General features: G+C 43.3%; 3 protein-coding genes across 5 annotated transcripts; 2 read left to right on the forward strand and 1 right to left on the reverse strand.

Moving 5' to 3' along the window:
* Window positions 1–63,266: 63,266 nt before the first annotated feature.
* Window positions 63,267–455,005, reverse strand: VPS13C (vacuolar protein sorting 13 homolog C). Of its 3 annotated transcripts, XM_077264165.1 has the most exons (85): window positions 454,785–455,005; window positions 403,600–403,643; window positions 390,691–390,733; window positions 384,278–384,373; window positions 360,335–360,436; window positions 360,180–360,236; window positions 343,460–343,522; window positions 341,817–341,926; window positions 341,410–341,469; window positions 340,119–340,178; window positions 337,224–337,304; window positions 333,066–333,123; window positions 327,475–327,602; window positions 327,221–327,327; window positions 323,572–323,743; window positions 315,471–315,533; window positions 314,896–315,037; window positions 314,157–314,251; window positions 313,280–313,422; window positions 311,655–311,847; window positions 310,811–310,925; window positions 308,180–308,316; window positions 306,538–306,664; window positions 304,830–304,947; window positions 303,920–304,055; window positions 297,311–297,404; window positions 294,534–294,694; window positions 294,252–294,408; window positions 293,201–293,280; window positions 292,919–292,978; window positions 290,599–290,749; window positions 275,984–276,100; window positions 268,988–269,091; window positions 264,948–265,115; window positions 249,301–249,605; window positions 247,747–247,894; window positions 246,461–246,569; window positions 243,251–243,378; window positions 242,970–243,126; window positions 242,795–242,874; window positions 241,714–241,773; window positions 239,026–239,185; window positions 234,781–234,894; window positions 233,066–233,169; window positions 231,052–231,219; window positions 229,844–230,148; window positions 228,962–229,109; window positions 218,670–218,817; window positions 216,733–216,851; window positions 216,015–216,184; window positions 213,734–213,978; window positions 188,628–188,857; window positions 187,431–187,523; window positions 185,108–185,473; window positions 183,119–183,208; window positions 182,871–183,026; window positions 182,520–182,784; window positions 182,274–182,434; window positions 167,367–167,488; window positions 164,395–164,692; window positions 163,520–163,909; window positions 158,320–158,424; window positions 157,956–158,120; window positions 156,593–156,721; window positions 147,308–147,441; window positions 146,568–146,694; window positions 145,374–145,609; window positions 143,756–143,897; window positions 141,961–142,095; window positions 137,771–137,852; window positions 128,587–128,656; window positions 128,348–128,459; window positions 123,402–123,515; window positions 122,350–122,489; window positions 114,543–114,624; window positions 113,839–113,952; window positions 113,622–113,697; window positions 113,143–113,306; window positions 111,355–111,400; window positions 109,549–109,672; window positions 105,016–105,130; window positions 95,542–95,633; window positions 80,055–80,178; window positions 69,484–69,573; window positions 63,267–63,784 (listed from the first exon to the last, which is right to left on the reverse strand). In XM_077264165.1, exons 1-85 carry the CDS (start codon window positions 454,879–454,881, stop codon window positions 63,686–63,688), a joined length of 11,295 nt encoding a protein of 3,764 aa, XP_077120280.1. In that variant the 5' UTR covers window positions 454,882–455,005; the 3' UTR covers window positions 63,267–63,685. The 3 variants fall into 3 exon arrangements, with proteins under 3 accessions (XP_077120280.1, XP_077120281.1, XP_077120282.1); XM_077264166.1 differs by lacking the exons at window positions 343,460–343,522; window positions 360,180–360,236 and having other exon boundaries at window positions 454,785–454,997; XM_077264167.1 differs by lacking the exons at window positions 63,267–63,784; window positions 69,484–69,573; window positions 80,055–80,178; window positions 95,542–95,633 and adding an exon at window positions 100,446–103,048.
* On the forward strand, window positions 86,406–87,697 carry C5H5orf15 (chromosome 5 C5orf15 homolog). The gene is given in 6 exon segments (XM_077260989.1): window positions 86,406–86,795; window positions 86,798–86,863; window positions 86,866–86,967; window positions 86,999–87,238; window positions 87,279–87,512; window positions 87,515–87,697. Coding segments are annotated over 6 exon segments (966 nt in total). The 5' UTR covers window positions 86,406–86,536; the 3' UTR covers window positions 87,580–87,697.
* Window positions 455,006–552,902: 97,897 nt separating the features above from the next.
* On the forward strand, window positions 552,903–559,167 carry LOC143773590 (C2 calcium-dependent domain-containing protein 4C-like). Its single transcript, XM_077260990.1, has 2 exons — window positions 552,903–552,945; window positions 557,931–559,167. Exon 2 carries the CDS (start codon window positions 557,998–558,000, stop codon window positions 559,165–559,167), a length of 1,170 nt encoding a protein of 389 aa, XP_077117105.1. The 5' UTR covers window positions 552,903–552,945; window positions 557,931–557,997.
* The last annotated feature ends 17,549 nt before the right edge of the window (window positions 559,168–576,716 follow it).

Raw genomic sequence — 576,716 nt, forward strand, 5'->3', positions numbered from 1 at the left:
AGTAAGGCAGTCTAGACTAAATAGATCTAATGCCGTTATCCCCTCCCCCTTTCCAAGACCTCCCAGTCTGCTGGATACAGGGGTCACATAGTTTTTTAGGGCATGAGTCAGGTAAGGGAACCCCGCAGATGGCACCTTCCCTATGTTTCGCTTTACTGATGCTCTTCTTCCCCTATAACAAAACATGCGAAGGGAGACCAGTCACTGGGTGAATTTTCTCAAAGATCACTTACCAGTAGTTGCCCAAAATCAGAGAGATACTGGAGTACGAGGAGGATCCTTTCTGGCTGATGCTCCAGACCCCTGTCTGGAGGAGCTTTTGCGGCCAGATCCATCGCTCCTTTTATCGTGTCCTTATCCTTGGGCTTCTGTGATACCTCTTCCAGCAGCAGAGGCTGCTGATCGAGATCAGACTCCATCCTTAGTAACTGGAGGCCAGAAGCAAGGAAACACAGTTGGAGCGCCATTATATAGCCCCTCATCCGGTCAGCAGTTCTGCTCAGCACTCCTTCCGGTATATTACCCACCCCTCCCCAGTTGCAGGAGACCACCCCAGGGCTTGAGCGTGAGCGGCGTGCCATTCTCCGGTGGGCGCCGCCATCTTGGAGTTACTGCGCATGCGCAGAACCCCCGCGACCCAAAAGTAACCACCGGCTCCACCTACAGACGTCACCCCGGCCCGCAGCACTTTCCTGTCAGCACTGCGAGCAACGTGGGACGCCGATGGAGCCAGCTACATCCCCGGGTGGCGCCACCATGATGCCGCCGCCCCAACAGAGCCCCGCACGGCACTCGCATGAGGAAGGGGGACCGGAAATACTTACCTCGTGCTGGCCCCGGAGACAGGACACCGCTGGTGACTGCTCCCTGCTGAATATGCCACCGCCGTGCAGCCCTGCCAGGACCACCGTGAGCACTTCAGGAACTCCGCACCGGCCGAGGTAGGAGACCCCCCCGCTACCTGAACCGGCAGGCCGGCCTGGGATTTCTAAGGTTTTTCTGTAGGATCCAGTCCCTTTAGGAACAGGAAACCAACTGATATGTGGGAGAGGTGCTGCCCTTTTGTATCTGTAGGTTTCCTGTTCCTAATGGGCGGATCCTCTCTCTCTCGTGGTACCGTCATGGGAGTCCGAATAAAAATGCCGTTGCAATATCTGCAGCTTTTTTATTCTTTCATTGCTTTCTACAGGTGAAAACACACTGAAAGAAGTGACATGCTACAGATTTAAAAAGCGCTACAGTTCTGAAATCCAGTCAGAAAAACAAGCACCTGCAGGAGATTTCGGAAATCTCCTATGTTTTGCTGGCACTTTGAAAAGCAGCTTTTCGCCATGTTCATATGCAGAATTTTTGCAGCTTTTTCTTCTGCAAATACGAAGTTTACAGCATTTTACAGCACAAGCAAAAACTGAGATTTTCAGAAATCTCCTGCGCACCCTTTTATTTTCTCCTGACTGAATTTCACAACTGCAGCCTTTTTTTTAAATCTGCAGCGTGTTGCTTTCAGCAATTTTTTTCACCCGTAGAAAGCAATGAAAAAGTTTACAAAATGCTGCAAATGTTGCAACGTTGTTTTTCACTGCGTTTTTGGTGAATAACTAACTTTATTAAACATGTACTGTAGACAAAATGCATACTGTAAAAAACAGCCAGCAAAAGCTCTAAGGGTATGTGCCCACAATCAGTAAACGCTGCGGGTCGGCTGCTGTGTACTTGTACGGCGTCCAACACGCAGCGGCCAGATGTTACAGTTTAGTGGATGGGATTTCAAGAAATTCCATCTCTACTATGCGTGCACTGACACCCGCACCTCACCTGCAGAGACGGACATGGGGCGCGTCTGTCCAGACCCCAGCATGTCAATTTATATGGCGTAGACACTCAGTCTCCACAAGAGAAATCTCACCCGAGCAATGTATAGGACGCGGTGATTCCACACGGTTCAATGAACACACGCGGAATCACCTGTGTTCAAAACATGGCAGCACTTTGGACACAGCACATGTCCACTGCGTCCAAAGGGCTACCATTTCCGGATTCTCTGCACATACCCTAAAAAATGGGTGCTTTGAAAGCAGTACTTTTACTGCCAAGAGAGCAGGTTTTGGCTGCAAAAAAATGCACCAAAAACTCTGATTCCTATGCACACCTGTACTATATATGTGTATGGTTTACCCTTATTATTTCACCTGGGAATTCATTTATTTCTATATAATAAATGCCCTGATACAGCAGACAATATTCCTGTCTTGTGTCATCCAGACAGTAGTGAAAGCAGGTCGCCCTGTCAGATTACAAGCAGTGATTTAGTGACTGTGGTCAGAGCCTATGCTGATGGCTGCTGTATGTGACTGTGAAACCTGATCCTACAGCGATTCAGCACAGAGCTCCAGAACCACAGTGAGTAAATCATTGCACTGAGGGGATCTCAAGGGGGGTTTGGGAGAGGCGCTCTGGGACTACAGAGCAATGCACTGCATTATTCACTGCTGAACACCCTCTGGGCACTTCATACAGGGGCAGCAGACGCAGGGGGCCCCCTTTGTAGGTGGGGGCCCCAGGCGTCTGCCTGGTCTGCCTGTGTCAAACGCCGGCCCTGGGTCCCAGCTACAACTATCTACTGTTCAGAAAAGACTGCCCAGAAGTGGTCTTCATGTAATAATTGCAGGCCAAAACACATGAAAACAAGGTCAAGTGACTTGCACAAAAACATAGAAAATGAAGTGAAAACAAAAATGGCAGCAGATGCTGTGGCCTAATGAGTCAAAATTTGAAATATTTGACTGTAACAGAAGGCAGTCTTTTTGCAAAGGACTCAAGAGTGGAACAATAATGACTGCAGTCAACATTGAAACATACTAGAGGTTTCTTCTACGTTTTGGGCTGGGTTTTTTTAGCAAACGGTGTAGGGAATTTGGTCAGGATTAATGGTGCATAGGCAGATACCTATCCATCATCATACACTACTATCAGGGAGGCATCCGATTGGCTCTAAATATATTTTGCAGCAAGAACTCGACCACAAACATACAGCCAATATTATTAAGAACTATCATTAGCATAAAAGAGAAAGGGGAGCCTTGGATGTAATTATATGGCCCCATATTGTTGAGTTTGTTTGGCATCACGTCAAGAGACAAAAGGATTTGCGCAAGCCTATATCCACAGATGATCTGTAGTTGGTTCTCCAAAATGTTTCGAATAACCTTCCTGCTGGGTTCCTTCAAAAACTGAGTGCAAGAGTAATTATAAGAATTGATGTGGGTTTGAAGGTAAAGGTTGGTCACGCTAAATATTGATTTGATTTAGAATTAATTATTTGCTAATTACTAAAAATACATTAAAAAATACTTCTCTTATTGAAATTATTCATATCTTACAGCATTTTCTCCACACCTGTCTAAAATTTTTTGTATAGGACTGTACACACCTGTTTTAATGCAAACAGACATGGAAAAGCCAAGATATTGTGCACAGTAGGAGTGTGGAGTTTATTGAAGGAAATGTGTAAGTAGTGGGCAGGCCTAAGCTTTGCCTTCCATCTGCTAAAGAGCCAATAATCACCCAACAGATTTAATCTTATCAGCAGAGTCAGGATAAGGGATTGTAGAGATGGTGTTATCTCACTGAGCAAGCTCTCTTGCCTAAGGGTACCGTTACACTAAACGATTTACCAACGATCACGACCAGCGATACGACCTGGCCATGATCGTTGGTAAGTCGTTGTGTGGTCGCTGGGGAGCTGTCACACAGACAGCTCTCCAGCGACCAACGATGCCGAGGTCCCTGGGTAACCAGGGTAAACATCGGGTTACTAAGTGCAGGGCCGAGCTTAGTAACCCGATGTTTACCCTGGTTACCATTGTAAATGTAAAAAAAAAACACTACATACTCACCTTCTGATGTCTGTCACGTCCCTCGCCATCAGCTTCCCGCACTGACTGTGTCAGTGCCGGCCGTAAAGCACAGCACAGCGGTGATGTCACCGCTGTGCTCTGCTTTTACTTTACGGCCAGCACTCAGTCAGTGCGGGAAGCTGACGGCGAGGGACGTGACAGACATCAGAAGGTGAGTATGTAGTGGTTTTTTTTACATTTACAATGGTAACCAGGGTAAACATCGGGTTACTATGCCCGGCCCTGCGCTTAGTAACCCGATGTTTACCCTGGTTACAAGCGAATACATCGCTGGATCGGTGTCACACACTCCGATCCAGCGATGACAGCGGGTGATCCAGCGACGAAATAAAGTTTCAAACGATCTGCTACGACGTACGATTCTCAGCGGGGTCCCTGATCGCTGCTGCGTGTCGTATGTATATCGCTGGAACGTCACGGATCGTGCCGTCGTAGCGACCAAAGTGCCACTGTGAGACGGTACCCTAACTTCCTTGCATTTTGCTCTGGATAGAAGATTTCAGTTACCCAACTCTCTGAGTTTTGCTATATAAAAGTCCATTTGAATCTCATATTGTCCATTAAATAAATAAAAAGTTGCTTAGAAAAGACTGCTTACTATGAGAGAGCTTTTAATTTATGGACATCTGCATGATTTCCTAACAGGATAAGAGCTCAATCAGAAGTAATTTTTGTACATACGAGTTCCACATCTGTCTTTTACAGGAAGAACTCATACCTAGTATTGCTAACTAGGGTTGAGCGACTTTTGCTTTTTTAGGATCGGGTCGGGTTTCATGAAACCCGACTTTGCTGAAAGTCGGCGATTTTTGAAAATGTCCGAACCGTTTCGCTCAACCCTATTGCTAACATGTCAGTGTAGATTTGGGGGCACACCGGAGCAGAGAAATATCCAAATTTGATCTGGGTCATGTACAGGTGAAACCAGAAGTTTACATACACTGTATATAAAGACACATGCATGTTTTTCTCAATAGTGGACATGAAATCAGAAAAAAACCTTTCCCGTTTTAGGTCAATTGGGATTACCATAATTATTAATATTTGCCAAATGCCAGAATAATGAGAGAGAATGTTTAAGGCACTTTTACTTACTGCAAAGAAAAAAAGTTTACATACATTTCATTATCAATGTTTGGGATATCCTTCCACAAGCTTCTCACAATAGTTGGTCGGAATTTGAGCCCATTCTTCCTGACAAAAATGATGTAACTGATCCAGGTTTGTAGGTCGCCTTGCTCGCACCTGCCTTTTCAGCTTTGCCCATAAATTTTTAATTTTATTAAGATCAGGGCTTTGTGATGGCCACTATAAAACATTGAATGTGTTATCATTAAGCCACTTTGTTATCATTTTGGCAGTATACTTCGAGTCATTGTCCATTTGGAAGACCCTTTTCCCCTAAAGCTAACTTCCTGGCTGATGTCTTGAGATGTTGCTTCAGTATTGCCACAATCCTCTTTTCTCATGATGCCATCTATTTTGTGAAGTGCACCAGTCCCTCCTGCAGCAAAACAACCCCACATCAGGATGCTGCCCCCCCCCCCCCCCCCGTGTTTCACAGTTGGGATGATGTTCTTAGGCTTACAAGCTTATCCATTTTTCCTTCAAATGTAACAATGGTCATTATGCCCAAAAAAGTTCAATTTTAGTTTAATTAGACCACAGGACATATCTCCAAAAATTAAGGTCTGTGTTCCATGTGCATTTGCAAACATTAATCTGGCTTCTTCCTGGCAGAGTGGCCTTTCAGCCCATGATGATACAGTACTCGTTTCACTGTGGATATTGACACAACCAGTACAAGCTTCCGCCATCATCTTCACAAGGTCTTTTGCTTTTGTCCTTGGGTTGATATGCACATGTCAGACCAAAGCAGGTCCATCTCTGAGACACAGAACCGGTCTCCTTTCTGAGCAGTATGATGGCTGGACATTCCCATCTTGTTTGTACTAGTGCATAATTGTTTGTAAAGATGAACGAGGCACCTTCAGGTATCTTGAAATTGTACCCAAGGATGAGCCAGACTTGGGCAAGTCCACAATTTTCTTCCTGATATCTTGGCTTTCCCATGACACTACACAAAGAAGCAGTGTGTTTCAGGTGTGCATTAAAATACATCCACAGCGGTTTCTCTAATGTTGCTAAAAACAAAACAAAACCTATCAGAAGCTTCCAAACACATGACATTATCATATGGTAAGTCCAGAATTGTTTAAAAGTATAGTAATCTTAGTGTATATGATCTTTTGACTTTGCAGCAATAAAAATGCCTTAAAACATTCTCTCTCATTATTCTGGCATTTGGCAAATAATAATTATGGCAATCCTAATTGACCTAAAACAGGAAAGGTTTATTCTGATTTCATGTCAAATATTGAGAAAAATATGCATATGAGTCTTTTTATATAGTGCATGTAAACTTCTGTTTTCAACTGTATCTAACTCACAAATGCAAGTATACAGGGTCCATGAAAAAATATCAGACTGCACTTGGATGCTATACTTGTGCTGTCCATTTTTTGACTGACTGATAGAACATTATTGAAAAACCATTTTTTTTTTATTTGCATAAAAACTGATAAAAGACATTGCAAATTTTGGCACACTGACCACATGCTGATGGCAAGCTCATAAATAATCAATAACACTGATGATAATTAATCTTTTGTTTGTTTTTCAGTTGAGACAAATCACTCACATCTAAGGCTAGTTTCACGGCAGCCTTCTTCCTGTGTTATTTTCACGCTGCGCCAAACGCAACATGTTGCATTTTGCTGCGGTCGGCGCAGCGTGAAAGCGACGCATGCGGAGGCATCCGCATACATCCGCATGGCCTGCGTACCCAATGTTAAAGATAGGGTACGCAGGATGCATGCAGCCGTAGGCGGAGCTGAATGAAGAGGCGCGGCAATGGGTGAAGCTTCACGGAGGAAGTCCACAGCCTTGCCGAACACTAGTGAGAAACTAGCCTTAATGAGGCTAATACCTGTAATTTAGATGTCAATTAAGGGAAATGGAAGGGGACAGGGAGGTTGATTCTGCTTGCACTTGTGTTAGTTTTTTACCATAACGCTGACATTACGATTTGCTGGTCAGAATTGCACAGCATGTTGCTCTACAAAAAAAGAAGAATACCTGATTAGCCTTTTGGAATCAATCATGTAAAAAAAATCACAATAATTCATGATGGATCAGGATTGATCAGTTAAAGAAAATGTATAATCAGAAAATGGCCTATTGTTTGTTTAACCCCTTCACCCCCGGAGCTTTTTCCGTTTTTCCGTTTTCGTTTTTCGTTCCCCTCCTTCCCAGAGCCATAACTTTTTTATTTTTCCGTCAATTTGGCCACGTGAGGGCTTATTTTTTGCGGGACGAGTTGTACTTTTGAACGACATCATTGGTTTTAGCATGTCGTGTACTAGAAAACGGGAAAAAAATTCCAAGTGCAGTGAAATTGCAAAAAAAGTGCAATCCCACACTTGTTTTTTGCTTGCCTATTTTTCTAGGTTCACTAAATGCTAAAACTGACCTGCCATTATGATTCTCCAGGTCACTACGAGTTCATAGACACCTAACATGACTAGGTTATTTTTCACCTAAGTGGTGAAAAAAAATTCCAAACTTTGCAAAAAACAAAACAAAACAAAATTGCGCCATTTTCCGATACTCGTAGCGTCTCCATTTTTCGTGATCTGGGGTCAGGTGAGGGCTTATTTTTTGCGTGTCGAGCTGGCGTTTTTAATGATAGCATTTTGGTGTAGATACGTTCTTTTGATCGCCCGTTATTGCATTTTAATGCAATGTCGTGGCGACCAAAAAAACGTAAATCTGGCGTTTCGAATTTTTTTCTCATTACGCCATTTAGTGATCAGGTTAATGCTTTTTTTTATTTGATAGATCGGGCGATTCTGAACGCGGCGATACCAAATATGTGTAGTTTTGTTTTTTTTTTTATTGATTTATTTTGATTGGGGCGAAAGGGGGGTGATTTAAACTTTTATGTTTTTTTTATTTTTTTCTCATTTTTAAAAACTTTTTTTTTTTACTTTTGCCATGCTTCTATAGCCTCCATGGGAGGCTAGAAGCAGGCACAGCCCGATCGGCTCTGCTACATAACAGCGATCATCAGATCGCTGTTATGTAGCTAAAATGCAGGTGTGCTGTGAGCGCCGACCACAGGGGGGCGCTCACAGCCACCGGCAATCAGTAACCATAGAGGTCTCAAGGACCTCTATGGTTACAATGGAGGAGCATCGCCGACCCCCGATCATGTGACAGGGGTCGGCGATGCGCTCATATCCGGCCGCACGGCCGGATGCGGTAGTTAAATGCCGCTGTCTGCGTTTGACAGCGGCATTTAACTAGTTAATAGCGGCGGGTGATCGCGATTTCACCCGCCGCTATTGCGCGCACATGTCAGCTGTAAAAAACAGCTGACATGTCGCGACTTTGATGTGCGCTCACCGCCGGAGCGCACATCAAAGCGGGGGTCCCGACATGTGACGTACTATTCCGTCACATGTCGGGAAGGGGTTAAATTAAGTTTTGTGCTAAATAAAAAAAATACCTTACAAATTTTGTACTTCAATTTTCATTCAGGTTATTTTATTTTTTTTCATAGAATAGTTTTCAGTAGTCTCATTATCATTACAGTCAGGATACAATTAACAAGTAATACCTCTATTAAAATTTTTTTGGGAAATGGGGGTGCATCTTATGGTCAGAATATACTTACAAATGCCATGGCAGCGATCCGAGATCTGAATCTGAGCATGCACCGCCCCTGGAGGCCATTTTCGCAGAGGCCACCGCATCGCAGCACTGGATCTGTGGGGGCCTCCGGGCCTTCACGAAATGCCTGCGGAGCCCTGCCGCCTCACAGAGCACCACCACTGCCACCCCACAGAGGAGCACCACAGAGCAGCACCATCACCACACCAGCCTGGGATGGGATATCCTGGATGCCACAGCTCCAGTCTGGACCACCAAACAACCCCTGTGACCACTTCTCCAAGTGTGCCGATTCCCCCCCCCGGTAAGCTGAATTCGGACTGTAAGACGGATCCCTATTTGACACTTTTTTCCCCATTTTCCTTCTGAAAATTTGGGGTGCATCTTATGGTCCGATGCATCTTATAGTCCGCAAAATATGGTAAGTCTAGAATAGCCCCAGTATCCAATGTGGAAATTACAAGATTTCAATATTTTGCTTTGATACATTTGATTGCAAAATGGAAAAAATACATTTAACATTTAAATACTGATTCAAACAGTACATCAACAGGAAACACTGACCAAACACTGTTGACACACAAATAAAAACATTGATGGCACTAATGCTGTTTTTTTTTGCATATGTGAAAAGCACTGAAGTCAGAATGAAAGTATCAAACCTCTGTGAAATGAGAGTCTTTGCTGGCATTGTGAAGTCACACGATCCCTCTCAGACAGTGAATAGCTCTTAAAAGGTATCATTTGATGCAATCTGCGACTTCAGTTTCTGGAGAAATGTTTAAAGCAAGTTGCTTAAAGCAAGTCATAGCTGCTGAGTGGTTCACTGTAAATATTTGATACTCATTTTGCTCTGAATATTTAGTTGTTTAATCATTTGTTGTTTTTTTTTAATCTCAATAAGTAACCTGTATAAACAGCATATCCCTCGATATACAGTGGCATGTAAAAATTTGGGCACCCCTGGTCAAAATTAGTGTTACTGTGAACAGTTGAGCAAGCTGAAGATGAAATTATCTCTAAAAGAGCTAAAGCTAAAGATGACACATTTTCCTTTGTATTTTAAGCAAAAAAATAAATAAAATAAATATATATATATATATACATGGACAAGGCAAGAGAACCTGGATCTGATGAAATACTATAACAGCAGACCAAATGACAGAGGATAAATGAAGTGTATGAGGAAACTATGGATGGATACAAGACTTATGTCCACTGACTGAGAAACAACTAGTCACCCAATGTTTCAATGTCATAAAGAGAAAGCTATTATCACCACTTGAGATGGATCAAATGCACTGCTGATCCACCTCTTATGAAGACCAGGAAGAACAACATGTGCAGCCCCCTGAAAATCCTGATCCAATCTTGCAACTAGAGAGCACTGCAGCTGATCTGAAACAGAAGATATTCTTAGATAAACTAAATACCATCAATACCAGAGCTTGACTGCCATAGCTCAGCAAAGAAACACTACCAGACAGTATGCTAGAAGATGCCAATAGAGAACTTGCATCAATACCTACCACTACCATAACTCAAACTAACTGATCCATGCTACTGCCTCAGCACTCATGGAAATGCTTGGCTATACAACCAGCAAGAACAACAGAAGTACGTGCCTCCCTTGGAAAAGAAGACTGGAGACAAAGATCAAGGTGACACGAAGGTTAGTCAGCCAACTAACAGAAATATAGAAGGATGTAAAGATCAATAACAAGACCAAGCTGGACAAGTACAAAGGCCTGACCTCAACTGAAGCCCTAGAGACTGCTAAACAAAGGCTCACAGATACAAGACTAGGGAGATACACTAGAGAAGCTGAGGCAAGAAGATAAATGCCCTGTTCTCCAAATAACTATACAAGGTGTACTCCCAAATACAGAGTAATAGCACAAAGGCAGCAACTCCACTAATAGCAGAGTCTGAACAATACTGGAGGAACAAATGGGAGAAGAAAAAAACAACACCAGTGCAGTGTGAAAGCAAGATCTGAGAATTAAACACAGCAACCACCTAGAGCAAGAACCAGTCACCATTACAGAAGCAGACACCCAACAGCGGGTCAAGAACATGAAGAGCTGGACAGCACCTGGCCCAGACATGGTCCACACCCACTGGCTAAATAAATTAACAGCGGTACATGAACGCATTGCAAAGCAGATTAACCAACTGCTAGAAGCAGGCCACCAACCAGCTTGGCTAACACAAGGAAGAACAGTGCTGATCATGAAGGATCCTCAGTGAGGATTCCTCACAAAAGGAACAGTTCCATCCAACTACCGCCCAATAACCTGCCTTACAACAACATGGAAACTCCTGTCAGGCATTATAGCCACCAAGCTACATAACCATATTAACCAGAACATGAATCTAGCTCAGAAAGGCATTGGGACCAACACCAGAGGCTCTAAGCACCAGCTCCTAGTAGATAGAGCAGTCGCTCAAGACTCAAGATCCAGACAGACCAATCTGAGCACAGCCTGGATTGACTACAGGAAAGTCTATGACTCAATGCCACACGCATGGATCTGTGAATGCTTGGCTCTCTACAATGTCAACATGAAGTTAAGAACCTTCGTCAGAGACTCAATGGGAAGTCAACTCAAGACAACTAGCACAAGTGACCATCAAATGCGGCATATACCAAGGTGATGCACTGTCCCCATTGCTGTTCTGCATAGGCTTCAACCCCCTCAGTCAGATAATTACAGAGTCTGGCTATGGATACAAGTTCAAGTGTCGAAGCAGCACCAGCTACCTCCTCTACATGGATGACATCAAGCTGTATGCAAAAAACAAATGAGACATTAATTCACTGATCCACATGACAAGGATCTACAGCGAAGACATCGGGATGTCTTTCGGACTTGAGAAGTGCTGCCGGTTGGTAATATACAGAGGCAAGGTAGTCAAGACTGATGGAGAGGAATTATCCGGCAGGGCACATAGCAGATGTACATGCAGCGCCCCAGAGTCCTGGTCGTTGCAGTACTGTGGCTCCGCCACTATGGGGAGCCATGGTGCGTCCGATGGCACTGAAGGGGTTCATCTGATCAGGTATCACAGACACCAACACATTTCACAGCTGGGCCTCCGGGGGGAGCTAAGGGTTCTATTCATTAGGCCACTCCCCACCATAGTGGGTAAACTGGGGGTCAGGCAGGAAGTTAGATCAGAAAGCTGACTGGATTGGACGAAGCAACACCTGGTGGCAGAGGGTGTTGTGGAGGAAGAGACAGTAGGGTCTCTGTCAGGGGTGGGATCCTGACAGAGGCTTGGCAACTTGAAGGAACGTAACGGGTCCGCGCCAGCTCCGGGAAGCGGCGGGGCCCAAGAAAGGACTCGAAGCGAGATAGATTGTGCTGAGTGAGAAACGAGATCAAGCAATAGGAGAATACCAGTAGGGGTCATGCTGTAAGACCGGAGCAACACCCTACTGAGGCGCATTACCGGTGGCCGGAACGCCGAGGGAGTATTATAACAATCAGCTTCAAGCAATACTCTAAACAGCGGCAGGACAGTCAGTTTAAGGCGGGCTGTCTAACACATATCACCTATGAAGTCTTGGGGGGCAACCTGTGGAGAGGGGCGACTCTAGGGTCCCGGAAGAGCTCCGAGCCTACCCGTCAAACGGGTGCCGTCCCAACCAGAATATCAGGGAGGGACGGAGGATTAGAAGAACATCATTTAATCGAGTTGTGAGGGAACTTAAGAAACAGACACGACGGTTGTGGGGACTTTCCGTAAGCACAGCAGGGAAGGACCGCAACACATAGCGCTAGAAGGAAGGCACCGATTTCCACCTGAGAGGAGAACTCTGGAGGTGCCATTGGACCGGCCGGACTTGCGCAGCCTGGTGAACCGTATTCCGGACTGAGGACCCAGAGATCTTCAGTAAAGAGGTAAAGAGACTGCAAGCTGGTGTCCTCGTTATTTACTGCACCGCACCACCACCACAGCCTCACTACTACCGTCATCCACATCTACCATTCACTGTGCGCCCCACGGCAGGGTCACGGACCGGGGCCTAGCCGCCGTGACAACCCCAGAGCAGAGACTCACCCAGGCCCGGTACCGGGTACCCCTCGGCCCTGCGGCGGTGGGGGCGCTACAAACTTGGCGTCACGAACAGGATCTACAGGTCCTTCTCAAAAAATTAGCATATAGTGTTAAATTTCATTATTTACCATAATGTAATGATTACAATTAAACTTTCATATATTATAGATTCATTATCCACCAACTGAAATTTGTCAGGTCTTTTATTGTTTTAATACTGATGATTTTGGCATACAACTCCTGATAACCCAAAAAACCTGTCTCAATAAATTAGCATATTTCACCCATCCAATCAAATAAAAGTGTTTTTTAATAACAAACAAAAAAAACAATCAAATAATAATGTTCAGTTATGCACTCAATACTTGGTCGGGAATCCTTTGGCAGAAATGACTGCTTCAATGCGGCGTGGCATGGAGGCAATCAGCCTGTGACACTGCTGAGATGTTATGGAGGCCCAGGATGCTTCAATAGCGGCCTTAAGCTCATCCAGAGTGTTGGGTCTTGCGTCTCTCAACTTTCTCTTCACAATATCCCACAGATTCTCTATGGGGTTCAGGTCAGGAGAGTTGGCAGGCCAATTGAGCACAGTAATACCATGGTCAGTAAACCATTTACCAGTGGTTTTGGCACTGTGAGCAGGTGCCAGGTCGTGCTGAAAAATGAAATCTTCATCTCCATAAAGCATTGACCCTGCCCTTGATGAAACACAGTGGACCAACACCAGCAGCTGACATGGCACCCCACACCATCACTGACTGTGGGTACTTGACACTGGACTTCAGGCATTTTGGCATTTCCTTCTCCCCAGTCTTCCTCCAGACTCTGGCACCTTGATTTCCGAATGACATGCAAAATTTGCTTTCATCAGAAAAAAGTACTTGGGACCACTTAGCAACAGTCCAGTGCTGCTTCTCTGTAGCCCAGGTCAGGCGCTTCTGCCGCTGTTTATGGTTCAAAAGTGGCTTTACCTGGGGAATGCGGCACCTGTAGCCCATTTCCTGCACACGCCTGTGCACGGTGGCTCTGGATGTTTCCACACCAGACTCAGTCCACTGCTTCCTCAGGTTCCCCAAGGTCTGGAATCGGTCCTTCTCCACAATCTTCCTCAGGGTCCGGTCACCTCTTCTCGTTGTACAGCGTTTTCTGCCACATTGTTTCCTTCCAACAGACTTACCATTGAGGTGCCTTGATACAGCACTCTGGGAACAGCCTATTTGTTGAGAAATTTCTTTCTGGGTCTTACCCTCTTGCTTGAGGGTGTCAATGATGGCCTTCTTGACATCTGTCAGGTCGCTAGTCTTACCCATGATGGGGGTTTTGAGTAATGAACCAGGCAGGGAGTTTTTAAAAGCCTCAGGTATCTTTTGCATGTGTTTAGAGTTAATTAGTTGATTCAGAAGATTAGGGTAATAGGTCGTTTAGAGAACCTTTTCTTGATATGCTAATTTATTGAGACAGGTTTTTTGGGTTATCAGGAGTTGTAGGCCAAAATCATCAGTATTAAAACAATAAAAGACCTGACAAATTTCAGTTGGTGGATAATGAATCTATAATATATGAAAGTTTAATTGTAATCATTACATTATGGTAAATAATGAAATTTAACACTATATGCTAATTTTTTGAGAAGGACCTGTACTTAAGCCTGAAGAATCAGGTCATGTGTGCCTTGGAACTGTGATTTATCGTGCTTTGACTGTGCTTTATTACAAAGACTGTGTGCTGCGCCACTTGCCGCTAAAAGTTCGCCCCAAAAACCGCCGCCATTGCAGCGTCACAGGGAACGCAGAGGAAGAAGAGGGGCGTGCCATGGGAGGAGACTACCAAAGCGGCGCCAGAAGTAGCGACCGCCCCCTCCGACTCCTGCTGCGAGAGAACGACCTGCCCAGCAGCGGAGGAGAACCGCCCCCTGATCTGCAACGGCGGGAACGAGGTGAAGGAGGAGCCACAGCGAGCGGAGCCGCGTTCGGGGACCGTATTGGAGGAGCCGCGGTCCGAGCAGCAGCCGACTCCAGTGTTCTTGTCAGTGGACCGGATCGACATCGGTGGAACCACATCAGGCGCAGGTACGGCAGACATCCCTGCCTCCACGCTCGATCCCGCTCCCGCGACCGATCCTCCCCGCAGCAGTAATCCTTCGTTCACCATCGAGCGGGTGGTCCTCGGCCCCAGTACGATGGGGAAGTTGTTGCCGCCACTACCAACCAGGTGGGGGGAGCCCATAGATATGGGCCCGGACGGAGTGATGTTCCGGTGGGACACCCCCTGGGTTGAGCAGGATGGGGTCCCGGTGGATGGTCTCACCATCGCGATACTTACCTGGGACCAGTACAATCAATGCGTGCTCCAGCACTGGAAACAGAGAGATGAGGTTGAACAACGGGAGACGCAACGCAGGAAGTTTGTGCATGATGGGAAGGACATGGTGAGGCGAGGGACGGTGTCAGCCTTCCACCCAAGGAAAGGATGGGGCTCTATACAGGAACCGGGTCTAACGACTGACGTTTTCGTTGCTGGTTATGACGTGGAAACTCCCTGTTGTGACAGAGATGGCGAACCCTTACGAGAGGGGGATCAGGTGATGTACATCCGCCGCCGGAACGCACAGGGATGGCGTGCCCGGAATGTTCAGCGATGTGAGCCTAAAAACGTGTCGCCCGCTGCTTCAATCTCGACCGAATCGGATCGGCCCAATCTGGTGACCGTCACCACTGTACGCATAGCAGCGACCCCTGAACTTGCTAGCAGGGTCAGTCTACAAATCCAGACACCAGGTGACCTGGCAGTCCCTGCGGGGCCTGCCGCCGGTATCCGTGCCACAGCCGGCGGGGGCCCGGAGCCCAAGCCACCTGAGCAAGAGTAAACCTCGATACCATGAATCTGTAAATAGTTACTGTTTCCTGTTTGGCTAAACCCGCTCAGGGTAAGCTCTTAAAGGGATCCCTTTGTTGACCCGGGATCCCTATTGTTTTGTTTTCTTGTTTGTCTTCCAAGTTTTTGCACAAAGTTTACAGAACTGCTGAAATCATGAACAGTGCATGATCCGAACTTCTTGTACATAGTTTGCACCTTATTAAAGGCGCTCCCTACTGGTTTTACTTAAAGGACTCTTTGCGAAGATACCGCACTGGAACCTTTGCTGAGTATGGACTGGTAGCTTGAGAAGATACGCTACCTCACAGAGACTTGGTCCCCTCTTAAAGGGGATGTTCATTTGCCGCATTTTGATGGTAATATTGCTTAAGACAAGTAGCAATAATGTTGATGAGAGAAAAGTGATGATAATGTTTGTACGAGAAAGTTATATGTGTTTAATTAGTTAAATGTGAAGAAATACTGATGATGTGCTCTGAGAAGTAAAAGGTGAAAGAAAGAAGAAGGATGCAGTGGACCCGTAGAGATAGATGTGGTGTCCAGCATGCATGAAAGGAAGAAAGATAATGAGAAGGCTTAATGTGCGATAGAAAATGTTTTGATAATGCTGATAGAAAGTTAGGATAGAAGGTAAACCCTGAGTCCTCATAGGAGTCATGTAGAGATGACTTAGTGCTCTTAAACTGAAAGTAATGTTATGTTCTATACTGTGTATAGTAGTTGAAAAGGCAGTAGGCCCTGGCTGAACGGGGCGGTCCTGTAATAGAAAGGAGAGGCAGTAGGTCTGGTGCCGATAGGACAGGCGGTCCTGCAGATTTAAAGAAGGAGAATGAGAAAGTTAAAGTGCCTTATAATGTGATTATAGGAAGGTCTTTAGTGGATTTAGAGTGTGAGTCCTTAAAGGCAATGTTAAATTATTGTTCAACAATTTTGCACTTAGTAGAATACCCGGTTGGGTAACAGGAGTTATTTATAGCCTGTAATTTATAATGTTAACCATGTTTGTAACGTTCAAGTGTCCTCACCTCCCATAAAGGGAAGCCTGTTCAAGTATACTTATTGTTATTGCACTCAACAAAACTGTATGTCTTTTTGCTAACTTGTATTGTTGTTTTCTTCCCAGTCCCGGAGTACTGTGTTTAACCAGGGGGGAGTGCAGCGCCCCAGAGTCCTGGTCGTTGCAGTACTGTGGCTCCGCCACTATGGGGAGCCATGGTGCATCCGATGGCACTGAAGGGGTTCATCTGATCAGGTATCACAGACACCAACACATTTCACAGCTGGGCCTCCGGGGGGAGCTAAGGGTTCTATTCATTAGGCCACTCCCCACCATAGTGGGTAAACTGGGGGTCAGGCAGGAAGTTAGATCAGAAAGCTGACTGGATTGGACGAAGCAACACCTGGTGGCAGAGGGTGTTGTGGAGGAAGAGACAGTAGGGTCTCTGTCAGGGGTGGGATCCTGACAGAGGCTTGGCAACTTGAAGGAACGTAACGGGTCCGCGCCAGCTCCGGGAAGCGGCGGGGCCCAAGAAAGGACTCGAAGCGAGATAGATTGTGCTGAGTGAGAAACGAGATCAAGCAATAGGAGAATACCAGTAGGGGTCATGCTGTAAGACCGGAGCAACACCCTACTGAGGCGCATTACCGGTGGCCGGAACGCCGAGGGAGTATTATAACAATCAGCTTCAAGCAATACTCTAAACAGCGGCAGGACAGTCAGTTTAAGGCGGGCTGTCTAACACATATCACCTATGAAGTCTTGGGGGGCAACCTGTGGAGAGGGGCGACTCTAGGGTCCCGGAAGAGCTCCGAGCCTACCCGTCAAACGGGTGCCGTCCCAACCAGAATATCAGGGAGGGACGGAGGATTAGAAGAACATCATTTAATCGAGTTGTGAGGGAACTTAAGAAACAGACACGACGGTTGTGGGGACTTTCCGTAAGCACAGCAGGGAAGGACCGCAACACATAGCGCTAGAAGGAAGGCACCGATTTCCACCTGAGAGGAGAACTCTGGAGGTGCCATTGGACCGGCCGGACTTGCGCAGCCTGGTGAACCGTATTCCGGACTGAGGACCCAGAGATCTTCAGTAAAGAGGTAAAGAGACTGCAAGCTGGTGTCCTCGTTATTTACTGCACCGCACCACCACCACAGCCTCACTACTACCGTCATCCACATCTACCATTCACTGTGCGCCCCACGGCAGGGTCACGGACCGGGGCCTAGCCGCCGTGACAACCCCAGAGCAGAGACTCACCCAGGCCCGGTACCGGGTACCCCTCGGCCCTGCGGCGGTGGGGGCGCTACATACAGACATGCTAAAAGCAGCTCAGCATCCCACAGGGATACGGTAACCATGATCAGGAGGAAAGGAAAGCAGCAACATCTAAATACCATCAAAGGGTAAAACAGGTCCTGAAGAGCCAGCTAAATGGGAAGAATAAAATCTGTGCTATCAATACGTATTGACCAAGATTATTGTACCTGTTTTTATTATGTATACCCCTCCTCACATGTAAAGCGCCATGGAATAAAATAATAAATAATAATAATAATATGCCCTGCCAGTTATCAGATACCCTGCTGGCATAGTGTGAGAGCAAAAAGAAGAGATGGAAGCTGCAGATGTGAAGACACGAAAGCTCCTCACAATGCATAGAGATTTCCACCCTAAGTCTAACACCCAAAGATTGTATACCAACAAAAAGGAGGGTAGACGAGGCTTGATAAGCATCCATGCCACCATCACACATGAAACAAGGAGTATCCAGGAATACATCAGAAAAATGGCACCAAAAGATGAGATGCTGAGAGAAAGCCTAAGGCAGCAACAACAACAGATCTGGAAGGAAGAACAGGAACATGAAGCGCCATGGCAAGACAGGTCGCTGCATGGGATGTACCATCGACAGATAACAGAGGTGGCCGACATGGAGAAATTCTACCAATGGCTGGAGAAATCAGGACTATGAGACAGCACAGAGGCACTAATCATAGAGGAACAAAAGCAAGCAGTAAGTACCAGATCCATAGAAGCAGGAATCTACCACAAGTAACAAGACCCAAGGTGCAGACTATGCAAAGAAACCTCAGAAACCGTCCAACACATAGTGGCAAGATGCAAAATGCAAGCAGAGACAGTGTATACCAAATGCCACAACCAAGTAGTGGGAATTGTATACAGGAACATATGCGCAGCACATGGGCTAAGTACCCCTAAGTCTTGGTGGGAGACCCCAGAAAAAGTGAAGAATGAAAGGGCTAAAATCCTATGGAACTTCAAGATCCAGATGGATAAGCAGGTGCTGGCTAACCAACCAGACATCATGATAGTAGACAAGGATCAGAAGACAGCAATGATAATAGATGTGGCAGTGCCAAGTGAGAGCAACATCAGAAAGAAGGAATATGAGAAGCTGAAGGAATACCAGGGCCTCAAAGGAGAACTGGAGAAGATGTGGAAGGTGAAGGCAAAAGTGATTCCAGTGGTGATAGGAGCACTTGGAACAGTGATCCCCAAGTTGGGAAAATGGCTACAACAGATCCCAGGAGCAAAATCTGAACTCTGTCCAGAAAAGCGCAATGCTGGGAACAATTAAGATCCTGCACAGAACCCTCAAACTCGCAGGCCTCTGGTAGAGGTTCTGAGAATAAGAAAGGACAAAAAAAAAAAAAAGACCACCCCCATTGGGGGGTGAGAAGGAAGGTTTATATATACAGTGGGTACGGAAAGTATTCAGACCCCTTTACATTTTTCACATTTTGTTTCGTTGCAGCCATTTTGTAAATTCAAAAAAGTTCATTTTGACTGAACCCCCCCCCAGAAATGTAGTTATTTTTGCAAATTTATTACAAAATCAAAACTGAAATATCACATGGTCATAAGTATTCAGACCCTTTGCTCAGTATTGAGTAGAAGCACCCATTTGAGTTAGTACAGCCACGAGTCTTCTTGGGAATAATGCAACAAGTTTTTCACACCTGGATTTGGGGATCCTCTGCCATTCTTCCTTCCAGATCCTCTCCAGTTCCGTCAGGTTGGATGGTGAATGTTGGTGGACAGCCATTTTCAGGTCTCTCCAGAGATGCTCAATTGGGTTTAGGTCAGGGCTCTGGCTGGGCCAGTTAAGAATGGTCAGCGTTGTTCTGAAGCTACTCCTTTGTTACTTTAGCTGTGTGCTTAGGGTCATTGTCTTGATGGAAGGTGAGCCGGAGGTCCAGAGCACTCTGGAAGAGGTGTTCATCCAGGATATCTCTGTACTTGGAAGCATTCATGTTTCCTTCAATAAAAACAATACAAAATTCCCCATGTGTGAAAAGGGAAAAAAAAGGCATACAAAGAAAATAAAATGTACAATACTTTATTATAGCAAACAATTAAAAGTGGTATAACCACGAAATCTATCAGAATACAGGGTGAATCTCAATTTAAAAAAAAAAAAAACAGCTACAGGGCAGTTGGAATGTAATAGACATGAATATAAAATTGATATGGCCTTATATTCCCATAATTAACAAATATGGATGTATACAATTGTATCAAAAATTAAAGTGCAAAGAGTGCCAAAAGGCCACAATTATATGAAAAATGTAGAAAATATCAAAGGGCCATAATCATCTACAAAAATATATATAGAGAGTTTACAATAAAGAGCAAAAAGTGCTGAAGACATACGGCCATATGAAGGCCTGGTAGTCACCATATGTAAACCCATATATAAATACTATTGGGATCCAGCCCTAATATATCATGCAATGTCTATATCAATGTCATGCAGGCACATGTATACCACCTTAGTAAGGTAACGTATACAACAAGTAAGTATAGAAAAGAACAAGTGAACAAATAAACAAATGAAACTTACATTAGTGGCAAAAAGCTGTGTACCACGCCCGTGCCGCAACCCCGACAGCGCCGTTTCGCCTACCAGGCTTCTTCCATATGGCGCAAGTGTGCTATGCCTGTATTGAATTTCTTTTATGTGGTATTAATCAAACCACCCACTCCCATCAGCTGCTAACAGCATCCGTGTCCCGGATCTTTAACGGCGCATGCGTTGCCAAACTAGCCGTTCATGAATGAAAAGTGACTTCCGGTCCTCCGCATTTGGAATGCAAGCGTGGAACGCTCGCGTAACCTAGTGAGCGGGGCCGGAAGTCACAGACAGACTGCAGACAAGGCATGCGCACTAATACCAAGGAACAAGGATGATATCGCCCACATCGTGGAGCGGAGTTTAGAAGGGGCGTGTTTGAACCGGCCAAGGATTAAATAGAATTTTTTTTTTTTTTTTTAAAGACTTTAGTTATATTACATAAAATGTGAAATGTAAATTAATTAGCCCTTGAAGTGATTATCTATCCATAATATGACAAGAAATAACCATAACAGATGGATTGTGAATTAAAAATGATTAACCAAAATAAGTGACCAATCTATATATATGGAAGCGGACATAATGACAATAAATAACATTAAGCAAAAATTATCGTGAATCAATAAGGTCATGTAAATAATAAATATATATATATATATATATATATATATATATATATATATATATATATATATATATATATATATGTGAAAATAATAATACATTATGAAAAATTATAATGAATAAATATCCATGGCCATATAAATGACCAATATCTATAAAAGTGAAAATAATAATAAATTACAAATAATGCATTATGCAAAATTTATCATAAATAAATACCCATGGCCGTAATAGGTGCACAAATTAGTTCAAACACATAATGAAAGCAGGACTGATGAAAAGGCAAACAATTAAACAAAAAAAATACATAAAATGAAAACCTAAATGAATAATATATAATGTACAATATTCCAATTCATGTACAATATTCCAATATATGTACAATATTCCAATTCATTTTTTTTTATAGTAGATTCTTGAATGAGATCATGACCAGACAGATTCATATTGTTGAACTGTTCCAAAGGTTCCACGATACAATAAATATTAAAAACAATTTCCATGACAAGCTGATTTCTGAAAAATCAATCATAATAAAATTAAGATGAAAGAGACAAACACACTAAAAACTGCACTAAAATCAGTATAGAATTGGAAAACTAACCAAAAAAAGGTGGTGGTGGTGGTGGTGGTGGCAAGAGGGAAGGGAAGATGGGAAGGGGAAAGAAAAAGAAGAAAACTAGAGGCTACATGGGTCTACACCAAAATCACAAGGAGTGCTTATAAAAAAGAACTAAACCCCATAGTTTCATTAAGCCCTTGTGGTGCAAGGGTACCACCAAGTTGGTATATCCATCTGCTTTCTTTCTGTGCTCAGACTCTCCCCAAGTTACCACCCCTATTATTCAATATAACTTGGTCAATTGCTTGAATTTTAAGACCACACGGATTGGAATTGTGGTACAATTTAAAATGCTTAGGTAGGGTTTTTAACGTATTTATATCCTCCACTGTAACGGCCTTTTCAATATCAAGGACATGCTCCCTGGTATGTATCTTTAATTCAAGTGTTGTGAGTCCAATGTACACCTTCTTACAGGGGCATTGTGCATGATACACTGCTCCTTTCGAGGAGCAAGTAAGATTTTTCCATATTGAATATGTTCTAGTGCCATCATGATTTACAAAAGTGTGACTTTTAATATGGTTTTTACATGCTTTGCAATTTTTGCATGGAAAAAATCCATTTCTACCAGATGATGATACATTGGAAACTGACTCTGTACCTGAATAACGACTATGAACCAGAATGTCCTTTAAGTTACGCGCTCTTTTTGGTACCATAGCTGGATAACTGGGCAAAATCTTCTTTAACACAGGATCACTTAACAAGGTGTTCCAGTGCTTATGGAGAATTGATGTTAATTCAGGCCACTGCTTGTTGTAATTAGTGATAAATCTCACCTGATTAATGTTGTTTTATTTTTTTAGATGATATTCCTCTACCATGTAGAAGTTCCTCTCTCAAAACTTTAGATGCTCTACTGTACCCTCTTTTATTTTGCTTATTACTATAACCTCGATAATGGAAACGACACACCAGGTCCATGGACTGAGCCTGATAATTACTTTCCATAGCTCAAATTTTCTTGACCCTCAAGAATTGCCTTACTGGGACTCCATCAATTGTTGGCTTAAAATGAGCAGATGAGGCATGGAGGAGAGTATTGGTAGCGGTAGGTTTCCTGATAGCATCAGTAATGATTTTATCGGTGGATGGCACCAAAATTTTAAGATCCAAAAAATCCAAAGATCTACCGCATTTGTAAGTAAGGTTAATATTATAACCATTCTCATTTATCCTTTCCATTAAAGATGTCAACTGATCATTGCTGCCTTCGAAAATGAAAAGAATGTCATCGATATATCGACTCCATCCTTATATCAATTCCGCTTCTGCTGTATGATCATTTTGAAAGATTTCTCTTTCCCAATAACCCATAAACAGGTTTGTATAAGATGGGGCGCAAGTTGCGCCCATCGCAGTTCCCTGCTGCTGAAGAAAAATGTTTTTACTGAAAATAAACACATTGTGTTCCAAAACGAATTTTAATAAGACAAGAATTAACTCCACTAGTGGTTTATCCAGATTACTTCCATTTAAATAATGAGAGACTGCACGAAGACGATCACTATGTTTGATCGAAGAATAGAGGGCCTCTACGTCAGTAGTCACCAATATTGCATTGTCATCCAATTGTATTGAATCTAGTCTTTGTAGAACAGCTGTTGTGTTTTTGATATATGAAGGAAGTGCCAAAACTAAAGGCTGTAGGTAAAAATCCATGACGGTGCATACTGTTTCACATAAACTCTCTTTGCCTGAAACTATTGGCTTTCCTGGAGGATCATCCGGACCCTTGTGCAGTTTCGGCAAACGATAGAAAGTGGACATTTTGGGCTGCAACTTCACAATAAAATCAAGCAATTTTTTTTGGTATGATCCCTTTTTCATACGCTTCTTCCAAAATCCTAATCAGCTCCTGCTGATATTGTGTTAACGGATTGAATGTCATTTTTTTATAGCATGATTTTACAGATATTTTATTGGCTTGTTTTTCATACATATAGGTATGCCAGATAACGGTGTTATACGGAGGACAGGAAGTGACTTTTCATTCATGAGCGGCTAGTTTGGCAACGCATGCGCCATTAAAGATCCGGGACACGGATGCTGTTAGCAGCTGATGGGAGTGGGTGGTTTGATTAATACCACATAAAAGAAATTCAATACAGGCATAGCACACTTGCCCCCATATGGAAGAAGCCTGGTAGGCGAAACGGGGCTGTCGGGGTGGTACACAGCTTTTTGGCACTAATGTAAGTTTCATTTGTTTATTTGTATACTTACTTGTTGTATACATTACCTTACTAAGGTGGTATATATGACATTGATATAGACATAGCATGATATATTAGGGCTGGATCCCAATAGTATTTATATATAGGTTTACTTATGGTGACTACCAGGCCTTCATATGGCCGTATGTCTTTAGCACTTTTTGCTCTTTATTGTAAACTCTCTCTCTATTTTTTTGTAGATGATTGTGGCCCTTTGATATTTCCTGCATTTTTCATATAACTGCGGCCTATTGGCACTCTGTGCACTTTAACAAATATGGATGTATACAATTGTACCAAAAATTAAAGAAGTTGTCCACTACTATAACTTTTTTTTTAATAAATCTTGCTATTATGTGCCACTGAAAACATCTACTGTGTTTATTTTAGCAATATTACCTTTTATCATGCTGTAGCAGCACATCTTTAGTGCTGGATCCAGCTCTCATGGGGTTAATCGACAACTTCCTTTCTCCTGACTTATTGTGCTCTAATACTACAAGTTCCATGATGCATTGCACTCGCCTGTAACTCTACACCTGGCACACCCACTCCAAAACACACCCCAACCCCTCCCTCCTCTCCCCCCTCTATCTTCAAAAAGATTTGTGATGTCATTTCTGTCCAACCTCCTCTTTTACATTTGTCCAACCCACAATCCATTACACACAGATAGATGGATAGATAGATGGATAGATAGATAGATACAGAGATATATCTATATATCTATGTCTATTTCCATAGATATGTCCATATCCATGTTTCTAAACCCCTTCACCCCTGGAGCTTTCTTGTTTTCGTTTATCGCTCCCCTCCTTTCCAGAGCCATAATTTTTCTGTCAATATGGCCATGTGAGGGCTTATTTTTTGCGGGACAAGTTCTACTTTTGAACGACACCATTGGTTTTACCATGTCGTGTAACAGAAAATGTGAAAAAAATTCAAAGTGCGATGAAATTGCAAAAAAAGTGCAATCCCACACTTGTTTTTTGCTTGGCTTTTTTGCTAGGTTCACTAAATGCTAAGGCTGTGTGCACACGTTGCGGATTTGATTGCAGATCCGCAGCGTTTTTTTGCCACACAGAATTGCATCAAATCCGCAGTGTAGTGCACAACCAATGTAAGTCTATGGGAGCCGCAGACTTGTGCACATGCTGCGGAAAAAGCCGCACCAAAACACAGCTTTTTTTTCCCGCAGCATGTCACTTCTTTTGTGCGGAACTGCAGCGTTTCTGCACCCTTAGACTTTCATTGAGTCGGGCACATCCGCAGCAAAACCGCAGATGTAAAAAAGATCTGCAGTTTTGCAGCGGATGTGGGTCGGAGAAACGCTGCAGTTCGGGATGAGGGAAGTGTGTGGGCAGAATGTGGGCGGTGACTGTGTGCGTGTATGTGTGTGCTGGGTCTGCAGGCTGTTCGTGTGTGTGCGGGACTGTTCGGGTGTGTGCTGGGCTTTTCGGGTGGGTGCCTGGCTGTTCGGGTGCGTGTGGGACTGTTCGGGTGTTTGCGGGGCTGTGCGGGGGGTCTTTTGGGGTGTGTGTGCAGGCATCATCCGATGGGACTACAAGTACGCAGCAACCAAACTGCAGCTAATTCGGATGTAATCTGGACAGTGGACACACACCCTACACTATCCATACATCTATCAATAGATATATCTATCCAGATATATCTATAGATAGATATATGAATAGATAGATGCATGCATCTATAGATCTATCTATACGTAGATCTGTCTATCCATTTCATCTATCATCTATCTGTCTATCTGTGTGTGTAATGGAGTGTGGGTTGGACAAATGTAAAAGAGGAGGTTGGACAATAATGACATCACAAATCTTTTTTTTTGTTCAATAATACATCTTTATTTAGCTTTCAAAAACGCACCAAAAACCATAAAAACCGCACAAAAGCAAATTAAAAAATGCATAAAAACTGCGCAAAAAACGCACCAAAAACTGCATCAAAACCGCACCAAAACTGCAAAACTGCACCAGATTTTGATGCAGTTTTTGGTGCAGTTTTGATGCTGTTTTTGGTGTGGTTTTTGTGCGGTTTTGATGCAGTTTTTGGATATAAATAAATTGAAAATGTGCATGATTTGAATGGAAACCTGCATGAAAAAACAGATTAGGAGGCCGGATTCATCATTTCACATCTCAGTTTCATACGTTTTTCGCCGGATCCATCGCTGTGGGTTTTTTCGCCGGACAGAAAAACCGTTCCTCTGTATGTGTTTTCCGTCCGGCGGAAACAGCTTTTTTGACGGATCCGGCAAAAAACGGATGAAACGTGTGGCCATCAGGCGCAATCCGGCGCTAATACAACTCTTTGAGAAGAAAACGGATCCGGCGGAAAAAAAGGATCCGTTTTTTTCAAAACTCGCCGGATTGTGCCTGACGGCAAAAACCTGATGTGTGAAAGCAGCCAGATATATGGATAGATACATCTATGTATCTATAGATATATCTATCTATAAATATAATAACAAAAAAGGAACAGCACAAATCCTTTACTTATCTTCGGGTGCAAAGCCCTCAGACAGCCCGTCCACTGGTTGTCTCTAGTCCATATATTTCAAAAAAACAGGCAGCACTCCATTTTCTTTGTGGTGATATGCAGGATTTATTCAGACCCACATGTCTGTGCGACGTTTCGGCTCTAAATGAGCCTTTCTCAAGCCTTGAGAAAGGCTCATTTAGAGCCGAAACGTCGCACAGACATGTGGGTCTGAATAAATCCTGCATATCACCACAAAGAATATGGAGTGCTGCCTGTTTTTTTTAAATATATCTATAAATATATCTATAGATAGATATATCCATAGATATATAATAGAAAGGCCGATGTTTCTAAGGCTAATTTCACACTTGCAATTTTAGCAATCCATCGCAATCTGTCTTTTTGGGAAAAAAATGGATCCTGCAAATGTGCTCGTAGGATGCGTTTTTTACCCATAAACTTGTATTAATGACGGATCGCGACAGATGGCCACACGTCGCGTCCGTCGTGCAACGGATCCGTCGTGTTTTGGCGGACCGTTGGCACGAAAAAACGTTCAAGTGAACTTTTTTTGTCTGTCACGTCCGCCATTTTCAACCGCGCATGCGCGGCCAAAACTCCACCCCCTCCTCCCCAGACTTCAGAATGGGCAGCAGATGCGTTGAAAAACTGCATCTGCTGCCCATGTTGTGCACAAATTTCACAACATGCGTCGGTACGTAGGCCCGACACATAGCGACGGACCCGTACCGACGCAAGTGTGAAAGAGGCCTCAATGAGCGTTTTAATTTAATTAAAAAAAACTGAAAAAAACAGCGTGGGCTCCAGCGCAATTTTCTGCACCAGAGGGGGAAAGCCGACGGCCGGGGGCCAATATTTGTAGCCTGCTATGAATATCAGCCCGCAGCTGTCTGCGTAGCCTTTACTGGCTATTAAAATAGGGGGACCCCCCCAAAAAAAATGACGTGGGGTCCCCCTATATTTTATAGCCAGAAAGGCTATGCAGACAGCTGCGGGCTGATATTCATAGCCTAGAGAGGGGCCATGGATATTGGCCCCCCCGGCTACAAATGCCAGTCCGCAGCCGCCCCAGAAGTGGTGCATCTGTAAGATAAGCCAATTCCAGCACTTAGCCCCTCTCTTCCCACTCCCATGTAGCGGTGGGATATGGGGTAATAAGGGGTTAATGTCACCTTGCTATTGTAAGGTGACATTAAGCTGGGTTAATAACGGAGAGGTGTCAATAAGACGCCTATCCGTTATTAATTCAATACTAAAAATGGGTTAATAAAACACACACACATTAGGAAAAAAGTATTTTAATATTCTTCATTTAACCATACTTACCATACTTCAGCGCCTGCAAAAAAAGTAAAATAATAAACCGTATACTACCTGTCCGCCATAGTCCAATTAATAACGAGTGTCCCACAATGATCTCCCCTATAGAACAGTGACATCGGGTGATGTCACCGCTCTTTAGGACCCTCAGTGACACACTGACAGGAGACAATGGCTCCTGCAGTGCATCACTGAGGTTACTATAGTTCAAAGTCTCACTTTATGGCAATTGCTGGGTGGGAAAATTTCTCACACAGCAATGCCATAAGTGAGACTAGGGACTATTTTTTCACAGGGGCGTAGGAATACATTGTGAGGAATACATTGTGGAAGGATACCTTCCATCATTGTATTCCTGGAGCCCCTGGAGAGCGGTCGCATCAGCTGATGCTCCTGCTCTCCACGGGAGATCGTAGAGGGACACTCGTTTTAATTGGATTTCTGCGGATCAGGGAGTATAGTGTTTGTTTATTATTTTAATATTTTTTACAGATGACACTGGCTTCGGGGAACAAGGTGACAAGTGATGGTGAGTATGTACTCTATGTTATATGTACTGTATGTCTATATGTATGTTGTATGTATGTACTGTATGTATGTACTGTATGTGGCATATTGCATGTCACATATTGCATGTTGTCGCATGTTGCATGTCATCACATGTTGCATGTCATTGCATGTCGTCGCATGTTGCCGCATGTCAAATGTTGCATGTTGTCGCATGCTGCATATCGTCGCATAGTGCATGTCATCGCATGGTGCATGTTGCATGTCGTCGCATGGTGCATGTCGTCGCATGTTGTCACGTCGCATGTCATTGCATGGTGCATGTCGTCGCATGTTGCATGTCGTATGTTGTATGTCGCAGCATGTTGCATGTCGACGCATGGTGCATGTTGCATGTCACATGTTGCATGTCGTCACATGGTGCATGTCGTCGCATGTCATCGCATGTTGCATGTCGTCGCATGATGTTTGTCGTCGCATGGTGCATGTCGTCGCATGTTGTCACATGCCATCGCATGGTGCATGTCGTCGCATGGTGCATGTCTTCGCATGTTGTATGTCGCATGCTGCATGTAATCGCATGTCACATGCTGCATGTCATCGCATGTTGCATGTCGTTGTATGTTGTCACATGTCATCACATGGTGCATGTCACATGTTGCATGTCGTCGCATGTCATCACATGTCGCATGTCGTCGCATGTTGTCACATGTCGTCGCATGTTATCACATGTTGCATGATGTCACATGTTGCATGATGTCACATGTTACATGGTGTGTGTTGTATGTCTGTATGAACTGTATATGTGTATTTTTTTTTTTTTTACATTCAACACATTAGCCGAATGATGGGACTACTACTGTCCCATCATTGGCTAATGTGTCACTCACTGTCACTGTAGTAGGCAGAGCCCGATGGGACTTGTCGTCCCATCGGACGATGCCTGCACACAGAGACACACAGCAATGACCCCCCCCACAGCATACCCCAGCACCGCCCGCACATCCCGGCGCCGGCACGCAGACCCCCGTGCTCGCACATCACATTGTGATCGTACGTACACATCCCTGCCTAGCCATGCCCGCACCCAGCACAGCCCCGCCTGCCCCCAGCACAGCCCCGCAGGCAGCCCCACCCACAGCCCAGTCACTCTTGATGAGTGACTGCTGACTGTGAGGCTAGGTCACGCCTGCTGGTGACGTCACATCAATTTCCAGAGTCTGGAAATTGACGTGACATCGGCGGAAATAAGCGGCGGCTGCAGCCTGGGGTTCACGTGACCCGGACTCAGCCGCCGGAATAGCGCCGCTCACAGGCGAAAACGGCAACGGAAGGTATTTGCACAATTCATTAGGGGCCCCGGGGGGATACATTGGTTGGTTAATTGAAAGTAGTGGACAACCCCTTTAATTATGGGAATATAAGGCCATATCAATTTTATATTCATGTCTATTATATTCCAACTGCCCTGTAGCTATTTTGTTTTTGAGATTCACCCTGTATTCTGATAGATTTCGTGGTTATACCACTTTTAATTGTTTTTTATAATAAAGTATTGTACATTTTATTTTCTTTGTATGCCTTTTTTTTCGCTTTTCACACATGGGGAATTTTGTATTGTTTTCATGATTTATGAGGCTCTAACCCCTTCACCCCGAAGCCTGTTTTCACCTAAGTGACAGGGCCAATTTTTACAATTCTGACCACTGTCACTTTATGAGGTCATAACTCTGAAACGCTTCAACGGATCCTGGTGATTCTGACAATGTTTTCTCGTGACATATTGTACTTTATGATAGTGGTAAAACTTCTTCGATATGACTTGCATTTATTTGTGAAAAAAACAGAAATTTCTCGAAAATTATGAAAATTTAGCAATTTTCAAATTTTTCGGTTTTATGCCCTTAAATTAGAGAGTTATATCACATAATATAGTTAATAAACAACATTTCCCACATGTCTGCTTTACATCAGCACAATTTTGGAAACAATTTTTTTGTTAGGGAGTTATAAGGGTTAAAAGTTGACCAGCGATTTCTCATTTTTGCAACAAAATTTGCAAAACCATTTTTTTTTACGGACCACCTCACACTTGAAGTGACTTTGAGGGGTCTATATGACAGAAAATACCCAAAAGTGACACCATTCTAAAAACTGCACCCCTCAAGGTACTCAAAACCACATTCAAAAATTTTATTAACCCTTCAGGTGCTTCACAGGAATTTTTGGAATGTTTAAAAAAAATTGAACATTTAACTTTTTTTTTCACAAAATTTTTACTTCAGATCCAATTTGTTTTATCTTACCAAGGGTAACAGGAGAAATTGGACCACAAAAGTCGTTTTACAATTTGTCCTGAGTACGCCAATACCCCACATGTTGGGGTAAACCAATGTTTGGGCACATGGCAGAGCTCGGAAGGGAAGGAGCGCCATTTGACTTTTCAATTGAAGATTTGCTGGAATTGAGATCGGAACCCATGTCGCGATTGGAGAGCCCCTGACGTGCCTAAACAGTGGAAACCCCCACAAGTGACACCATTTTGGAAAGTAGACCCCCTAAGGAACTTACAGTTAGGTCCATATATATTTGGACAGAGACAACATTTTTCTAATTTTGGTTATAGACATTACTACAATGAATTTTAAACAAAGCAATTCAGATGCAGTTGAAGTTCAGACTTTCAGCTTTCATTTGAGGGTATCCACATTATAATTGGATGAAGGGTTTAGGAGTTTCAGCTCCTTAACATGTGCCACCCTGTTTTTAAAGGGACCAAAAGTAGTTGGACAAATTCAATAATTTTAAATAAAATGTTCATTTTTAGTACTTGGTTGAAAACCCTTTGTTGTTAATGACTGCCTGAAGTCTTGAACTCATGGACATCACCAGACGCTGTGTTTCCTCCTTTTTGATGCTCTGCCATGCCTTCACTGAGGTGGTTTTCAGTTGCTGTTTGTTTGTGGGCCTTTCTGTCTGAAGTTTAGTCTTTAACAAGTGATTTGCATGCTCAATTGGGTTGAGATCAGGTGACTGACTTGGCCATTCAAGAATATTCCACTTCTTTGCTTTAATAAACTCCTGGGTCGCTTTGGCTTCATGTTTTGGGTCACTGTCCATCTGTAGTATGAAACGACGACCAATCAGTTTGGCTGCATTTGGCTGGATCTGGGCACCCAGTATGGCTCTGAATACCTCAGAATTCATTCGACTGCTTCTGTCCTGTGTCACATCATCAATAAACACTAGTGACCCAGTGCCACTGGCAGCCATGCATGCCCAAGCCATCACACTGCCTCCGCCGTGTTTTATAGATGATGTGGTATGCTTTGGATCATGAGCTGTACCACGCCTTCGCCATACTTTTCTCTTTCCATCATTCTGGTAGAGGTTGATATTGGTTTCATCTGTCCAAAGAATGTTCTTCCAGAACTGTGCTGGCTTTTTTAGATGTTTTTTAGCAAAGTCTAGTCTAGCCTTTTTATTCTTGATGCTTATGAGTGGCTTGCACCGTGCAGTGAACCCTCTGTATTTACTTTCATGCAGTCTTCTCTTTATGGCAGATTTGGATATTGATTCGCTGACCTCCTGGATAGTGTTGTTCACTTGGTTGGCTGTTGTGAAGGGGTTTCTCTTCATCATGGAGATTATTCTGCGATCATCCACCACTGTTGTCTTCCATGGGCGCCCAGGTCTTTTTGCATTGATGAGTTCACCAGTACTTTCTTTCTTTCTCAGGATGTAACAAACTGTAGATTTTGCCACTCCTAATATTGTAGCAATTTCTCGGATGTTTTTTTCTGCTTTCGCAGCTTAGGGATGTCTTGTTTCACCTGCATGGAGAGCTCCTTTGACCACATGTTTACTTTACAGCAAAACCTTCCAAATGGAAGCACCACACCTCAAATCAACTCCAAGCCTTTTATCTGCTTAATTGAGAATGACATAACGAAGGGATTGCCCACACCGGTCCATGAAATAGCCTTGGAGTCAATTGTCCAATTACTTTTGGTCCCTTTAAAAACAGGGTGGCATAAGTTAAGGAGCTGAAACTCCAAAACCCTTCATCCAATTTTAATGTGGATACCCTCAAATTAAAGCTGAAAGTCTGAACTTCAACTGCATCTGAATTGTTTTGTTTAAAATTCATTGTGGTAATGTCTGTAACCAAAATTAGAAAAATGTTGTCTTTGTCCAAATATATATGGACCTAACTGTATCTAGATGTGTGGTGAGCACTTTGAACCTCCAAGTGCTTCACAGAAGTTTATAATGTAGAGCCGTAAAAAAAATTTCATATTAATTTTCACAAAAAATGATCTTTTCGCCCCAAATTTTTTATTTTCCCAAGGGTAACAGGATAAATTGGACCCCAAAAGTTGTTGTGCAATTTGTCCTGAGTACGCTGATACTTCATATATGGGGATAAACCACTGTTTGAGCGCATGGCAGAGCTCGGAAGGGAAGGAGTGCCATTTGACTTTTCAATGCAAAATTGGCTGGAATTGAGATCGGAACCCATGTCGCGTTTGGAGAACCCCTGACGTGCCTAAACAGTAGAAACCCCCCACAAGTGACCCCATTTTGGAAAGAAGAACCCCTAAGGAACTTATCTAGATGTGTGGTGAGCACTTTTAACCCCCAATTGTTTCACTAAAGTTTAGAATGTAGTGCCGTGAAAATTAAAAATCATTTTTTCTTTCCACAAAATTATGTTTTAGCCCGCAATTTTTTTTTTCCCAAGGGTAACAGGAGAAATTGGACCACAAAAGTTATTGTCCAATTTGTCCTGAGTACGCTGATACCCCACACATGGGGGGAAACCACTGTTTGGGCGCACGGCAGAGCTCGGAAGGGAAGGAGCGCCGTTTGAAATGCAGACTTAGATGGATTGGTCTGCAGGCGTCATGTTGCATTTGCAGAGTCCCTGATGTACCTAAACAGTAGAAACCCCCCACACGTGACCCCATATTGGAAACTAGACCCCCCAAGGAACTTATCTAGATGTGTTGTGAGAACTTTGAACCAACAAGTGTTTCACTACAGTTTATAACGCAGAGCCGTGAAAATAAAAAATATTTTTTTTCCACGAAAATGATATTTTAGCCCCCACATTTTTATTTTCCCAAGGGTAACAGGAGAAATCGGACCACAAAAGTTGTTGTCCAATTTGTGCTGAGTACGCTGATACCCCGTATATGGGGGGGAACCACTGTTTGGGTGCACGGCAGAGCTCGGAAGGGAAGGAGCACTGTTTTACTTCAAAGCAGAATTGGCTGGAATGGAGATCGGACGCCATGTCGCGTTTGGAGAGCCCCTGATGTGCCTAAACAGTGGAAACCCCCCAATTCTAACTGAAACCCTAACCCCAACCCTAACCCCAGCCCTAACCCTAACCCCAACCCTAGCCCTAACCCTAATGGGAAAATGGAAATAAATACATTTTTTTTAAATTTTATTATTTTTACCTAACTAAGGTGGTGATGAAGGGGGGTTTGATTTACTTTTATAGCATTTTTTTTGGCGGATTTTTATGATTGGCAGCTGTCACACACTAAAAGATGCTTTTTATTGGAAAAAAGTTTTTGCATCACCACATTTTGAGAGCTATAATTTATCCATATTTTTGCCCACAGAGTCATGTGAGATCTTGTTTTTTTGCGGGACGAGTTGACGTTTTTATTGGTACCATTTTCGGGCTCATGACATTTTTTGATCGCTTTTTATTCGGATTTTTGGGAGGCGGAATGAACAAAAACCAGCAATTCCTGAAACTCTTTTAGGGGGGGCATTTATAGCGTTCCACGTGTGGTAAAATTGATAAAGCAGCTTTATTCTTCAGGTCAGTACGATTACAGCGATACCTCATTTATATATTTTTTTATGTTTTGGCCCTTTTACACAATAAAAACTATTTTATATAAAAAAATAATTGTTTTTGCATCGCTTTATTCTGAGAGCTATAACTTTTTTATTTTTCTGCTGATGATGCTGTATGGCTACGTTCACACTAGCGTTGTGCGCCGCTGCGTCGGCGATGCAACGCACAACGCACGCAAAAACGCGGCAAAACGCACGCAAAAACGCTGCGTTTTGCGACGCATGCGTCGGTTTTTGCCGAAAATCGGACGCAAGAAAAATGCAACTTGTTGCGTTTTCTTGGTCCGACGCTTGCGGCAAAAAAGACGCATGTGTGGCACAACGCAACAAAAAAAAACGCATGCGTCCCCCATGTTAAGTATAGGGGGCGCATGACGCATGCGTCGCCGACGCAAACCCGACGCACATTAGCTTAACGCTAATGTGAACGTAGCCTTAGACGGCTTTTTTTTGCGGGACAAGATGATGTTTTCAGTGGTACCATGGTTATTTATATTCGTCTTTTTGATCGCGTGTTATTCCACTTTTTGTTCGCCTGTATGATAATAAAGCGTTGTTTTTTGCCTTGGTTTTTTTTTTTTTTGCAGTGTTCACTGAAGGGGTTAACTAGTGGGATAGTTTTATAGAGCGGGTCGTTACGGACGCGGCGATACCAAATATGTGTACTTTTATTGTTTTTTTTAATTTACATAAATAAATGGATTTACTGGGAAATGTTTTTTTTCCCTTTATTTGGGGATTTTTTTTTATACATTCTATTTTTTTTTTTTTTACTTTCTACTATTGTCCCAGGGTGGGACATCACTGTATTAGATCAGATCGTTGATCTGACAGTGTGCATAGCACTTTGTCAGATCAACGATCTGACAGGCAAGTTTAGGAGGCTTTCCGGCACCTGCTCTCAGCAGGCGCCGGCTAGCCAGGTCATTTCATGACCCGGAAGGAGTCCTGCGGCCATCTTGGATCCGGGGACTCCTTCCGGATCACCGGAGCAACGCAATCTCATCGCGTTGCTCCGGTGGGAGAGCGCAGGGAGCCCCCGTCCCTGCGCGATCCCCCTCTATGCCGCTGTCACTACTGACAGCGGCATCAGAGGGGTTAAATGCCCGCGATCGGCGCTAGCGCCGATCGTGGGCATTGCTGTGGGGTGTCAGCTGTCATATACAGCTGACACCCGCACCCGATCACCGCGGCGCTCAGCGTGAGACCGCGGTGATCGGTGCGCCGTACTAGTACTGCTGCTGGCACAAATGCAGTGCCGGCAGCGCAGTACTAGTACGGCGCATGTCGCGAAGGGGTTAATACCCGATTAAGGATATTTTTTATATAGGTTTCCTTCAATGACAACCAGTCATCCTGTCCCCGCAGCTGAAAAACACCCCATAGCATGATGCTGCCACCACGTTTCACTGTTGGGATTGTATTGGGCAGGTGATGAGCAGTGACTGGTTTTATTCACACATACAGCTTAGAATTATCAACAACAGGGCTGGCGTTAGTGGCAGGCAGACAAGGCAGCCGCCTAGGGCCGCCGCTCCTCCAGGGGCCCCCAACCAGTGGCTGCTATGAGGCCCCTGAGTAAGAGGCCTGGAGCCGCCCCCTCCCCGCATTCAACTTATCGGCATCATGGATGCCGATAAAGTTGAAAGCAGTGATGGAGGAAAGTGTCATGTGACACTCGCTGTCCCATCACTCGTCCTCTACCTCAGCGTGTTACAGCAGTGGAGCTGATGAGACGCACTGTAGAAGTCAGAGCAGCTGGGGAACAAGGAGAGGTAAGTACTGTGTGTATTTGTCCGCATTATAGTGTGTGTGTGTGGGTACTGAACTATACTGTGTGTAGGGGCTGCACTATACTGTGTTTGTGGGGGGCTGCATTATACTGTGTGTAGGGCTGTATACTGAGGGTGCTGCATTATACTCTTAGGGAGCTGTATTATACTGTTTGCGGGGACTGCACTATACTATACTGTGTGTGTGGGGGGCTGCATTATACTGTGTGTGTGGGGCTGCACTATATTGTGTGTAGGGCTGCATTATACTCTGAGGGGGCTGCATAAAGGCCCGACTGGTGGAGGGCTGCAGTGATTGTGGAACTTTCTCCCATCTCCCTACTGCATCTCTGGAGCTCAGCCACAGTGATCTTGGGGTTCTTCTTTACCTCTCTCACCAAGGCTCTTCTCCCACGATTACTCAGTTTAGCTGGACGGCCGAGTCTAAGAAGACTTCTGGCAGTCCCAAACTTCTTCCATTTAAAGATTATGGAGGCCACTGTGCTCTTATGAACCTTGAGTACTGCAGAAATTCTGTTGTAACCTTGACCAGATCTATGCCTTGCCACAATTCTGTATCTGAGCTCCTTGGCCAGTTCCTTTGACCTCATGATTCTCATTTGGTCTGACATGCACTGTGAGGTCATATATAGACAGGTGTGTGCCTTTCCAATATGATATTTCAGTTTCTCTTTTTTTTTAATAAATTTGCAAAAATATCTACATTTGTTTTTTCAGTCAAGATGGGGTGCAGAGTGTACATTATTGTGAAAACAACCTTTGAATTTACCAAACGGCTGCAATGAAACAGAGTGAAAAATGTAAAGGGGTATGAATATTTCCCGAACCCACTGTATAATTAAATATATACAGTACAGACCAAAAGTTTGGACACACCTTCTCATATAAAGATTTTTCTGTATTTTCATGACTATGAAAATTGTACATTCACACTGAAGGCATCAAAACTATGAATTAACACATGTGGAATTATATACTTAAAAAAGTGTGAAACAACTGAAAATATGTCTTATATTCTAGGTTCTTCAAAGTAGCCACTTTTTGCTTTGATGACTGCTTTGCACACTCTTGGCATTCTCTTGATGAGCTTCAAGAGGTAGTCACCGTGAATGGTTTTCACTTCACAGGTGTTCCCTGTCAGGTTTAATAAGTGGGATTTCTTGCCTTATAAATGGGGTTGGGAACATCAGTTGTGTTGTGCAGAAGTCTGGTGGATACACAGCTGATAGTCCTACTGAATAGACTATTAGAATTTATGTTATGGCAAGAAAAAAGCAGCTAAGTAAAGAAAAATGGGTGGCCATCATTAATGTAAGAAATGATTGTCAGTCAGTCTGAAAAATTGGGAAAACTTTGAAAGTGTCCCCAAATGCAGTGGCAAAAACCATCAAGCGCTACAAAGAAACTGGCTCACATGAGGACTGCCCCAGGAAAGGAAGACCAAGAGTAACCTCTGCTTCTGAGGATAAGTTTATCGGAGTCACCAGCCTCAGAAATCGCAGGTCAACAGCAGCTCAGATTAGAGACCAGGTCAATGCCACACAGAGTTCTAGCAGCAGACACATCTCTACAACAACTGTTAAGAGGAGACTTTGTGCAGCAGGCCTTCATGGTAAAATAGCTGCTAGGAAACCACTGCTAAGGACAGGCAACAAGCAGAAGAGACTTGTTTGGGCTAAAGAACACAAGGAATGGACATTAGACCAGTGGAAATCTGTGCTTTGGTCTGATGAGTCCAAATTTGAGATCTTTGGTTCCAACCACCGTGTCTTTGTGCGACGCAGAAAAGGTGAACGGATGGACTCTACATGCCTGGTTCCCACCGTGAAGCATGGAGGAGGAGGTGTGAAGGTGTTTTGCTGGTGACACTGTTGGGGATTTATTCAAAACTAGCTGTACTACCCGGCTTCGCCCGGGTTAATGACTGCTGTTAGCAAAATAGAATGTGTTAACAAAAATTTATTCTGCACACAAAAACCACAAAACAAATAGATAGAAATGTAATTATTAAAAGGCAAAAACTAAGCTAATAGAAGAATTTCACAACATATATTAGCTTTGTTATACTGAGAATGTCTTTGTTGCCTATATTAAACAATCAGAGCTCAGGTTAATTAACTGTAGCAAAATAGAAGCTGAGCTGTGATTGGTTGCTATTGGCAGCCTGATAAATCCCCAGCCAACAGGAAGCCCTCCCCCCTGGCAGTATATATTAGCTCACACATACACATAATAGACAGGTCATGTGACTGACAGCTGCCGTATTTCCTATATGGTACATTTGTTGCTCTTGTAGTTTGTCTGCTTATTAATCAGATTTTTATTTTTGAAGGACAATACCAGACTTGTGTGTGTTTTAGGGCGAGTTTCATGTGTCAAGTTGTGTGTGTTGAGTTGCGTGTGGCGACATGCATGTAGCGACTTTTGTGAGATGAGTTTTGTGTGGCGACATGCGTGTAGCAACATTTTGTGTGTCGAGTTGCATGTGACAGGTTAGTGTAGCAAGTTGTGTGCAGCAAGATTTGTGCATGGCGAGTTTTGCGCGTGGCGAGTTTTATGTGTGGTGCGTTTTGAGTATGTGCAAGTTTTGTGTGAGGCAACTTTTGCATGTGGTGCAACTTTTGTACATGTGGCAATTTTTCTGTGTGTGCAAGTTTTGCATCAGGTGAGTTTTCCATGAGGTGAGTTTTGCACGTGTGGCGAGTTTTGCGTGAGCCTAGTTTTGCATATGGCGAGTTTTGCATGTAGCGAGTTTTGCGCGTTGCGAGTTTTGAGTGGTGACTTTTGTGTTTCGACTTTTATGTGGCGAGGTTGGTGTGTGTGTGGTGAAATGTGTGCTGAGGGTGGTATATGTGTTCAAGCACGTGGTAGTGTGTGGCGCATTTTGTGTTTGTGTTCATATCCCCGTGTGTGGTGAGTATCCCATGTCGGGGCCCCACCTTAGCAACTGTACGGTATATACTCTTTGGCGCCATCGCTCTCATTCTTTAAGTCCTCATTGTTCACATCTGGCAGCTGTCAATTTTCCTCCAACACTTTTCCCTTCACTTTTTCCCCATTATGTAGATAGGGGCAAAATTGTTTGGTGAATTGGAACGCGCGGGGTTAAAATTTCACCTCACAACATAGCCTATGACGCTCTCGGGGTCCAGACGTGTGACTGTGCAAAATTTTGTGGCTGTAGCTGCGACGGTGCAGATGCCAATCCCGGACATACACACATACATACATACATACATACACACATTCAGCTTTATATATTAGATATACCTGTATGTAATCTCCTGTATATAGTATATACCTGTGTCATCTCACCTATATATAGTATATATCTGTGTGTCATCTCCTCCTGTATATAGTATATACCTGTATGTCATCACCTGCTATACATAGCATATACCTGTATGTCATCTCCTCCTGTATATACTATATACCTGTAGGTAATCTGCTCCTGTATATAGTATATACCTGTGTGTCATCTCCTCCTGTATGTAGTATGTACCTGTATGTCATCTCCTCCTCTATATAGTATATACCTGTGTGTCATCTCTCTTGTATATAGTATATATCTGTGTGTCATCTCCTCCTGTATATAGTATATACCTGTGTGTCATCTCCCCTGTAAATAGTATATACCTGTGTGTCATCTCCTCCTGTATATAGTATATATCTGTATGTCATCTCCTCCTGTATTAGCCCTCGTTCACACGTTATTTGGTCAGTATTTTTACCTCAGTATTTGTAAGCTAAAATGGCAGCCTGATAAATCCCCAGCCAACAGTAAGCCCTCCCCCTGGCAGTATATATTAGCTCACACATACACATAATAGACAGGTCATGTGACTGACAGCTGCCGGATTCCTATATGGTACATTTGTTGCTCTTGTAGTTTGTCTGCTTATTAATCAGATTTTTATTTTTGAAGGATAATACCAGACTTGTGTGTGTTTTAGGGCGAGTTTCGTGTGTCAAGTTGTGTGTTGAGTTTTGTGTGGCGACATGCATGTAGCAACTTTTTGTGTGTCGAGTTGCATGTGACAGGTTAGTGTGGCAAGTTGTGTGCAGCAAGTTTTGCGCATGGCGAGTTTTGCGCGTGGCGAGTTTTATGTGTGGTGCCTTTTGAGTATGTGCAGGTTTTGTGTGAGGCAACTTTTGCATGTGTTGCAACTTTTGTGCATGTGGCAATTTTTCTGCGTGTGGCAATTTTTCTGCGTGTGCAAGTTTTGCGTGTGGCGAGTTTTCCATGAGGTGAGTTTTGCACGTGTGACGAGTTTTGCATGTGGAGAGTTTTGCGCGTGGCGAGTTTTGAGCGGCGACTTTTGTGTTTCTACTTTTATGTGGCGAGGTTGGTGTATGTGTGGTGAAATGTGCGCTGAGGGTGGTATATGTGTTCGAGCACGTGGTAGTGTGTGGCGCATTTTGTGTGTGTGTTCATATCCCCGTGGTGGTGTGGTGATTATCCCATGTTGGGGCCCCACCTTAGCAACTGTACAGTATATACTCTTTGGAACCATCGCTGTCATTCTTTAAGTCCCCCTTGTTCACATCTGGCAGCTGTTAATTTGCCTCCAACACTTTTCCTTTCATTTTTCCCCATTATGTAGAAAGGGGCAAAATTGTTTGGTGAATTGGAAAGCGCGGGGTTAAAATTTCACCTCACAACATAGCCTATGACACTCTCGGGGTCCAGACGTGTGACTGTGCAAAATTTTGTGCCTGTAGCTGCGACGCCTCCAACACTTTTCCTTTCACTTTTTCCCCATTATGTAGATAGGGGCAAAATTGTTTGGTGAATTGGAAAGCGCGGGGTTAAAATTTCACCTCACAACATAGCCTATGACGCTCTCGGGGTCCAGACGTGTGACTGTGCAAAATTTTGTGCCTGTAGCTGCGACGGTTCAGATGCCAATCCCGGACATACATACATTCATACATACACACACACATACACACATTCAGCTTTATATATTAGATACCTGTGTGTCATCTCACCTATATATAGTATATATCTGTGTGTCATCTCCTCCTGTATATAGTATATACCTGTATGTCATCACCTGCTATACATAGCATATACCTGTATGTCATCTCCTCCTGTATATACTATATACCTGTAGGTAATCTGCTCCTGTATATAGTATATACCTGTGTGTCATCTCCTCCTGTATATAGTATATACCTGTGTGTCATCTCTCTTGTATATAGTATATATCTGTGTGTCATCTCCTCCTGTATATAGTATATACCTGTGTGTCATCTCCCCTGTAAATAGTATATACCTGTGTGTCATCTCCTCCTGTATATAGTATATATCTGTATGTCATCTCCTCCTGTATTAGCCCTCGTTCACACGTTATTTGGTCAGTATTTTTACCTCAGTATTTGTAAGCTAAAATGGCAGCCTGATAAATCCCCAGCCAACAGTAAGCCCTCCCCCTGGCAGTATATATTAGCTCACACATACACATAATAGACAGGTCATGTGACTGACAGCTGCCGGATTCCTATATGGTACATTTGTTGCTCTTGTAGTTTGTCTGCTTATTAATCAGATTTTTATTTTTGAAGGATAATACCAGACTTGTGTGTGTTTTAGGGCGAGTTTCGTGTGTCAAGTTGTGTGTTGAGTTTTGTGTGGCGACATGCATGTAGCAACTTTTTGTGTGTCGAGTTGCATGTGACAGGTTAGTGTGGCAAGTTGTGTGCAGCAAGTTTTGCGCATGGCGAGTTTTGCGCGTGGCGAGTTTTATGTGTGGTGCCTTTTGAGTATGTGCAGGTTTTGTGTGAGGCAACTTTTGCATGTGTTGCAACTTTTGTGCATGTGGCAATTTTTCTGCGTGTGGCAATTTTTCTGCGTGTGCAAGTTTTGCGTGTGGCGAGTTTTCCATGAGGTGAGTTTTGCACGTGTGACGAGTTTTGCATGTGGAGAGTTTTGCGCGTGGCGAGTTTTGAGCGGCGACTTTTGTGTTTCTACTTTTATGTGGCGAGGTTGGTGTATGTGTGGTGAAATGTGCGCTGAGGGTGGTATATGTGTTCGAGCACGTGGTAGTGTGTGGCGCATTTTGTGTGTGTGTTCATATCCCCGTGGTGGTGTGGTGATTATCCCATGTTGGGGCCCCACCTTAGCAACTGTACAGTATATACTCTTTGGAACCATCGCTGTCATTCTTTAAGTCCCCCTTGTTCACATCTGGCAGCTGTTAATTTGCCTCCAACACTTTTCCTTTCATTTTTCCCCATTATGTAGAAAGGGGCAAAATTGTTTGGTGAATTGGAAAGCGCGGGGTTAAAATTTCACCTCACAACATAGCCTATGACACTCTCGGGGTCCAGACGTGTGACTGTGCAAAATTTTGTGCCTGTAGCTGCGACGCCTCCAACACTTTTCCTTTCACTTTTTCCCCATTATGTAGATAGGGGCAAAATTGTTTGGTGAATTGGAAAGCGCGGGGTTAAAATTTCACCTCACAACATAGCCTATGACGCTCTCGGGGTCCAGACGTGTGACTGTGCAAAATTTTGTGCCTGTAGCTGCGACGGTTCAGATGCCAATCCCGGACATACATACATTCATACATACACACACACATACACACATTCAGCTTTATATATTAGATACCTGTGTGTCATCTCACCTATATATAGTATATATCTGTGTGTCATCTCCTCCTGTATATAGTATATACCTGTATGTCATCACCTGCTATACATAGCATATACCTGTATGTCATCTCCTCCTGTATATACTATATACCTGTAGGTAATCTGCTCCTGTATATAGTATATACCTGTGTGTCATCTCCTCCTGTATATAGTATATACCTGTATGTCATCTCCTCCTGTATGTAGTATGTACCTGTATGTCATCTCCTCCTCTATATAGTATTTACCTGTGTGTCATCTCTCCTGTATAGTATATATCTGTGTGTCATCTCCTCTTGTATATAGTATATATCTGTATGTCATCTCCTCCTGTATTAGCCCTCGTTCACACGTTATTTGGTCAGTATTTTTACCTCAGTATTTGTAAGCTAAAATGGCAGCCTGATAAATCCCCAGCCAACAGTAAGCCCTCCCCCTGGCAGTATATATTAGCTCACACATACACATAATAGACAGGTCATGTGACTGACAGCTGCCGGATTCCTATATGGTACATTTGTTGCTCTTGTAGTTTGTCTGCTTATTAATTAGATTTTTATTTTTGAAGGATAATACCAGACTTGTGTGTGTTTTAGGGCGAGTTTCGTGTGTCAAGTTGTGTGTGTTGAGTTGCGTGTGGCGACATGCATGTAGCGACTTTTGTGAGATGAGTTTTGTGTGGCGACATGCGTGTAGCAACTTTTTGTGTGTTGAGTTGCATGTGACAGGTTAGTGTAGCAAGTTGTGTGCAGCAAGTTTTGCGCATGGTGAGTTTTGCGCGTGGCGAGTTTTATGTGTGGTGCCTTTTGAGTATGTGCAAGTTTTGTGTGAGGCAACTTTTGCATGTGTTGCAACTTTTGTGCATGTGGCAATTTTTCTGCGTGTGGCAATTTTTCTGCGTGTGCAAGTTTTGCGTGTGGCGAGTTTTCCATGAGGTGAGTTTTGCACGTGTGGCGAGTTTTGCATGTGGAGAGTTTTGCGCGTGGCGACTTTTGTGTTTCTACTTTTATGTGGCGAGGTTGGTGTATGTGTGGTGAAATGTGCGCTGGGGGTGGTATATGTGTTCGAGCACGTGGTAGTGTGTGGCGCATTTTGTGTGTGTGTTCATATCCCCGTGGTGGTGTGATTATCCCATGTTGGGGCCCCACCTTAGCAACTGTACAGTATATACTCTTTGGCGCCATCGTTGTCATTCTTTAAGTCCCCCTTGTCCACATCTGGCAGCTGTTAATTTGCCTCCAACACTTTTCCTTTCATTTTTCCCCATTATGTAGATAGGGGCAAAATTGTTTGGTGAATTGGAAAGCGCGGGGTTAAAATTTTACCTCACAACATAGCCTATGACGCTCTCGGGGTCCAGACGTGTGACTGTGCAAAATTTTGTGCCTGTAGCTGCGACGGTTCAGATGCCAATCCCGGACATACATACATACATACATACATACACATACACACATTCAGCTTTATATATTAGATTGAAGGCATACTGAACCAGCATGGCTACCACAGCATCTTGCAGCGGCATGCTATTCCATCCGGTTTGCATTTAGTTGGACCATAATTTTTCAACAGGACAATGACCCCAAACACACCTACAGGCTGTGTAAGGGCTATATGACCAAGAAGGAGAGGGATGGGGTGCTACACCAGATGACCTGGCCTCCACAGTCACCAGACCTGAACCCAATCGAGATGGTTTGGGGTGAGCTGGACCGCAGAGTGAAGGCAAAAGGGCCGTCAAGTGCAGGGCCGGACTGGCCATAGGGCATTTCTGGCAAATGCCAGAAGGGCCGGTCCTTGTAATGGGCCGCTAGACATATCGCCCCCTCCGCATTGCTAGTGGGCGTTCCAGAGCTCACTTCAGCAGCCAGCACGCCAGGCGGCATTTGCTTCCCTTGCACACTGATCGCACCGTATTAGAAAGGAGGAAGTGGGCGGTCTGATGTCCTGATCAGTAGCGCTGCAGCGAGGTAACATAGAAACAGGATGAGGGGCCGCGCTGTGCTGTGCTGCTCCGGCCATGCCTCCCGCTGCAGCCTGTGATCAGGACATCAGACCACCCACCTGTCTAGTGAGGCGATAGGGCATGAGGGGGAGCAGACATTTTTCTATGCACTGATTTATTTATTTTTTGCTGTGCCGGGTTCAGCCATTCAAAAAAGGGGTGTGCCTGCTGGAGAAGAACACTGGCCAATGAGCATCAGATTGATAGAAGAGCTGATTGGCCAGTGCTCCTGTCCTCCTGCACTGGGCGCCTCTGCGGGAGAAAGCCTGCACTCAAGCTGCAAGGGTGTGTGTGTGTGTGTGTGTGTGTGTGTGTGTGTGTGTGTGTGTGTGTGTGTGTGTGTGTGTGTGTGTGTGTGTGTGTGTGTGTGTGTGTGTGTGTGTGTGTGTGTGTGTGTGTGTGTGTGTGTGTTGCTCCCAGCGACAGATAGAGAAGCTGCTCAGTTCCCCACCCCACCGTCACATCTTCTGCTGTTCTGGTCCACAGCCCCGACAGAAGAAGAGAGCGGGGGAGGTGCTGAGAAAGTGCTTGCTGTGAGCAGAAGGAGCTGCACATGTATAGTGGCCTCTCCTGCAGCACACAGTGTGTGTGTGTTATCTGTAGTGTGTATGTGTCACATGTGTGTATGTTACATGTGCGTGAGGTATCTGTAGTGTGTGTTACGTGTGTGAGGTATCTGTAGTGTGTTACATGTGTGTGCGGTATCTGTGGTGTGTATGTGTTACATGTGTGTGAGGTAACTAGTGTGTTACATGTGTGTGAGGTATCTGTAGTGTGTATGTGTTACGTGTGTGAGGTATCTGTAGTGTATATGTGTTACGTGTGTGAGGTATCTGTAGTGTGTATGTGTTACGTGTGTGTGAGGTATCTGTAGTGTATATGTGTTACGTGTGTGAGGTATCTGTAGTGTATATGTGTTACGTGTGTGAGGTATCTGTAGTGTGTATGTGTTACGTGTGTGAGGTATCTGTAGTGTATATGTGTTACGTGTGTGAGGTATCTGTAGTGTATATGTGTTACGTGTGTGAGGTATCTGTAGTGTATATGTGTTACGTGTGTGAGGTATCTGTAGTGTGTATGTGTTACGTGTGTGAGGTATCTGTAGTGTGTATGTGTTACGTGTGTGAGGTATCTGTAGTGTATATGTGTTACGTGTGTGAGGTATCTGTAGTGTATATGTGTTACGTGTGTGAGGTATCTGTAGTGTGTATGTGTTACGTGTGTGAGGTATCTGTAGTGTATATGTGTTACGTGTGTGAGGTATCTGTAGTGTATATGTGTTACGTGTGTGAGGTATCTGTAGTGTATATGTGTTACGTGTGTGAGGTATCTGTAGTGTATATGTGTTACGTGTGTGAGGTATCTGTAGTGTGTATGTGTTACGTGTGTGTGAGGTATCTGTAGTGTGTATGTGTTACGTGTGTGAGGTATCTGTAGTGTGTATGTGTTACGTGTGTGAGGTATCTGTAGTGTATATGTGTTACGTGTGTGAGGTATCTGTAGTGTATATGTGTTACGTGTGTGAGGTATCTGTAGTGTGTATGTGTTACGTGTGTGAGGTATCTGTAGTGTATATGTGTTACGTGTGTGAGGTATCTGTAGTGTATATGTGTTACGTGTGTGAGGTATCTGTAGTGTGTATGTGTTACGTGTGTGAGGTATCTGTAGTGTGTATGTGTTACGTGTGTGAGGTATCTGTAGTGTATATGTGTTACGTGTGTGAGGTATCTGTAGTGTGTATGTGTTACGTGTGTGAGGTATCTGTAGTGTATATGTGTTACGTGTGTGAGGTATCTGTAGTGTATATGTGTTACGTGTGTGAGGTATCTGTAGTGTATATGTGTTACGTGTGTGAGGTATCTGTAGTGTGTATGTGTTACGTGTGTGAGGTATCTGTAGTGTATATGTGTTACGTGTGTGAGGTATCTGTAGTGTATATGTGTTACGTGTGTGAGGTATCTGTAGTGTATATGTGTTACGTGTGTGAGGTATCTGTAGTGTGTATGTGTTACGTGTGTGAGGTATCTGTAGTGTATATGTGTTACGTGTGTGAGGTATCTGTAGTGTATATGTGTTACGTGTGTGAGGTATCTGTAGTGTATATGTGTTACGTGTGTGAGGTATCTGTAGTGTATATGTGTTACGTGTGTGAGGTATCTGTAGTGTGGATGTGTTACGTGTGTGTGAGGTATCTGTAGTGTGTATGTGTTACGTGTGTGAGGTATCTGTAGTGTGTATGTGTTACGTGTGTGAGGTATCTGTAGTGTGTATGTGTTACGTGTGTGAGGTATCTGTAGTGTATATGTGTTACGTGTGTGAGGTATCTGTAGTGTGTATGTGTTACATGTGTGTGAGGTATCTGTAGTGTGTATGTGTTACGTGTGTGAGGTATCTGTAGTGTATATTTGTTACGTGTGTGAGGTATCTGTAGTGTATATTTGTTACGTGTGTGAGGTATCTGTAGTGTATATGTGTTACGTGTGTGAGGTATCTGTAGTGTGTATGTGTTACGTGTGTGAGGTATCTGTAGTGTATATTTGTTATGTGTGTGAGGTATCTGTAGTGTATATGTGTTACGTGTGTGAGGTATCTGTAGTGTATATTTGTTACGTGTGTGAGGTATCTGTAGTGTATATGTGTTACGTGTGTGAGGTATCTGTAGTGTGTATGTGTTACGTGTGTGAGGTATCTGTAGTGTATATTTGTTATGTGTGTGAGGTATCTGTAGTGTATATTTGTTATGTGTGTGAGGTATCTGTAGTGTATATGTGTTACGTGTGTGAGGTATCTGTAGTGTATATGTGTTACATGTGTGAGGTATCTGTAGTGTGTATGTGTTACGTGTGTGAGGTATCTGTAGTGTGTATGTGTTACGTGTGTGAGGTATCTGTAGTGTATATGTGTTGGTATCTGTAGTGTATATGTGTTACGTGTGTGAGGTATCTGTAGTGTGTATGTGTTACGTGTGTGAGGTATCTGTAGTGTGTATGTGTTACATGTGTGTGAGGTATCTGTAGTGTGTATGTGTTACATGTGTGTGAGGTATCTGTAGTGTGTGTTACATGTGTGATCAGTGCTGTATTTTTTAGCATATTCTGCAGTGTGATAATAGTCTGCAGGCCATCTACATTGAACTGATGTCTATTCCCCCTATGGCCACTGCAGAGTACATATGTAAAGTGGTATAACACATTTGATTGATTTAACAAATAAAGCAAAAAAGCCATCACAACCTGTCAGTGCTTTACGATTTGATTCTACGACACTCGTATGTGGGCTGGTGAATTTTTATTTGTGCCAGGGCTGCTTTTTGGTCCCAGTCCGGCCCTGGTCAAGTGCAAAGCAGCTCTGGGAACTCCTTCAAGATTGTTGGAACACCATTCCCAGTGACTACCTCTTGAAGCTCATCAAGAGAATGCCAAGAGTGTGCAAAGCAGTCATCAAAGCAAAAGGTGGCTACTTTGAAGAACCTAGAATATAAGACATATTTTCAGTTGTTTCATACTTTTTTGTTTAGTATATAATTCCACATGTGTTAATTCATAGTTTTGATGCCTTCAGTGTGAATGTACAATTTTCATAGTCATGAAAATACAGAAAAATCTTTAAATGAGAAGATACGTCCAAACTTTTGGTCTGTACTGTATATTATATATATATATATATATATATATATATATATATATATATATATATATAATCACAGCTTGTAAACGCTTTTTGTAGCCAGCCAACAGTCTTTCAATTCTTGTTTGAGCGATTTTCATACATTAATCCCCCCTGGAGGTATTTTAGTTTTTGCGTTTTCGTTTCTTGCTCCCCTTCTTCCCAGAGCCATAATTTTTTTATTTTTTGGTCAAAATGGCCATGTAAGGGCTTGTTTTTTGCTGGACGAGTTGTACTTTTGAACATCATTGGTTTTAAAATATCATGTACTGGAAACGGGAAACATTCCAAGTGCGGTGAAATTGCAAAAAAAGGGCAATCCCACAGTTGTTTTTTCTTTACCATGTTCACTAAATGCTAAAACTGACCTGCCTGCTATTATCATTCTCCAGGTTATTACGAGTTCATAGACATCAAACATGTCTAAGTTCTTTATTATCTAAGTGGTGAAAAAAATTCCAGTTTGTTAAAAAAAAAAAGTTGCGCCATTTTACGATACCGTAGCATCTTCATTTTTCATGATCTTATTTTTTGTGCGTGGAGCTGACGTTTTTAAAACCATTTTGGTGCAGATATGATCTTTTGATCACCCATTATTGCATCTTAATGCAATGTTGCAGCGACCCCCCAAAAATAATTCTGCCATTTTGACTTTTTTTCTTGTTACGCCATTTAGCGATCGGGTTAATTTTTTTTTATATTGATAGATCGGGCGATTCTGAACCTGGCAATACCAATATGTGTATGTCTGATTTTTTTTTATTGTTTTATTATGAATGAGGTGAATGGGGGGGGTGATTTGAACTTTTATACATTTTTTGTTTTCTTACTTTTTGTATGCTTCATTAGTCTCCATGTGAGACTAGAAGATGCAGTTGTCTGATTGGCTCTGCGACATACAGGCGATGATCAGATCGCCTGTATGTAGCAGAATTGCCCACTTGCTATGAGTGCAGACCACTGGGTGGCGCTCATAGCAATCTGGTAGTGACAACCATAGAGGTCTGTTAGGGTCACCGATGGGCGGGATTTCCAGTGCACTTGCCGGAAAGCTCGTGTTAAATGCTGCTGTCAGAGATTGACAGCGGCATTTAACGGGATAACAGCTGCAGGTGGATTGCGATTCTACCTGTGGCTGTTAGAGGCACATGTCAGCATTCAAAACAGTTGACATGTGCCGGGAAAGATGTGGGCTGAGCGCCGGAGCCCACACTAAAGGGAGGAATTCCAGCACACCCGATGTCGGAAAGGGGTTAAAACGGACGAGCTGAATCCTTCTAACTCAGGCCCACACATTTGTATCTCATGAACGTACAACTCTCGGTATGTCCTTAACAATGGTAAGGAGATGCTGGGAGTTGTAGTTATCAGTCTTTAGGAGACTGCGGACCATATAGGAACCACAGTACTGATGAGAATTAGTCAGTATCAACATGTAAACATTTACATCCAGGTACCTTATAGGTGACCTCTTTTCTGATTGAGTCTTTTCTTTCTTTTTGTCTCCATCTTGATCAGATGCCATCAGGGCCGGACTGGGACCAAAAAGCAGCCCTGGCACAAATAAAAATTCACCAGCCCACATACGAGTGTCGTAGAATCAAATCGTAAAGCACTGACAGGTTGTGATGGCTTTTTTGCTTTATTTGTTAAATCAATCAAATGTGTTATACCACTTTACATATGTAACCTGCAGTGGCCATAGGGGGAATAGACATGAATTCAACACAGATGGCCTGCAGACTATTATCACACTGCAGAATATGCTAAAAAATACAGCACTGATCACACACATAACACACACTACAGTTACCTCACACACATGTAACACATACACACTACAGATACCTCACACACAAGTAACACACTACAGATACCTCCCACACGTGTAACACACACTACAGATACCTCACACACGTAACACATACACACTACAGATACCTCACACACATGTAACACATACACACTACAGATACCTCACACACGTAACACATATACACTACAGATACCAACACATATACACTACAGATACCTCACACACGTAACACATACACACTACAGATACCTCACACACGTAACACATACACACTACAGATACCTCACACATGTAACACATATACACTACAGATACCTCACACACGTAACACATATACACTACAGATACCTCACACACATAACAAATATACACTACAGATACCTCACACACATAACAAATATACACTACAGATACCTCACACACGTAACACATACACACTACAGATACCTCACACACGTAACACATACACACTACAGATACCTCACACACGTAACACATATACACTACAGATACCTCACACACGTAACAAATATACACTACAGATACCTCACACACATAACACATATACACTACAGATACCTCACACACGTAACACATACACACTACAGATACCTCACACACGTAACACATATACACTACAGATAGCTCACACACGTAACACATATACACTACAGATACCTCACACACGTAACAAATATACACTACAGATACCTCACACACGTAACAAATATACACTACAGATACCTCACACACGTAACACATACACACTACAGATACCTCACACACGTAACACATATACACTACAGATAGCTCACACACGTAACACATATACACTACAGATACCTCACACACGTAACACATACACACTACAGATACCTCACACACGTAACACATACACACTACAGATACCTCACACACGTAACACATATACACTACAGATACCTCACACACGTAACACATATACACTACAGATACCTCACACACGTAACACATACACACTACAGATACCTCACACACGTAACACATACACACTACAGATACCTCACACACGTAACACATATACACTACAGATACCTCACACACGTAACACATATACACTAGATACCTCACACACGTAACACATATACACTACAGATACCTCACACACATGTAACACATACACACTACAGATACCTCACACACATAACAAATATACACTACAGATACCTCACACACGTAACACATACACACTACAGATGCCTCACACACGTAACACATATACACTACAGATACCTCACACACGTAACAAATATACACTACAGATACCTCACACACGTAACAAATATACACTACAGATACCTCACACACGTAACACATACACACTACAGATACCTCACACACGTAACACATACACACTACAGATACCTCACACACGTAACACATATACACTACAGATACCTCACACACGTAACACATACACACTACAGATACCTCACACACGTAACACATATACACTACAGATACCTCACACACGTAACACATATACACTACAGATACCTCACACACGTAACACATACACACTACAGATACCTCACACACGTAACACATACACACTACAGATACCTCACACACGTAACACATATACACTACAGATACCTCACACACGTAACACATATACACTACAGATACCTCACACACGTAACACATATACACTACAGATACCTCACACACGTAACACATACACACTACAGATACCTCACACACGTAACACATACACACTACAGATACCTCACACACGTAACACATACACACTACAGATACCTCACACACATGTAACACACTAGTTACCTCACACACATGTAACACATACACACCACAGATACCGCACACACATGTAACACACTACAGATACCTCACACACGTAACACACACTACAGATACCTCACGCACATGTAACATACACACATGTGACACATACACACTACAGATAACACACACACAGTGTGCTGCAGGAGAGGCCACTATACATGTGCAGCTCCTTCTGCTCACAGCAAGCACTTTCTCAGCACCTCCCCCGCTCTCTTCTTCTGTCGGGGCTGTGGACCAGAACAGCAGAAGATGTGACGGTGGGGTGGGGAACTGAGCAGCTTCTCTATCTGTCCCTGGGAGCAACACACGCACGCACGCACGCACGCACGCACGCACGCACGCACACACACACACACACACACACACACACACACACACACACACACACACACACACACACATATTCCTGACCTTGCAGCTTGAGTGCAGGCTTTCTCCCGCAGAGGCGCCCAGTGCAGGAGGACAGGAGCACTGGCCAATCAGCTCTTCTATCAATCTGATGCTCATTGGCCAGTGTTCTTCTCCAGCAGGCACACCCCTTTTTTGAATGGCTGAACCCGGCGCAGCAAAAAATAAATAAATCAGTGCATAGAAAAATGTCTGCTCCCCCTCATGCCCTATCGCCTCACTAGACAGGTGGGTGGTCTGATGTCCTGATCACAGGCTGCAGCGGGAGGCATGGCCGGAGCAGCACAGCACAGCGCGGCCCCTCATCCTGTTTCTATGTTACCTCGCTGCAGCGCTACTGATCAGGACATCAGACCGCCCACTTCCTCCTTTCTAATACGGTGCGATCAGTGTGCAAGGGAAGCAAATGCCGCCTGGCGTGCTGGCTGCTGAAGTGAGCTCTGGAACGCCCACTAGCAATGCGGAGGGGGCGATATGTCTAGCGGCCCATTACAAGGACCGGCCCTTCTGGCATTTGCCAGAAATGCCCTATGGCCAGTCCGGCCCTGGATGCCATGATGACTTGTCACATCCACAGCTCGTCTCTGCATACTTCTCTCTTCTCTGGTCTTCTGCAGCATATCCCAACACGATGCCCCTTAAAAATAACAGTGTCTTTAAAACGCCCTCTGCATAAAAATATCTGTCCATATTATGACCTAAATAAGCATCCTAAAGAATATGGCCTCCACACTGTCTGCCTTAGTGAGCTACATTCACCACACTGTCTGCCATTATTAGCTATAGCCGCCACATCCTCTGCCCTTATGAACCACAGCCTATACCATGGCGGGGGAGGGATCTGTTGCTGTCACATTTGTAGGGGTAACGTCCCACAATTCTGTAATAATGTCCCCCATCCTAGGCCCGTTTCAGGTATACAGTTTTGCTCAAAAGTTTACATAGCCCGGCAGAATTTTTGCTTTTTTGGCCTTTTTTCAGAGAATATGAATGATAACACCAAAACTTTTTCTCCACTCATGGTTAGTGGTTGGGTGAAGCCATTTATTGTCAAACTACGGTGTTTTCTCTTTTGAAATCAACTGTATGGCCCACCATTCTGGTACATATGCCCACTATTCTAGTATAGATGGCTCCCCATTGTGGTATAAATCACATAATGTTAGAGTTGGAAGGGACCTCAAGGGTCATCGTGTCCAACTCCCTGCTCAATGCAGGATTTACTAAACCATCTCAGACAGATGTTTGTCCAGCCTCTGTTTGAAGACTTCCATTGTAGGAGAACTCACCACCTCTCGTGGCAGCCTGTTCCATTCATTAATCACCCTCACTGTCAAAAAGTTTTTTCTAATATCTTATCTGTATCTTCCCCCTTTCAGTCTCATTCCATTGATTCTGGCCGAGGATAAGGACGAACCCTGTACACTGTGATCTCCCTTCAGATACTTGTAGACAGCTATTAAGTCTCCTCTTAGCCTTTAACCATTCCTTGTAGGACATACTTTTCAGTCCGCTCACCATCCCAGTAGCTCTTCTCTGAAATTGCTCCAGTTTTTCAATGTCCTCCATCCTGGAATATATGGCCCCACCCATCCAGGTATATATGGCTCACCCATCCTGGTATATATTGTACCCCCACTCTGGTATACATCATCCCCCATCCTGGTATAGATGGCTCCCTATCCTGGTATATATGTCCCACCATTCTGGTATATATGGCCCACCATCGTGGTATATATAAAGCCCCCATTCTGGTATAGACAGTCCTCCATTCTGGTATATATGTATCACCATTCTGGTATATATGGCTAGGGACGGGACAAAGTATTTTGGTGTCCTAGGCAGATGAAGCCCCCCCACCCCCAAAAAAAGGAATGGCTCAGAGACTAAGGCACCAGGACCCTTTCACATCCCACCTTCCCCTACTATGGGTTAGGTAGCAAACTCCGATGACCACTTCCATTAGTATTGATACCTTTTTCGCAAAAAAATGTTAATCAATTATTATTATTATTAGACACAATCAATTATTTTTTGAGGACCATTTACACAATACAGGAAGAAATATAGCGATATTCATCCCTAACTTTGTAGATTTTAAATATAGGACTCAAGGATAGTTATGTAAACTAATAAAGCGTAATTATAATTGGGGCCGTTTGCTTTCAATTAAGGTATCCAGAATTTGGCAAATACCCTAAGGGTACGTTCACACAGGACTTTTTTGCTGCTTTTTTTTATGCTAATTTAGGTGCGTTTTTGGTGCGTTTTTTGGGTACGTTCACACAGGACTTTTTTGCTGCAGATTTTTGCTGCTTTTTTTATGCCAATTTTCAGCTGCTAGGACACCTCACAATGGCTCTTCACACCTCACAATGGCTCTTCACACCTCACTACCAGGAACTCCCTCACAATAGATCACAATCAGGACACCTCACAATGGCTCTTCACACCTCACAATGGCTCACAATGGCTCTTCACACCTCACTAACCACACCCCTAAGCTCTTGGCTGTGAGATCCCTTCCTGCTGGCCATGATTTTCTGCACAAAAAACGCAGCAAATAATGCTACATGCGTTTTTTCAGCGTTTTTGCAGCGTTTTTTTCATCACCCATTCAACTCAATGGGTGAAAAAACGCTGCAAAAACGCAGCAAAAACGCTGAAAGAAGTGACATGCCCTATGTCCAAAAAAAGCAGCAAAGCAGAAAATACTGATCAAACAAAAAACCAACGTGTGTGCATGAGATTTCTGAAATCTCATAGGCTTTACTGGTACTGTAAAAAGCAGCTGAAAATTAGCATAAAAAAAAGCAGCAAAAAAGTCCTGTGTGAACGTACCCTAATGGAAAATAAACAGATCCCATTATAAATAAAGGGATAAGTCTGATGGTTTTTGTCTCAGTCATGGATACAAATACAGCTTGCACAAAACCGATGGTGGTTCATGTAATGTATTCTGGTTCTGGTGACATTCATGTAGTGATGTTAATTCTGGTGCTGTATTAATGTAGATTCTGGTGATATTCACCATGTTCCAAATTATTATGCAAATTATATTTTTCTCGGATTTTCCTAAATGGTTGGTGCAAATGACAGTCAGGCTAAAAAAAGTCATCACCCGTTAAGAGTATACATCGAATTTTATTGAAGAAACCTCCCAATGATAACCGTATAATCTCCAAAATGAATAAAAACTCAAAATGCGCTGTTCCAAATTATTAGGCACAGCAACATTTCTAAACATTTGATATGTTTTAAAGAACTGAAAATGCTCATTTGTTGAATTTGCTGCATTAGGAGGTCACATTCACTGAACAAAAAAGCTATTAACTCCAAAACATCCGAACAGGCCAAGTTACATGTTACCATAGGAACCCTTTTTTGATACCACCTTCACAATTCTTGCATCCATTGAACTTGTCAGTTTTTGGAGAGTTTCTGCTTGTATTTCTGTGCATGAAGTCAGAATAGCCTCCCAGAGTTGCTGTTTTGATGTGGACTGCCTCCCACCGTCATAGATCTTTTGCTTGATGATACTCCAAAGGTTCTCTACAGCAGGGGTCCCCAACTCCAGTCCTCAAGGCCCACCAACAGGTCATGTTTTCAGGATTTCCTTAGTCTTGCCCAGGTGATAATTGCATCACCTGTGCAATACAAAGGAAATCCTGAAAACATGATCTGTTGGTGGGCCTTGAGGACTGGAGTTGGGGAACACTGCTCTACAGGGTTGAGGTCATGGGAAGATGGTGGCCACATCATGAGTTTATCTCCTTTTATGCCCATAGCAGCCAATGACTCAGAGGTTTTCTTTGCAGCATGAGATGGTGCATTGTCATGCATGAAGATGACTTTGCTCCTGAAGGCACGTTTATGCTTTTTATACCATGGAGGAAAGTTGTCAGTCAGAAACTCTATATACTTTGCAGAGGTCATTTTCACCCCTTCAGGAACCTTAAAGGGCCCTACCAGCTGTTTCTCCATGATTCCTGCCAAAAACATGACTCCTCCACCTCCTTGCTGACGTTGCAGCTTTGTTGGGACATTGTGGCCATCCACCAACAATCCATCTGGACCATCCAGGGTTGCTCGATAATCATCAGTAAACAAGACTGTTTGAAAATTAGTCTTCATGTATGTCTGGGCCCACTACAACCTTTTCTGCTTGTGAACACTGTTTAGGGGTGGCCGAATAGTAGGTTTATGAACCAAAGTAAGCCTTAGAAGGATGCTACACCTTGAGGTTCGAGGGACTCCAGAGGCACCAGCAGCTTCAAATATCTGTTTGCTGGTTTGTAATGGATTTTTAGCAGCTGCTCTCTTAGGGTACCGTTACACAAAACGATTTACCAACGATCACGACCAGCGATACGACCTGGCCGTGATCGTTGGTAAGTCGTTGTGTGGTCGCTGGAGAGCTGTCACACAGACAGCTCTCCAGCGACCAACGATGCTGAAGTCCCCGGGTAACAGGGTAAACATCGGGTTACTAAGCGCAGGGCCGCGCTTAGTAACCCGATGTTTACCTTGGTTACCAGTGTAAATGTAAAAAACCCCAAACACTACATACTTACATTGCCGTGTCTGTCGTGTCCCTCGCCTTCAGCTTCCCTGCACTGTGTAAGCGCCGGCCCTAAAGCACAGCGGTGACGTCACCGCTGTGCTTTGCTTTATGGCTGGCACTGACACATTCAGTGCAGGAAGCTCTGAGCAGCAGCGCGGACGCCGGGGGACGTGACAGGGTGAGTATGTAGTGGTTTTTTTTTACTTTTACAATGGTAACCAGGGTAACTATCGGGTTACTAAGCGCGGCACTGCGCTTAGTAACCTGATATTTACCCTGGTTACCATTGTAAAACATTGCTGGCATAGTTGCTTTTGCTGTCAAACACACCGATACACGCCGATCTGACGACCAAATAAAGTTCTGGACTTTCAGCAACGACCAGCGATATCACAGCGGGATCCTGATCGCTGCTGCGTGTCAAACACAACGATATCGCTATCCAGGACGCTGCAACGTCACGGATCGTTGTCGTTCTCGTTGCAAAGTCGTTTAGTGTGAAGGTACCTTAAGAATTTGCTGTTTTTATTCATCCCAATTGTTTTTTTAGCTTGTTTTATGAATAGCTAGTGCTAAATTTGTGGATTTGTCATAGAAGGTTTTGTTAGAAAATGAAATGGCGAGGAGAATATTTGACTTGTCCAATGCCCTTCATGTTGAGCAAGTGCAAAATATCCTGTTTGATGATGAGACAGACCCCTTACAGCTAGAAGATTTAGAAGAAGAAAGTGACATTGATTCAGAAGATGATATGGAAGAATGTCCAGATGTGTCTGATACAGATCAAGATGGAGAGAGTGAGGAGGATGCTCAAGACATACAAACATATTACTTTTTTGGTTATTAAACATATTTTTTTCCACCTGATTATGTGTATTCTCATTTATTACATTCCTATTAAGGTAACTGATCACTTTTAGAGCATTGAAATTTTAAAAAAAGTAAAATATAGACAATTTTCTAGCCTGCGCCGGACAGGCGCAATGCCCCTAAACTCGTTATGAAACATATTGCCCCTGACGGAGGGTTAAAGGGAACCTGTCAGCATGGATGGTACACAGTAACCTACTGACAGCATCAGGTCGGTGCCGTTATACTGATTAAAATGATACCTTGGTTGTTGAAATCCATCTTGTGGTTGTTATTTAATCTGTATTTTGAGTTTTAAGTTAATGATATGCTCGTGCTTTGGGGCAGGCCTGTGGGGGAGTCTTCATGTGGTGCTCTGCTTGTGTATTCATATGTATGGCTTCTGACAGGTCACTGATCCCTCAGTGACCTGCCCACTTGTTTACATAATGAATATAATAGATTACATTTTACAGTCCCTTTATTTTCATCTCCATTTTGTCTAGATGCTACTATGACTTTTTATATGTACAAATGTCCTCTGCAGAACTCCCTCTTCTCTGGTCATTTGCAGCACATCCCGACACAGTGCCCTTAAAAAGCGAGCGTTATTAAAATGCCCTCTGCATAAAAGTATATTTTCATATTATGACCCTAAATAAACCTCCATATGGTCTACCATTCTCAGCTATAACAGCCACACCATCCGCCCTTATGAACCACAGTCTATACCATAGGAGTCCCTGCTCTTATTTTCCATTACACTTTCTATATCTCCACACTCTCCCCCTGTCATGCTAACCCCTCTCCAAATTGTCCCTCCATTTAATGCTGTCCCCTATTCATATCCATTCTGTGCCCCCTCTTCACACTATGCCCTCATACTGAGGACCATGCTGCCCTCTTCAAACTGTAACCACTCCTCAAACTGTCTCCCTACACAGTATGATTGTTACCAAAGCTGCCCACTTGGTATGATATCCACACGCTGCCAATATAGTGTGGTCACCACCACAGCCCCCCATGTATAGTATGATGTCCATGACAGACCCCCCTAAATAGTATGATGTCCAAAACTGCCCCCATCTATACTATGATGATCCCCACAACACCCCATACAGTATTATGGCCCACAAACCTCCCCTTGAGAAAGCAAGGCTGACAGCGGCGAAAACGTGCGTTGGGGTGCGTCCAGTGAGTATCCACGCACACGGTAAGAGATTTTCTTTTCCTTTCCCTACCCTCTCCCCTCTATGCCCACCATGTCGGGCACATCTAACTGATATAATGCCTTAGAGAACTGGTGGACATGTATGGGAATTTCCCAGGTGGCAATTTGTGAACATTACTTACGAAAGGGCCTTGATTTATTTAAAAGAGGGATTCATCCTTTTTTTTTTTCTTGTGGATATTCAGGGAAGGGATTATTTTCATCTATTGTCCTCACCCATTACCTATATAATGGTCATGCTACAAAGTAAATGGTGTGCTGAGTGCTTTAATCTTTCTGGTGTTTTTTCTATAACATCTATTTATACTGTCTGTGTCTTTTTAAGCATTTTTTGTATTGTGATTAAATAAAGCTTTTCTATCTTTTATCAAAACTCCTAGCCTTCTCCAGTGTTTATGTAGTGCTTGCTATGGAGGCATACATAGTGACCTAGTATTGTGTATGGGTCACACTATGAGTCTGGAAATTGGGATATTAATATTGAATATAATAGATTACATCTTACAGTCGTCTCTATTTTCATCTCCATCTTGTCTAGATGCCACTATGACTTTTATATGTACAACTGTCCTCTGCAGAACTCCCTCTTCTCCGGTCATTTGCAGCACATCCTGACACAGTGCCCTTAAAAAGTGAGTGTTATTAAAATGCCCTCTGCATAAAAGTATATTTTCATATTATGACCCTAAATAAACCTCCAAACGGTCTACCATTCTCAGCTATAACAACCACACCATCCGCCCTTATGAACCACAGTCTATACCATAGGAGTCCCTGCTCTTATTTTCCATTACACTTTCTATATCTCCACACTCTCCCCCTGCCAAGCTAACCCCTCTCCAAATTGTCCCTCCATTTAATGCTGTACCCTATTCATATCCATTCTGTGCCCCCTCTTCACACTATGCCCTCATACTGAGCACCATGCTGCCCTCTTCAAACTGTAACCACTCCTCACACTGTCTCCCTACACACTATGATGGTCACCACAGCTGCCCATTTGGTATGATATCCACAACCCGCCAATATATAGTGTGGTCCCCACCACAGCCCACCATGTATAGTATGATGTCCATCACAGACCCCCTAAATAGTATGATGTCCAAAACTGCCCCCATCTATACTATGATGATCCCCACAACGCCCCATACAGTATTATGGCCCACAAACAACACATCAAACAGTATTATATTCAGCACTGCCCCCTATCCAGTATGGTCACCACAGCTCCTCATATACTTTGCTATCCCCCATCACATCCCCTCACTTCATGGGCACTGCACAGCCCTTCATTTCATGGCCCCCTGCAATGCACCTCATGTTATGCCCAGCTGCACCACCCCTCAGTTTATTCCCTTCATCTGCACAGCACCTAAGTTTATTCCCCCATCTGCACAGTTCCTCAGTTTATTCCCCCCTTTTGCACAGCCCATCAGTTTATTCTTCCATCTGCTCAGCACAACAGCTTATTCACCCCATCTGCACAGCTAATCAGTTTATTGCTTCACATCTGCATAGCCCATCAGTTTATTCCCCCATCTGCCTAGCCCCTTTATTCACCCCCAGTTGCTCATATACTTTGCTATCCCCCATCACAGCCCCTCATTTCATGGCCCAAATGCACATCCCCTCACTTCATGGGCACTGCACAGCCCTTCATTTCATGGCCCCCTGCAATGCACCTCATGTTATGCCCAGCTGCACCACCCCTCAGTTTATTCCCTTCATCTGCACAGCACCTAAGTTTATTCCCCCATCTGCACAGTCCCTCAGTTTATTCCCCCCTTTTGCACAGCCCATCAGTTTATTCTCCCATCTGCTCAGCACAACAGCTTATTCACCCCATCTGCACAGCTAATCAGTTTATTGCTTCACATCTGCATAGCCCATCAGTTTATTCCCCCATCTGCCTAGCCCGTTTATTCACCCCCAGTTGCTCAGCCCCTCATTTTATCCCCTTCAGCACAGCCAGTCAGCGTATTCCCCCATCTGCACAGCTCATTTATCCACCCTCATCTGCACAACCCCTCATTTTATCCCCCTCTACACAGCCAGTCAGCTTATTCCCCCATCAGCACAGCCCATCAGTTCTTTCTCCCATCTGCACAGCCCCTCATTTTATTTCCCCATCTGCACAGCCCCTCATTTTATCCACCCCTCAGCTTATTTCCCTCATCTGAACAACCCATCAGTAAATTCCCCCATCTGCACAGTTCATTTATTCACCCCCATCTACACAGTCCCTCATTTTATCTCCCTCTGCACAGCCAGTCAGCTTATTCCCCCATCTGCACAGCCCGTCAGTTCTTTCCCCCTCATTTTATTTCCCCATCTGCACAACTCCTCATTTTATTTCCCCCATATGCACAGCCCCTCAGATTATTTCCCCATCTGCACAGCCCGTCCGTTTATTCGCCTCATCTGCATCACCCCTCATTTCATTTCCCCATCTGCACAACCCCTAATTTAATTTATCTGCGCAGCCCCTCGTTTTATCTCCCCCTTTGCAAAGCCCCTCAGCTTATTCATCGCCTACACAACCCATCAGTTTACTCCCCCCCTCAGCACAGCCCCTCATCTCATTTTATTCCCATTTGCAAAACCACTCCCCTCCTTTTAATTCCTCTTCATCTGCAGAGCCCCTCATTTTATCTCCCCAATCAGCACAGCCCCTCTCCTTATTTTATTCCTCCACCCATCAGCACAGCCCCTCCCCTCATTTTATACCCCATTATCTGCACAGCCAGCCCTTCATTTTGTGCCTCCCTGCATAGTATTTAAATGGATAAAAAAAAAAAGCTAATACTCACATAATACCTGCTCCCGTCCTGCTCCTTTTCTGTTAAATGCAGCAGTGGACTCTGAACGGCGCAATGACATCACTCTATTGCGCCATCCAACGTCCCCTGCGTGCTCCTTCTCCAACAAGGAGCAGGCCGGAAGTGGCCTGTGCCTTGCTGGAGAGCCTGGAGGAGCAGGGGAGATTACAGCTCCTTTATACCTGTCCCAGGCGGCGCACACAACAATTCTATTATGCAAATACAATTGAGTACAGGGAGGGAACGAAGGCCAGGGCACAGGAGAGAGAGGTAAGAGGTGTCAGTGACCGACATCGCTCACTTCCGTGCTTTCGCCCCGGCCATCACTGTGCTGAATGTGTGTGGCTGCAGGAAGATGTCGGACGACCGCAGACATTCAACCTCGGGTAGGAAGGAGGAGGCGTCCTAGGCAAAGGTCTACCCTGTCTACCGCTCATCCTGGCCCTGTATGTGTCGTATATATTTGGTTAATCTGCTAAAGAGAAGGTAAGGTGTAGTGGCACTTTCATGTGACTTTTCAGAATAAGCTTTGGTGTGTGTATAGATGAGGAATAACAATACATCTAGTCTTATATAACTTGTGTCCTGCATTTTTTAGCAGCTTTTGAATCTACACTAGAAGTTTCAGAAGTTTCTCTGTTTCTTTTTGTACTTGTCTCCCTCAATTGATGTTCCCTTCCCCTACATAAACTTTTAGATTCAGCAGGTGTGATTTGACACCTCATGTAAGACCGATTTCAAAAGTTTTAGAGAGTGAATTATTAGTGCAGGTATTATCTGCCAATGAGATAAATACAGTTTATCATCTATGCCTGTATTTTTGATTTATGGAGGTAAAAATAATAAAGTGTGGTTACTATATTAACACTTGCTGGGAAAAGAAGTTTTTGTGCACAGTATATTCTAAAATGTATCTTTTCAGTTCAGGAAGTGACTGTAAGGGAATGTGTACATGATCTGTAATGCTGCGGGTTTGATGCCGCACACTTATGCAGCGTCAAACCTGCAGCGGCCAGATGTTACAGCATAGTGGATGGGATTTCTAGAAATCCCAAGTCCACTATGCACCCAGAAACTCCCGCGGCTCACCCGCGGAGACGGCCAGGCAACGCTGCTCTCCAGACCGCAGCATGTCAATTTCTCTTTCAGAGACGCTAGTCTCCGCAAGAGAAATTTCACCAACAGAATGTATTGAATGTGGTGAATCTGTACGGTTCAGTGAACACATGCAGATTCACCTGCGTTCAACAAACGCAACACTTCGTACGCGGCAAACATACGCTGTGTCCAAAGTGCTGCTACTGCCAAATCGTGAGCATCTGGCCTAAATCTGATGTCTCCAAATAATTGCAACCCAGTAGTGATCCAGCTCATTCTCAAGATCTCTGAGAATAACAGTTGCCAAGACCTCCACTTATCTGACTTCTTTGAGTAAATTTAGCAACCAAATCATGACAGTCTTTAAACAAAATAAGGAGCAGTTTTAATATTGGTGTTAATGCTAAAAGTAAATTCATGAGAAACAATATAAATTTTTCCATATTTAATTAAACAAATGTATTTTTATATAAAGAGCAATAAAGGCAGTGGTTTGTTTCTTACAACAATGACCAGGATCAATATAAATCACTACAAAAACTGAAGTGCAATATTGGAAGCTTAGCTTTCCATATGGACATGATATTGATCTTTACCAGTACAAAGGTGGTTTTTGTTGACTTCTTAAAGACACAAACAACCAAGACTTTTCACCCGTAACATCAAACTAGAGAGAAAGATCATAGAAAAATATGTGCAGCAACCGGAAAATAGTGCAAAAAATGTTTACATGAATGGTGTAGAAATAGTAACAGATTGTATACAAAAAGCACAAAAGCATTTAGCTGCTATACTTCGTGATGAACCTCTCCGATTTCTGTCTCACCAAGGTTTGTTGTTGGCGAGTTGCCCGAGCCTCATCAAGGGCTTTCAGAACCTCCTTAGAAAAAAAAGCAAAGGAACAGTTAGAAATATAGGCTTAAACCTCAGTTGTTACCAATTTGCAGTTCTATATTGTTCTTTATGCAATTTATAGAAGACCTCTCTGTTCTGCTGTCTTTTCTATTTATCTATTTTAATAAGAACGTGTATTCCCCATTAAAGGGGATGTGTCCCCTTTCAAAGAATAGCAAGGTAAAACAAAAAATCTATATAAAATAAAGCAAAATCGAAAATAAATTGAGCATTCAAATCACCCTCCCGGGGTGTACTGTTGCTTTTGATCACTGCTCTGATCTTATTTGATCGGCTGTATCAGTCACAGGCAGCAATGCCACCAATCACTGAGCTCAGAAATTTGTGCAGTCTAAAAATAGTTGGTTTTTTTTGCCTATTGAGCATTCATTTTGAAAGAGGACAACTCCCTTAAATAACTATGCTGGAGCGCCACTTCTCAGAATTATGAATGATGCCGAATGATCAGCTTTTCCTACTGGAAATTTAGAAATAAATTTACAGCTAATTGTTACCATATTCTTTGTGAAAAAGAGTATTTTTCTACAGAAACTGATAGAGGCAGCACCTGTTTGGACAGTACCAGAGTGGAGGCACTCACATCCCCAACTGGTAACAGCCACTGGTGGATTTATTCTCAAATTTCTAGGATGAAATAGAGCAACAAAAAATGCTGACTATTTAAATTGAAGCTGTGATGTCCAGAAATGCCATTAAGGGATCATACTCACTTGTGCGAGACTCGAACAAGTCTCCCACGGCAATACCCGGCACTGCACCTGGCACAGAGGAGCGGAGCGTGCGGCTGCATGTATTCCTATACGGCCACACGCTCCGATCTGAGTGCCAGCAGCATCAATGGGTATTGCCGTGCGAGACTCCTCCGAGTCTCGCGCAAGTGAGTATGAGCCCTGAGCTGTAGATACGGTTAATCTGCAGGTAAAAAAGTGTTAAAATCATGCCTGTCTGCCTTGAGTAGTGGCTACAGGAAAGGAAAGGTGCTGCCAGCAGCAGCTCACTTCCAGTCATAGGGGTGCAGCAGGGTGCGATTAGTCACCTCCCACTATATTGTGAGAGCACCAAAACTTACTGCCTCTGTAGTGAGCAGTGTCTTCAGCCTTCAGCACCTCCTTATGTCTGGAAGAGAGCTGCTGCAGGGGGGGAAGAGAGTTAATTTTGTCCCTATATTGGCGCAAGGGCAAGGAGGCATGATTTAAATGCTTTTCACCTGTAGATTAACCTTATATCTGCAAGTAAATGGCATTTCAAGAAATGACAGGTTCCGGTTACATGAGTTGACAGATCCTCTTTATGATGCAGCTTTGTTTTATTTGCCAACGCGAAAAGTGGATACAAGAAAAGAAAACATGTAAAAAAAAGTCTCAAATTTCTCTCTTTTGAATCCACTATTGATCGTGGTTATAAAACTGCTATTGCTAATCTAGCCTTTAGCAAGTGTTGAATGTTATCTAATAATATGTTAATAAAATAATAATATAAAAAAAATGTATTGCATGTTTAAGGGCAAACCAGTGAATAAGTGTGGGTAAAATAATCAAGTTCTAGAATTTAACTAAACTGCAGATGTAACAAGATTTTAAACCACCACTGTTTTTTTTTTTTTTATTTTACCGCTGTAGTGGTGGAACCTCAATCTTATACTCACTTCCACAGTCTGCATGTGTTATCGGAACTGCTCGTCGGTCTCCAGCAATTTGTGACCTGACTGATCTCTCAAGTGTTTCCTAGGCGATCCAAAGTCACTACTCAATGTACTGTATTTTTGGACTATAAGATGCATTTTTTAACAAGAAAAACTCTTGTTAATAAGTGTTTGCTTCTTATAGTCCGGAGGCAGCTTCCTGTGATGGAGGAAAATGCTGACACCGCATCCTTCCCGATCGCAGAGAGAGCTGCTGTCTCTCCTCCTGTCTTATACTGATCTATGTGATCAGTGCAGAGCAGGAGAGAAATGTACAGGGACCTGAATGGAGGCTGCAGTAACTGAGCAGCTGCAGGACCTTCTGCAGCAGTAATTAAGGACCTTTCAGGGACTGATCACATGATTTGAAAGGTATTTGAGTTAAAGGAGTATTCTCATCTCCAAGATACTATCCCAATATGTTGTAGGTGCAATAATAATAATATTAGCAAATATTTCCAATTAGAAACGTAGTATAGTTTTTCTCATTCGATATGCCTCTTTCCTCATGTGCAGGCATTTCGGGACCTTAGGTATCCATGGTTATGACCACTGATGTAGTGATAGTTCGTTAGTTGGTAATGGTTGTAACCATCGATACCTATCGCCCTACAATGCCTGCACATGGAGATGAGAATACCTCTTTGATCAAGTTGCAGGTCCTGCAAATGCACAGCTCATGCAGCCTCCATACAGGTCCTGATCAGAAACTGCAACATGTCGTAATATATTGTACATGTCCCTCCCTCCCCCTCTTCCTTCTTTTCCCCCCCCCCTTCCCCCCCCTTCCCCCTTCCCCTCCTCCTCCCCCCTCCCCCCTCCTTCCCTTCCCCTCCCCCCTCCCCCTTTTCCTTTGCCTCCAATTTCTTCTCTTTCCTTCCCCTCCTCCTTCCACCCCTCCCCTTCTCTCCTTTTTGTTACACGCTGCCAATGAGCACTTTATTTCACTTTATAATTTATGAATATATTCTATTAATATTCCTTTTATTTGGTCCGATGCACAAGGCAGTGTTCATCTGTTAGTCTCACACAGTGTTCCTACCTATTATACAACATATGATGTTAGAGTGTCATATATATATATGAATTATTATTTTTTATTTATTATTATTTTTATTTAGAGATTTTGGAATAGTGCTGGTATGTCACTTTCCAGCACTTATTGGGTTTTCAGGACACAATAATTGGTTGTATGGATGTGGGCGATATACATTGATTTATGAGATTTTTATTTGGATCCCTGTTCATCCAGCCCCTTTTTGGTGCATAATTCTATGTACATACCTGCACATTATGGAGCACATTTTCCTTTTTCCCCTTTTTTTTTTTTTTTTTTTTGGCCTGCATTGGTGTGTTAGACTTTTATATATACCAATGAATTTTATTTATTGCATTCATCTTCACTTATGTTCATCCAGAACTTCCTGGTGCACATTGCTTTTGCACAATTGTATATTTTTTGGTTCTTTTGCTTTGGATTCATGGATATCCAGAGTGCTACGTATTATTGAAGGTCAATTACTTCCCTCCTTCCTCCCTTTCCCTTTTCCTTAAGTCATTTCAATACTATTAGATGGTCCTTGTAATATGAGTAATATGTACTCAATAGTTATGCCATATTGTCTCGGACCTCTTAGGTCACCTATCAAGCTATTTTTCTTTCCTTTTTTCTTGTTTTCTAATTTTCTGTTTATACCGGAATTGACATGCCCATTAACTGTTTTTACCATTTACCCACATCGGTATGCTGGAGCTGTGCGCACGCGCACTCAGCGATTCGTCGTCCCGGCTCTCTGTGTCTCTGTGGCCTTGGCAACGCCAGTGACTTAGTTCCTGTGCGTCCGACCACGTGATACAGTGGGCGGGGACTCCCGGATCTGCTTGATGGCGCCTGCGCCGCCATAACTTCAGCGTCTGACGTCGGATTGTATTAGAATATATAAATGCCCTGATATCCATGAATTGCCACCCCCTGACGAAGGATTCTAAATCCGAAACGTACGTTGGGGTGCGCATTGTTTGGAGGTTGGTGACGCCACATAAAGGTACAGGAACTCCCATATAATTTTGGACTATTTCTTGCACGTAGCACTTTTGTTCTATTTTTGCTTTTTGCACATTGCACTCAGCACCGGTGCACTTGCTTTTAAACCCATACATTGCCCTGTTGGGTTTTCATATTTTTATATTTTTAATTCTCACGTTATGATTTTATAAACTTTTTTCACTTGTGAGACACTAGTATAGTCCTATAGGGAGCCCTGAGATTAACCCTTCCTGATGTGGTGCACCATTTGCCTATCTAGGCTTTTACATATTGGTGATTAAGTGTGTATTTATGTCACCTTATATTGTTTTTATATTTTTTCCAACATGTGCACATGAAATATGTTATTACCAGCTCAAATAAAGTAATTTTAATAAACTATATCCGTGTCACTATTTCTTTGGTAATTGATCCTAGTCTCTGGTGGTTGGCTCTTGTTAATAAGTGTTTGCTTCTTATAGTCCGGAGGCAGCTTCCTGTGATGGAGGAAAATGCTGACACCGCATCCTTCCCGATCGCAGAGAGAGCTGCTGTCTCTCCTCCTGTCTTATACTGATCTATGTGATCAGTGCAGAGCAGGAGAGAAATGTACAGGGACCTGAATGGAGGCTGCAGTAACTGAGCAGCTGCAGGACCTTCTGCAGCAGTAATTAAGGACCTTTCAGGGACTGATCACATGATTTGAAAGGTATTTGAGTTAAAGGAGTATTCTCATCTCCAAGATACTATCCCAATATGTTGTAGGTGCAATAATAATAATATTAGCAAATATTTCCAATTAGAAACGTAGTATAGTTTTTCTCATTCGATATGCCTCTTTCCTCATGTGCAGGCATTTCGGGACCTTAGGTATCCATGGTTATGACCACTGATGTAGTGATAGTTCGTTAGTTGGTAATGGTTGTAACCATCGATACCTATCGCCCTACAATGCCTGCACATGGAGATGAGAATACCTCTTTGATCAAGTTGCAGGTCCTGCAAATGCACAGCTCATGCAGCCTCCATACAGGTCCTGATCAGAAACTGCAACATGTCGTAATATATTGTACATGTGTGAGTGCACATGTAGCAGAGCTGTGTAAGTATATATGGCATGAAGTGTACATGTAGCAGAGCTGTGTACATCTATATGGGCGAGTAACAGTGCTGTGAATGTCTATAAGTGCATGTAACAGAGCTGTGTGTCTATATGGGCATGTAGTAGAGCTGTGTATGTCCATATGTGCATGCAACACAGCTGTGTATGTATGTACTGTATATGTGTGTGTCTATATGTGCATGTAGCCGAGCTGTGTGAATAACACTGCAGAAAGACACTAACAATAGATTTATTACCTACCTATACTACAGTAGTACATTAAAATTAATCATAAATGATCCCTCCACTATACACTGCCAGGGAAGTTTTAACTATTAGGATTTTTTTTTTCCTATTTTCTGCTAAACTTGGGGTAAGCATTATGCCAAGTTGCATCTTAGTCCGAAAAATACATTAAGTCTATAAAAGCCAGAGCAAAGCTTACGTACACAATTTAAGAACTTGTGACAGAAAGCTCTGATGTCCAGTCAGAAGTTGCTGTCACATGATGGTTGCATGGCACTGGAGTAGTGTAGAGAGGAACTAAAAACGGCAGCCAGTGAGTATAATACTACAGTCAGGGAACTTAGATTAGTGGCACCACTCCAGTGCTGAAATAAAACAAAACACTGGAGCAGTGCTTTAATGAAGAAAGTCATACGCTGTACACTGAAATTGTCAGGAAAGTAAATAGAACTAAAAGCTTGTAACAAGTAAAGTGTGTCGGAGGAGAAGTCGGAGTAGGAGTCGGAGAGGAAGGAGAAGAAAGAGAAGGAGATGAAGAAGAAGAATGAGAAGTAGTTTTTGGCAATACCGATATCAATATTCTAAAGAAATGTTAGACAGATATATTACCTGAGCAGCAAAATTGCTTTGGAGAATAACGCTTTTCCTAATTTCAGGACTTCCATTTTCTTTCTTCTGAAAGACTATAAGACCATGGTCCTGCAGAAGAAAATACAGCAATAAATTGCCCATTTGTGAAGATGCTACACAGTGAAATGGGTACTTTTTATTATTCTATTATTAAAGTGTTTTTCAGCTACATGTAAATACAGTGTAATCAATATTGTTGAATATTTTTGCAGAATTGCAGCAGACCTCAGCCTGTGTACTGCAAAGCTGAAATCCAAAAGGAATTCTGCAAAAAGGATTTGACATGCTGCGGACTTGAAAACCTGTATTGCACATTAAATTACATGAGGATAATTTCTCCAGCTTTTACTTGACTGTTGTTAAATCTCATGAACATTACTGGTATTGCATTAGCCTTAATCACATATCCATGTTTAAACATGTATGTGAAAAAATGGTACTGGTCAGGGCCGGCTCCAGGTGTTTGAGGGCCCCGGGCAAAAGAGTCTCAGTGGGCCCCCCCCCCTTTAACACATCCACGATTCATGATGCCCAGATACAGCAGAGAAATATAGGTATAGTACAATGCCAGTGTTCACTTCTTACATGAGTGATAGCTATTGTAAATTCTGCAGTGTATATATACAGGACAGGAGGAGTGGTACTGTGCAGTGTATATATACAGGACAGGAGGAGTGGTACTGTGCAGTGTATATATGCAGGACAGGAGGAGTGGTACTGTGCAGTGTATATATACAGGACAGGAGGAGTGGTACTGTGCAGTGTATATATGCAGGACAGGAGGAGTGGTACTGTGCAGTGTATATATACAGGACAGGAGGAGTGGTACTGTGCAGTGTATATATGCAGGACAGGAGGAGTGGTACTGTGCAGTGTATATATACAGGACAGGAGGAGTGGTACTGTGCAGTGTATATATACAGGAGGAGTGGTACTGTGCAGTGTATATATACAGGACAGGAGGAGTGGTACTGTACAGTGTATATATACAGGACAGGAGGAGTGGTACTGTGCAGTGTATATATACAGGACAGGAGGAGTGGTACTGTGCAGCGTATATATACAGGACAGGAGGAGTGGTACTGTGCAGTGTATATATACAGGACAGGAGGAGTGGTACTGTACAGTGTATATATACAGGACAGGAGGAGTGGTACTGTGCAGTGTATATATACAGGAGAGGGGGAGTGATACTGTGCAGTGTGTATATACAGGAGGAGTGGTACTGTACAGTGTATATATACAGGACAGGAGGAGTGGTACTGTGCAGTGTATATATGCAGGACAGGAGGAGTGGTACTGTGCAGTGTATATATACAGGACAGGAGGAGTGGTACTGTGCAGTGTATATATGCAGGACAGGAGGAGTGGTACTGTGCAGTGTATATATACAGGACAGGAGGAGTGGTACTGTGCAGTGTATATATACAGGAGGAGTGGTACTGTGCAGTGTATATATACAGGACAGGAGGAGTGGTACTGTACAGTGTATATATACAGGACAGGAGGAGTGGTACTGTGCAGTGTATATATACAGGACAGGAGGAGTGGTACTGTGCAGTGTATATATACAGGACAGGAGGAGTGGTACTGTGCAGTGTATATATACAGGACAGGAGGAGTGGTACTGTGCAGTGTATATATACAGGAGGAGTGGTACTGTGCAGTGTATATATACAGGACAGGAGGAGTGGTACTGTACAGTGTATATATACAGGACAGGAGGAGTGGTACTGTGCAGTGTATATATACAGGAGAGGGGGAGTGATACTGTGCAGTGTGTATATACAGGAGGAGTGGTACTGTACAGTGTATATATACAGGAGAGGGGGAGTGATACTGTGCAGTGTGTATATACAGGAGGAGTGGTACTGTGCAGTGTATATATACAGGAGAGGGGGAGTGATACTGTGCAGTGTATATATACAGGACAGGAGGAGTGGTACTGTGCATTGTATATATACAGGACAGGAGGAGTGGTACTGTGCAGTCTATATATACAGGACAGGAGGAGTGGTACTGTGCAGTGTATATATACAGGAGGAGTGGTACTGTGCAGTGTATATATACAGGACAGGAGGAGTGGTACTGTACAGTGTATATATACAGGACAGGAGGAGTGGTACTGTGCAGTGTATATATACAGGAGAGGGGGAGTGATACTGTGCAGTGTATATATACAGGACAGGAGGAGTGGTACTGTGCAGTGTATATATACAGGGGAGAGGGGGAGTGATACTGTGCAGTGTGTATATACAGGAGAGGGGGAGTGATACTGTACAGTGTGTATATACAGGAGGAGTGGTACTGTACAGTGTATATATACAGGACAGGAGGAGTGGTACTGTACAGTGTATATATACAGGACAGGAGGAGTGGTACTGTGCAGTGTATATATACAGGAGAGGGGGAGTGATACTGTGCAGTGTGTATATACAGGAGGAGTGGTACTGTACAGTGTATATATACAGGACAGGAGGAGTGGTACTGTACAGTGTATATATACAGGACAGGAGGAGTGGTACTGTACAGTGTATATATACAGGACAGGAGGAGTGGTACTGTGCAGTGTATATATACAGGACAGGAGGAGTGGTACTGTACAGTGTATATATACAGGACAGGAGGAGTGGTACTGTGCAGTGTATATATACAGGAGAGGGGGAGTGGTACTGTGCAGTGTATATATACAGGACAGGAGGAGTGGTGCTGTGCGGTGTATATACACAGGACAGGAGGAGTGGTACTGTGCAGTGTATATATACAGGAGAGGGGGAGTGATACTGTGCAGTGTATATACACAGGACAGGAGGAGTGGTACTGTGCAGTGTATATATACAGGAGAGTGGGAGTGGTACTGTGCAGTGTATATATACAGGAGAGTGGGAGTGGTACTGTGCAGTGTATATATACAAAACAGGAGGAGTGGTACTGTGCAGTGTATATACACAGGACAGGAGGAGTGGTACTGTGCAGTGCATATATACAGGGGGAGTGGTACTGTGCAGTGTATATATACAGGGGGAGTGTTAATGTGCAGTGTATATATACAGGAGGAGTGGTACTGTGCAGTGTATATATACAGGGGAAGTGGTACTGTGCAGTGTATATATACAGGACAGGAGGAGTGGTACTGTGCTGTGTATATATACAGGACAGGAGGAGTGGTACTGTGCAGTGTATATATACAGGAGAGGGGGAGTGATACTGTGCAGTGTGTATATACAGGGGGAGTGGTACTGTGCAGTGTATATATACAGGACAGGAGGAGTGGTACTGTGCAGTGTATATACACAGGACAGGAGGAGTGGTACTGTGCAGTGTATATACACAGGACAGGAGGAGTGGTACTGTGCAGTGCATATATACAGGAGAGGGGGAGTGATACTGTGCAGTGTGTATATACAAGAGGAGTGGTACTGTGCAGTGTATATATACAGGACAGGAGGAGTGGTACTGTACAGTGTATATATACAGGACAGGAGGAGTGGTACTGTGCAGTGTATATATACAGGAGAGGGGGAGTGGTACTGTGCAGTGTATATATACAGGACAGGAGGAGTGGTGCTGTGCGGTGTATATACACAGGACAGGAGGAGTGGTACTGTGCAGTGTATATATACAGGAGAGGGGGAGTGATACTGTGCAGTGTATATACACAGGACAGGAGGAGTGGTACTGTGCAGTGTATATATACAGGAGAGTGGGAGTGGTACTGTGCAGTGTATATATACAGGAGAGTGGGAGTGGTACTGTGCAGTGTATATATACAAAACAGGAGGAGTGGTACTGTGCAGTGTATATACACAGGACAGGAGGAGTGGTACTGTGCAGTGCATATATACAGGGGGAGTGGTACTGTGCAGTGTATATATACAGGGGGAGTGTTAATGTGCAGTGTATATATACAGGAGGAGTGGTACTGTGCAGTGTATATATACAGGGGAAGTGGTACTGTGCAGTGTATATATACAGGACAGGAGGAGTGGTACTGTGCTGTGTATATATACAGGACAGGAGGAGTGGTACTGTGCAGTGTATATATACAGGAGAGGGGGAGTGATACTGTGCAGTGTGTATATACAGGGGGAGTGGTACTGTGCAGTGTATATATACAGGACAGGAGGAGTGGTACTGTGCAGTGTATATACACAGGACAGGAGGAGTGGTACTGTGCAGTGTATATACACAGGACAGGAGGAGTGGTACTGTGCAGTGCATATATACAGGAGAGGGGGAGTGATACTGTGCAGTGTGTATATACAGGGGGAGTGGTACTGTGCAGTGTATATATACAGGACAGGAGGAGTGGTACTGTGCAGTGTATATACACAGGACAGGAGGAGTGGTACTGTGCAGTGTATATATACAGGAGAGGGGGAGTGATACTGTGCAGTGTGTATATACAGGGGGAGTGGTACTGTGTAGTGTATATACACAGGACAGGAGGAGTGGTACTGTGCAGTGCATATATACAGGGGGAGTGGTACTGTGCAGTGTATATATACAGGACAGGAGGAGTGGTACTGTGCAGTGTATATACACAGGACAGGAGGAGTGGTACTGTGCAGTGTATATACACAGGACAGGAGGAGTGGTACTGTGCAGTGCATATATACAGGGGGAGTGGTACTGTGCAGTGTATATATACAGGACAGGAGGAGTGGTACTGTGCAGTGTATATATACAGGACAGGAGGAGTGGTACTGTGCAGTGTATATATACAGGGGGAGTGTTAATGTGCAGTGTATATATACAGGAGGAGTGGTACTGTGCAGTGTATATATACAGGGGAAGTGGTACTGTGCAGTGTATATATACAGGACAGGAGGAGTGGTACTGTGCTGTGTATATATACAGGACAGGAGGAGTGGTACTGTGCAGTGTATATACACAGGACAGGAGGAGTGGTACTGTGCAGTGCATATATACAGGACAGGAGGAGTGGTACTGTGCAGTGCATATATACAGGTGGAGTGGTACTGTGCAGTGTATATATACAGGACAGGAGGAGCGGTACTGTGCAGTGTATATATACACGGGGAGTGGTACTGTGCAGTGTATATATACAGGGGGAGTGTTAATGTGCAGTGTATATATACAGGAGGAGTGGTACTGTGCAGTGTATATATACAGGAGGAGTGGTACTGTGCAGTGTATATATACAGGAGGAGTGGTACTGTGCAGTGTATATATACAGGGGAAGTGGTACTGTGCAGTGTATATATACAGGACAGGAGGAGTGGTACTGTGCTGTGTATATATACAGGACAGGAGGAGTGGTACTGTGCAGTGTATATATACAGGACAGGAGGAGTGGTACTGTGCAGCGTATATATACAGGACAGGAGGAGTGGTACTGTGCAGTGTATATATACAGGACAGGAGGAGTGGTACTGTGCAGTGTATATATACAGGACAGGAGGGGTGGTACTGTGCAGTGTATATATACAGGACAGGAGGAGTGGTACTGTGCAGTGTATATATACAGGACAGGAGGAGAGGTACTGTGCAGTGTATATATACAGGACAGGAGGAGTGGTACTGTGCAGTGTATATATACAGGACAGGATGAGTGGTACTGTGCAGTGTATATATACAGGAAAGGAGGAGTGGTACTGTGCAGTGTATATACACAGGACAGGAGGAGTGGTACTGTGCAGTGCATATATACAGGGGGAGTGGTACTGTGCAGTGTATATATACAGGAGAGGGGGAGTGATACTGTGCAGTGTGTATATACAGGAGGAGTGGTACTGTGCAGTGTATATATACAGGACAGGAGGAGTGGTGCTGTGCGGTGTATATACACAGGACAGGAGGAGTGGTACTGTGCAGTGTATATACACAGGACAGGAGGAGTGGTACTGTGCAGTGCATATATACAGGGGGAGTGGTACTGTGCAGTGAATATATACAGGACAGGAGGAGTGGTACTGTGCAGTGTATATATACAGGACAGGAGGAGTGGTACTGTGCAGTGTATATATACACGGGGAGTGGTACTGTGCAGTGTATATATACAGGGGGAGTGTTAATGTGCAGTGTATATATACAGGAGGAGTGGTACTGTGCAGTGTATATATACAGGGGAAGTGGTACTGTGCAGTGTATATATACAGGACAGGAGGAGTGGTACTGTGCTGTGTATATATACAGGACAGGAGGAGTGGTACTGTGCGGTGTATATATACAGGACAGGAGGAGTGGTACTGTGCAGTGTATATACACAGGACAGGAGGAGTGGTACTGTGCAGTGCATATATACAGGACAGGAGGAGTGGTACTGTGCAGTGCATATATACAGGGGGAGTGGTACTGTGCAGTGTATATATACAGGACAGGAGGAGCGGTACTGTGCAGTGTATATATACACGGGGAGTGGTACTGTGCAGTGTATATATACAGGGGGAGTGTTAATGTGCAGTGTATATATACAGGAGGAGTGGTACTGTGCAGTGTATATATACAGGAGGAGTGGTACTGTGCAGTGTATATATACAGGAGGAGTGGTACTGTGCAGTGTATATATACAGGGGAAGTGGTACTGTGCAGTGTATATATACAGGACAGGAGGAGTGGTACTGTGCTGTGTATATATACAGGACAGGAGGAGTGGTACTGTGCAGTGTATATATACAGGACAGGAGGAGTGGTACTGTGCAGTGTATATATACAGGACAGGAGGAGTGGTACTGTGCAGTGTATATATACAGGACAGGAGGAGTGGTACTGTGCAGTGTATATATACAGGACAGGAGGAGTGGTACTGTGCAGTGTATATATACAGGACAGGAGGAGTGGTACTGTGCAGTGTATATATACAGGACAGGAGGAGTGGTACCGTGCAGTGTATATATACAGGACAGGAGGAGAGGTACTGTGCAGTGTATATATACAGGACAGGAGGAGTGGTACTGTGCAGTGTATATATACAGGACAGGATGAGTGGTACTGTGCAGTGTATATATACAGGACAGGAGGAGTGGTACTGTGCAGTGTATATACACAGGACAGGAGGAGTGGTACTGTGCAGTGCATATATACAGGGGGAGTGGTACTGTGCAGTGTATACATACAGGAGAGGGGGAGTGATACTGTGCAGTGTGTATATACAGGAGGAGTGGTACTGTGCAGTGTATATATACAGGACAGGAGTGGTGCTGTGCGGTGTATATACACAGGACAGGAGGAGTGGTACTGTGCAGTGTATATATACAGGAGAGGGGGAGTGATACTGTGCAGTGTATATACACAGGACAGGAGGAGTGGTACTGTGCAGTGTATATATACAGGAGAGTGGGAGTGGTACTGTGCAGTGTATATATACAGGAGAGTGGGAGTGGTACTGTGCAGTGTATATATACAGGACAGGAGGAGTGGTACTGTGCAGTGTATATACACAGGACAGGAGGAGTGGTACTGTGCAGTGCATATATACAGGGGGAGTGGTACTGTGCAGTGTATATATACAGGGGGAGTGTTAATGTGCAGTGTATATATACAGGAGGAGTGGTACTGTGCAGTGTATATATACAGGGGAAGTGGTACTGTGCAGTGTATATATACAGGACAGGAGGAGTGGTACTGTGCTGTGTATATATACAGGACAGGAGGAGTGGTACTGTGCAGTGTATATATACAGGAGAGGGGGAGTGATACTGTGCAGTGTGTATATACAGGGGGAGTGGTACTGTGCAGTGTATATATACAGGACAGGAGGAGTGGTACTGTGCAGTGTATATACACAGGACAGGAGGAGTGGTACTGTGCAGTGTATATACACAGGACAGGAGGAGTGGTACTGTGCAGTGCATATATACAGGAGAGGGGGAGTGATACTGTGCAGTGTGTATATACAGGGGGAGTGGTACTGTGCAGTGTATATATACAGGACAGGAGGAGTGGTACTGTGCAGTGTATATACACAGGACAGGAGGAGTGGTACTGTGCAGTGTATATATACAGGAGAGGGGGAGTGATACTGTGCAGTGTGTATATACAGGGGGAGTGGTACTGTGCAGTGTATATATACAGGACAGGAGGAGTGGTACTGTGCAGTGTATATACACAGGACAGGAGGAGTGGTACTGTGCAGTGTATATACACAGGACAGGTGGAGTGGTACTGTGCAGTGCATATATACAGGGGGAGTGGTACTGTGCAGTGTATATATACAGGACAGGAGGAGTGGTACTGTGCAGTGTATATATACAGGACAGGAGGAGTGGTACTGTGCAGTGTATATATACACGGGGAGTGGTACTGTGCAGTGTATATATACAGGGGGAGTGTTAATGTGCAGTGTATATATACAGGAGGAGTGGTACTGTGCAGTGTATATATACAGGGGAAGTGGTACTGTGCAGTGTATATATACAGGACAGGAGGAGTGGTACTGTGCAGTGTATATACACAGGACAGGAGGAGTGGTACTGTGCAGTGTATATACACAGGACAGGAGGAGTGGTACTGTGCAGTGCATATATACAGGGGGAGTGGTACTGTGCAGTGTATATATACAGGACAGGATGAGTGGTACTGTGCAGTGTATATATACAGGACAGGAGGAGTGGTACTGTGCAGTGCATATATACAGGGGGAGTGGTACTGTGCAGTGTATATATACAGGACAGGAGGAGCGGTACTGTGCAGTGTATATATACACGGGGAGTGGTACTGTGCAGTGTATATATACACAAGGGGAGTGTTAATGTGCAGTGTATATATACAGGAGGAGTGGTACTGTGCAGTGTATATATACAGGAGGAGTGGTACTGTGCAGTGTATATATACAGGAGGAGTGGTACTGTGCAGTGTATATATACAGGGGAAATGGTACTGTGCAGTGTATATATACAGGGGAAGTGGTACTGTGCAGTGTATATATACAGGACAGGAGGAGTGGTACTGTGCTGTGTATATATGCAGGACAGGAGGAGTGGTACTGTGCAGTGTATATATACAGGACAGGAGGAGTGGTACTGTGCTGTGTATATATACAGGACAGGAGGAGTGGTACTGTGCAGTGTATATATACAGGACAGGAGGAGTGGTACTGTGCAGTGTATATATACAGGACAGGAGGAGTGGTACTGTGCAGTGTATATATACATGGGGAGTGGTACTGTGCAGTGTATATATACAGGGGGAGTGTTAATGTGCAGTGTATATATACAGGAGGAGTGGTACTGTGCAGTGTATATATACAGGAGGAGTGGTACTGTGCAGTGTATATATACAGGGGGAGTGGTACTGTGCAGTGTATATATACAGGGGGAGTGGTACTGTGCAGTGTGTATATACAGGGGAAGTGGTACTGTGCAATGTATATATACAGGGGGAGTGGTATTGTACAGTGTATATACTTCAGCAGCCTCCCAGCCCAGGCCCCCAGCACCTGTCCTGTATATATATTATATATACTGTATCTATACAGGCTGTATAGATACAGTATATACAGGACAGGTGCTGGGGGCCTGGGCGGCTGCTGAATTATATAATATACTTCAGCAGCTCAGCTGCAGCCGCCCAGCCCATGGCCGCCCCAGTTCACCCTGTCAGAATAAAGCGATATCATTGCACTCACTCAGGCATGGGTAGGAGCTCCTCCGGAATCTGCCTGATAAGTTCAGCAGTGCAGACAGGGGCGGGAGAGCAGAGCAGGAGAACGTGCTCTCTCTGCCCACAAACAATGTCACGCTGGCTGTGTTCTTAACCCCCTATGTGCCTGCCTGCACTGACTGAGAAGATGCTTGTGCCAGCTCCCACTGCCCGCACTTGTAAGACCGCCGTGCCCGCAAATTGAAAGGGTAAGTAAGTGGCAGGAAAAACAGCGGGCAAGCGGCCAGATGGATGGATCTATTACAGCGTGAGTGGGCCCCCCCATCTCGCCAGGGCCCCGACACTTGCCCGGGTGCGCTGGGTGCTGACGCCGGCCCTGGTACCGGTGACATTAGTATTTGGATCAGTGTCTTTTACCATCAGTGTGACATCAGTGTTTTTCACAAAAGAATAAATAAAAAACATAGCTTCTCCTATACTTTGCAATGTTAAACACAGATGGCACAAGGATGACCATTCCTGTGCTGTTTTTTACAGACCCCTAGATTTGTATTAGCACTCTTCATACGCGATACCAGAGAAAAAAAAAAGGGAAAAAAGTGTCTCATATGAGTTTGGCACGGACACATGTGTATGATAATAATTATTTAAAAACAAAAAAGAACACGGACATGTGAATAGCACCATAGATTATAATGGTTATGTGTTCTATCCGTTAAAAAAAACGGGTAGAACACGTATGAGCAACACAGCTGTCTGAATGAGGCCTAATGCTGTGAATTTCTTGCTAAAAAATTGTCATGAAAAATCTGCAGGTAATATGCCACGTGCGCATTCAAACTAAAGAACCAAGAATATTTCCAGCAACTGGAAAGATTTTAAAGCTAAAAGCTTTAAACTATGGCTTGGCTAGATTTTGTCAAACAATTTAGGTTTTAATCAAATTAGCTTGTTTTCAAGGCAAAAAAGAAATAATTTTCACAAACCTTTACAAACAGAGTCAGTGTATTCTCCTCCACGGTCGGTGGTTGCATAAAATCATCAAAGCAGTAATCCCAATCTATACTTCTATGTCCCAAAATCTCCACTTCCTTCACACTCATAATTCTCCTGTTTGTGAAAATAGAACCATGAAAAGTAAAATGTCACACAGTTTTGGTAGAAGTGATCATATGTTACACAAGTCCTTCTCTATCTTAGCTTAGTTTAATTTTTTACTGAGTTCAAAAGACAAATGAAAGATATATTTTTGGCCTGGACCTCTCCACTGTTGGCTCTCCCCCGTAAAACGGGCACCCCTTTTTACTGACGCCATACGCAGAAACCCTGGCCTCTTTCTGCTGGGCAGGTATTTGCGTCATTAGGTTGCAACGAAATAAGAAGTGCACCACAACCTTAAGGTGTGCACTCGAGCCTGGAAATCCTAGCGTAGTGTGAAGATGCCCAAAGCTTCAGGGTACATAGAACAGTATGAGGGACAGTGAGTAGCGGAGGTGAGCGGTGAGATATTTTTTTCTTCATCTTACATTCATTATGCTCTGGGGTCTTTCCAAACCCCAGAGCATAATATGAGACATTTAATTAGCAAATAATACATTCTCTGCAAATCAAATTTTCTTGAAGAATCTGCGCGATTTGGTGAAGAATATGGTCAGATCCAGTCATCTCCATTGGTTTCTCGTGGCAATCACAGTAAATGTCCTCTGTGGTTATGGAATGCCATTGTGTTTTCTAGAGGCTCCTGGTGCAGTAGGAAGTCTGTAGTCTGTGGCTGCCACACTAGAGCCTAGTGTATCACCTCCTCACCTCCTACTTGCTGGAATCCCTGGTTCTGGTGACTGAATGCATTTGTCATGCCACAGTGATGATGTCAAATATTCTCATGTTCATAGGACACTACCATAACTCTATTATTACTAGAGATGAGTGAATATTTCAATGCTCGGTTTACGATAGCCGAATTTGCAATATTCGCTGATTAATTCGTCGAATATTCGCCGAACGCCATTCATGTCAATGGGAGGCAAAAGCCAACGCATGTACAACACCTTATAACGGCCCCAAATGCTGCCAAAACGCATCAAATGAGGGACAGACACCAGGAAAATGGCCTCAATTCACCCACAGTACTAATTGTAGCTTGGCACTGCAGCAATCAGCCAGGCATGAGGTATCGGGGCTGGGACAGCATTTACAGCTTTCAATTGAACATCACAGTAAGTCGAAGTGGGTGAGGGATCGGTGTAGGTCTCCTGTGCTGGAAGCCATGACACACATGCAACAGCTCAACCTGCTTTCATACTCAACCACACTCAGGTGGCACAAATATCATATAAATTTCATAGACTACTATTGTCAGAAAAATCTAAAGAAAAAAAAAAAGTGGAGGCCTGACGGTCTTGGTGGCCTACTGCTACAAGCAAGATGCATGAAGGAGACCCAACCAGTAGTCTACACATTTAAAAAAATTAGTGGCAGACCCCAACAAAGTGGCATTAATTGTAATAGACTAGTATAGCGGGGCCCGACCCCTCTTCCACTACAGCCAACCCAGCAGATGGAGACTAACTGGCAAGGTGGTGGAATCACTGTTCCATATCCCTCTGAAAGCCTGGAAGGGGTGTAACTAGGTGGCCTACCAAATCCCTACTCGGACAAGTGGAAGCAGGTGAAAACTGTGACCAGGTGCTACTCCATGGCTAACCTACAGAAGGTGGCAGCTGACCCCCTACGGCGTGTAAGCTGCTATGGCCCGAAGGAGGGATGAAAAATGCCGGCAGGCTTTGTTGGGACTCTGGAATCACGGGTGCAGATGGGGCTGGCTGAGGAACAGAAAAGCACTGGCAGGTGTGGGCTGGACCGGGTGTTAGACAGAAGGGAACTGGCAGGTGCGATCTGGACCGGTTGATGGACAGAAAAGCTCAGACAGGTACGAGCAGACGGGCACAGACAGGCACGAGCAGATGGGTACACGGTAGACAAGCAGACAGGTGGACCTGGGGAAGCTGACAACTAGCAAGCATGCAAGGCAAACTAACAACGTAGTTCAGGCACCTCCATTGGAGGAGAAGCTTTAAATAGAAGGTGTTGCCAAGCTATAGGCTGGGAATACCTTAGGTTGATGCGGACGGTCCCTTTAAGAGGGAGGAAGCACACGTGTGCACCCTCTAGGCATAGTTCCTGGTCCTATAACTGAGCCTTGGTGGACACCAACACATAGGGAGCGAGATGAGGAGGTGGTGTGTGAGGGGGACACACTGAATGTACTGTCTGTTAGGTATGAGGAGTTCCAAGAAAGGGCCAAGTGTGTAATGTCAACATATCAGAAAGTATGCAGTAAGAGGGAATGGTCCACTGTGTCAAAGGCAGATTTCATGTCCAGGAGAAGGAGGAGGACAAACTTGTGTCGCTTTCGTTTGGCAGTTAGTAGTTCGTTGGTGACTTTAGTCAGGGCATTTTGAGTGGAATGGTGCAGTCTGAAGACAGATTGTAAGCGGTCAAAGATGGAGCAAGAGAAGAGGTGGGAGGACAGTTCAAAATGGACGTATTGTACTAGTAGTTTGGAGGCATAGGGGAGAAATGATATGGAGCGATAGCTAGACACAGGATGGGTAAAGGGTGGGCTATTTGAGGATGGGTGTGATTGAGGTATGTTTCAATCTGGATGGAAGGCACCAGTTGTTAGTGACAGGTTGAAGAGGTGGGTTAGGCTTGTGATGAAGACTGGTAAAGTCTTCTGCTGAGATGAGAGGAAGGTGGAGCTGGTGGATGCAAGAGAGAATTGAAAGTACTGAATAGTGGCCTTTGCTCCTCTTCCTCCACCTTAACATCGCACACAGTACAGTCCTCAGGGGTGGCACCCCAATTACCCTCCCCCCCACATCACACCTCTCCAAGCACCCAACTGACTGTTGGGAAACACAGATGGCGGAGTCAGCAGATCTCTTCACACATTATATGCCATGGGCATTGGAAGGGTACTCTAAAGATTCACAGAGTCAAGAGGAGGAAATCATCTGCACCGATGGCCAAATTGTTTCTCAGTTTGATCCATCGCTGGATGAAGTTGGGTCCGAGCATGAACAAAACCTTCGTCAACAGACGTTAACCCCAGTGGGTGAAGGTGATCCAGTCATGACAAGACTCAGATATTTGAGGTGCCAGCAGACTTGACTGTGCTGTCAAGGCAGGAAGAGGAGGGTGACTCTCAGGGCGAGGAGTGGGAGAACATAGAGGATGATGATGATGAGGCAGTAGATCAAACTTGGTGTAAACCCAGAGGCATTCAGCCGAGTAGTTCAGCAGAGGAGGAGGAAAACAAGGCGGTTATGTAGACAGAGTTATGCAACCATAACAACCAATGCATCCTGATCCCCAACTCTGGCAGTGGACAGCAGCATTCGCGGTTCTGCAGTTGCTTATCTTGGGGCTTTTTTTCAGCCTGGCAAAAATCTAAAAAAATTACGTTAGCTGTCAACTTTTTTTCAAAATAGACCTAGTAGAGTAAAAAAAAAAGAAAAAAATTTAGTACTACATGCATGAACTGGCACATGCGCGATCAACATGCGTTAATCTGGGAATGTCACTAAGCTAAAATGCAGACTAGCGGGCCTTGCCAACAACTGTCCACCCCATCAACCGCATCTTCTGATTCTTCCTCCTCCCTCAGGGTGGCAAGTGCTGTCACACAGGTCTCCGACCAAAGAACCTCCACTTGTTTAACCCCTATAGTTTGGGTGACTGAGAGCCTGTCAGCTGATACGGAATTGGACATGCCTGCTGTTTTTGACTGATCTTACATACCAAGCACACCCCATCTTTCTCAATCCACCGTAACATCTCCACCTGCACCTCTCTCACAGTCCAGTAGCTTGTCGTATTCACCCTACTTCACCGTGTCAGCACAGCAGCAAACCCTCTTTTGTGCAGTTAGCTCACGTAAAAGATTCTTTCCTCCTACACATGGCAAAGCTAACAGATTGAACTTCATCATCTTCAATCTACTAATAATAACACTTATTTATATATCACAAACACATTCCACATAGCTTTATAAAAGTCACCAGTTCATATAAAACAGTCAAAAGTTACCCAGTTTAAGATAATCAAACAATTAAAGCAAAATTAATGACCACCCTGCTCTTCAGAGCTTACAATCTACAATGAAGTAGGGGTTACATAAATTACAGGTGTTTATTTACAATGATGGTACAACCATCCTTTTGGGTACGGGTGAGTTTGATGGCGAATTGTGTTCAGAGACGAAGAGAATAAGATATATATATATATATATAGATATATATATATATATATATATACATACACCGGTATATATATATATATATATATATATATATATATATATATTTATATATATATAGTTATGATTCCAAATAGTGCTGACTACTAGGTTGCCAGTGTGTTCTAGTCACAATACAAAAGTAAGTTTTGCCAGTTGATTCCCCCCCTGGAAAGGGACACGCCCATGCTGCAGTATCAAAACATGCTGGAAGACAGTGTTGACAGTGGTTTCCCCAACACAGCAGTGAGGCACACAGTTTGCATCACAGTGATAGCCTTCCAATCACAGAAACGTTCAGTTGTCAACACAACAACATTAACAGCCTTGCGCATTTTGTATGTTCTACCCATGTTTGCGAGGTTTTACTTCCAGTAATTATTTTTCTACCCACGTTACAAAGACATAGAGATAGTAAATTTAGATTGTGAGTCCCAATGGTGACAGTGCCAGTAATGTCTGTAAAGCAAACGTTGAATTATTGGCGCTATATAAGTGATAAAACCCTCCAAAAAATTGAAAGTGATACTCAGCCACACTCAGGTGGCACACATCAGTCTCGTAGAATACTATTGTCAGAAAAATGTAAGGATAGTAACACGGGTAGTTGACTCAAAGACAGTGGAGGACTGCCGGTATCGGAGGCCTACTGCTACAGGCAACACACATGAAAGAGACCCAACGCGGAATCTACACATTTAGAAAAATATATTTCCACACACCAACAAAGTGACATCAATTTCACCACAGTAAAAATAGTCTAATAGGGACCAACAGGTCTTCCACAGGTATTATAATAGAGACCCACAGGTCTTCCACTACACCATCTACACTGTTCACATTTCCACAAATTAGTGTTAACATCTCCAGCAGCAGCAGCAGACACATAAGCCCCACTAAAGATATTAGAGACTGCAATTACGCAGGAACAATACAGCACACTAAAAACTACAGCATCCAGAAGTTGTCAGTTGTCTTTGAATAGGACTTAACGTTAGAGGTTCACTAGTGCTTTCAGAAACATGAACACCTACCCCGCATACACCTCGAACACCAAGCTTAATCCTCCTTCCACCACGACCTTGTTTTTTCCCAGTCATGTTGCTCAGACAGTGTGCTAGGAGAACACTATTAGCAACTAAAAACAGATTTTTTACTCTGCACAAAGCTGAATTTCAGCGGCACAAAATTAGAAAGTGAAATATGGCGTGATGAATCACGTTACTTGTTTCAGTGTGGATGAGGCTTGTATAAGAAAAGAAGATTTGCTCAAAAAAAATTCAAAATTAGATGTCCCCCTACTGTATGACATTAACAGATTTTTTTGTTGTTGATGAGGCCTGTATGATATTGACTACATGTTCCACACAATTTGTACGTGAGATGTCCCCTACTGTATTACAATAGTAACAATAATTTTTTGGGGGTCTGTTGATGAGGCCTGTATAACTTAGACTAGATGCTCAAAATAATTTCAAACTGAGATCTCCCCTTCTGAATCACGTTATTAACGTAAAAAATATATATTTTTAGTGAGGATGAGACCTGTATAATCTAGAAGATTGTCCATGGTATTGGAATGCCCTCTTTCCTACAGTTGCTGCTGGTAAGATGCAGGCAAATATGGCCGACGTGTCGTTACATGAACTGATCCGGAAAAGGGCCATGACGACAGCGTAAATGGGATTGGACAACAGGATCATTAACAGGGTGGCTATTGGAGGCATGAGATCCAGGAACGATTACTCATTTACCCAAACACCAATTACCAGAGAGCGTTTGATGCTCGTCCGAAGATAGGTGTAACAGATGATCGTCTCAAGCTAGGCATAAAAGATGCCCATGAGAAATTGGATGACAAAGTTGCACATAATCTAGAAGATAGGCTAAAAACAATTTCAAACTCAGACCTCGGATGCGTAATCACATTTGTAAAAAAAAAAATGAAATAATTTTTATGTACAACAGCTCTGCACACAGAACAATTTCAACACCACTAAATGAAAAGGTTGGATATAGCGGGCTGTACCACGTTTATCGACAGAAAAAAAATATTTTAATATGCGTGAGGTCTGCAGACTGCTTCATATCACCGCCATAAAATCACAATGTGTGATAAGGGCGGGCTGTATCACATTTTGCAACAGAAAAAAATTATAATTTTTTTTAATGCACGTTAGGTCTGCAGACAGGTTCATATCATCGCCACAAAATGACAACGTGGCATATGGCTTTACACATAGAGAGGCTGCGGTCGGTGATGTTATACATCCTGGTATCTTCCAACACAGCCCTTCCTCATTCATCATGGCCACCAGTAAGACATCGCGGAGTCTCGGGAGCTCATGGCTGCTGCTTGTCTTAGCGCTCCTGCTTGCCGACGGTTCAGTCACTGCGGACACCGAAGAAAAGGAAGCCCGTAAAACGACAACACACACTCTCTGAGCACATTGAGCGACACATCTAGCAGCAGTGCCTCCATTAACATTACAAGTTTGACTTACCTAAAAATGACAGTAAAAATCAAGCCATTAATGCCACCACTACTGTTGCTGCTGCTTCTAAGGGTGCTAAGACTATTGCCACTAAAACGACTCCTGGTCAGAAGGTTTCACCGACATTCGCACAGAGTGCAGCACCATCGGCAGAGAACAGCACGACAGGCTGTGGGCAAGGGCTCTGTTACTTCTGCCCTCGTCACTAAGCTTCTTAAACTTAAAGCAACTGCTGAAGTGGATCCAACTGAAAGCACGTCCATAGAAGAAAACTTAATAGTTGACAGCAAAAACAATGTCATTACCACCCTGCCATCTGCCAATGAATCAGAGGACGAGGAGTATGTAGACACGGACTATGAGGGAACAGATAAGGGTAATTGGGGTTTGGAAAGCGATGAGGTAAATTATACCAGGCAAGAATAATCAAGATCCCGCAGACATAGATTATTAAGAAAATTCGAATCACAACGAGATAAAACCCAACGATGGTTCAGACCCTGATTTAGATAGTCACTTCTTCGTGCACTTGGTTGTAATAGCATCATTAATCGCTATAGTTTACATTGCCTATCATAACAAATGAAGGATATCTCTTTTCATCCAGAGAAGATGGCGTGAAGGTCTTTGCTCAAAGAATACTCGTTACGCTGACTTGATCAGAATGTGAGCGAAGCAATGCCTTCCCTAAGAAACTCTAAAACTTATGTATTTTGAAGGACTTCAAGCATTATTGTGCCTTTCTGGACCTATTTTTAGGCTCTTTTGCCATAAATCTTTTACTTGATTATATAATTCAGATTAAAGATTATTATTATTTTTTTAAATTATGATAACATATAATTATGATTATAACATGGGCAGCAAGGTGGATCAGTGGATAGCACTGCAGCCTTGCAGCGCTGGAGTCCTGGGTTCAAATTCCATCAAGGACAACATATGCAAGGAGTTTGTATGTTCTCCGCATGTTTGCGTGGGTTTCCTCTGGGTACTCCGGTTTCCTCCCACATTTCAAAGACATACTGATAGGGAATTTAGATTCTGAGCCCCATCTGTGACAGCTATGATAATGTGTGCAAACTGTAAAGCGCTGCGGAATAGGTTAGAGCTATATAAAAATAAAGATTATTATTATATGGTGGGCTGTATCACATTCAGCAACAGAAAAAAAAGTTATTTTTTTATGCGTGGTAGGTCAGCAGACAGGTTCATATCACCACAGCACTAAATGACAAGGTGGGATACCTTAGTAGGCTTAGTAGGCTGTTTCACATTTAGCTAGTGAAAAAAATATTATTTAGAACGCTATACTCATGCATGGAGAACAATGGAAGCAGTGCACAACACACTTGTAGGACATATGCCCTGCTGGCTTTGTCTGTGAACCTCAGTAATGGCAAAAAAACAGCTGGAAGGTAAATTTAACAGCCACACTGGACACTAACTAGCTAGCTACACTATCTGACTGATATACAACCGCCTAGCTAACTAGCTAAAATCTTGCTGCTAACAGTGCCAGCATCAGGAGCAGCCTCTCTGCGCTGTTACAGTGTTAAAAAAAAAATGTCTGCTCTTTATATGGAGAGGGACATGTGATTTCAGCACCAAGGACACAAGCCGTTTTGTCAGGACATTGTGGATGTTTCCTGTGTAGCATGGCTAAAGGGTGTGTAGTCGATGGGAGGTATGTGCCACATAAGTGCCTTGTTGCTGTAATGTAGCCGAGTATTTCTTGATTGTATATTACCATGTATATATGTGTGTTCAGGACCTGTGGTGATGTCAGGCCACATGGCTAATCATGTGATGGGTTACTGGGTGTGGTTAGCTTTATATAAGACAGGCTGATCCTTAACACAGGGGGATATGTGTGGAGCTGCTAGCCTCCAGTGTGTTAGGCTCCAGCACGGAGCCTGAAGGAACGGACAGTTGTTTTTCTCTTTTGCCTTAGATTAAGGCTATTTGTTTTTCCTGTTTATGCTAAACTGGTTTATGAAGCAATAAACCCTTGAACTTTTGTTGGAACCTGCCTCCTAAGTGTCAGCCGTCGCACCTGAGTGAGTGAAATCCCTACAATTGGTGGAGAATGCGGGCAGCGTTCCCAGCGGAGACGAAAAGTCTGTTATTGAATGTCCTGGGTCAAGTCTGTTGTAAGCCAGCCGGGGAAAATGGAGGAACTGCTGAAACACTTGGTCCAGTCGCAGAGCCAGCAGGAGCAACGGCAGCAAGAGACCAACAGGCTGTTGATGCAGCAGATACAACAGAGCCAGCAGCAGATACAACAGAGCCAGCAGGAGCAACGGTAGCAGATGCAGCTTCTGGCAACCGCCATCCAGGGCAAGTCGAGTGCCCCAACCCCAGGTTTGGCTGATGACACCCACGTCCGGAAGACGGTAAGACGCGCATTGCAGAAAATGACCCCCGGGGATGATGTTGAGGCCTTCCTGACGGTGTTTGAGAGGGTCGCTGAGAGGGAAAAACTCCCGCCAGAGCAGTGGGCAGAGGTACTGGCCCCATACCTGACGGGAGAACCCCAGAAGGCGTACTATGATTTGACCTTGCAGGATGCCAAAGAGTATCACAAGTTGAAAGTCGAGATTCTCGCACGTTTGGGGGTGACACTGACTGTCAGGGCACAGCGAGTTCACAGCTGGGCCTATCACCGGGACAAACCGCCTCGCTCTCAAATGTTTGATCTGTTGCACCTGGTCCAGAAATGGCTGCAGCCAGAGTCATGTACACCTGCACAGATGGTGGAACGGGTAATGATGGATCGGTTTGTGCATTCCCTCCCGAGGTCCATACAGACTTGGGTTGCCCAGGGTGATCCCCAGAATGCCGACGAACTGATCGGACTGGTCGAGAGATACCAAGGGATGGAAGGCTCCTTTGGGAGGCAGCCCGTGCCGTACTGGGGGTCCCAGAAAGCTGCTGAGTCCCAAAAAGGGGTGGCGCGTCCAAGGTCACAAAGGGCGGGGGAGGTGGTGCCCAAGGTCCCTACGGGTGATATTATTTGCTGGAAGTGCCACGGGCCAGGACATATAGCTGCCCGTTGTTCCCAGACCACTGAGCAGATGGACTGCAGCATGGGACGCCGTTGTTCATACTATGCGTATCCTGCCTGCAGTGTGAACTCTCCACCCAATGAGGGACCTCAAGCGTGTCCCGTAAAGGTGAACGGTCGAGCAGCAACGGCGCTGTTAGACTCAGGGAGCTTAGTGACCCTGGTGAGGGCCACTTTCCCTCTCCACCTGCTCCCGGGAAAGAAGGTCGGCGTGCGGTGCATACATGGTGATGCCAAGGACTACCCTTTGGCCAGGGTGGACATTGAAACAGCATGTGGCACTGAGTCCCACATAGTCGGCGTCGTGCAGGACTTGTTGCACCCTATAATTATTGGCCGGGATTTCTGTCTGTTTTGGGATTTGTGGGGAAAAGGTTCTGAGCTCCCTAGCAAGAGTAGGGAACCAGTGAACCCTGGAAGGGTGTCACCACACCCAGAGACAGACAGGTTTCCTTTTTGTGTGCTGGTTGGGGATGAGGAGGAAGTGTCCCCTGCATCTGACACTATGGAGTTAGAGGTAACCGGTGAAAATTTTGGGACTGCCCAACATAGGGATCCCACTCTGAGGGAAGCCTTTAATAATGTCACAGTTATTGATGGGGTGGTACAGGAGCCGGGGGCAGACACAAGGTTTCCCCATTTTCTGATGAGTGGGGAGTTGTTGTACCGGGTCACGAAAATAAGGAAGGAGTTGGTAGAGCAGTTGGTAGTGCCGGGTTCATATAGACGGAAGGTGTTGGACATGGCCCATTCACACATCTTGGGTGGACACCTAGGGGTGGAAAAAACGCAGGAACGGGTTGTGCAGAGATTCTATTGGCCTGGGTGTCACCGAGAAATAGTGAACTATTGCAGGTCCTGCCCTACTTGTCAGCTAACTGCTCCCACTCCTCATTTCCGGAACCCCCTTGTGCCACTGCCCATTATTGAGGTACCGTTCGAGAGAATTGCCATGGACTTGGTTGGTCCCTTAGTTAAATCAGCCCGGGGCCATCAGTATATATTAGTCATCCTGGACTATGCCACACGCTATCCTGAGGCAATTCCCTTGAGAAATTCTTCCTCGAAGAGTATAGCCCGCGAGTTGGTCCATGTCTTTTCCCGGACAGGTCTGCCGAAGGAGATCCTGACTGACCAGGGCACACCTTTCATGAGCAAGGTGATGAGGGAGTTATGCAAAGCCCTGAAAATCTCCCAGTTGAGGACCTCGGTGTACCATCCCCAGTCAGATGGTCTTGTTGAGAGATTTAACAAGACATTGAAGAGCATGCTGAGAAAAGCTATAGAGAAAGACGGTAGAGACTGGGATTGTCTCTTACCCTATCTGATGTTTTCCATTCGTGAAGTTCCACAGGCCTCCACAGGGTTCTCACCGTTTGAGCTTCTATATGGCCGACATCCGCGAGGACTCCTGGATGTAGCCAAGGAAGCCTGGGAAGCTGAAGCCACGCCCCACAGAAGCGTTATTGAGCATGTGGCCCTGATGCAGCAGAGGATTGCAAAGGTGATGCCTATCGTGAAAGAACACCTCCTCCAGGCACAAGAAGCTCAGGCCAGAATCTACAACCGGTCTGCAAGAGTGAGGCAGTTCAATCCGGGAGACCGAGTTCTTGTGTTAGTTCCGACGGTGGAAAGCAAGTTCTTGGCCAAATGGCAAGGGCCATATGAGGTTGTCGAGAAACTTGGTGAAGTAAATTATAAAATTCACCAACCAGGAAGACGGAAACCATTCCAAGTGTACCATGTCAACCTCATCAAGCCGTGGCAAGATAGAGAGCCGACAGTAACTCCATCGTTGTTAAGCAACCCAGAAGGTGAGGTTGGAGCGGTTACTATAGCAGAGACGCTATCGAAGACCCAGAAACAACAGTGCCGGGAGTTACTCCAGAAAAACAGGGACCTGTTTTCAGAGTTGCCAGGACAGATGAAGGTCATAGCGCACGAGGTCCTAACAGAGCCACATGTGCGGGTGAACGTGAAGCCCTATCGTATTCCTGAGGCTCGTCGAGAAGTTATCTCCAAGGAAGTGGAGCGTATGTTGAAGCTTGGAGTCATTGAGGAATCCAAGAGCGGTTGGTCGAGCCCAATTGTCCTGGTCCCAAAACCTGATGGAGTGGAGGTTTTGCAACAACTATCAGAAGTTGAATGAGGTCTCCAAGTTTGACGCTTATCCCATGCCCCGCGTTGATGAGCTCATCGAAAGGCTTGGGCCCGCCAGGTACATAACCACCTTGGATTTCACGAAGGGGTATTGGCAGATCCCCATGGCACAGGAAGCCAAGGAGAAGACGGCGTTTTCTACACCAGATGGATGTTTCCAGTATGTCCGGATGCCGTTTGGCCTACAGGGAGCTCCGGCGACCTTCCAGAGGGCTATGGATAGAATCCTTGACCCCCATAAGGCATACGCTGCTGCGTACCTGGATGATATCGTCATCTTTAGCCCGGACTGGGAGAGTCATCTGGAAAAGGTCCAAGCGGTGTTTGATGCTATAAGAGAGGCCGGATTTACAATAAGCCCGAGGAAGTGTGCCTTGGGTAAAGAAGAAGCTAAGTACCTTGGATACATAGTGGGTCGTGGAGAAATAAAACCCCAAATCAGTAAAGTGGAGGCAATTCAAACATGGCCAAAACCAGTTTCCAAGAAGCAAGTTAAAGCCTTCCTGGGAATCGTGGGATATTACAGGAGGTTCATCCCAAACTTCGCCACGATGGCTGCGCCTCTGACTGACCTGCTAAAAGGGACAAAATCAGTAATGGTTAAGTGGTCCGAAGAAACAGAGTCAGCCTTCCAAGAAATGAAAGAGGCTTTGTGTAAGCAACCCGTTCTGATGGCCCCAAACTTCAAAAAAGAGTTTATTCTTCAGACAGATGCCTCAGATGTCGGGGTGGGAGCAGTCCTTTCCCAAGAGCTACATGGGGAGGAGCATCCTGTCCTCTATCTGAGTAGGAAGTTGTCCTCGTCTGAAAAGAACTACTCAGTCGTTGAGAAGGAGTGCTTGGCCATAAAGTGGGCGGTGGATACGTTACGGTACTATCTGCTGGGTCGTAAATTCAGACTGATATCTGACCATGCCCCACTAAAATGGATGAGGGAAACAAGGGGTAGAAATGCTAGGGTCACCCGTTGGTTCTTAGCCCTGCAGGACTTCAGTTTCCATGTGGAACATAGGGCCGGAAAGCTGCATGGTAATGCGGATGCCCTATCAAGAATCCCTTGTTTAGTGGGAAAAAGTGCCAAGCCCCACGGCTTTAGGCAGAGGGGGGAGGTATGTAGCATGGCTAAAGGGTGTGTAGTCGATGGGAGGTATGTGCCACATAAGTGCCTTGTTGCTGTAATGTAGCCCGGAGTATTTCTTGATTGTATATTACCATGTATATATGTGTGTTCAGGACCTGTGGTGATGTCAGACCACATGGCTAATCATGTGATGGGTTACTGGGTGTGGTTAGCTTTATATAAGACAGGCTGATCCTTAACACAGGGGGATATGTGTGGAGCTGCTAGCCTCCAGTGTGTTAGGCTCCAGCACGGAGCCTGAAGGAACGGACAGTTGTTTTTCTCTTTTGCCTGAGTTTAAGGCTATTTGTTTTTCCTGTTTATGCTAAACTGGTTTATGAAGCAATAAACCCTTGAACTTTTGTTGGAACCTGCCTCCTAAGTGTCAGCCGTCGCACCTGAGTGAGTGAAATCCCTACACTGCGTCCTGATTGGCTAGCCGCAATGTTCACATGTTAGGAAAAATAAATACATTACTGTTTACAAGAACGCTGAGCTCTGCAAACCCCCTCCCCCTCATCAAACACATGCCAAACATTCATGATACACCACCATTGTCGTAGCTAAACTACTGAAAATACTTTTGTGGCAACGCAAATATTTTCCCGCACTCTTTACCAAATGTTACCGATTTTTTCCGATTTTATAAAAATTTGCTTGCGTTTTCAATCACGAATCTGAATGTGCCATATTCGTGTTGAATTTATATTTGGCGATCATATTCTAAACAAATTCGCTCATCACTAATTATTACCACAAAATCTAAATCTTTAGTATTTGCATGCAGTTTAGCAATGGCTGCACTCTACTATCATCTCTATATGGTGCTTTGAGGCCTTCACGACATGCGCTGTACTAGTACGGTGCATGTCGTGTCTCCCCCTTTGATGTGGGCTCCGGCGCTGAGCCCACATCAAAGTTGTGACATGTCAGCTGTTTTGTACAGCTGACATGTGCACGCAACAGCGGCAGGTGGAATCGCGATCCACCTGCCGCTATTAACTAGTTAAATGCCACTGTCAAACGCTGACAGCGGCATTTAACTACCGCTTCCAGCCATCGGGCCAGAAATGAGCGCATCGCCGACCCCCGTCATGTGATCGGGGGTCAGCGAAGCGTCGACATGACAAACTGAGGTCTCCTTGAGACCTCTATGGTTGTTGATGCAGACTTGCTGTGAGCGCCACCCTGTGGCCTGCGCTCATAGCAAGTCTGTAATTCAGTGGCATAGGAGCGATCTGATGATCGCTCCTATGTAGCAGAGCCGATCCAGTTGTGCCAGCTTCTAGCCTCCCATGGAGGCTATTGAAGCATGGCAAAAGTTAAAAATTAAAGAAAAAAAAATATGAAAAAAATAAAAAAAAATATAAAAGTTTAAATCACCCCCCTTTCGCCCCATTCAAAATAAAACAATAAAAGAAAAATCAAACATACACATATTTGGTAACGCCGCGTTCAGAATCGCCCGATCTACCAATAAAAAAAAAGGATTAACCTGATAGCTAAACGGCGTAGTGAGGAAAAAATTCAAAAAACCAGAATTACTTTTTTTGGTCGCCGCGACATTGCATTAAAATGCAATAACGGGCGATCAAAAGAACGTATCTGCACCAAAGTGATATCATTAAAAACATCAGCTCGGCACGCAAAAAATAAGCTCTCACCCGACCAGAGATCCCCAAAAATGGAAAGGCTACGGGTATCGGAAAATGGCGCAATTTCATTTTTTTTTTTTTTTTAGCAAAGGTTGGAATTTTTTTTTCACCACTTAGATAAAAAATAACCTAGACATGTTTGGTGTCTATGAACTCGTAATGACCTGGAAAATCATAATGGCAGGTCAGTTTTAGTATTTGGTGAACCTACATAAAAAAATCAAGTGTGGGATTGCACTTTTCTTTGCAATTTCACCACACTTGGAATTTTTTTTCCATTTTCTAGTACAAGACATGGTAAAACCAACGGTGTCGTTCAAAAGTACAACTCGTCCCGCAAAAAATCAGCCCTCACATGGAAATATTGACGGAAAAATAAAAAAGTTATGGCTCTGGGAAGGAGGGGAGCGAAAAACAAAAATGCAAAAAGGGCTGCGTCTTGAAGGGGTTAAAGCTGCAATTGATGAAAATGTATTTAAGAGCTAACAAAGCAATCCATTTGTTGTGCATTATCTGAGGGTAGCACAAGTTTGGGGCACAAAAAAATTACTGAACATATTGAGTCAAGAAAACAGGTTTTCATTTTGTCCAGCGGTATGCTTTCACCAGTTCTTACTCCCTCCATGCTAAGCAGTGGAAGACTATCCTATTTGATTTAAGAATGATAACAGAACACAAACCTGTTGGTGACCACAAGGTTGACTTTCTTACTTTTACTTAAGCTGCAGCAGTATCTGTAGATTTCGCCATCCATTTTTTTTATATTTGAATTCTACAATACAGAAAACAACAATATCAGTTACACTTGCTGATTTTACCAGGAATAGTATAATATTCAAAACATATCGCTGGTGCAATTTGAAAATTTTACTTTAAATATTTTTATTGGGTTTTAACAACATTAATATGAAAACAGAACATTCCAATTACATTCAATAATAATAATAAAAAAAAGTTGATGGTTGTTACTATTAAGTTATCGTTAAACATTAGGCTGTAAGTATAATCAGCTTGATGAGGTATTATATAAAATCTTACATGAACCAAATAATTATGTGTGTGCTAGAGCGATGTGAAGAAGAATGGAGGGTGGAAAGAGCAAGAATTGGAAGAAAAACAATTTGTGATTTTAAGGCAAAAGAACACTAAACATATAGAGAGTAAAAAGTGCTCTATAATTCTAGCCACATACCTGGAATAAGCATCCAATATGCAATAAAATCTGTGTCCACATAGGACAGCGATGCTAAAATACTGCTGTTTCTATGCTAATTTAAGTAAGATAAATATTAAAAAACTTCAATACCATAGATTCAATTTTGCGATCCATTAAAGCGGAAATGTTGCCAGATTTCAGACTTTTGAGATCTGATAAGGATACTGTATATATTTTAAACATTTATGTCACACAAGACGTATAATACTTTATAAAATTTAACTTAATCTCCGTACACCTAACCTCATTTATAATGCCTCAGTGTCCATCCTCCCTGTTGAGATCACACAAGGCTCAGTACAATCTGTAGCAGACAGTCTAAGTGGGAGGAGAATAAGTATACTTGGACTTGAGAGTTTTTATCCTAAAGCGGAGCTCATAAAATTCTAATTTTATTTTCAGGATTATACATGTCTGAACTTGAACCAACTTTTATATGTGTTTATTCTGGTTTATCTATTTGGTCCTTATTGGACTTCTTGCTATAATTTTTTGTTTTACGCACCCATTTCTTCTGCATATACTGTACATGGAGTATTCTCATTTAGTGTGTTCATGCAGTTACTAGGAATTAGCTATTGTTAATTTTGAATATTCCTTACTTTTAATAAAAAGTATTCTAAAACAATATTTACATTTAAAATGTATTTTTCTATACTAGTGATGTAACAGTTTGCTGGAAAAGATGGATACTTGTATATAGTAGATAAATCCATAAAATATTGCAAACAACCAAAACACTGCTAAAAATGTTAAGAGAAAGACTCTTACCCCACAAACCAATGATACAATTGCTCAGCCCTTTAAAACATAAGCTAGTCGGTCCCTTTATGACCAACAGCACTGGCCCTACTATGAGAAATCACATTTTGAAGTTCTGTCTAGAAGCGCATTGGGGCATAATGGTTTACTTCTAGTTTCTCAGCCTCATGCTGTATTTCCCACATAGCAGCAGGTCAGTGAGCATTTACCATGGCAAACTACCTGTTGATCAGCCAGGGCAGGGTGTAGCTAGGTAGGAAATACAGCTTGATGTTGAGAAACTAAAAGTGCATCATCACGCCCCAATGCACTTACAGATATAACTTCAAAATGACATTTCTCCCTGCCGAAGCAGCACTTTAGAGTTACAAAAGGGATCAACTGGCATACCTTTTAAAGAGCTACATAGCCATATAAATTATTTAAGTAACCTGTTTTTCTGGACCTGAAACTCTGCATACTGGTCATGCAGGATGTACTAAACATTTTTGTCTAATAAAATGAACAATAAAAAGTAAAAGTTTAGAAATTTTGTTTATTGCGAGACACACAAGACAAATTTCTTATTTCAATATTACCATAAACACAAAGTATTACAATACACAGATACATAAAAAGTTACATTGTTACTTATAATATACTCACAACAGAAGTCAACTTGCATTTATAAGTTTATGACCATTTAAAAAGATTAATGGTAATATGGTCCTTTATTTCCCTGTATTTATCCATAAATGAGTTTCTAAGCAAGTTAACAAATGTGAAGAATGAATATTTTCAATAAGGCTACCCTCCCAAAAAAAATTACATTTCAGTAATCAATAAGGAAAATGTGATTATACAGAGACTGTCAGCAGATTCACACTGTCCAAAAAAGGGGCAGCATGAAATATCGGCAATCTTGCTCATTACTATCAACTAGGTTCATTTTATAGTAAACTGGATAAGGAGTCAAGTGTCTGCTGAGTAACTATCTGACTTCCCGCTGCCTAGCTTCATGGGCAGTTCTCTTGATTTTTGCTTATAGAGACCTGTTAATCAAGCAAAGTGGGGCAATGAGAAGTTGACGAAAAGTGACCTACCAGTATTTTTTTTTTTTTTAAGCGCCACAGCTGTCCAGAGTAAAATATAGTTCACTATACTGTGCTTAATGTTGCCCGGTAATGTTGCCAAGTTCTCTTTATTTACATAGAGCAATTGCATTGTAAGGAGTTATTTTCTTTTATTCTCGAAAACGACACTTCTTAACGATCATAGAGACAGTTTTTAATATCAATATACTATTAATTAGGCTGATTATTGTGCTTCAGTGCAGAAACGGCAGTAGTAAAGTCTAATATATTATTTATTAGGGTGCACTATAATGTACTATATAGAGGTTACAAAGGCAAATGTGGTCAAGGCCTTATATATTGTACATCTAGAAACCTGTACATTGAAAAGGGTGGTCTTGTCTAGGAAAAAAAAAGGCAGTCAGTCATGGAAGATCTTAAAATAAAAAGGGAATGCATAGTAACCTTCCAGCATCTTTATCACCTCCACTTCCAGGATTGCTTTCCTCATCCTGACGGGGTACCTCAGGAGTGCCAGGTGATTGTGAAATGGTGCCCAAATGATGGAACTCTCAGAGCTTGATGACCCTGGAAAGGCCACAATTCCGCATGTGCTAGTCCCTGGGGTGGGGGTATGGTGTTACAATGGCGACGCCAAGAACTATTTCATGACCCAGGTGGACATTCGCACAGACTGAGGTTCTGTGCCATATGAAGTGGGAGTGGTCAAGGACTGGTTGCATGCTATGGTACTGGTGAGCTGAAGCTGTAGCACCCAGCAGTCCGGTATGCTGCCAGGAGTTGGCTGTGGTGACAAGGTCACATGATGTGCGGAGATGTACACAAGTACAGCCGGCACTTAGACCCCTACTGCCCCTGCTGCCGGGAGCAAATGCACGGTTCAAAAAGTTCATTTCCTCCCGGCAGCGGGGGACTAAGTGCTAGCACCAGGCTGGTTCAGAAAACAATTAACCCCATATCTGCAGGTTAGTAGTGTTTTTTTTTTTTTCAGGTGATAGGTTCCCTTTAATGAGAATCTGTCAGTAGAATTTCATACCCCAAACTATGAAAGAGCTACATGTTCAAATGAAAAGACAAGTCCAGCAATACCTTTACATTAATCAGTCCCTTCCTTCTTTACAGAGAAATCAGTGTTTGAATTGATTTAAAAATGAGTCTGTAGATCTGAAGCCTCTGTCACACCAGCTGAAATCACTGCACAGAGCCAGCTCCTCACATTTAACTGACTACCTAAAACACTGACTTCAGGCAAAGAAGGTGTCGGTCAAGCAAGAGGCGGCAACGCTGAACAGGTAATATAGCTGTGGTGGATGTACTTATTCATATATATATAGACCTGTTGACATAGTAGGTGGTCTTTTCATGATTTATTATGTGCCCATTATAACTGTAATGATCTCTATGCATGCCTTAGTCGTATATATTGCAGCTTTTTGTATTCCTGGCACTTTGCCCATAGCCAATATGGCCACCGGCATCTGTGCGCTGTTCAGTTGTGTCCTGCTTCTTCTTCCGGTGCCGCCCACCGTCTGACGTGTTGGTCACATGAGGCCCGCGTCGGCGGCCGGGTTTGCGCTGGTGTGGGGGCGGAGCACCTCTTCTGACCGGCGCACATTTCCGGATGGGTGAGTTATAAGTAGCCACCATCGCTCATCACTATAAGCCCCCTGAGGAAGGAAGGAGACTTCCGAAACACGCATCGGGGAGGGCGGGAGATTGCGGGTGTTCCTGCTGCATACCACTAGGTATAGTACTCCTAGGATGACATTGATTCATGAACTATTGTTAGTACTATCTGGGTATCTATAGCCTATATTATCACATAGCTGTGGATATCATGCTGTCTCTTACCGCCTTATTTCTATGCGGCACTGCTCGTCACCTTTTAGCCATGTTTGTTGTCAATTGATCCTCTTTGTACTAATAAATTTATTTTTGCAATACTTTTGTTCTATTGTTTTGGACTTTTGTTCCAAACAAGCTTTTGTTTGTGTGGTTTCTAATATAGTTGGCATGACAGAAGCTCTCATTTGAATATTAATACAAATGCTGATTTCTCAGGAATGGACTGGTCATGTAAATGCATTGCTGGACTTGTCTTTCAAAGAGCTACATATACTTATAAATTATTTGGAGAGCTAAATCCTGCTGGCACATTCCCTTTAAATGCTGCAATGACGCACTTTACAATAAATTTGAACACTGCGGTCAATCAATGGCCTTTTCAGTGTATGGCATGGGACCTTTGAAGTCAATAATTAACTGCAGTGGTCACGTATGCAATAACGCATGTCATCACTACAGCCAAGTACAAATTGGTGGGAAGCACTAGAGCGACCGTGCTAGGGTGAAAGAGGACTAGTGTAAATATATGTGCAGCAGCAGTTTAATATACCGTATGCATATTAGCTTAGGCTCACAGCTGTTTAGTCCATAGACTCATAGCATTGCCTAGAGATGATGCAATTTTATGTGCCTCCCTGCCAAGTGCAGGAGTAGGCATGTGCTAAGTTATTCCATCAATCTAGAGTCCATGCACAGAATAATGCACAGACTTTCCTAACGCTTATCCTAAGAAGATAGGTTTAAATGATGACTTACAAAAGTATATCTAACCATGCACTAATAGGTTTCTACATGTTAGAAACATCATTTTGACGGTAACATTGTTATAACTTGATCTATTGGTGTTGAAGGTTTGGGAAGGAGGTAGTAAAACCATGCAGAATATGCAAGTTTCCCCTCTCTTGGAAATGGACAGTAGTATATAATTTGGTGGACGTGCAAGAGGGAATCAAGTAATAAGTTAAATAATGTCAATAATCCACAACACAAAATTACGTTGTACGGTGCTTCTGTAAACCGATTCTTCACATAGAGGAACAACATACATGTATTTGAGCAAGGTATTTTTTACATTAGACATTGGCTATTAGGAGAAAATATTACTTTTTTTTTTTTTTAGGAACAAACTCCCCTACGTTTGTCACATACAACAACACCACATCAACTACTACTCAATACTAAAGTTTTATCGGAAAGTGCCACCTCCTCCTATTTTGTACCACATACACCATTACTTGGTGCAATCGCAAATCATGCTTTTTTGTTTTATTTTATAGTAGAATGCCAAGGTTTAAAGGGAATGTTTGACAAAGGATGATCAATTTTTTTTTTATATATAAAGCAAGCATGATGATAGCAATGGGTCTAGCCTATGAATTCACAATACACTATTTCATGTTAACCTTTCTGATATCTATGTAATAGGCCAGATTTTCCACAGTAGGCACCATTAATAATTGTTAGCCTCTGCTCTAGATCCCATCCATTACCCTACAAAGACATATACAGTGACATGTAAACGTTTGGGCACCCCTGGTAAAAAATTACTGTTATTGTGAACAGTTAAGCAAGTTGAAGATTAAATGATATCTAAAAAGGTCTAAAGTTAAAGTTGACATATTTCTTTTTGTATTTTAGGCACATAAATATATATATTTTTTTAATTTTAAAAAATTACAAAAAGGAATATTGGTCTAAGTTTGGGCACCCTGCATGGTTCGAATCCAGTAGAACCCCCTTTTGCATGTATCACAGCTTGTAAACGCTTTTTGCAGCCAGACAAGTCTTTCAATACTTGTTTGAGCAATTTTCAGCCATTCCTCCTTGGAAAATTCTTCCCGTACACCAACTGCTCAGGACCACTTATTATCCATGGTGGGAATCATAAACTTTTAGAATATTTCCAGTGTTTCATTTACTCGGACACCTCAGGAGCAGTTGGTGTATTGAAGAAGGTCAGCTGTTTGACCGAAACGTTTACCAGTGACTGCTAATAAAATTCATCCATTTCACAAGTTGAGTGCCAAAAATGTACTTTACTATGAACTCGTAATGAACTGGAGAATCATCATGGCAAGTCAGTTTTAGCATTTAGTGAACCTAGTAAAAGCGCCAGACAAAAAACAAGTGTGGGATTGCACTTTTTTGCAATTTCACCGCACTTGGAATTTTTTTCCCGTTTTCTAGTACACAACATGGTAAAACCAATAATGTCGTTCAAATGAGGTCGTTCAAAAGTACAACTCGTCCCGCAAAAAACAAGCCCCGCAAAAAACGGCCATATTGACAGAAAAATAAAAAACATGGCTCTGAGAAGGAGGGGAGAGAAAAACGAAAACGCAAAAACGAAAAAGCTCCGGGGGTTGAGAGGTTAATACACAAAGAAAAATGGGTCCTATTTAACTTTAGGCCTTTTAGAGATCATTTCATTGTCAACTTGCTTAACTGTTCACAATAACAGCAATTTTGACCAGGAGTGCCCAAACTTATACATGCCAATGTATACACATGTTGTCTTTATAAGACAAACCCCTGTAATGATGATTATTTACCTAGAGTATTCAGGAGCTGTAACAGGTAACAAAAAAGCTAAATAGTAGTGATGAGCGAGTATGCTCGGATAAGGTGTTATCTGAGCATGCAAGAGTGCTAATAGAGTTTCTTCGATATGATCTAATACTATTTTCGAGTCCCAGCTGTTCTACAGTCACAACACATGCAGGGATTGCCTGTTTTTTAGGCCCCCTGCATGTGTTGCGGCTGTTGAACGGCCACAAGGCATGCAGGCAAAGGGACTCGAAAATAGTATTAGAGCATGACGAAGATACTCTAATAGCAGTTGAGCATGCTCTGATAGCACCTCATCCGAGCACGCTCGCTCATCACTACTAAATAGGTATACAAGTTGATATCAATGATAGCAAGAATCAAAAAGTAGACGGGTCAAATCAATACAAAAATAATCAAAAAGGCACATAATACGACAAGTCTATGCCAACCTAAAGTTGTTCATATCAAAATGGCACAGGTAATATGCAACTGTCCACAAAGTGCACCCATCTTGGGTTATTCTGTACATGCCACACGCAAATGATAAGATTCATCAGTCTTGAAATGGACTTAATATGTTAGTAATATAAATGTGCAAGCTGATGGAGGTAATGAAGTTTGAGAAAAGGAGGAGTCTCGGTCCTTGGCCTGAAATGTACCCTAACTGTGAACTTATTCAATTATGACGTTCAGAATGAAGATAAGAAAAATATATTTTACTCTCCTTCATTCCAATTCTTGCTGCATGGAAAGGGGGAAAAAGAAAGAACATAGAAAAGAAAGTTAGAAAATCTATTATTCATTCACTGGAGGACATTATACACCTTCAAAAGTAGAAGTAGAGACTGATACTAGCAGTAGTGCACTTTAGGTGGAATAGAACATGGATGATTTGAGTATGCAAGGCAGCACAGTTTTATGGCCTAAACATAACTTCATTTTTTTACCCTTACATATCCACAGAAAAGATTACATAGGTAAGATCTATCACATCAGAAATGTGCTGGAATGACAAGATTATATTCACTTAGCAAAAAAAATAAAAAATACTGAACCCAAGTTTAAATAAAATAAAGTTTTAAAATAAAATAAAAATAAAGTTTATTAATGAATTACAGATAAAACATACAGCCACACACACTTCTACATGCATATGTTTGTACCCATAATGTAAGCACCTAATATGTCTGTGAATTAACACAATTTAAAAGGACCACTCCCAGAAACGCTTATGGTATTACCAACATGTCTGATATGTAGGGGTACCCCCTCGCTCTCTGGGGGGGGGGGGGGGGGGGGGCATGGGAATTATTATATGCTGCTGCATATCAGAGACAAATTGAGAGTTGGCTATACATGTCTATGTGTTTACTGGAGTCACACTGCTGTTTTTCTTTCAGTTAGACAGAGAGCACAAGAGACCGCAAATCGAAGAAACAAACAAAAAAAAACACCAACTAAACAACGAAAAACTGGGGCTATGCGTGAATGCGCATCAGTGATTTTATCCTGAGGTCTGTAAGGAATGATTGCAGCATGCACTATTCTGGATCGTTTTATGGACAATAAACGCGCATGGAACAGAAGGTGGCTCCCACACCCACCGGTGATGGGGGCCGCACCGATTTGCCAATATGACTGTCCTAATAATTATAGTAGCTGTCTGAACATGACCTTACTTTAGTGTTTCCATAAATTCTACAGACAAAAAGCAGAGCTGCATAGATGGACATTTACGTCTTCACTTACACATTTCTGTTGCTTCCCATAAAAGACCACCATTCTGTCAGACAGTTTTGGCATACACCATCTATATGGAATCAGCACTTAATTTAAAGGGAACCTATCCCCTCCAAAAACATAATTTACCTGCAAATATAGTGGCAATCTGCAGATAAATTATGTCTGGTAGGGTTACTTATTTCTACAAGGGGAAAATGAACTTACATTCCTCCTGTAGCCATTCACCTCCAGTCACAGGGGCGGTACAGGGGGTGGTTATGGTCACTGCTCACTACAGAATGAGCACTTTGTTACCACTCCCCTGCACAAAGATTGACAGCTTGCTCTGCATACACATGATGTGGAGCAGTCTGTCTGTCCATGAGTACGGGAGTGACTACATATATAGCAAATCGAGAGGCACAACCTACATATTAACTTTAGGGGAATCATGCTAACTGCTCCAATGACTGGAACAGAGCAGCTGCAGGGAGAATATACCTTAATTTCCTCCCTGTAGCAGGTCTTCTAGTAAGCCCGCTAGACATGATTTAAATGTGATGTACATTGCAGATTACCACTATATTTGCAGGTAAATAGCATTTTTTGAAAGTGACAGGCACCCTTTAAACAAAACAAATAAGTTAACTTCGGTTTTGCTCAATAGTTGGTAGCCATAATTGAAATGAAAATTAAGTTGGGCTCAGTGAAGAGTCCTGAAAAATGAATATGAATCCTGCTTAGGAAGAGTATGGGGAGCTGAATAACCAGCCCTAAGCTGTAGAACCATTAGAATGGTGGCAAACACAACTCTGCATGACAGGGTGGATACTGATTTCAGTGAATATCCACTGCAAACACTGTATTGTATGCTGTGTAATTCTCAGAACTTTCCCCATGTAGGGAAATCCTTGTGTAGGATCTACTTCTACTACATAAACATGGGTCTATTGATGATAAAGCCGCAGAGCTCCACAAAGACTTACTTCAAACAAGCTCAATCCCTGAGCTTCATTTTCATTGTAAGGCCTAATTATCCCGTCGTCATGAATAAAACGAGGAGGGCGAAGTGGAGAAACATCTTCTGTAGATTCTGCCACTCTGGAGGAATGATAAAAACAATTGTTTAAGTCTTAGAGATAAGAATTCTTTGGCATATAAGTTCAGTATGTGTAATCATACATATAAATATTTTTTTTTTTATAATAGATCCAGAAGTTTGTAGCACTTACTATAATTTTTTTTAGAAGTATTAGGCTAAGTTCACATTAGCGTTCAGGGTCTTTGCGGAGGGCTGCGCACATCCTCTGCTAAGCCCCGCCTACTTCCGCATACTTCTGCATGTGTCCTGCGTACCCATCTTTAACATTGGGTACGCAGGACATGCGGATGTATGCAGATGCGTTGTTTTGACGCGCCGGCCGACCACACGGGAACACAACAAGTGGTGTTTTGTGCGGACGGGTCAAAATGAAGTAGGCGGGGCTTACCGGAGGACGTACGCAGCCCTCCGCAAAGCCCCCGAAAGCAAATGTGAACACGGCCTAAGGGGAAGCATATGGGACAAGGTTACATGCGGTCGCTTATGTTTGTTCTTAACATATGTGACAGCTAAGTAAACATTACCCTTCAGGGCATCTTTGTATTCGAACTGAGAAGAAGTCATAATCTTGTGCGTTATACGTTAGGAGTAAACATTCTGTATATACACACCAAATGCACCTTTAAATTGCAATAATAATAAAAAAAATCCCCAGTTTAGTCTTACTGACACAACACACCCCTAGGGGCCCCACACGTGCGGCGATTAGACAAGGTGTGTTTAGAAGTAGCTTGTTCTCCATAAAATGTATATTGTTTAACACAATATATGTTACACATAATACATAGCAATCTTACGACCAATGTAATAACTACAGTAGATGTAAGGGTTGCAGTCACATCCAACCCTTGGAGCCTAAGGGGCTCAAACAGTCCTTTTTGCCCATATGAGAAAACCAATTCTATCACAGACCCATGATAGTTGGGTGTACTGTTGGAGATTTTGCATTGGGGACCGGGGGCTTCAAGTTACGTCACTGCTTATGACTAAAACAAACGTTATTGGATTTATACTTTACTCTAGGAGAGATTTATTGATGCATCCGTTTGTAATTCATCATTGCTCATTAGCCAACACCATATTCTCCAAAAGCTGCACTTCTTGGTAGTGCAGTGTCACACGACTGTATAAGGAGGATCGCAACACGATGCCTGGACTGGCCGTTGGCTCTCCCTACAGGCACATGACAACATGTATTTCTATGCAGCTTTCTCGCTTGGGTCAGAAAAGCCAACTGCCAGTCCGAGAATTGTGTTGTGATCCGCGTCCAAGTTATACAGTTGTGTGACTCTCCCCTTAGTGTGTACATTGCATGTTACCCAATAAATGGAGTACTTGAGTAGGTCAGATTCATTAAACCTTCTTCTATTTTGTTATTTACTTACAAAGGAATTGCATCAAACTAAAATGTGTATTAAGTGTCAAATACCGTTATCCAATATTAACGGGAAGCTATCTATGTATATGACCTTATATTTAAACCAGGTTGTGTTAAATGTATATTCCTTATCTTATCAAATATTTTTTTTCCCATATCACAATTTTCCTAAAATACAAAAAAAACATTGAAATTTCCTGTTTCATAAAATTCAGATGCACATTAACAGCAATGAACAGACTCGGACCCTATCTTTTGTATTGAAGCACCTAATGGGCGTGTACAAAGGTTATTGTGCCGGGAAGAGGAGCAGGTCAGCTATGACATCACCTTCTGTAATTGGAGGATCCTGTGTTATCAGCTGTGTATAGAGGGATTATTTGTCATAGTAATCCTATTTTTCATAAGGAAACTCCTGTAAACTCTTCCTGGATGGATGGGAATTAAGATGCTAAAGAAGTCACTATGGACAGTGTGAAAATTGCTAAATTACTAATTTTGTGGTTTAACAACATAAAAAAAAAAAAAAAAAAAAAAAGAAACCCATTACCAAAACTTAAAAAAATAACAAACTACTCCCTTTTTGACCTAACACACAGCATGTCATTCAATGTATTTAATTCTTTAACATAAACACAAAAGTTGTTGTAGCACATTTCTCCAATTCGTACCATACGAAATATTGCAAAACTAGTTACAGCATGGCCATTACATATGAAGGATCTGCTCAGAAGAGCTTACAATCTGAAGGAGAATAGTAAAGAGGAAACAGAAGCATCAGTCTGTGCAAGTACCAGGTAAGGCGAAGACTTGTTAGATTGAATAGAAGATAGCAAGATCGCCAGTCACATGTCCCTTAGAATTATTTTTATTTTCCTCAACCATGTAAACAATATGAAGCAGGAATCAAGTTCAAAAGGATGCTAAAGTCCAAAAGAAGAAATGCAGCTCCAGAAGAATCCAGAAGAAATGTCACAAGGGAAAAAAAGAAAGATGATAAGCAACAGGAGCTGGAGCAAAAGACTTTAGGTCTAGAAAACAGTCAGAGAAAACATTATACACAAGTGAGATAGGGAGTCATCTGCATGTCAAAGAGAAAAGAAGGCAAGCAGAGAAAAGGCGCTGCCCAGGAGAAGATGCTTTCTTATTGAGGAAGGAGCTCAGCATCAAGTATGGAGTAGGGACAGCACATGGAGAAAACTTCAAGTCACCAGCAGCAGACCGGGAGTGATATGATTAATAAAGCAGGATTGTTGCATCACTTTGCGCAACACAACTTTGCAATTGAAAAGATAAGCTGCATTCACTTTGAGAATAATATGCCATAGAAAAAAATAAAGTTTAAATTTACTTTTAGATATTTCATATGTAAGAATTAGTCACATGCACATAGAGAATGAGTTAATGGGGTATTCTCCAGTTTAGGGGATAACGTCCCAATCACTGGGGGTCGAACCACTGCCATGTGCACCGCCGCTCCATTCATTCTTCTGGGAGAGGAAAAGACCAATCAGTTGCAGGGCTCGGCCATCAGAAATGAATAGGACAGGGGTGCGCATGATCGACCAATGCCCCATTCATATCGAGCTCTTTAGAGTTCAGGTTCTCGGGACCCATGAAAGTCCCAGTGGCCGCATCCCCATCAATCAGGGAGTTATCCCTATCTTTTGGATAGGGGAGGACTTCCAAACTTCAGAATACCCCTTTAAAGGTGACTAATACCTATATGATATCTTAAAAGATAAAAAGCCTAAAATCTGCAGAAACTATGGAAACCCTAGCAAAGAGACAAAGCCAGAAGATGTTTATTGAGATGCATAGGCCTTGCAAAGGCATTCGGAATAGCCAGCAAAAAGAAAGAGGTAGTGGTGAAGGTACAGCAATGAGTGAACCAAGATCATGATGCCAGGCAAGGAAAAAAGAAATGTTTGTTGGACTGTGATGATTTCCTAAGTGAATAGCTATGCTGTTCTTAGGTCTTTTGGCATTTACATAATATTATATTTTTATACGAACATATATTTTGCAACCTTTTGTTTGTACTTAACTTTAAAACACATTCATGAAAAGAGATTTAATAATGCCAACATAATGGCATAGAACATTGTCAGACATATTGAGGAAAGGCATATCTAAAGAACATGCGACACCCTAAATGAGGCAGAATTGGAAATGTGATTTGTACATAAGGTATCATCAATGAGCAGTAATTACAAGGGGGATAAAACCAGCGTTACGTCAGACTGTGTGAAAAATCTTTTGTCAGTTAAATCATGTTGATTGAATTTCGCTATGAATTACATTTACGCTTTGTCTGCGTCAAGAACTTGTGGTCTGAGCATAGTGTTTCTTGTATCGAGTAATTAAATATTAAACTATGTTGCATTGCATGTATATCCTGCTTCAACGGAGAAATCTAGGGGAACAGAAATTGGTAAGCTTCCTTAATGAATTCCTCGTATAAGTGTGTGAGACAGAAATGAGAATCTATATACCCATCTTTAGTATACAGCAGCTTCAATAGTCAGAGCTTACAAGCGTTGGTGAATGAATGGCCTTTATTGTCCGATAAGTCTGAGTTTATATGAATTGAAAGTGACAAAAGTGTTAAAGGTGGAAAGACATCACAGAGAGGTGGGAATCAGATATAACATGCCTTTAGCATCCATTTGAATAAATTTATGACAACAGTGTTATTCTTTATAATGAACAGCTGTAGTGATCACCTTTGCTATATAGATCTTGGGAAAGGGTCATGCAAAAGATGAACTTAGAAATGTACAAGTCAAATCGGACAGCATAGATACGCATGCCAAGCAGGTGTTAATAAAGTGCAGAATTTGTACAACAGTACAGACTTTTGTTTCTCACCAGTCTCACGAGAGATGCGGTATATTATAATCCAATATTATTTTCATGCTAGTCATAAAAAAGTGCAAATAGTCATTTAAATGCATTGACAACTACTGGAGGGGTGGAATTCGCTATCAGTGATGTGCTTGCTTCCCCGCAGAATCCATTGCCTCAGGACTTTCATACCTCTGTATTCCCTGGAAGGTGCTGCTTGCCATGTCAATAATTCCACCTGTCGGTCTTGCCACAACACCTACAAGTCCTTTTCCTATTCCTTTGAAGAACCCAGCAGCTCCTTCTCTCTTAGCTCCTACACAAGAAAGGATGTAATCAAAACATTGACTTTAATTACTGACATCAATGCTGTACAGATTTCAGCTCTAGAAAATAGAAATTGTTGATAATGAAGTCTGCATTCTTTCTTGAGAGGAAGTCACAAATCAATCAATAGATTAGGATGAAAAAGTTCCAAATTGCTTGATGTCAAAACATTCCTTACATGCAGGGAGCATATAGCAAGCATTCCAGAATTCCACAACGAGTAAATGACGGCGAACACAATCTGCTTAGTATATATGTCAGTCTCTCCCACAGTCTGTGAACTTTCCACCTCGTTCTGTCAAGCCTTTATGATTCTAGAATATTCTCCTACATAAATACATGTGTGTGTGTGTTTACAGTTTTGTGAATATAAAGGTCAGAATTATACGCAGATTTTCACCCTAAATTCTTTTCACCACCAAAACTTCCTAAGCTTAATTTAAGCAAGCGTTCTTAGAGAACCTGGTCCAGTACAGATCCTCTGACATCATAGAGGTTTATGGACATTGAGGCACTAAACAATCGTGTGTACAGGTCTTTGGTTCTGATGTGGATTTGGTGACTTCTAGGATAGTGTAAGGCTGTGTGCACACGTTCCCGATTTTTCGCGTTTTTTCACTATAAAAACGCGATAAAACCTCGAAAAAAACGCTCACATTAAGCATCCTATTAAAAGAATGCAATCCGCATTTTGTATGCAGATGCTGCGTTATTTTCCTGAGCGGAAACGCATTCCGGAAAAAAATGTAGCATGTTCATTAATTTGTAGAATCGCGGGGACTCCGCACACATAGGAATACATTGATCCGCTTACTTCCCGCATGGGGCTATGCCCACCATGCGGGAAGTAAGCGGATCATGTGCGGATGGTACCCAGGGTGGAGGAGAGGAGACTCTCCTCCACGGACTGGGCACCTAATTGTTAAAAAAAAAAAGAATTAAAATAAAAAATAGTGACATACTTACCTTCTGATGGCCCCCGGAGTCCTCCCGCCTCTCAGCGGTGCATGCTTCGGCTTCCGTTCCCAGGGATGCTGTGTGCTTAGGACCTGGGATGACGTCGCGGTCACGTGACCCCAGGTCCTTCGCACACAGAATCCCAGCCGCCGCGTGCACCGCTGAGGAGATCGGGTGACATCGGAAGGTGAGAATAACCATTTTTAAAAAAATGTTAAATTATTTTTAACATTAGATCTTTATACTATTGATGCTGCATAGCCAGCATCAATAGTAAAAAGTTGGTCACACTTGTCAAACACTATGTTTGACAAGTGTGACCAAACTGTCAATCAGTTTTCCAAGCGATGCTACAGATCGCTTGGAAAATGCTAGCATTCTGCAAGCTAATTACGCTTGCAAAGCGCTAGTGTTTAGCCGGAATACGCATGCCAATTCCGTATGCGATATACCCACGGCAGGAGTTGCGGAATTTCTGCGGAAATATCCGCGGCAATTCCGCAACGTGTGCACTTAGCCTAACAGGAACTCAACCTTTCTACTATTGAAAAATGTTTACTGGTGTTGTGCACAAAGTACAACACCATAAGTTGAGCAGTTGTGATCATATTTTCTTTTTGCTTTTATCTGTGCTACCACATCAAGAACACTCTGCTTTATATATTACAATATTTAAATATAAGTGCTATAACTAAGTAAATGTTGGGTACCTACCTTCTACCGGCTTTGTAATTATTCCAGTCACTCCTCCCACTACACCCTAAAAGACAGAGATTTCATTGCATGGAGCAACAAATATAGTGTCTGCTCAGATCAAGCATTTTTTTGTCACTATGTAAACAAGACAGTAAATAGGTCACTGCCAAAAAAGCTACTTCCCCCAAAATTACCAACACAATTCAGATACTCCACCAGAACTTCAGACACATTCTCTAAACAAGAGAAAGTCGCATGTTTCCCTTGCTATTGCTCTGAAAGTTGTTCACTATGTTCACGTCAGATGCATCTGAGACCAAAAGATCTTCATGAGTCAATAACAAATTTTCTTTATTTTTTTAAGGAAAAAAAAAAAAGAAATAAGTCATACTAGAATTTAAGTGTTCATCTTAGAATGCTAAGGCCCCGATTAATCACTGCCTTTTCGCCCGTTTTTGTGTAGTTGTGTGTGTTTTGTGCCTTTTTTCTTTCTTTGCACCCAATTCATTATCCTAGTTGTGCCTTTATTTTATATGTGCTCACCCATTTTGATTTTTTAGTTTTCCACTTTGTGTAGAAAAATATTTAGAATTGAGAGTCTTCAGTGGTTGATACGTTTTAATGGCTAACTGAAAAGATGGTAACTAATTGCAAGCTTTTGAGACTACTCAGGTCCCTTCATCAGGCATACCAAGGCATATATCTTTCCTATACCACTTTGTGTACAGAGTCTAGGAATTTCAGAGGTTTTCTTCTGCCGATTTTTAAAAAGTCACAAAATTTGGCGTAACATCAACCCTCCCTGGTGTATTCTTGAGTATGCCAAATCATTGTGCAATTTTAGCGACTTTTGGGGTAAAAGTCGAAAAAACAGGTCAAGACAGGAAAAATGTACTGTAATTTTTTTACTTTTCCCCAAATTCATGAATCGCATGCACCATTTTGATTAATTTGGCACAAAAAGCAGCAGCTAATAGTAGGACATAAAGGAAAGTGACTTAAAAAACACAAATGTTAAAGCGGGACAAAAAAGATCTACCATGTAATAGTTTGTTTTCCCTTTAGACACAGCCCGCTTAATGCATTATACAGTCGTCAATTATTTTAAAAGACTAGCACAGTATTTCTCAATTCCAGTCCTCAAGACCAGAGATGAGCGAATATCTTCGGTTCCCTCCATAGTCGGCAAGCTATAGTGCTCACCGAATAAGCTGAAATCGGGAACCTGGCTAACTGGAGAGCTCCCGATAACCAGCTGTTCCGAGCCGCATCTGCATGTGTGACAGGCACAACACACGCATGGAGAGCCCAACAAACAGGCTAACCATGCATATGTGTTGTGCCTGTCACACAGCCGCGACACATGCAGCTGCGGCTCGGAACAGCTGATTACCGGAGTGCTCCAGTTAGCCGGGTTCCAGATGCAGCTTATTCGGTAAGTGCTATAGCTTGCCGAATAAGCAGGGAGCCGATGATATTCGCTCATCTCTACTCAAGACGCACCAACAGGTCAGGTTTTCAGTATTTCCTTAGTATTGCAGAGGGGATGGAATTAATGCTTGAGCAGGTGATGAAATTATCACCTGGGCAATACTATGGACATCCTGAAAACTTGATCTGTTGGTGGGTCTTGAGGACTGGAGTTGAGAAACACTGGACTAGCATATGTTATTACAATTTTACTTCAGCAAAAAGTATGGCCAAATTTGGCTAGCCCCAGAGTGTATGAAAAATTTCAGACCTGTGACAATCCACCAAAAGCTGAGACAGCTTCTATTTAACATTTCTTTACCCTATGATACTTACCCGCAATAATCCTTTTCCTCCTTTGGCTAGACTGTCTCCAAAATCCTTTGGCTGTCGGCCCATTTCTTCTCTCCTCTTCTGCTGATATTCTTTATCCATGGTGATAGCAGCCAATCCCTTCCCCACAGACCCAGTGATACGTGAAACCACTCCGGCTGCTCCCCCTGTATTTGCAAGATTGGTGTTTGGTTAAGGAAGTGGAATGCTAGTAAAGAATCCCCAATAAATAATGTAAAAAATAATCCATTTGAAAAGCAATCCCAACTACAATACATACATGCATTCCTAAATACATACAGTTGCAAGGAGTAGTCAATATAAATGGGATTTTGTGATTCATTTGGAGAAACTGTTTCTTAGATTGGCGATATGTTTGGAGGTATTACATTTTAGTTATGTTTAAAAGGTATTTGCAAACCACAGAAAGTTTGTAAATTAACAAGCCGTACTTCCAAACTAAACCACACAGGATAACTCACCAACTGTATGCCCAAGTAGGCTCTTCACACCAATTACAAAGCCTTCTGCAAACTCCTCAGGTCCCTGCACAGCCCCCTTCAGAAAGTAAAATTACATTCAGTGCTAAAAATGGCTGAATAATATACTTAGAGTTCATTTGGATCATTTTAAAGTAAACCACATAAATAATTTGTCAAATGAAAATACAGATTTCTTTTTAAAACTCAAAGAACTCACTTGGAAGGGTTCATAGAAGAAAGCCTCTACTCCTTCTGATAGTCCTCTTATTAGGCCAAAGGGGTTTCCTAAAACGTCCAAGCCCAAGACAAGGACGTAAAGCTGCTTCAGGAACTGCAGAACAAATACCAAAAAAACCTAAATTCGCTGTTAAGATATGTGCAAGTGAGACCAAAATAAACATAAACTAAAAATTAAACTTCCAACCCACGGCCAAGATCTTTCTCATATTTAAACTGTACTCAGACATACGCTTACCTTGAACAACCAGATAAATTCCCCAGCTTTTTAGAGTAACCCATTACATTTCATAACTTTTTAAATAATCTTGTCATTCTATCTTAGAGCCCAATTTCTTCATTAAAAAATATCCCACACCCTCGATCCACGATACATACCGGAATATTCACAGATACTGGCAGGTGACTGTTACTCAACTTTATGTGTAGCACCCTGTCTTTTACAAAGGATGAATAGGACATGGAACAAAACAAGCACTTTTTAATTTTTATGTCAACCCTATTTCCTCATGGAATATAAGCACCCACTCCTACTGTTTACCTTTATTTCGTTTGTTCTATACAAATATCAGTTTGCTTATCCATGTACCATTTTAAATGTAAATGCTGTGGAATATGCTGGCCATACATAATTAAGAATAACCTGTAACGTGTACATGAGTCTTCATAATATGAATATCTCACCTGCTCACTGTAGTGTCTGATAACGAGTTTCATAAGCTGATCTCGCTTGTAGAACTTATATCTTACTTCAAAACAAGCCAGTCTGTGGACAAAAAGGAGGTTGTCACACACTGAATATCCAAGTCATTAGTCTAGAATACTTGAAGGCTAAAATGTTAAGATTTACACATAAATAAAGTAACACATACCTTGCGAAAGTATTCAACTCCCTGGAACTTTTCAACCTTCTCCCACATATCATGCTTCAAACAAAGATGCTAAATGTAAATTTTTGGTGAAGAATCAACAACAAGTGGAACATAATTGTGAAGTTGAACGAAATTTATTGATTATTTTAAATTTTTCTGGAAATTCAAAAACTGAAAAGTGGGGCATGCAATATTATTCGGCCCCTTTACTTTCAGTGCAGCAAACTCACTCCAGAAGTTCATTGTGGATCTCTGAATGATCCAATGTTGTCCTAAATGCCTAATGATGATACATATAATCCACCTGTGTGTATTCAAGTCTCCGTATAAACGCACCTGCTCTGTGATAGTCTCAGGGTTCTGTTTGAAGCACAGAGAGCATCATGAAGACCAAGGAACACAACAGGCAGGTCCATGATACTGTTGTGGAGAAGTTTAAAGCCGGATTTGGATGCAAAATGATTTCCAAAACTTTAAACAACCCAAGGAGCACTGTGCAAGCGATCATATTGAAATGGAAGGAGTATCATACCACTGCAAATCTATTAAGACCCAGTCGTCCCTGTAAACTTTCATCTCAATTGAGAAGACTGATCAGAGATGCAGCCAAGAGGCCCATGATCACTCTGGATGAACTGAAGAGATCTACAGCTGAGGTGGGACAGTCTGTCCATAGGACAACAATCAGTCGGACACTGCACAAATCTAGCCTTTATGGAAAAGTGGCAAGAAGACAGCCATTTCTCAAAGATATCCATAAAAAGTGTTGTTTAAAATTTGCAACAAGCCACCTGGGCGACACCCCAAACCTGTGGAAGAAGGTGCTCTGGTCAGATGAAACCAAAATCGAAATTTTTGGCAACAATGCAAAACGATATGTTTGGTGTAAAGGCAACACAGCTCATCACCCTGAACACACCATCCCCACTGTCAAACATGGTGATGGCAGCATCATGGTTTGGGCCTGCTTTTCTTCAGCAGGGACAGAGAGGATGGTTAAAATTGATGGGAAGATGGATGGAGCCAAATACAGGACCATTCTTTAAGAAAACCTGTTGGAGTCTGCAAAAGACCTGAGACTGGGACGGAGATTTGTCTTCCAACAAGACAATGATCCCAAACAAAGCAAAATCTACTATGGATTATGGAACGTATCCAGGTGTTAGAATGGCCAAGTCAAAGTCCAGACCTCAATCCAATCGAGAATCTGTGGAAAGAGCTGAAAACTGCTGTTCACAAACGATCTCCATCAAACCTCACTGAGCTCGAGCTGTTTGCCAAGGAAGAATGGACAAGAATTTCAGTCTCTTGGTGTACAAACCTGATAGAGAGCTACCCCAAGCAACTAGCAGCTGTAGTAGCAGCAAAAGGTGGTGCAACAAAGAATTAAGTTAAAGGGGCCGAATAATATTGCACGCCCCACTTTTCAGTTTTTGAATTTCCACAAAAATTTAAAATAACCAATACATTTCGTTCAACTTCACAATTGTGTTCCACTTGTTGTTGATTCTTCACCAAAAATTTACATTTGGTATCTTTATGTTTGAAGCATGATATGTGGGAAAAGGTTGAAAAGTTCCAGGGAGCTGAATACTTTCGCAAGGCACTGTAAAAATAACAAACCTTGTAATATAGATTAGAGAAATCCGCTTCTTTCTTCTCCTGGACTGATCTGTCACTCTCAATTCATGGGTATAATCTTTATTCAGTGAAGACAGATTTTCCTGTTACTGAGATAGTAGATGACAGTTGGTGCTTTTAAAAGTCTATAGAACGGAGGAAGAGGGAGAAACTGGAGGCAGACGCAGAAGTTCTACTGCAAGTTCTCCTGAAATGACAATTACAGTTTTCCATAGAATTCTACGTGCACCAACCTACCTCAGTAGTGAGAATGTCTGTATTTACTGTAGAGAGATTTTACTCATGAATTGATGTGAATTCTTTTCTGCCCAATGATGACAAAAGTGATGCCTTTTTATTGGCTAACCAGAAAATAAAATGTTTGCAAGCTTTCAGAACACAAAGGCTCCTTCTTCAGGAACACTACAGTAGGACATTTGTTCAGGGGGTGGGAGGTGTGATGCCGCCTACAGATAAGCCAAGGAAATCAAATTAGGCATTTTCTTACAAATCCTGCCTGAAGGAGCCTTTTCTGGTTAGCCAATAAAGGTATCACTCCGAGAATACCTTTGTCATCATTGGGCAGAAAAGTATTCACATCTATTTTTCAAGCTAACACGGTACCACAATATAATTTGTTATTGTATATCATACTCATGAATTGAGAATTCTGAGAATGATCAATCCAGAAGATGAGAGAAGAGTATTTCTCTAATAAAATATTTTACAAAGATGCTTATTTTCTTATGTACTATTGATTTATGAAACAAAAAAATAATAAAATGACGGTTACTACTCCCATTCGCTATTGGTAACATCATCTATGTGTACATATTTTTGTTCTTATTATGTATAGTGTCATGGTCTTCCCCATTCCCTCTTGTATCTCTGCCAACAGGTTTTAGAATGATTTGAAATGATGGTCAATTCACTAACTTTAAGGAGGGTTAGTCTTGGGCCTGTTACTCAGCACGACGACATTATAAGTAAAACTTCATACGCTTCACACTACTTTATCAGAGATGATGGTTAAAATTTTAACTTTAACTGTTAAGGGTCTCAATTCAAACATTAACATGTGAAGTCCTCAACGAACTACGCACACACCGTACAGACATACGGTAGTTTTTCTACAGGAAACTCACTTAAACCTGTACGGGAACTGCAATTTTGCTAAACATTTATACCCAACGATATATTTCGCATCCCCCATCCTAGGAAAAAAAGCAGGAGTAGTGTTTATGATCTCTGGGACATGTTCAAATTTTATCAGCAATTACTGACCCCAAGGATAGATATATTATACTTTAAGGGACATACAGAGATGTCCCAATTATACTATGCAATGTATATGTGCGTAATATCTCACAGCTTCCATTCCTAAATGAGGTGTTCTTAAAATTCTCATGCCTTTCTCCATCTGCTTGGATAATTGCAGAAACTGTACTGTTATGGATAAGACTATAATTTTAAGAAAACAATATGCAAGACCTTTTGTGTATTAATCACCCTACAGAAAAAAAAAACTTTCCTTTTTTCTCTCCCCCACATAGAACACACACCAAGATTGATTATTTCTTTGGAAATTTTCAAAAAACAAAAGACTTTGATATGGGTGTGACTTAATGGTCGGACCATGTACCCGTGACACTTGCCCTTAATCAAACATCAACTCAGACAAAAACAGGTCATTGGAGGATTAATGAAACCCTCCTCAAAAAGGTAATTTATAAAGACGAGCTGGAAAAAGGAATAGCTGACTACTGTGAGATTAACAGGGACTCCATTCCTAAATTTTCCGCTTTGACTGCAGCTAACGGTTCTATACATAAAGCATATGCCTTGACCCATTCATGGAGTGATGGTGAGGAATAGGGAATGTAAATGATCCCTATTTGCAGATTATGTTTTATTGTCATTATCACAATTCGTTATTACCCTCCCCAATTTACATACGCTATTGGGTCATTTGGGCAACTATCAGGCTACAAAGTAAATAACAGCAAAACCGAGGCCCTTCCTCTCAATATCCCAGCTAGCTCGTTAGGCCCAATAAAAGAAAATTACAGCTATAGGTGGAAAGATGACTCTTCAACATACCTGAGGATATGATTTACAACCAGATACAAACCTATATACCAACATAATTATCCTCATATATTCACTGAATTTAAACGATTACTTGTTATGTCAATGGCCTTTCGAAATCGTGGTTCAGAAGAATCTCAGCGGTAAAAATGACCCTACTCCAGAAGGTTCTCTACTTGTTTGAACCCCCCCAATGAGTGTCCCTTATAAATCCTTCAATTCATTTGGGGCCACAAAAGGCACAGGATTAAAAATCAAATTGTACTTGCGAGTAAATTAAGGGATGGACTGGGGGTTCCTGATGTTGTTAAGTACTATTGGGGAATTCACTTACGTCATATCCCAGCACGGTCTAACCTCAGAACATTTTCTAGGTGGATGGAGGTCGAGAAGCTTTACTTAGCTCCAATACTTCCTAACTCTTAGCTCTGGGGGACCTCTTGTAATGAACTAGATTTTCCTATGCTGGGCCCAATAGTCTTTACCAAGACAGCATGGGACTTGTGTTATAATAAATTCTCACTTATTTCCGAGCACTCTCCTCTGACCTCATTCTTGTTTAATCCTGGGTTGCATGATAGTCTGATTAATAACCAGGCTAAACCATGGTTTAATAAACAACTTTTTTGCTTCGTGGATATAGTTGATAAACATTCCAGTATTCTATTACCTTTCAATAGCTTATGCGCTCATTATAATCTACCTTCCAATCTCACTATCGATATTTGCAAATCAGACACTTTATGCACTCCCTTTTTTCAACTCTCAGGGTATCTCTGTGTCAACCAATGGTCTGATTTTTGCACATCCAGATGACCACTAGAATTTTTCTTACATGAAGAGATGGGAACAATTTTTAGAGGAATATCTTTCTCCCTGTGACTGGCAACAGATATGGAGAAATGCAGCCAAGACATCTACATGTTATATTTTCAGGGAAAACCAATATAAGCTACTTATGTTTTAGTATCATACTCCCTCTCACACAAATTTAATCCCACCATCCCTAGCTGCTGTTGGAGGTGTGGAACATCAGATCAATCCCATATGTTCGGAAGATTCCCAACTCTACAAGGGAACTGGGAAATATCAAGTCCCTTATTTTTAAAGACACTGGCCTGTGGATCCCTTTAGATCCAAAATTTCATCTACTTAATATCCCACCTTTTCAACTGGGCAGTAAAATTAAGCAACTTCTACTGCACATGGCGACAGCTGCTGTGTATCTGATAGCCTGCAAGTGGAAGTCTACTCAATCCCCTCCAATTAATGAACTTCAACTACGAATACAAGATGTTAGAGGTATGGAATACCTTACGGCTTTGCTAAATAACACAATGGAACGTTATGGGGTGGTGTGGACTTTATGGGTCACACAATGGGTTCAAGGAGACCATTAAAGATTGTAGTTGCAAAAGGTGATACAGGTTAGCTAACGGGAAGTAGTTTTTTTTTTACCCACCCATCCTTATTTGTCAATGCCCTGTCAGGTCTTTTAACCTGTGTTTATGCAGTGTTTTAAAACAAAGACTTCAAGTGTAGATTGCATTTCTTTTGGATGATAATTATCTTGGTTGATAGAAGTGGTATATATTGTTACTGTTTTATTCTAAGTGCTTTTGGATTGTGTGTTTTTTTGCATGTCACATTATAGGAAATTTTATACATGTATATATATTATATAAAACGGTAATTTTTTAAATTGCTTTTATTTCTATGTATACCACTTGCTAACATATGAGAATAAGGAAAAGTGAATATAGTCACTTTAAGAGCACGTAAAAAACACATGAATCTCCAGCTGTTTATAGTGTAGTATTATGATATTAGTGTAGTAATTATAGCTGTGCTTGCGCACACATTTAAATGAAAATAATCAGGCTTTATGTGGGACTTCTATAAGACTCTAGTACTATAATACTATTGATCTTAACATGGATGAGAAAGTGAAACAAAAAAAAATCATTTTGGAATTTGTGTGTATTATTTAAAAAAAAAAAAAAAAAAAAAATCAAGTTTATTGCAAAGGCTAAAAACCCCATCAGTATAATGGAACTGAGAAGAATATCCATAAAAACTATTAAGAAAGGAAAAAAACTAAATTATATCAAAGTTTTGCAGCATTGACCCTGCTTTGTCTGGAGTAATAAGTGTTTAATTGAATGGCTGGAGCGCCACCTAGTGCCATAAGTCTATTTAACAGTTGCTCACTATGTTTACTATTCCTGATGAAGCCGTGTATAATGCTGCACAACTCGCAGTTCGGCTTCATTGCTCTTTTTGTGATGGATTTATGGTTGTTGTGCAGAGTTCTCATACTTTCATGGCATCAGAGTTCTCAACATTACTCATCGTTAAAAAAAAAAAATCAAACAGACGTATTTAGCCTTTCTGTTCTACTAACGTCTATTCTTTGTCAAGACATGGGGAAGAATACCTTTATTACAAAAATAGAACAGTTTATAAAGGCACAGGTTTTTGTATATTTATGTGCTTTCACATATACAGATCACCTGTACTTCTGTGTTATTTTTTACCTCTCACATGTATAATACTAGGTCTGCAGCAGAGGTGAACTCAGACAGAAGAGGGCCCCTGTGCAAGAAGAGTATAAGGGTCTTTTACCGTTTAATAGCTCATCATAATGCACCCCTTTTTGTTAATAGCTCATCATAATGCACCTCTTTTTGTTAATAGCTCATCATAATGCACCCCTTTTTGTTAATAGCTCATCATAATGCACCGCTTTTTGTTAATAGCTCATCATAATGCATCGCTTTTTGTTAATAGCTCATCATAATGCACCCTTTTTGTTAATAGCTCATTATAGTGCACCGCTTTTTGTTAATAGCTCATCATAATGCACCCCTTTTTGTTAATAGCTCATTATAGTGCACCGCTTTTTGTTAATAGCTCATCATAATGCACCACTTTTTGTTAATAGCTCATCATAATGCACCCTTTTTGTTAATAGCTCATCATAATGCACCGCTTTTTGTTAATAGCTCATCATAGTGCACAGCTTTTTGTTAAAAGCTTGTCATAATGCACCTTTTTGTTAATAGCTTGTCATAACGCACCCCTTTTTGTTAATAGCTCTTCATAATGCACCTCTTTTTGTTTATAGCTCATCATAATGCACCTCTTTTTGTTAATATTTCAACATAATGCATTTCTTTTTGTTAATAGTTCATAATGATGCACCCCTTTATGTGTCTTTGCTGTGGAATTAGAAGTGGGCCGCAATACCCTTTGCTCCCCTGTGTGGGTACAAGCTGCACCAATAATGCTGTTGAGCAACCAGATTTCAAACGTTTTCAAGAATAAGAGGACAAAAAACAATATATTGTTTCTTTTTCTTGTATGTGATAATGCATTCCCACCAGTGAAAAAAAAAAAAAGGAGAAGCCAGCACTGCTTATGGTCAGAACGCAATACAAATGGTGCACATGCACCTACTGAATTCTAACTGTAGTTCAAATATGAGACATTTAGCAAATAATTGATCAATTCTTTGAGCTACCCCGCCACTTCACGGCAATCTCATAATGGGGCAGTCCTACTCTACGTATTTTATTAACATTGTGCCATTACGGCCTCCTAGATGTATAAAGAGTATAAAAAGAAAGACACCATTACTTTACTATGACATGCAAACTGTACCTGGAGCATTTTCAGAATCACTCCCTTGGTGCCAGGAAGGACAAGCGTAGGTGAAGGCCGATCAGGTCCTGTGCGGACATATCAGATCTGGCTTCCACACCTCCAAACCAGCACCAAAGTTAAAGGGTGAGACAGGCTGGGACACAGCTGCAAAATTAACTAGAGCTTAATAGATGCTTACTATTTCAACCAATGATAATATGTACCCCTCCATCAGATTATAATTAAAAAAATAAAAGGAAATTTACTTGAAAACGAGATCATCCACATCAGTAAGTGTAGCTCCAATGCTCTTTAAAAGGAGGTTGATAGAACTGATGGCAACAATTTCATTATCCTCTTTGTTTGACTGTTCCCCTCCGGATCCCAAAGACAGACTCAAATGTAACTACAAACAAAAGCAAGAGTTGTATATAGCAAATAAATCATTAGAAGCGTAATAAGCAGTCATGCGCATATAAATGAATAACATCACTTATGCCCATTATATAACCTGCATTGTGCATTTGTAAACCGTTTTTCATCTCTAGTTTTCAATTCTTCGTATTAGTAAAAAAAGAGACCAGCTGCTATGATATCTCAGATACACAGTACAAAAAACAGAGAGAGAGTCCTGATCTTTTTCTCTAGAAGATGTTCAGAAGCAGCAACACCATGGAAGACATTATCCAACAGTACTGAGCTGTGTGGCTGTGAATACAGCACTAGGGTGAAATACATTTTCAGAAAACTGCAGCACAAACTGCAGGTGTTTCCAAGGTTTCTCATTGTACGGAGTACTTTTTCTGTAGAGAATAAGAAGTTGTGTGACACCTCACTGTGCCAGCAGTCCATATTGACAGATTTCAGCTGTTCTTTTCAAAAAGGATGGAGAGTTTAGGAGGCAGAGGGGTGAGGAAGAGGTAGCTGAGTCAAGAAAGAAGCTTATTTCTCTGATAAGGCACATTGCAAAGTTTATTATATTCACTTGTACTGATTTATGCAGCTTATTGAATACACAATTACAACCAAGTTAAAAATACGTCATTAAAAGTATCATCTTCCATTCAGTTGCCACAGAGAAAAGCAATCAGCTTTGATCTTAAACCCTGATTTTTGAATAAATCATTGCACAATTAGGCAGTATTGGGTGAAAACCTCTGTGGAATCTAATCAGAAATCATTTGGTTGTCACCCATCTTTCTAAATAACTGCTGATAACAAGAAATACTCGAAAACAAGAGAAACAGAAAAGCTTTATTTTGAAAGAAAATTTTTGCATCAACAACCTTGAAAGAAATGCTAATATTCACAGGCCTACCTTCACAGGAGATATGTGGAAGTGTTCAAAGAAGCTTGGGGTGCTAATATCGGTCATGGAAGATTCCATCAGCTCTGTGTTTAAGGCATCTACATCTTTCTGAATGAGCTTTGTCTGCATTTTAACAAGAGAAAACGCATAAAGACTTATGATCATTACATATTAAGCAATTTCCATGTATCAAGGAAAATCACTAATAATTGCACATAACTGCAGTTAAATCTAAAATTATATTAGAAATAAATTATATTTAAAAAAAAAAAGCATGGCTTAGTGCTGCAGCCTCCTCTTTGGAAAGCAAAGGCTGAAATTCAGAGCTAAAATCCACAACATAAATTGACGTACAGTTTAAATTGAGTATTTTCCCTCCACAAAGTAGATGAGAAATGCAAAATCTCATCTACAATCCTAATAATGTAATATATAGCAAATGTTCCTAAATGAAGATCTACTACCTGACAGCAGAAGCAAGCAGGAGTTTAAGACATGTCTGGTAGTATCATGGCGCTCCCTGCTCGTTTTACTAGGGCTTCCCTTCCTGCATATAATGACTCCAGGGAGCCAGAATCTCTAAGCAACAAAAAAAGGTAGACCAATGTATACCTGCCTGGTAGATGGTAAAAGACACGCTTACCATACCCTGGGAGCATGAGGCCCTATGAATGCAGAATGGAAATACTAACAGCTTTCTGAAAGAAGTTATATCTCCACTCAATGACAAGGTAAAAAAAAAGTTATGGTTTTCAATCACATTGCAAAATTAAAAAGCATCAAACAAAGCAAAACCGTTTTAAATGCAGTAAAAATAAATGATATTGTGATTACTTACACCAGAGGTCCCAAACACATGGCACCTGGGCTGCATGTGGCACCTTGGGCTACTTCATGTGGCCAGCAGGAACCAGACCTCCCTGTGATGATGGGGCCTGGTCCAGGCGGCCGCTGATGTTTGTGCTACTTTTCAGTTGAACGTGCGTAAATGAGCACACATTCAGTTGAGATGTACTGCGGCACAGAGACTAGCTATCTGCGCTTCAATACCAGTCACCGGCCAATTAAAGACTGGCAACTGATGTCAGCATTTCGGCACGGGAAGGAGGACACTGCCATGTGCTGCCCCAGCTGTGAAGGAGAAGAGGACGGTCTTCGCAGAGGGAGCGAGGTCAGTTGAGAGGGATCATGTCATACATATACACACATATCCACATACAGTAGCTTGCAAACGTATTCACCCCCTTGGCATGTCTTGTGTTTTGCTACTTCACAAACTGGAATTTCACTTTTTTTTTTTTTTTTTTGAGGGTTTGCATCAGTTCATGTAAAGAACATGCCCACGACTGTGAACATTTGGCTTTATTTTTAATTTTGAAGCAAACAACAGATAGGACAAAATAACTGAAAATTTCAGTGTGCATAACTATTCACCCCCCTAAAGTCAGTACTTTGTAGAGCCTCCTTTTGCAGCAATTACAGCTGCAAGTCGCTTTGGATAGGTTTCTATGAGCTTTCCCCATCTTGCCACTGGAATTTTTGACCATTCAAGGTAAAACCGCTCCAGATCCTTCAAGTTAGATAGATTCCTCTGGTGAACAGCAATCTTCAAAATTCTGACCACAGATTCTCAATTCGATTAAGGTCTGGGCTTTGACTAGGTCACTCGAAAGCATTTAGATATTTCCTCTTAAACCATTCGAGTGTTGCTTAAGCAGTATGCTTTGGGCCATTGTCTTGCTGAAAAGTGAGCCTCTGTCCCAGTATCATATCACTGACAGACTACAAAAGGTTTTGCTTAAGAATATCCCTGTATTTCGCACCATCCATCTTCCCCTTGATCATTTTCCCTGTACCTGCTGCCGAAAAACATCCCGACAGCATGATGCAGCCATCACATTTTTCTGTGGGGATGGTGTTCTTGGGGTGATGAGCTGTGTTGGCTTGGCACCAGACATGGACTTTTCATTGTGGCAAAAAAGTTCAATTTTGGTCTCATCTAACCTCAACACCTTCCTCCATACATTTGGGGAGTGCCCCACAGGTCTTTCGGCAAACACAAAACGAGCCTTACAATTTGTGCGTTTTTTTCTGCCCACTCTTCCATAAAGTCCACCTCTATGGAGTGTATGGCTTATTGTAGTCATATGGACAGATACCTCAGTCTCTACTTGGGAACTCTGCAGCACCTTCACAGTTACCTTTGGTCTATGTGCTGCCACTCTGATTAATGCGCTCCTTGCCCGCTAAGAGCTTTGGTGGGTGGCCCTCTCTTGGAATGTTTGTTATAGAATCATAGAATGTTAGATTTGGAAGGGACCTCAAGGGTCAGTGTCTAATCCCCTGCTCAATGCAGGATTCACTAAACCATCTCAGACAGATGTCTGCCCAGCCTCTGTTTGAAGACTTCCATTGAAGCAGAACTCACCACCTCTTGTGGCAGCCTGTTCCACTCGTTGATCACCCTCACTGTCAAAAAGTTTTTTCTAATATCTAATCTGTATCTTCTCATTTTAAGTTTCATTCCATTGCTTCTCGTGTTTCCAGGTGCAAATAAGGATAATGATCCCTTTACACTGTGAGATCCCTTCAGATATTTGTAAACAGCTATTAAATCTCCTCTTAGCCTTCTTTTTTGCAAGCTAAACATTCCGAGATCCTTTAACCATTACTCGTAAGACATACCCTATTTTTCGGACTATAAGACGCACCTAGGTTTTAGAGGCGGAAATTAGGAAAAAAACTGTAGCCAAAAATTTGGTCAATTCTGTACTTAATATCCCCTATCCTGTTATATATGGTCCCCTCGTCCCCATCCTGATACACATGGCCCCTTCATCCCTACCCTGGTATGCATGGATCCTTCATCCCTATCCTGGTATGCATGGCCCCCTCATCCCTATCCTGGTGTGTATGGCCCCCTCATCCCTATCCTGGCAGGAATGAACGCCCTCATCCCTATCCTAGTATGCATGGTCCCATCCTTATTCTGGTATTCAGGGCCCACATCTTGTCCTACTGTGCATGGCCCCATTCCTATCTTGGTATGCAGGGCCCCCATTTCCTCCTAGTATGCATGACCCCAATCTCCCCCTAGTATGCATGGTCCCATCCCTATTTTGGTATGATTGGCCCCCATCCCGGTCCTGGTATGGATGGCCCCACCCTTATAATTGATCCCATCAGAAAACAATTAAAAAAACCCCAAAACATCACACTTAGATTCCCAGCACTCCCTTGCAGCATCTTGTTCCGATGCCAGCAGCTGCTTTATGCTTGTAAGCAACGCATGACAGGGATATCATGCACTGCTCACAGAGCACAGCTGCCAAAATACTCACTGCTCCCTACGCTGGGACTGTGAGCGCAGAGAGTATTCATTGCTCTTCAGTAAATGAAGAGAAATGAATATTCACCTCTCACTTATAAAAGGTGTTCAAAGTGCTGTCCATTGTGTTGGATTGTCAATGCAACCCTCTTCTCCCACTCTCGACAAACTGATAGCAACATCGCAGAAGAAATGTTAGTCTAATGGGGTCAGATTCCTTGTAGGAATGCTCGGACCTGACACCCATAATGTGGTGGTGCACCATCTTGCTGGAAAAACTCAGGGAACGTGCCATCTTAAGTGCATAAAGAGGGCAACACATCATGATGGTCGTCGTGGGCCAGTTGAATGGCCACCAAGGTCTCCCGATCTGACCCCCTTAGACTTTTATTTTTGGGGTCATCTGAAGGCAAATGTCTATGCTGTGAAGATACAAGATGTGCAGCATCTGAAACAACGGATACTGGAAGCCTGTGGTTGCTTTTCTTCTGCGGTGTTGCTATCAGTGTGTCAACAGTGGGAGAAGAGGGTTGCATTGATAATCCAACACAATGGGCAGCACTTTGAACACATTTTATAAGTGGTCATAAACTTGTAAATAACTCATGAAAGAATAAAGATACGTTAAAACCAAGCACACCATTGTTTTTCTTGTGAAATTCTCAATAAGTTTGATGTGTCACATGACCCTCTTCCCATTGGAAAAAATAAAGTTGGATCCAAAATGGCCAACTTCAAAATGGCCGCCATGGTCACCACCAATCTTGAAAAGTTTCTCCCCTCCCATATACTAATGTGCCACAAACAGGAAGTTGATATCACCAACCATTCCCATTTTATTTAGGTAAATCCATATAAATAGCCCACTGCGTATCTACATATATAATCGCCAGTTGGGACTTCTGGCCGCTGTCCCCGAATTCCATACACGTCTCCGCATGCGCGGGAATAGCGGTGACATGTATGTCACTTGCGCAGGTGTAGTTCGTGGCCGCAAGCATGCGCAGTAACAGCCACAACTGCGCGCTCTAATACACAGATGTTAATTTCACCGCACTCCCGATGCGATATCATCGGGCCTAATTCTAATATGTGTGTGTGTGTGTGTGTGTGTGTGTTTGTGTGAGAAGAGTGACATTGGGACCAGGATGGGGTCATTACTGCAAAACAGGGATCAGGATGGGTCAGTACTGCAAGGTGAGAACCAAGATGATGACATTACTATAAGATGTTGGTCAGAATTACTATATGGTACGAATTGTAAAACAATATTACTATATGTGATTAATTGAGGGCCACAAAAAGAAAACTGTAAAAATAAAAATAAAGTATGAAAAAATATTTTGGCACTAAAAATACTGTTTTATGTATAAACTAAAGAATATAAAAAAGTGCACATTTGTTATCACCGCATCCGTAATGTCCCATGCTATAAAACTGTACCTTAACCCATAAGATGAATGCCATTTAAAAGAATAAAATAAATATGCCAAAAATGTTAAAAAAAATGATCAAAAGGTATACAGAAAAAAAATATATGGTATCACCAAAAATGTATGCAAAGCATGTGCCTCTTCAAAATTGTTTTTTTTCCATGTGCGGCCTGAGTTTACGAACCCTGACTTACCCGTTGTTTCTCAACTTCTGGAAGGCTGGAAGGAGTGAACAACCCCATGATTGCTGCTAGAAAGCCTTGGTCAATCTTCAGAGCCATACACTGGATGAGGACCATGAAGTACCTTTACAGAAACATATCAACATGAACAAGAAAGCTGAAAATCGATTTGTAACAAAATAATTTGCAATGAAAAACAAGTTTCTGTTGTAAACCCACGTCACACTATTTTTCCCAGGTTATGTACTTACTTAAACTGCATGACACTACTAAATTCATTAAATCTTGTTATGATGCTGACATCAATAAATGGCTTTGGTTCTGCCAAGACAAAAAAGAATTTGAAGAAATTGGATCCTTGAAGAACACATCCATAAATGACTGATTTTAATCAGTTCCCTGCATATTAATGGACAATACAATACAAGACAAAATGCCTACTTCAGCCTAAAAAAATAACAAAATCTAACAATTCTGATAGTTAAGGCCTCTATACATGTTTCTAACAATTCTGATAGTAAAGGCCTCTATACATGTTAGACTAATGTCGGCCGAACCCACCAATATTGATGGAGTGGGCCATCAGCTTAACGTACAGTGGGCATGGAAAGTAATCAGACCCCTTTAAATTATTCACTCTGTTACATTGCAGCCATTTGGTAAATTCAAAGAAGTTCATTTTTTTCTCATTAATGAACATTCTGCACACCATCTTGACTAAAAAAAACAGAAATGTAGAATAATATTTATTAAAAAAAGAAAAACTGAAATATCACATGGTCATAAGAATTCAGCCCTTCCTAGACCAGGCCATCCAGCCAAACTGAGCAATTGTGGGAGAACAGCCTTGGTGAGAGAGGTACAGAAGATCAAGCCAAGATAACTGTGGCTGAGCTCCAGAGATGCACTAGGGAGATGGGATAAAGTTCCACAAAATCAACTATCACTGCAGCCCTCCACCAGTCAGGCCTTTATGGCCCGACGGAAGCCTCTCCTCAAGACTAGTGATGAGCGAATATACTCATAGGGAATCCCCACATGTAATCAAGCTGGCTTAGGCTACGTTCACATTTGCGTTGCGTCGGGCGCAGCCGCGGTGACGCATGCGTCATGTGCCCCTATATTTAACATGGGGGGCGCATGGACATGCGTTGTCTAGCATTTTGTGACGCAAGCATCATTTTTGGCGCAACTGTCAGGGCGCAGACAACGCTGCATGATGCAGTTTTTTGGCGTCAAAAAAATGAACGCATGCGTCACAAAACGCTGCGTTGTGCATGCGTTGTGCATGCGTTGTGCGTTGCGTCGCCGACGCTGCGCACAACAACGCAAATGTGAACGTAGCCTAACAGATGTAAATCATTCAGCTGCGGCAAAGAAAACTAAATCTCAGAGCTCTAAAAAATACTCGGAGGACACCTGAGCGTGCTCGGGAAATCTCGAGTAACGAGTATATTCGCTCATCACTACTCATGACATATGAAAGCCCGCATAGAGTTTGCTAAAAAAAAATAAAAACACATGAAGGACTCCAAGACTATGAGAAAAGGAGATTTTTGTGTACTCACCGTAAAATCTCTTTCTCTTAGCCTCTAATTGGGGGACAAAGGACCATGGGTGTTATGCTGCTGTCCACTAGGAGGCGACACTATGCATAATCTGAAAAAGATTAACTGTGGCTCCTCCTGTGCAGTATACACCCCTGGACGGCATCAGCCTTCTCCAGTTTTGTGCAAAAGCAGTAGGAGGAACGTAACATGAATAACATAATTATGCCTGTAAGAAGGCAACTATGTAACATGAATAACATAATTATGCCTGTAAGAAGGCAACTATGTACGAGCTCAAGAAAACAATATGAGAACTCAACAGGTACAACGGCCCGGAAAGGGCAACAGGGTGGGAGCTGTGTCCCCCAATTATAGGCTAAGAGAAAGAGATTTTACGGTGAGTACACAAAAATCGCCTTTACTCTGTCGCCTCATTGGGGGACACAGGACCATGGGACGTCCTAAAGCAGTCCCTGGGTGGGAAGCAATGGCCGAATATTGTGCAGACAGGCCCCTATACTTAGGGCACCGCCGCCTGCAGGACACATCTACCCAGGCTCGCGTCCGCTGAGGACTGGGTATGAACCCTGTAGTGTTTAGTAAACATGTGTAAGCTAGTCCAAGTGGCCGCCTTACACACTTGTTGTGCCGAATGGCCCAGGAGGCCCCTACCGCCCGTGTAGAGTGTGCCGTAATACCAGCTGGAAGAGGAGAATTCTTAAGGCGGTAGGCCTCTTGTATGGTGGATTTGATCCACCTGGCAAGGGTAGCTTTGGAAGCTGGCAGACCCTTGTGGCCGCCTTCCGGAAGGAGGAAAAGAGAATCAGACCTCCGGAAGGACGCAGTCCTAGACACGTATATACGCAATGCCCTGACAAGGTCAAGCGTATGCAGAGCCTTCTCCACTCTATGAACCGGAACCGGACAAAGGGATGGTAGTGAAATTTCCTCATTGAGGTGGAAGTCGGACACAACCTTCGGAAGGAAGGATGGGACTGTACGAAGAACTACCTTGTCCTGGTGAAAAGCCAGGAAGGGCCGTCTGCGGGAGAGTGCTGTCAGTTCAGACACCCTGCGTAGCGAGGTGATTGCCACCAGGAAAACCACCTTCTGGAAAAGAAGATGGAGCGGGACCTCCTTAAGGGGTTCGAAGGGTGGTTCCTGCAATGCTGTCAGGACCAGGTTGAGGTCCCACGTTTCTAGTGGTCATCTGTAGGGGGGAACCAATCGGGAAACCCCCTGAAGGAAAGTCCTTACTTGCGGCTTGGTAGCAATGCGCCTTTGAAAAAGCACTGAGAGGGCTGACGCCTGGCTCTTAAGCGAGCCCAATGACAGCCTGGCCTCCAGACCCAATTGGAGAAAACCAAGTACTTTGGGTAGGGAATAAGGGAGTGGAATCTGGTCACGAGATTCGCACCAGGTAAAGAAAGCTTTCCAGGTACGGTAATAAATCTTGGCAGAGGCTGGTTTCCGTGCTCTGATCATGGTTCCAATGACGTCCGTCGAGAGCCCTGCCTGGGTTAGAACCCAGGTCTCAAGGGCCACGCCGTCAAATTGAGAGCCCCTGAGTTCTGGTGGTAGAACGGGCCTTGTGATAGAAGATCGTGGCGGTCGGGGAGACGCCAGGGGGCGTCTGCTGTGAGTTGTACGATGTCGGCGTACCATGTGCGTCTGGGCCAGTCCGGTGCAATTAGGATGGTTGGAACTCCCTCTTGTTTGATCTTCCTCACCACTCTGGATATCAGGGGGAGAGGTGGAAAAATATACAGAAGCTGGAACTGGGTCCAGTCCTGAACCAGAGCGTCTGCTCCGAGCGACCGCGGATCGTGTGTTCTGGCCATGAAGTTGGAGACCTTGGCATTGAAGTGGGATGCCATTAGGTCCACATCCGGGGTCCCCCAGCGGAGACAGATCTGTTGAAAAATTTCGGGATGGAGAGATCACTCTCCCGAGTCTATTCCTTGTCGGCTGAGGAAGTCTGCTTCCCAGTTGTCCACACCCGGAATGTGGACCGCCGAAAGAACCGACCCTGTGTCCTCCGCCCAGCGGAGGATGTGTGACACGTCTCACATCGCCTGGGTACTGCGGGTCCCCCCTTGGTGATTCACATATGCCACAGCCGTGGCATTGTCCGACTGTATTCTGATGTGAGAGGCTGCCAGTAAGTGATGGAAGGCCCTCAATGCCAGAAGGATGGCACGAATTTCCAGGATGTTGATGGGCATGGTCGCTTCCACTGTGGACCACTTGCCCTGTGCCCTGTGGTGTAGGTGCACCGCCATCAGGCTCGCGTCGGTGGTCAGAACCTTCCATTGACCTGTGAGAAAGGATTTTCCCTTTGCTAGCGAGGTTGGCTTGAGCCACCAGTGCAGGGACCTCCTGGTTGACGACGTTAGCTGGAACTCCCTGTCGAGAGAAAAGGGATTCCTGTCCCAGGACTTGAGAATGGCTAGTTGGAGAGGTCTGAGGTGAAACTGGGCAAATGGGACAGCTTCTATTGCTGCTGCCATCTTGCCGAGGACTCTCATGGCAAACCGGAGAGATCGAGGGGGTTTGCGGAGGAGGGTGCGAACTGCTAGTCGGAGAGCCAGTGCCTTGTCCTTGGGAAGGAGCACTAGACCCCTGGAGGTGTTGAATAACATTCCCAGGAAGGTCAGGGACTGACTCGGGGTTGGTGATGACTTTTGTAGGTTGATTAACCAGCCCATGCGACTGAGAGTATCGGTTGTGATTGAGACGCTGAGCTCGCAGTCCTTGAAGGTGGGAGCCTTGATGAGTAGATCGTCCAGGTATGGAACGACTACTATGCCTCTGGAGTGCAGGACGTCCATGGTGGCTGCCATGACCTTGGTGAACACTCTGGGAGCCGTGGCGAGTCCGAAAGGGAGAGCCACGAATTGGTAGTGGTCCTGGCCTATTGCGAACCTGAGAAACCTCTGATGGGCCGGTGCAATGGGTATATGCAGGTATGCGTCTCGTATGTCTATGGAGGCGAGATATTCTCCCTTCTCCATGGACGCAATGATGGACCGAAGGGACTCCATGCGGAAATGACGGACCCGTACATTTTTGTTGAGCTGTTTTAGGTCTAGTATGGGCCGTACGCTGCCTCCTTTCTTGGGAACTACGAACAGATTGGAGTAGAACCCTCGGAAACGGTCGGTCGTGGGTACCGGTACTATGACTCCTGCTTGAAAAAGCGAGGAGACCGCTTGGTGGTAGGCACGAGCCTTGGCTGGCGGTTTTGGGGGGACAGAGAGGAAGAATCGGTCTGGTGGGTTGGAGGTGAAGTCTATTTTGTATCCGGAAGACACTAGTTCCATGACCCACCTGTCTTCTGTAATAGGCAGCCAGACTTGATGAAAGAGCAAAAGTCGGCCACCTACTGGTGTGGTGTCTTCCGGAGTCTGTGAGTCATGATGAGGAGAAAGTCTGAGATTTTCCTCCTCTGGGCTTAGGCTGGCCTGCTTTTGACTGCCAGGTCTTATCCGACCTTTGCGTCGATCGTGAGTTGTCCCTGCGTGGGGAACGGTTACGATTTTGTACTGGACGTGAGACGGACCAGCCGGAGGAATTCCGAAAGGATCGGAATCGAGTTTGGTTACGCTTCTTGTAAGTGCGTTTAGGTTTCAGTTGGGGAAGAGAAGTACTCTTACCCCCGGTGGCGTTGGATATCATAGTGTCCAACTGTTCACCGAAAAGTCTCCCACTGAGGTAGGGGAGGTGCGTGAGGGACTTCTTTGAGGCTGCGTCTGCTTTCCATTCCCGCAGCCTGAGGATACGCCGAATCGTGATGGCATTTGATGCTATCCCCGCTACTCCCCTTGCTGAATCCAGAGCTGCTTGGAGCATGTAATCTGCTACAACTGCTATTTGAACCGCTTGGTCCGACAGCTCAGGAGCGGATGCTTGGAGAGCTTGTAAATTCTTTGCCCAGGCCAGAATGGCCTTGGCAGCCCAAACTGAGGCGAACGCGGGAGCCAGGGATGCCCCTGCTGCCTCGAAAATTGAACGAACCATGCGTTCTACCTGCCGGTCTGCTGCGTCCCTGAGGGTTGAGCTATCTGGCAGTGAAAGGAGGGTCTGTGCTGCTAGCCTAGAGACTGGGGGGTCCACTTCAGGTGGATCTGTCCATTCCTTGGTGTCCTTCTGTGGGAAGGGGTACCTCGCCTCCAGATATTTGCGATTAGCAAATTTTTTCTCAGGCTGTGAGAGCTGCTTTTTAAGGATCGCCTTAAACTCTGGGTGGTTAGAGAAAACCTTAGGCGGCTTCAGAGGTCCTTCAAAGGAAATCTTATGTTCTGGGGCCTCTGGTGGCGGATCAGAAATGTCCAGCACCCGATGGATGGATGAAATTATGTCCTCAACTAGCGCTGTATTGCTAGGAGGGATTGGGATCAGGGACCCCTCCGTTTCTCTGTCTGAGTCAGAGTCGCAGATGCCTTCCGAATCCTGTGTATCACTGAGGCGTCCCCTGCTGAGTGGGCTGGGGAGGAGGCCTTCTCTGGTCGGGGATTGCGGAGATCTGCATTGTCTGTCCCTGGAATGGGACGGTCTAGATGACCTGGAGCTACGGTGTCTCTCCCTAGAGGGGGATGACCGTGTGCTATGGGATGACGCAGATGGACTTGATCTATGGGTCCACTTGCGTCCTGACCTAGACGTGGATGTGCCAGGGTCATCTTGTTCCTGAGTCAAGCTCTCCCTTTGCTGGGTAACGGTCATAGCCGGGGCATGACCCTGCAGAGCCTGAAGCAATGTGGAGGTTAGGTTATCTATAGACTGCGTCATAGATTGCGATATCTGAGTAGCCCATTCCGGCGTGGCATTAGACACCAAGGCATTGGCAGGGCCTTCTTGGGGCTCTGACACATTAGTTTGTATACAGTTCTGACAATGCGGGTACGTGCTACTATTGGGGAGAGTGGTCCCGCAGGCTGTGCAGAATGCATAATAGCAGTTCTGCCTGGTTCTCTTGGACCTTGAGCCCAGCATAGTGCACAGAGTGCAGAAGAGCCTTATAGGTAATATGGATTCACAGCTGAGTAAAAAACCCAGCTGTGATCTTACCCCACCAGTGTGCCCCTAGGTACAGCGCCGAAGATCCACAGTCCTGTGCCCCCCGGAGACTGGCTGCCTGGTCCTGGTCTTGCAGACCGGGAGATGCAGGGTTAATCTGCAGCCGAAAATGGCTGCTGAGACAGAGGAAAGGAGGAGAAGGGGGGGGAAGAGCTGGAAAAAGGTGGCAAGGCTGTGTAAAAACGCGCCCTTTCTGTCTCGATCCACCCCCTTTATGACACTGTAGAGTGTCATATTTGTCATCCGGGGGGCGGGCCGTGGGGCGGAGAGGAGGCGGCAGCTTCAGCTAGGCCGAAGCCGGGGCCTAAATTAGATGCCTGAGGCCCAGAAGGGCTCCAGGCCGGCGCGAAAGTCCGGGAGTGGGTCGGATCTGAACCAGACCCCTCCGGATTTAAAGGCAGGATGGCGGTGGGGCTATAAGCGGAAGGGAGGAGCCCGGTAGGGGTCTCCCTGAGGCAGTATAGAGCTGGTGCTGTCGCAGAGACAGGGGCGCAGGGAGCCCTGTGTCTGTCTGTGCCATGCCTGCCTGCACTCCCCCCGGCCCCAACAGGAGCCCGCAGCTGGGCTGGGGTCCCTGGATGAAGGCGCAGTGTGCTGGCCCATTGCTGGGAGCTGTAGAATGCTGCCTGTACAGGCCCTACCTGAGGTGTCTCAACCTAATACCCCCAGAAGGGGATAGGGAGGGTGCTGTTGTCACCTTCAGGGGCCTTTATCCTCGCCTCGACCTCAACCCAGAAACCAAAAGGAATTGGGGAATGAGGGGGGGGGGGGGGTCTAGATTTCGAACCAGCACCCGAGGGACTGGGGAAGGAGCAACATGGGGAATGCCATCTCTACTTCAACTGGGCATCCCATAACAGGGGGCCGAGGAAGGAGCCATGCCGGGAGTCTCACAGGAGACCCTCTTTTCTTCATCTGTAATCCCGTCGGAAAAAACGGAGTAAAAATCTTGTAGGTGTGCCTCCTATGCGACACTAAGCAAAAACTGGAGAAGGCTGATGCCGTCCAGGGGTGTATACTGCACAGGAGGAGCCACAGTTAATCTTTTTCAGATTATGCATAGTGTCGCCTCCTAGTGGACAGCAGCATAACACCCATGGTCCTGTGTCCCCCAATGAGGCGACAGAGTAATAAGATTCTCTGGTCTGATGAGACAAAGATTGACTTTTTTGGTGCTAATTCTAAGCGGTATGTGCGGAGAAAACCAGGCACTGCTCATCACCTGCCCAATACAATCTCAACAGTGAAACATGGTGGCGGCAGCATCATGCTATGGGGGTGTTTTTCACCTGCAGGGACAGGACGACTGGTTGCCATTGAAGGAAACATGAATGCGGCCAAGTACAGAGATATCCTGGATGAAAAACACTTCCAGAGTGCTCTTGACCTCAGACTTGGCCAAAGGTTCACCTTCCAACAAGACCATGACCCTGAGCACACAGCTAAAATAACAAAGGAATGGCTTCGGAACAACTCTGTGACCATTCTTGACTGGCCCAGCCAGAGCCCTGACCTAAACACAATTGAGCATCTCTGGAGAGACCTGAAAATGGCTGTCCACCAATGTTCACCATCCAACCTGACGGAACTGGAGAGGATCTGCAAGGAAGAATGGCAGAGGATCCCCAAATCCAGGTGTGAAAAACTTGTTGCATCATTCCCAAGAAAACTCATGGCTGTACTAGCTCAAAAGGGTGCTTCTACTCAATACTGAGCAAAGGGTCTGTATACTTATGACCATGTGATATTTCAGTTTTGCTTTTTTAATAAATTTGCAAAAATGTCTACATTTCTGGTTTTTTTTAGTCAAGATGGGGTGCAGAGTGTATATTAATGAGAAAAAAATAACTTTATTGAATTTACCAAATGGCTGCAATGAAACAGAGTGAAAAATGTAAAGGGGTCTGAATACTTTCCGTTCCCGCTGTATATGGAGGCACCGGCCTACTGATGGTTGGGAGAAAGGTCGATCGTCTATGTCCAATTTTACACTACCAATCGTATTGTTCTCTCTGAGATTAGCGGCCAGTTGACGTGTCAGTCGGCGGCTTTCTCATAGAGCACAGGATCGTTCAGCCGAACAAACGCTCCAGTGTATGAGTCAGCAGAGATGGTGGTCCGCTGAACCATCATTTGGCTGACAACCATCTAAGTATATGGCCATCTTCAGAGTTTTCATCGTCCAAGCAGACAGTGCACTACATATACTATTGATCTACAATATATGCTTTTTGTATATTTTTGACCTATACAATAAATAATTAATAATAGTTACATACTTTTAGTTCGTTTTGTACTGTTTAAGATTATGGTAAACAGTTATGCACAAATTAATAAAATACAACAAAAAAAAAATTAAAAAATTATGTCTTAGGCCAAGTTCACACATCTCGAATTAGTTGCGGATTCCGCAACGTCAATCTGCAGCAATTCACAGTATAACATAAGTAAATTGGTTTCTACAAAATTCAGGTCACTTGTTTCGGAAATAAAAAAGAGCAAAAATGAAAGCATGAGACGGATTTCAAAACTATATCATGCTCGTTGTTATGTGGATTTTCATTGCGGTTTTCATCCTATTCAATGCTTAGTATATGGAGTAGGGTGAAATCCGCAGTCAAATCCGCAAGTATCAGATATGGATTCCGTCTGTGGATTCAATGCAGAAAACGTGCTGATTTGTAACCAAATTAGAGGTGGAAATTTTCCGCAATGTGTGAACATAGCCTTACTGTATTGTGAAGGTGACATGCTGGTGCAGGTAAAGACAGTGAAGAACTCAGCATCAGAAAATAATGATTTTTACCAGAGTCTAAAGCAATGGATTTCGGAGGTGCAACTGGATGGAAGACGGCAGGAAACATCGAACCAGGAAGCTGGTTATCCACCTGCCAAGGAAAACAACATAATCCACTAAATCTCTGAGGAAGTACTAAACATGACTGCAGGGAAAGCTCATCCATATCACATTATTACTTTGGGGTCATGTTATATAGTCATTTGACTAAATTGTCCATAGGTTATTATATGCACCGAAGCAGCACAGATGGGTGTACAGACCCAAATACATCACATGAAGGAGAGACGTCATATGGATAAGCTTTGCTCATGACTTTATTCTTTACATACTGTAAGGGTTTTCTTTATTTTGGAATCAATGAAAAATATTTTAGAATAAAGTGTGTTAAAAAGGTTATTCCATCAAAACAAACCTGGTGGAGCAGCTGAGGCTCTTCTTCATAACTAAAACTTGGTTTACACCAGCCAACCGTCAGAGTTAAATTATCTCCAATTGGTGATCGCTCCTTAGATGTACGCAGAACGATCAGGCAAAGACTGTTCTGTGCTAACCGGCTGCTACTGTTTTCAGCTTACACAAGACAATGTATTGCCGAGAACAATGATCTTTTTAGTTAGCCAAAAGATCATTTCACCTGACTAACAAGCGTTTTGCTCTTTGTTGAGCGATTGGTATCCTGTTTACACTTTATGATCATCAGGAAAAGAACGTTCCTAATCAGTCACTCTTGTCCCCAATAATCATATGAAAGCATCTTACGAGTGGAGCCTTCTATAAAGGACTCGATTCCACCATGAGATATCCTGACACCTTAAGGGTATGTGCACACGTCCGGATTTCTTGCAGAAATTTCCTGAAGAAAACCGGAAATTTTCTGCAAGAAATCCGCATTTTTTTTTTTTTGCGTTTTTTTCGCGTTTTTTTTAGCATTCTGCAAGCGTAATTAGCTTGCAGAATGCTAAAGTTTTCCAAGCGATCTGTAGCATCGCTTGGAAAACTGACTGACAAGTTGGTCACACTTGTCAAACATACTGTTTGACAAGTGTGACCAACTTGTTACTATAGATGCTGCTTATGCAGCATCTATAGTAAAAGATAGAATGTTTAAAAATAATAAAAAAAATAAAAAATGGTTATACTCACCCAGACGATCTCCTCAGCGGCGTCCGTTCCTATAGATGCCGGTGTGGTTCAGGACCTGTGATGACGTCGCGGCTTGTGATTGGTCGCGTGAGTCACATGAGCGGTCACGCGACCAATCACAAGACAGTGACGTCATCACAGGTCCTGAACCACACCATCTATAGGAACCGAAGAGAGAGCATGCACCGGAGAGGCGGGAACACTTCAGGGGCCATCAGAGGGTGAGTATAGGACTATTTTTTATTTTAATTCTTTTTTTTTTACCAATTATATGGTGCCCAGTCCGTGGAGGAGAGTCTCCTCTCCTCCACCCTGGATACCAACCGCACATAATCTGCTTACTTCCTGCATGGTGTGCACAGCCCCGTGCGGGAAGTAAGCAGATCAATGCACTCCTAGGTGTGCGGAATCCCCGCAATTCCGCATTTTTAATGAACATGTTGCTTTTTTTTCCGCGATGTGATTTTTTCGCGGAAAAAAATCGCAACATTTGCACAAAAAATGCAGAATACCCTGTAAATAATAGGAGGCATATGTAAGCGTTTTTTTTCGCGTTTTTATCACGTTTTTATAGCGAAAAAAAACGCGAAAAATCCTGAACGTGTGCACATGGCCTAAAAGTACGGTAATCTGTCGTCAGGTTTTTGCTATGTAACCTGAGACAACAATAATGAAGTAGCACAAACAATGATTACAATGTGTCACTTAAGGTACCGTCTCACAGTTGCACTTTTGTCGCTACGACGGTACGATCCGTGACGTTCCAGCGATATCCATACGATATCGCGGTGTCTGACACGCAGCAGCGATCAGGGACCCTGCTGAGAATCGTACGTCATAGCAGATCATTTGGAACTTTCTTTCGTCGCTGGATCTCCCGCTGTCATCGCTGGATCGTTGTGTGTGACAGCGATCCAGCGATGCGTTCGCTTGTAACCAGGGTAAACATCGGGTTACTTAGCGCAGGGCCGCGCTTAGTAACCCGATGTTTACCGTGGTTACCAGCGTAAAAGTAAAAAAAAATAAACAGTACATACTCACATTCCGGTGTCTGTCCCCCGGCGTTCTGCTTCTCTGCATGGTGAGTGCCGGCCAGCCGGAAAGCGAGCACAGCGGTGACGTCACCGCTGTGCTTTCCGGCTGGCGCAGACACAGTGCAGAGAAGCAGAACGCCGGGGGACAGACACCGGAATGTGAGTATGTACTGTTTGTTTTTTTTTACTTTTACGCTGGTAACCACGGTAAACATCGGGTTACTAAGTGCGGCCCTGCGCTTAGTAACCCGATGTTTACCCTGGTTACCCGGGGCCTTCGGCATCGTTGGTCGCTGGAGAGCGGTCGGTGTGACAGCTCCCCAGCGACCACACAACCACTTACCAACGATCACGGCCAGGTCGTATCGCTGGTCGTGATCGTTGGTAAATCGTTATGTGAGACGGTACCCTTACTGGGCTATGTTTTGCTGTTTCAATACAATCAGTGCTTTATCAGCAGGAGATTATAGCTACAAGACTACTGGCCACATGCATCGTGGTCCAACCATGCCCCCAGCACTGATTAGCAGCTCTCTGTTACTACACAATGTACACAGAAAGCTGTGGTGTGGACGGGATTATACACAGCTCAACAACTGCTAGATCTGCAGCAGAGAAAACTGATTATATCATATTTGCTGCACACATCACTGGGATCAGGCTCTCCGCCCCTATGTCATGCTGCTGACATAGTCCCTTTAATAGCAAAGTGTGACTGATGATCTGTAAAATATTGGTGGTACAAGGATAATTACTCTGGTTACACAGGAGAGCTAACAGTTCCAGATAATTCAGTTGATTGATTGATGAAATAGATTCTTTTACTTGAACATTATAGTAGGTTTTACTTTCTTTTTCGCTGCATAGAGCTGTGGCAAAAATTAAGAGACCACCACATTAAAACCCTGTCATAGGCAGCCCAATCTCCAGACCTGAACCCCAGTGAAAACCTCTGGAATGTAATCAAGAGGTTGATGGATAGTCACAAGCCATCAAAGAAGAACTGCTTACATTTTTGCGCCAGAAGCAGTGTGAAAGACTGGTGGAAAGCATGCCAAGACGCATGAAAGTTGTGATTAAAAATCATGGTTATTCCACAAAATATTGATTTCTGAACTCTTCCTGAGTAAAAATATTAGTATTGCGGTTTCCAAATGATTATGAACTTGTTTTCTTTGCATTATTTGAGGTCTGAAAGCACTACCTTTTTTTTTTTTAATTTTGACCATTTCACCTTTTCTGACAAAAAATACAAAATGTATTGCTTGGAAATTCGTAGACATGTTGTCAGAAGTTAATAAAATAAAAGAACAATTTACATTTTACTCAAAAATATACCTATAAAAAGAAAAATCAGACACACTGAAAATTTTGCAGTGGTGTCTTAAAAAGTACTGCTCTGGCAAAAATTAAGTACTATTCAACAATAGTCATTTGACTGTTTACTACTGATGCCCTTGTATGTATCAGATGATAGCAGCTGCAAATCTCCTAAGAAAAATACAGAGAAAAGTTTTTAAAAATAGAAAAAAATAAAATAAAACAATTTCAACTAATCCTTTTTAGTCCCATAAAAAAAGAAATAAATACACACATATGTGGCATTGTTGCGTTCGAAAAAATCCTATCTATGAAAACATAAAATAAATTTATCCAATTGGCAAACAGCGTAATGAACTTTCTGATTTTATTCACCATTTAAATAAAAGAAAAAAACAACATACATGTTTGGTATCTGTCAGCTTTACATGTTAAAAACAAAAAAAACCAAAAAAAACAAATTGTGGAATGGCTCCTGGAAGAAGGGAAGTTAAAAAAGAAAACTTAAAAATTAAAAAAATGTTCAAGGGTTAAACCATTCAAACCAAAATTGATTGCAATCAAGCAAAATAACTGAGCAGGCTTGTGTGTCACCAGATATTAAAGATTACTTGTAGAAAATATTTCATATACAAGTAACTGTTTGCAAAAAGTGAAATACAGTATTTTAATCCATTTTGTGTATAAACTTGACTTCACCTGTAGCCAGTATAATTGAGCCCGTAAGCTTCTTTGATGTGGAGACTGTTTCAGTTCTATATGGATACCAGAGAGGAAGCTTCTTCTGATTTTGCATTTAACTGGTGAGCGCATTTCCATACAACTGAAGCTGACCTACATGTGATTAAGATACAGATTAAAGACAATGGGCTTTAAAGGGAAATGATGGTCAGAGAAACTACCTATTGTGTAAATAAGGATTTGGTGTTACATATATTTTTAAAACATTTTTGGCCTCTTCTTGATGGAGCCTAATTTTTTTTTTCTCTAGCAAAATGGCACCGGCGGCGACACCTGCGCAGTAGCATCTATCGGAGCAAGATAGATGCTACGGCGCAGGTGCTATTTTGATTAAGAATTTTTTTTTTTTAAAGGGAACCTGTCACCCCAAAATCGAAGGTGAGCTAAGCCCACCAGCATCAGGGGCTTATCTACAGCATTCTGTAATGCTGTAGATAAGCCCCCGATGTATCCTGAAAGATGAGAAAAAGAGGTTAGATTATACTCACCCAGGGGCGGGAGGTTCGATCTGATGGGCGTCGCGGTCCAGGCCGGGGCCTCCCATCTTCATAGGATGAACTCCTCTTCTTCACACTGCGGCTCCGGCACAGGCGTACTTTGTCTGCCCTGTTGAGGGCAAAGTACTGCAGTGCGCAGGCGCTGGGCCTCTCTGACCTTCCCCAGCGCCTGCGCACTGCAGTACTTTGCTCTGCCCTCAACAGGGCAGACAAAGTACACCTGCGCCAGAGCCGCAGCGTGAAGACAAGAAGAGGACGTAATCGTAAGAAGATGGGAGGCCCCAAACCGGTCCACGGCGCCCATTGGACCAGAACCAAACCAGGACCGCCCCTGGGTGCCGATAATCTAACCTCTTTTTCTTATCTTTCAGGATACATCGGGGGCTTATCTACAGCATTACAGAATGCTGTAGATAAGCCCTGATGCCGGTGGGCTTAGCTCGCCTTCGATTTTGGGGGTGACAGGTTCCCTTTAACTATATTTCTAAATAACATGAAAACTGCCATATTAGCCCCTGTATCATGCTACAGCACAGGTGCCGCCACCTGAATGAAAAATGTGATTTTTTTTTTTTTCACACAATAATTCTATGCAGTAGGTAAAATAGGGGGAGGTCAGGGAGGGATCAGTGACCTGTCATAAACCCATACAGATGAATATACAAGCAGAGAACAAAGCCCTCCACGCCCCACAGGCCGCCCCGAAGCACGAGAATCTCATTAACTGAAAACTACAAATATAGATTAAACAACAACAACCACAAGACGGATTTCACCAAGCAAGGTATCATTTTAATCAATATAACAGCGCCAACCTGACACTGTCTGTAGGTTACTGTGTACAATCCTGCTGACAGGTTCAATGTAATAATAAAAAAAAACAGTAAACGTGCCATTTTTACACAGGCTACTTTAGACACTTCCTGTCTTTTCAGGAAGAGTTTACAAACTGAACATACCAGCAGAGGCGGGATTACAATGACAGGCAACACCTCTATACATGACCGATAACCCAGGACCACTCATTCAAGTAGGCAACAATAGGCAGTAAGTTGGGGAAAAAAATTGCATAATTTTTTTTTTTTTATTACTCTTTTTTTTTTTTTTTTTTAAATACAGATCGTGACAAGAAAAAAAAAAACACATTGCTAAAATTTTTCCGAAAATACATTTAAAATCAAATGTAATTAATAGGTCATATTCTGATGATAGCTCAACTTCAGTAACATCAGACCACACAAGTAACCCATACAAACCTCAAAATTGCCATCTAATTTTGTCCATCTGCATTGTTCCCCAGCGAGATATTTCTCATAGGCTTGTTCTAGTTGAAGAATCTGTTTCTGGTTAAAGGGCTTCCACTTCCGTTTTGGCATTAGCTCCCAGATAACTCCTGAGCTGCAAGCAAAAATCAACCAGTTATACGTGTATGTAGCAATTTCAAAGGCACTTTCAAGCAATACCTTCAAATGCCCAGTGCGTTCCTCCTTCAATGAGAAATCAGAGTTTGAATTCATATGAAAGCGAATTTGAAGATCTATTTCCGATCTGAAGTCTCTGCCAGTTCAGCTCCTTTCCCCACCCAGCACCACCTCTGACTTGACTAACGACTCCTTTGCCTATAGTCACACAGCATAGAGCCTGTCAGTCAGGAGGCAATGTTGGGTGAGCAATATAGCTGGAGTGACAGAGGTTTCAAATTATATCAATTCAAAAACTGATTTCTCAGTAACAGAGGAGCAGACTGGCCATGTAAAGCTATTATTGGACTTGTCTTTGAAAGAGATACACATGCATATAAATAGCTTGGAGGCTGAAGTCCTGCTGACACACTCCCTGTAAAGGTACCTTCACACTAAACGATATCGCTAGCGATCCGTGACGTTGCAGCGTCCTGGATAGCGATATCGTTTAGTTTGACACGCAGCAGCGATCAGGATCCTGCTGTGATATCGCTGGTCGTTGAACAAAGTTCAGAACTTGATTTGGTCGTCAGACCGGCGTGTATCGTCGTGTTTGACACCAAAAGCAAAGATACCAGCGATGTTTTACACTGGTAACCAGGGTAAATATCGGGTTACTAAGCGCAGGGCCGCGCTTAGTAACCCGATGTTTACCCTGGTTACCAGTGTAAAATGTAAAAAAACCAAACAGTACATACTCACCTTCGCGTCCCCCGGCGTCCGCTTCCCACACTGACTGAGCGCCGTAAAGTGAAAGTTAAAGTACAGCACAGCGGTGACGTCACCGCTCTGCTGTTAGGGCCGGCGCTCAGTCAGTGCAGGAAGCGGACGCCGGGGGACGCGAATGTAAGTATGTAGTGTTTGTTTTTTTTACATTTTACGCTGGTAACCAGGGTAAACATCGGGTTACTAAGCGCGGCCCTGCCCTTAGTAACCCGATGTTTACCCTGGTTACCCAGGGACCTCGGCATCGTTGGTCGCTGGAGAGCGGTCTGTGTGACAGCTCTCCAGCGATCAAACAGCGACGCTGCAGCGATCGGCATCCTTGTCGCTATCGCTACAGCGTCGCTTAATGTGAAGGTACCTTAAGAATTTGTATGAGGTGACTTGCATGAAACATCCCCTAGAAACAGAACACTTAATGATGCAATATTTCAAAAAGCAAGTCTCCTACACCACCAATTTCATTCTAGCAATGTAAATCTAGAACCTTCTTCTTCGTGTTTGTCTTGGCAAGAGATTTACTTTAATAAACCGAACAGTATGAACACCCTAATAGACCTGAGAGAAGAGCAAAGGCAACAAGGAAAATGTTTGCCTTTAGATTTGGGGAAAAAAGCTGGTAATACAAATTGCTTACAATGTTCCAAGCTATAACTGCGATTAGATGAAAAGTCTATTTAACACTTACCTTGTGATTCCTATGTAAGAAATCTCTTGTTTGGTCTCGTTGTTAATTAGAGAAAGCCCCAAACTGTGAATGGATATATTTATTTCCTGATCGGGTTGCTCCATTTCTTCAGCTTGGCGTGCCTTTGTCACCAAAGCCACATCTTCAGTGAAAAGTAAGACTCTCTGACGCCCATCCAGGAATGACACCCAGTGAATCTGAATTTCATGATTGTAAGCAAACTGTCCACTTTCATCCTGGAAAAAAAATTGATTAAGTAATTCAGTGTGAAAATAATTTATTTAGGTGAGAAAATCTGATAACTTTTTTTTTCTGACAAACAATATATAGAACTACTACAAATAGATTTCTTATTATCTGTATATATCAGACGGATTCTAAAAATAGCTGTTGATACTTGCAAATCTAAGCAAAAGTCATAAAGCAATTCATTATTTCACACAGGATTTCTTGGGGGAAGGGGCTCCTTCCCTATCCCTCACACTAGGGGGTGCCCTAGTCTATTCCTGTTCCCCGGATTACCCTGGAAGGTGGAGACACAGGGTCACATACCTTGCTATGCTCCTGACTTATCCTTACCAGTGTGAAGGTAAAGTAAATAGGATTATACTAGACTGACAATGAAAGATAAACAGGGATAAATGAAAACAATCATACAAAATACAGTCACCAAACAGTGGAAGAGGGGAGGGTAAGGTAGGTGAAATCAAATAGGAGATGATGAAGATGAACACGCAAACAAACTCCACGCAGAAATCTCCAGGGCAACTCTCCAAACTCCAAATATAAACACCGAATAACTCCTCCAACTCCAAACCAGGCAGAATGAACTATCACTGGCAATTCCAAATTCCAGTGGCAAGCATATATGCCAGAGGGGAGTGTCCAATACAGAACAGCTGAGACAATCCATGATGGAGAGCTCAAGGAGATGAACTGTACTGATAAACCTAACAATACCAGAGCAAAGAAATCCTGCAGTTTAATATGATGGTGACAAAGTTCTAACCGTTGCAGGAGTCCAGGTAACCAGACGCTGCAATCTCCTGGCCCCTCTCTCTCGTGCGATCCCCATAACAAATACAAAGTAAAACGGTGGCAGGCATCCTATAAAAATATCTTTTAGTCTTGTAAAAATCCATATATAAAAGGGCATTGATGCAAGAAAGAGGAAAACGGAGACAAACAATTTACCTTTAACAGGTCAAGCTCCCCCTTGTTCTGGCTATATGTCCACATCAGTTTTTTGGTTCCTGTTGGATCAGCCCAGGCAAACAGTTTTGTTTCTCCAGGCATAAGCACTGTCTCCTCTTCAATGCCACTGTAAGGTATTCAGTATTTTAACATGTAGTTTAATTCTGCTTCTTTATTACTTTAGCCAAAAAAAACGTAAAATTAGACGTGAATGATGCAAGAAAAACTTTATGGGTGTATTGATATGAACCATTTTTTTGTGCCTTTTTTTCCCAAATGTAAACAATTCTGCACATTGGGCTCACTTCATGGAAGCTTTTATGTCAGTATTCTTGTGTAAAAAACTTTGAAAAGTCACAACATTTTGGCAAAACTCAAGGCTGCGCTCATATTTTGTGACTTTTGCCATTCTCAAACAATTTTCACCCAGCCTCAACAAAGTGGGTGGAAAGCTAGTAAGGGGGAGGCATGATTAGCGGTGGTGTTCTGTACACCACAAATCTTATTTCAGCAGGGACATGAGTAGGATTTGTGGCGAGGGGCATACCACTCATCTTCCGCTCCAGATTTATGATGAAGCTAAGGACTCTTCACGAATCAGAAGTATCTGACTATAGAACTTTTCCTCATCAAGACCAGCATGAACAATGCAGGTCTTGATAAATCGGGCCCTGTGTGTAACCCCCACTAGACAAAAGCTACATAATGAATCAACACAGCATGTCATTTTCTTGTCCTACCTTTGACTATACGTCAATTTAGATCGAGGTGTATGATTCATGATCAATGCAGGAGCAGCTCCTTCATAGTAATCTGAAAATTTAATTACTATTGAGTGATCTGAGATACTGACATCCACCAGGAGCCCGGTACTCTGGAAATACAACAACAGATGATAGTTAAATGGAGCCCGTGGACACAGAATGACTGTTCAAACCAAATACAGGCTCTCGGTACACTCTTGGCCTGGCCGAACGGTTCACTGTCAGCCCCATCTACTCGTCTTATCATTATTTCCACCAGCCCCTCTATTTTTTATGAAATCTCTGGCTTTATAGATCCATGAAGGGTGTACTAAGCACCTGCACTTGGTTTGAACAGTCGTTCTGTGCTGACAGATTCCCTATAATGATATATATTCAAATATACACTGCTCAAAAACATAAAGGGAACACTAAAATCTCACATCTTAAATATCACTGAATGAAATATTCCAGTTGTAAATCTTCATTCATTGCATAGTGTAATGTGTTGAGAACAATAAAACCTAAAAATGATCAACGTAAATCACAACTAATATTTCATGGAGGTCAGGAGTTGGAATGATGCTCAAAAGCAAAGTGGAAAATGAAGTTACAGGCTGATCCAACTTCAGTGGAAATGCCTCAAGACAAGGAAATGATGCTGCTCAGTAGTGTGTGTGCGGCCTCCACGTGCCTGTATGACCTCCCTACAAAGCCTGGGCATGCTCCTGATGAGACGGTGGATGGTCTCCTGAGGGATCTCCTCCCAGACCTGGGCTAAAGCATCCGCCAACTCCTGGACAGTCTGTGGAGCAACATGACGTTGGTGGATGGTGCGAGACATGATGTCCCAGATGTGTTCAATTGGATTCAGGTCTGGGGAACGGGCGGGCCAGTCCATAGCTTCAATGCCTTCATCTTGCAGGAACTGCTGACACACTCCAGCCACATGAGGTGTGGCATTGTCCTGCATTAGGAGGAACCCAGGGCTAACCGCACCAGTATATGGTATCACAAGGGGTCTGAGGATCTCATCTCGGTACCTAAAGGCAGTCAAGCTACCACTGGAGAGCACATGAAGGGCTGTGCAGCCCTCCAAAGAAATGCCACCCCACACCATTACTGACTCACTGCCAGACCGGTCATAATGAAGGATGTTGCAGGCAGCAGATCGCTCTCCACGGCGTCTCCAGACTCTGTCACGTCTGTCACATTTGCTCAGTGTGAACCTGCTTTCATCTGTGAAGAGCACAGGGCGCCAGTGGCGAATTTGCCAATACTTGTGTTCTGTGGCAAATGCCAAGCTTCATGCACGGTGTTGGGCTGTGAAGACAACCCCCATCTGTGGACGGCAGGCACTCAGAATATCCTCATGGAGTCGGTTTCTAACCGTTTGTGCATACACATGCACATTTTTGGCCTGCTGGAGGTCATTTTGCAGGGTTCTGGCAGTGCTCCTCCTGTTTCTCCTTGCACAAAGACTGAGGTAGCGGTCCTGCTGCTGGGCTGTTGCCCTCCTACGGCCCCATCCACGTCTCCTGGTGTACTGGCCTGTCTCCTGGTAGTGCCTCCAGCCTCTGGACACTACGTTGACAGACATAGCAAACCTTCTTGCCACAGCTCGCATTGATGTGCCATCCTGGATGAGCTGCACTACCTGAGCCACTTCTGTAGGTTGTAGAGTCTGTCTCATGCTATCACGAGTGTGAAAGCACAACCAACATTCAAAAGTGACCAAAACATCAGCCAGAAAGCATTGGTACTGAGATGTGGTCTGTGGTCCCCACCTGCAGAACCACTCCTTTGAGTGTGTCTTGATAATTGCAAATAATTTCCATCTGTTGTTTATTCCATTTGCACAACAGCATGTGAAATTGATTGTCAAACAGTGTTGCTTCCTAAGTGGACAGTTTGATTTCACAGAAGTTTGATTTACTTGGAGTTATATTCTGTTTAAGTGTTCCCTTTATTTTTTTGAGCAGTGTACATGAACATAGCCACACAAAAGAAAAAAATGCATGCACAAAAGGGTACATTGATAGCTAAAGTTTCCAATTAGATGCATAACAGTACGTTTTAGAAGTATTACCGTAATCTCTACTAATAATAAATGGCTTAAACTTAAAACAGAAATCTAAAAAATGCCAATTTAATTAAAACATTTTTTAAAGTGGTTCTCAGACTAAAAGCGAATTTCATACATATCTAATTATTTAATAATCAAACTATTTTTCTAAGTTACATCAATTAAAAAATCCGTACCATTCCCTCTCTAACTTCCAGTCTTTGGTTTCTTTTCTTACTTTCTGTGGCAATTCTTTTTGAGTCTCCCAGCATGCACTGAGTATTTTCAAACAGATCACCATCAAGAGGCTGAGGTTGCGATTGCTCCCACTGCTTCTTTTTCCACCCTGAATTGAAGGTTCATCAGGTAGCGGGCACTGCTGTCACATACCACAGGTCCTTTCACCGCTATTCCCTGATGACTTTTTGTTTCAGTAGCTAGTGAGGAAGAAGTGATTGCAACTTCTATCACGCAACCACACCACTTTACATCTTCAGTCCACACTGCCTTGTTCACTGAAAAAAGATGTAATCAGGGGACAGTAATAGAAGCAGGGTGAGTGACAGTACCCTGCTTCTATCACCGCTCCATGATGACATTTCATTTCAGTGAACAAGGCTGCGGGAACAGAAGCAGTGTGGTAGTGGAGGCTGAAGATGCAGGGCAGCGGGGAAAGAAGTGTGGCAGCGTTATAAAACCTTCGCCACAATTGAAATCATCAGGGTATGGCAGTGAAAGAAGCTAGGATAAGTGACAGCAGCAACGACCCCTGATGACCTTTCATTTCATTACATCAAAGGAAGCAGTGGAAGGAACAGTAGCCCTAGCCCCCTGATGATTATTCATTTAAGAATTCCCAATGCATGCTGGGAGACTCTGAAGAATAGTCATCAGAAGAAAAAACAAAACAGAAATGAAGTTAGACTAGAAATGGAAAGGTAGGGATTTTTTTTTAATTGAGCACATTAGAAAAGTAGCTAGATGATAAAATTAAATAGCTAGAAATGTAGTATGAAATTCACTCATCGTTTCAGACAACCCCTTTAAATCAGAGCATTTTAGTCACAACATTTTGGCACCAGAAGAAATTATCCTTGATTCAAATTGTAGATTTTCAGTTCAACTTTATACCTTTTTGCATAAAAGAATAAAAAAAAAAATGCCACAACGATCACTGGAATAGCTTTAAACTGACAAAACTAATTTTCAATATAAATTTATAGAAAATCAAATAATAAAAATCAGGCACTTCTTTAAAATTGTGGCTCAAACATAAACAGTCGCACTCAAAAAAGTATCTTCAGAGTGTTATTAGCCAAACAAGTGGGGTTTTTTTATTTTGAAGAACACCAACAATTAAATTGTTGGTGTTCTTCAAAATAAAAAAAAACACTTGTTTGGCTAATAACACTCTGAAGATACTTTTTTGAGTGCGACTGTTTATGTTTGAGACTATACTTTGGAGGATTCCTCCACGTTCAGTCTGCACCATTACCAGCGAGAGTGCACGCCTTGTTCCTTACTACTTTAAAATTGTGGCTCAGCAGAAAAAAAAATGAAATGAAAAAGGCCTGGACAAAAAACAATGGAGCCTTTAACTTAATATTTTGTTGCACAACCAGTTATAAAACAGTCACTGCTAACAAACTATTTTTGGAAATCTCAATGACACTTCTACACCAGTCCACGGGTATTTTATCCCCCTCCTTGTGTGCAAACTGCTCCAGCTGTCTAAAGGTACCGTCACACTAAGCAACGTCGCCAGCGATCTGTGACGTTGCAGCGTCCTAGGGAGCGATATCGCTGTATTTGACACGCAGCAGCGATCAGAATCCCGCTGTGAAATTGCTGGTCGCTGCTAGAAGGTCTGCACATTATTTGGTCGCTAGGTCGCCGTGTATCGCCGTGTTTGACAGCAAAAGCAAGGATACCAGCGATATTTTACACTGGTAACCAGGGTAAACATCGGGTTACTAAGCGCAGGGCCGCGCTTAGTAACCCGATGTTTACCCTGGTTACCAGCGTAAAAGTTAAAAAAACAAACAGTACATACTCACCAGCGCGTCCCCCAGCCTCTGCTTCCTGACACTGACTGAGCGCCGGCCCTAAACTGAAAGTGAAAGTACAGCGGTGACGTCACCGCTGTGCTGTTAGGGCCGGAGCTCAGTCAGAGCAGGAAGCGGACGGCAGGGGGACGCGCAGGTGAGCATGTACTGTTTGTTTTTTTAACTTTTACGCTGGTAACCAGGGTAAACATCGGGTTACTAAGCGCGGCCCTGCGCTTAGCAACCCGATGTGTACCCTGGTTACCCGGGGACCTCGGCATCGTTGGTCGCTGGAGAGCTGTCTGTGTGACAGCTCTCCAGCGACCAAACAGCGACGCTGCAGCGATCGGCATCGCTGTCGCTATCGCTGCAGCGTCGCTTAATGTGACGGTACCTTAAGGTTTGAAGCGTGCCTTCCACAGACTGCAGGTTTCAGCTCCTTCCACATATGTTCAATAGGATTTAGATCAGGACTGATAGAAGGCCACTTTAGAATAAATGCTTTGCTCTTAGCCATTCTTGGTGTTTTGAGATAGTATCCTGTTGAACCCATGACCTGCAACTCAGATCAACCTTTCTGATATTGGGCAGAACATTTTGCTCTAGAATTCCTCGAAAGTCTTGAGATTTCATTGTACCCGGCACAGATTTAAGACCCTGTGCCAGATGCAGCAAAGCAGCCCAAAAACAACACCAAGTCTCTTCCATGTATCACAGTAGGTACAATGTTCTTTTCTTTGTACGGTTCATTTTTGCGTCTGTGAACATAGAGCTGATGTGACTTAACAAAAAGCTCTAGTTTTGTCTCTGTCCTAAGGACAATCTCTTACAATCTTTTTAGCTTGTCAATATGTAAATTCCAGTCTTGTTTTTTTATGATTTGCTTACATGAAGTCTACTTTGGCCAAGACAGCAACACATTGTGCGATCTGACACTGGTGCACATTGAATTTAGAGTTCATCTCTAACATTTTAGGAAGTTGTTACAGGCTCTTTGGTTAGCATTTACATTATCAGTCTCTTCAATGTGGTATCAATTTTCCTCTTGTGGCCACCTCCAGGGAAGTTAACTAAAGTTCCATAGACCTTAAACTTCTAAACAGTATGTGCAACTGTGGTAACAGGAACATCAGAGATTATCTTATAGCCTTTATGTTTAACATGTTTGTCTCTAATTTTCTTTCCAATTCCCTGAGACAACTCTATCTTTAGCTTCTTTTGGTCCATGTTCAGTATGGTACACACTATGATAAACCGCACAGTGGCTAATTTTCACCCTTTAAATAGGCAGACTGACTGATTACCAGTTTGTAGACACCTGTGATGCCAATTACAAGAGACACCTTCGTTTAACATGTCCCTATAGTCAAATTATTTTAAATTGTTTCTAGAGGTACCATAATTTTGTCCAGCCATTGTCATTAGTTTTTTTTTTTACTTTTGCTTCTATTTAACCACAATTAAAAAATAATGTCTGATTTTCATTAGTTAATATCCAATAAATTTAAATTGAAAATTACTATGGTCAGTTTCAAGTTATTTCAGTGACCATTGTGGGTTTCATTACTTCAACCCCTTTATGACCTTGTGATTTTTAGTTTTTGCGCTTTCCTCTCCTCCTCCTTATTCCAAGAGTCGTAACGCTATTAGTTTTCCAGTTTTCCATCCACATAGCCATATGAGGGCTCGATTAGCACGGCACGAGTGGTACTTTTGAATGACTCCATTAATTTTATCATATAATGTACTGGAAAGAGGGGAAAAAATTAAAAAGTGTATTGAAATTGCAAAAAAAAGTGCAATTCTACAATTGTTTTTAGGGGATTTTTATTCACCATTATTTATTAATCATTTAAACCACCGGATGGTCTGCCCCTCAAAAACACCCACATAAAACTAACGTTGGGGTGCTTGAACATACACAAGGACACGTTCTTTACATGGATACTGCACATTTTACTTGCTATTCATGCATGATCGTTTATCTTTCAACCCGTCTGATCCTCACTTTATGACTTCACACAGTGCAGCTTATTCTGAACCAGTAAACCTTGATTGATTGACATATAGATATTATGAGGTATTGTCACTTCTTATGAGGGGACCATCCAGTGATTTAAATAATTTTATATACATATGTTTGTATGATACCTTTGACCATTGTCATGTTTTTACATTTTGCTGCCTGGATACTTGTCCTATAATTATATATATCCTACTGTCCTTGATGTAGTCCTCTTTTTTGGTATCTTAATCTTCTACCAGTCACTAATCTATCTACCATTTTTGAGATTTGCTATACATTAATAAACTACATATTTTTTAATTATTGGGCTCACTAAAAACTTTTTCTTCATTGTTGCTCTTTTGGAAGATTGCCAAATATTCTATTGGATCAAAATATTTTTTTTTCCCAGCACTGTAGGATTAATCTCCCAATTACTATACATCATTTTGGGTTTATGGTATTTTGTCTATATATACACAGTATACACACTGCTCAAAAAAATAAAGGACCACTACCTCCCTCCTTTGTGCAAGTAGGAACAGGAGGAGCAGTGCCAGAGCGCTGCAAAATGACCTTCATCAGGCCCCTAACATCCATATGTCTGCTCAAACTGTCAGAAGCAGACTCCATGAGGGTGGTATGAGGGCCTGACGTCCACAAGTGGGTGTTGTGCTTACAGCCCAACACCATGCAGGGCGACTGGAATTTGCCAGAGAACACCAAGATTGGCAGAGTCGACATTAGCGCCCTGTGCTCTTTACGGATGAGAGCAGGTTCACACGGAGCACATGTGGCAGATGTGACAAAGTGTGGAGACTCTGTGGAGAAGGTTCTGCTGCCTGCAACATCCTCCAGCATGACCGGTTTAGCAGTGGGTCAGTAATGGTGTGGGGAGGCACTTCTTTGGAGGGCTGCACAGCCCTCCATGTGCTAGGCAGAGGTACCCCAACTGCCATTAGGTAGCGGGATGAGATCCTCAGACCCATTGTGAAACCATATGCAGGTGTACTGGGCCCTGGGTTCCTTCTGATGCATGACTATGCTAGGCCTTATGTCGCTGAAGTGAGTCAGCAGTTCCTGCATGATGAAGGCATTGGTGCTATGGACTGGTCTGCCAGTTCCCCAGACCTGTATCCATATCTGGGACCTGTATCCATATCTGGGACATCATGTCTTGTTCCATCCACCCACACCACGTTGCACCACAGACTGTCCAGGAGTTGACAATTGGTTTAATCCAGGACTGGGAGAAGATCCTCAGGAGAACATCCGCCGCCTCATAAGGACCATGCGCAGGTGTTTTAGGGAGGTCATAGAGGCATGTGGAGGCTACACACACTACTGAACATCCCTTCCTTGTCTTGAGGCATTTCCTCTTAAGTTGGATCAGCCTGCAATTTGATTTTCCACTTTGATTTTCAGTATCATTACAAACACAGACCTCCGTGGGATATTAATTTTGATTTACATTGATCATTTTTATGTTTTGTTGTTCTCAAAGCATGCCACTATGTAGTGAATAGGATTTGCAACTAGAATATTTAATTCAGTGATATCTAGGATGTTGTATATTATTGTTCCCTTTATGTTTTTGAATAGTGTATATATACATATACACACACAGTCATGGACGAAAGTATTGGCACCCTTGAAATGATCTTTTTGCTACCTCACAACCTGGAATTTCAGAACATGCCTACAACTGTGAAAATTTGGTTTTCTTTTTATTGTGAAGGAAAAAACAAAATAAAAAAATATTACTATAAAGTAATATTTAAGTGCATAACTATTCACCACCCTAAAGTCAGTACTTTGTAGAGCCTCCTTTTGTAGCAATTACAGCTGCAAGTCACTTTGGATAAATCTCTATGAGCTTTCCACATATTGCCACTGGGAATTTTGCCCATTCCTCAAGGCAAAACTGTTCCAGCTCCTTCAAGTTAGATGGTTTCCTCTGGTGAACAGAAACCTTCCAGTCTGAAATCTTCACGTTTGGGCTTTGACTAGGTCACTTCAAAACATTTACAGGTTTCCCCTTAAACCACGCGAGTGTTGCTTTAGCAGTATGCTTTGGGCTATTGCCTTGTTGGAAGGTGAACCTGCATCTCAGTATCAAATCACTAAAAGATGGAAACAGGCTTGGCTGAAGAAAGAATATCCCTGTATTTCGCACCATCCATCTTGCCCTCGACTCCGATCATGTTCCCTGACCTTGTTACAGAAAAACCCCACAGCATGATGCTGCCACCATGTTTCACTGTGGGGATGGTGTTATTGTGGAGGTGAATATTGCAAGTTCCTGGTACCTGAGCAACAAGAGGTGAGTATGTCTTTTTTTTTTTTTTTTTTTTTAAATCGCAGCAACAGCAAATGGGGGCAAATATCTCTATGGAGCATCTTATGGGGCCATAATCACCATTTGTGCAGCATTGTATGGGGCAAATATCTCTATGGAGCATCTTATGGGGCCATAATCAACATTTGTGCAGCATTATATGGGGCAAATATCTATGGAGCATCTTATGGGGCCCTTATTAACCTTTGTGCAGCATTATATGGGGCATATTTTCATATGGAGCATCTTATGGGGCCCATCATAAACTTTATGGAGCATTATATGGGGCGTATTTTGTATGGAGCATCCTATAGGGCCAATCATGAATCCTGATTCAATATGGATATTCAAAAACACTTAACCTACTGATGTCTCAATTATTATTACTTTTATTGGTATCTATTTTTATTTTTGAAATTTACCAGTAGCTGCTGCATTTTCCACCCTAGGCTTATACTCGTGTCATTAAGTTTTCCCAGTTTTTTGTGGCAAAGTTAGGGGTCTCGGCTTATACTCGGGTTGGCTTATACTCGAGTATACACGGTATGTGGTAAAATGAATAGTGTAATTCAATTGTTCACCTCCTCCCGCAAAAAAACAAGCCCTCATATGTCTATGTGGTCAGAAAGATAAGAGTGATGGCTCAGAAAGAAGGGGAGGGAAAAAACAAAACCACAAAAATGGAAATTGGCCCCATTTGAAGGGATTTACAGAGTGGAGGTTGTGATAGCTGAAAAAGGTTTCACAACACCATATTAAAATCCATAAATGTGTAAGGAGTAATCACTGTACTTAAACCTGTATATGCGTTTCTCCATACTCAACTTACCATGCTGTCAATAACCAATAAAGTGCCATTATCCTGTTTATTGAAAAAAAAGGGTTTGGATGTTCCTGCACAGCCGATAATGCGGACACACAGCTTCCCAGAGACATTTTCTGGCCAGAATGGAGCACACTGCAGTAAACATGAAACACGAGCATAAAAAGAAATCATTATCCAATGTAATTATTAGTTACTTAGCAATATCATCATATCATCACATCATATATCATATCCTCCGGTCTCCCATTTTTTTTTACTCATTAACCATAGCATATGACAAAAATAAATCATACATAAGTACGGTATTCAACTGCAAATCATTTCTTTTCCATCTTTTAAACACATCTTTTAATAAAAACAAACACATGGCATCATAGGCTATGTGCACACTTCGCGGTTTTTACCGCGGATCTGCGGCGATTTTGATGCTGCGGGTCCGCAGCAGTTTCCATAGCGTTTACATTAACATGTAAACCCTATGGAAACCGCAAACCGCAGTGCACATGCTGCGGGAAAAAACGCGCAGAAACGCAGCGGTTTACAACCCGCAGCATGTCACTTCTTTGTGCAGAATCGCTGTGATTCTGCACACATAGGAAAGCATTGATCCGCTTACTTCCCGCATGGGGCTGTGCCCACGTTGCGGGAAGTAAGCGGATAATGCGCGGTTGCTACCCGGGGTGACTCTCCTCCAGGCCCTGGGAAGCATAAATAGTGTAAAATAGTGTAAAAAAAAAAGAATTAAAATAAAAAATGATGCTATACTCACCTCTCAGCGCTGCACGCGGCCGTCCCCGGTCTCAGTTGCTGTGCGAACAGGACCTGCGGTGACGTCACGGTCACATGACCGTGATGACGCCGCGGTCACATGACCGTGACGTCACGAAGGTCCTTCTCGGCACAGCATCTTTGGAACCAGACCGCCGAGTGCAGCGCCGAGGAGATCGCGACGTCAGAGGGTGAGTATAACCAATTTTTATTATTTTTAACATTACTATTGATGCTGCATATTGCTGCATATGCAGCATCAATAGTATAGGCGGAAACCCGCAGCGGAAACCGCAGAACAAACCGCGATAAATCTGCAGGGATAACCGCAGCGGGTTTGCCCTGCAGATTTATCAAATCCGCTGCGGGAGAACCCGCAGAGGTCACACGCAAAGTGTGCACATAGCCTAAAGGAGTATTGTTAAACATGTACACTGCAGGTGCCTGATGACAATTATTATGTAGAACCAAGTTAAAATAATTCTTGTGCTTAGTGGTGAATAATTGTTTCTGAGCAGACTAGAGAACTACATGCTAATAAGTAAACACATTTTATGGATGGGCTCAAAATGGTAGATTTGTGAAATAACCATGATACCTCAGATGACGCAACGTAATGCCACTTCATATCTGGCAAAGACCCGTCTGCTTCAATTTCTCCCACCTCAAGCTCCAGTCCACACTTGTTGACAAGGGTATAGAATGGGGTCAAGGTAACAATCCTTGTAAGATTAAAACTGCTCATTTTAATGTTTGCTCCAACCTTAATAGGGAACAAAAGAAAAAGAAATGTGACAATAGAAATGTATAACAATCATTACTTTCTTATTATGGCCAGAGTGCACCAAAGAAAAAAAATCAGATCATCAATAACAAAGCTCTTGATATCAACTTTGCAAAACTAAACTTGATGGAAATTGTAGGTCAAGAGAACGCTTTCTTCTACTCCTATGCAAACTTACCAAATATTCCATTTTACCGGCAGGACACTTCACACAACCATAACTTCCAACTGTATCCAGGGAAAATCCAGATGACCATGAACTTGTGGAAATACACAGCTGGATCTACAACATGGAAGAAAATACATTTCAAGTTTTCAAAATGAATGAATATCGTGATACTTTAAATAATATTTACTGGTGGTAATATTGTCACTTTGCCATTGGTGAAACACACTAGTGTAAGAAGAGTCACTTTGCAAACATGTCCACTAAATAAAAAGAAAAAAAAAAAAACCACAGAGGACCATTCACCAGTTTTAGTATGTTAAATTGGCCATATCACGGAATAGTGGCTGCAGAGATGAGTAAAAAAATGTTTAAATTTCTCCTCTCCTTGGCAGAGATATTAGCTTGTAAAGTTTAGATTCTAATTTACATTATTAGAATTTATATATAGCGGGGCTTGTATATGCACATAGAAAAATTTGCTGCAAATTAGGATCTAAAACCATACAGATCAGAAGGAGACAAATAAATTGGCACTCATACGCAGAGTTTGGTGACATTTGTGTAAGCGCTTGGGTGCTTACAGCACCTGCAGGACCTGCGTGACATCTTCAGTCACGTGATGCTCACAGTCATGTGACGCTCACAGTCATGTGATGATGCTGCGGCCAAGTACTGGAGGAAAGCGGGACCAAATCCTATGTGTTTCGGAAAGCTATCAGTTTCCATCTTCAGGGATGGTCCTTACTGCATATTGGTTAGTTTATATACCCACGGGGGTGTCAATTATTCAAATGCAAAGAGTTTAATTTCATTATTAAGGCCTCTTGGTTTCAATGTGTCAAGCTGGAAGATTCACCTGCTTTCAGCCCTTGACATTTCCTTCATAAGATCGCCTTTGCGCCAATGTTGCTTAATGCCTATTATATCGATACCATTTTGTGAGCCCCCATGTACTGTTGCAAAATATCTTGAAAGGGGGTGATCAAACTTTTTTTGCAATATTAGGCAAGTGTTTGTCATTTCTTTTGTTCATGGGGGGTTTAGTTCTTCCCACGTACAGCTAATTGCAGGGGCATTTAATAGCATAAATGACCCCTTGGGACGAGCAAGTGATAAATCCCAGACTTTATCACTTGCACGTCCCAAGTGGTCATTTATGCTATCAAGTGACATGGGAATATAATCTGACTGATATGCAGTAAGGACCAACCCTGAAGAAGAAAACCGATAGATTTCCGAAACGCGTAGGCTTGGTCCCACTTGCCTACCGTACTTGGCCGCATCATCACATGACTGCGAGCGTCGCATGACTGAAGACATCACGCAGGTCCTTTAAGCACCCAAGTGCTTATACGAGTGCCGCCAGACTCTTATATTTAATTTAAGTTGATGAGGCATTGTTTTTATTATGTGTGTTTGATTTTATGTGTTTTGTACATTAATAAAGTTATAACATTTTATCCAAAAAAAAGTTGACACTTCCTTGATTCAGTATGCAGTTTAATAACTGCCCTTTGGATCATTATGTTTAATATTTGAATGGAGTGTTGCCCATCCCTTAGCTTACGGTGATGGGCTTGGGTTATATGCTTACATTCTGCATATGAGTGCCTGTCACCGGCCGAGACAGTGCTCCAACTTTAAAAAAGCCTTACAGCCAAATACATGGCTGTCTGCAGTAGCAATTATTGGACTTGGCTAATCTTGCTTGAAACAAGCCAACAGGAACCAAGTACTCCAAAATAGCACGGACCTCCACACAGTATCCTCAGGTAAATCCCCGCTTGTCCACATTCCAACCTAGAGTGATCTGTAAGTATCTATCAACCTACTTTAGGTTATTACTAGTGACACCTGTGGTATATTAACATTTTAACCTTTCCCTAGCTTTCTTTGCCATTGTATTTATATCACTGCATATCAGTGTGGGAGGAGGGCGAGAGATGACAGCACTGTGAGATGAGATCTAGAAGGGTTTGTAATGATACATAACACTGCTCAGTTGTATCTCTACACATTAGCTGCAGAGAACAGAGAGGAGATGGGTGTATTCTTTTTTACCCTGCATGACCCTACCTTCTTATGATTAGTCAACCTCATGCAGGTGAAGAGGTACATGTCCCCCAGAGACAAGTCTCTGGTAACACCCAGTTTAACTTAAAATAAATTATAACCAAAACTTTACACGCCGATATCTCTGCAACGGTGATGAGAAATTGAAAAATAAAAGTTACACTTTACGCAACTCTACAGTCACTATTCCATGATTTGACCAGTTTAACATGCTAAAATCTGTGAAAAATTTTCTTTATAAGTAAGGAAACAATTACTAAAAAAGTGTTCAACATGGCATATAGCTTACAGTATCAGGTTGTCATCAGTACGGAGAGTGAAAGACTGGCTGACTAGCTAATGTCGTCTACTAAAAGCCTGCCCGATCTAAGGATATACACTACTCACAAACAGTTAGGGATATTTGGCTTTTGGGTGAAATTCATGGAAAACAAAAAAAAAGTTCATGCTACAGTGATATTTTATCATGAAAGTAGGGAATTTAGGGAATTTATGTAGAAGCATGCAATGGTGATTTCCCCATCTCAAACAATTTATTGAAACAATAGCCAACTACAGTGGTGGGTTTACCCCAACAAAAAATGTAAATGTCTCAATAACTTATGTGGCCTTGAGCATCAATTACAGCTTGACAACTACATTTCATGCTGTACACAACACAAGTTATCTGCTGAGGTATGACATCCCACTCTTGTAGAAGGTTGACCCTCAGGTCAGTGAGGTTCTGAGGTATAGAGTTATGAAAATCTACTACGCAACTCAGTTGATACCATTGATTTGCTATTGGATTCAGGTCTGGAGAAAGTGCAGGCTACTCCATTTGAAGTACCGCAGTCTCCAGCAGCCGTTCAAAATGATGTGACTTCGAAGAACTGGAGCATTGTCGTCCAACATGATGAAATTAGGCCTGTGTTGTTCATACAGAGGCACAGTAACTGGATCAATGAGGTTATTCAAGTAATAGGGGCTTGTCACTGTAGGGCAGTTCTGTATTGACTAGACACACATGCCCACACTATCACTACCAAAAGCTTGTCTGGTGACCAAAGTGGCTGATGCCTAATGCTCTCCTAGACATCTCCAACTTTGTTAGCGGCTATCATTTCTGCTCAGCGTGAATTGATTTTCATCAGTGAACAGCACTGAAGCCCACTGGTACCTCGTCCAACATAGATGCTCCCTGGCCCATGCAAGACGATAACGCTTGTGCCTGGTGGTGTAGTCAGGTACCCTTGCAGGTAGTCTAGCACGCAGACCACACTGATGTAAACCGTTTTGAATGTTCTGAAGTGACACTTGGATGCCTCTCACCTTCCGTAAATGTTCCTGGAGTTGTGTGGCATTCATCATCCTATTCCTAATGACATTGTTCACAATGAAGCGGTCATCAGTGGACGATGTGGTCAGTCTCTTTGCAGCTCTGTTGCAAACTGCTGATGACACTGTGACACTCAGCTCAGTGGCCACTTCTGTCTGAGAACATCCTGCTTCAAGCCTCACAATGGTGAGATAATGCTATCAGTTGTTGTCTTGGTCTCAATGTCAAAATGTGACCAGCATGATGATGAGGACTGTTTAATACCCATTCTAATTGAATCACGAAATTAGTTGGGCAATTCATGAATCAAGCTCCTTGCTACAGAATAGCAAGTTGATCAAAAAGTGCTGAAACACTGAACAGTTGGACATGTGCATTCAAAAGTTAATTCACATGAAAAGGTTAGTACATTTTAGGTTCATCCTGAATTTACACCCGATAGCCAAATATCACTAACTTTTTGTGAGTGGTGTTCATTGGTTCTGACAGAGAAAGGGCTGGCTCAGCTATTAAAATTAGTCAGTCAAGCAAACCTCTTAAAGGGAATCTATGTCTAGGTATTGTGAGGCAGTGACAGGTGTTACCCTACATGCGAGGGTTGCTATGTGTCCCGCAGGATGCGCATAGATGCGTATTAAGACCGCTGGAGTGCATTGCAGTCACAGGCATAGCTGTGATTGCAGTGCAAAATAAAAATAAGTTTGGTTTTGGGCAAGCTATTTGTCCAAGGCAGATTTAAGAAAACCCGGCATGGGCTTTTACTTTTAGAGCAAACTACAGGATGGTAGTGGGGCAGTTCGCATCCTCCATTCCGGGTCTTACAAGTGGTCCATTGCCACAGATTACATTTAAAAACCATGCAGCAAAGGGTTGGATGTGTCAATGCTTGTTTTGCAAGCAGCGGAGCAGGTGGCATTGCAACAGCCGGCTTGAGCGAGGTAACAAAGAGTCAAGAGAAGCGAATGCCTGGCACCCCTCAGCGTGACACGGTGGTGCAGTCGCCCACGGCAACAGGTCTCTGTTACGGTTTGTTTTGACACCTCGGCTGCGATCCGGAGGATACCGTGTGCTTTTTGTTTTGTGTGAGTTTTTGGACATTAAATACATTTGCTTTGAACTTTCCTGGGTCACTGCCTTATTACTGCACGGTGTGGACACCGCTGCACTACAGTATTTACTATCTCATTTCAGAGTAGCATGTTTGGGCAGAGACCCAGATTTCAGAGATTTACCAGATACCGGGTTGCTTGATGTAGTTTAGATAAAATCATTGTTTTATCTGCTGCAGATCTAGCAGTTCTGAATGTGGAGCTGTGAAACCCTGCCCACATCAATGGTAGATATCATTTTGCGTATACAGTGCATAGGCAGAAAGCTGTCACGCAATGTTAGAGGCGAGGTTATACAGAGCTCATAAATATGAAAGAATAATGACAGCAGGTTTACTAATCCTCTACTGATAATCATCTGCAGACAAAACAGTGATTTTTTTCAAAACTACAATAAGCAGCCCAGTAAGTGGCACAGGTAACCCCTTAACCCCTTGAGCTTTTTTCGGCTTTGCGTTTTCGTTTTTCATTCCCCTCCTTCCCAGAACCATTACATTTTTATTTTTTGGTCAATATGGTCATGCGAAGGCTTATTTTTTGCGGGACTAGTTGTACTTTTGAACGACACCTTCTTGGTATAACCTGGCATTTTTACATGGGTGTGTGAACTTTTTATACCCACGATAAAACACAATAAGAACACATCTAAAAAGTAATTTTTATTTTAAAGTGAACACCATTGAATGTAAAAAGAAGTAAATTATAGTACCTTGTTTTTGCTGAAGATGTTCTTCTTCTTGAAAGAGAAAAGTATCACATCTCTGTAGTCTGATGGGTGTTTGACATGAATTTCTTCTGCACGGTACTGCAAGATGCGCGATGTCTTGTTAATAATCCAATATGGGCTAAAAACAGAGAGCACCATGCGGTTTCCAATGCGTTTAACGTGCACAGATAGATCTACCGACATAACTTCAGAAGTGTCAGCCGTGAAACATATAGGGAAAAATTCAGGAAGACCATCATGGACCCTGAAGTGGCCACTCCAGTTTCTGCCCTGATATTTCACTAGGGTAAGCTCCATGATTTCACCACTGATGCGAGAATTCAGGACATCACAAGAGCTTCCTTCTGGCAACAAGCGGGTTTCTGCTGTCCCCTGAAAAGTGTAAAACTAGATGAATTAAAAGATTTAAAATATTTTAAGACCAGGACAGAGTAAGATTGCAGAGTAAGACAATCTTATTACAGCAGAGAAAGAACGAACTGTCACTATGGAGAACTCTTACCCATGGTTCATTATTGCATTATTGTATAGAAATAGTGAATAGTACCATTGTATGTGTTTAAATGTTTTTTTTTCATGCTTTTTTGGGCTCTCTCTTTACGATTCCCAATCCTTAAAAAGGTGGTTTATATCTTTTATACCCACTTAATAATCCAATACCAATCAGGTCCAATTAATTGAATACATTCAATATATTTTACAGTATATGTGACTATTGGGTACCGATATATTTTGTGGCTATTTAAAAACAGAAGTGATACAGTAGGTGTTTAGCATAAATTAACTTGGTATTGTGGAACGTCGTACCTCTGTACTTGCTGTTACCACATGGCATTAAGTAATTATGAGAATGTTACCTCAAGCAGGTATCGCAGTGCATAGGGTAGAAGGTTCCTAATGGTCAATGAAGGGTAAAGATGAATAATGTAAGCTGGATCCCAGTCCTTTTCTCCATGGCTGGTGATAAAGTTGATTTCGTCAGGTACTGCAGTGCAATTCACTATTAGAGGCAGAAAGTTGGTCTCTGTGGATGGACACTGAAGTGTGCACTGAACCTCACTGCTCCTGTGCAGCATTTCCTTCCACATAATGTAGGTTGTAGACTCGCTAAACTGCCCAGCAAGGACACCCGCTGGCTTCAAGAACAGTTGGCACCTTGGAATATAATTAAATCCCCCAAAAAACAAACAGAAAATGATAATCAAAGCATGAAAGACTTGAGCAGGAGTCAATTACATATTTTTAGATCAGTGAGTTATTTTTTTATTACCTGTGGTTTACTTAGGCTAGTTTCACAATAGCATTTTGAGGAGCTGCGGACTTCCTCCCTGAATCCGCCTACTTCTGCATGCGGCCTGCATACCTATCTTTTACATTAGGTACACAGGTCGTGCGGCTGTATGCGGATGCTTCCGCATGCGTCGTTTTGACGATGCTGGGAAAAAAAATTTGCTACCAGCTACGTCCTACGCTGGTCGCCGCATCGTCAAAACGACGCATGCGGAAGCATCCGCATACAGCCGCACGACCTGTGTACCTAATGTTAAAGATAGGTACGCAGGCTGCATGCAGAAGTAGGTGGAGCTAGCAGCGGAGGTGCGGCCAAGGGCGGGGCTTCACGGAGGAAGTCAGCAGCCCTCCGCAGCTCCTCGAAATGCTGGTGTGAAACCGGCCTTATTTTTGGAAAATTGTTCCCAAAAAACTTGCTGTCATGTTGTGGTCAAACCACATACTAAACGCTATATGTGATATTATGTCCTTATCACTAGACATGTCACCAGCCAAACCTGGTCAAGACACCAAAGTGGTCTAGGACTACTTTTTGGCTCAGAAGTTGCATGGCTGAAGCTGTGTTACAACATGGAGCCATTATATTTTACATACAGCAAAGCACCCACTCATGCATGTGATACAAGTTCAAGTTCACCAGGACATTAAGTAAGGACAGTCCTCAAACCCACCTCTATAATGACCATGTGCTTTAATAGGGCGTTTGGACAGCGGTTTTCTAGATGAAACAACCACTCTAAATTTCTCTGGTGAATAAATTACAAATAAAAGGCGCAGTCTGAGTCATCAACTCCAAATAGACTATGTTACATGTCTAGATTAAATATTTTTTATTAACAACTTGCGACTTGCAACTGTTAAGGTTGTTCAGCACGTCGAAAGGTTAAAATCTCCAAGGGCGTGTAACCATAACAAAGGGAGTGTAATATGCTAGAAATGTGTCAGTTTGTCTCCTCATGTGGGATCTTTTTTTGCTTTTTTTTTAATATATAAATTTCTAAATAAAGTCTTGGATATTTTAAGAAGAGGACGTGCCGTACACCTTTTGTTTTCTCTTATCGCTGATAATCACACAAGCGGGATCTTGACCCTATGGTTGGAGGACTGAAAAAGCGTATCATATCTGAACGTAGTGAACACACTTTTCCCACTGCTGCCCAATCCCTTATTAATAGCTCCATATCAGAACAGTGACATATTTGCATAGAGTACTCAGTGGCCTAAAGAAGGGTAAAATACAGCAGAAGAGACATTCGGAGAAAGGAACATTTCACCAAACCTGACACACCACTGTGCTTTGCTCGTCTCTCTAGCACACCCAGTACTCTCTGCAACGTAATGTCTGAGGAAGGTGATATAAATTGACAGAAATGTTACATTGTCTTAGGACTGCTTACTAGTGATGAGCAAGAGTGCTCAGATAAGAAGTTAATCAAATATTTTCGGTGTGCTCGAAAAAAAATTAATGAGTCGCCGACAGCTGTTTGACAGCCGCATGCAGGGATAACCTAACAAACCGTAATCCCTGCGTATGTTGAGGCTGTCGAACAGCTGTGAGACATACAGGCGCGGGGACGCGAGCTTTTTTTTGAGCACGCTGATGACCATTTATTAGGCACAACCGTGCTCGGATAACACCTTATCTGAGCACACTTGCTCATCATTAGTGCTTACCAATTAAAGGGTTGATTATATTTCACAAAATGTTATATAGAGTGCCAAGTTCTCCTCTTTGTGCAAAATGGGGTACTATCCTGTTTGAGCACCCTACCTCTGGATAGGATTACAGTGCTTTTTTCACATCTGGACATCAAAGGAACAGGGGTGGTCCAAAAGGTAAGTATACAGTCTCAGGCTATGTTCACATGTTGCATTTTTGCTACTTTTTTACATGCAAATTTTAAGCTATGTTTTGCAGTACCAGTAAATGCTATGAGTTTTTTTTCCCATGGCTGAATTGGAAAACTGCAGCAAGTCACTTCTTTCAGTATTTTTGCAGCATTTTTTTCACCCACAGAAAGAAATTAGTGTAAAAACGCAGCAAAAAATGGAGGCATCAAGTTTCGCTGCGTTTTTGGTGCAAAAACCTAAGGATGCTGCTTCCGTTTTCTTTTAGGGCTCTAAACTTTATCAGGATGCACAAGAGACAATAAAAATGCAGCAAATACGCAGCAGACACACAGCAAAACTGCTTTTTGTAAGCAGCTTCTTTACAGCCAAGAGAGCAGATTTTGCTGCAGAACAAAAAAACGCAGGAAAAATCTGAACATAGCCATATTTTCATTTTATGCAGCACAGCGGTGCTATTAATAATGGGTTGTCCAATAGTGAACAGCTGCTTTAACGTATATGTTTTAGAACATATACTATTCCATAAAACTGGTGCATTTTTTGCATGCCAAGTTCAGGTTTACAAATCTGAAGATAATATAGTCTTGTATCAGTGGTTACATGTACTTTGGCTAGCACTCCATCAATATACAGATGGGGTGCCCACTCCATTGCTACTTTTAGGAAATATACTTAATCTAAACTATACCTGTAAGAATGCAGAGGAACATGGAACTCTTCATCTGGTTTACAAACTCCAATAGACTCGAGCAACTTGGCATTCGCCACAAATTTATAGACAATAAATGGAACCGAGAAATGGTTCTTGATCTGTAAAGAGAAAGCTAAACTGTAATGATCAAAACAAGAAGGCCAAATAAGGAGTGGCTTTGTTTAAATCAGTCTTCTGTAGAAATACTTCTTGCGATGTGCTGTAAATAAAGTAATGCGCACATTACTTTTATGCTTTATGTCTCTGCAAAGAAGCAGAGGGAGAGGAGAAGGTAGAATTTACAAGGGTAGCTAAAGAGGTACTGGGTAGAAAAACTTCCGCTTCTTCCTTCTGCTATTATCTTATCACCTCTTCCCAGCCTGGAGATTTTCCATGTTTTGCACTTTTGGTTTTTCCTTCTTTTGTTCCAAGAGCCATAACAATTTTAATAACTCAATCGACATAGCTGTACGAGGATTTTTTTTAAAAAAAATACTATTAATTTTACCATACAATGTGCTGGAAACAGGGAACAATGCAAGCAGAGTACACTAAGATGGACACTAAGCACTTACTGGTTCTCTAGGAGCCAGCATGAGGGTGTATACTGCAGAGGAGGAGCTAACCTTCTTTATATTAAATTAGTGTCAGCCTCCTAGTGGCAGCAGCATACACCCACGGTCTGTGTCCCCCAATGAGGCGAAGAAGAAATATACAATTTTAGAATTATTTTTTTGTGTTCTGAATTAACGCCATTAATTTTATAGAAAAAATTACCAGGTAATACAATTTCATAGGACAACACAATTATGGCAATACCAAACTTCTGTACTGGTCAGAAAATAGTCATTAAAAAATGTGGTTAGTGTCGCCATTTTTACAGATCGGTCAGTGTGGCAAGCTAATATTTATTGATACTATTATGGGTTAGATATGATGTTTTGGCGTAATTGTGGTGACAAAAAAAAAACTGCAATTCTGGTGATTTGATTTTTGCAGTTTTTACAGTACAGGTTAATTAAATTTTTGATCTTGATAGATCAGACTTTTACAATTGAGGTAATAATTTTTTTTTTTTTAACGGAAGAAAAAATGGAGTGATTCCCCAGCTGTTATATATTTCTTTAATATTTTTAGAAACTATTTTTGCAGTTCTTTTAGAGAGCTTGAATCTGCAAACATTTGATTGCTTGTGATATACACCTATTTGATGCCATAATCTAAGCTATTTTCTAATATACAGTGTGGAAAATAAGTATTTGATATACTGCTGATTTTGCAAGTTTTCCCACCTACAAAGAATGGAGAGGTCTGTAATTTTTATTGCAAATACACTTCAACTGTGAGAGACAGAATCTAAAAATTAAAAAAACAGAAAATCACATTGTATGATTGTCACATGATTAAATTGCATTTTATTGCATGCAGTAAGTATTTGATACAATAGAAAAAACTTAATATTTGGTCCAGAAACCTTTGTTTACAATTAGAGACGTTTCCTGTAGTTCTTGACCAAGTTTGCACACACTGCAGCAGGGATTTTGGCCCACTCAACCATACAGATCTTCTCCAGCAATTTAAGGTTTCAGGGCTGTCTTTGAGCAACATTGAGTTTCAGCTCCCTCCAAAGACTTTTTTTAATTGGGTTCAGGTCTGGAGACTGGCTTGGCCACATTGAAATGCTTCTTACGGAGCAACTCCTTAGTTGCCCTGGCTGTGCGTTTTGAGTCATTGTCATGCTGGAAGATCCAGCCACAACCCATCTTCAATGCTCTTACTGAGGGAAGGTTGTTGGCCAAAATCTACATGACCCCATCCATCCTCCCTTCAATACTGTGCAGTCGTCCTGTCCCTGTTTCATTAAAGCACCCCAAAAGTATGATGCTTCCCCCCTCGCCATGCTTCACGGTTGGGACGGTGTTGTTGGAGTACCCATCCTTCTTCCTCCAAACATGGCGAGTGGAGTGGATAGCAAAAAGTTCTATTTTGGTCTCATCTGACCAGATGACCTTCTCCCATGGCTCCCTCTGGATCATCCAGATGGTCACTGGTGAACTTCAAACAGGCTTGGACATGGGCTGGCGTGAGCAGGGGGACCTTGCATGCCCTGCAGGATTTTAATTAGTGATGGTGTAGTGTGTTATCAACGGTAATGTTTGAGACTGTGGTCCCAGCTCTCTTCAGTTCATTGACCATGACCAGTTCTGGCGAGATTACTAACCTTTCACAGAATTATCCTTACCCCACGAGATCTTGCATGTAGCCCCAGACTGAGGAAGATTGAGATTGTGTTTCTTCCATTTTCTAATAGTGCCAACAGTTGATGCCTTCTCACCAACTATTTGCCTATTGTCCTGTAACTCAACCCAGCCTTGTGCAGGTCTACAATTTTGTCCCCGGCGTCCTTAGACAGCTCTTTGGTCTTGGCCATGGTGGAGAGGTTGGAGTGTGATTGAGTGTGTGGACAGGCGTCTTTTATACAGGTAATGAGTTCAAACAGGTGCAATTAATACAGGTAATGAGTCCAGAGTAGGAGGACTTCTCAGGGTATGTGCACATGTCAGGATTTCTTGCAGAAATTTTCCTGACAAAATCCGAACATTTCTGCCAGAAATCCGCATGCGGTTTTTTTTTGCGTTTTTTACGCTTTTTTTGTGCGTTTTTTTGTGTGTGGATTTTATGCAGATTTTTTGCGTTTTTTTCCTGACACTCCAATTTAATGGGAAACCCACAAAAATAATGAACATGTTGCTTTTTCCAGAATGCGTTTTTTTTGCGGAAAAAAACGCAACATGTGCACAAAAATGCGGAATGCATTCTAAATGATAGGATGCATAATGTATGTGTTTTTTATGCAGAATTATAGCGTTTTTATAGGGGAAATCCGCAAAAAAAACCGCAAGAATTCCTGAAGAAATCCTGACGAGTGCACATACCCTTAAAGAAAAACTAACAGGTCCGTGAGAGCCAAAATTCTTGCTTGTTGATGGGAGAGCAAATACTTATTTCATGCGATAAAATTCAAATTAATTATGTAAAAATCATACAAATGTTCTGTTTTTTTTTATTTTTACATTCTGTCTCTCAAAGTTGATGTATACCAAAGATTAAAATTACAGACTTCTCCATTCTTTGTAGGTGGTAAAACTTGCAAAATTGGCAGTGTATCAAATTATTATTATTATTATTTATTTATATAGCACCATTAATTCCATGGTGCTGTACATGAGAAAGGGGATACATACAGGGTTATAGATATAATTTACAGTAAACAGGTTTACAGTGACACACTGGTACAGAGGGGAGAGGACCCTGTCCTTGAGGACTTACATTCTATGTAAGCCCTTATTTTCGCTAGTGTACTTGCTTTAAAAATTCCCTATACTGTTAGGCTAAGTTCACACTAGGCATTTTTGCAGAGTTTTTTTAATGCAAATTTTCAGCTGCATTTAACAGTACCAGCAAATTGCATGAAATTTCAGAAATCTCATGCACACAGCTTTTCTTTTTTTTTTTTGTCAGCAGAACTTTGTGCTTCGCATGTTTTTTTCCACAATGGAGCATGTCACTACTTTCAGAGTTTTTCACCATTTAAATTAATGGGTGATGAGAAAACACTGAAAAAAAGCACCAATGCAAAGGTATCAGGTTTTGCTGTGTTTTTTGAGCCAAAACATGATTCTATTTTTTTTTCAACACTAAACTTTATCAGCATGCACCAGAGACAAATCCAGCAAGCCAAAACCGCAGCAAAAAAACTCAAGGAAAACTAAGGCAAACATGCTTTTTCTGCAGCTTCTTTCCTGCCAAGAGATCAGGTTTTACGGCAATAAACAAAAAAAAAAAACGCTGAAAAGAAAACAGATAGTGTGAACTTACTCTTAGTCTATTTTTATTTTTACTTCCTGTCTGATGACTATTCGTTTGAGAGCCCACAGTACATCCTGGGATAATCAATTGAAGAGTCATCAATGCAATGATCAATCTCACAGTCTCCTCACTGAAACAAAGCGTTATCAGTGACCCTCGTTTCAGGGGTGGGGCTTGTCCCTGAGCTGTGTGATGTGCATAGTGACAGCGCGCGCTCCCTGTTGTTCTTCTTAGCGCTAGCTTTATTTATTTATTTTTTTTAGACCTTTCAGAGGCTGTTGTGGGATATATTAAGCATCCTCTCTGGACACAGAGGAGTCATGAGACACTCTGCTGCTCTGACTGGGTCAGCTGGAACACCCACCAGGGCTGTGGGGTACTCGATACCATGGCCCTGGGCGTCCATGTTAAAGGAAAGGTCTTTAAAGGGGTTGTGGAAATAAGGAATGTTCGTGACGCCACCTGTGGTATTCAGTCAGTGGGGACTGACGCTGCTTTAAGGGGTCCTCTGGGGTGATGTTATGGCAGCTAGATGGTATAACTTCCCACAGGTGAAGTGTATCCCCAGGGCTCCCGATGAATAGATGGAGGATGGTGAGTGGTGCAGTAAAGAACGAAGGACGCAGTTGTGCAGTCTTTTACCTGGTTAACTGATGGTAGCAGGTAGCCACAAGTCCAGGGCACAAGATCACAGGTACAGGCAGGGGCCGGCCGGCTTGGAAGCGAGTTCAGAGTCCAGCTTTATCAGGTAGAGTTAAAAGCCTTCCTTCTAGCGCTGTGTTATAGTCCCTTACTGCCTATGGCTTTGTAGCAAGGTCTTCACAGTTATCTCTGTCCTTTGTTGAAGTGGGACACAAATCCGTATGACAGGTGACTTGAGCCTTTTTACAGGGTCTGTATCATGACCCGGGCTTATGTGTCACTGTGTCTCCTGAGTGTTAGGGTATGTCTCCACGTTCAGGATTGCATCAGGATTTGGTCAGGATTTTCCATCAGTATTTGTAAGCCAAAACCAGGAGTGGAACAATCAGAGGAAAAGTATAATAGAAGCATATGCACCACTTCTGCATTTATCACCCACTCCTGGTTTTGGCTTACAAATACTGATGGAAAATCCTGACCAAATCCTGATGCAATCCTGAACGTGGAGACATACCCTTAAGGTACCGTCACATTTAGCGACGCTGCAGCGATCTAGACAACGATGCCGATCGCTGCAGCGTCGCTGGAGAGCTGTCACACAGACAGCTCTCCAGCGACCAACGATGCCGAAGTCCCCGGGTAACCAGGGTAAACATCGGGTTACTAAGCGCAGGGCCGCGTTTAGTAACCCGATGTTTACCCTGGTTACCAGTGTAAATGTAAAAAAAACCCAAACACTACATACTTACATTCCGATGTCTGTCGCGTCCCCCGGCATTCTGCTTCTCTGCACTGTAAGCGCCGGCCGTAAAGCAGAGCGGTGACGTCACCGCTGTGCCCTGCTTTACGGCCAGCCGGCGCTGACACAGTGCAGGGAAGCAGAACGCCGGGGGACGCGACAGACATCAGAAGGTGAGTATGTAGTGGTTTTTTTTTTTTACATTTACACTGGTAACCAGGGTAAATATCGGGTTACTAAGCACGGCCCTGCGCTTAGTAACCCGATGTTTACCCTGGTTACCAGTGAAGACATCGCTGGATCGGTGTCACACACACCGATCCAGCGATGTCAGTGGGTGATCCAGCGACGAAATAAGGTGCTGGCCTTCTAGTTCCAACCAACGATGTCACAGCAGGATCCTGATCGTTGCTGCGTGTCAAACACAACGATATCGCTATCCAGGACGCTGCAACGTCACGGATCGCTAGCGATATCGTTGTTAAGTTGTTCAGTGTGAAGGTAACTTTAGGGCGAACAGGATGTATAATCCAGCTGTCCTGCCGGTTTCTGCTATGTGTCTTAGAGTCCCACAAAAGCCTAGGTCTTCCGGCTACCGGTGTCTGCACTATGCCAGGGAGACAGTCTGTTCGCATAGGGCACCGCCATCATGCCCAGCATGCCTCCAATGATGTCACTGGCACAGCTGTCACCAGCATCTCTCAGAGCAGAGGGCGGCGCGGCAGTCCGAGACATGCTCAGCATCTCTGTCTCTACAGGCCGCGCCGGCACGTACATCAGAGCCCCCTGTGAACCCGTAGACTGCGCTTCCAGGACCCTGAAGGCTGGCGCCACAGGCATGCTGCCTGCTTTTGTGAACACCAGGACAGGGCTGAGTAATCTTTTCCTTTCATCTTAACCACAAGGTTCCCATCAAGGACAGGAAACCAACTGATGTGGGGGAGAGGTGCTGTCTTTTTATATCAGTAGGTTACCTGTCCTTTGTGGGCCGATCCTTCTCTCAGACGTGCAGTCATGGGTGAAGGGAAAAAATAGACTAAACTGTTAAGATAGTGTAGTTAGGGAATGTTAAGAAATTTTTAAAGCAAGTACCGCATATAGTCGAGTATAAGCCGAGATTTTCAGCCCATTTTTTTAGGCTAACAGTGCCCCTCTCGGCTTATACTCGAGTCATTGTCAAAGGGGTCGGCGGGGGAGCGGCAGCTGTCACATCATACTCACCTCCTCCCAGCGCAGTCTCTAAGTCCCTGCTTCTCAGTCTCCGGTGCCTGCAGCTATTCCTGTGTTCAGCGGGCACGTGGTACCGCTCATTAAAGTAATGAATATGGACGCGTTTCCACTCCCATAGGCGAGGAGCGCATATTCATTAGTTTAATGAGTGGTACCATGTGACCGCTGAACACAGGAACAAGCCGCCGGCGCACACCGGAGAAGTAGGGACTTTCAGACCACGCCAGGAGGGGGTGAGTATGACGGGGGAGGGTGAGCTATGCGATATTCACCTGTCCCCGTTCCACCGCCGGGCTGTGTCTTCCGTGTCCTCTGGCTTTGACGTTCAGGCAGAGGGCACGATGAAGTGGTTAGTGCATGCCCTCTGCCTGAACAGTCACTGCAGAGACCTGGAAGACACAGCGGCGCGTGGCGGTGGAACGGGGACAGGTGAATATCACAAGTGCCGGGGGACCTGAGCCAGCGGTGACTCCTGCACTTGGTGCCCAGCGACGAGCGGTGAGAATGTCATTTTTTTAAATCGAAGAAGCAGCATATGGGGCATATTATTCTATCAACTTATGGGGCCATTATTAACCTTTGTGCAGCATTATATGGGGCATATTATTCAATGGAGCATCTTATGGGGCCATCATTAACCCTTTATGCAGCATTTTATGGGGAATATTTTAATATGGAGCATATTATGGGGCCCATCATGAACTTTATGGAGCATTATATGGTGCGTATTTTGTATGGAGCATCTTCTATGGCCCATCATGAACTGTATGGAGCATTATATGGGGCTCCTGATTGAATATGGATATTTAAAAACACTTAACCTACTAATGCCTCAATTAATTTTACTTTTATTGGTATCTTTTTTTTTTTTTAATTTTCCAGTAGCTACTGCATTTCCCACCCTAGGCTTATACTTGAGTCATTAAGTTTTACCAGTTTTATGTGTCAAAATTAGGGGTCTCGGCTTATACTCGGGTCAGCTTATACTCGAGTATATACGGTATATTCGAAAATAGTTGGATTATTGTTGTGAATTCTGCTCTTGGGTTCCCTCCGGTGGTTGTTGGTAGTAATGCAGTTGTCCCTGGGTTGCAATCCTGGGCAGGTGTCCCTGCTGATTGCAGCTCTGACTGGGATATTTAGGTGTGCAGGTTTTATTAGCCCTTGCCAGTTGTCCATTGTTCTTGGAGGTTTTGCATCTCTGTCTGGTTCCTCCTGCCAAATCAGCAAAGATAAGTGTCTGGTTTTGTTTCTTCAGCACACATGCTGTGTGCTTTACAATTCAGTACTATTCAATGTTTTTTCTTGTCCAGCTTAGACTGTGTTTGGATATATCAGTCTAGTTGGATTCTCAGGAGATGCAGATATACATTCCATGTCTTTAGTTAGATGGTGGAATTTTTGTATTATCTGCTGTGGATATTTTTAGGGTTTTAATACTGACCGCTTAGAATTCTGTCCTATCCTTTCCTATTTAGCTAGCGTGGCCTCTTTTGCTAAATCCTGATTTCTGCCTGCGTGTGTCTTTCCTCTATTACTCACAGTCAATATTTGTGGGGGGCTGCCTATCCTTTGGGGTTCTGCTCTGAGGCAAGATAGAATTCCCATTTCCATCTATAGGGGTATTTAGTCCTCCGGCTGTGTCGAGGTGTCTAGGATGTGTTAGGTACACCCCACGGCTACTTCTAGTTGCGGTGACAGTTTAGGGTTTGCGGTCAGTACAGGTTCCACCTACTCCTGAGAAAGTCTCATGCGGCTCCAAGGTCACCGGATCATAACAGATTATGGCATCAAATAGATACGGCTTTAGATAAAATTTACTTACGCCTTTGGACTACCAATAATACATTTATCACAAAACAATGAAAGGCAAAAATTATTTATATCAGTAATACCCCACATTAATGTATATAGTGAAACATTGTCACTAAGATCGAAGGGGTATGTTTTCTCCTTCTGGAGGGTGACATGCCAGGTCTGGCACGCTAGTATGAGGAGACAAACGCCTTGCAGGCTTCTCTGGGAAATTAAATATGCAAATTGTCTCATCAGAGAAAAAGAGGACTTGAACGCTAGTGCCACTAATTGGCAGTGGCAATGTTACAAGTCAATATTGACCCTTCAACGAGCCTTGCAATATGACTGATAATGATAAAAGCCAAATCAGAATCTCAATTTGCAGACATGATGCAATTTCCAGACAGAGAAGCGTACAAGGCATTTAAGTTCCCTCATACTGGTGTGCCAGATCTAGCATGTCATTCTCCATAAAGAAAAAACTTACCCCTTAGATCCCAGTCTTAGCCTCTCAACCAGCCAAATAACATCTCATACTTTGCACTGACGAGGGGCAATGCCCGAAACACTGCGTTTGCAAACAGATTCTGATTTGCCTTTTATCCTAAGTCATATTGCATGGTTCACTAAAGGGTTGTAGGATTGCTACTACCATTAAGTGTCACTAGAATTCAAGTCCTCATCCTCTCTGAAGAGAATTTGCATATCGGCACTAAGAACACAGTTCACTATATAGTACTAGCACAATAGCACGATAGAACTTTTAGATTAATACATAGAGCTCTTAAATTAACAACAGAAAGGATAAAGCCTAAATAGGCAGTCAAACATACAATTGCAGGGTAACTTGGGTTGCAGTTGAAAATAATCCATATGAAGAATCTACAGTATAAACTGTTCACATGTCAATTTTTTTTTTTTTTTTAGTAAGTAATGTGCATCTCAGGCTCTGCTTGCATCACACTTTCAGCCACAAAGAGTAATTTTAATGCAGTTTTACAAAATGTTGTTTTGCTGCTAAGCTGCATAAAGGCACTCAATAGTGTAAATATGTTTTCTCCACAATGTGCAAGATACCTACGTTCAGAAAATATATGGGTATTTAATTGATTTATTAACTTGGGTTTAAGACTCTATTCACATTGGTCTATTAATAGGAGCAGAACAAGGAAATTATTGACAGTGGCGGACACTTTACAAGCTGAACACTAGTCGCGCACAATGTACTACATGAACTATAATGGGGTAAGTCGAGTTTTCATCATGGTGGCGTGCATCAAATAATTAATATTATTTTGCCATTGCATAGCCTCTGAAAACTTTTTATTTAGCTGGCTGTGGGCAGCTTCTTACAAAGCTTTGCTAAACGCAGCCAGCAAATTCATCAGAATTTATGCCACAAAAGTGATGCCAATTATGATAGAAATGTGCTCCAAATGTGCTTCGACCTGGCATGGTTCATTTAGAAACAAAGTGATTCATATGGCATTTTGGGGTATTTAGCCGTTTTGGATCAAAATGTTGAGAGGTATACAATTATAAACCTGTAAACAGGAAAGATGTCTTCCCCATAGATGACAGATCGAAACAAAAACAATTTGATCATAGAAGGTAGTCAATGTAAGCTAGAAATAATAAAAAAACTATTCTGAAATGTCGTAGAAAACTAACTGCAAAATCCATAAGTACATCTCTGGAGATGGGACATACCTCCCTCACATTGAGCATATGAGATTAATTAATTTCAACTGGTGAAGCGAGAAAGAGGTGACACTTCAATCTCTACTGAAGTAAGACGTCTGCTTTAGGCCATGTGCACACGTTCAGGATTTTTCGCGTTTTTTTTGCTATAAAAACGTGATAAAAACGCGAAAAAAACGCTAACATATGCCTCCTATTATTTACAGGGTATTCCGCATTTTTTGTGCAAATGTTGCATTTTTTTCCGCGAAAAAATCGCATCGCGGAAAAAAAAGCAACATGTTCATTAAAAATGCGGAATTGCGGGGATTCCGCACACCTAGGAGTGCATTGATCTGCTTACTTCCCGCACAGGGCTATGCCCACCATGCGGGAAGTAAGCAGATTATGTGCGGTTGGTACCCAGGGTGGAGGAGAGGAGACTCTCCTCCACGGACTGGGCACCATATAATTGGTAAAAAAAAAAGAATTAAAATAAAAAATAGTGATATACTCACCCTCTGATGGCCCCCGAAGTGTTCCCGCCTCTCCGGTGCATGCTTTCTCTTCCGTTCCTATAGATGCCGGTGTGGTTCAGGACCTGTGATGACGTCGCTGTCTTGTGATTGGTCGCGTGACCGCTCATGTGACTCACGCAACCAATCACAAGCCGCGACGTCATCGAAGGTCCTGAACCACACCGGCATCTATAGGAACGGACGCCGCTGAGATCGGCTGTCTGCAGAGGGTGAGTATAACCATTTTTTTTTTTTTTTTTAAACATTCTATCTTTTACTATAGATGCTGCATAAGCAGCATCTATAGTAAAAAGTTGGTCACACTTGTCAAACAGTATGTTTGACAAGTGTGACCAACTTGTCAGTCAGTTTTCCAAGCGATGCTACATATCGCTTGGAAAACTTTAGCATTCTGCAAGCTAATTACGCTTGCAGAATGCTATAAAAACCGTGAAAAAAACGCAAAAAAAACGCAAAAAAAAAATAAATGCGGATTTCTTGCAGAAAATTTCCGGTTTTCTTCAGGGAATTTCTGCAAGAAATCCGGACGTGTGCACATACCCTTAAACAGTTAATTACAACAAGGGATCTGATGAGAATCAGCCAACAAGTCTAGGATTTGTATACTCCGAGGAGAAGAAGAAAAAGGGCTTTCTCTGTTCAAAGGAATTATCTAACACACTCTGAAGCCAGTGGTCAGGTGTCGAATATTGGGGCTTTCATCTATCAGATATTTATGGGAGATATATTTCCAGCGTTGTAGTGAAGGGACAAATGCATTCACTCACATCACCGTAAGGCCTGCCGAACATCTCCAACTAAATATCAAGCCAGATGGAAGATGCTATCCTTGCCATGTTCCATCTCTATAGAAAGGTAAAATCGTGATAGGAATCACAATCACACTATCTCCAGCCTGGGACCAGCAGGGGCAAAAGATATCCTGGAAGTTGTGGATGTCATAAACTTCTAAAATGCAGTGCCTTGCGAAAGTATTTGGCTCCCTGGAACTTTTCAACCTTTTCCCACATATCATGCTTTAAACATAAAGATACCTAATGTAAATTTTTGGTGAAGAATCAACAACAAGTGGAACACAATTGTGAAGTTGAATGAAAATTATTGGTTATTTTAAATTTTTGTGGAAATTCAAAAATTGAAAAGTGGGGCGTGCAATATTATTCGTCCCCTTTAACTTAATACTTTGTTGCGCCACCTTTTGCTGCGATTACAGCTGCAAGTCGCTTGGGGTATGTCTCTATCAGTTTTGTACATTGAAAGACTGAAATTCTTGCCCATTCTTCCTTGGCAAACAGCTCAAGCTCTGTGAGGTTTGATGGAGATCGTTTGTGAAAAGCAGTTTTCAGCTCTTTCCACAGATTCTCGATTGGATTGAGGTCTGGACTTTGACTTGGCCATTCTAACACCTGGATATGTTTATTTGTGAACCATTCCATTGTAGATTTTGCTTTATGTTTGGGATCATTGTCTTGTTGGAAGACAAATCTCCATCCCAGTCTCAGGTCTTTTGCAGACTCCAACAGGTTTTCTTTAAGAATGGTCCTGTATTTGGCTCCATCCATCTTCCCATCAATTTTAACCATCTTCCCTGTCCCTGCTGAAGAAAAGCAGGCCCAAACCATGATGCTGCCACCACCATGTTTGACAGTGGGGATGGTGTGTTCAGGGTGATGAGCTGTGCTGCCTTTACGCCAAACATATCGTTTGGCATTGCTGCCAAAAAGTTCTATTTTTGTTTCATATGACCACAGCACCTTTTTCCACATGTTTGGTGTGTCTCCCAGGTGGCTTGTTGCAAACTTTAAACAACTCTTTTTATGGATATCTTTGAGAAATGGCTATCTTCTTGCCACTCTTCCTTAAAGGCCAGATTTGTGCAGTGTACGACTGATTGTTGTCCTATGGACAGACTGTCCCACCTCAGCTGTAGATCTCTGTAGTTCATCCAGAGTGATCATGGGACTCTTGGCTGCATCTCTGATCAGTCTTCTTCTTGTTTGAGTTGAAAGTTTACAGGGACGGCCGGGTCTTGGTAGATTTGCAGTGGTATGATACTCCTTCTGAGTCGCCTGCCCGGAGCGTGGGGTACTTGGTAGCGGGTGCGGTACTTAAAGGGACGTGTCACGGCCACGACCTGGTCTGTGGTCCTGAGTGCCCATGTTAAAGGGAAGGTCTTTAAAGGGGTTTTGAAATAAAGAAAGTTCGCGACATAATCTGTGGTATTCAGTCAGAGGTGGCCGAGGCTGCTTAAAGGGGTCCTCTAGGGTGATGTTATGGCAGCCAGATGGTATAACTTCCCACAGGTGAAGTAGGGTCCCCAGGGCTCCCGGTGAATAGATGGAAGATGGTGAGTGGTGCAGTAAAGAACAAAGGACACAGTTGTGCAGTCTTTTTACCAGGTTTACTGATGGTAGCAGGCAGCCACAGTCCAGGGCACAAGATCACAGGTACAGGCAGGGTCTGGCTGGCATGGAAGCGAGTTCAGAGTCCAGCTTTACCAGGTGGAGTTAAAAGCCTTCCTTCTAGCGCTGTTTTGTTATAGTCCCTTACTGCCTATGGCTTTGTAGCAAGGTCCTCTCAGTTCTCTCTGTCCTTTGTTGAAGTAGGACACAAACCCATATGACAGGTGGCTCGAGCCTTTTTTTACAGGATCTCTAACTTAACCCGGGCTCTATGTGTCACCGTGTCTCCTGGGTGTTAGGGAGGACAGGCTACGTGTAGTCAAGCCGTCCTACCGGTTTCTGCTGTGCCTCCTAGAGTATGACACAACCTGGGTCTTCCGGTATCTGCGCTCTATCAGGGATCTAGCCCAGTCGCAGCTATTTTCCATTGTTGTCAACTCTCCTGTGCTTCGCACTCCGGCACGTTCCCTAAAAGCTGTTTTTCATTCTGTATTTTGCTATCTAGGAGCTGCAGCACTTCAGGCGGTACAGCCCCTCACTCGTCCTTCTGCCTCAGACTGCTCCAGTCTGCTGTCTGGCACCAACTTTCTAAATCTTACTAACTGACTAGCAACTAACTTCTCCTCCTGACCAGAGAGAGCAGCTCCCCTGAAGTCGGGTGTAGAGCTCCCCCTTCTGACCTGGAGTCAGAACGGTGTTGTAAGTGCTAATTACCTGTTAAGAGGAATCTTCCATCGCTTCCAAGCGTGACATCACTCTACCCATGAGGAAAGCAAGGCCGCTGTGACAATCAGGACCCTGGGGCATCACACTTCCAATTTCAATATGATCGCTTGCACAGTGCTCCTTGGTATGTTTAATGTTTTGGAAATCATTTTGTATCCAAATCCGGCTTTAAACTTCTTCACAACAGTATCACTGACGAGCCTGTTGTGTTCCTTGGTCTTCATGATGCTCTCTGTGCTTCAAACACAACCCTGAGACTATCACAGAGCAGGTGCATTTATACGGAGACTTGATTACACACAGGTGGATTATATTTATCATCATTAGGCATTTAGGACAACATTGGATCATTCAGAGAACCACAATGAGCTTCTGGAGTGAGTTTGCTGCACTGAAAGTAAAGGGGCCGAATAATATTGCACGCCCCACTTTTCAGTTTTTGAATTTCCCCAAAATTTTTTAACTGCGTTCAACTTCACAATTGTGTTCCACTTGTTGTTGATTCTTCACCAAAAAGTTACATTTGGTATTTTTATGTTTGAAGCATGATATGTGGGAAAAGGTTGAAAAGTTCCAGGGAGCCAAATACTTTCCCAAGGCACTGTATGTAGCACATCCAATGACAAGCCCCCCATATGAGCTCACCAAGGGGAGGTATGTGGATGTAACCTTGATCTAATAAAAAAAAAACTTAGTTTGGGTTTTTGAACATGTCCGTCCTGGATAGTACAGCTTGCTGTGGTTCTGCCCATTTCCTGTAAGGAGTACCTACTTCCGCAAAGCTCAAAGTCATTTTCGTGACACAAGTCTAGCACTTTTTCTTTGGTTATGCCTTTTATATGTAATTGTATATACCGTATTGTTTTGTTCCCATTTTATAACATCTTTTTATATTATTTATAAACACTGCATACTTTTGCGCATTAAGCTATACGCTACCTGTAACGGGTGTCCAATAGGCATGTATAAATGATTGGTAGTAGGAGCTAGTAGTTCCTTTTGTTATTGTGGAGATGGCAGTGACTGTATATATATATATTCCATGTCATGGAATGCCACAGTAACCAGCCTAGTAAGTAAAACAGCTTCAGCCCCATCCATAGACTGTCAGTCAATTGGGTCCTGAGGATTGGAGGATGTGAAGTTGCGTCCCCTGACAAATTGGTGGCAGCGGTAGAATCTGCGTGATTCCACCTGCGGTCATCCCCGACATAAAATATAATAGGAAAATACAAAATTGAAATCAGCAAAATACATGCTAAGAAGGCCTGTTACCAACCTGAAGCGGAGATCTAACAAAAAGAACTTTGTTCCCCTCACTGGCATCTATCTGTACAACAATGGAGACATAATTCTCTTGCAAGGGACTGCGCACATTATAAAGTCGTCTCGTTGGTTTAGTAACTGGGATATTTGATACCCCGGTGTATCCATGTGGAACTGTACAAAAACAAAAAAGCATTAGATAAAATAAAAGATTATTGAAACAATATTCTCCCACCCCAGACGTGGTAGAAAACACTACCTATGTCAAGTGTAAAAAAGCCGCTTTCCTGACGATGCAGTGCTGATAATCTTCCACGGTTAAGAGGCTCTATGGATGAAAATTCAAGCTCCAAAAACTGCCCTTCATTGACATTATGTATGCGCTCATTAGCTGAAGATCCAAACAGCCGGAGATTTGTACCATGCTGAAGTATAATAGGGACACCAAGTGCATTTTTGACTATTAAAGGGGCCCGGTCCTTTAAAGAATAGTCAAAAGCAGAAGCAGTACCTTCAGAAAAAGCCTCAGTGGGAAAAAAAAAACAGCTATTTTAGAAACATGGAAATTTGTTTATCACACTTAAAGATATTTGATAACCACATTAAATACCTTTGACAGATTGCTGAAGACTCCCAGAGTACATTTGGAGACGGTAATGTTCATGGTGTCCTTAGAAGTAATGTTAATGGCAGACTGAGGCTCTGGGACCACTATAAAGTCATCACCAGGAAGAAGACCTTTTTCCTGAACTGGGTTGTTCTTCATCTTACCATAGAGGAACAGAATACGTAACCACCATAAGTGGAAATCATCAAGTAGACGTAAAGGAAAACACCAGAAAGTCTACAGTATCCTACCTCAAGCTTTAGATTCCATCGGCGTTTTCCATTGTCCACGCGCTCAATAAGAGGTTCCCAGACAGTAAAGATTTCATTATAATAATGGACCTTTACAAATGGAAGACAGGAAAAATTAAATAGTACATTTTTTTTGGAAAATGTACATTTAACAAAAGTTGCATCAATCAATAGTATAGGTAAATATAAGAAACTTTGTAAAACAGCTTATCAGAGAAAGCAGCTTCCTTCCCAAGTTATCAGATATTTTTTAATTTCCAGCCTGCTTCCTGAATTTGTCATCCACTCTGAAAAAGCAACTCAACTCATCCACTCTTGCTCAGACAAGATAGACTGTCAATTCATTGTGGTATCACGCAACAGCCCAGTGCACTCTATGGAGAGGAGAGGGAGAAGAGAGCAGAGCACAGAGAGAGAAACCAGGCAAAGGAAGACACAGAAGGATCGTGGTGAGCCTAACAAATCTTTTTCACAGCACAGCTTGATTCACATCGTAACATCTCACTACTGCAGTATATTGTCCTCCCCTCTCCTGCTGCTTCTTTCAGTGTACTAAAAAAAAAGAAAAGAAGGAATCCTTCTCTGTATTCTGTACTGTCTATGAGAGGGTCTCTTCCCACTGTCTCACTGTCAACTGCAAATTAATGGGGTTGCCTTGGCACAAACTATGTAGTCCCTATGTAACTGCAGACCACTGAATCGTGACAGAGTGCGGTGCACACACTCTCACAGTTCCACAGTATTCCTGGTGTAAGTGAACGGTCACGTAACCGCTTGTATTTGACTGGCATACTTCTATGACGAATAGACTCATGTAGCTTCTCTCATTTCATTTCTATTGAGAGTGCTGGATACATCAAGTTACCACAAGTATCCAATCGTGACAGCGCTTCACCTACACACTGTTATAATTCGGTAGTATGCAGTTGCAAAGTGACTGTACACTTTCTTCAAAACAATTGAAGAGATAAAGCCTGGAGAGAAGAAAACTGGTGAAAAATAAAAGTTGAAAAAAAGGCACAAAGTGTGTTAATCCTCATGTACACATACCGAACAATTACCCTTTAAATACAGAAGCATCTTTTATATTATCTCAGAAATTTCAATATATTGCTCAATTTCATAAGACACTGCTTTCAGTTTCAAAATATTTAGAGAAATTCCTTGGACAAATGTAAAAATTTGATTGGACTAGAGCAGAAATGAGCAAGCTGTTCTGGGCCGGCATCCAGTTGGTTCCTTTTTGGCGGTCTTCACTTTTGCGCCTCTGAAGCACACCAGGTCACGTGACACTAAGATGTCACATCATGATGCATGTCATCAAGTGGCATGAGCCCTAGTGACTAAGCCTTAAGAGATGTCACATACCATAGTAAGCACAGACCATAAGTAACGAGGCACCCAGAATACCCAGACTGAGGATGTTGGCTGCAAAACTGATAACTACCACAGTGAAGTAGGTTTTTTTATTTTTTTTTAACTCAAATAAATTTTTATTTAGGGTCACATGGCAATTAATTTGTTACATTCTTATATTTCAATACAGAGTTTTTCACAGTGAAGTAGGTTGAGCACTGGACCAGAAAAGTCTGCTCACCTCTACTCCAGACAAGTCTAATCTTAATTTTCAGATTTGTCCAAGGAATTTCTTTAAATGCTTGAAACAAAAAGTTGAGTCTTAAGACAGAAAATAGAAATTTAGACCAGAACAGTGCAAATCTTTTTGTGCAATTCTAGACTGTAGTAGTAACGTGCTTGGTCACAATGCTTTAGAAAAAGTGAGTCAAGCACTCCATAAGATTCTGAGTCCATGAAAAATCAGGAACCAAACTGACTACTCGGAAGCACAGCTGAAATTCTCTCTAGCACATGTTGAAATTCATCATTTCAGCTCTGACTAACAAACCATATAGTAATTCTTTAAGAACAGCAATAACCGAATAAGTATATCTGCTTTCTCTTCTGACATTTTTATTCTCATGAGAGTACCTCAAGTGTAGTGTCAGCAGTCACATTCATGAAAGATGTCCAATTTTTCACAGCTCCTGTAAATGTAGACTCCACTAACAGCATTGGCACTGTGCGGTGTCCTAGACCACACTCTAGTGTGACTTGCACGGTTTTAACTTTTAACTCGAAGTTCTCTTCCTTCAGGGCGCACTTGGGGTTCTGAAAGCATTCTGTCGCCTCATCGGCAGAATCCACTCCTAGGAACCAGCTATTGCAGCTGTTTGTGGTTCTGGTGTCCCATATGTTCCTGTGTTCAACCAATTGCCTCTTCTCTTCAGTGTCTTTGGGCTTTGGTTTCAGGGCAGCCAAAATGGTCATCACGGTGTTTAATATAATTGGAGAAATCTGAAGGAAAAAAAACCCAGTTGATTATAAAATACACAATTGTACCATATATAAAAAGGAACAGAGATACAGCCCCAGCAACAGAGAAGAATACCTGTTGTAACAAAATAATAAAGAACCATAACTCAAGTAAGAGTTTGCGTAAGTAAACACGCACTAGAGTCTGTGCTATAGGGATTTTATAATTTTTAATCCATTTCACAAAAGAAAGTAATATGAGTGTTTTAATGGATTACTGTATTCATCTGTGAACTCTATAACCATGTATGTGCAGAAAAGGTCAAAAAGACCTACAATGGTAACTGATACACTGTAATTAGTGATGAGCGAGAATGCTCGTTACTCGAGATTTCCCGAGCATGCTCAGGTGGTCTCCAAGTATTTCGGTGTGCTCGGAGATTTAGTTTATGTCGACACAGCTGCATGATTTGCGGCTACTAGACAGCTTGAAAAAGTGTGGATTCCCCAACAGGCAATCTCCACATATACTCAAGCTGTCTAGCAGCTGCAAATCATGCAGCTGCATCAACAAACTAAATCTCCAAGCACGCCGAAATATTCAGAGACCACCCGAGCATGATCAGGAAATCTCGAGTAAGGAGTATACTCACTCATCACTAACTGTAATCTCTATCCTCCATTGTGTGTTCATTGACTCATGACGCTATATATTTATTACATGTCATATGTTTGCCAACATAAGAAGTGGTGTGCTTATTCTGCACCTAATAATGTGATTCTGTATCTGGGATTGGAAGATTTTGGGAGAGAGGGTGAATATGGAAGAATTGTAATTTATGTACATTTGAAAATGTTAATAAAAATTATTTTAAAAATTCGGCAGCTGATTTTATTTGCTGTGATATAAAAAACAAAACAAAACACAATTTTCTTCTCATTGATCACTTCTACTGATCACTGTCCCCTGTAAGGTCCTCGTACCGCCATTGCACCCTGAAATCCTGAGCATTTTCAAGCTAGGATGAGACTTCTGTCCATGATTAGGCTCAAGGCTCAAGAAGTTACTGCCAATGGGGATGTCTCAGGCCTACTAGAGGACAGCTCAGAGGGTGTGACATAAGGTCGCGATGCATGTCCTGGGTCTTGCCATGGCCGGAAGACCTTGCCTAAGGTACATGTCGTAAGGTCATGATGCAAGTCCTGGCCCAGCAAGAGAAGGCCAGGGTTTCAGAGTGTGGTTGCAGTAAAAAAAAGAGCAGACGACTGTATGGGAAGATTGAATAATGGAAGCAGCTGTAGAGGTGAGGTATTTGTTCTTGTTTAACCTTTTGACACCCTGTAGATTCAGTTGGCCACTATTTTACTAAATTTCTAGAGAGAACAGATTTTTGTAAATTTCACTTAGAATTCAATCCCACTTAAATAAATATGTCCAATTCTAGTGGCCACAAATAAGTGCAGCTCTCTCCTTAAGTTTTTGTACTTTGATAAGACTACAACATATGGATTTAGAGTTCTACTGTAGTGATGTTGCTGTCTCTTAGCTGTCGGAGAAAAGGACATGCCAAAACTTTGAACTCTTTTACCACGGCGTTTAACTTCTTTTCAGAGTTTACATCTCTCTCAACACTGTTCCTCTCTGCATAGGTTTGGGAAGATGTGAAATGCTCAGCTGTTTCTATAGCTCCCAGAGTCTGCAAGCTCATCTCTTCTTATATGGAAGTGCTGAATAGAAGACCCATATTGCGCCAAAAGGTGAAAGTCCTAAGAGCCCCAAAAGCTGAACCCCCAACTAGCAGAAATTTATCGCATATAACGAAGATTTTATTGTGGCCTATGAGCGTTGTACATTTCGACAATTCATCCCCTTGACAATAAAAGGTTAAGCACCTTATGTGGTGTTGCTGGTGAGAACTTATCAGAATTAACCACTTGCAATGGTACTTTGTTTATATAGAACATATAAAAGTTGTAAATTAGCAACACTGAAATGTACCTTTATGATAACTTCTTCCACATTCAGGCTGCCATTCTGGCTTCCGGTAATGGATGATGTATTTTCCAAATGCAGGGAACAGGGCTGTATTATCTATGTACAATACACACTTAATGTTAGTTATAGATGAAAAGTGAAAACTAGACAATTTATTGGATTTCAACGCTAAGTGCCATTCATGTCTCTGGCATCTTCTCATATGCAATTGTTACATCAACTATAACTATGCCCATGATCTAACAAAGGGATATTCCACAAATAAAATGCAGAATATGGTGAGTTGTGGGGTCACACCTTCATAATGACCATCAGAGCAAGACAATCATAATTCCTAATTACGTTAAAGGGAACCGGTCACCCCCAAAATGAAAGTTGAGCTAAGCCCACTGGCATCAGGGGCTTATCTACAGCATTCTGTAATGCTATAGATAAGCCCCCGATGTAACCTGAAAGATGAGAAAAAGAGGTTAGATTATACTCACCTAGGGGCGGTCCCGCTGTGGAGGTCGTCGCGGTCCGGGACCTCCCATCTTCTTACGATTACGTCCTCTTCTTGTCTTCACGCTGCAGCTCTGGCACAGGCGTACTTTGTCTGCCCTGTTGAGGGCAGAGCAAAGTACTGCAGTGCGCAGGCGCCAGGAAAGGTCAGAGAGGCCCGGCGTCTGCGCAAAGTACGCCTGCGCCGGAGCCGCAGCGTGAAGACAAGAAGAGAACTTCATCCTATGAAGATGGGAGGCCCCGGACCGGACCGCAGAGGGAACGCCCCTGGGTGAGTATACTATAACCTCTTTCTCATCTTTCAGGATTCATCGCGGGCTTATCTACATCTGATGTCGGTGGGCTTAGCTCAACTTCCATTTTTGGGGTGACAGGTTCCCTTTAAGTAGCAGATTTATGTTTTAACTAGGTCTATGATACCAAAACAATTTATCTTACAGTTTAGGCTATTTGGTGTACTGTCATATATTCCTAACAATAATGGCATTTATACTGATGGAATATTGCTATAGAAACACAAGGATTGGTCAGAATAATCATTTTTGTTTGGTCTACAAGGACCAGGAGCCACTAGCAATCAATGTTACTTATTTGGAACAGAAATAAATCATAATATGACTTATGCAGAGAAGGGAGAAGCAGGCTGCATTAAGCATTGGCACTTTAATAAAATTACAAAATATGGATTTAGAGTTATACCGTAGTGATGTTGCTGCCTCTTAGCTGTCGGAGAAAAGGACAAGCTAAAACTTTGAATTCTTTTACAACGGCATTCAATTTCTTTTCAGTGTTTACATCAGAAAGAGTAAATTTGCCTTGAAAAGACAAGGCTAAGGCAGGGGCATCTGCTTTTGCAAGACTTGCTACAAACACTATCTCAGGATCCAAGATTAATGCCATCAAACTCATTTTCTTCAATGTTGCAGGTGCTAAAAGAGGAAGGAAAAAAAATATAATAGAGAATATGGAAGAATATAACAACACTATTTTTAATCAAATTAAGAAAGCATTAAATGTTAACAATGAGAGGTTAAATATATCTATGATATTATACATTATCAAATAGGCTTTGGGCTCTTAACCCCTTAGTGACAGAGCCAATTTGGTACTTAATGACCAGGCCAATTTTTACAATTCTGACCATTGTCACTTTATGTGGTTATAACTCTGGAACGCTTCAACGTATGCCACGGATTCTGAGATTTCCCACTGATTCTGAGAACTATTTTTTCCTGACATACTGTACTTCATGTTAATGGTAAAATTTCTTCGATATAACTTGTGTTGATATTTGAAAAAAAAAAAAAAGGAAATTTGGAAACATTTTGAAAATTTTGCAATTTTCAAACTTTTAATTTTTGTACACTTAAATTAGAGTGGCGTCACACAAAATAGTTACTAAATAACATTTCCCACATGTCTACATTAGAACAGCACAATTTTGGAAACAATTTTTTTTTGTTAGGACGTTATAAGGGTTGAAAGTTGACCAACGATTTCTCACTTTTCCAACAAAATTTACAAAACCATTTTTTTTTTAGGGACCACCTCACATTTGAAGTGAGTTTGAGGGGTCAATAAAACAGAAAATACCCAAAAGTGGCACCATTCTAAAAACTGTACCCCTCTAGATGCGCAAAACCACATTCAAGAAGTCTAGTAACCCTTCAGGTGCTTCACGAGAACTAAAGGAAGGAAAAAAATGAACATTTTACTTTTTTCAAGAAAAATTTACTTTGAAACCAATTTATTTTTTACCACAAGGGTATCAAGTGAAAATGGGCCACAACATTTGTTGTGCAATTTCTCCTGAGTACGCTGATACTCCATATGTGGGGAAAAGCCAAAGTTTGGGTGCATGGTATGGCTCAGAAGGAAGGGAGCACCATTTGACTTTTGAATGCAAAATTGGCTGGAATCAATGGTGGCGCCATGTCGCGTTTGGAGACCTCCTGATGTACCTAAACAGTGGAACCCCCTCAATTCTAACTCCAACCCCCACTGTAAGCCCAACCCACTGTAAGCCCAACCCACTTTAGCCCAAATCTAACCCTAATGGAAAATTGGAAATGCGCATGAGCATGCCATTTTCTCCTGGACACCGGCGGCCTGGGTGACTAAACGGGGGGAGGCAAGGACTTTGGAGGTTCAGAGTGATCAATGATTTATGTTATTTCAGTGGAAAATTCAGAATATACTGTTTCAGAAAAAGTTCATATATGAGTTTTTAGAATTATAACAGAATATTATAATGTTTCATATCATTTCTCAAAAACCTTACGTGATAGAAAAAATCTGAAGTCATTTCTGAAATCAGCATGAAAAAAATTTATCAGGGACATTCAAAATTGTCCGAGGGACAAAACCTTTGTAACACAGTGCAACATAAATCGTTGATCTACACATATGCAAGCACTTATTATTGAACTTATCATTATTATTATTGAATTGCGCGCAGGCGCAGTGAATCATTCGGCTGACCGTGTAGGCAGCATACCACATCTCCTGGGTAGGGGAAGACTCAAAGGACAATACTGACATTACAGCACAAGGTCACCGAGGATTCATTTTGTCAGGTAAAATATGTTTTTTTGTGTTACTCACCGTAAAATCCTTTTCTCCGAGAAGCTCATTGGGGGACACAGGAATGTGGGTGTATGCTACTGCCGCCAGGAGGCTGACACTAAGTAACCATAAAAAAAAAAGGTTAGCTGCTCCACCGTATATACCCTGACACTGGCCGCAGGCGAACCCAGTTTGGTGCAAAAACAGTAGGAGAACAAAAAGTAAATCAGCTTTAACGCAGGACCAACATGTCCAGAAACAACCGACTGATAAATGCAAAAAAAAAAAAAAGAAACAAATCAAAAAGGAGCCATCAGGCTAACAGGGTGGGAGCGGTGTCCCTCAATGAGCATCTCGGAGAAAAGGATTTTACGGTAACACAATAATACACATTTCTCATTCGTCTCATTGGGGGACACAGGACTGTGGGACGTCTCAAAGCAGTCTCTGGGTGGGAAACTGACTTAACGGTATAAGCCCTAGGCACTTACCGCCAATAGGTGCGCTACCACTGCCTGAAGAATCCTTCTACCCAGACTTGCATCTGCCGAAGCCCGAGTATGGATACTATAGTGTTTGGAAAAAGTGTGTAGACTGGACCAGGTCGCCGCTTTGAAAAGCTGTTTTGCCAATGCCTGGTGTCCAAGTGCCAAGGAAGCACCCACTGCCCAGGTGGAGTGTGCCCTGATCCCAGCCAGAACTGCGCCTCTGATGTGGTAGGAATCCTGTATAGTCAATCGTATCCACCTGGCTATGGTCAATCATGAGGCAGCGAGTCCCTTCCTGCGACCCTCGGGGAGGACGAACAGCGTGTCTGTCTGCCGAAAAGATGTCGTCCGTGACACATACCTCCTGAGCGCTCTCACTAGATCCAGCATATGGAGAGCTTTTTCCACACGGTGCTTTGGAGCTGGACAAAATGAGGGCAGGACAATGTCCTCATTAATGTGGAACGAGGAAACCACCTTTGGCAAAAAAAGAGGGTGTTGGCCTGAGCACCACCTTATCCTGATGGAACAGTAAAAACAGAGAGCGGCAGGATAGAGCCGCCAGCTCCGAGACCTGCCTAAAGGATGTTTGGCCACCAAAAAAACAACCTTCCAGGAAAGGTATGTCAAGGAGACGTCCTGAAGAGGCTCAAAAGGAGATTCCTGCAGAACCCCTAGGACCAGGTTAAGGTCCCAAGCGTCCAGGGGGGCCTTGTAAGGCAGTACCATGTGAGCAACGCCTTGTATGAAAGACTTCACCTGTAAATTGGTAGCTATCTTGCGCTGAAAAAGGACAGACAAGGCTGATATCTGTCTTTTGAGGGTACTTGGTGCTAGACCCGAATCCAGGCCGGCTTGGAGGAACGCTAAAATGTTGGGGATAGAGAAATGAAGCGGGGAAACACCGCACTCTCTTCTGCACTATGCAAAGAAGACCTTCCAGGTGTGATGGAAGATACGCGTTGAGGCGGGCTTCCGGGCGCTACTCATAGTAGCAGCCACCTTCTGGTTAAACCCGACCTGGGTTAGAATCCAAGATTCAATGTCCAGGCCATTAAACACAGGGCCCCCAAGTTCTGGTGGTAGATCGGGCCCTGGGAGAGAGGGTCCGGGCGCCCTGGGAGCTGCCAGGGAGCCTCGGCGAGCAGCTGCACTAGATCTGCATACCATGACCGACGAGGCCAATCTGGGGCAACCAGAATTGCTGGGACCCCCTCTGTCTTGATTTTCCTGATTACCTTCGGGAGCAGTGCCAGTGGGGGAAACAGATGGGGGGATGGGATGGTGAAAACTGGTTCTAGGGTAGAACCAACACGTCCACAGCAATTGCCTGTGGATCCACGATAAACCTGGGTACTTTGGCGTTTATCCCGGAGGCCATCAAGTCCACGTTCGGAGTTCCCCAGCATTGGCAAATCTGCCGGAAAACGTTGGGATGGAGCGACCACTCCCCAGACGCAAGACCTTGACGGCTGAGAAAATCGGATGCCCAGTTCTCTTCGCCCGGAATGTGGACTGCCGAGATAACAGAGTGGTTTTTCTCAGCCCAGCAGAGGACATGTTTTACCTCGTGCATGGCCACCCTGCTGCGGGTAACCCCTTGATGATTTATGTATGCCACATTGTGGCATTGTCTGATTGAATCCGGACAGGGCGGCCTGCCAGAAGATAATGAAAATGCTTCAGAGGCAGCCGAATAGCCCGAATCTCCAGAAGGTTGATCGGGAGGGTTGACTCGCACGAAGACCAGCGTCCCTGGGCTGTGTGGTGGCGAAACACTGCTCCCCATCCAAGAAGACTGGTGTCAATCGTGACCACCAGCCAATAGACTGGGGGAAAAGGCTTCCCCCGTCAAAGAGAGGAACTCTGTTCACCATGTAAGCGCCTGTCTGACCTGAGCGGACAGAAGGCACATGTGGTTCTTGTCCCAAGAACATGGGTGAGAGCATGGGTTCTTGTCCCAAGCTGCCAAAAGGGCATGCTGGAGGGGGCGAAGATGGAGTTGCGCAAATGGAACTGCCTCTATTGCTGCCACCATCCTTCCTAAGACTCTCATATAAAACTGGATGGAATGAGAGAGCGGCTGGTGAAGGAGCCGCACTTCCTGCCGGAGAGCCAGGACCTTGTCTTGGGGGAGGACTGTCAACCCTCGGGAGGTGTCGAAGATCATCCCCAGAAAGGTGATCTTCTTAGATGGAACAAGGGATGACTTTCTTAAGTTTACCAGCCACCCTAGGCGAAAAAGAGTATCCAGCGAGATGCTGACACTTTCCTCGCAGGGGAGAAGACGGACCCTTGACCAGGAGGTCATCTAAATAAGGCAAGACGACTATGCCCCGGGAATGCAAAATGGACACAACGGCTGCCATGACCTTTGTGAACACCCTGGGGGAGGTGGGCAGCCCGAAAGGTACGGCTGTGAATTGAGAATGTAGGATGCTTATGGCAAAACGTAGATATCTTTGATGCGGGGGGGGGAATATGGGGATGTGAAGATAGCTTCAATAGACATTCGAGATGCCTAAGTATTCTCCCTTTTCCATGGCAGCAATGAATGAGCGGAGACACTCCAATTGGAAGTGACAAATGCTGACAAACCTGTTCAGACGTTTCAGGTCCAGAATGGGCCTTACAGCTCCGTCCTTTTTGGGAACTATGAACAGGTTTGAATAGAAACCCTGAAATTTCTCGTCCTCCGGTACAGGGATGATAACTCCGCTGTGCCGAAGAGACTCGACAGCCTTGAATAAGGCCCGTACACGGGATTCCAATCTGGGAAGACGAGAGAAAACAAATCGACTCAGGGGGCGGCTGACAAATTCTATCTTGTACCCCGAGGACACCAGCTCTCTTACCCAGCTGTCGTGAACGACAGCGAGCCAGAACTGGTGAAACCAGTGTAGGCGGCCGCCTACTTTGCTGGTGTCGACCGGAGCCTGCCTCCAGTCATTTGGCTGAAAATCTGTAAGACCTAGATCCCCCTTGACTTTGGCTGGTGGGATCACGTTTTTCCCAATGGGTTGGCTTTGTAAGAGATCTGACGATCTCTATTCTGATTAGATCGACCTGAGCCGACGGGGTTTGCCACTACGGTCCCCCCAGGGTTACAAAAGGACTTAAACCGTTCCATTAAGATGGCGATGAAATGGCTGCTTAATCCACTGCTGCAGGAGAAAGTTGCTTTTCCCTCCTGTGGTGTCAGAAATGAGCTGATCCAATTTTTCACCGAATAATCAGCCGCACTGATAGGGCAGAGCAGTAAGGGACTTTTTTGAGGTTGAGTCTGCCTGCCATATCCTCAACCATAATGCCCTTCTAATGGAAATTGCGTTTGCGGCAGCCAGTGCCGCGCAGTTCGCAGCATCCAAAGATGCATTAATCAGATAGACTCCCAACAGAGCGATCTGATTCGAGATCTCCACCACCTCTGATTCTAAACAGGATATAATGGCCTTAGCTACCCAAGACGCAGCAAAGGAGGGCGAGAGGGCTGAGCCTGAGGCCTCAAACACTGAGCGAGCCAGGTTCTCTGAGTCGATCAGTTGGATCCCTAATAGAAGAACCATTAGGAAGGGATAACAATGTTTTAGAAGCCAAACGCGATACGGGTGGATTTAAAGAAGGGGATTCTGCCCACTTTTTATAGAGTTCAGGGGCGAAAGGATATCTTGCATTCAGAGCCTTTTGCCCTAAGAAACGCCTGTCCGGCCGCTCCCTGTGACGTTGCACTAACTCCTCAATCTCTGGGTGAGTGCAAAATACTCTATGAGGCCCTTTGATCCATTTAAAAGACACCTTATGACCGGAGGCCAAAGTGGATTCATCATCTATCCCCAGGGTTTAGTTGACGGCCTCAATGAGACTGTCCACTGTCTCCTGGTAATTAGGCACCTCTAAATTGAGGGGCCCTTCGGAATAGTAATCGGAGCTTTGTTCGCTAACCTCCGCTGGTGAGGTAGAGCGAGAGACGGAACTCATGGATGCAGAGGCACCGGACTGACCGGGCGATGCTGTGTGGGGTCGTTTGCCCCGTGTCTGCCTGGTGAGAGAGCGGCCCCTGCAGGCCGGAGGCTCCTGTGAGACGAAGGACCCCTCCAAGACAGGCGAACCACTGCCCCTATCGGGGACCTGAAGGGACTCAACTGCTCTCATTAGTGACGCCATAGACTGCGACAGAGACAAGGCCCATTCCGGGGGACCTGACACACTGGGTTCAGTCACAGGGGAGGGCTCCTGGGCGCGTTCGTAATCGTAGGCTTCACAGAGACGATTACTCTAGGCATGCGGAAAAGAGGACCGACAGGCAACACATGAGGAATATAATACCGTATGAGTCTTGGTCCTTCTAGAAATGCTGGACCTGCCGATATGATCTGAGGCAGGAGAATTTGGTTAAGGTGCAGGAGTAGAGAGTGGAGCTGCCAGGCTGGGGGGGATTAGCACTTACCCCAGTCCTAAGTCCTCGGCCGTTCTGTGGAACACGTAAGAGGGCGCACCAGGAGACTTCAGCAATGTCTCCTATCTTCAAAAAGAAAGCGTGCACAGTTGGTGGGAAGTCCCAACAGAAATAGTTGCTTCTGTGGGCGGAACCTTGGACCCAGGCAGACCTCAGCGTCGGCCTGAGGGCGCTGGGAGTGGGACCGGAAGAAAAAAATGTCTTCCGGAGGTGGGATTTCCTTCCCCAGCCTGGCGCCGGCGAAAGCCGGGAGCTAAATTTTGGGCGCCCGCCATGGGGCCTACAGGGGGAGGATGCACACATGGTAGCGCTCCCGCCAGGAACGTGGTCAACCGGAAGGCCCAACCTGGGCCAGAAACAAGGAATCCAACACCAGATGGGGAGGCCAGAGATCGTCCAGGTAAACGCTGCAGCAGAAGCCCTCCCAGACCCCTACTCCTGAAAAAGATCAGCAGATGGAGCGCTTCAGCTGTGCCCAGTTTCAAGTTAGGGGGGGGGCTGCGTAAAGGATGGTGTAGGCACCCTAACTCCATCTTCCCTACAGGGGGTGAGGAGAGGGACCGTCCGCCTCCTTGCATCACCGCAGTCCTTAGCATTGGTGATGCAGTGCGGGCCGCACAGACTGTCGTATGCCTCTGTACAGCCTAGGGTTTCTAAACCTTAGGGTGGTCAGATTTATAAACACGGTCTTCAATTATTATATAAGAATATATCCTCAAATTGCGTAGAAAATAACACCTCCCCCAAAAAGAATGTAATTTAGGGAAAAAGAGGGTCCATTCAAAAAACTAAAATAATCAATATTTATTCAAATTATTAAAACAGATTAAAAATTCAAGCAGAACTAACATATTTTGGCACACACCAATCAAAAAAAGATATATATTATATAATCAATTCAAGTATTGTATATAATCAATCCAAGTGGACTTTGACTCATAAGGTTTAATGAGATATATCACTCAAAAAGTCCTCTTTTATGGCTGCCAGGATACCGCCCACCATTACCATATTAAATGCACGTGCAAAACAATAATAGGGCTTTCCTATTCCTGACCTTACATAATGCCAGAGATTTTTCCCTCAACAGATAGAACAAAAGTGATCCATATAATGCTTGTAAATACTCACATAGAGTGCCTGAGAGCCAAAGAAATAAAGATGTAAAGATGTAAGTGCCACCACCCCGACGACGCCGTTTCGCCAAATGCTTCTTCAAAAAGGGGGCGATAGTTTTGGACGGAACTGCCTTCATTTTATAGGTAAGTGCAGAGCGCTCATTGGTAGTCAGTGTTTATTCGGCGCATGTCAATTACATGCTGCACGCCCCATTATAAGTGACTTCCGATCAGACCGCGCTGGAGCGCAGAGTGGGACGCAAGCGGACCTTACTGCGCAGGGCCGGAAGTCAGAGCGGCTGCTGAATAGACATGTGCACCTTCTGACCAACAATGGGTGAGTATATGCCGGAGCGTGGTGTGCCGGAGGCGTGGCTATCTGTCAAAGGTGCCAGGAGAAATATCATTAAAACTACGATCACCAGTAAAGTGACACAGTGCACAAAAACAATTAAATAGACATACGTGAGTATATACCGGAGTGTAATGTGCCACGAGACGTGGCTATCTATCAAAGGTGCCAGGAAAAATATCATTTATCTACGATCACCTGTAAAGTGACACAATGCATGAAAACAATTGAATAGACATACGTGACTGCTAATATAAGACATAAAGAGAGGAGATATATATCACCGCTAAAATTTTTTATATAAGAACGTGACTGTTTGCCGATAAAAACTCCACGTGCTCGCCCGTTGTTGGTTTGGGGAGATCGTACCACTTCAAAAGGGTCCGTCGCCCCTGACTCATCTTCATGGCAAAAAAAAAAAAAAAGGTCCGGGAAGAAACCAGAGATGTGCCTCCGAAGGACACAAAGCATGAACCGGGTTCGCCTGCGGTCAGTGTCAGGGTGTATACGGCGGAGGAGGAGCTAACCTTTTTTTATGTTTACTTAGTGTCAGCCTCCTGGTGGCAGTAGCATACACCCACAGTCCTGTGTCCCCCAATGAGACGAAGGAGAAATATTTAACTGTCTGTTTTTAAACAATATTTTGATATTGTTGTTGATGGCAGCTTGCTATGAGCGTCACCCTGTAATCGGCGCTCATAGGAAGCCGGTAATTCTGCTGCATAGAGGTGATCTGAGCATCACCTCTATACAGCAGAGGCGATCGCGCTGTGGCAGCTTCTAGCCTCCTATGGAGACTATTGAAGCATGCCAAAAGTAAAGAAAAAAGTGTTTAAAATTGCGCAATTTATTTTTTTCTCTTTTTTTGGAATTTTTTTTCACCGCTTAGATAAAAGACAAACTAGACATGTTTATTGTCTATGAACTCAATGATCTGGAGAATCATAATGGCAGGTCAGTTTTAGCATGTAGGGAACATAGCAAAAAAGCCAAACAAAAAACAATGGTGGGATTGCACTTTTTTTTAAAATTTCACCGCACTTGGAATTTTTTTGCCGTTTTCGAGTACATGACATGGTAAAACCAATGGTGTCGTTCAAAAGTACAACTCGCCCCGCAAAAAGTAAGCCCTCACGCCCATATTGACAGAAAAATTATGGCTCTGGAAAGAAGGGGAGCGAAAAACCGAAAAAAAGCTCCGGTCATGAATGGGTTAAAAACCTTTCGTGATACAGACTTTTGGAGCACATATTCATGTTCTGTATAACAAAATCTATAAGATACAATAAAATGTTCTCAGGGAACAAGAACTTCCCTGAATTTTTTTGCACAGTGCAGTGGAAAATTCAGAATATACTGTTTCAGAAAAAGTTCATTTATGAGTTTTTAGAATTAGAACAGAATATTATAATGTTTCGTATCATTTCTCGAAAACCTTACGTGATAGATTTTTTTCATGCTGATTTCAGAAATGAAATCCTATCAGGGACACTCAAAATTGTCCGAGGGACAAAACCTTTGCAACATAGTGTTACCTCTTCGAGTTATAAACTCTGGGCCCCACCACTGGGAGTCCTCTCCAGTGACCAGTCTCTAGAAACGCATTCGGTCTCTCAGTCACTTCTGCTGCAAATCTCGCTATCTCTTCTTTTCGGTCTCTACTCACTTCGGGACACCCAAGAATGCAGCACTGCTCACATCAGACCTTAGGTCCTTTCTCCATGTACTCCAAGCAATTGCTGAGTTCTGGACAGCAACTCTCTTTGTTCCTTCAGGTATCCTTTTCCCACTCTCTGGGCTTGTCCCAGACAGTAACTCTCACTGTCCCTGTCAACTACCTGTTGCTGGGCAGAGTACAGCCTTATCACCAACACATACAACCATCATAAACACATATATCACAATTCACATTACACGTTATAACAATATACTTGTTTCTCAAGGGGGAACGTGGCTAATATGTTCATCTCCTTACATACTTAAAATAAAAAGTTAATTCAGATTTACATTCACAATCCTAGTGGTGCTAGTCAACAGACGCATTCCGAAAAGCCACAAATAGCTCCTAGAATGTAGAGTGACATTTTCTCTAAATTAGATTACTATTCAGTGAATGGGGAAAAGCTGATGCTTTCCAGGATACAAGTTTCAATTAACCTATGCACAGACATTTAGCCAGAAGGGAATGGTTGGAGATTTCTGCTCTAAAATTTGCAGAATTGTGAATAGAGCTCAGAGACGTATTCCAATTTATAATAACTAGTTTTACCAGACGTTAAATCACCATATCTTAACTTAAAGGGAAGCTGCCAGCAATTCTGCTCTCAATCCCTACATCCTGAAAACTGCTAACTACGCTTCATAAGTAGAAGCTTAATCATCTGCATATCTCCGCATGGCACATGGGCTGGATTTGGAAAACACTATACATCTAGAAACGTCAATCATGAACAGTGCAGAGGGTTTACATCCAAGAGTCCAAGACACTCCCTTGAGTAATTAACACACCGTGAATGCGACTTTAGATTAGAATACAAGTCATTAAAATCTAATTTTCTCTATTATGCATTCACTTTGGGTGAATGGGTCAAAACTGGCGACATGTTCCCATTAACCATTTCAGGTTGTAGGGAATACATTGTACATTTATAGGTCAGGAGTGTGCGATATTTGCAGAACAATACATAGTCAAGCAGCAGAACGAAAAGTTTTACCTTCTGGTGTTTAAGACATTGGTGATTTCATGGGAGTTATATATGATCCAACCTATATTTTGTTACCCAATTTCCAACCAAAGAGGACATCTGTCCTCTGAACGCATTTAGGGCAGAGGTGTTTTTTTTTTTTTTTTTAGATGCAGTTATACTTGTATTGTCTGCACCTAACAGTCAAGAATCAGTGGTGTAAACTATTATTATGACTCTAATGACAAAGCTAAGTAATGCTGTGATATTTTTGTAGAGAGACACTTAAACGGAAGCACATTGCAAAAGGACGGGATAAACACAAATGCTTGTCACTGCTTCACTTCCAGCCTACTAAAACCAAAGCCAAGATCACCGTCACCTCTAATTGTTAATTACTAGTTGTACACGGTGTTCTCTTCAGTATCACCCACGGTTGGGGAAAGGCAGATCACATGAGCCAAGATCTATTTTTGCAATTTGGCTTGTGTATTGGTAATTTCCCGTCAGTCAGGCATTATTTGCACCAATGCATGATTGAATAAGGAAACATTTTCATTTCTAGGCAACAACACCCTCTAACCACAAACAATCCATATATTTGATTTAATTCTATAACAAACTAGAAAGCTTACAATATTTATAAATGATACGTCAGCTACAGATCTGCTGATACTTATGTATACAATATACAGAACTGTAGTGCATTTCGACATGTGGCATGTGTGGATGTTCATCAATAAGGGAGATGTACAATAATGTACGCAAGACGAGGCGGATTACAGCACTCCTTTATATTATGCCATGAACTAACAACAGACTCTGTATGCTTCACAAAATAGTTCCTTCAATGGATTAACTTGTATGTTAAAGTACATTGAAAGGTAAGTCTGTGTTACCCTAGACCCAATGTGGCTTCTCTGCCTCAGGTAGTGTTTGCCATGTCTTTGTTGGGGTATTCACATGGAGTTTATACTTTTCACAGACAGCACACTGCAGTGTCATTGCCTCAGGGATAGGACCATGCAATTGTACTTGCAATAGCACATTGTGAAACACTGGCCTAGTGTGGCTTAACTGGTGTCCTCTTCCTCATAGAAATGTGGGGTTTCCAATTATAGTAGAGGCTGAAGATTGAAAACAATGTGGGCTGATTCTACAGGTCCACTCTGTCTAACCCTTAACCCTAGAACGCATACCCATAGAAATCTACACATTCACGCACCTGGGGCCTTTTAGGCCTGTTTACAATTATCATGGAATAACTCAAATAAAAATACTTTTCAAAAATTATTTTACAATTGCAAGGTAAGGATGCATTCCAACTAGCGCTGGGTTCCGCCAGGAGGGGATCCGTAATGGATCTGACCTCCTGGTGACCCCAGCTAAGGCTGGCGGAATCCTGGAGTTACCAGGAGGTCAGATCCATTATGGATCCCCTTCTGGCGAACCCCAGCGCTACTGGGAACACAGCCTAAGATGTGTATATATCAAAACATAATTAAGTGCATAAAACAACAAAAAAGTAAGTAAACGGGCACGCCAAATATAGGCATTCTATATGCAATTTTTTTATGAAAACATTTTTTGGTTGTAGCAAACTTGGTGCAGGAATATTTATTTGTAACTTTACATATTCCCCCGACAATTCTCGCATATTATTTTTTCGGCTGAATGTTCCTTGCATACATTTTGTCCGCAAGTAGAACAGAAACGCTCCGATTTTCTTTCCTTCTTTGCTGGACAAATATAGCAGCGCTTTCTTTTTTTTTCTCTTTGCTCTGGATGTTCCAGAAACATCGGATCATTGCCTCCGTAATTTGCCTTGATAAGCAAATCTGTTTATCACATGTAAACCTAGTACAGGCCTAAAAGGCCCCAGGTGCGTGAATATGGGGAAGTCCGAAAAAAAAGGTTGTTATACCGAAATGTCTGTAACATAAAAATATATGAATAACTGGAAATGACTAACACCTATATACCTGAGGATTACCTAGATTTTCAAAATTCTAACTAAAGTACTTTTACAGAAAATAGAAAACAAGTAACCTGGCCGGCCTGCGAGGCCCCAGGTATGCGTTCTAGGGTTTTAAAGTCATTTCAGGTAACTGATGAGAAAATATTTGTGTGTACATGCTGAATAATAGTATTTCTGGGCATTATACTGTATCATGTCTCCTGAAATGTTGACCATTTTTACCCCTTATATGACTAATTTTAGTTCTCTCTGAGCTAGAGGGTGGAGACCGGATGTTATGTCTTCCATACATAACACACAGACATTGAAGTGAACCTGTCAACAGGATTTTGTAACCACAGACACTGTCAGGTTGGCAATGTTAAACTGATTAAAATGATACCTCGGATGAAGAAATCAGTCTTGTGGTTCTTGTGTAAAGTTTTCAGTTAATGAGATGCTCGTGCTTCGGGGCAGGACTGTAGGCAGAATCTTTTCTTCCTGCTCTAAGCCAGAGAAACCAAAGAGACCTGCCCACAGGCAGACCCAAAGCTCAAACATGTTCCTCATCAGAGAGACTGTTTGCGCTTCAGGGTGGCCTGTGGGCAGGTCTTTCCTTGGTTTCTATGGATTAGAGCAGGAAGATAAGACTCTGCTCACAGTCCCGCCTTGGAGCACAGGCATCTCATTAGCTGAAAACTTCTAACACTGATTACACAAGAACCACAAGACAGATTTCTTCACCCCAGGTATCATTTTAATCAGTTTAACACTGCCAACCTGACAATGTCTGTAGGTTACATAGCAAAATCCTGCTGACAGGTTCACTTTAAGGATTCCAGCTCTTATTTCTATGTAGCAAATATTCAGAAACAGCAGCACGGAAGACATTATACAGTAGTTCTGAGCTGTGTGACTAAATCCAAATGTAAAATGAATTCACTAAAAGCTGCAGCTCAATCTGCCTGGTCTCTTATTGTGCTGAGTGCTACCCACACCGCCTCCCTTGTTCAAAAATGTCAATATGCTTTATAACATGACACCTGAGTGTGATAGCCATCTTTGACTAACATAGATATGAGTTGCTTTTTAGAGTTTATGGCGAGTTTAGCAGGCCTAGGAAGAAGTGGCTTATAACCAGAGAAAGAAGCAGATTTCTTTGCTATTTCAAGTTGCTTATATCTGCTTATACTATTGACTAAGGCCAAGTTCACATTAGTGTTTGAGTCCGAAGTGTGGTGCTGCGGAGGTTCTTTCCTTAAGCTCCGCTTACTTCTGCATGCATCCTGCGTACCTATCTTTAACACTGGCTGCGCAGGGACATGCGTTGTATGCGGATGCGTTCGTCGTTTTGACGTGCCCGCGGAACACAACATGTAGCATTTTCTTGCGTTTGGCGGGCACGTCAAAACGACGAACGTAAAGATAGGTACGCAGGACGCATGAGGAAGTAGGTGGAGCTTAAGGAAAGAAGTCCACAGCACCACACTGCGGACTCAAATGCTAATGTGAGCTTAGCCTTATGTAACCTTTGTTGAAACAACAGTGACCATTTAAAAGGGACTGTCATTTCAGGCATGCTGCCCAAATCACGAGCAGCATGAATCAGAGCCTGGATGAACAATTGCAGGAGAATCTTAGAAATATATACTTGGCTAAAGTCTTGTGGTTTGGGCAGCATGAATCAATCAAAAGACAGGTTCTCTCTATTAGGTAATGTGCCAGGAGCGACTGAGGTTCACTTTTTATGAGTTGTCTTTTCTAGAAGGCTAGCATTTTTAGTGCTCAAACCTTAATCATTTTCTGTATTGTTGAGCCACAAATTTACTCCTCTAATAAATCAACACATATATTGAGTAAATAAATTAAGAAAATAAACAAGAGGCAGAAGAGACCCTTGCAGCCATGGTTAACAGAAGAGACTCTAAAGATAAACAAAGATATATGAATAGCAAGGGCAAAAGTTAACAAGCAGGACATAGACATCAGTAAAAGACTAAAAAGAACCATTCGAGCAGACAAAGAACTTTATTACCAAAAGATATGTACAGAGATAGAAAGAGAACATCTGACGGGCAAGACCAGGAAGACAAACCTAAAGATGAAAGAGATACTTAGAAAGTTTCAGTGAAGAGTGGGAATGTTGAAAGATGCCAACAATAACAAACTACCGTATATACTCAAGTATTAGCCGACCCGAGTATAAGCCGAGACCCCTAACTTTGCCACAAAAAACTGGGATAACTTAATGACTCGAGTATAAGCCTAGGGTGGAAAATGCAGCAGCTACCAGTAAATGTCAAAAATAAAAATAGATACCAATAAAAGTAAAATTAATTGAGACATCAGTAGGTTAAGTGTTTTTGAATATCCATATTGAATCAGGAGCCCCATATAATGCTCCATACAGTTCATGATGGGCCCCATAAGATGCTCCATACAAAATACGCCCCATATAATGCTCCATAGTTTATGATGGGCCCCATAAGCTGCTCCATATTAAAATATGCCCCATATAATGCTGCACAAATGTTGATTATGACCCCATAAGATGCTCCATAGAGACATTTGCCCCATACAGCGCTGCACAAATGTTGATTATGGCCCCATAAGATGCTCCATACAGACATTTGCCCCATATAATGCTGCACAAATGCTGATTATGGCCCCATAAGATGCTCCATAGACACATTTGCCCCGTATAATGGTCCACAAATGCGGATTATGGCCCCATAAGATGCTCCATAGAGATATTTGCCCCATATAATGCTGCACAAATGCTGATTATGGCCCCATAAGATGCTCCATAGAGATATTTGCCCCATATAATGCTGCACAAATGCCGATTATGGCACCATAAGATGCTCCATACAGACATTTGCCCCATATAATGCTACATAAATGCGGATTATGGCCCCATAAGATGCTCCATAGAGATATTTACCCCTAACTTTGCCACAAAAAACTGGGATAACTTAATGACTCGAGTATAAGCCTAGGGTGGAAAATGCAGCAGCTACCGGTAAAGGTCAAAAATAAAAATAGATACCAATAAAAGTAAACTTAATTGAGACATCAGTAGGGTAAGTGTTTTTGAATATCCATATTGAATCAGGAGCCTCATCTAATGCTCCATTAAGTTCATGATGGGCCCCATAAGATGCTCCATACAAAATACTCTGCATATAATGCTCCATAAAATGTATGATGGGCCCCATAAGATGCTCCATATAATGCTGCACAAAGGTTAATAATGGCCCCATAAGATGCTCCATAGACACATTAGCCCCATACAGTGCTGCATAAAGGTTAATAAGGGCCCCATAAGATGCTCCATAGAGATATTTGCCCAATATAATGCTGCACAAATGCTGATTATGGCCCCATAAGATGCTCCATAGAGATATATGCCCCATATAATGCTGAAGAAATGCTGATTATGGCCCCATAAGATGCTCCATAGAGATATTTGCCCCATATAATGCTGCACAAATGCTTATTATGGCCCCATAAGATGCTCCATAGACATAATTGCCCCATATAATGCTGCACAAATGCTGATTATGGCCCCATAAGATGCTCCATAGCATTTGTGCAGCATTATATGGGGCAAATATCTCTATGGAGCATCTTATGGGGCCATAATCGGCATTTGTGTAGCATTATATGGGGCAAATATCTCTGATTATGGCCCCATAAGATGCTTCATAGAGATATATGCTGTGTTTAAAAAAAAAAAAAAAATATGACATACTCACCTCTTGTCGCTCAGGCCCCTGGTGTAATGTGCTGCTGCAGTGCAGTATAGTGCAACCTCCACCAGGGGGTGCTGGTTAAGGAAAAGAGGTTGTACACACAGCGCAGCAATACTGAACAACACCACAGGTGTCACAGGCAATGAAAGAGAAGTCAGACAAGCCAAGGTCATACACAGAGAGATAAGCGCAGTACACAGGGGAAGTCAGAAGAATGGTCGGGGACAAACAAGAAGTCAGAGCCTACCGGGAACGTGGTAACCAAAATGTGAGACGTAAGACGAAGTCGGGATACAAGCCAGAGGTCAGAACAAGTCATAAACGGGTACAGGCAGTCAGAGGCAAAAAAGGAACACTAGTACAAGTGAACAGGTCAGGTGTTCAAGCCGTGCAGCATGAACTATAGCTGACACTGGCCCACAGGCTGCAGAGGACTTAAATAGCTCAGCCAGCTTCAAAGTGAGGCAGAGGGGATTAACTCCCACATGACCAGTCCAGAGACAAGACAGCTGAACATAAACTCATAACTGGATCATGACACCTGGCACTTGCAATATTCACCTCTCCTCATTCCACCGCCAGGCTCCGTCTTCAGCGTCCTCAGAACGGACGTTCAGGCCGAGGGCGCACACTAACCAAGTCATTGCGCCCTCTGACCTGAACGTCACAGCAGAGGACGCAGAAGACGGTGCCCGGCGGTGGAACGAGGAGAGGTGAATATCGCGCAATGCTGCTCACCCTCCCCCGTTATACTCACCTGCTCACGGCGCAGTCCCTGGCAGCTTCCCTGATGGTCTTCTCCGGGCGCTGACAGCTTCTTCCAGCATTGAGCGGTCACCGGTACCGCTCATTACAGTAATGAATATACGGCTCCACCCCTATGGGAGTGGAGTCGCATCTATATTCATTACTGTAATGAGCAGAACCATGTGACCGCTCCAAGTGAGTATGTCACAGCCGCCGCTCCCCCTCCCCCGCCGACCCCCCTGGGACAATGACGAGTATAAGCCGAGAGGGGCACTTTCAGCCTAAAAAAAGTGGGCTGAAAATCTCGGCTTATACTCGAGTATATACGGTAACTGAGCCAGAACAGATTAAAAAAAAAATGGAGAGAGTACATGGAACACCTCTACAACAAAGACGGTGATAAGGGAAGAAACGGAACCTGGAAATGACAGAAAGCCTAACATCCTGAAAGACAGTGATATTTGAAATAAAGCTTCTGTCAAACAACAAAGTGCCTGTATATGATGGATGGATATTTCAATAGAGCTAATAAAGTTTTTTGAAGCAGCAGCTGATGTCATCACACGCCTGTGTCAACAGATAAGGACAAGTAGTAAATGGCCCAAAGACAGGACAAGAACATTGTTTATTGGACTACTGCTCTCATACGCCATTCCAGCCGAATACTACTAGAGATACTACAAATACAACTACAGCCTTACTTTGACAAAGAACTGCAAGAGGAACAAGAAGGATTCAGAAAAGTCAGAGGAACAAGAGATGTGATTGGAAACATTACATGGATAATGAATAAGGTCAAAAACTGCAGCAAAGAGATCTATTTTTGCTTCATTCATGACAGCAAAGGCTTCGAATGTTTTGATCATCATAAACTTTGGAATACCACTAAGGATATGAGTGTGCTGTACCATCTGATCAGCCTCATCAGTACCCTTAACATCGACCAAGAAGCAACAGCCCAAACACCACACGGCATTGTTCAAAGTAGAGCGAGAAGTCAGACAAAGCTGCATCCTGTCACCATTTCTCTTCAGAATATAGTTATTAAGGTTGAAGGAAGACTTTAAGTCCATCTAGTTCAACCCATAGCCTAACCTAACATGCCCTAACATGTTAATCCAGAGGAAGGCAAAAAAAACCCATGTGGCAAAGAGTAAGCTCCACATTGGGGAAACAAATTCCTTCCCGACTCCACATACGGCAATTAGACTAGTTCCCTGGATCAACGCCCTATCAAGGAATCTAGTGTATATACCCTGTAACATTATACTTCTCCAGAAAGTTATCCAGTCCCCTCTTAAATTTAAGTAATGAATCACTCATTACAACATCATACGGCAGAGAGTTCCATAGTCTCACTGCTCTTACAGTAAAGAACCCGCGTCTGTTATTATGCTTAAACCTTTTTTCCTCCAGACGTAGAGCATGCCCCCTTGTCCCTGTCTCAGGTCTATGATTAAAAAGATCATCCGAAAGGTCTTTGTACTGTCCCCTCATATATTTATACATTAAAATAAGATCACCCCTTAGTCTTCGTTTTTCCAAACTAAACAGCCCCAAGTGTAATAACCTATCTTGGTATTGCAGACCCCCCAGTCCTCTAATAACCTTGGTCGCTCTTCTCTGCACCCCCTCTAGTTCAGCTATGTCTTTCTTATACACCGGAGACCAGAACTGTGCACAGTATTCTAAGTGTGGTCGAACTAGTGACTTGTATAGAGTTAAATCTATGTTCTCCTCATGAGCATCTATGCCTCTTTTAATACATCCCATTATTTTATTTGCCTTTGTAGCAGCTGCCCGACACTGGCCAATGAATAGGAGTTTGTCATCCACCCATACACCCAGGTCTTTTTCATTGACGGTTTTGCCCAGAGTTTTAGAATTAAGCACATAGTTATACATCTTATTACTTCTACCCAAGTGCATGACCTTACATTTATCCCCATTAAAGCTCATGTGCCAGTTATCAGCCCAAGCTTCTAGTTTACATAAATCATCCTGTAATATAAAATTGTCCTCCCCTGTATTGATTACCCTGCAGAGTTTAGTGTCATCTGCAAATATTGAAATTCTACTCTGAATGCCCCCTACAAGGTCATTAATAAATATGTTAAAAAGAAGAGGGCCCAATACTGACCCCTGTGGTACCCCACTGCTAACCGCGACCCAGTCCGAGTGTGCTCCATTAATAACCACCCTTAGTTTCCTATCCTGGAGCCAGCTCTCAACCCACTTACACATATTTTCCCCTATCCCCATTATTCTCATTTTATGTATCAACCTTTTGTGTGGCACCGTATCAAAAGCTTTTGAAAAGTCCATATACACTACGTCCACTGGGTTCCCTTGGTCCAGTCCGGAACTTACCTCTTCATAGAAGCTGATCCAATTAGTCTGACATGAATGGTCCCTAGTAAACCTGTGCTGATACTGGGTCATGAGGTTATTCCTCTTCAGATACTCCAGTATAGCATCTCTTAGAAAACCCTCCAGGATTTTACCCACAGTAGAGGTTAAGCTTACTGGCCTATAATTACAGAGTTCAGTTTTTGTCCCCTTTTTGAATATTGGCACCACATTTGCTATACGCCAGTCCTGTGGTACAGACCCTGTTATTATGGACTATTTAAAGATTAAAAATAACGGTCTATCAATGACTGTACTTAGTTCCTGCAGTACTCGGGGGTGTATCCCATCCGGGCCTGGAGATTTGTAAATTTTAGTGATTTTTAGACGCCGCCGTACTTCCTGCTGCGTTAAGCAGGTGACACTTAATGGGGAATTTTTGTTATAACTGATCATATTGTCTGCCATCGGATTTTCTTTTGTAAATACTGATGAAAAAAAGTAATTTAGCATATTGGCTTTTTCCTCATCCTCATCCACCATTTCACCCAGACTATTTTTAAGGGGGCCAACACTCTCACTTTTTAGTTTCTTACTATTTATGCAGTTAAAGAATATTTTGGGATTATTTTTACTTTTTTTGAAGCTGTTTTCAGGAAGGCTGGACATGCCCAAAAAGACGGAGGAATCAAAAGTGCTGGACAAATCATCAACAATCTTAAATATGCAGATAATACAACTGATAGCATCAATCGTAGATGGAATGAAGGACTTATTACAGAGAGTCATTATGGAAAGCTTGAACATGGGACTGCTACTCAACACAAAGAAGACAAGGATAATGACTAATGCCAGGTAGGACACATTTGAAATGGATAGCTACAAACTGGAAGTTGCAAAAGATTTTAACCTACTTGGATCAATGATCACTTAAGATGCAGAGACGACACTGGAAGTCAATAGAAGAATAGCTATGGGCATTTCAATAATTAAGTCAATAGAAAAGGACTTCAACTCAAGAAACATTTCACTGACGACGAAGACATGTCTCGAACATAGTGTATATTGTATATGGAGGTAGCTGCTCCTATTCATACTAGCTTGGATGTGCCAGCCAGTCTTTTGTTATTTGTATGTTATCTCTCTGATCGAGCACTCGACCCTTCAACGTTTGGTGATTTTAATTAAAGCAGGTTCCTACCTACCCATAAATGCAGGCATTACTGAGAGCGGTGTCTACATACACCCAGGAGTTCAGACATCAGCCTTAGAGAGGTATTCACACTGACAGAGACCCATCAGTTTTTGAGACCACCTTGATGTTGGTTGATGGGGAGGCATGACTTGACCAAATTATGTGCAAAGCGTCTCATTTTTTTCTAAAAGACTGCATATATTAATTTTGTCAATTATGCAGATTGCCTCACACATAAAAAAAGTGTTACGCATATCCTTCAGCGTAAATTACACCAACTGTGCTCATGAAGATCTAAACTAGGTTAGAATAGAACATAAAACTAAAAACACACAATTTACTTTTATGAAGCTTGTGAAATTTTTTTAAGAGACAAAGCTTAGAAGACATTTAAGTGACATTAATCTGACCTCCTTTATTAGTATGTGCTTTGTTCTACTGTATGTTGTGAAATCAGGATGGAAAAAGGTAACTAGGCTTCACAAAACTATGAAAGAGTAGGGTGTTCTGTTCCATAGAAAATCTAATTAAATCTGTCGCAGAGCTTGACATCAGGAGGTTTATTACAGGAACGAATCTGGGTCAATAATTACTGCTTACTATTCTGACAGACTAGTGTCACATGAGGAGGAATTAAGAGGGAATATAAGCTTTTCTCTAAGCAAATAGCAGATTAATATGAGTCATACAATGAGAAACATCTGCTCCATACTGTAAAGTCAAAACCCATCCTAACATGTCCAATGCTTCAGACTCCCAAAACTAGCTTCCACGTCTCCATAGACAATGTACTTTGTCTAGAAGTGCCACTAATGGTAAATACAGCTGCCAATCTATGTCTTCCAGTTGATATGTTCCATTCTAAAGTTACAATGTAGTGGGCTACTATTCATATCTGTCACAATGGAATCAGTATGAATGATAACTTTTAATGTGAATATGTTTCCTTTTTATTACAAAATAAAATAGTGAAGCAGATTATTCTAGCTCATCTGCCAGAGGTAGTGGAAGCCAAGTGGAATAGCACCTTTAATGTTAGTGCGCACAGATATTAAATGATTGGGAGCGGATTCCTGGCTACCAGGTAATAGAAGTAATGCATATATATTTATAGCAAAAGTGTCACTGAAGTGGTTAGCTTCAATGATTAACAGACCAGAGAAGCAGGCTCCAGCACAGTAGTGCGGAGATATATATATATTTTTTAATAATAAGGCTTCTTGGGTCTGGGCTTTTAGGAGCAGTCAGAAGAGATGGCCGCGACTGACTGCTCCAAGATCTCCACACTGGGAGTTGAAAGGCCTTAAGGCAGGTCATCTACATCAGTCTGGGTTTTGTGTGGACAGTTGGAAAGCAATTTTGTGCTGGTCAGTTCTAATCAGAGTCTGACTAAGCCCAATGATATCTGAACGGCGGAGCTATTTTGCTGTATTGACTATTTTTGCTTAGTTTCCGCTTTATGCCGAAAGGCTGTACATTTGTTTATGGTGCAGACATAGAAAAAGATTAGCAATACTAAGTAATCCAAAAGGAACAAGTCATGGTGGTGCTTTTTTATCCTGACTGCCATATCCCCTGATGAGTCCTGGAGGGATGAAATGCGTTGGGAGGCGGTCCCTATGTGAATTGGCTTGATATGTTCATCTTTGATAAGGATATGTTGGTCAATGCTGACCACTCCATGTGATGGTTTAATAACAGATGCCTGAGGTCCCATTATCTACTTGAACTGGGTGAAATTGTTCCAAATCTATTTAATCTCTACTCTTATTTGTAAAAGTGGCTACGAGTCATCTGTTATGACATATGTTTGTATTCTTATTGCCCCATTTTTGTCTGTGTGACTATATTGCCTTCGTTACTGGTGTTGGTTGCATAGAAAAGACATTTGGACCCCCAATTGTATAATTTGTGTGTGTGTGTGTGGGGGGGGGGGGGGGGGTTGTCATTGGAGGGTTCCTATCTTCCTGTTTGTTGTGTTCATGTTTTAAATTTTATAGTTAAAATGTTAAGTTTTAATAATCTTTTTGGTGCTATAATTTGCAGACTTAGGAACATCTACCAGTTTTGATATGTTCCAAAATCTCCTGTGAAGTCTATGCCCCCCCAGCCCCTCATGTAATTTATATGACCCCAGAATCTCCTGTGATGCATATACAGTATTGTCAGTATTTCCTGTTATGTATGTACAGCAGTCCCATCGTCTCCTATGTGGTGTATAAACAGCTGTCTCAGCATCTCCTATATGATGTATATACAGTAGTTCCAGCGTCTTTTATGGTGATGTATATGATTTATAAAACTTACTATAACAAAAAGTTGACTGCTGGCCGAGGCAAAAATGGAAAAGCAGCTGTGAGAAGCAACATAATCAGTATTACTTAACATCACAGCTGCACCAAAGAGAAGCAGCTCCAGCCGTCACATTAAGGGTGAGTTACCATAATTAAATGTTTGACTAAATATACCGGGGAAATTTTCAAGGTGATAATTTTTGTGTGGCCTCCGAATGATGGCAGATATTCTCAAATGGCTCCGGCTGGAAAAAGTTCCCCCACCCCCGATCGAGATGATCCACAAGAGGCATGGGAGAAGGTCATGTGGTTAGAAGAGACCAAAATAGAACTTTTTGGTATCAACTCCACTTGCCGTGTTTGGTGGAAGAACAAGGATCTATACAACTCCAAGAGAAAAGTGCCAACCATGAAGCGTGGCGGGGGAAACATCATACTTTGGGGGTGCTTTTCTGCAAAGGGGACATGATGACTGCACCATATTGAAGAGAGGATAGATGGGTCATGTATCGTGAGCTTTTTTCCAACTACCTACTTCTCTCAGCAAGAGTATTGAAGGTGGCTCGTGCCTGGGTTTTCCAGCATGACAATGACCCAAAACAAACAACTAAAGACTGGCTCCGTAAGAAGCATTTCAAGGTCCTGGAGTGGCATAGACCGTCTCCAGACCTGAGCCCAATACAAAATCTTTGGAGGGAGCTGAAACTCAGTGTTGCCCAAGGACAGTCCTGAAACCTGAAAGATCTGGAGGAGAATTGTATGGAAAAGTGGGCCAAAATTCCTGCTGCAGTGTGTACAAACTTGGTTTCAATACCAAATATGAAGTTCTGCTTTTCTACAGTATCAAACTCTTATTTCATGCAATAAAATGCAAATAAATTATGTAAAAAATCATAAAATGTGATTTTCTGGATTTTTTTTTTAAAGATTCTGTCTCTCACAGTTGAAGTGTACCTACGATAAAAATTACAAACCTCTCCATTCTTGTGGGAAAACTGGCAAAATCTGCAGTGTATCAAATACTTATTTTCCCCTGCATGACAGCATGCCAGTGAGAATGTGCTTATATACTGATGATAAAGTTTACATAGCTACAAGTATGCCATTTGTACTATAATGTGGTTTTATTTATTTTGATACAATGCACCATTGTACAGATACTACTATAGGGTCTGGTGTACTTTATTTGTAACATTATAGGGCTAGTATATTTTGCCGTTATTACGTTGATGGCATCCATTTATGAGCATTTCAGTGGTTTGCTGTGTTTCGACATTCCTACATAGTGCGCACTATTGTGTTTTTTCTGATGTGTTTTTCAATTATATTGCGAGTAAAGTCAAATGAGTGTTAACAGTAGTATATATATTTACCTATTCCCTTCTGGAAAACTTCCTTCATGATGTCAAAAGGATAGCAACATGGAAGATTTTTCTCCTACATATATTTTTATGCAAACTAAAAAACATTAATGTCAAGTTTAGTGATAATAGCTCAAGCCCTTTAAGAGAAAGATGCTGAATTTAGGCGGTCTGCTGACTAGCCATTTGTCAACCAGCACAACAAATTAATTTTCATTTATGCCACTTAAGTGCCATACACTATGCCAAGAGTGTTTTTGAGCCCCTGGCTGAAGAAACATTACTGGGGAAGGCGGCCGGAATCTGTAAAATTATTAACAAAGACCATTATAAGTTAATCTGTACTAATCATAGTACGATACTGTTTTTCTAACTCAGAGCTAAAAACATGGAACAAATTCTCAGAGTACAGCCTCCTTTCTAAGAGGATAGTCACTAATGAGCATTGTTGCATGTTTAGAAAAGAAAAAAAAATACAGCATACCTCCTCTGTCTGCTTTTGTCTTGGTCGGAGTGGACGGCCTGGAATGGATTTGCAGAGGTTTTTCTGTGGCCGGACTCTGAGGCATGGCCTGTATAAAGAAGTCAGCTACAGTCATTAGGAATTCCACACTAGCGCACACATAGAGTTTCTCCAAGATGGCCGTGATGGAACGATCTTGTCCTATTTGCTTGTAGCTTATATCAATCATACTGCGCGTGCAAGAGGCATCTTTCTGGTCAATCATTCTGTTAAAGAGTAAATGATAGATCAGTCATGCTGATGGTTAATATGCATTTTGAGAATCACGAGCAGCTTTTATTTTAAGTAAATTCACAGCAATAATGCAGAAGATAAGTAAAGGGTAAATGAAAATAATGCTAAATTTAAATTATTATTCTTGTGGCCACATTAGACTTCATAAAAGATCTATCTTGGCCATGTAAACACACATTCTTAAGGTCCTTATCCACATCAGAAATAAAGGTTGGTCAAACAGGAATATTTTGACCAAAACTAATGATTGTCTGCTGCCTTGGTAAAACAAATGAATTTTCATTTTGAGGCATACCCTATAAACAAATGTTTGCTATCCATGAAAAGACCAATCAGGCATGTTAAACTTTTTCAGCTGATCTGCATCATCCGCCAAAAAATACGATACCGCAGTATGAGATTTATGTTTATGCGCCAGCGACTGGCTGATTCGGCCCATATTTGAATCACATACAGCTCTGGCAAAAATTAAGAGACCATTGCTAAATTTTCAGTTTATCTGTTTTTTCTCTTTATAGGTATATTTTTGAGTAAAATGTAAACTGTTCTTTTATTCTATAAACTACTGACAACATGTCTCCGAAGTTCCAAGCAATACATTTTGTATTTGTTTTCTGAAAATGAGAAATGGTCAAAATAAGAAAAAAATACGTTGCTTGCAGACTCAAATAATGCAAAAAAAAACAAACAAGTTCAAGAAACAACAATACTAATGTTTTAAGTCAAGAACAGTTCAGAAATCAATATTTTGTGGAATAACCATGATTTTTAATCACAGCTTTAATTCGTCTTGGCATGCTTCCCACCAGTCTTTCACACTGCGTTTGGGTGACCTTATGCCACTCCTGGTACAAAAATGTAAGCAGGTCTTCTTTGTTTGATGGCTTGTGACTATCCATCTTCCTGTTGATTACATTCCAGAGGTTTTCATTGGGGCTCAGGTCTGGAGATTGGGCTGGCCATGACAGGGATTTGATGTGGTGGTCCTTCATCCACACCTTGAGGTCTGCAAGCAATGTATTTTATTTCTTATTTTGACCATTTCTCAGTTTCAGAAAACAAAAATTATTGCTTGTAACTTCGGAGACATGTTGTCAGTAGTTTAAAAAATAAAAGAACTATTTACATTTTACGCAAAAATATACCTATAAAGAGAAAAACAGACAAACTAAAAATTTTGCAGTGGTCTCAATTATTGCCAGAGCTGTATATCAGGGCATTTAAAACCCATTTGACGAAAAGCAGCGTCATTGTTTAGGGGACAAGAAAGGTACAAAAGATAACATAAAAGAGAAAGTGACGAGTCTCTTGAACAGACAGACCTGGACCTCGACTACTGTAACCTCCTGCTCTGTGGCCTCCCCTCTAACACTCTCGCACCCCTCCAATCTATTCTAAACTCAGCTGCCCGACTAATCCACCCGTCCCCCCGCTATTCCCCGGCCTCTCCCCTCTGTGAATCCCTTCACTGGCTCCCCATTACCCAGAGACTCCAGTACAAAAGCCTAACCATGACATACAAGGCCATCCACAACCTGTCTCCTCCATACATCTGTGACCTCGTCTCCTGGTACTTACCCACACGCAACCTCCGATCCTCACAAGACCTCCTTCTCTACTCCCCTCTTATCTCCTCTTCCCACAATCGTATACAAGATTTCTCTCGCGCATCCCCCCTACTCTGGAACTCTCTACCACAACATATCAGACTCTCGCCTACCATCGAAACCTTCAAAAAGAACCTGAAGACCTACCTCTTCCGACAAGCCTACAGCCTGCAGTAACCACCGATCGATCAAACCGCTGCACGACCAGCTCTACCCTCACCTACTGTATCCTCACCCATCCCTTGTAGATTGTGAGCCCTCGCGGCAGGGTCCTCTCTCCTCCTGTACCAGTTGTGACTTGTATTGTTCAAGATTATTGTACTTGTTTTTATTATGCATACCCCTCCTCACATGTAAAGCGCCATGGAATAAATGGCGCTATAATAATTAATAATAATAACCTGGATGTGGCTCTGGTTACTCCTTCCCTAAGATCATCAAGAGTGCACGATTTAAGTTGAAATGAAAAGTCCATTGAGCTATCGGCACTCATCTTTCCTGAAGATGACAGAAGATGAAGCCTCAGTTCTCCCAGGCGTAAGTTTTCATTATGCAGCCAGTCAGAAGCCACCTAATAAAAAAAACAATACATCATCATCCACGAAACAATTAGATTAAAGGGGTTTTCCCAAGAACAAAGTTCATTTTAATAAATAGATCTTGGAATAATAGTAAATACCGCAATTAGATGTGTTCAAAACAAAGCTCCTGTGCTGAGATAATCTTATAAATGTGCAACGGCATAGAATAAATGAAGAACGGCACTCACCACATACTTAGATTTAAAAGCCCTTTAATGCAAGACACAGGACATCAAAACGGTGCGCAAGGGGTATGAGAGAGAGAAATGGACACTGCATAGATGTCTTGTAGCTTGGAGTAAAAGACTTGTAAGTCTCAGGATGTGGTGAGTGCCGCTCTTCATGTATTCTATGCTGATGAAGAGACCTGAGTAGTCTCGAAAGCTTGCAATTTGTTACCATCTTTTCAGTTAGCCATTAAAAGGTATCAATCACTGAGGACTCAATTCTATATATTTTTCCATCAATAAAATGAAAACCATTGTTATGAGCATAGATATAGTTGACAGAAGTACTGCAGTAAAAGAGACGGACCCACCTTACTACTATCATTATTGTAGAGCACAATGGAGAGAGATTCAAAGTTGAAGCCAAACTTCAGCGTTACAGCTACTGTCTCATCAACAGAATCCTGGTTAGATTCGGGATGTGTTTTTTCTGCACAAAAGTACAACGCAATTACATTTTATTGGGCAGTGAGAACAAATACTGCCGAATAATAAGCGATTAAAAAAAAGGAATTTAAAGCCTGATCTGTAGTTATAATGTTTCATTCAAATACTTTTTGTGCACATTCAAGTAAATATCCAACATATCACATTACTTTTTCAGTGTCTTGTGTTTCAAGTAAATGTGGTTCGGAGTGAAAATGTCGAATAAAGTTTTGCAGGTGTATAATTTCGAAAGACTACATTATAAAGAAGGCAACACATCCAGTAACAATTTAAGAATGGTGGATGCCAGATACTACAGAAACAAAATATCTGGGAAAACTTAATGACTCGAGTATAAGCCCAGGGTGGAAAATGCAGCAGCTACCGGTAAATGTCAAAAATACAAATATATACCAATAAAAGTAAAATTAATTGAGACATCAGTAGGTTAAGTGTTTTTGAATATCCATATTTAATCAGGAGCCCCATATAATGCTCCATACAGTTCATGATGGGCCCCATAAGATGCTCCATACAAACTACGCCCCGTATAAGGCTCAACACAGTTTATGATGGGCCCCATAAGATGCTCCATATTAAAATATGCCCCATATAATGCCGCACAAATGTTGATTATGACCCCATAAGATGCTCCATAGAGACATTTGCCCCATATAATACTGCACAAATGCGGATTATGGCACCATAAGATGCTCCATACAGACATTTGCCCCATATAATGCTGCACAAATGCTGATTATGGCCCCATAAGATGCTCCATAGAGATATTTTCCCCATATAATGTTGTACATGGCCCCATAAGATGCTCCATAGACACATTTGCCTCGTATAATGCTCCACAAATGCTGATTATGGCCCCATAAGATGCTCCATAGAGATATTTGCCCCATATAATGTTGTACATGGCCCCATAAGATGCTCCATAGAAATATTTGTCCCGTATAATGTTGCACAAATGCTGATTATGGCCCCATAAGATGTTCCATACAGATATTTGCCCCATGTAATGCTCCACAAATGCTGATTATGGCCCCATAAGATGCTCCATAGAGATATTTGCCCCATATAATGCTGCACATGGCCCCATAAGATGCTCCATAGACACATTTGCCCCATATGCTGTTGCTGCGATTAAAAAAAAAAAAAATCAAAAAAAAAAATCACATACTCACCTCTCTTCGCTCAGGCCCCCGGCACTTGCTATAGTCACCTGTCCCCCGTTCCACCACTGGGTGCTGCTGTGTCTTCCGTGTCCTCTGCACTGACTGTTCAGGCAGAGGTCGGCGTGCACACTAATCGCGTCATCACGCCCTCTGACCTGAGCGTCACTGCAGAGGACGCGGAATACGGTGCGGCGCCGACGGTGGAAAGGGGGACAGGTGAATATCGCTCACTGCCCCCCGTCATACCAACCTGCTCCTGGCGCGGTCCCTGCACGTCCCTGGTTCTCTGGGCGCCGGCAGCTTCTTCCTGTATTTAGCGGTCACATGGTACCGCTCATTACTGTAATGAATATGCGGGCTCCACCCCTATGGGAGTGGAGTCGAGTCCATATTCATTACTGTAATGAGCGGTACCATGTGACTGCTCAATGCTGGAAGAAGCTGTCAGCGCCCAGGGACGTGCAGGGACGGCGCCAGGAGCAGGTGAGTATGACTAGACAGCTGCCGCTCCCCCTCCCCTGCCGACCCCTGGGAATGACTCGAGTATAAGCCGAGAGGGGCAATTTTAGCCTAAAAAAATGGGCTGAAATTCTAGGCTTATACTCGAGTATATACGGTACCCTTTTTTTTTACTGTACCTGTTTGTTGAGAAGACATACTCGTCTCTCTTATAACTCTCTTAACTGCTTCCGATGTTGGGGGTGCACTTGGAAGTGATGGAGTTTCAGCAAGATTCTCAAAAAGAACACCCATTAAGATAGTGAGATCATCTTGACTCAAGGCAATCTAAAAAGTAATTGTGCATGATTATTAAATACACTCACAAACACAATGATGATCTGCTGAACATCAATTTTACTTTTCTCAATATGACTGATTATAGGGTGCATATACACGTTTTTTCAGACAGAATCCATCTGGAACCCGCCTGAAAAAGCACAGCAAAAAATGATCGTAGCTCACAACAATGTGAAAACAATATTGTTCTGCACAACATACTCATTCTTTTAACCACTTTAAAGTTCAGAAACCGCGGAGCTATTAAAAAAAGTTACATGTTTATTTTCTGGGCAGCTTCACCACATTATATATATTAAATATACATACACACACACACGTGTATATATATATATATATATATATATATATATATATATATATATATATATATATATATATATATATACACCGTATATACTCGAGTATAAGCCGACCCGAGTATAAGCCGACCCCCCTAATTTTGCCACAAAAAACTGGGAAAACTTATTGACTCGAGTGTAAGCCTAGGGGAGAAAATGCAGCAGCTACCGGTAAGTGTCAAAAGTAATAATAGATACCAATAAAAGTAAAATTAATTGAGACATCAGTAGGTTAAGTGTCTTTGAATAACCATATTGAATCAGGAGCCCCATATAATGCTCCATACGGTTCATTATGGCCCCATAAGATGTTCCATATTAAAATATGCCCCATATAATCCTGCATAAAGGTTATAAAAGGCCCCATAAGATGCTCCATAGACACATTTGCCCAATATAATGCTGCAGAAATGCTGATTATGGCCCCATAAGATGCTCTATAAAGATATTTGCCCCTTATAGTGCTGCACAAACGTTATGGCCCTATAAGATGCTCCATACAGACACTTGCCCCATATGCCGTAGTGCCCTACAAACGTTAATTATGGCCCCATACAGACACTTGCCCCATATAGTGCTGCACAAACATTATGCCCCTATATAGTGCTGCAGAAACGTTATGGCCCCATATAGTGCTGCAGAAACGTTATGGCCCCATATAGTGCTGCAGAAACGTTATGGCCCCATATAGTGCTGCAGGAATGTTATGGCCCCATATAGTGCTGCAGAAACGTTATGGCCCCATATAGTGCTGCAGGAATGTTATGGCCCCATATAGTGCTGCAGGAATGTTATGGCCCCATATAGTGCTGCAGGAACGTTATGGCCCCATATAGTGCTGCAGAAACGTTATGGCCCCATATAGTGCTGCAGAAACGTTATAGCCCCATATAGTGCTGCAGAAACGTTATGGCCCCATATAGTGCTGCAGAAACATTATGGCCCCATATAGTGCTGCAGGAATGTTATGGCCCCATATAGTGCTGCAGAAACATTATGGCCCCATATAGTGCTGCAGGAATGTTATGGCCCCATATAGTGCTGCAGAAACGTTATGGCCCCATATAGTGCTGCAGGAATGTTATGGCCCCATATAGTGGTGCAGGAATGTTATGGCCCCATATAGTGCTGCAGGAACGTTATGGCCCCATATAGTGGTGCAGGAATGTTATGGCCCCATATAGTGCTGCAGGAACGTTATGGCCCCATATAGTGCTGCAGGAATGTTATGGCCCCATATAGTGCTGCAGGAACGTTATGGCCCCATATAGTGCTGCAGGAACGTTATGGCCCCCATATAGTGCTGCAGGAACGTTATGGCCCCATAGATGCTCCATACACTTGCCCCATTTGCTGCGATAAAAAAAATAAATCACATACTCACCTCTCCGTCGCTCAGGCCCCGGGCACTTTCAATAGTCACCTCTCCTCGTTCCGGGCGCCGATCTGTCTCCAGCACTGACGTTCAGCAGAGGGCGCGCACTGACCACGTCACCGCGCCCTCTGACCTCAGCGTCACTGCTGGAGACAGATCGGCGCCCGGAACGAGGAGCAGGTGACTATCGCGCAGCGCTGCGCTCCCCTCCCCGTATACTCACCTGGTCCTGCCGCTGTGTAGATCCTGCTTCTCCGACGCCGCAGCGCTTCATCCTGTACTCAGCGGTCACATGGTCCCGCTGATTACAGTAATGAATAGGCGGCTCCACCCCTATGGGAGGTGGAGCTGAATATTCATTTACTGCAATGAGCGGGACCATGTGACCGCTGGGTACAGAAAGAAGCTGAAGCTGCCGGCGCTGGGGAAGCAGGGACCGCGCCTGGACTAGGTGAGTATTTTTAGACAGCCCCCGCTCCCCCTCCTCTGCCGACCCCCGGTATGACTCGAGTATAAGCCGAGAGGGGCAATTTCAGCCCAAAAAAGTGGGCTGAAAATCTCGGCTTATACTCGAGTATATACGGTATATATATATATATATATATATATATATATATATATATATATATATATATATATATATATATATATATATATATATATATATATATATATATATATATATACATACACACACACGTATATACTCGAGTATAATCCGAGACCCCTAATTTTGCCACAAAAAACTTTATTTTCACTATAGAAACAGGAGAAAATGGACACCCAAAGTTTGTTGTGCAATTGAGAACGCAGATACCCCATATGTGTGTGAAAAGTACTGTTTGGGCGCACAGAAGGCTCAGGGCTTTTGAACGCAAAATTGGATGGAATCATTAGCGAATGCCACGTAGTGCTTGGAGAGCCCATGATGTGCATAAACAGTAGAACTGTACGAATGTATCTAGATGTGTGGTGAGCATCATGAACCCACAGGTGATTCACAGAAGCTTGTAACATTAATAACATTGATTGAATTGTGTGTGCTGGTGTCATGTCATGTTTGGAGAGACCCTGATGTGCCTAAACGGTGAAAAGTGACTACATTTTGGAAACTAGACCTCTCCAGGAATTTATGTACATGTGTGGTGAGCACCTTGAACCCTCAGGTGCTTCACAGAATTTTTCAACGTTTATCTGTGAAAATGAAAAAAAAATTGTTTCTACAAAACTGTTGTTTTAGTCCCAGTTTTCTTATTTTCACAAGGATAGCAGGACAACGATACCCCATATGTGGTCCAAAACTAATTTTGAGGCACAGTGCAAAGCTCAGAAGAGACACCATACTGGAATTCACATTTTGTTGGAATGGTTTGAGGGTGCCATATCACATTGGTAGAGCCCCTGAGGTGCAATAACAGCGGAAACCCCCATATATGATCTCATTTTACAAACTACACTTCCCAATTACGGTAATTAATCTAGGTGTGCAGTGATCATATTGACACCACATGTGGCTTACATATTTTTTATACTATTGGGTGGTGAAGAAAGAATAATTTAAACATTTATAACAAAATAATTAAACATTTTTACCACCAAATGTTGTTTTAACCCATGTTTTTAATTTTTATAAGGGCTAATAGGAAAAATGGACCTCAGTTTGTTGTAAAAATTTCTATTCAGAGCCCCAATACACTACATGTAAACAGGAAGTACTTTTCAGGCACAGTGCAAAGCTCACAAGGGAAGGAGAACTATATTATAGTGCAGATTTTATAGTTTTGGTTTGTAGGTGTCATGACCCACTGGGAGAGCCCCTGAGGTGCCAGAACAGCAGAACTTTTCATAAGTGACCCATTTAACAAAATGTACCTCTTGGTGAATTTATCTAGGGTTGCAGTGACCATATTGGCACCACAGGTGCGTCACAGAATCTTATACCATTGGGCAGTGAAGAAAAAATAAAGTACCGTTGATTTTTACCATTACAATTTTGTTTTAGCCTCAAGTTTTTAATTTGTTTAAGGACAAATAGGTAAAATGGAACCAAAACTGTCCCACAATTTCTGCTGAATATAGAAATACCCCATATGTGGTTGTGCAGACTCTGGAGGGACGGAGCCCTTTTGCCTAATGGAGTGCAGATTTTCCTAGAATAGTTTGTGGACTCCATATACAGAGCCCTAAGTGTTAGAAGAGCAGAATCCCCCCCTCAAGTGACCCCATTTTGGAAATTATACCCCTTTATCAACAGGTGTAGCGACGATTTTAACTCCATGGGTGTTTTCCAGAAACAAGCAGTAATGGATGTTACTGAGTAAATTGCAAACTGCCATTGTAGTGCCCAGTAAGTTGTAGTGCCCAGCTCGTGCTTCTGAAGACATGCACCCATAATTAGGCGGGCTCTGTGAACTCTACAGACATGCAAAACCTGTGGATGCTTAGTGTGGTTTAGGCACACTGGGCTGAGAAGAGAGGGGGCATTTGGATTTGCTGGATTTCTTTTGGGATGCGAGGAACCATAGAGCTTTACCAGAGCCTTTGTGCTACCAGTAATATGGAAGCCCCCTATATTTCCATTGACAGGTGACGGACCTGGAGTGGGGACTTGCTATTTTTGTGGATAGAGTGGAAGCTTTTATTGAGAACATTTTACGTAACGTGTGGGATCACATTTATCTGGTACTCTACACTGAGCACTTTGGGATTCCATGTAAATCTCAGAGTGACGCGGATTGAGATTAAACCCCTGATGGATCCATTTACTATAATGAGGTAGCAGAGTTACTCTGGACTCAGTCTGGCCTCTGCTCAGCAGTGTCCTTTTCAGAAGTGTACAAAACTGTGACAGGCCACACTTTATGCACACCTAAAAAGACTGACAACGCCAGATCACAGGCCAGACAGTGTCCACAGTGATTTCATATGCCTCATATAGGGAATCTTCTTCCAGGGGTTTCATCTGAATCACATATTTCAGAGATTAACAAGGAAACCCCGGTTTAAGCGCTCAGCCTAGAGAGGATAAATGTGAGTTGAGCTTTACTATGATCGTTGGGAGGCAAAATGGCCAAAACAGCAGGTGAAGAACTGGTTTTATTTACTTTTTATGCAGTTCCCCATGCAGTATAAGTGATTAGACAACTTTATTCTTCAGGTCAATGTAATTACAGCAATACCAGATCTACTTTTTTTTATGTTTGTTTGTTTTTAATGCAAAAACCCATAGCCATATTTTGAAAGCTATAATTTCTCCATATTTCGGGAGACAGTCATGTGAGGTCTTGTTTTTTGCGGTACGAGTTTCTATTGGTATGGTTTTCAGTTACAACATTTTTTGATCGCTTTCTATTCTGAATTTTGGGAGGCAGAATAAAAAAAAATCAGCAATACAAGAAAGTTTTTTTGGGGGGATTTTTTAAGCCATCTCGCATGTGGTAAAATTGATAAATCCGCTTTATTCTTCGGGTCAGTATGATTAAAGCAATGCTACAATTATAGTTTGCATTATGTTTTGTCAGTTTTACACAGTAAAAACTTTTATAGACAAAATAATTATTTTTGCATTGCTGTATTCTGAGAACTTTTTCATTTATCCATTGTATGGCAGCTTGTTTTATTGCGGGACAAGATTATATTTTTATTTACTTTAGTCTTTTGCGTTTTATTCCACTTTCTGTTCAGCGGTATGATGAAAAAGTATTGCTTTTGCCCTGTTTTTTATGGAGTTCACTGCAGGGGTTAACTAATTGGACAGTTTTATGGGGCGGGTCATCACGGACGCAGGGATAACAAAGGTATATTTTTGTTTGTTTTTGTTTTTTTTTTACATAAAATTACATGGTACTGGCAAAAATGTCTATTTTCTGATTTTTTTTATTTTTAATTTTTTAAATATTTTAATTTTTTTTTTCTTTGTACCTTTGTCACCATGGTAATGATCGGCCCCCCTGCGATGACATTGCTGCCTTCTAAATGCTGCGATCGCTATTAATCACAGCATTTAGGGAACTAAAGTGGTGGAAGTGGTGTAGGCACCGCTCCTGGCAGTAAGTGCCGGGTGTCAGCAAGGATATCAGCTGATCACCTGGCAGCAAACGCACGCGCACAGCTTCGTTGTGCCTAAAATGGCCTGGATGTACTCAGTATGTCCAAGGTCGGTAAGTACCAGCCGATCATGACGTACTGAATACGTCCAAGGTCAGGAAGCCATTAAAGGGGGTGTCCGGCCTTAGGCTACAAGCCTGCAGTCATTCTGTGACTGCAAAATTGTGAATCACCACATCGCATGCATTGCGCACTGTCAGGATTCGTTAGCGCTGGCACCAATAGTGGCGCGCGTGTAACCGCAAGTATGTGATTTGCATACATGGGGTCAAGTGCTGACTAGACTGTGTCCGGCCTAGCGCAATACACTTGCATGGAGCACGGCTGTGCCACAGTCTAGTAGGAAGGTGTTGGGAAATATGCAAATTGCATACTTTCTGTCATATGACCGACCACTCCTGGCACAGGCACTAGAGAATCCTCATAGCAGGCAGTGAATGTGATGTGAAGATTTACAAGTCTGCAGTGACAGAGTGACTGCAGACTTGTAGCCCAAGACCAGACAACCCCTCTAAGTATCTAGAAATCCTAGAAAAAAAAAAATCATACTTTCCAGTAAGCTGAAGTTTTGGGCAGCATTGGATCAACAGCGAAGTGATCCCAAACATGCCTCAAACACCAAAACTTGGTTTCAGAAAAAGCCCTAAAAGATTCTGTCGCCCTAGTTAAAGTCAATTGAACATTTTTGTCGGCATTTGAGGAATGAGGTTGCAACATGTAACCCCATTAATACCTGTAGACCATTTCCCATAAGGAATGAGTTAAGATTCCTCAGGAACCTCAACCACAAGTTAGTATCATAATCAAAACTTGCTCTTTAGTGAATACATCAAGGGAACCTGTCATTAAAATCATGTTACCATATTAGCAAAGGTGTTGGCCATTCGTCTTTCAAAAGTCGTGGAATCTCTAATACACTCAGATCAGACGGGATTCATGCCTCGTAAGTCAACGGCCCTAAATGTTAGAAGACTATATCTCAATATGCAAGTGGGGGCAGACAATGTGGGGAGGAGGGCAGTTCTGTCCCTTGATGCCGCTAAGGTATTTGACAGCGTGGAATGGAAATACCTGTTTGCTACGCTTCAGTGCATGGGTTTTGGTCCAGGCTTTATTGGTTGGATTAAGCTTTTGTACTCAGAACCGTCAGCAAGAATACGAGCGAATGGACTGTTATCTGAGCCCTTAAATCTGTATAGGGGTACGAGGCAGGGTTGTCCTCTGTCTCCGCTGCTTTTCACCCTGGCGGTGGAGCCTTTGGCTTCGAGGATAAGACTTAGCCCAGAAATTGAGGGGTTTAGATACGGGACATTAGAGGAGAAAGTGTCTCTCTACGCCGATGACATTCTCCTGTTTTTGGCTGACTCTGATGAATCGCTCAATGGAGTAATGTCACTTTTTGCTGCGTTTGGGGCTATATCGGGTCTGGCCATAAATTGGGAAAAGTCTGCTATTTTACCATTAGACCCAACTGTGGTTAGAGCTCCACAGGTGCCAGTAGTGTCATGTTTTAAATACCTGGGTATCAATGTATCAAATAACATATTAGATTATGAATGCTTAAATATTTCCCCACTTGTGGCTAGGATTAAACAGAAGATTAAGGCCTGGACTAAGTTACATTTGTCAATAGTTGGGAGAGTGAACCTGTTGAAAAATGGTGATTATGCCTCAGCTTTTATATGTTCTTCATAACTCCCCAATTTGGCTTCCCCAAAATAGGTTCTTTAAAATTAATGCACTGTTTAGGGAACTTATATGGTTGAAAAAGGGTGCAGAATTAAGTTAGAGCACTTACAAAGGAGTAAGGAGGAGGGAGGGTTGGCATTGCCTAACCCTTGGCTAGATTTTTTTATCTTCCCAGTGTCAACATCTGGCAAGTAGAATGGAGGACACATCTGTGGAAATAGGGGGAGGTCGAGGGATTCTTCAGTTTCTGGGGGGTCGGGGTCCCCTATTGTCTAAGTTAGAGGTGAATAAATTTAAACCATAATGCTTATGGTCAAAGTGTGGGGTAAAATTAAAAGTTTAAGGGGAATTACTGAGTTCACGAGGTATACCCCTATATGGGATAATCCATATCTGCCGCAATTGAGGACATTGAAGGGGTTTGCGCAATGGCGACGAGTGGGTATTTGGTGGCTCTCACAGCTGATAGATGGGGGTGTCTTTAAATCATTTGAGTACTTACGAAAGGAGTTCTCACTTCAGCATTCTATATTTTATCAGTATTTACAAGTAAGACACGCTTATATAATGCAGACTCATATACACCCTATTATTATACATCATGATACTGTTATTAATAGCCTCGGTTTACAGGCATCTACAAGGGGACTAATTTCATTCGTGTACGGGGAGCTCCTTTCGAGGGTGCTATTAGGTCACCCGATGACTGCATTAGCGAAATGGGAACATCAAGTGGGGGGGATTTCGGTAGATCAATGGGAGTCAATAATGCAAATGATCCCTAAGTTGTCCCTCAGTGAGCCTAACCGTCTGTCTCAACTATATATCCTTTATAGGGTTTATAGGACTCCTAAGTGGCTGTTTGATTTAGGTCTAAGGCGAAATTCAAAATGTCCCAAGTGTACGGTCGATAATGCAGATATCCTATATATGTTCTGGATGTGTCCCTGTATACAAATATTCTGGATTATGGTTCTCAACTTAATATGTATTGCCACAGAGCAGGATATTCCCAGAGATCCTATTGTCTGTGTGCTTGGATATGTTGAGGAGGCGGGAGGAGATGATTATTCACAAATAGCTGTTGCCAGAATGCTTTTTACTGCTAGAAAATTAATAGCATATCACTGGATCTCAGATACAGTTACCACGAGGAAAGAATATGTAAATAAGCTAAACCTCATACTATGCAGAGAGAAGGCCATTTATCTTAAACGGGGTAGACCGGCAGTGTTTGAGAAAATTTGGGCAGGATGGTTGAATGTTCCGGGCTTACTGTCTGTAAGTTTATTCTCGTGATACGATGTTTATATCACCCTGAAAGTGATTTAGTTGTACTCCATGACTGGTGCCTTGGGATATGTGCCTTATCTATGTCTGTATTTTTCTTGTGATATATTTTATCATTGGACTACGGTTGGGTAGGGGGGGGGGGGGGGGAGCGGTTGGGAATGGGGAAAAGATTGTGGGGTATTTTGGACAAAATTCTGTTATGTTCTGAAAACTTTAATAAAACATATCTGATTAAAAAAAAAATAAATCATGTTACCTAACTAAGGGCAGCATAAATCAGACACTGGCTGCACAATTATAGACTGGTACACTCTAATCTAAACTGCTGCAGCGTTTTGTTGAAAACATAAATAAATTGCATTTTACGGCATACAGGATCCTATAAGCACATCCAAACAGATCTCTGATTCCTTGCCTGCACCACACTTACAGAAACTACACAAGATGGAAGAGACTGGTCCCGGCATATACTACAAAATAAACATCTTTGTTTCTAAACATTCACAATGTAGATCACCATGAAATAGATATAGCATTTATTATACTCACATAGAAAACTTAAAAAAACGGCATTCATGAACTCAATAGAATGAAAAACACACGGCATGCCAGCACTTGATTTTATGAATGCTGTATTTTTCTATAGGAGTTTAATAAATATTTTTTCTTGGATAAGTGTACCTGGCTGGGCACCCCTATGTCCAGTCGTATTTCAATGTGAGCAACAGTTGTAAAGTGCAATTTTTTTGTCTTTCTGGGAGGGAAAGGATTTGGGCTGCCTTTTGGAACTATGCCTTGCATCAATATGTTCGATTCTATTGATTGGGTAGTGCTATACGCTACTTTATATCTTTATTTAAAATAAAAATTAAGAGGCAGCTGGGGAATATCTGGAGAGATCTGACAAGTCCGGTGACGTCCCCTGTTGTCTTCTCTGCACCTCAGTGTGACATGTTCCTTTCCATGTACAGACATGGAAGAGGTACAAACATGGAAGAGACTTGTCAATCAACAGGAACGTCCATTGATAATCCATCTGGGGTCAGAATTGGACTAGTCAAGTCTCTCACTATAGACCACAACCAGCTTGTACAAATGAGTATTCGGAAGTGGCTGCAGTAGTTGCATTTTACCGTATATCGAATTTGGCAAAATCACTTGTTACAGTAGTTGTGTTGAGCGATTTCATTTTTTCTTTTTTATTGCAAACAGCAGAAAGTTTGTAAATTTTGCTTACAAACCAAAAATAGAAACGGGGGTTAAATAATTTTAATGGCAAATATGTATGAACACAACACATTCTGGAATAAAATGAGCACCACTATACCTGCATGGGTTTCAAGTCCCCATCAATCTGCATGGCTGGCATCTGAGAATACCAAGATGACGACAGATTTCTCTGTACAGAGACAAGCAGATTAACAGGCTGCAAAAGCTCAAGTTCTGGTTGGAGAGATCCATTTTGAATGATTGTCCTGCAATAAAGAATTTAGGTTACGATTTTAGTAATCTCTTCTGTTACAAAGTTGTCACCAAATGATCAAAAACAACTTTATAGAAACAAATGAGCAAAAAAAAATATTTCATATTTCTGCAGCTTTGTTTTTTCCGTTTCTTTTAAGAGCCATAACTTTATGATCCACATTGTGCGGTCTATAATGACCTGGCACCATAATTCTTCAGGTCAATGCGTTATTGTAATAACATTTTATATTTAACCATTTTACTGGATTAAATAAAATCCGAATTCGGTTAAATTAAAATTGGATGCTTGTTTTTTTTTCGATGACAAGCTGTAATTTTTGATCATAGCAATTTGGGTTACATATGATGTTTCAATCACATTTCACTGAATTTGAGTTTGGTGCAGCAACTAAAAAAAAGGCAACTTTTTCACTGCAGTGGTTTTTCACTCTTTGCTGTTTAGATCCAGCAGCTGATTCAAATGCCAAAAGCTGTAAAGGTGTCATACTGTCCCTGATCTTTTATTAAGATCTAGAGGTCAGATCATTAATATAATAGTGGACAACCCCTTTAAGCGAACACAATGAGAGTGCATGTGATAATAAAGAATACTGAATGATAAATGAGAAATTTTAGAAATTGGTAACCTCCCTTTCTCATTTGCAAAACTTAAATGGTTTTACAGTTTAATATATTAATGAATGACAATAAATGCATCAGATATGGACAGATAGGGCATACAGACCTCGATAACTTCAGTTCTGTTAGATGAATGTCCATTTTATCGATCACTGGAGGTAGAGGAGAACTGACTTCAGGAACTAAAGAAAACTTGTTCTGGACTCTTATAAAGCCTAAATCAGCAACCACAACATTGGTGGAGATAGAAGACTGAGGTATGTAGATAACAGGAGCTTTGAGATTTATGTCCATAGAGAGACGAAATGATTTCTGGGCAAGGTCCTTCATGCTTAATGTCCCTTTTTCCGCAGCCTGAGCAGTAGCGGAGGTCAATGCTTCTTTAGCTGTTTGGAAAGTGTTCATAAAATTCTAAAAAAAAAAAAAAAAAAAAAAAAAAAAAAAGAGTAGACAGCAAAGTAACAAGAAAATCATTAGCAGAACTGAAAACTTACTCTACTAAAGCTAGCTATAAAGAGGGTAGGTCACAACACTTGAGGTTTAAAAAACCACATATGGTAACTTAATTCATATAATTATGGAATTCAAATAATGATTATTAGGCTGTGTGCACACGTTATTCGCTATAAAAAACGAAAAAAACGCATACATTATGCATCCCATCATTTAGAATGCATTTCGCAATTACTGTGCACATGATGCGTTCTTTTCGGCGAAAAAACGCATCGCGGTAAAAAAACGCAGCATGTTCATTAATTTTGCGGATTTTTTGCGGATTTCCCACTATATTTTTGCATTGGGAACCTCCGGAAAAATCCACAAAAAAAACCGCACCAAAAACGCATGCGGATTTCTTGCAGAAAATGTCCAGTTTTGCTCAGGAAATCTCTGCAAGAAATCCTGAACGTGTGCACATAGCCTTGGTATTGGTATGAAATCTGCACATAATGTAAGTTAGTTCTACATTCCACTTTTGGCATATATGGGAAGACTGAACCATGGATGGCATCATAAAATGATTTTCCACAATATATTACATTAAAACCGTATCTTTGGGGCTATCACAGTTTAGTAAAACAAATAAGTGAAAACATCTATTGGAGTCATCCTACATGGGCTGAGACGCAGCACTAGACACATCGCCAGGGGCTTCATTAGAGGGGGCTGTGGCGTTACAGCGACTGCAGCTACATAAATACTGGTGGAGCCTCCAGAGGTGTATAGGCCATCTGTACAATTTCCCACAAAACTCATTTAAACTACCACAATGTCAACCACCACAGTACGTAGCAGTAATCATAAAACTTCACTCACCAAGAGAGACATGAGAAATTTATGAAGGTACACAATGTGGATACAGCCGACTCGGAGCAAAATTTCACCATCTACGGCAGACATATTTGTGTACGAAGCACCTTCGGTTGCATCTGGATATAAAGTCATCTGCAAGTTGAAGACTTCTTCTCCCAAGATGTAGACTGTCTAAATAAATACAAAGAAAATGTGGTAAAGTAATACAAAAATAATTAGCAAAAATTTTTTACTATTGCATCTACTTCATGTATATTAGTATTGCATAAACAACTTAACTTTAATAACATTAAAGGGGGTTGTCTAGGCTTAAGACAAAAAATTGCTGGCAATTTTTGCCTGCAGACTGCCTGGATCTTGACAGTGTGTCGTGTGCGCACTGTAACAAATCCTCAGTATTATCTAAGCATGCTGGCAGTCACATGTCTGTATAATTTGCCCTACTGTTACCAGCTGACTAGACATGTTCGGCTTCTCTCAATAAAAGTGAATTGAGAGAAGAACGTGTGTAGTCCACATGTGACCGCAAGTATGCAAATCGCATAAATGTCATAACATGTCCATCTGCTCGCTATGGAAATACATGGGAATCTTGACAGCATGCGCACTGTACACTGTCACGATTTGCAGTCTGCATTCACACACAGAGTGTCAGCAGACTTTTGTCCCAAGTTTGAACAACACCTTTATGAAGTATACTATTGGAATTCTTTCATTTTACTTTTTTAATTTTCTTATCTGTGGTTCTAAAGATTGAGGTCATCTTGTAGGAAGCCGTTCTAAATTTTTTTGCATAGGGTAGCTCAGTTTCCCATGTACTGCTATCTATGCCCATGCGCCAGCCAGTGAACTAGGAAGTCAAACTTCAAACACAATGGAGCAGCAGGAAGGAAGCAACAGAGGCAAAAAAAAAGCCGATTCCTTTCTCAACCATAACTTTTCTTTAGTCATCTTGAGTAAAGGATGAGCGCATTTCTTTGGCTCCCTCCTTATTAGGCAAGCTATAGTGCTTACCGAATAAGCTCCAGAGGAAACCTGGATCGCTCTTGCTGGTCAGCTGTTCCGAGCCACAGCTGCATGTTTCACGGGTGTGTGACAGTCACAACACATGCATGGAGAGCCCAACAAACAGGCTAACCATGAACGTGTTGTGACAGCCGCGACACATGCAGATGCGGCGCCGGACAGTTGATCAGCAAGAGCGATCGAGGTATCCTGGTTCCCTCTGCTGTTTATTCGGTATGTGCTATAGCTTGCCGAATAAGAAGGGGGACAAACAAATTCGCTCATCTATAGTCTTGAGATCTGAAAGGCTATGTACACCTTTGTACAGAACCTTTTTTATTGTTTATTTACTTCCTAAATGCAGTTATCAACATTCTAAATAGTTTAAATTTGTCTTTAACTAGCTTAGAGCTCAGCAAAAACATTACAAATAGAGATGACAGCAGGAACGGGAAGGGGAGTTCTATACAGATCTCAACAATGTGAAAAAGAGAGAAGTATGTCAAGGAAGGAAAAGAAAACAAGTTATAGATAGAGATGAAAGCATAAAAAATATGTGAAAGATAGAAGCTGTGCCAATCTCATATCCAGCCTATATTACTGGGAAAGACGCTTTTGCAAGAGAAGAATCTAACTTTGGATCAGACAGCAAAATGTATTGTTATTGAAATTTTATTGCCTAAATGTAAGCACTAACACATGTAAAACTATTTTCCCATATCAAAAGTGTCCTTGGCCTTTAAGGATAAAGCAAGAATGTACAATAATTTTCATGCATTACATATGGAGTGTTCCATAGGTCTGCTTTAGAAATCACATTTTGTATTGCTCAGAATCTTGCCTCAATAATGAAAGCCTTTTGCCGATAGTTTCAGCAAAATATTTTTGAATTTTTGGATGCTACTAACATAATTGCAGCATTTTCTTTATTATAGTTATTTTTATTGTGTATTTTACAAGGGTTTACAGTAGGAGTAAGCAAAAAAAAAAACCCAAAAACTTTATCTTTTACCTTTTGATGAATGGTTTTAGGATCCACATTAATGACAACAATTTCACGCAGACGAGCAAACAGATCTTTTTTCTGGGCCTGTGTTGTAAACGAGGCAACCATACCTAAAGGCAGGAAATAAACATATTCAGCATATCCTAAGTCAACAGGCTCAATTTCTTTTGTGCTCAGTTAATATAACAGAACGATTAGGAAAATGCTGTTTAACACAGCCAACAAAAGTATAAAAGTTAGTAAAGAAGGCATACGAGTACAATGAACACATTTCGGGAATGCTTTATCAACACTAAAGTATTTCTGAGGAGGATCACAAAATTAATTGTGTAGAATTGCAACAGTGCAACGAAAAAAAAAGACATTGATCCAGTCATCTGATAATTAAAAGAAAGCAGTCATAGACAATCAGTATTGCATTTAATATTGGTTTCCATCTAGAGATGAGCAGATATTGTGAAAATAAAAATTTGCCTGAATTTTCTCCAAAAATATATTTTGTGGTGAATAAATTTACACAAATCTCAAGTCTGCTCCACCGTGAACTGTTGATCTGTGATGGCCCAAAGTACAGACCATCGTTGTACAAGGTGTTCTGCCCATTAGGACAAAAGATGAGGTTAAAAGGCTGTCTTTAATAAGCAGTAATAGTCTATTAATGATGTCTAATGTGGCAATAGCACCATCTGGTCACGTTTAATTCTATTACAAGTTGTTTTTCTATAAAGCTGCCAATTGCATTGTGGAAAAAAACAAGGCATTTTGGGTAAGACAGTCCTGGTGAAGCAGTCATACTGTAAGGCTGCTTTCACACTAGCGTCGGCACGGGACCGTCGCTATGCGTCGGCCCCATGTGCCGACGCGCGTTGTGAAAATAATGCCAGACGTGGGCAGCGGAAGCAGTCTTACGACGCTTCCGCTGCCCCATTGTCAGGTTCGGGGAGGAGGGGGCGTAGTTTTGGCCGCGCACGCGCGGTCGAAAATGGTGGACACGACGCGCAAAAAAAGTTACATGTAACTTTTTTTGTGCCACCGGTCCGCCAAAACACAACGTAACCATCGCACGACGGTTGCGACGTGTGGCCATACGTCGCAATGCGTCGCTAATGTTAGTCTATGGGGAAAAAACGCATCCTGCAGACAACTTTGCAGGATGGGTTTTTTCTCCTAAACGACGCATTGCGACGTATTCAAAAAGACGCTAGTGTGAAAGTAGCCTTAGAAGCAGTCTAGCATAACAGTTTTGTAAACATTTCTCCTGCATTATGTTACTAAAACTTAATTTTTCGGGACAAAGTATATCTGGTAAGGGAACTCTTTGTTCTGTGGTATTGTGCATTCAGAACTGTTGTTAAATTAGATGGTGATTGTTAGTAGGTCATGTGTTCACATGTACAAGCTCCATCTTGCTGTGGTTTCACTGGTAATTGCAAATGTCATAGGTATCTGATATTCTAAGCTTAATACTTATACCTGCTATTTGGATTCTTTTAGTTTTATCACATACATTTCGAATCATATACATCAACTTGTTGACCAGTAAACAAGTTAGACTATAGAGAACTGTCTGCTTATTTTGGAAGATAGATGTTTATGCTGTATGTCAGACTGCACACCATGAAAATGTGCAAGACGATAGAACACAAGGTGTTATAATCCGTAAGATGTCATAACTGCATGGCATTATGAAGACACCGGTATGTAAACACAAAATGACGTACCTTGTATTTTAACATCAGCAATATTGCACGACTCATCACAAATAAAAATATTAAAGGCATTTAAAGTAGCGGAAAGCTTCAAGTCAATGATGTCCTTTTCATATGCACGTGAAACTGTTGAAACAAAGGTAAAAATGTTCTTTCCAAAAGGGTAAAAACATGTTTAAAACACATAGTGCTTTACTATGTATCTAAGCAACAAGCCATAAATACTGCAAGTAACAAAAGGACATTGGAAATTAAAATTTAATATTTTTTTCTTGTGCTTTATTGTTTGCATTCTAAACAAGTTCACAAGTCAAAATGAAAAATATGTATGCAAAGATGAGGCATCCAGTTTGTAAAAAAGTGAAAGAGATACTTTATTCAACCATACAGCTACGTTTCAGCTCTCTCCAAGGGGCCTTTTCAACCTTTTACCTAAGCGCCAGTTGCTATGGTTTGACACAGATGGCGTCTATGCAATTTAGCTGGCACTCCACAAATGTGGAGAGACTTCTGATCCTAAACCTTCTCAAGACACAGGAATCCCAGAAATAATCTACCTACAGTGTGTCCGTAAAGTCATGGTGCACTTTTGACCAGTCACTGGAAAGCAACAAAAAACGATAAAAAGGTGAAATCTGCTCCAACTAAAAGAAAAACTCTCCCAGTTTCATACCTATTCAGTGCAGTTCGATGTGGGCTCCATTTTTTGCCCTACACACATCCAAGCGATAGTGAAGTTCTTGCCACACACGGGTAAGGACTAGTGATGAGCGAATATACTCGTTGCACGGGTGGTCTCCGAGTATTTGTGACTGCTCAGAGATTTAGTTTTTGTTGACTCAGCTGAATGATTTATGGCTGCTAGCCAGCCTGAATACATGTGGGGGTTGCCTGGTTGCTAGGGAATCCCCACATGTAATCAAGCTGTCTAGAAGCCGTAAACCATGCCGATGAGGCAAGGAAAACTAAATCTCCGAGCAGTCACAAATACTCGGAGACCACCTGAGCGTGCTCGGGAAAACCTGAGTAACGAGTACACTCACTCATCACTAGTAAGTACAATAGGTGTAACACAGTGAATAATGTCGTTGAAACATTCAATGTACACACGTTGCTTCACATAAACCCAAAAGTAAAAGCCTAAGGGCGTCAGATCCAGGGATCGTGGAGGCCATGGCTTGACAGAACCCCTGCCTATCCACCTCCGGGGGAATGTTCTATCCAGAATCTCACAAACAATGGTGGCGTAGTGTGGAGGAGAGCCGTCCTGTTGAAAGATGACACCTTCTGGAAATTGTGGCACTGCATACAATTCCAACATGTCAAGATACGTGTTTGCCGTCACAGACCGCTCTGCGAAAAAAATGGGCCTATCACCTTATCATGCATCAGGCCACACCACACGTTCACTTTAGGGGTGTTACATTCGTACTCAACGTAGGCATGAGGATGTTCAGCAGCCCATATTCAGACGTTATGGCGATGAACATGTCCACAGATATGGAAGGTCGCCTCATCGCTAAACACAATCTTCTGCAAAAATCTTGCATCATTGTCGATCTCATGAAGCATATCTGTAGCAAACTCGCATCGTTTGGGTCTATCTGCCAGTTTGATAGCGTGCAACAGCCACAATTTGTACCCCGTAAAACAGCGATGTTTCTTTAGCACCTTATGAACAGTAGTCTTGCTTAGGTGTAATTGTCAAGCGCACGCATGCACAGATTTTTTAGGGCTCCTTAGGTAGCTATCCCGTATAGCCTCTACAGACTAATCACTGACTGATGGCCTACCAGAACGGGGTTTCTCCACCAAACTGCCGGTTTCCTTTAACTGCTTATCCCACCGAGTAATATTATTCCTATGTGGTGGCGCTTTGTTATAAACGTGCCGATATTCACGTAGCACTTTGGTCACGGATTCAAATTTAGCGAGCCACAGAACACACTGAACTTTCCTCTGTACCGTTCACATCTCGACTGGCATGGAAAACCAAACAGCTGGCATAAGCTTGTGGTTGCATGATGTCACAGACCTGGCAGTGTATTAATCAGAGTTCAGTTTATCAGGGGTTAATCTGACTGGGGGCTCAGCAACAGCTTAAACGAGTTTGTGCTGTTTGATAGGTTCTTGTTATCTCTCCTCATGAACAGGTCTGATATGATTGAGCCAGAGAAAGGGCGCCAAAATGTAAACTATAAATAGATACTGTGACTGGTTAAAAGTGCACCATGACTTTACAGACACACTGAATATATAATTTTGCATTAAATAGAGCACCTTTCAACATCATTTGCATGTAGAACTGGTCAGATCATATTACAGTGACTTCAGAGCTGAGTAAAATCTAGTTTTTATTTTTTGACTTTTCATCTCCATTGCATTGCTTGTAAAGTTTAGCTTATAATTTATTTAAAGTAGCAATTTTCAAAAGTGAGATCTGACCAACACTACTGTATATGCATTTTATGTGTAACCCCCTTTCCTTTCCATTGCTTTTTTCACTATTCATTGACCATTTCGATTTTCATCTTCTCTGAGTATCCATTCTCAATATCAATTGTTTCTACTATCTAATACAGTATTGTGCTTAACACCTATCAGTGTGGTCTCATGGCTAAACAATTTGTTGTCTAATGTGTCTGACATTAAATCTTTACTAATTGTTTTTAATTATGTGATGATATTTATTTTACTCTGCACAAATTTTGTATAAGTATTTTTAAATTTACCGTATATACTCGAGTATAAGTCAACCTGAGTATAAGCCGAGGCACCAAATTTTGCCACGAAAAACTGGGTAAACTTATTGACTCGAGTATAAGCCAGGTATGCATTGTCCCCTAATCTCTATCCTGGTATGCATGGCTCCCCATCCAGTCCTTGAATGCATTGCTCCCCTGTCCCTGTCCTTGTATGCATGGCTCCCCCGTCCCTGTATGCATGGCTCCCCCTTTCCTGTCTTTGTATGCATGGCTTCCCAGTCGCTGTTCTTGTATGCATGGCTCCTTATCCCCTATCCTTCTATGCATGGTTCCTATTAAAAAAAAAACAAAAACAAACCAACAACCTACTTACCTCCCTATGTACCCTCGCTGCATCTCGTTCCGGCGCCAGCAGCTCTTCCTGCCGAGCGATCACGTGGTCCACTCATTAAGGTAATGAATATTCACTCCACGCCTATGGGAGTGGAGAGGCGTGAATATTCATTTCTCTTTAGCAGTGGGTAGAGTTACAGCCGCCGGCTCCTGCATCTGTGACCCACTGCTCCGCCGCTCCCCGACCGTTTTTCTGGGACAATGACTCGTGTATAAGTCGAGGGGGGGCGTTTTCAACACAAAAAAATGTGCTGAAAAGCTTGGCCTATGCACGAGTATATACGTTAATAGCGAATATAACTTTCAATATTCATTCTTAGGTTAGGTATAAAGAGGCATTACCAGAAACTTTACACTGGGGATGAGTAATTCTTCCCCGACATGAAGGACACAAGATATAAACAAGAAGCGATATTCAAGTGGTAGAAAACATACCTCCACACTAGGTTACAGAAGGCTTTCTCATGGGTTAGACATTAAATGACACACTGCATGCTCCCCTCAGTGGTCTCACTGCAAAGTTGTGTGTCAGTGTCAGGAGTAGAAATTACTAAAACCTTTCAGCTTCCATCACAGTCAGTGTGGGAGGAAGGACAGTACAGCAGAGCTGACAGTATTGTGAGAGAACTACAGAGGTGTTTGTAATGAGACAAAGTTTAGCTCTGTTGTACCCCCTCTAACTGCCATGAGAGGAAAGCTGAAAAGAGTAGGCAATCACACTCACCTCTGCTCTACTCAGCTCTGCTCTACACCTCTGAACACTGCAGAGCTGTGTGTGATTATTGTGAGGAGAGTAGACTGTTAATATATGTCAGAAATTGTGTTCCAAGCTATAGTGGGGTCGTGTTTATTTCCCCCTATGTGTTGCTGCCTGTTTAAGGCTGGTCAACCTCATGCAGAGGAAGAAGAACATACCACAGAGAAGAATCTCCGGTAACGTACCAGTGGACATAAAAATTCTAACCTAAACTTTACAAGTTAATATTTTCCTCAACTGAGATGGCAGCTCTGAAGCCATTATTCTATGATGTGGCCAGTTTAGCATGCTGAAACTGGTGAAAAGTCCTTTATAAGGGGTGAACAGTACATGGAAAAAGAGTGATAGGATGTGATGACTGCATTTTATTACCGTTTCTGCATCTCATTGACCAATACTTACTAGTGCTTGGTTTAGTGACCACATTTTTCTCTCCAAGTTTTGATTCTTTTACTCTCTCTGGCACTTTGACCTCAGCAGATGGGACAGCAGCAGGCAGAAAATTCATTAAGGACAGCAATGCTTGAGTGTGGAGGATCAAGTCAAGTGATGTCATGGAAAACTTGCAAAAGGAAGCAATGTGTGATTTTTATTTAAATAGCTGTCAGATGACACTGCTATACAAAGAATAATAAGAAATACTACAAAATTGAACGGTCTGCTTACATAAAATAGACGGACTTTACCGAAACGGCTCAGAGAAAGGTTTTTCATTATCTCAAACATGTGATTCTTGAGAAAAGCTCCCTTCAGTTTGTGCTCTCTTGTTGATAATGGTAAGTCACAAGGACTGTTTTTTTCTTAAAAGCCACATTTTAGGCAAGCAGTCATTGATATGAATCTCAACAAAAATAGGACACGCTACAGAACTCATTTGCTGTATTTCTTTCATATAGTTTTTTATCTTCTAGCTTTTTCCAATAGCTACACAGAACAGATCGTGAAACTTAACCATTGTTTTAGTCTCTTTTTATTGGAATGTTTTTAATCAAGCAGTTGTCAACTTCAATGAACTAAAGTAATAACTGTAACATGATCTTCATTGGCTGTCATTAATTTATCAGGTGAATGTTGGGTTTAAAGCCCATGTCCGCTTTAGAAACTGAGAATCTAACAAAACTCCTAGACCTATGCACATTGCTACTTTATAACAAACACATTTCATTCTCCAGAAATCCATCAAACCAGCTGCTTTCACACTAGCGTCGGTACGGGTCCGTCGCAGTGCGTCGGGCCGACGTACCGACGCATGCTGTGAAAGAAATGCCCGACGTGGGCAGTGGAAGCAGTCTTACGACGCTTCCGCTGCCCCATTGCAAGGTCCGGGGAGGAGGGGGCGGAGTTTCGGCAGCGCATGCGAAAATGGCGGACTCGACGCACAAAAAAACGTTACATGTAACTTTTTTTGTGGCGGCGGTCCGCCATAACACGACGCAACCGTCACATGACGGTTGCAACGTGTGGCAATACGTCGCAATGCGTCGGTAATGTAAATCTATGGGGAAAAAACGCATCCTGCAGACAACTTTGCAGGATGCGTTTTTTCTCCTGAACGACGCATTGCAATGTATTCCAAACGACGCTAGTGTGAAAGTAGCCTAACAGACTAAGACTTGGAGAGATCTCCCATAAATGTACATGGTTTTATGGCTGTTAGGAGAATAAATTGTGGGATCTAGACTGACAGGATAATATGATTTGGAGAAGGAGGCATCCCACAGGAAAATGACAAATTATACTACCTTGCATGTTGTATCTGATGAATAAGGCATCATACACATGAATAAGATGTTAGACACCCAAACAAGAAGAACAAGGAGTTCCGGTGTCTCCATTCTGTAGTACCATAGGCATGTTTTATTCCATTATATGGAGCTTCTGGTAGAATATTACTCGGGTAGTCTTCTATAAATGCTTAACATCAAATATAGCACAGCTCAAGTAACACTTTGGTACATTTGTACCTTCTTGCAGGAGAGCCCCAACAGCCTTACAAAGTGGCAGAATACAGTCATTACAACTTTTTGTACGGAGAAATAATATGGTATATTTTGTCAAAGAAATTAAAGGTGTTGTCCACTTTCAAACAATCTCAGATTAATCAATTCAGGCACCTAATTAAAATAAGAACAGAGTATATGAACCTTCTTCAGTGACCTCATTCCAGCAATGTCGGCACTGATGTTCCCGGCCGTAACATGACTTGGTTGAGTCACGGGCAAGCTACAGCCAATGAGCAAAAACTCGTCAGCTGTTTTTACTATTTCATAGGAGAAAATGTCTGCTCTAACGGAATATTGGTGATCTGCAGCCACACAGTGGCTGCTGATTGGCTGCATCTGGCACGTGACACAAGTCACATCAAAGCCAGAAACAGTGCCAATGCTGTAGGATGTAATAATACACACCACTTATTTTAATTAATGGTGTTGAATTAAGCTGGGGTTTTCTAGTAGTGGACAACCCCTTTAAAAAGAGTACCCATCAGCTTTTCAGTGTTTTTTTTTTTTTTATAGAACAACAATTTTGGAGCATCTTATGGTAGATCTCTGTGTGTTTTTTCTGTTATCCCTCCTTGAAATTTATGAATAAATTGATGATTGGATATTAGTAGCAATGCGTATATACTGTGCAATCAGAGCTGATAGCCCTACGCCATGTAGAGAAACTCCGCTTTCTCAAAGTAAATGGTAGTACCAACATTTCATGCAGAGGGAGACAACACACATTAATAAGAAAAGATTATTCACTAATGTTGTTACACTGGGAATGATAATATTTACTAAAAAAATATAGCGGAGAATGGTCCAATTTAAGCCTTTTTACAATAAAATCTAATCTAATAAAAAAAGGCACATTTTTATGTCATTATCTGACCCTTTAGTTGCAGATCACTCACTAAACTGTCACCACCATAAGATGTTAAAAAAATCCTACATACGGGTAATGTTTTTGGTTGCATACAGAAGAAATAAAAACTCCATAATGTAATACATAATGTCATAAATATACATTCCAAAATAATAAAAAAGCACATTCAGCTATTGTGCAATTCTTATCAACTGAAAATAAAAATGTTAATATACTCACACTCAAACTCTGCAAAGTACTGCTGTGAACAGTTCTAAAATTGGGCCCACTGCCGTCAGCCTAACATTAAGAAAAATTACAGTTTAATGAAAGCATTAGCTAGCTAAAATGCTGCCTTGTGACCTAAAAGAAAATCACAGGCAAAGCGACACCAGCTCCTGTAATGTACCCCAAATCAAACTGTTTATGCCATATAGATCACAGCCACTTCTAATCTAACATATGAGATTACCTGACACTGCATTTATGATCCGATACAACTGCACTATTTTTTTTATTGGCATATTTATTAAAGGGTTGGTCCACTGCCTGGAAAACATCATCTTTTTTTTTTTAACATAAAGCAGCCATCTTAGTAAGAAAAAAAACAAACAAAAAAACACAACATATACTCACCTTCTGCAAGAAAGCCACTTAAGTGATGTCGGTGCTGGATCTCCCGGGGCTCGTATTATATTATTAAACCCCAATCACCCCAGCCAATAATGAATGGCCACTCATTCCCAAGGATGAACCTTGGTTAAGCAGGAGTAGTGAGAGCGGAGCAGCCAAATTGTGGCTTCTGATTAGTGGCAGAGCTCACATGGCAAAGTAATGTCCCGCAAGACTTTATGACGCCAATGTAACTGGAATGGCGCTGTTGCATGAATGTGTTATAAATATCTATTATTTTTGTTTTACAAGGGGGACTGCATTATTTAAAAAGGGGGAGTGCAGATAGTGGACAACCCCATGAAAGCCCAAGTACTGAACTGATACTGCAGAGGATGGAAATGAAAAAGCTCAATTCATATCCTTACTGCCCACAAACCTAATTAGTGATGTACAGTGTGTATGGATGACTATTCTCTGTGCTATATAACTAGAGATTACGCCTGTACACAAGACGGCAATATAACTACAACCCTTTTACCACTCTATGAATGCCTCATAAAAAACGGAACCTTTGTACAATTTAGACAATAATCAGATATTGTTTCCATGTAGCTGTAGGATAGCTTAAAAATTTCACATGATCCCAAAACATTTGAGATTAAACTGTTCATGATCCATCTTAGTATTAGAAAAGTCACCTACAAACCTTTACATACTCCATCTTTAGGAGATGCTTATTGGTGTCATCAGAAGAGTTAACAAGAAGCAGGGGACCTCCTGTTGGACCTACGTGAGCAAAGAACATGAATTAAATATGAAAGGAAAGAACAGATATTTTGATATATGGTCAGAACTCGGATATTTGTTAAGCATAGTCTCACCGGGGAACTCTGTACACGTCATGCTGATTTTCTGCAAATATAGAGCTGCTGTCATTTCATGGTTTCCCACCCGTGTTACTGCCCCAAGTTGTGAAGCCTGAATTACATGTAGAGGTGGAGCGTTTCCACGAACCTGCTTCATTAGTTGAACCACAACCTGGGCAAAAACAAAACTGGTCATACTAGAGAAAAATGCTTTACAACAGGTAAATGTAAGAAGACACAAGCAGGGCTGACAATTCTCGACCATGAAGTACAAAACCTGGAGGGGAGAACATTACCTTTTTAATTTCAAAATTAATCAGAAGACTCAGCTCAGAGGTCGACTGTACGGTTTCCGTGTCAGAGATTTTAGCAAGGTCTTTATTAGTGGATACTGTGTGGAGTACACTTTTAGATTTAACAATTTCTGTCACACAAAAAAAGGTTTAGTTAATCCATCAGCCTAAATAAACATTATTGATAATTCCTATACCTTGAATTCTAAAGACTTTGGTACTATGAACCCCCCAAAAAATTACATGGATAAAAAATCTAGTGAGGCCATTAATAATAATAATAATAATAATAATAATAATAATTTTTATTTATATAGCACCAACATATTCCGCAGCACTTTACAATTAAGCGGGGACATGTACAAACAATAAATTCGGTACGAGTTAAAACAATTTAAACAGTGACATTAGGGGTGAGGTCCCTGCTCGCAAGCTTACAATCTACAAGGAAATGGGGGGGACACAATAGGTGAAAAGTGCTTGTTATTTCAGGTCTGGCAATTATAATACATAGGGATTTTCATACAAAGCTGCATGATCCGGTCATCAGCCCGTGTGTTCAAGTGCAATAGTCAAGTATCAAGTGCAGTTATCATGTGCATGGAGGGTGTGGAGACAGATGAATAGTAGGGTGCAGATTCAGAGTAATATTTGGAGGAAGGGAACAGGGCAAAGTTAGTTTACTGAGTAGTTGATGTGGTAGGCTTGTTTGAAGAGATGGGTTTTCAAAGCGCGCTTGAATACGTCGGGGCTAGGTATCAGTCTGTCTGGGGAAGTGCATTCCAGAGAGCTGGTGCAGCACGAGAGAAGTCTTGGAGACAGAGGTGTGAGGTTCGGATTACAGGGGATGTTAGTCTTAAGTCGTTTGTAGAACGGAGGGCACGTGTAGGGCGATAGACAGAGATGAGAGAGGAGATATAAGGCTGTGCAGAACTGTGGAGAGCTTTGTGGGTGAGAGAGATGAGTTTATACTGGACCCTGTAGCGAACGGGTAGCCAGTGTAATGACTGGCACAAGATGGAGGCATCGGTGAAGCGGCTGGACAGAAATAGGACTCTGGCTGCAGCATTCAAGATGGATTGGAGAGGAGAAAGTTTGGTAAGAGGGAGACCGATTAGAAGAGAGTTGCAGTAGTCCAGACGAGAATGAATAAGAGCGACAGTAAGAGTCTTTAGAATTGAGAGTCCTCAGTGGTTGATACCTTTTAATGGCTAACTGAAAAGGTATCAACCACTGAGGACTCTCAATTCTAAATATTTTTCTATCTACTGGCTAACACGGTACCAAGATATATTTCTTTCCTATAGTAAGAGTCTTAGCAGTTTCAACGGTGAGAAAAGGTCGGATTCTGGAGATGTTTTTAAGATGCAGGTGACAAGAGCGAGTGAGTGATCGGATATAGGGAGTGAAGGAAAGTTCGGTGTCGAATATGACCCCAAGACAGCGGGCATGCTGCTTTGGAGTTATGGTTGAATCCTCCAGGGTTATTTCGATGTTGGGTAGAGTGAGGTTAGTAGAAGGGAAAAACACAAGAAGTTCCGTTTTGGAGAGATTTAGTTTCAGGTAGAGGGAGGACATGAGGTTAGAGATAGCAGACAGACAATCCTTGGTATTTTGAGAATTAGGGTAGTGGTGATGTCGGGGGAAGAAGTGTATAATTGGCTGTCATCAGCATAGAGATGATACTGGAACCCAAATCTGCTGATTGTCCAATAGGGGCCGTGTAAAGAGAGAAGAGGAGGGGGCTTAGGACTGAGCCTTGCGGAACCCCGATAGTAAGGGGACGAGGAGAGGAAGAGGAGCCGGCAAAAGATACAGTGAAGGAGCGGTCAGAGAGGTAGGAGGAGAAGGCTGTGTCCTTGAGGCCTATAGAGCGGAGCATAGCGAGGAGGAGCTGGTGATCCACAGTGTCAAATGCGGCAGAAAGATCCAGGAGAATCAGCAGAGAGCAATGACCTTTGGATTTAGCTGTTATTAGATAATTAGAGACTTTAGTGAGGGCAGTTTCAGTGGAGTGTAAAGAGCGGAAACCAGATTGTAAGGGGTCAAGTAGAGAGTTATCCGAGAGATAGCGGATTAGACGGGAGTGGACCAAGCTTTCCATGAGATTAGAGATGAAGGAAAGGTTAGAGACAGATCTGTAGTTAGCAGTGCAGTTCTGGTCCAGGTATGGCTTTTTAAGTAAAGGGGTTATGATGGCATGTTTAAATGAGGAGGGAAAGATACCTGAAGAAAGAGAGAGGTTAAATATTTTAGTCAGGTGAGTGGTGACCACTGGTGAGAGAGACTGCAGGATATGTGAAAGAATGGGGTCACTGTTGCACGTTGTAGGCCGAGCAGAAGCGAGGAGCTTGGAAACTTCTTCTTCTGAAACAGGCTCAAAGATGTCTAGTGAGCTTGAGGTGCGGCAGGGAAGGGGATCCAGGCACTGAGGAGATTGAGCTGAGATATCCTTATGGATGTGGTTGATTTTTTCTAAGAAATAAGTGGCCAGATCCTCACCGCTGAGGTTGGTGATGGGGGCCTGTACTTTAGGTTTCTGGAGGGAGTTTAAGGTTTCAAAAAGTCGTTTTGGGTTGTTGGATAGAGAGGTGATGAGGGTGGTGAAGTAGGATTGTTTGGCCAGATAAAGGGCAGAGTTATAGGTTTGGAGCATGAACTTATAGTGGATGAAGTCTTCTGCTAAGAGAGATTTTCTCCACTGCCGCTCTGCACACCTTGAGCAACGCTGAAGAAAGCGTGTTTGCATTGTGTGCCAGGGCTGCCGTTGCCTGTGTCGGGTCTTTCTGCGTGTAGAAGGTGCTGCTTCATCTAGGACATTCTTCTAGGGCTGCTGGGTATTAATGGTACGTGTATTCTGATAAGTGTGGTAAGTGGGGGTGTCCCGGGTGAGGAGACAATTCTTGACAGAGAAGGAAAGAAGGTTGTGGTCCGAGAGCGGGAGAGGGGAGTTAGTAAAGTCGTGCAGCGAGCTGGCACAGGAGAAAGCCAGGTCCAGAGTATTTCCGTACTCGTGCGTAGGAGAATTAGTAAACCATTAATCATGGTTTATTTCTAATGATTATTCAGCCGAAGGAACCCAAGTTAGCGGCAGGTCACTACAGCTTATGCATCAACATAAAAAGTGTATTCCTAACTTTGTAAAGACCATCCTTCCCACATTATCTATATTCAGATGTACGAACATGAGTTTGTGGACTCAGACATACATACCAGTCTGTCCGGAGATTTGCCTTGAATCTGCATTTTCTTCTTTACCTTCACCAAGATTTTCCACCAACACACTGAAGATTACATTTAAATCTTCCTGACTCAACCAGAGCTATGAAAAAAACAAACAAGAAGCAACTATTAAACTGGTCAATATAGATTACTTTATCAGTTGTCCCTTCCTACATATATATGTATATGTGATGTAGAAGTGTACAGTGTCCCTCCCTCGCAATACAATATTTTCAAGCTGAAAAAGTTCTTCAAAGGTAACCAGGCCATACAGAATTTCCAAATAGCAGGGCAGTGCAAGGTGCGTAATTGCCCATGTTGTAGGTAGCAGGCAGCATGGAAGGCATACAATAATGTTAGGCTACGTTCACATTTGCGTTGCGTCAGGCGCAGGTTCGGCGACGCATAGCGGCGCATGCGCCCCTATATTTAACATGGGGGCGCATGGACATGCGTTGTCTAGCGTTTTGTGACGCATGCGTCATTTTTGGCGCAAGCGTCAGGGCGCACAGGACGCTGCATGTTGCATTTTTTTGCGCCGAAAATCATGCCAAAATTGGACGCATGCGTCACAAAAAGCTGCGTTTTGCATGCACTGTGCGTTGTGTCGCCGACGCTGCGCCGCACAACGCAAATGTGAACGTAGCCTTATGCTGCACCTGTCCATTCAAGTCACCTGGGTGGATGGCTGTACACCCAATCATGTCCATGATTAACCTGATTAGTGTCCTGCTTAGACTGTGAATGCGTGATTTTGAGAGCTGTATTATTAAAGTTCAAACAATGATTTCCTACCTAGTAAAGATTCTATGCAAGACATGACCGTACTACATATACTGCTACCCTGGACGCCAAGAGGGCGGCTACGTTTTACCTCTACAGTGTGTTTACTGTGGGGAACCCTAGGGAATCTCCTACCCTCAACAGTGACTGACTTGCCACCTTCCTGCATCACATCCAGACATTTATACATATTTTGTTTCTAATTTTTTTCCCTGGATAACAGAGATATAATCTCAAGTTACAGCATTTGTATATTACAATAGTTTTCATGCCACAAATATATATTTTAACAATATGGGACCATTGTAAACAGATTAAAAAAAGGCACATTGTTTAAAAAATAATAGAAGTACTATCGCAGAACAAAAGGGATCAAGTTTCTTAGTTTCTAATGCATACTTCAATTAAGGTAAGGCACCAAACCACAGAACACATTTCACCTCTCTTTTCCAGGTAATCCAATCCCCCAAACTGCAAAATCTGTAATTACTTACTTCCATAGAGTTTAGATGACCATTCACTTCCAAAATGGGAATTTCATGGTACCAGGTGGCTGCAAGGTTGCGATTTACGGACAAAGATAGATTGATAGGTTGTAGGATCTGTTCGTCCGACTGTGCTGAACTTGTGTGCAAGACTTCCCTACAAAGAAAAAATGTATCACAATTCTATGTGACCATGCGTTCAAATAACATGCATTATATAACTGTTTGTAAAGCAACTATTTAGATTTACACAGAAAATATAGTGTCACATGCATCGTTATTTTAGTGTGTCAAATCAACATCACATAATGGACCCCAGAATTATTACTGCGACTGCTACTACCATGGTCCATTAGACACCAATTATGTAAAAGGGAAACCATGATGTAAAAGCCAACAGTGTATCCATCACACATTATACTGATGTGAGTAGGCACTGTGTAGTAAAACGAATGCCCCCTGAGTCATGGGATGGCGCTGCATTAAAACAGAAGACGCGTTGCCTGGTTTCAACAGAAATTATAGTTGATTTCTATGGGTCCCGCGGTGGGAACACCTTGGCTGAGCCTTAAAGCCAGGTATTCAAATTTGCTTTCCTCCAGAAGGAGAAAACTCTCTCTCCAGCTGCCATGTATAGGTCGCTATCCTGTAAATCAATGTCTGACCCACAAAAAGGCCTTAAGAACATTAGCCAAGGCCACACCAAAGTCTCAACGAAAGAAGCAGACACAGGCTAATCTGCATGCCTTTTTTCCAGCAAGTATTGTCTGTAAACCTCCCGATGACATCAGAATAAAAGAGAAACAGTACACTTCCACTCCCTCTTGAAAGCTGTGTGAATGGCCTGTGATCCACCCCAAAAAAATATCTCAGATTTCTACTGCTGAGCAACAATGGCTCAGAAACTGCTGTTTACAGTTCGGTGTTGCTGCCTTTTGGAGGATAATCTGGTTTGGCTAAAATCCCAACTTGTGTTTAAAGACTAGGTTGGACATCTCTCCTCTTAAGTCAGTTTTCTTCCTTCTGGAGAAAAGATAAATTGTTTATCTTGACTAGAATAATTCAGCTCTCACAAAAAGGAGCAACTTTTTTTTTCACCGTTAGCATTCACTTGTAAAGATTTTGTACTTCCTATTTGACCTATCTGGTAATAGATAAAGAAAAAGCAGTATATAGCTTTTAAAGGAACCTGAAGGCATACCTCTTCCGACAAGCTTACAACCTGCAGTAACCACCTATCCACCATACCACTGAACGACCAGCTCTGCCCTCACCTACTGTATCCTCACCCATCCCGTGTGGATTGTGAGCCCTCGCGGGCAGGGTCCTCTCTCCTCCTGTACCAGTCGTGACTTTTATTGGTTAAGATTACTGTACTTGTTTTTATTATGTATACCTCTTTTTGCATGTAAAGCGCCATGGAATAAATGGCGCTATAGTAAATAATAATATTTCTGCTCCTGCCCACTTCTGGATTTGGCTACAATAATTTGAATGTAATAACTGCAGCAAAATGGAAGCATTGTTTGGAGCTCTGTACCTTACACAGAGATGAACACTTACCGTGATAACTTGAATTGGGTGAGATTAATAGTCATGTGGTCTATAATAGGGGGAATTTGGTGGCCTTCGGAAGACACCAGACTAAATGTATTATTTATTTTCAGCAGCCCCAGATCCGCCACTATGGCATTATTTGATACAGAAGATTGAGGGATTACTATCACCGGAGCTTTGAGATGAATATCCATCAATAGCCGAAAACTCCTCTCGGCCAATCCTTTCACGCTGGTGGCTGCTCGCTGTGCTGCCTGGGCTGTGGCTGCACTCACTTTTTCTTTGGCAATCTGAAAGTTGTTTAGGAAGTTCTATACAAAAAAAAAAAAAAAAAAAGTAACAACAATTTAGTAGGAATAAGCCAAACAAAGACCAACACCACCAGGGATACTACTTGTCATAAATAAAAGCCATGACGACCTGAATGTACGGTAAAAATATTAATGGCGTTCAAAAAGGAGTACGTGACGTTGTAAATCCAACCACTGATTCATACGTTTGCCTAAATGTCAATGGTCAGGTACACCGTCTGTCTGAGAGTCGCTAGACTATTTAATACAAGGTAATGACAAACAAATGGCAATTTCTCAGTGAATAAACATTCGTAATATCCGTGAGGACGTGGTAAAGAGGCAAACGTGTGCTGAACACATGGCCCATAATTAATTCACTGGCCAACAGTGAAAATGTTTCTGAAATGAAAATAGCTGGTTTGTAATAATTTTAGCATCCTAAAAACGAATATGTTACTTAAAAATCATTATTAGCTCTTGTTGCTGAGATACAGGTCATTTAAGATTATTATGCAGGAAAATAGGGAAATTTTGAATTTTCAACAAATGTGTATTGGTAAACCTGATTACAGACCTGTTGAACCAATGTCAGCCATTTTATAAATTGTGTCTGCATAGTTTGTACTAATTGAAGTCTCTTTCTCTTGTTGCAGTAATTTTGTGGAGAGAATTTACACTTTGAAAATGCCTCGTAAATGTGCAAATATTGTTAACAATTTTTGTTACGTGTGTGGTTATGTGACATTTGCCAACCAAAGAAGACCAATTACTCCACTTGTGAAGACTGCTTACCATCATTACTTTGCTTATACGTGGCACTTAAATACGTGGCACTTATACGTGGCACTTAAATACGTGGCACTTATATACGTGGCATTTTGAGACCTATAATTTTTCCACATTTTGGTCCACAGAGTCATGTGAGGTCTTGTTTTTTGCGGGACGAGTTGACGTTTTTATTGGTAACATTTTCGGACACGTGACCATTTTTTATCACTTTTTATTCCGTTTTTTGTGAGGCAGAATAACCAAAAACCAGCTATTCATGAATTTCTTTATACCGTTCTGCGTTTGGTAAAATTGATAAAGCAGTTTTATTCGTCGGGTCAGTACGATTACAGCGATACCTCATTTATATCATTTTTTAATGTTTTGGCGCTTTTATACGATAAAAACTATTTTATAGAAAAAATAATTATTTTGGCATCGCTTTATTCTGAGGACTATAACTTTTTTATTTTTTTGCTGATGATGCTGTATGGCGGCTTGTTTTTTGCGGGACAAGATGACGTTTTCAGCGGTACCATGGTTATTTATATCCATCTTTTTGATCGCGTGTTATTCCACTTTTTGTTCGGCGGTATGGTAATAAAGCGTTGTTTTTTGCCTCGTTTTTTTTTTTTTTTTCTTACGGTGTTTACTGAAGGGGTTAACTAGTGGGACAGTTTTATAGGTTGGGTCGTTACGGACGCGGCGATACTAAATATGTGTACTGTACTGTGCAATTTATACTCTTGTAATGAATTCTTCTCGCTACCTACAGCACATACTTCCATGGCGTGTATCTAAAAAACGAGAGCTAATTAAACAATTCTGTGGGTATATTTGAGTTTCTCGACCCAAAATTAGTAATATTTGCCTATTTTCATCAAAGAAACATAAAAAAAGTTGTTTTTTGTTGGCCTGTGATTAGTGTTTGCTGAGAGCAGGCAACACAACCCCAATCCGGAAGTTCGGTAAATTCCAGGCACATGATCAATGCATGTGCTACATTGCGTTCAGCACTCATCTCAATACAATATAATTATACCAATTTCTGTCTGATAGCGGAGCACACTTTTTACATTAATAGCTGAAAAAACACAAAAATGCTTTATGTACAGACTGTGGAGTGTTTGGATAGACAGCTTCCTATTCTGTACTACGTCTGCACAAATACAAACCCAAATCCGCATCTTTCCATTCAGTTTAAAATAAATATTTTATCTCACAGTTTTAGGCAATGACGAGGACAGGATGAGTCATGCGTTATTCCTCTGAAAAGGTGATATAGTGTCAACGGAAATTACTCTCTGAACAAACGAAGCAATGTCACACATGCATTTCATGTCACTTTCATAATAACCATTAATGTGGATATTGTGCAAAACCATATTACTGGCCTTACAAAAGATAACTTATGCCGCAACTGTTCGAGAACCAATGAGGAGAAAAATTTTTTTTTTAATGACTTTTGTTTAATAAAATGACACTTTCTCACCTGGATCACAATTTTGACCAATTTATTGGAGCAAAGTAAGCCAATTAATAAATTGTATAAACTATAATGGATGGTACATGCAGATGACATAGTACTCTTTGTGGGAAGTGTAGTAATTTATTAACCCAATAATGGCAAATAGAGCAAAAGTTCAGTCAATGGTCAGGCTTGAAAATGAACAGGAAAAAATCATTGTTAATGCAGTTAAAAGCGCTGTCCCCTCTTAAGAAGCAATTAGAATCCAGAAGTTACTGGTTGTAGAGAAGTTCAGTGAGTGTAGGGGTCAGCGCTAGACCCAAGGTTTACATAACACAATATGAATCCAAATCTGGATAGATTCAGATCCAAAATAAATATTAGGTATAGATTATCTTTATGGGTAATAGGCAGATGGAATTTCATCAAAATGAACCTAATGTCTCAATTGCTGTACTGGTTACATATTTCCCTACTGGATTCCACCTTCTATTTTCCGCAAAATACAAAGTGTGTTTAGGAACTAATCTGGAGCAAGTGGCATGCAAGAATGAAATTGGTGACACTTCCGAGAGATAAAACAGCAGGAGGACTGGCAAGTATGAGACGGGGGAAAAACTATTGTGAATTTCAGGGTGGACTAAATTTACCCCAATTTGGCATAATCCCCAATTGTTGGCGTTCTGTTGGCTTTGGGGGCTGAGAGATAGTAGTGAAGCTGATAAATCATCTGCTAAAAGATGGGTTTTTTAAAAGCCTTAATAAACTCCAGCAGTTCAACTTTCCTCATCATTTCTTTTTCAAATACATATATAACTAAGGCACGCATATCGGACCAACGATGGATTTACAAAATCACTATCTCAGATACGACTGCTTCGGCAAAACACGTGGATTAATATCTACTAGACATCAACAGCTAGTGTGGCCTCGCACACATGACGGCACTTTGAAAGTTAAAGGTGTACTCCCATCTCAAAGATCCCATCCATGTATGTAGTAGGTGTAATAATAACAACAAAAAATAATAATATTAGCAAATTCTTCCTATTAGAAAAGTAGTATAGTTCTTCTGATTCGCTATGTCGATTTCCCCAGACAGGGCATTGGAGTAGCTTCGGTATCCATGGTTAATATCTTACTGATACTATATCAGTGGCTTTAACTATGGATATGTAAGGAGAAGAACAGGACCAGGCGTACCTTTTCCATTATGGATTCAGAACTGTCAGGGCTGTCACCCAAGTTGCACGGGGGGAAGCTTAAAACCCCAGACTGACCTTTGCACTCAGTGATAGGTGGCGCGGCTATACAAAAGAGACTGCAGAGCGCGGGAAGCAGGGCAGACTTGGGGGGAATGCGCAGGAGGACATAGTCAGGGCTTCGACCAGTGTGCAACGGGACAGATCAGGCCCAAGTCTGAAGGACCTCAGATCCTCAACCAGAGACTGCCAACAAAGACCAGCTAAGTCTAGGCTGACACCGGAGACCGTGAGTGACAAAGTCCCATCAGGACTTAGACATGCGCGTGCGGAGACAAGCACGCCGGGTGACCCGCTGTGGACTGTATCCTGATACACCCGCTTCCATCTGCCGAGTAACATCCTACTCTGGCAGTGCTAAAGACTGTGACAGTACCTCTACTTTGTCTTCTGGACCCAGAACCCCCGTCAGAACGAGGATTCACCGCCGCCTGGACCCCCGTCAGGACAACAAGGATTCACTGCCACTGCCAGGAACCGGACCGCCATCTTCCTCTTTACTGAACTTCCCCTTTAAATTGCCCACACCTGTTTTATTCCAAGTTAACATTAAAAGTATGTGCACACGTTCAGGTTTTTTCGCGTTTTTTTCGGGATAAAAACGCTATAAAAACTCATTAAAAAATGCATACATTATGCATCCTATAATTCAGAATGCATTCTGCATGTTTTGTGCACATGGTGCGTTTTTTTCCGCAAAAAAAAACACATCGCGGTAAAAAAAAGCAGCATGTTCATTAATTTTGCGTTTTTCCCGCTATTATATGCATTGGGAAAAAATGCGGTAAAAACGCACAAAAAATGCATCAAAAACGCGGTAAAAACGCATGCGGATTTCTGGCAGAAATGTCCGGTTTTTGTCAGGAACATTTCTGCCAGAAATCCTGACGTGTGCACATAGCCTTACTGCTTAAATCAATTTAACTCCTTTTCTCCCTGCGTGGAGTATCCACTGTTAAATAAATCCCATGTTAACCCTTGCTCTGCCTCCAGTCTATTACTGTATCCAGCAACCCGCTCACAGATACATAACCTACTGCAGTGGCCTGCATTGAGAAAGCGACAGAGCAAATCAGAAGAACTATACTAGATTTCTAATATGAGGAATTTGCTAATATTATCATTACACCTACTACATACTGGGATATGATTTTGGAGGTGGGAATACTCCTTTAAAGCTAAGTGGGAAGCTGAAATGCGCCCACCTACTCAAGAACAATGGAGGGAGGTGTTGGAGCGTATTTCCAGGTTGTCCCCGTGCCAATCACATGGGTTTTCACAGGTCTAGCTTATTCATAAAATGCATAGAATACAGAGATTCCTTGATAGAATGGGGATACACTTGCGTGCAGAATGCCTTAGGTGTGGAACGGACGAAGCACATGTTTTAGGAGTGTAATCAGACAGGACCATTTGGAAATTTGCTCTTTCCCTAATAAAAGGATATTAAGTGTGCAACTTCAGGTTGACCCTTGGATATGTGTATTTGGTTTTTGTGGGATTGGGTTGATCTTCAATCTCTGACAGTTATAGGTATTGTCTAGTATTTATATCACGAAAGCAAATTTATTGCGCTTCATTGATTAAATGTAAGCCCCCCCGCTCAGACAGCGGAAATATAGCGGGGGTCCCATGTCCTCATAGGCCTGGCAAGTTGTTTTATGCTAGGGGTCAAATTAAGGTCAAGGTTTTTTCCTCCATGTAAAAGCAGCCAGATTTGGGTTCTGACTGGCTTTCTTGCCCGTGATTGATTGGTTGTCAATCAGTTGCCGGGCAGATTTGGTTATGTATTCATGTTAAAGCAGTCAGATCTGGTTCTGACTGGCTTGTTTGCCCGCCTAAAATTTTGATGATTGATTGGTTGTCAATCAGTTGCTGGGCAGATTTAGTTGTTATATATACTGGGGCACCGGCGTCGGATACTCAGTTCGCCGGTGCTTGAAGAAAAGAAGATACCTCAGCAAGAGATGGAGAAGCTCCTGCAGGAACTCCTATCAAGAGCTGGCGAGGAAGACGGGGAGGATTGGCTGAGGAGCTGCTTAGCTATAAAACCTCCTTTAGCAGCTTCCGAAGCCATTGCCCCTCCTCCGGTTCCAGTACCTGCGACGCCAGAGGCAAGACATGAAGCTGGAGCCCCGGCACCTGAGAGATCTCCAGCGAGGACCAGGAGGCAGAGCGCAGCTTTCTCACCTGCTCCGTCTCCTGCGGCATCCGGGCTCGGTACGTCAGCGTCAAGCAGGAAGTCACGCCGCAGCTGCGCGTCGAAGTCTCGCAGCCCTCCGCGGGATTTCGGAAATCATCAGCTGGGAGCGCCGTCCACGTCATCAGGAGCGGCCGGAAGAGCCAGAAAGGGCACCGGCCGTAAAAGCGCTGCGGTGCCCCTCTCCACTGGCACCCGGTCGGCTCTTGCATCTGCTGCACGGGGCTCAAGGTCCGCTCCGCCCCCCTTGTCGTCGGATGAAGAGGAGGTTCGTGTCCCAGGATCTGCCAGGCAGCCGCGCTCGCCCCATTCTGTGGGCTGGAGCGCAGGCTGTGAAGGAGGAAGAAGACCGGACAACCAAGCTGCGAGGGGTGAGACTTCTAATATCCCAATGTCTGTCCTTCAGAATCAGTTAAGAGACTTAATTAAATCTGTAGTAGCCGAGGCATTGTGCGAGGCTAGTAATGTATCTCGGGCAGCAGCTTCTCCTGCTCCTTTCTGCTCAGAAGCTCCTGCCCTTAGTATTCCTCCTTTGAATCCTTTCAAGGAGGCTTTAACATGCGAGCTTTCCCCACTGGGATTCCATTTGAGCCCCTCAGTTAAGGAGCTCATCTGGAATAATCAATTTGTGGATTTATTTTCATTATTGCCAAGTAGGGATCATCCCCCTAAGTTAGAGAAGAAAGATGACAAAACTGATCATGATGACCCTAAACGTAATATTAGGTCTTTTAATAACTGGGTCCAAGCGTTTGCCATATATGCTTCTGTGTTGGGAGAGAAATCGCCTAATCTTTGTAGCCGTCTCTTCCAACACGTTGACATCATATTAGAAGCTTATAATAACTTTGGTGGCTCTGCTTGGCTCAGTTATGATGAGGCCTTTAGACATAAACTATCAGTGCACCCTGAACTAAAATGGGGCTCTAAAGACATTGGGTTATGGATCAATCTCATGCTTCCTATGAGGAATGCTGTTGCTAGGCAGCCTTCTTCTTCTGTCACCAAAAAAGGCGTTTGTTTTGCTTATAATGATTCTTCCTGTAAGTGGAACAATAATTGCCGTTTTCGACATGAATGCTCGTTTTGTGGGAATTCCCACCCCATGTCCAAATGCTTTAAGAAGCAGGCTGCCCAGCAATCCTCTAAAGAATCAATTTCAAAGGGCCCCATCGCCAGTGAGGCTGGAAAACATGGTTCACTGGCTAAGCAAATACCCAGACAGGGAGATCAGTAGCTTACTGTTTAACGGGTTTTCTTTAGGTTTTCATGTTCCACAATTCAAAGGTTCAGGTTGTTTTTTAGTTAAAAATCTTTCTTCCGTTAATGACTTCCCTGATGTTGCTAGGGAAAATTTTTTTTCTGAATTAGAATTAGGCAGAGTTGCCGGCCCCTTTTTATCCCCTCCGTATTCAAATTTTCGTTTATCCCCTTTGGGTATTGTTCCCAAAAAGGATCCAGGTTCTTTCCGAATGATTCATCATCTATCTTATCCAGTGGGCCAATCCCTGAATGACGAGGTAGACAAAACGATGTGTTCTGTTACCTATTCCTCATTTGATGGCGCATTGGATATGCTTAGAAAATTCGGTCCTAATGCCCTCTTGTCCAAATCAGACATTAAATCTGCCTTCAGACTTCTCCCTGTTCATCCGGATGGGTTCAATTCACTGGGCTTCCATTTTGATAACTGTTTCTTTTTTGACAAATGCCTTCCCATGGGTTTTTCATTATCCTGCTTTTATTTTGAAAATTTTTCACGTTTTTTGCATTGGGTTTTGGAGTCTAGTGGTTGTAATGCGGGTATTTTGCATTACTTAGATGATTTCCTTTTTGTTGGCCCAGCCCATTCTTCGGCTTGTGAAAATACTCTTTCTAGGTTTCTTGAATTGTGTTCATTTTTTGGAATCCCAATTGCCCATGAGAAAACTGTACCCCCTTCTTGTCTCATTGAGTTTTTGGGCATCATGATAGATTCAGTCAGAATGGAAACCGTCCTGCCTCAAGAGAAAATTGAGAGACTTCGTAGTTCTCTTGAAAATTTACTGGCAAGGGACAAAATCACTCTTAAGGAACTTCAGTCCCTGCTTGGGCTATTGAATTTTTCCTTAAGGGTCATTCCGATCGGAAGGGTTTTTTCCAGGTCGCTTTATGAAGCTATTAAAGGGCATTCTTCTCCCAATTCTCATATCAGATTGTGTTCTGATATGAAAGAGGACGCAAGAATCTGGCTAGCATTTCTAGCAGGTTTTAATGGGAGATCTATTATTCAATCCCCTTTTGTATCTTCAGATTCTATCCCCCTTGCCTTTTCTGCAGACGCCACTCTAGGGGTGGCTTGCTTGTTTCAATCTCACTGGATTTCCCAGAATTGGCCTGACAATTGGGTTTTTAAGGAATTAAACAAAAATCCTCTTATTATTGAACTGGTTTCAATCCTTCTGTGTATTTGCTTATGGGGTCGTGGTTTACAAAATTCCAGGGTTCTATTACATTCCATGAATCAAGCAGTAGTTTTTTCAATCAATACACTGTCATCCAGGAATGTTGTTGCATCAAAGATTCTGAGAAAATTGGTATTGGAGTGTTTAAAGTGCAATATTTGGTTAAAAGCAGTTTCAGGCATTGGTAAAGCTAGTCAGTTAACTGATTTTATTTTGCAGCGTCAGTGGTTTGATTTTTATTTACAGGTTCCATTGGCAGACAAAGAGGCGTACGATTGCCCTCTTTCATTGCAGGACATGATTCCGATATGATTCCCTATTTTATTCAGAATTCCTTATCTAACAGATCATGGGCTGATTATTCAGCCGCATGGAAGAAATGGGTTAATTTTTCTGCTCTTTTTGGCTTTGATGCCTCTGCTCCCGACCCGAATTCGGCTTTAAAATTTGCTGAGTCCATGGTCCAGCAGGGATTATCTTACTCCGCAGTAGCCAAATGCTTTGCGGGAGTCTCTTTCTTTTTAAAATTGCATGGCGGGACTGCATTGACGGATTTTTTCTCAGTAAAGCAATTTTTGAAAGGGCTGAAAAGGGAAAGGTTTTTTCCGGATTCAAGGTGTCCTATTTCTATTTCTTTATTGACTGACATTTGTTCTGCCCTTTTACATGTTTGTAAGAACTTTGAAGAAGCGCTTTTGTTTAATTCCATATTTTCTATCTCCTTTTTTGGGGCCCTAAGGGTCGGTGAGGTAGTATCAGCCAAAAAATCGGTTTCATCCCCGCTCTTGCTTTCGGACGTCAAAATTTTCGATTCGTTTCTTCTCCTGTTTATCAGGAAGTCTAAGACGGATCAACTCGGGAGAGGAGCGGAGCTAAGATTGAATTCCTTTCCTGATTCTAGAATTTGTCCTGTATCCATTCTGTCCAAATGGATTATGTTTAGGCCCCCGGCGGAAGGGTCTCTGTTTATTCATAAGGATTCTTCCCCGGTAACGGTTTTCCAATTTAGTTTTATTTTAAAGCAGTGTTTGGCATTTTTAGGTAAAAGTCATCTCAAAATTACTTCCCATTCCTTCAGAATTGGTGCGGCTACTGAAGCATCAAGGGCTGGCCTATCTGACGATAAAATCAAGAGAATGGGTAGATGGGAATCAAAAAGATTCAGAATTTATGTTCGGCCTGATTTATATCCCGATTAATTTTATTTCTCTTGTATTCTACAGTTATTTGGATCGTTGGGCATTCATTTGTCTTCTGGGCCCGGAAGAGGGCCAGCCTGCGATCATATTCTGAGAATTTGTCGTTCCATTCATCTAAAGTTCAAGTTTTTTGGCACGGCATTCGCGGCCTGAATTGGCCTTCTTTAGTTTCTGAGGTAAAGAGTTGTCGGGAGAGGCTCCCTCATCCGGATCTAATTATAGTTCATCTCGCTGGAAATGATTTAGGAAGAATCAATACTTTGAACCTTCTGGCTGCTATTCGGTCAGATCTTACTTATTTAAGACAGATTTTTCCAATCTCGGGTATTGTTTTTTCGGAAATCATTCCCAGACGTGCTTGGCAATATACTCAGCTTTCATTCTTGGATAAGATCCGGAAGAGGGTTAATTTCTCCATGAAGAAGTTCCTACCTCTTATTTCTGGTTTTTCTTTTAGACATACAGACTTAGAAGGTTTTTTGCCAGGGATGTTCAGAAATGATTTGGTTCATTTGTCGGATATCGGACTTGATTTATTTAATCTTAACATGGGCAATATAATCGAAAAATGGCTGTGTGGTTTGGGGGGGGCCTCGGCTCTTTGATCCTTGGCCTCTTGGGGTAAAAAATCACCCAACCTTGGGTGGATTTGGTTTATGGAAGTTGATGGAATTTTGGAATTATAAACTTATGGTTATTATTCATTGGTTATTTAGTTAAATTTTATGGAATTTGTAACTCAAAATAAAACCTCACGGCCATTTATTCCAAACTTTATAAGTGTCTTGTGTTTTTATTATATTATAATTATAGGCCTTATGGGGACATGTAAGCCCCCCCGCTCAGACAGCGGAAATATAGCGGGGGTCCCATGTCCTCATAGGCCTGGCAAGTTGTTTTATGCTAGGGGTCAAATTAAGGTCAAGGTTTTTTCCTCCATGTAAAAGCAGCCAGATTTGGGTTCTGACTGGCTTTCTTGCCCGTGATTGATTGGTTGTCAATCAGTTGCCGGGCAGATTTGGTTATGTATTCATGTTAAAGCAGTCAGATCTGGTTCTGACTGGCTTGTTTGCCCGCCTAAAATTTTGATGATTGATTGGTTGTCAATCAGTTGCTGGGCAGATTTAGTTGTTATATATACTGGGGCACCGGCGTCGGATACTCAGTTCGCCGGTGCTTGAAGAAAAGAAGATCCCGCCCTCCCTCCCTTTATATTGTCATTTTCTCCTGTCGTTTGGTTTTATTTGTGGGTAAAAAATCACCCAACCTTGGGTGGATTTGGTTTATGGAAGTTGATGGAATTTTGGAATTATAAACTTATGGTTATTATTCATTGGTTATTTAGTTAAATTTTATGGAATTTGTAACTCAAAATAAAACCTCACGGCCATTTATTCCAAACTTTATAAAAGTGTCTTGTGTTTTTATTATATTATAATTATAGGCCTTATGGGGACATGCCCATTGCACAACTCTGGAGAACTGAGAAATAAAATGAACAATATTATTTGTTTGGAAAAAAAATTAATGCAGTGAAGAAATATAAAAATATTTGGTGACCATGGCTTAATGTTCCAGGAATTTTGTTGAGAGAAAAGGATATTTCAGCCATTAGTAATTTGGAAGTGAGATTTGATTGTTATAGCCCCTAGGTTCTGAATACTTAAGTTAAATAAAGCATTTCTGGATATTTGCAGCTTAATACTACGTGTCCTGTTAACTTTATTGGGATAGTATACATCTTAAAATAAACACTATCACTCCTTGGAAAAGGAGTTCAGAATGACTATATATTTTTTTCTCGAGTGTTGTGGGGTCGGAGATTATTCTAGTAATAAGTAGAATGTGATTAAAAAAACAAACAAAGGCCAAACAACACTTGTCTAACTGTTAAGATAGTCATTGTAATTCTGCTAGTGCATAATTTGGAATTCCAATGACATGTCAGAATGTTAAACTGCCTTTTTGTTGTTTTCAAGAAAAAAAATGATTTGATTAAAAAAAAAAACCCAAAAAAGCTATCAAAAGGCACAATGTGCAAATTGCCTCTTCAGAGAAAAGGAAGACTTGAACTCTATAGCGCCACCTGTTGGAAGTAGCGATCCTACAAGTCACAATCAACCCTTTAACGAGACTTCGGAAAAGAGCCAAATCAGTATCTCAATTCGCAGACACGGTGTTTCGGGCTGTTGGCCCTCGTCAGTGCGAAGCATGAGAACTGATTTGGCTGGATGAGAAGCTCTGGACTGGGGTCTAAGGTTTCTCCTTGTGGAGAGTGACATACCAGCTCTAGCCAGCGCTGGTATGTCACTCTCCACAAGGAGAAACCTTACTCCTTAGACCAAAAGGCACAAAACACTTACGGAACATTTTTTACGCTGTGTAACCTATAGGCCACAATACATATTGCGGATCATATGATGCATATGAAGACTTTCTAAGGCCTCTTTCACACTTCCGTTTTTTTTGCCATCAGTCGCAATCCGTCCTTTTGTTAAAAAAATGGATCCTGCAAAATTGCCCGCAGGATGCGTTTTGTTTGCCATAGACTTTTATTGACAACGGATTACGAAGGATGGCCACACGTCGCGTCCGTCGTGCAACGGATGCGACGTGTCTTTGAGGTCCCTCGTGACGAAAAAACTTCAAGGGAACGTTTTTTCGTCCGTCGGATCCGCCATTTCCGACCGTGCATGTGCGGCCGGAACGCCGCCCCCTCCTCCCCGGACTTCAGAATGGGCAGCGGATGCCTCGGAAAACTGCATCCGCTGCCCACGTTGTGCACAATTTTGCACAACGTCCGCCGATACGTTGGGCCGACGGTTTGCGACTGCCCCGTACCGACGGAAATGTGAAAGAGGCATTATACATGATATCGGAGGAGCTAAAGATCAGGCTGTTGAAATTTCAACGACCAATCCATTCGTTTTCAGGTGAGATATGCCACTACAGACAGATCTCATGTACAGCACCACGGAATTAATGGTGCTATATAAATAATAATTATCCTTCATGCAATACCATAAGGGAGGCATCAGACTTGCTCCAAATTTATTCTGAAGCAGGACAACAACCTCAAACATATAGTTAATGTCATTAAGAACTATTTTCAGTGTAAAGAAGAACAAGGAGCCCTGGAAGAGATTATATAGCCCCCACTAAGCCCTGATTTCAACAACATTTTATTACCTAATCAAAAATTATCAGATGCAGGAGAGAACATTGCATTTTAAAGATAGGTCTTACACATGACCAGTCAATGCAGTCATTATATTAACTTTATCTCTCGTTTTCATTTCAGTTGATCAAGTGTCAACTGGTGCTAATTTACAGGCGGTGTTATCACAAGGTAACGTTTTGAGATTAAAAAAATATCTGCTCCTATCTTTACTCAACAGCAGCCACCTTTATATAACAGGATCATTCCAGGAGGATGATAAGTTGAGTAAGTGACAAGAGGGAAAGGCATTTTATAGCACATGAAAAGAAAATTACCAACATGTGCTAAAGGAGATATACGGTAATCAAAATAAGCAACTAATTTTTTAAAAGGCTCAAAAGCATAGGGAAAGCTGGAAAAAAATAAACAAGACTTAATGGAAAGCATACTAATCAAACCTAAATGTAAAATGTATTAAATAAAAGTAACCGTGTAGGAGGCAATGTCAAAGACAATCAGCAAGGAGACATTCTGACTTCTATTTCCTTAGATTGAATCATTTCCTGCCAAGTTAAGCAAGTATTACTCTATAAATTGTGTAGGTGCTCGTATCAAATATTTAACAAAAGCCGAACAAAGACTGTTATACTGATTAGTTGTAGCTTGTAGTTGGTACGTCCAAGATACCTAAAACCACAAAACAAGTAAATGTAGAGCCTTAAAGGGGTGTGCTCATCCTCTTTATTGAAGAGCGCGCTCCTCTGAATCCCACTTCCTTCTTGGCGGAAAAGAATTGTATAGGAAAGCTGCGCTTCTGAAGATTGACAGTCCGGACCAGCAACATGGTCTCATTAATGGTCTGTACACTCTCCAATAATGCTACAAGCAGAGGCAGCTAGCTAGCTATAAAGCAAGGAGCTTGCAAGCCCTCACCAATTGGATAGGAAATCGGTCACCTCCGATATATTTCAGAGGCTGAATTAAACATAAGAAACAAAAACTACACTATAGAATTAAACATCCCTCCAATTATGAGAACATAAAGGATTTTTAATAGGTAAATTTCAAGGTTTATTTTATAAACACTTTTCAATTTTACCCATTCAATAATGTGAGACAACCCTTTTGAGGGGTCTATATAGAGAAAACAACAGGGCTCACCACCTTCTTTGTATATCAGCTGGATGCGAGATGGATGAATGAACTGCCCTGGGTGACAGGAATTTCGCTGGTGTGCTCAGCAGTGGCAGACACTTTTAAAGGGTTGTCTCTTGTAAAGATATACAAGGGCTTGTAGAAATTATGTTTTCAATTTTTTTTTTTTTAAGGTTTCTTCCTGCTCTTGATTCCAACAGACCGCAAAAGAGACCATTATAGTTTGCCAAGAGTCTTATCTAACATTCCTAAGCTGAATGTTATAACTGGCTTGTAATATTCCTATAAATCAAGGTGGCACAACATGGACGTGAATGAACACAAACAACGATCTGTTAGGATGGTGTAGCACTGTACAATGTGTTATTTAAGCAGCTCTATTAGCAAAATGGCAGAAATGTTCATGTTAGAGAAGGGATGAAATGGCACCTGGGGAAGAAGCAAAGGAAAGCATACCTTGGTACAGATAAGAAAGTTTACCTCTAGGCAGGTAAATAATGATACGTTGAGGGGGAAAAATATGCCAATGAGAAGTTAAAAGATTATTAACGAGGGAAAGGAAGTTATACCCTGGAGAATTAAGGCGGGAGAGATGATACTAAAATACCCTACATGGAAGGGTGAAGTTAAAACTGCAAAAATCATCTGAAAAGGACATATGGTTAGATTCAAATACATAGTCTAGTATTTGCGGGATACCGCAACAGTGTGAAGCCAGAAGACCGCAGAGTCTGATCGCTCCTACTCCCTCACTGAGAAGAAGCACTTCATCATTTTAAATGTGTTTATTTCTTGTGGCAGAACAAGGGGTAATCGGCCATGTTGGAAATCCCTGTGCTCACAGCTGAGCTCGGTTAGCCACTCCTTTCCCCTTTATAATCTGGGCTCTGTTACAAATCCTTGTCAGAGCTAGCATTTGCTGCATGTCTAATGGTGTGAGAGGAGTACATATGAGAAGGAGAGTTGAAGGAGTTATTAGTGACTGTTGCTTGGTTTGTATGCGTTGTAATTCCTTATACTTCTCTGTTTTGGTTTATTATTATGTTGCCTTGTTTGTCGGGTTGGTGTACAGTAGCGCCCCTCTTCCCTGGGTGGGGGAAGACAACAGATGGAGGGCAAACTCAGGAAATAAGGCAAGGGCGGAGGCAGCTCCGCTATCTGAAGTATCCTGGGGAGTAGGGCGAGCTAAGGCACCCCCTAGCGTTAGAGACAGGGAAGGAGCCCCTGGTCTCGGGTCACCCAACAGCTGTTTCGTGAGAATGCATTTGCAATCTTCGCAACACAGGCAAGTGTGAAAAGGAAGTCAGTGTGGTTAGATGACAGAGCGTTACAATTTATGCTTTACCAATAGAACCTCTTAAAATGGTTTGGCAATTATTTTTTATTCGTGTTAAGGTTAATAGGGTTACTTTTCTTATATTAAAGTAGGCTCATGGAATTCTTAAAACAAACAAACAAAAAAAAAAACAATTATTTAGTGGACCCTCAGCATACCCCGCTGCACTTTCAGCTCAGATGGAAGAAGGCTGTGGTCGATCAGTGGCCCTCCATCAGAAAAGGAAGCCAGGAGACTAGTAAGGCATACAAGCAGGGTAGCGAGGGTCCAACAAACAAATAAGTGGGGGTAGGGGGTGTAGGTTTAGTTTTAAACCCCTCATTGACTCTTGTACTCTTTAGGTGAAACTTATCTATTGTGCTTCTCACCACAAGTGACGTAAGGAATTTGTTCAGGAAAACTATTCTAATGCAGCCAACTCTCAGGGACACCTTCCCATCCACCTTGGACACATCTTTGTAGGAATCTCCTTGTGTAGCATCTGGGTAGAGTGTCATATTAAAGTTGAAAACTTCATCTTCCATGATGCATACAGCCTAAAAAGAAGAATACCAAGACAATCCTTATTTCATTATGAAAAACTATAGGTGAAGCTAACAATCGCAAGATCAGTGCACGCAAGTACAGTAACCAAATAATATAACTATGCAATAAATATGCAATAAATCAAACTACCGTGTTCAACAATCTCATCAAAGTTAACTTTTAAGGTCTCATTGCCTAATACTTCCTTTACAAGATCTTTTACGGTTTGATAAATAGCTGTTTACATTATTTCCGATTATAGGCTCGTGCAACCAGGCTGATGAAACGCTCATTCATTGGATATTTGGATTATTTATAGGGACTTTAAATTATTAGTTTTCATCTGCACATCTTCCTGTGCAAAGAGAACATATGCTGCAGACAGTACATATTGTCCTGTCATCATATGGTTTGTAGCAGCCTGTGAGAAAGGTATTTTAAATGAGCGACAATGAACTTGTTAAAGTCAACTGGCGTTCATCGGCAAAAATATGATGATATAAACAAGCAATCAGTCAAGAAATTTTTTGCAGGATTCCAGTTAAGCTTGTAAAAATCCTGCATAGTGCATAGAGGGTCTATTCTCCTTCTCATCTACTATATAATTGTCTAAGGGTCACTTCCGTCTGTCTGTCTGTCCTTCTGTCTGTCTGTCACGGATATTCATTGGTCGCGGCCTCTGTCTGTCATGGAAATCCAAGTCGCTGATTGGTCGCGGCAAAACACCCACGATCATTGCCATGACCAATCAGCGATGGGCACAGTCCGGCGGCAACATGGCCGCTCCTTCCTCCCCGCAGTCAGTGCCCGCTCCATACTCCCCCTCCAGTCAGCGCTCACACAGGGTTAATGCCAGCGTTAATGGACCGCGGTGTAACGCACTCCATTAACGCAGCTATTAACCCTGTGTGACCAACTTTTTACTATTGATGCGGCCTATGCAAAAAAAAAAGGTTATTCTCACCCTCGGACATGGTGTCCTCGGCAGTGCAAGCGGCAGGTTCCGGTGCCAAGGATGCAATGCGAGAAGGACCTGCCATGACGTCACGGTCATGTGACCGCGACGTCATCACAGGTCTTGCGCACCTGCGCGAGAAGGACCTGCCATGACATCACGGTCCTGCGCGCCTGCTGCCTGGGCAATATACTACGTGGCTGGGCAATATACTACGTGGCTGGGCAATATACTACATGACTGGGCAATATACTGCGTGGCTGGGCAATATACTGCGTGGCTGGGCAATATACTACGTGGCTGGGCAATATACTACGTGGCTGGGCAATATACTACGTGGCTGGGCAATATACTACGAGGACATGCATATTCTAGAATACCCGATGCGTTAGAATCGGGCCACCATCTAGTTATGGGATAATTTTAGTATAATTATACATGGTTTATGTTTATGTGTAGAAATATACCCTTGAAAAAGGCCAAAAAGGGCTGAAACCTTGCTTCGCAAGGCTGGAATTGGACAGGTTAATCTTTGCGAAGAACGTATTAATCAAGCCACATACAAGGTTATCCTGTAAAAACAGTTGATTCTTTCTGCTCAGGCAATGTTCCCCAATTTTTCCAGCAGGATAATGCGCCATGCCACACAGCTAGGTCAATCAAGGTGTGGATGAAGGACCACCACATCAATTCCCTGTCATGGCCAGCCCAATCTCCAGACCTGAACCCCGGAGACATATTGTGAGTAGTTTATAGAATAAAAGAACAATTTACATTTTACTCAAATAATACCTATAAAGAAAAAAATCAGACAAACTGAAAATTTTGCAATGGTCTCTTAATTTTTGCCAGAGCTGTGTATCAGAATAATATATCTAGCTCGAGGGCCAAAGATGCGGATTAAAGCACCACTCCAGTGATTTTTGGGGGTTTGTTTTCACCGCTGGAGTGGTGCTTTAAATGTATGGCTGCTGCCTCTGTTCTTATACTCACCTACACCTTTTCCAGACGCCTCTCCAATCCCGCCCGTCATCTTGTGCCCATAACCTAAGACTGTCCGGAGGTCAGAAATTAAGTCACAAGAGCTCAATGTAAGTTTATGGAAGCCAGAACGAAGCTCTCAGAGATGTAATGAAAAATGACCTCGGGCGACCTCCATGAAACACTGGAGCTGGGGGCAGGTCACTTTCTCCAGAGACCAACGCTGGAAAAGGATGAAGCTGGTGGCAGGAGAGTAAAAGATAGGGGGCAGGGGAATTACATTTGAAACACCACTCCAGCGGTGCAATAAAAAAAAAAAGCTGGAATGATGCTTTAACCCCTTTCTGACCTCGGACAGGATAGTACGTCCAAGGTCAGATCCCCTGCTTTGATGTGGGCTCCGGCGGTGAGCCCACATCAAAGCCGCGACATGTCAGCTGTTTTGAACAGCTGACATGTGCGCGCAATAGCGGCGAGTGGAATCGCGATCCACCCGCCACTATTAACTAGTTAAATGCTGCTGTCTACCGCTTCCGGCCATCCGGCCGGAAATGCGCGCATCGCCGACCCCATCACATGATAGGGGGTCAGCGATGCGCAGGCATAGTAACCAGAGGTCTCCTTGAGACCTCTATGGTTGCTGATGCCGGCTTGCTGTGAGCGCCACCCTGTGGTCGGCATTCATAGCAAGCCTGTAATTCAGCTACATAGGAGCGATCTGATGATCGCTGCTATGTAGCAGAGTCGATCAGGCTATGCCAGCTTCTAGCCTCCCATGGAGGCTATTGAAGCATGGCAAAAGTAAAAAAAAAAAAAGTTTAAAAAAAATGAAAAAAAAAATTAAAAGTTTAAATCACCCCCCTTTTGCCCCATTCAAAATAAAACAAAAATAAAATCAAATATACACATATTTGGTATCGCCGCGTTCAGAATTGCCTGATCTATCAATAAAAAAAAAGGATTAACCTGATCGCTAAACGTCATAGCAAGAAAAAAATTTGAAACGCCCGAATTACATTTTTTTGGTCACCGCAACATTGCAATAAAATGCAATAATGGGCGATCAAAAGAACATATCTGCACCAAAATGGTATCACTAAAAAAAGTCAGCTCGCAACGCCAAAAATAAGCCCTCACCCGACCCCAGATCATGAAAAATGGAGATGCTACGGGTATCGGAAAATGGCGCATTTTTTTTTTTTTAAAAGCAAAGTTTGGAACTTGTTTTCACCACTTAGACAAAACGTAACCTAGACATGTTTGGTGTCTATGAACTTGTAATGACCTGGAGAATCATAATAGCAGGTCAGTTTTAGCATTTAGTGAACCTACCAAAAAAGCCAAACAAAAAACACGCATGGGATTGCACTTTTTTGCAATTTCACCGCACTCTGAATTTTTTTCCCATTTTCTAGTACACAACATGGTAAAACCAATGGTATCGTTCAAAAGTGCAACTCGTCCTGCAAAAAATAAGCCCTCACATGGCCATATTGACGGAAAAATAAAAAAAAGTTATGGCTCTGGGAAGAAGGGGAGCGAAAAACGAATACAGAAAAAAAGCAAATCCCAAGGTCATGAAGGGGTTAAATGATCTTTTGTACTACTGCATAAGGAGTAAGGCAGGTAAGATTTCAGCTCCAGACAGTTACCTTACAACCATCTACTGGACAGTAAGGATAAAGGGTTGTGGGGGATGAGGGTTTGGGATACAAATGGGAAGATATACTGTAAATAAATATTTCTCGGTTTTTATAAGAAGAAATAGGGCAAAAAATTGATTAAAAAAATGGAGAGGTTTAGGAAAATAATTGCTCGGATATGTATATACTAGTTTTTGTTCTCAATAACAAGTCAAAAGTAGTAAATTGAATGAAGACGAGATCATTGAACTTGGGTGTGACATAAACAGAAGCATTAGATGCACCTTTCCAATAATATATTCACCTTTTTATGAATGGTTTTTGGATTTACGTCATTGACAACAATATCCTTCAACCTGGCAAACACTTCTATCTGGCTGGATTCCAGGAAAATAGAGGAGTCTAGGCCTGGAAAGAGAAGAAATATCCAATTAAAAAATAATGCCAAGCTAACAACTAGAGTTATAAATGGCAGCACTGATCCACAGGATTACATGATGGGAATAACACTCGGCACACACAACATTAGCTGCAGAAAACTAATAAAGGACTTTAATGAGAAGGTAGAAGGCTGTAACTTTAGGTTTTCTGTGACTCACCTATTGCTACTTATGAGCCGACAATAATATTAAGCTAATCGCATGACAGCATTCAGCCTAGTCAAGTGAAGGTGACATACTTTATCTGTAATTAAAAAGCTGCCTTGAAGGAGTAAATCTCCTATGTATGATTTTACTGGGATTTCATGCAAACCCACATAAAAGTGGCAGAGCTCACTCTCTTCTCACAACTGAAGTTCTTCATCCCAATACAAATTAGGATATTTCTACTTTTTTCTGCAACTGAATTATTTTTATATAGGGCTGTCTACGCTGCTTTGATGAAAATACAAAAGTCTCAATTAATTAATCGAACAGAAAAAAAACAAAAACGATTCCATCACTTCACTCATGGAAGCTGTAAATTATACAGCATTTACAGGTATCAGTAGAACAGTGGACACTGCAAGAGACATAATTAATAAAAAACAGTAAAAACCATACGGGTTACAGAAGAAGACAAATAGCAGAAGTGTTCATAAAAGCTAGGGCCATGTTCACACGTTGCGGATTTTACCGCGGATCCGCAGCGTTTTTGACGCTCCGGATTTGAAGCAGTTTTCCATGCGGTTTACAGTACCATGTAAACCTATGGAAAACCCAATCCACTGTGCACATGCTGCGGAAAAAAACGTGCAGAAACGGAGTGTTGTTTTTTCCGCAGCATGTCAATTCTTTGTGCGGATCTGCAGCGTTTCTGCACCCATTGACTTGCATTGTGTCGGGCACATCCGTAGCAAAACTGCAGATGTAAAAAAGATCTGCGGTTTAGCTGCGGGTGAAACGCTGTAGATCGGGAGGAGGCAAGAGTGTGGGCGGAGACTGTGCGTGTCTGTGTGTGCGGGCGGGGTCTGCGTGTGTGTGTGGGTCTGCGGGCAGTCGGGGGTCAGCTGATGCGACCGCTCTCCAGGGGCTCCAGGAATACAATGACGGAAGGTATCCTTTCGCAATGTATTCCTCCGCCACTGTAAAAAATAGTCCCTAGTCTCACTTGTGGCACTGCTGTATGGTAAAATTCCCATGCAGCTTTGCCGTAAAGTGAGACCCTGAACTAAGGTAACCTCAGTGTTGCACTGCAGGAGCCATTGTCTCCTGTCAGTGTGTCACTGAAGGTCTATAGAGCAGTGACATCACCCGATGTCACTGTTCTATAGGGGAGATCGTCGTGGGACACTCGTTATTAATTGGACTGCGTCGGACAGGGAGTATAAGGTTAATTATTTTTAATTTTTTTGAAGGCGATCGAGTATGGTAAGTATGGTTAAATTAAGAATATTAAAATACTTTTTTCTGGCAGTGTCTTTTTTTTGTTTAACTCTACTATAGTACTATTCACTACTATAGGATTAATAATGGATAGGTGTCTTATTGATGCCTCTCCATTATTAACCGGGCTTAATGTCACCTTACATTAGCAAGGTGACATTAACCCCTTATTACCCCATATCCCACTGCTACAGGGGAGTGGGAAGAGAGGGGCTAAGTGCCGTAATTGGCGCATCTTACAGATGCGCCATTTCTGGGGCAGCTGCAGGCTGGTATTTGTAGCCGTAGGCTATGAATATCAGCCCGCAGCTGTCTGCTACTGCTTTCTGGCCATAAAATATAGAGGGACCCCACGTCATTTTTTTTTTTTTTTTTTTTGGGGGGGGGGGGGGGTGTTTGTCCACCCTATTTTAATAGCCTGGGAGGGGCCATGGGTATTAATCCGTTCCCAGGCTACAAATATTGGCCCCCGGCCGTCGGCTTTCCCCCTCTGGACCAGAAAATTGCACGGGAGCCCACGCCATTTTTTCCGCTTTTTTAAATTAACCATTCATTAATAAACATAGGCCCTGCTATTATACAGTATATCAATAGATGGATAACTATGGCTATATCTACCTATACATATATTTATAGATACATAGATATATCTATCCATATATCTGGCTACTTTCACACATCTGGTTTTTGTCGAGTTTTGAAAACAATGGATCCGTTTTTTTTTCTCATAGTTGTATTAGCGCCAGATTGCGCCTGATAGCCACACGTTTCATCCGTTTTTTCCTGGATCCGTCAGAAAAGCTGTTTCCGGCGGACGGAGAAAACATACAGAACAACGGTTTTTCTGTCTGGCGAAAAACGTATGAAACCGAGATGTGAAATGATGAATCCGGCCTCCGAATCCGGTTTTTCATGCATGTTTCCATTGAAATCATGCACCTGTTCCATTTTTTTGAGAGCGAGAGAACGGATCAGTTTACCACTATTTGCAACGGATCCGTTTTTCAAAAATTTGCCGGATCCTGCCTGATGGAAAAAAAACTGATGTGTGAAAGTAGCCTAACTATCCATATATCTATCTATATCTATCCATAGATATATCTATCTATCTATCTATCTATCTATCTATCTATTTATCCTATATCTATCTATGTATCTCATATCTATCTATCTATCTATCTATCTATCTATCTATCTATCTATCTATCTATCTATCTATCTATGTGTGTAATGGAGTGTGGGTTGGACAAATGTAAAAGAGGAGGTTGGACAAGACATGACATCACAAATCTTTTTTTGTTCAATTAATACATCTTTATTTAGCTTTCAAAAACGCATACAAAAACCACGCAAAAAAACGCACCTGCGTTTTCAGCCAAGAGCTGCGGATTTAGTGCTGGAAAATCAGCAGGCAAATCTGCAACGTGTGCACATACCCTTACAGTGCTCTTCAGCACAAGATGTGCAAATTAGACAAATGAACAGCCCTGTGCACAGACATTAAAGGGAACCTGTCAGCAGGTTTCTGTTATGTAATTTGAGAGTACCATCATGTAGGGGCAGAGAGTTTGATTCCAATGATGTGTCACTTACAAGACTGTGTTTTGCTGTTTCATTACAATAAGTGTTTTATCTGCAGAAGATCATTACAGGACAAAACTCCAGTAACCTCCTAGTCCAACAATGCCTGCACCACTATTAGCAGCTCTCAGTTTACGCACACAAAAAGCTGCCAATTAATGGTGTGGGTGGGGTTACACATGATTAACATTCTTATCTCACCCAGATCTGAGAAAACAGTGATTTTATCATACCTGCAACACCCAGTAAACTAAGTGACACATCACTGGAATCAGGGTCTCTGTCCCTACATCATGTGGCTGTCAGATTACATTGTAAAAACCTGCTGACTGATTTCCTTTAACCACCCATCTGTGGGATTCATGACAGTGTCAGTCCGAAACATCAAAATAAATGTGACAGAATCAAAGAAGTATTAAAATATAATATTTAATTCCAGCTCGTTAAAGACATCCATAGATATAAGGTAGGGAAAAGACATGTTCTGTAACGTGCCTTGGGTTTTAATATCTCTTTAAAATCAGTATATGCATAACTTGTGAATGTTTTAACTAGATAACTTTTAATTCTATGTTTCAATGTTTCATTGGGGTGCTGGATCTTACCTGGGACCTGACCCAGAGTTCACGGACATCATGCTCCACTCCCTACCTTGAGGATACATGTCTTGATGAACACTACCCAAGACCCACTGGGCGTTAAGCCGATTTCTCCCCACAGTATAATTTTTGGCTATTAGTGTCAATGTGAACTTTTTTTTTTTTTAATTTACAATACATTCATAGGTCAAAAAATAGAAAACAAAACAAAGAAATAAGGAAGCATGGAGAAAATGAAAAGAGATTTATAACGTTTTATCTGAAAGCTATACATATAACATATTCATAAAAAATATAGAGAATCCAGAGTTTTTTACGTATAAAAAGTATATATTTTTTATTTCATATAATTTAATAAGTTTTTTCCATTATAACAAGTATAAAGACAATCTGTCAATATGGACAACAAGATGATCCAAATCAGGTGAAAAAACGCTGTAAATAACGCTATAACCCAGGACTGACTATGTGCTGAATTTCTAATTATCGTTATTGGCTGCCCAATATAATGCACATGAATACAATTATAAATGTGAATGTCAACAACCACTTTATATAATTATTTATTGCGCAATTGCGCTTCTGTAAATCACATAAAACTATGGGTGTCACATTAAACTTCCAATGAGCATGTACAGGTCCTTCTCAAAAAATTAGCATATAGTGTTAAATTTCATTATTTACCATAAAGTAATGATTACAATTAAACTTTCATATATTATAGATTCATTATCCACCAACTGAAATTTGTCAGGTCTTTTATTGTTTTAATCCTGATGATTTTGGCATACAACTCCTGATAAACCAAAAAACCTGTCTCAATAAATTAGCATATTTCACCCGTCCAATCAAATAAAAGTGTTTTTTAATAACAAACCAAAAAACAACAAATAATAATGTTCAGTTATGCACTCAATACTTGGTCGGGAATCCTTTGGCAGAAATGACTGCTTCAATGCGGCGTGGCATGGAGGCAATCAGCCTGTGACACTGCTGAGATGTTATGGAGGCCCAGGATGCTTCAATAGCGGCCTTAAGCTCATCCAGAGTGTTGGGTCTTGTGTCTCTCAACTTTCTCTTCACAATATCCCACAGATTCTCTATGGAGTTCAGGTCAGGAGAGTTGGCAGGCCAATTGAGCACAGTAATACCATGGTCAGTAAACCATTTACCAGTGGTTTTGGCACTGTGAGCAGGTGCCAGGTCGTGCTGAAAAATGAAATCTTCATCTCCATAAAGCATTTCAGCCGATGGAAGCATGAAGTGCTCCAAAATCTCCTGATAGCTAGCTGCATTGACCCTGCCCTTGATGAAACACAGTGGACCAACACAAGCAGCTGACATGGCACCCCACACCATCACTGACTGTGGGTACTTGACACTGGACTTCAGGCATTTTGGCATTTCCTTCTCCCCAGTCTTCCTCCAGACTCTGGCACCTTGATTTCCGAATGACATGCAAAATTTGCTTTCATCAGAAAAAAGTACTTGGGACCACTTAGCAACAGTCCAGTGCTGCTTCTCTGTAGCCCAGGTCAGGCGCTTCTGCCGCTGTTTATGGTTCAAAAGTGGCTTTACCTGGGGAATGCGGCACCTGTAGCCCATTTCCTGCACACACCTGTGCACGGTGGCTCTGGATGTTTCCACACCAGACTCAGTCCACTGCTTCCTCAGGTTCCCTAAGGTCTGGAATCGGTCCTTCTCCACAATCTTCCTCAGGGTCCGGTCACCTCTTCTCGTTGTACAGCGTTTTCTGCCACATTTTTTCCTTCCAACAGACTTACCATTGAGGTGCCTTGATACAGCACTCTGGGAACAGCCTATTTGTTGAGAAATTTCTTTCTGGGTCTTACCCTCTTGCTTGAGGGTGTCAATGATGGCCTTCTTGACATCTGTCAGGTCGCTAGTCTTACCCATGATGGGGGTTTTGAGTAATGAACCAGGCAGGGAGTTTTTAAAAGCCTCAGGTATCTTTTGCATGTGTTTAGAGTTAATTAGTTGATTCAGAAGATTAGGGTAATAGGTCGTTTAGAGAACCTTTTCTTGATATGCTAATTTATTGAGACAGGTTTTTTGGGTTATCAGGAGTTGTATGCCAAAATCATCAGTATTAAAACAATAAAAGACCTGACAAATTTCAGTTGGTGGATAATGAATCTATAATATATGAAAGTTTAATTGTAATCATTACATTATGGTAAATAATGAAATTTAACACTATATGCTAATTTTTTGAGAAGGACCTGTATAAAGTAATCCTAAATGGGCTCAGATGAAAAATAAAGATGCTGACTCCTAATATAAATGAATATAGGTAGCGCTGTTGCGCAAATACAACGAGCTCATAGGTGTCACACCATATTAGAAAAAAGACTGCACATAAAACATGTTACAAATTGTAAAGGTTATTTACCCATGTTGAATAGATGTCAGTCCTAGGAGCGTTTGCTATCCCGACGCGCATTTCGCGAGAAAAGACTCTCGCTTCCTCAAGGGGGCGTCTCCTTGAGGAAGCGAGAGTCTTTTCTCGCGAAACGCGCGTCGGGATAGCAAACGCTCCTAGGACTGACATCTATTCAACATGGGTAAATAACCTTTACAATTTGTAACATGTTTTATGTGCAGTCTTTTTTCTAATATGGTGTGACACCTATGAGCTCGTTGTATTTGCGCAACAGCGCTACCTATATTCATTTATATTAGGAGTCAGCATCTTTATTTTTCATCTGAGCCCATTTAGGATTACTTTATACATGCTCATTGGAAGTTTAATGTGACACCCATAGTTTTATGTGATTTACAGAAGCGCAATTGCGCAATAAATAATTATATAAAGTGGTTGTTGACATTCACATTTATAATTGTATTCATGTGCATTATATTGGGCAGCCAATAACGATAATTAGAAATTCAGCACATAGTCAGTCCTGGGTTATAGCGTTATTTACAGCGTTTTTTCACCTGATTTGGATCATCTTGTTGTCCATATTGACAGATTGTCTTTATACTTGTTATAATGGAAAAAACTTATTAAATTATATGAAATAAAAAATATATACTTTTTATACGTAAAAAACTCTGGATTCTCTATATTTTTTTATGATTAAGTTGAGTTTAGTATATTTACCTATAGGTGTACTGCTGGTGTTTCTACATATAACATATTGTAAGAAAAGAAATGTATACTTTCTTCTCAGAGAATCTTTTTTTTCCCAAGCTGCTACTATGCTGCTCATACAAGGATTGCCAACATACCTAAAATTTTGATTTCAGCAATATGTCGGTTCTCGTCCCACATATTCACACTGAAAGAATCCAGCTTAGCAAACAGTTTGAAGGCGATGAAGTCCTTGTCTTTGGAGGCTTTTGTTGCTTGAGGAAAAAAATAAAATAATCATATGAAAAACATAATTTATTTCTAATAACCTGCGTCAAGCATTTTTCCATGCACTTATTAAGAAGAAGATTCATTTTTTTATTTGCCCAGCAAAATACATTAGGAATTTAAAATATTAATCTGAAAGACTAAAACGCATAAAACCGACTTCTCACATTGATTATCTAGATTCTAGAACATATGATGAAGCTGAAAACTAATGAACCCAGCATTCAGGGTTTCTCACTCATCCACTGGAAGATGCTGATGGACTTGTGAGATCACAAGCTTGCTCCTTTAGCAGAAATTTTGGGGACAGGGAAGCTGTGCAGTCTATGAGGAAGCTTGAATTAACAAGTGCAGAAGGAGAACCTCTAATATTTGACATATTTTCTGGACTTTTTCTGGAGAGAAAAATTATTGCAAAAAAAAAAAAAACAGTTTGGAGGCAGCTTCCTCTAATCAAGCAGAACGCTGACACCTCATCCTGATCACTGAGAAAGCTGCGCTCCATTCCAGCAAACAGCCTGAGAAGTCTGATCCATGCAGGGGGAGAAGCCAACATGACCTGCACATCACTGCTGGCTGCCCGGCCAGAGGAGGTGAAGGACCTTTAGGCTATGTTCACATGTTGCTGTTTTTATGCAAATTTTCAGCTGCGTTTCACAGTACCAGCAAAGTCTACGAGTTTTCAGAAATCTCATGCACAGATCTTTGTTTCCTTGTCAAAGAGCTGCGTTTCTGCAAAATGCAGCATGTCACTTTTTTCAGTGTTTTAGCAGCGTTGGGGTATGTGTCCACTTTCAGGATTGCATCAGGATTTGGTCAGGATTTTTCATCAGTATTTGTAAGCCAAAACCAGGAGTGGGTGATAAATGCAGAAGTGGAGCATATGTTTCTATTATACTTTTCCTCTAATTGTTCCACTCCTGGTTTTGGCTTACAAATACTGATGAAAAATCCTGACCAAATCCTGATGCAATCCTGAACGTGTGCACATACCCTTTCTCACCCGCTGAAAGAAATGATTAGTGCAAAAAAAGCAAAACAACAGGTACCAGTATTCAGTTTCACTGCGTTTTTGGTGCGAAAACCTGATTAAGTTGAATCAAATCATTTTTTTATGCACTAAACTTTATCAGCATGCACATATTTTTCCGTCTGTAGAGCCATGGAGGGCTTGTTTTTTGCCGGACAAGTTGTACTTTTGAACAACACAGTTTGTTTTATCTTATAGTGTACTGGAAAAGGAGAAAAAAAAATTCAAATACGATGAAATTGCCATAAAAAAAAAATGCAATTCCACAATTGTTTTTGGGAGTTGTTTTTTTTACCATGTTCACCAAATACTAAAACTGACCTGCCATTATGATTCTCCAGGTCATTACGAGTTTGCAGGTATCGAACATGTCTAGGTTCTTTTTTATTTAAGTGGTGATAAAAAAAAATCTAAAGTTTGTTAAAAAAAAATAATTAAAAAAAATTAGGTAATTTTTCGAGAACCATAGCGTCTCCATTTTTCGTGATCTGGGGCTGGGTGGGGGTTTATTTCTTGTGCACCGAGCCAACACTTTTATGAATACCATTTTTGTGTAGATAAGATGATTTGATCGCCCGTTATTGCATTTTAATGCAACATTGCGATGAACAAAAAAACCTAATTCTGTTTTTTTTCCTTTTTTTCTCGCTATGCCGTTCACCGATCTGATTTTTTTTATATATTGGTAGATCAAGCGATTCTGAACGTGGCAACACCAAATATGTGTATTTTTAATTTTTTGTAATTGTTGTATTTTGAATGGGGCAGATGGTGAGCGATTATACATTTTTTTAAAAAGTGCAGAGAGAGTATATAATGTCTGCGCTGTGTATAATATATACCGTATTCTGCAGAGAAACACTAACAATAGATCTATTACCTCTCAATTCTACTTTAGTGCATTAAAATTAGTGCTATTAATCCCTCCACATATTTGCACAGCCACAGAAGTTTTAATTAGTAGGAAAATATATTTTTTCAATGTTCTTCGGTGCTGCACCATAGAATAAAGTGTCTCTCAATCTAAAAAATACAGAGTGTGCGTGTGTGTGTGTGTGTGTGTGTGTGTGTGTGTGTTTCTGCTCCTACAGAGGGGAGAATAAGTATTTGATACACTGTCGATTTTGTAAGTTTTCTGTAATTTTTATCGTAGGTACACTACAACTGTCAGAGGCAGAATCAGTCAGAAATTAAAAAAAACAGAATCACATTGTATGATTTTTACATAATTAATTTGCATTTTATTGTATGAAATAAGTATTTATTTGATACAATAGAAAAACAGAACTTAATATTTGGTACAGAAACCTTTGTTTGCAATTACAGAGGTCAGACGTTTCCTGTAGTTTTTACCAAGTTTGCAGACACTGCAGCAGGGATTTTGGCCCACTCCTCCATACAGATCTTATCCAGATATTTCAGATTTCAGGTGTGTCGCAGGGCAACATTGAGTTTCAGCTCCATCCAAAGATATTCTATCGGGTTCAGGTCTGGTTTGGAGACTGGCTAGGCCACTTCAGGACCCTGAAATGTTTCTTACTGAGCCACTCCTTAGTTGCCCTGGCTGTGTATTTCAGGTCATTGTCACGCTGGAAGACCCAGCCGTGACCCATCTTTAATACTCTTACTGAGGAAAGGAGGTTGTTGGACAGAATCTCACAATACATGACCCCATCCATCCTACCTTTAATACAGTGCAGTGTCGCCTTTTCAGAAAAACACCTCAAAAGTACGATGTTTCCCCCACTATGCTTCACGGTTGGGATACTGTTCTTGTAGTTGTACTCAACCTACTTCCTCAAAACACAGTGAGTGTAGTTGATACCAAAAAGTTTGATTTTGGTCTCATTTTACCACATGACCTTCTCCCATGGCTTCTCTGGTTCATCCTGATGGTCACTGGCAAATTCAAACAGGCCTGGACATGTGCTGGCGTGAGCAGGGGGACCTTGCGTGCCCTGCAGGATTTTAATCCATGACGGTGTAGTGTCTTAATAACAGTAATGTTTCAGATTGTGGCTCCCGCTCTCTTCAGGACATTGACCAGGTCCTCCAGTGTACTTCTGCGCTGTTTTCTGACCTTTCTCAGAATCACCTTTACCCCACGAAACAAGATCTTGCATGGGACCCTAGACCGAGGAAGATTGAATCATCTTGTGCCTCTTCCATTTTCTAATAACAGCTGTTGCCCTCTCACCAAGCTGCTTGTCTATTATCCAGTAGCCCATCCCAACCTTGTGCAGGTCTACAATTTTGTCCTTGGTGTCCCTAGGCATCTCTTTAGTCTTGGCCATGGTGGAAAGGTTGGCATGTGATTAATTGAGTGTGTAGACAGGTGCCTTTTATACAGGTAATGAGTTCAAACAGGTGCAATTAATACAGGTAATGAGTGCAGAGTAAGGCTATGTTCACACTGGGCAAAGCCTGTGATATGTCAGAAACTTCATGCCCACATTGTTTTTTTTTTTGTTTTGTTTTTTTTTTTTTACACAGAGCAGGTCACTGAGCAGCGAACCTGAACCAAGTGAATGGGGGATCCGAATATACAGTGTTTGCTTCCCAGGAATTAATGGAATATGGAAGGAAAAAATAACATTTTACTTTTTCTTATTTTTTCTTCATAAATTTTTTTTTACCTTTAAGGGAAGAAATGCCATATTGAAATTCAGATTTTGCTGGACTGGTTTGGCAGAGCCCCTGAGGTGCTATAACAGCATAACCCCCCATAAGTGACCTGATTTTTCAAACTACACTTTTCAGTGAATTCATCTAGAGGTACAGTGATCATATTGACACCACAAGTGTGCCACAGAATATTATACTATTGAGCAGTGAAGAAAAAAAATTACATTTTTACCACTAAAATTTAGTTTTCACTCCAGATTTTACATTTGTACAAAGGAAAATAGACAAAAATGGCACCAAAATTTATCCCACAATTTCTGCTGAATGCAGACGTACACCCAATACGTGACTGTACAGTAATATTTAGCCATTCGGAGAGACTCGGGATGGACGGAGCGCCATTTGCCTTCTGGAGCGCTGATTTTCCTAGATTAGTTTGCGGACTCCATATACAGAGCCCCTAAGTGCTAGAAAAGCAAAATCCCCCTCAGTTGACCCCATTTTGGAAATTAGACCCCTTTGGAATTTATCTACAGGTGTAGTGACGATTTTGACTCCATTGGTGTTTGTAATTTTCACTCAGCAAGCTTCTAGCAAACTGCCATTGTAGTGCCCAAACATTGTAGGCCCCAGTAGTGACTAGCTCATGCTTCTGGAGACATGCATCCATAAATTAGGTGGGCTGTCATCACTACAGAAATGCCACACATGTGGACGTTAAATGTGGTTTAGGCACACTGTGGCTTAGAAGGGAAAGGGACATTTGGATTTGGGAGCGCAGAATTTGCTGAATTTCTTTTGGTGGATAGGAGCCATTTCACTTTTCCAGAGCCTTTGTGCTACCAGTAATGTGGAAGCCCTCTATATTTCCATTTACAGATGACAGACCTGAGTGGGGACTTGCTTTTTTTGTGGATTGAGTTGAAGCTTTTTTGGGGGAACATTTTACATAACATTTTGGATCACATTTATCCAACGCTGAGCACTACATTTCCAAGTGACGTGATTTAGATGAAATCCTTGCGGAATCCATTTACTATGATGAGGCAGCAGAATTATTGTGAACTCTGTCTGGCCTCTGTTCGGCACTTTACAAAAGTGCACAAAACTGTGGCGAACCACGCTTTTATGTACACCTAAAAAGACAGACAGCGCCAGATCATAGGCAGCCAGACGGCATCCACAGTGCCTCCATCTGCCTCTTTATAGAGAATCTTCCGCCGGGAATTCCATCTGTTTCACGTATTTCAAAGATTTACAGGGAAACCCCAGTGTAAAAACACAGAACAGGAGGCAGAATGAATAAATCAATAGCAGGTGAAAAATTAGTGATATTTTTTACACTGTTCCTTGTGCGATATAGAGTGATTAGACGACTTTTTTCTTCAGGTCGGTGCAATTACAGCAATACCAGATTTATATAGTTTTTTCTGCTTGGCCGCTCACACACTAAAAAATGATTTTTATAGTTTTTGCATCACCTTATTTTGAGAGCTATAATATTTCCATATCTCTGCCGACAGTCATGTGAGGGCTTGTTTTTTGACGTGTTCTCAATTTTATTGGTACCATTTTTGGGCACTTGACATTTTTTATTATCTCTCTATTCTGATTTTTAGGAGGCAGATTGAACAAAAACCAGCAATTCAGGAATTTTTTTTTATGCCGTTCTACATGTGGTAAAATTGATAAGGCAGCTTTATTCCACGGGTCAGTACAATTATAGAAATACCACATTAATATTTTTTTATGCTTTGACACTTTACGCAAAATCTATTTTATATAAAAATAATATTTTTGCATCGCTTTATTCTGAGAGCTATAACGGTTTAACTTTACGGCTAATTGAGCTGTATGGCAGCTCGTTTTTGGGGGGCAAGATGACGTTTTCAGCATTGCCATTTTTATTTACATTTGTCTTTTATTGCATTTTATTCCACTTTTTGTTCAGCAGTACGATAATAAAGCATTGCGTTTTTCCTCTTTTTTTAATTTTCTTTTTTAAATGACTATACACTCACTGGCCACTTTATTAGGTACACCATGCTAGTAACGGGTTGGACCCCCTTTTGCCTTCAGAACTGCCTCAATTCTTCGTGGCATAGATTCAACAAGGTGCTGGAAGCATTCCTCAGAGATTTTGGTCCATATTGACATGATGGCATCACACAGTTGCCGCAGATTTGTCGGCTGCACATCCCTGATGCGAATCTCCCGTTCCACCACATCCCAAAGATTTCATGTTGTTTACGCCAAATTCTGACCCTACCATCCGAATGTCGCAGCAGAAATCGAGACTCATCAGACCAAGCAACGTTTTTCCAATCTTCTACTGTCCAATTTCGATGAGCTTGTGCAAATTGTAGCCTCAGTTTCCTGTTCTTAGCTGAAAGGAGTGGTACCCGGTGTGGTCTTCTGCTGCTGTAGCCCATCTGCCTCAAAGTTCGACGCACTGTGCGTTCAGAGATGCTCTTAGGCCTACCTTGGTTGTAACGGGTGGCGATTTGAGTCACTGTTGCCTTTCTATCAGCTCGAACCAGTCTGCCCATTCTCCTCTGACCTCTGGCATCAACAAGGCATTTCCGCCCACAGAACTGCCGCTCACTGGATTTTTTTTCTTTTTCGGACCATTCTCTGTAAACCCTAGAGATGGTTGTGCGTGAAAATCCCAGTAGATCAGCAGTTTCTGAAATACTCAGACCAGCCCTTCTGGCACCAACAACCATGCCACGTTCAAAGGCACTCAAATCACCTTTCTTCCCCATACTGATGCTCGGTTTGAACTGCAGGAGATTGTCTTGACCATGTCTACATGCCTAAATGCACTGAGTTGCCGCCATGTGATTGGCTGATTAGAAATTAAGTGTAACAAGAAGTTGGACAGGTGTACCTAATAAAGTGGCCAGTGAGTGTAGGTCGGATCATTATGTGGCGACACCAAACTTGTGCACTTTTATGGATATTATATATATATATATATATATAGTGAAAAAATTGGAACAGCATCAAATTTACTACCTTACAAGGCATGTAGAGCTCTTCCGACCAGCAATCCGATGGTCAAAAAGTAATAAACTCAAAAAAAGGAAAAGCAGCACAAAATAATTGAAAAAAAGTGGACTTTAATGCCTGAACGGCGTGGCAACGTTTCGGATGTGTTAACCCCTTCATGACCCAGCCTATTTTGGCCTTAATGACCTTGCCGTATTTTGCAATTCTGACCAGTGTCCCTTTATGAGGTAATAACTCCGGAACGCTTCAACGGATCCTAGCGATTCTGAGATTGTTTTTTCGTGACATATTGGGCTTCATGTTAGTGGTAAATTTAGGTCGATAATTTCTGAGTTTATTTGTGAAAAAAAGGGAAATTTGGCGAAAATTTTGAAAATTTCGCAATTTTCACATTTTGAATTTTTATTCTGTTAAACCAGAGAGTTATGTGACACAAAATAGTTAATAAATAACATTTCCCACATGTCTACTTCACATCAGCACAATTTTGGAAACAAATTTTTTTTTTGCTAGGAAGTTATAAGGGTTAAAATTTGACCAGTGATTTCTCATTTTTACAACAAAATTTACAAAACCATTTTTTTTAGGGACCACCTCACATTTGAAGTCAGTTTGAGGGTTCTATATGGCTGAAAATACCCAAAAGTGACACCATTCTAAAAACTGCACCCCTCAAGGTGCTCAAAACCACATTCAAGAAGTTTATTAACCCTTCAGGTGTTTCACAGCAGCAGAAGCAACATGGAAGTAAAAAATGAACATTTAACTTTTTAGTCACAAAAATGATCTTTTAGCAACAATTTTTTTATTTTTCCAAGGGTAAAAGGAGAAACTGGACCATGGACGTTGTTGTACAATTTGTCCTGAGTACGCTGATACCTCATATTTGAGGGTAAACCACTGTTTGGGCGCACGGCAGGACTCGGAAGGGAAGGAGCGCCATTTGACTTTTTGAATGAAAAATTGGCTCCAATCTTTAGCGGACACCATGTCGCGTTTGGAGAGCCCCCGTGTGCCTAAACATTGGAGCTCCCCCACAAGTGACCCCATTTTGGAAACTAGACCCCCCAAGGAACTTATCTAGAAGCATAGTGAGCACTTTAAACCCCCAGGTGCTTCACAAATTGTTCCGTAAAAATGAAAAAGTACTTTTTTTTCACAAAAAAATTATTTTAGCCTCAATTTTTTCATTTTCACATGGGCAACAGGATAAAATGGATCCTAAAATTTGTTGGACAATTTCTCCTGAGTACACCAATACCTCACATGTGGGGGTAAACCACTGTTTGGGCACATGGTAAGGCTCGGAAGGGAAGGAGCGCCATTTGACTTTTTGAATGAAAAATTATCTCCATCGTTAGCGGATACCATGTCGCATTTGGAAAGCCCTCGTGTGCCTAAACATTGGAGCTCCTCCGCAAGTGACCCCATTTTGGAAACTAGACCCCCCAAGGAACTTATCTAGAGGCATAGTGAGCACTTTAAACCCCCAGGTACTTCACAAATTGATCCGCAAAAATGAAAAAGTACTTTTTTTTCACACAAAATTTCTTTTAGCCTCAATTCTTTCATTTTCACATGGGCAACAGGATAAAATGGATCCTAAAATTTGTTGGGCAATTTCTCCTGAGTACGCCAATACCTCATATGTGGGGGTAAACCACTGTTTGGGTGCACGGCAAGGCTCGGAAGGGGAGGCGTGCCATTTGACTTTTTGAATGGAAAATTAGCTCCAATCGTTAGCGGACACCATGTCGCGTTTGGAGAGCCCCTGTGTGCCTAAACATTGGAGCTCCCCTACAAGTGACCCCATTTTGGAAACTAGACCCCCCAAGGAACTTATCTAGATGCATAGTGAGCACTTATAACCCCCAGGTGCTTCACAGAAGTTTATAACGCAGAGCCGTGAAAATAAAAAATAATTTTTCTTTCCTCAAAAATTATTTTTAGCCCAGAATTTTTTATTTTCCCAAGGGTAATAGGAGAAATTGGACCCCAAATGTTGTTGTCCAGTTTGTCCTGAGTACGATGATACCCCATATGTTGGGGTAAACCACTGTTTGGGCGCACGGCAGGGCTCGGAAGGGAAGGCACGCCATTTGGCTTTTTGAATGGAAAATTAGCTCCAATCATTAGCGGACACCATGTCGCGTTTGGAGAGCCCCTGTGTGCCTAAACATTGGAGCTCCCGCACAAGTGACCCCATTTTGGAAACTAGACCTCCCAAGGAACTAATCTAGATGTGTGGTGAGCACTTTGAACCCCCAAGTGCTTCACAGAAGTTTATAACGTAGAGCCATGAAAATAAAAAATAATTTTTCTTTTCTCAAAAATGATTTTTTAGCCCACAATTTTTTATTTTCCCAAGGGTAACAGGAGAAATTGGACCCCAAAAGTTGTTGTCCAGTTTCTCCTGAGTATGCTGATACCCCATATGTGGGGGTAAACCACTGTTTTGGCACACGTCGGGGTTCGGAAGGGAAGTAGTGACGTTTTGAAATGCAGACTTTGATGGAATGCTCTGCGGGCGTCAGGTTGCATTTGCAGAGCCCCTGATGTGCCTAAACAGTAGGAACTCCCCACAATTGACTCCACTTTGGAAACTAGACCCCCAAGGGAACTTATCTAGATGTGTGGTGAGCACTTTGAACCCCCAAGTGCTTCACAGAAGTTTATAACGCAGAGCCGTGAAAATAATAAATGTGTTTCCTTTCCTCAAAAATATTTTTTAGCCCAGAATTTTTTATTTTTGCAAGAGTAACAGGAGAAATTGGACCCCAAAAGTTGTTGTCCAGTTTCTCCTGAGTACGCTGATACCCCATATGTGGGGGTAAACCACTGTTTGGGCATATGCCGGGGCTCAGAATGGAAGTAGTGACGTTTTGGAATGCAGACTTTGATGGAATGGTCTGCGGGCATCATGTTACGTGTGCAGAGCCCCTGATATGCCTAAACAGTAGAAACCCCCCACAATTGACCCCATTTTGGAAACTAGACCCCCCAAGGAACTTATCTAGATGTGTGGTGAGCACGTTCAACCCCCAAGTGCTTCACAGAAGTTTACAACGCAGAGCCGTGAAAATAAAAAATCATTTTTCTTTCCTCAAAAAAGATGTTTTAGCAAGCAATTTTTTATTTTCACAAGGGTAACAGGAGAAATTGGACCCCAATATTTGTTGCCCAGTTTGTTGTGAGTACGCTGATACCCCATATGTGGGGGTAGACCACTGTTTGGGCATATGCTGGGGCTCGGAAGGGAAGTAGTGGCATTTGAAATGCAGACTTTGATGGAATGGTCTGCGGGCGTCACGTTGCATTTGCAGAGCCCCTGATATGCCTAAACAGTAGAAACACCCCACAAGTGACCCCATTTTGGAAACTAGACCCCCCAAGGAACTTATCTAGATGTGTGATGAGCACGTTCAACCCCCAAGTGCTTTACAGAAGTTTACAGGTCCTTCTCAAAAAATTAGCATATAGTGTTAAATTTCATTATTTACCATAATGTAATGATTACAATTAAACTTTCATATATTATAGATTCATTATCCACCAACTGAAATTTGTCAGGTCTTTTATTGTTTTAATACTGATGATTTTGGCCTACAACTCCTGATAACCCAAAAAACCTGTCTCAATAAATTAGCATATCAAGAAAAGGTTCTCTAAACGACCTATTACCCTAATCTTCTGAATCAACTAATTAACTCTAAACACATGCAAAAGATACCTGAGGCTTTTAAAAACTCCCTGCCTGGTTCATTACTCAAAACCCCCATCATGGGTAAGACTAGCGACCTGACAGATGTCAAGAAGGCCATCATTGACACCCTCAAGCAAGAGGGTAAGACCCAGAAAGAAATTTCTCAACAAATAGGCTGTTCCCAGAGTGCTGTATCAAGGCACCTCAATGGTAAGTCTGTTGGAAGGAAACAATGTGGCAGAAAACGCTGTACAACGAGAAGAGGTGACCGGACCCTGAGGAAGATTGTGGAGAAGGACCGATTCCAGACCTTGGGGAACCTGAGGAAGCAGTGGACTGAGTCTGGTGTGGAAACATCCAGAGCCACCGTGCACAGGCGTGTGCAGGAAATGGGCTACAGGTGCCGCATTCCCCAGGTAAAGCCACTTTTGAACCATAAACAGCGGCAGAAGCGCCTGACCTGGGCTACAGAGAAGCAGCACTGGACTGTTGCTAAGTGGTCCCAAGTACTTTTTTCTGATGAAAGCAAATTTTGCATGTCATTCGGAAATCAAGGTGCCAGAGTCTGGAGGAAGACTGGGGAGAAGGAAATGCCAAAATGCCTGAAGTCCAGTGTCAAGTACCCACAGTCAGTGGTGTGGGGTGCCATGTCAGCTGCTGGTGTTGGACCACTGTGTTTCATCAAGGGCAGGGTCAATGCAGCTAGCTATCAGGAGATTTTGGAGCACTTCATGCTTCCTGGCACCTGCTCACAGTGCCAAAACCACTGGTAAATGGTTTACTGACCATGGTATTACTGTGCTCAATTGGCCTGCCAACTCTCCTGACCTGAACCCCATAGAGAATCTGTGGGATATTGTGAAGAGAAAGTTGAGAGACGCAAGACCCAACACTCTGGATGAGCTTAAGGCCGCTATTGAAGCATTCTGGGCCTCCATAACATCTCAGCAGTGTCACAGGCTGATTGCCTCCATGCCACGCCGCATTGAAGCAGTCATTTCTGCCAAAGGATTCCCGACCAAGTATTGAGTGCATAACTGAACATTATTATTTGATTGTTTTTTTGTTTGTTATTAAAAAACACTTTTATTTGATTGGATGGGTGAAATATGCTAATTTATTGAGACAGGTTTTTTGGGTTATCAGGAGTTGTAGGCCAAAATCATCAGTATTAAAACAATAAAAGACCTGACAAATTTCAGTTGGTGGATAATGAATCTATAATATATGAAAGTTTAATTGTAATCATTACATTATGGTAAATAATGAAATGTAACACTATATGCTAATTTTTTGAGAAGGACCTGTACAACGAAGAGCCGTGAAAATAAAAAATCATTTTTCTTTCCTCAAAAATTATGTTTTAGCAAGTAATTTTTTATTTTTGCAAGGGTAACAGGAGAAATTGGACCCCAACAGTTGTTGCCCAGTTTGTCCTGAGTACGCTGGTACCCCAAATGTGGGGGTAAACCACTGTTTGGGCGCACGTTGGGGCTTGGAAGGGAGGGAGCACCATTTGACTTTTTGAACGCAAGATTGGCTGGAATCAATGGTGGCGCCATGTTGCGTTTGGAGACCCCTGATGTGCCTAAACAGTGGAAACCCCTCAATTCTAACTTCAACACTAACCCCAACACACCCCTAATCCTAATCCCAACTGTAGCCATAACCCTAATCACAACCCTATCCCCAACACACCCCTAACCACAACCCTAACCGCAACACACCCGTAACCCTAATTCTAACCCTAACCCTAATCCCAACCCTAACCACAACTGTAACCCCAACACACCCCTAACCCTATCCGTAACCCTAACCACAAGCCTAATCTTAACCCTATTTCCAACCCTAGCCCTATTTCCAACCCTAACTCTAATTCCAACCCTAACCCTAAGGCTATGTGCCCACGTTGCGGATTCGTGTGAGATTTTTCCGCACGATTTTTGAAAAATCTGCAGGTAAAAGGCACTGCGTTTTTACCTGCAGATTTACAGCAGATTTCCAGTGTTTTTTTGTGCGGATTTCACCTGCGGATTCCTATTGAGGAACAGGTGTAAAACGCTGCGGAATCCGCACAAAGAATTGACATGCTGCGGAAAATACAACGCAGCGTTTCTGCACGGAATTTTCCGCACCATGGGCACAGTGGATTTGGTTTTCCATAGGTGTACATGGTACTGTAAACCTGATGGAAAACTGCTACGAATTCGCAGCGGCGAATTCGCAGCGGCCAATCCGCTGCGGATCCGCGGCCAATCCGCTGCGGATCCGCGGCCAATCCGCTGCAGATCCGCGGCCAATCCGCTGCAGATCCGCGGCAATCCGCTGCGGATCCGCAGCCAAATCCGCACTGTGTGCACATGCCATAACCCTAACCCTACCCCTAACCCTAACCCTACCGGTAACCCTAACCCTACCCCTACCCCTAGTTCTAACCCTAACCCTAGTGGAAAACGAAAAAAAAAAAATAAAATTTTCTTTATTTTATTATTGTCCCTATGGGGGTGATAAAGGGGGGGGTTTATTTATTATTTTTTTTATTTTGATCGCTGTGATAGAACCTATCACAGCGATCAAAATGTACCTGTAAGGAATCTGCCGGCTGGCAGATTCGGCGGGCGCACTGAGCATGCGCCCGCCATTTTGGAAGATGGCGGCGCCCAGCGAGGAGACGTACGGACACCGGGAGGATCGGTAAGTATGAAGGGGTGGGGGGGGGGGTGGATCGGAGCACAGGGGGGGTGAATACAAACAAGGAGGGAGCGGACAGGAGGACGGGGGAGCCGGCAGGCGGACGGAGGGGACCGGACCCCATAACGGAGGACTGGGGGGGCAATCGGTGGGTGTGGGGGGGGGTCACTTGAGTATTTCCAGCCATGGCCGATGATATTGCAGCATCGGCCATGGCTGGATTGTAATATTTTACCAGTTTTTTAGGTGAAATATTACAAATCGCTCTGATTGGCAGTTTCACTTTCAACAGCCAATCAGAGCGATCGTAGCCACGGGGGGGTGAAGCACCACTCCCCCTGTCTCTGCAGATCGGGTAAAATCGGAGTTAACCCTTTCACCCGATCTGCAGGGACGCAATCATTCCATGATGCATACGCTGCGTCATAGGTCGGATTGGCACAGACTTTCATGAGGCAGCGTATGCGTCAAAGGTCGGGAAGGGGTTAATGGGGAAAGACGGGCAGCGCTCACTGCGCCTGCACCAGGCAGGGGATAAGAGCGCAGGCGCCGGCTACTTTTGAAAACAGCGGTGAGGAGGAGGCGGCACCCGGCGCCAAGAAGATGTGAGTGACAGCTGTGTGCTGTCTGAAGCAGGGGGGAAACACCGGCCCACTTGACTGAGGAGCAGGTATTTCAGACAAATAATAAAACTGATTATTTCTCAAGTTACAGCACCCAGAACTAAAAGAGCCACCTTGTCAGAATGCAGCATTACTGCTGCACAAGGTGGCTCTTTTAGTTTGAAACGACTGGGGAGGGGGGGGTGACAGGTTCCCTTTAAGAACCATAGCTATTTGGATAAGGGGTTATCCGAAGCTATTCACTCATCCCGTGTTATAACTAGTAATGAGTGAAAGTGCTCGGATAAGGTGATATCCGAGCGTACTCGTGTGCTAACCGAGCGTCTTTGGCGTGCTAGAAAAATATGCTTGAGTCCCCGCAGCTGCATGTCTTGGGCACAATATTTCTATAATTCCCATCCACTTTGCTAGAACTGTAAGATGTTGCGATTTTGATGCAGCAAAAATATGCAGTGTCAAAAACTCACCGTAAGCACAAAGCATGAAGGTGAAAAAGTTCCGAATTTATTCTCCTTGGTATGATTTTTCACATGACAATAACCTGTCATTTTAAGAGGGGAGTGCCGACACTTCGTATCCAATGTATACCTACTATTTAAGTTTCAGCTTCTTGTACTTTTATTATATTCCAAAGTCATAGAGAAATAACATACAAAAAATTTAAAGAATTACAAGTCTATTGGCTAAAGGAGTTAAGAAGGGCCCCGCTTTCGCAAGTGGGAGGCAGTGTGATAAGGTTTATAGCCTCATCCCAATATGAACCGATTTACGCATTCAACCAATATTTATCTTGGGTTTTACCTTTCTGAACAAAAGTCCCTTTGTCCTGTTGCTTCTGCACAGAGGAAACCTCAGCCTTATCGGCAATGCTGGGGATGGCGGCTGTTATGAAGCTGATAGCAGACAGCAAAGCCTGCGAGTGGAGCAGGAGGTCCATAGATGAAAAGGCAACCTGGTGTATACAAAGCATTTTTCATAGGTATCTTATTTAGTAACAAAAAATAGGAGTATGTTACGGAAAATGGAAGTCAGCAGCAATTTCTGAAATCATGTAGTACAGAAAATTGATGAAAGCATTGCATTTACACTTTCCAGATTGCAAATAAACATTGGAACTATGATTAAAAAAAATATCAGAAATATCATACAAAAAAAAAAAAAAGATACTCAAATGTATAAATGAATCAAATATATCATTATGGGCTGAGAGCCTCCAAGGGAAATTCATATGAAAAGCTATTAGATACTAAAAGGGAATCATTGTTTAATTTCAGATTCATTAATTACATGTAACTAACTGCTATTTTTCTTACGTGGTAGCCATTTTTTATTTTTAAAAACTTCCCCGAGGGCGGCATATTGGAGACACTAATTTACTTCTTGTTGTGTCTGTATACACAGCGCATCAGGGTCCGTGCAGCGTTATGGCAGCTGCTATAATTGAGTGGGAAATTAGACTGGTTATTTCAATCTCCAAGAAGAAATTAAGTACAGCCCCCAACCCCACCCCATGGAGTAAAAAGGGAAATGCCTACAAAGGCATCCATTTGTTTAGAATGCTGCCCTTTAGCTTTACTTAAATATTCAAGAGAACGATGATCTGTCATTTAATTTCCACCCTATAAATAATTCACTGCGATGTATTTTTGTAAGGATACACTATGGACAAAAAAAAAAATGTCACAATCTTCGTGTGAACAATGGACTCGGATTTAACCATCTGAAGCGCATCAGAAACGCTGCAGAACTGCACTGTGATTTACAGTACAATGTAAATCAATGTGAAAAAAAAAAAGCTGTGCACATGGTGCAGAAAAATCTGCGCAGAAATGCTGCAGATTTCAAAGAGGTGCATGTCACTTCTTTTGTGTAGTTCTGCAGCGTTTCTGCACCCCTCCATTATAGAAATAAAATCTGCACAAAAAACGAACAAAAAACGCACAAAAAACGCACCTGCGGATTCTGCCAGGAGATGCAGATTTAGTGCAGAAAATTCTGCACCACATTTCCTACGTGTGCACATAGCCTAAGGATATTGACGGGTGGGTTTATTGTTGTATTATAACCAGTGATGAGCGAACATGTTCGAATAAGTTATCAGAGCATGCTCGTGTGCTAACCAAGTGTCTTCAGCATGCTCGAATAATATGTTTGAGTCCCCGCACCTGCATATCTCACGGCTGTTTGACAGCTGCAATACATGCAGAGATTGTCTAACAAACAGGCAATCCTTTCCAGTGTTGCAGCTTTTGAACAGCCACGAGACATGCAGCAGCGGCAACGAACATATTTTTCGAGCACGTCGAGCAAATTTGCTCATCATTAATTATAACATTTTGTTCCCATTGCAGTAAGTAGCTCAGTTCTAAATAATTTAGTGAACTCCCTATGAAACATACCGTATATACTCGAGTATAAGCCGACCCGAGTATAAGCTGAGGCACCTACTTTTGCCACGGAAAACTGGGTAAGCTTATTGACTCGAGTATAAGCCGGGTATGCATTATCCCCTCATCCCTGTCCTGCTATGTGTGGCTCCCCCAGTCCGCATGGCTTGGCTCCCCAGGTCCCGCATGGCTCGGCTCCCGCCCTCCCATCGTTGTATGCATGGCTCACATCCCCCCCTCCGTTCTACTCCCCCTCCTCGTGCCGTCGCTGCATCTCCGTTGTCCCGGCGCGGCAGCTCTCCTCTCCTCAGCAGTCACGTGGAACCGCTTATTAAGGTGATGAATATGCACTCCACGCCTATGGAAGTGGAGACGCGTACATATTCATGACCTTAATGAGTGATACCATGTGACCACTGAACCGAGGAGGAGAGCTGCCGAGATAACGGAGGGTGCAGGGACGGAGATGTAGCGACAGAGGGTGAGTGTGATGTCTTCTGTTAGCCGGCGGCTGCAGCTACAGCTGTCACTCTGTGCCACAGCCGCCGGCTCCTGCTGCTCCCCTCCCCCACCAGCGTTTTGGACAATTGACTCGTGTATAAGCCAAGGGGGGCATTTTCAGCACAAAAAAGTGCTGAAAATCTAGGCTTACACACGAGTATATACGGTACATAAGAGTGTAAAGACACATGAGGTAGATTCTTTTTAGACATTTGACATACTCAGTACTTTACCTTTAGTGTTTGTTCTGTTTTCTCAAAGACAGTGTGAAAATTAGGGCCATTTCGGTCAGCCTACAATAAAATAAGAAAGTGATAACAGTGAATAACATACAATCACACTGCCAAAGCATAATAATTATAGGCAAGTTATTTAGAAGTCACTCCAAAGATTACTAACGTTAAACTGAAACTAGTCATAAAATGTATGTTCATGTACCATTAGTCCCACAAAAAGGGTATGTACACAATTCAGGCATGTACACACTAAGGTTATTAGCCTGATATGGCACTTACCTTAATATATTCAACTTTTAATAGGTCCAAGCCTTGTTTATCAGAAGAACTGATCAAATGAAGCGGCTGTTTGATGAGCCCTGTGATATTGAAAAAATTAATCCATATTAGCATTACACCTTTACATCTAAAATCCTCTTTAAACTAAATGTCTGGTAAAAAGTTATACCCATCTAATAAGACAATGCGATGGCTTATCGCTAATCGATTGCCCTCTGTAAAGATTTATACTGATGGCAGGGATCGCTGTCGTGCAGGTAACTAAAACATGGCTAATTGTTATAAGAAAAAAGAGCAGTAACGACCACCTGACTGAAAATTTCCCTACAGCTTGATAATGTGAATAATTCTGGACTGGACAGATATCTAGTGATTGCTGAATGACTTGTTATCCCTGGGAAGTTCAATGATCTAACAACTCTTCAAAAGTCAAGTTTAGAAAAACTAGGAAAAAATAACATTTCAACAAATTAATTTGCATTAAAAAAAAAAGATGAAATGCTGGAAAAAAGTAGGAAACCAAAATCTGAGTAAATGTTTTTGCTTCAGATTTGACGTTTGAACGCCAGCCACTTAACTAATTTATGTGCAATAAATATGTTACCTATTAAACTTACTACAGTACATTTTCAAGGAAATTATTAAAACTAATCTCAGCCAAGAATGAGACTGCCAGGAGGAAATGAACTTTATTCCATCCTTGACAGCCTCGCTCTTTCAGTCGTAGGTGTGGCGCCTCGGTTTTAGTCACCGCTCTGTGTATAATGATTGGCAGCTGTAACCACGCCCCGCACTGACTGACAGCCAGCTCAGCATGGCTAAGGGAGTTGGGGAGCAGTTACAGCTGCTCTCTATGCACTATGACTGAAAGAGTGAAGCTGCTGGGGGGATAAAGTTAATTTCCTCCCGATACCGGGGCTCTCAGTGCTGGGGTCGCATGGTGTCAAAAAGCCAATAACCTGCAGATTAACTCCATGTCTGCAGGTTAATGGCATTTGTTTTTTACATGACACGCTCTTAAATAGTAAAGCAGAATATTTGTGTTGTTTACCTGAAACATCATAGTAATCTAAAGCAATTTTCTTTAGGTATGAAACCGCGCTAAGGTCAAAGGTCTTAACACAGGCCACCGTTCCCAGTTGCTGTATACTGAAAAGGAGGACCGTATTCTCCTCCTTCTCCTGTTGCTTAGTCAGTTCTAGAGTAACCTAGATGACAGAAGTTGCAGGCATATAAAACTGAGAACTTAAAACAAGACTTTCCTAAAACTTACTTTATGATTAATAAAGAAGAATACTGAACATCATATTTAAGTAATTGAAAATAGACCTACTTCTTTAATTTCAAAGTTGAGTTGGAGGTCAGTGAGTTCCTCAAGGTTGGCTTCCTCAGCTGGAGGAGGTTTTTCGGTTTCTGCGGTAACTTTCTGGATGGGTTTTGATTTTATTGAGACTGTGACATCGGATGCTGTATCATAGAATTCGTCCTCAGAGTCTGAATGAAAATATTAAAGAAAATCGACATTTAGCATTATTTCCAACTTCGTGCAGTTTCCTTACTGGAATAGTTTTAGTAGGCGTAAAGGGAATTTCTCAGCACTTTGAAACAGTCTTTTCTGAGGGAAGTGTAAGGTAGTAAAAGACACGACAATTTCAGGGTATAAGTTATATTTGACTGTAATGCAAGTTCTGAGAAAATCATCATCAATGCCATGGATAGGCGATAGCTTGTTTTCACCAGCATACCCTTTCAATGCAAACTGCCGCAATTGTACATCACAGTATTAGCACAGTGGATAAATATCAATATTTTATAGTTGACATTCTGCCATGAAGGGGAAAATCCCTAAAAGAGTGGACTCTAGGGGCCCACACTACAGCGACATTCAAATACCTACATGGGTGTCCGAGTCACATCCTCCACCACTGATCATTGCTATATACCAGCTTTTTTTAAGATCATGCTTTTGTAATTTCAGCTGAAGTGACGAAGGCTGAAATCCAAAGACATTCTAGGAATGTTCTGTAAAGGAACATTTAAACTGCACTAATATCGGGAATTAATGTTCCTAGAAATACTTCTTTCACAATAATCATGTAGTGTTAACAGGCTGCTGATCACGAATGACCAATACACTCGGATGAAATGATCTTTTAAGCAAGTCAAAAGGTTATCTATCTTGGAACACCATTCTATGTAAAGAAAAAAAGGGCCTGTGCTGTTCAGAACAATGGCAGTCTATGCACATGGAACGATGTTACTGATCTTTCTGTGTATAAATATTCAATGCGGTCTGTCTGTCTAAAGGCTACTGAATTGCCGCCTAACTGCAAAAAAGACTCGCATTGGCGAGAACAATAGCAGCCTATGAACACTGAACGATCTAGTAGATTGTAGAGCGGACATTGTTTACTTTTGTCTGTTTGTGTAAACAAGAATACAAACAACAGAAGATCGGTAAGGCACCTTTCACACATCAGTTTTTTCCATCAGTTGCAATCCGTCGAATTTTGGAAAAAAAAAACGGATCCGGCGACTGATGCCGCCGGATCCGCTTTTTTCTCATAGACTTGTATTAGCGATGGATTGAGACGGATGGTCTCACGTTTCATCCGTCGTTCGCTGGATCTGTCGAAAATTGTTTGTCCGGCACCCAGAGACAACGGACAAAGTAAAGTTTTTTGTGTCCGTCGAAAAAACGACCAGCGACAGATCAGTCGCTTGCTCGAATGGAAACCTATGGTGCCGGATCCGTCAAATGACGGAATCCGGCGACAGATTCAGTTTTTTTTAACTGAGCATGCTCCGATCCAATTAGCCAGATCCGCTAGTCGGATCTGTAGAAAAAAACAAATCCGTCGCATCAGTTTTTCACAATCTGTGATGGATCCATTGAGCCAACGGATTGTGACTGATGGCAAAAAACTGATGTGTGAAAGGGGCATTCGTTTACCAATCAGCGGTTGTATTGTGCTGCCGGTCAGTCTGTATAAATGAACCCCTATTCAAAATAAATCTGGTCTCATCTCCTTCAGCAGCAAGCCAGTAGATAGGAGAGCTGTGCAGCCTATGATGAAGTTTGCACCAATAAGTGCCAATGAACCATTTGTAAAACTAAAGAAAGTTCTCAATCCTTTAAGAGCTATACTTTCATTTGAGTCATCCTGTTATCTGACCTTCATTGCATTGTGGTGCATTTCGGAGCAATGCCATTTCATAACATGTGACTTAAAATGAAGCATTAAAGAAAGCAGGTGAGCAAAAAAAATGACAAATCAAGCACAACCCTATTAAAAATCATAACTTTATTGTCCAAATCCGTTGCTTTTTTTTTTTTTTTTTTATTAGGTATGCTACCGAAATGTACTGTTGGCATGGCAAAACAGTTCAGTGCACCTTCCCATCGATCTCTGCCCTCCCCTAGCTCCTGTAATGAGCCACCAATCAAGGAAGAGGGGGTGGAAAAAGATACAAAGCAAGTAGGTGGAAAGGTGCATCAAACTGCTCCGCCATACATTTTACTCCGAGATATAATCCGTGCACCACTCCACAGTGCGTGCCAACATAAATCAAACTCTCCACAAGGTTGTAAAGCTGCAATCAACTCAAAAATTCAAGGCACCGAAGATCCTCCTTCACAAAAGATTTATTGTCCCCATTACACGTTTGTAAGGCCCTGCATGGCTGAAACACCACATTTTTTTTCTGCATGATTTTTCTGTTAGGTGTACACTGGGGTCAATAACATTTTTATGAAGGAGGATCTTTGGTGGCTTGGATTTTTGGAGTTGATTGGTCCACATGTGGCGCACCAAGTACTTAATTTGCAGATTAAAAATTAACAATTTTTGGCAAATGGATTTGGGAAAAAAGTATGACGTTATAGAGGGTAATATCCCTAATAAGGTGCTGTGCTTGCTATGACCAGTCATTATGTGCTGACAGACTCCATTTAAAGCAAAATGCCTTTAGGAGCTAGGTAACCATGCAACAAGAGGTACAATCACAGCAACCATTAACAAAAAAAATAATTAAAATAAATACAATTGCAAAAGTAAAGCTCAGTCTACATTATAACATATAAAGACAATGTTCGCTGATTTCTCTCACCAGATGATGATTCCTCCCCCAAAAGCAATGACTTCTTAATATCTGCTTTAAACAGTTTTTCTGGTCTCCTAGTCAAAATTGGGACAGCAAGAACCTGGAAAAGTAAACATAAGGTGAGTGTGTGTGTGTAATATTACATATATACAGATTATATATATATATATATATATATATATATATATATATATATATATATATATATATATATATATATATATATACACACACGCAGTACAGTATATATATGTATATATACACAGTATATATATATATATATATATATATATATATATATATATATATATATATATATATATATACACACACACACACATATATATATATGTATATTACACAAATATATACAAACATATGCAGTTTATTTATTGACCATGCTGCTTGCAAACCATGGGTATACATTTTTGTAAAACTTTGCACCACCTATTAGCTGTGATTTGTGGCACCCTATGCCTCATTTTAACCCCTTAGTGACAGTCAATTTTGAGCTTACTGACGGAGCCAATTTTTACAATTGTGACCAGTGTTTATGTAGTAATCACTCTGGAACGCTTCAATGGATCCCAGTGATTCTGAAACTTTTTTCGTGACATATTGTACTTCATGATAGTGGTAATATTTCTTTGATATGACTTGCATTTATTTTTGGAGAAAAAAATGGAAATTTGGCAAAAATGATGAAAATTTTGCAATTTTCAAACTTTTAATTCTTGTGTCCTTAAATCACAGTGATATGTCACACAAAATAATTAATAAATAACCCACGTGTCTACTTTACATCGGCACAATTTTTGGAAACAATTTTTTTTTGTGAGGATGTTATAAGGGTTAAAAGTCAACTAGCGATTTCTCCTTTTTCCAACAAAATATCCGAAACCATTTTTTTTTTTTTTTTAGGGAACACATCACAATTGAAGTGACTTTGAGGGGCCTATATGACAGAAAATACCCAAAAGTGGCACTTTACATTACAAAATCCGCACCCCTCAAGGTGCTCAAAACTACATTCAATAAGTTTATTAACCCTTCAGTTACTTCACGAGAACTGAAGCAATGTGGAAGGAATAATGAACATTAACTTTTTTTTACAAAAAATATACTTTAACCCCTTTTTGACCTCGGACGGGATAGTACGTCCGAGGTCAGATCCCCTGCTTTGATGCGGGCTCCGGCGGTGAGCCCGCATCAAAGCCGGGACATGTCAGCTGTTTTGAACAGCTGACATGTGCCCGTAATAGGCGCGGGCAGAATCGCGATCTGCCCGCGCCTATTAACTAGTTAAATACCGCTGTCAAACGCAGACAGCGGCAATTAACCACCGCTTCCGGCCGGGCGGCCGGAAACGATCGCATCGCCGACCCCCGTCACATGATCGGAGGTCGGCGATGCTTCAGCATTGTAACCATAGAGGTCCTTGAGACCTCTATGGTTACTGATCCACGGTAGCTATGAGCGCCACCCTGTGGTCGGCGCTCACAGCACACCTGCATTTCTGCTACATAGCAGCGAACATCAGATCGTTCCTATGTAGCAGAGCCGATCGTGCTGTGCCTGCTTCTAGCCTCCCATGGAGGCTATTGAAGCATGGCAAAAGTAAAAAAAAAAAAAAAAATGTGAAAAAAATAAAAAAAATATAAAAGTTTAAATCACCCCCCTTTCGCCCCAATCAAAATAAATCAATAAAAAAAAAAATCAAACCTACACATATTTGGTATCGCCGCGTTCAGAATCGCCCGATCTATCAATAAAAAAAAGCATTAACCTGATCACTAAACAGCGTAGCGAGAAAAAAATTAGAAACGCCAGAATTACGTTTTTTTGGTCGCTGCAACATTGCATTAAAATGCAATAACGGGAGAACAAAAGAACGTATCTGCACCGAAATGGTATCATTAAAAATGCCAGCTCGGCACGCAAAAAATAAGCCCTCAACCGACCCCAGATCATGAAAAATGGAGACGCTACGAGTATCGGAAAATGGCACAATTTTTTTTTTTTTTGTAGCAAAGTTTGGAATTTTTTTTAGTCATTAAGGGGTCAAAAGGGGGTTTGCTCATCATCTACAGTGGATAAGACTGCAAAGTGCTTGTGAAAACCACCAACTTTGCAAATTTAACCCTTATAAAAAAAAATCCTCTCCGTTCTCAAGAACATACTGATTTAAAATTTTATAGTTTATACGCTTTTTGCATAGGTTACCTTCTATGTCAAAGGTGGCCAGACACCTAAGCAAGTGGCGCACGATTGCAATTTGCTTCCTGCACAGCTGTTCTGCAGCTGTATGGATACATGGATCTGGTTAGTTTCGGGGTCACTCCACTCCTCCGATGTTGCAGAGGGAAAGCTGCCTCTGCTAGCAGCATTGGAGAGAACAATTCAGACCTGCAGCTCAATCATACCGATGGACTGAACGGTCTATTTATGCTCCTGAAGATAAACAGCCCTTTAAAACACACTCCTTGTAAGTGAAATCATATCATTCAATGCTGAGCCACACTCCCTTATTAATAACCGCACACAAAGTGCCTAAAACAATGAGTGTGGTGCAAGACATTCAAGACCGTTTTTGGTGCCAGTTGCTCCAGAATTCTGGTGCATGTAGAATATTTAATTTACCCCTCCTTATGTCATTACTACCACTTCAGTGTTATGAAAAGTGGTGTTAAAATAACTGACAGTACCTTTACATTATCTTATAGGGAGTTTGTCAGCACAATATGAATGGCGACATCAACAGTGCATTAAAGGGAACCTGTCACCCCCCCCCCAGGGCCAATTAAAGTAAAATATCCACCTTCAGCAGCACTAAGGCTGCATTCTGTGAAGGTGGCTCTTATGTTTATTATCCCTAGGAACGCTGAAATAATGACTTTTATAGATTTCCCACCATACCCCTATTGAGTCAGGGAGTTATGTTTTCTCCCCGACTCAACCACCTCGCAGCCGTCCATCATCCCCGCTCTGTTCTCCATGCGCTGCCTCTTCTCTTTCTTCTGATGTCACCGGCGCCTGCGCTCTGCAATCAGTTCTCGGGCATGCGCCCTGCACGCTGCCTGTGAACTTACATCAGATGCCTGTGCGTAGCGGAGGCCCCAGATCCCGCCCCACAGTGTGTTATGATGTATTTGTGGTTGTTACAGTGGCATTGCTTTCCTCACTGGTAGAGTGATGTCACGCTTGGAAGCGAGGGAAGATCTTCTTTATCAGGTAACCACCAACATACAACATGCTCACATTCCAGGCTGGAAGAGGGAGCTCTGATCTAGCTTGTGGGTGGCTCCCCTATACATTATATATATATATATATATATATATATATATATATATATATATATATACATACATACATACATACATACACACACACATACACACACACACAGTCATGGCCGAAAGTATTCACACCCCTGCAATTCTGTCAAGATAATACTCAGTTTCTTCCTGAAAATGATTGCAAACACAAATTCTTTGGTATTATTATAATTATCTTCATTTAATTGGTCTTAAATGAAAAAACACAAAAGAGAATGAAGCAAAAAGCAAAACATTGATCATTTCACACAAAACTCCAAAAATGGGCCAGACAAAAGTATTGGCACCCTCAGCCTAATACTTCGACCAACCGCTTCCGGTGACCACCATGGTGAAAAAGCCTAAAACGTTTTGGAAGAATGTTCTCTGGTCAGATGAGACAAAAGTAGAGCTTTTTGGGCAAAGGCATCAACATAGAGTTTACAGGAGAAAAAAAGAGGCATTCAAAGAAAAGAACACGGTCCCTACAGTCAAACATGGCGGAGGTTCCCTGATGTTTTGGAGTTGCTTTGCTGCCTCTGGCACTGGACTGCTTGATAGTGTGCATGGCATTATGAAGTCGGAAGACTACCAACAAATTTTGCAGCATAATGTAGGGCCCAGTGTGAGAAAGCTGGGTCTCCCTCAGAGGTCATGGGTCTTCCAGCAGGACAATGACCCAAAACACACTTCAAAAAGCACTAGAAAATGGTTTGAGAGAAAGCACTAGAGACTTCTAAGGTGGCCAGCAATAAGTCCAGACCTGAATCCCATAGAACACCTGTGGAGAGATCAAAAAATGGCAGTTTGGAGAAGGCACCCTTCAAATATCAGGGACCTGGAGCAGTTTGCCAAAGAAGAATGGTCTAAAATTCCAGCAGAGCATTTGGTCGAAGTATTAGGCTGAGGGTGCCAATACTTTTGTCTGGCCCATTTTTGGAGTTTTGTGTGAAATGATCAATGTTTTGCTTTTTGCTTCATTCTCTTTTGTGTTTTTTCATTTAAGACCAATTAAATGAAGATAATTATAATAATACCAAAGAATTTGTGTTTGCAATCATTTTCAGGAAGAAACTGAGTATTATCTGACAGAATTGCAGGGGTGTGAATACTTTTGGCCATGACTGTATATTCTGGTCTGGATGGGAAGTTGGTCAGTGAGTGTCAGACAGCAGACTGGAGCAGTCTGAGGCAGAATGGAAAGTGAGTGGTAAGAGAGAGACCGAGAGAGAGAGACCGAGAGAGAGAACAAGAGAGACCGAGAGAGAGAACAAGAGAGACCGAGAGAGAGAACAAGAGAGACCGAGAGAGAGAACAAGAGAGACCGAGAGAGAGAACAAGAGAGACCGAGAGAGAGAACAAGAGAGACCGAGAGAGAGAACAAGAGAGACCGAGAGAGAGAACAAGAGAGACCGAGAGAGAGAGCAAGAGAGACCGAGAGAGAGAGAGCAAGAGAGACCGAGAGAGAGAGCAAGAGAGACCGAGAGAGAGAGCGAGACCGAGAGAGAGAGCAAGAGAGACCGAGAGAGCAAGAGACAGAGAGAGAGAACAAGAGACCGAGAGAGAGAGCGAACGAGAGGGAGAGCGCGAACGAGAGGGAGAGCGCGAACGAGAGGGAGCGCGAACGAGAGGGAGCGCGAACGAGAGGGAGCGCGAACGAGAGGGAGCGCGAACGAGAGGGAGCGCGAACGAGAGGGAGCGCGAACGAGAGGGAGAGCGAACGAGAGGGAGAGCGAACGAGAGGGAGAGCGAACGAGAGGGAGAGCGAACGAGAGGGAGAGCGAACGAGAGGGAGAGCGAACGAGAGGGAGAGCGAACGAGAGAGAGCAAACGAGAGAGCGAACGAGAGAGAGAGCGAACGAGAAAGCAAACGAGAGAGTGAACATGAGAGCGAGCGAATGAGAGAGCGAGTGAATGAGAGAGAGCGAGCGGATGAACGAGAGAGCGAACGAGAGTGAACGAGAGAGTGAACGAGAGAGAGAATGAGCGAGATAGCGTGAACGAGAGAGAACAAAAGAGACAGAGAGACACACACACACAGACACACACACACAGACAGAGAGACATACAGACAGACACAGAGAGACACACACAGACAGAGTGACAGACAGACAGTGACACAGACAGACAGTGACACAGACAGACAGAGAGATTTTAGTCAAAAAGAGGACTCACATTAGGTTCCCATTCAGATGAAGACTTTATTCTCAGAAAGCAAAGGCATTCCTAGGCCCTTGTATACGAGAAATGCCTTATCGTGGCTGCCAGGTAAACATAAATTGGCCAATGCTCTAAACTTTCTCAATTTTTCATATTTTTAGTGCAGTAATGCAATTCAATTTTCATGTTTCATTTTTGCAGGTTTTGGCACTACAGTGTGCTGCCTTATTTATTTGACAGACAGAGTGACACACACAGACAGAGTGACACAGAGTGACAGACAGACAGTGACACAGACAGAGTGACACACACAGAGACAGACAGAGTGACACAGACCGTGACACAGACAGAGAATTTTATTCTGTACATATTAGGCTACTTTCACACTAGCATCGTGCACTGCACGTCGTTATGCGTCGCTTTGGAGAAAAAAACGCATCCTGCAAAAGTGCTTGCAGGATGCATTTTTTCTCCATTGACTTGCATTAGCGACGCAGTGCGACGCATTGCCACACGTCGCAACCGTCGTGCGACGGTTGCATCGTGTTGCGTCAGACCGTCGCCACCAAAAAACGTTGCTTGTAACGTTTTTGGTGCGTCATTCCCGTCTTTTACGACCGCGCATGCGCGGCCAGAACTCCGCCCCCGCCTCCCCACATCTCACAATGGGGCAGCGGATGCGTTGAAAAACAGCATCCGCTGCCCCTGTTGTGCGGCGCTTGCACAGTATGCGTCGGTGCGCTGCAACGTCGCATTGCGATGCGCAGTGCACGACGCTAATGTGAAAGTAGCCTTAGAGAAAGGTTTCCAACCAAAACGTTGGCCTGATTCATGTACAGACCCTTCCTGCTGCATAGCTAAATTATGTTTGAATCACTTGAAATTCTTCTGTGCCGTGTTATTTATATATATTATCTGGTTCTCTCTACCACGGTACATGGAACCAAGTTTCTACCGTTGAGTGCTCACCATATTATCTCTTCTAAGGGGTACATAGAAAGCCTGTGTTTGGTTAGAACAATCATTTTTTTTACTGACAAACTCACTTAAACTTAAAATTACATAAAAGAACTGAGAAATGATGCAAACACTGATCCAGTCCTTACAACAGCATGTCTATAACATAAAGAACAGACTTACTTTTTTCTCCTTTGTGGTTGGGGTACTAGCTGGAGACTGGGGAAGAGGAATACTGTTAACCAGCTCAAAGACTCCTTGAATTTTATAGTCTGAGATCCTTAGACGAAGTAACGGCAATTCACCAGAGACCTTAAACCTAAAAGCACAGAAAAAGATCTTCAGCAATCTACAGTAACATACACTTGTCTGTCAAGAAAACAGATTGTTGGCCAAACCAATGCTTGTGAAACTGAGGCTGGCCTCACCAGAGAAGACCCAGCTGTTTGGGAGGCGCAGCTAGAGAGGCAGCTTATAGAGATGCAAACAAATGCTACACAGCCTTTTCTATGGCCGCAGAAATATTAGTTTACAAATATGATTGATTGTAAGTATTCCAATATCATACAGGATTTTAGGAGATAAAAAAGGAACATTACAAGATATAATAATTTTGGTGGCAAGGCCCAGGCACTACCTAAGTGTGTCTGGTTAGGCCTAGGCATAATTTTTTTCTGCCTAATGGGTTCCCAGTGCAAAATGTTTGAAACATCCCATTCTAAACAGCACTAGAACAACGAGCCACCACACTAAAAATGATTACATATAGTGTAGGTTACCATTTTAAGAAAGGAGTTATACTATGGTCCTGCATTCACTGTAAAAATATAACTTAAAGATGATGCTTTCCATAGGTCTATGACACAGAGAATTAGCCTGAGTGAACTATGAACCGAGACGAGAAACATAATATAACCAGGGAGGAGGGCACAGAACGGGCACCACCCACCCCTGCACCATGCGTGTATTGAAAACATCTGTCATACATTTATGGCGATTGTCATCAAGGAGTTAATAGTTGTCACTTTTCAGTTATTGCAATTTCAAATGGGCAAAGGACATGTATAAAAATAAGCTGCATAAAATGTCTTACCGCGGCATGCGACTGTCTCGCTCTACCATGGCCTTTGAAAGTTCCACCTCAATATCTAGAGGCTGCAAAATGTGAAGAGACGAGGAGTTCAGCCCACGAGCAGTCTTCCAGTTTTGGCCTGCAGGAATTTAGATATTACAAAGCTAATATAGGCAATACCATTACGAAATATTAACTGCACTGACATGAAAAGGCGATAATTTTGACAGCGAGATGTGGCTCTGTTTACAGAAGACAAACAGACCCTTCAAGTATAGATTCAATTCTTATATTACCTGATATTGAAGGGTTAAAAAGATGTTGGCACTTAATACCATCATGATGTAATCAGAATGAGATAAACAGTATCAGTATTTATTATCTATCTCAAACAAATATTGGAATACTGCAGTTTAACACGGACCATGAAGCTTTCCAGAAAATCTGACACAATGTTCTACAGAGAACTCTTCACTGGTAATCTCATTACATAAGGAATCATGATGACATGTAATACCTAATTATATAGCTGGCGACAGACAGGTGGTGGTGGGGGGTGACCTGTCCGTATTATTAACAAAGGGTGAGGCGGACAGGTCACCTCGCTCACCCCCTGCAAAGTGATCTCTGCACAGATCCCAGAGCATGCCTATGTGTATCACAGATCAAAATAGAAGGGCAAGAGGGTTCCCCCAAAATCAAGATAAACTCTGAGCTCTACTGAACTTCACTATAGAGCAGACTGCTTGTAGTCGTTATTCACATGTTAACTATAAAATTCAATTCAACAGTAGCAAATACACAAGCAGTACCACAGGACTAAGAGGAAACAAAGGTATATATGATGACATGAAAGACGTTTATAGCTTGTGACAGTTTATCTAAAGGTGAACTTGCACATTAAAAGGAGATTTCCCACAAATAAATTTATTTGTAATCAACATTTTAATCAATAGACAATTTAATAATAGTACATTGTCATTGGTTGTTTGTTATTTTAAATTGTTCCTGTGCTGAGAATCTTATAGACGTGCCCCTGCTGTGTACTATGGAATGGCTGTGTCTGACCGTACAGGAACATTTTATTTAACACATCTAATTGCAGAATTTCTTTTATTACAAGATCTATTAATTAAAATGTATGCTGTTCTTGGTAAAAAAAAAAAGCATTTAAGCCTTTGTGCTGAATAAATTACAGTTTATAAAGCCAGTTCTTTTTTGCAATTGCTAATCTGGAAATATTAATTATTAAAGCAAAGGTTGATAGTTAAAAACTTAAATGAGGTAAAGGTAAGATAGTGCATTTAAGGAGATTTCGACACCGGGTGAAAAGTGGACAGTTTCTACTCTTATTTAATTCCTGAAGTTCCCCCAAATATTCAACTTTTTTTAAAAATGAGCCAAACATTTCCAGAGATGCATATATATTTAATTGGAATGTCTAATATGCTAATGTTATTGGTCTTTACAAGGGAAGCATAGCGCACAGGATTCTATGGGGGCATATCTTTAGGCTGGTTTGCACTATTAACCGTAGCCCTCTTGGTAAAGACCATAAAAACGTGCACATTGAGCACATTAAATAAAAAGAAACAAATACCGTATATGGTACGGGCTTTAAAAAAAAAAAAAAAAAAATACTCCACGAGCACTATGAATTAATTAAAAAGCAAAAACTAGCCACCTTTGTTTGGGTGACAGGTCGTCTTTAAAACACACTGAACAATACCTGGTTTGCAGAACAGCATTTGCACTTTTTTGAGCTGAACATGAAATTTATCATAGGCTTTATCCATCAGCTCCTCCAGTGATGAAGAGCCAATAGTTGGAAGAGAACCTTGGTTAATACTAGTAAGCTGCAAAAAAAAAAAGAGAAAAAAAAATCAAATAAGATCTTTAATAAATTTTTTTGCAAAAAATATCTAGTGATTCACAGGTTACAAAAAACGTAACACGCACACTAGACCATAGTTTAAAACAACAACTCTTGCAAAAAAATCCCCTTAAAGGGAACCTACCATGTGACAAAACACTATTAACCTGCAGTTATGGTGTTAATCTGTAAGTTAATAGCTTCCTGACATCGTGCAGCCGCTACACTGAGAGCCCTGCTACCAGGAGGAAATGGACTTCAATTCCCCAGCAGGTTTGATCTTTCTGCCACAGGGGTGGAGCCGGCAAGGTGTCAGTCACTGTCTGTGCTTGGAGAGTACCAGGGCTGCTCATCATTAGGGCTGGCTGTCAGTCAGTGCCAGGGGTTACAGCTGCCACTCTCCATGCACAGAGCGATGACTCAAACCATGCCAGAGCCACCCCTGTCCTGAAAAACCAAGTATGCCAAGAGGAAATTAAGTTCATTCCACCTGGCAGAGCATCTCAATGTGGGCACTGTACAATGTAAGAACATTTTTAACCTGCAGATTGATTCAATATCTGCAGGTATATAGCGGTCTGTCACATGACCAGTTCCCTTTAAATGGTCATATTAATCTTCAAAATTAATGAAACATTAATCGTGATACCTAAATCTTAAATATATAAGTAAACACAGCATGCAGAGAAAACAAATACTGTGCAACAGAATTATCAGTGTCTGTGCTGTCATCTTTGGCCGGTCAGCTAAAGATTGCCAGCCCTGAATGACCAGGACTAACAATACATCTAAAATGTATGGTTACAAATGGGCAGTGGAAGTGTACTTTCCATCTAGTTCAACCTATTAATCTTAGAACGTTTAAAGTTCTAAGCCAACGCAAAACATTAGGTATTTTCCAATTATCTTCATTTTATGCTAACAAAATCCTCAGAATTAAAGAGTCTATGCAATAATCAATTACCTGTCATTTATGTACAGTGTCCCCTTAAGAGGCCTTGTCAGAGAGTCCTTCAGAAAGCAAGGGAGTCATGCATCTTAGTAGAAATGATTAGTAAACTATCAAAGTTTAAAAAAACTGCCCCGATCATTTTCCACAAGCCACAAAATGGTAAGATGTCACAGATACGGTTACAAGTGATTATTACATAATTCTACTACAAGGGATGATGCCACTTCCATTCACACAACACTTATGAAGCTACGGTTACGGAAAACATGTACTAAGCAGCCCAGTGTCCAGAAATAGCGAAGACTGGATCACATAACCCGAAAACATCTAGTAAGTGAGAAACGGACAAATCTAAATTTGGCATCAATACCTTCTAAAATTAGACACAGATAAGGAAATATAACTCCGCTGCAACCACTAAGCCTGTGTCATCATAAAAGAAAGGACTACATTATTTTTAGCAAAAAAATAAATAAATAATAATTTAACTGCCTAAATAGAATTCAAAGAAAGCCTGCTGCTTAGCCAACATGCTACAGTATATACCTGCAAACTACCAAAATCCACAATGAGAAGGTCAGTCTTTTCATGATAGAAGCCAGACTTTGGGATCAACAGGTAAGACGGCTGCAGATTTATTTGTAAGTCAAGGATTTTCCTGGTTTCAATTATGTGAGAAAGCCCTAGGAAAAAAAGTCAAAACTGGTTACTTAGTGTTTAACTATTTGTAATGCCTTTTTAAAGAAAAATTATGTATATCTTATGAGAAAATCATAGTCTTTGTGATGTAAGGAGCAAAGTTGTGTTTGGCAACTATAACATTTATGAATCTAATATTATACCACATAGTGTTTGATACATGAAAGGGAATCTGTTACAAGGTTTTCCTGACCACATCTGAGAGCCGGGTCAAAATCCTTGATTCCAACAATGTATCACTTATTGGGCTGTTTGCTGCAGTTTTAAGATCACTTTCATCTGCTGCACATCTACAAGTTGTCAGAATGCCGAGCCCTGTATGACTCCGCCCTCATGACTGACTGGCAGTTTTCTGTGTATACTGTAAATAGGCAGAAAGCGGCCTGTGGTGGGGGCGGGGTTATACGGAGCTCATGAATATGGAGGACTACATAGCAGCAGGTTTACTAGTCCATTAGGGAATGTCATGCTAATAATACAGTGATATTATCAAAACTACAGCAAGCAACCCAGTAAGTGAGACATTGCTGGATTCAGGGTATATGCTTCTACATTATGCTGCTTTCAGATTAGGTGGCAAAAACTTGTTTCTTAAAATACAGCACAGGTAATGTGAACTGAGCTGATATAGATCCCTGCAAACTTGGTAATGTTGCTACTAATGACATAACTTTCGCCACTCCCCTTCCCGAAGGCCTTTTTAGATTACTATCTGCAGTGTTGACTACCATACACATTATGAATGATCAATATGCATATTTTTTATTTTGTAATTTAGAGAATCAAAATATATATGGTATCCTACAAAAGTTTTTGGCAGAGGTGGAAAAAGTCTTCAAAGTATGCTTTCAAAAATAGAAATGTTAATAGTTTATTTTTATCAATTAACAAAATGCAAAGTGAATGGGGAAAAAAAAAAATCTAAATCCAATCAATATTTGGTGTGACCACCTGTTGCCTTCAAAGCAGCATCAATTATTCTGGCTACACTGGCACACAGTTTTTCAAAGAACTAAGCAGGTAGGTTGTTCCAAACATCTTCGAGAGCCAACCTCCGATCTTCAGTGGTGGCAGGCTTGCAAAAATCCTTGTGTCTCTTCCTGTAACCCCAGACAGACTCAATGATGTTGAGCTCAGAGCTCCTTGAGGACCATATCTTAACTTCCACCAGCCAGTTGCCAGCTTTAAAATTCCTCCTGTAGCCCAAACCAGTATAACCTGACGAAGGGAAACCATGCTTTCCCCTAAACGCGTAGGTTTTGGCACTTGGACACCGCAGGACTTCGGACTCAACCTAACTGATGTCACACACCACTGACTCCTTCAACTGCATGGTTACCAGGGATGCTACCGGCCATAGCACCCTGGTCCCACCACTGTCAAGTAAGTAAGCCTTTCAGCGTAGCACTGCACCACCTGGACACCAACGCTTGCAGGAGCACCGAAGACGTCAACACTTCTATCCTCCCTTGGTTCATGAGGATTCGACCCCTGAACACAGTAGGACTTTTATTTTTATTCCTATTTTATTAAGTGGGGTTCCGTTGGAAACAGTAAGCTTGCCACTCTCTAGCATCCAATGATCATTGACTATTTTTTGGGAATCAATAACAGCAGTACTTACCTAATGCACATTATATTGCCCAATCTGTACAGGTGTTTATTGTTACCAGCATACCTTAATACAATCATCTACTTCACTCTAAGTGGCACAATTTCCTTCATGTTCATATTTCAAGGTCTTAAGCAAACCATTTATTCATGTAATTCTTTATGCTAATATTTCATCATATATTGTTGCATGCATTTCTATTTTAGTTTAGTTTATGTAGGTAATAATCTATGTTCTCCCTATATCCCCCTGCTTAGCGCTATAGTATTAGTTTATTTAGCTATTTTTTTTGCACATGTGCCTAAAACCTTTGCATATTTATGAAGCTTGAAAAGAACTTTAACAAAACATTACTATGCAGAGCAGAAGAAAATATCTCTGAGGGTCATATATTATTACTCCTTGGCTCCAAGTAACTTCATTAGGAGCTCTGCAGTAGACCACCGTGCTGTACACAGAAGCCTGGGTCTTCATGACTTATTTATTGTTAAAGTTGTCTATATGGAACCTAAATCATACTGGCAAAAGATCATTAAGCTGAAGCTACATTTTGGTGTATTCCATATAATGAATGTGCTTTACATGAGATTACTGCAGCTTCTCCAGGTATCTTAATGGCAAATCTGTCTAAATGTAAAGGAGAAAGGTAAATGCGAGAAATTTGGCCATTTCAGGCCCAGGTTAAAAATCTAATTAAGCCTATATTGCTTAAAAAATATCTATCAATAAATTGGATTTTTATTGCGTTACAATATAGACATAAATTATTTGGGATTGGAAGTATATAATTTAGTTTTATTACAAGTATGTACGAAGAACATATAAAGCGCAGATAATGGACAGATTGGTAAGAATTAATGAATTACCTGCAGCTGTTTTCTCCTTGATCTCTTCTAGTTTCATCAATGTAGCAGACGTTAGCTCTTCCAAGTCCATTCCTTTCTGAGTCCGGAAAAAGTCTGATAGTGCATTAATTGTTGCCTAAAAATGGAAATACAAAATGAACAGTAATAGGTTAAACTAGATATACACTTAAGTTATATTTGAAGAGTTCCCAGGAGATGATGTTTCATTCGTCTTCTCTTATACACACACGTAACATTTTCTTATTCATTCCTTACCAAATTAAATGCACAATTCCCAAATTGATTAACAACATAATATTGTCAGATAAATGCCAAATGATCATTTATTAAAACAGACACACTACAAATAAACTACCGTATGAAAACCTAGAATACAACACAAGATAAACTTTACATGGAGACATATAAAAAGCATATGGAAAAAAAATAGAGAAAAATAAGTGGCAAGATAAAAGAACAATAGCAGTGAACAGTGAATGTGAGAAGTAATTCCCAATCTCCTTTACAACACAGTATAAAGTGCTTGCTTTTCAGAGTAACAGTCTCAATATTTAGTCTGTTATGTAACAAAATATTACTCATACGTGTAATGACTTATCATACCAGAGTTTTATCTGTACATTGATAAAGTATGGGAGTTTTCAGAATTTTAACTCCAATCATATTACAAAAGGAATATAAATCACTGGGAGTTCACTTTGATCAAAAAACAGATATTAAAAGATATTGGGAGGCACTGAGCGTCTCAAAATAAAGTTACAAAATACAAACGAAGATGGTCTAAAATGCTACAACCATGACAATGAGGTGCAGTGCTCCTGAACACACAGCTAGATAAACTTACAGCATCATAAATGATCTCCACAGGCTGCGACTGCAATGTTAGGACTTGATCTGCAGTGTGGTCTTCAGGGTTGGTTTCAAACTTGATCTTGAGGAGGGATGATTCGCTGGAGCCAATTGTACTTACTAGAGATGGAACGATATTTTGCTGGCTCAGACCTGTCACATACCAATGGTCCAGTTTTGCTTCTACTCTGAAAAATCAAAAACAGAATACACTAGCTTAATATACTCTATAAACTATAGTATATCTGATTCATAGGGGCAGTAACCGAGTTCTAATGTATCTAGCTCGGACAACTGATTTTAGTCATTTCACTTTTACATTTCCAAGTGATCCACATTCTAAGCATTTCTTAGTGCATTCACCACTCGATGCAACTTGTTTAGTACCAATATAATAATGTTCCTACATAGACTTTAAAGGGGTTGTCCTTTGTAAAATGTCATAGTATATTAAGGTTGCAGAGATCTGAAATAACAAACAGTTGTTGCTCATCATTCCCAGGTCCACGCTGCATCTCCACAGCTTCTCTGGCCTTTCTGATTGAATGCGGTGGTTATGGATGTGATGTCACCACAGAAGCCAATCACTGGATTCCACAATAAAATTCTACCATAAATCTATAGTATAATAACGATTTAAAAAGGTAAAACCCCTTTAAATTTCCTCATTTTATATAAAGAGTAAGTCAAAGCATGCCACTAGTGATGAGCAAACGTGCTCAAAAAACATCTTATCCAAGCACGCTGGGGCGTTATCCGAGCATCTGGGAGTGCTCATTTATTATGTTGGAGTCCCTGCGGCCGCATGATTTGGGGATGTTAGACAATCTCAACACATGCAGGGATTCCCTAACAGGCAATCCCCACGTGTTCAGGCTGTAACAGTTGCAAACCAAGTAGCCACAGGGACTCTAACATAATATACGAGCACTGCCAGATGCTCAGATAACACCCGAGCATGCTCAGATAAGACGTTATCCGAGCACATTCACTCATCACTACATACCAAAGTCTGTTTTTTAGGAGGGTTGGGTTGGGGGAGGGGCATTTTACCCCTCATTTCACTTTATGCATCACAAACTGGTCTCTTTTCATTGCAAAATCAGAATACCGTGCATTTAAAAATTCTCAATATATTAATTTAAGATTTTTTTTTCCGCTAATGCAATTTTGAAAACCTCATTCACTTGTACTGTAAATAGCTGAAGATTTGGTCAAATAATAGATAAAAGGGTGCTTAATTAAGACTGCTATTTGTTGTAAATCATGTTGCTCAAGATAAAACGTTTGACAGAAGAAATATTAATCAAACATATTTACTGTAATACCCAAAAATAAGTTTTGCTTGGTACAACAGCAAATAAGGCTTTAGTCCATGCTTTTAGGGACCATGTTTGACAATCTTTTTGTCACATATACATCACATATATATCACACATACACAGAAACTTGCAATGCAACTATGCTCTATTCAAGGAAGGGGTCCGACATATTTACAAAAGTAGTCTCTTAAAATGATTGGAGCATAATACATGTAACAAACTAGTGTTACAATTCCAGTGAGTATAAATATAGTAAGAACATTTATTTGCACAGAATAACAATAAGTGGCGGACTCACTTTATAGCCTGCGCTCCTGGTCTCTGGTAGATTTTAGTGCTGAGATCAACAATCTGCACCTTCAATGTCTCTGGTGCATGGGCATCTTCTCTGATGACTATTGATGTGCTAAGTAACTGGAAACTTAGAATGTGTGCAACGTACTGCAAGAAAGGAAAAAAATTATTCTAACAGAGTAACTGTGCTTTAAACATGTAGGACAATCAATTTTTGCAATTGGTTTCAATTAACATTTTATACCATTTGCGCTCTATGAACAGATAACGGAGTCGGAGGACTGCTGCAAACCATCTTTCGTGTATGGTAGTGTAAGTGATGATCTGTTGGTGCTTTAGTATTGATGAGGTGGAAATTTGCACCAGGAAAAAGGAATAATAAATAAGGAAGACTATCCATTAGTGGTGAGCAAATGTGCTTGGATAATGTGTTATCGGAGTATTTTGGTTGTGCTCGAATAATATGTTTGAGTCCCTTGGCTGCATGTTTTGTGGCTGTTAGACAGCAGCAACACATGCAGGGATTTCCTAAAAAACAACAATCCCTGTATGTGTTGCAGCTGTCTAACAGGACTCATGCAGCCGCGGGGACTCGAACATATTATCCGAGAACACCCAAGATAACACATTATCTGAGCACGATGGCTCATCACTACTATCTACCCATTCTTTATTAAATTTTGGATAGCATTTGATTCGAGCTATCCTACAATAACCCAAAGCATGCTGCAAAATGTGCCTACTTGGAAATAAGCTTGTCAGCAGGTATTCTGTGGGCAGTTGACAATAGGCATATCTTAACTTCTGAGTTGTTGCTTTATTGAAAGCCAAGATATTTTTCTTTCCAAGCTGCTAACACCTGTAAAAAAAAATCTACTTACCGCCTTGGGCAAACAGAGGTTATGAGAGCTTTCACTGTAACCTATCGCAGTAAAGAGTTTCTTCTTTTCCTCGGGAGTCATCAAGTCTTCAATCTCTGAAAATAAATAAAAGCCCAAAAATGATAGATTAAATATGGCCAATATTTTCTCAGTAAAATGCTAATCTGTTTTAAGGGTTGGATAGTGTAGCATTATCAATGTTCACCCATATCCTCATCATTTGTCAAAAGGAGAAGACTCCAGCTGAATTCATACTGTTAGGGTAAGTGCACACATTGATTATTTGAGGCAGATTTATCTGCACCAGTGTGTTGGCAGGAAAACGCTGTTTAAAAAATACAATTATTAAGTGTTTTGACATGCGCTTAGATGTGTTTTTTACATGCATTTTTTCCTATTCATTTGAATGGGTGAAAAATGCCATAAAAAAAGCTGAAAGAACATGCTGCACATTTAAAAAATGCTTGGATGGTTCAAATCTGCAGGGGTTTCAGAAAGAGTGGTTTGATTGAGTGACAAAGTGAAGCCCCGCGACCATTTGGATGCAAAAATAACTACTGACAGACATAGCTAACGGGTTAAACAGCAAAAGTCATAGGCTTATCTGATCCAGACTGTTAGCCAAGCGCCTGCTATATCTAGGCTTCTGATATAGTGGTGAAAAAGGCCACTTAGTTACACCTACTACCTTTTTTACATAAGTAATTGGAATAAGAATGTAATTTCTGTTAAAAATTACTTTCAGGTACAGAAAGTTCTTCAGAGTCTTCTTTTTTAGAGGTTTCTTTCTTCCCCCAGAATCCTCCAAACCAGCCTCCACTTTTCTTCTCTCCAGTTTGTGCAGCCTTTTTCGCCAGCACTTTCTGACCTGACCGCACTACCTAAAAATAGTGTAAATAATAATGCATTATATTAAAAAAATTATATACAATTTAGCAACTGTAGTCATAAATGCGTGCTTGTATGCATAAACAAATAATTTAATTTATTCTATAATTCAATTAAAAAACAAATTCATTGAGAGCGGCTGTTATCACTCCTCCTCCTCTTGACTGGTCTGCAGACATAACTGTACAGAGCTGGCTGTCAGTCACGGTAGAGGGGGAGCGATCACCGCAGACTCACTGTGCGGTGAGCAGTGACTGTTATGGGTTTGGAAGCGAGCAGAACAGAACTTAGTTTGCTCCCTGGAATGGCACTTAGAGTAAATAGTCTAACAATTTAAATGCCATTTAGCTGCATTTTATCACTATATCTGCAGGTACATAATATTTTTTGTAAGCGACAGGTTCCCTTTAAATAACTAAAAGTTACCTCTGCTTGTGCTTGTTGCCTAGCGAGAGTTATATTAAATACATCAAGAGGTTTTTCCAATGCCTAGAAGAAGAAAAAAAAATATATTACATAAATGGCAATAAAAACACAGTGAAAATGTTACCTTAAAAGTCAAACTGCAAAGATAAACAAAAAAATGTAAAAAGAATGAAACGCTTCAGAAAAATTATTCACTCATTTAAAACAGAGTTCAGACTAAAACATGGTTTACATGCATTTCTGACCAATCAGTCCATTCTTATAGATAAAATTGGTCTACGCCATTTACAATATCAGATATTTTCAATTTATTATTCTGCTGCAATTATCTATCTATATAATCGTCTAAGGTCCACTTCCATCTGTTTGTCTGTCAGTCAGTCTGTCAAGGAAATCCCGCGTCGCTGATTGGTCGCGGCCAGCTGGGCGCCACCAATCAGCGACAGGCACAGTCCGGCTGCGAATTGGCCCCTCCCTACTCCCCTCCAGTCAGTGCCCATATAGCATTTTAGCAGTCCGTTAAACGGACTTCGTTACACCGCGGCATAACGCGGTGTAACGGAGTCCGTTAACACTGCCATTAACCCTGTGTGACCAACTTTTCACTACTGATGCTGCCTATGCTGCAACATATAATGTTAAAAATAACTTTAAAAAAATCATTATATTCTCATCTTCCGGCGTCCGCGGCAGCCTTTCCCGCTCCTCGCGATGCTCTGGTCCCAAGAATGCATTGCGGCAAAGACCCGTGATGACGTAGCGGTCTCGCGAGACCGCTACATCATCAAGGGTTATTGCCGCAAGGCATTACTCGGAACGGAGCGTCGCGAGGAGCATCACTGAAGGCCTGGGCTGGATCCGGGGGCTACCGGAAGGGGAGTATATACCTATTTTTTATTTTAATTCTTTTTTTAACAGGGATATGGTGTCAACATTGCTATATACTACGTGGGCTGTGTTATATACTATGTGGGCTGTGTTACATACTGCGTGGGCTGTGTTACATACTACGTCGCCGTGCTCTACACTACGTGGGCTGTGCTATATACTACATGGGTTTGCTATATACTATGTAGCTGTGCTATATACTACGTGGCTGTGCTATATACTACGTGGCTGTGCTATATACTACGTGAGCTATGCTATATACTACGTGAGCTATGCTATATACTACGTGAGCTGTGCCATATACTACGTGAGCTGTGCTATATACTACGTGGGCTGTGAGACTCTTTCGCCAGGGGCCCTCAAAAACCTGCAACTGGCCCTGGCTTTACTGATTGTTCCCGGCCGGCCGCGACCAATCAGGCGCAGTCCGGCCGCGAATTGGTGCGGGATTTGAACCACGCTTCGCTAATTGGTCGCGTCCGGACGGCCGAATCCTGTGTATTCATTGCATTATTCTCAAATCTTCATAAATAAACTACATACATATTTTAGAATACCCGATGCGTTAGAATTGGGCCACCATCTAGTCTTAAAATAAAACATTTCTAACCTTTAATTGTGCAGTGATCGCATGATTGTCCCCGCGGGGGGGTGGGGGGGGTGGGGGGGTTACACTCCTCACAACTATGATCCCTGTGATTGGCTGTTCAATCCTGAATAGCCAATCACAGCATTTCTTAGTGTTTCAGGCACTAACACTGCCTCAAAAACAGATGTCCAGCCTAAGATCGGTGCTGTAAGAGCCATGATCAAAGGCTGGTGCCTACCAACCACGGCATCACCAGGGCCAGCTCCGATTGGTGGGATCGACAATGACAGTGATCACACCAATCAGAGCACACAGACGAGCTGTGATCTGCATGTGACCACCTTGTGCAACCTCAGTCTAGCTTCGGATTTGTACAGGATGGTCCCCTTGTGGGGGAACAGAAGCCTCTGCCATCACTGAGATTGCAGCTGCTGCTCCTTCTGCTGAAGAAAGAAGAGTTCCTGATCCTTGTCTGAGCTTTCCCTAATCCCCCTCTACCTCCTTAACTCAACTTTTCCCTACTCATCCACTCTCCCCTCCCCACTGCCAAATGCTGACAAGTACCTGATGGCTCGTTTTTGGCAGCTTTTTCTTTTTGTGCGTCCTGCAGCTGCCGAACGTTGTTCAGTGATGCAGTTCATTGAGTCAACATCCTTGCTCGTTGGTCTCCAGGACTTTTTGTCGCTGTCCATTCTTCTCCCCTTCCCCCTTTGCACCACCTCTGTGCAGCCGCCAAACGTTGATCAGTGACGCAAATCACTCGTGCTCGCTGTATTACACAACTTTTTATTTTTACCAACTACTCCCCCCATACGACTCTGTACATGTGTCCCACAGCTGCCGTACTGCTGATCAGATGTACACCACTGACTAGCACCCAAGCTCGTTTTTGAAAAGGATATTTTTTCCCCTATTATTTTATACCATTTTGCACCACATCTGTGCATACATTGTACAGCCGTCGTGCGCTGATCGGTGACGCACATTAGTGATCAACCTCCGGTTTTTGGAGGTTTTTTTTCTTTTCTTAAAACAGAATCAAAAAATAATTTAGATTAGGGACAGTAAAATATACTTTAGTAAAAGTCAACTACTACAGCATTTTTTAGTGACTTGAATCAGGATTATTGCCCGTTACGAGCGCTCAATAATTTGTTTTTTTCTTACTGACGTTCATTTAGTAAGTTTGTTTTTTATTTTACCAAATTTTTATATTTTTCTTACTATATTCTTTTTCTTTTCTAAATAAAAAAAGAAGCTTACACCATGCACTCACAATCACATCAAAATAAAATTTGGTACACACACACCACATACGGTACGTGAAAAAAAGGCATCCCGCTTGTCCCAAACCCAGTATTTAGCGGAGGAGGCATACGCTTTCCTTACCTCCAACACTGACCTTGAGGGAGAGAATCTCACCTTCCTTTATTTTTCCAACTCCTCCTCTTACTCTAGTGATACCGAACCACCACGCAGATGCCCCAGGACAGACAATGAACCAGTGCCCACTGTTATTGACCCCATATGGACCTCGACCTCACCTCCCAAAAATTATGATACACAGATTCTTGATTTTGTGGCGCAATCAGGAATTCAATTTGATACCACAGACCTCACAGAAATTGACTTTTTCAAAGTCTTTTTCTCTGAAGATTTTGTTCATCTCATGATGTCGCAGATCAATTTGTACGCCCAGCAATTTGTGCCCAAAATCCGACTTCATAATTTGCCAACTAGACCATTGTAGACGTCATAGAAATTATGAAGTTTTTAATGGCTTGGTTCTTCACATGATAATGAAGAAGAGAGAAATTCCGCAATATTGCAGTATTGACGTTTTGCATAACACTACAGTATTCCGCATGGCTATGGCATGGACACATTTTGAGGCCATCCACAAATTCTTGCATTACAGTGACAATGCACAATGTCCTCTCTGAAATGACCAACTTTTCAAAGTCTGGCTGGTCATTGAGCACTTCCGCAACAAGTTTGCTGAGGTGTACAAACCCCAAAGGAACATCTGTGGGAAACCCCAAAGGAACATCTGTGGGAACAAGTCCCTAAACCATTTCAAGGGGAGGCTCAAATTCCGGCAATACCTGCCAATTAACAAGGCCAGGTACGGAAAGAAGCTGTACAAACTATGTGAGACTACCTCAGGGTACACCCACAAGTTTAGGGTTTATGAAGGGAAGAACACTTGAATTCAACCTAGTGAATGACCCCCTGTCCTGGGAGTTAGTGGGAAATGTGTGTGGGATTTGGTGCACCCTCTGCAGGATCAAGGTTATCACCTCTATGTAGATAACATTTATACCAGCGTAGTGACAACATGCTGGAGGTCAAGTACAAGGAAAAGAGAGATGGTGATGGCAGCACACCCAGCACTGTACGAGGTACCTCTACACAGGTCCACAAACCACACACTGTGTACTGGTGTACAACAAGAACATGGGAGGAGTTAATCTCTCTGATAAAGTCCTCCAGCCGTACAGTGCCATGAGAAAAGCCAAGGTCTGGTACAAGAAGCTGGCCATGCACATCGTACAGATGACAATGCTCTCATGATGCGCAGGCCAGACCAGGACCTTCCTTAAGTTTCAGGAAGTAGTGATCAAAGTCCTAATATTTGGCAGTCAGGAAGGAGCGAGCCCCAGTACTTCCAGAACTGAAAGTGCCAGTATTGAACCAGGAAAACATTTCCCGGCTGTGGTCTCTCAAACTGCAAAGAGAGGACGGACACAAAGTGTGTAACAGAAGGGGGATACAAAAGGACACCATTTATCTATGTTACACCTGCCCTGACAAACCTGGTCTGTGTATGAAAGACTGTTTCAGAGTCTACTACTCATCCACTGACTATCATCCATTGACTAATACATTTATTTCTGAATTCCATAACTCACGAATTCCATCCTGACGTACACTACATAACACACGTATACCACCACCAAATTCATATACCAGAAAAACACTAGATCAATTCCAATATAGGGTCACTAGTGTGTGTGTGTGTGGGGGGGGGGCGTTTCCTCTGTTTAGGCACACCACGGGCTCTCCAAACGCGACGTGATGCAAGAAGACCATTCCTTTAAAGCAGTGTTTCACCAACAGGCCATGTTTTCAGGATTTCCTTAGATGATGGAGTTAATGCTGGAGCAGATGATGAAATTATCACCTGTGAAATAATAGGAGATCCTGAAAACTTCACCTGTTGGTGGGTCTTGAGAAACGGAGTTGAGAAACACTGCTTTAAAGTCTGCATTCCCAAACGTCACGCTTTCCCTTCCAAGCACCGCAGTGCGCCAAATCAGTAGTTTTCCTCCAGATATGGCATATCAGCATACTCAGGAGAAATTGCACAACATATTTGGGGATCCTTTTTATCCTGTTCCCATTGTGAAAATGAAAAAAAATTGAGGCTAAAAGATAATTTTTGTGGAAAAATGTAATTTTTTTTTAATTTATTTTCACAACTCAACGTTACAATTTTCTGTTAAGCACCAGGGGGTTCAAGGTGCTCACCACACATCTGGATAAAATCTTTGGGGAGTCTAGTTTCAAAATTGGTGTCATTTGTGGGGGTTTCCACTGTTTAGGCACATCAGGGGCTCTCCAAACATGACATGGCGTCTACTAATCATTCCAGCAAATTTTCCAATCAAAAAGTCAAATGGCACGCCTTCCTTTCAGAGTCCTGCTATGCGCCCAAACAGTGGTTTTCGCCCACATATGGGGTAACGGCATGCTCAGGAGAAATTGCACAACAACGTTTGGGGTCCTGTTAAATAAATGTGAAGGAATTTTTTGTTTGTATGTATATGAGTTGGTGACTCTAGGTTCAGCACTTGTTCACACTTAGTCTATGTTTGGATGTGACGGTCAGTTTTTTGAAATTTAAATTCCTGTGAAGCACCTGAAGGGTTAATAAACTTCTTGAATGTGGTTTTTAGCACCTTGAGGGGTGCAGTTTTTAGAATGGAGTCACTTTTAAATATTTTCTGTCATATAGACTCCCCAAACTTTCTTCAAATGTGATCCCTAAAAAAAAAGGGTTCTGTAAATTTTGTTAGAAAAATGAGAAATCGCTGATCAACTTTTAACACTTATAACTTCGGAATAAAAAAAAATGTTTAAAAAATTGGACTTCTGTAAAGTAGATGTGGGAAATGTTATTTATTAACTATTTTGTGTGGCATAACTCTCTGAGTTTAGGGCATAAGATTTCAAAGTTTGAAAATTGCAAAATTTTCCAAATTTTCGCCAAATTCCATTATTTTCACAATTAAACGCAAGTCATATCGAAGAAATTTTACAACCATCATGAAGTACAACATGTCAAGAAAAAAACCCTCAGTGTCATGGAGTTTCCACAACAGAGAAGAGCCAGAAGACCATGGCGTCTCATTGCTCCTACTTCTGCGCTGAGAAGCACTTCTCCTTCATTTTAATGGTGTTTATTCTTTTTGCTAGAACAGGGGTTAATCGGCTATGTTGGAGAATCCTGAGCTCTCAGCTGACATCAGTTAGCCACTCCCATTCCCTTTATAATCTGGGTCCTGATTCAAATCCATGTCAGAGCTAGCATTTGCTGCATATGGCTTAGGAGGAGAGGAGTTCTTATGAGAAGTAGTGCTGAAGGAGTTTTCGGTGACTGTTGCGTGATTTTTAAGTGTGGTAATTCCCTTCCCTCCTCTTCATTGGTTTATTCCCCATCCTCAGCTCCCCGATGTATTCCTTTGTTATATGTGAGTGAATATTTGTATGCCTGGTGTTTTCAGTTTATCCTTGTTTGTGTAGCCTTGTTTGTCGGGTTGGTATACTGCGATGCACAGTAGCGCCCCTCTTCCCTGGGTAGGGGAAGAGAACAGTTGGAGGGCTAACTCAGGAAATAAGGCAAGGGTGGCGATCCAGGTATCCTCACCTTCAGTATCCCGAGGACTAGAGCGAGCTAAGTAACCCCTTAGTGTCAGGGACAGGGAAGGAGCCCTGGTCCCGGGTCTCCTGACAGCTGTGTCGTGACACTCAGAGGCAGTGGGATCTGTTGAAGTGTTCCAGAGTTCTTACCTCGTAAAGTGACACTGGTCAGACTTGTAAAATTTGGCCTTGTCATAAAGGTGAAAACAGGCTCGGGAATGAAGGTGTTAATGAAGCCGTTTTCTGGAGCAGTTACACGCTATCAGCATCAAGTTTGGTAGCAGATTTAGAATCACGTCCCATCAATTTTTTGACTGAGGAGACAGATTTCAATGAGACCAAGTTGCCATTTTGGCACCGCTTTATTCTGAGGACTTGTATCAGGGTTTCCATATAAATTCCCCCAAAATGGAATTCAGACAAAACCACTTGTGGAGCCATTCACATTCATTCCAGTCTGTAGGTGTTAATCTTTATTAGACGGAAACAATAAAGGTACCTTCACACTAACCGACTTTGCAACGATAACGATAGCGATCCGTGACGTTACAGCGTCCTGGATAGCGATATCGTTGTGTTTGACACGCAGCAGCGATCAGGATCCTGCTGTGATATTGCTGGTCGTTGCTGAAAGGTCAGAACTTTATTTGGTCGTCAGATCGGCGTGTATCGTCGTGTTTGACAGCAAAAGCAACGATGCCAGCAATGTTTTACAATGGTAACCAGGGTAAATATCGGGTTACTAAGCGCAGGGCCGCGCTTAGTAACCCGATGTTTACCCTGGTTACCATTGTAAAAGTAAAAAAAACAAACAGTACATACTCACCCTCTGCTGTCTGTCACACGTCCCTCGCCGTCTGCTTCCCGCACTGACTGTGAGCTCCGGCCGGCCAGAAAGTAAAAGCAGAGCACAGCGGTGACTTCACCGCTGTGCTCTGCTTTTACTTTACGGCCGGCAATCAGAGTCAGTGCGGGAAGCAGACGGCCAGGGACGTGTGACAGACAGCAGAAGGTGAGTATGTACTGTTTGTTTTTTTTACTTTTACAATGGTAACCAGGGTAAACATCGGGTTACTAAGGGCGGCCCTGCGCTTAGTAACCCGATGTTTACCCTGGTTACCCGGGGACCTCGGCATCGTTGGTCGCTGGAGAGCTGTCTGTGTGACAGCTCCCCAGCGACCACACAGCGACTTACCAACGATCATGGCCAGGTTGTATCGCTGGTCGTGATCGTTGGTAAATCATTTAGTGTGAAGGTACCTTAACTTGGTATATCTAAAAAGACCTATACTGACAGAAGGGAGGCCAAAGTGACGGTCTGCTTCATTATAATGAAGTGCTCTGTTGGGGCTCCTTCGAAGGGTTGCGTCTGGATTCCATTTACCAGAGATTTAGACAAATTAAAACAAGTGTTCAGTATACAGCCATGTACAAATGTGAACCTACCCTTACACACGTCAATTTTGTCCCAATAGGTCAGATTTTTATATGTATAAAGCACCGCAAATTAAAATGTATTTCAAGTTAAAATTATGCAATTAATTGTGGACTACTGATATTACATCCATGCGTCACATTTTAAGTCCTTCACATTGCATCACTGCAGAACTACGTCACGGTCCCTAAGGTAAAACAGCAGAAGGTCTAGATGGTACATTCAGAAAAAGTTACACACAGGTACATTATGTCCATATCAATCACCTGGATCTGCTTTGTGGCTTCTTCAGGAAGCTTTGTTTGGGTCAGTTTGGCCTTGTACGCATTCTTGTAACATTTTAGGTTTTCCCTGTGTTGTGTAATGTTACACCATGACCACATTTTTGTTCTTCGCCTAACATGAATTTCCAAGATGCTGGTAATTGCATAATTCCACCTGTAGATGAAACGGGAATGACAAAAAAAAAAGCTCTGAATACAAATCGCTTTGCTAAAATGTATTTACTTTTGCAAACAATTATAAATATTCTTATGAAAGGTGCTTTTCAATCTAAGTTTAATCTCTCTCAAAAGAAAGGAAAATTCTGGCACTAGAACAGTATTTTAGTGATAAAAATGTAAGTATTTCTTCACCACAAACAGTATAAAATTCTGTGACAAAGCTGCGGTGTCAACATGATCACTGCAACACTAGATGTATTCACTTAGGGGTGCAGTTTGTAAAATGGGGTCACTTAGGGTATGTGCACACGTTGCGGATTCTCTGCGGATCCACAGCATTTTTTGCAGTGCAGAAACGCTGCAGATCCGCAATTGATTTACAGTACAATGTAAATCAATGAGAAAAAAAAATGCTGTGCACACTTTGCGGAAAATCCGCTGCGGAAACGCTGCGGTTTAAAAGAAGTAGCATGTCACTTCTTTTTTGTGAATCTGCAGCGTTTTTGTACCCATTCCATTATAGAAAAACCGCAGTGGTAAAAAACGCAGCAAATCTGCAAGAAAACCGCAGTAAAAAAAAAAACGCTGCGGAACCGCACAAAAAACCGCAGGTGCGTTTTCTGCCAGGAGAGACAGAATCCGCACCAGAAATTCCACCAGAAATTCCTAAGCCTAATCCGCAACGTGTGCACATAGCCTTATGGGGAGTTTCTACAGCACTGGCACCTCAGGGGCTCAGCCAATGTGATATGACAACCGCAAACCATTCCAGCAAAATCTGTATTTCAATATGGCGCTTCTTCCCTTCTGACCTTAATGTACCTGACAAGAAGCTCACGATTACAAATCAGGTATTGGCACACTCAAAAAAAGTGCGTAATCAATTACATGGTTTATTTCCTCCTAAAAACTCTTTTGAAAATTAAAAACTTAGGGCTAAAACAACATTTTTGTGAAAATTGTTACATAATTCTGTGTATCATCTGTTAAAAAGCTTACTACAAAACAACCCTAAATGAATTCACCAAGAGGTGTAACTTCCAAAATGCGGTCAAGTGTGTGGGGATCTCCTGTTTTGGAACCATAGTGGCTTTTTAAATGCAACATTGCGCCTGCAGTCTATTCCTGCCAAATCTGGGATCAAAAATTCAAATAGGGATCCTTCCATTCCGAGGCCTGTCATATGGCCAAACAGTAGTTTTCCTGCACATATAGGATATCAGCATACTCAGGATTTCACAACAAATTGGGTGGTCCATATTCTCCTGCTACCTTTGTGAACATGAAAAGTTTGGGACTAAAAGCAACATTTGTGGAAAAAAACTATTTTTCATTTTTATGTTCCAATGCTGTAAAATTCTGTGAGTCCAAAATGATCACTAAACTCCTAAGTAAATTCCTTGATGGGTGTAGAAGTTTGGCTCATGTGTGCGAAGTTTATTCTGCTTTGCTACCTTGGAGGCTCTTCAAATGCAACACAGCGTCTGCAGTCAATTTCTGACAAATATGATCGCTGTTCAGGAGAGGAAATCATCTAACTTGAGGGAGCGGAAGCAGTTTTACCTTGAGGAATGGGCAAAAATCACAGAAGCAAGATGTGAACAGCTCAGACTTATCCAAAGCGACTTGCAGCTGTAATTGCTGCAAAAGGAGGCTATCCAAAGTACTGCCAATAGGGGGGTGAATAGTTATGCACACTGAACTTTTCACTTCTTTTGTACCATTTGTTATTTGCTTAACAATAAAAAGAAAAAGTGTTTGCAGTTGTAGGCATGTCCTTTACATGTTACACGTTACATGTTAGGCTACTTTCACACTAGCGTCGTGCACTGCACGTCGCTATGCGACGTTGCAGCGCACCGCGCATAGTGTGGAAGCGCCGCACAACGGGGGCAGCGGATGCTGTTTTACATCGCATCCGCTGCCCCATTGTGATGTGCGGGGACGGAGTTCCGGCCGCGCATGCGCAGTCGGAAAAGACGCTATCGACGCACAAAAAAAGTTACATGCAACTTTTTTGTGCCGACGGTCCGACGCAACCGTCACACGACGGTTGCGACGTGTGGCAATGCGTCGCTAATTCAAGTCTATGGAGAAAAAACGCATCCTGCAAGCAATTTTGCAGGATGCGTTTTTTCTGCAAAGCGACGCATAGCGACGTGCAGTGCACGACGCTAATGTGAAAGTAGCCTTAGGGCAAGTTAGGTTAGGCTATGGGTTGAACTAGATGGACTTAAAGTCTTCCTTCAACCTTAATAACTATGTTACTATGTTACTATGAACTGATTCAAACATTCAAGAACAAATTTCAGGTTGTGAGGTAGAAAAACATGAAAACTGCCAAGGGGAGTGAATACTTTCGCAAGCCACGGTACTTTGCTATTATTCCTGTGAAGCACCAGAAGGGTTAACAATCTACCCGAATGCAGTTTTTATAATGAGAGGAAATGGTGCAGCTTGTCGGCGCATACACAGATTTAAATCTCGGCTCAATGATGAGCAGAGATCTCAATCTGCACCACCTTCGAAGCCATTTTACTCAAGAGTGCGGGAAGATCAATGTACACAGCGGAGACTCTGCTCCTGCCTCCCTCCGCCAGGACAACACCACCTCCTCCTAGCCCAGACCCCGCAGCATTGCCCAACACTCCAACAAGTCACTCCTGCTGTCAAATGACGTAAATGTGACCCTGCTCCACGCTCGCCGTCCCTCTCGGGAAGCTACATTCAGTTAGACACACCTATGACCCCCGAAATGCCTGATCCTGATGATAGGGAAAAAATAATTTTTTGCCTATTTTCCACCTTTATACTTGAGGTGCATCTTATAGTCCCAAAAACACTAAATTATTTTGTGCAATATGACTGAATTTTTGTGTTCATAAAGTGTGAATTTTTCTACTTTTTTTCAAATTTTTGATATTTTGGTAAAAACGCGAATCATACATACCCAAAATTTAACATGAAGTATAATGTGTCACAAAAAAACAGTCTCAGAATCACTGGGATTTGTTGAAGCTTTCCAGATTTATTACCACATAAAGTGACACCGGTCAGAATTGAAAAACTTGGCTCCGTCAGGAAGAGGAAAACAGGCTGTGGCTTGAAAGGGGTTTAAGTTTAACCTGCTTGTTGCCACCACTAGGGGGCTCTAAATAGCTTCTAATGAAGCGAGTAGAAGGAATATACAAAATTACACAGATCTTACTTATAAGGGTAGAAACATTAGTGTCTGATAAAAAAAAAATAGGGAACATTATGCACACCATATACTGCACACCTTATTGTTAGACTACACAATACAGCCTATAATGTATGAAAAATGCAAATGGATAAATTGTTGATGTAATAAAGCAATAAAGTCTCACTAAGGAAAATCAAAATTATCCACAGTCCCAGCCGATCAGTCTTGACTGGGAAGCACTTAATTCTGACTGAATAAAATGAAGACTTCTGTGGAGTAGGCACATACCATTTACTGGGGTCTTCTTTCAGCGTTCCTGCTGGTCGGAACTTTCGGTATGGAGCATTCCTAACCATGTAATCCACAGACTCCAACAAGTCAATCATGCTGAGGTACTACAAGTAAAATTAGAAAAACAAACTATATTGACAAATGAATATAAACAATCGATCACATTGTGACTTAAAAACTAACTTGCTGCCTGTAAATTCTCTCTGTGGAAGGTGTAGATAATATGAAGGGAAGTTTATTACGGTACTTGCCTGTGGCTTGGTTAGTTCTATTGCGATGTGCTGAATCTCCATGTTCCAATCTAACTTTGGAGTTCGCAATTCAACTTCTGCATATGGATTGATGTAAAGCTTTGCTGAAGCAGACACTGGCTTAAAGACTTGAATAAAAAGAAAAATGAAATGGCAACACAATATTTAAAAAGCAGGAAGGTCTTAAGAACTCACTATTGGCATAAAAAATTCAGATAAGTAAAAGGGTTAGAATTGATAAAATTCACGATATTGGGGTCAAACCTTTTATCTGCAATGAAATGCGGCACTAAAGGCTAAAATCGTTCCTTATCATTGGCCTGTGTGAACAGACTCGTAATCACTTGACAAAATAGCAAAAAATACTTCTTGACAAAAAATTTCTTGTTGGAAGAGTTTATTTATTTAGCAAGCTTAACCAGTCCATGACCAGGTCATTTGATCTCCTTCCTGACCTGGCACATTTTTTTTTGGTTTTATTGTACATGTGGTTTGATTTGTTGATATCAGAGGAAAATGTAAAGAAAAGTAGAAAATACATGTTTATTTTCACTTTTTATTTTTTTTTTTTCAGGAAGGGGACTGCAGTTTAAAAATGTTAGCAGTCCAAAAATAATTCAAGTGTAACCAATGTTTTAGTATTTTTTTCCATGAATCAATAATTCACATGAATATAAGCAACTTTGGGAAAAAAAAATCTTATAAGAGAAATCCACTTAGTGCGTTTATTCAAGTAATCATTTATTATGAAAGTCATCAATACACGGGTAAAATGTGTCATCAGGGAATACAGACTTTTCCTTTACAGAGATAGGAGATAACAGTTGGTGCTCATAACGTTCTATGGAGAATAGTAACGGTTTCATGAATTTATACAGCAGGATATTTGTATCTGCCTCTAGCTCCTCTTCTCCCCTTTTCAGAAATGGGAAAATCTGCCCTTACTGAATACTGATTTTACCATGAACTGAGAGTGAAAGATCAGTCCAGGAAAAGAAATAACAGATTAATCTAATAAGATCTATTACAAAAGTTGCATAATTTTCCTCTGTACTCTTGACTTATGAAGAAAAAGTATAATGATGGTTACACTTTTAAAATCAATGTTCTTGGCAGTAATAATTAGTGTACATGGAAGTGGACTCCCTTGTCTAGACAGGCCAGTAAACCACTGCCGATCAGTTTGCATGAAAGCAATTGGTAATCACATAATGGCTGAGGTTGGCCATGTAAATGAGCCTTAGAATTTAGTTGAATGAATGGTTAAGCTGGCATCTAGTGAGCTTGCTGGTGGAGAGCACTTATCATTAAAAGGGTTGCCACAAATACAAAGTTGATTTTAATCAACAGATATTATAATAATAATAAGTTCCACAATTGGATGTGTTTAAATAAAATGTTCCTGTGCTGAGATAATCTTATACATGTGCCCCTGCTGTGTACTGCGTAAGGACTGTGTCTGACAGTGCAGTGCTGCGCCAGACCATGGTCGGCACATAACTCCTGGCCAGGGGACATAAGTCGCACACGATAATGGAGTACGGTATATAGACCCGATACATGCAGCTGCTGATTTCTGAGGCAACACCGTCAATAGGAATATTACTGGGTTTTTACCACCTAACTTGAAAGCAGCATAATATATACATAGACTCTGATTTTAGAAATATATCACTTACTGGGCTGCTTGCTGTACTTTTGATAAAATATCATGAGGAGATTATCACTAGAGGATTAGTAAACCTGCTGCCATGTAGTCCTCCATACTGATGAGCTCTGTATAGCCTCGACCACACCATTGATTGGAAGCTTTCTGCCCTATGTACAGTGTACATATAAAACTGAAAAACCAGAGGTGTAGGACTGGTATACAGTGCTCATGAGTATGGAGGACTACATATTAGATTTGCAGTAGGTAAAATAGTGATTTTAACAAAAGTGCAGCACCCAGTAAAGGAACTTATACATTGCTGGAATTAGAGACTATGTCCCTACATCACGCTGCTCTTAGATAGGGTAGTAAAAAAAAAAAAAAAACTGGTGACAGCTTCCTTGCAAGCACTCCATGTTAAAAATCAGAATAATAACAAATTAAGCTTCATACAAAAAAAAATAACATTACAATTTTTGAGCTTTTTTTTTTTTACATCCAATTAGCTACAGTAAACAAAAAAAGATAATAAGGTTGTACACATCGTAAAACAGGAAATACAATACACAATGACACTAAGAGAGCGTTACTAAACAAAATGCATCAAAATAGCTGTCAGATTTACTAACATTGTGTACTGTTTTTTTTTAGCAAAATATAATATTTATCAGCCAAGAGAGGATCAAACTTAAAGTGAACCTGACAGCTGTTACATGCTGCTAATAAAAAACATACGTTACTGTAATAGCTGCTGGGGACAGAGATCGTGCTATATAGACTAGTAAGGCAGATGGTCCCTGGCTGCTTCTCCCCCCTGCCAGATGGACAGGTCTCTGCCTATACTACACAAATGTAGGAAATGGACTGTCAATCCAGGGTAGCAGGCGAGTAAAGGCCACCAGGGACTTGCCTGTCCAACCAGTCTTTAGAATGGTCTCAGTCCCCAGCAACTTTTAAAGGGAACCTGTCACCCCCAAAATCAAAGATGAGCTAAGCCCACCAGCATCAGGGGCTTATCTACAGCATTCTGGAATGCTGTAGATAAGCCCCCGATGTATCCTAAAAGATGAGAAAAAGAGATTACATTATACTCACCCAGGGGAGGTCCCAGTCCGGTCCGATGGGTGTCGTGGTCCGGTCCAGCGCCTCCTATCTTAATCAGATGACGTCCTCTTCTGGTCTTCACGCTCTGGCGCAGGCGTACTTTTTCTGCCCTCAGGGCAGAGCAAAGTACTGCAGTGCGCAGGTGCCGGGAAAGGTCAGAGAGGCCCAGCGCCTGCGCGCTGCAGTACTTTGCTCTGCCCTCAACAGGGCAGACAAAGTACGCCGGAGCCGCAGCGTGAAGACAAGAAGAGGACGTCATCCTATGAAAATGGGAGGACCCGGACCGGACCGCGACGCCCATCGGACCGGACCGCCCCCCAAGTGAGTATAATCTAACCTCTTTTTCTCATCTTTTAGGATACATCGGGGTCTTATCTACAGCATTCCAGAATGCTGTAGATAAGCCCCTGATGCCGGTGGGCTTAGCTCACCATCGATTTTGGGGGTGACAGGTTCCCTTTAACTGAACAGTGAGCCATCCAAAAGTTGGAGTGGCTCATGGTTATTAGAAACACCCCAGCAACATGTATAATAAAGTGTCTCATGCCAATAAATGGTCCAGTAAACATGCTAATGGGAAAAGAACATCTTACCCAACATGTCAAAGGACATGCAACCTGAAAGATGAGAAAAAGAGGTTAGATTATACTCACCCAGGGGCGGTCCCGCTGCCGTCCGGGGCCTCCCATCTTCTTACGATGACGTCCTCCTCTTGTAGTCACGCTGCAGCTCTGGAGCAGGCGTACTTTGTCTGACCTGTTGAGGGCAGAGCAAAGTACTGCAGTGCGCAGGTGCTGGGAAAGGTCAGAGAGGCCCGGCGCCTGCGCACTGCAGTACTTTGCTTGGCCCTCAACAGGGCAGACAAAGTACGCATGCGCCGGAGCCGCAGCGTCAATACAAGAAGAGGACCTCATCGTATGAAGATAGGAGGCACCGGACCCGGACCGCGACACCCATCGGACCGGACCGCCCCTGGGTGAGTATAATCTAACCTCTTTTTCTCATCTTTAAGGATACATCGGGGGCTTATCTACAGCATTCCAGAATGCAGGTTCCTTTTCAAGTATGTTTTCTCCGAAATGGCGCAATATTTCAGAATGAAACATGCATGGCTGCATCGTTCACACAGCCACTGCCTGATACATGCTGCAGACGGATTGGGCAACTAATATCAGGTTCTTTTTAAGCTCCAAACTAAACTGATGTTAAACAAATACTAACAAAAGTGGTGGCACATCTATTAAAACAGTCTAGGCGTATAAGCTTTGGTTTGATATAGACCCTTTATCATTCTTTTATGTTATTTTTTTTTTTATTGAATGCACACCCACTTTTGATTTTAAATGAAAGGACATTGATAGTTTGGATTTTGCTGCCCCTCTTCAGTGCTGGCTCGGCATCTTGTTGCTCCATGCACTAACCTTTATTGCCTCTCAGAAAATATTTCTACTGAAAAACCCCAGTAAGGTGGTGAGATCCTTCTTCTCTTTAGTCAAATATCAATCAAGAAGTGGGAAAAAAAGAGAAGCGTGTCTAACATTTCTACAGAGTTGTGCCAGTACATATAGCGTACACCAATGTGATCAATTTGGCAGGTTCTGAATGCACGATCTAGTTTTATCCTATGAGAAAGAGAAAAAGACCAATGCATATATGATGAACACACCTAAGGATTAGAAACCTAACAAAATATTTTTTTATTATTAACAACCAAAACACACAGTAGATAAAAACCTTTTAACCCCTTAAGGACCGTCGATACGCCTTTTAACGGCGGCAGATAAGGGGCCTTATTCCTCAGCACCGCTTTTTAACGGCGTTGTGAAATAAAAGGTATAGCACCCCCCGCTTCAGAAAAACCCTGGTAGCCGATATCCCAAAGAACATGATTTGGGTCGGTTTTTACTGTCCTTAGTCTCATGATCGTCGTTATTTGCAGAAAAAAAAAAAAGTCAGATTTCCAATTCATTTCTCTCTCCTCTGATATGATCTAGCACATTAGAGGAGAGAGAAGTGGGGTCCCCCGAGCCTTCCCCGGTACCTCCGGCTCAGTCCTTACACGTCACCTTCCTGGAAGAAAATGGCGGGCGCATGAGCAGTGCTGGGCTTTCCAGTCTACCCTTCTATGATAGGATACCCACCACAGGGCTTTCCACTCTATTACACTCTTACTACATATTTACATCATCCTATTATAACGTTATCCTCCTTGTGTCACTCTATACATACAGCTGCTCTAGGAGGATTTTACCACCAGGCCTCTTCTTCTGGCATGCCTTTCCATACCCATCTTGGGGACGCCCAATTTTGGCTGTTTATATGCTATTTAACATGTTTTCTGCACCGTTCCTTCTTTCTCATGCCTGATTCAAGGATAGTCCCGCTGTATTCCTGTGACAATTATTTATTGATATTTGCATTACCATTTCTGATTTAATAACATATTTGGCCACATGGACCCTACCGGTACTCTGGGTGTTGTATTGTTGTTCTCCTGTTTTTCAAAGGTTTTTTTTTTTTATCTACTGTGTGTTTTGGTTGTTAATAATAAAAAATATTTTGTTACCATTCCTAGGTGTGCACATCATATATGCATTGGTCTTTTTCCCTTTCTCATCTCTATTTATCTCCCCATGCATTGTGCAGCACATTTTTTATTTATCGCTTATCGAATCTTTCTTCATTAAGTAGTGCACCCTACCTCCCATTTATGCTATAGTTTTATCCCATCTCACTATTTTTCAGATCGTATTAATAACTCTGCCCTAATAAGTGTAACAAATTCAACAAGTAGAGAACACGCTTTTTTTATAGACTCAAGATAAAAGACACTTACTATACTGGTAGTCTAAGGGTTTTTTACTACTTGACATAACCCCTGATTTCAAATCAGCCTGCAAAAAGAAAAAAAAAAAAAAATTAGCATGTCATCAAATGACTTAAGAATAAAATAAAATCTAGACAAAAAATAAAATGTATAAAGAGTATTATATAAATGGCAAATAAAAAGCAAACAAGAATCACTGTCCGTGTTTAGCAGGGAAAAGTTTCCTTTTAAATTCAGTAGAATAATATTAAATCTCATTGACATAAAGCTTCCTTAAAATGCAAATCGGAGTCAAACTTCCTTTGTATCATCACATCACGTTTATCAAATACGCTACTGAAACAGGATGAGACTGACTATAGCCAAAGGAGAATATGGCATCAATGTGGACTGATTTGCTGATGAAAAAACAAGTATTTAAGTTGGTAATTTGCCAAGTACTGAGAAATGCAATTTAATTTTAATATAAATTCAGCACCACTTTTCACACAGTCTGACAGGATCTGTGTCAAATGGAGATTATAGCTTTAAACTCGATAAACAAGTTTTCACGGGTTTGACGTAAGCGCCAACATGGCAAATAAATAGTGGCACCAAGAGTGAACAGAGACGGCTGTTTCAGGAAAGAACAGGAAGAAGATACATATTGCCGTTTATTAGGGATACAATACAGGTGACAACATTAAACTCTTATTCCAGGTACTGGTTTCGTGGAAATTCACGATAACAATAACGGTGGTTAGGACAAAGCCTGCTAACTGGTATTAATACTGAAGCTCCACATGTAAAGTGGAGATAAGATACTCCGCTACCCAAACAGGATTTATAGACTTTGCTTAGGTAAAGCCCTGCAGTAATTAGGATGTTTCCTCCTGAAAGTAATCAGTAAAGCAAACAGAAAATACCCAGCTATATAACAATTTAAAAAGTAGCTTGCAAAGTCTTTGCCATGTCTTAAAGATGTCTGGGAATAAGTATTTGAGGATCCATCTACAGGATAGGTGATCAATAGCAGATCGGTGGTGGTCCGACAACCAGCATCCCCACCGATAAGCTGTCTTTTTTGTTCTAACAGGATGTAAACATTTGAAACAGAACTGCTGAGCACAGCTCCATTGAAAGTGTAGCGGCCGCTGCCAGGTATTCAGCGCAGCCCCCATTTTTCTGCATAGACGCTGTGCTGCAGTAAACGGCAATGGCCAACAGTATCTGCTGCACTTTATATAGAACGCGGTGCAAAGTGTCTAAATGCAGCTGCAGGCAGAACAAAAAACACAACTGATCAGTGGGGACCCCATGTTTCAGACCCCATGAATCTGCTATGGATGACCTATCATGTAGATCAGCATCGGCATTTGATAACCTGACAACCCATTTAAGGTGCCAAACCAAATGAACACAATTAACGACCAACCATCCAATGTAGGTCAATGGAGTTCAACAGGTATTGGAGGAAGGAGGATTCAGGCATGCTGGATTTTGTCCACCCACATGAAAGCTTAGTGTCAGTCCCAAGGTCACATCAATTATCCAGCACTTGCATGTTATGAGTGACCCCAAGGGTCACCACATGGTGTAATTTTGAAGACTCGGACATGACGTTTCTTCTACGGACACTTTGTTGTTTCACTACTGTGTTAGCTATACAATGTTCCTCACTTCCATTGGTGTATTTTTGCATAATACACTATTGACCATACATTTACATATTGGCATAAACGTCTACTGATGGCACAATCTGTATAACACTACTGCATATGGCTCCATCACATGGACATATAGCAGTAAAATATCGTCTCGTGGTCTGAGTTATTCATCTGTTGGTTATTCACCATCCATTTGAGGTGAGTATTTTTTAGTCCTATCATAGGCTGTGACCAAGTACCTCCTTATCTTTGGTCATTTTCCATCGTTTTTAGATGTCTATGTAAATAAAGCTTGATATATTCTTTATTGGGGGTGCATCCTTTATGGGTATGTTCTATTTTTCTCTCCTTTTGGCGAGTTGCTGTTTGTTATATACATTGGATAACACTCTCTAGACCTTCATTTTTTGTAGTGCTCGATATACACTATATTATACATTAATATATTCAAATAAAATGAGACCAAGTTTTATCATGTGAACACAGTATACACCTACTGCTCTACCAGCAGAATAATTAAAATGCTGTTTTTTATTCCTATCAATTAAAAAATATGACTATCAGTTACAAACACCTTTTACCATCTGGGCAGCAGTTTTCATATAAAAGTTAAAATTTCCTGGTCTTAAGCATTTGTTGGTGCTAGATGAATGCACATATGGTGGAACTGATAAGCTTGCTTGAGAGCCAAAAGCTTAATAGTGTTTCTAAGATACCCATGAAATCAGCTGCCTTTATTACACGCTGATGGCAATGGCCTGATATTACATCATCAGGGAGAAGAGGACAGGATGACTAACGGAACCTGCTTGGTAAAAGAAAGGGCAAATGCAAAAAAAACAGACATGGAGGAAGGCTCCGGACAGATATTCACCATGGCCAGTGATTAGCCACGTCAGCCTAGGCAGCATTAATAAACATCTGCCCAGAAGTAAGTGGAAACCAACGGGGAGTGCAGTGGCAGCAGAGTGATGAGTATTGGTTATTGAGTTTACCGACAGCCCTTTCCTATGCCACAGACAATTTTCATATTTTGCACCTTCTTTTTTTTCTTCTGCTTCCAGAAGAGCCATAAACTTTATTTTTTCAATGGACAGCCTTATAAGCGCTTCGTTTTTTAGCTGTAGTTCCAAACAACCCCATTTATTTGGCCATATCATGTACACAAAATAGAGGAAGGGGCTGCCTTTATTATTATCATTGTGCGGTAAAAAGTACCCATACAATTAATTACGGTGGCACCATACAATTATTTTTTTTTTCTGGTGATAAATTGTTTTTACAATTGTGTGAAATGTGGTTTGTGTCCTCATTTTCTGAGACCCATAACTTTACATTTTTCTATCGATGGCTTTTTCTTTGCAGAGGTTTTAATTGGTACAATTTACGGTACAATCAAGATCTGAATTGCTTTCTATTGCATCCGAAACCCACGCCCCACATATGCTGCACATGTCAGAAGTAGTGAGGAAGGGGTTACAGGTAGCTGCAATACGTTCGCAGCTCACACCCTTTCCATATGTGTAAGATGTATAGTTGGAACAAGCCTGTCCACACTTATTGTTATTCATTAACCCACAGCGATAACAGGGACATTAAACTAATATGGCCAGCAATAAATCCTGATTGTACCAGTCTAGAACTTTTTACTATAAAGTACTGATTAAAAACCAGACACCAATTAGTAACGGTAGCCTAACATATCATAAAATATATGAAGATTAACATGGAAAGCTGAAATAAGGACAAGTAAATCTACAAGAATCATAAAATAAAATCAAAACTAAATATCAGTAATTTAATAGAAATGCAATACCTGGGGCCAGTGCTTCCACTTCACGGACATTTCTAATTCCATCTCTTAGTTTGGGAGTCACCTTAGTACAATGGGGCTTGTATATCAAATGAAACTCAACAATTTGCAGGGCACAGTGCATCAGAAAAAAGGTGCAAGTGACAGCACCATATTTATTAAAAATGTATAACTTAGCGGTGAGCAGAACATTCATATAAATAACAATACATGTATTATTGACAAAAAAACCTACTACAAACAATGGATATGTGCGGCAAAGACTGATAACGGTATATGAACCATTTCAATGGAACCTGTCAGCTGGTTCATGCTGCCCGAACTATGGGCAATATATAGTAAAGATGGATCAGTGATGCTTTACTTTGACACGCTGCAGACTTTCAGATAAAAGAAAAACCTAGCTCACGTGGCGGCAGAGAGGATGTGACCAGTGAAAGAGGCTTGCTTCACACTGCCCGCTCCGCTAGCCTGACAGGTCTCTGCGGGGAGACGGACGCAGGGACCGACATGTTAGTCTAGCTGAGCAGGTGAGGAACAAATACAAGCAGCTCGAATTAGCTCATCGGTTCTCTTTAAATGACACGTTGGCATGCACCTCATTTGTAGAATAGGAAAAAGTATATAAAAGTATATATATAAAAAAAAGGAGACATTCCAGTAAATGTTTTGTATGATTTAAAAGTGATTGGAGTGTACAATATTTACCAGTATCTTTTCACATGGCTGATGGTAATACATTGTGCTGTTGACATTCCAGTACGTGCTAAAACAATCCAGGCGAACCAACTAGACAAAAAACAAATATATATTCTAGTCAATTGCAAACACAAAATGTCAAAATTTGCCTTATAACAGAGTGCATATATACAATTAGCAGTAAAGTTATTTGGTCTGTATTTAACTGGATATTTTGTCAGCAGTGGCAATATTTGGTTTAAGATGGTGCTTAACAACAGGTGCCACAAAAAGGATCTGACAAAGCTACAGGAGTGTGCAAGCCACTATACAGAGCAAAATTACCTATTTAAAATTGGGTTTTTCTTTTAAGTGTGTTTTTTTCTTCTATCTGTATTATAACTTAAAAAGATTTTTTTTTGTAATCCTTATGGCTACTTTACACTCCTACTTCCTGTTATTTACAAAAAACTCTTTAGAGGTCTTATGATACCAAGCAGGGTTACTATGATCGACAATTCTATGCACTGACGATAACACAAGATTCACCAATCACAATAGGTGATGTAAAAACTGTCCCTGCTCCCACTATTAAATGATCAGGAGGTCTAGAGTGGCTCCAGTGGCTATTGTGAAAAATGCACTAGTCGTGGGGTTAATCTAAACTTGGTGTTCATTTTTGTACTAAGCATCGTAATTATTTATTTTTACAGATCGTGATATAAAAAGATCATTTATAACAAAGTAATCGAAATTAGAAAAAAATATATATACTATATATATATATATATATATATATATATATATATATATATATATATATATATATATATATATATATATATATATATATATATATATACACTCACCGGCCACTTTATTAGGTACACCTGTCCAACTTCTTGTTAACACTTAATTTCTAATCAGCCAATCACATGGCGGCAACTCAGTGCATTTAGGCATGTAGACATGGTCAAGACAATCTCCTGCAGTTCAAACCGAGCATCAGTATGGGGAAGAAAGGTGATTTGAGTGCCTTTGAACGTGGCATGGTTGTTGGTGCCAGAAGGGCTGGTCTGAGTATTTCAGAAACTGCTGATCTACTGGGATTTTCACGCACAACCATCTCTAGGGTTTACAGAGAATGGTCCGAAAAAGAAAAAAAATCCAGTGAGCGGCAGTTCTGTGGGCGGAAATGCCTTGTTGATGCCAGAGGTCAGAGGATGGGCAGACTGGTTCGAGCTGATAGAAAGGCAACAGTGACTCAAATCGCCACCCGTTACAACCAAGGTAGGCCTAAGAGCATCTCTGAACGCACAGTGCGTCGAACTTTGAGGCAGATGGGCTACAGCAGCAGAAGACCACACCGGGTACCACTCCTTTCAGCTAAGAACAGGAAACTGAGGCTACAATTTGTACAAGCTCATCGAAATTGGACAGTAGAAGATTGGAAAAACGTTGCTTGGTCTGATGAGTCTCGATTTCTGCTGCGACATTCGGATGGTAGGGTCAGAATTTGGCGTAAACAACATGAAAGCATGGATCCATCCTGCCTTGTATGGAGCATCTTTGGGATGTGCAGCCGACAAATCTGCGGCAACTGTGTGATGCCATCATGTCAATATGGACCAAAATCTCTGAGGAATGCTTCCAGCACCTTGTTGAATCTATGCCATGAAGAATTGAGGCAGTTCTGAAGGCAAAAGGGGGTCCAACCCGTTACTAGCATGGTGTACCTAATAAAGTGGCCGGTGAGTGTATGTATATGTATATATATATATATATATATATATATATATATATATATATATATATATATATATACATACACACACACATATTATACATACACGCATATTATATATATCTAACTACTCATCTACAAAGAAGTGACCAGCACCTCCAAACAGGATAAAGCAAGAGTGAACTGGTGCAAGCTGCCATGACTGCATAATATAGCAGTACTCTGTAAGCGCTAAGAAGTGTGCAAATATTGAATATAATAAGTTTTAATTGCATTACTGATATATAGAATAAACTTATAAAAATAAAGGTACTTAGTACATATAGTGGCCAATCCATGTGTGCTCATCAACCACGGCAAAGTGACCTATCTCTCTACAGCATTTTGTTTTTGTTTTTTTGTTTTTTCTTTTTTTTTCTTTTACAGATTGTGATATTAAAAAATACATGTAAGATGACCTAAATAAAAGAAGCACTCCAATCAAAGTTTTTATCCTCTTAACCCCTTTACAACCTATGACGTATAAATAAGTCCTAAGTCGTGTCCAGGCATTTCAGGTGGGCTCTGCCAGTGAGCATACATCTTTTCCAGCTGGTTCAATCAGATGTCATGTGTCCCTGACAGCCGCAGGTGAAATCACGATCCACCCGCAGCTGTTAAATATGTTAAATGCCGCTGCAGAAGACCAGATTTGAGTTCTTCTTTAAAGAGTATCTGTCAGCAGGTTTTTGCTATAAAATCTGAAGACACCAGGAGATAGAGGCTGAGACATCGAAATCAGGGATGTGTCACTCGTCAAAGTGTGAGCTGTTTACTAACTGTGAAGGATTTTTTTACTTTGAGATTAACATTGTTGGACTAGTCCAACAGCAAAGCACCTCACTGATTTAGGACTTTGTACTGAGAGAGTCTGGGGTGGGCGGGATTAGCTTTCTCAGCTCTGCTTCATTCTAAACCTAAACACTGTGTCACTTTGTGGCTGCACCCTATAATGTGATGCATTATTGGATTCAGCTTTCTCTTTTCCTTAATTAGGCTGCTCTCAGATGAGGTAACAAAAACCTGCTGACAGATTCCCTTTAAATAGTAGGTCATTTTCTGATGGCATGTTCCCTTTAAATGCAACCATCACTACATTTATTAAGCTGATACTAAAATAATCTTTTTATTAAGATCATTACCTTGTATATTACTTTACAAGCTTCATTTAGTATGCTTGGTGTCCAGGATTCACTGGATGTCTGTCAGAAAAACAAAATAAATCAGACCATAAATTATTTCTTTACCTCTGCCATAAGCATGGTGAAAATGTAGGAAAATATCCAAAAAACAGAATAAGAGCTAGCGAGAAATCAAATTACCGTATTTATTACATAAAACTTGAGGCCACAATTCTGAACAGTTTTCTCTCAATTCCAACTAAGGCTACTTTCACACTAGCATTTATTGCAATACGTCATTTTGGCGAAAAAACGCATCCTGCAAAAGTGCTTGCAGGATGCGTTTTTTCACTATTGACTAACATTAGCGACGCATTTGCGACGCATTGCCACACGTCGCAACCGTCGTGTGATGGTTGCGCCGTGTTGTGGCGGACCGTCGGATGCAAAAAACGTTACATGTAACGTTTTTTGCTGCCGACGGACCGCCATTTCCGACCGCGCATGCGCGGCCGGAACTCCGCCCCCACCTCCCCGCACCTCACAATGGGGCGGCGGATGCGCTGGAAAAATGCATCCGCTGCCCCCGTTGTGCGGCGTATACAACGCTAGCGTCGGTACGTCGGCCCGACGCTCTGCGACGGGCCGAGTACGACGCTAGTGTGAAAGTAGCCTAAGTCAATGTAGGTAAATCACAAAATATCAAAATGTATCTTCACAGCCTCAGGGAAAAGTTAGGTTTAGAAATCTAGAGAAAGGTTGTGGTTGCTCATCATAGCTCTTGATTTTGTGAGATTCAATCTTCTAGGCAAAAATCACATCGTATTACACCCAAATATCTTTACCAAGAGTTCTTCACCCTGTCTACACGATTACATTTCATATACCGTACTTGTTCTCTTATGCACGGTTTACACTTGCATTTTACATTTTGATTCTCGGTTTAGGAAAAGAGAAACCAAATTAATGTAGAAAATAGTGATGAGCGAACATGCTCGGATAAGGTGCTATTGGTGCATGCTCAGGAGCTAACCCACAGCCTTCGGCGTGCTCAGAAAATATGTTTGAGCACCCCCCGGCTGCATGTCTCACGACTGTTCGTCAGCAACAACACATGCAGTGATTGCCTAACAAACAGCCAATCCCTGCATCTCGAACATATTACTGGAGCACGCCAAAGGCACTCTGTTAGCACCCGAGCATGCACTGATAACATTGGCTTGTCACTAGTAGTAAACATATCTGGCAAGATCAATCAAGATTTAAAGCCCAAGTATCTATTGGTAGGAATCATGCCCAAGCAGTACTTTACCTGGAGACTTAGCTCAGCGAGGGTCATTCCTACGGACACCGGAATACGGACATCAGTTATCTATTAATACAATGCAAAAACATTTACATTCAGTCCTAGATTTAGTCACCTTTTACATCGATTTTAGAAATGATAAATGAAGAATTTAGCACACATTACGACCACTGGTGAGGTCCAGCCTTCCCAACATTCTAGCTAATGAGGGCACCCTAGGAAAAGATTAAGAAGCCCTGTAGGATGCTGTACATCCAGTAATGTACAGGAGCTTTATCCCCATTTGTGTTCTACAGCACTTTTATGGTTGACAACAAGACACATAACCACCTCAGTAATTTGGGTTGCAATTGAGGTGTTACATAATTACTGAGGACACAGATTTAATGACGCAACACGCTCTAAATACTTACATCATCTTCATATCGGATGTGTATGTTTGTGATTTTGACCTGTAGATTCTTGATAACCTGTGCTGCGAGTTTTTCAAGAAAAGTATCTTTCTTCTCCTCTTTAGGCTTATCTTGAATAACAAAAACATACAAACGAGAAGCAATCAATGATAAATAGTGAACCACATGGCTCAGATGACTAAGATGTTCTTGTTGAGCATTTTAAAAATGCCAATAAAAAGTCAATTAAGATTTGAAACAGAAAATTCAGACTAAATGAAATCAGCACCAATAACACCTCTATTTGGTGACAAACAGGCATGATCTAACCTTCAGAGCTTTCAGAAACACCTAGAGATGCTATGTTAAGGATTAAATAAAGATAATATGAAGTCTATATTAAAGGTACACGAACCACAAAAATGAATAGGAGAGCAGAAATATGTCAATTTATCAGTCTGGACACAATCCTATAGAAGTTTAAAAAATAAAAAATAAATAAATAAAGGTAGCATTTATTTTTTTGTCAGTAGCCTGCAATGAACTTAAAGGGATTGTCAGCAAAGAATAACTGTTCAAACCAAGTACAGGCGCTCAGTACTTCACGGTGGGGCCTATCATTTATATACACCTTCCCACCAGCTTGTTTTCCTACTATCACCACCCCCTCCTCTTTGATTGACAGCTCTGGCTTCATAGAGCTAAGGAAGGGTGGAGATGCATTTAAACCAAGCAGGTGGGAAGGTGTATATAAATGATTGGCTCCGACATGGAGCACCGAGCGACTGTACTCGGCTTGAACAGTCATCCTTTGCTCACAGAGTCACTTTAAAGTGTTGTCTGAAAATAACAGTGAATTTCATACTATATGTTTAACTAAGTATTTAATAACTTAATTTTTCTAATATACTTTGATTAAAAATTCCCCACCATTCCTTCTCTACTCCTGACTTTTTTTCCCTACTTCTGACGATGAGTCATTTGAGTCCCCCAGCATGTACTGGATATTCTCAATACGCTCTTCAGTCCACACTGCTTCTGGAATGGAAAAAGTGTGGCGACGTCATAGGAGTTGCTGTCACTTCTCCATCACCCCAACTGAAAAACATGACGTCATCAGGGTATAGCAGCACCCGCGCTATTCACTTATGACACTTTGTTTCATGGTGGAAAAGGAAGCAGTGGGATCGATAATAGTCATCAGATAAGAAATAAAAAAACAGAAAGGAAGTTAGATTAGATAGGGAAGGGTAGGGGATATTATATTTAAAGCACATTAGTAAAGTGTTTAGATTATTAAATTTAATAGTTAGATGTGACATACAGGAATTTCATCGTTCGTTTTGGACAATCCCTTTAAGATTTTTAGATGGCGACTGTTTAGTCTCCAAATGCACAGTAGATGATTGAGGCTAGGTGAGGCTGGGAAGCTATTTGCTGTGGCAGAACAAATAGAAAAATGCAGCCTAACCTGCCAATGTCCTAAAATAGAAGGGGATAAGCAGGAGATATGTTATAAAAAAAAAACTAAGATTGGCTCATCAGTATTTTATGTCCTTCTTAACCAGAAAAAAAGGTGGGTTTTTTTGTTTTTTTTTCCCCGGAAACTGCCTTTGCTACTTCCCCGTTGCATACATGCTTACTATTGACAACATTGTACCCACCTTTTTTAGCATCATGAACCTTAAACCGGTTCTTAAAAGATTTATGCTTTTTTTGTTTGGATCCTTCATATTGAAAGCATAGTTATGAGAAATGGATAAAAAGTGATTAGTAGAAGTCCACATAATTCTTAGATGGAGGGAAACCAAATGATTACATCAAACACAAGGAAGAACACACAGACAGAAGGAATTGACACAAGTGATTAAACAAGAGTACACGTTTCAATAAATGTCCATATGAAATGTGTTCAGACTTGGATGAAGACATTATTCATGTTCTGTAACATGTCGGTAGGTGTTGTGGCTGCGAACAGGAGCAATAAACAAGACGGGTCATATACAGCTTTGAGGTTCAGCCGCCATGCAGATGACGTTACAGCTGGTCGCAGGACAGAACTACGGCCCCAATTCATCATTTGCATTTTTATTTTAAGTCACTTTTCCTTTTGTCTTGCATTCATTGCAATTTCTTGCACCAAGCCCCACAAAATGGCGCACATGGTTCATCATTTTTGTTCAAAGTCAAATTTTCTATTTATTGCTGCCCTACAGCACCATAATGTAGTAGCAGAGAACCTGATCACAGTGAGGTGGCACTTACTAGGCTGTGTTTTGCTGTAAAAATACAATCAGAATTTTATCATCAGGAGATTTTTAACTACAAGACATCCGGCCATGTGCATCCTAGTCCACACACAGCCCACCACTGACAGAAAGTGCTGATGTGGGTGGGATTATACACAGCTCAACATTAGAGTTGAGAGAATTTTGCTAAATTTGGTTCAGATTACGATCGGCGAAGAATATTGATTTTGCAATATTCACAGAACACAGCCGAATGTCGGCGTCAATGGGAGTAGAAATGAACAAATATCTTCAGAGCCGATCATCAAACATAAATTCGTCACGAACAGAGTACCAATTTGGCACGAATATGGCAAATTCAGATTCGACAACCAATTCTGAACATATTCGCTCAACTCTACTCAACATCCGAGCTCTTCTAGATATGCAGCCAACAAAACAGGGATTTTTTTGTGTACTCACCGTAAAATCCTTTTCTCCGAGCCACTCACTGGGGGACACAGACCGTGTGTGTATGCCGCTTGCCACTAGGAGGCTGACGCTAAGTTAACACAAAAAAAGTAAGCTCCTCCTCTGCAGTATACACCCTCGTGCTGGCTCCCAGAGAACCAGTTCGGTGCAAAAGTAGTAGGAACAAATAGTAACAACATAGAAGAGTACAACATGTCAACTTAAAAGAAAAGCTGATAGGCTAACAGGGTAGGTGCTGTGTCCCCCAATGAGTGGCTCAGAGAAAAGGATTTTACGGTGAGTACACAAAGATCCCTGTTTCTCCTTCGCCTCATTGGGGGACACAGGCCATGGGACATCCTGAAGCAGTCCCTGGGTGGTAAAACAACAGAAAGGATTAGGCTTCATTCAACAACTGCCTAAATGTGTGCCACTGCTGCCTGCAGAATTCTTCTGCCCAGACTCGCATCCGCTGAAGCCTGAGAGTGAATATTCTAGTGCTTTGAGAAGGTATGTAAACAGGACCAAGTCGCAGCTTTACAGACCTGCTCCGCCGTTGCCTGATGTCGCATGGCCCAAGAAGCCCCCACCACTTGAGTGGAGTGTGCTCTGATCCCCATTGGGATGGGCTGACTTCTGGCTCGGTATGACTCCTGAATGGTGGAACGAATCCACCTGGCTATCGTGGCCTTAGAAGCGAAAAGACCCTTCCTGTGACCTTCCAGGAGAATGAACAGATCATCAGTTCTTCTGAAGGATGCCGTCCTTGAGACGTACCTTCGCAGAGCCCTAACTAGGTCCAGAGTGTGGAGAGCTCTTTCAGTTCTGTGAATAGGGGCCAGACAAAAGGAAGGAAGAACAATGTCCTCGTTAAGATGGAAGGACGAAACAACCTTTGGCAAAAAGGACAGCGACGGCCTGAGGACAACCTTGTCCTGATGGAAGTTAAGTAAAGGCACCCGCCAGGATAAGGCGGCTAATTCCAAAACCCGTCTGATCGATGTGATCGCCACAAGGAAGGCAACCTGCCAGGACAGAAAGACCAGCAAAATGTCCTGGAGCGGTTCAAAGGGAGGTTCCTGAAGGGCACTTAGCACCAAGTTGAGGTCCCAAGGCTCTAAAGGCATGCGAAAGGGAGGAGCAACATGTGACACCCCCTGAAGGAAAGTGTTAACCTGAATTCTTGACGCAATGCGTCTCTGAAATAAGACCGATAGAGCGGAGATTTGGCCCTTGAGAGAGAAGAGTGCCAGCCCGGAATCCAGACCGGCCTGTAGGAACTCTAAAATGGTGGGATTTGGGAAGACGAGAGGAGAAAGACCGCAATCCTTGCACCAAGCAAAAAATGTCTTCCAGGTACGGTGATAGATACGGACTGATGAGGGTTTACGGGTACTAACCATAGTGGAAATGACCTGTTGAGAAAACCCTGCCTGGGTTAAGACCCAGGATTCAACGGCCACGCCGTTAAAAACAGTGCCCCTGAGTTCTGGTGGTAGATGAGGCCTTGAGAGAGCAGATCAGGCCGATCCGGCAGTCTCCAGGGTATGTCGGCGACAAGGCGTATCAACTCTGCGAACCACGCACGGCGAGACCAATTGGGAGCAACCAGGATCATTGGTACTCATTCCGCCTTGATTTTCCTGATTACTCTAGGAAGTAACGGTAGAGGAGAAAATATGTGTTATGATCCGGTGGCCTTGGAGCCGCATGAGACCTTCTCTGGAGAAGGTGGTACCTGTACAGACCGCAACCCTAAACTGACACCACAACTAGAAGTAGCCGTGGGGTGTACCTAACACATCCTAGACACCTCGACACAGCCGGAGGACTAAATAACCCTATAGATGGAAATGGGAATTCTATCTTGCCTCAGAGCAGAAACCCCAAAGGATAGGCAGCCCCCCACAAATATTGACGGTGAATATAAGAGTAAAGACACACACAGGCTGAAAACAGGATTTAGCAAAAGAGGCACTTCTAGCTAAATAGTAAAGGATAGGACAGAGTACTAAGCGGTCAGTATTAAAACTCTGAAAATATCCACAGCAGAAAATACAAAAATTCCACATCTAACTAAAGACATAGAATGTATATCTGCATCTCCAGAGAATCCAGCATGACTGAAAAAATCCAAACAAGTCTAGGCTGGACAAGACAAAACAATGAATTGTTCTGAACTGAAAAGCACACTACATGTGTGCTGCAGGAAAATAAACCAGACACTTATCTTGGCTGAATTGGCAGCAGAGCAGAAGGAACCAGACAGGGATGTAAACCCTCCAAGAACAATGGACAACTGGCACTGACTAATGAATCCAGCACACCTAAATACCGAATAGAGCTGCAATCAGCAGAAACACCTGCCCTGGATTACAACCCAGAGACAACTGCACTATCAGGCTATGTGCACACGTAGGAAATGTGGTGCAGAATTTTCTGCATCGTGTGCACATACCCTCACAAACAACCACCGGAGGGAGCCCAAGAGCAGAATTCACAACAAATATGTATGGAAGGCGGAATTGGCGCCATGAAAGAACCAGAGCGTTGACACTGATGGCTCTTGGATCTCGAGACCTCGCTATAAACTGGGGAACATTGGCATTCAGTCTGGTCGCCATGAGGTCCACATCTGGGATCCCCCAGCGAAGTCAGATCTGGGAGAATACTTCCGGATGGAGCTCCCACTCCCCCGAAGTGAGACCCTGACGGCTGAGGAAGTCCACCATCCAGTTTTCAACTCCTGGAATGTGTACCGCTGAGATCACCGAGTGGTTTTTCTCTGCCCATCGAAGGATGCGAGTTACCTCGGACATGGCCATCCTGCTGCGTGTAGCCCCCTGGTGATTGATGTGTGCCACAGCCTTGGCGATGTCTATTTGGATACGGATGGGGTGACCCACCAGAAGGTGATGGAAGTGCTGCAGGGCAAGTCGAATAGCACGGATCTCCAGAACTGAGCCCTGTGGTGGTGGAAGACTGCTCCCCTGCCCGAAGACTGGCATCGGTAGTCATCATTAGCCATTGAATGGGTAGAAAAGACTTCCCCCGGTTAAGGGAAGAGTTCAATGTCCATCACCTGAGAGTCTGTCTGACCGGAAGAGATAAGCGGCACCTTCGGTAGAGGGAGAAAGGGTTTCTGTCCCAAGCTGACAGAAGGGCATGTTGTAGGGAGCGAAGATGCAGTTGTGCAAAGGGGACCATTTCCATTGCATCCAACATCTTTCCTAGTACCCTCATTGCAAACCGGATGGAGTGAGGGGTAGACTGACGAAGCACTCGGGCTCCTAGTTGAAGGGCTAAGACTGTCTGGAGGGAGAATTACCAACCCCCGAGAAAAGTCCAGAGACATTCCTAGAAATGATATCTGCTGGGCTGGGACTGGAGAGGATTTGCTTAAGTTTATCAGCCAGCCCAGGTGAGAAAGGTATCACAAGTAATGCGAACGGACTCCACACAGTCGTGGAAGGATGGACCTTTGATCAACATGTCATCCAGATAGGGCAGAACGATCACACCCCGAGAGTGCAGGATGGACATGACTGCCACCATGACCTTTGTGAACACTCTGGGGGCAGTAGCAAGGCCAAAGGGCAGGGCCGTGAATTGGAAATGGTGGTCACAAATGGCGAAGTGCAGGAATCTCTGGTGAGGGGTAAAAATTGGAACGTGCAAGTAAGCGTCTCGGATGTTGATTGAGGCCAAGAATTCCCCTGCTTCCAGGGAAGTGATAACTGAACGCAGAGATTCCATGCGGAAATGATGGACTGTGACAAACTTGTTTAGAAGTTTGAGGTCTAGTATGGGTCTCACCTTTCAGTCCTTCTTTGGGATGATGAAAATGTTTGAATATAAACCCCAATAACTTTCGCTTTCTGGGACGGGGACAATGACTTAATCGTGATGCAATGCATCTATGGCCCGCGAGAAATCATTTGCCCATGCCTCTGAAGAGGGAGGACGAGAGGGAAAGAAACGTGAAGGGGGGAGCGCAGCAAAGTCGATTTTGTATCCGGACAACACCAGATCTCTGACCCACTCGTCAAGAGATGATGGAAAGCCAAACCAGACGAAAGAAGTAGGCGGCCGCCTACCCTGCAGGTGTCGGCCGGATAGCGCCGATAGTCAGCGTGAGGAAAATCTCTGGGACCTAGGTCCTTTAGGCCTCGACTGCTTGGGTCGGGACTTCAAATGCTGGTTAGGCCTGTACAAGACCCGAGTTCCTCCATCTCTTTGTGGAGAACGTTCTGAACCAGACGAAGTAGTGGTAGTGGCGCAGCTTGGAGTGTAATGAAAGGAACGGAAATAGATTTGTTGCTGTCTCCAAAAGGGATGCCTAAGTCTCTGTTGGGGAAGGAATTTACTCTTTCCTCCCATAGTATCCGCCTTCCACTCTCTGAGCCATAATGACTTTCTGATAGAGAAGGCATTGGCTGCTGACTGAGCGGCACAACCGGCCGCATTCAAGGATGCGAGTACCAGGTCATTGCCTGCCAGGGAAATTTGGTTGGCAAGGTGTGCCGCCTCTGGAGGAAGGTTACTGTTCCAAAGAGAATTAGCTAAGGTCTCTGACCAGAAAACCATAGCCTTAGCTACCAATGCTGCGGCAAGGGATGGATAGAGGGCCGAACCCGAGGTCTCAAAACCAGAGCGGGCCAAGCCTTCTAACTGATGGTCCGTGGGATTTTTGATGGATGAGCCATCTGGCACAGATAGGAGAGTTTTGGATGCTAGGCGGGATACTTGGGGGTCGACCACCGGAGATTCCGCCCAATCCTTTTTCAGATCAGCTGAAAAAGGACACTTGGCTTCAAGAGGCTTTTGTCCTGTGAAGCGTTTATCCGGGCGTTCTCTGTGCCTATAAACTATGGCTCTAAATTCAGGATGAATAGCAAATGCCTTATGAGAGCGTTTAGTTCTCTTAAAGGACAAGGTCTGATCCAGAATCTTCCTCAACCTTTAAAGCCTGGTTGACTGCCTCAATACGTGAATCCACTGTCTTCTGAAAGTCTGGCGAATCCGGATCTAAGGAACCATCAAATTCGCAGTCAGATTCGCGTTCGCTACTGAACTCGAGAGAGAGAGAGAGAGAGAGACAGAGAGAGAGAGAGAGAGAAACGGAGCTGTGAGGCAACAAGGCACGTGTCTGCTCAGGAGATGTGCTACGGATCCGTTTTCTGGGTGCCTGTCGGCTTCTAGAGTGCTTTCGGCCCCTGCTAACTGACTGCTCCTGGCTTGGGGAGGATCCGTCTACATCAGTCCTGCAAATGCTCCGGTCCCCCGAAAGGATCACAAAGGCATTCAATAACTTTGGCCAGCGAAGCCATGGATTGAGACAGTGACGAAGCCCACTCAGGGGGACTAGGTACACTGGGCTCTTTGGTGGCGGGGGGCTCCTGAGAACAGTTGGGGTCACAGACATTGCAGAGCGGAGAACTCTGAGCCTTAGGGAACACAGATTGGCAGGAGGAGCATGAAGTAAGGAATATAGCCATAGTCTGGTTAGACTTTTTTGATGCCTTAGGCTGGGACATGATGTACCCTTCTATGTGGCCCTGTAATATTATTAGGGGCTGCCGAGAAGGGATACTACTGAGAAAAGGAGTTACAGCAGGGAGGAGAATGTATAATACAGCGCTCCCTTACCCAGGTCTGTGTCCCCGCTCCTCCCGCATTTCTCCAACTGCATGGCCCCTGCGCTGAAAACACCTGCTGCCGGTCCTGATGGCAGTTAGTGTGTCCTGAGGCGGTCTGGGAGGAGAAAGATGGCCCCCCAAGATCTGAGGCGCTTCTCGTGCTGGGCGAGAAGCGCCAGGACTGGTGGGCGGTGGCTCCGCATCGCATCATCACATGAGCGGAGATAGGGGTTGCGGTACAGGGCCAAAGCCGGGGACTAAATTTGCGGCACCGGCCGGCGCCGATACATGAAGGGGCCGAGAGCGCGCCCCCGCAGTCAAAATGGGTCCCCCTTAAGCAGCGCCACCCCAGACCGCCTGAAAGGAGCCCTCCAGCCCTGGCACTTACCCGGAGAAGCTGCCAGGTGGCAGGTAAGGCAGCTTGCTGCAGGTCCTCCTGTGCTGCTGCTGGTTTGGACGGTGCAGGGAGATGGGGGAAACCCTCAATCCACCATCCCTTTAGAAGGGAGGTGGAGAGGGACCATCCGTCTCCTTGTACCATCCGCTTTAAAATGGTAGTGCAGTGGAGGCTGCTCGGACACCACGAGGGGGGTCTCTGAAAATCCAAAGGGTTAACCACCTAGGATGGGACAGGACAGAATGTCTGGCAATAGGCCTGGCTGCGGAAGAGGATACGTGGAGGCAACACTCCATGTGGTCGTCTGTTGAAGGTGTGGGGAGATCCATGCACTAGAAGGGACCAGTCGCCCCTAAGAATCAGCTCAAGCGTAGCATCCCACGTCACAGGAGAGGATACGGAGAGGCGACACTCTCCGTGCTCGCCTGTTGATGGTTCGGGGAGATCGGAGCCTTGAAAGAATCCATCGCCCCTTCGTCCATTGTAAAAAATAGAATAAAAAATGTAAAAATAAAATAGATTTTGGTCTGAATAGCAGACCCGTCCGTGTGCCTCCTACGGACAATAAGCAAGAACTGGTTCTCTGGGAGCCAGCACGAGGGCGTATACTGCAGAGGAGGAGCTAACTTTCTTTGTATCACTTAGTGTCAGCCTCCTAGTGGCAACAGCATACACCCCACGGTCTGTGCCCCCAATGAAGCGAAGGAGAAACTGTGACTCTATCATATCTGCTGCACCCAGTAAACTAAGTGATACATAGCTGGAATCAGGGTCTGCTGACAAATTCTCTTTAACGCAAAATGTCGTAAAAAAAATCAACAAAAAAATACTGCTACACAAAATCTCTCCAGTGGAGGCTGGAGTACAAATGTTAAAAAAATGTTGTGACTTTTTGAAAAGTCAAAAATGATGAATCAAGAGAAAACATGTGGAAAGCCTAAACCCTGCTCACAACTGCAAACTAAAAAAATAAAATAATTAAAAAAAAAAACTGACTTTACAAAATGAAAAGATTACTATGACACAAAGCGCATAAAAAACAAGAAAAGATATAAAAGCAATAATGAAATGGCCCCTATATCTTCTTTATACTTGCAGCAAAGTTGATAGCAGCTGAACATGTAATAGGAGAGCAGCCAGGTTTCCACTCTCAGATATGTTAATGGGGTGGTCTGAAGGAAAAGTAATTTTCCTCCTAACTCAGTATGTATTTAGTCCCACAATTTAAATTATTTCTAATATACTTGACTTTCCTAACTACACTAACAGCTAGAGTATTTTTTTTTTCTATTTCCGGTCTGATTACAATTTGTTTGACTAGCACCAGTACATGCTGGGATAATCAAACGAAACATCACAAGTGGGCAGAGGCTGCAGTGACTGCCGCCAGCCCCTGCCCCTCCTTATAACGAAGCATCATCAGTGATTCTCCTTTCAGGGGATGAGCTGTCCCGATCTCCGCTGTGCACATCACTGTCCCTGCTCTATCTCTTGTGCGCACAGCATCCGCTCTGCTGTCTTAGGGTACTGTCACACAATGCAATTTTGATCGCTACGACAGCACGATCCGTGACGTCGCAGCGTCGTATGATTATCGCTCCAGCGTCGTAGACTGCGGTCACACTTTGTAATCACGGCGCTGGAGCGATGCCGAAGTCACCGGGTAACCAGGGTAAACATTGGGTTACTAAGCGCAGGGCCGCGCTTAGTAACCCGATGTTTACCCTGTTTACCAGCGTAAACGTAAAAAAAACAAACAGTACATACTTACATTCCGGTGTCTGTCCCCCGGCGTTCTGCTTCTCTCCACTGTGTAAGCACAGCGGCCGGAAAGCAGAGCGGTGACGTCACCGCGTCACCGCTGTGCTTGCTTTCCGGCCGGCAGGCGCTCACAGTGCAGAGAAGCTGAGACGCAGGGGGACAGACACCGGAACGTGAGTATGTACGGTTTGTTTTTTTTACGTTTACGCTGGTAAACAGGGTAAACATCGGGTTACTAAGCGCGGCCCTGCGCTTAGTTACCCGATGTTTACCCTGGTTACAAGCGAACACATCGCTGGATCGGTGTCACACACAACGATCCAGCGATGTCAGCGGGTGATCAAGCGACGAAAGAAAGTTCCAAACGATCTGCTACGACGTACGATTCTCAGCAGGGTCCCTGATCGCTGCTGCGTGTCAGACACAGCGATATCGTAACGATATCGCTAGAACGTCACGAATCGTACCGTCGTAGCGATGAAAATGGCACTGTGTGACGGTACCCTTAGGAATAGTAATAATTGTCATCAGACCGGAAACAGAAAAAAATATATATAATAGCTTTTATACAGTGTAGCTGAAGAGGTTTGAAAAACCTTGAAAGATGTTGACATAAACCGCATTCATGCTTCACCTTCATGTTTGATTGTATTTTTGAACCTCAGGCAGCGCAGATTCTGAACCACCGTATTCCTCATTCAGTGTTGTACCCCATTGGTGGTCCTCTTGCAGACTTTACATGCGTCTACAGGAGTTGTGACTGTCACAACCCCATCAGGTGAGCGTACCTATAATATTTTACACCACCTGGTTATGAGATAAGACCCTATTTGCGCTTTTTGGCTCTCCAGTTTTACCATTTAATCTACAGCTAGGATCCAGAGAGCGTTTTTTTTTTATTTATTTTTTTAATTCCACTAAACTGTGAGAAGCTGAGCACTTACACAAATTCTGGTCTGAATTAGACAATTTGCAGAATCCTTAACCCGAAGGCGGGGATCACACATGCGTGAAATATGGCCGAGTTTCGCATGTTAATACCCGGCATTGCCGCCGTCACTCAGGAGCGGAGCATGCGGCTGCATGTATTGCTATGCGGCCGCACGCTCCGCTCCTGAGTGACGGCAGCAATGCCGGGTATTAACATGCGAGACTCGGCCGTATTATTGGCATGTGTGATCCCGGCCTAACAGTCTGGATGCTTCAAATATCTGGATTATGGAGATTTTTGGTCTACTTATTTCTGCTCATTATGTGAAGATATGTACATGTAGATTTAGCCATAAGTAATTTCTATGAACCACACATCGCTCGTATTTTTAGTTGGTGTTGTGCCTCTCAGTGTCTGTTTTGCTCTATTGGGCCAAAACATGACTTACTCACTAATTTTTACAAAATGCTATATATACTTTGTTGTAAAATTGTATGAATGATTGTAAGGAGCAAAGTTTGTTTTCTTTTAACAATGTGTCAGGTGCACACTTACACAAAATATATACATATGGGGGTGTAAAAATATGATATACGCTTAGGTCAAAAAATATTTTGACAGTGACAAGTTTTGGCATTTTAATGGTTTACCAAAATGTATTGAAGTGTAGGAATTCATGCTCTCAGGTATGCATTAGTTAGCGTTCACACAAGCAACAGGGTCTGGTCCAAACAGGTGAAGTATTATTGCTTTCATAAAACCCCAAAGGATTCAAAACCAAAAACATAATCTTCTGGGCACAAAGGTATAATCGCAAATAAATAGTTAATTTAGCGGGGCTCATACATCAGTGTGGGCTCACCCAAAGAGTTTATAGTCCTTTCTCCCAAAGCAAACTTCATACACAGAAGATGCATGATCGCACCAGTTATGGTATCCCCTTCAATCCAAGGTCCAGCAGCTCCCAGCGCAAAACAACAGTGTTGAACTCCAGGCACAGTTCACACTGAACAGGTTGCAGCTCCCACATGGTTTTCTGCAATCTCAACACACAGACTGCTCAGCTTTCCTACCTGACCCGTTCAGTCTCCATTCAGAGAGAGACTCTGGCTTGATGTCTCTCTGCCAGACATAGCTTCCATTTTGGCTGGTCACTCACGAGCAGCACACTACGCTGCTCATCACTGAGCAAACTGACACACCTAGTGACCACAGGCCCTGGTTCTTGGCACAAAGTTAGGCAAGTGCATCTAATCAAGACCTGCAGTGCAAGGATTTAACCATGTCCTACCTGGCTCTGCTACATAGCCCCCACCCACTCTACCAACACAGAGCCTACAGGGCTCCGCTACCTACAGATTACACTCAGTGCTGACTGCACATCACGCGCACAGGCTCTGCGACCTGCACATCGCGGCCACAGGCTCTGCTATATGCTTATTACAAAGACACTGACTGCCTACAACATACAATCATTCTAGTACAACAAGCTAACATACAAAACACTCAACTTTTGCAAAAGTATCATACTGTTCTGCAGACATACAGCCTCACACACAGCGATGCTACACAAGCACTGATGGTCTGTACTCCGTACACTACATCCTCCTCTATAATCAATACAGTGAAAGTATATTCACCATTTACTTCATGTGACATTGTTACCATAGCCAACTCCTGGCAGCATACCAGACTACTGAGTGCTACAGGTTTAGCCCATAAATCCCAGAACAACAGAACATCTCAACTGTTACAATAGCATGTAACACATCTTTAACAACTCCCACTTCGTGAGGCACAGAACCGTTGCCTGTTCGTATGTAGACCTGAGCCATAGGAAAGTTTTTGGCATCTCCATGGATACACCTTACCCTCACTACCTTCCCAGGGACTGAAACACAGGAAAATGTGTCCCTTACCAGGGTCACTTAACTCCCGTCACCCGCATACAGATCACAGTCCCCTGGCACTCCTGAAGCCCCTTGCCACAATGAGGAACTTCCCTGCAGGCAGGGTAGGCAAAAGGAGGAGTTGCATTGCCTAAACTGTAGTACATTGGTTACAGGACTCGGTCAGTTTCATCATCTCTCTGTGCCGAGGTCGAGGTGCTATGTGAAACTCACTCCCAGCATTGCCAAACCCGGTTCTCATCCACACACTACCAAAGAGACAGCTTCCAGCTCTCCTGAGCAGCACCAGCGATGCCATGACAAAGCAGCAATATCACCTTCCAGCAGGACAGCTACTACATGCTTTCTGACTGTTTGCAATGCTGTAGTTGCCTTTCCCTAGGACATTCAATCATGTGCTGTTTATCACTTCTGGACCAGATCCAAAACACTAATTGTAAGGATTTATGAGCTCCATCAGCTCCCAGCACCAAATTGTTCAACTGTTCCCAGCTATAGCTCACATTTAGGCTGGACACTCACCAAGAGCACACTCGGCTCTGCTCATTATTAAGCAGACTGACACACTACCTTATGTACACAAGACAGTTATATAATCAATATGGGCTATAAAGTGTAGACGCTCAGCTTAAATTTCAGGGTATTCACATCCTAATTGGAGTAAGGGTTTAGGAATTATGGCTCTTTAATATGTAGCTGCTTCATTTTAAAGGGACTAAAAGTAATTGGATAGTTATCTCAAAAGCTCCTTAATGCCCTGCATGGGCTATTTCCTCATTAATCCATCAAATTAAGTAGATAAAAGGTCTTGAGCTGATTCCAGACGTGGCATTTATATTTGGAAACTGTTGCTGTGAAACCACAACATGCTCTCAATGGAAGAGAAACAGACCATCATTGGGCTGAAGAAAAGAAATCCATCAGAGAGAACAAAATATCAGGATTGGCCAAATCAATAGTTTGGTACATTCTGCAAACAAAAGATGGTGAGCTTGGGTTCTCAAAAAGGCCTGAATGTCCACAGAATACAACAGTGGTGGATTATAGCAGAATCCTTTCCATGAAGAAAAACTTTTTCACAACATCCACGTAAGGGAAAGTGAAGAACACTCTCCAAGAAGTAGGTGTTTCAGAAACTAAGTTCAACCTGTACCAGAATGATGTGGAGAAGAAAGTATGGAGAAGGCTTAGAACGCTTTATGATCCAAAGCACAACACCTCCTCTGTAAAACATGGCGGAGGCAGTGTGATGTCACTGGCATGCATGGCTTCCAATGGCACTGCTAAGATTTAGACGTATAAGTATTTAACAAGTAGTGAGCTTCCAGCCGCAGCTCTCACTTCCTGTTAATTACATATACGTTGAAGGAAGAGACAGTGACGCCAGAGCTGATTGAGTGCAGACACCGCTGGAACGGCGCCTGCATGGGAAGCAAGTATCAGCTTTTTTATTTTGACGGGGCCAAAAATGGGAAATGAGAAGGGGTTGTCCTAGTAGTGAACAATCCCTTTGAGGGAATTTTGTCACTGGTTGAGAAGAGTCATGCATGATGCTTTAGTTATGTAATTAAAAAATTTGGTCATTAAGGTGTTCAAACATTACAAAATTTGTAAAGCTATAAAATTAAACGAGTATTAAAAAGGGTTTCTTATTAGAGTCATTCCCTTCAATAATGTGTTTATCTTATCAATCAGATGATCTTGCCGGGTCACAACCTTCAGGCAATCAACTGATTTTTATGAGAACACTGAATGTAGTATTAGAAGGCGGCCAATTAAATAAATGGCCACCTAAATAACACAAACAGCTCAAGTCTTTAAGAACAGGAGACTCACTCCTTTCAGGATGATAAAAGGGTGAATCATGGCCTGAGGACCCCACTTTATAATGCCTAAATGCCCTAACCAGTCACATAAGCAGGGATTGCCTTTAAAAGACTTAAAGGAACGCAGCAATTTTGACAAAATTAATTTTCTGGAGTATAAAAAGTGTTTACAACAGGTCTGGTCATGCTGGTAACACTTGTGATTGACACAGATACTCATTATAGCAACTCCTGCAACGTGCAGGCACGAATGTCCAAGTACATATCAAATCGTGTCAATGTGTCTGCATCGCCATCCGCATTTTCCACATCAGCTACGTAATCGGTAATGTGGATCTAATGTACACCTCTTTCTCTCAAACAAGCCGTTTTGCAATAGTAGAACAAACCACTGAACAAATATTCTCATCATGCATTAGTAAGTAGCGAATCAAGCTTCAGCTACCTTTGTGAGGACATTGGCTCATATTCTCATATGTACTATATTCAGGTATCCTGTTGGCTTTAATACCTACAGATACTGAAGGTTTGAAAAACAATGCTAAAATAAAAGTGACCTTGGGTATGTAATACCTTTTATTAGGGCTTTCGTAGTGTCGTAATCAGTTTTTTGTTGTTTTGGTTTTTTTGTTTTTTTTTAAAGGAGAAAGAAAATCAAGCCAATATTAACACGGAAAACAATAGAAAAAAATCTGTGTGACGACAGCATTATTAAGGAAATGATGCCAAAGTCAAATAAATGTAAATCAAGGAGGAAATTATTCAAATTGATGAAATCTGAACCACAGTTTAAGTTTACACAAGTAAAAAAAAAAAAAAGGCCAGTTGACATAAGGATTCTTTCAACAATGGTATTCAAGAAAAAAAATTGCTACAGAAAATGTATATTAGTTACATGTTGGCAATGTGCATAAAAACGAAGTGCTATGGCTCTGCACTTATCCACATATTCAGAAGCATACACTAATAAAATCTAAAATGTTTACTTTGGACAACAACAAAAAATGTCATTAGACTTATTAAAGAAGTCTCTTTTTTTTGTCCAAAATTAGTCTTTTTTTTTTTTTTTTTTAAATTAAGGTTATTTAAGTGTATTAAAATACCTACCGATCGCGGTCTTCTACAGTTTACAGCGCAGTTCCTGTCTACTTCTTGCCATGACATGAAACTAGACTAGCTGGATCGCACAGGGAATGTGTGGATTGGAAGTTGCTCTTTCAATGTAAGTTTAGAGAGCCATGTTCTGATTGTCATAAACTTACAATGGGAAAGAAACGCCGCACAACAAAGTAGTCGCAAAGTGGTCAACAGTGACCGAAGTGCTGCTGAAAATCCGAGAAAACAGAGATGAGTAAGTATTTCAATAATCTTACACACCAAAACATAGATAATTAGGAAAGTTTGTGAAATTAAAAAAAAAAATTGATGAGACTTCTTTAATAAGACTTAAAAAAAAAGTTATTGTGTAAAGTGATGGAATATGCTGATGACTGATATTCATTGCATATCTATTGAATATGTCTTACTAATCAATCTTAAGAATTCCAATTTAATATGAAAAATAAAGCAGTGGTTGTTATAGGCAGTGACACTGTTTGCCCCAAGTGAAATTAAAGGGAATCTGTCACCTACTTTTTCGTAGATAAGATGCGGCTACCGCCATTCGGGGCTTATGTACAGCTTTCTGTAATGCTGTAGATAAGCCCCCTATGTAACCTGAAAGATAAGAAAAACAAGTTAGATTATACGCACCTGGGGGGGGAGGGGTCCGATGGGTGTCGTGGTCCAGGTCCGGCGCCTCCCATCTTCATGTGATGACGTCCTCTTCTTGTCTTCTTGCCGCGGCTCCTGTGCAGGCGTACTTTATTGCTTTTTGAGCAAAGTACTGCAGTGCGCAGGCACCGGGAAAGGTCAGAGAGGCCCGGCACCTGCGCACTGCAGTACTTTGCTCTCCCCTCAACAGGGCAGACAAAGTACACCTGCGCCGGAGCAGCGGCAGAAAGCAAGGAAGAGGATGTCATCGCATGAAGATGGGAGGCGCCGGACCCGGACCGCGACACCCATCGGACCCGGACCGCCCCTAGGTGAGTATAATCTAACTTGTTTTTCTTATCTTTCAGGTTACATCAGGGGCTTATCTACAGCATTACAGAAAGCTGTAGATAAGCCCCGAATGGCGGTGGCCGAAGCTTACAAACGAAAAAGAAGATGACAGATTCCCTTTAATAAAAAAAATTGTTAATGTTTGAGGTGACTGCCATGACATCAGTCTGAATAGTGAAGGCCGGCGATACAGTCTCTGGAATTGTAATGTAATTAATATAAACTGGACATTTTATAAGAATTTCTCCTCATTTCTGCTGGAAATTGATTTCAGATACATGAGGACTAACACCCCTTTTTACCATTAGATTACTTGAATTAGGCATTTTTCAGCAGTTTGCCCCTAATGAAGGTTCCATGTCTAATTGAAGTATCTCCTTATCTCTGCTACAGACAGTGGTCACTAGCGGCTGTCATGGAGGACACTATACATCAAGACTGAGCAGTGTTGGGGTGACCAGCTTGTTGGTTTGAACAGCCTTTGTCTGTCGGCAGCTGATCCCTTCTTCTCATCCACATAGATAGCTATACCCTGCCCTCAGAGAGATAATTATCAGTCATCACTGCCTTTCTAAAGACTGATTTTACAAGAGAGTGGAGTGATTGAGTGTTGTGGAGGAAGGTGAGAAGGAAAAAGTGGTTGATAGGTGGAGAAATGGGTACTTTTTAGTCATAACAATGAATGTTGCAGAATTTCTCATCAAAGCTTGGAGCTTAAAGGGTAATGTTTCCCCTTGTTTAGAGTGACAAGACAGTCCTGGCTTGTCAGAGTGAGGAGACTTATACGCCATGCATGCTCCTCTGGGAAATTAAATAAGCAAATTGTCTCTTCAGAGAGGAAGAGGACTAGAACTCTAGTGCCACCTATTGGAAGTAGAGATCCTAAAAGTCAATATCAACCCTTTAGCAAGCCTTGCAATATGACTTAGGATAAAAGCCAAATCAGAATCTCAATCCGCAAACACTGGATTTCGGTGTGTTGCCCCTCAATGTTTAAATGGGAAAAATACTAAAATGGCGGTTAAAAATTAATGAATGAAAAGCAGTATGAAGATGAGATATATAGCATATAAATATACACACATATACACAATAAAAACACATTCATTTGTACGCACCAGACTGTTTCTTACTACTCATAAAACTCTGCAGGTTGTAGCAATCATCAAGCCCTCCTTTATCCAAAGGCAAGCAAATAAGTAAAAGAAATGACACACTTTACACGTTTCTTTTAAGAGGAGACAGGTAAAACCTTAGACTATTAAAAGGTTACCTTTTTCAGCTGCTTTCTGTAGAGCCTCTTCAATCCGCAGGAGCTCCCTCTGTTTTGCCTCTTGAAGACTACGTTCTTCTTTTTCTGCATCATATTTTATGCCTGAAGAATAAAAGTCATTTATAAACAATTAGGTACACGTTTACATGCGTCATCATAATCATTAAAGGGGTTGTTCTATGAACAAAGTACATTATAATAAATAGATCTTGGAATACAGTGGTTAGCACTGCAGCCTTGCAGAGTTGGGGTCTTGGGTTCAAATCCCACCAAAGACAACATCTGCAAGGTGTTTGTATGTTCTCCCATGTTTGTGTGGGTTTCCACCAGGTTCTTCGGTTTTCTCCTACACTTCAAATACATACTGATAGGTTATTTAGATTGTGAGGCCCAATGGGGACAGTGATGATAATGTCAGTAAAGAACTGAGGAATGAATAAAGCTAAATAAGTCAAATAAAATAAATAAAAATAAGTGCCACAATTCGAAGCGTTATTCTTTTTTCCTGTGCTGAGATAATCTTATAAATGGGCCCCTGCTGTGTACTGTTAGTTACGGTGTCCGACTGTGCAGAGCTGCTCCTGTTTATGGTTGGCACATGCCACAGCTCCTGGCGAGGGGGTGAAATAATAAGTCAGTTATGATAAGTTTCCTAGGTTAATAACGGCAATGTATTCATAAACATCAGATGCATTACCGATAATCCTTATGGGAACCAATTTTTTTAAGCATTGTTAGATTTGAATGAACAACTTGTCAAAGACTGAGAAGAGAATAGTGCGTACTTGTCACGATTCCACCTTGTTGAGAGTCTGGATGTGGTGAATTACTGTCTGCCATCCCATATAAAGTAGGGGTGTGCTGAGCTGTTAGTATTTGATAGACAACGCAGCTGCCAAATCGAATGCTGGGGTGTGCCGAGTCGTGTCTTGAATGACAGTTTAGCCGTCCAATCGGAGTTAGAGTGTGGCCTGAGCTTGATCCCTGTGTCTCCTGTTTGGGGGAATTACCTGCCTATTTAGCCAGCTCTCTGCCTAGGACAAGTGCTTCTTGCTCACTGATGTATGGTTGCCTTGTTGCTCTATCTGATCTACTGCTACCTCACCTTGGACCTCATTGTGACCATCCACTTTGCTTTGACCCTCTGCTTGAGCCGGTTATCTTTCTGGTATTTTGACCCCTGGACTGTGACGTGACTATTCTTTTGTTTCATCCCTCTGTCTATGAGATGCCCTCCTGGCTTCTGACCCCTGGACCATGACCTGACTATTCTTTTGTCTCATCCCTTTGTCTATGAAATACTCTCCTGGCTTCTGACCTTGGACATTTAGATTACCCAGCCTCTCGGCTAGTCTTTGAGTAGTGACTAGCGTCACAGTACTGAGGTTTTTCCCTTATGGTTTTCTGAACAAACCTATGGAATTACATTAGTGTGCATGTTGTCCAATTTTTACTCAAAAAGTTCACATCCATATTATACACTTGTCTGAATGAGGCCTAAATCCTGCCAGGGCAATATCTTCAAGGCTTTTGCAAGGGTTTCCTTCCAGACTCAAAAATCATACTTGGTTTAGAATTTGGATTTTGAGCCCTAATGGGGACAGTGAAAACTTTGTATGTATAATTGTGTCAATATAAGCAAGCAAAATAAATAATAAATCAGCAACCTGGAAATTGGTGCCCAAAGCTCGGTCTAGTAATGTTACTGTAGAACAAATTGCTGAGAAAGTTAATGTTGGCAATGATACAAAAGTTGTCAGAATACACAGTGCATCACACTGTACTGCATAAAGACCAGTCCAAGCTAACCCCATCCTAACATCTACAATGGCATCATAACGGTCTAATCAATTTTCCTTCTACATCAATGTAGATGCCAACTGCATGTGCGCGTCTTATCTGGGGAAATCCAGAAGGGAAATTCTGAGTTTTGCCTAAATGCATCATAGCTAATATTGAGAAGTGTGTGAGACACTGAAAAGGGAATCTGTGACTAGGATTTCACCCCACCAGCACCAAACTATATATAGGTGCATATAGCTCATTCACAAACAAGTGCCGCAATACCTTTGTATGGCCAGTATAAGAGTTTAAATTGATATGCAAATAGCTATGGCAGATCTGAAGCCTCTGTAACTCCAGCTCTATTCTCTGCCCAGCACTGCTTAATTGACAGCCTCTATGCTGTGTCATTTCAGAATAAAAAGCCTTTAGTCAAGAAGGAGGTGGCGAGGAATACTGCTGGAGTAAGGGTACCGTCACACAGTGGCACTTTGGTCGCTACGACGGTACGATCCGTGACGTTCCAGCGATATACATACGATATCGCAGTGTCTGACACGCTACTGCGATCAGGGACCCCGCTGAGAATCGTATGTCGTAGCAGATCGTTTGGAACTTTATTTCGTCGCTGGATCTCCCGCTGTCATCGCTGGATCATTGTGTGTGACAGCGATCCAGCGATGTGTTCGCTTGTAACCAGGGTAAACATCGGGTTACTAAGCGCAGGGCTGCGCTTAGTAACTCGATGTTTACCCTGGTTACCAGCGTAAAAGTAAAAAAACAAAAAAACATACATACTCACATTCCGGTGTCCTTCAGGTCCCTTGCCGTCTGCTTCCCGCTCTGACTGACTGCCGGCCGGAAAGTGAGAGCAGATCACAGCGGTGACGTCGCCGCTGTGATCTGCTTTCACTTTACGGCGGCACTCAGTCAGAGCGGGAAGCAGACTGCAAGGGACCTGACGGACACCAGAATGTGAGTATGTACGGTTTGTTTTTTTTTACTTTTACGCTGGTAACCAGGGTAAACATCGGGTTACTAAGCGCGGCCCTGCGCTTAGTAACCCGATGTTTACCCTGGTTACCCGGGACCTCGGCATCGTTGGTCGCTGGAGAGCGGTCTGTGTGACAGCTCCCCAGCGACCACACAACGACTTTCCAACGATCACGGCCAGGTCGTATCGCTGGTCGTGATCGTTGGAAAGTTGCAGAGTGTGACAGTACCCTAACAAAGGCTTCAGACCTTCAACCACATTTGCATATCAATTGAGACACTGCTATAGTAAAGTAGGAAAGACTGGCCATGTAAATACATCACTGGATTTGTATATAAATGTTTTTTTTTTTGTTTTTTTTTTGTTTTTTTTTTGGGGGGGGGGGGGGGGGGTGTTGACATATGCCGCTGACAGATTTCCTTTGAGGCTTTAACCCCTTAGTGACAGCCAATACGTCTTTTAACTGACCTAAGATATAGGGGAATAGCCTCCCCATACAGGTGACAATCCAGCAGCTGTCAGCTGTACACTATAGCTGACAACTTGCTGCATCAGCCACAATCAGTGTTTGCACCGTCCATATCTGTTTAACCCCTTAGATGCTGCTGTCAATAGTGACTACATCATTATAAATGGTCAACAGAGTGTAGGGGTTTCCTCTTTATCCAAACTGGTGCCCTCAGATCATTATTTTGTGGTCCTGATGTTTGCGATGGCAATTCACGACCAAATAGCGGCCTTACAGTCTAACAGCTCTAGTAATCTGTTCAGAAGTTAGAGGCATTTAGGTGGTAAAAATACACATTTTCATTTCTGTCATACCACTTTGCATTAATTCCTGAAAAGCACCTGGAGGGTTAATAAACTATCTGACTGCAGTTTTCAATATGTCAGGGGGTGCTGTTTTTAAAATGGTATCCCGTTTGGGGGTTTCCCAATATATGGGACCCCTAAAGCTACTTCAAACATGGATAAGTCACTAAAAAAAATAAATTTTGTAAATTTCCTTGAAAAAATTAAAAATTGCTGCTACATTTTTAAACCTCCTAAAATGCTAACAAAATAAAATAACATTTTAAAAATGGTGCTGATGTAAAGCCGACATGTGGGAAATGTTATTTATTAATGGTTTGCTGTGGTAGGACCATCTGGATTAAAGGGATAATCATTCAAATTTAGAAAATTGCTAATTTTTTAACATTTTTCTAAAATTTTTGTTATTTTTTATAAATAAGCACAAAACATATTGATCTAAATTTACCATTATCATAAAGTATAATTTGGCACGAAAAAACAGTCTCAAAATCACTGGGATTTGTTGAAGCGTTGCAGAGTTATTACCACATAAAGTGACACTGGTCAGATTTAAAAAATTTGGCTCCGTCACTAAGGGGTTAACACTTTCCTACCACAGCCAATTTGGGCCTTCGTGATGAGCCCCCTACTTCTTCAAATCTGACATTTGTCACTTTATGACATAACATTGGAATGCTTCTACTTATCCCAGTGTTTCCTAGATTATTTATTTCATGACATTATAAATTTAGCTTGAAAAGTTGTGAATGTGTTGTAACAATTGTCAATTTTCAAACTTTGAATGTTTATGCTAATAAACACAATTATACCACACAATTAAGTAAAAAAAAACAAAAAACAAGCACAAACATTTAGGGTACCATATGGCTACTTGAAACAGCGTTATTTTTCAAATATCCTGAAGAGGTTTAAAGATTAACGTTTAGCAGCAAATTTTCATATTTAAAAAGAGTTTTACAAAATTTCTTTTACGAACCACCTAAAATTTTGAAGTGACTGATGGGCTTTTATTTTGGACACCTCCCAAAAGGGACCACTGTATCCCTCAAAGTAGTCAATATCTCATTCAGAAAGTTTAACCCCTCAAGTGCGTCACAGTAATTAACAAAGTGTAATGAAGACATTAAAAATATTTTCCCCTCAATAACAATTTAGCTCCAATTTTTTTTTATTTTCCACGAGGAGAAATAGGGGAAAATGGACTCTGCAGTTTGTTACAAAAATTCTGAAGTGCGACAATATTTCATAGGTGATCATAAACTGCTTTTTGGACACATGATAGGGCTGGGAAAATAAGAATCGCTATTTAATTTTTGAAGTACAAATTTGGATGGACTAGTTGATATGTGCAAGTTACAAAACTCATGAGGTAACACAACAGCAGAAACCCCAAAAGTGCCTTAATTTTGGAAATTAAAATGCCCTGGGAATTCATATGTGTAGTAACTATTTTGAGCCCACGTGTTTTCCAGAAATCAGTGTACAGTGGATGTTGCTTAGTACCCAACACATTGTGACCTACTGGAGAGTCTGGAGGCACGAATGACGTAAATTAAGTGGGTTTTCCTCACTACAGCAGTGCCATAAACGTGGACATAAATAAAGATTGGTCACACTGCAGAGCTCAAAAAGGGATTGGGATGGGATCTAGCTTTGATCACTATTTGATAGAGATTTTTTTTTTTTTTTTGGAGCCATGCTGTTTTTCGGATACTATTGAGCTACCAGGAGAGTGAAAACTTCCTATTTTCCTATTGACTGAAGGTTTTTTTGTTTGTTTGGTCTTTTTTTCAGGATGAGCTCACTTTTCATTGGTACCATTATGGGGTACATAACCTATTTTGCTCACTTTTTAATTTGATTATTGGGAGGAATAATAAACAGCAACGCAAGAACACTTTCATTTCTAATACTAAGACATTCGCTTTGCGGTAAAAAAGTGTTAAGACAACTTTATTCCAATGGGATGCAGGTTTTTAAAAAGCTTGCTTTTTTGCTAATTGATTTGATGTTTTTGCCCAGCATTTCTGTCCATAATTGCTGTTGATGGAGAACTTTGTTACCAAAGCTGTCCATCAGCCTCATCCAAAAGTAAAGCAGCTTTCTCATAAGAGGAGTTTTACAGCTGGAGGAGTCTGATCGTATGGACAGAAGTGATTGTGAGTTTGCGAAGAAAGCGGCACTAATTAGAGAAAGTAGCCAACCCCTTAAATGAAAAGAATAATAATAAAAACTATTATTATTATTATTGTTATAGTACAGTTACTGTGGCACTATGATGGAGGGAAAATAAAGCAAAATATTTTTGGTGCATTTTATTATTTACGGTAACTTTTTTTTACAGTGTTTACTGAACAGGTTAAATATTCGCAGCTCAGGTCACTCCAGATGAGACGGTATCAATTATATATGCTTTTTTTTTTTTTTTTTAAAGGAAAACAAGAGAGCTTTTTCCATCAACGTTATAATTGTTGGCCTAGTATGCTGCTCAGGCTTGGTCTAGCAAGCAACCATGGTGGAAGACCCCGAGGCCAATACTTGGCCTCTGGTTCCAATGGCAACCATAGGCACCCAGCAATAAGGGGTGTACACAAATCATGAAGCCCCATAGCAAAAGGTCTAGTTGGATCCTGTCCCATAGCAGTCATGTGGAGGTACGCACTGTCAGCAATCTAATTGCAGGCTTTCCATTGTGATGAAAGAGGGGATCACTGTAGGATTGTATGAGTTACAACATACAGCTGGCACCTGCCAGTAATCACTAGTCAATTACTCCTCAGTGCCAGAAAAAGGTTGCACCAAAAAGTAAGATTTATTAATAACCGCCGTGAAAAAAAAAAAAAGTATCGCTGATTATTAAGGGGTTTTATAATGTCCGTTTTATAACATACTATATTAGATAGACTACATTAGAGATAAAGAGATTCAGTACCCGTCGGATGGGAATCCTGCAAGTAATCTTTTAAACGACGGCATCCTTGGCTCCTCTTTTGATCAGCTAGTCTGGTGTCACGTGTACGTAAAGCAAGTAGGGCCATGGATGCTGGCAGGTAGAAGACAGTTTGCTGGGCTGTCATCCGATGGCCACTGATTAATGACATGACCACTTTGACTGGGTCATTGAATCGATTTGCACCATCTCTATCACATTCAAAATATATATTTTGCTATCATTTGAAGCAAAAATGTCCCGTAGCAATTAGTTTATACTACAGGTCTTTGACTAAACATAGAATTATGGTTAACGTCAATTAGTTGTGGGGGTTCAGTAATTAGTTTTTCTGACGTCTGCTTGGGAACTTTTATATATAGACTAGTTTCACAGTAATAGTGGAAAATTACAATAGCAATTATATTCCTAGTTTTTTCTACTATTATTCAGAACAAACCAAAAAAGCAGAAATAGGAAGCCAAAGTCATAAGTACAAATTTGCACAGAAAATTTTATTAAATATTTTTTAAAAACACTCCTTTAAATATATTAAAAAATGGAGACAACACATGTCAGAAAAACTACACAACGTAAGCCACGGATGACATATCACCGTAACACCTTCAAATTGGTTACTCCAAAGAGCTGCTGACCACCCCTATTGCTTTAAGTATGTGGACTCTAAAATTACCCACTGATTTTAGTCCTATGGTGGACATAACACAATGTCTATGCTGTATATAGATATAAGGTGCATAGTGCTTCACTAGACATTAAGCAGTGATTAGTCCACAGGTTGTTACCATAAATATAGTCCAAATTCTATTGTGAGCCAAACCATATCACAATATACTGCTGGTTAAAGTAACCGAAAACCGTATTAAGCAAAAACATTTGGAGGTTTAAATGTCATACATGACCTGCACGTGTAGTCCTGAGCCCCAACGCACGTTTCGCGTTAGCTTCGTCCGGGGGAATGAACACACATTCCCCCGGACGAAGCTAACGCGAAACGTGCGTTGGGGCTCAGGACTACACGTGCAGGTCATGTATGACATTTAAACCTCCAAATGTTTTTGCTTAATACGGTTTTCGGTTACTTTAACCAGCAGTATATTGTGATATGGTTTGGCTCACAATAGAATTTGGACTATATTTATGGTAACAACCTGTGGACTAATCACTGCTTAATGTCTAGTGAAGCACTATGCACCTTATATCTATATACAGCATAGACATTGTGTTATGTCCACCATAGGACTAAAATCAGTGGGTAATTTTAGAGTCCACATACTTAAAGCAATAGGGGTGGTCAGCAGCTCTTTGGAGTAACCAATTTGAAGGTGTTACGGTGATATGTCATCTGTGGCTTACGTTGTGTAGTTTTTCTGACATGTGTTGTCTCCATTTTTTAATATATTTAAAGGAGTGTTTTTAAAAAATATTTAATAAAATTTTCTGTGCAAATTTGTACTTATGACTTTGGCTTCCTATTTCTGCTTTTTTGGTTTATTCTATGGTTATGGAAGTGTCATATACATAGGCCGGTTCTTTTCTTATATGAAAATTATTATTATTCAGAACAACAGTTACTGTGTCAGTCGCACGTGTTCAATTAACGTTTTTACTGACGTTTGAGTAGTTTCACAAAATTAATGAGAACAACTATTTCTATAGCCAAGATATTACGCAGCTCTTTACATTTCAGAGATATTTCCTGTAGCAGTTATTATACCAATATATACTTATTAAAAACCGTAGTTTATCATCAGACATCCATTAACCCCTTAATGACCCCAGATTTTTTCAGTTTTGCGTTTTCGCTCCTTTTCTTCTCAGAGCCATAACTTTTTTAATTTTCCGTCAATATGGCCATGTGAGGGCTTATTTTTTGCGGGACAAGTTGTACTTTTTGAACGATACCATTGGTTTTACCATGTCATGTACTCGAAAACGGGAAAAAAATTCCAAGTGCGGTGATTTTGCAAAAAAAAAAAAGTGCAATCTGAACACTTTTTTGTTTGGCTTTTTTGCTAACTTCACTAAATGCTAATACTGACCTGCCATTATGATTCTCCAGGTCATTACGAGTTCACAGGCGCCAAACATGTCTAGGTTCTTTTTTATCTAAATGGTGAAAAAATATTCCGAAGTTTGTTAAAAAAAAAAATAAAAAAAAAAAAAATTGTGCCATTTTCTGATATACCCGTAGCGTCTCCATTTTTCGTGATCTGGGGTTGAGTGAGGGCTTATTTTTTTGCACGCCGAGCTGACGTTTTTAATTATACTATTTTGGTGCAGATACGTTCTTTTGATTGCCCGTTATTGCATTTTAATGCAATGTCGCAGCGACCAAAAAACATCATTCTGGCGTTTTGAGTTTTTTTTCAGGTTAATCCTTTTTTTTTTTTTTATTGACAGGGCGATTTTTATTGTTTTATTTTGAATGGGATGAAAGGGGGGTGATTTGAACTTTTATTTTTTCTAATTTTTTTGTTTTCATATTTTTGAAAAAAATAATTTTTTTTTTTGCCATGCTTCAATAGCCTCCAGAGCAGGCTAGAAGCTGGCACAACTTGATTGGCTCTGCTACATAGAGGTGATGCTCAGATTGTCTCTAGGTAGTAGGATTACTGCATTGCTATGAGCGCCGGCCACAGCGTGGCGCTCATAGCAATCCAGCATCAACAACCATAGAGGTCTCAAAAAGACCTCTGGTTGTCATGCCGATGTGCCGATGACCCCTGATCACGTGACGCTTGTTAAATGCCGTTGTCAGAGTTTGACAGAAGCATTTAACTAGTTAATAGGTGAGGGTGGATCGCGATTCCACCCGCGCCTATTGCGGGCACACGTCAGCTGTTCAAAACAGCTGACATGTCCCGGCTTTCATGCGGGCTCACCGCTGGAGCCCACATCAAAGCGGGAATGCTCATATTGGACGTACTATTCCGTTCGATGGAAGAAAGGGGTTAAAAACGTCAACTCAGCATGCAAAAAATAAGCCCCACTTAAATTGAGATCATGAAAAATGGAGATACTACGGGTATCGGAAAATGGCGCAATTTTATTTATTTTTTTTTCTTTAACAAAGTTTGGAATGTTTGGTGTCTATAATCTCGTAATGACCTGGATAATCATAATGGCAGGTCAGTTTTAGAATTTATTGAACATAGTAAAAAAGGAAAACAAAAAATAACTGTGGGATTGCATTTTTTATGCAATTTCACTGCACTTGAAATTTTTTTTCCTGTTTTCCAGTACACGATATGTTAAAACCAATGGTGCTGTTCAAAAGTACAACACATCCCGCAAAAAAACAAGCCCTCACGTGGCCATATTGACAGAAAAAAAAATTATGGCTCTGGGAAGAAGGGGAGCAAAAAAAGAAAACGCAAAAACAAAAATGCCTCCAGTCATGAAGGGGTTAAAGGCATACAAATAAAAAGTTTGAAAATTGCTACATTTTCTAAATTTTCTATATTTTCACAATTAAACGCCGGTTATATTGAACAAATTTACCACTATCGTGAAGTACAACATATTGCAAAAAAACAATCTCAGAATCAGTGGAATCTGTTGAAGTTATTACCTCAAAGGGACACTGGTCACAGTTGAAAAAATTGGCCTGGTCATGAAGGAGAAAAGAAGATGGGTGGTGACGCGGTTAACTTACGAATACTGATGTAAAATGCTGAAAAACTACTGAACGTTTTAAGGTGGCCTAAGAACAATGTATCACAAGATGCACAACAATAAACATAAAGAGGGCTCTATCAGATCAGAATAGGAGATAAAGATACTAGCTAACACAAAGTGTAAAATCAACTGCCATAGAAATATTTTTGTACAGAGCAATAGTGAAAAGGGATGGGTATGATATAAAGATATAGTGCTACGGTGGCTTTATCAATGCGTAAAACTACTATTGGAGCTTAATTCTGACCCTACTCAACAATGGAGGTTGGCACCCTATAATGCGTAAGTGGCAACCCTACTCAACAATGGCTGGTCCCAACACATCTTGGTTAGCCCTCAATACTAAGGGACCGTACTATCCATATAGATATGTAGACCAAAAAGAGGTGATTAGCAATGGTCAAAGATTCATTGGTCAATGTGCAGACAAGGACGAAAAAATGGCAAAGTGTGACAATATTTATCAAAAGAACATTTCAACTGATAACCCCACAGGTATTATACATATGACCTACAGTGCCTTGCAAAAGTATTCGGCCCCCTGGAATTTTTCAACCTTTTCCCACATATCATGCTTGAAACATAAAAATACCAAATGTAAATTTTTGGTGAAGAATTAACAACAAGTGGAGCACAATTGTGAAGTTGAACAAAATTTATTGGTTATTTTAATTTTTTGTGGAAATTCAAAAACTGAAAAGTGGGGCGTGCAATATTATTCGGCCCCTTTACTTTCAGTGCAGCAAACTCACTCCAGAAGTTCATTGTGGATCTCTGAATGATCCAATGTTGTCCTAAATGCCTAATGATGATAAATATAATCCACCTGTGTGTAATCAAGTCTCCGTATAAATGCACCTGATCTGTGATAGTCTCAGGGTTCTGTTTGAAGCACAGAGAGCATCATGAAGACCAAGGAACACAACAGGCAGGTCCGTGATACTGTTGTGGAGAAGTTTAAAGCTGGATACAAAATGATTTCCATAACTTTAAACATCCCAAGGAGCACTGTGCAAGCGATCATATTGAAATGGAAGGAGTATCATCCCACTGCAAATTTACCAAGACCCGGCCGTCCCTCTAAACTTTCATCTCACACAAGGAGAAGACTGATCAGTGATGCAGCCAAGAGGCCCATGATCACTCCGGAAGAACTGCAGAGATCTACAGCTGAGGTTGGACAGTCTGTCCATAGGACAACAATCAATCGGACACTGCACAAATCTGGCCTTTAGGGAAGAGTGGCAAGAAAGCCATTTCTCAAAGATATCCATAAAAAGTGTTGCTCAAAGTTTGCAACAAGCCACCTGGGAGACACACCAAACATGTGGAAGAAGGTGCTCTGGTCAGATGAAACCAAAATCAAACTTTTTGGCAATAATGCCAAACTATATGTTTGGCGTAAAGGCAATACAGCTCATCACCCTGAACACACCATCCCCACTGTCAAACATGGTGGTGGCAGCATCATGGTTTGGGCCTGTTTTCTTCAGCAGGGACAGGGAAGATGGTTAAAATTGATGGAAGGATGGAGCGAGCCAAATACAGGACCATTATTGAAGAAAACCTGTTGGAGTCTGCAAAAGACCTGAGACTGAGACGGAGATTTGTCTTCTAACAAGACATTGATCCCAAACATAAAGCAAAGTCTACAATGGAATGGTTCACAAATAAACGTATCCAGGTGTTAGAATGGCCAAATCAAAGTCCAGACCTCAATCCAATCGAGAATCTGTGGAAAAAGCTAAAAACTTCATCGTATTCAAACAGTACCTCACTACTTTCAAGACCACACTCGCCACAGCTAAACAAACCTACTTCTCATCTCTCATATCCTCCCTGTCTCACAACCCTAAACAGTTATTCAACACCTTCAATTCTCTCCTCCGTCCCCCAGCACCTCCTCCCTCCCCACTTATCTCCGCTGAAGACTTTGCCTCATTTTTCAAGCAGAAGATTGATAGCGTCAGAGACAGTTTTGGTCAACAACCCCCAGAGCCCTTCCTCCCGACTTCCCAGCCCTCCACCTCCAAAACCAACTTCTCCACCATTACAGAAGATCAACTCTCCACTCTACTCTCAAGATCGCATCTCACCACCTGTGCACTTGACCCGCTCCCATCCCACCTCATCCCAAACCTCACCACAGTCTTCATCCCAACCCTAACCCATCTCTTCAACCTATCACTAACAACTGGTGTTTTCCCCTCAAGCTTTAAACATGCCTCCATCACACCTATCCTCAAAAAGCCCTCTCTTGACTCATCCTCTGTATCTAGCTATCGCCCTATATCACTTCTCCCTTATGCCTCCAAACTACTAGAACAACACGTCTACCTTGAACTGTCCTCCCATCTCTCTTCTTGCTCCCTCTTTGACCGCTTACAATCTGGCTTCCGGTCACACCATTCCACTGAAACTGCCCTAACTAAGGTCACCAACGACCTCTTAACCGCCAAGAGCAAGCGACACTACTCTGTCCTCCTCCTCCTCGACCTGTCGGCTGCCTTTGACACAGTGGACCATTCCCTATTATTACAGAACCTCTCATCCCTTGGCATCACAGACTTGGCCCTATCCTGGATCTCATCATACCTAACAGACCGGACATTCAGCGTCTCCCACTCACACACCACCTGCTCACCTCGCCCCCTACCTGTCGGAGTCCCGCAAGGTTCAGTCCTTGGGCCCCTGCTCTTCTCCATTTACGCCTTTGGCCTGGGACACCTCATAGAATCTCATGGCTTTCAGTATCAGCTCTATGCTGATGACACACAGATCTACATCTCTGGACCAGATATCACCTCCCTACTAACAAGAATCCCTCAATGTCTGTCCACTATTTCATCCTTCTTCTCCGCTAGATTTCTGAAACTTAACATGGACAAAACAGAATTCATCATCTTTCCCCCATCTCACGCGACCCCCCCCCAACGAACCTAACCATTACAGTAAATGGCTGCCCACTCTCCCCAGTCTCACAAGCTCGCTGCCTCGGGGTAATCCTTGATGCTGATCTCTCCTTCAAACCACATATCCAAGCCCTTTCCACTTCCTGCTGACTTCAACTCAAAAATATTTCACGAATCCGTTCATTCCTCAACCAAGAATCTGCAAAAACCCTAGTCCATGCCCTCATCATCTCTCGCCTTGACTACTGCAACCTCCTGCTCTGTGGCCTCCCCTCGAACACTCTCGCACCCCTCCAATCTATTCTAAACTCTGCTGCCCGACTAATCCACCTGTCCCCCCGCTATTCCCCGGCCTCTCCCCTCTGTCAATCCCTTCACTGGCTCCCCATTGCCCAGAGACTCCAGTACAAAACCCTAACCGTGACGTACAAAGCCATCCACAACCTGTCTCCTCCATACATCAGTGACCTCGTCTCCCGGTACTTACCTACACGCAACCTCCGATCCTCACAAGATCTCCTTCTCTACTCTCCTCTTATCTCCTCTTCCCACAATCGTACACAAGATTTCTCTCGTGTATCACCCCTACTCTGGAACCCTCTACCACAACACATCAGACTCTCGCCTACCATCGAAATCTTCAAAAAGAACCTGAAGACCCACCTCTTCCGACAAGCTTACAACCTGCAGTAACCACCGATCGACCAAACCGCTGCATGACCAGCTCTATCCTCACCTACTGTATTCTCACCCATCCCTTGTAGATTGTGAGCCTTCGCGGGCAGGGTCCTCACTCCTCCTGTACCAGTTATGACTTGTATTGTTTAAGATTATTGTACTTGTTTTTATTATGTATACCCCTCCTCACATGTAAAGCGCCATGGAATAAATGGCGTAATAACAATAAATAATAATAATAATAATAATAATAATAATAAAAACTGCTGTTCACAAACGATCTCCATCAAACCTCACTGAGCTTGAGCTGTTTGCAAAGGAAGAATGGGCAAGAATTTCAGTCTCTCGATGTACAAAACTAATAGAGACATACCCCAAGCAGCTGTAATCTTAGCAAAAGGTGGCGCAACAAAGTATTAAGTTAAAGGGGCCGAATAATATTGCACGCCCCACTTTTGAGTTTTTGAGTTTCCACAAAAATTTTAAATAACCAATAAATATGGTTCAACTTCACATTTTGTGTTCCACTTGTTGATTCTTCATCAAAAATTTACATTTGGTATCTTTATGTTTGAAGCACGATATGTGAGAAAAGGTTGAAAAGTTCCAGGGGGTCAAATACTTTCGCAAGGCACTGTATATAAACCACACAAGTTCATATAACCTATCTGAATAAGTACACTTTCCACTCAACACATTTCCCCTATAAAAGTTTAATCAGCAGTGGATATTGAATGCTATGTCAGTGCAACCAGACAATCAAACCACTGTTAGACAGGGTCAGAGCTCAGGTCCAGTAGTGGTTTTAAGGGTCAATAGGGTCAATGTAGCACCAATTTTTGGTATCATACCCCAATTCCTTTCCAATACTGCTCTATCTTTACAAGGATATTTTTATGAAAATCGATTTTACACTAGGTGTTATCTAGTATTGCTTATTCTTTAGGCTAAAATCCCTCTTTACGTTAATTGTTGTACATTGTCCTTATTACCATAATTGTTTTTTAGTGGCTATCTAATAAAAATACTGTGTGAAAGCAGCACTCCTATCAAATTTGTCACTCTCTTAATATATTGCAATCATATTATACAGCACTGTACTTGCAATTGCTCATTTTGCCCTCTACTCAGATAATTCTTCTCCTTTTCATTAGGTCTATGACATCATGTGATTAAAAACTGACTAGCTGAATCCCTCTAAGCTTTATGTAGAAACAGGAGATCAGTTTTCCCTGTGTGAGTCATAAGTCACTGCAAATGTCCCTGGCATGGGGGAAGGTGAGCAGCTGGGTCAGGAGTTCAAGAGGGGAATGAAATGCAGGGACAAAGAACTTTCTGTTTCCACATAAAGCTGAGAAAAGAGAAGAATTATCTTGGTAGAAAGGCAAAATGAGCAATTGTAAGAACACAGTGCTGTATAACATGATGACTGCAATATATTAAGAGGATAATGTCAGGAATAGTATCTCCATACTTGAACAGGCCGCTAGTGCTCTTAAGAGGGCTCCAGCTCTCCAGTGGCCTCTCTGACCTTTCCCGTCACCTGCGCACTGCAGTACTTTGCTCTGCCCTCAACAGAGCAGACAAAGTATGCCTGCGCAGGAGTCGCAGCGTGAAGACCAGAAGAGGACGTCATAGTATGAACATGGGAGGCGTCGGACCCGGATCGCGACGCCCATCGGACTGGACCGGGACCACCCCTGGCTGTAGATAAGCCCCTGATGGCGGCGGCCTTAGCTTATAGGCCTAAAATGGGGTGACAGATTCCCTTTAAATAAGTATTTATATCTGTGAACCAATTTCTGTGTAGTTTATATTGGACAATAACTATATTTGCTTTATGAAAATATTTCTGGAGCCGTTATTTTAGTACTTTTTTTTTTTACCAATATATTGAAACACGGTTATTAACAGTTGCTGGCACTCGGAAATTGCTTTTACTGACTAAATTAAAAAAACTTTTTGTACAATCTGTTCTGATGATTTTAAATTCTTATTCTGTATATCTTTTTCCGCCCCCATTCTCTTTTTCTTCTATTTTACTCTAATAAACTGAACACATTTAGTTCATGCCAAACACTCAAAAAAACTACTACAGACTAAACATGTAGCTCCCATTTCCTTCTGAGCTCTGGAGTATTATATAGCTTAACAGTAGTAGATGGCCACATATGGGATACTAGCATACTCAGAAGAAATTGCAATAAAAATTGTGGGATGCTATTCCTCCTGTTATTCCTTGTGAAAATCAAACATTTGAGACCATAGCAACATTTTAGTGGAAAAAATGCAATTTGTATTTTTTTTGTGTAGCATGATAATAATAATAATGATAAAAGATAGCTTTGTTTTGTTTAAGAGTTTACTATGAAACTTGCTTGAATATTAACCATACAGAAATTTTGCAGTGCAAGTATTACACCCTTTAACATAACAGAAACTCGTCACTGCTATAAAAACACATGGTCACCCTGCGATTGCGTGGCGGTATGGGGCAATGGGCTGACAGAGGGAGTTTACCCTGATCTCGGCAAATGCAGCAGTAGCCTGGATTTGTTTATGAGCTGCGCTTCTGCCACAGATACACATCAGTGTGTAATATACATCAGTCAGGGTGAAAACTAACCCGTGCTCATGACGGATGCATAAGTCATGGAGCGTTAAAGGTTTAACATATAGTTAGATTTTATTGTGAAGGTCACAATGTCCCTTGCACCCTTGTTTTCTAGGAAACATTACTGTTACCTCACCTCGGGATTTTTACAAGACTAATGAACTTTGCCTTAGGGCTCTTTGAGACGAGCACGTTTTGGTCCATGTGCTGTCGCGTGCGCAACAGACATCTCACAATATACAGATGAATTGAAGCCTATGTGCTAGTGCACATGGGCGACGCTCCACTTACTAGTGCGTGTCAGGTGAGAGGAGCTCCGAAAGAGACACAGCTTTAAACCTTCCTGTTAAGACTATCAAAATGAGCTCAATAACGGACTCTCAGATAAAGGGGTTGGCCACATTCTCTTGTTAGTGCAGCCTTCTTCACACACTGACCAACATTTCTGTCCATACAATGGCTGTTGGCGGAGAAACATGTGACCAGACCTATCCATCAGCCTCCTCCAAGAAAGCAGCTTTCCCATCTGAGGCGTTTTGCTCCTGTTCTGTTATTGCCTGTTGCCCATACAGGACTGGCACGTGGACCAAAGCTATTTCACACAGGCACAGTTGAAGGACCTAAAATAACCTAAAAACCTTTGGGGCAGAGTGGATGGTAAGGTTGCCAAATTAGAGTTAGACTTGAATATAAAAGTAATTAACCCCTTCCTGCCGAGGACAATTTTCGCACTTTTTTTTTCTCCCCTTCTAACAAAAAATTTTACTTATTTTCTGTCAATGTAGCCATGTGAGGGTTTGTTTTATTTTGGGAAGAATTGTAACTTTGAATTAAATCTCACCATTCCACGGTGAGAGAAATGGTGAAGAAAAAAGAAAAAGAAGCAAAAAAAAACTATATATATTTTTAGGGGAAGGAATGGGGGGAGGGTAGCGGGAAAAGGGTTGTTTTTCAGTTTCCGGTCTTTAGACAGTTGAGAACCATCTCATTGGGCTATGCGCCAATATGAATTATTGCATTGCACATGGTATATTTGTAGGATCGTATTAGTTGGGAGTTTGCCCCTCCCCCCTCCCTGCTAGTGCTATGGGCATGGTTGGTAAAAGGGATTGGTATATAAGTTTATGTATCCGCAAGGTCGGTTTTTGTCAAAAATTAATATTGTTACTGTGTATTTTCACAGCTTTCTCAATCAATCGTATGGATTACGTGAAAAAACGTGGCTCACTAAACTTGATGAGGTATTCGGTGATGATTCAGTTGTGGTTTTTAATTCAAGGGAAACAGAGGATTCAGTCACTAGATTAAAACAGCTATTAAATAAAAAAAACATAACTATGGTGGAACAAGGCCTTTTTGGAGCGGTATATTGCAAAGGGTCTCATTCCCAGAGGCCTACATTCCCAGAGGCCTATAAAAGTTTTTTCCATCATTTACCATAGAAGATGAACTTCTCAAAAAACAATGGGAAGAGTTATCTTCTAACTGTTCTAAAGGTACCTTCACACTGAACAACTTAACAACGATAACAATAGCGATCCGTGACGTTGCAGCGTCCTGGATAGCGATATCGTTGTGTTTGACACGCAGCAGCGATCAGGATCCTGCTGTGACATCGTTGGTCGGAGCTAGAAGGCCAGCACCTTATTTCGTCGCTGGATCACCCGCTGACATCGCTGGATGTGAAGCAGAGCACAGCGATGACGTCACCGCTCTGCTTTAGGGCCGGCGCTTACACAGTGCAGGGAAGCGGACGCCGGGAGACGCGACAGACACCGGAATGTAAGTATGTAGTGTTTTGTTTTTTTTTACACATTTACACTGGTAACCAGGGTAAACATCGGGTTACTAAGCGCGGCCCTGCGCTTAGTAACCCGATGTTTACCCTGGTTACCCGGGGACTTCAGCATTGTTGGTCGCTAGAGAGCTGTCTGTGTGACAGCTCTCCAGCGACCACACAACGACGAAACAGCGACGCTGCAGCGATCGGCATCGTTGTATATATCGCTGCAGCGTCGCTTAATGTGACGGTACCTTAAGAGCTATATGGAACTTTTGATTAAATCAAACACGACTTCCTTACAAGAGGTGGAGAAAGAGATTGGTTCTATACAGGAGACCCTTTTCAGTAACCTCAAGGTTACAGCCAAAACAAAACTTAATGAGGAACTTGAGGGAGATATTCAAAAGTGGGAAAAAGAAATAGTTGCATCCAAGACCAAGAAATATCAAAGCGACGTGTTAAGACTTTAAAAACAACCATGTATGTAGATGGAGGAGGAAACAGGCTGTTAGTCAGCCTAAGTCTAATATGCATCACAACTCCTTCTCCTCTGCATCCTCTGTGGATGAAGAACCAACAAGCAGCAGTCATTCAAACAGTGTTCTGAAAGAAAGACTAGGATTGGGCAAATTTGGAAATCGGAAAGGAAAAAATAAACAAGGCTTTACTGCACCCCAATCTCTGGAGAAAAAAAACTAAATCCACCAATAGCTTGGAGGTAATTAATTTATCAGATCTTGGACTGACCTTTGTTCCCACTAAAGGCCCCGTCACACATAGCGACGCTGCAGCGATACAGACAACGATGCCGATCGCTGCAGCGTCGCTGTTTAGTCGCTGTTTGGTCGCTGGAGAGCTGTCACACAGACCGCTCTCCAGCGACCAACGATGCCAAGGTCCCCGGGTAACCAGGGTAAACATCGGGTTGCTAAGCGCAGGGCCGCGCTTAGTAACCCGATGTTTACCCTGGTTACCAGTGTAAAATGTAAAAAAACAAACACTACATACTCACCTTCGCGTCCCCCGGCGTCCGCTTCCTGCACTGACTGAGCGCCGGCCCTAACAGCAGAGCGGTGACGTCACCGGTGTGCTGTGCTTTCACTTTACGGCCGGCAGTCAGTCAGTGCGGGAAGCAGACGGCAAGGGACCTGACGGACACCGGAATGTGAGTATGTACTGTTTTTTTTTTTTTTACATCTATGATGGTAACCAGGGTAAACATCGGGTTACTAAGCGCGGCCCTGCGCTTAGTAACCCGATGTTTACCCTGCTTACCAGTGAAGACATCGCTGAATCAGTGTCACACACACCGATTCAGCGATGTCAGCGGGACCTCAACGATCAAAAAAAGGTCCAGGCCATTCCGACACGACCAGCGATCTCACAGCAGGGGCCTGGTCGCTGCTACGTGTCAAACATAGCGAGATCGCTACTGAGGTCGCTGTTGCGTCACAAAACTTGTGACTCAGCAGCGATCTCGCTAGCGACCTCGCTTAGTGTGACGGGGGCTTAACAGTTTTAATTATTTTGCAACTATGAAGGATACACAATTATTCTTATGGAAGGTTATCCTGCGGAAGCTTCATACTAAGCCTATTGATACCCTTGACTTGGACTCTACATTACAACAGGAGGCACTCACTACCCTGGAGGAACTTGCAAGTTAAAGTGCTCCACCTGCGACAGGTACCTTTCCTGCTTCTGTTGCGCCGAGATGTACCACGTTTCCACCCTTCTCTCTATGTCCACAGAGAGATATATTCAATAAACTAGTACTGGAGGACCTAAAAAATAAAAATTCCGAGTGATAAAAGGGGAGACAATTTGACAGCGGCACAACGCAGAGCTCTCAATGGAGCTGAGGTCTCTGCGCGATATTGTAATGAACCCCTTCCCGACCTCTGCCATATTATTACTGCGGAGGTCGGGTCCCCTGCTTTGATGTGGGCTCCAGCGGTGAGCCCGCATCAAAGCCGGGACATGTCAGCTGTTTTGAACAGCTGGCATGTGCCCGCAATAGCGGCGGGTGAAATCGTGATTCACCCACCGCTATTAACTAGTTAAATGCCGCTGTCACATGATCGAGGGTCAGCAATGCATCAGGATAGTAACCATAGAGGTCCTTGAGACCTCTATGGTTACTGATGCGTTCCGCTGTGAACGCCACCCTGTGGTCGGCGCTCATAGCATGCCTGCAATTCAGCTACAGAGCAGCGATCTGATGATCGCTGCTATGTACCTGAGACGATCCAGTTGTGCCAGTTTCTAGCCTCCCATGGAGGCTATTGAAGCATGGCAAAGTAAAAAAAATTTAAAAAAAATAAATAAATAAAAAAAAATATATAAAAAGTTTAAATCACACCCCTTTCGCCACATTCAAAATAAAACAATTAAAAAAAAAAAAAAAAATCAAACCTACACATATTTGGTATCGCCGTGTTCAGAATCGCCCGATCTATCAATAAAAAAAAAAAAAAAAATTACCTGATCGCTAAACAGCGTAGTGAGAAAAAAAATTCTTAACGCCAGAATTACGTTTTTTTGGTCGCCGAGTCATTGCATTAAAATGCAGTAACAGGCGATCAAAAGAACGTATCTGCACCAAGATGGTATCATTAAAAACAGCTCGGCACGCAAAAAATAAGCCCTCACCCGACCCCAGATCTCGTAAAATGGAGACACTACAGGTATCGGAAAATTGTGCAATTTTTATTTTTTTATTTTTTATAAAATTTGGATTTTTTTTTTACCACTTAGATAAAACGTAACCTAGACATGTTTGGTGTCTATGAACTCGTACTGACCTGGAGAATCATAATGGCAGGTCAGTTTTAGCATTTAGTAAAGCTAGCAAAAAAGCCAAACAAAAAACAAGTGTGGGATTGCACTTTTTTTGCACTTGGAATTTTTTTCCCTGTTTTCTAGTACACGACATGCAAAAACCAATGATGTCATTCACAAGTGTAACTTGTCCCGCAAAAGCGTGTGCGCCTTCGTACGCTTATCTCTTTCTCGGATTCTGGGAGAGGGAAATTTTTGGGGAGGGCGCATGCGCCGCCTCCCATGTGCAGTGCTGGAACAGGTATATCGATCACGTATTTATGATCTGGCAGGGACCTGAGCCTGTCCTCTTGGACTTCATCTGTGGACTCAACCAGGATAATCGCAACATCCGTTTAACATACAGGGTAGCTGTAGGAGATATTGATTTCCTAGACATGAAAATTATTAGATGCAAGGATGGCGGAGTACAGACTGACGTGTTCCGAAAAGAGACATCGGTCAATGCCTTGCTACACTCCACCTCGGCACATACTAGGTCTACCATACATGCCATACCAATAGGCCAATTCTTAAGAATGAAAAGGATTTGTTCCATGGATGAGGTTTTTGAGTGCCAGGCTCGGGACCTGTCAGTTCCTTTTCAGGATCGGGGTTACAGCAGGAGGGATATTGGGAAGGGTTATCTTCATGCCAGGAGGGCTATACGTAACCAGTTACTTTCTAAACCCTCTGTCCCAATGAAGAGGGATCAGACATTGAGATTCATTACCACATTCAATAACAAGCGGTATAAGATCCGGAAGATTCTGCAGAAACATTGGCCAGTATTGAAAACTGAACCCACTCTTTATAAAATTTTACCAGATCGACCCGGCCAGACGGGGTAGAAGCTTGAAAGATCAGCTGGTGAGGAGTCACTATGTGCCAACTCCCACAAATGTTTTTGGGTCCGGCCATCAGAAGTGGGCTTATTTTCCCTGTGGTTTCTGTAAGGCGTGTAGGAATATCGTAGAGGCTACAACCTCTTCGGTGGCGGATGGAGGTAGGGACTACCGGATCACAAGCTACATCTCGTGCAGTACCACCCACATGATTGATTATGCGGTGTGTACCTGCAATCTAATTTATGTAGGCCTTACCTCTCGTGAGTTCCATGTCAGGGCCAGGGAACACGTCAGGGACATCATGGCTGCCAGGGATGCTGATGATGTCTCACAGCTAAAAACCATCCCGAGACCCTTCAGGCTACATCATGATTGTAACCCTGATGCCTTGAAATTTCGGGGTATTGATCGGGTTTATTCTGGTATCAGGGGTGGCGATTTAAAGCAAACACTAGCACAGTTGGAATGTCGCTGGATAGTATATTTGGGGACCATGGCCCCACATGGCCTCGATGAAAAGTTGTCGGTTGTTCCCTTTTTATAGGGGTGTTTTATTCAGAGCCCTTCTTGTTTTCCCCTTGCTTTTTAATTATGGTTGTGGTTTTAGTCATTAATGTTTTGTTGTTTTTTTTATTGCATTTTTTTCCTTGCTATTCCTAACCTCCCCCCCGACTCACTGTGTGCAAATTTGTCTGTCCTGCACCAATTGGACTACTGGAGGACCGAACAGTATAGACAGAGGATGATCACCGGAACCGTACAGCACAGCACTATCTCGCACCGCAAGAATCTGAATTTAGTGCCATGAATTTAGTGCACTATTATGAACATGAGATCTGAGGAATTTATAGGACATGATGTTCTAGACTTGTTGATGCTTATGTAAACAATACAGGAAAGAAATATATCTTGGTACCGTGTTAGCCAGTAGATAGAAAAATATTTAGAATTGAGAGTCCTCAGTTACCATCTTTTCAGTTAGCCATTAAAAGGTATCAACCACTGAGGACTCTCAATTCTAAATATTTTTCTATGTAAACAATAGTCGCTTTCCCCTTCTCTCTTTTTCCTATATACATACCTGCTTGTTGATGCCCGTTATGTTTAATCTATTACTCTGAACGGTCTGCCTGCCCTTGTTCCCCATTCCAAAATGGCCGCGTCAGTGGTGCGCATGCGCGGTGGACTCTCTCCCTATCTGCGCTCCACAAGGCATCTGCTACAGCGACGCACAAACTACTGACGTCACAGGAACTCTTTTTCCTATCTGTGCGCCGCTGAGATGGCCGGAAGGAGCGCTGCTTAAGGTCAGAGAGATCCGCCCCCTATGCGCCGCAGGATCTGAGCGGTAATTTAACACAAATATAGTGGGGGTATATAAGACTCAACACCAGCAATATTCCACACAGCCCCCCGAGGAAGCTCAGTACGCGAAACGCGCGTCGGGGCTGGCAGTGGACATATCCAGCAGCTAACCTCACATGGGTAAGCAGCACTGATGGCACTTTTTTTGATGGTCTGTTTATGATAAGGATCGGGCTACGTGCAATATGGGAAAGAACTTTATAGGGTAAGAATAGTTGATTTACATCCCATACTAGGATTTACATACGGTCCCTGTGGGGCTATTCTTGCCCATTCCCTACATCCCTAAAGGCCGTTTGTATGCCCTATATTAATCAATATTATATTTTGTGCTGCACTGTTGTGCACCCTTACATTTGTGAATGTGGGTTTTCCTGCTGGAACCGTTCATTTAATCATCTATTGACCCTCATCATATTTACCTATTGTGTAATCAATTGTATTAAAAATGTTGTATTAGGATATTAATAAAATTAATTTTTTATACTAATCTGGTGACATTATGTCCACTTTGGGACAGTATGCTCTTGGTATATTTGTAGGATCATATTAGTAGGGAGTTTGCCCCTCCCCGCTAGTGCTATGGGCACGGTTGGTAAAAGGGATTGGTATATAAGTATATGTATCCGCAAGGTCGTTTTTTGTCCAAAATTGCACATAGGCATTTAGCATCATTTACAGAAACGTATTCACTACTCACTTGCACCAGGTACCACCAATAGATATAATCCTTCAAGAGTGGCAACCACTGCATCACCATACAAATTTTTCCAAGGGATTTTCAGAATGAGTTTATCTGTTAATGTGAAAGAAAATGGGTTAATAAAAAATCCAAAAGCATTACATGAGTTTTTCAACAATAAGCGCTATGTTCCCATGATGAGATTTTTGGTGAGTTTTTCATGTTGCAGATTTCTTGTAAAAGTGATTCCAAGCTAATCAACATTTAAAAGAAAAAGTTTCTCCAAGCTTGTAGTCCTATATATCATGTTTTATTAGGTGCAAATGCTCTTTAAAGAGGACATTTAACCACATTTTTCATGTTGGATTGGACACACTATGTAATAGGAGCTGCAGAGCAATTTTTCTGCATTATTTTATTATTATTTTTTTTTTAATGCATTTTAGTCCAGGTAGGGGTGTTGTACAGTTTATCTTGGGGGCATGTACTTCTTGCTCCCTGTATGAAGCTGACCAATTATAAGCAGGCAGCAACACTCAAAGAAGAAAAAGAAAACACCTACATCATAGCTTACAGAGAAAAGTTCACGCCCCCACTGAAAACTTGTTAGCTCCAAGTGGGTGTTATCTGATTATGTGACAAGTACTTTGTTGCAGAGATATTAACAATCAAAGATATATATCGCTCTGCAGCTACTACATCGGGCGTCTAGTCCTACGTGAAAAGTTTGGTGAAAGGCTAATCATTTTATTTTACAGATATCATTTCACAATTTTTTTATTTTTTTTTATTTTTTTAACCAGAGCAGAGCTGAAAGCAGAAGCACTTTCTTAATAGTTGTCACATTACTTCCTCTTTTTCAGAGAAGAAATTTGATAACAAAGTTGGAGATAAGATAAAAAGTTGATAGTGTAGTTATACAGTTTCAGAATTAAAACAAACATAGATTGAGATTGGCATCAGCCCATCCAGTACCAGCAAAGAGCAACTACCGTACATTTTTGTGAGGGTCTTAATATAGCACACTGGACAAATTTAATACGATGCTGATCAGCAACCTCAGCTTCACTATTTACCGCTAACAGATATTCGCAGATGGATGGAAGTCAAATGTTGAAAATTATCCAGCCGTTGTAACCCGAGAGTTAAATCAGATGCATGGGTCAGTGCATATAAAACAAGCATCTGCATCTTAGGACAACGGATCAGGCGATCTGTTCTGGCCATCAAGGGTTAAAAATCTAATTAATGTTATCTATCATAGCAATTGCTGACATCTGATGAAAAGATCAAACTGTGATTTTCAAAGCTTGCGTAGAGGAACATCTGTGTGTGACTTTGATATTTGCCTAATAAAGGGTTCACTGGTTTCATGCACTTAACGCACACAATCCAGAAAGAGAAGACTACAGCCATGGCAACACAGCTTCATTTTTGGAAGGTGTAGATAAAGCATTATGCATATCTGAACTTTAAATCTGTATGAGCTACATTTCACATTCATTAAAGCATTTGATCAGAATAAGATCGCTACGTCAGCAATAAAACAAAAGAATTAAAGAGGATGTACACCACTTTTACCTTTATGCCCTATCCTTAGTATAGGGCATCAATGTCTGATCAGTCGCTATACGTCACCACAGCCAATCAGCTGTTATCGGTGCCAGTGGTGGCGGCCTCCGGCCAGAAGTACTTGCTTGCCGAGCTACTCCGTTTACTTGTAGTGTCCGGGGCCATCCGCCTCCTATTGAATTGAGTAAAAGGCGGATGTGCAGTACCCCGAGGTGGCTACTACAAGTAAACGTCCGAACTCCGCAAATGAGTAATTCCGGCCGGCAGCCACCGTTGGCACCGATAAAGCTGATCAGAAAGGGTGCTGAGTGCTGGACCCCGACTGATCAGACATTGATGCCCTATTAGATGTGCCAATTCAGCCCGGCTCTTCCCACTTGCAGTAGTGCGGTGCTAAGTGGGGTGATAGTTGGGGGGTTGATGTCCCCTTTGTATTGTCAGGTGACATCAAGCACAGAGGTTAGTAATGGAGAGGCATCTATAAGACACCCCCATTACTAACCCCATAGTGATATTGTATATATAAAAAAAAAAAAAATACCCAGAATTAAGTCCTTTAGTTGAAAGCATGACAAAGACTCCTTTAATGAATCTAAATTAAACCATACTCATGTTAAAGTCCAGTCCACTGAAGCCAACATCTCCTGTAACAAAATTAAAATTATAAACAACAATATTCCTCACCTGTCCACCGAGAAGATAATGATCTACTTGTCCCACAACGGGTCTAGCTCTGCTACATCTAGATGGCAGGGCTGCATGGTTGCATGATGCAATCCGTGTGTCATCAGTGTGCTGCTACCAGAAACACTGACGTCTGAAAGAGGCCTTAGTGGAAACTTTATGATTTACAGAGGTTTGGCCAAAATTTGCAGATTTTTAGGAAAAATGCTCTAGAATCTGATCACGAATCCGAATGTGCAACGTTCGTGCCGAATTTGAGATTGGCAAAAGTTTTCCGAACAAGTTCCCTTATCTCTATTCAAGACTTGAATAGGTTGTCCAAGACAAGATTAAAAGAAGTGCTGTTTTCCAAAAACAGCATCATGCCTGTCCATAGGTTCTATTTGGTATTGTATATCAAACTTTTCTATTTTGCCATATGGGGGAATGAATAGCCATTTCCCATACCACTGTTATTAATTCATTCTTTAGAATAAAAACTTAATAAAATCTTTTAGATAACATAAAAACCTTAAAATTAAATCAAACAATGCCCAGTGTTCATTAACTTCAATACATATACAGTGGGGAAAATAGCTAGGCCACTCCAGGACCTTGAAATGCTTTTTAGGCCGGCGTCACACTTCGCGTAGGGAAATACGGTCCTTTTTTTACAGGCGTAATACGCAGAAAAGTTCCTGAACAGTGATCCATATTCAACAAGAGGATGCGATTTTTTCTCATAAAATTATCCGTGTGTCATCCGTATGTTATCCGTGTGCTCCTGGTTGTAAAAACTGGGGAATGAATGGAATGCAGGGGAACGTAGCTTTGTAGACTTGCGGTGATGCGCCCCCTGCTGGCATAAACTCATATGAACTCTAGTGTGGGAATTTTGCTGAATATTTTCCCACGCTACACAGTTCATATGAGTTCATGCCAGCAGGGGGCGTAGCACCGCAAGTCTAGGGGTACCGTCACACAGTGCCATTTTCATCGCTACGACGGCACGATTCGTGACGTTGCAGCGTCGTATAAGTATCGCTCCAGCGTCGTATACTGCGGTCACACGTTGCAATACACAGCGCTGGAGCGATAATTTCATGACGTATTTGCGATGTAGAAGCCGTTGGTTACTGTGCGCACATCGTATACAACCTGTGTCACACAATGCAATCATGCCGCCACAGTGGGACACTAGACGACGAAAGAAAGTTTCAAACGATCTGCTACGACGTACGATTCTCAGCGGGGATCCGGATCGCAGTAGCGTGTCAGACACAGCGATATCGTAAATGCATCGCTGGAACGTCACGAATCGTGCCGTCGTAGCGATCAAAATTGCACTGTGTGACGGTACCCTAGGTAGCTACGTTCCCCTGCATTCCATTCATTCCCCAGTTTTACAACCAGGAGCAACAGCTGCATTAGCAGGCTCCTGGTTGTAAAATTATTTAACCCCTTCAGATGGAATTACAGCGTGGGGTATGACTGTACAACGGACAGGTATGGGATGCTTATTTCATACAATATAATGTAAATTATGTAATTATGTAAAAATCATGCAATGTGATTTTCCAGATTTTTTTTTTTAAGATTCTGTCTCTCACAGTTGAAGTGTACCTATTATAAAAAGTACAGACCTATACTTTCTTTGTGGGTGGGTAAACTTGCAAAATCAGCAGTGTATCAAATACTTATTTTCCCTACTGTATGTCTGCTCTTGTGCACATGGTGGGCCGATCAAGAAAGAGAAAAGAAGAAAAAAAAAATTATGGGTCCGGGCCCTGAGGCAGGGGTGCATACACTGGCTGCAACTACCAGGACCGGCATCACCACCTGGCGCACCCAGGCAAGTGCTGGGGCCCACTCACCATTGGAGACACTGGCATGCTATGGGGCCTGTGAATTGAAGGGGAGCCCGAGTGCTGGCAACGGCGGCCCCCTCAACTCTCCCGTTCCCCACGGCTCAAGTACCTTCAGCGTCATCTGACTCTGTGACTTCTCAGGGCAGAGGATGCGATGATGTCACTACAGTGCGCCCTCTGTGCTGAGCAGTGCAGAGAGTCAGGAGTCACTTAACAGACTGGACCTGCAGGGAAAGGGAGAAGTGAGTATTTGCTTTCTAACTGAATGCAGCATTATATAAGGTTCATTATATACTGTATGGAGCAATATATATTTGGCCATGATATACTGTATGGAGAATTATATGGGAAGCATTATGTGGGGCCTATTATACTGCACAGAACAATATATGGGGGCCATTATATATTGTATGAGGCTTTATATGGGTCCCATTAGACTGTATGGGGCATTATATGGGGCCCATTATACCATATGGAGGACTATGCGGTGCCCAGAACTCTGTATGGAGGACTATATGGTGGCCATATTACTGCATGGAGGACTATGTGGTGCACACAACACTATATGGAGGACTATACTGTCGGATCTAAAATAAGTGTGCAGTCCCTGTGTGCTGCAAGGATTTGCCGGTTTCTGAGCTATAGTATAATTTAATTATCTCCCTTTGAGAATGCAGTATGCTAAACACGTGAAACGCCATTGGGGATTTTTCATTCCACTTAATCATAGCCCAAGTCCTTTGACATGTCGGGTAAGATGTTCTTTTCCCATTAGCATGTTTACTGGACCATTTATTGGCATGAGACACTTTATTATACATGTTGCTGGGGTGTTTCTGATAACCATGAGCCACTCCAACTTTTGGATGGCTCACTGTTCAGTTAAAGGGAACCTGTAACCCTCAAAATCAACGGTGAGCTAAGCCCACCGGCATCAGGGGCTTATCTACAGCATTCTGGAATGCTGTAGATAAGCCCCCGATGTATCCTAAAAGATGAGAAAAAGAGGTTAGATTATACTCACCTGGGCGGGCGTCGCGGTCCCGTCCGGGTCCTCCCATTTTCATAGGATGACGTCCTCTTCTTGTCTTCACGCTGAGGCTCCGGCGCAGGCGAACTTTGTCTGCCCTGTTGGGCGCCTCTGACCTTTCACGACGCCTGCGCACTGCAGGACTTTGCTCTGCCCTGAGGGCCTGCGCCGGAGCGTGAAGACCAGAAGAGGACGTCATCTGATTAAGATAGGAGGCGCCGGACCGGACCGGACCGGGACCGCCCCTGGGTGAGTATAATATAATCTCTTTTTCTCATATTTTAGGATACATCGAGGGCTTATCTACAGCATTCCAGAATGCTGTAGATAAGCCCCTGATGCTGGTGGGCTTAACTCACCCTCGATTTTGGGGGTGACAGGTTCCTTTAAATAATGATTTCCCTATACATTGACTTAGTGCTTCCCTCTAAGGCTACTTTACACTTTTACACGTCTCCACACTCTCCCGCTCCCCTGCACACTCCTGCCGATGCCACGTCATGTCCACTATGGCTTGTTGTGCTAAATAAAGGACATACAGTTTGTTGAAGACCGTGGGTGAGTGCTGCATTTCTTTTTCTTTTCTTTTGTTATAGCGTTATATGAATATCTTGTTTATTATATTGATGGCTGGCCCATACAACACAAACAATTATTGCCATCCACCCTCGTATTGTCTCCCTTATTTCCTCATAGATTATAAGCTTATGAGCAGGGACCTCACTACTCTTGGTATCTGGGCAGCGGTGTCTACCACATCTCAATGCCCTTCAATTTGTTTAGGCAGATTGCAGCCATACCTTGGAGGATGTTAGTAATGACCAGACGTTCCTGTTACCTGGCCGCTGCAGTGTATCATAGTCCTCAGCAGTCAGATGATGGAAGAGGATGTTATTCCTTCTGGTCCAAGCATAGACCAGCAGAGAAATGAATGGGGGAAAACAGTAATTGAGAATGCCTGATTGCATTATTTTTAAGCCATCCATTCCAACTGTAATGTTTACATTGAGTCCATAGAACTCATTTAAGATATCTATAATTATAAGGCCCCACTTTACTATAACAGATTGGTTTTGAATAATTATTAAACATAAGCTATTCATGAAATAGTACAAGAAGATGGAGTCAAAGTGAGAAAATGAAACAGGAGTTGGTAGTTAGGCTTACCTACTATAGAACCCTGCAGTGTATAGAAGAATGTAAATGCATATTAAAAAAAATATCCACAAATTAAAAATTGGATAGAAATTGACTGCTTCATTTTGCGTCAGAATTGAAGAGGTAATATAAATACATACCGATCTGTCCAGCCTTCACTTTGAACGGTACATCCAACTCACTCTAACAGAAAAAAACATAGCATTATCATGTCATTACTGATAACAAAATGTTCTTAGATAGAGGATAATGTACATAAATCATTCAAGAACTGAATTATCGATTCTCTCTGCTAGACTTTTCAGTCAGTCCTTTTTTAATATATGCTTTTTATATTATTTTAGTTCTGTTAAACACACACAATACAATGTAACCCCAGTAACAGACTGATAAAAAACCCATCACTTGCACAGGTTGTTTAGGCAAATAAAGAAGATTTCCCAGGAGCTATACAAGTCATGCAAGGGTTGCAAGACACAGATCTATTCAACAACATAACAACATTTCCACCAAATATGTTAGAAAAGTGCATCCATTTGGGCCCACATGAACAGATGCATTTAGTATGAATTTACAGTAGCTACTTGCACAATAAAACAACATTAGCCAGGAGATGCTCACTGACTTGCCAGGGAGAGTTTTCTAGGTGGTCCGAGTGAAAATTGTAAGGTCTCGGGCTCTATTTGCAGATGGTGGTACGATAAATAAAATAAAATTAAAAAAAAACAAAGCACACATATATGTACATACATACACACATACATACTCCGTCTCAAATTTTAGAGGAGAGTAATTGGAGACTGTGCAGGAAGCAGAAAGCAATCTCTTAAGGATTTGATGTGGACAGTAACTCACACAGCTTCATTCCTCTCTGTACTGGGCATGTGAGCTATGCTGATGAAGCCATGTAAACGTCACCCAGCTCACTTGCATCAGTCCAGAAAGTAGTGAAGTTTTGCAAATGCAACATATTGGCCACATTATCTTCTTAGCAGATTGTCTATCACTCCCAAAGTGGATGGCTTAAAATTGTGGAGCCAGAAGACAAGTTTTTAAAAATCTGAACAAAAAATAAAAAAGTTGAAATCAGCCCTCTTTTGCCGCACTGAAAATAAAAAAAAAAAAAAAAATACATACATATTTGGTATCACTGCATTCAGAAATGTCTGATCAAAATATGGAAACAATTACCGCTTGGAAAGGTCCGTAAAAAGGGGGAAAAAAGCCATAATTACGGGGGGGTTTTGCAGCAGTAACATGACAATAAAATGCAATAAAAGGCCATCAAAACATAGTGATACCATTTTGGGGTAGATACAAAGTGTCAGTTCAGGGAGCAAAAAATAAGCCCTCAGACAGCCCCATATCCTGAAAAATTAAAACCTTACGGGTCTCAGAGAATGGCAACTTAAGCAAAAAAATATATATATACATTCCTCACAAATTTCTGATTTGTTATTCACCACTTAACCCCTTAATGACCACCGATACGCCTTTTAACAGCGGCAGTTAAGGGTACTTAAACCACAGCTCCGCTTTTTAACGGCACAGATGTTTAAGAGTATAGCGCCCCCCAGCAAAAAAAAAACCAAATATATTTTCCGTTTAATTTCGCTCTCCTCTGATGTGATCGCACATCAGAGGAGAGAGAAATAGGGTTCCCCGATCGCCGCCTTGTAGCTCTGGAGTCCCTGTATCTACCCCAAGATGTACCCTGGGCCGCCGTCATCTTTTTCCGGGAGAAAATTGTGGGTGCATGCGCAGTGCGCCTGCCAATATCTGCCGGCCAGCACACGGCAACAATAGGAAATTTTTTCTATTGTTTCATTTTGATCACTGTGATAACGTCTATCACAGTGATAAAAATTAAAAAAAATAGTAAATAAAATCCTTGTCATCACCCCCTTAGTTAGGGAAAAATAATAAATTAAAAAAAATATTTATCTCCATTTTTCCATTAGGGTTAGGTTTGTGGTTAGGGTTATGGTTGTGGTTAGGGTTATGGTTGGGGTTAGGGGTGTATAGGCTTAGGGTTGTGGTTAGGGTTATGGTTGGGATTAGGGTTAGGGGTGTGTTGGGGTTAGGGTTGGAATTAGAATTGGGGGGGGGGGGGTTTCCACTGTTTAGGTACATCAGGGGGGTCTCCAAACGCGACATGGCGCCACCATTATTTCCAGCCAATTTTGCGTTCAAAAAGTCAAACAGTGCTCCCTCCCTTCTGATCCCTGCCATGCACACAAACAGTGGTTCACCCCCACATATGGGGTATCATCATACTCTGGACAAATTGCACAACAACATTGGGGGTCTAATTTCTCCTGTTACCCTTGGGAAAATAAAATTTGTGGGCGAAAAGATTATTTTTGTGGAAAAAATATGATTTGGCTCTGTGTTCTAAAACTTCTGTGAAGCACTTGGGGGTTAAAAGTGCTCATTACACATCTAGATAAGTTCCTTCGGGAGTCTAGTTTCCAAAATGTTGCCACTTGTGGGGGTTTTTCCACTTTAGGCACTTCAGGGGCTCTCCAAACGCGACATGGCGTCCAATCTCATTTCCAGCCAATTCTGCTTTGAAAAAGTCAAAAGGTACTACTTCCCTTCCGATCTCTGCCGTGCGCCGTAACAGTGGTTTTCCCCCACATATCGGGTATTGGCGTATTCAGGAGAAATTGCACAACAACCTTTGTGGTTCATTTTCTCTTTTTACACTTGTGAAAATAAAAAAAAATTGTTATGAAATAAAATGTTTGTGAAAAAAAGTAAAATATTAATTTTTTTCCTTCCACATTGCTTCAGTTCCTGTGAAGCACGTAAAGGGTTAATAAACTTCTTGAATGTGGTTTTGAGCACAGTGAGGGGTGCAGTTTTTAGAATGGTCTAACTTTTGGGTATTTTCTGTCATGAACACCCCTCAAAGTGACTTCAAATGTGATGTGGTCTCTAAAAAAATGGTTTTGTGAATTTTGTTGTAAAAATGAGAAATCGCTGGTAAGCTTTTAACCCTTATAATGTCCTAACAACAAAAAATGTTGGTTCCAAAATTATGCTTATGTAAAGTAGACATGTGGGAAATGTTATTTATTAACCCCTTCATGACCCAGCCTATTTTGGCCTTAATGACCTTGCCGTTTTTTGCAATTCTGACCAGTGTCCCTTTATGAGGTAATAACTCAGGAACGCTTCAACGGATCCTAGCGATTCTGAGATTGTTTTTTCGTGACATATTGGGCTTCATGTTAGTGGTAAATTTAGGTTGATAATTTCTGAGTTTATTTGTGAAAAAAACGGATATTTGGCAAAAAAATTGAAAATTTCGCAATTTTCACATTTTGAATTTTAATTCTGTTAAACCAGAGAGTTATGTGACACAAAATAGTTAATAAATAACGTTTCCCACATGTCTACTTTACATCAGCACAATTTTGGAAACAATTTTTTTTTGCTAGGAAGTTATAAGGGTTAAAATTTGACCAGTGATTTCTCATTTTTACAACAAAATTTACAAAACCATTTTTTTTAGGGACCACCTCACATTTGAAGTCATTTTGAGGGTTCTATATGGCTGAAAATACCGAAAAGTGACACCATTCTAAAAACTGCACCCCTCAAGGTGCTCAAAACCACATTCAAGAAGTTTATTAACCCTTCAGGTGTTTCACAGCAGCAGAAGCAACATGGAAGTAAAAAACGAACATTTAACTTTTTAGTCACAAAAATGATCTTTTAGCAACAATTTTTTTATTTTCCCAAGGGTAAAAGGAGAAACTGGACCAGGGACGTTGTTGTCCAATTTGTCCTGAGTACGCGGATACCTCATATGTGGGGGTAAACCACTGTTTGGGCGCACGGCAGGGCTCGGAAGGGAAGGAGCGCCATTTGACTTTTTGAATGAAAAATTGGCTCCAATCTTTAGCGGACACCATGTCACATTTGGAGAGCCCCTGTGTGCCTAAACATTGGAGCTCCCCCACAAGTGACCACATTTTGGAAACTAGACCCCCCAAGGAACTTATCTAGAAGCATAGTGAGCACTTTAAACCCCCAGGTGCTTCACAAATTGATCCGCAAAAATGAAAAAGTACTTTTTTTTCACACAAAATTTCTTTTAGCCTCAATTCTTTCATTTTCACATGGGCAACAGGATAAAATGGATCCTAAAATTTGTTGGGCAATTTCTCCTGAGTATGCCGATACCTCATATGTGGGGGTAAACCACTGTTTGGGTGCGCGGCAAGGCTCGGAAGGGGAGGCGTGCCATTTGACTTTTTGAATGGAAAATTAGCTCCAATCGTTAGCGGACACCATGTCGCGTTTGGAGAGCCCCTGTGTGCCTAAACATTGGAGCTCCCCTACAAGTGACCCCATTTTGGAAACTAGACCTCCCAAGGAACTAATCTAGATGTGTGGTGAGCACTTTGAACCCCCAAGTGCTTCACAGAAGTTTATAACGCAGAGCCGTGAAAATAAAAAATGTGTTTCCTTTCCTCAAAAATATTTTTTTAGCCCAGAATTTTTTATTTTTGCAAGAGTAACAGGAGAAATTCGACCCCAAAAGTTGTTGTCCAGTTTCTCCTGAGTACACTGATACCCCATATGTGGGGGTAAACCACTGTTTGGGCACATGCCGGGGCTCGGAAGGGAAGTAGTGACGTTTTGGAATGCAGACTTTGATGGAATGGTCTGCGGGCATCATGTTACGTTTGCAGAGCCCCTGATATGCCTAAACAGTAGAAACCCCCCACAAGTGACCCCATTTTGGAAACTAGACCCCCCAAGGAACTTATCTAGATGTGTGGTGAGCACGTTAAACCCCCCAAGTGCTTCACAGAAGTTTACAACGCAGAGCCGTGAAAATAAAAAAATCATTTTTCTTTCCTCAAAAAAGATGTTTTAGCAAGCAATTTTTTATTTTCACAAGGGTAACAGGAGAATTTGGACCCCAATATTTGTTGCCCAGTTTGTTGTGAGTACGCTGATACTCCATATGTGGGGGTAAACCACTGTTTGGGCACACGTCAGGGCTCGGAAGGGAAGTAGTGACATTTGAAATGCAGACTTTGATGGAATGGTCTGCGGGCGTCACATTGCATTTGCAGAGCCCCTGATGTGCCTAAACAGTAGAAACACCCCACAAGTGACCCCATTTTGGAAACTAGACCCCCGAAGGAACTTATCTAGATGTGTGGTGAGCACTTTCAACCCCCAAGTGCTTCACAGAAGTTTATAACGCAGAGCCGTGAAAATAAAAAATAATTGTTCTTTCCTCAAAAATTATGTTTTAGCAAGTAATTTTTTATTTTTGCAAGGGTAACAGGAGAAATTGGACCCCAACAGTTGTTGCCCAGTTTGTCCTGAGTACGCTGGTACCCCAAATGTGGGGGTAAACCACTGTTTGGGCGCACGTCGGGGCTTGGAAGGGCGGGAGCACCATTTGACTTTTTGAACGCAAGATTGGCTGGAATCAATGGTGGCGCCATGTTGCGTTTGGAGACCCCTGATGTGCCTAAACAGTGGAAACCCCTCAATTCTAACTTCAACACTAACCCCAACACACCCCTAATCCTAATCCCAACTGTAGCCATAACCCTAATCACAACCCTAACCCCAACACACCCCTAACCACAACCCTAACCGCAACACACCCGTAACCCTAATTCCAACCCTAATCCTAACCCTAATCCCAACCGTAACCCTAATCCCAACCCTAACCACAACTGTAACCCCAACACACCCCTAACCCTATCCGTAACCCTAACCACAAGCCTAATCTTAACCCTATTTCAAACCCTAGCCCTAATTCCAACCCTAACTCTAATTCCAACCCTAACCCTAAGGCTATGTGCCCACGTTGCGGATTCGTGTGAGATTTTTCCGCACGATTTTTGAAAAATCTGCAGGTAAAAGGCACTGCGTTTTACCTGCGGATTTACAGCAGATTTCCAGTGTTTTTTTGTGCGGATTTCACCTGCGGATTCCTATTGAGGAACAGGTGTAAAACGCTGCGGAATCCGCACAAAGAATTGACATGCTGCGGAAAATACAACGCAGCGTTTCTGCACGGAATTTTCCGCACCATGGGCACAGCGGATTTGGTTTTCCTTAGGTGTACATGGTACTGTAAACCTGATGGAAAACTGCTTCGAATTCGCAGCGGCCAATCCGCTGCGGATCCGCTGCGGATCCGCGGCCGATCCGCTGCGGATCCGCTGCCGATCCGCTGCCGATCCGCTGCCGATCCGCTCTGTGTGCACATGCCATAACCCTACCCCTAACCCTAACCCTACCCGTAACCCTAACCCTACCCCTAACCCTAGTTCTAACCCTAACCCTAGTGGAAAAAGAAAAAAAAATATTTTCTTTATTTTATTATTGTCCCTACCTATGGGGGTGATAAAGGGGGGGGGTTTATTTATTATTTTTTTACTTTGATCGCTGTGATAGAACCTACCACAGCGATCAAAATGTACTTTGTAATGAATCTGCCGGCCGGCAGATTCGGCGGGCGCACTGAGCATGCGCCCGCCATTTTGGAAGATGGCGGCGCCCAGCGAGGAGACGGACCGACACCGGGAGCCTCGGTAAGTATAAGGGGGGGGGAGATCGGGGCACGGGGGGGGCGTCGGAGCACCGGGGGGTGACATAGGAGCAGGTGGGGAGCGGGCAGGAGGACGGGGGAGCGGAGCACAGGACGGAGGGGACCGGACCCCATAACGGAGCACTGGGGGGGCGATCGGTGGGGTGGGGGGGGGTCACTTCAGGTTTTCCAGCCATGGCCGATGGTATTGCAGCATCAGCCATGGCTGGATTGTAATATTTCACCAGTTTTTTAGGTGAAATATTACAAATCGCTCTGATTGGCAGTTTCACTTTCAACAGCCAATCAGAGCAATCGTAGCCACGGGGGGGGTGAAGCCACCCCCCCTGGGCTGAAGTACCACTCCCCCTCTCCCTGCAGATCGGGTAAAATAGGAGTTAACCCCTTCACCCGATCTGCAGGGACGCGATCATTCCATGACGCCACATAGGCGTCATGGGTCGGATTGGCACGGGTTTTCATGACGCCTACGTGGCGTCATGGGTCGGGAAGGGGTTAAGTATTTTGTGTGACATCTCTCTCTGATTTAACCCCTCCTCGGCGTTATTCAATTCTCCAGGCGCCTGCGCTGTCATATTCTGCCTTGGGCATGCGCAGTTCGCTCTGCCCGACCACTGACATCACTTGATGTCTTGCTTACTGCGCGCACATGCGGCCCAAGATCCCGCCCCGCAGTGTGAATAAATCATAAGAGACTGCGGGGCAGGACCTCGGGCCGCGCGTGCGCGCAGTAAGCAAGACATCAAGTGATGTCAGTGGTCGGGCTGCGCGAACTGCGCATGCCCAAGGCAGAATATGACAGCGCAGGCGCATGGAGAATTGAATAACACCAAGGAGGCGGCACCTGGCTCACAGAGTGACGGATGTGGTGCGCCTGGATTAGGGGGGAAAGACCTGCCCCCCGGACGATTTGAAGGTATGAGGGACAAATTTAAAAAGCGATTACCGGTATTTCTGCAGTGCAACGAACAAGAACTAAAAGCCACCTTGTCAGAATGCAGCATTAGTGCTGCACAAGATGGCTCTTTTAGTTACTAACGCCTGGGGGGGGGGAAGACAGGTTCCCTTTAAATTGAAGAAAGAAAAAAAAAAACTATTCGTTTGGCATCTTCGTATTTGTACTGACGGGCGAATCATATTGCCATGTCAAATTTAGCATATATTGAGCATGATAAATAAAAAACTTAAACAATTGTAGAATTGCACTTTTCTTGCAATTTGAACACGCGTGGAATTTTTTTTCCTGTTTTCCAGTACACTATATGGTAAACTCAATGGTAGAATTCAAAAGTGCAACACATCCTGCAAAAAACAAGTCCTCATATCGCCATATTGATGGAAAAAAAAAAAAATTATCGCTCTGGGAATTAGGAAAGCAAAAAACAAAACGCCGAAAGAATATGCCATAAACTTCTGATTAGTTATGGGCAAACCCAATGAGGTTTGGGTCCAGCGGGTTAGGCCGAAAAAAAGCTCTGACCAGGTATTAGAACAGTACTCCAAGTCAAACTCGGACCCCATCCAGATTATTGGGGGGCTCGAACATGCATTTTTCAAGCTGCCATCAGCATGACAGCAAGGCAAATACAGGCTCTGATTGGCGGTTACTGAAATCGTTATCTGGGAGAAATACTTAATTATCCACACAGTCAGTAGCATAGCTACTGGGGGAGGGGGGGCAGAGGGGGCAGTCGCCCGGGGTCCCACCCGGAGCCACACTACTGCAACTGTATCGGTGTGTGCACAGAGCGCCGACACAGTTACATTGTACGGCAGAGCAGGGAGAATCGATCTCCCTGCTCCGCCGCCCGGCCGCTATGGAGCCCCTGAGCAGGCAAGAGGGGCCCGGTGCCAGCAGTGGGCCTGTCATGGCAGGTTCAGCTGTATCGGCTGGATGCCGATATAGCTGACCACAGTGATGAGAGAAGGAGCGCTATGTTCCCTCTCCCATCATCCCCCCTGTCAGCATCTGACTCAGACTCTGACCAGGGTCGCGATGATGTCACTACCCGGCGCCCGCTGTCCTGAGATGAGCGGGCTCTTGGAGCAGCGGAGGAACGAGGAAGAAGAGAGGTAAGTATTTATTTTTATGGGGGCTGCCTTATTCTACAGGGTCTGCCTGTGGGGGGCTGCATTACACTACAGAGTCTGTTTATGGGGGGCTGCCTTATACTACAAAGTCTGCCTATGGGGGGTTGCCTTATACTACAAAGTCTGCCTATGTTGGGGTCTCCCTTTTACTAAAGAGTCTGCCTGTGGGGGGCTGCCTTATTAGAGTCAGCCTATGGGGGGCTGCCTTATACTACAGTCTGCCTGTGGGGGGCTGCCTTATACTACAGAGTCTGCCTATGGGAGGGGTCTGCCTTTTTAAAGAGTCTGCCTATGGGGGGCTGCCTTATACTAGAGTCTGCCTCAGGGGGGGGCTTCCTTATACTACAGAGTCTGCCTATGGGGCCTGCCTTATTAGAGTCTGCCTATGGGTGGGTCTGCCTTATACTAGAGTCTGCCTATGGAGGGGTCTGCCTTATACTAGAGTCTGCCTATGGAGGGGTCTGCCTTATACTAGAGTCTGCCTATGGAGGGGTCTGCCTTATACTACAGAGTCTGCCTATGGGGGCTGCCTTATTACAGAGTCTGCCTATGGGTGGGTCTGCCTTATACTACAGAATCTGCCTTTGGGGGCCTGCCTTATTACAGAGTCTGCCTATGGGGAGGGTCTGCCTTATACTAAAGAGTCTGCCTATGGAGGGGTCTGCCTTATACTAGAGTCTGCCTATGGGGGGTCTGCCTTATACTACAGAGTCTGCCTATGGGAGGGGACTGCCTTATTACAGAGTCTGCCTATGGGGGGCTGCCTCATTATAGAGTCTGCCTATGGAGGGGTTTGCCTTATACTACAGAGTCTGCCTATGGGAGATCTGCCTTATACTACAGAGTCTGCCTATGGAGGAGTCTGCCTTATACTACAGAGTCTGCCTATGGGGGCTGCCTTATTACAGAGTTTGCCTATGGGTGGGGCTGCCTTATTACAGAGTCTGCCTATGGGTGGGGCTGCCTTATTACAGAGTCTGCCTATGGGGGGCTGCCATATTATAGTCTGCTTATGGAGGGGTCGGCCTTATACTACAGTCTGCCTGTGGGGGAGGTCTGCCTTATACTACAAAGACTGCCTATGGGGGTCTGCCTTATACTACAGAGCCTGCCTATAGGGGGGCTGCCTTATTACAGAGTCTGCGCATATGAAAAAACAAGGCACTCGGTGATGTATGGCTGTTGGTGCTCAAGTAGGGTGTCCAGCCCGTAGTAGCAAATATATAGAATAACTTGGCACTCAAATGTTTGTTGAGAAAGGCAAGATCATTTATTTCGCATCCAGACAAAACAATTAATCAATGAACGTTTTCCATCCAGGGTGGACCTTCCTCAGAACAATATGTTTATCTGGAGCTCTGGGTCAGTGTGTATAGCCAGACAGTTTGTCCTTAGGGTGCATTATGCGGTCCGGTGGACACACAGTGCGCATTCTCAATCGACACAGCACCCTATCAGCGCAGAGCTTCCACATCGCGCACAGTGTTGGCAATCGCATCCTCAAAGAACATAGCAAGCTAGCAGCGCCAAGCCTCTACACCGCACACAGTTTTGGCGACCGCATAATGCACCCTAAGGACAAACTGTCTTGCTATACACACTGACCCAGAGTTCCAGATAAACATATTGTTCTGGGGAAGGTCCACCCTGGACCGAAAACGTTCAATGATTACGGTAGTTGTTTTGTCTGGATGCAAAATAAATGAACTTACCTTTCTCAACAAACATTTGAGTGCCAAGTTATTCTATACATTTATTACAGAGTCTGCCTATGGGGGGCTGTCTTATTATAGAGTCTGCCTATGGGGGGCTGCCTCATTATAGAGTCTGTCTATTGGGGGGTCTGCCTTACACTACAGAGTCTGCCAGTGAGGGGCTGCCTTATATTACAGAGTCTGTCTATGGAGGGTCTGCCTTATAATACAGAGTCTGCCTATGGGGGGCATGCCTTATACTACAGAGTCTGCCTATGGGGGGCTGCCTTACACTACAGAGTCTGCCTATGGGGGCTGCCTTATACTAGAGTCTGCCTATGGTGGGCTGCCTTAGGGTACTGTCACACAGTACAATTTTGATCGCTGCGACGGCACGATCCGTGACGTCGCAGCGATCGTATGATTATCGCTCCAGCGTCGTAGACTGCGGTCACACGGTGCAATCACGGCGCTGGAGCGATGCCGAAGTCCCCGGGTAACCAGGGTAAACATCGGGTTACTAAGCGCAGGGCCGCGCTTAGTAACCCGATGTTTACCCTGGTTACCAGCGTAAACGTAAAAAAAACAAACAGTACATACTCACATTCCGGTGTCTGTCCCCCGGCGTTCTGCTTCTCTCCACTGTGTAAGCACCATAGCCGGAAAGCACGCTGTGCTCGCTTTCCGGCTGGCCGGCGCTCACAGTGCAGAGAAGCTGAGACGCCGGAGGATAGACACCGGAATGTGAGTATGTACTGTTTGTTTTTTTTTACTTTTACTCTGGTAACCACGGTAAACATCGGGTTACTAAGCGCGGCCCTGCGCTTAGTTACCCGATGTTTACCCTGGTTACAAGCGAACACATCGCTGGATCGCTGTCACACACACCGATCCAGCGATGTCAGCGGGTGATCAAGCGACGAAAGAAAGTTCCAAACGATCTGCTACGACGTACGATTCTCAGCAGGATCCCTGATCGCTGCTGCGTGTCAGACACTGCGATATCGTAACGATATCGCTAGAACGTCACGAATCGTACCGTCGTAGCGATCAAAATTGTACTGTGTGACAGTACCCTAATACTACAGAGTCTGCCTATGGGGGCTGCCTTATTACAGAGTCTGCCTATGGGGGCTGCCTTATTACAGAGTCTGCCTATGGGGGCTGCTTTATTAGAGACTGCCTAAGGGGGGCTTCCTTATACTACAGAATCTGCCTATGGGTGCTGCCTTAAGATATAGAGTCTGCCTATGGGGGTGCTTTATACAATAAAGATTAGGCCCATGGGGAGTGCATTATACTATATGAAGGCCTATGAGGAGTGCATTATACTATATGGAGGCTATCTAGGGGGCCATCATAAAGTGTGGAAGTGTGGAGATTATTACTTTCTAGGAGGCAAAATATGGGCACTGTTTTCTAGGAAACTTGCACCCGGTATTACTAGATTATAGAGGGATGCTTTAGAAGAATTTAGAAGGTACAGAGAACCACACAGCAGGTGCAGTAATAGGGACACATATAGCAGCAGCAGCTCAGTATTGGGATATCAGCAGGATGAGGAGCTTGTGCAGGTTGGGAATAGATGGTGCTGGGGCTGAAACACGAGAAGTGAAATGTGTCTTTGTTGTATTGTCTGCAGCCGACTCGTGGCTGGAATAAGTTGTCATGTCGGTCTGGGCCAGATGGAAAAGACAGGAAAAATGAACTATTCCATCAGAAAGAACGTCAGCAGTATGTCATTATCTGTAACTGTGCTGTGATCACTTATATGTTCTGTAGGACTGGTATCTACCATTGACCATATGGCGGTAATATCCATGTTGGTCTTTGTATAGAGATTATTTTCAGCAACAGCACGGTCATCTGCTGAGGTCCTCCTCCACTATAAGGGTGTGTCACCCCCCCCCCCTTCCCGAACCAAAACCCTAGCTACGCCTCTGCACAAAGTGGCTATAAAAAGACTACATACCCCAGTTAAGATTTTTTATGTATTTTTTTTTTTTTTTAAGAAAAAACAACACACATCAAGAACAATTACTTCGGAACTTTTTCCACCCTTTGGCTATGTTTACACATTGCATTTTTGCTTTTTTTTCGTAGGCAAAACTCTATTCTCTTGCCAGTAAAGAAGCTGCTTACAAAAAGCAGTTTTTTGACAGTTTTGGCGGCTTTTATTTCTTTTGCTGTAGTTTACATGTGTCTGCAGTACATGCTTAATAAAGTTACTTTTATTCATGAAAAACACTGGAAAAATGTGTTCGTTTGCACCGATTGCTTTTTATGGTGAAAAAACGCTAAAAGTAGTGACATGCTGCAGATTTAAAAAAGTAGAAAAAAAAAAAAAAGCAACCGTTTGCATAAGATTTCTGAAATCTCATAGCTTTTGCTATGCTATAAAAACCAGCTTTTCATTTGAAAAAAAAACCCAGAGTGTGAACATACCTTTAGTCACCCATAATCTGTGCAATTGAATTGAAAAATAAATATTATTAATTTCCACCCAAAAAAATAAGGTTGCATAAGTATACACAATGAACACTTTGTTGAATTTATGACAGCAGTACTCTTGTAGGTAACCAACCGGTAACTTCCATGTAGACAAGACACAAGAGTAGAAGCAACACTCCAATGGACATTGATGAAAGCATAAACTTTTAATTACTCACCAGGGCATTTTCACGAATCTTCAAGTTTTCAAGTGAAACATTTCCTTAAGAAAAAAAAATATGATTCAAATAAAGCGCCACAAAAAAGACAAAAAAAAACAAAAACAAAACACATTAACATTCATAATATTCATAGAACACCTGTCAGTATGAAAATGCATTCTAATCTGCAGGCAGCATGTTATAGAGCAGGAGCTGAGTACATTAATATTTGATCTTATGACTAAAAATTCAGTATATACTGTGATTTATTTCTCAGCTCTTATGGGGTTTTTTTTTCGTCCAGTGGGTAGTCCAATCAGTGACAGTCTATATAAGTATACATATAGAAATAGCTGTCAGTCACAGATAGGACAGTCCACTGCACCAAAAAAATCACAGAAAGAGCAGAAATTTAAATTTAAAAAACCCAGATAATACTGAATCCTCTCTCACAAAACTATACATCAATCTGTTCAGCTCCCCCTGCTCTACAACATGGTGCCTGCAGCTTAGAATGCATTTTCATGATCTCTGCTCAAAGAACTACATGCAACTAGAATAAGTATGTAATGTATAAGATGTCTATATAGCGTTTCCAATGATTTAAGGTCTGTGACTGTGTACTTATACGGCATTTCACATTCACTAGAATCTACACTGTGTCTTAGTGTAGGAATATATGCACACGGTCTTGTAGCAAGCATTAAGACTAACTTTATGCTTTGTACATCTTAAACCTTGATATCTGCGCATTTATGCTATAATATTTGCATGTTCCTTAGTGCCTATTTACTCTACACTGTGCAAACTAAAATACAACAGCCATATATCTACTGTGAGGATAAGTACACACGGTCAGTAAATGTTGCAGATTGGACGCTGCGTACTTGTACAGCGTCCAACCTGCAAAAGCCAGATGTTACAGCAAAGTGGATGATATTTCACGAAATCCCATGTCCACTATGCATCCAGAGACGGACCTCCAACGTGTCTTTCCAGACCGCAGCATGTCTATTTCAGCGATTCAGCAATGAAAACCCAAAATTCGTGGCACGGAGGCGATCAGCCTGTGGCACTGCTGAGGTGTTATGCAAGCCCCGATTGCTTTGATAGCAGCCTTCAGCTTGTCTGCATTGTTGGGTCTGGTGTCTCATCTTCCTCTTGACAATACCCCATAGGAATCTATAAGGTTAAGGTCATGCGAATTTGCTGGCCAATCAAGCAGTGATACTGTTGTTTTTAAACCAGGTATAGGTACTTTTGGCAACGTGGACAGGTGCCAAGTCCTGCTGGAGAATGACATTTCCATTTACAAAAAGCTCGTCGGCAGAGGGAAGCATGAAGTGCTCTACAATTTCCTGGTTCACAACTGCGTGGACTTTGATCTTGATAAAACACAGTGGACCTACACCAGAAGATGACATGGCTCCCCAAACCATCACTGATTGTGGAAACTTCACACTAGACCTCAAGCAGCTTGGATTGCATTCTTCCTCCAGACTCTGGGACCTTGACATCCAAATGAAATGCAAAATTTACTTTAATATTAAAATAACACTTTGGACCACTGAGCAACGGCCCAGTTATCTTTCTTTTTGGCTAAGATGCTTCTGGCATTGTCTATTGGTCATAAGTGGCTTGACACAAGAAATGCGACACTTGTAGCCCATGTCCTGGATATGTCTGTGTGTGGTGGCTCTTGAAGCAATGACTCCAGCAGCAGTCCACTTCTTGTAAATCTCCCCCAAATTTTTGAATGGCCTTTTTCTTAATCCTTTCAAGGCTGCTGTTATCCCGATTGCTTATGCACCTTTTCTACCACACTTATTCCTTCCACTCAACTTTCCATTAATATGCTTGGATACAGCCAGCTTCTTTAGCAATGACCTTTTGTGGCTTACCCTCCTCGTGGAGTGTGTCAATGACTGCCTTCTGGACAACTGTCAAGTCAGCAGTCTTCCCCATGATTGTGGAGCCTATTGAAACAGACCAAGGGACCTTTTTAAACCTTTAGGAAGCCTTTGCAGGTGTTTTTTGTTAATTACTCTAATTTACTGAGATGACTTTTGGGTTTTCATTGGCTGTAAGCCGTAATCATCAACTTTAACAGATATAGACACTTGAAATAGATCACTCTGTTTGTAATGACTGTATAAGTTTCAGTTTTTGTATTGAAGAACTGAAATACCGTATATACTCGAGTATAAGCCGAGATTTTCAGCCCAAATTTTTGGGCTGAAAGTGCTCCTCGGCTTATACTCGAGTCATGATCGGTGGTGGGGTCGGCGGGTGAGGACTGTCATATACTCACCTAGTCCCGGCGTTCCTGTCGCTCCCCCTGCCCGTCCCACGATCTCCGGGTGCCGCAGCCTCTTCCCCTGAGCGGTCACGTGGGACCGCTCATTAGAGAAATGAATAGGCTGCTCCACCTCCCATAGGGGCGGAGCCGCCTATTCATTTCTCTAATCAGCGGTGCCGGTGACCGCTGATAGAGGAAGAGGCTGCGGCACTGAAGACCAGCTGTCCGGGGGAAGGAGCGGGACGCAGGGAGCAGGTAAGTATTACATATTCACCTGTCCGCGTTCCACACGCCGGGCGTCGCGCCATGTTCCCGGCGTCTCTCCGCACTGACTGTGCAGGTCAGAGGGCGCGATGACGCATATAGTGTGTGCGCCGCCCTCTGCCTGATCAGTCAGTGCGGAGAGACGCCGGGACGGGATGTGAGGAGCTGCAAGCAAGAGAGGTGAGTATGTGTTTTTTTTATTGCAGCAGCAGCAATGGCACAGATTTATGTGGAGCATCTATGGGGCAACGGTGCAGAGCACTATATGGCACAGCTATGGGGCAACAGTGCAGAGCACTATATGGCACAGCTATGGGGCAACGGTGCAGAGCACTATATACAGTGGGGCAAAAAAGTATTTAGTCAGTCAGCAATAGTGCAAGTTCCACCACTTAAAAAGATGAGAGGCGTCTGTAATTTACATCATAGGTAGACCTCAACTATGGGAGACAAACTGAGACAAAAAAATCCAGAAAATCACATTGTCTGTTTTTGTATCATTTTATTTGCATATTATGGTGGAAAATAAGTATTTGGTCAGAAACAAAATTTCAATACTTTGTAATATATCCTTTGTTGGCAATGACAGAGGTCAAACGTTTTCTGTAAGTCTTCACAAGGTTGCCACACACTGTTGTTGGTATGTTGGCCCATTCCTCCATGCAGATCTCCTCTAGAGCAGTGATGTTTTTGGCTTTTCGCTTGGCAACACGGACTTTCAACTCCCTCCAAAGGTTTTCTATAGGGTTGAGATCTGGAGACTGGCTAGGCCACTCCAGGACCTTGAAATGCTTCTTATGAAGCCACTCCTTCGTTGCCCTGGTGGTGTGCTTTGGATCATTGTCATGTTGAAAGGCCCAGCCACGTTTCATCTTCAATGCCCTTGCTGATGGAAGGAGGTTTGCACTCAAAATCTCACGATACACGGCCCCATTCATTCTTTCATGTACCCGGATCAGTCGTCCTGGCCCCTTTGCAGAGAAACAGCCACAAAGCATGATGTTTCCACCACCATGCTTTACAGTAGGTATGGTGTTTGATGGATGCAACTCAGTATTCTTTTTCCTCTAAACACGACAAGTTGTGTTTCTACCAAACAGTTCCAGTTTGGTTTCATCAGACCATAGGACATTCTCCCAAAACTCCTCTGGATCATCCAAATGCTCTCTAGCAAACTTCAGACGGGCCCGGACAAGTACTGGCTTAAGCAGTGGGACACGTCTGGCACTGCAGGATCTGAGTCCATGGTGGTGTAGTGTGTTACTTATGGTAGGCCTTGTTACATTGGTCCCAGCTCTCTGCAGTTCATTCACTAGGTCCCCCCGCGTGGTTCTGGGATTTTTGATCACCGTTCTTGTGATCATTCTGACCCCACGGGGTGGGATTTTGCGTGGAGCCCCAGATCGAGGGAGATTATCAGTGGTCTTGAATGTCTTCCATTTTCTAATTATTGCTCCCACTGTTGATTTCTTCACTCCAAGCTGGTTGGCTATTGCAGATTCAGTCTTCCCAGCCTGGTGCAGGGCTACAATTTTGTTTCTGGTGTCCTTTGACAGCTCTTTGGTCTTCACCATAGTGGAGTTTGGAGTCAGACTGTTTGAGGGTGTGCACAGGTGTCTTTTTATACTGATAACAAGTTTAAACAGGTGCCATTACTACAGGTAATGAGTGGAGGAAAGAGGAGACTCTTAAAGAAGAAGTTACAGGTCTGTGAGAGCCAGAAATCTTGATTGTTTGTTTCTGACCAAATACTTATTTTCCACCATAATATGCAAATAAAATGATAAAAAAACAGACAATGTGATTTTCTGGATTTTTTTGTCTCAGTTTGTCTCCCATAGTTGAGGTCTACCTATGATGTAAATTACAGACGCCTCTCATCTTTTTAAGTGGTGGAACTTGCACTATTGCTGACTGACTAAATACTTTTTTGCCCCACTGTATATGGCACAGCTATGGGGCAACGGTGCAGAGCACTATATGGCACAGCTATGGGGCAACGGTGCAGAGCATTATATATATGGCACAGCTATGGGGCAACGGTGCAGAGCACTATATGGCACAGCTATGGGGCAACGGTGCAGAGCACTATATATATGGCACAGCTATCTATGGGGCAACGGTGCAGAGCATTGTATGTATGGCACAGCTTTATGTGGAGTATCTATGGGGCAACGGTGCAGAGCATTGTACATATGGCACAGCTTTATGTGGAGCATCTATGGGGCCATAATGAACGGTGCAGAGCATTATATGTGGCACAGCTTTATGTGGAGCATCTATGGGGCCATAATGAACGGTATGGAGTATCTATTTTTAATTTTCAAATTCACCGGTAGCTGCTGCATTTTCCACCCTAGGCTTATACTCGAGTCAATAAGTTTTCCCAGTTTTTTGTGGCAAAATTAGGGGGGTCGGCTTATACTCGGGTCGGCTTATACTCGAGTATATACGGTAAATTAACTTTTTGATGATATTCTAATTTTGTGAGAAGCACCTGTAGCTGGTATTGCACGGACCGCAAAATAAAGATTACGGTACCTATTACGTATACTGCACTGTAAACTGCATATAAAAATCTAAGAAAAAACACATGGCTGGCAAACCAAGAAAGACGACCAAAATAGTCCATGTACGTATAAAAGTGAAAATACTTTATTGATGCATAATAAGGACAAACAGCAATCAGACCAAGAAATGGCATGCAATACAAGTAACCAAGAATGACGACGGTAAAAAACAAAAGGTGTGCACACATGCTGGAACCACTCAAAATGAGAGCATAATACAGATTAATCTCCCCGTCAAAATATGGCGGTGTAGGAGAAAGTGCCTGAAAAGTTATACAAATCAGCTCACAAGGTGAATAGTGCTATGAAAAACAGAGCAGCCAATAAGGGGAGATTAATCTGTATTATGCTCTCATTTTGAGTGGTTCCAGCATGTGTGCACACCTTTTGTTTTTTACCGTCGTCATTTTTGGTTACTTGTATTGCATGCCATTTCTTGGTCTGATTGCTGTTTGTCCTTATTATGCATCAATAAAGTATTTTCACTTTTATACGTACATGGACTATTTTGGTCGTCTTTCTTGGTTTGCCAGCCATGTGTTTTTTCTTGTGTTTCATGTAGCGACCAGTCCATATTAAGTAGTCCTTTTCATGCAGCTGGCTATTTATTATGGTTGATAATTGAATTTTTTACTATCTATATATTTATATATTGCCATGCTGACTGTTTTTGCAAGTATTCTCTTTGTATATAAAAATCTAAACAGATTTGCTGTAATTTTAAAGCTAACTGCAGATTTTGATAAATTTTTACAACAATTTGGGTGTTTTTTTTTATGGCATTCACTGTATAGGTTTAATAACAGAAAAATGTTACGGTTCAGTTTGTTGTGTAAATATGCACACTGTTTTTATTAAAATAAACACAAAAAAAAAACACTTATTGCACTTTAACATAAAAACTGATAAAAGACCTAATAGAACTTGATAGATCTGCAGACCGTTGCACGGTCTCTAGTTACTGAAAAACCCATATGGTCAATAGGAGGACAGAAGGAGTCTTTTCCCTTTGTCTTAAAGATTAATAAGGCTGTGTGCACACGATGCAGATTTAGTGCCGATCTGCAGCGTTTTTTTCTGCTGCAGAAACGCTGCAGATCTGCACTGTGATTTACAGTACAATGTAAAAAAAAAAAAAGCTGTGCACATGGTGCAGAAAAATCCGCGCAGAAACGCTGCAGATTTCAAATAAGTGCATGTCACTTCTTTTGTGCGTTTCTGCAGTGTTACTGCACCCCTCCATTAATAGAAATCCGCAGTGGTAAAGACTGCATAAAAACCACGCAAAAAATGCATCAAAACCGCGCAAAAAACGCATCAAAAGCGCAGCTGCGGATTCTGCCAGGAGATGCAGATTTTGTGCAGAAAATTCTTCACCCAAATCTGCAACGTGTGCACATAGCCTAAAAGCAGTGATACCTATGAATTACAATATCTACAAGGTTAAAAGGATGGGACTGAACCCTGGTGGTTGTAGAAGAATGTGTGTTTCAAAAACTTAGCAGAAAGACAAGCAAATACTGGAATCTATGCTCCTAGACATCTAGGAAACTACACATGGGTAGAGAATTTCAATAATGGTTAAAAGGAATCTGCCAGCAGGATAGTGCACAGTAACCTTCAGACACTGTCAGGTCTGTACCGTTATACTGATTAAAATTATACCTACCTGAAATCAGGTAGGTGAAATCAATCTTGTGGTTGTGGTTTAATCTTTATTTTCAGTTTTGAGTTAATGATATGCTTGTGCTCAGGGACGGCCTGTGGGGGGGGGTGGCTCTTCATGAGGTGGTGCTAGCCGTGACACCTGCGCAGCAGCATAATCATTTGTTTACAATGTTAATAATAAGTGTGCTTGAGGTTATTCAGATAGTATTAAAAAAAAGTACAAAAAAAAAAAGACGTAGTTACTTACCTGTAACGGGATTTCTCAGAGCCCGTGACAGCACCAAAGAGAGAGGGGATCAGCCTTTCAAGGACAGGAGACCTACAGATAAAGGGCGATACCTCACGCCCGCATCAGTTGTTTACAGGAGCACGAGATGACCTCCAGGTTAACACAGTATTCAACATTACTATGAACATTACTAGGAACACCATGTGACTACATATAATTATCGAAAAATCCCGAAATAAAGAAAATAAGTATGCACACCCACACGTGAAGGGAGGGAATGTACGGATGGCCTTATGGGCTCTGAGAAATCCAGTTACCAGTAAGCAACTACGTCTTTCTCCTTCCCCATGATGGCACCACGGAGAGAATTGCATAGAATATATCTTTAGGGAGTGACCACAGCTTCCAGAACCCTTCTACCAAAAGTAAGGACTGAAGAACAGGCTAGTTCCAGCTACATATCTGCTCTATTGAGGTACCGGCTCTTTCCGCCCAGGAGGCTGCCAATGCCCTCCTTGAATGAGCTTTCTGTTTCTCCAGGGCAGCCACCCCACGTGAGTAGTATGACAGGGTGATGGAGTCCCTTATCCATCTCGTTAACGTGCCCTTAGGAGCTTTTTGCCCCACTCGAGGTCCCTGAAAGCACAAAAAGAGAGACCTATCCTTCCTACACTCTCGTGTGGCCGCTAGGTATTGAATTAGGCACCTTCTGACATCTAGTGTATGTAATATTCTCTCTTCCTTGTTTTTGGGACTCGGACAAAAAGAAGGGAGGGAGATCTCCTGAGCTCTAAGGAAACATGACACCACTTTTGGTAGGTAGGTTGGGTCGGTCTTAAGAATAACTCTATCCTCCAAGATTTGTGTGAAAGGAGAGCCAGCAGACAATGCCTGGATGTCACTGACCCTACAAGCTGACGTGAGAGCTACTAAAAGTGATGCCTTAAAAAGTGATATCTTTGCCAGAGGTTCAAAAGGAGGTTTGGTCAGGGCTTTAAGGACCAAATTTAAATCCCAAGGAGAAGTATTCTGAGAGGGTATGGGTCTAAACCTAGCTGATGCCTTGACGAATCTGGATATCCACCAATTCCTAGCCAAGTCGTGATTGTATAGTGCTCCTAATGCTGTGAACTAAACCTTTAAAATACTTGTAGCTAGGCCCGGTTACAACCTTCTGTAGAAACTGAAAGATGGCTGTTAGTGGAACACCCCTTCTTCTAACTTGGAACCTAAAGCTGAAAGGAGCCTTCTCTATGTTTTCCCATAAAGTTTGGTGGTTATGGGTTTTCTACTTTGTAGCAACGTGTAGATTAAGTTCGGGAAAAATCCCTTATTACTCAGGAGAGCCCTCTCAAATTCCAGGCTGTCATGTGCAAGTTTGTTACCCGAGGATGAAGAACCGGTCCCTGGGAAAGAAGGTGTGGAAGCTCCGGAAGTACCCAGGGGACAAAGATAGACATCATCCTCAGCCAAGAAAACCACATCCTCTTTGGCCAGAAGGGGCTATTAAGATCACTTTTGCCCTGTCTTCCCGAATTTTCCTCTGAACCGCCGGAATCAGGGCAACCAGAGGAAAAGCATAGGCTAGATGTTGGTCCCATGGAATCATGAAGGCATTAACGCTATGGGGTGCCCTTTGGGGTCTGTTGAGCAGAATGATACTACCTTCCTGTTCTGACTGTTGCGAATAGATCTATGGAAAGACGTCCCCATCTTTCTGCGATCTGATCCAACACTGACAGATTCAGTTCCCACTCACCCTGTCTCAGTTGAACCGACTCAGGAAGTCCCCTCTGCGATTTTCTGTCCCTCTTATGTGGAGTGCAGATAGAGACCCCAAGTTGTCTTCGGCTAACTGAAAATTTGATCACTTCACTTCCATGACAGGATGGGATCTGGTTCCTCCCTGCTGATTTAAGTATGCTACCACTACCCGGTTTTCTAAGTAGTGGTGTCCCTGGAGAGTAATCAAGAATTCTAAAAGGGCGAAATTTATTGCCAATAGTTCCTTCATGCTTGAGGATACTGATCTTAGGTCCTCTGTCCAGACCCCTTGAGCTATATGGTTGTTCCGGTGAGCCCCCCAACCCCTGGGCTTGCCTCTGTGGTCAGAAGCTGAGAGATTGAAATCACCCACGGCATGCCCCGGGTTAAGTTGTTTATCCTTATCCACCATTCTAAAGAAAGTAACGTTTCTAATGACAAAGGTTAACTGCCCTTCTAAATGCCTTTTTAGAGAGTTTTCGGCTGATAAAATTTCCCACTGCAAATCTCTGGTGTGTGTCTGAGCCCATTGAACGGCCTGGATGCAAGCAGTCCAGGAACCTAGGACGGATATCGCTTTCCACATGGTTGTAGAGGAGAAGTCCCTTATTCAAGATATCAGGGCTATTACTTTCTGATCTTCCTCCGTCAGGAGGCCAGACTCATGTTTCCTTGAATCTAATATGACACCCAGATATTCCTGCACGGTTTTGGATTTCACCAGATTCAAAGGCCAGCCTAATTTTGTCTAGGAATCCATGACATTCTCTAGTTGCCTCTTGCAATGCTGGGAGGAGTTGCCCATTATCAGAAAATCATCTAGGTATGGGACAGTTAGGATATCTCGTTCCCTCAAGTGTGCCATTACCTCTGCCACTATCTTGATAAACACCCATGGAGCTAAGGCTAGACCAAATGGGGAGGGCTGTGAACTGATCGTGCTTTACTACTCCATTCATTGGGACTGCTACTCTGAGGAATGTGATAGTATGCGTACTTTAGGTCCAGAACAGTCATGAAACAGTCCGGAAACAGCATTTTTACTGATGTTTTTATGGTTTCCATCTTGGAGGTTTGAACCTTCAGGTAACTTGCTCAGTTTCTTTAGATTTATGATTGTCCTGAACGTTCTATCTGGCTTTTTCCTCAGGGACAGAGGGGAGTAGAATCCTTCGCCTTTTTCCCAGTAAGGGACCTCTTGAAGGACTGCTTTCCCTATCAGAACCAGAACCTCCTGCTCTAAGGCTAGTTGTTCTTCGTTTGAAGATTTCTGGGGTGTCACTATGAAATTTGGATGGGAGGGGAGTGGAATTGAAGTTTTAGACCTAATCTTAGGGTCTAAGATCCAAGACCTGTTGGATATTCTTTCCCAGGCCGGGAGAAAGTGAGATAACCTTCCCCAACCTGGAGAAAATCCTCATTGGGATGTCTTCTTGTTGTCATTGGGGAGCATGTTGAAAAAAGAACCCCTTGGTTTTCTCACTTCTATCCTCCCACTTATCCTGGTTCCAGGGGTGCTTCCTCCAGATTTCCTACTCCAAAAGGTTTCCTATAAGGAGGTATTGGAGAGGATAGGAAAGCGTGTTTTATTATCCCCCGCTTTATCCAAAATATCAAGTGTAGGCCCAAACAAGAATTCACCCTCACAAAGAATTGGGCATAGTCTTGACTATCTGGAGATCTCCTGGCCAACAATTAAGCCAGAGGATTCACCGGGCTGCATTAGAGAAGACTGCCGATCTGGCTGCCAGCCTGACAGTCAGCCGATGCGTCAGCCAAGAAAGCAGCAGCTCTTTTCATTACTGGGATGGAATCTAGTATAGTGTCCCTAGAGGTTTTCTCTCTTAGCTGTGATTCCAGCTGGTCTAGCCAGACCATCAGTGATCTGGCTGTACAAGTAGCAGCTACTGCAGGTTTTAGTGTCCTCCGGCGGCCTCCCATGAACACTTCAGGAAGGTATCTGCTTTTTTTGTCCATGGGATCCTTCAATATCCCTATGTCCACAAAGGGAAGGGAAACCTTTTTGGAAACCTTGACAATCGCCACATCTAATTTTTGCGGCTTCACCCAAAATGAACATGCCAGGTCATAGGATGGATATTTCCTCTTTGGGGATAAAAGGCCCTTTCTCTCTTTTTTCTTCCACTATTTTTGTAATTAGGGATTGGAATTTCTCATTGAGAAAGTCCATATGGGTCAAAATTCATGGAGGGAAAAATGGTAACAAAATTCTCATTGGGGTCTGTTACAAACCCCCAAATATAACAGAAATCATGGAAAGTCTACTTCTAAATCAGATAGATGAAGCTGCAACCCATAATGAGGTCCTGGTTATAGGGGACTTTAACTACCCGGATATTAACTGGGAAACAGAAACCTGTGAAACCCATAAAGGCAACAGGTTTCTGCTAATAACCAAGAAAAATTATCTTTCACAATTGGTGCAGAATCCAACCAGAGGAGCAGCACTCTTAGACCTAATACTATCTCATAGACCTGACAGAATAACAAATCTGCAGGTGGTCGGGTGTCATGATTCCCCAATGGCATGGGAACATCAGAAACACAAAAATAACAGACTAGCTCTCGGGTGATGGAAACTCAAGCTGACCGTGCCCTAAATCTACCACACAACTAACAGTAGCCAGGAAGCATTCCTATGGCTGCCTAGATGTCATGCGCCAGCCGGAGAACTAACTACGCCTGGAAGAGGAAGGAACAGACCTGGCTTACCTCTAGAGAAATTCCCCAAAGATGATAGTAGCCCCCACGTATATTAACGGTGAGTTCAGAGGAAAAGACATACACAGTATGAAGGTAGATTTAGCAAAGCGAGGTCCACTTACTAGATAGAGGAAGGATACAAAAGAGGACTTCACGGTCAGCTGAAAAACCCTTTCAAAAACCCATCCTGAAATTACTTTAAGACTCCTGTGTCAACTCATGACACAGGAGTGGCAATTTCAGTCCACAAGAGCTTCCAGTAACAGGAAAAGACAAAACTGTAAACTGGACAAGAAAAACAAAACAATAAAGGACAAGAGTCCACTTAGCTGATCAGCAGACTAGTAGCAGGAACATGCAACTGAAAGACTCAGGTTACAATGATGATCGGCAAGGAAGTGACTGGAGAGCAAGGCTAAATAGGGAACTCCCAAAACTGATGGAAGCAGGTGAGCTGAGGCAGAAAAGCACACACAAGTCTCCAGTACCACCAGCCACCACCAGGGGAGCCAAAAAGCGGATCACAACAGTCGGGCATCTAGGAAATAGCGACCACAATATTGTACAGTTTCACCTGTCTTTCACTAGGGGGACTTGTCAGGGAGTCACAAAAACACTGAACTTTAGGAAGGCAAAGTTTGACCAGCTTAGAGATGCCCTTAATCTGGTAGACTGGGACAATATCCTCAGAAATAAGAATACAGATAATAAATGGAAAATGTTTAAGAACATCCTAAATAGGCACTGTAAGCGGTTTATACCTTGTGGGAATAAAAGGACTAGAAATAGGAAAAACCCAATGTGGCTAAACAAAGAAGTAAGACAGGCAATTAACAGTAAAAAGAAAGCATTTGCACTACTAAAGCAGGATGGCACCATTGAAGCTCTAAAAAACTATAGGGAGAAAAATACTTTATCTAAAAAACTAATTAAAGCTGCCAAAAAGGAAACAGAGAAGCACATTGCTAAGGAGAGTAAAACTAATCCCAAACTGTTCTTCAACTATATCAATAGTAAAAGAATAAAAACTGAAAATGTAGGCCCCTTAAAAAACAGTGAGGAAAGAATGGTTGTAGATGATGAGGAAAAGGCTAACATATTAAACACCTTCTTCTCCACGGTATTCACGGTGGAAAATGAAATGCTAGGTGAAATCCCAAGAAACAATGAAAACCCTATATTAAGGGTCACCAATCTAACCCAAGAAGAGGTGCGAAACCGGCTAAATAAGATTAAAATAGATAAATCTCCGGGTCCGGATGGCATACACCCACGAGTACTAAGAGAACTAAGTAATGTAATAGATAAACCATTATTTCTTATTTTTAGGGACTCTATAGCGACGGGGTCTGTTCCGCAGGACTGGCGCATAGCAAATGTGGTGCCAATATTCAAAAAGGGCTCTAAAAGTGAACCTGGAAATTATAGGCCAGTAAGTCTAACCTCTACTGTTGGTAAAATATTTGAAGGGTTTCTGAAGGATGTTATTCTGGATTATCTCAATGAGAATAACTGTTTAACTCCATATCAGCATGGGTTTATGAGAAATCGCTCATGTCAAACCAATCTAATCAGTTTTTATGAAGAGGTAAGCTATAGGCTGGACCACGGTGAGTCATTGGACGTGGTATATCTCGATTTTTCCAAAGCGTTTGATACCGTGCCGCACAAGAGGTTGGTACACAAAATGAGAATGCTTGGTCTGGGGGAAAATGTGTGTAAATGGGTTAGTAACTGGCTTAGTGATAGAAAGCAGAGGGTGGTTATAAATGGTATAGTCTCTAACTGGGTCGCTGTGACCAGTGGGGTACCGCAGGGGTCGGTATTGGGACCTGTTCTCTTCAACATATTCATTAATGATCTGGTAGAAGGTTTACACAGTAAAATATTGATATTTGCAGATGATACAAAACTATGTAAAGCAGTTAATACAAGAGAAGATAGTATTCTGCTACAGATTGATCTGGATAAGTTGGAAACTTGGGCTGAAAGGTGGCAGATGAGGTTTAACAATGATAAATGTAAGGTTATACACATGGGAAGAAGGAATCAATATCACCATTACACACTGAATGGGAAACCACTGGGTAAATCTGACAGGGAGAAGGACTTGGGGATCCTAGTTAATGATAAACTTACCTGGAGCAGCCAGTGCCAGGCAGCAGCTACCAAGGCAAACAGGATCATGGGGTGCATTAAAAGAGGTCTGGATACACATGATGAGAGCATTATACTGCCTCTGTACAAATCCCTAGTTAGACCGCACATGGAGTACTGTGTCCAGTTTTGGGCACCGGTGCTCAGGAAGGATATAATAGAACTAGAGAGAGTAAAAAGGAGGGCAACAAAATTAATAAAGGGGATGGGAGAACTACAATACCCAGATAGATTAGGGAAATTAGGATTATTTAGTCTAGAAAAAAGACGACTGAGGGGCGATCTAATAACCATGTATAAGTATATAAGGGGACAATACAAATATCTTGCTGAGGATCTGTTTATACCAAGGAAGGTGACGGGCACAAGGGGGCATTCTTTGCGTCTGGAGGAGAGAAGGTTTTTTCACCAACATAGAAGAGGATTCTTTACTGTTAGGGCAGTGAGAATCTGGAATTGCTTGCCTGAGGAGGTGGTGATGGCAAACTCAGTCGAGGGGTTCAAGAGAGGCCTGGATGTCTTCCTGGAGCAGAACAATATTGTATCATACAATTATTAGGTTCTTTAGAAGGGCGTAGATCTGGGGATTTATTATGATGGAATATAGGCTGAACTGGATGGACAAATGTCTTTTTTCGGCCTTACTAACTATGTTACTATGTTACTATCTAATCTTTTTTTTGTTCTAGTCCGCCGAATATTTTGTCCCGAACTTATCTTTATGGACTAGGGCCTACCAGCCCCATGGTGGCACTGACTGCTTTGATGAGTCTGTTTCCGCTAAGGGAAACCAGATATGACCGCCCGCTGCCTCTGGATGAAGATGTAGATTATGATTAATTAGACATATCAGAGTCCCTCTCTTCATCCTCTAAACTGCTAGACCCGGATTCCAGGGACCTGTCTCTGGACTTTCGCCGTTTTTTCACCCTTATCCTGAAGTGAACAAAAAGGTATTTTTTACCTGTGACTTTATTAAGGACCTAAGATCTGTAGCAAACTTCAGGGTCTCTTCACAGATTGCTGGTCTATACAAGAGTTGCAGTCTTTTTTCCCACGTAGTCGGTAACTCCTCCGTGCAAAGTGCACAGGTCTTGTGTTTGGACTTGTCTGCACTTTTCCTTCCTAGAAGAGAGAAGAGAAACAGGGGGGACCCTAACTATGAGGTGGACTTTCACGTAGATCACTTACCATTCTGAAGGAAGAAGGGGTACCGGAGGGGGGGAGGAGCAACTATTCTTGTAGATGGGTTATCGCTTGCCTTTGATGCCACAATGGAGTCCTTGCTGGGTTGGGACGATCTGCCAGAATGCCCACTCCCACTGATGATGTGATGGGTCCTCTTGATGTCCCGCTCGTTTTTTCTTCTGCAGTCGCTGTTGTGGCTGCAACAGCCGCTGCTGTTACTGGGGTGATGACTGGGAATGCAGAGACTGCACCTCCAGGTGCTGCTGTTCTCTCATGACTTGGGGGGGATGGGAAGACTGCCAGAGCTCTATCAGAAGCAGTGTCCATAGTGCTTTCTGGCACTAAATAAGCCCTGGCACTTCCCCTGCACCACCCCAGCAGACCTGTGCTGTTTCAGCATGTCATTACGCCGAGATACCCATACGCCCTCCATAGGTCCGTCCTCGGGGAGGGAAGGGGGGTGCGGTGCACGGGCAGACAGTATTCGGCACATACACTGCTGACGATGACGCGCACATGCACCAACTTGATTTCCCAGTCATGCCTTGCGGAGCGGCGGAAAAGGGTCTTGCCGCGTCTCCACACATACACATTAGACTCCGGAAGTACTGGAGTGCGTGTCTCTCTATCAGCCTCCAGCGGTGGCCCAGGCTGCCTGCAGAGCAGGCGATGATTCCAGGAGAGGCAGCATATCCAGCGATGCATTTTCTCTGCTGCCTCTTCCCGCATATGATAGAGGCCCACTGACCCTAGAGGTGGCGCCTCAGGACACCACCACGGCCAAGGCAGGGATCCCCTGCAGCCTGGATCGGTATGGCCGGGCCTGGTATCACACGTCGATCTCTTCTGGTACCCAGGTATGCTTTCCTTTTGCAGGATCAACAGTAGGTCCCCCGTCAAGGACAGGAAACCAACTGATGCGGGAGAGAGGTACCGCCCTTTTTATCTGTAGGTTTCCTGTCATTGAAGGGTGGATTCCCTCTCTCCGTGATGTGTTGGGGGAAGGAGAAATCCATTTGAAAATGGCGTCCGCCGTGCCTGCGCAGTAACAGCTGTCGGTGTCTAAAGAGGTGATCCAATAGCTGCTATTGCGCAGGCGCCGCCATCTTGCTATAGAAAAAAAAATTCCTCTTCCAAGATGGCACCGCCAGGGCCTGTGCAGTAGCTGCCATCAGCAATCGCAGCACCATCTTGGAGGAAATTTTTTTTATCTACTCTAGCAAGATGGTGCTACCGGCACCTGTAAAATGGCAGCTATCGGACCATCTCTATATGCACCGCACATTATTAACACAGTTAACATGTGATTATGCTGCAGCACAGGTACCATAGCTGGCACCTGCCTGCACAAGGTTATTTTTGTTTTTTTTTCCAGTATGTACATATATTCATTATGTACACTAGGGGGCAGGTCACTGAGGGAACAATGACCTGTCAACAGTCTGCATTATGAATACCTAATTAGAACACCACACGAAGATCCTCCCACAGTCCGCCCTGGAGCACGAGCATATCATTAACTCAAAACTGAAAATAAAGATTAAACAACCACAAGACGGATTTCATCACCCAGGTATCATTTTAATCAGTAAAACGGCGCCGACCTGACTGTGTCTGCAGGTTACTGTGCACAATCCTGCTGACAGGTTCCCTTTAAAGGGTTTCCTTTTTTTTCCCAGTCAATATGCCCATGTAAGGGCTTGTTTTTTGCGTGACAAGTTGCAATTTTGAACAACACAATTGGTTTCGCCATATAGTGTATTGGAAAACGGGGGACAAAAATCAAAGTGCAGTGAAATTGACAAAAAAGTGCAATTCCACAATTCTCCAGGTCATTACGAGTTTGTAAATACCAAACATGTATAGGTTATTTTTGTTTAATTAGTGAAATAAAATCCAAAGATTCTAAAAAAAAAAGTCGCCATTTTCCGAGACCTGTAGCATCTCAATTTTGTGATCTGGTGGTGCTGAGTGAGGGCTTATTTTTTGCGTGCCAAGCTCACATTTTTATTGATGCGATTTTAGTGTAGATGCGATCTTTTGATCGCCTGCTATTAAATGCAATGTTGAAGCGACCGAAAAAATGTAATTCTGACGTTTTGATTTTTTTTCTTGTTATGCCATTTACCGATTGGATTAATTCTTTTTATATATTGACTAGCTTAAGAGCCCGGCATTGTCCGGGCATAGTAACTAACTGTGGTTAGTTATAGCACCTCACTGCTCTAATTTTCCCCCTCACTCCTCATTTTCCGTCCTAATACCTGTCATTTCCCGCTCAGTATATACCTGTATGTCATCTCCTCCTGTATATGGAATATACCTGCATGTCATCTCCCCTGTATATGGTATATACCTGTATATCATCTCCCCTATATATGGTATATACCTGTATGTTATCTCCCTTGTATATGGTATACACCTATATGTCATCTTCCCTGTATATAGTATATACCTGTGTGTCATCTCCCCTGTATATAGTATATACCTGTATGTCATCTACTCCTGTATATAGTATATACCTGTTTGTCATTTCCTCCTGTATTCGATTTCGTTCACACGTTATTTGGTCAGTATTTTTACCTCAGTATTTGTAAGCTAGAACTTGGAGTAAAACAATCAGAGGAAAAGTTTATTAGAAACATGTTACCACTCCTGTATTTTTCTCCAACTCGTTTTGGCTTATAAATACTGAGGTAAAATATGTTGTTATCTCCCCTGTATATAGAATGTACAGTGGGGGAAAAAAAGTATCACATTGTATACACTGTATACATTTATTTGCATTTTGCAGTGAGAAATAAGTATTTGATCCCCTACCAACCATTAAGAGTTGTGGCTCCTACAGACCAGTTAGACGCTCCTAATCAACTCGTTACCTGCACTAAAGACAGCTGGCTTACATAGTCACCTTTATAAAATACTCCTGTTCACAGATTAAATTAATCAGTCAGACTCTAACCTCTACAACATAGGCAAGACCAAAGAGTTTATAAGGATGTCAGGGACAAGATCATAGACCTGCACAAAACCATAAGTAAGATGCTGGGTGAGAAGGAGACAACTGTTGGTGCAATAGTAAGAAAATGGAAGAAATACAAAATGACTGTCAATCGACATTGATCTGGGGCACCATGCAAAATGCCACCTCGTGGGGAATCCTTGCTCATGAGGAAGGTGAGATATCAGCCTAAAACTACACGGGGGGAACTTGTTAATGATCTCAAGGCAGCTGGAACCACAGTCACCAAGAACACCATTGCTAACACATTACACCGTACAGGATTAAAATCCTGTAGTGTCCGCAAGGTCCACCGGCTCAAGAAGGCACATGTTCAGGCCCGTCTGAAGTTAGCCAATGAACACCTGGATGATCCTATGAGTGATTGGGAGAAGGTGCTGTGGTTAGATGAGACAAAAATTGAGGTCTTTGGCATTAACTCAACTCGCTGCTTTTGTAGGAAGAGAAATGCTGCCTATGACCCAAAGAACACCGTCCCCACTACCAAGCATGGACGTGGAAACACAATGTTTTGGGGGTGTTTTTCTGCTAAGGGCACAGGACTACTTTACTGCATCAATGGGAGAATGGATGAAGCTATGTACCGTAAAATCCTTAGTGACAACCTCCTTCCCTCCGCCAGGACATTAACCCCTTCCCGACCTGTGACACAGCGTATGCGTCATGAAAGTCGGTGCCTTCCCGACCTGTGACGCATATGCTGTGTCACAGAATGATCGCGTCCCTGCAGATCGGGTGAAGGGGTTAACTCCTATTTTACCCGATCTGCAGGGAGAGGGGGAGTGGTACTTCAGCCCAGGGGGGGTGGCTTAACCCCCCCGTGGCTACGATCGCTCTGATTGGCTGTTGAAAGTGAAACTGCCAATCAGAGCGATTTGTAATATTTCACCTATGAAAATGGTGAAATATTACAATCCAGCCATGGCCGATGCTGCAATAGCATCTGCCATGGCTGGAGACCCCGATCTGCCCCCACCCCAGCCCACCGATCGCCCCCCCAGTCGTCCTTTTTGCCCCGATGTCCGTTCCGCTCCCCTCCTCCCTCCTGTCGGCTCCCCCGGTCCTCCTGTCCGCTCCCCAGGTCCTCCGATCCCCCCCCCGTGTTCCGGTCCCACCCCCCCATACTTACCTAGCTCCGATGTCCCTCCCGGTGTCCGGCCGTCTGCTTCATGGGCGCCGCCATCTTGGAAAATGGCGGGCGCATGAGCAGTACGCCCGCCGAATCTGACAGCCGGCAGATTCGTTCCTGCACATTTTGGTCGCTGTGATAAGTTCTATCACAGCGATCAAAATAAAAAAAATAGTAAATAAATCACCCCCTTTATCACCCCCATAGGTAGGGATAATAATAAAATACAGAAAATATAATTATTTTAGTTTTTCCATTAGGGTTAGGGGTAGGGTTAGGGGTACGGTTAGGGTTAGGGTTAGGGTTAGGGTTAGGGTTAGGGGTAGGGTTGCACTTAGGGTTGCACTTAGGGTTGCACTTAGGGCTGCACTTAGGGCTGCACTTAGGGCTGCACTTAGGGCTGCACTTAGGGCTGCACTTAGGGCTGCACTTAGGGCTGCACTTAGGGCTGCACTTAGGGCTGCACTTAGGGCTGCACTTAGGGCTGCACTTAGGGCTGCACTTAGGGCTGCACTTAGGGCTGCACTTAGGGCTGCACTTAGGGCTGCACTTAGGGTTGCACTTAGGGTTGCACTTAGGGTTGCACTTAGGGTTGCACTTAGGGCTAGGGTTGCACTTAGGGCTAGGGTTGCACTTAGGGTTGCACTTAGGGTTGCACTTAGGGTTGCACTTAGGGTTGCACTTAGGGTTGCACTTAGGGCTAGGGTTGCACTTAGGGTTGCACTTAGGGTTGCACTTAGGGCTAGGGTTGCACTTAGGATTGCACTTAGGGTTGCACTTAGGGCTAGGGTTGCACTTAGGGTTGCACTTAGGGTTGCACTTAGGGCTAGGGTTGCACTTAGGGCTAGGGTTGCACTTAGGGTTGCACTTAGGGTTGCACTTAGGGCTAGGGTTGCACTTAGGGTTGCACTTAGGGTTGCACTTAGGGCTAGGGTTGCACTTAGGGTTGCACTTAGGGTTGCACTTAGGGTTGCACTTAGGGCTAGGGTTGCACTTAGGGTTGCACTTAGGGTTGCACTTAGGGCTAGGGTTGCACTTAGGGTTGCACTTAGGGTTGCACTTAGGGTTGCACTTAGGGTTGCACTTAGGGCTAGGGTTGCACTTAGGGCTAGGGTTGCACTTAGGGTTAGAATTAGGGTTAGAATTAGGCTATGTGCACACGGTGCGGATTTGGCTGCGGATCCGCAGCGGATTGGTCGCTGCGGATTCGTATCAGTTTTCCATCACGTTTACAGTACCACGTAAACCTATGGAAAACCAAATCCGCTGTGCCCATGGTGCGGAAAATACAGCGCGGAAACGCTGCGTTGTATTTTCCGCAGCATGTCAATTCTTTGTGCAATTCCGCAGCGTTTTACACCTGCTCCATAATAGGAATCCGCAAGTGAAATCCACACAAAAAACACTGGAAATCCGCGGTAAATCCGCAGGTAAAGCGCAGTGCGTTTTACCTGCAGATTTTTCAAAAACTGCAGAAAAATCCACACAAATCCGCAACGTGAGCACATAGCCTTAAAGTTGGAATTAGGGGTAAGACTAGGGTTAGGGGTGTGTTGGGGTTAGGGTTGTGGTTAGGGTTGGGATTAGAGTTAGGGGTGTGTGTTAGTGTTGGAGTTAGAATTGAGGGGTTTCCACTTTTTAGGCACATCAGGGGGTCTCCAAACGCGACACGGCGCCACCATTGATTCCAGCCAATCTTGCGTTGAAAAAGTAAAATGGTGCTCTCTCCCTTCCGAGCCCCGACATGTGCCCAAACAGTGCTTTACCCCCACATATGGGGTACCAGCGTACTCAGGAGAAACTGATCAACAACTTTTGGGGTCCAATTTCTCCTGTAACCCTTGGGAAAATAAAAAATTGCGGGCTAAAAAATTATTTTTGAGGAAAGAAAAATGATTTTTTATTTTCACGGCTCTGCGTTATAAACTTCTGTGAAGCACTTAGGGGTTCAAAGTGCTCACCACACATCTAGATAAGTTCATTTGGGGGTCTAGTTTCCAAAATGGGGTCACTTGTTGGGGGTTTCTACTGTTTAGGCACATCAGGGGCTCTGCAAACGCAACGTGACGCCCGCAGAGCATTCGATCAAAGTCTGCATTTCAAAACGTCACTACTTCCCTTCTGAACCCCGACGTGTGCCCAAGCAGTGGTTTACCCCCACATATGGGGTATCAGCGTACTCAGGAGAAACTGGACAACAACTATTGGGGTCAAATTTCCCCTGTTACCCTTGGGAAAATAAAAAATTCAGGGCTAAAAAAATTTTTTTGAGAAAAGAAAAAATATTTTTTATTTTCATGGCTCTGCGTTATAAACTTCTGTGAAGCACTTGGGGGTTCAAAGTGCTCACCACACATCTAGATTAGTTCCTTGGGAGGTCTAGTTTCCAAAATGGGGTCACTTATGGGGAAGCTCCAATGTTTAGGCACACAGGGGCTCTCCAAACGCGACATGGTGTCCGCTAATGATTGGAGCTAATTTTCCATTCAAAAAGCCAAATGGTGTGCCTTCCCTTCCAAGCCCTGCCGTGCACCCAAACAGTGGTTTACCCCCACATATGGGGTATCATCGTACTCAGGACAAACTGGACAACAACATTTGGGGTCCAATTTCTCCTGTTACCCTTGGGAAAATAAAAAATTCTGGGCTAAAAATCATTTTTGAGGAAAGAAAAATTATTTTTTATTTTCACGGCTCTGCGTTATAAACTTCTGTGAAGCACTTGTTGGTTTAAAGTGCTCACTATGCATCTAGATAAGTTCCTTGGGGGGTCTAGTTTCCAAAATGGGGTCACTTGTGGGGGAGCTCCAATGTTTAGGCACACAGGGGCTCTCCAAACGCGACATGGTGTCCGCTAACGATTGGAGCTACTTTTCCATTCAAAAAGTCAAATGGCGCGCCTTCCCTTCCGAGCCTTGCCATGCGCCCAAACAGTGGTTTACCCCCACATATGAGGTATCGGCGTACTCAGGAGAAATTGCCCAACAAATTTTAGGATCCATTTTATCCTGTTGCCCATGTGAAAATTAAAAAATTGAGGCTAAAAGAATTTTTTTGTGAAAAAAAAGTACTTTTTCATTTTTACGGATCAATTTGTGAAGCACCTGAGGGTTTAAAGTGCTCACTATGCATCTAGATAAGTTCCTTGGGGGGTCTCCTTTCCAAAATGGGGTCACTTGTGGGGAAGCTCCAATGTTTAGTCACACAGGGGCTCTCCAAACGCGACATGGTGTCCGCTAACGATGGAGATAATTTTTCATTCAAAAAGTCAAATTGCGCTCCTTCCCTTCCGAGTTCTGCCGTGCGCCCAAACAGTGGTTTACCCCCACATATGAGGTATCAGCGTACTCAGAACAAATTGGACAACAACGATCGTGGTCCAGTTTCTCCTTTTACCCTTGGGAAAATAAAAAAATTGTTGCTAAAAGATCATTTTTGTGACTAAAAAGTTAAATGTTCATTTTTTCCTTCCATGTTGCTTCTGCTGCTGTGAAACACCTGAAGGGTTAATAAACTTCTTGAATGTGGTTTTGAGCACCTTGAGGGGTGCAGTTTTTAGAATGGTGTCACTTTTGGGTATTTTCAGCCATATAGAACCCTCAAATTGACTTCAAATGTGAGGTGGTCCCTAAAAAAAATGGTTTTGTAAATTTTGTTGTAAAAATGAGAAATCACTGGTCAAATTTTAACCCTTATAACTTCCTAGCAAAAAAAAATGTTGTTTCCAAAATTGTGCTGATGTAAAGTAAACATGTGGTAAATGTTATTTATTAACTATTTTGTGTCACATAACTCTCTGGTTTAACAGAATGAAAATTCAAAATGTGAAAATTGCAAAATTTTCAAAATTTTTGCCAAATTTCCATTTTTTTCACAAATAAACGCAGAAATTATCGACCTAAATTTACCACTAACATGAAGCCCAATATGTCACGAAAAAACAATCTCAGAATCGCTACAATCCGTTGAAGCGTTCCCGAGTTATTACCTCATAAAGGGACACTGGTCAGAATTGCAAAAAACGGCAAGGTCATTAAGGCCAAAATAGGCTGGGTCATGAAGGGGTTAAAAATGGGTCATGGCTGGGTCTTCCAGCAAGACAATGACACAAAACATACAGCCAAGGCAACAAAGGAGAGGCTCAAAAAGAAGCACATTAAGGTCTTGTAGTGGCCTAGCCAGTCTCCAGACCCTAATCCCATAGATAACTTATGGAGGGATTTGAAGCTCTGAGTTGCCAAGTGACAGCCTCAAAATATTAATGATTTAGAAATGATCTGCAAAGACGAGTGGACCAAAATTCCTCCTGACATGTGCACAAACCTCATGATCAACTACAAAAAACATCTGACTGCTGTGCTTGGAAACAAGGGTTTTGCCACCAAGTATTAAGTCTTGTTTGCCAGAGGGATCAAATACTTATTTCTCACTGCAAAATGCAAATAAAAGTATATAATTTATACCATGTGATTTTCTGGATTTCATTTTTTATATTCTATCTCTCAATGTCAAAATGAACCTACCCTTAAAATTATATACTGCTCATGTCTTTGTCTGTGGACAAACTTACAAAATCAGCAAGGGATCAAATAATTATTTCCCCCACTATACGTGTATGTCATCTCCTCCTGCATATAGTTATCACTGTCTGTCATCCCCTCCTGTATATAATACATACCTGTGTATCATCTCCTCCTTAATATCCATCTATATATAATTGTCTAAGGGGTACTTCTGTCTGTTTGTCTGTAACGGAAATCCCGGGTCGCTGATTGGTCGCGGCCGGCTAGCCGCGACCTAGCAGCGACAGGCACAGTCCGGCCGCGAATTGGCTCCTCCCTTCTTCCGTCCAGTCAGTGCCCACATAGCATTTTAGGACTGCGTTACACCACAGCATAACGTAGTGTAACGCAGTCCGTTAACGCTGCCATTAACCGTGTAAGTGTGCCCAACTTTTTACTATTGATGCTGCCTATGGAGCATCAATAGTAAAAACATATAATGTTAAAAATAATAATGAATATATATATATTCTCACCTTCCGCACCAGCCTTTCCCGATTCTCGCGACTCTCCGGTTCTAAGAATGCATTGCGGCAATGACCGGAGATAACGTAGCGCTCTCGTGAGACCGCTACATCATCACGTGTTATTGCCGCAATGCATTACTGGGAACGGAGCGTAGCGACGAGCATTAGTAAAGGCCTGGCCTGGATCCGGGGGCCGCCGGAAGGTGAGTATATAACTATTTTTTATTTTAATTCTTTTAACAGGGATATGGTGCCCACATTGCTATATATTTTGTGGGCTGTGCTATATACTACGTGGGCTGTGCTATATACTACGTGGGCTGTTTTATATACTACATACATATTCTAGAATACCCGATGCGTTAGAATCGGGCCACCATATAATATACCTATATGTCATCTCCTCCTGTATATAGTATATAGCTGTATGTCATCTTTTGTATATACCTGTTTGTCATCTCCTCCTGTATTAGACCTTGTTCACAAGTTATTTGGTCAGTATTTTTACCTCAGTATTTGTAAGCTAAAACTTGGAGTAAAACAAATCAGAGGAAAAGTTTAGAGACATGTCACCACTTCTGTATTTTTCTCCCACTCGTGGTTTTGGCTTATAAATACTAAGGTAAAATGCTGACCAAATACTGAACGTGTGAATGTGGCCTTATACAGAGCCTCCACCCGCAGCGCCTCACTCTTCTCTATACACAGCCTCATACTGCAGCAGCACTTCACTTCTCTCATTTTGCCCCTCACATCTCTATCCATGAGGCTGCTCCCTTTCCCTTGATGTTACACCTCACAGGAGCAACTCCATTCTAGACACGACAGAGCTAGATGTGGCCTGTTCCTGCTATGCGGAGTGGGTGTAGCTTGATACATACACATACACAAACACTCTCAACTTTATATATTGGATTGGGATAGGATCTTGGAGATTGGAGTACCCCTTTAACACTGGACAACCCCATCAATTTTAATGTTTCATTCGTTTGCTGTCGGTGATTAATAAATTTGGTGTATTTTAGACTCTTCGGAGCCATGTACCTTTTTCTTAAAAAGTCTATAAAGGGCCATCTCACATGGGCCAGATAATCTGAGTACCGTACTTAAGAAAATCAGCAGCATATTACAGTACTGGAGTTCATAAAATCTCATCCACAAGATGCAGAGAATATCCAGTGAGTAAATTGACATAGGCTGCGGATTAGACATCTACATCCTGTCAGTTTATGCTGACGATATTCACTGTGGATTACATCCTTTCCAAAAAAAAAAAAAAAAAGGTAGACATCAGTAGCATATCTGCGGCATTTGTTAATAGAAACACCGGTGATACCTGTACATTATAGTGAGAATATATGGTAGTTTCAAGGAATTTGCTGCAGAATTTTAGCAGCAAACATATCCCAAATGGCCTTAGGCTATGTGCACACGTAGGTCGGGTCCTCTGCGGGTTCTCCCGCAGCGATTTGATAAATCTGCAGGGAAAAAACGCTGCGGTTATCCCTGCAGATTTATCGCGGTTTGTTTTGCGGTTTCCGCTGCGGGATTACTCCTATACTATTGATGCTGCATATGCAGCAATATGCAGCATCAATAGTAATGTTAAAAATAATTTTAAAAAATGGTTATACTCACCCTCTGACGTCCCGATCTCCTCGGCGCTGCACGCGGCGGTCCGGTTCCAAAGATGCTGTGCGAGAAGGACCTTCGTGACGTCACGGTCATGTGACCGCGACGTCATCACAGGCCCTGCTCGCATAGCAACCCTGCGACCGGACGGCCGCATGCAGCACTGAGAGGTGAGTATATCCTTATTTTTTATTTTAATTTTTTTTTCTTTTTTTTTTTTTTTTTTAAACAAAAATATGGTTCCCAGGGCCTGGAGGAGAGTCTCCTCTCCTCAACCCCAGGTACCATCCACACATGATCCGCTTACTTCCCGCATCGTGGGCACAGCCCCATGCAGGAAGTAAGTGGATCAATGCTTTCCTATGTGTGCAGAATCGCCGCGATTCTGCACAAAGAAGTGACATGCTGCAGAATGTAAACCGCTGCGTTTCTGCGCGTTTTTTTCCCGCAGCATGTGCACAGCGGATTGCGGTTTCCATAGGTTTACATTTAACTGTTAACGCAATGGAAACTGCTGCGGACCCGCAGCATCAAAATCGCTGCGGTCCCGCGGTAAAAACCGCAACATGTGCACATAGCCATACTGCATATCTGCAGGCCTCTTATGTGGACCCTACCCTAATAATTACTTCATCTTGTTCTAAATTTGAAGACCAAGCTGAAATAATTTAGATATAACAAGTGTTTAACAGTCAAAGGGATTATTTTGCCCTGCCTCTCCCATAAAACCTGCTCACCTCTCTTATGTTGCCTGAGGAAACATATGGATTATACAAATAGGAAAAGCATTGTAGGGATTACAATTAATTTTTACATTTAAAAAAAAACCAGAACGTTATTCATAGCGTTCTGTATCACCACTGGACCTGGCAAACCAGAATGAATATTATGAATATTTAGGGCACATTAACACACACACAAGTTTCTGCGATGGATTTTGATTAAACAAAATCAGCATGTTTTAGAAATAAAAGGGGAATCCAATGAGCAGCTTGGGAAATCAAAGACTAAAACTTGCATCTTTATGGTCACAATTAAAAGTCTATCATATAGCTTAGATCTCACACTAAGAATCTTAGGAGACCAATATGACATTAAACCCAAATTTTAATCTACAATTTCCCTAGTTGAACATTGGATTCCCTTTTTTTTTTTTGGTAAATCAACTTTAAGTGCTATTCTGAAACATCCAAGAAAGGGAATTATTCCAAATAGTGGACACAATTTGCCAGTGAACTGACTGTTCCTTTTTTCCCACAATCTGTATGTGTTACATGCAGACAGACTTCAGAGTATGCAATGGAAGAAGTGAATTTCACATTTAAAATATTCAGAATAATGTGACACGCCGAAGGTTTAAAATCCACACTGCAGCCCAAATCCCAGTGAAGAATCTTTCTTATTATCCCATGGATATGCCATAAACCACAGAGAAGGGAATAACTATAATTTACCACATGCACACAGCCTTTATAACACGTGGAGAAACTTCACACATTGAACAGATTGGATGAATTTCTCCCAACCAGACAACATATGGTATCAGTAATAACATGGGTGTAGTAAGCGATTACATGCAGATTGTAGGGTTATCAGTGAGATAAACTTTAAGATTCAGTCTGTTCTGTGAACCTCCCAAAATTCCAATAAGAAACTATATGTAACAATTAAGAGCTTGTTAGCTGGGACACACACAAAACATGTGTTTCCTCCTGCTTCAGAGTCAGATGGTTTGGCGTAGCACCACTCAGATTGAGGGCGTTTTTAGTACAGGAAACCACAATAAACAATAACGTATCTCTGTCGCACATCTCCCAGCACCTTTGACATTTTGCACGTCTGCCAATCATACTTCAATGACTAAAAGAAATTGCACAACAACTCCTCTCTATCTACAGGCCCACATACGGAGAGGGTTTGCTGCTGATAGCTCTTTAAAACCATTGCATTAGGGTATATATACACACACAATATCTTTTTCAGGCATATACACTATTCTAACCCACCTGAAAAATCACTAGTGGTAAAAATAACAAACATCAGCACTACAATGTAAAAAGGACTTTCTGTGGATGGGTTCCGTAAAAGTAAAAAAATAATTAAAAAAACACTAAAAATAGCGCTCAAGAAGACATAAAACACAGCCGGCTTGAAAAACTTAGTGTGTTCATCAGCATCTAAAAGACGTCATGTGTACATACACTTATACTTTCATGTACAGTCCATACAAAAATTGATAGTCTATGAAAACAGAGTTCACATGAAAGTTCTTGGACAAGAGCAGCATGAACTAGTCTGATCAGCATTAGGATATGTTCACACGAATAATTTTTTCAGCGATTTTTGATGCGCTTTTTAATGCAAATTTTCAGCTGCGTTTTACAATACCAGCCAAGCTATGAAATTTCAGAAATCTCTTGCACACATTGGTTTCTTTCTCAAAATTATTTTGTGCTTTGCATGATTTTTTGCACAATAGAGCAGGTCATTTCTTTCAGCGTATTTACAGCGTTTTTCACCCATTGAAAGTAATGGGTGGTGAAAAAACACCAAAAAACGCTGGAATCAGTTTTTGCAGCATTTTTTGAGCCAAAACCGGATTACATAGAATGAGGCTATGTGTACACGTTGCAAATTGGGGTGCGGATTTTTCCACACAGTTTTTGCAAAATCCGCAGATAAACCGCACTGAGGATTTGCCACAGATTTACAGCGTTTTTTTGTGCGGATTCCACCTGCGGTTTTACACCTGTGGATTCCTATTGAGGAGCAGGTGCAAAGCGCTGTGGAATCCACACAAAGAATTGACATGCTGCAGAAAAAACAACGCTGCGTTTCAGCGCGTTTTTTTTTTCTGCAGCATGTGCACTGCGGACTTTGTTTTCCATACGTTTACATGGTACTGTACAACGCATTGAAAACAGCTGCAGATCCGTAGCGTCAAATCCGCTGTGGATCCGCAACGTGTGGATATGAGAATTTTTTTTTGCACTAAAAACTGTATCAGCATGCACAAGAGACAAATAGCAAAACAAAAGTGCAGGGGGAAAAAAAAAACGCAAAAAGAAAAAACAGCAAAAACCTGCAGCTTCTTTTCTGCCTAGAGAGCATGTTTTGCTGTTGAAAAAAAAAAACACTGAAAAAAAACCCACTGAAAAGCTGCCTAGTGTAAACATAGCCTTAAGGTCAGTTCAGACTAGCATATTTTAGACTTTTGCTGTCCAAGTAAAGAAAGGATCACATACTGACCAATGTAATTCAATTAGGCTGTTCACATGAGAGCAACATGCGCCATTCTCTTCTGTATATCGGAAGAGACTCGCCCATTCAATTGGTATGCAAAAAAAAAAAATCAGATCCCATTCAGATAACACAGGGCTGCAAAAAAATTTCTCAAGAGCTGTTTTGTTATTCCAGGTAATCTTTATGTTTTTAAGTGCGCTGAATCAGAAAATGACCTCCATTTTGTCATAGGATATCACGTTTTCTGACAATTTAAGCAACTATGTTAAATAAGACAATACCTCAAAATAAATGAAAATAGACTCTCAAAAATTTTTTTTTATTACAAATGTTTCATGAAAATCATTTTTTAACTGCAATGAGCTCACTAACACACACTAAAATCGATTCTTCTTCCCTGTGAGGCTCCTTTTGGTGCATTTAGGGTACGTCTCCACGGTCCGTTTCGCCAGCGGCGAAGCCGCTCGGCGCTAAGCCACGCCCCCTTAATGGGACGGGTACACATACAGTACAGTACACATCCGGGATCATCGCACCCCTCGCCATAGGGCCCTGTGATATGCCTTGCGGGGACGCTGCGTCCCCGCAAGGTGTACGGACATGCTGCGTTCTGAAAAGACGCGCAGCATGTCCGGAGTCGCAGGGCCTCCGCGTGCGGGTTTCCACGCATAGTGGAGACGGGATTTCATAAAATCCCCTCTACTATGCTGGAACATCTGGACGCTGCTTGTTTGACGCTGCAGCGTCAAACAAGCAGCGTTTACGTACCGTGGAAACATACCCTTACGCTTGTGAGTAGCATCTGGAATGTCTCTCTGAAGCGTCCAACAGTAGTCTGCCATCATTGTAATGCTCCATCTTCCCTCGTATCCTCTTTCCATCTCTTTAATGTCCTGGTGGAATCGTTCACCTTGCTCTTCACTCACAGCTCCCAAATTCTCAGGAAAGTTTTCAAGGTGGGAATGGAGGAAATGCACTTTCAAACTCGTCAGGCAACCTAAAGCTTGAAATGCTTTCAGCATTCGTCCGACGATTTTTTTGTAGTCAGGGTCTTTGTTATTGCCTAAAAATTTCTCTACCACCTCTTTAAATGCAAACCACCCTTCCTTTTTGAGGATGCGTCATGGTATTGATAAACTCTTGATCAGCTATAAGCCTTCTAATGTCTGGTCCGACAAATACACCTTCATTCAACATGAATATGACGAGCTAACACGAACGGAGATGAAAAAGTGTGAACAGGCGAGAACCAAGATAAAACAACTGAATGAACCCCGAGCATGTCAGAGCCTGCTCGTTCAGCTTGCAACATGTTGATGCTGGTTTCATTAGCACACTCTGAAAGTTCTTTTCTTTGAAAGTTATATTTTTTTGCCATTGTATATCTTCAATGCATTGATGTGAATTAATTAATAGTAATTTTGACTTTCAAAACCCTAAGATGAAAAAAAAAAAATACCAACAATTTAGAAAAATATACTAAATTTGAACAGAATTTTGCATTTTGTGCCAAATCCTGACGTCCAGGATTTTTTTCAATATTTTTCTCGTTTTCAGCACACCAAAATACATGGAAATTAGATGAAAATAATCAGCTTTTTAGTCGCAGACCTGTGTAATCGATATTGCATCCACTTTTACAGATGTGTTGCCATTATTAACCTAGGAATCGGTATTTGTTCATGTATATTTTAAAATGTTGATGTATAAATATGGATGCCACAAATATGTAAAATATGGACACACAGATGGCTCATGGATGACACTGCAGATAAACACATCTGAGATTGATAGTTATAATGAGCCAAACAGCTAGCTGCATCTCACAAATGGACTTTGGATACAAGCTTCTTAATACCTACTTGAGGGTCTGCAAAACCAAAACAAAAAACATTTTTTTTTAAATAAAAAAATTTAAACCAGGTTAAGTTCCTTGCTAAGCTGAAAGAATTAAAAGTCTTTTGTCTGGATATTCACTGTTCGTTTGTATGAAGAGACGTTTAAGCATATTCTATATTATCCGATTAGCTATTATTAATTGGAGAAAAGCCAGGTTCAGACCAGAGTCCCTCAGAGCAGACAGGCAATAAACTGGGAAGATCTGCTAAGCAAAAGATACACAACACTGTTATTACAAGATTATCCGGAATGCATCTGGATAAGAAGGCTTACTTAAAGAGTAGGTTTTACCTGTGGTGACCCTATAAAAATATATCAGGGATTTACTTAACAACCATTTTCTAATAAAATACTACTGAAGGAACAGATCCCCTTAGGTCAGTTAGCTGTATTTAAGCATTTCCTCAGTATTGTCCTGGATCCCCTTAGGTCAGTTAGCTGTATTTAAAGGGAACCTGTCACCTCGTTTTTTCGGTATGAGATAAAAATACTGTTAAATAGGGCCTGAGCTGTGCATTACAATAGTGTACTTTGTGGACCCCGATTCCCCACCTATGCTGCCGAAATACGTTACCAAAGTAGTCGTTTTCGCCTGTCAATCAGGCTGGTCAGGTCGGATGGGCGTGGTGTCTTCCCCCAGATCTTGCGTAGTTTTCCGTTGGTGGCGTAGTGGTGTGCGCATGTCCAAGGTCCCGAATCCTGCACAGGGGTGTGAAAATAGCAGCGATGTCCGTTATTCCATTGGTGGTCGGTGGGCGCGGCCATCTTGCTTTGGCCGCGCGTGCGCAGAAGCGGCGCTCTGCTGGCCGCGGCTTCAGGAAAATGGCCGCGGGCATCCGCGCGTGCGCAGATGGCTATCGCGGCGGCCATTTTCGTGAAGCCGAGATGCGAACTAACTCGGCTTCACGAAAATGGCCGCCGCGATAGCCATCTGCGCACGCGCGGATGCCCGCGGCCATTTTCCTGAAGCCGCGGCCAGCAGAGCGCCGCTTCTGCGCACGCGCGGCCAAAGCAAGATGGCCGCGCCCACCGACCACCAATGGAATAACAGACATCGCTGCTATTTTCACACCCCTGTGCAGGATTCGGGACCTTGGACATGCGCACACCACTACGCCACCAACGGAAAACTACGCAAGATCTGGGGGAAGACACCACGCCCATCCGACCTGACCAGCCTGATTGACAGGCGAAAACGACTACTTTGGTAACGTATTTCGGCAGCATAGGTGGGGAATCGGGGTCCACAAAGTACACTATTGTAATGCACAGCTCAGGCCCTATTTAACAGTATTTTTATCTCATACCGAAAAAACGAGGTGACAGGTTCCCTTTAAGCATTTCCTCAGTATTGTCCTGGAGATATTAAATTCTATTCATACGTTTAATCAATGCTGCGATTTTTAAATGAATTGTCTATTAACAAACAACAAATAGGGCCAAGGCAAAACATGCTTTAAAATACCAAGTAAGCAGTATTTACTTGGTGAAGCCCTTACTGCTCCAGGCCCACCTCCCTACTTCTCCCGCTGACTTTTGTTTATAGGGCTAGAAAAGGGTGGTCTTGTCCAGAACAGATGACTAATCCCAGCCAATCTCTGGGTTTAGCAATGATGCGATGCTGGGGTAGTTGGCCGTAATGGTCACATGTCGTAGACTAGAAGTCACCACAGTAGCCTTGTAAACAGACAGGTGACAAATGATAATGTTGATATTTTAAAGAATGAATTCAGTCAAATAAATGCGAGTGATTGCTCCATAGGATATTCGCAAGTCATGATATGTAGGGGTGGGTTAAAGAGCCTTAAATAAATAAAACAAAAAAAAGACAAAAAGAACAGAATAAATTAGAGAAACACCTGTGAACAACACCAACCATAATCTACATACTAAAAGGAGGCACAGGGTAAAAATTGTCACTGAGCCCAATGATTGGCTGCGGTGGTCAAGAGCTATAGCCGAGACATCAACTCTGCAGCTATGTCAACAAACAGCATGAGGCAAAAACAGCGGCAATGCTGGAGCAGAATGAGCCAAGTTAAGCCAATTTCGGACTTTCGTGTATCAGTCTGAGTATTGACCAATTGTATCCTGATCCAAATTCAAAAGCCTTGTATAGGTGTATGATGCTATAGAATTGGGGTCAGTAGACAAATGGGTTAGATCAGAAATCATGGTCCTTTCTCGGACCACATTTCAAGGACATCTGAATTTCAGCTTAACCCCTTAACAACCGCCGATACGCCTTTTAACGGCGGCAGTTAAGGGTACTTAAACTGTGGAAAAAGTATAGCGCCCCCAGAGTCGGATTTTCTCTGGGGTCTCGGTTGCCGGGGGTAGCCGAGACCCCAGAGAACATGATTTGGGTCGGTTTTTACCGTTTACCGGCGGCCACAAAAAAAACACCAAAAAACACGATTTCCCATTTAATTTCTTTGTCCTCCGATTTGATCGCACATCAGAGGACAGAGAAATGGGGTCCCCGATCACCCCCCGATACTCACCCATCTCCCCCAATGCTCCTCTTGGCTCCCGATGGGCGCCATCTTTTTCCGGGAAAAAAAATGGCATGTGACCGCACATCAGAGGACAGAGAAATAGGGGGATCGGGGACCCTGTTATACTTACCGATGTCCCTGGGTCCTCCTGCGTCCCCTCCTGGCCGCCGGCTTCTACCTCCGAGAAGAAAATGACGGGGGCATGCGCAGTGCACCCGCCGTGATGTGCCGGCCAGCAGAGGAAGATTCTTCCTCTTGTTTTATTTTGGTCACTGTCAAATCCTATCACAGTGATCAAAATAAAAAAAATTATAAATAACCCCCCACTTTAGTTAGGAAAATAAAACAAAAAAAAAGTATGTATTTCCATTTTCCAATTAGGGTTAGGGTTGGTGCTAAAGTTAGGGTTAGGGCTGGGGCTAAAGTTAGGGTTGGGGCTAAAGTTAGGGTTAGGATTAGGGCTAAAGTTAGGGTTAGAGTTGGGATTAGGGTTGGCATTAGGGTTAAGGTTAGGGTAGGGATTAGTGGTGTATTGGGATTAGGGTTAGGTTTGAGGTTAGGGTTGAGATTATGATTAGGGGTGTGTTGGGCTTAGGAATTTGATTAGGGTTAGGGTTGGGATTAGGGGTGTTTTGGCATTAGGGTTGTGATTAGGGTTATGGATTGGGTTGGGATTAGGGGTGTGTTGGGGTTAAGGTTGGAGTTAGAATTGGGGGGTTTCCACTGTTTAGGTACATCAGGGGGTCTCCAAACGCAACAGCCAATTTTGCGCTTAAAAAGTCAAATGGTGCTCCCTCCCTTCTGAGCTCTGCTGTGCGCCCAAACAGTGTTTTACCCCCACATATGGGGTATCAACGTACTCAGGACTAATTGGACAACAACTTTTGGGGTCCAGTTTCTCCTGTTACCCTTGCGAGAATTTAAAAAAAAATAAAAAATAAAAATCGGGGGCTAAAAAATAATTTTTGTGGAAAAAAAAATATTTTTTATTTTCACGGCTCTGCGTCAAACTTTTGTGAAGCACTTGGGCGTTCAAAATGCTCACTACATCTAGATAAGATCCTTGGGGATCTAGTTTCCAAACTAGGGTCACATATGGGAGGGGGTTCTACTGTTTAGGTACATCAGTGGCTCTGAAAATGCAACATGACGCCCGCAGACAATTCCATCAAAGTCTGCATTTAAAACGTCACTACTTCCCTTCCGAGCCCTAATATGTGCCCAAACAGTGGTCCCCCCCACATATGGGGTATCAGCGTACTAAGGACAAATTGGACAACAAATTTTGGGGTCCAATTTCTCCTGTTACCCTTGGGAAAATAAAAAATTGGGGGCTAAAAAAGTTCATTGGAGGGTCTAGTTTCCAAAATGGGGTCACTTGTGGGGGGTTTCTACTGTTCAGGTACATCAGGGGCTCTGCAAAAGCAACATAACGCCCGCAGACCATTCTATCAAAGTGTGCATTCCAAAACGGCGCTCCTTCCCTTCCGAGCTCTGCCATGTGCCCAAACAGTGGTCCCCTCCCCCGACATATGGGATATCAGCAAACTCAGCATAAATTGCACAATAAATTTTGGGGTCGGATTTCTCCTGTTACCTTGTGAAAGTAAAAATTTTGGTGAGAAAAGCTCATTTTTGTGGAAAGAATATTTTTTATTTTCATGGCTCTACATTATAAACTTCTGTGAAGCAGTTGGGGGTTCAAAGTTCTCACAACACATCTAGATAAGTTCCTTGGGGGGTCTAGTTTCCAAAATGGGGTCACTTGTGGGGTGTTTCTACTGTTTAGGCACATCAGGAGCTCTGCAAATGCAACATAACACCCGCAGACCATTCCATCAAAGTCTGCATTTTAAAACGTCACTACTTCCATTCCGAGCCCCGATGTGTCCCCAAACAGTGGTCCCCCCCCACATATGGGGAATCAGCATACTCAGGACAAACTGGACAACAAATTTTGGGGACCAATTTCTCCTGTTACCCTGGAGAAAATAAATTGTGAGCTAAAAAATCATTTTTGAGGAAAACAAAAAAAAGGATTTTTTATTTTCACGGTTCTACGTTATAAATTTCTGTGAAGCACTTGGGGGGGTCAAGGTGCTCACCACATATCTAGACAAGTTATTTAAAGGGTCAAGTTTCCAAAATGGTGTCACTTGTGGGGGTTTCTACTGTTTCGGCACATCAGGGGCTCTCCAAACGCGACATGGACTCCGATCTCAATTCCAGCAAATTCTGCATTGAAAAAGTCAAACGGCGCTCCTTCTCTTCCAAGCCCTGCCGTGCGCCCAAACAGTGGTTTACCCCCACATATGGGGTATCGGCGTATTCAGGAGAAATTGCACAACAAATTTTGTGGTCATTGTCTCTTTTTACACTTGTGAAAATAAAAAAAATTGGTTCTGAAATAAAATGTTTGCAAAAAAAAAAAGTCAAATGTTCATTTTTTCCTTCCATATTGTTTCAGTTCCTGTAAAGCACATAAAGGGTTAATAAACTTATTCAATGTGGTTTTGAGCACCTTGAGGGGTGTAGTTTTTTAGAATGGTGTCACTTTTGGGTATTTTCTGTCATGTACACCCTTCAAAGTGACTTTAAATGTGGAGATGGTCCCTTAAAAAAATTGGTTCGTAAATTTTGTTGTAGAAATGAGAAATCGCTGGTCAACTTTTAACCCTTATAACTTCCTAACGAAAAAAAATGTTGTTTCCAAAATTGTGCTGATGTAAAGTAGACATGTGGGAAATGTTATTTATTAAATATTTTGTGTGACATATCTCTCTGATTTAAGGGCATAAAAATTCAAAGTTTGAAAATTGCAAAATTTTAAAATTTTTTTGCCATATTTAAGTTTTTTTCCATAAATAATCGCAAGTAATATCGAAGAAATGTTACCATTAACATGAAGTACAATATGTCACGAAAAAACAAACTGAATCAGCTGGATCTGTTAAAGCATTCCAGAGTTATTACCTCAAAGTGACAGTGGTCAGAATTGTAAAAATTGGCTCGGTCATTAAGTACCAAATTGGCTGTCACTAAGGGGTTAATGGTATGTACACAAGATGTCTTTTTTTAAGGCACATATACTCCATAGTGTACCAGAACAAGTGGTAAAAAAAATACTAAAAAGAATGAACATATGCACTGTGCTGTAAAAATGACTTGCTGTGGATATGCTCAGTCTTGTACTTGATTTGACTGCTTCAGGTTTCCAAAGATACAAAGGCTATGTGCACATGTTGCGGATTAGGCTTAGGAATTTTTGGTGCGGATACTACATCTCTTGGCAGAAAACGCAGGTGCGGATATGCTGCAGATTTTTTGTGGATTTACTGCGTTTTTTACCCCTGCGGATTTCTATAATGGAATGGGTACAAAAACGCTGCAGATTTGCAAAAAAGAAGTGACATGCTACTACTTTTAATCCGCAGCGTTTCCACACGGAATTTTCCGCACCATTAGCACAGCGTTTTTTTTTCTCATTGATTTACATTGTACTGTAAATCACTTGCGGATCTGCAGCGTTTCTGCACCGCAAAAAACGCTGCGGATCCGCAGGAAATCCGCAACGTGTGCACATACCCCAAGAGATTTAAAGAAAACTTATCAGCAGGATTTTGCTCAGTTACCTACAGACACTGTCAAGTTAGCGCTGTTGTGCTTCGGAGCAATCCTGTGGGGGTTCTTCATGTGGTGCTCTGCTTAGATATTCATCTGTATGGCTTATGACAGGTCACAGATAATTCAGTGCAATGTATATAATAGTGTTGATATTACTCCGCCCGAAGCATGAGACTCTTATTAACTGAAAACTACAAATAAAGCTTAAACAACAACCACAAGACAGATTTCACCAACCCAGGTATCATTTTAATCAGTAGTATGGCGCCAACCTGACACTGTGTGTAGTTTATTGAGCACAATCCTGCTGACAGGTTGCCTTTAAAGAAAGTGACTTGATCATTTTTCAGCATATTGCGCTTAAAAGCCGTTCACCATTTTATACATGCACATAAAAAAAGAAAATGACGGTGGCAAAGCCGCTGCAAAGAGTGGCCAGAAAGAAGCTAACAAAAGGCTTCAGGAAAACATTGCAAGCATTTCCTTGAAGTATCTTCTGCCTGCAAAACATGTCGGGTTCAGCAGAGTTTAAAAGAAGCCATGTGCACATACCCTTAGGCTGCTGTCGTTCATCATTTTCCTCATATATGAAATATGGCCCGTTTTTTCTTTTTCAGTGTGCTGGATTCACGTGCGTCAGTTTTTACAATCCTTGATACATCTATTTTTCTAGTATGAAGTGAAAACATTTATTTGCCTTTCCTACTCACTGTACAGTAAAATACACAGCATACAAGGGATATCTGTACATTATTCAATTTATTCAACAGGGCCATTGACGTGCATTGATAAAGTTTATCCACAACAGGGATCAAAGTAGGGCACGTCACTTTTTTTGTGGACAACCATTTGAACAGCAAACACAGAGTCAGTTTAAACAAAGTGGGACCCTAGGCAAAAGTTTAAAGTGGGGCCCTAAATGCTCTCATTTTGCACCATCACACAGACATTTCAGCTGTATTTACACGAGCTGATTTCAGGTTCTTAAAGGAGGAAGATTGACAATATTGAAGTTGTTCGATGCATGTTTCCCGGCCTCTTTACTCAGGATGACAAAAAATGATGAGGACTGAATTAATCACTAGCAGATCAGTCTGTCCACATACAGCATCATGTTATCAGCAGCACAAATGCAGTTTTCACCGAGGTGTTGTTGAGAACAAAGATTTTTGTTCCAGCATAAAAGATCTAATCACCCTATGAATAAGCAGCATTTTGCTCTTTTAGTATAATGTGCCCTATAGTGCTCCATATAGTATAATGCACCCCATAATGCAGCTGCATTTTCCCAGCATTATTATCAACTATTGAAATCCAGGAGGATGCTGATGTAGTTGAATGTGCGATGGCGGATGGGGTTGGGATGGCCAGAGCCGTCAATGGGCCACCCTTATTCACAGCCTCCTTAGCGACCACGTGGTCTGCCACCATTAGCAGCATGTCACTGGCTGGGGTACCCTGGGGGAGTGGGATCCCCAGGAAAATGCCTAGTTTGCCTGAACGCCGGCCCTGCGCACATTCACCACAAAAAACTGACATGTGAAACTGGCCTTAGGCCACGTTTTGTAAGCCATAATCAGGAGTGGAACAGTCAGGAAAAGTATAATAGAATCACCCCTTCTGCATTTCTCACGCACTCCTGATTTTGGCTTACAAGTACTGACGCAAAATACTGAACGCATGAATCTGGCCTTAGGGTAAGGGCATATGACGTCTTTTTCAGGCAGGTTTTGGGGTAGAAATAAAATGCTTAAAAGGATGAACATGTGCATTTCTATGTAAAAACAATTCAGGATATGGTCACACGTGGCATTTTTGAAGCTTTTGTTGGTGCATTTTTGGGAAGGAAAACAAGCTGCGTTTTATACTACCAGCAAATACATTTTAATTAAAGAAAACTCATGTACACATGGCTTTCTCCTTCCTGAAAATGAGAGCTCTGCAGTATTTTTGAAAATCTGCAGCTTATTAATTCTGACAGCGTGGTTTTTTTTTGTTTGTTTTTTTTTAAGAATTTGTATCCATTGAACGTAATGAAAAACTGCAAAAATGCAGCATAACATTTCTGATGTTTTATTTTTGGTGAAAAAGCCAACTATATTAACAGGTACTGCAGAGAAATCACACACATAATCCATCAGAAAAATGCAGAAAACAAAAAACAAATAGCTGAATTTTTACTAATAGAAGGGAAAGTCTTGGTTGCAGTAAAAAAAGACACTTCCTTCTTAAACTAAAGATTTGGCCCCGATAAAATAAATAAACCTATACTCTCCTCCCTACTGGCTCTGTCCCCAGGGTGCCTACACTCGCAGTACCGTGGCTGTGATGTAGTGGAATATCCGATTCCCAATCAGAGCTGGCGTCACTGTCCCCTCCTCCTGTGAAATGAACATGAAGAGGAAGTCTGAGATCAGATGAAGCCCAGCCTTCCTCTTCATGTTCAGTTTGGCCGAAGGCAGAGACAGTGACGCCAGCGCCGATTGGGTGCCGAGCATCACGTGTCATTGCCCCGTGACCTTGACTGCCAACAACTCTGGAACTCATGGGGCCCCTAATGTGTGGAGCATCTCATGGGGCCATAATGTATGGAGCATCTTATGGTGCCATAATGTGTGGAGCATCTTAATGGGGAATATATGTTTTGAGCATCTTATGGAGCCATAATATATGGAGCATCTTATGGGGCCATAATGTGTGGAGCATCTTATGGGGCCATCAACCTTTATGCAGCATTGTATGGGGCAAATGTTTCTATGGAGCATCTTATGGGGCCATTATTAACCTTTGTGCAGCATTATATGGGGCATATTTTAATATGGAGCATCTTATGGGGCCCATCATGAACTGTATGGAGCATTATATGGGGCTCCTGATTCAATATGGATATTAAAAAACACTTAACCTACTGATGTCTCAATTAATTTTACTTTTATTGGTATCTATTTTTATTTTTGACATTTACCGGTAGCTGCTGCATTTTCCACCCTAGGCTTATACTTGAGTGAATAAGTTTTCCCAGTTTTTTGTGTCAAAATTAGGGGGGTCGGCTTATACTCGGGTCGGCTTATACTCGAGTATATACTGTATATTTTTTTAATATCTTTAAAAATATTTTTTTTCACTTTTTGCATGCTTCAATAGTCTCCATGGGAGACTAAAAGCTGCACTACTTCGATCGCCTCTGCTACACACAGGCGATGATCAGATCTCCTGTGTGTAGAAGAAATGCTCACTTGCTATGAGCTACAACCACAGGGCGGGGCTCATAGCAATCCGGCAATGACAACCATAGAGGTCTGCTGTTACAGGCACATTGAGCTGTGTATATTAGCTGACATGTGTCCGGAAAGGTGCGGGCTCAGCGCTGGTGCCCACACAAAACAGGGGGTGTCCAGCATCAGTGTACTACAGTGGGGAAAAAAGTATTTAGTCAGCCACCAATTGTGCAAGTTCTCCCACTTAAAAAGATGAGAGGCCTGTAATTGACATCATAAGTAGACCACAACTAAGGCTACTTTCACACTAGCGTCGGTACGGGGCGGTCGCGCTGCGTCGGCCCGACGTACCGACGCATACTGTGCAAGCGCCGCACAACGGGGACAGCGGATGCTGTTTTTTCACGCATCCGCTGCCCCATTGTGAGGTGCGGGGTGGTGGGGGGGCGGAGTTCCGGCCTCGCATGTGCGGTCGGAAATGGCGGGCCTTCGGCACAAAAAAAGTTACATGTAACGTTTTTTGCTGCCGGCGGTCCGCCACAACACGACACAACCGTCGCACGATGGTTGCGACGTGTGTCAATACGTCGCAATGCGTCGCTAATGTTAGTCTATGGGGAAAAAAAACGCATCCTGCAGACGACTTTGCAGGATGCGTTTTTTCGCCAAAATGATGCATTGCGACGTATGCAAAAAAACGCTAGTGTGAAAGTATCAAAATAAGAAAACCAATCTAGAAAATCACCTTGTCTGATTTGGCAAGATTTACTTTGCAAATTATGGTGGAAAATAAGCATTTGGTCATTAACAAAAGTTCATCTCAGTATTTTGTTATATATCATTTGTTGACAATGAAAGGTCAAATGTTTTCTGCCAGTCATCACAAGGTTGGAACACACTGTTGGTGGTATGTTAGCCCATTCCTCCATAAAGATCTCCTCTTGAGCAGTGATGTTTTGGGCCTGTCGCTGGGCAACACAGACTTTCAACTCCCTCTAAAGGATTTCTATGGGGTTGAGATCTGGACACTGGCTAGGCCACTCCAGGACCTTCATATGCATCTTGCGAAGCCACTCCTTCATTGCCCTGGCGGTGTGCTTGGGATCATTATCATGCTGAAAGACCCATTAACGTTTCATCTTCAATGCCCTTGCTGATGGAAGGAGGTTTGCACTCAAATCTCACGATACATGGCCCCATTCATTCCTTCATGTTCACGGATTAGTCGCCCTGGTCCCTTTGCAGAGAAAGACCAAAAGCATGATGTTGCCACCCCCATGCTTCACAGTGGGTATGGTGTTCTTTGGATGCAACTCAGCATTCTGTCTCCTCCAAACACAACGAGTTTTGTTTCTACCAAACAGTTCTACTTTGGCTTCATCAGACCATATGACATTCTCCCAATACTCTTCTGGATAATCCAAATGCTCTCTAGCAAAACTTCACATGGGCCCAGACATGTACTTGTTTAAACAGGGGGACACGTCTGGCACTGCAGGATCTGAGTCCCTGGTGGCGTAGTGTATTACTGATGGTAGCCTTTGTTACGGTGGTCCCAGCTCTATGCAGGTCATTCACTAGGTCCCCCATGTGGTTCTGGGATTTTTGCTCACCGTTCTTGTGATCATTTTGACCGCACAGGGTGAGATCTTGCGTGGAGCCCCAGATCGAGGGAGATTATCAGTGGTCCATTTTCTTATTATTGCTCCTAGAGTTGATTTTAACACACCAAACTGCTTGCCTATTGCAGATTCAGTCTTCCCAGCCTGGTGCAGGGCTACAATATTGCTTTTGGTGTCCTTCGACAGCTCTTTGGTCTTCACCATAGTGGAGTTGGAAGTGTGACTGTTTGAGGTTGTGGACAGGTGTCTTTTATACTGATAAGGTCAAACAGGTGCCATTACTACAGGTAATGAGTGGAGGACAGAGGAACCTCTTAAAGAAGTTACAGGTCTGTGAGAGCCAGATATCTTGCATGTTTTTAGGTGACCAAATACTTATTTTCCACCATATTTTGCAAAATAAATCTTGCCAAATCTAACAAGGTGATCTTCTGGATTTGTTTTCTCATTTTGACTCTCATAGTTGTGGTCTACCTATGATGTCAATTACAGGCATCTCTCATCTTTTTAAAGTGGGAGAACTTGCACAATTGTTGGCTGACTAAAACCACTGCTCAAAAAAATAAAGGGAACACTAAAATCCCACATCCTAGATATCACTGAATGAAATATTCCAGTTGTAAACCTTTATTCATTACATAGTGGAATGTGTTGAGAACAATAAAACCTAAAAATGATCAACGTAAATGACAACTAATAGCCCACGGAGGTTTGGAGTTGGAATGATGCTCAAAATCAAAAGTGGAAAATGAAGTTACAGACTGATCCAACTTCAGTGGAAATGCCTCAAGACAAGGAAATGATGCTCAGTAGTGTGTGTGGCCTCCACGTGCCTGTATGACCTCCCTACAATGCCTGGGCATGCTCCTGATGAGGCGGCGGATGGACTCCTGAGGGATCTCCCAGACCTGGACTAAAGCAACCGACAAATCCTGGACAGTCTGTGGTGCAACGTGACATTGGTGGATGGTGCGAGACATGATGTCCCAGATGTGTTCAATCAAATTCAGGTCTGGGGAACGGGTGGGCCAGTCCATAGCTTTAATGCCTTCATCTTGCAGGAACTGCTGACACACTCCAGCAACATGAGGTCTGGAATTGTCCTGCATTAGGAGGAACCCAGAGTCAACCACATCAGCATATGGTCTCACAAAGAAATGCCACCCACCATTACTGACCCACTGTCAAACCGGTCATGCTGAAGGATGTTGCAGGCAGATCACTCTCCACAGCGTCTCCAGACTGTGTCACATCTGCTCAGTGTGAACCTGCTTTCATCTGTGAAAGAGCACAGGGTACCAGTTGCGCATTTGCCAATCCTGGTGTTCTGTGCCAAGCGTCCTGCACGTTGTTGGGCTGTAAGCACAACCCCCATCTGTGGACGGCGGGCACTCAGGCCATCCGCATAGAATCGGTTTCTAAAAATTTGTGCAGACACATGCACATTTGTGGCCTGCTTGAGGTCATTTTGCAGGGCTCTGCCAGTGCTCCTCCTGTTCCTCCTTGCACAAAGGCTGAGGTAGCAGGCCTGCTGCTGGGTTTTTTCCCTCCTACGGCCCCCTCTACATCTCCTGGTGTACTCGCAAGTCTCCTGATAGTGCCTCCAGCCTCTACGCTGAGAGACACAGCAAACCTTCTTGCCACAGCTTGCATTGATGTGCCATCCTGGATGAGATGCACTACCTGAGCCACTTGTGTGGGTTGTAGAGTCCGTCTCATGCTACCACGAGTGTGAAAGCACAGCCAACAATCAAAACATCAGCCAGAAAGCATTGGTACTGAGATGTGGTCTGTGGTCCCCCATCTGCACAACAACTCCTTTATTGAAAGTGTCTTGATAATTGGCAATAATTTCCATCTATTGTCTATTCCATTTGCACAACAGCATGTGAAATTGATTGTCAAACAGTGTTGCTTCCTAAGTGGACAGTTTGATTTCACAGAAGTTTGATTTACTTGGAGTTATATTCTGTTTAAGCGTTCCCTTCATTTTTTTTGAGCAGTGTACTTTTTTCCCCACTGTAGTACGCCGATGTCGGAAAGGTGTTACACAAGTGCTTAGAAAACAACTAACATAGCCGGAATCATCTTCCTCTTGGAAAACTCCCTGAGGGTGCACCTTAGTTTAAAAGACTTCATCTGCACATAGCCAGTTCTTGCTCTTATTTGATTCTGGCTGCTCCCGTGAATATTCTTTTGTTTGTTTGTTTTTTAAATCCACAGTACAGTTCCAGAAATGTGGGCCTTTTATTTTGTACTAACTTTTAAAACCATTGCCAAAGGGAAGTGGCTCATTGGATTCTCTAGGGGGCATGTAATTAGCTGCTTAGCATTAACCTGTGAGCAACATCACATTGTAAAGAATATAAAAATTTTCACTAAATAAAAAAGGCTCATAATAAAATAAGAGCTAAAACACAGTCACTTTTGGCCAGGTCCTCTGGCTCTGTGCATGTCAGCAATCAAAAAAAGGGCAAAGTAAAACTAGACACTTCAATTAACAAGCAATCACATGATTTTACACAAGATTTTGTCTGACTGATGCAACTTCTGCAAACTAGCTGGCTGTGCTACTAAAATGCTCATAACTCGAACCGACCAATTCCTAATGCTTGTTTCGAGTAACAAGTATAATGGGAGTCAATGGGAAATCTGATTATTTTTCCGTCAGACCCTAGAAAGAGGTCTGGGGGGCAGTGAAAATATTGAAATGGATGGAAAAAGTGCTAAATGGAAGGAGAACAGCACGGGGAAAACCCAGGAAGCATCTCTGACTCCCAGATCGCAGTTGAGAAAAATGGTACTCCACTTTAAGAAGTGACAATAAGACATTCCAAACTGATGAGAAATTGCATTTTACAGGAAAAAAAATGTTATGAAACATTTTTTCCTGTATAATGACTTGTATATAAGACAACATTTAAAAAGATTTTAAAAACAATAAAGTAAACCACAATTGAATTTTTTGTAAAAAAAAAATAATGGAAATTTCAGTGTAATATATGAAGGAAGCAATATCTGACAAAAATGTGATGTAAAAGAGACTCGGACACACATTCTGTATTAGACAAAGGAGGGCTTCATACACATTCTGTTCAAATCATTATGTAGTGGCACTCCTAGACTCATAAAGGCTATGCACTAAGTGCAAAGCCTGCCAAAAATTACAAGCAGGGTCATCCATACACCCTTGAAGGTTCAAACTGTAGTACATGTAGTACCTCATTCAAATATTGTTTGTAAAGTATAATTGTGGTACTCCTACACTCATAAAAGTTCTGCACAGTGCAAAGACTGCCACAAATTACAAGCAGGGTCATCTCAACAGCCTTGAAGGCAAAAACTGGAAGGCCTGATTAAAATATTAAGAACGTGTACACCTGTAGCAGGCCAATTTTGGTTTTTATTTCAAACCAACTAAATTTCACACAAAGCAGGTTCTACAGTATATATGACAATAGTTAATTTTTTGACCAACAATATTGCACATTTTACCAGGCCAAGCAGATTAAAAATGTTAATACACCATAGTTTTACACAAAGCACGTTAAACTGTATGCATGAATCACTGAATCCATGAACATTTTTTCAAGCTTTTTTTAATTTTTAAATAACACCGAAATTTAACAGAAAGTACGTAAAACTGTGTGGTTAAGTAATTGAATCCAGACAAATTTGCGACTGCTTTTTTGTAGTGTTACATCCACCGAAATGTACTCAAGAAGACGTAATACTCTATGGGTGAGCAACATATTAGCTATAAAGTTTTGATCAATTTTTTAATGGTTATATACCAATGAACTGCAGCCCAAAACATGTAATACTCTATGGATGAGTAATTGAATCCAGATACATTTTTGAACACGTTTTTGGAGGGTTAGATATCACAGAAATTTACCCTAGATCATGGAACAGTGTATGGGTGCGAAATTTAACCCAGCAAAAGGTTTTTTTTAACACTGAGTTTTACATTCCACCATAATGTACCAATAACCGTGTTAAACTGCATGGATGACTATTTGAATCCAGAAAAATTTGGAACGTTAATATTTTGAAAGTGTAGTTTATGTACTTCTACACAAAGGCTTTTCAAAAATTGCAAAGCCAGGGAAAAAAATATAAAAGGAGGGTAATACAATAATCCTCTTCAGATGTCTGCTTCTTCTTTTCCTTCCTTGGGAGGCTGGGGGGAGGTGTGCCTTAGGCTACTTTCACACTAGCGTCGGTACGGGGCCGTCGCGCTGCGTCAGCCCGACGTACAGACGCAAACCGTGAAGAAAATGCCCGATGTTGGCAGCGGAAGCAGTCTTAAGACGCTTCCGCTGCTTCATTGTAAGGTACGGGGAGAAGGGGGCGGAGTTACGGCCGTGCATGCGCAGTCGAAAATGGCGGTTCCAACGTACAAAAAAGTTACATGTAACTTTTCTTGTGGCGGCGGTGCGCCAAAACACGACGCAACCGTCGCACAGCGGTTGCAATGTGTGGCACTGCGTCGCAATGCGTCGGTAATGTTAGTCTATGGGGAAAAAACGCATCCTGCAGACAACTTTGCAGGATGCGTTTTTTTCTCCACATCGACGCATTGCGACGTGCAGTGCATGACGCTAGTGTGAAAGTAGCCTTAGCCTGCTTCCTGGAGCCTGACTTCCAGCAGTGCCTAAGACCCGCCATATAGGAACAGGCAACAGCCCCCTGTGTAGAACCCCAAGGACAGTATCCTCTCTCGGGGGTGGTAGCAGCCCTATCTCGAGCCACCTCAAGGAGCCAGTCCCAGGCCCGTTCAATACTCTAGAAGGGTTCAACCTGCTCCCTTCATTTGGGGATCACACCCACTACATACCAGCGATGTTGCCCCTCCATTTTAAATAATGTAACCCTGGTTCCAGCCTTCGATGCAATTGTTCAGTCTCTACTGCCCAATCGTTGAACGAGATGTGATGACGGGTCCCAAATCCTTCAAAGGACCCCCTTTTCCACTGAAAGTCGTAAATAACGTCCACCTCTCAGGATGCCAACTCTCGGTACTTTGCGGCTAGTGGACCCGATTACATTTCAAAAGACCTGGTCCAGGCTCGCCTCCTTGTCTCTTCCAACTAGCCTAGGCCCCACAGTCCGCTCACCAGTTCCTGGATCCTGGCTCTCCTGTCCACAGGAACCTCAGCGATAAAGTATGTGTCCTGGGTTCACGCATTGGCGGTTTTGGACAATCGTCTGACAGGCTTCTGCCACCTCTGCTGTTGCACCAACTTCCTCTGGCTCCAATATTCCTTTGGTCACTCCCTGAGTAGTCTAGAGTGGTTCTGCCATCTTTGTAGCCCACTAAGCACGTTACACTGTGTAGATGATTAATTGAATACACCTAAAAATGTTAACACTTTTTGGTAGTGTTAACTATCACAAAATGTACCACAAAGCATGGAATACCCAATGGGTAACAGAATATAGTCAATTTTTTAACACAAAAATAAAAATGATGCAGCTACATATTTCGCAAGGGACTGCACAGCCCTATTCCCTGTCTAGACTGTATTCTGTCACACTACCTGCTCCTGCAACACTATCTCCCTCCCTAGAGTAAATGCAGAATGTATGTGATACTAACAGCAAAGCAAAAGCCCTTAGAAGCGCTGTTAGTATGATGATTCAGCTTCAGCACCAGTATCAACACTACAGGCCTCTGATTCATTATACTGTGCACACACACATCTGAACAAGCACTCTCTTTCTCCAATACAAAGTTTCGCAGAGCTGTGCAATGGCGTCAGTGCGGTGAACCAGGCGGCGCCTGTTCATTTATAATCCCTGATGATGTCACACGTTCAAGCAATCACAGTAATGCCACAACCAAGATGGCTACATTACAGTAACTCACAGGCAATCCCCGCATGCTTATTGGCTGTGTAACAGGCGCCAAACCTGCAGGGATTGGAGCACCACCCAATACTTGCCGAGTAATAAGCACATCACCCAGTATCACCCAGATACTAGAGTGATATCTGAGTAATAGGCCAGTCTCAGGCTGCTGTCACACTAGCAGTATTTGGTCAGTATTTTACATCAGTATTTGTAAGCCAAAACCAGGAGTGGAACAATTAGAGAAAAAGTATAATAGAAACATATGCACCACTTCTGCATTTATCACCCACTCCTGGTTTTGGCTTACAAATACTGATGTAAAATACTGACCAAATACTGCTAGTGTGACGGCAGCCTCACACGTTGATATTTCCGGTACCGGAAAAATCAGTACCGGAAATATCTGTGTCCGTGTACTCACGTGGCACATCAGTGTGCCACACGTGTGGCAGCCGTGTGCTGCCTGAGGACCACACGGACCGCCGCAAGAGAGACAGCACTACAGTAAGCGCTGTCCCCTGCGTGTGGTGCTGAAGCCGGCATTCATCCCTTCTCTCCTGCTCGGCTGAAAGCAGCGCTAGCAGGAGAGAAGGGATTTAAGATCAAGGGTTTTTTTTATTTAAATTAAAGTTTGGGGTCACCTACAGCCTCCAACCCCACCCCCCGCTTGAAGAGAAATACTCGCCCAACTCCCGCGATGCCTGCTCTCAGCGCCGGCAGCTCGTCCTGTGTGAGCGGTCACGTGGTACCGCTCATTAAGGAGATGAATATGCGATGAATATTTATCACCTTAATGAGAGGTACCATGTGACCGCTCACACAGGACGAGCTGCCAGCGCCGAGAGCAGGCATCGCGGGAGTTGGGTGAGTATTTCTCTTCAAGCGGGAGGGGGGTAGGGTGGTAGGCGGCAGGTGACTCCAAACTTTAATTTAAACAAAAAAAAACTTGATATTTCATCCCTTCTCTCCTGCTAGTGCTGCTTTCAGCCGAGCAGGACAGAAGGGATGAAAGCCGGCTTCAGCACCACACGCAGGGAACAGCGCTTACTGTAGCGCTGTCTCTCCTATCGCGATACGTGCACACGGAGGAGAGTGCACACTGTTCTCAGTGTGCGGGACGCTTTGCGGACCGTGCTGCCAGAGAAAAACGGACATGTCTACGTGTTTTCAACACAGACACACGGGCCGTAAAAACACGCAGGCATGTGCATAGACCCATTCATTTGAATGGGTCTACATGTGTCTGTGTCTCCGGTACGTGAGAAAACTGTCACTACATGTACTGGAGACACTGACGTGTGAAACAGGCCTTATGAGCACGTTCGCTCATCCCTACTAGTAAGGCTAAATTCAGACAAGTGTATGGAAAAAAAAATAAATCTTCATTTTAGCATTCCTAATACCAGCTGTATTACTGTTTTTGTTTTTTTTACCACTGGAGTATATCACCTGTCTGCAGATTCATGCGGCCCAAACCACTGACATTAAGAATCAGACACTGGCTCTATCATTTCAGCCAGGGTATTACTACGAAACGCTGCATCATTTACAGATACAACATCATTTGAAAAGATGGCATCTCAGATGATTAGTCGTGGGCAGGTCCTTGGTGGCTTCACATCACCCTACTCCTCTTAGGCTATGTTCCCACCATGCTCTTTTGGTACAATTTTGATGCTGCAAATTTTCTGCATCCATTAAGTAAAATTGGTTACTTAAATTATAAGCAGCATCAACAAGTCACCAAAAAGTCATTGTGGGAACGTAGCCTGAAGTGCTCATGCAGGCAAGCATATAAATCGGACCTATGCAGTCCAATTTTTCATAGGATAGCTCACTGACCCCTGTTATTCAATAGGGCTGATCAGATGAACAATTTTTTGGGAGGAAAAAAATAGAATGCATTACTTTCTTCCAGGTCTTCAATGAAACTCAGGCCGGTCTCACACTTGCGTTTGGGTAGAGTGCGTAGGGCTGCGTACTTCCTCCCTTAAGCTCTGCCTACTTCCCTTAAGCTCCGCCTACTTCCGCATGCGTCCTGCATACTTATCTTTAATATTGCGTATACAGGAACATGCATTGTATGCAGATGCATACATGTTGCATTTTCTTGCGTTTGGGGGGCACATCAAAACGACGCATGCGGACGCATCCTCATACAACGCATTTCCCTGCGTACCCAATGTTAAAGATAAGTATGCAGGACGCATGCAGACGCAGGTGGAGCTTAAGGGAGGAAGTATGTAGCCATACGCACTCTACCTAAGCGCAAGTGTGAAATCGGCCTAAACCATTCAAATCTATGGTTGCGGGGGGGGGGGGGGGGGTGGAAAAAAAAATGTAAAAATCGGATACTACCAGCACTTACGTAAAAAACGCACTTATGGATGAAAATTAGAAACGGTGTTGTCTGTATGACACTTGGACGATCCTGATGGGATCCTAGCTGATAGCTTTTCCCTATATCTGTGTATAGGGGGAGATGTCAGTAATGGGGAGCGAGGAGGGGACCAGTTGGCTGAGACGAATAGTCCATAGTTAGCTTCATGGACTGCTTTCACAGAAAACACGCAATGCAGGTGCAATGTGTGAACGCAGCATTAGCCAGCGCTGCAGGCAGCGGGATCTGCTAACAAATTCCCTTGAAAAATTTATATATATATATATATATATATATATATATATATATATATATATATATATATATATATATATATACACATATATATATATATATACACACACACACACACACACACCATTCATTTTACTCCCTAAGGCTACTTTCACACTAGCGTTTTTTTTGCATACGTCGCAATGCGTCGTTTTGGCAAAAAAACGCATCCTGCAAAGTTGTCTGCAGGATGCGTTTTTTCCCCATAGATTTACATTAGCGACGCATTGCGAAGTATGGCCACACGTTGCAACCGTCGTTACATGTAACTTTTTTTGTGCCGACGGTCCGCCATTTCCGACCGCGCATGCGCGGCCGGAACTCCGCCCCCACCTCCCCGCACCTCACAACGGGACAGCGGATGTGTGGAAAAACAGCATCCGCTGCCCCCGTTGTGCGGCGCATTCACTGCTAGCGTCGGTGCGACGGGCCGAGTACGACGCTAGTGTGAAAGTAGCCTAATCTGGGTAATGGATGGATGGCGTCTGTATGGCACCTGTAGGTAGTTTGCATTTGTTGACACATTTAGGTGACTGTTTCCAGAATAGCGGATGAGCCCAGCGCTCCCGCCAGTAGTCACCACAACCCCACTGATACCTATGGAAAAGCGTCGATATAAACTCACACATTGGCCGGCCCTGACCTGTGTGTGCAGACAGAAAACTCACTAGTGTGACCTCTGTCCTGAGGAGCCAGTCACACACCCACAGTATCCCTGGTGGGTGCAGCACCTGTGTCACCCCTGCCACCTGTCCCTATGACACGTCTTCATACACAACCCCACGGCCAGCCCTGTGTAGCACAGCCCCACCTATACACGGGGAGAGGGGCACACATGCCTCATACGCATCCACCAGCCGGCAGGACACGACACACAGCACAGCTGACTCTTACCCCCCCAGATCCCCAGCTTTAACTGGGACCTGTCGAGATTCTCCACGTAATCCCCCAGGAACCTGTTCAGCAGATCTGCCACCACAGACTCCAACATGACCGCTGTGACAGGAGGCGGCGCCTGGAGAAGCCTCAGTGCACGGGAGCAGACACAGTGACGAGGCGACTGACTGCGGACTGTCTCACTGCAGCCATACTAGTGGGCTGCAGGACCTCCGAGCACGTCACGCCCATGTGACCAGAACAGCGTGGGAGGAGCTATCGTAGAGTTTACACAGGAGCTGCCCACGTCCTGTCACTAGTGTTTCTGTGTGGGGTCTACTACAGTAGAGTGACAATGTGCTGCTCATGCGCCATTATCAGCTATGAGGGGGAGCGCTGTGTCAGCTGTAGACCGGGTCACTGTTGTGTTCCTGGGTGTTTATGTCACGGGTCTTGTCACGTGGCGTGGAGGTACAGCTCAGCGCGTGCTCGGCTGCCTGTGGCTGGGAGGGAAGACGCCGCCACATACCGGTTCCCACAGCTGACTGCGCCTTGGTTTTCCCGCCCTCCGGGCACATCCTATCCAGGGAGAAGCAGAGTGACATGGCGGCAGGACGGTTTATTACCGCTATGTTCAATGGTTTTTAAACCTGAGGAAATGTGAATATGTGATAATGTTACTGTGGCGACAGTTTACAACTTCTTCACCACAGAAACACTGGTGGTCCTGACGGTCACCATATAGTGGCCATTGTTGCCTATGCAGCAATATGACACACGATAAACGCCACGAGACAGAAACACTTGTGCAACGTTCTTTGACCATTTTAAAGCTGCGATAAAACTGCCAAGATGAGGGTTACATTCGATTACCCCTTAGGCTACTTTCACACTAGCTTCGAGCACTGCACGTCGCTATGCGTCGTTTTGCAGAAAAAACGCATCCTGCAAAAGTGCTTACAGGATGCGTTTTTTCTCCATTGACTTGCATTAGCGATGCAGTGCGACGCATTGCCACACGTCGCAACCGTCGTGCGACGGTTGCGTTGGACCGTCGTCACCAAAAAACGTTGCTTGTAACATTTTTTGGTGCGTCGTTCCCGTCTTCCGACTGCGCATGCGCTGCAGGAACTCGGCCCCCGCCTCCCCACACCTCACAATGGGGCAGCGGATGTGTTGAAAAACAGCATCCGCTGCCCCCGTTGTGCGGCGCTTCCACAGCTAGCGTTGGTGCACCGCAACGTCGCATATCGACGTGCAGCGCACAACGCTAGTGTGAAAGTAGCCTTAGTGACGGAGCCAAATTTATGAAATCTGACCAGTGTCAATTTATGTGGTAATAACTCTGGAACGCTTCAACATATCCCAGTGATTTTGATACTGTTTTTTCGTGACACATTATACTTTATGATAATGGTAAATTTAGGTCGATATGTTTTGTGTTAATTTATCAAAAATATCAGAAATTTGAGAAAAATGTAAAAAAATTAGCAATTTTCAAACTTTGAATGATTATCCCTTTAAAGGGAACCTGTCACCCCGTTTTTTCAAGATGAGATAAAAATAGCGTTAAATAGGGGCAGAGCTGTGCTTTACATTAGTGTATTTTTTGTGCCTTTATTTCCCCACCTATGCTGCCGAAATACCTTTGTAAAGTCGCCGTTTTGGGCTGTCACTCACGCTGGTCTGGTCATATGGGCGTGGTGACATCGCTGTTTCTCCCCCAGATCCTGCTCATCTTTCCGTTGGTGGCGTAGTGGTGTGCGCATGCCCAACAGGCGAATCCACTGCGCAGCTGAAGGAAAAGAGCGCGATCTGCGCTATTCAGCGGTTTATCGATGGGCGCGGCCATCTTCCTGAGGCCGCGCGTGCGCAGATGGTAGTGCTCGGCTTCCCGGGGCTTCAGGAAAATGGCCGCGGGATGCCGCGCGTGCGCAGATGGAGATCGTGGCGGCCATTTTCCTGAAGCCGAGATGCGAACTCGGCTTCAGGAAAATGGCCGCCACGATCTCCATCTGCGCATGTGCGGCGTCCCGCGGCCATTTTCCTGAAGCCCCTGGAAGCCGAGCACTACCATCTGCGCACGCGCGGCCTCAGGAAGATGGCCGCGCCCACCGATAAACCGCTGAATAGCGCAGATCGCGCTCTTTTCCTTCAGCTGCGCAGTGGATTCGCCTGTTGGGCATGCGCACACCACTACGCCATCAACGGAAAGATGAGCAGGATCTGGGGGAGAAACAGCGATGTCACCACGCCCATATGACCAGACCAGCGTGAGTGACAGCCCAAAACGGCGACTTTACAAAGGTATTTCGGCAGCATAGGTGGGGAATAAAGGCACAAAAAATACACTAATGTAAAGCACAGCTCTGCCCCTATTTAACGCTATTTTTATCTCATCTTGAAAAAACGGGGTGACAGGTTCCCTTTAATCCAGATAATCATGCCACAGCAAAACATTAATAAATAACATTTCCCTCATTTCGGCTTTACATCAGCACCATTTGTAAAATGTTCTTTTATTTTGTTAGCATTTTAGGAGGTTAAAAAATGTAGCAGTAATTTTTCATTTTTTCAAGGAAATTTACAAAATGTATTTTTTTTAGGGACTTAGCCATGTTTGAAGTGCTTTTAGGGGTCCTATATATTTGGAAACCCCCAAAAGTGATACCATTTTAAAACAGCACCCCCTGACATATTGAAAACTGCTGCCAGGTAGTTTATTAACTCTTCAGTTGCTTTTCAGGAATTAATGCAAAGTGACATGACAGAAATGACAATGTGCATTTTTACAACCTAAATTCCGCTAACTTCTGAACAGATTACTAGAGCCGTCAGACTCTAAGGGTACCGTCACACTCTGCAACTTTCCAACGATCACGACCAGCGATACGACCTGGCCGTGATCGTTGGAAAGTCGTTGTGTGGTCGCTGGAGAGCTGTCACACAGACAGCTCTCCAGCGACCAACGATGCCGAAGTCCCCGGGTAACCAGGGTAAACATCGGGTTACTAAGCGCAGGGCCGCGCTTAGTAACCCGATGTTTACCCTGGTTACCATTGTAAATGTAAAAAAAAAAAAACACATACTCACATTCCGGTGTCTGTCACGTTCCCGGGCGTCCGGTTCCCTGCACTCCTCCTGCATCCTGTGTAAGCGCGGCCGTAAAGCAGAGAGGTGACGTCACTGCTGTGCTCTGATGTACGGCCGGCCGGCGCTGACACGGGATGCAGGAGGAGTGCAGGGAAGCGGACGCCCGGGGACGTGACAGGCACCGGAATGTAAGTATGTAGTGTTTTTTTTTTTTAACATTTACAATGGTAACCAGGGTAAACATCGGGTTACTAAGCGCGGCCCTGCGCTTAGTAACCCGATGTTTACCCTGGTTACCAGTGAAGACATCGCTGCATCGGCGTCACACACGCCGATGCAGCGATGTTAGCAGGTGATCCAGCGATGAAATAAAGTTTCAAACGATCTGCTACGACGCACGATTCTCAGCGGGGTCCCTGATCGCAGTAGCGTGTCAGACACAGCGAGATCGTAACTATATCGCTGGAACGTCACGGATCGTGCCGTCGTAGCGACCAAAGTGCCACTGTGAGACGGTACCCTAAGGCCAGAAATTGGTCATGAATTGCCAATCGCAAACATCAGGACCACAAAATCATGATCTGATGGCACCAATAGGGATTAGGAGGAAGCCCCCACAGTCTGTTAACCATTTATAATTATGTAGTCACTATTTAAAAGAGCATCTAAGGGGTTAAACAGATTTGGACGGTGCAAACACTGATCGTGGCTGATGCAGCAAGTTGTCCGCTATAGTGTACAGCCGACAGCTCCTGGATTGTCACCTGTATGGGGATGCTATTCTCATATCTCAGGTCAGTTAAAAGACGTATTGGCTGTCATTAAAGGGTTAAGGCTACTTTCACACTAGCGTTTTTTGGAATCCGTCGCAATCTGTCGTTTTGAGTAAAAAGCGGATCCTGCAAATGTGCCTGCAGAATGCGTTTTTTGCCCATTGACTTGTATTGCCGACGGATTGCGACGTATGGCCATACGTCACGTCCGTTGTGCACTGGATGCGTTGGTATTTGGCGGACCGTCGGCACGAAAAAACCGTTCAAAGGAACGTTTTTTCGTACTTCGCGTCCCCCATTTTCTACCTCGCATGCGCGGCCGGAACTCCGTCCCCTCCTCCCCGGACTTTAGAATGGGCAGCGGATGCATTGAAAAACTGCATCCGCTGCCCACGTCGTGCATAATATTCACAACGTGCGTCGGTACGTAGCCTAAGGCGTCTTTCACACTTCCGTCTTTCAGCTCCCGTGACAATCCGTCGTTTTTTGAGAATGCAGGATCCTGCATTTTCTCATAGACTTGTATTAGCAACGGATTGTGACGAATGGCCATCCGTTACACCCGTCTTTCACTGGATCCTGCATAAAAAAACGGTCCGTCGGGCAGAGAAAACATTCAGGCTTCTTTCACACTTGCATCATCTGGCGGCCGGCACAATGTGTCGGCGCGACGTATCGACGGATGCGTCAAAAATAGTGAAAAAGGAATGCAACGCATAGCATACAGTATTTCGACGGATCCGCTAGACGGTTCCGTCGAAAAACTGGATCCGTTGCATCCGTCTTGTCTGTTTATACCATCCGTTCTTTTGACGTATCCGTTTTCCATGCCTAAAAATGGGAGTCTCCCAAATGTGATTGGCTACTGGAAAATAAGGGAAACCTATAGACTGTTTTTACACCCCAACTTTGACAGGGTTTAGAGAAAGTGGCAAAGATGGAAGGAGTGCTTGTGATGATTGCGACCATATGTTCTGATGTTATTTTTGAGACCAATAGGCTGGCAATAATAGTTCGGGAAAAGGAGGCAGCAGCAAGAGAGAGGATTCTTCGACAGCGACGTCGCCGGCGCCGCCTATGGATACATCCCATAAACGCCCAGCGAATGACCCGGGGACTGTATTCAACACACTACATAGAGTTGAGGCAGAACCCGGATAAATTCTTTATGTTCGAATGAGACAGGAACACTTTGATGTTTTGTTGGAACTTGTTGGGGATGTCATCCGAAGGAAGGACACACAGTTGAGGTGTTCCATCTCACCGGCGGAGCGGCTGATGGTGACACTTCGGTAAGCCTATTTTTATGTATTTTTTTTATCATTGTTCATAGTTAATGCCATGTGCACATGTTGCTTTTTTTGCAGCGGGTAACAGTGCCCTGTAAACCTATGGAAAACCACATCAGCAGTGAACATGCTGCAGAAAATACTGCGCTGAAAGACTGCGTTACATTTTCTGCAGCATGTCAATTATTTTATTATTTGTGCCCATTCCACAGTGTTTAACACCTGCTCCATAATAGGAATGCACAGATGTAAAAATGCTGGTTTAAATGTGCACTAAAACAGCAAAAAAACGTCCGCAGTGACGTTTAACAAAATTTAAAAAAAAATATTAAAGATATTATTATATTTGTGAAAATTGCTTTAAAATGTAATGTTGGTGCTTGCATTTTTTAATAATTTTTTTTCCAAAGATTCCTTGCTACTTTGCACCAGGAATTCATTCCGAATCCGACCATGGACATCTGGCTGCAGAGTGCTGAAAACTTTGAAAAACTGTGCCATTTCCCAAATTGCTTGGGTGCCGTAGATGGCAAACATATCCGGATTTCAAAACCTGCAGGATCTGGCTCCAAGTACTATAATTACAAAAAGTACTTTTCGATAGTACTTATGGCCATAGCGGATGCCAATTGTAGGTTTATTGCTGTGGACATTGGAGCCTATGGCCACTCAAACGACTCACAGGTCTTCAAAACATCTTCTATGGGCCGTTGTCTATATGGAGACACCTATGATTTCCCACCACCAAGACCACTCCCGGGAACATCTGGCCCACCTATGCCATTTGTCTGTGTTGGAGATGAGGCATTCCAGCTGTCACGACACCCACTGAAACCTTATTTAAGCAGTGGATTGACCAGAACCAAACGAGTGTTTAACTAGAGCCAGACAAGTGGTGGAGTGCGCGTTTGGCATTTTAATCGCAAAGTGGCGAGTGCTGCTAACCGCCATAAAACTACAGAGACTGTGGATGAGGTTGTCAAGGCCTGTGTGGTGCTGCACAATTATGTGATTTCCCAGGAGTCAGTTTCCATGGATGAAGAGGACAGTCAGACAACCTTGTGGGACTATCAAAGCAACTCTGTTCGGACCGCAGTTGCGGTTTCCAGAATGAGGGACCACTTCGCTGATTATTTCATGTCACCTGAAGGCAGAGTTCCATGGCAAGATGACATACAGTAGTTTGAGCTGTTTCTTTGATGTCTATGTCAATAATGTTTCTGTACAAAGTCTTATGATTTTCTTGACACAAAGTTTTACTTAGTTCCCTAAAGTTTGGTATGTTTTCTAATAAATCAAACATGTTATACCTTGTCAACGTGTGTTATGTTTTTGCACCTTTTTTTTCTTACCATACTTAAATGAAGACACTTAACAATAAAATAGTTTTTAAACAAAACCAAATTTTATTTTACTTATTTTATTAAACACATTTTTTTTAACCTTTTTTGGTAAAACATTTTTTAAAACCCTTTTTGGGTTAAACACTTTTTAAACCCTTTTTGGGTTAAACACTTTTTTAAACCCTTTTTGGGTTAAACAAAATATTTTTAAAAATGTTTATTACACAAATTTTACACTTTCTAAATCTGTAAATTGTGGGGTGGAGATCCTAAGGGAGGGGCTGGAAGGTTGGACCACGTCGATAGTGGGGGAAAGCCTACTGGGTTGGGGTTGATCTGTAGTGGAAGGGGGGGAAAAAACATGAGGCTGAGCAGGGAGGTCAGGTTGGACAGCGGGTGGTGTTGGGGTAGGTGGAAAACTAAACGGGGAAGGAAAATTTGATAGGGAAGGAAACAGTGGGGAGGACATTGGGATTTGGGTCTGGGTTGGGATTTGGACCTGGGTTGGGATTTGGGCCTGGGTTGGGAATTGGGCCTGGGTTGGGATTTGGGCCTGGGTTGGGAATTGGGCCTGGGTTGGGAAACGACAAGTAGTTTGGAAAGGGTTGGTAGGAGAGACAGTGGCTGTGCGGGGAGGTGTTGGAGTTGGAGGGGCTTGGGTGATGGCATGCACTAGAGCAGCATGACAGCCTTGCATTACATGCATCTGCTGGTCAAGAGTTAGCTTTTCCATGCTCCTGAGCATTGATTGAAAAAAAAGGTTATTTGGAGATTCCCTTGCATCTGAATGCAGCCTATCCAAGCGACTGCTGAGTTCACTGATGCTTTGGTTCACCATGCTGAACCCAGCAGTCACTTGCTCTCCCAAAAGTTTGAAAGAGCTCTGAAAAGATGCATTCAGATGCAAGAACTCAGGAGCATAACTCCTTTGCTGACCCCTCTGTCGCTGACGCCCCGAACCTAATGGTGTTCTAGAGGTGGCAGGATCAGAGGGGTGGGGTAAAGGGAACGCTAACTTGTCACCAGCAGCTTCATGTAACGAAGTCTGCGATTATGCTCCAGCGCTGGCGGATGTTGATGTGGATGGGGCAGAGGTACCGGAAGTGAGGGAAGGGCCAGACGAGGGGTCAGAGGGGTGGGGTCTACCGACGTAGCCCACGGTGGCGGACTTCTGTGGGATCGCTCAAGAGGGGTCCAAGGTAGAAGCAGGCTCCCAAGTGCAACAGAAGGTGCTGTAAAATAATAGAAAAAAATAACAATATATTGATAGGAAAAAGCCCTGCCTGAAACAAAAAAAAGGTTAGACAGGTAAACATGGTGAATTATTCAATGGGCTGTTGAATATTTACTTTCTCAACATCGTTTCCCGGAGGAAGGACAGGGCACGGCTATATTTGTACTGTGGCCTGCGTCCTCTTGAGCCACTCGGGGCCTGCATCTCCTTGTTAAACTCCCTCTTGAAGTGATCCCTGAGTGACCGCCACCGCTTCATAACCCTTTCACTTGTAAAGAGAAGAATGAAATAAAAAAGTGGGTTAATTACAACACATTCCGTCCTGCTACAGAAATTACTGAAATGTGACTACTTAGGCTGCTTTCACACTAGCGTCGGCCCGACGTACCGATGCATACTGTGAAAAAAATGCCCGACGTGGGCAGCAGAAGCAGTCTTACGACGCTTCCGCTGCCCCATTGTAAGGTCTGGGGAGGAGGGGGCGGAGTTTCGGCCAAGCATGCGCGGTCGAAAATGGCAGACACGACGTGCAAAAAAAGTTACATGTAACTTTTTTTGTGCCGACGGTCCACCATAACACGATGCAACCGTCGCACGATGGTTGCAACGTGTAGCACTGCGTTGCAATGCGTCGCTAATAAAAGTCTATGGAGAAAAAAACGCATCCTGCGGGCAACTTTGCAGGATGCGTTTTTTCTCCACAATGACGCATTGCGACATGCAGTGCTCAACGCTAGTGTCAAAGTAGCCTTACGTTCTCAAGTCTGCTGCCTTGGATCAAGGTCCTCCCAGTTGGCCACAACGTTCTGACATATTTGCTCCCAGAGCCGACGTGTTACAAACTGATCTGCATGGCTGTTGTCAGCCATGTTCCACAGCTGCTCCCGCTCGCAGACCTCCTCGATGAGGTGGTCCACATCTAGTCTGCTGTCCTCAACATCTGAGTCGGGAGCACGCTGTGAAGACTGTGAAAAGAGCAAAAAAAAATTAGTACACTGAAACACAAAACTACCAAGAGAAAAAAAAAAAAAAACTTACTGCTGGCTGACCGCTGCGGCGACTACGACACAGACTCTGGGAGCGGCTGGGAGGACCTTCATGGCGTTGGCCAGAATGTGCAGCAGACTAAAAAAAAAGGAAAAAGAATTATGTTGGATGTAGGCATATGTTGTATGTGTACTGTGATGTATGATGATCAGTTTTGTATGTGTTGGGTGCACTGTGATGTGTGAAGCAACTGTTTTCGCACAACTTACACTCTGTGCGCCCGCTCCTAGTGTTTCTCCACCCATCCCGTCTCCTTCTGAGAGGCCCTCGGCTGCTTCAGCTTCCTGTGAAAACATAATTAATGCATATAGTGTTTAACCGAAATTTTAACAAGAACACCAAAAAATAAAAAAAAAATTGAATTACCTCACTACGGAGACACTGTGGAGGAGGGCTCCCAGAAGAAGACATTTTCTGCAGGCTCGGTGGTCTCTGGTGTATCTGCAAGTACAAAGACACTTGTAAGCTACTATTCAAATTAAATTCAAAGCTTTGTGGTCTTTAATACTTACATCAGGAAACTGTCTTGCTGGCACGGTGGTCCCTGCTGTCCTGGAATATATAACACAGGCGCATTCAGACACAAACAAATGCACACGCATGCACAAACACACACAGGCGCACGCAAACACGCAGATGCACACATGCACGAAAGCACACAGGTGCACACAAGTACACAGACACGCACGCACACACAGTCGCAAGCAAAAATGGCAGGACTCACACTGGCTGGCAGGCCTCTGGCTGGACGCTGGCTGGCTTCTAGCTGGATGTTGGCTGGCTTCTGTCTGGATGCTGGCAGGAGTCTTGCTGGCACATTTGGGTGTGACGCCCCAGGCCAGGTTTATATAGATTTGGAGCTGTCTGGTGAATTGGCTACAAAATCCTGATTCTGAGCATGCTCAGTGTAAAAAGACGTATTCCAGCGCTGGATTCTGTCATACGACATATCACGACGGATCCTGCGTCCATAGGCTTCCATTCTAGCCAACAACGTATGCCGCAAGAACCTTCGTGGCACGTTTTTCCAACGCAGACAAAAAACGTTACAGTGAATGTTTTTTTCCAGACGACGTGTCTCCAAATTCCGACGGATCCAGTGCATGACGGATGAAACGTGTGGCCATACGTTGCGATCCGTCGCTAATACAAGTCTATGGGAAAAAAACGCATCCAGCTGGCAAATTTGCAGGATGCGTTTTTTTCCCAAAACGACACATTGTGACAGATCTAAAAAGACGGAAGTGTGAAAGTATAATAATAATAATGTATAATAATAATAATAATAATAAAGAGGCCTCAGAGGAACGTTTTTTCTGCACGTCAGAAATTGGTCAGCGACGCATTCTGCGCTGCCCGTCACTGGCTACAATAGTAGCCTATGGGCGCAGGATGCGTCGCTGCCTGTGAAAAGCAGGAATCCAGCGACGGGTCCCGCCTTTTCAAAGAGAGCATGCGTGGAAGAATTTCCCGTCAGTCCCGCACAGCGTCACCGATGCTCCCGGCAGCTAGCATTACTATCTAGTAATACATTGCGAAATCTTGCGAGTAGTCGCGATTTCTCGTGAGATTTCGCAATGTATTACTAGGAACGCTAGCTGCCGAGAGCATCGCTGGGCGGGAACGCCGGTAGGTGAGAATACTGCGATTTTTAATCTTTTTTTAACCTGGTTTGTGTTGTGAATGCGTTTTCACAGCGGAAAACCGCTGAGAAGACACATACACAACAGGTGCACATAGCCTCGACGGGTCCATCAGAAAGACGGGCCCAGTTAACATGTTTTCCACAATCTGCACTGGATCCGTCATTTCAACATATTGACGGATTCTGTGCAGATTTGGAAGACGGAAGGTACTTCCATCTTTTTAGATCCGTCACAATGCGTCATTTTGGGAAAAAAAACGCATCCTGCAAATGTGCCCGCAGGATGCGTTTTTTTCCCATACTTGTATTGCCGTCGTGCACTGGATGCGTCGTTATTTGGCGGACCGTCGCAGCGAAAAAACGTTCAGGGGAGCGTTTTTTCGTACGTCGTGTCCAGCATTTTAAACTGCGCATGCCCAGCCGTAACTCCACCCCCTCCTCTCTGGGAGTTTACTATAGGCAGCGGACGCGTTTAAACACTGCGTCCCCTGCCCACGTTGTGCAGAAAATCACCACTGTCCGTCGGTACGTTGCGCCAACGCTTTGTGACGGCCCCGTACCGACGGAAGTGTGAAAGAAGCCTAATGCTACTTTCACACATCAGGGTAAAAATCGGATCCGGCGCAGATTGTGAAAAACTGATGCGACGGATCCGGTTTTTTGACGGATCCGGCTAACATATCTAGATAATTGGATAAAAAAAATTGGAGCATGCTCAGCTTAAAAAACCGGAATCTGTCATTTTCCGGATCTGGCACCTTCCGGCTCCCATAGGCTTCCATTCTAGCAAACAGCCGGAAGCGCCGGATACGGCTCTTTCGGCTTTTTCGCCGGAGACAAAAAACGTTGTTATGGACATTTTTTCCAGAAAACGGAAACGGCAGATTTGCCGAATTCGGTGAAAACCGGATGAAACACAAAGTCATCCGGCGCAGTCCGGCACTAATACAAGTCTATGGGGAAAAAAAACGGATTCGGCGGCAACATTCGCCAGATCTGGTTTTATGAAAGTTAGCTGATTTGAGCCTGACAGCGAAAACCTGATGTGTGAAAGTAGCCTTAAGGTACCGTTACACTAAACGACTTACCAACGATCACGACCTGCGATACGACCTGGCGGTGATCGTTGGTAAGTCGTTGTGTGGTCGCTGGGGAGCTGTCACACAGACAGCTCTCTCCAGCGACCAACGATCAGGGGAACGACTTCAACGATGCCGAAGTCCCCCTGCAGCACCCGGGTAACCAGGGTAAACATCGGGTTACTAAGTGCAGGGCCGCACTTAGTAACCCGATATTTACCCTGGTTACCATTGTAAAAGTAAAAAAAAAAACAGTACATACTCACATTCTGATGTCTGTCACGTCCCCCGGCGTCCACAGGGTTAAAACTGCTTTCGGCAGGAGCGCTGGTAATGCACGCGCTGCTGCCGAGAGCTTCCCTGCACTGAATGTGTCAGCGCCGGCCGTAAAGCAGAGCACAGCGGTGATGTCACCGCTGTGCTCTGCTTTACGGCCGGCGCTGACACAGTCAACCATGTGGACGCCAGGGGACGTGACAGACATCAGAATGTGAGTATGTACTGTTTTTTTTTTTTAAACTTTTACAATGGTAACCAGGGTAAATATCGGGTTACTAAGCGTGGCCCTGCGCTTAGTAACCCGATATTTACCCTGGTTACAAGTGAACACATCGCTGGATCGGTGTCACACACGCCGATCCAGCGATGACAGCTGGTGATCAGCGACCAAAAAAAGGTCCTTATCATTCCCATCGACCAACGATCTCCCAGCAGGGGCCTGATCGTTGGTCGCTGTCACACATAACGAGATCGTTAGCGGGATCGTTGCTTACGTCACCAAAAGCATGACGTTGCAACGATATCGTTATGTGTGACTCAGTCTTTACATTGAAGCCTATGGCACAAGTCACCTGCTGTGTGCAAACAGTGACAGAAAATCCAACACATTTGGAAATCTGTACTCTGTCACAGCAGGTCGAAACACTTAACCCCTTGATGACCCCTTTTGGTTTTGCAGCTTCGTTTTTTGCTCCCCTCCTTCCCAGAGCCATAACTTTTTTATTTTTCCGTCAATTTGGCCATGTGAGGACTTATTTTTTGCGGGATAAGTTGTACTTTTGAGCGACATCATTGGTTTTAGCATGTAATGTACTAGTAAACGGGAAAAAAATTCCAAGTGTGGCGAAATTGCAAAAAAAGTGCAATCCCACAATTGTTTTTTGTTTGGCTTTTTTGCTATGTTCACTAAATGCTAAAACTAACTTGCCATTATGATTCTCCAGGTCATTACGAGTTCATAGACACCAAACATGTCTAGGTTATTTTTTTATTTAAGTGGTAAAAAAAAAATTCCAAACTTTGCTAAGAAAAAAATAAAAATAAAAATTGCTCAATTTTCTGATACGTAGCGTCTCCATTTTTCGTGATCTGGGGTTGGGTGAGGGCTTATTCTTTGCGTGCTGAGCTGACATTTTTAATGATACCAAATTGGGTGCAGATATGTTTTTTTGATTGCCCGTTACTGCATTTTAATGCAATGTCGCAGCGACCAAAAAAACGTAATTCTGTTGTTTCAAATTTTTTTCTCGCTATGTCATTTAGTGATCAGGTTAATCATTTTTTTTATTGATCGGGCGATTCTGAATGCGGCGATACCAAATATGTGTATATTTGTTTTTTTATTGTTTTATTTTGAATGGGGCGAAAGGGGGTGATTTAAACTTATATTTTTTTATTTTTTTCATATTTTTTAAAACTTTTTAAAAACTTTTGCTATGGTTTAATAGCCTGCATGGGATGCTAGAAGCTGGCATAGCCTGATCGGCTCTGCTACATAGGAGCGATGCTCAGATCGCTCCTATGAAGTAGAATTGCTGCATTGCTATGAGCGCTGACCACAGGGTGGCACTCACAGCAATCCAGCATCAACAACCATAGAGGTCTTCAATAGACCTCTGGTTGTCATGCTGACGCATCGCTGACCCCTGATCACGTGACGGGGGTCAGAGATGTGCGCATTTCTGGCCCAATGGCCGGAAGCGCTAGTTAAATGCCGCTGTCAGTCAGTGTTTGAAAGCGGCATTTAACTAGTTAATAGGGGCGGGTGGATGGCGATTCCACCCAATGCTATTGTGGGCACATGTCAGCTGTACAAAACAGTTGACATGTCCCGGCTTTGATGCGGGCTCACCGCCGGAGCTCGCATCAAAGCGGGGGTTCTGACCTTGGACGTACTATCCCGTCCGAGGTCAGAAAGGGTTTAATCATACAACTTAGACTCACAGCACCTCATGGAGCAATAGGGTCAACATTCCCCAAAGGTAAAGCGCACGTCACATCCAAGGAGTCCTCGGAACACGTCCAAAAAACAAACTATAAGGACAGCGCCTCACAAGTTGGTGAATTTGCATCACATTTATTCTGCCTCCAGTTGCGACGTTTCGATCAAACGATTATCAAGCACAATACACATTGCAAAGGAACATTTAAATAGTACAAACACCACCCCCAATTGACAACTGCCAGTCAAAAACAAACATATACATTTATAGAAATACATCATCAATTATATAGACTTGTCACGCCTCAAGGTTAATTGTTTATCCCAGTTTTGGGAACTGCCAATATCAGGATTAACCAATTCATCCTTTAAATTACAACTCCTGAATGAGAAGAGTGGTGGTAATTTGAACTCATCAATATCCGTGTGACCCTTACTCAATGGATATGGAAGACGATTGGAGCTGAGATCACTATGACAACTGGAATGCTTTGCTGTGATTGGCTGGACCTTTGTTTTGCTAAAAAGACACTGTGGACTTGTCGGGCATAGATCTACATGTAATTTTTTGTGGCGAGTGATTGAAGGGGGCGATTTGGGGTTCTATTAAGATATACTCTTTCAACTTATTCTCTTTTGGGGTGTTTTTAACTATATAATTGATGATGTATTTCTATAAATGTATATGTATGTTTTTGATTGGCCGTTGTCAATTAGGGCGTGGTGTTTGTACTATTTAAATGGTTTTTTTGCAATGTGTATTGTGCTTGATAAAGATCTCTTTTGATTGAAACATCGCAACTGGAGGCTGAATATGTTGGCAGATATGCAACAGATTCAGACTTATTTGTGTGCAGGAGGAGTTTACACTTTTCTGACAGTAGATGGCGATGTTGTTACTGTTATATGCTTAGTTGAATGTAATGCATATACTTGTTGTACTTTGGTTTAACTTTCTCTCTGGTAAAAGGTCCTTCTGACTTCCTGTAATGCTGTATTAAGAAGCGGATGCATGTACCTCATGTTCTGTGTAGATAAAAGTTGAATTGCCCCATATAATCTACTCTCACAAGTTTCTTCTGCGACCAAACTATGCAACAGGTTATGCGCCCAGCCCAAAAGGACTTGGTGAATGCAAAATACTACTTCAGTGCAATTCTCTCCAAACAAGTAAGACAAATAAGCTAAAGATGAGCAGTAGTGATGAGCGAATATACTCGTTACTCGAGATTTCCCGGGCACGCTCGGGTGACCTCCGAGTATTTTTTAGTGCTTGGAGATTTAGTTTTCATCGCCACAGCTGAATGATTTACATCTGTTAGCCTGCATAAGTACATTTTGGGGTTTCCTGGTTGCTAGGGAATCCCCACATGTAATCAAGCTGGCTAAGAGATGTAAATCATTCAGCTGAGGTAAGGAAAACTAAATCTCCAAGCACTAAAAAATACTCCATGATGGTGGTGGTAACACAGCTGAGATCAGTTGGTGAACACATTACGGAAAGCAATATAGCAGCAATATTATTGTGCAGTTTACCAGATTCATACACTGCTCTGATGAATGCACTACAGAAAAGACTTGAAGCAGACATTACACTACAGTTTGTAAAGACCAGACTTATAGATGAATATCATAGAAGGAAAGAGCAAACAAACGATTCCACTGAAAAGGATAGTGAAACTGCTCTTAAGGCGACAGACAAGAAGCCCCATAATACAGAGACAAGAGAATGTTTCAGATGTAAGAAAAAGGGACATTTAAATAAGACTACTATATGGAAAGCAGAACAACAGAAATTACACCAAAAGGAGTATAAAGAGAAAGTAAACAGCACAATTTCTAACCCACATGCAGATCACTGGAATGGTACATCTAAAGTAACTGATAAAGAGTCATCGTCAGGCTGGTTTAGTGACTCAGGAACAAGTCACATGACTAGTGATCAAAGATTCTTTACTGAACTTGGTGAAAATAAGAAGGAAGCAATGTATCTTGCAGATAGGAGTAAAATAACCACGGAAAGTATTGGACAAGGAATGTGTTACGCTCCCGCTTGCCTTGCCGCTTGTATCCCACCATAATTACCACTCTGCGGCGTCCCTACTCGTTCCCGGGCTTCTGCTCCTCTCACACGCCCGGCTCCTGGTCCTTCTCGGGTGAGCACGCACTGGGTTCTCCGGCGCACGCGCACACTTCTCGCACTAATTCTGGCCGCTCTGTCCCTTACACTCTGTGTTCTGGAGGACTCTCACCCGGAAGGTATTCCGCCACTTTCCGTATCAGGCCGCCTCTTCCACCTGGCGGTGCCTGACTGTCATGTGTGTTCACATTTGATTCTGGCCTCATATTATACTGTTGTTCCGTCCTTCAGTCTGCCATTATAGCAGCCGTATTTGCCTTTAGTCCGTTGTGTGTTTCCCTAGCCCTCTTCCTCACCTGCTCTCTCTCTTTTGTTTATTTATAGTGCCTGCCTTCCAGTGTCTCCTGATAGTTCTTGCTGCCGTGCCCTCATCATTACAGTTTGTCTGCGTCTATTCTCTCCTGCCAAGTTCCCAGTGTCTCCTGATTGTCCTTGCTTCCGTGTCTTCTCCATACCAGTCTGTCTTTGCCTCCATTCAGTTCTAGTGTCCTTTACCCCTGCCGTCCTCACCATTTATACCTTCCTCTCAGTCCTGCCTGTCTTCCCTGTGCTCTTTCCGAGGTTACCTGCATCTCCGTGCTGTCCGTATTTCTGTGCTCCAGCCTTGTAACTTTCTCTCCTGTACCTCTCCGCTTGGTACTAGCTGCCGCTGCAGTAGTCTCCCTTGGGCCTGCCCCTAACGCTCCATGTATAGGGAGTGGTCCACCGGGTCCACTCGCCCTAGGAGGGTTCGCTGTCGTGGTCTAGCGGGTCCACCTTTTTGAGTTCCTCTAGCATCCTCACAGAATGCTAATCTGCCTTGATAGATTTGGGCATAATTCAAAATTATTAGTAAAGGATGTGTTATATATTCCAGGACTAGAAGGAGGATTGTTATCCGTAAAGCATCTGACAGCCAAAGGACTTACTGTAAAATTCAAAGATGATAATTGTACAATCCTAGCGAGAGATAAGGTAATAATTAATTGTCAAAGCAGGTGATAAATTATATCATCTAGCCACATTAAAGGAACAGATGAAGTTATGTACACATGATCACAGGAATTGTGTTCACATGTGGCATTAACATCTAGGACACAGACATCCTGAGAATATAGTGGCGTTACGAAAGAAGAATTTGACAAAAGACTTATTTATATCTGATTGCTCAATTACCGTAAAATGTGAATGTATAAAATTTAAAGCTACAAGAGTATCTATACGTAAAGAGGGTGAGACAAAAAGGACAAGACCACTTGACTTGGTACACACTGATGTATGTGGACCCATGAAAGTGATCACATCAGGAGGTAATAGCTATATGGTGACCTTCATAGATGACTACTCAAAGTCACACAGTCACATACATGATAAAGAACAAAAGTGAAGTTTTTGAAAAATTAGAAGACTATGTGACAAAGTCAAATAACAAGTTTCAGAGGAAGCCAATCATCATCAGAAGTGATAATGGAGGTGAATTTACAGGACACCAAATAGAAAACTATTTAAGACAGAATGGAATAGAGCATGAAAAGGCTGTTCCATACACACCTGAACAGAATGAGGTAGCAGAAAGGAAAAACAGAACTCTGACTGAAATGATAAGATGTATGCTAGCAGACTCCAAACTACCAGAGAAATACTGGGGTGAAGCAGCAATGACAGCTACTTATCTGCAAAACAGACTTTTTTCAAGAAAACTGAAAAAAAAAAAAAAAAACATATTAAGGCTGTGTGCACACGATGCGGATTTAGTGCGGATTCGCAGTGGATTTTTCCATGTAGAAACGCTGCAGTTCCGCAAAGTGATTTACAGTACAATGTAAATCAATTAAAAAAAATGCTGTGCTAATGGTGCGGAAAAATCCGCATGAAAACTGCTTCGGATCAAAAGAAGTAGCATGCTACTTCTTTTGTGCGGAACTGCAGCGTTTCTGACCCCTTCCATTATAGAAATCCGCAGGGGTAAAAAACGCAGAAAATCCGAACATAATCCGCATCAATTCCGCAACAAAAACGCACAAAATCCGCAGCAAATCTGCACCTGCGTTTTCTGCCAGGAGATGCGGATTTTGTGTGTAAAATTCTGCACCCCTATCCACAACGTGTGTGGAGCGCCCCCACACCGCCGCAGGGCCGAGGGGTACCCGGAGCCGGGCCTCTGGGATCTCAGTCCTGGGGTTGTCACGGTGGCTAGACCCGGTCCGTGGCCCTGTCTGTCAGTGGGGGACGTCCGTTGCAAATAGGTGCTGTTAACGGTGGTATAGCGGTGCAGTTGTGGGGTGCAGGTCGCGGTAAATAACGAGGACACCAGGTTGCAGTCTCTTTACCTCTTTACTGGAGATCTCTCGGTCCTCAGTCCAGAATCCGGTCCACCAGGCTGCGCAAGTCCGGCCGGTCCAATGGCACTTCCAGAGTTCTCCTCACAGGTGGAAATCAGTGCCTTCCTTCTTAGCGCTTTGTGTTGTAGTCCTTCCCTGCTGTGCTTACGGAAAGTACCCCACAACTGTTGTGTCTGTTTCTTAAGTTCCCTCACAACTCGATTAACTGATCTTCTGCTAATCTTCCGTCCCTTCCTAATGTTACAGTAAGAACGGCACCCGTTTGTCAGGTAGGCCTGGAGTTCTTCCTGGACCCTAGAGACGCCCCTCTCCCGCAATTGCCCCCCAAGACTTCATAGGTGATATGTGGTAGACAGCCCGCCTGAGACTGACTGTCCTGCCGCTGTTTGGAGTATGGCTTAAAGCTGTATATTATTCCACTCCCTCGGCGTTCCGGCCACCGGTAATGCGCCTCAGCAAGGTGCTGCCTCTTTCAACAAAACCCCTGCTGGTATTCTCCTTCTGCTTGATTTCGTTTCTCACTCAGCACAATCTATCTCGCTTCTAATCCTTTCTTAGGGCACCGCCGCTATTCTGAGCAGGCACGGTCCCGTTACGTTCTTTCAATGCCAAGCCTCTGCCAGGATCCCACCCCTGGCAGAGACCCTACTGTCTCTTCCTCCACAACACCCTCTCTCACTAGGTGTTGCTTCGTTCGATCCAGTCAGCTTTCTCTACTAACTTCCTGCCTGACCCCCAGTTTACCCACTATGGTGGGGAGTGGCCTAATGAATAGCACCCTTAGCTCCCCCCGGAGGCCCAGCTGTGAAACATATTGGTGTCTGTGATACCTGATTGGAGGAACTCCTTCAGTGCCATCGAACGCACCATGGCTCCCCTTAGTGGCGGAGCCACAGTACTGCAACGACCAGGACTCTGGGGCGCTGCACTCCCCCCTGGTTAAACACAGTACTCCGGGACTGGGAAGAAAACAACAATACAGGTTAGCAAAAAGACATACAAATTTGTTGAGTGCAAAACAATAAGCATACTTGAACAGGCTTCCCTTTATGGGAGGTGAGGACACTTTAACGTTACAAAACATAATCAAATATCATAGCAACAGGCTACAATTAACCGACCTGGACCCGTGGAAGCGCATTTGGCGTGAAACGGCCGTAGTCCTTCTCCTCTCCCCCGCACCTAATCCTCTTTCCTGCCGCCTCTCCGTATAACATGTTTCACTTCGCTTAAAGTGAATAAAGGACACTATCTTCAGCAAGAATCTGGTGAGTGCTGCATCTTTTGTTATTTGAACAAGTCGGAAAGTTTGTTTACTTTATATGCTAAGCACCACTCAGCGTCTGCAAATTCATAGACTGGTGGCTTGAAGTTTATGCCAAGACGTCTCCCATATTGTTACTGCCTGTGAAGATTAACACATCGAGTGCCGCTCAGTTCCTTTTCTACCGGTCAGTGGGCTACAATTAACTCTCATTACCCAACCGGGTATTCTACTAAGTGCAAATGCTGGAACAATAAATTAACATTGCCTTTAGGAAACATACACTCTTAGTTTACCAAAGGCCTTCCTATAATCACATTACAGGGCAAGGTAACTTCACATTCTCCTACTTTGAACCTGCAGGACCGCCTGTCCCTATGGCACCAGACCTACTGCCTCTCCTTTCTTTTACAGGACCGCCCCGTTCAGCCAGGGCCTACTGCCTTTCTCTACTATACATAGTATAGACATAACATTCCTTTCCATTTGAGAGCATGGAGCCCACTCTACTTGGCTCCTATAAGGACTCACTCACTAACCCCTACGGGTCTACTTTCTGTCCTTAGTAACGAACTAACTTTCTATGGGGACGCAGGGTTTACCTTCTATCCTCACCTTCGTTATTACTTCTTTACTTTCAGTTAAACGGAACTCTACATCTACCCCTACGGGCTTTCTACATCTTTCTCTTCAAAGAACATTATCTAGGTTTCACATTTTAAACAAATTAAACACACATAACTTTTCCATGAAAAACGGTTGCATTTCCTTCAAAGCATTATCTTGACATTACTGTTCTAAAACAGTATCACTTTCAAGTTCAATTCTAACCTCCCCTTTAAGAGGAGATCAAGTCTTTCTGAGGTAGCTCTTCTTCTCAGCCTACCAGTCCATGTAAAGGCTCCGGAATGGTATCTTCGCAAAATGTCTTTAAACAAAACCAGTAGGAAGCACCTTTAAGAAGGTGCAAACTATTTACAAGAAAGTTCAAATCATGCACAGTCCATGATTTCGCAGTTTGTGTAACTTTGTGCAAAACTTCAAGAAAACAACAATAGTGACCCCGGGTCAACAAAGGGGTCACCTTTCTTAAAGTTTACCCTGGACGGGTTTAGCAGCAACTTAAAGAACAAACAGTAACTATTTACAGTTTCAGGTTTCCGAGGCTTAGTTGGACGGCTTCCAAGGCTGCACCTGGCACTTAACCCCTCTTGGCCATGGCAAAGTGAGGTCCAGGGTTACACCCAGTGCTGGACAAACGCCGTTAATCCGTCTTTCATGTACGATTAAATCATGCGCAGTGATGGAGGTCTGCGCAGCTTGAGTATGGGCATCTGCTGCAGCAGAGGTAGCGGCTGCTGCAAGATCAGTCACTGGAACGGAGTCAGCAGCTGTGGCACTAGCAGTCACTGGAGTGGTGTCGGTCTTCAGGGCAGGGTGGCTCTTCCTACCTGCTTCAGATGCGGTTCCTCCGGTGCCGGTCTGCTCCGTCTCCGCTGGGGTCTGGAACGCTGGCTGCGGGGCCTTGTGCTGCGACGCTGTCATCTCTGCTTGCAGCATACCCCTTTCCGGCAGGGCCTTGCTTTCCAGCTTCGGAGCGCTGGGACTTCTTCCCTGCTCCGGACCAGATGAGGCTGCCGACAGATGTCCGGTGAGGCTCCTGATGATGGCCTTCTTCCACCCGGCCTCAGTGCTCAGCTGCGTCCGCCGGGGTCGGTCGCTGAGCTCGTCCACTCCGGCCTGTAGGAATTCAGCATCAGCGGTGGAGGCCTGGTTGCGGTGCCCCTCCGGGTGGCTGGGGGAGTCCTCTGCTCCGACCCCACGCTCCGGCTCCGGGCGGCTCGCCATGGCGTCCTCCATGTCGCTCGCTCCTTCTTCCTGGTCCTTTTCCCGCTCTCTTCTTCGTGGGCGGTTTCGTTTTCGTTGTCTGCCCACCATTAAGGATCAGGAGGCGGATCTCGGCTGCTGACGGACACGTCCTCAAGGGGCCGAGATATTTAGACTGGGCGGCCATTGTCTTTCGCGCTCTTCAGCTTGTTCACGCCCACTTCCACGCCCTTCTTCTTCTCCTGCGCTCTCCTCAGCGCTGTAATGGCGGCGGTTTTGGCGGGAACTTTTGGCGGTAAATGGCGCAGCACAGTCTTTGCAATAAAGTACAGTCCAAGCACAATAAATCACAGTTCCAAGGCACACATGACCTGATTCTTCAGGCTTAAGTAGATCCTGTTCGTGACGCCAAGAATTGGAGCGCCCCCACACCGCCGCAGGGCCGAGGGGTACCCGGAGCCGGGCCTCTGGGATCTCAGTCCTGGGGTTGTCACGGTGGCTAGACCCGGTCCGTGGCCCTGTCTGTCAGTGGGGGACGTCCGTTGCAAATAGGTGCTGTTAACGGTGGTATAGCGGTGCAGTTGTGGGGTGCAGGTCGCGGTAAATAACGAGGACACCAGGTTGCAGTCTCTTTACCTCTTTACTGGAGATCTCTCGGTCCTCAGTCCAGAATCCGGTCCACCAGGCTGCGCAAGTCTGGCCGGTCCAATGGCACTTCCAGAGTTCTCCTCACAGGTGGAAATCAGTGCCTTCCTTCTTAGCGCTTTGTGTTGTAGTCCTTCCCTGCTGTGCTTACGGAAAGTACCCCACAACTGTTGTGTCTGTTTCTTAAGTTCCCTCACAACTCGATTAACTGATCTTCTGCTAATCTTCTGTCCCTTCCTAATGTTACAGTAAGAACGGCACCCGTTTGTCAGGTAGGCCTGGAGTTCTTCCGGGACCCTAGAGACGCCCCTCTCCCGCAATTGCCCCCCAAGACTTCATAGGTGATATGTGGTAGACAGCCCGCCTGAGACTGACTGTCCTGCCGCTGTTTGGAGTATGGCTTAAAGCTGTATATTATTCCACTCCCTCGGCGTTCCGGCCACCGGTAATGCGCCTCAGCAAGGTGCTGCCTCTTTCAACAAAACCCCTGCTGGTATTCTCCTTCTGCTTGATTTCGTTTCTCACTCAGCACAATCTATCTCGCTTCTAATCCTTTCTTAGGGCACCGCCGCTATTCTGAGCAGGCACGGTCCCGTTACGTTCTTTCAATGCCAAGCCTCTGCCAGGATCCCACCCCTGGCAGAGACCCTACTGTCTCTTCCTCCACAACACCCTCTCTCACTAGGTGTTGCTTCGTTCGATCCAGTCAGCTTTCTCTACTAACTTCCTGCCTGACCCCCAGTTTACCCACTATGGTGGGGAGTGGCCTAATGAATAGCACCCTTAGCTCCCCCCGGAGGCCCAGCTGTGAAACATATTGGTGTCTGTGATACCTGATTGGAGGAACTCCTTCAGTGCCATCGAACGCACCATGGCTCCCCTTAGTGGCGGAGCCACAGTACTGCAACGACCAGGACTCTGGGGCGCTGCATGTGCACATAGCCTTACTGTGGCAAGGTAAGAAACCAAGTGTGAATCATTTAAGTGTTTTTGGTTACAATGTTTTTGTGTTTATTCCAGAAGAAAAATGCTCCAAACTTCAAAACAGAGCCATTGAAGGAATATTTGTCGGATATAGTGACAATTGCAAAGGATACAGAATCCTAGATCCCAAGACAGACATAATCACAGTGAGTAACAGTGTCATATTCATTGAAGATCTAAATGATGACATAATGACATCACTGAAAACGAAAAATGAGAGAAACGACAGTGATATAACTGCAGGAACATCTGAAGAGTAAGAAGTGGAAATCAATGAAAATAAAAAAAAACTGAAAGTCAAGAGATACAGCTCCATACAGATACAGAACCAAGATGCTCAATAAGAGAAAGCAAGGGAAGATCACCTCAACGTCATTCATACAAGGCAAGCACAAATATAATTTATGAGCCTACATCTATACCATGTGACCGCTCACACAGGAAGAAGCTGCCGCGCCGGAATCTGATGCAGGGAGTTCAGCGCGCTGTGGGGAGGGGGTGAGTATGGTGGCCCGGGGGAGGATGAAGGAGGACGGGGGAGGATGAAGGAGGACGGGGGAGTATGCAGGAGGACAGGGGAGGATGGGGGAGGATGCAGGAGTACGGGGGAGGATGAAGGAGGACAGGGGAGTATGAAGGAGGACGGTGGAGTGTGAAGGAGGACGGGGAGGATGAAGGAGGACGGGGAGGATGAAGGAGGACGGGGAGGATGCAGGAGGACGGGTGAGTATGCAGGAGGACGGGGGAGGATGAAGGAGGATGGGGAGGATGAAGGAGGATGCAGGAAGACAGGGGAGGATGCAGGAGGACAGGGGAGTATGAAGGAGGACGGTGGAGTATGAAGGAGGATGAAGGAGAACGGGCGAGGATGAAGGAGGATGGGGGAGTGTTGTGAAATTGGATTCTGGGCTCCCCCGGTGGCCACTTGTGGAATTGTACTTGTGTGCATCATCCCCTCTGTTCACCTGCTCCTATCAGGATGTGGGAGTCGCTATATAACCTTGCTCCTCTGTCAGTTTCATGCCGGTCAACAATGTAATCAGAAGCCTTCTGTGCATGTTCCTGCTACTAGACAACTCCTAGCTAAGTTGGACTTTTGTCCTTGTGTGTTTTTGCATTTTGTTCCTGTTCACAGCTGCTGTTTCGTTACTGTGTCTGGAAAGCTCTTGTGAGCGGAAATTGCCACTCTGGTGTTATGAGTTAATGCTAGAGTCTTAAAGTAATTTCTGGATGGTGTTTTGATAGGGTTTTCTGCTGACCATGAAAGTGCCCTTTCTGTCTTCATGCTATCTAGTAAGCGGACCTCGATTTTGCTAAACCTATTTTCATACTACGTTTGTCATTTCATCTAAAATCACCGCCAATATATGTGGGGGCCTCTGTCTGCCTTTTGGGAAAATTTCTCTAGAGGTGAGCCAGGACTGTCTTTTCCTCTGCTAGGATTAGGTAGTTCTCCGGCTAGCGCTGGGCATCTAGGGATAAAAAACGTAGGCATGCTACCCGGCCACTTCTAGTTGTGCGGCAGGTTTAGTTCATGGTCAGTATAGTTTCCATCTTCCAAGAGCTAGTTCTCATATATGCTGGGCTATGTTCTCTCGCCATTGAGAATCATGACAGTTTGACCGGCCCAAAAAAGGGTTAAATTACTGGCTGAGAAAGGAGAGAAAAAAGAAGTCTGCTACAATTTTTTTTTTTTTTTTCCCTCTAGTTCTGAGTGTGCTCTTAATTGAATCACTTGCTAGTCTGCCTATACTGCAGCCTTCCTCTCTTTCTCTCCTTCTAATCCTTGAATGGCTCTGTGTTCACCTGTTTCAAATGGATCTTCAGAGTGTAGCTACAGGTTTGAATAATCTCGCCACAAAGGTACAAAATTTGCAAGATTTTGTTGTTCATGCACCTATGTCTGAGCCTAGAATTCCTTTGCCTGAATTCTTCTCGGGGAATAGATCTCACTTTCAAAATTTTAAAAATAATTGCAAATTGTTTTTGTCCCTGAAGTCTCGCTCTGCCGGAGACCCTGCACAGCAGGTCAGGATTGTAATTTCCTTGCTCCGGGGCGACCCTCAGGACTGGGCTTTTGCATTGGCACCAGGGGATCCTGCGTTGCTCAATGTGGATGCGTTTTTTCTGGCCTTGGGGTTGCTTTATGAGGAACCTCATTTAGAGCTTCAGGCGGAAAAGGCCTTGATGTCCTTGTCTCAGGGGCAAGATGAAGCTGAAATATACTGCCAAAAATTCCGCAAATGGTCTGTGCTTACTCAGTGGAATGAGTGCGCCCTGGCGGCGATTTTCAGAGAAGGTCTCTCTGATGCCATTAAGGATGTTATGGTGGGGTTCCCTGTGCCTGCGAGTCTGAATGAGTCCATGACGATGGCTATTCAGATCGATAGGCGTCTGCGGGAGCGCAAACCTGTGCACCATTTGGCGGTGTCTACTGAGAAAACGCCAGAAAATATGCAATGTGATAGAATTCTGTCCAGAAGCGAGCGGCAGAATTTTAGACGAAAAAATGGGTTGTGCTTCTATTGTGGTGATTCAACTCATGTTATATCAGCATGCTTTAAGCGTACTAAGAAGCCTGACAAGTCTGTTTCAATTAGCACTTTACAGTCTAAGTTTATTCTATCTGTGACCCTGATTTGTTCTTTGTCATCTATTACCGCGGACGCCTATGTCGACTCTGGCGCTGCTTTGAGTCTTATGGATTGGTCCTTTGCCAAACGCTGTGGGTATGATTTGGAGCCATTGGAGGCTCCGATACCTCTGAAAGGGATTGACTCCACCCCATTGGCTAGTAATAAACCACAATACTGGACACAAGTGACTATGCGTGTTAATCCGGATCACCAGGAGGTTATTCGCTTTCTGGTGCTGTATAATCTACATGATGTTTTGGTGCTGGGATTGCCATGGCTGCAATCTCATAACCCAGTCCTCGACTGGAGAGCTATGTCTGTGTTAAGCTGGGGATGTAAAGGAACTCATGGGGACGTACCTTTGGTTTCCATTTCATCATCTATTCCCTCTGAGATTCCTGAATTCTTGTCTGACTTTCGTGACGTTTTTGAAGAACCCAAGGTTGGTTCACTACCTCCGCACCGGGAGTGCGATTGTGCCATAGACTTGATCCCGGGTAGTAAATACCCTAAGGGTCGTTTATTTAATCTGTCTGTGCCTGAACACGCGGCTATGCGAGAATATATAAAGGAGTCCTTGGAAAAGGGACATATTCGTCCTTCGTCATCTCCCTTAGGAGCCGGTTTTTTCTTTGTGTCTAAGAAAGACGGCTCTTTGAGGCCGTGTATTGATTATCGACTTTTGAATAAAATCACGGTTAAATATCAATATCCGTTACCACTGCTTACTGATTTGTTTGCTCGTATAAAGGGGGCCAAGTGGTTCTCTAAGATTGATCTCCGTGGGGCGTATAATTTGGTGCGAATCAAGCAGGGGGATGAGTGGAAAACCGCATTTAATACGCCCGAGGGCCATTTTGAGTATTTGGTGATGCCTTTTGGTCTTTCAAATGCCCCTTCAGTCTTCCAGTCCTTTATGCATGACATTTTCCGTGATTATTTGGATAAATTTATGATTGTGTATCTGGATGATATTCTGATTTTTTCGGATGACTGGGACTCTCATGTCCAGCAGGTCAGGAGGGTTTTTCAGGTTTTGCGGTCTAATTCCTTGTGTGTGAAGGGTTCTAAGTGTGTTTTTGGGGTTCAAAAGATTTCCTTCTTGGGATACATTTTTTCCCCCTCTTCCATCGAGATGGATCCTGTCAAGGTTCAGGCTATTGGTGATTGGACGCAACCCTCTTCTCTTAAGAGTCTTCAGAAATTTTTGGGCTTTGCTAACTTTTATCGTCGATTTATTGCTGGTTTTTCTGATGTTGTAAAACCATTGACTGATTTGACTAAGAAGGGTGCTGATGTTGCTGATTGGTCCCCTGATGCTGTGGAGGCCTTTCGGGAGCTCAAGCGCCGCTTTTCTTCCGCCCCAGTGTTGCGTCAGCCTGATGTTGCTCTTCCTTTTCAGGTTGAGGTCGACGCTTCTGAAATCGGAGCTGGGGCGGTGTTGTCGCAGAGAAGTTCCGACTGCTCCGTGATGAGACCTTGTGCCTTTTTTTCCCGTAAATTTTCGCCCGCCGAGCGGAATTATGATATTGGGAATCGGGAGCTTTTGGCCATGAAGTGGGCTTTTGAGGAGTGGCGTCACTGGCTTGAGGGGGCCAGACATCAGGTGGTGGTATTGACTGACCACAAAAATTTAATTTACCTTGAGTCTGCCAGGCGCCTGAATCCTAGACAGGCGCGCTGGTCGTTGTTTTTCTCTCGGTTTAATTTTGTGGTGTCTTACCTACCGGGTTCTAAGAATGTTAAGGCGGATGCCCTTTCTAGGAGTTTTGAGCCTGACTCCCCTGGTAATTCTGAGCCCACAGGTATCCTTAAAGATGGAGTGATATTGTCGGCCGTTTCTCCAGACCTGCGGCGGGCCTTGCAGGAGTTTCAGGCGGATAGACCTGATCGTTGCCCACCTGGTAGACTGTTTGTTCCTGATGATTGGACCAGTAGAGTCATCTCTGAGGTTCATTCTTCTGCGTTGGCAGGTCATCCTGGAATCTTTGGTACCAGGGATTTGGTGGCAAGGTCCTTCTGGTGGCCTTCCCTGTCACGAGATGTGCGAGGCTTTGTGCAGTCTTGTGACGTTTGTGCTCGGGCCAAGCCTTGTTGTTCTCGGGCTAGTGGATTGTTGTTACCCTTGCCTATCCCGAAGAGGCCTTGGACGCACATCTCGATGGATTTTATTTCGGATCTGCCTGTTTCTCAGAAGATGTCTGTCATCTGGGTGGTGTGTGACCTTTTCTCTAAGATGGTCCATCTGGTTCCCTTGCCTAAGTTGCCTTCTTCTTCCGAGTTGGTTCCTCTGTTTTTTCAAAATGTTGTTCGTTTGCATGGTATTCCGGAGAATATCGTTTCTGACAGAGGGACCCAATTCGTGTCTAGATTTTGGCGGGCATTCTGTGCTAGGATGGGCATAGATTTGTCTTTTTCGTCTGCTTTCCATCCTCAGACTAATGGCCAGACCGAGCGGACTAATCAGACCTTGGAGACATATTTGAGGTGTTTTGTGTCTGCGGATCAGGATGATTGGGTTGCTTTTTTGCCTTTGGCGGAGTTCGCCCTCAATAATCGGGCCAGCTCTGCCACCTTGGTGTCCCCGTTTTTCTGTAATTCGGGGTTTCATCCTCGATTTTCCTCCGGTCAAGTGGAATCTTCGGATTGTCCTGGAGTGGATGCTGTGGTGGAGAGGTTGCATCAGATTTGGGGGCAGGTGGTGGACAATTTGAAGTTGTCCCAGGAGAAGACTCAGCTTTTTGCCAACCGCCGTCGTCGTGTTGGTCCTCGGGTTTGTGTTGGGGACTTGGTGTGGTTGTCTTCTCGTTTTGTCCCTATGAGGGTTTCTTCTCCTAAGTTTAAGCCTCGGTTCATCGGCCCGTACAAGATATTGGAGATTCTTAACCCTGTGTCCTTCCGTTTGGACCTCCCTGCATCCTTTTCGATTCATAATGTTTTTCATCGGTCATTGTTGCGCAGGTATGAGGTACCGGCTGTGCCTTCCGTTGAGCCTCCTGCTCCGGTGTTGGTTGAGGGTGAGTTGGAGTACGTTGTGGAAAAGATCTTAGACTCTCGTGTTTCCAGACGGAAACTCCAGTATCTGGTCAAATGGAAGGGATACGGTCAGGAGGATAATTCTTGGGTCACTGCCTCTGATGTTCATGCCTCCGATCTTGTCCGTGCCTTTCATAGGGCTCATCCTGATCGCCCTGGTGGTTCTGGTGAGGGTTCGGTGCCCCCTCCTTGAGGGGGGGGGTACTGTTGTGAAATTGGATTCTGGGCTCCCCCGGTGGCCACTTGTGGAATTGTACTTGTGTGCATCATCCCCTCTGTTCACCTGCTCCTATCAGGATGTGGGAGTCGCTATATAACCTTGCTCCTCTGTCAGTTTCATGCCGGTCAACAATGTAATCAGAAGCCTTCTGTGCATGTTCCTGCTACTAGACAACTCCTAGCTAAGTTGGACTTTTGTCCTTGTGTGTTTTTGCATTTTGTTCCTGTTCACAGCTGCTGTTTCGTTACTGTGTCTGGAAAGCTCTTGTGAGCGGAAATTGCCACTCTGGTGTTATGAGTTAATGCTAGAGTCTTAAAGTAATTTCTGGATGGTGTTTTGATAGGGTTTTCTGCTGACCATGAAAGTGCCCTTTCTGTCTTCATGCTATCTAGTAAGCGGACCTCGATTTTGCTAAACCTATTTACATACTACGTTTGTCATTTCATCTAAAATCACCGCCAATATATGTGGGGGCCTCTGTCTGCCTTTTGGGAAAATTTCTCTAGAGGTGAGCCAGGACTGTCTTTTCCTCTGCTAGGATTAGGTAGTTCTCCGGCTGGCGCTGGGCATCTAGGGATAAAAAACGTAGGCATGCTACCCGGCCACTTCTAGTTGTGCGGCAGGTTTAGTTCATGGTCAGTATAGTTTCCATCTTCCAAGAGCTAGTTCTCATATATGCTGGGCTATGTTCTCTCGCCATTGAGAATCATGACAGGGGAGGATGCAGGAGGACGGGTGAGTATGCAGGAGGACGGGGGAGGATGAAGGAGGATGCAGGAGGACGGGGGAGGATGAAGGAGGACAGGGGAGTATGAAGGAGGACGGTGGAGTGTGAAGGAGGACGGGGAGGATGAAGGAGGACGGGGAGGATGAAGGAGGATGGGGAGGATGCAGGAGGACGGGTGAGTATGCAGGAGGACGGGGGAGGATGAAGGAGGATGCAGGAGGATGGGGAGGATGAAGGAGGATGCAGGAGGACCGGGGAGGATGCAGGAGGACAGGGGAGTATGAAGGAGGACGGTGGAGTATGAAGGAGGATGAAGGAGAACGGGCGAGGATGAAGGAGGATGGGGGAGGATGCAGGAGGACGGGTGAGTATGCAGGAGGACGGGGGAGGATGAAGGAGGATGCAGGAGGACGGGGGAGGATGAAGGAGGACGGGGAGGATGCAGGAGGACGGGGGAGGATGAAGGAGGACGGGGGAGGATGAAGGAGGACGGGGGAGGATGAAGGAGGATGGTGGAGTATGAAGGAGGATGGTGGAGTATGAAGGAGGATGCAGGAGGATGGGTGAGTATGCAGGAGGACGGGGGAGGATGAAGGAGGATGCAGGAGGATGGGGGAGGATGAAGGAGGATGGGGGAGGATGAAGGAGGACGGGGGAGGATGAAGGAGGACAGGGGAGTATGAAGGAGGATGGTGGAATATGAAGGAGGACGGGGGAGGATGCAGGAGGACGGGTGAGTATGCAGGAGGACGGGGGAGGATGAAGGAGGACGGGGGAGGATGAAGGAGAACGGGGGAGGATGAAGGAGGACGGGGAGGATGAAGGAGGACGGGGGAGGATGCAGGAGGATGAAGGAGGACAGGGAGGATGAAGGAGGACGGGGAGGATGAAGGAGGACGGGGGAGGATGCAGGAGGACGGGGAGGATGCAGGAGGACGGGAGAAGATGAAGGAGGACGGGGAGAATGAAGTAGGACGGAGGAGCCACTCATATAAGGATGGGAGGGGGGAGCAGAGCCACGCATATAAGGTTGGGAGGGGGGAGCAGAGCTACGCATATAAGGATGGGAGAGGGAGCAGAGCCACGCATATAAGGATGGGAGGGGGGAGCAGAGCCACGCATATAAGGATGGGAGGGGGGAGCAGAGCCACGCATATAAGGATTGGAGGGGGGAGCAGAGCCACGCATACAAGATGGGAGGGGGAGCAAAGCCACGCATATAAGGATGGGAGGGGGAGCAGAGCCACACATACAAGATGGGAGGGGGGAGCAGAGCCACGCATACAAGATGGGAGGGGGGAGCAGAGCCACGCATACACGATGGGAGGGGGGGAGCAGAGCCACGCACACAAGATGGGAGGGGGGAGCCATGCATATAACGGGGAGCCACACATGATGGACAGTGATGAGTGGACAATATTATTTTTTTGTGGCAAAATTAGGTGCCTCAGCTTATACTCGGGTCGGCTTATACTCGAGTATATACGGTGTGTAATATATACACATGTATGTGTGTGTGGCTATATCTATATAGCTTTGTCGCCATAAAACGAGGGTGTAATAATTATAGGGGATAACCCAGGAGACTCTTTGCGTGGAACAAGACAACTACAGGACACAGTTTTATAAGTGGTAAAGTCTATATTATCACACTGTGATTCAAACAGGTGCAGAGAGAAACTCAAGTCCACAACACTTGGTGCAAATAATAAATGCAGCTTAGCAGTCTATAGGAAACTTCAGAGGAAAATGCAATCAAGCAGAAAGTCTATGAAGCACAGTTATTCTTGAGGATACTTGACACGAATAAATCCTTGTCTTAGTCCAGGCACAAATAGATATGCTTATTAGGCAGTTCAAATCATATCTTAGCTCAACCAGGGAGGCCTGGTTAATAGTCTCAGGTTATTGCAAAGCAGCAACAGCTTACATGACCAGCAAATGCAGATGGAAGTAAAACACGAACAGCAGATGAAGGAGGATTACTGGAAACTTGTGTATGCAGCAGGAACTCAGAGCAGAGTAGCAGGATCACCACACAGGTCCACAGGAGCAGGTGTATAGCCAGGGAGTAATCAGAGGTCAGGAGCTGAATGCAAGGCAGAATACTCTAGCACAGACTGAAGGCTGGGGTGGAGTTTTATAGCAGGAGACACAGTGCACATGAGACCAAAGACGCCATCTTGAAAAAGGGCAGTAATGCACAAAAGGTAAAAAATGTTCAGAGTTCTGACAGAGGGGGGGCCCAGACACAGTTCTTGCACAGGGGCCTCAAGCTGTCAGTGTCCACCCCTGCCCAGGTAACAATTGTACTCGCATCTTACAGAAGTGAGTACAATTGAGGCTCTGACTACCGGGTCAGAGCGACATGAGCAGCGTGATCAGATCATGTGATCACGCTGCTGACGTCGCTTACTCACGCTGCAGAGGCAAACAATGGTGGTAAGTGCTCCAGTGGAACAGAAGACACCGAAGATTAAGTGCACGGGAGAGGGGGACAATTTGAGTGGGGATGGGGGGGATTTATTATGTGTGGGGAGAATTGGAGTGTGGATGGGGGTGCTTAATGTGTGGGGTGAGATTTAAGTGCACAAAATGAAGAGCAAAGGGGAGATGGGGAAACTACTGGGGGAATGGGGGCATGTATGAGGAAACAGTATGGGGGGATGGGTGCAGACATGGGGAGCGACGAGGGAATGTATGTGGACAGTAGCGATGTGAAAAATGTATGTGTACAGAGTACGGTGAGTGAGGGTGATGGGATGTGTGCAGACACAGTATGGGGAGTCAGGTGAGCAGGCAGTATAGAAAGTGAAGGGTTAAATATATGAGGAGACAGTATGGTGAACAGGAGGGATGTGAGAGGAGACAGTATGAGGAGGGAGGGTATAGTGTGAGGAGACAGTATGGGGGAGAAAAGTGAGTGGGCATGGAATAGAAACTGAGTAGTGGGTTCATGGCATGGGGGGACAGTGTAAGGGCACAGCCTGGAGGGGGCAGTATACCAATGAGGGGGGGTGTGATAAGAGAGTACAGTATAAATACTGGGCCCTATAGGGGGGACACAGTGTGAGAGGACAGTGTGAAGAGGGGGCCGGTATGGAAAGGATAGGTCAGTGTGAAGAGCATGTACCATGAGATGGACAATGTGGGGGTCATATTTTGTGCAGACAATATAGTGAGGAGCAATTTTCTATACAGGATCATTATAATGTCACTTGTATCTTTAAGGCATCATGTGGAGATTTTCTGCAAAAGAGCAGAGAAGATGGAAATCTACAGAGACGGCTGTGGATGAGAAAACTCATCATGGGATCTGGACAAGATGAAGAAAAGAAGAACGACTCCAGAGGCGACAACATCTATAAGGTACCTGGATGTAAATGTTATTTGTGATACTGACTAACTCTCATGTTTTTATATTAGGAGCATTAAAGGGAATGTCCAGGTTTGTGATAAGTCTGCAGTCATTCTTTGTGACTGCAGACTTCTGAATTCTCAGACTGCGCGCTGCACGCTGTCAGGATTCTCTCGTGCTGGCGATTTACATACATGCGCCACGTGCTGACTAAACATGTGTGGCCTCACTCAATGAAAATGAACTGAGCGAGGCCGGGCACGTCTAGTCGGAATGTGGTCAGAAGTATACAAATCGCATGCTTATGCTGACATGACTGTCCACCGGCAAGGGAGAATCCTAAAAGTGTGCAGTGCATTCGTTGTGAGAATTCAGAAGCCTGCGATGCCAGAAATTAAGCTCTGCAGGTTCCAGTAGTCATCACATGGACACGTCACTCATATGCGATTTTCATACTTATGGTCCTGTGACAACGAGCTTCTCTTCTGCTTCTCTGCTTTTCACTGAACATTGAGCGCATTAGGGAGACGAGGTCGTTGGTACATGGCTAAGTGCAAATCGCATATGTCCTTGGTGGGGGGCACCAAAATGAATTCTTGCCCCTGGTGCCAGAAAACCTAGATACACCTCTGCCGGTATGCTACTGTGAGCGGTGATTACCGGGTCCAGTGGAGGGATGTCTGTGCACAGGCAGTGAGGCAGGGACTGAGGGTGTGCACAGAGAGAGAATGGAGACCCGGAGACTGCCCGTCCCAGTCTACTCCGTAGCCTGGAGCCCTCATTATCATAGGAATATGTCAGTTAAAGGGAATCTGTCACCCCAAAAATCGTATGAGATAAGGCCACCAGAATCAGGGGCTTATCTACAGCATTCTGTAATGCATTCTGTAATCCTGTAGATAAGCCCCCGATGTATCCTGAAAGGTAAGAAAAACAGGTTATATTATACTCACCCAGGGGCAGTCCCGCTGTGGTCCGGTGCGATGGGCATCACGGTGCGGGTCCAGCTCCTCCCATCTTCATACGATCACGTCCTCTTGTCTTCCTGCTCCGGCGCAGGGGTACTTTGCCCTCAACAAAGTACTGCAGTGCGCAGGCGCTGGGCCTCTCTGACCTTTCCCGGCGCCAGCACACTGCAGTACTTTGCTCTGACCTCAACAGGGCAGACAAAGAACGCCTGTGCCGAAGCCGCGGCAGGAAGTCAAGAAGAGGACGTGATCATATGAAGATAGTAGGCGCCGGACCGCGATGCCCATCAGACCAGAACCGGACCGCAGCGGGACCGCCCCTGGGTGAGTATAATATAACCTGTTTTTCTTACCTTTCAGGATACATCGGGGGCTTATCTACAGCATTACAGAATGCTGTAGATAAGCCCCTGATGCCGGTGGCCTTATCTCATAAGATTTTAGGGGTGACAGACTCCCTTTAATAAATTGTTTTTCTAAAGCTTTATAGTGTAGTTTTAGGTTAGGGAGGGATGGTTAGGGATGAGCTAGCAAGGTGCAGGGACAGGTGATGATGGCTACTTGCGGACGTGCGGCACTTGCGGTTTTGCAGTTGCGGTGAGACAAAAACACTGCTGGCAGCGTTTTTTCCCATTTCAGCAAGCAGGGGTGGATTAAGGGTAGCCAGGGCCCCGGGCTGTTCAGACACTGTGGGCCCCCCCCTGGTCGTGTGACGGGGGTCATAATATACCTGAACCAGATTATTCCAGAAAAATGGCCGGGCCCTACTCTACTGTAACGTATTAAATATTTGTTAAAATATGCAATACAATTTAGGTATATTTTGATTTATTTTTCAATTTTTAAAATGACCAATATCACATACAAGGAACAAATACCACCGCACCATGACCAGACCACAAATTACAACCACAGTGATGGAATAATATCACATGCAAGGGACAAATACCGCAACACCATTTCCAGACCACATATTACCACCACATAGTGACTGAATACTACAATACTGATCAGTAATAAAAAAAAAAAACACAATACTATCACAAGTGCCAGTATTCACAGGAGATCTGTACTTAGTATGCAGTGTCTGTGTAGAGGTTATACAGCGATCACTGATGAGGTGACATTATACACAGGACCTCTGTATATAGTATACAGTGTATAGGTAACACTGACTCACCAGTGACGTCTCTAGGTGAAGTCCTTCATCTTTCATCCAGCACAGACCGCTATCATTTCTTCCAGCCAGGACTCGTTTCTGCAGGAAATATCAGTTATTTCAAGCTCTGCTTGCAGAACACCTTACTTAATTTTTCACAACTTCTACATTACACCACATGAAGAAAAAAAGGCGATATAGTGTCACTCTGCACAGTAACAGGACCGCCCCCCATTAAAACAGTATATTCAAAAAATAAAATAAATACATCACTGCAGTAATAATATCCCTTAATTAGCCCCTATGGTAATAATATTCCCCATCCTGGCCCCGTTTATCTCATTCCTGGCTCCAGCCATATGTTCTCGCATCCTGCCCTCATGAGTATCCATTCTACCCCATATGGTCTCCCCATCCTGCCCCATCTGTCTCCATCGTATCCATCCTGCCCCATGATCCAATCCTGCCCCATGTCTTTCATTCTGCCCCTTGTCTCCAATCATGCCCCGTATCTACATTCTGCCCATGCCTCCAGTCCTGCCCCCAGTGTGTCCAGCAATCTGCCCCAGTGTGTCTCCAGCATATTACCCCCAGTGTGTCCAGCAATCTGCCCCAGTATTTCCAGCATATTGCCCCAGTGTCCAGCAATCTGCCCCAGTGTGTCCAGCATTGCCCCCAGTGTGTCCAGCAGTCTGCCCCAGTGTGTCCAGCATATTACCCCCAGTGTGTCCAGCAATCTGCCCCAGTATGTCCAGCATATTGCCCCAGTGTCCAGCATTGCCCCCAGACAGTGTGTCCAGCAATCTGCCCCAGTGTCTGACTCCAGCATATTGCCCCCAGTGTGTCCAGCAGTCTGCCCCAGTGTGTCCAGCATTGCCCCAGTGTGTCCAGCAATCTGCCCCAGTGTGTCCAGCATTGCCCCCAGACAGTGTGTCCAGCAATCTGCCCCAGTGTGTCCAGCTTTTCCCCCAGACAGTGTGTCCAGCAATCTGCCCCAGTGTGTCCAGCATTGCCCCCAGACAGTGTGTCCAGCAATCTGCCCCAGTGTGTCCAGCATTGCCCCCAGTGTGTCCAGCAATCTGCCCCAGTGTGTCCAGCATATTACCCCCAGTGTGTCCAGCAATCTGCCCCAGTATGTCCAGCATATTGCCCCAGTGTCCAGCATTGCCCCCAGACAGTGTGTCCAGCAATCTGCCCCAGTGTCTGACTCCAGCATATTGCCCCCAGTGTGTCCAGCAATCTGCCCCAGTGTGTCCAGCATTGCCCCCAGTGTGCCCAGCAATCTGCCCCAGTGTGTCCAGCATTGCCCCAGACAGTGTGTCCAGCAATCTGCCCCAGTGTGTCCAGCATTGCCCCCAGACAGTGTGTGTCCAGCAATCTGCCCCAGTGTGTTCAGCATTGCCCCCAGCCCAGACAGTGTGTCCTGCAATCTGCCCCAGTGTCTCCAGCATTGCCCACAGACAGTGTCCAGCATTCTGGCCCGTCCGGATTGTCGTTAGCAAAAAAAAAACGAGTTCTCCTCACCTGCAGAAATGATCCAGCTTCCATATAAAATGTAAAGTTTAATCCAACATGTTAAAATGAGGAGACGACTCCTGGGATGGCATCATACACATAGTGAGGCGAGCGACGCGTTTTGACCTAGCGGTCTTGATCACAGCTGATCTGCTAAATGACATATCCGGTATATATGCAACATAACACCAATCAAATGCTAGATAAATGTCATGTGATGCATAGGCTCAAAAAATTCAAAGCAAATAATGTGCGAAAAAATAAATACAATAGATAAAGAACAATGCACAATGATAGAAATAAAACCGTAAAGAAATAAAGACATAAAGAAATAAAGAAAAAAGAGACATTGCTAATAATGGAACATTAGTTCATTTCGTTTGTTCAGACCACCTGGAAACCTTGTACCTAAATTAAAAATCCAGAACGCTTCTCTGGTGAGTAACGTTCTGTGGATATCTCCACCGCGCGGAGGTTTTTTAATTTTCTCAATACCTGTTACTTTTAAAAGAGCTGTATTGCGGGAATGAAAATCAATAAAGTGCCTCGCCACCGAAGAAATGGTGCGACTATTATTTGTAGTACATTTAATATCATACAAGTGTTCCGATATGCGGTTTTTTAATTTTCGAGTGGTACACCCGATATATGACTGGTCACAGAACGTACAATCAATTTTGTAAACCACAAATGAATTTTTTGAGCCTATGCATCACATGACATTTATCTAGCATTTGATTGGTGTTATGTTGCATATATACCGGATATGTCATTTAGCAGATCAACTGTGATCAAGACCGCTAGGTCGAAACGCGTCGCTCGCCTCACTATGTGTATGATGCCATCCCAGGAGTCGTCTCCTCATTTTAACATGTTGGATTAAACTTTACATTTTATATGGAAGCTGGATCATTTCTTCATTTTGGATACTTGCTACGTCATGTCAGGACGGAGATCCGTGCTTTCTGCATCTCCTCGGTGTGCTGGCTCCCTGCCTTTGTCCTCACCTGACCTGTGCGCTCCTGTGGCGAGCTCCCTCCAGCAGCGCGCACTCGCCAGCGACTGACAATGACGTCAGACGCCGGCGACATGTGCGCTGCGCCTGCGGCCGACTTCAGCTGCCAGCCTCCAATTGGCTGGCGGCTGTTGTTAACTTGATGTGCGGGCGCGCGCCCGCATGTCCATAGGTGAAAGTGCCGCAGCGCCTGTAGGGGCCTGGTGAGCAGATGAGACGGGGCCCCATGCGGGCCCCCTCTCTGCCCACCGGGCCCATCGCCAGTCAGTAATGCCCTGATGGCGGCGGGCAATCTGAGCGGTAGCCCAGGGTTTCCCACACCACTGGGCCCTTGACCCTATTATAATCCGCCCATGGCTGCAAGTACCACATTTGCCAGATCACGGCAAAACCGCAAGTGTCCCACATTTCCCAAGTCCCATAGGGAATGAATGAGGCCGAACACAGTGTTGCCGTAAGTGATCCGTTACACGGCAGATGCGGAAAAACTGCTGGATCTGTTGCAAAAGGCTACTTTCACATCAGCGATTTTTGCCAAAGTCACTGCCGATAATGTTATACTCACCAATAGGGGAGGCAGCACTAAAAGTGCCTAGGGCAGCAGAAACTCTAAATACGGCCCTGCCTACATCGTGGGAGGATATATCTCAACTTTCAGAAGAAGAGGCCAACAAATGGATAAAGGCTGCAGAAACTGAAATAAAATCCATGTATGATTCAAAGACATGGACACTGACAGAACTACCAAAAGAAAAAAAGGCTACAGGATGTAAATGGGTTTTTAAAGTAAAATACCAAGCAGACGGCACAGCTGATCGATACCGAGCAAGACTCAGCTAAAGGCTATTCTCAGAAATATGGAGAAGACTTTGATGAGACATTTGCATCAGTTGTCAAACACACCACAATCAGAACTTTGTTTGCAGTTGCAGCAACGAAAAAAATGCAGTTGAAACATCTGGATGTTAAAGCAGCATTTTTGAATGGAGACTTAACACAAGACGTTTACATGGAACAACTCCCAGGATTCAAGAATAATAGAAGCCAAACATGGTTTGTAAGCTACGGAAAAGTATATATGGTTTAAAACAAGCCGCTAAAGCATGGAATGATAAAATCACAGAAGTACTCATAAATGAACATTTTCAAAGAAGCAAAGCGGATCCTTGTCCATATACAAAGAGACTGACAGACAGATGGATCTATGTTCTGATATATGTGGACAATATTTTAGTTTTGAAAAAGAAAGGGATGAAGCGGAGACAGTGAAAACTTTGGATCCACACTTCGAGATCAAAGATCTTGGAAATGTGAAACAGTACCTAGGAATGCAGATAGAAAGAGAAGAAGACAGGAGTTTCCTTCTTAATCAAAATCACATCTCAAGACATAATTGAAACATTTGGATTGAAAGATGCAAAACCAGTAAAGTCTCCATTGGAAACCAACTATCTGAAGGAAATAAATAGGGAACAGAATCTGTTACCGAATAATGAACAATACAGAAGGGCATTTGGAAAATTATTATATCTTGCGGCTGTTACGAGGCCAGACATTGCAGCAGTAGAAATTTTGAGCAGGAAGGTGTCAAAGCCAAACAAAATGGATTGGAATGCAGTGAACAGAGTAATCCGTTATTTGAAAGGGACTAGCAGTGTTAAACTGAAATTACCTTCAAGTGAGAAATGCATTTTAACCGGATACGTTGATGAGGCCTGGTTGGGAGATCCAATTGACAGGAAATCTACCAGTGGCTGTCTTTTCTTGCTCTCAGGTGGACTAATTAGTTGGACTAGTAAGAAACAATCTATAGTAACACTGTCGACGACAGAAGCAGAATATGTCGCCGCAGCACATGCCAGTCAAGAAGTTCTATGGTTAAGACAACTGGTAACAGACTTAGGACAACAAGAACCAACAAAGATGTAGGAGAACAATCAAGGATGTCTAGTTCTTGCTCAGATGGAAAGAGTTAATCCAAAAACTAAACACATTGATGTGAAGTTTCACTTCTTGAGAGATCACCAGGAACAAGGAATCCTAAATTTTGAGTACTGCCCAACTGAAGATATGACAGCAGATATTTTCACAAAGGCATTGAATGCTGAAAGACATCAGAGACTGATGAAGAAATTAGGCTTAACTGAATAAGTCCTTAGGGTGCGTGTCCACGGTCTGGATTGTCAGCGCTTTGGACAGAGCGGAAAACCCGCCCCACCCAAAGCGCCGCCCCCTTCTGTACGCACGGTGATTCTGGATGTGTTTATTGCACACATCCAGAATCGCCGCACCCTATACATAGAACCCTGTTATTTACCTTGTAAACAGACATGCTGCGTTAGACACACCGCATATCCGTAAACGCAGGGCCGATTTTCATAAAATCCCCTCCACTATGCTGTAACATCTGGACGCTGCAGGTTGAACACTGCGGTTGTACGCAGTGTTCAATCTACAGCTAATCCGGCCCGTGGACACATACCCCTACTGTTGAGAGAGAGTGTTGGCAGATATGCAACAGATACAGAATTATTTGCAGGAGAGTTTACCCTTTTCTGACAGTAGATGGCGATGTTGTTACTGTTATATGCTTAGTTGAATGTAATGCATATATTTGTACTTTGGTTTCACTTTCACTCTGGTAAAAAGTCCTTCAGACTTCCTGCTATGCTGTATTAAGAAGCTGATGCATCATACCTCCCAACTTTTGAAGATGGGAAAGAGGGACAAAGTTTGCGGTGCGTGAAGCACGCCGCGGCAAATTTTAGGCCACGCCTCTGACCACACCCATTCATAATTAGTCACACCCATATCCACGTCCCAACCACACCCATTTAGCACTGCTGATCACACTGTTTCATATACAATTATAAACAAAAAAATATGGCCACACAGTGCTCCATACTGTATAATGGTCACACATGATGCTGCATACTGTATAATGACCGCACATGATGCTGCATACTGTATAATGACCGCACATGATGCTCCATACTGTATAATGACCGCACATGATGCTCCATACTGTATAATGGCCACACATGATGCTCCATACTGTATAATGACCGCACATGATGCTCCATACTGTATAATGACCGCACATGATGCTCCATACTGTATAATGACTGCACATGATGCTCCATACTGTATACTGGCTGCACATGATGCTTCATATTGTATAATGACTGCACATGATGCTCCATACTGTATGACTGCACATGATGCTCCATACTGTATACTGGCTGCACATGATGCTCCATACTGTATAATGACCACAGTTCTCCATACTGTATAATGACATACAGGCGCGCAGCTCACACAGACACGCAGCTCACACACACAGCTCACACACACGGCTCACACACACACAGCACACACACAGCTCACACACATGCAGCATCACACACACACGCAGTATCACACACACACACGCAGTATCACAAGCGCAGCTCACAAACACATGCAGCTTTGACACAAATGCATCACACACGCAGCCATCACACACACGTAGCCATCACACACACACACGCAGCCATCACACACACATACGCAGCCATCACACACACACGCAGCCATCACACACACACACCCAGCCATCACACACACACGCAGCCATCACACACACACGCAGCCATCACACACACACCTAGCCATCACACACACACCCAGCCATCACACACACACACCCAGCCATCACACACACACCCAGCCATCACACACACACGCAGCCAACACACACGCAGCCAACACACACACACGCAGCCATCACACACGCAGCCATCACATACACACCAGATACCTCATACACACACGACACACATGCAGCATCACACACACACACACATGCAGCATCTCACACACACACACACATGCAGCATCACACACACACATGCAGCATCACACACACACACACACATGCAGCATCTCACACACACACACACATGCAGCATCACACACACATGCAGCATCACACACACATGCAGCATCTCACACACACACACACGTGCAGCATCACACACACACACATGCAGCATCACACACACACACATGCAGCATCACACACACACATGCAGCATCACACACATGCAGCATCACACACATGCAGCATCTCACACACACACACGCAGCATCACACACACACGCAGCATCACACACACACACATGCAGCATCACACACACACATGCAGCATCTCACACACACATGCAGCATCACACACACACATGCAGCATCGCACACACACATGCAGCATCACACACACATGCAGCATCACACACACACATGCAGCATCACACACATGCAGCATCACACACACACATGCAGCATCACACACACACATGCAGCATCACACACACATGCAGCATCACACACATGCAGCATCACACACACACATGCAGCGTCACACACATGCAGCATCACACACACACATGCAGCATCACACACATGCAGCATCACACACACATGCAGCATCACACACATGCAGCATCACACACATGCAGCATCACACACACACACATGCAGCATCACACACACACATGCAGCATCACACACACACATGCAGCATCACACACACACATGCAGCAGCAGCATCACACACACACACACACACACACACACACTCTCTCTCCTCTGTGGTGCAGGGGCGGCTGATCTGTCCATGTGCAGCTTTTCAGTTTCTGCTGCTCACAGCTCTGCACTGCCCCGGCACCTCCCCGTCTCTCCTTCTCTGCCGGGATACCAGATAAGAGCAGGAGACGCCGGAGCTCCGTGCACACAAAGGCCGGTATGCTGAGTCGCTGTCGCTGACCTTTCATCTTGATTGCTGGCTTGCTGCTGGCTCCTTCAGCGTGGCAGCGCCGCACAGGGGGCGGGGGGGGGGTCTTTCGGGAGGAGACCCAGCTTTTATTAAAAAAAAAAAAAAAACAGCCACAAACCTAAGTTACTCAGGTGCCGCCCCCTGCATTGTCCCCGCCCTAGGCACGTAGTGCGGGACAACTAATGTCCCTCCCGGGATCCCGGGGCTGACTGTCAAAATCAGGACAGTCCCGCGGGATCCGGGACGGTTGGGAGGTATGGCATGTTTTGTGTATATAAAAGTTGAAATACCCCATATAATCTACTCTCGCAAGTTTCTTCTGCGACCAAACTATGCAACAGAATAAATGTGATGCAAATTCACCAACTTGTGAGGCGCTGTCCTTATTTATATTTTGGTTTTTAGCAGGTCGAAACACATCGTAGGAAATCATTACTTCCAACTATGTTTGTTTAAGAGAAATATATTGCCAGAATCCGTTCCTTCCTCAGTCCACAATATACCAAAACTCTTGTGCATGCTCTCATCATCTCCCGCCTCGATTACTGCAACACTCTCCTCTGTGGCCTCCCCGCTAACTCTCTTGCACCACTCCAGTCTGTCCTCAACTCTGCTGCCCGCCTAATCCACCTCTCTCCTCGCTACTCCCCTGCTTCTCCCCTCTGCAAATCCCTCCACTGGCTCCCAATCCCCCAACGAATCCAGTTCAAACTACTAACACTGATCTACAAAGCCATCCACAACCTGTCCCCTCCCTATATCTCTGAACTAATCTCCCACTATCTTCCCTCACGTAATCTTCGTTCATCCCAAGACCTCCTACTCTCCTCCACACTTATTCGTTCCTCACACAATCGCCTCCAAGATTTCTCCCGAATATCCCCCATCCTCTGGAATTCCATGCCTCAACACGTCCGATTATCCACCACCCTCGGATCCTTCAGATGGAACCTGAAAACCCATCTCTTCAGGAAAGCCTACAGCCTACAATAACCGAGCCGCCACCTCACCACCGCCAGAGCCGCCGCCGCCTCACCCCTACCTTCTGTCTCTTCCCCACTATCCCATAGAATGTAAATCCGCAAGGACAGGGTCCTCTCCCCTCTGTACCAGTGTGTCACTGTAAACCTGTTTACTGTAAATGATATCTATAACTCTGTATGTAACCCCTTTCTCATGTACAGCACCATGGAATTAATGGTGCTATATAAATAAATAATAATAATAATAATATACTGTATATACTGTATATCTGCCTGCATTGGTACAGCTAGGCTTTGATTCGTGTTGTCCATAGTTTGGGCAGCACCAATCAAGTGACAGGTTCCCGTTATGCCTGATGCCTGAGTAGTCTCAAAAGCTTGTTACTTGTTATCCCTTTTTATACACCCCACCTCTTCCGGAGAGCCTTATAACTTTTGTGCCTAGTGGATGAGAGCCAGGCTTTTCTGGAAAGAGGGTCAGCTATATCCCTAAATCAGAAAACTTGGCTCTCGTCCAATGACTAGTCACAAGTTATAAGGCTCTCCGGAAGAGGTGGGGTGTATAGAAATGATTTAGGCTAGTTTCACATTTGCGTTTAAATCCGCAGCGTTTAATCCGCATCCGCAACATCCGCAAGTGGTGGAAAAAATGCATATAAACGCGTACAAACGCGGCGTTTTTTAAACGCATGTGGTAACGCATGCGGTTAAACAAACGCTGCGTTTATATGCGTTTTTTCCTGCGTTTGCGTTTTTGGTGTGCATGATGAGAAATTTCACAAGAGAAAAATCAAGATAACCAGACACCGCCAATGGGACTACAGAGGGCGTGTATTATGGGATTTCTTTATATAGACCCCTGAAAAGCTGTAATCTTCAGATTTTGCTCCTGTATCCTGTGTCATGATGGATCTTCGCATGGAGAGCTTATTTCAACCTGGATTTAAGCATCAAGCTGTTTCTTGCCTGTGCTTTTGCTTGGGAGCAAGACAGAAATCGCTAAAGATGAAGAAGGAGACAACGTAGGCATTTTTGGAGACACCCCATTATCGAACTACGAGAGCCGTGGAGCCTATCACACGCTGTATGGCGAGCTTAATGTCAACCCGGAGAAATTCCATGAATATACAAGGATGTCGCAAGACTCGTTCCGGGATTTGCTTGCTCATGTCCAAGGAGCCATACGGAGACAGGACACCCAGCTCCGTAGAGCGATTCCACCAGGGGAACGTCTGCTGGTTACATTAAGGTACGTTCCAAATCTAAACCAATGACAGTCCAAATTTTGTGTTTTCTGACATGTATGTTTTGGGTATTTTCCTTTCTTTCTTTAGCGTAACCATACCATAAATAGAATAGTTTGTAATTTTTGGGGAGTTTCTTTTTCTTACAGATTTCTGGCAACCGGAGAGGGTTTATCATCCCTCCACTTCCAATACCACCTGTCGGGCTTTGTGGAATGTACTCCGGGATGAGTTTATACCCCTACCCACCGTCGACATGTGGCTTGAAATTGCGGAAAAATTCTGGAGTGTGTGTGATTTCCCCAACTGTTTAGGAGCGGTGGATGGAAAGCACATCCGTATTATCAAACCTGCCAGAACAGGATCGGAGTATTTCAACTATAAAAAATATTTTTCTGTTGTGCTCATGGCAATAGCCGATGCAAACTGTCGCTTCATCGCCGTGGACATTGGAGCTTTTGGCCGTGGCAATGATTCCCAGACTTTCAAGAACTCGGATATGGGCCGCCGTGTGTATGGCAAAAATTTCAATTTTCCCCCGCCACAACCTCTCCCCAACACTGAAGGTCCACCGATGCCATTTGTTATGGTTGGGGATGAGGCCTTTCAGATGTGTGAAAACCTACTGAAGCCCTATTCCAGTCGGGACTTGAACCACACTAGAAGGATCTTTAACTACAGACTGACCAGGGCCCGAAGAACAGTAGAGTGTTCCTTTGGCATTCTGGTCTCTAAATGGCGCATTCTTGCATCAGCCATAAATCTAAAAGTGGAAACAGTCGACGAGGTGGTCAAAGCCTGTGTGGTTCTGCACAATTATATAATGGCTAAGGAGCAACCCAACATTGAACTGGATGAACCAGTTGCACACCCACTGCCCGATTTCCAGCATCACCCGCTGCGGTTAACTGCAGCAGTTGGTCACATGCGGGACCAATTTGCTGCCTTTTTTGATTCAGATATTGGATGTGTGTCATGGCAGGATAATGTTGTGTAAATGTCCTGTTGTAATTCGATCTGTACCAGTAATTTTCTGCAATGATAATAATATTTCTCATTACTAAACTTTAGTTTTGGTTGTGTTGACAGTGTCTCCTATGTTTTTCCTCTACAAACCAAGGCTGTCCTAAAACTAGCAGTATTTGGTCTGTATTTAATATCAGTATTTGTATCCAAAACCAGGAGTGGGTGATAAAGGCAGAGATGCTAGTTATGTTAATATCATAATTTACCTCTAATTGTTCCACTCCTTGTTTTGGCTTACAAATACTGATATAAAACACTGGCCACATACTGCTAGTGTTATGGCAACCATGTTGCTTTATTGGTAAGCTTGTTGACGTCATTGCGTTCTGATTCTGTTCTGCTGTATCCATTGGACACAGACTGAAGAGACAATGACTGTCACACTAAAGAGATCTATACTCATCAAGGAAGGTGTCAGAAATAATTAATTCATGATGCACATATAACAGCTTCATGAATTCACTATTTATGACACCTGTGCAGGTGAGCATAGATATGCCGTGTGTGATCACCATCGTCCCTTCAATTTGTGTGTAATAGATTATGTACACAGAAGAGAAAATGGAGGTTATACAAGGCAGTTCTCTACTCACCAGGTCAGGTGTCCTAACTAATGAGTTTTTTGACACTTGACCTGTTCAGTAGAGTTCTGCACTGTATGTCCGCCATTTTCTCTTCTGACTGCAACACTAGTCACAGACAAAGCAGAAAGAAGAGATTATGAAGATAATACAAGTATAAATTTTTTGGCCCACCTCATATCTCTATACTAAAGACACACAAAACTGCATTTTTTTTAAATAACTACTGGAGATATGATGTGGCCAAAAAATAAAGTGTGTGGCGAAGTTTCTTATTTGGCGCACGGTGTGTGTTGCTGGCGGCGGAAGACAAAACCAAACATAATTGGGGCAAATCAATTTTTTTTTATTTTTTAACAACCAAAAAATGTATTTAACTGCGCCGGCTTGGGGTAGAGTGATGTAAACAGGGGGGTGTGAAGCACTAAGGCCTGGCTAACCATGGACGACGCAGAGGTGGCAGGAGAAGGGGCAATGAAACTAGTAGGGTCTGGAAGTTCGGGGATGGGGCTTGACACATGAGAGGCTTGAGACGCACTGAAAGGGTGAGACAAACCTGACATTACAGACACATTGGGAGGTGAAGGGGAAGGAATACTAAGAGTCCTCTGTTTTTTTTTGTTTTTTGGGGGGGTTTGCCAGGTTCTGGGAAGCCTTGGTGGGCTCATATGGCGTGGCGTAGTGGTGGGTGACCTGTCAGGGTCCGGCTGCACCATGCCAGAGTCCAAAGTACTCGTAGAGCGTGCAGCCATGCCAGAGTCCATAGTGCTCGTAGAGCGTAAGGCCATGCCAGAGTCCATAGTGCTCGTAGAGCGTGTAGTCATGCCAGAGTCCATAGTGCTCGTAGAGCGTGCAGCCATGCCAGACTCCATAGTGCTCGTAGAACTTGCAGCCATGCCAGAGTCCATAGCGCTTGTAGAGCGTAAGGCCATGCCAGGGTCCTGCAGCATCGTGGTGGTGGCAGTATGCAAGGCCATGCCAGGGTCCTGCTGCATCGTGGTGGTGGCGGTACGCAAGGCCATGCCAGGGTCCTGCATCGTGGTGGTGGCGGTACGGAAGGCCATGCCAGGGTCCTGCTGCATCGTGGTGTCAGTGGAGGAGGTCCAAGCAGGAGCAGCGGTTGTCATGGTGGTGGCGGTGGGATGTCCAACTGCACTCAGCATGGTGGTGGTGCTGTAGTGGTGTCCGGCAGTGCTAGGAATTGAGGTGTCCATGCAGTGGTATGCAGCAGAGGTCGGCATTGAGGTTAATCGTGACAGTGAAGTTACAGGTGTATATGCCGACACTGTCTGCTGGAAATACCGACTCTGCTGCATAGCCTGCACGTAAGCAGCATTGCAGGCCTGCATGACACTCAGCTGGAGATCAGGAGTAAGGTGTTCCGACATGCCCTGCTCAATTTGGTTCAAAAAATGATGTGCTGGCCTCTGGAGGTCGGCTTTCACTTGCTCAAGGCTTTTGGTGACCTCCTGGATACGTGCATTCAAGAGGTTATGTGAAATATGCATTCCGTAACCCAAAGCCTTGATTGCTTCATTTAAAACCGAGCTCAAGTGCAAAAACTCGGGCATGAGTGACCTGTCCGATGCCCTCTGCCGCTGCCGGGAGGAGCCCAAAAAAAAGGGGCAGTGGAAGAGGACTGCGAAAGGGGAAGACCTGATGGACAAGCTCCCTGATCTCCAGTTAGTGTGGAAGGCCCACTTGCTGCAGCGCTGCTGGATGGCTGGGACGGGTCCATGGCTGTCGGATGAAGGACCGCTCCAGAACCTGGGCCAACAGTTGTGCTCCATGTGCTGTGAAAAAAGGAAAAAGAAAATTAATACTAAAAATTAACCAGATGCAAAGTCCTGTGGAATAGAAAAATACAGATTATGGCAATACAATACAACCTAATGCACGTGATAAATACTTACGTTCTCTGGGCAAGGATCGGTCTTAAAAATGCCAGAACTCGATAGTATTTGTATCTTCTGATCCTTGCTCCTGAACCACTGGGAACACGACTCTCTTGACGCAGGTCCTTGTTGAAGCAGTCCTTCATCGAACGCCAACGTGTTTTGACTTTGACCACTGTTAATAAAAACTAAAATTTATGGTCAGAAAAAGGACTTTTGGCCGTGCTCACACAACTGTGTTTGATGACAGAAACTCCTGAGAGTTTCTTTCATCACACACAGTCGAGTGAGCACGGCCAAGGTCTCTGCTGCTTCACACTGCAGTACAATACTTACCAAATGCATTTCGAACCCGAGTCGGGGCGTTGTCCCAGCCATCCCACATCTCTTTGGCCACATCATTCCATAGGCGCCCCGGATCGTGACGTTGTTTGAGTGCAGTGGATCCCGGGTGTCCCACAACGGGACTCGCTCCTGGACCTGGGAGATGAGGAGGTCATTTTCAATTAGGTCATCCTCCCGTTGTGGAACCTAAAAATTAAATACAGTCATTAAAGTTTAGTGAATTAACATAAGGAAAAAAAAGAAAAAAGATGTTGAGAAATGGCATGAATAGGAAAGTCAACATACAAAAGGATTCCAGAAGAAAAAAGTTAAGAAATAGGAATGGAAAGAAAAGAAGATTCAAGAATATTAGACTGAGGATACAGTAAACAGTCAGCCTTGTATACGTACCCGCTGCCGTCTTTCCACCCGACCTTGAGTCCGCTGCTCCTGCCCAGTCTGTGCCGCAGTTGAAGAAGAGCTCTAAAAAAATGAAAAATTCAAATTGTCACATGTGTAGGTGTGACAGTGAATACTTACCAATCTGACGAGGCAAGTACTCACCTCACTGACATGCTCGACTTCCGACGGCCCAGGACGAAAGAAGAAGAAGACATTCTGATGCATGTAGAAAGAAAGAAATGCAAGAAATTAGGACATGTAGAGACAGAAAATAGAAAATAAAGGCATTGGCTAGGATATACTCACATTGTTCAGTGTCTTGTTTTCCTCCAAGATGTAGCCTGTGTCTCGTCTGCTTCAGTGTCTGCTGAGTAGTGACCTGCAAATGTCCACTCCCTCCCTTTATCACCTTGTATGTGGGGGGTGGCTTATCAGTGTCTAGACATGTTTTTATCTTTTGAAACGCATGCGTTCACGAACGCAAGCAAACGCATGTGCTTGTGGACGCATGCGTTCATATAGACAGCAATGCGTTTTTTTGCCGCAATCCTTGCGGACACAACCGCAAATGTGAAACCAGCCTTAGAATAGATGCATAAGTAGACAACTGAAATTTTATTCTACATCTGCATGAGACGTCCCTAGTAAAAGCCATATGTCCCAGTGAAGCAGATGACAAATGTCATAAGGTTGTCCCCATGTTAAAGGGAACCTGTCACCCCCCAGGCGTTTCTAACTAAAAGAGCCATCTTGTACAGCACTAATGCTGCATTCTGACAAGGTGGCTCTTTTAGCTATTGTTCGTTGCACTGCGGAAATAATCACTTTTGAATTTGGTCCCTCATACCTGTGAAATCGCCAGGGAGGCAGGTCTTTCCCCCTCATCCAAACGCCTCCCAGCCATCACTCTGCGAGAAGGGCGCCGCCTCCTCGGCGTTATTCAGTTGTCCAGGCGCCTGTGCGGCCATATTCTGCCTTGGGCATGCGCAGTTCACGCTGCCCGACAACTGACATCACGTGATGTCTTGTTTACTGCGCCTGCGTGCACCCGCGGAATCTCGGCCTGCGAGTGCACGCAGGCGCAGTAAACAAGACATCAAGTGATGTCAGTTGTCGGGCAGCGAGAACTGCACATTCCCAAGGCAGAATATGACCGCGCAGGCTCCTGGACAACTGAATAACCTAGCCGTGCAAATGCACAGGGAGAAATGAAAGCTCGCGCATGCGCAGAGCATAAACCCCGGTGCCATAGTACAGTGCAGGCGTGGAGAATACAAAGAGGCAGCTGCTCAAGGCTGGCAATGGTACACCACCGTAAAAGAATCAGAGAGGCAAGGATGTGTATTGTAAGCAAGTATGTATTCATACAAGGGTAAATTGAATTGAGTTACACATCCCAAAAAGAAAAAGGAAGGAGTTAAATAAGAATAAATGCACATACGTAAACGGGGTTAACCCCAAAAAAGCAGTGGGGAAAAAAAGGGGGGGGGGGAAGAGGGGCTTTTTAAATCCGAAAGAGACCATATGGATAACAACTCAATTAATGTATTACAAACACAAAGTGTCAGGACGTTCACAGAAACATTCCACCAATGGGTGTGGGTACATATATAGAAATGTCCAAATACGGCCCCTAGTTAATCATATACAAGAGAACCAAAGGAAGCTTTTTTTCATATAAAATTGGTAACGTTTTATTTGTAAGAAAACAAACAATTTAAAACCAGCTTAAAAATACAAGCACATGACAAAGTAATGACAGTGCACAAAACACAAAAGTGCAAAAAAGACACCAGAATTAAAGAGGTACCCTGTATAAACAATTACTGTCGTATATAAACACCATTATATTATGACTCAGGTGCCAGCATGCTACTCTCCTACATGCTAATGTACAAGGGGAAATATCCCTCTGTATAGATCCCCTACTCCGTGGCGTTAACTACTATCACAGGGAGGTCCAATCAATAACAGTACACTTTGAATCATAACATTATAAAGTATCAAAAGACCTTGTAATAGGGCATTAAGGAGAGTCTGTCTCACCTGGTGCAGGGTAAACCTCAGCACGCACCCCGACGCGCGTTTCGCCGCTGTCTGCCTCGCTTTCTCAAGGGGCCCCTAGTTAATATAGCACTATAGTTCAAAAGGGACACCTGAATCTTTTTCAGAATTATCAAGGGACATTATTCAGTTAGGTGTCAAACAAATATAGGAACCTAGGAAGGATGGACATTTTAATTACTGCTATTTTGCCCAAGAAGGAAATGTGTATAGCAGACCATCGCTTTAACTGTGATTCAACCTCTCAAATGAAGGGTGGTAAATTTGAAAGAGGTAGCCTTATTTGGAAATAATGTTCATTCATAAGTATCACAATGATTTTCACACCATGTATAATAATTATAAGATATCTTTAGAAGTTGGAGTTTGATATCTGTAATGTTAAGTGGCATAGGTTCCATTTGCTAGCATTAAGTTCGTAACAACATAACTTATTGTATTGATTAGGAGTTAAGTGTAAGTTGGGGAGAGAAGTAAAGGGGGTTGACAATGTGAGCATTACGTCACTCGCAAATAGCGCAACTTTAAAGGATGTGTCCCGGACTTGTATCCTGTTTATGTCAGGGTTAATTCTAATCTAGGCTGCTAAAAACTCAATACTAAGTAAATATAAGAGGGAGTAGAGTGGGTAGCCTTTGCGGGTACCGTTATTGATAGGTAAACCTATGGAGTGTGCATGAGGTAGGCGAATTGATGCCTTCTGGTGAGAGCAAAGTACTCTCAGTGCGGTTACTAATAGATAGGCTAACATGGTGCAGAGTTCGGAACATAAAGGACCTCTCCAGCCCGCCAAAGTCCTTTTCTGCATCTAAACCCAAAAGGACCACCTCCATAGTACCTTTAATATGATAAATGAATGGAGTAATGAATCCAGGATATCTCCTCCATTCATAAAATATTTGAACAACTGAACCATGTGAAGAGAGAGTATGTTGAGGAAGGTTTCATAGTACAGGTAAGGTCGGGTTCACATTATCGTATGTGTGCACAGCGTATACCTGGGTACCTATCCGCATGCGTCTTGCGTGTATATATCTAACATTGTGTACCCAGGGAGATGCGTTAGCATGAGTTCGAATGCGGATGCGTACACGTGTCGTTTTGTGGTGTGCGACGAACGCAACATGTTGCATTTTTTGAGGCTTCAATTTAGAGCAGACATGCGCATGGGGATGAGTGCGTCAAAACAATGCATTACTGTCTATGGGAACGCATTAGTACGCAAGGACATGCGTACGCATGCGTTCGATGCGCATGTGTACTTCACACTAATCATGTCCAGGAAATTATGTCACCACCTGCAAAATCCCTGATGTATAAAAGGGGTCTGGAGACAGGAAGTCCATTACTCTCAAGACTCTGGACAAGACTCTGGATGTAAGTTTAGAAGCTTTGAAAATGTATATCTGTCTCTCACTGCATTCTGCACTCTGAACTTATGTTTTGTTTTCTGTTCCTTCTAGACTGTGTGTTTTTCCTGTCCTGGACTACTTGCCTGGCTTGCTCCTTCCTGTCCGTGATTACCGGTTGTGGTTTGCTCCTGTGTTAGTGTGTGTACTATGTTGTTCTGCCCAGTCTCACACACTGCCCAGTTTCACACCCTTCGTCACTTTGTGTCTTATGTTTTCCTTTTTTTCCTTGTAGACTGTGCGGTGCTGCTGTCCCCGTCTTGTGTTGCTTTTCAGGTGCAGTGCTTCTGTCCCCATCTTGTCCTGCTTTTCCGGTGCTGTGCTGCCTGCTGTGCTGTTGGACTGCTGCCTGTAATGTAAGTATTGGCCTTCAAAATTTATTTTTTTGCTTTGGCTCTTTTAACAAGTTAAATTTTTCTTATCTGTTCTTTTCCGTAGTGTTTCACTTGACTGCTGCCTGCTCTTCAAACATGTCCTCCAGTGAAGACCTGACTGCTTCGCAGGGTGGACATGACACCGATTATGTAATCACAGTTGATATACTGATTGGTATGTATTGACTGGCAATACTACACATGTGGTACATCATGTATTTTCTTCACAGGAACCTTCCAGTGCGGAAGAGCAGGAGCAGTGAAATGGAAATGAATCTTCCCAGGGTCGTCGGGTTCAAATTCCTGAGGAGGAAACACGGGGTGTAAGTATTCTTTTCATTATCAGACTTGTAATTGGATTTTTTTTCAGTTTGGTATATTTAAAACTGTAGTACTTAATTTTTTTAAAATTATTTTATTTGATCTATAGGTTCGACAATAATAATAATAATCTTTATTTTTATATAGCGCTAACATATTACGCAGCGCTTTACAGTTTGCACACATTATCATTGCTGTCCCCGATGGGGCTCACAATCTAAATTCCCTATCAGTATGTCTTTGGAATGTGGGAGGAAACCGGAGTACCCGGAGGAAACCCACGCAAACACGGAGAGAACATACAAACTCTTTGCAGATGTTGTCCAAGGTGGGATTAGAACCCAGGACTCCAGCGCTGCAAGGCTGCTGTGCTAACCACTGTGCCACAACGTGAAGATGATCAACATGTCATTGACAATGACCTATTCATTCCCTGGTTCAAGAGCATGTAGCGTTGTGGGACCCCCGTGATCGTAATCATTCTGACTCAGTATTGATTCGACGACTCTAGGAAGAAGTGGCCAGATCACTGTTGGATGATTGGGACCATGCAAGGCCAAAAGTCAGAAAGGATTTTTGTAAGTATGCAATGTGGTCTCTGTTTTGTTGTAAATGTTGGGGGGTTTTTTACAGTTATTTTTTTTTCTTGACCCTTCACAGTGAAGAGAGTAAAAGTTTGTTGGCGTTCAATGAAGGATCGCTTCAATAAGTATATCAGACAGGAGATGCGGGTTAAAAGTGGTGCTGCTCCAAAGCTTTTGAAGTACAAATACAATCATATGCTGTCTTTTCTGTGGCCTGCACTTGCTCAGTGAACATGAGTATCTTTTTTGTTGTCTATTATATAAACTTTCAAAAAATGTAGTGATGTTTTTCTTTTACACACAGAACCTGGAGCAGCACTATAGAACCTGGATCTTCCTCTGTTGGAGCGGCCCCTGATCGACTAGCCAACGAACAGTCCCAATCATCCACCAGCGATGTAGCAACCAGGCAGGCTTCACAGGCTGGAGAACAGGCAGCCGCTCCATCAGGTTTTCCCCTTTCCTAGCCCTCTTCCACTGCTTTTGTTGGGAATTCTCGTCAGTGGCAGAGGGCCTGGGAGAGGTCAGTCATGCCCGAGTTTATTCACTTAAGCTCGATATTCCAGGATGGGATGGTGATTGGAGATAGACTGGACAGTGGGTTCACACAGGTGAATACACTTTACCAGGATGTCCACAGACGCCTTGACCGCCTGGAAGCCGACCTTCAGTGACCGGCAAGAAATTTTTTTTCAGCAATAGAGCGGGGCGTGTCAGAAAACCTTACTCCTGAACTCCAGCTGAACATCATGCAGGCCTGCCAGGGTGCTTACAGCCAGGCATTACAGCAGCAGTAGTCCCAAAGCTATCAGCCGCAGGCCAGATTTTACCAGCATCAACAAGCACAGCATCACTGGCCTGTTCCCCCAGTTCACAGCTACACCCCTCTCCAGAGTGCAGCAGCCCTGCAGCAAGCAGCATCCACCACACTCCAGAGTGCAGCATCCACCTGCAGCAAGCAGCATCCACCACGCTGCACAGTCCAGCACCACGCGCTGCTACACAGGGCCGGCGTTAAGCACATGCAGACCGGGCAGCTGCTTGGGGCCCCCGCTCCTCCAAGGGCCCCTTGCTGGATCCACAATGGAGCTTGCTTAAAATTAAAATAGCACAAGGCAGTGCTTCGCTTTGCAGAAGAGGCAGACATAAGTACATCTGTCTTATCTGTTCTGCAATGTGAGCGTTTCCTGGCGGCGCTGCACTGCCTTGTGTTATCTATTGTAACGTCGGCTGCAATCCCCGAGGCAGAAGCAGCCCGAGGCAGAAGCAGTCAGGCGTGTGTTATAATGACCTGACCTGTCCTCTGCATGTGTAGCGCCCCCACTGCCGCAGGGCCGAGGGGTACCCGGTACCGGGCCTCTGAGTCTCTGCTCTGGGGTTGTCACGGTGGCTAGGCCCAGTCCGTGACCCTGCCGAGGGGCGTACAGTGATAGATAAGTATGACGGATGATGGTGGTGGAGCTGTAGTGGTGCGGTGCAGTAAATAACGAGGACACCAGGTTGCAGTCTCTTTACCTCTTTACTGAAGATCTCTGGGTCCTCAGTCCGGAATCCGGATAACCAGGCTGCGCAAGTCCGGCCGGCCCAATGGCACCTCCAGAGTTCTCTTAGCAGGTGGAAATCTGTGCCTTCCTTCTAGCGCTATGTGTTGCGGTCCTTCCCTGCTGTGCTTACAGAAAGTCCCCACAACTGTTGTGTCTGTTTCTTAAGTTCCCTCACAACTCGATTAGATGATGTTCTGCTAATCCTCCGTCCCTCCCTGGTGTTATGGTTGGGACGGCACCCGTTTGACGGGTAGGCTCGGAGCTCTTCCGGGACCCTAGAGTCGCCCCTCTCCACAAGTTGCCCCCCAAGACTGCATAGGTGATTTAAGTTAGACAGCCCGCCTTAGACTGACTGTCCTGCCGCTGTTTAGAGTATCGCTTGAAGCTGGATGTTGTAATACTCCCTCGGCGTTCCGGCCACCGGTAGTGCGCCTCAGTAGGGTGTTGCTTCGGTCTTACAGCACGACCCCTACTGGTATTCTCCTTATTGCCTTGATCTCGTTTCTCACTCAGCACAATCTATCTCGCTTCTGGTCCTTCCTTGGGCACCGCCGCTATCCTGAGCAGGCACGGTCCCGTTACGTTCGTTCAAGTTGCCAAGCCTCTGTCAGGATCCCACCCCTGACAGAGACCCTACTGTATCTTCCCCCACAACACCCTCTGCCACAAGGTGTTGCCTGGTTCCAACCCAGTCAGCTTTCTCCTCTAACTTCCTGCCTGACCCCCAGTTTACCCACTATGGTGGGGAGTGGCCTAGTGAATAGAACCCTTAGCTCCCCCCGGAGGCCCGACTGTGAAATGTATTGGTGTCTGTGATACCTGATCAGATGAACTCCTTCAGTGCCATCAGACGCACCATAGCTCCCCATAGTGGTGGAGCCACAGTACTGCAACGACCAGGACTCTGGGGCGCTGCACTCCCCCCTGGTTAAACACAGTACTCCGGGACTGAGAAGAAAACAATACAAGTTAGCAAAAAGACATACAGTTTTGTTGAGTGCAATAACGATAAGGATATTTAAACAGAGCTTCCCTTTATGGGAGGTGAGGACACTTGAACGTTACAAACATGGTTAAATATCATAGCAACATGCTATAAATAACTTTCTTTTACCCAACCGGGTATTCTACTAAGTGCAAAATTGTTTAACAATAGTTTAACATTGCCTTTAAGGACGTACACTCTGAATCCGCTAAAGACCTTCTTATAATCACATTATAAGGCAATTTAACTTTTACATTCTCCTTTAAATTTGCAGGACCGCCTGTCCTAACGGCACCAGACCTACTGCCTCTCCTTTCTTACAGGACCGCTCCTTTCAGCCCGAGCCTTCTGTCTTTTCAACTACTATACATAGTATAGAACATAATATTACTTTCAGTTTAAGAGCACTGAGCCATCTCTATATGGCTCCTAGGAGGACTCAGGGTTCACCTTCTATCCTCATTGTCTATCAACATTATCAAACATTTTCTATATAACATTAAACCTTCTCATTACTTTCTTACTAACACGTATGCAGGACACTACGTCTACCCCTACGGGCCCACTGCATCCTTCTTCTAGCTTTCACTTTCTTTCAGGGAACATTATCAGCATTTCTTTACAATTAACTAGTTGGATACATATAACTTTCTCATGTAAACATTATCATCACTTTCTTTCTGTCAAAACATTATTGCTACCTGTCTTAAAGCAATATCACCATTTGGGTGCAACAAATTAACATCCCTTTTAAGAGGGGACCAAGTCTCTATGAGGTAGCATATCTTCTCAAGCTACCAGTCCATATTCAGCAAAGGTTCCAGTGTGGTATCTTCACAAAGAGTCCTTTTTGAAGTAAAACCAGTAGGGAGCACCTTTAATAAGGTGCAAACTATTTACAAAAAGTTTGTATCATGCACTGTTCATGATTGCGGCAGTTCTGGAAACTTGTGCAAAACTTGGAAAAACACAAACAAAACAATAGGGATCCCGGATCAACAAAGGGATCCCTTTAAGAGTTAACCCTGGACGGGTCTAGCAAAATCAGGAATTAAACAAACAGTTAAGGAACTATTTACATGTGCAGAATACTGAGACATTTACTCAAACCATCCAGGAGGCAGCACCGGCGGAGGCAACCCCTTTGGGTATTGCGAGCCGCCTGGTACTGCATAAGGGGGTCTGTCGTCCCATCCGGGGGTCTGCGTACCCACAGTCTTCAGCTCCGCAGCAGCACGGGCACCACCCACCGAGAGAGGTGCCTCCTTGGCCACGAGGGTGGTGGAGGTGACAATGCTGCATGTTGTGGTCTTGACCATAGTGCACGTGGGGATGTCTTCGGTGGTCCTGGCCACGACCACGGGCTGACCGCAAGGGGACACCTTCGCTACAGGGGTCAGCTTCACTGGCACCCTAATCGGAGGCATCGCAGGGGTTGGCTCCTTGTGGACATTCAGGGCAAACCACCCTTTTTCCCCAAAGTGCCTGGTGTATGAGACTTCATCCCCCGGATAGAGATCCCGGCCTGGGTGGCCCTCCCTGAGGTGCGACTCAACATCCCTCCGGTTCACAAACACCTCCGCATACAGACCTGGTTCTTTGATAAAGCCCCAGCCCCCACGGAGCTTGAAGGTGGTGATGATGCCCTGCCTGCGCAGGGCCTGGTGAGCAGTAGGGTCTTTGCGGGCCCGGTCCTTGACCGCCAAGTCTTTCCGATGGTAGGCCTCCAGCCCGGCCTGGTACTTTTTTTCTTTTTCCTTCCACTGCTGCTCTAGCTGGACCTGATATTCTTCCCAGCTTAGGGCCTGCACCATCTCTCCCTCCTGGGTCTCCACCCCGGGGAGCCCCATAAGATTGGATCCGGGGTTCACCCAGCGGCACACTGTGCGCTCCGCGTGGACCTCACACAGCAGGGGAGTGGGGGCGATTGGGGCCCGCATACGGTGTTCCATGTGTTGTGAATTTACCTTTTTGGCTCCCTCTAGTGGTTACTAGTGATTTGACTCTGGGAATGTCTGCCATCCCTTGTATGCTCACCTGGGTCGTTAGGTCAGGGGTGTTGCTATATAAGCTCCCTGGACCTTCAGTTCAATGCCTGGCAACGTTGTAATCAGAGCTAATCTGTTGTGCTCTTGTCTACTGATCCTGGTTCCTGCTAGATTAAGCTAAGTCTGCTTTCTTGCTTTTTGCTATTTGTTTTTGTTTGCATTTTTGTCCAGCTTGTACATAATCTGTATCCTAACCTTGCTGGAAGCTCTAGGGAGGCTGGAGTTCTCCCCCCGGGCCGTTAGACGGTTCGGGGGTTCTTGAATTTCCAGTGTGGATTTTTGATAGGGTTTTTGTTGACCATATAAGTTATCTTACTACATTCTGCTATTAGTAAGTGGGCCTCTCTTTGCTAAACCTAGTTCATCTCTGTGTTTGTCATTTCCTCTTACCTCACCGTTATTATTTGTGGGGGGCTTGTATCCAACTTTTGGGGTCTATTCTCTGGAGGCAAGAGAGGTCTTTGTTTTCCTCTTCTAGGGGTAGTTAGTCCTCCGGCTGGCGCGAGACATCTAGCGACCAACGTAGGCATGTTCCCCGGCTACTTCTAGTGTTGGCGTTAGGAGTAGATATATGGTCAACCCAGTTACCACTGCCTTATGAGCTGGATTTTTGTACTTCGCAGACTTACTTGTTCCTCTGAGACCCTCGCCATTGGGGTCATAACAGTTTGCCAGGCCAGTATTAAATGTTAAATGCATTGCAGAAGCGGGATTATAAGAAAGAAAATTCTGAGTTTTTTTTTCTCTTTCTCATTTTTTTTTCTTTTCCCCTTTACCTCTGAGTGGCTTGTGTTTGCTGCAGACATGAATGTCCAGACCTTGATTACAGGTGTGGACCAGCTTACTGCTCGTGTGCAGGGCATACAAGATTATGTTATCAGAAATCCTATGTCAGAACCTAAGATACCGATTCCTGAACTGTTTTCCGGAGACCGATTTAAATTTAGAAATTTCAGGAATAATTGTAAATTGTTTTTGTCCCTGAGACCCTGTTCATCTGGAGACTCCGCTCAGCAAGTGAAAATTGTTATTTCTTTTTTACGGGGCGACCCTCAGGATTGGGCCTTCTCGCTGGCGCCAGGAGATCCGGCATTGGCTGATATTGATGCGTTTTTTCTGGCGCTCGGTTTGCTTTATGAGGAACCCAATCTTGAGATTCAGGCAGAAAAAGCCTTGCTGGCTATGTCTCAGGGCCAGGACGAGGCTGAAGTGTATTGCCAAAAATTTCGGAAATGGTCCGTGCTGACCCAGTGGAACGAGTGTGCATTGGCTGCAAATTTCAGAAATGGCCTTTCTGAAGCCATTAAGAATGTGATGGTGGGTTTTCCCATTCCCACAGGTCTGAATGATTCCATGGCCCTGGCAATTCAAATCGACCGGCGGTTGCGGGAGCGCAAAACCGCAAATTCCCTCATGGTGTTGTCTGAACAGGCACCTGATTTAATGCAATGTGATAGAATCCTGACTAGAAATGAGCGGAAAATTCATAGATGCCAGAATGGCTTGTGTTACTACTGTGGTGATTCTACACATGTTATCTCAGCATGCTCTAAACGTCTTACTAGGGTTGTTAGTCCTGTCGCCATTGGTAATTTGCAACCTAAATTTATTCTATCTGTAACTTTGATTTGCTCACTGTCATCGTATCCTGTCATGGCGTTTGTAGACTCAGGTGCTGCCCTGAGTCTGATGGATCTGTCATTTGCCAAGCGCTGCGGTTTTGTTCTGGAGCCATTGGAAAATCCTATCCCTCTTAGGGGTATTGATGCTACGCCTTTGGCAAAAAATAAACCGCAGTTTTGGACACAGGTTACCATGTGCATGACTCCCGAACATCGGGAGGTGATACGTTTTCTTGTTCTGCATAAGATGCATGATTTGGTTGTTTTGGGTTTGCCATGGTTACAGACCCATAATCCAGTCTTGGACTGGAAGGCAATGTCGGTGTCAAGTTGGGGCTGCCATGGAATTCATGGAGATTCCCTGCCCTTGTCTATTGCTTCTTCTACGCCTTCGGAAGTTCCGGCGTATTTGTCTGATTATCAGGATGTCTTCAGCGAGTCTAAGTCCAGTGCACTGCCTCCTCATAGGGAATGTGACTGTGCAATAGATTTGATTCCTGGCAGTAAGTTTCCTAAGGGGAGACTGTTTAATTTGTCGGTACCTGAACATACCGCGATGCGTTCATATATCAAGGAGTCTCTTGAGAAGGGGCATATCCGTCCTTCTTCTTCCCCTCTTGGTGCGGGATTCTTTTTTGTGGCCAAAAAGGACGGATCTTTGAGGCCTTGTATTGACTATCGGCTTTTAAACAAGATCACTGTCAAATTTCAGTATCCTTTGCCGCTGTTGTCAGACTTGTTTGCCCGGATTAAAGGTGCCAAGTGGTTCACCAAGATAGACCTTCGTGGTGCGTACAACCTTGTGCGCATTAAGCAAGGCGATGAATGGAAAACCGCATTCAATACGCCCGAAGGTCATTTTGAGTACTTGGTGATGCCATTTGGGCTCTCTAATGCACCTTCAGTTTTTCAGTCCTTCATGCATGACATTTTCCGGAAGTATCTGGATAAATTTTTGATTGTTTATCTGGATGATATTCTGGTTTTTTCTGATGATTGGGACTCGCATGTGGAGCAGGTCAGGATGGTTTTTAAGATTTTGCGTGAAAATTCTTTGTTTGTTAAAGGCTCAAAGTGTTTCTTTGGTGTACAGAGGGTTCCCTTTTTGGGGTTCATTTTTTCCCCTTCTGCTGTGGAGATGGACCCAGTCAAGGTCCGAGCTATTCATGATTGGACTCAACCCTCGTCAGTTAAGAGTCTTCAGAAGTTCTTGGGTTTTGCTAACTTCTACCGTCGTTTTATCGCAAATTTTTCTAGCGTTGTTAAACCATTGACGGATATGACCAAGAAAGGCTCTGATGTAGCTAACTGGGCTCCTGCTGCCGTGGAGGCTTTCCAGGAGTTGAAACGCCGGTTTACTTCGGCGCCTGTTTTGTGCCAACCTGACACCTCACTTCCCTTTCAGGTGGAGGTGGATGCTTCGGAGATTGGGGCAGGGGCCGTTTTGTCGCAGAGAGGCCCTGGTTGCTCTACTATGAGACCTTGTGCCTTTTTCTCCAGGAAGTTTTCGCCGGCAGAGCGAAATTATGATGTGGGCAATCGGGAGTTGTTGGCCATGAAGTGGGCATTTGAGGAGTGGCGTCATTGGCTCGAGGGTGCTAAGCATCGTGTGGTGGTCTTGACTGATCACAAAAATCTGATGTATCTCGAGTCTGCTAAACGCCTGAATCCTAGACAGGCCCGCTGGTCATTGTTTTTCTCCCGTTTTGACTTTGTGGTCTCGTATTTACCAGGTTCTAAGAATGTGAAGGCCGATGCTCTGTCTAGGAGCTTTGTGCCTGATGCTCCTGGAGTCGCTGAACCTGTGGGTATTCTTAAGGAAGGAGTTATCTTGTCAGCTATTTCTCCGGATCTGCGACGTGTGTTGCAGAGATTTCAGGCTGGTAGGCCTGACTCTTGTCCATCTGACAGATTGTTTGTGCCTGCTAAATGGACCAGCAGAGTCATTTCCGAGGTTCATTCCTCAGTGTTGGCAGGGCACCCGGGAATTTTTGGCACCAGAGATCTGGTGGCCAGGTCCTTTTGGTGGCCTTCCTTGTCAAGGGATGTGCGGTCATTTGTGCAGTCCTGTGGAACTTGTGCTCAAGCTAAGCCTTGCTGTTCTCGTGCCAGCGGGTTGCTCTTGCCCTTGCCTGTCCCGAAGAGACCTTGGACACACATCTCTATGGATTTCATTTCTGATCTTCCGATGTCTCAGGGCATGTCTGTCATCTGGGTGATATGTGATCGTTTCTCCAAGATGGTCCATTTGGTTCCTTTGCCTAAGCTGCCCTCCTCTTCTGATCTGGTTCCTGTGTTCTTCCAGAACGTGGTTCGTTTGCACGGCATTCCTGAGAATATTGTGTCGGACAGAGGATCCCAGTTTGTTTCCAGGTTCTGGCGATCCTTTTGTGGTAGGATGGGCATTGATTTGTCGTTTTCGTCCGCTTTTCATCCCCAGACTAACGGACAAACGGAGCGAACTAATCAGACTCTGGAGGCTTATTTGAGGTGTTTTGTCTCTTCTGATCAGGATGATTGGGTGACCTTCTTGCCGTTGGCTGAATTTGCCCTTAATAATCGGGCTAGTTCCGCCACCTTGGTTTCGCCATTTTTCTGCAACTCTGGTTTCCATCCTCGTTTTTCCTCGGGACATGTGGAGCCTTCTGACTGTCCTGGGGTGGATTCTGTGGTGGATAGGTTGCAGCGGATCTGGAGTCATGTGGTGGACAACTTGAAGTTGTCACAGGAGAAGGCTCAGCATTTTGCCAACCGCCGCCGCGGTGTGGGTCCCCGACTTCGCGTTGGGGATTTGGTATGGCTGTCTTCTCGATTTGTTCCTATGAAGGTCTCCTCTCCCAAATTTAAGCCTCGCTTCATTGGTCCTTACAAGATATTGGAAATCCTTAATCCTGTATCCTTTCGCCTGGATCTTCCGGTGTCGTTTGCCATTCACAACGTATTTCATAGGTCCTTGTTGCGGCGGTACGTTGTGCCTGTGGTCCCTTCTGCTGAGCCTCCTGCTCCGGTGTTGGTTGAGGGCGAGTTGGAGTACGTGGTGGAGAAGATCTTGGATTCTCGTCTCTCCAGGCGGAGGCTTCAGTACCTGGTCAAGTGGAAGGGCTATGGTCAGGAGGATAATTCCTGGGTGGTCGCCTCTGATGTGCATGCGGCCGATTTGGTTCGTGCCTTTCACACCGCTCATCCTGATCGCCCTGGTGGTCTTGGTGAGGGTTCGGTGACCCCTCACTAAGGGGGGGTACTGTTGTGAATTTACCTTTTTGGCTCCCTCTAGTGGTTACTAGTGATTTGACTCTGGGAATGTCTGCCATCCCTTGTATGCTCACCTGGGTCGTTAGGTCAGGGGTGTTGCTATATAAGCTCCCTGGACCTTCAGTTCAATGCCTGGCAACGTTGTAATCAGAGCTAATCTGTTGTGCTCTTGTCTACTGATCCTGGTTCCTGCTAGATTAAGCTAAGTCTGCTTTCTTGCTTTTTGCTATTTGTTTTTGTTTGCATTTTTGTCCAGCTTGTACATAATCTGTATCCTAACCTTGCTGGAAGCTCTAGGGAGGCTGGAGTTCTCCCCCCGGGCCGTTAGACGGTTCGGGGGTTCTTGAATTTCCAGTGTGGATTTTTGATAGGGTTTTTGTTGACCATATAAGTTATCTTACTACATTCTGCTATTAGTAAGTGGGCCTCTCTTTGCTAAACCTAGTTCATCTCTGTGTTTGTCATTTCCTCTTACCTCACCGTTATTATTTGTGGGGGGCTTGTATCCAACTTTTGGGGTCTATTCTCTGGAGGCAAGAGAGGTCTTTGTTTTCCTCTTCTAGGGGTAGTTAGTCCTCCGGCTGGCGCGAGACATCTAGCGACCAACGTAGGCATGTTCCCCGGCTACTTCTAGTGTTGGTGTTAGGAGTAGATATATGGTCAACCCAGTTACCACTGCCTTATGAGCTGGATTTTTGTACTTCGCAGACTTACTTGTTCCTCTGAGACCCTCGCCATTGGGGTCATAACATCCATGCCCGTGGCTTCCTCCCACGGTAGCAGGCGTTGGAGTTTATGGGTTCCCGGGAGAGGTGGTGCTGCTACTGGACCCACCAGCAAACCCTCGGCCAGCGGGACGGGGTCGGCGGACTCACCAGCCGATGCAGGTTCCTCCTCCGCAGCGGGTTCCTCCGGCGGTGTCAGCGAGGATCTCAGCGGTTGTTCCAGTAACGGTGCAGGATCCGGCGCCTGAGGACCTTCTTCCGGCGCTGCCTGGTGCGGAGCCTGGGCCTTCATGTTCATCTGAAGGAGCTGGTTGAGCAAGCTCTCCATCTCGACTCGCAGGAGTTCGGTGCTGTCCACGGAGAACGGGCTGCTGTGCTCATCCGGGTAGTTGGGGGAAACTTCCACTTCAACCCCACTGTCAGGTTCGGAGCTGCTGGCCATGGCGTCCTCCACGTGGGTCACTTCCTGGTTTTTTTCCCGCTCTCTCCTTCGTGGGCGGTGTCGTTTTCTCGATCTCCGCCCTCCATTGAGGATCAGGAGGCGGATCTCCGCTGCTGACGGACACGTCCTCACAGTGCAGAAATATTTAGACTGGGCGGCCATTGTTTTTCGCGCTCTCCAGCTTGCCTACGCCCACTCCACGCCCCTCTTCTTCTCCTGCGCTCTCCTCAGCGCTGTAATGGCGGCGGATTTTGGCGGCAAGTGGCACAGCACAGTCTTTGCAATAAAGTACAGTTCTAAGCACAATAAATCACAGTTCCAAGGCACACATGACCTGATTCTTCAGGCTTAAGTAGATCCTGTTCGTGACGCCAAAATTGTAGCGCCCCCACTGCCGCAGGGCCGAGGGGTACCCGGTACCGGGCCTCTGAGTCTCTGCTCTGGGGTTGTCACGGTGGCTAGGCCCAGTCCGTGACCCTGCCGAGGGGCGTACAGTGATAGATAAGTATGACGGATGATGGTGGTGGAGCTGTAGTGGTGCGGTGCAGTAAATAACGAGGACACCAGGTTGCAGTCTCTTTACCTCTTTACTGAAGATCTCTGGGTCCTCAGTCTGGAATCCAGATAACCAGGCTGCGCAAGTCCGGCCGGCCCAATGGCACCTCCAGAGTTCTCTTAGCAGGTGGAAATCTGTGCCTTCCTTCTAGCGCTATGTGTTGCGGTCCTTCCCTGCTGTGCTTACAGAAAGTCCCCACAACTGTTGTGTCTGTTTCTTAAGTTCCCTCACAACTCGATTAGATGATGTTCTGCTAATCCTCCGTCCCTCCCTGGTGTTATGGTTGGGACGGCACCTGTTTGACGGGTAGGCTTGGAGCTCTTCCGGGACCCTAGAGTCGCCCCTCTCCACAAGTTGCCCCCCAAGACTGCATAGGTGATTTAAGTTAGACAGCCCGCCTTAGACTGACTGTCCTGCCGCTGTTTAGAGTATCGCTTGAAGCTGGATATTGTAATACTCCCTCGGCGTTCCGGCCACCGGTAGTGCGCCTCAGTAGGGTGTTGCTTCGGTCTTACAGCACGACCCCTACTGGTATTCTCCTTATTGCCTTGATCTCGTTTCTCACTCAGCACAATCTATCTCGCTTCTGGTCCTTCCTTGGGCACCGCCGCTATCCTGAGCAGGCACGGTCCCGTTACGTTCGTTCAAGTTGCCAAGCCTCTGTCAGGATCCCACCCCTGAAAGAGACCCTACTGTATCTTCCCCCACAACACCCTCTGCCACAAGGTGTTGCCTGGTTCCAACCCAGTCAGCTTTCTGATCTAACTTCCTGCCTGACCCCCAGTTTACCCACTATGGTGGGGAGTGGCCTAGTGAATAGAACCCTTAGCTCCCCCCGGAGGCCCGGCTGTGAAATGTATTGGTGTCTGTGATACCTGATCAGATGAACTCCTTCAGTGCCATCAGACGCACCATAGCTCCCCATAGTGGCGGAGCCACAGTACTGCAACGACCAGGACTCTGGGGCGCTGCACATGTTCTCCTGCTCTTCCACTATGGCCGTCTATCCTCACTCTGCAGCAGGCTTCAGGGTTATAATTTATACTGTGTCCTGGGCTGGCAGCTGCTGTTCAGCGGCAGGACCTTCCTATGTGACACCTGACCACTGACGTCCTGACGCTGCACAGCAGCCCCTGTCAGGATACAGTACAGGAGCTGTGCTGCCACCCAGTAGAAGTGTTCCCATATAGACACTTCACTGCTTACCTCATTTTTTAATTTCTTTAGCATTTTGTGTGTCTTTTGTACTGGGGTTTTTCAGCAGTAAAGAAACTGCTAATGATTTTTGAAGAAAAAAATTCTCAAAAAGATGTCCGGGTGTCTTCTAAGCCACTGACTTGTAAATTATAGAGCGTCCTCAGAGAAGAAAACCCCTGAGGGTCTCTTGTAACCAGGGCAGGACTGGCCATCGGGCAGTTCTGGCAAATGCCAGAAGGGCCGGTACCAGTAGTGGGCTGCTGCGCGCCGACTCACCCCCCCACCAGCGTTTTGCCGCCGCATTCAACTATACCGGCGTCGGTACAGTTGAATGCAATGATGGAGGAGAGAGCGTCAGCTGACGCTCCCTCTCCCATCATTCCCCGCTCTGCCTCTGACACTGTGGGTGTGCGCACACTCACTGTGTGCCAGGCAGTGAAGCGGCAGCCGCCGAGACAGGCACAGGGAGCAACGCGGGCACAAGGAGAGGTGAGTGTGTTTTTTTTTTTTACTGGATTGTGGGGCCATTCTCGGGGGGAGGGAGGAGAGATGCGGGCTGTGCTGTATACTACTATGTGGGCTGTGCTGTATACTACTATGCGGGTTGTGCTATATGCTATGCGGGTTGTGCTATATACTATGCGGGTTGTGCTCTATACTATGCGGGTTGTGCTATATACTATGCGGGCTTTGCTCTATACTATGCGGGTTGTGCTATATACTATGCGGGCTTTGCTATATACTATGCGGGTTGTGCTATATACTATGCGGGCTTTGCTATATACTATGCGGGTTGTGCTATATACTATGCGGGCTTTGCTATATTCTATGGGGGTATATTATATTCTATGGGGGAGGCCGTGTTATATACTATGTGGTTGTGTTATATACTATTGTGGAGGTATTTTATATTTTATGGGGGAGGCTGTGTTATATACTATGGGGCCTGCATTCTATTCTATGGGGGCTACATTATATATTATGGGGAGGTGGGCTGTATTATATTCTATGGAGGTCTGTATTAGATTTTATGAGGGATGATTGCATCATACTCTTTGATGGGGCTGCATTATATTCTTTGGGGAGGTGGGCTGCATTCTATTCTATTCGGGGCCACATTATATTCTATAGGGGGCTGTATTATATTTATATTCTTTGAGGGGTGATTGCATTATACTCTATGAGGGTGCTGCATTAAACTATGAGGGGGCTGCATTATGTTCTATGGGGTGGCTGCATTATACTCTGGGTTGGCTGCATTATACTCTGGGGTGGCTGCATTATACTCTGGGGTGGCTGCATTATATGTTGTAGGGTGGTGGCTGCATTATACTATATGTGGGCTGCATTATACTGTATTGAGGACTATGGGGAATACGTTATACTATATGAAGAACTATGGGGTGCATTATACTATGGGAAGTGAATTGTACTACATGGATGAATATGGCGGTGCATTATACTATATGGAGCACTATGAGGAGTGTATTATGCTATATGGAGGACTGAGCAGTGTATTTTAATATATGGAGGACTATAGGGAGTGTATTATACTATATGGAGGACTGTGGTGCACATTATAATATATGGAGGACTATGGGGTGTATTTTACTAAACAAGCAAAATGCTGCATATTCATTAAGTGATTGGATTGTTTATGCCGAAACAGAAATCATTGTTTTCAGCAGGACATCGCCGGTGTAAACTGTAGATGTGCTGCTGATAACATGATACTGTATGGTAATCTGTTAGTGATCTATTAGTGATCGTTCTGTCCCATCATTATTCCTCAGCTGGTGGAAAGAGGCCAGGAAACAAGCGTTGAACAACTTCAGTATTGTCGATCACACTCATTTAGCGGCCTGAGATCAGCGCATGTAAATACAACCGAAATGCTTTTGTGTGATGTGCAATATGTTAGCAATTGGGGCCCCATTTTAAACTTTGCCTAGGGCCCCACTTTGCCTAAAACCGGCCCTGCTGCTACAGAGGCCAAAACTCCCATTCATACAACAAAGTAACTCAGAAAGACTCCCACTAGTGACTTTGCGCCACACAGGAAAATGAAGACTAGGAGCAAGAAATGTCAGCCAAAAATGGTCCTACCACCTTCACCCTCACCTCCCAATGTGTCTCTGTTGTCTAATATGTCACTGTCTTCCCTTGGTTGTCCCCCTTCCAATTTGTCTATCCCTTCCAACAGTTCAACTCCTAATGAGTCGTCTACTCCCAATGTGTCCAGTCCCATGCACTAGTCAATCCTTCAAAATTGCCCCCTCCCCTGTAACCCCTTCATAATCAAATGTTACTCAATCATCACAGCTCAATACCCCCAAGGTCCACAATATATCATCATCATACAGACCCCGAACACAAAACCAATTGTTTGCTTGTTGTTAAATAAAAAAAATTTTGTTTGCACAATCCGTTTTCTTTGTCTCTTTATGTGAAAACACACACATGTGTGTGTTGTATTGTTGAGTCAAGTTGTAATGGGTGTTTAACTGGAGGTGTTTTATTAGTAGTAAAGTCAGCAAACATATGTAGTAAAGTCAGCAAACATATAACATTTACTTAAAGTGTACTAAACCATATCATCTTGCTATGCAAGACGTCCAATATCTGAAACAAAGTAAGCAGCAAATTTATCCCTCATGTGGGTAACTTCCACTGTACTTCTCAGAGGGTGATCACGGTAATCCTGCAAAGTGGTATCAACAGGTTCGTCAAGTTCTAATTGTAGTTGCTCTTCTTCCAGGATGTAATTGTGCATAACAACACATGCTTGCTTTGACCACATCATCAATTGTCTCAGTTTTTAGATTGATTGGTGTTCCCAAAATGCACCATTTTGATGCCAGCAAACCAAATGCACACTCCACAGTTCTACGTGCCCTTGTCAGTCGGTAGTTGAAAACCCTTTTGGTGTGATTGAAGTCCCGACTCAAGTACGGTTTTATGAGGTTGGCACACATTTGAAACGCCTCATCCCCAACCGCAACAAACGGCATTGGGGGTCCTTCAGTGTTCGGAAGAGGTTGTGGCTGTGGAGAATTAAAATTATCACCATACAAACGTTGGCCCATGTCAGAGTTTTTGAAAGTCTGTGAGTCATTTCTTCGTCCAAATGAGCCAATGTCAATGGCGACAAATTGACACTCTGCATCTGCAATTGCCATGAGAACAATCAAAAAGTATTTTTTGTAAATGAAATACTCGGATCCACTTCCAGCAGGTTTCAGAATCCGAATGTGTTTGCCGTCCACAGCCTCCACACAGTTAGGAAAATTACAAATTTCATTGAATTTTGCTGCATTTTTCAGCCAGAGTTCAGTTGTGGGTTGGGGGAGGAATTCTGCTTGCAGAATGTCACATAAAGCACGGCAGGTGTCCCCAAAATCCCAGAAAGGGTGGTCTCTCCAGTAACCAGGAATCTGACGAACAGAAAATAGGGAAAAAAAAATCAGTACATGGTTTTTCTAACAATAATACAAACGACGTGTTTATTTTTCAAAATTACGTACCTCGGGGTCACCAACAGACTTTCCTCTGCAGGAATTGCTCTACATAGTTGCGTGTCCTGCCTGGTGATGGATCCTCGCACACGTTGCAGCAATTTATCGAAACTATGTTCAGACATCCTCGTGTATTCGAAAAACTTCTCCGGGTCTTCATTTAGCTCAGTGTACAACGAGTGGTAGGCTTCACGGCATTCTCGGACTTCAACGATGGGGTTTTGCCAGTAGGGATGATGATGTCTTCTCCGTCTTGCTCTTCTCCTTTCTTCTTCACAAGCCACAGCAAAGGCAAAAGCCAATTTCAATTCCAAATCCAGATTACGATAGAAGCTCTCCATGCCAAGATCCATCTTGGAGCTGGATACAGCAGCAAAAGATGAGGATTTCATCTGTGTAGGGTCTATATATACAGAATCCCGATGAGACACGCCCATTGGGTGTGGCTTTTGTCAAGGAAATTCTCCTGGAACAGCATTTGCCACATAACAAAATTCTTTGAAAATTCGAATGCATGCGCTGAAAAAACGCAAACGCATGCAAAAACGCATGCATACGCAGCGTTTTTTGGCATCATGCGTAGGCTGAGTAACCATGCGTTTGAATGCATTTTGGCATGCGTTTGCCCATGCCGGTGATACGCTGCACACGGAGGCGCTAATGTGAACTTAGCCTAAGTAAGGTAGCCCATCTGATCCATGTGATCAGGGGCGTAACTACCGCGGTCACAGGGGTCGCCAGTGCGACCGGGCCCGGCAGGTCAGGGTCCCGGGCCCGGCAGGTCAGAGGCACCCAACACCATGTTGCAGTGCAGGATATTTCTCCTGCACGGCAACTGTATCTAGGGGGAGGGGGCAGCCGGGGCACGTGAGAGACAGGAAGCAGCTCCAGTCATCATGGTGAGACTGTCAGCTTCTGCTCTGCAGCCCCGGGACAGAAGGGGACAGCAGGGGGGAGGTGCGGGACAGAGCCGCTTTAGTCAGGAGAAGCTGCAGCCGATTTACATCAGCTATCCCTGTAACAGAGAGGAGATTGTGAGTTGTGTATATGAGCTGGTGTGTGTGTGTGTGTGTGTGTGTGTGTGTGTGTGATATCTGTAGTGTGTGATATCTGTAGTGTGTGTGTGTGTGATATCTGTATGTGTGTGTGTGTGTGTGTGTGATATCTGTAGTGTGTGTGTGTGTGTGTGATATCTGTAGTGTGTGTGTGAGATCTGTAGTGTGTGTGTGTGATATCTGTTGTGTGTGTGTGTGTGTGTGTGTGTGTGTGTGTGTGTGTGAGATATCTGTAGTGTGTGTGTGTGTGTGTGTGATATCTGTAGCGTGTGTGTGTGTGATATCTGTAGTGTGTGTGTGTGTGTGATATCTGTAGTGTGTGTGTAATATCTGTAGTGTGTGTGTGATATCTGTAGAGTGTGTGTGTGTGATATCTGTAGAGTGTGTGTGTGTGATATCTGTAGTGTGTGTGAGGCAGGGGCGTAATTACCACAGTCGCAGCGGTCGCCACTGCAAGCGGCTCTGGCAGGTCAGGGGCCCGTGTGTCCCCTTGAGCCTGTCTCCCTTGTCCCCTTATGCTTGTGTCCCTTGTCCCCTTGTGCTTGTCAGTCTCCCTTGCCCATTAGTCCCTGTGTGTCAGTCTCCCTTTCCCACTTGTCCGTGTCCCCTTGTGCTTGTATCCCTTGCCCACTTGTCCCCGTGTGCCCCTTGTGTCAGGCTCCCTTGCCCACTAGTCCCCTTGTGTCAGTCTCCCTTGTCCCCTTGTGTCAGGCTCCCTTGCCCACTAGTCCCCTTGTAACCTTCTCCCCTGCCTCCTAGCCCCCATGTGCCTGTCTTCCTTGCTCCCTAGCCCCCCTATGTTACCCTTGTGCCTGTCTCCCCTAGCCCCCTTGTGCCCTCTCGTCACCATTTGCTCGTGTCTTTCTCACTGCCCCTGTATGGAGGGGCTACATTATACTATGAGGGGGGCTGCGTTGTATTCTATGGGGGTTACATTGAGTTGTATGGCAGGGCTGCAGGGGGGGGCCCATTTGGAAGTTCGCACCGGGGCCCATAGCTTTGTAGTTATGCCACTGCATGTGATTTATGTCCCGGTAAGCCTTTTATAATCCCTCCCATCTCCACCATCACAGTCTGATTTAAGCAATCCAACCTTCTTGTGGCAACTTGAGGATGTGGCATGATGATAGATATTAATTCAGTATTTTGATCTTGTCCAGGTGGCACACAAGTGGGTGTGAGTGAGTAAAGAAATGAATAATATTTATGAAAAATCTGTGCAACTTTTGTATGGTTATCATGCAGAGTACTTGTTTGATCTTTAAAAAAGCACTCCCATCAAAATTTTTATTCTCTTAATATATTTGTTAGTGCAGCACTGGCGCCCCTGCATGTATCTCCTTCCTTCCTCCTGCAGGGATGCCAGAGTATTTACTTGTCCATGCTCTCTCGGCATCTGTTTCCTCCCAGGACCTGCACATGGCACGCAGGTCTCCTGTGAGTGTGCTTCAAACATCTTGAAGGGCCAGCGCGCGCTGCAAAAGATGTCCCCAGCCAATCGCTGGGAGACTTCTTATATTTAAGGCACCCTCCAATATTGTGAGTGGTCTTATCAACTTTATCAGTCTGTATCCTGCTACCTAGATGTGAGGTCCCTGTTCATGTGGTCTCTGTATCTGACCCTGTCTGTTCTGCTAACCTGATTCTGTCCGCCCCACTGTACCTATACTTGTACCTGTCCAGCTTGTGCCTAGTCCTGTTCCTGATCTATCTGATCCTGCTCCCGTGTACCTGTACCAGTGATCCAGTGGCCGTCCCGTTTTCCTGTACCAGTCCTGCTTGTGCATGATCCCACATCTGGCTAACCGTCGCATACATCCTGCTAAGCAGTTTCTGGAGGGTCCTACTTCCCTTTGGTGTCAGCTATCGCGGCTTCGGGGATTCATCCTGGAGTAGCACCTGGTATCCACCTGGGTTCAAGTCTAACCGCACCATTAGGGGCTCTAGTGATGAACCAGGTGTTCATTTAGTTACACTCATCCATGCTCTCACCGGACCGCAGCACAGTGGTTGCACAATCCACATGCATAACAATATTGCAATCATGATATTATATAGCACTGTGTACGTACAATGGTTCATTTTGGCTTTCCACAAAGCTAATTCTCTTTTTTTTTCTGCTCTGTTCATAAACAGGAATTATTGTCCCTGTAAATCACTCCTCCTGACCCAGCTGCTCCACGCATTCCCCCTGCCATTGACTTTTGCAGTGATTGGTGAGTCATGCAAGGAAAATTGACATCCTGTTTCTACATAGCATTTTGACAGATTTAGCTAGTCAGGTTTTAATCACGCATAGACTTAATGGAAAACAGGATAATCAAGTTGGTATTAAGGCAAAATGAGCAATTGTATGTACACAGTGCTGTATAATATGATGATTGCAATAAATTAAGAGGATAAAAATGGTGATGGGAGTGCTTCTATTATTCCATAGGGGGTAGTGCTAACTGATAGATCTCTCAACTTTTTGGCCAGCATAATGTTAGTTTTTTTTGCTATAGTAAATATAGGAAAACTGACTGAACAGCAATCTAGTCTGAACTGGTGCATAACCAAAAAAGTCTTACATAGCAAATAGATCAATGGCTGCACTCAACTGTACTCAAGCAAGGAAATGTGCGATACATGAAATGTGAATAGCTTAATGGCTTGTGAAATCTATGAAAAAACACATGAGATGCTTAGCACAAGATTTGGCCAAAAAATGTGAGCCCATCCACCAAACGTCAGGGTAATCTCAGATCGGATGGGTACCTGACCTGACTGCCTAGTGTGAACACTTACCTATGGCTAATAACATGGTAAAGCCTGCATTTATAGGAAGGTCAGAACCAACTGTGTTTGATGTAATTAAAATCACAGCATTCCTATTAATACAGGCATTACCATGTTATTAGCCATAGGTAAGTGTTCACACTAGGCAGTCAGGTCAGATACCCATCCAATCTGAGATTACCTTGACGTTTATATAATAGAAAATACCCAAGTGTGACACCATTCTAAAAACTACGCCCCTCAAGGTGCTCAAAACCACATTCAATTAGATTATTAACCCTTCAGGTGTTTCACAGGAATTTTTGGAATGTTTAAAAAAAAATGAACATTTAATTTGTTTTCACAAAAAATTTACTTCAGCTCCAATTTGTTTTATTTTACCAAGGGTAACAGGAAAAATTGGACCCTAAAAGAAGTTGTGCAATTTGTCCTGAGTATGCTGATACCCCATATGTGGGGGTAAACCACTGTTTGGGCGCACAGCAGAGCTCGGAAGGGAAGGAGTGCCATTTGACTTTTCAATGCAAAATTGACTGGAATTGACATAGGATGCCATGTCGCGTTTGGAGAGCCCCTGATGTGCCTAAACATTGAAACCCCACAAGTGACACCATTTTGGAAAGTAGACCCCCTAAGGAACTTATCTAGATGTGTGGTGAGCAGTTTGACCTACCAAGTGCTTCACAGAAGTTTATAATGTAGAGCCGTAAAAATAAAAAATCATATTATTTCACAAAAATGATATTTTCGCCCCCAATTTTTTATTTTCCCAAGGGTAACAGAAGAAATTGGACCCCAAAAGTTGCAATTTGTCTTGAGTACGCTGATACCCCATATGTGGGGGTAAACCACTGTTTGGGCGCACGGCAGAGCTCGGAAGGGAAGGAGCGCCATTTGACTGTTACCTCTGATCCTGTTGCTCCGCCTGCTGCCGCCGGGTCGCTTTCTCTCCCCGCTGCGTCCTCTTCTCTCCGGGGTTCGGTGCTGGCATCCCAGCGTGCGTCCTCGCTTTGCTCAGGTGCGCGCTCCTGTGGGTTGCGCAGGCGCAGTAGGGTCTGACCGCGCGCGCTCTCTCTCTTCTCTTCCTGCGTGACCTGACCCGGCAGTACTTCCTGGCCTATTGGTGTCCGGCGTCAGGTATTTCAGGCCCTCCTTCCTTAGTGGAGGCGCCTGATTATCGAGTTTCTTTGTCATAGTTAGGTCGCATAGTTTTTCCTGTGCTTCTCCAGTCATTTGCTGTTTAACCCCTTGTTCTTCTTTTGTCTTCCCTCAGTTCCTGCTCCCGTGTTCCTCCGTTCCAGTGTCTTCCGTTCCTCAGTCTGATTTTCATCTCCTCTTCTGTGTCCTTCCTCAGTTCCTGTTCCCGTGTTCCTCCGTTCCAGTGTCCTCCGTTCCTCAGTCTGGTTCTCATCTCCTCTTCTGTGTCTTCCCTCAGGTTTTTGACTCTACTAGTCCTCAGCTCCCATTCCTCTCTCCCTGGTTTTCCCTCTGTTCCTTTCCTCTTGTTATTTCTCCTCGGTTCTCCCTTTTGTCTGTTCTTTGAGCCGATCCCTGGTCCTGGCCTCCGTGGTTCTTGAGGTCCCTGTGCTTGCCTCCTAACAGTCCCTGTATAGGGGTTGGTCCCACTCTGGAGTGCTCGCTTGGGGGAGGTTCGGTTCCATGGTCCAGTGGGTCCACTCCTTGTACCTGTTGCCTTCGGCAATGCAAAATTGACTGGAATTGAGATAGGACACCATGTCGCGTTTAGAGAGCCCCTGATGTGCCTAAACATTAGAAACTCCAACAAGTGACACCATTTTGGAAAGTAGACCCCCTAAGGAACTTATCTAGATGTGTGGTAAGCACTTTGACCCACCAAGTGCTTCACAGAAGTTAATAACGCAGAGCCGTGAAAATAAAAATGCCTTTTTTTCCACAAAAATTATTTTTTAGCCCGTTTTGTATTTTCCCAAGGGTAACAGGAGAAATTGGACCCCAAAAGTTGTTGTCCAATTTGTCCTGAGTACGCTGATACCCCATATGTGTGGGGGAACCACCGTTTCGGCGCATGGCAGAACTCGGAAGGGAAGGAGCGCCGTTTGGAATGCAGACTTAGATGGATTGGTCTGCATGCGTCACGTTGCATTTACAGAGCCCAAGATGTACCTAAACAGTAGAAATCCCCCACAAGTGACCCAATATTGGAAACTAGACTGCCCAAGAAACTTATCTAGATGTGTTGTGAGAACTTTGAACCCCCAAGTGTTTCACTACAGTTAATAACGCAGAGCCATGAAAATTAAAAATTCCTTTTTTTTCCACAAAAATTGTTTTTTAGCCCCCAGTTTTGTATTTTCCCAAGGGTAACAGGAGAAATTGGACCCCAAAAGTGGTTGTCCAATTTGTCCTGAGTACGCTGATACCCCATATGTGTGGGGGAACCACCGTTTGGGCGCATGGCAGAACTCGGAAGGGAAGGAGCGCTGTTTGGAATGCAGACTTAGATGGATTGGTCTGCAGGCGTCACGTTGCATTTGCAGAGCCCAAGATGTACCTAAACCGTAGAAATCCCCCACAAGTGACCCAATATTGGAAACTAGACCACCCAAGAAACTTATCTAGATGTGTTGTGAGAACTTTGAACCCCCAAGTGTTTCACTAGTTAATAACGCAGAGCCATGAAAATTAAAAATTCCTTTTTTTTCCACAAAAATTGTTTTTTAGCCTCCAGTTTTGTATTTTCCCAAGGGTAACAGGAGAAATTGGACCCCAAAAGTGGTTGTCCAATGTGTCCTGAGTACGCTGATACCCCATATGTGAGGGGGAACCACCGTTTGGGCGCATGGCAGAACTCGGAAGGGAAGGAGCGCCGTTTGGAATGCAGACTTAGATGGATTGGTCTGCAGGCGTCACGTTGCATTTGCAGAGCCCCTGATGTACCTAAACAGTAGAAATCCCCACAAGTGACCCAATATTGGAAACTAGACCGCCCAAGAAACTTATCTAGATGTGTTGTGAGAACTTTGAACTCCCAAGTGTTTCACTACAGTTAATAACGCAGAGCCATGAAAATTAAAAATTCCTTTTTTTTCCACAAAAATAGTTTTTTAGCCCCCAGTTTTGTATTTTCCCAAGGGTAACAGGAGAAATTGGACCACAAAAGTGGTTGTCCAATGTGTCCTGAGTACGCTGATACCCCATATGTTGGGGTAAACTCCTGTTTGGGAGCACGAGAGAGCTCGAAAGGGAAGGAGCACTGTTTTACTTTTTCAACGCAGAATTGGCTGGAATTGAGATCGGACGCCATGTCACGTTTGGAGAGCCCCTGATGTGCCTAAACAGTGGAAACCCCCCAATTCTAACTGAAACCCTAATCCAAACACACCCCTAACTCTAATCCCAACGGTAACCCTAACCACACCCCTATCCCTGACACACGCCTAACCCTAACCCAAACCCTAATCCCAACCGTAAATGTAATCCAAACCCTAACCCTAACTTTAACCCCAACCCTAACTTTAGACCCAACCCTAACTGTAGCTGTAACCCTAACCCTAGCCCCAACACTAACCCTAGCCCCAGCCATAACCCTAGCCCCAACCCTAACCCTAGCACCAACCCTAGCCCAACCCTAGCCCCCAACCCTAACCCTAGCCCCAACCCTAACTTTAGCCCCAACCCTAACCCTAGCCCTTACCCTAGTCCTAACCCTAGCCTTAATGGGAAAATGGAAATAAATACATTTTTTTAATTTTATTATTTTTCCCTAACTAAGGGGGCGATGAAGGGGGGTTTGATTTACTTTTATAGCATTTTTTTAGCGGATTTTTATGATTGGCATCTGTCACACACTAAAAGACGCTTTTTATTGCAAAAAATATTTTTTACGTCTCCACATTTTGAGAGCTATTATTTTTCCATATTTTGGTCCACAGAGTCATGTGAGGTCTTGTTTTTCGCGGGACGAGTTGACGTTGTTATTGGAACCATTTTCGGGCATGTGACATTTTTTGATCGCTTTTTATTCCAATTGTTTTGATGCAGAATGACCAACAACCAGCTATTCATGAATTTCTTTTGGGGAGGGGCGTTTATACCGTTCCGCGTTCTGGTAAAATTGATACAGCAGTTTTATTCTTTGGGTTAGTACGATTACAGCGATACCTCATTTATATCTTTTTTTATGTTTTGGCACTTTTATACGATAAAAACTATTTTATATAAAAAATAATTACTTTTGCAACACTTTATTCTGAGGACTATAACTTTTTTATTTTTTCGCTGATGATACTGTATGGCAGCTCATTTGTTGCGGGAGAAGATGACGTTTTCAGTGGTACCATGGATATTTATATCCTTTTTTTTGATTGCGTGTTATTCCACTTTTTGTTCAGCAGTATGATAATAAAGCGTTGTTTTTTGCCTCCTTTTTTTGTGACGGTGTTCACTGAAGGGGTTAACTAGTGGGACAGTTTTATAGGTTGGGTCGTTACGGACACGGCGATACTAAATATGTGTACTTTTATTGTTTTTTTTTTAATTTAGATAAAGAAATGTATTTATTTGAACCATATATATATTTTTTCTTTATTTAGGATTTTTTTTTTTTTACACATGTAAATATTTATTTTTTTTACATTGCCCCAGGGGAGGGACATCACACTATAGTGTCAGATCACTGATCTGACACTTTGCACAGCACTGTGTCAGATCAGCGATCTGACAGGCGGTGCTCCTGGCTTTACCAGCACCTGCTCTGAGCAGGCGCTTGTAAGCCACCTCCCTGCAGGACCCGGAAGCAGCCCCACGGCCATTTTGGATCCAGGGCCTGCATGGAGAAGGAGGTAGGAGACTCTCGGAGCAACGCAATCACATCGTGTTGCTCCGAGAGTCTCAGGGAAGCACGCAGGGAGCCCCCTCCCTGCGCGATGCTTCCCTATGCCGCCGTAACACTGCGATCATGAATGATCGCAGTGTTTCGGAGGTTAATGTGCCAGGGGCAGTCCGTGACCGCTCCTGGCACATAGTGCCGGATGTCAGCTGTGATAGTCAGCTGACACCCGGCTGCGATCCCCCGTGAGAGCGGCCGATCGTACATGACATATTATCCCAACGGTGGTCATACGGGCCCATCCCACCTCGACGGGATAGTACGTCTAATGTCAGAAAGGGGTTAAAGGAATGTGTCACAGCGGCGGTGACTCGGTCCATGGCCCTGGGCACCCATGTTAAAGGGATAGTTTTTAAAGGGATTTGTAAACTAATAAATGTTCGTGACGCCACCTGTGGTATTCGTTCAGGGATGACCAATGCTGCTTAAAGGGGTCCTCTGGGCTGATGTTATGGCAGCCAGATGGTATAACTTCCCACAGGTGAAGTAGGTCCCCAGGGCTCCCGGTGAATAGATGAAAGATGGTGAGTGGTGCAGTAAAGAACGAAGGATGCAGTTGTGCAGTCTTTTTACCTGGTTTACTGATGGTAGCAGGCAGCCACAATCCAGGGCACCAGATCACAGGTACAGGCAGGGTCTGGCCGGCTTGGAAGAGAGTTCAGAGTCCAGCTTTATCAGGTGGAGTTAAAAGCCTTCCTCTTAGTGCGGTGGTATTATAGTCCCTTACTGCCTATGGCTTCTTAGCAAGGTCCTCTGTTATCACTGTCCTTTATTGAAGTGGGACACAAACCCGTATGACAGGTGACTCGAGCCTTTTTACAGGGTCTCTATCATAACCCGGCTCTATGTGTCACTGTGTCTCCTGGGCATTAGGGCTGACAGGTTACGTGTAGTCTAGCTGTCCTACCGGTTTCTGCTGCGCCTCCTAGAGTATGACACAACCTCGGTCTTCCGGTTACCGGTATCTGCGCTCTGTCAGGGAGGTAGCCCGGACGCAGCTATTCTCCCTTGTTGTCACTTTCCTGTGCTTCGCTCTCCGGCACATTAGCTAAAGGCTGTTCTTCCTTCTGTATCTCGCTAGCTAGGAGTTACAGCACCTCAGGCTGTACAGCCCCGCATCCTTCTGCCTCAGACTGCTCCAGTCTGCTGTCCGGCACCAACTGATTAATTCTTCCCAACTGCCTAGCAACTAACTCCTCCTCCTGTCCAGAGAGGGCAGCTCCCCTTAAGTAGGGGGTAGAGCTCCCCATTCTGGACTGGAGTCAGAACGGTGTTGTATGTGCTAATTACCTGTTAAAAGGAATCTTCCATCGCTTCCAAGTGTGACATCACTCTCCCCGTGAGGAAAGCAAGGCCGCTGTGACAACCAGGACCTTGGGGTGTCACACAAATATTCAGGTCTTTGTCATGTTCCAATTCTGATAGGTGCCAGACTTCTCCTCAAAGTGTTTACGATCACATATCGCATGTAGTAACTGTAAACAACATTAATCAAAACTAATACAAGATTTAAAGCAACAAACAGGTAAAAACAGATTCACCTCAACATATAATAAATGATTACTGGGACCCTATAGAGGGTGTTTCCAGTATTGGAATTATATTCAGAATAATTGTATCAAAAAGCTGTAAAACTGCACTAAGAGAATTGGTGCGAGCTATGATAACTCTTCCATGAGATAGTGTCGGTCTCCAACTAGCAACCGGACACTGAGCATCTGCCTCACTATTATTTCCATAGAAAGCATAGCAGTCTCTTTAAATAAGGCTCATAACAATGTAACAGTTGTACTTGGTGGAATAGCAGAGAAAGAATTATCACTTCCCTGATATTATTACGTACATTATTTTACATTTAGTATTAAACAGACGGATATATCTCCCTGAGTATGATCTCATATCATGGGAGGTTTTCTTCTCTGGGGTGCGTTTGCAAGATTGAGCTTGTTGCCGCTTAGGTGGGAGCTGGGGAGGACCCAATAAGGGGACCCAATGCAGCAGTTTAGAAGGTTGTTGAGAGTTCAGCAAAAGTCCTCTAGGTCTTCTGGGAATTTTAATGTCACTAATCTGTCATTTTTCTTCATTGATAAGCAGAAGGGGAAGCCTCAACTGTACATTATCTTGTTTTAGCTCAGTAATTCCCACAATGGGCATAGAGCTTGTCATGGTTGGAGGGTATGCCATGATAGATCCTGAAACATCTGATTCTGGGTACTCTTGAATTGAATTTGCTTAGGCGAACAGGCTTATGCCAAAATTTCTTCTTTCAGGAGGGAGTCAGTAACGTATCAGACAATATCTTGTGGATTACTTCCCATATTTTTGGAATGTAAGGCTCTCTGAGCCCTGTCCATTTTAATAGGATGGTCAGACAGGCAGTTTAGAACCTAGTGGAATATGATTTGAAAGGCACCGGACACATCATCTGCGCCCTGTGTTGCTGGGACACTATGGACCCTGTGAGGCAGTGATGGGAATCATATGCGGGGGTTGATATATATCCCCCAGGATGTGGACGGAGTCCTATTAGACCCGCTGGAGTGCCTTGTGTCCACAGCAGGGTGCCTGTAAGTCACAAGGCAAAATAAGAGTATGTGTGGACCTGGCCAAGCTATTTGGCCAAGGCAATGTTCAGGAAAACTGTTGTGAATTCCGTCTGGGCTCCCTCTGGTGGCCTTTAGCAATACTGCGGGTCTGGAGCTGGGCTCAGCTGCCTCATTTCCTGCTATGCTGGTTCCTATTTAACTCCACCTGGACCTTTACTTGTTGCCTGCTGTCATTGTATTTAGTACTGGTTCTGACCTCTCCTGGATCTCCCTGGTGACCTGTCTATTTCTGAGAAGCTAAGTCTTGCTAGTTCTTTTGCTCATTGTTTCCTTGAATATGTTTCTCAGTATATAATGTGTTCAGTCCAGCTTGCTTATATGTGATTTTTCGCTTGCTGGTAAGCTCTGGGGTGCAGAGTGTGCCCCTCACATCGTGAGTCGGTGTGGGGGTTCTTGTACTTTCTGCGTGGATAGTTTTTGATAGTTTTTGTACCGACCGCACAGATCCCTTGCTTTCTTCTGTCTATTTAGTGTTAGCGGGCCTCATTTGCTTAAACCTGTTTTTCATTCCTACATTTGTATTTTCCCCTTAACTCACCGTTATTATTTGTGGGGGGCTGTCTAAACTTTGGGGTTATTTCTCTGAGGCAAGTGAGGCTTTGCTTTCTCTCTAGGGGTAGCCAGTTTCTTAGGCTGTGAAGAGGCGTCTAGGTTTTTAGGTAATGCTCCACGGCTGCCTTTAGTGTGTGTGGATAGGTTCAGGATTGCGGTCGGTATAGTTCCCACATTCCCGGAGCTAGTCCTACTATTCAGGTTTACCTATCAGGTCAGTTTGGTGATCCTACCACCGGATCATAACAGTACAGCAGGCCGGTAAAGAGTTAATGCATCGCAAAAGAGGGATAAGAGAAATCCTGAGTTCATTTTTTTTTTCCTCTGCAGTGTGTCTAGCCTCTCTCCTCCCCTTAATCTCTGGGTGGTTCAGAATTCAGCTGCAGCTATGGACCTTCAGAGTCTGTCTTCTAGTGTGGATCATCTCACTGCTAGGGTACAAGGCATTCAGGATTATGTAGTTCACAGTCCTATGTCAGAGCCTAAGATACCTATTCCTGAGCTGTTCTCCGGAGACAGATCTAGGTTTTTGAACTTTAAAAATAATTGCAAATTATTCCTTTCTCTGAGACCTCGTTCCTCTGGTGATCCGGTTCAGCAAGTTAAAATTATTATTTCTTTGTTGCGTGGTGACCCTCAAGATTGGGCATTCTCTCTGGCGCCAGGAGATCCTGCATTGCAAAATGTGGATGCGTTTTTTCTGGCGCTTGGAGTGCTTTATGAGGAACCTAATCTGGTAGACCAAGCAGAAAAGGTTTTGCTGGCTCTCTCCCAGAGTTTGGATGAAGCAGAGGTTTATTGTCAGAAGTTTAGGAAATGGTCTGCGCTCACTCAATGGAATGAGTGTGCCCTGGCAGCGATTTTCAGAAAGGGTCTTTCTGAAGCCATTAAGGATGTTATGGTGGGGTTCCCCATGCCTGCGGGTCTGAATGAGTCAATGTCTTTGGCCATTCAGATTGATCGGCTTTTGCGGGAGCGCAAACCAGTGCACCATCTGGCGGTATTTTCTGAGCAGAAGCCTGAGTCTATGCAATGTGACAGGATTCTGACCAGAATTGAACGGCAAAATCACAGACGTCAGAATGGGTTGTGCTTTTACTGTGGTGATTCTGCTCATGTTATCTCAGATTGTTCTAAGCGCACAAAAAACTTCGCTAAGTCTGTCACCATTGGTACTGTACAGCCTAAATTCATTTTGTCTGTTACTTTGATTTGCTCTCTGTCATCCTACTCAGTTATGGCTTTTGTGGATTCAGGTGCTGCCCTGAATTTGATGGATTTGTCTTTTGCCAGGCGCTGTGGTTTTATCTTGGAGCCTTTGCAATTCCCTATTCCACTAAAGGGAATTGATGCCACGCCATTGGCCAAGAATAAACCTCAGTACTGGGCTCAAGTGACCATGTGCATGACTCCTGCACATCAGGAGGTGATTCGCTTTCTTGTGTTACATAATTTGCATGATGTTGTCGTGTTAGGTCTGCCATGGCTGCAGGCTCATAATCCAGTCCTGGATTGGAAAGCAATGTCTGTGTCAAGTTGGGGTTGCCAGGGAATTCATGGCGATGCTCCTTTGGTGTCAATTGCTTCCTCTACTCCTTCTGAAGTCCCTGAATTTTTGTCAGACTACCAGGATGTATTTGATGAGCCCAAGTCCAGTGCCCTACCCCCTCATAGGGATTGTGATTGCGCCATAAATTTGATTCCTGGTAGTAAGTTCCCTAAGGGACGACTTTTTAATTTGTCTGTACCAGAACATGCCGCTATGCGGAGTTATATCAATGAGTCTTTGGAGAAGGGGCATATTCGCCCGTCCTCGTCCCCTTTGGGTGCGGGGTTCTTTTTTGTGGCCAAGAAGGATGGTTCTCTAAGACCCTGTATAGATTATCGCCTTCTAAATAACATCACGGTCAAATTTCAGTATCCTTTGCCACTGTTGTCCGATCTGTTTGCTCGGATTAGGGGGGCCAGTTGGTTCACCAAGATAGATCTTCGTGGAGCGTATAATCTTGTGCGTATAAAGCAGGGCAATGAATGGAAAACAGCATTTAATACGCCCGAAGGCCATTTTTAGTACTTGGTGATGCCTTTTGGGCTTTCTAATGCCCCTTCTGTGTTCCAGTCCTTCATGCACTACATCTTCCGAGAGTATCTGGATAGGTTTATGATTGTGTACCTGGATGATATTTTGGTCTTTTCTAGTGTTGAGCATTGCGATACCGCAAGTATCGGGTATCGGCCGATACTTGCGGGTATCGGAATTCCGATACCGAGATCCGATACTTTTGTGGTATCGGGAATCGGTATCGGGATTAATATCAATGTGTAAAAGAAAGAATTAAAATAAAAAATAGGGATATACTCACCTCTCCGACGCAGTCTCGACTTTACCGCCGTAACCGGGAGCCGTTGTACCTAAAAATGCGCGCTTGAAGGGCCTTAGATGACGTCACGGCGCTCTGATTGGTCCGTAGCGGTCGCGTGACCGCTACGCGACCAATCAGAAGCTGCAGACGTCTTCTAAGGTATTTCAAGCGCTTGAAAGACCTTAGGTGACGTCACTGCTTTGTGATTGGTCGCGTAGCGGTCACGCGACCGCTACGGACCAATCAGAGCGCCATGACGTCATCTAAGGCCCTTCAAGCGTGCATTCTTAGGTACAACGGCTCCCGGTTACGGCGGTAAAGTCCAGGCTGCGTCGGAGAGGTGAGTATATCCCTATTTTTTATTTTAATTCTTTCTTTTACACATTGATATGGATCCCAGGGCCTGAAGGAGAGTTTCCTCTCCTTCAGACCCTGGGAACCATACAGGATACCGTCCGATACTTGAGTCCCATTGACTTGTATTGGTATCGGGTATCGGTATCGGATTAGATCCGATACTTTGCCAGTATCGGCCGATACTTTCCGATACCGATACTTTCAAGTATCGGACGGTATCGCTCAACACTAGTCTTTTCTGATGATTGGGAATCTCACGTGAAGCAGGTCAGGATGGTATTTCAGGTCCTGCGAGCCAATGCCTTGTTTGTGAAGGGCTCTAAATGTCTCTTCGGAGTCCAGAAGGTTTCCTTTTTGGGCTTTATTTTTTCTCCTTCTATCATTGAGATGGATCCAGTCAAGGTCCAGGCTATTTATGACTGGACTCAACCTACATCGGTAAAGAGTCTTCAGAAGTTCTTGGGTTTTGCTAATTTTTACCGTCGCTTCATCACTAATTTTTCCAGTGTGGTTAAGCCTTTGACGGATTTGACCAAGAAGGGTTCTGATGTGACGAATTGGTCTCCTGCGGCCGTGGAGGCCTTTCAGGAGCTCAAACATCGGTTCTCTTTGGCTCCTGTCTTGCGTCAGCCGGATGTCTCTCTGCCTTTCCAGGTCGAGGTTGATGCCTCTGAGATTGGAGCAGGGGCTGTCTTGTCACAGAGAAGCTCTGATGGCTCTGTGATGAGGCCATGTGCTTTCTTTTCAAGAAAGTTTTCGCCTGCCGAGCGGAATTATGATGTTGGTAATCGGGAGTTGTTGGCAATGAAGTGGGCATTTGAGGAGTGGCGACATTGGCTTGAGGGAGCCAAACATCGTGTGGTGGTCTTGACGGATCACAAGAATTTGACTTATCTCGAGTCTGCTAAGCGGCTAAATCCTAGACAGGCTCGATGGTCGCTGTTTTTCTCCCGTTTCGATTTCGTGGTTTCATACCTTCCGGGTTCGAAGAACGTGAAGGCTGATGCTCTTTCTAGGAGCTTTGTGCCTGACTCTCCGGGAGTTTCTGAACCGGCTGGTGTCCTCAAAGAAGGGGTGATTTTGTCTGCCATCTCCCCTGATTTACGACGGGTACTGCAGGAATTTCAGGCTAATAGACCTGATCGTTGTCCACCGGAGAGACTGTTTGTCCCGGATAAATGGACCAGTAGAGTCATTTCTGAGGTTCATTCTTCGGTGTTGGCGGGTCACCCTGGGATTTTTGGTACCAGGGATTTGGTGGCTAGGTCCTTTTGGTGGCCTTCCTTGTCGCGGGATGTGCGTTCCTTTGTGCAGTACTGTGGGATTTGTGCTCGGGCCAAGCCTTGCTGTTCTCGTGCCAGTGGATTGCTTTTGCCTTTGCCTGTCCCGAAGAGGCCCTGGACGCATATTTCCATGGATTTTATTTTGGATCTTCCAGTCTCTCAGAAGATGTCTGTTATCTGGGTGGTTTGTGATCATTTTTCTAAAATGGTCCATTTGGTGCCCTTGCCTAAATTGCCTTCTTCCTCTGATTTGGTTCCATTATTTTTCCAACATGTGGTTCGTTTGCATGGCATTCCGGAGAACATCGTGTCTGACAGAGGTTCCCAGTTTGTTTCAAGGTTTTGGCGGTCCTTTTGTGCTAAGATGGGCATTGATTTTTCTTTTTCTTCAGCTTTCCATCCTCAGACAAATGGCCAAACCGAACGAACCAATCAGACTTTGGAAACTTATCTGAGATGTTTTGTTTCTGCTGATCAGGATGATTGGGTGACTTTTTTGCCATTGGCTGAGTTCGCCCCCAATAATCGGGCTAGTTCTGCTACTTTGGTTTCGCCTTTTTTTTGCAATTCTGGTTTTCATCCTCGTTTTTCCTCAGGACTGTCCTGGGGTGGATTCTGTGGTGGATAGATTGCAGCGGATTTGGAACCACGTGGTGGACAATTTGACATTGTCACAAGAGAAGGCTCAGCGCTTTGCTAACCGCCGGCGCTGTGTGGGTCCCCGACTTCGTGTGGGGGATTTGGTATGGTTGTCTTCTCGTTATGTTCCGATGAAGGTTTCCTCTCCTAAGTTCAAGCCTCGTTTCATCGGTCCTTATAAGATTTTGGAGATCCTCAACCCTGTGTCATTTCGTTTGGACCTCCCAGCATCATTTGCCATTCACAATGTGTTCCATAGGTCATTGTTGCGGAGATATGTGGTGCCTGTGGTTCCTTCTGTTGATCCTCCTGCTCCGGTCTTGGTCGAGGGAGAATTGGAGTATGTGGTGGAGAAGATCTTGGATTCTCGTGTTTCGAGACGAAAGCTTCAGTACTTGGTTAAGTGGAAGGGCTATGGTCAGGAGGATAATTCCTGGGTTGTCGCCTCTGATGTCCATGCGGCCGATTTGGTTCGTGCCTTTCATTCGGCTCGTCCTGATCGGCCTGGGGGCTCTGGTGAGGGTTCGGTGACCCCTCCTCAAGGGGGGGGGTACTGTTGTGAATTCTGCCTGGGCTCCCTCTGGTGGCCTTTAGCGATACTGCGGGTCTGGAGCTGGGCTCAGCTGCCTCATTTCCTGCTATGCTGGTTCCTATTTAACTCCACCTGGACCTTTACTTGTTGCCTGCTGTCGTTGTATTCAGTACTGGTTCTGACCTTTCCTGGATCTCCCTGGTGACCTGTCTATTTCTGAGAAGCTAAGTCTTGCTAGTTCTTTTGCTCATTGTTTCCTTGAATATGTTTCTCAGTATATGATGTGTTCAGTCCAGCTTGCTTATATGTGATTTTTCGCTTGCTGGTAAGCTCTGGGGTGCAGAGTGCGCCCCTCACATCGTGAGTCGGTGTGGGGGTTCTTGTACTTTCTGCGTGGATAGTTTTTGATAGTTTTTGTACCGACCGCACAGATCCCTTGCTTTCTTTTGTCTATTTAGTGTTAGCGGGCCTCATTTGCTTAAACCTGTTTTTCATTCCTACGTTTGTATTTTCCCCTTAACTCACCGTTATTATTTGTGGGGGGCTGTCTAAACTTTGGGGTTATTTCTCTGAGGCAAGTGAGGCTTTGCTTTCTCTCTAGGGGTAGCCAGTTTCTTAGGCTGTGAAGAGGCGTCTAGGTTTTTAGGTAACGCTCCACGGCTGCCTTTAGTGTGTGTGGATAGGTTCAGGATTGCGGTCGGTATAGTTCCCACATTCCCGGAGCTAGTCCTACTATTCAGGTTTACCTATCAGGTCAGTTTGGTGATCCTACCACCGGATCATAACAGAAAACCCATTAAGGGCTTTTATTTTAGGAGTGAACTACAAGATAGTAGTGGAATATTTCACTCCCTCCAAGCCGGATCTTACAAGTCGCCCATGGCCACAGATTCCAGTTAAAAACCTGGCAGTAAAGGGTTTTGGGGTGTCAGTGTTTGTTTGCAAGTGGCAGAGCAGGTGGCTCTGCCACATCCCGCTTGTGTGAGGTAACACAGAGCCAAGAGCATCGAACGCTTAGCACCATGATACAGTGGTGCAGTTGTCCTCAGTAACCGATCTTGTATACAGAGTGTTGTGATGCCCCGGCAGTGATCCGGAGGATACCGTGTGCTGTACATTTTGTGAGTTGTTTGGATATTAAACACGTTTGCTGTGAACTTTCCTGTGGTCCCTGCTTCTCTGTCACACTGCACCAACCCCCTTGCACTTCAACCTGGATATTGTACCTCCTTCTGTTGTCTAAATCTTCAACATGGCGCTTCAAGTCTCTGATGATGGTTACCTGTGAGGAAGGTTGAACCTGCAGATGGATGATCACAGATCTAGCAGTGTTATGTTCTTCTTCAAGGTGGTTCACTCTCTGTGCCATGAAAATGACATCACGCCTTACTATAGCAATTTCAGAATAGCATGTGTCCTGTGAGGTAGTGACCGGTGTCACATCTAGGGTTCGCTGTATGTTCTCCCCAGAACGCGCATGGAGGTGAATTGAGGCCATAGGGGTGCATTGCAGTCACTGGCGTAGCTGTGATTGTAATTATGAGGCAGTGACCGATGTCACAGGTAGGGGTCGCTGTGTGTTAGTCTTGGGCATGTTAGTGTCCAGGGCAGATTTAGGGAAAAACTGCTCTGGGCATTTTGTGTTTTGAAACAGACTGCAGGATGGTAGTCAAGCAGTCCGTTTCATTCCAGGCCTGGGTTTTCCATGTGGCTGAAGGCCACAGATCCCAGTTAAAATCCCTGCAGTAAAGGATTTGGGTGTCAGGGTCAGAGTCAGTATCAGTCTGGTGTATACTAGAGGGCAGAGCAGTCGGCTCTACAGAGCTCTTGTGTGAGGCAACACAGTCAAGCAGAGCCAAGCCGCCAGGGTAGCTGAGAAGCCTGGCACCCATAGCATGCACACCCATAGCATGTACAGACTGTAAACTGAAGGATATGGTTCCCGGCAGTGGTCCGGAGAATACCGGGTACTATGTAGTAATGTGAATTGGACTTTAATGATACATACTTGTGTGAACTGGACATTAATGCTGTGAAGTAACCACATTAACGAAACTTTATGTTGAAACTCTGTTGAGTCACTGCCTCCTCACTGTGTAGGTGTGCTACCGCAGCACTACATATGGCTGGAGAATGCAGGGTAGTGTGAACTGAGGCATATCACAAAGCGTTCTGCAGATCAGTGAGTAAGCCGGCATCGCTACAGCTCAAGTCTGTTGGAGAAATGGAGAAACTTTTGAAGGAGTTGGTCCTTATGCAGAAGCAGCATGAGCAAGAGGTGCTGCAGTGGCAGCAGCAGCAGGAGCAAGACGCTCTGCTGTTGCAGCAGCAGCAGGAGACATGGCAGTTGCGGTTTCCGTGGCAGCAGCAAGAGGCGCTGCAGTTTTAGCGGTAGCAGCAAGAGCTACAAGGCCAGCAGCAGCAAACAGTGGCACTACAAGAGGAGACCCCTAATGTGAGGGGCGACCAGCGGTTTAAAGAGGAGACCACTAAGGTGAGGGGCGACCAGTGGTGTAAAGAGGAGACCCCTAAGGTGAGTGTCACGCTCACGCCCTGACTGGGGGGCGTGAGCTCGGGGGGCTTTTGGCCCCACTGTGCCCCGACCAGACTACCCTGGAAGGGGCGTGACTATGACAGCTGCCTTGGTCTTCACTGGAGCCTCTGATGGTGAGGTCAGCCTTGTGCGGCAGGCAGCTGCCAGGTGCTACTCCAGGGTGGTGTCTGGCTGTGGCTGCTGATCCCACTTGGGAAACAGGAACACCAGGATTGGTGCGGGCATCAGGCTGGACTAGCAGATGAGCACGGATGAAACTCAGACGAGTAGGCTGGCACGGCTGAGACACAGCTGGCAGAGAAACAGGACTGGCAGGAATGGCAGAGACACAGGGCTGACAGGCACGGTAGAGACACATGGCTGGCAGGCACGGCAGAGTTACAGGGCTGGCAGGCACAGAAGAGACACAGGGCAGGTTGGTGTGGTGTATGAAGGAACAGGTAGGGACCTGTTCACACAGGAGTTGCAGGTACGGATATGATGTATGAGGGAACAGGTTGGGACCTGTTCACACAGGAGGTGAAGGTAAGGAAACAAGCAGGAAGGAATTAAGTATGAAGGAACAGGGAACAGGTTGGAACCTGTTCACACAGGAAGAGAACCGCAAAGCTGCAGATAGGAGCGGTAGAGCAGCAAGAGATAGCGCAGCAACAGAAGCCAAGCAGAGCGGAACCGCAAAGAATGCGGAGAGGAGCTGCAGCAAGAGATTACTGCAGCAACAGGAGCGGAGCGAGTAGAACAGAGCAGAACTGCAGGAGTGCGGAGCAGAGGTAAAGCTGCAAGAGAGACAAGGGTAGAACCACAAAGTGCAGAGCCAAGAACAGAGTGAAGGCACAGAGTGCAGAGCCAAGAGCCGAGAGCAGAGTGAAGGCACAGAGTGCAGAGACAAGAGCAAAGCAAGGTCGCAGAGTGTGGAGCCGAGAGCAGAGCAGAGAGGCACTGCAGGGAAAGAAACTACAGACAAGGAGAGAGAGATAGGACAAAGTTCAGACAAGGTAATGGAACAAGACAAGGTACAAGAACAAAGACACAGGGACCAGGATATTCAGTCTCCTGGAGGGCAGGCAAACAAGACCAAGGCAAGGAGAAAAGCCTCTAGAGAGGGAGTAACACAGCAAGGCCTGGCAACTCAGAAGCTAAACACAAACTGAGCTAACACATTGCACAGGCACAGTCCACTGGGTGGAGCTGCACTAAATACTGGAGGTCTCTTGGTAATTGGTCAGGAACAGATTAGACAGGTGCACCTGATTCCTATAAGAACCAGAGAGTTCAGGCACCGCCCCCCTATGCACACAGCCAGGAAGCATGCAGAGAGTAGAGGCACAGAATATGGAGCTGGCAAGAAACAGAAACCACAACATGACCTGGAGCAGTGGGTAAGATAGTGTGAGAGATGAGAGGCCATGCCATGATGCCAGCAGAGTTGTTACAGTGAGGGGCGATCAGCGGTGTCAAGAAGAGACCCCTAAGGTGAGGGGCGATTAGAGGGTGTACCAGTGGTCCTTTGTAGAGGCTGTCCTGCCAGGTCTCAGGCATATGACTTATTACAGTTGGTGGAAGAGTGGCTCCAGCCTGAGACCTTGACCCTGGCCCAGATGGTAGAGAGGATGGTGGTCGACTGGCTGGTGAAGACTCAGCCGTCCGCCACGCAGCGTTAGGTGGGGCAAGAGGACCTGGGCCAGCTGATAAGATGGATTGAGCAGTATACAGCCAATCAGGACTTTGTGTTGGAGCATGGGAAAAGTCCACTGGTGGGGCTAACTAGGACCAAGCCCGTGATGAGGGGTTAACCCGAAGTGAGGGTGACAATACTTCCATTAACCCTAAAGCGGCCCTAAGGTCTAGTCGTGCTGCAGTTAGTAAGTGTTGGCGGTGCCAAAGGCCTGGACATGTGGCTGTCAACTTTCCCCTGGAATCTGAACCCATAGACTACAGGTACACTCACCAGGTGTGTATGTGTGCCCAGCCAATCTGTTCCGCCACTACTGGCTCTGCTGACAGTGAACCCCAGCGATGCCAGGTACTCATTAATGGACACAAAACGGAGGCTCTTCTGGACTCAAGGAGCGTAGTGACTTTGGTCAGTAGGTCCCTTGTTGCCGGGGACTGTCATGATCCAGGTCAGGGTTTGCTTCTTGCTTCTCTTTCCTCAGCCTGGTCATGGAGGGGTTAACCTTTCCTGCCTCTCTTTGGTTCTTGAGTGGCTATTTATTAGTGCTATTTCTGGTAGCCTTTGTCAGTGATAGTTCTGGTCCTTGGCTAGAGCAGCTGTATACCCTAGTGATCCTTCTGCCTCTGACTTCCCATGTGCATGTCTGACCTGTTCCCTATCCCTGACTCAGTGTACGTTTGGCGATTTCCCTACAGTGTATAACTCACTCCCTTCTGGCTCTGACTTTTGGCTCGTCTCTGACCTCATGCTTTGCTGTGACTTCTGGTACTTCATCTCCCTGATTGTTGCTGACTTTGGCCTGTCTGACTACTCTGCCACCTCCTGGTGGCGGCCTGCACTTTTGCACGAAGTGCTACACAGTAAGTGCGACCCTTTTTCCCATAACTGCGCCCCCTGGTGGTGGCTGAGCGCAACTGCTCCGCAGTTGCTTTACAGGGACAAACCCAAAGGATGGAAAAGTGCCATGGAGAAATCCGGGATTACCTGACTGCAGAGGTTAATTTTTCCACACCATGTGGGAACTTTAAACATGTGTTGGGAGTGGTCAAGACCTTTCCATATGGGAATGTGTTGGGGAGAGACTTCTGGTTCTGGTCCCTGTGGTCCACCAGGGTCAATCCTACCAAGGTAAATGTACCGGGCGCAGATCCTGAAGATCCCAAGTCAGGGATATCTGCCATAGGGGTCGCCAACCTAGGGCCATAGTTCAACCTCGATAGGTTCCCCCTAGAGGTATTGGTAGGAGAGGCTGAAGATGTTGTTCCGGGTGCAGGACCAAAAGATCCCGAGTCAGGGATACCTGCCATAGGGGTTGCCAACCTAGGGACAGAGTGTAACTCCGATAGGATCCCCCTAGAGGTTGTGGCAGGAGAGGTCGTGGAGACCCCACTGAACCCCGAGCTGGAAATGTCCCCTGGTAAGTTCGGGACAGCTCAGTTCCAGACTTCCGCGCAGAGACACAGGTATAAAAATTCGCAAATAGAAAGAAAACCTGGAGGAAACGGGAGTGTGTGGTTGCGGAGGCAACTAGGGTTGTATCCATGAGGAGCCCTCTGGCACTGGCCAAGGATGTGGCCAGGGGTCAGGGTAAAAGGGACAGAGTTCTTGCTAGATAGCAGCATCGGGAGGCTCGGGTGTGATGTAATACAAATGTATTGAGTTGCCTGGGTGGACCGTGGCATTTCAGCGTGACATAGTAACCGAGGCATGGGTAAGGGTATGGAGGAAATGGTACCAAGGACCCAAAGGCAGGTACTTTGGTGACGGGATGAGACCCAAAATAAACAAGGTCAAAACCACCCAAAAGTGGGCCAAATCTACAGTTAATCAGGAAAGTGAGCATGTCGTCCGCAATGGAGAACGGAGTGGTGGGTGGTCCCGTAACGAATTATGGAGGAGAAATGCAAAGGGGAGGGATGCATGGATGCATCTGTCAACCAATGGTTCTGGTCCCTACTTTGGTTTCTCAGTACAGTGTCAGGCGGGGATGTCACAGGGTCATGTGGATGCCCTTTCATGTGCCCATGTGGGGTGACAAGTGTTCAACCCCACAGGTTTGAACAGGGGGGTATGTGAGGTAGTAACCGGTGTCACAGGTAGGGGTCACTGTATGTTTTTTGTTTTCCTGGCTGCGATCTGGAGGATACAGCGTGTTATGCACTGTCTGAGTTTTTGGACATTAAACACATTTTGTTTTGAACTTTGTTGGGTCACTGCCTCATCACTGCACAGTGTGGACACCGCTGCACTACAGGACCTATCTTCATTTTCATGCTTCGTGAGCAATGGGGATTGAGAAACGATGAGATCTGTGAAATGTTTGAGAGATGACATTGCTCCTTTATAAAAAAAAAAAAACAACAAACAAAACAAAGTATGTGGAGAAGTGGCCACTGTGTAGCTCCCTTCTGGTTACTCACTACCTAACTTGGTTTAATTGACAGGTTTCAAAGAAGCTGAACCAGCATCTTTCACAAACCAAATCACCAGAAAGAAAGTTCAGAAGTGCTCAGAGCGGTGACTGACCACTCCAGGCGGCAATTGGTCACATCATTTTCACAAAGCAGTTTATTCTCTTCCACTCTGCTTTGTCAATGAGGCATCACTGCCGAAGTCATGTTGATTGCACCTAATTGCGAGGAGCCTTCTGTAAATCAACCCGTTTAACTCTGCATTATGCTTTTCGTTGAATCAAAATTTCTGTCATTTTTAGGGTATGTTTCCACGTTCAGTTTTGCTTCAGGCTTTGGTCAGGATTTTATGCAGGTAAAATCCTGACCAAAACTGCACCTGAGGTCACTGGCAGGTCACCTGCGGTGTACCTGCGTGTTTTGCTCATAGTAGCAACATGCTGCGTTTCGAAAAAACGCACCACGCATGCGTTTTCGCGGCAAAAACGCATGCGTTTTTTAACGCATAGTGGAGTCTGGATTTCATGAAATCCCATCCACTATGCTGTAACATCTGGACGCTGCGTTTTTGACGCTGCGGAAAAACGCAGCGTCAAAAACGCAGCGTTTCCTGAACGTGGAAACATACCCTAAATGGCAAGAATAACGCAGCATGCATCACTATCAGTGCTATTAAAATGACAGAAACCTAAACAGATCTCATCATTAGAGGAATTCATCAGATGCTATTTGGATCTTTTATATAAAAGAATCTCACACAGCATTATGGAAATTTTTAAGAGCATAAACCATTATGCATTTGGGAACATTTGTCCCTAATTCATCAAAGGCTTTACGCCAGAAAACTAGCATAAAACAATTTGAAAAGTTGCACCAAAAATGAATGACTTTTCGCTTTTTCACATCAATTTCAGGCTGCTAAACCAAAACTGGGTGGAGCTGATGAGAAGCCAGGGCATGACAATACCTTCTCATCAAATTCATCAATAGTGGCGGCATTTCTTATGCCAGAAATGTTACTTCAGTCACTGAAGTGTCATTTCTGATGAGGACCTTAGAAGCACATGTCACTTAATGTTGTGCACCTCTTAGGCTATATGCACACGTTGCGGATTTGACTGTGGAATTTTCTGTGCAGCTTCTGCATTTCTTGGCAGAAAACGCAAGTCAGAATCTGCGTGTTTTTCGTGCGTTTTTTTTTTTGCAGATTTGCTGATGATTTTGTGTGGATTTCTTCCTTTTTTTTACCCCTGTGGATTTCTATTATGGAATGGGTGCAGAAATGCAGCAGATCCGCAAAAATAATTGACATGGTCCTTTTTTGAATCTGCTGCGTTTTCCGTGCAGATTTTTCCGCACCATTAGCACAGCATTTTTTTGCCATTGATTTACATTGTACTGTAAATCACTTGCGGATCTGCAGCATTTCTGTGTGGAAAAAAATGCTGCAGATCTGCAGAAAATCTGCAACGTGTGCACATACCCTTAATGAATTTTGTGCATCCTACTCCAAAACGCTCCTTGTCTAAAACTGGCATGTACAATGTACATCTTAGGCCGGTTTCACACGTCAGTGGCTCCGGTACGTGAGGTGACAGTTTCCTCCCGTACCGGAGACACTGACACACGTAGACCCATAAAAATCAATGCATCTGTTCAGATGTCATTGATTTTGTGCGGACCGTGTGCGGACCGTGTCTCCGTGTGCCAAAGGCCGGTTTCACACGTCAGTGGCTCCGGTACGTGAGGTGACAGTTTCCTCACGTACCGGAGACACTGACACACGTAGACCCATAAAAATCAATGCATCTGTTCAGATGTCATTGATTTTGTGCGGACCGTGTGCGGACCGTGTCTCCGTGTGCCAAACACGGAGACATGTCAGTGTTCGTGGGAGCGCACGGATTACACGGACCCAATAGAGTCAATGGGTCCGTGTAAAACACGCACCTCACACGGACATTCTCCGTCTGGGGTCCGTGTGGCGTGCCGGAGACAGCGCTACAGTAAGCGCTGTCCCCCCCACATGGTGCTGAAGCCGCCATTCATATGTTCCCTGTAGCAGCGTTTGCTATAGAGAAAATATGAAGAATAGTGTTAAAAATAAAGATCCATGTGTCCGCCGCCCCCCCACCCCCTGTGCGCCCCCCCCGCTGGTCAGAAAATACTCACCCGGATCCCCCGTCGGCAGTCGCTCCTTCCTGGTCTGGCCGCGGCTTCTCTACTGTATGCGGCCGATTACACTCATGAATATGTGGCTCCACCTCCAATAGGGGCGGAGCCGCCTATTCATGAGTGTAAATGAGCGGCCCCACGTGACCGCATACAGTAAGCCGCGGCCAGACCAGGAAGGAGCGACTGCCGACGGGGGATCCGGGTGAGTATTTTCTGACCAGCGGGGGGGGCGCACAGGGGGTGGGGGGGCGGCGGACACATGGATCTTTATTTTAAACACTATTCTTCATATTTTCCCTGCAGCAAACGTTGCTGCAGGGATGATATGAATCGCAGCTTCAGCACCATGCAGAGTGGGTACCACACGCTCCGTGTGGTACCCACTCGCCATACGGGCGGCACACGTGTGCCGCAGGTATGGCCTCCGTGAGTTCCCAGGCACACGGACACGGATAACTCCGGTACCGATTTATTCCGGTACCGGAATTATCTGGACGTGTGGGACAGCCCAAACACGGAGACATGTCAGTGTTCGTGGGAGCGCACGGATTACACGGACCCAATAGAGTCAATGGGTCCGTGTAAAACACGGACCTCACACGGACATTCTCCGTCTGGGGTCCGTGTGGCGTGCCGGAGACAGCGCTACAGTAAGCGCTGTCCCCCCCCACATGGTGCTGAAGCCGCCATTCATATGTTCCCTGTAGCAGCGTTTGCTACAGAGAAAATATGAATGATAGTGTTTAAAATAAAGATCCATGTGTCCGCCGCCCCCCCACCCCCTGTGCGCCCCCCCCGCTGGTCAGAAAATACTCACCCGGATCCCCCGTCGGCAGTCGCTCCTTCCTGGTCTGGCCGCGGCTTCTCTACTGTATGCGGCCGATTACACTCATGAATATGTGGCTCCACCTCCAATAGGGGCGGAGCCGCCTATTCATGAGTGTAAATGAGCGGCCCCACGTGACCGCATACAGTAAGCCGCGGCCAGACCAGGAAGGAGCGACTGCCGACGGGGGATCCGGGTGAGTATTTTCTGACCAGCGGGGGGGGCGCACAGGGGGTGGGGGGGCGGCGGACACATGGATCTTTATTTTAAACACTATTCTTCATATTTTCCCTGCAGCAAACGTTGCTGCAGGGATGATATGAATCGCAGCTTCAGCACCATGCAGAGTGGGTACCACACGCTCCGTGTGGTACCCACTCGCCATACGGGCGGCACACGTGTGCCGCAGGTATGGCCTCCGTGAGTTCCCAGGCACACGGACACGGATAACTCCGGTACCGATTTATTCCGGTACCGGAATTATCTGGACGTGTGGGACAACCCTTAATCAATTTGGCCCTTTGTTCACAATTAGTTTTTTTTCACTAAGCGAAAACTGTATCTGTAATCAAGGGCTGGTCCTGGCTTTCAAGCAGTGTTTTGCAATTTGAACTACCGAAGGTTTTCACACAAATTACCTCATTCAATTAAACAAAACCACTTTCAGAATCTTCACGAAAATCTCTTTAATAAGTGATGTGTTGGTTATCGATGTGTTTCTCTAAACCATAGCAGAAAAATCCACAGGCATATGACCAGCAGCACAGATTTCTCATTGTCAAAAATGGATGAGTTTCATGGAGATTTTGGAATTGCACATTACATTCTGATTATCTGCGTGAAAAATGCTCCATGTGATCATACATTACAGTTTAGAAGAATGCAATGGTGCAGCTCTGTGATGATAATAAAAATACTAATTGTGTTAAAAAATATATACTGTATAATGTAATGCTTAATAGTTTTATGTGGAAGTAAAAGAAAAAGAAAAAGTCTTCTGCATCCCCAACATTATTTGCCTATAGGAAACCTTTTTTTGTGCAATTCATAAGGTGGAATCCACAGAAAATCTGCATGGAAGACAAAGATTTTTTCTTGTGCTTAATTTATGATTCTTGTGAACATACCTTTAAAAGTAGTTAAGTATCCTATTTAAATGATGGTGTCTTCAAGGAGGAAAGTGATTGTGCTGCATTTTAGGTATTTTTTTATATCTTAAATCAGAGCTTAAATATACAATTTATTTGCTGACCATGTTAAAATAATTATTTTTAGTCCTATTAGTCTTTCTGAAAGTGATGTCAAACGTGCACATTTTTTCTTCATGTTGTGTAAAAATCTGTATTTTTCCATTGACTTCATGAGATGCAGGATCAGATCCGTTGGCTAGAATTTGCACTTAGCTCACCTTCCCTCTAGATGTGGTACTAAGCTGACCCAGCACCTTCCTTTTTAACTCCGTTGTTAAGGTGACCGATGAGGTTGCGCTGATGAACAAAGTACACGTCTCACTTCAGCAGATACAGTTTCCTGTAAGGCGCAGTTGCAGGGAAGCACATGGAAAGTCCTCAGGTTCAGTACATCTTTTTAAATGCACCCTAGTTTATTTGTCATACATCATATGATATGTCCAGTAAATTCAGCATTTGCATTATATCCCATAATTGCTGAATGTGCACAAATTAACTATAAACTTTTATAACTTATAGACTGGCTTGTACCTGAAACATTACTTGTGTTGGATCATGTTATTGAGGGTGACAATTGGCTTTTTAAATAAACAATTTCTAAACAGAAAATCTGAAAAATAATTGGCCATAGCTATATTAGAACACATTCTAAGATTACAGGCATTGAATAGGTTAAGAATAGGAAGAGCTGTTGCAATGGTCCTGGCCGAGGGGTTGTGTCCAGGTATGATAATGAGCTCTTGCCTTATTGGATGCAGTCTCAATGTTACATCTACCTATTAATAGGGGAATAAAAACCTTCCTGGTGCCTGACCTCACCTGTTATACCTCCACCATGGCACCAACATGCTGCTGCGATTCTGGCTGGTAGGTCTTTATTTCTTCATTACAATGTCTGTAATAAAACTTTTATCTTATACTTTTGTAACATTTTATTGGATGCAAGCTTTAGACTGTATTCACAAATCTGTTGTACACATGTGTGCTGTATTTCTTTTTAAATGACCAGCACAAGGACCAATAGAGTTTCAGTGATCCATACATCAGTTTTAAATACTGACCTGTCTGTCCAGTCACTGAGACATAGAGCATATCCTAATCTCATCTGTTTTGTGGACCAAACATGGCAACTGAAGACAATGGGGATCCAATAAGAATGGATGAAAATTGAAGACATACTTTGTACTTCAGTTTTACATCCTTTTTCAACTGATTTCAACTGATCCATTGCTAAGCGTTAATGCATCAAAAAAGCCAATGGATGAAAAAGTGAATGTAGCCAAAGCCTGAAATTAGGTTCGATGACATGATTTCATAGTATTTCTGTAACATCAAGTAATTAAAATTGCATTTATATTTTGATCAAATGAGACAGAATTAGTTCCAGTGCTATTTCTCCTCCTAATATCAAGCAAGCTTATGCATAGAAATTATATTGTTCAGTAACCCGTTACATAAAAGTATTTCAGTAAATGAGTTTTACTAAATAAGAAGATGCACACTTTAGTCAGTGTTATATGTCTGTTGATTTAAATGAGGTAAGGCGTATATGCTATATTTTTCAAGCTTCACAGTTTTTTAGAGCACGTGTGAAACAGAAACTCAGCCCATCATTTAGGAAATCCAGTCATATCCTATGAAATATTTCACTTTGGAAGATCACATCAGTGACAAGTGTTTGATTTCGAATTGAAATAATTCTGTAGGACATAGAAACATCTGGTTTCTATTACTGAAATAATTTTGATACCGCATTCTAAAGAAAGCCCTATTAACCTCAACAATAATGTATATGTAATTATGTGTGAGATCCAAAGTAAAAAAAACAAACACTTGGATCTTTCAAAGGGTTTTAGTTCCATATAGAATTCATTTGATTAAATCAATGATCATTTGAAATCACAGACTTAAAGGGGTTGTTCAATGAAAACAAGCTATCATATGCATAGTAGATAGCTAACAATTTGTTCATTGGTGGGAGTCCACCCAATGGGATCCATACTGATTGTCAGAATAGGACATTTTTATCCTTTAAGGCTATGTGCCAACGTTGCGGATTCATGTGCAAATTTTCCCGCACTGTTTTTGAAAAATCCGCAGGTAAAATGCACTGCATGGTACTGTAAACCTGATGGAAAACGCAGCGGCCAATCCGCACCATGTGCACATAGCCTTAGGAAGGAGCAGCAGTTCACATGCTTCACCACCACCCTATTCTTTGCCTAAAGGGTTGCCGAACTTTCCACTTGGCTTTTCTCAGCAGCCCCATAGAAAATGAATGCAGCAGTGGCCTGGCATTCAACCTGCCATTGCATTTGGTAAGGGAATAAAAATTCCTACAGAATTAGCTTTCTGCAGCACTGCTGTTTCCCATGCTTTGTACTTCTGTGTGGGTGAGCTGACTTTTTTTCACCTTTTTTCTACAATTACTGATTTGTTTCCTCTGATTTGTGGCTTTGCAGTTGCATCTAAGACACCTTATTTATGGTTGTCCACTGCTTAGTAACTGTTTAACTGAACAAAGTCTTATGTTGTTACCTTACCATCTGTTCATGTTAGCTCTAGTTACAGAATGTGGTTTAAGGATCTCACAATATACAGTAGGGAAAATACCGTATTTTCCGGCGTATAAGACGACTGGGCGTATAAGACGACCCCCCAACTTTACCAGTTAAAATATAAAATCTTCTTAAAAGTCGGGGGTCTTCTTATACACCCTATGTCGTCTTATAGGGCCGGTGAATATGTGCCTTTTGGGGGGGGGGGGGGGGAGTGATCCTGATGACGAGGGGGCGTCTCACAGGAAAGTGAGTATCCCCCATTACCTTATCGTAGCGGTGCAGCGTGGGGGTCTCAGTGCTGGGAGTGGCGGCGGCGGCTGCTGTGCTCTGGTGCGGCGGCTGCTGTGCTCTGGTGCGGCGGCTGCTGTGCTCTGGTGCGGCGGCTCCTCTTCTGTGTGGGGCCTCTGTGCTGTGCGGTGGCGGTGGCGGCGGCATATCTTTATCCAGTTGGGGCTCCTCCGGCATCTCCTTAGCCCTGGAGGCCCCGCCGCAACTCCATGAGTGCAATGCAGCGGCCATTTTCCCGGAGGCAGCTCAATAGGTGCGATGCGGTGGCCTCCGGGAAAATGGCCGCTGCTCAGATTCAGATCTCGTCCCGAAATCTCGGGACACGAGATCTGAATCTGAGCAGCGGCCATTTTCCCGGAGGCCACCACATTGCACCGATGGAGTTGCGGCGGGGCCTCCAGGGCTAAGGAGATGCCGGAGGAGCCCCAACTGGATAAAGATACGCCGCTGCCGCCGCCACCTCACAGCACAGAGGCCCCACACAGAAGAGGAGCCGCCGCACCAGAACACAGCAGCCGCCGCCGCTCCCAGCACTGACACCCCCACGCTGCACCGCTAGGATAAGGTAATGGGGATTACTCACTTTCCTGTGAGACGCCCCCTCGTCATCAGGATCACTCCCCCTCCCCACCCACCATATACACCGGCGTACAAGTCGATTCCCGGCGTATAAGACGACCCCCGACTTTTAAGAAGATTTTCGGGGGTTAAAAAGTCGTCTTATACGCCGGAAAATACGGTAAGTATTTGATACACCAATTATTTTGCAAGTTTTCCCACCTACACAGAATGGAGAGGTCTGTAATTGTAATCGTAGGTTGACTTCAACTGTGAGAGACAGATCCTAAAATAAAATCCAGAAAATCGTGAATATACTCGTTGCTCGGGTTTTCCCAAGCACGCTCGGGTGATCTCCAAGTATTTATGACTGCTCGGAGATTTAGTTTTTGTTGATTCAGCTGCTTGATTTACAGCTATTAGACAGCCTAAGTACATGTGGGGGTTGCCTGGTTGCTAGGGAATCCCCACATGTAATCAAGCTGTCTAGTAGTCGCAAATCATTTAGCTGCGGCAAGGAAAACTAAATCTCTGAACACTAACAAATACTCAGAGACCACCAGAGCATGCTCGGGAAAACCCGAGCAACGAGTATATTCGCTCATCAGTAATAATTAAGAATAAACGCTGTGTCGTCACAGTATGTTACGCTATGATGCAACTAATGCTCTGTGAAAACTGGGTTTAATGCTTCAGATTTTGACAGATACAACATAAATCTGCCTGGCACACAGGGTAGTGTGTTTGTAATACTATAATGGTTAACAAAAAATGGAGCCTAAATGAACCTAACAAAAAAATTATATTTGACCACTTTTGGCATTTGTTGTGGATTCTGTAGGCCAAAAATTATAGTGTAATAGAAAAAAAAACATCATAATGATTACAATGACCTTTTGATTACTGCCTAGTATCAATGTTCACGTGATAGCAGGGTTAACTGCAGCTGGACACGTCATTCAGTCTGATACGCACAATACTTGGTAGAGTCCTGTACATAACACTATTTAGAACCCATGACGTCTCTATGGAGTACCTCTCTAGTGATGTGCTTGTACTGTGCAAACAATAGCATAGAAATAACGGCTAGACTGTCCATTATATGACAGATATTTAGCCTTCATAGCAGTCCCATACCACTGAGATAAATACTTTATAGATTTAGCCACACTTGATATTAACAGCAGTGGTACAAAGAAAGAATCTAAAGTTAAGGGGAGCCTGTAATCAGTTTCTTGCAGTCCGAAGGATGGGCATCACAAATCAAAAACTTTATGATTATGATATGGCTTTATGATTGCAGATAAGTATATTTTACTCTGAAATGCTGTGGCCATCCAGAGTAAACATACTTTGAAAACATGGCCAAACATACTTTGAAAACATTAGTCTTTGCTGACTAATCCAATGCAATCCCCAGACAGCTTCTCTCCACACAAATGCTTTTGACGGACAGGTCTGTCCTTATGTACATGCAGCGCCCCAGGGTCCTGGCCGTTGCAGTAATGTCATTCCCCGCTAGGGATGAGTGATGTTACGTTTGGAGACAATAAAGGAGATCTCACTACCAGGTAACACCAACACACAACACACTTTATACTCCAGTCCACCAGGGGGAGCTATGCTCCTATTTATTAGGGCACTCTTCACAATTAGGTAAAACTGGTGGTCGGGATAGAAAGTGAGGCAGATGCTAGCTGAGCTTGACTCAGGCAGTTGCTGGCTGAGCTTCGGCTCAGGTAGTTGGACCATGACAGGGGTGGGATCCTGTCGGAGGCCTAGACACAAGGTCACGGAGCTGCGCCTGCCCCACGCGTGGCAGCTTCCAGAAAGAGACACGAACAGAGAACTGTGTTGTAAAGTGTGAGGAGAAGTCATAGCAAAAAGGAGAGGAAACCAGAAGGAGTTCTGCCCTGCACAGACTGCCTCCTTCTGAGGTGCAGGATCCCGGTAGCCGGAATACCGAGGGAGCAACAGTCCTTTATGCCTTGCTCCAGAGACCGGCAGGACAGCTAATTTCATGTTACCTGCCCATCCTATACCCAGGAGGCAAGGTGGCACCCACGAGAGGCTGGGGCATGATAGAGTCCCTGTAAAAAGCCTCACGCCACCGGTCATATGGGTTTGTCCTATCCATCCGGGGGACAGAGAGAGACACAACATCTAGAACATCCACCACAGTTGTAAGGACCTTATGAGAAGCTCAGCAGTAAGGTACTACAACACCCAGGCGCTAGAGGAAGGCTACTGATGTGTCTATCTGGATCGCACAGATCTCACTGCAAGCAGCTACTGTGATCACAAGCGCTGGGGAGGCAAACAGATGCATATCATTAGCAACTGATTGTAGTCATAAGGATACTTTAGATGTTTTAAACATGATGTTACTCTTAAAAACTGTGGATCTGTTTTCATACCTAATGATTTTCCCTTGTTATGTTTCAGCACATCCAGCCTCCTTTTCACGTGTGAATGTCGATGTCACTAAGCTTATTGTGGCCAGAAAATTTGTATGCTGACCATGGTTGGAAAAGAGAAGCCCAGGCATTATCTTTCCACTTTTACAAATGTCTTGACACCAGATAGCATTCCTGAATTTTGTATACCTCCTAGGCACCAAACTCACAAAGAGCTAAATTCAGGTACTCGGTACCTGTCAATTCCAGACCTCAGCATGTCGATGTTTGAAGCAACAAGACCAAGTTTATATGACACTCATACCATTCAAGTGGAGAGTGTGGAAGATTCTCTAGAAGAAGAGAATACTAATGCTGATCCTCAGTCACAAGCTGCTTTGTCATTGCCCCATCTTGCAAAAACACAGACCTGTTATGGTTTCTGTACCTTGCTGGAAAGTCCAAATACAAGAAGAAAAGAATCACTGTTTCACAATGACCCTGCTAATCCACCTATTTTGCTACCTCGATCTCGCTGTAATACTATATCTTGTAAAGAAATTGCCTTACCAAACTACTTCAGCACATTGAAGTTACGACCTCTTAAACGCTCTGGAACTTTAGATAGCGACACAACTTCTTCAACTGACTCATCTCCTTTTAGCTCTCCTCTGCTCCATAGATCTTTCCCAATGAAATTGTTAAAATCCTTCAACCAGGAAAATAAATTGTCTAGGGCATTTAAGGTCGGCTATAAGTCTTCTGCTCTGAGAAACAGTTCAATCTCAACTGATGAGGATAGCTCAACAGACAGTAGTCCGTGTATCACCAGAAGAACATCCCAAGAGTGGGCATATGACTCTCCTGCACATTCCACCAGTGGTTTGCTGTTGTCCCCTGGACAATTCCCCGTAGATAATGCTGTAACTCTAGATACAGGAGGAATTTTAAGGCTGTCCACTGAATATCGACCAGAAAATCTGAGACTCCGTATTCGTCTTGTTAGTGCAGAAGAACTGTATAAACAGTCCATAGATCCCAAAAACATCAGCTGCTACATTTCCATATCATTAGTACCTGGCAAAAATCAAAAGCAAAGAAGTACCCTGATTCGCGGAAGCCGCAGCCCAATCTTCAATGAAGATTTCTTTTTTGAGGGTTTAGAGCCTCAAGATCTCTTCCAGAAAACTCTAAAGATAAAGGCCCTTAGTAAGAGCTGCGGAATAAAAAGAGAAAATATTTTGGGAAGGAGCAAACTCCATCTTCTTAATGTTTTAGTGCTTTAAGACTTTCTACTAAGTTTGCACTAAACTTAAATAAAATATTCAATTCTATTTCATGACTTTGTTTCTACGTATTATTCCTTTAGATATAACATATGCTCAGGTCCAAGATTTTATTTCTGTGCAGTTTCATACAGCAGGTCATTCATTTTGCTAAAAATTACTGTATATGAAGCAGTACATGTTTTCTTTTCTTCTAGTTATTCCTAGACATAAAACTTTAACATAGAGTTACACTGCTTTATAGGTCTATTCATTTCTAACATGATCTAATATTATAGAGTCGACCTTTTGCCTGCTTTACAAAATTTTGGGCTTGATTCATTAAAATTTTCATATCAGAATTCTGGTTTAAATGCTTTGAAAAGTGGCAAAATGTAGGCACAACTTAGAGTTGAACCTAAGAATTGCAACTTTTGGAGTCTTCACGTCAGTTTCTTATAGCTCCACCAAACTGGATGGAGATAGGATGTGACGGGGGGGGGGGGGGGTGATGCCATGCTTGTCTAATTCATGATGAGCCGTAGTGTTCCACAAAGCAGAAATTTCACTCTAGTTCCTGATTGGAGTGAGACTTCTGTCTTCATGTACGGAGGTGCTCACCACTCATCAGACACTCCAGATTCATGAAGAGGTGTGTGCACCTCTTCATAAATCAAGAGTATCTGACTCCAGCATGCCCCCTCATGAAGACCGGTGTGAAAAATGCCAGTCTTAATGATTCAAGCCCTTTATTTTCATAAGTAAATTATAATTTTGGACATCATATTTCTGTAGATATGATTTAAATTCTTTTTTGTCAAATTAATGAAGTAGCTGGATCACAGAATACTGAGTACATATGTGGGCACTATACGATTTTTTTCTTTCCTGTACCCACAACTCTATGTGTGACATGATGTTTCTGATTCCTTCAAGTAGTGATATATTTTAAATTAATTAAGACACAACTAAAAGTAAGGCAGAGTGTGGGTTTCAACTGTTGTAATTAAAAATGTACTTACAATGTTCCTAACTCATTCACAAGCACATTATTTGCTTGAAAGCGAATATATCACCGTATGTTTGTTTACTAGTCACTACATCTAATTACTACTAGGGATGTAGGAGCAATTGGCAAAGGGATTAGTCTCAAAAGAACAAATTTTTTTAAGTGGTGGAGTGTTGTGAGCATGATTTGTGTCATGTGCAGTAGTAGTGTATAGTCAGCATGAGAATGAGTTTAGCAATCTCTATTAGGCCGGTTTCACACGTCAGTGGCTCCGGTACGTGAGGTGACAGTTTCCTCACGTACCGGAGACACTGACACACGTAGACCCATAAAAATCAATGCATCTGTGCAGATGTCATTGATTTTTTGCGGACCGTGTCTCCGTGTGCCAAACACGGAGACACGTCAGTGTTCGTGGGAGCGCACGTATTACACGGACCCATTAAAGTCAATGGGTCCGTGTAAAACACGGACCACACACGGACCTTCTCCGTTTGCAGTCCGTGTGGCGTGCAGGAGACAGCGCTACAGTAAGCGCTGTCCCCCCACTGGTGCTGAATCCGCGATTCATATGTTCCCTGCAGCAGCGTTTGCTGCAGAGAAAATATGAATAATAGTGTTTAAAATAAAGATCTATGTGACCGAAGTGCGCCCCCCCGCTGTTCTGAAAATACTCACCCGCTCCCTCGCAGTGTTCTGTGCTGGCCGCCCCTTCTACTGTATGCGGTCACGTGGGGCCGACGATTAGAGTCATGAATATGTGGCTCCACCTCCCATAGGGGTGGAGCCGCCTAGTCATGAGTGTAAATGAGCGGCCCCACGTGACCGCATACAGGAGAAGATGGGGCCAGACCAGGAAGCAGCGACAGCCAACGAGGGAGCGGGTGAGTATTTTCAGAACAGCGGGGGGGGGACGCACAGGGGGTGGGAGGGCGGGGGACACATAGATCTTTATTTTAAACACTATTATTCATATTTTCTCTGCAGCAAACGCTGCTGCAGGGAACATATGAATTGCGGATTCAGCACCAGATGCTGGTAGTACGTGTGGTACCCAGCACGGTGCGTGTGGTACCCAGTGGGCACACAGGCGGCACACGTGTGCCACACTGATGTTCACCAGAAACGCAGGGGCACACAGGCACGGATAATTCCGGTACCGATTGTTTCCGGTACCGGAATTATCTGGACGTGTGGGACAGCCCTAACCCTTTGTGAATGGTGTGAACCTGTGTAATCTTCCTTTAGCATTATAAAAAAGGTATAAAGTACACTATAAATGGTTGTCGGCCAAATGATGATCTTACATAGTTATTAAGGTTGAAGGAAGACTTTAAGTCCATCTAGTTCAACCCATAGCCTAACCTAACATGCCCTAACATGTTGATCCAGAGGAAGGCAAAAAAAAAACCATGTGGAAAAGAGTAAGGTCCACATTGGGGAAAAAAATTCCTTCCCGACTCCACATACGGCAATCAGACTAGTTCCCTGGATCAACGCCCTCTCAAGGAATCTAGTGTATATACCCTGTAACATTATACTTTTCTAGAAAGGTATCCAGTCCCCTCTTAAATTTAAGTAATGAATCACTCATTACAACATTATACGGCAGAGAGGTCCATAGTCTCACTGCTCTTACAGTAAAGAATCCGCGTCTGTTATTATGCTTAAACCTTCTTTCCTCCAGACATAGAGGATGCCCCCTTGTCCCTGTCTCAGGTCTATGATTAAAAAGATCATCCGAAAGGTCTTTGTACTGTCCCCTCATATAATTATACATTAAAATAAGATCACTAGTGTTGAGCGATACCTTCCAATATGCAAAGGTATCGGTATCGGATTGGATCGGCCGATATCCAAAAAATATCGGATATCGCCGATACCGATACCCGATACCAATGCATATCAATGGGACACAAAATATCGGAATGGTTCCCAGGGTCTGGAGGAGAGGAAACTCTCCTTCAGGCCCTGGGATCCATATTCATGTATAAAATAAAGAATAAAAATAAAAAATATTGATATACTCACCCTTCCGACGGCCACGGCTCTCACCGGTCCAAGCGTCTGCCTCCGTTCCTAAGAATGCAGAGTGAAGGACCTTCGATGACGTCGCGGCTTGTGATTGGTCGCGTTACCGCTCATGTGACCGCTCACGCGACCAATCGCAAGCCGCGACGTCATCGAAGGTCCTTCACTCCCTGCATTCTTAGGAACGGAGGCACCGCTAAGAGCCAAAGCTCGTCCGAGGGTGAATATATCAATATTTTTATTTTTATTATTTATTTTTTACATGAATATGGATCCCAGGGCCTGAAGGAGAGTCTCCTCTCCTCCAGACCCTGGGAACCATACGCACCGCACACTTCCGATTCCGATTTCCGATATCACAAAAATATCGGAATTCCGATACAGCAAATATCGGCCGATACCCGATATTTGCAGTATCGTAATGCTCAACACTAAAGATCACCCCTTAGTCTTCATTTTTCCAAACTAAATAGCCCCAAGTGTAATAACCTATCTTGGTATTGCAGACCCCCCAGTCCTCTAATAACCTTGGTCGCTCTTCTCTGCACCCGCTCCAGTTCAGCTATGTCTTTCTTATACACCGGAGACCAGAACTGTGCACAGTATTCTAAGTGTGGTCGAACTAGTGACTTGTATAGAGGTAAAATTATGTTCTCCTCATGAGCATCTATGCCTCTTTTAATGCATCTCATTATTTTATTTGCCTTTGTAGCAGCTGCCTGACACTGGCCACTGAATATGAGTTTGTCATCCACCCATACACCCAGATCTTTTTCATTGACGGTTTTGCCCAGAGTTTTAGAATTAAGCACATAGTTATACATCTTATTACTTCTACCCAAGTGCATGACCTTACATTTATCCCCATTAAAGCTCATTTGCCATTTATCAGCCAAAGCTTCTAGTTTACATAAATCATCCTCTAATATAAAATTGTCCTCCCCTGTATTGATTACCCTGCAGAGTTTAGTGTCATCTGCAAATATTGAAATTCTACTCTGGCCAATTATTCGGCTGATAGCCACCTTGGCTGACTTTTTCATACAAAGGAGTGTTCATTCAGCTGAGCACTCCTGTGTTCTTTTTGAGAGAGCCGCCATCAGACATGTCCAAGAAAAAGTCGAAAATGCCATGGCCCACATATACTTTAGACTGTCAAACAAACCATTGATAAGGTGGGATTGGCTTACATAAATCTAATTTGTATGCATGCAACAGATTTTTGGAAGAAAGTCAGTACCGTACCTTTAAATTGTTATAGCGCATTGAATTCCTTAAGCTTCTTTCACAATAGGGATGTCTGCAACAAATCTGCCAGGGTAAATATACAGTTGTGCTCAAAACTTTACATACCTTTGCAGAATTTTTGGTTTCTTGGCCTTTTTTCAGAGAATATGAATAATAACACCAAAACGTTTTCTCCACTCATGGTTAGTGGTTGGATGAAGCCATTTATTGTCAGACTGCTATGTTTTCTCTTTTTAAATCATAATGACAACCAAAAACATCCAAATTACCCTGCTCAAAAGTTTACATACACTGGTGATTTTGGCCTAAGAACATGCCCAGAAGTTGACACAAATGGGTTTGAATGGCTACTAAAGGAAACATACTCATCTGTGACCTGTTTGCTTGTAATCTGTGTGTGTGCATTAAAGCTGATTGAGTTTCTGGGATCCAGACAGACTCTTGCATCTTTCATCCAGCCACTGACATTTCTGGATTGTGAGTCATGGGGAAAGCAAAAGAATTGTCAACGGATTTACGGGAAAAGGTAGTTGAACTGTATAAAACAGGAAAGGGATACAAAAAGATATCCAAGGAATTGCTAATGCCAGTCAGCAGAGTTCAAACTGTGATTAACAAATGGAAAATCAGGGACTCTGTAAAAACAAAACCACAGTCAGGCAGACCAACAAAAATGTCGTTCTCATCTGCCAGGAAAATTGTTCAGGATGCAAAGAAAAACCAACAAATAACACCAGCTGAAATACAGGGCTCTCTGAAAACTAGCAGTGTGGCTGTTTCAAGATGCACAATAAGGAGGTACTTGAAGAAAAATGGGCTGCATGGTCTAGTCGCCTGAAGAAAGCCATTACTGCGCAAATGCCACAAAGTATCTCACCTACAAGATGCAAAACAGCACAGAGACAAGCTTTAAAACTTCTGGAACAAGGTAATTTGGAGTGATAAGACCAAACACAGGCCACAACCATAAACGTTACATTTGGAGAGAGGTCAACAAGGCCTATGTTGAAAGGAACACCATTCATACTGTAAAGCACGGAGGTGGATCACTGATGTTTTGGGGATGTGTGAGCTACAAAGGCACAGGAAACTTGGTCAAAGTTGAAGGAAAGATGAATGCAGCACATTATCAGCAAACACTGGAGGCAAATTTTCACTCAGCAGCCCAGAAGCTGCGCATGGGAAGTACTTGGACGTTCCAACATGACAATGATCCAAAACACAAGGCCAAATCAACCTGCCATTGGCTACAGCAGAACAAAGTGAAGGTCCTGGAGTGGCCATCTCAGTCTCCTGACCTTAATATCATTGAGCCATTCTGGGGAGATCTCAAGTGCGCAGTTCATGCTAGACAGCCCAGGAATTTACAGGAACTTCAGGCTTTTTGCCAAGAATAGTGGGCTGCTTTACCATCTGAGAAAATTAAGAACCTCATCCACAACTACCACAAAAGACTTCAAGCTGTCATTGAAGTTAGAGGGGACAATACACAGTATTAAGAAATGGGGTATGTGAACTTTTGATGAGGGTCATTTAAATGTTTTGGATTGTCATTATGATTTAAAAAGAGAAAATACAGTAGTTTGACAATAAGTGGCTTCGCCCAACCACTAACCATGAGTGGAGAAAAAGTTTTGGTGTTATCATTCATATTCTCTGAAAAAAGGCCAAGAAAGCAAAGATTCTGCCAGGGTATGTAAACTTGTGAGCACAACTGTACCCTATCCTTTCATTATCCCCTTTCCGACATATGGCATTCAGTTGCATCATCTGCTGGGAACCTAACATTGATGCGTGCTTGCTAACCAAGCATTTTCCTAGCAGATGATGGCTGATTTTTTCAGTTATCTACCCCTAACAGTTTCTGGTGTTGCGGAGCTCCGCCTTCACCTGGTATCCTGTTAAACGTCGCTGTCAATCTATGGCAATGGAATTCACACTGGCAGGGGAGTGCAATCTGTGTCCCATCAGTTCTCTCATGACATGATAGCGGGATGCCGATGGGTTGCCATGACACTCGGGGGTCTGCTGAAGATGGTACTCCTGTGAAAGCTAGCCTGTAGCTGGCGGTTATAGGAGACCGTCATTTTTCACAATACATACAGTCATGGCCGAAAGTGTTTGCACCCTTGAAATTGTTCCAGAAAATGAAGTATTTCTCCCAGAAAATTATTACAATTACACATGTTTTGTTGCACACATGTTTATTTCCTTTATGTGTATTGAAATAGTACAAAAAAATGGGCTGGACAAAATTTTGGCACTCTCAACTCAATATTTGGTTGCACACCCTTTGGAATAAATAACTGCAATAATTTGCTTCCTATAATCATCAACAAGCTTCTTACACCTCTCTACTGGAATTTTGATCACTGTTCTTTTGCTAATTACTCCAGGTCTCTCATATTTGAAGGGTGCCTTCTCCCAGCAACAATTTTAAGATCTCCCCATGGGTGTTCAATGGGATTTAGATCCAAAATCATTGCTGGCCACTTCAGAACTCTCCAGAGCTTTGTTTCCATCCATTTCTGGGTACTTCTTGAAATATGTTTGAGGTTATTGTCCTGCTGGAAGACCGATGACATAAGGCACAAACCCAGCTTTCTGACACTGGCCACTACATTGCAACCCAAAATCCATTGGTAATCTTCAGATTTCATGATACCTGGAACATAGTCAAGGCACCCAGTGACAGAGACAGCAAAACAACGCCAAAACATCTTTGAACCTCCACCATATTTGACTGTAGATATTCTGTTCTTTTCTTTGTAGGCCTTATTCCATTTTCGGAAACAGTAGAATGAGGTGCTTTACCAAAAAAGATTTATCTTTGTCTCATCTGTCCACAAGACTTTTTCCCAGAAGGACTTTTTTGACTTACTGATGAACAGGGGCGTAACTACCGCGGTCGCAGGGGTCGCAATTGCGACGGGGCCCGCAGTGCTTAGGGGCCCACCCAGTCCAGCAGACTGGGCGGGCTCCTAAGAACTCTAAGCTACAAAATGGGCCGCCGACCCTTTAAATAATTCTTCCTTACAGGCCCTGCTGCGCGTGCACTCGCGATCACGGGTGGGACTGCACTTGACCCGCAGCAGAGCCCCTCCACCGCAGAGAGCCGCACACCACTACTATAGCTGCCACTGCTCTGTGCGCACAGGACCTGTGATGAGGTCACAGGAGGGGAGGAGTTGGAGTCACATGATCAAGGGCTTCCGTGTAGTGCAGGACAGTAGTGCAGTGCTGTTTGTCATCATGCTGGAGGAGGGTAAGCTTTTGTGTGAGGTCAGGAGGGGTTTGGGTGGATGTAGCAGAGCAGTGTGTGTATGAGGTGTACGGAGCGGAGCCGGGTGTGTATGAGGTGTACGGAGCAGAGCTGGGTGTGCATGAGGTGTACGGAGCGGAGCCGTGTGTGTACGAGGTGTACGGAGCGGAGTCGGGGGTGTACGGAGCGGAGTCGGGTGTGTACGAGGTGTCGCATCTCTGCTTCAGGAAAATGGCCGCCGCGATCTCCATCTAGGCACGCGCGGCATCCTGCGGCCATTTTCCTGAAGCCGCGGCCAGCAGAGCGCCGCTTCTGCGCACGCGCGGCCAAAGGAAGATGGCCGCCCCCACCGATCACCAATGAAATGTCGCACATCACGCTATTTTCACTCCCCTGTGCAGTGGATTCGGGACCTTGGGCATGCGCACACCACTACGCCACCAACGGAAAACTAAGCAAGATCTGGGGGAAGACACCACGCCCATCTGACCAGACCAGCCTGATTGACAGGCGAAAACGACTACTTTGGTAAAGTATTTCGGCAGCATAGGTGGGGAATCGGGGTCCACAAAATACACTATTGCAATGCACAGCTCAGGCCCTATTTAACAGTATTTTTATCTCATACGGAAAAAACGGGGTGACAGGTTCCCTTTAAGAGAAAGCCAAAATAACCCCGGGACAGAAGGCGAGAGCAGGGGGGAGGTGCGGGACAGAGCCGCTTTAGGCTAGTTTCACACTAGCGTTAACTGCAATACGCCGCAAATGCGTCATTTTGCCGAAAATACGCATCCAGCAAAAGTTCTTGCTGGATACGTTTTTTCGTCATAGACTAACATTAGCGACGCATTTGCGACGCATTGCCAAACGTCGCGTCCGTTTTGCGACGCTTGGGCGTGTGGTAGTGGACCGTCGGGAGAAAAAAACCTTACATGTAACGTTTTTTGCTCCCGACGGTCCACTTTTTCCGACCGCGCATGCGCGGCCGGAACTCCGCCCCCACCTCCCCGCACTTCCCCGCACCTCACAATGGGGCAGCGGATGCGTGGGAAAAATGCATCCGCTGCCCCCGTTGTGCGGCGGAGACCACACTAGCGTCGGGAACGTCGGCCCGACGCACAGCGACGGGTTGTTCCTGATGCTAGTGTGAAACTAGCCTTAGTCAGGAGAAGCTGAGGAGCTGCAGCCGGTTTACATCAGCCACCCCTGTACCAGAGAGGAGATTGTGAGTTGTGTATATGAGCTGGTATCTCTGGTGTGTGTGTGTGTGTGGTATCTGTAGTGTGTGTGTGATAACTGTAGTATGTGTGTGATATCTGTAGTATGATGTGTGTGTGTGTGATATCTGTAGTGTGTGTATGTGTGTGTGTGTGTGATATCTGTAGTGTGTGTATGTGTGTGTGTGTGTGTGTGTGATATCTGTAGTGTGTGTGTGTGTGTTATCTGTAGTGTGTGTGTGTGTGTGTGTGTGATATCTGTAGTATGATGTGTGTGATATCTGTAGTATGTCTGTGTGTGTGTGTGATATCTGTAGTGTGTGTGTGTGATAACTGTAGTATGTGTGTGATATCTGTAATATGATGTGTGTGTGATATCTGTAGTATGATGTGTGTGTGTGATATCTGTAGTGTGTGTGTGATATCTGTAGTATGTGTGTGTGTGAGGCAGCGGCGTAACTACTACGGTCGCAGCTGCAAGCGGCTCTGGCAGGTCAGGGGGCCGTGAGTCCCCTTGAGCCTGTCTCCCTTATGCTTGTGTCCCCATGTGCCAGTCTCCCTTGCCCATTAGTCCCTGTGTGTCCCCATGTGCCTGTCTCCCTTGTCCCCTTATGCTTGTGTCCCTTGTCCCCGTGTGCCAGTCTCCCTTGCCCATTAGTCCCTGTGTGTCCCCTTGAGCCTGTCTCCCTTATGCTTGTGTCCCCGTGTGCCAGTCTCCCTTGCCCATTAGTCCCTGTGTGTCCCCATGTGCCTGTCTCCTATGTCCCCTTGTGCTTCTGTCAGTCTCCTTTGTCCCCTTGTGCTTGTGTCAGTCTCCTTTGCCCACTAGTCCCTGTGTGTCAGTCTCCCTTTCCCACTTGTCCCTGTGTGTCCCCTTGTGCTTGTATCCCTTGTCCCCTTGTGTCAGTCTCTTGCTCACTAGTCCCTATGTGTCCCCTTGTGCCTGTCTCCCTTGTCCCCTTGTGCTTGTCCCTTGTCCCCGTGTGTCAGTCTCCATTGCCCACTAGTCCCCTTGTATCAGTCTCCCTTGCCCACTATTCCCCGTGTGTCAGTCTCCCTTGCCCACTAGTCCGTGTCCCCGTGTGCCAGTCTCTCTTGTCCACTAGTCCCCGTGTGCCCTTTGTGTCAGTCTCCCTTGCCCACTTGTGTCAGTCTCCCTTGCCCACTAGACCCCTTGTATCCTTCTCCCCTGCCTCCTAGCCCCCATGTGTCCCCTAGTGCCTGTCTTCCTTGCCCCCTTGTTCCCTCTCCTCTGCCCCCTCGTCACCATTTGCTCGTGTCTTTGTCACTGCCCCTGTATGGAGGGGCTGCATTATACTATGAGGGGGGGGCTGCATTGTATTCTATGGGGCTTACATTGAATTTTATGGTGGGGGGGGCCCCATTTGGAAGTTCGCACCGGGGCCCATAACTTTGTAGTTACGCCACTGCTGATGAACATTTTGGCATAATGCAGTCTAGCTTTTTATGTGTCTGTGTAAGAAGGGTCCTTCATGGGTCTCCTGCCACAGCATTTAATTTGATTCCAATATCGACGGATAGTTCTCACTGACACTGATGCACCCTGAGACTACAGGACAGCTTGAATTTCTTTGGAACTTCATTGGGGGATGCTTATCTACCATGTGGACTATCTTGTGTTGCAACTTTTCATCAATTTTTCTCTGTCATCCACATCCAAGGATATTAGCTACAGTGCCATGGGTTGTAAACTTCTATATTATGTTGTGCATCATGGACAAAGGAACATCGAGATCTCTGGAGATGAACTTGTAACCTTGAGATTGTTTATATTTTCAACAATTTTGGTTCTCAAGTGGTCAGTCAGTTCTATTCGCTTTCTGTTCTCCATGCGTAGTGTGGCACACACAGACACACAATGCAAAGATTAAGTCAACATCTCCCCTTTTATCTGGTTTCAGGTGTGCTTTTCATATTGCCCCCACCTGTTACTTGCCCCAGGTGTGGGATTTTCAAGCATCACATGCTTGAAACAAAGTTGTTTACCCACAATTTTGGAAAGGTGCCAACAATTTTATCCAGACCTTTTTTGAGGATTTGGGTGAAATGATGTCCAGTTTGCCTTTTTTTCCTTCTGTGTTGTTTTATTTTGCTCCAAAACACACAAAGGAAATAAACATGTGTATAACAAAATATGAGTGATTGCAATAATTTTCTGGGGAAAAAAAATCATTTTCTGGAACAGTGTTGAGAGGCCCAACACTTTTGGCCATAAATGTAGTGCTGTTTATAGTACAAGCAATGAGATAATCGCAGGTTAAACTCCCCTAAGGGGACTAAGAAATATAGTAAAAACGTTGTATCAAAATATAAAATAAATTATTTCTATCAGTAAACGGCATAACGAGAAAAAAGAATCAAAACTCCAGAATTACGCATTTTTTTGCCACTGCAACATTGCAATAAAATGCAAGAAGAGATGATCAATACATTGTATTTACCTCAAAATTGTATCAGTAAAAGTGTCAACTAAGGGTGCAAAAAATAACCCCTCACCCAGCCCCATATCACGAAAACTGAAAAAGTTACAAGTCTTGGAAAATGGCGATGTAATAAGGGGGAACCAGGGTGGTAGTCCTGACCGAGCTCACCCACTAAACAAAGTCTCTAGACATCCCAGCCCCCTTGTACATGCAATACAGGACTGACACAGCTTTTTTCCCAGGAGTTACTTTCTCTTCTCTGGTCTCCACAGTCCAGGCAATGAGAGTCCAGGGATGCAACTGTTTTCCAACAGGGAAGTAACTTTTAATGAACGATGAGAGGATGTAGACGAAAGAGACAATTTCAATACTGGATTCCTGTTCTCTCCCTGACACTTGCTACGGCCGTACCCACAATGGCTGCAATAGCCGAAGTTCACAGCAGTGCACTCTCTGGGATCTGGGTGCTTAAAACCCCTTCAGCGGGGGGCCCTTCCAAAGTCCTGGAGACCTGTGTTGCTGTCCTTTAGTCCTTAAGTCCCTCGAGTCCAGGGCAACAAATCTCTCATCTGGGAGTGTGGCAATGCCCCGTCTGCAGTATATGTCTGCCTTCAACCAACATGGCTGGGCTACTCACTAGGAAGCAGCAGTTTCCTATCTGGTTTCTGCTGCTGTCCCAGCCCACAATATTAACTAGTTCTGTTTCTGCCTCTAGTATGTGCATTACAAACACAGCACATCTATCAGTACAAGACACAGGAGCATAACATCAAGGCATAAAACACACGACTATACATAGACATTTTACATGAATACATACTACCAGATATATCAGGTCAAATATAAAGCAGTGTTATAACTTATTTACATAAAAGGCATGGGGGTCACACCAAAGGAGGAGAGGGTGCAACTGAGGGGACCTGCAGTCCCCTTACAGCGACAATTAAATTTTTATTTTTGCAAATTTACGTTTTTCTTTCATCATCTAAATAAAAAAAACCCCAGTATGTTTGGTACCTGCGTACTCGTACTGACCTGGAGAATCATATTGTTATTATTTCCCAGTTTCCAGTGCATCACATGATAGAATGAATGGTATTATTCAAAAGTACAACTTGTCCCTCAAAAAACAAGCACTCATATGGTTATGTAAAAGTAAAAATAAAAAAAAAAAGATTCTTGGAAGAAGGGGAGGAGAAAATAAAAACTAAAATACAGAAATTGGCCACAGCGTGAAGGGGTTAAACTCCTTGCCTCATGTGATATACCGATTTGGCTTATAGGGTAAAAACTGAACCAAATAGCTATTGGTTTTTGATTTTTTGCCCATCATAGTAATGTGTGCATTGTTAGGGGAATGGATTTAAACACTGGCATGGAGTTGAAAAGGAGCAATAAGTATGGAGGATGACTGTTGGGATACATGACATATTTGTATAAGTAAGGGAAATGAAGGGAAGATGGATTTCCCAATGAGAAGGTTACAGATGGCTGTAGCTGAAAGAAGTCAGTATTCAAGTGATTGGGTGATATTAATAAGGCCTGCTAATTTTCAAAATAGCATACATTGTTATTATATATTTGTACTTTTTGGTGGTCACCAATGAATCATAAATCCTAAAAGCCCAAACATTTCACAGAATAAAGATGTGGAGTTTTTTCTGACTATTGCTTTCAATTGGGACAAACTGAATTATAACTTCCTCCAGCAAATCACAGGATGTGCTTGCATTGTATTTAGAACAAGGTGTAGTAAAGCTAGCTGTAGATATCAAAAATGCATGGCTCGAGTCTATGGCTCCTGGTTACTTACATTAGAATATGGTCAAAAGTTTTATATCTGTTAAATAAGAAATGTATTACACGTATTTTGTCACAAGGAGGTTTCTCAAACATCAACTGTCATGACAGCGTCAGGGTCTGTGGATACCGGAGTTTCAGACACTCCTCCTTGTGACTCCATAGATAGCTATGGTCAACACAGAGTGACTCGGGCGTCCACTTCTAGAGCAGCAGCTTCTCGGAAGGTTAGAAGGAGTTAAATCTTTGCTGGACTCCGCTTGTTGATTTCCTGTCCTTATATGTTGGAGAACCAGTCATGTCTACTGGTTCCTTAATTAAGCTGACTCCAATGTTCAGGTAATGCCAGCAATAGTTCTGTATCCTGGTCTGGAAAGTTGTACACATCCTGGTTATTAGTAGTTATTTTTAAAGTTGTTGTGGGTGGTGGTTGTTTAACCCTTTCTTTTTCCCATATAATTCTTTATAGTACTTTGTTACCTCTCAGGCAGTACACTTTATATTCTTCTGTGTATTTCCCTGAGAGAGTGTTGTGTGATTGTGCTCCCATTTCTGCCCAGTCCATTTTGTTATGTATTTCCCCATACACTGTACAGACTAGTGCTATTTAGGAGCATAGGAAGGAATGAGGCTCAGGCATCTCAACCTTCAGGGTAATCCAGGAACAGAGATAGCCAGGGACATCTAGCCTGAGGGTTAATCTAAATCTATTATCCCACAGTTACACCATGACATTAATGTTCGCCATACATTTCACTACACTGCATTATGGATCTGGTGATGGCTCTTGCAAGTCAAATTCAAGCATTTTCTTTAAAGGTGGCTGAATTAATGGGGGCAGTTCAGCAGCTAGCTCAGACCGCCACACCGGATCAAGCTACTCTGGAACACAAACTGCCTCTTACGGAGAGATTTTCAGGGAGTGTAATCAGTTTATTACCTTCATAGAGGCGTGTGAGTTATATTCACGTTTACGACCCTGCTAATTTTGACTAGAGGAACAGTGGGTGGGGATAATTATTTCTCTATTGAGTGGGGGTCAGCAGGCATTGGTCTTTTCCTTGCCCTCTGATTCACCTTTTTTTTGACAGCATATGTTTTTTTTTCTCAGCTCTCGGGTTCATCTATGATGATCCTCATAGAACATCTTTGGCCAAGTTTAAAATCCGTTTTCTGCAACAGGAGGACTGGGTGGCAAAGGATTACTGTGCTGAGTTTCTGCGCTGGTTCACAGATACACAGCGGAATGACCTGGCACAGAAAACTAGTTTTTCAAGGGTTTATCTGAGAGGGTGAAGGAGGCTTTGGTAATGTATGAGACCCCTCCTTCTTTGCAGTGCGCTATGTTTTTGGCAATATGTATTCACAGGCAATTTCGGCAGAGGTCCTAAGACCCTAAAACATCCTGGGAGGGTACTTCTATACCTGCCCGCCTGAGCCTATGCAGTTAGGAGGGAGGTTCCGTTGGATGAAAACCCCTAATATACTCAACAGGGGTGGAGTTTGTTTTTTTTTCTGGTAAAACGGGACACTTTGTCAGTACCTGTCCCTTGGTGTAAAAAGAGAGACTGCAGCCAGAAAAATCCTAGACCCAGGTTATTTGGGGGATCTCAACTTAGGTCTACATATATCCTCTACTATACTGTAGTGTCTCAATGTTTGATACCTGCCAGGGTTAAAATTGGAGGCCTGGAAATGTCTATTTCCAACGCAGTTTATTGCTAAATTCTGGAGAGCTTTTTGTTCACGTTTAGGGATTAAACGATCCTATTCATTGGCTTTTCACCCTCAGTCTAATTGGCAAACAGAACATTCTAATTAGAATTAGAACAGTGTTTACTTTGTTTTATATCTGAAAATCAGGAAGAGTGGTCCTCTTTTCTTTCGCTTGTTGAATTTGCCATTCGTAATTATCGTCATGAATCTACTGGGGTATCACTCTTTTTCTGAGTTTATGGTCGGCATCCTCAGTTCTGTACATTGCAGGGAGTGAACTTGTCAGGGATGCCTGGGGAGGATTACCATAGTTTGTTTCTTCATTATCAACTATAAGGGAGTGCGTTCAGCGACATTTGCATGACTTGAGTTCCAAATATAAACAATCAGATGATTTTAAACGTGTGCCTGGTGTGTGAGTGATCTGGTGTGGTTGTATTAAACTTAAAGGGAACCTGTCACCTGAATTTGGTGGGACCGGTTTTGGGTCATATGGACGGGGTTTTCGGGTGTTTGATTCACCCTTTCCTTACCCGCTGGCTGCATGCTTGCCGCAATATTGGATTGAAGTTCATTCTCTGTCCTCCGGAGTACACGCCTGCGCAAGACAATATTGCCTTGCACTGGCGTTTACTCCGGAGGACAGAGAATGAACTTCAATCCAATATTGCGGCAAGCATGCAGCCAGCGGGTAAGGAAAGGGTGAATCAAACACCCGAAAACCCCGCCCATATGACCCAAAACCGGTCCCGCCAAATTCAGGTGACAGGTTCCCTTTAAAGTACCTTCATTGACATTAGGATCTTGATTTATTAGTCCGTATAAAATTCCAGCAGTCATTAATCCTGTTGCTTTCCATCTGGCATTACCTGCATCGTTCAAAATTCATAATATTTTTCACAGGTCTCTATTAAAGAAATATGTGGTTTCTGAAGCCTCTTCTCCCTTACCACCACTTCCGGTCCTAGTCGATGGGTCATTAGAGTTTCAGGTATCCATAATTATAGATTCAAGTCTTATACTCTGGTCATTGGAATATTTAGTTAATTGGAGGGATTATGGTCCTGAGCAGAGAACTTGGGTACCAGCCTCTGATATACAGTATTCACACCCCTTTAAATTTTTCACTCTTTGTTTCACTCCAGCCATTTGGTAAATTCAAAAAAGTAATTTTTTTCTCATTAATGTACACTCTGCACCCCATCTTGACTGAAAAAAAACAGAAATGTAAAAATTTTTGCAAATGGATTAAAAAAGAAAAACTGAAATATCACATGGTCATAAGTATTTAGACCCTTTGCTCAGTATTGAGTAGAAGCACCATTTTGAGCTAGTACAGCCATGAGTCTTGGGAATGATGCAACAAGTTTTTCACACCTGGATTTGGGGATCCTCTACCATTCTTCCTTGCAGATCATCTCCAGTTCCATCAGGTTGGATGGTGAATGTTGGTGGACAGCCGTTTTCAGGTCTCTCCAGAGATGCTCAATTGAGTTTAGGTCAGGGCTCTGGCTGTGCCAGTCAAGAATGGTCACAGAGTTGTTCTGAAGCCACTCCTTTGTTATTTTAGCTGTGTGCTTAGTGTTATTGTCCTGTTGGAAGGTGAACCTTCGGCCAAGTCTGAGGTCCAGAGCACTCTGGAAGAGGTTTACATCCAGGATATCTCTGTACTTGGCCACATTCATGTTCCCTTCAATGGCAACCAGTCGTTCTGTCCCTGCAGCTGAAACACACCCCATAGCATGATGCTGCCACCACCATGTTTCACTGTTGGAATTGTATTGGGCAGGTGATGAGCAGTGCCTGGTTTTCTACACACAAACCGCTTAGAATTATCACCAAAAAGGTCTATCTTCATCTCATGAAACCAGAGAATCTTGTTTCTCATAGTCTGGGAGTCTTTCATGTGTTTGTTAGCAGACTCTATGTGGGCTTTCATATGTCTTGCACTGAGGAGAGGCTTCCATTGGGCCACTCTGCCATAAAGGCCCAACTGGTGGAGGGCTGCAGTGACAGATGACTTTGCGGAACTTTCTCCCATCTCCCTACTGCATCTCTGGAGCTCAGCCACAGTGATCTTGGGGTTCTTCTTTACCTCTCTCACCAAGGCTCTTCTCCCATGATTGCTCAGTTTGGCTGGACGGTCAGGTCTAGGAAGACTTCTGTTGGTCCCAAACATCTTCCATTTAAGGATTATGGAGGCAACTGTGCTCTTGGGAACCTTGAGTACTGCATAAATTCTTTTGTAACCTTGGCCTGATCTGTGCCTTGCCACAATTCTGTCTCTGAGCTCCTTGGCCAGTTCCTTTGACTTCATGATTCTCATTTGGTCTGACATGCACTTAGAGCTCTGAGGTCTTATATAGACAGGTGTGTGCCTTTCCAAATCAAGTCCTATCAGTTTAATTAAACACAGCTGGACTCCAATGAAGGAGGATCAATCAATCAAGGAGTATCACAAGGAAATTGACAGTATGTTACTTAAATATGAGTATCTGAGAAAAGGGTCTAAATACTTATGACCATGTGATATTTGAGTTTTTCTTTTTTAATAAATATGCAAAAATGTCTACATTTCTGGGTTTTTTTCAGTCAAGATGGGGGGCAGAGTGTACATTAATGAGAAAAAAATGACCTTTTTTTAATTTACCAAATGGCTGCAATGAAAGAAAGAGTGAAAAATTTAAAGGGATCTGAATATTTTCTGTACCCACTGTACATGCCGAACGTCTGGTTAGGTCCTTTCATTGCCTTCATCCGGATAAACCGGGCCCTGAGAGTCCAAGGGCCCCTATTAGAGGGAGGGCTACTATCGCAAGGAGGTTTTCTCAAACATCTCCAAC

The sequence above is a fragment of the Ranitomeya variabilis genome, chromosome 5 (genome assembly GCF_051348905.1).
Source record: "Ranitomeya variabilis isolate aRanVar5 chromosome 5, aRanVar5.hap1, whole genome shotgun sequence".
In the NCBI taxonomy this organism is placed as follows: Eukaryota; Metazoa; Chordata; class Amphibia; order Anura; family Dendrobatidae; genus Ranitomeya; species Ranitomeya variabilis.

Coding starts and splice junctions, on each gene's coding strand:
- LOC143773590 (XM_077260990.1), top strand. CDS start 557,998: ATGCTGACCATGGTTGGAAAAGAGAAGCCCAGGCATTATCTTTCCACT.
- VPS13C (XM_077264165.1), bottom strand. CDS start 454,881: ATGTTGGAGTCTGTGGTGGCAGATCTGCTGAACAGGTTCCTGGGGGAT. Junction 310,926..311,654: donor TGGAGATCATTTATGATGCT/GTAAGTTTATCT, acceptor TTCCATTTTTAG/GCAACAATTAATGCACTATC. Junction 216,185..216,732: donor ACAATAATGATAGTAGTAAG/GTGGGTCCGTCT, acceptor TTTTTTTATTAG/GTGGCTTCTGACTGGCTGCA.